At 37.0% G+C, this 487,587-nt stretch overlaps 1 protein-coding gene across 7 annotated transcripts; it reads left to right on the plus strand.

Annotated features, from left to right (window-relative positions):
• The first annotated feature begins 215,752 nt into the window (after positions 1-215,752).
• On the plus strand, positions 215,753-480,573 carry SLIT2 (slit guidance ligand 2). 7 transcript variants are annotated; one of them, XM_062636479.1, is made up of 39 exons: positions 215,753-217,066; positions 218,784-218,855; positions 220,073-220,144; positions 237,089-237,160; positions 366,870-366,941; positions 383,550-383,621; positions 387,408-387,479; positions 390,201-390,364; positions 392,760-392,898; positions 409,587-409,658; positions 410,693-410,764; positions 411,305-411,376; positions 413,285-413,428; positions 413,558-413,721; positions 414,472-414,495; positions 417,956-418,106; positions 421,691-421,765; positions 425,865-426,008; positions 427,905-428,048; positions 429,194-429,360; positions 430,201-430,333; positions 433,337-433,405; positions 436,154-436,225; positions 436,554-436,625; positions 438,367-438,438; positions 440,862-441,025; positions 446,174-446,298; positions 446,432-446,529; positions 447,947-448,086; positions 452,032-452,058; positions 460,047-460,140; positions 461,723-461,860; positions 461,961-462,201; positions 462,801-462,931; positions 468,607-468,761; positions 473,478-473,766; positions 477,448-477,659; positions 478,001-478,089; positions 478,722-478,966. In XM_062636479.1, the coding sequence occupies exons 1-39, from the start codon at positions 216,891-216,893 to the stop codon at positions 478,812-478,814; spliced, it is 4,554 nt and encodes a 1,517-aa protein (XP_062492463.1). In that variant the 5' UTR covers positions 215,753-216,890; the 3' UTR covers positions 478,815-478,966. The 7 variants fall into 7 exon arrangements, with proteins under 7 accessions (XP_062492463.1, XP_062492464.1, XP_062492459.1 ...); XM_062636480.1 differs by having other exon boundaries at positions 477,509-477,659; XM_062636475.1 differs by lacking the exon at positions 478,001-478,089 and having other exon boundaries at positions 478,722-480,573.
• Positions 480,574-487,587: the final 7,014 nt, after the last annotated feature.

The following is a 487,587-nucleotide window of genomic DNA, read 5'->3' on the forward strand; positions in this document are numbered from 1 at the left end:
TATTTGTAGACCACAACATCTTGAAAGCAAATCTGGAACCAATGAAGTTTAATAGTCTCTCTCTAGCTATCATCACCAAGCAACCTGGCCCCTGCATAGCACAACAGCTGGAGCTTCTGAATGGCCTTCAAGTGTAATCCCACATTGAATGAATTACAGTAACAGAATATGGAGGTTACAAAGACAAGGATAACTTTGTAGCAGTGCACTAGGGCACTAATTATAACCATGCAGGAGGGTAACTTTATCCATGAATGCAACTGGGGGACACCAGCATCAAGGAGGGATGGGGGAAGGAGGCCATGCATGGACTGGAATGGTGACAGGTACTGGCAAACTGCTGGTAAATGACACTGATCTTGAAAGAAGCTATAATTTCTCCCACATTTATATGTAACAAAAATTTCAGCATGAACTCAAAAGATAACATGGGTTTTTGAGCCATGCCTCAACCAACATATTGCCAGCATGACCCATTGTCTTTCTACCTGTTTCTTTTTATCCATGTCCCAGTATCACCTAGACCATACAGTTCAGATTCTCACATATCTCAAAAATCCTATTATTTGTATAGAAGTGGCAGAGTTTAGGCCTTAAGAGGAAGTATAGGGATTTATGAGTAATTTATGAGTTCATACCCCAGACAATCTCTTGGCTGCTGAAGCAGAGAGACACAAGTCTGAGAATCAGTGTTTTAAAGATACTGTCAAGCATCTTGTGTCAGAACACCTTTACATGGCAATTCATCCTGAAAATTAGGGAACCACCTGAGCAGTCATTTTCATACTAGACATAATAATTCCTAATTATTTTATTAGATTCTGCATATTTCGCTCTGAACTTCTCTGAATCTTCTTCGTAAAACACTTGCCAGACAGGTAAAAATAAAATATGACCTAATACATTGGAAACAAGTTCAATTACCTGGCTTTATTTTAGAATGGAAAAGACGTTTTCTCACAGAAAAAGTTATTTCAGTTGCTTTCCCCCTTCAAGACAGAATAGAAAAGTTTCAAAACAGAAATAAAAGAAATAAAAAATTAAGCATACAATAGCTATGTCAAAAGGGAATCAATATATTTTGAGGGTTTTAATCAAACAATCAAAATCTATTGTAATTACAATGTTTTAAAAGTATTTTTTTTAAGTTAGAATTTTGATTCTTTGCAAAACAGGTAGTTTCATGTAGCAAAGAATTGGTGGTTTGGTGGTTTTGGATATTTTTCTCCAAATCACTATAGTAGTTTTTTTTGAGCTTTTGAATGTCAGCAATTCCCAGAAAATCTGAAAATTTGTGCAGTGTTTAACTGGCTCTTTCGAGTTAGGAGACTGTGCTTGGCATAATAGGGATTCTTATTTTTAGCCAGACTTCTGATTTCTAAAGATGCCAAGTGCCTTTTGGAGCACCATTGAAAGGTCTAAACAATCAGCCTATAGAAATAACGTCCATGTGATGCCCAAATTCTTAGTTTGCCTGTTCTCTTACAATATCTTCCCCAAAGGGGACAATCCAGCTCTTAACATTTTAGGAAGAAGTATGTTGATTTTCATGTGGTCACTTTCCATCACCACTTACTTTGACTACTCATTTTCAAATCTACATTGGAAAATTTTATTCATTGTAATTATCCATGGAAGAGCAGAGAATTTTTGGAACCAGTCTGAGTTAAGCAATGCAGTCAATAAAGAGTTTCAAAGAAGTTTAATAAAAAAACTCAAGAGTTTTGCGAATAAACTTGACTATTAAACGCTGAAAAATAATCATGATCCTTTCACTGCTATTTGTAGGAAAAGAAGATGAATTCATAGCACAGCGCAGTCTAACTGAATATCTTTTATTAATTTTGCATTTGATCTATTATAGATTGTGGTTTTCTTGCATGGAACAATTTCAGTTATTTAATCATCTCAAAACTTTTAATAAAAGACACTGTACGTATGGTTTGAAATATTCTTATCACTCTTTTTTTATCATCGCAAATGAAGATAAATATGTGAACTTAATACTGAAAATAACTTGTTTGAGAGCAAGCATGATAAGTATCATTTGAGCGTCTCATTGCCCTCTCACACTATACTTTGTGTTGGGACTTTTCAGGTGATAACAAGAATTTATACAAATAAAGACACATTAGCAAGAAACAGTGAGCATTCATCTCCTGAGCTAACTTATTCTTAAAAAGAGGCACCTTTTACAAAATACTAATTCCAAACAAATGCAAAGCAAACAATGGTCAGATCTTCATTAAAAAGTTGGTTCTGCTCTCTGCCTGGTTGTTACCTCTGCATCTGCCAGACACCAAACAGCAAAGAGGGAGGCAAGATTATAAAAGAAAGAATTGAAGAAATTATATCTAGAACTGTTTTGAAGGGGTCTTTTTTGGTTGGATTTTTTTGTTCTTTGTTTGGGGGTTTTTGGTGGGTTTTTTTGTTTGTTTGTTTTGGTCTGGGTTGTTTTGATTTGGCTTTTTCTGTGGTAGTTATTCGTCTACAAAACAAGCTGCAATGGGGGAAGAATAAGAAACAAAATATGTCAATTCATGTTGAAACTAGATAGAAAGGTTATATATTTTGGCCAAAATTCACATTTAACCAGTTCCTTCCCTCTCTCCTGTTTTTTTTAGCTTCCCCGCCCCCGATCTCACTCACTTCTTTTATTTTAAATTATTCCTGTGTTTTGTTACAATGTCTGCTGTATCTGAGATCATCCACATCCTTCATATCTGCCTTTAGGACTGAGTACAATTTAGGACTGAGCACAACACAGTCCTCAGGGTAGGATCAAAATTCTTATCTTGAAAAACAGCAAAGGATATGTATGAGGCAAAGAGAAAAAGAGATGAGTCAGAAAAGAAGCACAGCTCAAACAGGAAGGGGAATTATTGAAAAGGTTGGCCATTTGTTTGTAGGAGGGAGGAGACAGGAAAGGAAAGGGAAAACAATAATTTTTACTGGGTCTTTAGGAAGCCTTTTTCTGATTTTCTTCCTAATGTCTCATTAAAAAAAACAACACAACAGAATCAAACAAAATCAAAACCACACACAAATTAAAAAAAAAACCAAAAAACTAAACAAACAGACAAAAAAAAGACAAAAAACCCAAAACCAAACCAAAACCAACCAACCAACAAAAAACCCCACAACCAACCAAACAAAAAATCAAAACTGAAGGGGGGTTAGAGAGGATTGTAACAGTTTTTGCAGCATCTCTTGGCTTCCATAGATACACTTTTGTAGTAACAAGGCTCAGATAACTGTAAGGTTTGTTAAGACCCTAATTGTTCCTAGAAGTTCAGCTACTAAAGCTCTTTCAGACAGAAGCTTGCTCATTTGTGTTGGGTGAGATGACTGCCCCTCATTCTTTGAGAATCAAACTACCCATGTCTTGGTCATCATGTAACTAGCTTGTTGTAATGTGGTTTACATACAGTTACTTTTTCCTGTATTTTGGAAGCTGCAGGCTGTATTTCCTACCATGTCTATTTAAGAATTTTACCTGCTCTACACTGGATGCCACTCAAGTTTCTAGTTGCAATTTAGAGTGCTGATTTTAAATTTCACAGACAAAGTAATTCTGAAATCTGCTTATGTGTGAGACTGTTTCATTTTGTGTGATTCTACAGTGCTGTTTGAGGATGCCAGAAGAGGAAATTCCATTTGGTGTCCTCAACTATAGTACTTGCTTCTGGTCCAAATCTTTTGATTTGTTGAACCTGGCAAACTGCTCTACAGTTCAGCTTTAATTATTTGTGGGAACATGTATAACAGATGAATCTATAAAATGTAGGAATTTTAGTATAGCAGTATTGACTGTCCTTGAGCACAACACAAATCTTTGCTTAATGAGTCAATAGTAATTTAAAATTTTCTTTTATTTTTAATATTTTGTAACTTTTTAAGCGCTCTATGTAATTTTTTTTTCCTTCTTATAAATTAAACAGAATAATCCTTTCAAATATGTTTATTTCTTCTTTTCATTACAAGCAGAAACTTCTCATTAGTATTTTTGCTCCCTTCCCTGCCTCCTGTGATGAAAGATATTTTGTACTTCATCTCTGAGTTTCTGGCTTTTTACCATTTTTCTAGTAAGGATATCTTCATTAACTCATTAGTTGTTTTTCTACATTAAAACTATTAGACTCCAATGAGAAAAAGCCATGTTGGATTACTACATAAAAATTAGTTTATACCCTGCATTTCTTTCCATTTATGAGCAGACACAGAGCAAGACAAAAGCAAAGAAAGCATGAATTAGCAAGGAGTGTATGCATAGCTCTTGAGTTTTCATTTCCTCTTATTGTGCGCAATGTTTTGGAAGGACAGCCTCCCGTTGCTAGGAAATCTGCCCACCACCCATTGCCATTTCCTCCTGCTCTTGTCCTCTCTCAGCCAGCTCTGACTCCCTCCCTATGTCCTCCCTGTCCTCCTCCCAGAAGTGAGTGCTCAGGTTTCAGCTATGATGTGAAGAGGCTGGCCGTGGAAAAGCTAGATAGACATCTCCAAGCACCTACAAATCTCCAACTGCCCTCATTTGCATTGTCTTATTGAGCTTCTTAAGGCAGCCCTGTGACTTTAGAAGACATTAAAACTTTTGTGTCCCACAGGTGGAAAGCAGAAGTTATTGGCTTGTATCATACAACCCATAAGGATTAACTGCTGGAGGAGATAACAGCAGGTTATCCTAAGCCTACATAAACTTACCTTCCTGCTGCTTTTTCCCCATCTGCCTCTAATATGGCTGGCTGACCCACGAGGCATGTCTTCTCTGTGCGCTCAGAGTGGACATGTGGCTGCTGCAAAATGGGGACACCTATCAAATGCAGGCCAGCACCAAGCCCAGGCTGCAGTGTGGCAGGGTTACCCAGGGCTCACAACACACACTTTTCCCCACGTGCAGGGCTGCTGGGTGCTGGGGGAGCTGGCAGTGGATTCTGTGGTCAGCGGAAAGGTGGCTGAACTGTTACCAAACAGCCAGCTATGAAGATTTTAGCTGTGGTGCAGGAACTCGAACAAACAGGCAAATGTGGAGGAATGAAAATCAATGTTGCCTGGCAATGCAAATGTGCTTGGCAGAAGATGAGCTGTCTGTGTGTTTATTTTCAATAGGTCCATCACTGCAGGACATGGGTTAGGTCTAAAACATTAGTTAAAGGCATAAATAACTCACAAACTGCATAGATCACCCTGTTTTAGTTGTTCTTATTGTTTCTTCAGAGAATTTTCATATTTAAATAAAACAAGTGAAACAGAATGTTTCACAATACTCATCTGTCTCCTTTTCCTTCGTATTCATCTGCCAAATTACTGGGAGTGCCTGAGTTCTGGCTAGGAAGTGCTCTGATCTCCCTGGTATGAAACCATACAGCTACAGAAGATGTATATAAATAGCTTACATCCTCTTTAATCTGCCTTGCATGGACAGCTTGCCGTTACCAATGCTATTGTTAGTTGTGTATCCCCACAAATGGAACCAGCTAGTGACACTTTGACCCTAAATAGATTGATATTACTGTCTCTTGCTAACATGCCATAGTGGTATTTAATGTAGCAGGGAGTCAAATGGTAATGTAGCAGGGAGTCAAATGGATTAGGACTGCATATTTAGGAAAAACTGGGTCAATACTGGAAAGTGCAGGATCAATTTGGGTATTTAAGAATGTATGGGAAATAGGATGATTTTGGGAACAAGATAGGAAACCTCAAGGAGTAACTGACATGTCAGCAACAGCAACATTGCCAGTGCTTCATTCCCGCTTCTCTTGTAAGGTATTTAAAATACACTGAAACTACTCTTTTCTTTAACCCTCAACAAGAATAACCAAGTGAGGGTTTCCTGCAGTCTTCATAATGCTGAAGGGCAAGAACGTCCTCCAGTAAATTCACTGCACCACACCAATGCTATCAGCCTCTAGAAAGAGAAAGGGTTAGGAGTAGTTAATGGATCAGACAGTCCATGATCCCAGCTGACAAGTGCAACTTAAACTTTAAAATATGTTGAAGGAACAATCCCAGATTAAGCACAGTGGTGACTTGCCTGTTCCCATATTTCCCTGCTGTCATGATTTTACATATTACCCATGGCAGCCATGCAAATCAATTACAGCTGGAAATGACAACTCTTCCAGTAATGCATATCACCATTGTTTAAAAGATGCAAAAAGCATTCCACAAGTAACATAAAATCACTTGCTTCATCACTGCAGTCTCCACAAAGTAAAAAAAGCATTTCTACTATGCATACAATTAAACCATGAGAACCAAACATGAGTACTTATAATGCAGCATTTCATAATGTTAACTATACTGTGTGAGTCACATGGTTCTTTATGTGGTACATAGAGAAATAATGTTGAAGAACAAAAGAGTTGGACACAAAACCTTATAATAATATGATATATGAAATATCCATTTTAACACAGAACAGAATATTTTTCAGGTGACTGGGGAGGGAATAACAGCAGTTATGAATATAAGTCTAATACCAATCATAAGTATGCATACAAGCCTCATATGTTCAGCATTTTGAATGAGGGTCTTTGTAAAGAATCAACAGGTGATCACTCGCCTTGTTGGATTTTTGAATGCATAAAACAAACCACCAGGCACAGGCTATTTCTTACAGTGCACCAGACAGGGTCTACTTAATGTCTGGTTTTCAGATCTCTTCTATATAAAGTAATGCGTAAAACTGTACAATATTTCCTTTATGCAATTTGTCTCGCAAAATGTACATGTGATGTTCTATGAGTTGCAAACTTTCTGAGTTTTATTACTATAAGATTAAGTAAATTTGCAAATTTTCATTTGCCAAAATATTTTTGACCCAAAATGGGAATTATTTTCGCTTAAAATTAGATGCATTATTATTTGAAAATGAATGTGTATTCTCAGGAAATTATTTTTGTTTCAAACTGTTACAACACCTAGGGAAAAAACATCCGAATAAAAAATAGTTGCATTTCCAAATCGCACAAAAGGACAAAAATTTGTCAAATTAAACAATTTTGCATTTTATTTCTATATTCCCAATAGTCAGAGTTCATACAAATTTTCCTGAGAGGAAATCTTCCACTGACATTACATAACACGACACACTGTTGTCTTCAAAGAATGCCTTGTCTGCATTGTTTTGCTATTCCAAATCCAGAGAGCTAACAGGAGGTTACAATTTTTCAGAGTACCAGCGTTAGAATCCATAATTTACAATTCACCTTTCCACTCCCACAGAAGAATCTCATGCCTGCAGTGAACCCCTGGCATATATAAATATTTTAAATAAATATACTTCTCTCCTTTTGGCATTTCTTCAAGCTATGGTTTCCAGCCCAGATATCTGATATAAGCCATGACAATCAAATAAATATATTGTGTCTCACCAGTGGTTTTCACCACGTGCTGCTCTCAGAGGCACTTTCTCCTTATGATGACTGTTTATCAAACCCTTAGATCCAGAATCCAAAAGGTCAAATAGTCAAAACTATACTTCTCCATCTGCACAATAAACAGAAGGATTTCATCTACTGACACTTCAGGTGCCCCACAGCTCTATTTCTTTTTTGCATGCTCCAAAATCGCAACTTCTGCTTTTTCTTGTGTGAAGTATCTGTGCCTGAGAATAAACAAAAAGCTTGCTCTGACTCACACAAAAGAGTTGCAAAAAGGTTGAGGGTCCACAAATCTCACTTCTTATTACTGTTACACTTCTCTCACTTACCTCTATTCCAAAACAGACTCTGGTGGGACAAAAGCTATTTTCAGTCCTTGGAAGATGAGCATATTAGTCAGGCAAAACCAGGGTAGACCAATGTGCTATTACTTGCCATTGCTGCTGTAGTGCTAAGAGATTGATTAGGTGAGAGATGCCTGCTAGGATCTGTTTAAGGATAATTTAAGGCTGTAGATGAAGGTAAAAATTCCAGCCTTGGAAAAAGATTTTTGTGAAAGTCAGCTTCTCAGAAACAATCTCAGTCCTCAGTAAAAGGGCAAATGCAGAATGCTCACTGCTTTGCTTCTCATATAGTGTCTGATATAGCTCTAATTTCTCTTTTTTTCTGATTTCCCACATTTCTTTTTATAATACTTCTAATTAATTGTTTTCTGTGATAAATAAGGCTAGATTTGAAAAGTGAATTTTTACTTTTCAATTTTCACAAATCAAAAAAATTTGAAAATGAGTGGTTTAAAAGTATTTTCCAAGCAAATGTCTGTACAGACGCTACTTAGAATTACAGCTTAATTTTTCTCCTAAACACGGGGTTGAAATTCCAAGTTACATTCCTAAATGCATAAGGATAAACTGTAACGGGTATGAAAAAAAAAAAAGCTGAGTCTGCTGCAGCACACATGAGAGATGATATAACTGTGAAGGAAAGTTTAAATTACAAGTTGCCACAAAGACTGAAACAATACCCAGAATTTTCCACATATTGCATCTTCTGTCCCACCACCAACATATTGGTTATTCCATCCTTCCAAGTTCTCCTGAGGAATAAACTCTGGGATCATGCTTCATTTAGCAAAGAGCTCCCCCTTATTTGGACAGATTGATTCGGAAGCAGTGATTCCTATTACGACATTTTCGTATACTTAGAAACTTTAACTCCTTTTCTTCTTGAGGGTTAGAAACCAGAGCTGGGGACAGATACTGACAAAATATATTAATATACATAGAAAATCCTCCCCACGTTAATAAACTCTTTCCCTGCTATTCATTCTTCTTTTTTTTGAGGAAATAGGATTTTCCCACCATCTCAAAATAAGCAGAGTATGTGCCTTGAATATATGAATACATTGTGGTACCTGTGACTTGAAAGATAACTATAGACACAGTCACAAACAAACAAGAAATCAAAACTAGCTTAACTAGGAATCTCCTGTATTTGAAGGTAAAAAGCTACAGAAAGCATCAGAACTATGATATTAGGTCACATCAAATATCCACATAGCCTGGAATCCTTTCTCATATAGTGGCCAGGAGCAAATAATTAGGTAAAACTTATCAGAAAGTGGAAATAACACTATTCGCCATGACTCTTGTTGGACCACCATGAAAACACGTGTTTAAGAACTTCCCGAGATGGAGTCTGCATGTAGACCATGGTATTTAGTATCCCCACTATGCTTTTCTACCATTGTTTTCTCTACTGTCTTTTTGAGTTAATAGCCCTTCACAGCACCTCGTAGCAACAGATTCTTCAATTTAATGACCTTTTTTTTCCATCCTTCATGATCCTCTATATCAGTTGTGCCCAGATTAATTCCTGAAGTGTACCGAATAAGGCACTGTGTTAGCTTAAAAAAAAATCTACCTTAGTTTCCAGAAGCAGTCTCTGTGGCAGCAAAAAGCTGTAAGTTAGCTTTCCAACTCTCCTGTTCTTCCTTTTTCTTTTCCCTCTAACTTTTTCCTGTTACTCATCCTTTAATAAAAAGGTTATTGAAAAAAAGTCCTTGATTTTATAGTAGTATTCCACACAACAAGATTTCAGATTGGAAACATACCCATTCACCCTGATTTTACACAGAGGGAACAAAAAAGCCCTCACATATTTGTTCAAAGTCTGTTTCTTGGATTTAATTAGTAAAAACCCTTTATTCAACCAGTATTTTGCAAACAAACTAAGTCTCAAAGTACTAGTGAATATTTCTTGTAAATCCCTTAATATCTAGTGATCTTTTTTCTTTTTAAAATATCTGTGAAAATTAAGTCATTTCCACACCAAGTTATGTAAACATGCTGTACAAGCTTTCTAGCAAAGCTCAGCCAGCGCAAATCCTGACCTTCCAGCAGTCCTGCTATTTCTGCTCTGGGCTTCTCTTCATAAGGCTCCAACCATATGTTACAATGCCAAGTTTTACAGTACAGATAAATGTCCACTAGAAGCCAAGATAATATCAATGAGCTTATTTACACAAGAGGACTAAACCCAAATCCTAAGACTCCTGTGCAGGAAGAAAAAGCTTCTGGACTAAATTCATCCAAAAGTAGCTAAGCTTGATGTAAGGATTGCTAGCTAAAATCTGCAGTTATGTTATGTAAATGTTAGACTGGGTAGATTATTGGGCCAGGGGAGACCATTAGGATGATGAAATATATTAACTTCTCCAGTTCCTTGCCATTTGCAATTAAGATAAAACCCCCAAACTGTATAAATTTTCACTTCATCTACCAATGAATCATACCTGGAGAGGTTGTACTCCACAGAAGGTTTACACTGTAGTACTTGATATCAAGTTGGCCTTTAAATGCCAAATATGTATCTTAAGAATTGTTATATTGAAAAGACACAATTTTTGCATGCATGGATGCATTTTTGTTCTCCTAAGTGGATACCTAAGGTATTGTAATAGTTCAATGAAAAAAAATAACAACAGTGCAGAAAAAAACTCCACTGCACTGTGATAGCAGGTATTAAGGTATTTGGCATAGAAATGTTAGTCAGATCTACCATTCTGATTAGAAAAATAGGAATTTATGTTAGAATTTATGTTAGATGAAAGGAAGACATCAACTTTATTACAATGCTGAGTTTAAATTTTCTAAAGAGCGATGTGTAAAACAACCTATGGGGACCCTCGAAGTTTAGATTTTATGCTATTGTTTTCTTTCTGTACAGGCCAAAGTGGGAATCATGAAAACTCTCAACAGGGAGTTTTCCATTCTTTGTAAGAGAACTCTCTTCACTTTTTAAGACATTGTGCAGAGAAATGCTTTGGTTATTTACTTATTTGCTGCCTACTTCAATTAATCCTAATAGATGTTAATCTGCTGATTTTCTTTCCATGGTTTACAGGTATTTTAGGAGTGTGATTCTTTTGCAGTGGTGGAAAGTAAGTTCTGTTGTCAATATGTGCAGATTAATGAGAGCAATAGTGTTCACACTCTTCAACATCTTTACTTCACGGGAAACTAGACAAAGAAAACCCTGTACACCTTAAAGATATTTTACTTTAGAATACTATAACATATAAAGTAAAAGACACACTGACAGGATATTTGGACCTCAAGGCAGTAGTAGAATCTAGTGTAAGATTCTCTCCACTTGGAGAGAGCATGTGGAGAGTTAATCAGAAAAAAAAGATCTAAAATAATAAGAAAGCAGGAGAAGCAATAGAGAAGTACTGAGAAGTCGGGTGTGTCTTAAATCCATTTCTCTGTGGGTTTAGATGATGTGCTCATGGCTACAGGGAAATATTTTTGTGCTCTAATCCCACCACACAAGTATGATATCCCCAATGAAGGTGTCCACTGAATGAGCTCAAAGTGATTACAGAACAAAGTAGCTAACAGATTCACTGCTCACTAAAATGCTCCTGATTTAGCCATCCTATCTCTACTAATTGTGTAAATTTCCCCAGCTCCCCCCAACTTCACACAACTTCCATCACACCACAGCTTAAAAAAAAATGTATAAATTCGTTAACATTCTGTTGCTGATGCAATACTGGATGTTGCTGCAAAGAATGAGCCTAAAATGTTACCATCCTTGGGGTGACACAATTGTTTTGCTTATTTTCCAAAGCAGCTTTCTCTGACTAACTGTTGGTGTAATTTATTTCCCTTTCTTCTTGAAGGACTAAAACTAAACTCTGTTATGTCCTTGAAGATATTGCCTTAGTCACATCTCTAGATAAATATGAATGCAAAATACTTTCACACTGGAGCTCTCCCATTCTGATAGACAAATTCATTGCATCAGAAACAACACGAGAACTAGCAGGACTCCTTGCAGGCAACCTAGTAGATGGAGAAAGACCCTGGAACTGAGTGAAGTATATACTTGGTCCTTCAGTAAAATTCCTTACTTCCCTAAGAGCCATATAGCCTAATCTGAAGGTTACATAAAGAGGTATTCTCATCCTTTTGTCTCAACCCACAAGTTTTGAATTCCTTTCTGCACTGAACCCAAACTTAAAACAAAAAACAAATGCCACACATGAAAACTGGGTGCTTAGGATGGATAAGGTACAAGATAACCATAGAACTGCTTGCTTCTTACAAGAGAGGGGTGCTTGGGAACTTTAAAATTATAAAAAGAAAGGCATGTAAAGCTACAGTTTTCAGATGACGATTCTTGACCAAGATACTGAACTTCAGTGCAAGTATCAAGTTAGCCACCTGCCTTCTTTTTAGTCTGTTAAAAGCCCTAGATCTTGTCAGAAAATCTTCCCTGTGTGGTAATGTACTTTGGTCATTATATGCTCCTCAGAAACAAAGCACTTATGTTAATAGGAAGAAAGTTGTTCATTTCATCACACCTTCTTTGCAGCTTTCAGCTGACATGTCACAACAAGCCAAGGACCCATTTCATTACTAAATAAAACCCCCTACAGATAATAATCTCATTCTTCCCTCACCCACTTTCGTGAACTCTCTACAGGAAGAGGCAGTCTTCTGCAGAGCACAGGACAGTCTTGGCAACAGCTATTGCCAACTGAGTCTGTAGCTTTGGATGAATTATCAGCTATGTGTTGTGTTTGTCTGCTTTGTGTCCAAGTGCTTGCAAATGGGAAGCAGGTTACTTTTGCATCACTTTCATAAACAGCAGTTTCATATGAAGTGAATTAGTATTTTTACTTTTCAGTAGATTCTGTTCTAAGAAATGTAATAGCTTGCAGAGGAGAAAACTAAAAAGCAAGTACAAGAAGGATCCATTACTACCATGTAAAATGAATGATTTTAATTGCAACAGGGAAAGGATTGTTTTTTCTGTGTAAGTAAAGGGAAAATACAGATGGTGATTGCTTCTAGAGTTCACTTCCAGATTGTGCTTCCAAAATAATGCATTTAGCAACTAACTGGAAGAGTACTTTTTATGATATGCTCCAGCTATACAGATAAACACCTCCACAGTTCAAAACCACCAAGAATATTCAGAAACCATCATACTTTGTGACTGAGGAGCTGTTCAGTACTTTAATGCTGCTGAAATTTAAAAAGGCAATGTCTTTCCTTAAAATGTCACGCAGCATTTAAGAATGATAACTGTTCTGCCTGGGTTTTCTTTACTTATGTTTGACATTTTGAAACAATTATAATTGACATTATACCTGGCTACCTGTCAAAACCAAATTGCATTTAGCTGCTAAACAACATTATTCCTATCAATAGTATTGTCCATCACTGACTAGCATCACCTTCAGTGTCTGTCCTGCCTTACATACTCTTGTAATTAATAATGGCCAAATTGCCAGATTTGAGATTTGTTCATATTTGGAAAAGGACCAAGATCCTCATCATTTGAGAAACTTTCCTAAGATGGGTACATCTTTCAGTTGTTCAAAAAATGTCAGTTATTGCACATAATACCTAGTGTGCAATCCAGGATATAGGAAGAAGTATGATTACATCTATACTGCTTTGTGACTTGGTTTCTGAGACAATTTGCAGCAGAGGAATAAGCTTGCATCTGGGATTCCATCAGACCATCAGCCACTTTGGCAGCACACAGTGTTCCCACTATTTGGGTACCTGGTCAGACAGAGAACACAAGCTGTGACACAGGAAATGGCCAGTGGACACATTCTCAAAATTAACAGAATGAGTGAGACCAAACTCAGCCTTTTTTGGTCATCAGCTTCTCCCACTACTCCTCAGGTGGCTCTGAAGATAGACAACACGTAGGGTACAATAGGGCAGCTCATTCTTCCAGAAAAGTCCACAGCCACAGTACGCACATGTACACTGTGCTCTCGTTGACCTCTCCTTACCATTCAACCCAGGTCTCAGGTGCCTTTTGCATGTCCCAGAATCACTCAGCAAGGATGGTGGGGAATTATCTGTCTTGCATCTTGAGTATGATGGATAAAATATGTTCCTTCCTCAGAGGATCAAATCAGGAGGCAAACATCAGCTACCTACTGCTTTATTTCTGGCAAAAGCATTCAGAGTCATCAAGAAAGGGTACTCCAGTGGGATCTATGCTTGCTTTCCCTCTAGTGGCAAACCAGTACGTTTGATAGAATGGACAGCATCTCATTTATTGGTCTGGAATATTTTATCAGTGCCCTTCTGAAACGAAATCAGGCTTCTACCATCTTTGTCAATGGTAGATAAGCAATGTCTGCACCAAATTAGGTCTACTGAAGTGCCAAAAGCTTCTGACACTAGCCAACAGAAATCTCAGAAAATATATGAGCTTCCTCAACTTTCCAGATTAACTTTCAAATTACTATTGAGCATGTTTGTCCAGCAGTCCAGCAAACACTTCTCAAGGAATACTGGCCTTGACTTTTGGACCCTTCTATCTTTTTTTCCAGTACCAAGCTCCTGAGTCATCTCAGCCCTCTTCCTATAGTTGCTGACAAAGTAGCTTTGGAAATGTTCTTTACGATCATCTGATCATTGATAAATGTTTCAAAGAATTTCTTTCAGGTTCTTTTCCAGGGGCAAAGAAACCTTGCTCTTCTTTCTGAAAGAGCAGTCCTGTAAGGTGTGACTGAATACCTGTACCTCCCTCTCCACTCTTCTTTTTTCCCAACATGGCAGGTTGATAATAAGGCCCCGGGACAGAGAAACTGGGAAGGGGACAGGAGAGAGATCACTTGCTTGAAAGTGGTCTGATCATGTACCCAAAAATAACAGGAGAATTGACAAAGAGAATAGGTTCTTCGGACAAAGAAATTGCAATGCCAGAATCACTGCCAGCAGAGTAATTGTCACTGTCCTTTGTGTGTTTAGCCCAAGGTTATCAGACTGAAAAATATTAAATTTGAGAATTCTGAGAAAATAAGAACTATGTAGCTGTGATAACCTTTGAGTGAAATATTTGTGTGTGTCCACCCTTCTTTTGGAAGAAATAGATACTTCTCACACTCTACCAGAACTCACTCACTTTCTAAGTGCTAGTTTGCTATTGCTGCTTTCTTTGCAGGTGTCCTTTCACAGGGAACAACACTGGGTCTCTCTGACACAGTAGACGTGGTGCATCTATCAAGCTTTTCGCTGCATTTCTGAAAGAGCTGGAAGCAAGGTTCAGTTGCTCCTCCTGTTGCAAGCACAACTGCTCTGACTAATTTTCTAAACAGTCTGATAATGACAGTAGCATTCATGTGTACAAATCAGCCAGCTGGAGCAATGTGCCTGGCAAGACCATTCCAGGCTCTGCCTGTAGTTTATAGGAGATTTGGATCTGCTTTCATCAGCAGGCTTTGCCAGTAGTGTCAGAGGAAATATTCCAAGTGAAAGTAAGAAGCTATGATAGAAAAGTCGAAAGTTTCTCATGTTGTGAGAGCTGTAGCTGTGTTCTTCATCATTTGGGCAGTTCTCTAGTAATCTAGTAATCCTTGTGAAGATGAGGCACCTGAGATTTGTTTATGGCTCCTCTGTGGTGGATGGACAAACATCCTATTGCTGTAAGGCGGTATACTTAGCTCTACTAAGCCTGGTGCTCTATTGAGCCACCGTGATTTCAAAGGTGGCTTCACTCAAGGTTTTGGAGTCACGCACCATATTCCAGTATATCACGTGATAAAAATATGGATGACAACAGTGTTTACATGACAACAAGATAGAGTGAAATGTAAAATACAATGTCTTGATACATTAAAACCTTTCCTATGAATAGTCTTTAGGCTGGTATTTTTTTCCCCTCTGGTGCATAGAAAAACTAGCCAGCTCATTAAGTTCAGCTTGACTGAAGGTTATAAAATCATAGCAGAGGTGGATTTATTCCCTGAAGATGCAACGTTTAAGTATTGCTAGACCATAGCAAAATTCATCCATTCGTAAAAAAAACACATTTTCTAACAGTCCCAGCATATTTTCAGTGTTTTAGAGAACATGTTGAGGGAAGCAAAGGCAAATGAGAGAAATGCTCAAATTGCCACTTCAGTCATATTCCAAACAGCACTTACTTACACAAGGTGTAAAAACAGTCACAAAATCAAATCTAACTCAGTTTTCAGAAAAATATTTTCTTTGGATATTTTCCTTAGCCAAGTTAAAGAATTTCATTCAACAGAAGCTCTCAAAAGTGGCTAACATAGTAAAATGATTGATAATTTTTTTTAGATCTCTAGCAGAAGGAATGACAATCGCAAAGTTTTTAACTGAAAGTTGTGGGCTGCAATAAATTTAGAAAGAGGGAAAAGTCTTATAGTAAAAAAAAAAACAAACAGTAATGATGCAGAGAGACAGCTGAAGGAACCAAAGAAAAGGTCTAAGATAGAAGAAACTGAATTCTAAATCATCACTTACAATTCTTTTTTGGTGTGCTCCTTCTTTGAAAAGTTTATCTCAAGATTACTTCAGTGACATCTCTGAAGTATAATTTCTCCTTCTGGATTTACAGTTTCAAGCACTTAAATCCCTGAATGGTGCAAATGGTTTGCCCATCTGTAAAGTCACTTAGAAACATAAATAAAGTGGTACATCTAGAGAAGAGAATGTTAAACAAAGATTAAACCTTAAGCTTTTTAGGTCCTAACCTAATTTTCATGACACTTTTGTGTCAGCTTATTCAGAGGAAACCCATTGCCTAAAGAGGTGGTAAACGCTCCATCCCTGGCAACATTCAAGGCCAGGTTGAACAGAGCCTTGGGTAACATGGTCTCGTGTGAGGCACCCTGTCCATGGTGGGGGGGGGGGTTGGAACTAGATGATCTTAAGGTCTTTTCCAATCTTAACCATTCTATGATTCATGTGGGTAAGGCTAAACTATATCCCTAGAACTCTGCAGTTGATGTTTTTAAGCAACTTAGCATATACTAACGGTCTCACGCACATGTGTACCGCCCCATAGCTCTGGTTTGAATTGGACTTTGTGACTTAGAGGGCACAATTTGTTCTTCTCCAGTTGATCTTGGCAAGTATGTTTGGGCAGGAAGCATGAAAGTTTTTTTAAATAATCATCTGACTTGTGACTGTTTAGAATCTTCTCCTGACACTTTTAGGCCACCTAACATCTCATAGGACTATCTGGAAAGAGAAACTTTGTACTCTTTTCTCATGAAGATGATCAACAAGGAGTTAGTGATTTCATTGGAAGTTAATGAAGACTTAGAGGACAAGATAGATGAGTTACTGTATTTTTTATAATATAAATGTATTTAGTTATTTACTCATTCAAAGTTTAAAAAAAAACCAAAACCTCAATATGCCAGCCTTCTAGCTGTTTTCTTGTTTTCTTGATTATTCAAAATGGAACTATTTGCTCCATGTATGATGGAAATCCTTTGGAAAACTTCCTATTTTAATCTCTGCCCAGAACTTGTGCTGATACAGGAAGATTTATTAACAGTTCAGAAACATTTATAAAAGTTCCCAGTGGCCCACGCTGATTACCAGGGCTTCACAAAACACCTGATTTTACTAGTAATATCACTAAACTTCCAGAGCTTGAGAGGCATAATACTTCAGAAACAATGCTCTCTCAGCCTATAGGATGCAACTGAATCATCCAAATTGATGAACTGCTTTTGAGACATTTAAGCCACTTTAAACTGTAAAACCAAAAGTAATCAAAAGCATTTGAAATGCCAAAAGGGCAGCCTTCCAATGAAAAGTTTTGCTGGAAGGAGCCAGATAAAGACTCCAGAAGAAGTTGTCATTACATTATTAGTGTCATCAAGTTACTGCTCTGTGGACCAGAGTGACCAAAACAGCACAAAAACAATGAATGGGAGGAGGAAACTATTGTAACTGGGGAAAAGATGTATGATACTACCCTTCCGCCTTCCTACCTATTTATTTTTCAGACTGCTTCCCCATAAAGCTTGTTTTGCAAAATATTGTTAGTCTTCTTCCACTGTAGAGAGCTTGGTGTGGTTTTATGGTGCCACAGCCCAGCTCTATTTGGACCAAATTCTCCTACATTCAGATTCTTCTTTTCCCAGGAGTATTTTTTCTCCTCAGATATTGGCTTGTAGCTATCAAAAGTCTCCTCACTAGAGTATTTTATTCCTGATTTGTCATCCACAGAAAATACAGTTAAGATTATATTAAAAGCATGAATTAAATGTTACACGGCTCACAGTTAGCATCAATACAGATATTCTCACATGCTATTACTATTTTCATTCCAGCACCTTTGCTATTTTCAGTATCTCTCCATCATGCCACAGTCTGCCAGTGTAGACGTGCCCTAAGATTGATTAGAAATGGGTGCCTCTGCACTTAATTTTCACAGATGCTCCATTCTTCAACTGCCTCTCTCCTTCTGCTGCGGTTGAGATATCTGGTTGTAGCTTCAAGACAAACATTAGTTTTAAACATGCTTGAGTATCAATAGCAATATAGACAGCAACATCAAATAAGTGTCTCATAAAGTGTATTTGATACAAGAAGTCAACAGTTCAGACATGTCTTTATGGGCTACAAACCCTACCCTGACTTGGATGAGCATCAGGGTAGACATGTTCTCAGAGAGACTGACATTCGTTTGATCTGGTTTGGTTTTTAATTCAGGGGATACCACTCTCTCACAGAAACTGGCAGACTTTCAATGTCTTCCCATTCCTCATTGCAATGTCTGGGACAGAATAAGTATCAGATCATTATTCTCCTGCTTTCTTGGATTACCTCCTTTTAGCAAGCAAATATTGTCCAATTAAAGGCTGAAGAAAATACTAGGGTCCTGTTGGCTTTTAATTTGTTGTTTTCTGAGCCTTTGCAGTGATGTAAGAGTGCCAGGAGATATGTCCCAATGGTGCTCAGTAAATCTGTCTGAGAGAGAGGTTTGCATTACAGTGGCAGCATATATTTTTTCTTTTTATCTTAAGATTTTGTATCTGTTACAATTAAAATCCAATTTACTTGAACTGTAGGGTTATAGTAAAATCCATTACATTAAAAATCAAGGCAATTGGCTGCTAAGAATAGGTCTTTAAAAGGAAGATATTTATTTACAAAGGTATGCTTTGTAATAACGTTACACCAGAAAGAAACTAAAAAAATATGTGATGGATAAACTTGCTCAAAATGTATTGCAAATTATTGATATCTTTCAAGTAACAGCAAAGCAAATACGCAGGGAAAGACAGTAATCATATAAACCACAGCAAGTATGTGCTTTCACTGACAGTATAGATTTTATTTTAACATTTTCTATTAAAGGTGAACATTGTAGTGGTGCAGGGAGAGATCCATACTGATTTATGTCCTTAATGAGCTATTTGCTTTTCCTGACAAAGAAAGGAGTAGTTGCAAATATTATGTATTTATTGATCAGCGTTGATTAACAGATTTAGAGCACTTTACTTGATGAAGGTTTTGGGGTTTTTTGTGTTTTTTTATTTTGTTTTGTTTGTTTTTTTTTTCCATGGTAGTTTTCATATGTTAATTAAAACTACTTAAATCAATTCTGTAAACTTATTGGAGCTACATTGCTGGCATTGGTTAATTAAGTCACACAGATAATAATTTAAATTAGGCGGTTGAATCATAGAATTGTAGAATCGACTAGGTGGGAAAAGACCTTTAAGATAATCAAGTCTAACAATTACCCCAGGACTGCCAAGACCACCACTAAGCCATGTCACTAAGGGCCTCATCTACATGCTTTTTGAACAATTCCAGGGATGATGATTTCACTACTTCCCTGGGAAGCCTGTTCCAACATCTGACCACACTCTCTGAATAAAATTTTCCTAATATCCAGTCTAAACCTCCCCTGGCACAGCTTGAGTCCATTACCTCTTCTCTTATTACTTGTTACCTGGGAGAAGAGACAGACCCCCAACTCACTACAACCTCATTCAGGTAGTTGTAGAGAGCAGTAAAGTCCCCCCAGAGTCTTCTCTTCTCCAGACTAAACATCCACAGTTCCTTCAACCATTCCTCATAAGACTTGTGCTCCAGACCCTTCACCACCCTTGCTGCCCTTCTCTGGACCTGCTCCAGCACCTGAATGTCTCACTTGTGGTGAAAGACCCAGAACTGAACACAGTATTTGAGGTGTGGCATCACTAGTGCTGAGACCAGGGCGACTGCCCTGGTCCTGCTGGCTGCGCTGTTGCTGATACAGGCCAGGATGTTGTTGGCCTTCTTGTCCACTGGGCACAAGCTGGCTCATGTTCAGCCCTATCAATCAGCACCACTAAGTCCTTTTCCTCTGGGCGGCTTTCCAGCCACTCTTCCCCAAGCCTGTAGCATTGCATGGGGTTGTTGTGACCCATGTGCAGGACCCTGCACTTTGCATTGTGAAACCTCATACCATTGGGCACAGCCAATTTATCCAGCCTCTCCAGATCACTCTGATGCACAATAACTATCTTTTCAATGTTGTTCTATAACTGAGAAAACACTGAAACGTGTTCTTAAATATATGCATTTATTTGACACATATGTCCACACTAAGATGTAAATATATCATGTAGAAACTTTAACTTTACAAAGAACTTCTGGTTTTAACTGAAAGCAACAACAACAAAAAAAGTGGGTGTTTTTTGGTTTGGCTTTTTTATCTGAAAGCACCCAAAGAATTTTCTTTGTTAAATAACTCTTAATGGCAAGCCTCAGAATTTTATGCTATAACTACTTACCTTATACCAAACTTCAATTATGTGGGTTATGAACACTGGCTAGGAGCTGAGTGAGAACAAACAGATCTAAAGATCATTTATCATTACAGCACCTTGGCTGCTATGTCTGTTGTAACTGTTATCACTGAGTATCCTATGGAAGACGGTTAGAAGAACCAGATTCCTTGTTCCATTAGGCAGTCTTAATATATTTGTTCTGCAAGTGGAGGAAGAACAGACATTTAGACTTTGAGTTCAAAGGAAAATGTCATTGTCTCAAGCTTAGAAATTCCTCCTTATGCATTGATTATATTACCATAAGAGAAACAGGGACAGTTGATATGAGTTTCCTGGGCTTCTAGAGTAATCAGTATAACCAGATTAATGTATCCAAACGTACTTGGTTTGTACAGATGTCTTGTAACTACCATTGCACCTATTCAATTTGGGAAAGCCTTAGCTTCTTAAGGTAATAATTTCATGAGGACTGACTCCTTGAATGCTTTATTTTCCACAAGAATGTATCTAGAAAAGAAAACAATGAGTCTTAGTGTTAGTCTGAAATATTAGGCAGTGAGATAACACTGAAAATCTGGCCAGGAGTCAGGAAAGCAGAGGCAGGTTGTGAGACTGCTTTATCTTCATAATGTAAGCACAGAAAATAATCTCTAAAGTATTATATTTTCCAAGACACAGATTGGTTTTTTCCTTTTTTTTTTATTTTATTACATTAATACTTAAATCAGTAACAATATGAATCAGTTCTTTGTCCCAGAGATGTGAGGTAACCTTTAAAACCACTTAGATAAAACCTCAAGCTGAACATTTGGATACCTTATTTTCTAATCAGTTGGTTATTAATTGTAATCATCCTGCCCAAGACAAATACTATTCTCATTTAGCTACTATCTGATTGGTTTTGTATTCAAACTTGCTCAGTGCTCAAATTGTCATTTGACACAAAATAAGCCTTACCACTTCAGAGAAATTAAACCCAAACCAAATATTCTATATGTAATAGATTAATCAGTTTATTCTTGAGATTTCTTTCTTATTGTGTGTGCATGTTTGTGTGTTTGTTTGTGTGTTTGCATTTTTTGTTTGCCACATATAAATCATCTCTTGGTTAGAAGAGCCATCATTCTGCATAAAAATGTTGCTAAGGTTATTCTGATAATATTAAAAAAAGTTTCAGGTGACCACAAAAATTAATTAAAACATATTGCAACTTCCTACTCTTTCAGGAGTTGTTTCTGTGCTATGGACAGAAAATAGCGCAAAAATTACTTTACAATTTTGAGCAAAAATACAGTTTTGGTTAGTTAGCCTGAGGCCTTTCACACTGCTAAGCAGCTATAATTCCATGCTAATGTAATAAAAGTATTAACAATAATCATATAAACAAAAATAGGAGAGAAAGAGAATGTAACCAAAAAAAAATTAGCAGGGTTTTTGGCTCATATATATACTGTCTCCCCTAGAGCAGCAACCAGAATTTGTGAATAGGCTTCATGTATTTCTTCCTGTCAGATTACTTGTTAACACAAACCTCTAAGCATTGCAGTTCTGATTGAAGATCCTCATGACAGTCTTGAGTCCAGGAAATCACATAAAATTAAATCCAATCATATAAAAAGAACCGAAAAAGGAAGAAGAAATAGTAAACATCAAATACACTTGCATGAGAAATCTAATGCTATTCTGATTACTGTCATATGTTCTTTCTCAGGTGTCATACAGTTATGGAAAAAGAAGATTAATTGTTGATGGGATATATGATAAAATTCTTTTCACATCAACATTAACCAACAATTTAAATACATTACATCAAGAAAAAGTTAAAAGGTATCGATCATATTATGTGTTAACACACCACCCAAGTCTTGGAAGGGAGACACAGGGACTGTGAGAATGATGGCCCTAGGCCAACTGTAGGAGAGGATCTGGTTCGAGACTATCTTAAGAACATGAATGTACACCAGTCCATGGGACCTGATGAAATTCATCTGCAGGTCCTGAAGGAGCTGGCAAATGAAGTTGCTAAGCCACTGACCATCACATTTGAAAAGTCATGGCAGTCAGGTGAAGTTCCCGAAGACTGGAAAAAGGGAAATATAACCCCCATTTTCAAGAAAGGGAAAATGAATGACCCAGGGAATTACAGAGCAGTCAGTCTCACCTCTGTGCCTGGCAAAATCTTGGAGCAGATTCTCCTAGAATGTATGCGAAGGCACATGAAAATCAACAAGGTGCTTGATGACAGCCAGCATGGCTTCACTAAGGGGAAATCCTGCCTGACCAGTTTGGTGGCCTTCTATGATGGGGCTACAGAATTGATGGACAGGGGTAGAGCAGTTGATGTCATCTACCTGGACTTGTGTAAAGCGTTTGATACTGTCCCACACAACATCCTTGTCTCTAAATTAGAGAGACAACAATTTGATGGATGGACCACTCGGTGGATAAAGAACTGGCTGGATGGCCGCACACAAAGAGTTGTGGCCAATGGCTCAATGTCTGGCTGGAGACCAGTAACGAGTGGTGTCCCTCAGGGATCGGTGTTGGGAGCGGTCTTGTTTAACATCTTTGTCGCTGACAGGGACAGTGGGATTGAGTGCGCCCTCACTAAGTTTGCTGATGACACCAAGCTGTGTGGTTCGGTTGATACTCTGGAGGGAAGGAATGTCATCCAGGGGGGCCTTGACACGCTTGTGAGGTGGGCTGATGCCAACCTCATGAAGTTTATCCATGACAAGTGCAAGGTCCTACACCTGGGTGGGAGCAATCCCAGGCACAGCTACAGGTTGGGCAAAGAAGAGATTCAGAGCAGCCCTGTGGAGAAAGACTTGAGGGTGTTGGTTGATGAGAAAATGAGCATGACCTGCCAGTGTGCGCTCGCAGCCCAGAAAGCCAACCGTATCCTGGGCTGCATCAAAAGGAGCGTGACCAGCAGGTCGAAGGAGGTGATCCTGCCCATTTATTCTGCTCTTGTGAGACCTCACTTGGAGTATTGTGTGCAGTTCTGGTCTCCTCAACATAAAAAAGACATGGAACTGTTGGAACAAGTCCAGAGAAGTGCCACGAGGATAAATGGGGGACTGGAGCACCTCCCATATGAAGACAGGCTGAGAAAGTTGGGGCTGTTAAGCCTGGAGAAGAGAAGGCTGCATGGAGACCTCATAGCAGCCTTCCAGTATCTGAAGAGTGCCTATAGGGATGCTGGAGAGGGACTATTCATTAGGCACTGTAGTGACAGGACAAGGGGTAGCGGGTTAAAACTTAAACAGGGATCTTTAGATTGGATATAAGGAAGAAATTCTTTCCTGTAAGGGTGGTGAGGCACTGGAATGGTTTAACCAAGGAAGTTGTGAATGCTCCATCTGTGGCAGTGTTCAAGGCCAGGTTGGACAGAGCCTTGGGTGGTATGGTTTAGTGTGAGCTGTCCCTGCCCATGGCAAGGGGGGGTTTGGAACTAGATGATCTTATGGTCCTTTCCAACCCTAACTATTCTATGATTCTATGAGTCTATTTGGGATACAATGGTGTCATGATATAACTGATCTGGCAACTAAGTACTGCACAGCCACTTGCTCATCCCCCTGCCCCCATTGAGATGGGGGAGAGAATCAGAAGGGTAAAAATGAGAACACTTATGAGTTGAGATAAAGACTGTTTAACAGGTAAAGCAAAAGCCACACACCAAAGCAAACTATATATACTTGCCATTACTCATCAGCAGGTTCAGCCATCAGGGCTCCATCACTCATAACAGTTACTTAGGAAGATGAACATCATCATGCTAAACATCCCACCTTTCCTTCTTCTTCCCCCAGCTGTATAGTTACTGAATGCCTTCTTTGTCTCTGTCTACTCTGCTGCAGGCAGTCCTGAAGAGCCCTGTACCCCTGAGACCTTAGATGAAGTCAGGTCAACAGAGCGATTTGCCTTAGTCGATGAGGAATGGGTTAGAGACCAGTTGAGCAATCTGGACATCCATAAATCCATGGGTCCAGATGGGATGCACCCGCGGGTGCTGAGGGAACTGGCGGAAGTCATTGCTAGACCACTCTCCATCATCTTTACCAAGTCTTGGGAAACGGGAGAGGTGCCTGAGGACTGGAGGAAAGCAAATGTCACTCCAGTCTTCAAAAAGGGCAAGGAGGACCCGGGTAACTATAGACCAGTCAGCTTCACCTCCATCCCCGGGAAAGTGATGGAACACCTTATCCTTGGTGCCATCTTAAGGCATATCAAGGATAAGAGGGTTATGAGGGGCAGTCAACATGGCTTCACCAAGGGGAAATCATGCTTGACCAATCTCTTAGCCTTTTATGAGGAAATAACACGGTGGATGGATGATGGCAGAGCAGTGGATGTGATCTACCTTGACTTCAGCAAAGCATTTGACACAGTCTCCCACAGCATCCTCATGGCTAAATTGAGGAAGTGTGGTCTGGATGATCAGGTAGTGAGGTGGACTGTGAACTGGCTGAAGGAGAGAAGACAGAGAGTTGTAGTCTATGGGGTGGAGTCTAGTTGGAGGCCTGTAACTAGTGGAGTGCCTCAAGGGTCAGTACTGGAACAGGTATTATTTAATATATTCATCAATGATTTAGATGAGGGAATTGAGTGTACTATCAGCAAGTTTGCTGATGACACTAAGCTGGGAGGAGTGGCTGACACGCCAGAAGGCTGTGCTGCCATCCAGCGAGACCTGGACAGGCTGGAGAGTTGGGCAGGGAATAACTTGATGAAATATAACAAGGGAAAGTGTAGAGTCCTGCATGTGGGCAGGAACAACCCCAGGTTCCAGTATAGGTTGGGGAACGACCTGTTAGAGAGCAGTGTAGGGGAGAGGGACCTGGGGGTCCTAGTGGATGACAGGATGACCATGAGCCAACACTGTGCCCTTGTGGCCAAGAAGGCCAATGGTATCCTGGGGTGTATTAGAAGGGGGGTGGTTAGTAGGTCGAGAGAGGTCCTCCTTCTCCTCTACTCTGCCCTGGTGGGACCGCATCTGGAATATTGTGTCCGGTTCTGGGCCCCTCAGATCAAGAAGGACAGGGAGCTGCTGGAGAGAGTCCAGCTCAGGGCAACTAAGATGATTAAGGGAGTGGAGCATCTCCCTTATGAGGAAAGACTGAGGCAACTGGGTCTCTATAGTTTAGAGAAGAGGAGACTGAGGGGTGACCTTATTAGTGTCTATAAATATATAAAGGTGGAGTGTCACAAGGATGGAGCCAGGCTCTACTCAGTGGCAAACAATGATAGGACAAGGGTTAATGGGTACAAAATGTTCCACTTAAACTTGAGAAGAAACTTCTTCTCAGTGAGGGTGACAGAACACTGGAACAGGCTGCCCAGGGAGGTTGTGGAGTCTCCTTCCCTGGAGACATTCAAAACCCGCCTGGACACATTCCTGTGTAACATTATCTAGGTGTTCCTGCTCTGGCAGGGGGATTGGACTAGATGATCTTTTGAGGTCCCTTCCAATCTCTAGCATACTGTGATACTGTGATGTTGTGCCTGACACCATAGAGTCTGGGACATCTTTTTGGTCAGCTGAGGTCAGCTGTCCTAGCTTTGTCCCCTCCCAGCTTCTTGCGCACCTCCAGCCTCCTCGCTGGTGGGGTGGGGTGAGTAGAAGAAAAGGCTTTGTATATTTTATATAATAAGAAGGCAGCTGTACACAGTGAAATAAAGTAACAGATTTATATACATGAACTCATGGAGGCCTATTATAATTGGACCATAATCACGGATCAGGCACTTGAGTGCAAATGAAAAAGGGCTAGCAAGGAAGACTCATGTTGAAGTCCTGTTTCATACATCTAGCTGTCATTCTTCCTTACACGCATTTAACTGGTGCTAAATAAGATTTCATTTTATTTCATACCTTTTATAATTACCTCAAAACCTACTGGTTAACATACACAATCGAGACACATGCAAATACAAAAGAGTTTTGTTAAGTAAATTGCTGCAGGTAGTAGGATGATCATAACTTCCAATGTAACACTATGCTACGAATGTTGAGGCAGAAAGCCAGGGCAGAAACAGAGATCTAAAGAACTGTAATTCATAAGATCTTATCAGCAGACACACAATATGTACTATATGGCAATGTACCTGATTACTTGATGAAAATAATGGGCCTCAACTGAAATGCAATGTTCTTGGTGCTATAAGAAAGCTGTAGCACTCAAAGGATCTCATGCAAGAAATGAATCTGTGGCAGTAGAAAATTATAGCTATCTCAGATCCCATTTCATAGTAGAGAAATGTGTGAAAAATTATGGCATTTAGCACTGAATTATGAGTTCTGAAAACAATTTTACTGGAAAATGGGTATGCATAAAGTTCCTCAGTATTTTTGTAAAATCTTAACATTGACTGATAATTCCAAGTTAACGCCTTTCAAAATAGAATAAATAAAAAGTTGGACCTTCAGTCTAACAAGAAATGAAACTTAAAAGGAGCATATCTGGATCTCCTGAAAAGCAAGGTTTTTTTTCAGTCCAGTTTCCTACGTACACAAAACTCAGCCTCCAAGTTTTCTGAGTTCAGTACCCATTTATTCCATGTACTATCATAGCACTGAAACGTACTAAGATGTGTATTCCGTTAAAACATTTGTACTTGCAAACACACACACGCACACTTTTCCTTGTTAGGAAACCAAGAGTGTAACACCATCACTATACTTACTACAGTCCAAATTTGGCTATGCAAGTATGTAGTCTGTTTTGATATGCACAAAGAACTCCATGGTAATAAGTGGCCAAATGTCAATAACTTCAGTGGATGCTACAAAGTGCAGACAGCATCCTTTGTTGTACCGTCACAACATGCTCAGCAATACTAAAGGCAGAAACTCTTAAGAACTGCTCTGGCTCATCTAAGGCTGTCTCATACAGAGCTGCGGTAAGAAAAAGTTTTTTATTAAGCTGCGTAGGTTAAGCTACTTATGCTTGCCTTTGCTTCATTTCAGTTTTTTCACACTAGATAAATGGGCTACAAGTAGAAAATAATCAAAGCCAACTGACTGTAGACATTTACAAATCAATCACATGTTATTTGTGGCAGGATATATGGTATATGAAATCCTATGATGACTTTTAGAATAGATTTGTATTACCACGTGGACCAAGCAGTACTTGAGAAGATGAGACTCTTCCACTGAGTCTGTATGTGTGCATGTAATAAGGGATTTTAAATTAAAAAGGTTATCCTTTAGAAGCAAGATTATTCATAAGGTAATAATAGATATCTCATGCAGTTTTAACCTCTTCTTTGTGCTCTTTGTCTTTTTACTGTCTTGAGTTACAAATAATCTTCTTGGTAATGCCAATGGTGCTGTTTGCACAGACATCAGCATAATTATGCTTCTGTAAATGAGACTGGAATAAGGTGTGTGGCAGACCAACAGTGCTGCAGAACTGTCCAGATGAACAGTGATATTGTTTCAACTACATAAGCTTTTTCTACAATCATTTAATGTGAAAGACAGTTTCAAACTGAGGCTTTTGCTGACAATGTTATCAGTCACCATTCTTTCCTTCCCAAAATAAGGGATTTGATAGAATTCATTCCTAAAACTTTTGATGCTATGAACTTTTGAGGAAGTGTTTAGGTCAGTTATGTTTTTAAAGAGGGAAATTCAAAGAAGTCAGAATAATTATCTGAATAAATAGCACAGCTAATCACATTTTAACAAAAAAAAAAAAAATGCAATCAAGATTTTATAAAGAAAAAATCTTGACTTTTACCAACATCTAACAAGCACACAACAAAATGTTTCTTATTGAGGATGTTTTGCAATGAGAGTACTTCGGGTCTTAAAATTAAGCAAGTGCTAATAGCTTTACAAGACCATCGTCAAAATGCTCAGAAATCATGCAGTTTTCCTTAAGGCTCATACAGTTTTGAAATATTTCCTATTATGCTCTTGCCCTGATGATTGCTCAGTATAACAAACACCATGGTAGTTAAGAGAGGAGCATGAATTTTCCCATTGTTGACTATTTTCTATGTTGGAAATTAATAATGTAGTCTTAGTCTGTCAACCTCATTCTCCTCTTCATTTTTCAGTTTTATGCCAGAGGAGTAATACTGAATAGGATTTTGCAAAAGGCTACTGAAAAATCAAAATAAATTACTCTGACCTTAGCTTATAGCTAGTGATCACTACTTTTAAATATGGTTTTGCTCCCTATGGCCAGTATATTTTCAGCTATTTACATAGTTGGTAAACAATTAATTATTGATGTAATCTCTGTAATGTTGACAAGTTCTATGAGCAATGAAATGTATCTAAATTCAAGAATTAAAGCTAGAAAAAATCCCACAACAAAACCCCAACTCTTACCTCCCCCAAAGTCTGCAGTTACAGTGGTAGCGGAGTAGGAACAAGATAAAGCAAAATCAACAATTTTGTTCATTAGAACAACATGAATAAGTAGAAGTAACCATGGCATCAAATTAGCAATTTAATGCCAATTTGTCTTATCTTTACAGATAGTTAGCTAGTACTAAAGCAATTATCCAGGCACTGCCAAAAATAAATAAAAAAAAATCTTTTTCTTCCTTAGTAACCTTTAGCTTAGCACTTCAGAATAATACACTCACTCAAACACAATTAGACATAATAAAAAAGAGAACGACTATGCTGGCACTTTTTACAGAAAGAAAGAAAAGGTAGTTTTCAGAAAGAAAATGCAACATGATATGGAATTGTCATTTCTACCTTGCACCTGAAAAGAATTGTGAAAGCTTTGAGATGTGAACTATGGTAGGAATATCACTCAGAATGAAGCCATTCTTAGTGGATCTGCATATTTTAACAAGAAGTATCATGAGAATGGTCTACCTTGCATAGCACTTGTAATACGAAATTTGAGTTGCCTGCAGTTACTGCTCAATAACAAAATTCTACATTTTATTCGTGTGTTTGGAAGCAGAAGATCATCACTGCAAAAAAAAAAAAGAGTCTATGACTGACACTTTGTTATAACCTGTTCTAGATGCAGAACAGCAGCATTAATTGTCTGATGTCTTGGTTGCCTTGTGTTCAGGGAAACAGTGCTAAAAGAGGAATTGGAAGATGTGTGGGAATGTACATAGAAAAACTGCAGGTCTTGACAAAAAGATTTATATTGCCCAAGCTTGGCTGGGTGCAGCTTCGAGATAGTTGCGGACAACTTGCCTGAAGAAGTGGTGGTAATAACGCCCAAATGCATGGAAAATTAATTTATTTTGACTCTTTAAATTAACTTAAAGATATAAAACTTTGGCCAAGCCTGTAACCAAAAAGGAATAATGGAAAAGAATATGGCTAGAGAGCAGAAGCCATATTTTCTCTTCCAGAAAGAGAAAATGACCGGGTGACAGTTTCAGTGCCTCATCTACAGCCCTCTGAAGTCAGAAGGAATGCTTTAATGGATTTAAGGTCTGGGAGAACAAATTAAAAGGATGAGCCTGGAAGGAGACATGCACTGTCCATACAAGGTGAAGGAAATAGGTAGATTGCTTTGTTTAGATAAATTGACAGATAAATGTCATAACCCTGTCATTAAATTTTATATCGTGTACAATAATGGAGGAAAGATTAATTTTATATTAGGTGGGTAATATTAATGATTTTAAAGTTTTAAAGTTACAAAATATAAAAGTACATTCCAACAGGTTCTGGCACACAAAGTTCTCATTCTGGTACCATAAGCAGAAAGTCAGATTTTCTGCCTTTGACTGCTATACAAAGTGATCAAACTTAGTGCGTAATATTAAGAAGGATAAACAAACGTTTCATTAGTATGTTTATCTGAAATAAAATTTAAGAGAAGTATAAGGAACTGTTTCTATGTGTTGTATGCATACATTTCTGGATGACAGCACAGTATTCATACTGAATTAATCAAATATAATTTACACTGAGGATCTTATGTCTTTCCCATGCCATGTAATCTGCTGAGGGAGTGTAAAACCAGTGGGATCACCACTAGGTACCACAGAACTACTGTGGAGAAAGCTAGTGTCTGAACTGTAGTCACTCTTACATTATGTTTGAATTTGGTCAATAAAGATGCAATCAAAGAACCAAAATTAGTAGACTGATACTCAATTCTGATTTGTATATATATAATATGAATCAGTTGTATAGGTAACATGAATCATTAATATACAGTTTGATCGAAAATTAAGACACAATATAATTGCAGAGCCATACATGATGATCTGTAAGGTTTTTGTTTCTCTTATAATAAAGGTTCCTTAATTTGATTTACCTCTTATATACCATAAATTATAATTACCCTGGTCTTATATTATTTGTCCATCCACCCTTTATATCTACAGTGCAATTCATGCTGAGGAAGATAAATGAAGAAGGTAAAAGGTAGTTCGTACCCCATACTTCTGAATCTGAACATTCTTTAGAATTGAATCTGGGGCAATTCTTTTTATGACAGAGTTTAAAATCAGATCTGAATTTGTTCAAAGCAGTTTGACCAAGTAATTTGTTTCAAACTCATCTCTATCTAATGCTAAAATGCATTGGATTTCCCAGGACCTTGTTTTTTTTTTAATTTACAGACCTGCCAGATTCCATGGAATCAAAATAACTATAAACAAATGATCTGAAACTAGAGATTATGAAAATCAGTTACTCTCCAGATCCCACACAAGATGTTTCCAAAAGGCCATGTATGTGAGAGTTATTTCTCAAGAAGTAGAATGTGGGTGTAGGTGAATTTTGGAAAAATCAGTAATATCAAGGTTATGAAAAATTCTAAAATAAACATAAATAGCACTGGAATGACCACTGAAAGCAGCAGACTGAAAGATAGTTCAGCAGAAGAAAATGCTCAGGGAATTTATAAAAGTCATATCAACACATTTCTTAATACTTTTTAGGTCCTCTGTCAAGCTACAAGATCCCTGCTTTTGTCAGAATAGATCTTGTAGTGCATCATGCAAAGAGCAAGATATGGAATGTGCTTCTTATCTCAGCTTCTGATAGAAAACCCAATAAATTTCAGAGAAAAGGCTACAAGTGAACTGTGAGGGTCTTACACTCTTATCTGCACATTGTATTTTTCTTCTTGTAAAAATGATGGTGTTGATTTGAAAGTGTTGAGAGAAAGAGAAATTGAAAATAGGAAAATGGAAGTGACAGGTTTTTTTCTTCTAACAAAAAAAAAAGGTATGCTTACTGTTTTCACTTTCCAGGAAAAATCGCAAAAAGTACAATTTTATCATTTATGGAACTCATGACTGTGGTACAGCAAGCAACGGTTTTAGATTTTTGCAGCGTGTAGCTATGTAAGATATATTATCCTATGCCTACACTGGGAACTTCCGGAGCTCCCTGTCCTTGTCACTGCCATAGACATGCTGTAGCTCAGGCATGAGAATCCTTAAACTCCAGTTGTCCACAAGTGGCTAGATAACAAAACACTTTTTTCATACTTCTTCCCCATCTAGCCAGGCAGTTTAAGTGACCTCCAGTGAGATACTAATCCCCTTGGACAGCAGCTGAACTTGAGGTAAGGCAGTTTTTTAAATAAGCCTAAAGTTTCCTTACTGAATAATGGGTGCCTGCGTTAATGAGACAAATCTTGAGTCTGCCTCTGCCAGTGTAGCTAGAATCTCTGATGTGCAGAGAAAACATGCCTTTCCAGGGAGGCATCTGAGTAACAGTTTTAAACAAGCCATAATAATCACTCTATACTGTGGAGAAAATGCACTAGCCACTCTGGGATTACCTGGCTTTGCTTTCCTAGACCACTGGAATGAAGGCCATGAGAATTTTAACTGCTCCAGGGCAGATGTCTCCTCGGTTCAATGCTTTATTCTGCACTAACTAGAGTCATTAAGCGTATACTTCAGTCTAATGATGCTGAAGACATAGAAACCCCAAGAACAATTTTAGCCAAGACCAATGAAGAAAGATTAAGGAGAAATAGACAGACCTTCCTAAAAAAAACACACTAAAGCTTCAAAGAAACAATATTATTTTATAGGCATATTTTTATGAATTTGCATATAGACTTATTTTACTTAAAAAAAATACCAACATTCTCAAAATTCATTACCAATTTAAACATGGGAAATAGTCACAGCTAATATAGTATGATATAATGCCACTGATAAAACTTGCACTGACTAAAGTGCTGAGCAATATAAGTATCTACTGAATTCCAGACACCTATGCAATATCTGACGTACGTACAGCCTTTCTGCTGTATGGCTGGGTCTCTGCACAGTTATATAATCCCCTCTGTCAAATTTCTTCTTTAACAAGTTACAGTATTAATTTCTTCCTTAATAAGCTACAGAATTAATTTCTCATCACAACTACTGTGCTTGAATGCATTGGTGGACATTAAACGTGTCTCTTTTACAAAAACATTTTATGTTAAATGTGAGACTGTGGCTTCTTTTCGTTTAAGAAAAAGCTTGGAAAATATTTTTCTAAAAGATTCCACTCCCATCAATAATAAAGTACTCTAGAGATGTCCCAGAAAAACTTACTATGTTACTAAAATTGCATACTGTAACATTTCAATTGGTTCTTTTTAGTCTGCGGACTTCAGCTCCAGGATGGGTAAAAGGAATCTGAGATCCTATTTCCATTTTTCTCTGTCCAAGCTCTTGGGAAATATGCTTAGTTTGCAACTTTGAACCAACCTTTCGTAGATGCCAGGAACCACAGCGGGATGTTTTTACGGTGCATGTGAGGAAGGGCTGGTTGAATGTGAGGTCATGATTTGAAATATGTAATCAACTCATTTCCAATGAGAACTTTATCCACTTAAAGCATAGAACCTGTGGTTCTTACTATTGCTGTATTTTTTCTTTTATTTTAAATGCATCCTCTGCAGCAAAGCCAATCTGGTTCTGTCTCCTACTAAAACACTCCCCCCAGAGCAAATGAGTATATTTGCTAAAGCATGGGGATAGTTGAAGAATTATGATTCTGTTGGATAAAATCTTTTTGCTTTAGTTACTATTTTTCCAAGGAGAAATCAGACACTTTGTTGGTGCTTTCTTATGGTAAACATAAGGTCACTGAAAAAAAACAGGCTAGACAGAAGATCAGCATGGTATTAAATTACTACCATCTGCAAGCACTATAAATCATACAGACATAAAAAGAGTAGTGATAAGAACTCTGAAGTGTCATGTATTTGGACTTTAAAATGTTCTTCTGCTTAGGACTTTATTCTACTGCCAAGATTAAGAAACATGAGCATGACTCAGGAGCTGGGCCCTGTCAAAGGCATTCTGCTCTAGAAATCTAGTCCTGAATTTCCTTTTTCATTCTTTATAGAAAAGATGATGTCAGGATATTGACTGATTTCTGATCAATCTGATTGACTGATTCTGATTTCTTATACATCCATTTTCTTAGATCCTGGCTTGACACTAGTTTTGAGACTGAAGGTGGGGAAAGTGTTAGAAAAGTATAAGCTTATTTTATTTTTCTATTTGTTAATTGTCCCTACACAGACATCACATATCCTTATTTTTAGTTCAAATATATCTCAGGCTATGAATCCAAACTGTCTGTTCTCTATATAAAAGTTCTGCAAGTGCCGAGTCCTCATAGGTTTAACTTTGAGCACATAAACTGCTTACCATTTATACACTTACATTAAAAACTTGGCATTTTGGGCACTCATTTCACATGACATTCTCTTGCTTGGTGGTTATATGACTTCTAAAATCTTTCAAAATTTTTCTGTAAGGGCTTTTACTGTATCATTTCATGAAAATATGAAAATATATGTTAATTATGCCTCCATCATATACTTTATGACATACAAACACAAGGTGAAATGGATGCAGTCTAAAATTTTTGTAGTTTCTGTAAGTGTTTCTGGGAGCAATGATATACAGACCAATGCATTTGAACATTCTCAATTCTTTGAACATTGAGAGTATTCCCTATTATAAAGAAAAATGTCTTTTCTCAATCCTTTGTAAAGATTTCTCAATCTTTTGTAAAACTTTTTTGTGCTATTTTTCCCCTTCTTTTCTTCCTTTAAGGAAATTTACTTAAAATTCTTCAAAGGTGCATTTTTATAGAAAAAAAAATTAATGTGGTTTTCGGATTTCTATCAGTTTAGAACAGCACACATGTTGCAGTTCATTTCATGTACTGAGAAAAGTCAACATGTGAATTAAAGTTTTTCTCAAGGAGATCCTGTATAGTTGCCTAACAAAATACATTACAAATATAACAAAAACATATATGCCAGACCACAGATATAAATATTTCAGAAGGGTAACTCCCATTCCTGTCTTCTCCTTGTGTATCAAACAAATTACTGTAATGGAACAAAGGAAAGGCTGTTTCTTAAGTTGCTTTTCAATTGGAGCCTTGTCTTTAACTATGCACAGAGAGAACAAAAATGTTTATTTTTACATGTGGCTTTTCGTAGTTGCTACTCAAAAAGCGCTGCGTACAAACATCCAGGATTTCTCCAGCAGAAGGAGCACAAACACACACACATTGAAGATAATGACTATAGGTGAAAGTTCCATTTGGCGTTTGTCCACACAGCCTGAAGATATTAACAAGGGGACTTTAGAAAGAGATGCCAGATTTCTCTTCATCACTACACAAAGCATCGTAGTGGTTCAATAATTTCTTTCCAGCTAAAAAGAACTCCAGGAGTTTTTTTGATACTGCCTTTAATGGCCCCCCCTGGTAGCCCTCCTAAGAAGATGATGATGAAAGAAATTGATAAAGACGGTTAGAAATTTTGGGGAAAATCACCCTCTCCACAGACCTTCAGGCTTGACTAAACTAAGAAAAGAGGAAGAAAAGATGTGGACCAAAAGATCTTTCAACCTGAAACTGATGCCTCTGTTGGAAGACTTTCAGAATTATGCAGTAGGAACAGAACCATTCCTTCTGTTCAAACTGATTTTCATTCAAAATCTGGCTTATTCCTGGAATGTTTTAGAAATATAGAAAATTTCATTTTTTTAAAATGTTTGCTTCTGGTAAACTTTTCCCTACTTTGGTCTTACCCACAGTTGATAGGTTAATAACAATTGAGAAAAGATTTAAAAGAGAGTATCATTGAATATTAATATTTCCACTTCATTTGAAACACTTACAAACAAAGAAATTGTCCTTCATTCATTTACCTGAAAGGTTCACCTACCTTCTTAGTCAGTACAAGACAGGCTTTTGTCAGCTAAAACCATACAGTGAAAGCTAATGAAAGTTATTTCATTTAGTTGTTAATAGAAAAGTAAGTTGTCTTTTAGTGTTTGTGAGAGACATATAGGAATATTTCCATGCTGAAATAGCAGTTGACATAATAATATAAAATGTTATAACTGCTGTAAGAGGATCATGAAGGAGAAAAGCAAAGTAATTTAGAAGTAGCCTGTCAATGACCTGTTCTTTATTTTTAACCTTTGAAATTTATTCTTACTGTTTAACCAGCTATTACAATATCTCTGTTCTTTCCAAGCTGTTGATTAAAACAGGTGAACTAAAAGGCTTTTCTTAGGATGCAAAGAGTAAATTACTTACAGACAAATCCTGAATTTTAAGCTAAATATCACTATCAAAAATTATGGGAAAAATAACTTGCCACAGAAATAGAATCATAGAATCATAAAATAGTTAGGGTTGGAAAGGACCTTAAGATCATCTAGTTCCAACCCCCCTGCCATGGACAGGGACACCTTATGCTAAATCATATCACCCAAGGCCTCGTCCAACCTGGTCTTGAACACTGCTGGGGATAGAGCATTCACAACCTCCCTGGGCAACCCATTCCAGTGCCTCACCACACTAACAGGAAAAAATTTCTTCCTTATATCCAATCTAAACTTCCCCTGTTTAAGTTTTAATCCATTACCCCTTGTTCTATCACTACAGTCTCTAATGAAGAGTCCCTCCCCAGCATCCCTATAGGCCCCCTTCAGATACTGGAAGGCTGCTACGAGGTCTCCATGCAGCCTTCTCTTCTCCAGGCTGAACAGCCCCAACTTTCTCAGCCTATCTTCATACGGGAGGTGTTCTAGTCCCCTGATCAGACTCATGGCCCTCCTCTGGACTTGTTCTAACAGTTTCATGTCCTTTTTATGTTGAGGAGACCAGAACTGCACACAATACTCCAAGTGAGGTCTCACGAGAGCAGAGTAGAGGGGCAGGATCACCTCCTTCGGCCTGCTGGTCATGCTCCTCTTGATGCAGCCCAGGATACAGTTGGCTTCCTGGGCTGCGACTGCACACTGAAGCCGGCTCATGTCCATTTTCTCATCAGCAAACACCCCCAAGTCCTTCTCCACAGGGCTGCTCAGAATCTCTTCTCTGCCCAACCTGTAGCTGTGCCTGGGATTGCTCCCACCCAGGTGTAGGACCTTGCACTTGGCATGGTTAAACTTCATGAGGTTGGCATCAGCCCACCTCACAAGCGTGTCAAGGTCCCTCTGGATGGCATTCCTTCCCTTCAGAGCATCAACCGAACCACCCAGCTTGATGTCATCGGCAAACTTGACGCGGGCGCACTCAATCCCACTGTCCATGTCAGCGATGAAGATGTTGAACAAGACCGGTCCCAACATCAATCCCTGAGGCACACCACTCGTTACTGGTCTCTAGCTGGACATTGAGCCATTGACCACAACTCTTTGTGTGTGGCCATCCAGCCAGCTCTTTATCTGCTGAGTGGTCCATCTGTCGAATTGTTGTCTGCAATTTAGAGACAAGGATGTCGTGTGGGACAGTTTCGAACGCTTTACAGAAGTCCAGGTAGATGACATCAATGGCCAAATTATATTTTTTTACTTCTTTTAAATCAGTGGCAGACATATTTACCTTACCAAACTGCAGATATCCATAGCATAAGTATTTAATCTGAACTTTGAACCCTTTATAATTATTGAAGAGGTGCAACATCACTTTGACAAAATTAATCTCAGCCTATGATAAATGCCAACAAGTAGTAAGAAGTTATTCAGTCTCAATGGAATAATATTTCTTTTATGTTATTCCTTTCATTATATTCTACTTTGCGTTTATTTTCTATTGAAAAACTGCTGACAAAAATTATGTGCTTGGCCAGTTGTTGGACTTGTAATACTATGTTAATATAAATGTAAACTGAAAGGAACTGGAACATAAGCTACAGTTACAGTGTTATATGTGTTGTATTTTCCTGTGTGTTTGATGGTTTGGTGTAGCAAGTGTTGGTTTTTTGCCTTCCAGTATGTTACAGCTTTACAGGACAGAGACTGACTGTTCTGAACTGTGTATCTACCATAGAACAATACCTAGGTCTAGCTGTGACTTGACAATGTCATAGTAGTACTGCCATATCTGTTGGTGGTAGTGAATTTTTGGACAGTTTGGAACAAGCAGTGGAAAGATATATGGGTTTATATCTATAAATATCTACGTATTTACAAAAAACATTTTAAGGCACCTTAAAACAGAGCACTGGGAATGTGAACAAAATGTGGAGTACATATGAGAATGCATATAGAAAACTTATAAAATTATTTTTGTGACAAGAAAAATATTGTAGACAGACTAAAACTGGTTTGCATTGGAAAAGATTATCAGTAATAGAAGATAGCAAATGAATATGTAAAGATAAGAGGTGGATTTTTGGAAAGACTATGTCAAAGCCAAACAAAAAATGTTGGTTTAAAAATTATTTCATTCTAAGAAGGCAAATAGAGACTGATGTGTTTTTTCTTGTATATATGTATATAGACGTATGAATATTCTCAGATATAGATTGTATTTATATGTATACATATGTGTGTATCTATTACTGGACACATTTTTAAAGACAAAAGAGTCAATTTTCTGGGGATTTTTGTTTTAGAATAAATATAATTGAACCTTATTTCAACAACATTCTTCTAAACCATAGGGCTTCCTCCGACTCAGAATCTTAGGATACAAAATTATAAGATACATATTCTTAATTTCTCCTCTGTGCTTGTTACTCAGACTGTAATGCCCTCTTCTCTGAGTTACTTCGCTGATTCTTGAGTCCCTTAATTCCCTGTAGTTCCTTGTTGTCTGAGTTTCTTCCTTGGTTTCTTTTTCACGTCAACCCCTTCCCCAAATTTGTTTTTTTTACTTTAAAGTCCCTCAAAGCTTAACTACATATTACTTATATAATGCTTATATATAATAGTTATATACTTATCAACTTTACATATGCAATTAACAACTTCTTAGAACAATGATCTGCATCTTTTCTTCGTCTTTGTTTCCCATATTCAAGTAATCCAGCTTTTAACATGACACAACTTCATATTTCCTCTCACACATGGAGAAGATACGGAAAAGTATCCCACTCTCTTACACTCTCCTTCAAATATTTCCTAAAGACTTTTCCTTAAGTCTGATTTAATTACTGGCTGTTACTCAGCAACTGGCAAGTACTTACTATCAATCTGCCTTTGCTGTGTTGTCTGCCTTACTTTTCTCACTCTTAAAATTATTAACTCTCTCGAATCGTTCTCAAATTAAAAGAAGTACATAAACAATAACTAAAATGCATTTTAAAACCACTAAATGTACACAAAACAGTTCTTGGGTTTCCTTATTTACATTTTCCTTATTTATGTTTTCCTGTTTACATTTTCTTTTCCTAGTATTTCTTTCATTGATATTTTCTGAGCTTCCTCCTGTACAAGGCAGAGGATGTTTTGTCATTCAGCTCTTACATTTACCCAGCTTTTTCTGCAGTCCTCACTCACTAACGATATGAGCATTTAGTATTAAAACTTCTTTAATGACTAAACAGTAATTTTAGTCTCTGATCAAAGGGAACTGCTATCCAGAGCTCTCAATACAGTACACTAACTAAAAAGTTAATAATTAAATTAATCTATACATTAAATTAAGTTTAATCAAACTAATAGCAAGTAATCAACACCTTCAATAAACAGCTAAAATAAATATTTTCTTTCTCCCTTACCATCTTAGGCCTGTGAATTCCATCAGGAAGACATATAAAGTCAATAAAAGTTTATTATTAATTTACATAGGTTAAAGGGGATTAGCAAGAAAATGAATCAAAGACATGAGGTGTTTTCATTGTGCCTGCTTCAAACACTGCAGAGTTTCACTTTTTGTCTCATTGATTAAACAAAAGACAAATTACCCTGCTGTCAAGGAAATATAGCAGGGAGAAAATGAAACAAGTGGCTAGTGTACTTAAGTATTTCATGTTGTTTCCACAACTTCTCTGGGCAGCCCATTTCAGGGTCTCATCACTCTCATAGTGAAAAAATTGTTCCTACTATCTAATCTAAATCTACCCTTTTCCAGTTTAAAGCCATTACCCCTTGTCTTATCTCTACATGTCCTTGTAAAATGTCCCTCTCCCCCTTTCTTTAGGTATGGGAAAGCTGCTCTAAACTCTCTCTCAAGACTTCTCCAGGCTGAACAACCTTGACTCTCTAAGCCTGTCTTCTTAGAAGAGGTGCTCCAACCCCCTATCATCTTCATGGCCCTCCTATGGACTTGCTCAAAAAGGTCCACGTCCTTCTTACATTGGGAGGCCCTGAGCTGAACACAGTACTCCAGGTGGGGATCTCAGAAAGCAGAGCATCAGGGGAGAATTGCCTCCTTGATCTGCTTGCTGGTCATGCTCCCTTTGATGCATATGGTTGGATTTTGGGGCTACAAGCACACACTGTTGGTTCATGTCGAGCTCCTCATCAAGCACCACACCAGTCCCTTCTCCTCAGGGCTGCTCTCAATCCATTCTCTGCCCAGCCTGTGTCTGTGCCTGGGACTGCTCTGACCCGGGTGTAGGACCTTGCACTTGGCCTTATTAAACCATGAGGTTCGCAGAGGCCCCCTTCTCAAGTCTGCCAAGGTTGCTCTGAATGTCATCCCTTCCTCCAGTGTGTCGACTACACCACACTGCTTGATGTTATTGGCAAACTAGCTGAGGGTGCACTCAATCCCATTTCATTGATAAACAAAACAGTACAAGTCCCAATACTGATCCCTGAGGAACATCACTCATCACTGGTCTTCACTTTGACCCTGAGTCATTGACCACAACTCTGAATCTGACCATCCTGCCTATACCTTATCCACCAAAGTCGTCCATTCATCAGATCCATGCCTCTCCAGTTTAGAATCAAGGATATTATGCAAGACAGTGTCAAATGCTCTGCACAAGTCCAGGTAGACGATATCTACCTGAACTTGTAGTCACAAACTCATACGGATATCCCTTTCTGGAAAATATTTCCTGAGTGTGCTTATCTGCAGCTATTCCAGGATCCAATAATCCAAAGCATTAATAATTTTACAATAAGTAATACCTGTCCTAAAGAATTCAACCTTTTATGTCCTAAATCTGCTCCATTTTTTTCTATAAAACTTACAGTCCATGCTTTTATTATAATAACCCTGAATCACCCTAACTGGCTTCACTCATTCTGTCTACATAACATTTTTCTCACCAATAACAATTTCCAGTTTGTCTCACTTGTTACCCTGATTTCTAGTATCTGGAGGCTAAAAACCACCCTTTTTTAAATGCTTGCCCTTGTTCATCATGCTCCAAGTCTTAGTTTGCATGTTGCTTGCCTTCCTCATAATTTCATAATGTGTAGTTAGGTCTTTATGGAGATTAAAGGGAGTTTACAGCAATAATGCTGTTTGAATGTCACAGTAACCACATCAAAAGATGTAAGATTAAAGTCCTGAAAATTTTCTTTCTCTATGTTCTGGTACCAATGCCCACCTTTAGAATATGAAAACTACCAGATGGCCTCTGCTAAGCAGGAGAATGAGGCTGTTTTACTTAAGTCAACAATCTTGCAGAACATCTCAAACAAATAAAAACATTTGACAGCTCAAGACGCAAAAAGAAAGAACTAGCTTCAGACACAAAAAGAAAGAACTTTGAAAATTCTCCTGATGTGAAAGGGGAAACTAGTTCTCTTGACAAGCAATCTCAGACATCAGCATTAACTACCATTTTCCACCTCCAGCACTTTAATGAACAACTAATACTGCTGGTGGGGTTCAGCACTGGAGGACCCTACCAGATTGAAGTATGTTCTAGTGTATTTCTATGTAAAACATGACTTGCATTCTGAATTAAAAGATTTCTAACACTACTACACACTTTATTTGCTTTGCCTGTTGCTTACAGGGAGCTAGGGGCATGGGGAGGACAAGAAGGTGGAAGTGAAAGGGGAGACAGGATTTTTGTTCATGAACTGCTTACCGGAGAACTTGTCTTTCAGTAGCCACTGTCAGAACCTGGTAAAAACATGCTTTTGATTTTTCTTTTTTATCATAAAATACGAAATGCTGCCAGCATATATTTTTCTCTGCCAAATATCCAACATATTTTGCCTTTTGTGGAATGACTGAAATTGAAATCATCCCCCTGTATGAGTAGGGTGATTTTCCCTACATTTTCAAATCATATTTCGACTTCCATAAAAATGTTTTCTGATTTATGACAGTACCTACTGTGGTGCATGTTAGGCGCTGACTTCCCACCTGACTGTCACCAACAGCTGCAGAGTAACAAAACTGGCAACCTAATTCCAGTGAGTGGGATGTCAATTCAACATCTGTGCTTCTTATCTTCTGCTTATTTGCACATGACTGCACTTTTCTCCTTTGCTGGTCAAAAAGTAATGCTTGCTTCGCTGCATGTTTTGTTAGGTTGTCAGATTTCTGTAACTCATTTATAACTGCTTGTATTTCAGATCTGTTAAAGTGGATACAGATTTTTTAGCTTATATATTTCTAGTATATCTCCTAGAGTTCAGATTATGATAATTCAATCAGTAGGAAGCAGGTCTGCAATTTATGTGTTTGAAAAAAATATGTAAATGCAGTTGCTGCTTCTACAGAGATACATAGTACAACGCATGCCTAATACAGCAATAGCAACACTAAGAAAGAAAAGAGTATGTAAAGGTTAAGCTACACTGGTACTTGTCTGGTGTATCTTTTTCCCTTAAAGCCTTACAGTCTGTCAGTGCTATGACCTGATAAAGTAGGGTTTGAGAAATAAGAGCAATCTGGGTAAAATTATTCACATCTCACCATCAAATAGAAAGGTAAGCCTAAGTACCCAGTATTAGAGCATGCAAATACCTTCAAAGACAATTTCTGGTTTCTCCATGTTCATTCAAAAAAATTTGAAATTGCTGAAATTTAAATTGTAACAAGTTTAATTGACGTTCGTGTGGGGAAAAAAAAAAAACCAAAACATATGCCATTCTCTGCCTCTATTGACTGTATTGTCTACAAAGCACAGTTGCACCTGTGTCTGTGAAGAATTCAATGTCACTACTCCTAGGCTGCCATTCAGAGCAGGCTGAGATAAGGCTACTTGGATGCACTGCCCATCACATTCACAAGGCAGATCACAAGGCAGCAACATAAGCAGAAGCAAGGGGAGTTTCTGAGCATGCTGAGGACTTCCTTCTTCCAAGGTAGATAGACACTTACACTGCAGTGTAAAAATACAGGGTGAGAATGATCATTGAATGACTTGTTACACTTTGATCTTAAACTCATGCTTGCAGGGGATAGGGAATTGTGAGATAATGTTGTAAGGAAAACATGGAATAATGTGTCATTATTTATTCTTTTATATGTCAACCTCATGATTATTTGATTATATTATTAAATCAGCACCAACTAAAATCAAACTGTATTATATTTTTAGAAAATGGTCATTATATTAAACTCAATTTTACATAACTAAAACTTTTTACGTAATTGACAGACATTACCTAAAGCAAGAGAGAGGGGAAGATACTGTAGGTGAAAATACATGGGGATGGAAAGAAAAAGATCATTGAAAATACTAAGAACAAAATAATAAAATAGTAAAGAATTAATAGAATTTAATAAAAGAGTATTTGAAATTATTGTGAATAAAATGTGAAAAGAAAGAGGGCATTCTAGTGAGGCTGCTTAAAAAAGAAACAAAGCAGCTCTGAATTAAAAGTCAGAATAGATAGGAATTTCTCTACTAAATATTGTCCAGATCTTTCTGCTTCTAATTTTTGAAAACAGGTCAATAATGGCAGTCAAGGGAGTCTACAAGCTGCACAGTACAAGAAATGTTCCTGATGACTGGAAAATGGGAAATATAACCCCCATTTTCAAGAAGGGGAAAATGGATGACCCAGGGAATTACAGAGCAGTCAGTCTCACATCTGTGCCTGGCAAAATCTTGGAGCAGATTCTCCTGGAAGGCATGCTAAGGCACATGAAAATCAACAAGGTGCTTGATGACAGCCAGCATGGCTTCACTAAGGGGAAATACTGCCTGACCAGTTTGGTGGCCTTCTATGATGGGGCTATGGAACTGATGGACAGGGGTAGAGCAGTTGATGTCATCTACCTGGACTTGTGCAAAGAATTCGACACTGTCCCACACGACATCCTTGTCTCTAAATTGGAGAGACATCAATTTGATGGATGGACCACTCGGTGGATAAAGAACTGTCTGAATGGCCACACGCAAAGAGTTATGGTCAATGGCTCAATGTCCAGCTGGAGACCAGTAATGACTGATGTCCCTTAGGGATCGGTGTTGGGACTGGTCTTGTTCAACATCTTTTTCAGTGACATGGACAATGGGATTGAGCACGCCCTCAGCAAGTTTTCCGATGACACCAAGCTGTATGGCTCAGTTGATACTCTGGAGGGAAGGAATGCCATCCAGAGGGACCTCAACGCACTTGTGAGGTGGGCTGATGCCAACCTCATGAAGTTTAACCATGCCAAGTGCAAGGTCCTACACCTGGGTGGGAGCAATCCCAGGCACAGCTACAGGTTGGGCAGAGAAGAGATTCTGAGCAGCCCTGTGGAGAAGGACTTGGGGGTGTTGGTTGATGAGAAAATGAACATGAGCTGGCAGTGTGCTCTCGCAGCCCAGAAAGCCAACCGTATCCTGGACTGCATCAAGAGGAGCGTGACCAGCAGGTCGAAGGAGGTGATCCAGCCCCTCTACTCTGCTCTTGTGAGACCTCACTTGGAGTATTGTGTGCAGTTCTGGTGTCCTCAACATAAAAAGGGCATGGAACTGTTAGAACAAGTCCAGAGGAGGGCCACGAGGATGATCAGGGGACTGGAGCACCTCCTGTATGAAAACAGGCTGAGAAAGTTTGGGCTGTTCAGCCTGGAGAAGAGAAGGCTTTGTGGAGGCCTCATAGCCGCCTTCCAGTATCTGAAGGGGGCCTATAGGGATGCTGGGGAGGGACTCTTCATTAGGGACTGTAGTGATAGGACAAGAGGTAACAGCTTAAAACGTAAACAGAGGAAGTTTAGATTGGGTATAAGAAAGAAATTTTTTACTGTGAGGGTGGTGAGGCACTGGAATGGGTTGCCCAAGGAAGTTGTGAATGCTCCATCTGTGGTGGTGTTCATTGTCAGGTTGGACAGAGCCTTGGGTGACATGGTTTAGTGTGAGGTGTCCCTGCCCATGACGGGGGGCCTGGAACTAGATGATCTTAAGGTCCTTTCCAACCCTAACTATTCTATGATTCTATGAAATATCTTTCTGATAGTAGTGGGTAGTTTCCAGAACCTATTTTTCCAATGAGATAAAAAAAAATATGACAAATCCAGAAATCAGACATTTATTGTTAATGCCTAGAAAATATACAAGTATGAGATTTTTTGTTAGTTGTGAAACATATTCTACCCGATAAGGATTTAAAAATTCAATTGAAAAGAAGAACAAACAAAGAGTTTCTGAGCACGCATAAGAGAATAGAAATAAATAGGGGTAAGGGAGAAAGAAAAGTGCAAAGTAAAAACTTATCTATGGAGCTGTGCAGAAAGTATAAGTCTATGTACCTAATAGATCTCTATAAGAGGTTACAGCCTAACAAAATCAAGCATAAATAAGGTGAAGGGCATAGGATGGAGTAGAACAGGTATACACTTAAAAATTTGAATGAATTTATCTGTAATAGCACAGAAATTGTTAAAACTAACAAAATTATTTTGTGGATGTAATATTTGCTAAAATATGTAACTTAATAAGGCTGCCTGAAGGATAGCAGAATTTTTTTCGGAGTACATGGAATTAAACCAAAATATAGTGCCACTTGAGATCTACATTTGGCTGGCTTGAGCTATTTAGGATTTAAAAACTAGGATTGACACATAGCTGGCTGAAACAGGAGGGTTTTGATTAGTTTTAATGAGGTTTTGGTGCATTTTAATAAGCAGGTAAAATTCATACCACACAAAACCAGAAAAGATGTCCAACACGACATGAGAGAGACAATAAATTCAAAGAAACTTAGGGAGTATAGAAACATAAAAATGCCTCATGTAACTGTCTGCATTAGAGGGGAAATGAAGGGAGAGACAGTTCTTTAGATAATCACCTCAGAAGTAGAAGGCAGGCCAAGCACCCTTTAGTCATGAGGGTTTTTTTTTTTAAGTTTGCAGACTTCCAGATAAGTCTAAAGTAGTGAAAAATGTGAATTTCTCTGTGATCTGCTCCACAGAAACATCTATGTTAAATTTTTTTAAATCACATTCAATAAAGACTTGTGAAAACTAATTGACTGTGAGGAGAAAGCTGTAAGATTTTACCAAGGTGCCAGGATATATTCTTTGATTAATAGGATATTAAATAACACTCAGTAATTTGACTGTTCATGAATTAATCTCTTTTCTTCCTGTTGATAGATCTCATACCTCACTTATCACTATGCCAGACACTTGATATAAGGCATTAAATCATTTTGAACATTTTTTAGATTACTCAATTATAAACTTTGCGACTGTTTTATCTCATATCATTTGTTTGATGACAGCCCATTACATTAAAAATCTAGAGGAATCTAATGGCTTGGTTATGAAAATTTTGCATTTCACAGTAATTAGTATGAGCACCTGGTTGTAAGTAAAAGACAGACAAACAGTTTCTTAGAGAGGTGGCCTCATTTCAGAAGAAATACCCAGTTTTCTTGCGGGTAAAAAGTGCAAATCCAGAGAGGCTACTAAAAAAGGTGGAAAGGCACATTGGATGACAGATCATATTTTATCCATTAGTGCTTTGTTATGACAAACCATGAACATAAATAATGAAATGCAAAAATATGTGTCCATGGAAATGTCTAGGATGTGCCAGAGTTGACACATTCCCACTGAAAGAAAAGTCCAAAATAAAGGTATTTCATGGAGGAGTAAAAAGTGCAGTGGCCATCTGATTTTTCAAATAAAGCATGCGTTCATATTAGACAGGTTATTTGAGTGGATACATTAATTTTTAACATAAGGAATTTGCAGCTATATTAAGGTCCACAGAAGTTTGGTTCAGTTTGGGAATAGTTTTCTTAAGCATGGATTGGAAATGTAGCCTGTAATCTTGCATTTTAATTGACTCAACATGACTAGCTTTACTGATAGATTACCACTGAAATCAATGAGGCCTGCAAATATTTATGTAGGATGAATTGAAGGACCATGGCTTTTCTGGCCCAAGATGAAAAGCAGGAGAACAGAAAGAGAGGAGACTATGGTAGGTCCTCATTACTTATATTGTGTTGCATTGTCTCTGCAAGGGGATCTGCAAGGGGATCCACAATGAATCTAATACTGCTCCCAGAAAGACAAATGAGAGACCAAGAGACCCACACTCTTCTATTTTCCTTGTAGGCCCAGGATCAATATGTCATGGTAATAATTGCCAGTAAAAAGAACAAAACCACGTAAGAACATAATTAAATAAGAAAAGTAAAATAGCTTTACAAAATCTGTAATAATAATGACTTATGCAGTTGACATCTGGCACCACTTTACATTTGTATAGAGTAATTGAGCTGACTAATTGAACTTGTGTTTCTTAATTTTCATGACAAGGCTTAGTATCTAAAATTTAAGCAAAGGAGATTCTCTGAAAATACAAAAATATAGAGAATTTATATTATAATTTCCAGGAAGTGATAGAATGACTCATGAGCTTGTGAACTTAGAGTCCCAAAATGTATGATTTGACTATATAGACATTAAAATTACAGGCCAAAATTTTTCCTGATTTTATCTCATTTCACCCCTCAAACTCAATTTTTTTTCCATTTTTTTTCACATTTTTGCTATCATGAGGCTGATGTTACTGAGACAGGCTCTGATCTTGATTTTTTGCTGTCCAGCTGTTCTCCATTTCCTCCAGAGAAAAGGTAGTTATTCACCTTGGTGCATGTCATTTTGAAATTATTTGAATCACACAACATTATTATGACAGAATCTGGAATTAACTAAGACGTTGGGTTAGAAAAGGGGAAAGTAGTTTAACAGTGTATTACATGCATAATATTAAGCTAAGTTAAAAAGGAAGTCAACTGCAAACACTACTGTCAAATTTCAGTAAATAGTGACTGACACCATTCTGAGAAACCCATAATTACTAAATACACATATATCTTCCTGAAGTATCTTTCATACAGAGAGCTTCATCTCTTTTAAGATAACTAGACCAGCCTTTTTACAGTTACTTTTACAGTAAAACTTTTGTCTCCATATAAATAATGTTGAAAACACACCTGCACAAGACCTGAAGCTCTTTAGCATACAGCCAGTGGTATAAAAACCAGGCAGTAGCACTTAAACAATGATTCAAAGAGAAACTCTTCGCCAGCCACCAGCAAACAGAGTTCACTGCACCCCTCAGATTTAAGGGAAAACTCAGTCTTCTACTTCCAAAATCCCAGGCAACACACAAGGGTCTATATATGTTGAACTTCAGAGAGAGCTGATATTGCTTGGTTGTTTGGGCTCTGTACAGTTATATTAGTAGGGCAATTGGAGAAAAATTACTCCTTTGTCAGGTCATATGCTCATATAGGGATGCTTAACCTAAGCTAAAGACACTGCATTGTGGAATAGCATATTAGCTATATGCTAATAGCTGGGAATGTTTTAAAAATGTGTCTCCATGTTGAGTTTTTCTAATCCTGCAATAAGGAAATCATAGATAATATAGCAAAATTCTGACTATAATTTCCAGTCAGAAGCTCCAAAAGCTGGTTAGGTGTATTGCAATGTACCGTCACTGAATGTAGGAAAGGCAGAGCTATTCCGAGTTTGAATTCTTTAAACTAATGAAGTCACCTTCAGTTAAATGAATAATATTCTGCCTGTCATCCATGTGTTTCCCCAAATCATTCTGACCACATCATTCTTACAAAGGTCAAGCTGAACTCATTTTTTCTCCACCTCTTGAAACAACAGCAGGAGATTATATTGATCTTTGTCCCAGCAACCCTTGATACAAGAAGAAGTCAAGGTAAGCCAGTACAGCTTCATGCAACAGTAAATGAATGCTCCTACTCTCCCATGTCTTTCAGCTTATATGCACTTACAAAGTATATACCGGTGATACATATAGCAGCATTTAACACAGAGAATGTGGCTAGAAATAATAGAAGATAATGGAATGGCAGAACATATCCTAAAGAAATACAAGATTACAGGAAGGAAGATTTTTTTTCATGCAAGATTGTGACATGTACACCTCATATCCATGCATAAATGAATGCAATGTTGCTCTGTAGCAATGCAGTTTAGTAAGGAATACAAGTCTTGTGGCAAATCCTCAATCAAAGTTTATATAGTCACTTTCAAGTTAATTATTCTATGTATTTATATGTAAGTCCAAGCTTAAAAGATGGTTTACATTAAAGTATCACTGCATTAAGAAGAAAGGCAATTAATTTAAAAGTAGTTGTACAGAGTATATAATTACTACTCCAGGTGCTCAGGAATGGGATAGGATTCAACAGAATCAACACTAGCATAGTCCTAAAATTCCATTTAAACCCTCAGAGCTATAGTATCTGATGTGAAGGAACTTACTGGCTGACCCTGGCAGTGTTCAAGGTCAGGTTGGACAGAGCCTTGGGCAACATGGTCTAGTGTGAGGCCCCCCTGCCCATGGCAGGGGGGTTGGAGCTGGATGTTCTTAACATCCTTTCCAACCCTAATTCTTCAATGACTCTAGGACTGTTCCCACCCAGCCACACCTAGGCCCCCTCACCCTGCCCGTAGCCCTGTTTCAGCCCAGCTGGGACCATCAGTCCTTGCCTTGGTGATCTTGGAGGGGTGTTGGTATGTGATTCTTGTCTTCTGTATCTCCTGGCTAGAATCTGGGCCTAGTTTCTCCCCTTGCTGTATCTACTGTGGGACCTTGTCATGGGCACCCTCACTACCCATCATGGGCGGGTGCTTTCTTGGAAAAGGTACCACCTGTGCTGGGTCAACCTTGGTTTCTGACTCACCATCCCTAATGGAGCAGCCTGGTACTCATTGCTCCCTGGTACAGTAGTCCAGGTCCTCTGCAATTACCAGCAGCATAGATGTTCAGACATTTAAATCCAAATAACCTTTGTGGGAAAAATCTGTTGAGTTTGGGGCTGGGTATACACCCATCAAATTTCAGACAGGTCTTCAGTCTCCTGGAGGGTTTTTAATTTCATTTTGATCTTCTGAGGTCATTTTATCTCCCAATTCTTTAGTTAGAAAAAGAAGTAGGGAAATTTGATATTTTAAATACTTTTCTTATGATTCATCAACAAATCTATGCTTTAGGAAACTTATTTACAGAGTGTTTCCTCCTTTGCTCAAGTATCATGTTCTCTGCACAACAATTTGCAATAAAAACATTATAAACTGCAAAACCATTGATCTGACAAGGTAGCTTATTGCCATTGGTATGTGACTGCTGAAGTAACAAGAAATATTTGTTGCAAGTATTTCTGCTTTAGTTGTGAGAAACCTTGGGGGATTCTTTTCTTCAATGGGGCTAAACTACAACATGCACGACTAAGATGAACTGTTACTTCATAAATAGTCTTAGATATAAAAAGTGTTGCTTCATAAAAGGTTCAAATGCATGCCAGAGAAATGACAAGAGAAAAAGGAATGACATTACTTCCAGCAGCTCTTGAACAATGAGAACTCTGAAGCCCTGTTCTTCAGCAGACCCTCACACTGAATATCTTGTAGTGTTAGAAAGAAGAGAGGCTTGGCAAAGAAGATTGAATGAGACTTCCCTTCAGCCAGGAATAATGGAAAATGTACAGCAGCATTATTGGATTCTGGATACTTAAGCATTAAGGGACTTCTTTCCACTGTGCTGAATGAATGGAAGAAGGAACTTCTGCTTACTTTGAAGAGCTAGGATGAGAGCTCATAAAAAAAAAAAAAGTCAAATCTCTTTACCCACCCTTTATAACCATACACTCACTGAGATGAACAGAAAACATTCCTACTTCAAGAACGGAATATTTCTCCACTGTTTGTCACCTTTAGGTCATCATTAGAGCTCATTGACAAAGGTAGAGGCAAGTGTCCAAGCACTGCCAGCTTCAGAGACATCATCTTTCTACAGGGGCCATACTGCTTCTCAATCTTTCTCTCTATACCTTCTCTTCTTAATGGCTGGAATGCAGGACATGCAGTAAAACTTACATATTTTAATAAACCATTTTACTATAGTAGTCTCATTTTTATTTTGTGCTTGTCTAGCCAACTGCTTTTAAACTCTCTCCGTCAATTCTTGAAAAACTTCAGTTTAGCTGCAAATTTGACATCAAATGGTTAAAATAAAGAGCAATAGAATGATATGTTTAGAAGGGTGATAATGGCGGAGCAGAGTTATCTAAACAACCTGATATTTTTCCTTTCCTTTCTGAGTGCTAAGATTCAGGAACCAAAACTGTGAACCTTGGCTTTATTATATAGGAATGAGAACAAGTAAACAAGATAAAAGGAGAAAAGGAAAGTGGAGAACTGTGAAAAAGCTTCTTGGCACTGCAGTGAATGATATTACTGTTTTGTAACCCAATCATGTTTGTTATTAATAAAGTATAGTTTTAAAGAAATATTTTAGATATAAACACATCTGTTGCATTAAAAACGTATACCAACTTTGACTTCCAGTTCACTCCACAAGACACTTTCTTAAACTTAAGGGAAAATATATTATGCCTACTCTTTTCCTATACAAAGGTGAAATTTAGAATGAATAAATCAATACCATCTGTTTAATATGAATTGTACTTTGTTTGCTAGCAGTTGGTTTATACTCACAACAGAATATTAAATACTGATAGAACTGTGGATTTGAGAGCTGTACCTAATAGTGGTTATACTTAATATGTTTGACTTTGCTACAGATTATTAGGAAATGTTCTGTCACCTTAAGGCATAGGACATGAAATGGATACTGTTTGAATATTTGTGAACTATTAATATATTACAGTAGGCTAAATGTGCCTACTGCGAGATTGCCCCCAGCTGTGAAGGAAACAGGATTGGTATTACTATGTTCCCTTCCATTCTTATGTTCTTCAGTTCACTATTTCAGTGCACTGATATAGATGAGAAAGGTTTACTGAAGTGTGATGCCAAGAGGACAAAATAAGTAGTTTGTTGATGTACCTCAGAACGAAAACACTACATTTCCTGTTCAAGCCAGTGTAGATTAAAATTTACTTCCATTCATAAGGTACCTGAGTATTTTGGGGGAGTACAATTGTGCAATTTGGTTGATACTAGTCCTTCCGTTTCTGTAGTGAGAACTGACAGATTTTAAAAGACCCTTTGATGAAAATCAATTACGAATTTCTTGTTAAGACCAAAATCATATTGCATACTTTACCACAGCCAAAATATACATATACAGGAAAGAACTCCTTTCTGCATAACAGCTACAATTACACCCCAAGGTCTTTCCCACTACAAAATTCACTAAGAGAAGCGTTGTTCGTCTTTTCTTAATATGGAGAGGAATTTTAATCATAAGAAAATTATTGTCTTATAGAATCATAGAAGAATCATAAAATAGTTAGGGTTGGAAAGGACCTTAAGATCATCTAGTTCGAACCCCCCCTCCCATGGGCAGGGACACCTCACACTAAACCATGTCACCCAAAGCTTTGTCCAACCTGGCCTTGACCACCACCAGGGATGGAGCATTCATAACTTCCCTGGGCAACCCATTCCAATGTCTCACCACCCTTACAGTAAAGAACTTCCTCCTTATACCCAATCTAAACTTCCTATGTTTAAGTCTGAAACCATTACACCTTGTCCTACCACTACAGTCCCTAATGAAAAGTCCATCCCCAGCATCCCTATAGGCCCCCTTCAGATACTGAAAGGCTGCTATGAGGTCTCCAAGCAGCCTTCTCTTCTCCAGGCTGAACAGCCCCAACTTCTCATCCTGTCTTCACATGGGAGGTGCTCCAGTCCCCTGATCATCCTCGTGGCCCTTCTCTGGACTTGTTCCAACAGTTCCATGTCCTTTTTATGTTGAGGAGACCAGAACTGCACACAATACTCCAAGTGGGGTCTCACAAGAGCAGAATAAATGGGCAGGATCACCTCCTTCGACCTGCTGGTCACACTCCTTTTGATGCAGCCCAGGATACAGTTGGCTTTCTGGGCTGTGAGCACACACTGCTGGCTCATGTTCATTTTCTCATCAACCAACACCCCCAAGTCCTTCTCCACAGGCCTGCTCGGAATCTCTTCTCTGCCCAACCTGTAGCTGTGCCTGGGATTGCTCCCACCCAGGTGTAGGACCTTGCACTTGGCATGGTTAAACTTCATGAGGTTGGCATCAGCCCACCTCACAAGTGCATCGAGGTCCTCTAGATGGCATTCCTTCCCTCCAGCGTATCAACCAAACCACATAGCTTAGTGTCATTGGTAAACTTGGTGAGGGCACACTCAATCCTACTGTCCATGTCACCAGCAAATGTGTTGAGCAAGACTGGTCCCAGCACTGATCCCTGAGGGACACCACTCATTACTGGTCCCTAGCTGGATATTGAGCCATCTTGTCCTGCTCCCACCGAATTCAATGGCTACAAGAAGAGTGGGAGTGGATTTATGTTTGAAAATTATTCTACCAGTTATGGCTTTGACACTACTATCTTTTGAGCTTTACCAGGTCTCATGGTTTTGTCAAACTGCTGTATTAGTTTAGAAATAATATAATTAATATTGATACTCCCCAGTCTGGTAAAGTGGGTTGTTACAAAACCGTACTACTAAAGATACTAAAACTTGACAAACCTTTGGTTATTTGTTGCTCATCTTATGCAGAGACCCACAATTCTTCCTATAGCGTGGAAATCGACTTTGAGGTTCTTGGTCATCTTGATATCATGATTTCATAAGACCTTCTGTTGTGAAAGAGTCTTCTGAGCCTAATGGCTTAAAAAAAAAGCGGCAAGCTCTTTCTAAAGAGCAAAGAAAATGTGCCTACTCAAACAAGCAAACAAAAAAATCATTATTTTTATTTTTTCCTTTACTAACAACCTTGCACATATTTGAAGGGTTATATGTTGAATGAATACATCCCTCTAAACTTCTCCGGAATACATCCATCTTGATAAAATTATTAAGTTAGGTTATGTGGCAATTATTATTTCTCATTAAGATATTTATTACCTTTTGTTAAGTTGCATGGATGTAAAAATGTAAAATATGCAACTATGAATTTATCAGATAATATTTAAATTAACATTAAGTGTATTTTTTAAATGTTATAGCATTTGTCCTTTGGTAAAAATTTCATGTGTTTGTTTTGGAAGTTAATGGTTTAACATATGCTTCTGTCAGTAATATATCAACAAACTGTATTTATACTCTCCTAGCCCACCACAGCTGAGGTCTGGTTGAGACTATAGCCTCAAGTGACTATAAACCAAACAATTATTTTTGAGACTAATGTGTATGCTTCCTAATGATTCACAGCATTAAACTCTCACTTGGCAAGGCAGCCAAAATTCCCTTTTTTTGCTCCAGGCATAAAAATTCTGCAGAACAATTTTTTTTTTTCAAATGGTGGTGAGTAACTAAAATGCATTTTAAAACCTCAATGGTATTTGCTCAGCATTGCTTGCTTACTTGTAATTGTTTCCAGAATGCTTGTTTGGAAATTTGTTAGATTGTGTATCACATGCAATAACTCTATATGCCAAATTCACTGCTGTAATACTTGGCACTGTAATTGGTTCTGCATATTTCAGCACCACTTAAAATAGCTGGTTCTTTATGTCAGCAAGAATAAAGGCGATTCCAGCCTATGGTTCTTTTTTTCTGCATGCAATAACATTAGATTAGTTACAGCAGGAATTCTTTCTTACTATATGTTTTGCAAATTATTATGGTCACTTTTCCTCCTTAATAAAAGAATGTAAACCTTATTTTTTTTTCTTACTTGCTTTCCTTTTTTAAAAATTTGAAATAATTTTATTTTCATGTCTGGAATAGACTTCAGATTATTGTAACAGAGAAATCATTTACACATAGAATATACCTGGAATCTAAAGCAAGTTTCCAAACACTTTAGATTAATATACCTCAGACATAAGAATAACAGCAACATAAACATTAAATTTTAATATTACTTTATGAAAAGTTATGTTCTCTATTGGTGTCCTGAGCAACAATTACAAGTCTATTGGAATTCCTGTTGGTATCTGACATTAGAGAATCAGTGAATCATTCAGATTGTTAGGTGCCTTTTGAGATCATCTAGTCCAATCATCCTACTCAAGCAGGGTCAGCTAAAGCAGGCTGTTCAGGTCTGTGTCCACACAGATTATGAATGTCTCCATGGACAGGATCACCTCCCTCAACCTATTGACAATTTTCTTCCTAATGCAGTCCAGGATACTGTTGGCCTTTTTTGCCATGAGGGTGCACTGATGGATCATGATCAGCTTGTTTATCTACCTGGTCTGTGAAAGGCAGGTATCGATGCATGATCTAGTTTTCCCCAGGAGAGATTTTTCATCTCAACCTGAGACTGACCTAAATCAGCTAAAATATTTCATGCCATATAATGTTATGTTCAGCAATATAAACTAAGAGGAGAGAGTTCTGCAGAAGGTAGCTATTGGTTGGAGAGTGTCTGGGCATCAGTCTGCCTGTGGGAAACGATGAGTGACTGTCTTTACACCACCTTTCCCCCCCCCCTTTTTCTTTCCTTCCCTTGTTAAACTGTCCTTATCTTGACCCATGCCTTTGTTCTTCCTATTCTCTTCCCTGTCCCACTGCGGCTAGGGAGAGTAAGGAAGCAGCTGTGTCGTGCTTCACTGCTGGCTTGAACCAAAACACTACAGATGTCCACACTGTAAGTTCACGTTTGCCATCCCTGCTACCGTTCTGAAAAGGAAACAGAAGGTTGATAAAGTCTGGCTCACTGATTTTCTGATAGTATGTTAGCATACTGCTAAGAGTATAGAGTTTCCAACTGTATAAACATTCTATATGAACAATAACTTTAAATAAAGAAAACCCAGATCTTTTAATTAGAAAGAACCATAAAGTTTTAGTGCTGGTAACCTGCATATCACCTTTGTGTAGTATCAGCAAAGACAGTTTGTCTTTTCTGTCAAAACAGCTAAAATTGCAGTCAATTTACTGATGTGATTTGCATAACTTTTCACACTATGCTAAATAAGTATGTATTATTCATGATAATCTATTGCAGACACATTATTGTCAAATAGACTCGCTGTCAATCTGCCACAGTCATATTCACTTCCAATCTAATTTTTCTAATACAAACCTCAGAATTTTTTGGTTTAGAAAAAACAGTCATAAAAAAAGCCAGAATGAGTACTTGCCTTAAGAAACCTAGAACTTCACAAACCTAGAGACAGAAATTTAATTAAATAGATAATATATTAGGTGTCCACTATTCTTAAAGTTGTCTGATAAAAGTTATGAAGAAAATAAGTAAAATTAATGTGTTTCAATGCAACACAACCCCGCAATACATTTAATCACTTTATTGTGCTAAACACTTGAAGATTAAGTTTTTAGCTGAAGAATAGTAAAGCCTATTAAATCCAAAATTCTGCATCTGTAGCCTACCAGGTTAGGAAATTTCACAAGCAAAGAAGGACAAAGCTTAAAGGGATTTTTTTGCAAGCTGTAGTCAGCACTGCTCACCTGAAAATGTAAATTATTTGTTTTTCAAAAAAATATCTACAAATGAATGAGGCTGCATTTGTTCATACACGGTGTTTATATATGAAATGGTACATTTCTGTGAAAACATTCATAATAGAATGTACATCTTGTATAAAACTGAAAATCTTGTATAAAATTGAAAATGTGAAATATACAAATTGAATATAGGTCATTACTCTCTTTGCCTTGAGAATGCATCAAAAAACTTTAAATGTAATGCATGAATACAACTGCAGTATATTTCTGCCTGAGCAAAGAAAGAACACATTTTAAATATTCTAATAGTTCCAGGTGCTGCTTATCACTTACTGTGTTCTGTTTCCTTGCACTTGCATTTCTCTTTATAATTATTAGGTCCCTTTCTCATTGAATATATGACTAAGAGTGCAATTTTTGCTACTGACTGTAAGCTTTGGATTTAATTCCAATATCTTGAAGTTAAATTACCTAAAAGGCAAAAATCATTTTTCTTAAGAATAACGAACTAATATATTTATATAAACCACCATCAGTCTATAGTTAACTGCAGAATATGCAATTAGCTCAAGCACTCAGTTTCTAAGTTTGTTGACACAAGTCCCACTCTTCTTAGGGTTGTGCTTCTGGAGAATTCCTCTGTGCAACTTGTGTGGCTGGGATGGATTTAACTTTCTTCAAAGCAGCCTGTATGGTGCTATGCTTTCCATTTGTGGCTAAAATAGTGCTGATAACACAGATATTCTATTTGCTGCCCCTATTAAGCTCTCTTTTCTTTACCTCAACCCACAGATCTTCTCCCCTACCTTTTATTTGCTTCCAGTCCATCTGGAGAGGTGCTTGGTGAGGCTGGGTGGGTGCTGACCAAGATCAAGCTACAAGAGTTACATGATTATTAACTAGTCTGTAAATATCCTATGACTGGAGAAGAGTAATATGTCTCCTCATAAATAGGGGGGAGGGGGGAAAAATGTGTCCAAGAAACAATGAGTCTGTTAGCTTGACTCTAATACTATTTTCAGTCACATGATGAATTTTGAAGAAAATAATAATTTAGAATACAGTGGTAAATATAGTACAAAGCATTTTCAACATGATTCTATGAAGGCTGTATTGTATCAAATAGTGGAGTTAATCTATTTAAATTTAGGTACAGAAATTAGTCCTCCATATGATAATCTTAGTTCAAGTGGAAATGCCAGGATTAATATGAGTGCTACAAAACAGAGAAGATAGATATCCAGAGAGGAAAATAGTCAGGAGTTTCCACTAATACAGAAGATGACAAGATCATTGTGTAGGAGGAATTAAATTACAGTGTTAGCTAGAGCAAAATAGAATGAAATTTAATAGTACAAAGTGAAGAGCTGTATTTTCTCTATTTGTGGTGAGAGATTTGCAGGTTTCCATGACTTCACTTTTTAAAGCAAAGACCTTAAGAAGATAGTATGATGGTATTTCAAACACTTTTGAAGAACAAACATCAAGATACAGATGAACTACTGAGGCTACAAAATAACAAAGTTGCTCAAAATGTTACTCATGAATTGTGATAGCAAATTAGAAGACTGTTTCTAACCGTGTGGAGTGTAATATTTCAGAAACATTCCAGTTAGATAAAAGTAACAGAAATTATTTCAAGGTGGAGTTTGATATGATTATGAGAAGCACGAAAAGGGGTTAAGAAATATAGTGTATATTGTAAATCTTCAGATAGCAAATCTAAGTCAATTGGTTTGATTTAGAGACTGGGATACAGGTGTTACAGTCAGAAATTATTGGAGGGTGATAACCTTGTTGGAGTGTAGAGCATGGTCTACTTTCTCAATTAGTATGGGAGATTTCTTAGAAAAGTCTTTACCTTTGTGGGGATTTAGGACATTAATGCTTACTGCCATCTATTCTGTCTTCCTATGATACATTAGAATTGTGGACTTAGTCTTTTACTGGACATTTAAATCTGTTACAGGATATCGGGTGTGCTTCATGGCCACTCTTGTGAGATGCTAAATAAAGTAAATGTTTCTTGGTTCTTTCTAAACCAGACACGTTGCATGGTTGCTGGCCTATGCCTGCTAAGCTCATTTATGTAGAATCTCTTTTTTATTCTTGCGTTATTTATCTCAAAAATTCATCAACTCTACCAAAGTCCTTCAAGTTCATCATCTATTGAAAATAGTGTCATATGATGGAGTGGTTTCCCAGCTACAAGGAAACGGCAAGTGAAAGCAAAAATATCATCTCTTTATCCAAGATGAGATTTTATAAAATACTTATCAATATAATACTTTATTGCCATCATTTATTATTTGTACTGTGGTACTATTATATGTAATACGGTACTATGGAGATAAGAGCAAGGATTAGGCATTGTCTTTAATACTAATGGTCTAAGACCCTAACATAAACCCAGCACATTTTCAAAAGAAATTCTAACAAAAATGCAAAATGTGAGCACAAGCAATTGAAGAAATGGTATCGTGAGATATTGTCCAGTTCACTTTTTGTTTATTTGGTTTATACAGAATAGATGCATTTTTGGATATCCTTAACAAGCGTTACCTGAGGAACAAGTAAATATTAGAGTCTTAAAATAACAGATGATTTTACTCATGGTCTAAGCAACTTTGGAAATGATGTAACTACTCAGAATTGTTATGTATTTAAATACATAAAAGGTTAATCATCTTGAGATATAGAAGCTATTAAGTTTATTGAGCTCTTTTGCCAATGTTTAGATGCAGATAGGGAAATATGTGTCTTACTTGAACTTCACATTGAAGTCAGAATCTCTGCTGAAGAGAGGGAGCAAAAAGAAAATGTATATCCTTATATCTAGCTAGGCACTCACAGAAGTAAATATCTCCTGTAATGTTATGCAGAAAAAAACTTTACTTATCCTTTCTGCATTTCTTTGTTGTTACTTCAGTATTCTATTAGGCACAAGTACAAAGCATAAGGAAAGTATATACTCCTTTAAATTTTACCAGCCTCAAAAAATCCCTCAAACCAATAAAAACCAGCAATAACAACAATCAACCCACACCAAAACCCCACAAAAGAAAAAGTCTGTTATCAATTAAGCACCTTTTTCAAACTTTTCACAAAGTTTTGCTGTTTATAAGCACAAAGATATGATGGAAAATATTTGGGGTTCACAGAAGAGTTGCCTTAGACATCTACTATCCTGCAGAAATACTTAACAGCTACACAGCAATTACTAAATTTGTAAGCATATGCATCACTGTTCTCAGGACTGCTCAAGTGTAAGTCTTAGGCTTGTCAAGAGTCTGAAATTCTATGAGATCAGTGCTATAGATCTGTGCTTTAAGAGACAGCTTATCTGCCTTCTGGTCTAACTTATAAGATGTAATTCCCAACTTGCCTGGTGTCTGGCATGAATAAGAGCCATTTTTGTAGTAAAAGCTAGCAGAGCATGAAGTCAATGTAGAACAGAATTAGTACCCTCTTTAGAGCTGGACAGCAAATTGTCAGCACTACATAATAGCTTATATAATAATTTCACTGGAATATTCTTAGCATAATATGGGCTCATTGGTAACCAGACATGTTGAAGGTCACTGATTTTACAGCTTGTGGGACATTGGACTTGCACCAGATATGTAAGGTGGTGTAACCTACTGAGTCAGCAGCAGCAATCTTTTTAGGTTTCATGTGTTTATCCTGACCCACAAGCTTTTCCATCTTATTTTTTTCATCTGTCCTGTTGAGGTGAGGCAGTGACAGAGTGGCTAGGTGGGCATCAGGGAGCCAGCCAAGGTCAACCCACCAGAAACTTAAACTCGGGTATTAATGATTTGTGAAGCTTCTATGTGCTGTTTTGATTTATTCTTTTTTTTCTGAAAGATTGACAGATCAGAGGCTGTAAATCTGTTAAACTCCGTAGATCCAGCAAACCTTGCACAAGATTCACATGCCAGTATTCAGCAGCATGTTGATTGCAAAGTGAAACAGTAAACATATTGATATTGATTGTTCTAATTATACTTTTCCTAGAATAAAAAACTCACACTGACAGCATAGTCAAAAGAACTTAAAAATGCATATTTGTGCTACAGGAACCCTTGATTTAACATAAAACAAGGTAAATTTGTATTTAAATAGAAATACAGAAATTTTAAGTGTTTCTAAAAAAAAAAAAATAACAGTCATAGCAATTAAAGATAATTTCTAACAGCAAGAAGATCCTTTGCTTATGGAAATAAATGGGAAAACTGTTATTTACTTGGGTGAATCAACACCCAAGTAAGGTGTTGATTCACCTCACTTAGGCTCAAATATGCAACAGTATATGAAAGTAAATTCAATATTTTGTTTAGCACCCAGCACACCCTGAAAACATCATGCTTGTCCATGAGACCTAAAGTTAAAAATATACATATTTAAGTAACATCTAACCATCTTAATTAAAAAAAATGTCTTCACTGACCCAGAGCTTATTACCTAAAAAGGATGATAACCCTCCTTAGCCATAACATCACTCAGGATGTGGCAAGAGCCTAAGTGAAAAAGGTGCAAGGAGGTAAAAACCAAAACTGCTCAGTTAGCAAACCCTTTGTGAATCTAAGAAAAATTTGAGAACTTCAAGTGTTACTGTAATACCTTCATTTCTTTAATTAAATTGATATTTGTTTTCCACAACTTTCAGTATAACAAAATACACTTTTCCAAAATATATAATCTCCTATTTGTGTCATCATAGTAAGTCTAAAGGAAAAATGTATTAGTTTTGAAAACACAGGGGTTTGCATATTCTTTACCTAAACACACATAAAACAGGTTTTCGTTGAATAGAGTTTTCTCTGAAATAACACCCTCAATGACTCCCAAGTTGCCTCTCCATTTCAGGTTTTGTTTCCATGTCTCTATTTTGTTCTTTCCCAGCACAATATTAATAACTTGGAAGGGAGCCAAGAGGTATGTCCTTAGTTTAACAAAGTAAAATAATTAGAATGTTAAAAGTGCAACACTGGAATAACAAGATGTTCTGTGGGATTTTTTCTAGTGCAGTTATGGCTTGGTAGTAAAATTAAGATACTGCAGTACATTGCACCAATCATTTCCTGATCAGAAGAGTGAAAATCTGCAGAAGGCTTCTAATCTTTCCATGTGATAACTTTCTTGTGGGCCTCTGGTCTTAGAAAAATATTACCATGAATCCTGGGAACTCTCCATCATCCCAAGGTCAAGGAGCTCTGCACTCCTGTTTAATTCTTTGCTGTTTTTCTCTTCTTAATCTTTTCAGTCACCAAAAAATATTCCATATCCTGGACTAAATTCAAAACTTCTGGTAAAGTTTACAATTCACTATATTCACCTGTATCTCATTGAAAAGCCTTTGTTCTGTAATGCTCCCTAAAGCTACCCTATAGGGCAGGAGGAAGAATAGGATGGAAAAGAAAACCTTCAACGAAAGAAAGACAGAAAGAAAATGAGGAAATAGTAATTCGAACAACAACAAAAAAAAAAAAACAACTTTTCTATTTCTTTTAACTGTATGTTCTAATTCACAGGGTAATGATCATTCTGAACTCTCAGCACTGGGGAAAACTCAGGTTCAAACTCAGCCTTGAAGTTCAAACCTCAAGCCTATCTCTATTCCAGCTGGAGAGTCCAGTGGCCTTTCCGTGCCAAGTGACACCCTGGATCCTCCCACTATTCCTGCATACACACAGTGTACAAAAGCAAATTTCCATTTTCAGCCTTGAAAACCCTGCCAGAACCAGTAAAATGAATTACAGGGTAAACAGCTGTTGTGCTCCTAACCATGGCAAGAATGACATGCCTTCTGCCTTCCCCAAGGCATGCTGCCATTCTCTGAATGGTAACTAATGGGACTGGGGGGAGGAGGGTTGCTCCAGAATGTCAGCAGGCTTTGCCCAATAAACCCAAACCCAATATAAGCCACACCAGTCGAATGAAACATCAATGGTCTGTAAAATACATCTGTGTCTTTAATTACTAACTTGGAAAAAACAATAGTGACCGTATTAGTATGCTGGCTGCAGAGACATAAGTGCTCATTATGAAATGTTCAAATGTAATAGAAAAAAGAAGGAACGGCCTGTGGTTAAAAGGCTTCCTTCTGGCTATTGAAAGCAAACTATAATAATTTACCTTCATGGATTTAATTACTTTGTTCTCTCCTTTTGACTGATATGTTACTTATTAACTTCTAATTATTAATTTATTAATTTTAGGGTAATAGATGTTTATTGTCTTACAAACAGTGCAAATAGACCTAAACAAGAAGAATTTGGTTTGTATTTGTGCATCTCTTTTTCTCCCCATCATGATCCTGAAACACACTTTTGTAATTTTGTTATCATAATCACTCTTATTATTTGTGTACTGTCTAATGATTCTATCCCTGTCTATTTGAGGGAATTAATGTCTATAGCAAAAATATATTAAATTTGTCTCCAGAATATTTCTTACACTGAAATAGTTGCTCAGTTTAAATTTAAATTAAATTTATGAACCCAAGTGCAAGGCTTCCTTATGAATTTCTGACTGAAAGGGTCATTAAAAGTGAAACTTTTAGAATGAAAGATGTCCCTGCTAGTGCTGGCATTTCTAGGGAAAGAGATAACAGTACTGATATTGAATCCATGCTATTTAATTTTGTTTATAAATCTTCCCTCCCTTCATTATCTTCATTGATCCATATAGTTCTACTGATTTCTTTCATGTCTTAATTTTTCCCTGCTATGCCCTCATTTGTTAATTTGATATATTATTCTAAGCTAGACCCAATAAAGAACACAGCCAACACACGCAGTTTTTACAACCAAATGTCCTTAATAGGACTAGAATACCCTAACTGTCACAGCTATGCAATGCATGATATGGAATATTCCTCTCTCTCCAGCTCCAATATATTCATATCTTAGCTTTGACACTATTCATAATAATATATTTAAAGTATTACTTATGTCACTTAGGAGGCCAACAGAATTAAGGGACTTAATAAGATATCTCTATCAACCACATTATAGATCATAAAAATGCCATATCAATAATATCTTGCTATATTGAAAGATAATTGCTATACTATATAGCTAGCAAGACAATGTGTATATATATGTGTGTGTGAACATGAGCATATACGTAGATATGTACACACAAAAGCACTTTTCACAGCTCCTCAGAATATTTGTGATCATTGTCACTAGTCTCTAAATACCAGTTTTGAATCCTTCACTGTCAAGTGTGAATAATCTTTGCCTAAAGTCATCATTTAACACCAGTAAAACTCACTCAAACGATTTTATTGTACTACATAATTAGATAGCATTATCTGATTCCTGCCGTTTTGGTTATGGATATTGTTAGAACTCCCATGTCTAAGCATGTGAATGTTCTTAGCACACCTAGTACCTTTTCCTTCTGCAAGTGTACCACTGTCTCCTCGCTTTCTTTTCACAAGCACAATGAACTTAGAAAGTATCCCAGGAATGCCTAATTCTAACATTACAAGCAAGCTGTGTTAAAATATCAGCTCAGTAAAATGCTGATTTTTTATCAATATTACCTGAAAGTTTCTTTCAATACAAGGATTTAGAGAAAAAACACAATCCAATTGATTAAAAAAAAAATAATTACTAAGGCACAGATAATTCAGTTTAGCCTTAATCTTGACCTGTAAATATACATAACTGAGAAAAAAATCTTGTTCATTAGGTGATCCAAGAAAGTTATATTGGTTTGGGTTTTAGCTGTGGAATTCACTGCTTGACCCTGGATCTGTGCTTCATGAAGATCAAGTCGTACAACATATGATTTTTTTCCAGTAATGGTGTATCATCTGACAGCAACAAAGGAGACATTGTGCACAAAGCAGAAGGGGAAAAAAAGACCAAATCTAAATCCTTGAGGTACTTTTTTTTTTGTTTTGGTGCAGTTTTAAACTAGGAGTAATCCAGTGTAACAAGCCAATCTGCTGCTTCTTCATGGATACTTTAACAATGAATTACTGATGTTTTTTTCCTCATCATAGGATTTTTAGGCAACCGAAGGGTATGATCTACTTTGTCATATGCCATAGTCAGGTAAAATAGCAATATTGTAGCATATCCCAGTGGGGGTGCTACTAGAGAGAAAAGCATAATTGATATGTGGCTGTAATAAATGCCAAGGTAACATTTGCAACAGTTAATAGACAGAAGATTAAAGTATGGAGAGCTGGAAAGATACCAGCTTTCACAGTTCCCGTTAATATATCTTGCTTCATGTCACAACATTATCGCTCTGCAAGGATTTCAGGAGATGACTGCACTAAGATTCTGTCCTCTCCCTAAAGATATAGATTATATAAAAAGACTTTATCCAGCTCAGCCTGATGGATAAATTTTCACTCTCTCTTTGTCTTTAACTTGCCCTAACTTGTATGAGCCTTATAAACATTGAGGGGACACTGTTAAGACTGGTAAGGCTGAAATTAAATCTACCAACTTCATCTGGTTTGAAGGCATGACACACTGCCCTTTTGTTCTGTCTATTTGTTTTGCTGCTGTGAGAAAAACCCAGTGCGAATTGCAGGCACTAATGTGCCAATGTGATCTGCATATCTGAGGAACTTCAAAGGACTAAAGAGTGAGTAGAGTGTCTTTTAGTCTTAAATCTGTCACATTTTTATCAGTCTACTTTAGCTTCCCATCTTTGTCTGTTCTTTTGTTTTATTCCAGGAAGGATACATCCCACTCTTTCCCCTTTTCCTATTAAAAGTATCATTATGAATATTGCAACATGCGCTGAAAATGTCTCCATTCTTGTACCCAGAACCAAAGCAGCCTCCAGAAAGCAAGAAAAAGCATTACAATGAAAACCCCTACCAAATTCCTCATTTCTGGTACAGACCACACTAAATTTCCCATAAGATAAAAAAAGTTTGCTGTCTTCTTACCATATATGATCAGTCACAATACACAATATGAAGTATGAATACTATGGGGAAAATTTAAAATTTAATCATCACGGTTGAAGAAAACTCCATTTACTAAGTGTGACCTGAGATTCCTCAGGGGCTTTATTGTAGTTTAAACCCTAGCCAGACAGCTCATTCACTCACTCCCAGTGAGTGGTGCCAGGCTGAAAGCAATCGAGGCCCCCCCCCCCCCCCCCCCCCAGGTTCTCCCCTTCCCCGCTCCCTGAGGAACGCGGAGGAGGATCAAGAGAGTGCAACTCCTACGGGTTGAGACAAGAACAGTCCAGCAACCAATGTACAACACAAATCACCACCGCTACTACCAACTACAACAATGATAGAAAATAACAAGGGAAGAGAATACGATACCACCGGCCAAGAAAACGAGTTCCACCCGGAAGCCCGTGTCCTTCCGGGTAACTCCCAGTTACCCCCCACCCCGGGCATGACGTGTTGTGGTATGGAATACCTCTTTGGTTAGCCCGGGTCAGGCGTCCCGTCTCTGCTTCCTCCCAGCTTCCCCTCCTCCCTGGCAGAGCATGAGCCTCACAAAGTCCTTGGTCAGGGTAAACATCACTTAGCAACAACCAAAAACATCGGTATCACCAACACTGTTCCCAGGCTGGAAGTCAAAACACAGCACTGCACCAGCTACCACGAAGCAGAGAAATGACTGCTACTGCTGAACCCAGGACAGGCTTGCATCTCAGCAAAATTTTGTTGCATTCTCTTGAAGATGGTAATAACACCAAAGGTGTTGTCTGGCATCAGAGTAACACCAGTATCAAATCCCTGTGATACAGCACAGGCTGATGCTGAGGTGTCTCCACAGAACTTTTGCAGTAACAAAAACATAATGTAATAAACATTATTACATTTAATAATATATAATATTATTTTATAAATAATACTAACTTAGGAAAAAAAAACACCATAAAACAAAACCCACAAGTCTTTTCAAAAACCCTTACTCCAGAGAAATATTAGAGTATGGAACTCTGTCTGGGGACAGGTGAGCAGCCCACAGAGAGTTTGTGGTTCAGGGTTAAAGGGAATATAGCTATGGGAGACATTACTGTGGAGATCTGTTACAGACTGCCTGATCAAGGAGAACCTGCATATGAAGCACTCTATAGACAGATAGGAAAAGCCTCACGCTCACAGGCCCTTATTCTCATGGGTGACTTCAACCACCCTGACATCTGTTGGAAGGACGGTACAGCCCGGCACAAGCAATCCAGGAGGTTCCTCAATTGTGTGGAAGACAACTTCCTTCTGCAAGTAATAGAGGAGCCGATAAGGAGAGGTGCCATGCTTGATCTCGTGCTCACCAACAGGGAAGGGCTTGTTGGAAATGTGACTCTCCAGGGCAGCCTTGGATGCAGTGATCACGAGATGCTAGAATTTGAGATCCTCGGGAACATGAGAAGAGAGTGTAGCAAGCTCACTGCCCTGGACTTCAACAGAGCAGACTTTGGCCTCTTCAGGAGCCTGCTTAGTAAGGTTCCATGGGATACAGCCCTAGAGGGAGGGGGGACCCAAGACTGTTGGTTGATATTCAAGGATCACCTGCTACAAGCTCAGGAGTGTTGCATCCCAACCAGAAGGAAGTGGAGCAGGAGGGCCAGGAGACCTCCTTGGATGGATAAGGAGTTCCTGAGGAAAATTCAAATGAAAAAAAAGGCTTATAATAAGTGGAAGCAAGGACATGCTGCCTGGGAAGAGTACAGGGATGCTGTCCGGGAAGCTAGGGACCGGGTTAGGAAAGCCAAGGCCCAGTTAGAATTAAACTTGGCTAGAGATATTAAAGATAACAGGAAGGGATTCTACAAGTACATGGTAAATAATAAACAGACTAGGGACAACATAGGCCCCCTCAGGAAGCTCTCGGGAGAACTGGCTACCCTGGATTTGGAGAAGGCTGAGGTTCTGAATGACTTCTTTGCCTTGGTCTTCACTGGCAAAGGGTCTGACCGCACCACCCAAGTCTTGGAAGGCAGACGCAGGGACTGTGAGAATGAAGACCTTGCGCCCACTGTACAAAAGAATCTGGTTCGAGTCCATCTTAAGAACCTGAACCTAACCCAAGGGACCCAATGAAATCCATCCGTGGGTCCTAAAGGAGCTGGTAAATGAAATTGCTAAGCCACTGGCCATCATATTTGAAAAATCATGGCAGTCAGGTGAAGTTCCCGACGACTGGAAAAAGGGAAATATAACCCCCATTTTCAAGAAGGGGAAAATGGATGACCTGGGGAATTACAGAGCAGTCAGTCTCACATCTGTGCCTAGCAAAATCTTGGAGCAGATTCTCCTGGATGTACGCTAAGGCACATGAAAATCAACAAGGTGTTTGGTGACAGCCAGCGTGGCCTCTCTAATGAGAAATCCTGCCTGACCAATTTGGTGGCCTTCTATGATGGGGCTACAGAATTGATGGACAGGGGTAGAGCAGTTGATGTCATCTACCTGGACTAGTGTAAAGCGTTCGACACTGTCCCACACAACATCCTTGTCTCTAAATTGGAGCAACATCAATTTGATGGATGGACCACTCAGTGGATAAAGAACTGGCTGGCTGGCTGCACACAAAGAGTTGTGGTCAATGGCTCAATGTCCAGCTGGAGACCAGTAACGAGTGGCATTCCTCAGGGATCGGTGCTGGGACCGGTCTTGTTCAACATCTTCGTCGCTGACACGGACAGTGGGATTGAGTGCGCCCTCAGCAAGTTTGCCGATGACACCAAGCTGTGTGGTTAGGTTGATGCTCTGGAGGGTAGGAATGCCATCCAGAGGGACCTCGACGCACTTATGAGGTGGGCTGATGCCAACCTCATGAAGTTTAACCATGCCAAGTGCAAGGTCCTCCACCTGGGTGGGAGCAATCCCAGGCACAGCTACAGGTTGGGCAGAGAAGAGATTCCGAGCAGCACTGCAGAGAAGGACTTGGGGGTGTTGGTTGATGACAAAATGAACATGAGCCGGCTTCAGTGTGCGCTCGCAGCGCAGAAAGCCAACCGTATCCTGGACTGCATCAAAAGGAGCGTGACCAGCAGGTAGAAGGAGGTGATCCTGCCCCTCTATTCTGCTCTTGTGAGACCTCACCTTGCGTATTGTGTGCAGTTCTGGTGTCCTCAACATAAAAAGGACATGGAACTGTTGGAACAAGTCCAGAGAAGGGCTACGAGGATAATCGGGGGACTGGAGCACCTCCCGTATGAAAACAGGCTGAGAAAGTTGGGGCTGTTCAGCCTGGAGAAGAGAAGGCTTTGTGGAGGCCTCATAGCAGCCTTCCAGTATCTGAAGGGGGCCCAAAGGGATGCTGGGGAGGGACTCCTCATTAGAGACAGTAGTGATAGGACAAGGGGTAATGGGTTAAAACTTAAACAGAGGAAGTTTAGATTGGATATGAGGAAGAAATTGTTTCCTGTGTTGTGGTTTAAACCCAGTCAGGTAACTTGTTCACTCACTCCCAGTGAGTGGTGCCGAGCTGACAACAATCAAGGACCAACCCCCCCCCGGGTCTCTCCCCTTCCCCGCTCCCGGAGGAACGGGGAGGAGGATCGAAAGAGTGCAACTCCCACGGGTTGAGACAAGAACAGTCCAGCAACCAATGTACAACATAAATCACCACCGCTACCACCAACGACAACAATGATAAGAGAAAATAACAAGGGAAGAGAATATGATACCACCGGCCAAGAAATGAGTCCCACCCGGAATCTCGTGTCCTTCCGGATAACTCCCAGTTACCCCTCACCCCGGCCATGACGTGCTGTGGTATGGAATACCTCCCTGGCTAGCCCGGGTCAGGCGCCCTGTCTCTGCTTCCTCACAGCTTCCCCTCCTCCCTGGCAGAGCATGAGCCTCACAAAGTCCTTGGTCAGGGTAAACATCCCTTAGCAACAACCGAAAACATCGGTTTCGCCAACAGGCTGGAAGTCAAAACAGAGCACTGCACCAGCTACCACAAAGGAGAAACATGCCTGCTACTGATGAACCGAGGACATTATCCACCCCTTATTCCATACCATTCACGTCATGCTCAGATCCCACATTTTCAATACACCATCGCTCTCCCACATATATACATCCCTATACATACAGACCAAGAGGAAAAGATCATTTTCTTAGTGCATGGACCAATCCCTATAATGCTGCTGAGTCCATTCAGTCCAGGATGTCAGGTTCCATCTCTTGTAACAATCTTTCAGGGCAGGAAAGGCTGTGTGCAGTATTGGATCGTTGCCTGCTGATGCTGGTTGCTCCTTTACTGCGGAACTCATCTGGTTCTATCAAAGTTTATTCTCTGTTGGGATGATGGTTGGAAGGAAGTCAGGGCCAGTCGCTGGTGACCTGGAGACATCTAGTTGATGGGCTATAAAAGTATTACACAGCAGGCAACAGCATACAGTTGAGTTCACTGGCTGTTTTCCCCTAAAATCAAATCCCCTTGAGGTATACATCGGGCTTCTCCATCTTCCCACATTACCCACCAAGTACATCCAGGTCCCTGAGCAAAAGCAATCCCATGAGTGGGTTTGCCTTTACCTGAAGCAGGAATAACCCTGACTGTCTTCCCCAGCAAATTCTTCATATGCACCACAGGAACTTTGTCCCCCTCTACAATATGTAAAAGTTCTGACTGGGCTGGGCCGGCCCTGTTGGCAGATCCTCTGGTGTTGACCAACCAGGTGGCCTTTGGTAAGTGTGTATCCCAATGCTTGAAAGTTCCCCCACCCATTGCTCTCAGTGTAGTTTTTAACAGCCCATGGTACCGTTCGATTTTCCCAGAGGCTGGTGCATGGTAGGGGATGTGATATACCCACTCAATGCCATGCTCTTTGGCCCAAGTGTCTATAAGGTTATTCCGGAAATGAGTCCCATTGTCTGACTCAATTCTCTCTGGGGTGCTGTGTTGCCACAAAATCTGTTTCTCAAGGCCCAGGATAGTGTTCCGGGCAGTGGCATGGGGCACAGCGTATGTTTCCAGCCACCCGGTGGTTGCTTCCACCATGGTAAGCACATGGCGCTTGCCTTGGCGGGATGTCGGCGGTGGGATATAGTCAATCTGCCAGGCCTCCCCATATTTATACTTCAACCATCGTCCTCCATACCAAAGAGGCTTTAACCGCTTGGCTTGTTTAATTGCAACACATGTTTCACACTCATGAATAACCTGGGCAACAGTGTCCATTGTTAAGTCCACCCCTCGATCACAGGCCCATCTATATGTTGCATCTCTGCTCTGATGGCCTGAAGTGTCATGGGCCCACCGGGCCAAAAATAATTCACCTTTATGTTGCCAATCTAAGTCCACCTGAGCCACTTCAATCTTAGCCGCTTTATCCACTTGTTGGTTGTTCTGGTGTTCCTCAGTGGCCCGACTCTTGGGTACATGGGCATCTACATGGCGTACCTTCACCACCAGGTTCTGCACGTGGGCAGCAATATCTTTCCACAGTGCAGCAGCCCAGATGGGTTTACCTCTGCGTTGCCAGTTGCTCTGCTTCCATTGCTTCAACCACCCCCACAGGGCATTTGCCACCATCCATGAGTCAGTATAGAGGTAAAGTACTGGCCACTTTTCTCATTCAGCAATGTCCAGGGCCAGCTGGATGGCTTTCACCTCAGTAAACTGACTCGATTCACCCTCTGTCTCCTTCAGCAGTTTCTGCAACTTGTCATCCAGGACTCCATACAGCTGCCTTCTATCTCCGATGCTTTCCCGCAATACTGCAGGACCCATCAGTAAACAAGACGTACTGCTTTTCACTTTCTGACAGTTTATTATATGGTGGGGCCTCTTCAGCACGCACCACCTCCTTCTTTGGTGACATTCCAAAATCTTTGCCCTCTGGCCAGTCCATAATGACTTCTAGAATGCCTGGACGACTGAGATTTCCTATTCGAGTTCGTTGTGTAATTACTGCAGTCCACTTACTCCATGTAGCATCAGTTGCATGATGTGTAGAGGAGACCCTGCCTTTGAACATCCAGCCCAGCACGGGCAACGGGGGTGCCAGGAGGAGCTGTGCTTCAGTGCCAATCACTTCCGAAGCAGCTCGAACCCCTTCATAGGCTGTCAGTATCTCTTTCTCAGTTGGGGTATAGCTGGCCTCAGATCCTTTATATCCCCGACTCCAAAAGCCGAGGGGTCGACCTCGAGTCTCCCCTGGAGCTTTCTGCCAGAGGCTCCAGGTAGGACCGTTCTCCCCAGCTGCAGTGTACAGTACATTTTTTACATCTGGCCCGGTCTGGACTGGTCCAAGGGCTACTGCATGAACTATCTCGCGTTTAATTTGCTCAAAGGCTTGTTGTTGCTCAGGGCCCCATTTAAAATCATTCTTCTTCCGGGTCACATGATAGAGAGGGCTTACAATCGAACTGTAATTTGGGATGTGCATTCTCCAGAACCCCACAGCACCCAAGAAAGCTTGCGTTTCTTTCTTATTAGTTGGTGGAGACATTGCTGTTATCTTGTTGATCACATCTGTGGGGATCTGTCTACATCCATCTTGCCATTTTATTCCCAAAAATTGAATCTCCTGTGAAGGTCCCTTGACCTTATTCCGTTTTATGGCAAAACCAGCTTTCAGCAGGATTTGGATTATTTTCCTCCCTTTCTCAAAGACTTCTTCCACTGTATCGCCCCACACAATAAAGTCATCAATGTATTGCAGGTGTTCTGGAGCTTGCCCCTGTTCCAGTGCAGTCTGGATCAGTCCATGGCAAATGGTAGGGCTGTGTTTCCACCCCTGGGGCAGTCGGTTCCAAGTGAACTGGACACCCCTCCAAGTAAAAGCAAACTGTGGCCTGCACTCTGCTGACAAAGGAATTGAGAAAAATGCATTGGCAATATCAATCGTGGCATACCACTTGGCTGCCTTTGACTCTAGTTCATACTGAAGTTCTAGCATGTCCGGTACGGCAGCACTCAATGGTGGTGTGACTTCATTCAGGCCACGATAGTCTACTGTTAGTCTCCATTCTCCATTAGACTTTCGCACTGGCCATATGGGGCTATTAAAGGGCAAGCGGGTCCTGCTGATCACCCCCTGACTCTCCAGTCTACGGATCAGCTGATGGATGGGAATCAGGGAGTCTCGGTTGGTGCTATATTGCCGCAGGTGCACTGTTGTGGTCACAATTGGCACTTGTTGTTCTTCAACTTTCAGCAACCCCACAGCAGAGGGATCTTCTGAGAGACCAGGCAAGGTGGACAGCTGCTCAATTTCCTCAGTCTCCAAAGCAGCAATACCAAAAGCCCACCGGTACCCTTTTGGGTCTTTGAAGTACCCTCTCTTGAGGCAGTCTATGCCAAGGATGCATGGAGCCTCTGGACCAGTCACAATGGGGTGCTTTTGCCATTCCCTCCCAGTCAGGCTGATTTCAGCCTCCAGCACAGTCAATTCTTGGGATCCTCCTGTCACTCCAGAAATATAGAGGGGTTCTACCCCTTGATAGCTTGATGGCATCAGGGTACACTGTGCACCAGTATCTACTAGAGCCTTATACTTCTGTGGGACTGATGTGCCAGGCCATCTGATCCACACAGTCCAGTAAATCCGATTGTCCCCTACCTCCACCTGGCTGGAGGCAAGGCCCCTCTAATGGTCGTCACAGCATTGGACACTTAAGTCGTGGTGAAAGGGATTATTCTTTGTTATCACAGGAGCTGGAGTAAAATCAGCTCTTCCATTCCATCTGGGAAACTGCTCACCAGAGACTGAAGCCGTAGCTCTCATGGGACGATCAGTCTTGGCCCTTGCTCCCCTCTTCTGTTCACTCACCTGTTCCTCCAAAGCTGAAGTAGGAAAGGATGCCATTCTTTCCCAGTGTCTTACCAAGACATTCATACAATATTGGATCTGATCTGTGTCGTACATTGGTTGCTGGACTGTTCTTGTCTCAATCTGTAGGAGTTGTACCCTTTTGAACCTCCTCCCCGTTCCTCCGGGAGTGGGGAAGAGGAGAGCCCCGGTGGGGGGCAGGGGGGCCCTCAATTGTTGTCAGCCTGGCACCACTCACTGGGAGTGAGTGAACGAGTTGCCTGACTGGGTTTAAACCACGACAGTTCTTTTCCTTTTTAAGGTGTTGGATAGTGTTGAACAAGGCCCTGTAAGCATAGGCCAAGCCCCAGCACATTGCCATGATTTGTCCATCTCTGGTATGGCCAGAATGACCACACACCTCATTTAAGTGTTTTACTAATTCTTCTGGATTTTGCAGTTGTTCGGTTAGCTCAGTCGGTAGAACATAGGACTCTTAATCCCAGGGTCGTGGGTTCGAGCCGCATGTTGGGTGACTGGGAGGGTAAAAGGATGTCTCCTTCACAGGTTGAGCACCTGAGAAGGAGAAAAAAAGATGTGTAATTGCTAAGCACCTCCATCATATACCTCCCAAAGTATAAAGGTGGTGACCACATGGGAACATAAGCCAGATCAGTTTCATGATCAATGATTGTATTGTATTACAAGTCATTGCCATAAAGTACAATGAGACAAAAACCTTAGCCCAAGCCCCACACTTGAAAAACACTAATACAGCAAATACTGGATGGAAGTAAGATATGATATACTGAAACTGTGAGATCAAGAGGAACAACCTTGAGAGCCAATAAATCAGCATTGTGACGAGTGACTATTAATCTGGTCAGATTTGTCGTTATCTCAACCCCTCGTGCCCCACGTTGGGTGCCAAAAGAACTGTCGTGGTTTAAACCCAGTCAGGCAACTTGTTCACTCACTCCCAGTGAGTGGTGCCGAGCTGACAACAATCGAGGGGCCCCCGCCGCCCACCGGGTCTCTCCCCTTCCCCACTCCCAGAGGAACGGGGAGGAGGTTCGAAAGAGTGCAACTCCCACGGGTTGAGACAAGAACAGTCCAGCAACCAATGTACAACACAAATCACCACCGCTACCACCAACGACAACAATGATAAGAGAAAATTACAAGGGAAGAGAATACGATACCACCGGCCAAGAAATGAGTCCCACCCGGTAGCCCATGTCCTTCCGGGTAACTCCCAGTTACCCCCCACCCCGGCCATGAGGTGCTGCGGTATGGAATACCTCCCTGGCTAGCCCGGGTCAGGCGCCCCGTCTCTGCTTCCTCACAGCTTCCCCTTCTCCCTGGCAGAGCATGAGCCTCACAAAGTCCTTGGTCAGGGTAAACATCACTTAGCAACAACCGAAAACATCGGTTTCACCAACATTGTTCCCAGGCTGGAAGTCAAAACACAGCACTGCACCAGCTACCACAAAGGAGAAACATGACTGCTACTGATGAACCCAGGACACCTGTTAGGGTGGTGAGGCATTCGAATAGGTTGCCCAAGGAAGTTGTGAATGTTCCACCCCTGGCGGTGTTCAAGGCCAGATTGGACAGAACCCTGGGTGGCATGGTTTAGTGTGAGGTGTCCCTGCCCATGGCAGGGGGGTTGGAACTAGATGATCTTACGGTCCTTTCCAACCCTAACTATTCTATGATTCTATGATTCTATGATTCTATTCTCAAGTACTGAAGCTGAGAAGCAAAATGTGGTTTTATGAGAAGTTGTAATAAGTTGAAAAGAAACTAATTTAAACTTTTTTTATGGGAATGATCCATTCCAGAATACAAAATGTATTGGAGAATTTGGAACTTCCATGATATTTGATAATCCTCTTTTGTAAAACATGTTGATGTCCAAAGACTCATTTTTTAATGAAATCATGCTCAAATGTCATGCTAAAATAATATGCAAACACTCCAACTCACAAATGTTAGGTTGGGAACAAGCATTAGGAAATAATAACCATTCAGTTTCTGTGAGTTCTCTTCAGTTGCCCCTCTGACATGATTAGCCTCAGCAAACTGCAGATACTCCCTGAGAACTACAGTAACAGCCCAAGACCTGGTTTGAATCCAACGGGGCTTTGTTTTGTGTTTTTTTTCCCCTTTATTTCACACAGCAGTAAACAGCTCACGCTCAGCATTTACACCTTCAGGGTACTTGTTTCTGAGAAGCTTGCGCCTCGCATCTTTTAATGTGTTGTTTATGCATGGAAAATGGATCTTTACTTAGGTTCCCAAGTCAACACTGCACCCTACAAATAATGACATTTATATCATCAGTAATGACACTTTATTCTCAGAATGCATCCATGACTCCTGTTCATGACGCTTTGTAATGCAAATAACAGCAGACACCCATTGTTCACTCTCCACAGTTCACCGGAAAAAATGTTTGTTTTGTTAACTCAGCTGAGGTATTTTATCTGTTATTTTATTTTATTTTGAAGTTTTTTTTTATATGGGGCTACTATTAACCTACTTTGATGTGTGATTGACTTGTCCCGCTTACCTAAATAAACAGTGTGGCTGGGGTTTGTGTGTGTTGGTACTACGAGACCATAACTCAGAAAGAGGCAATTCTGTCTGCACACTACAAATTAATTGAATAGCAAAGTCTTCTGTGATAAAACGAAAACCAAGAAATTTTCCGTTATTCCAGTTGTCTTCATATGGTTTGGAATGTAAAATTCAATAACACGCACAAAAAAAAAAACTGACTGTTTCTGAAGCAAGAAGGTGCAGGCTGTTTTATGGGAATCTTTAACCATAAACTACCTACTGAGCCCTGTAATTTACTTACACTGCTTACTGGGAGGATGGTGTCCCAGGGATTTTAACGTTGCATCCAAAGAGTTTCAAGACCTCCTAATTATTTCCAGAATATTGTCAAAAATATATGGTGAAGCAAATTGAACAGGAAAGACAGAATGCCCAAGATAGTTACTTTACCAGAAGGAGAAAGTCTGACTTTTTTTATCACTAGTTTACAAAATGTAAATACAACTCTTTTTTCATCAGACTTTTTTTGATCTAGAATTTAGATTTGGGTTATAAAGAAGTGGAAAAGGGAAAGAAATATATTGCAATCTTACTGCCATATATGAGATGCATATCTCTCAGTCTGGTGTTTTTCCTCACTACCAGAAGAAAGAAAATAAAAAGACAAGGCCACAGATTTCATTTGCTTGTGCCAGTAAGATCAATTTGTGTTCTATACAACAGATGATTTTTCATTTCTTCCATTTTTCTTAAGCTTTACAGTTAACAAATCCCCTTTATATTACTTCCAGTCTAAAATTTCTTCTATTTTATTTTAATGCTTTCAGTCTCAATAATATTTGTTTAATAATTAAAAAAAAAAGTATAATAGCTTATTTCCCCTGAAAACTCTGAAAAGGCATCAATGCGCATTCTGGTTTTCCCAGATTGAGTTTTCAGACTAATTCACAAGGAGGAGAGCTTGGTATATAACTCTACAGAGAACAATTTGGATAACATATGTAAACAGACATAAATATCATGTAATATTTAAAAACACTAGAATAACAGTGGAACTATTCAGACAGAACCTAAGTTGATCGAATTGCCCTCTGGAGATGCCTATCTCTTTCAAGCAGCCTTGGATAACTGGAAGCAACTCCAGCTGCATCAGCTAAATGCTTAATAGTTAAATGTCGTGTCCCTGTCCGAAATTTCCTACTGTAACATGGAAGTTTTTCAAATAGTCTTTAAATGCAGCTATATAATAAAGCCTTTCTTCCCTTCTCTTTGTTTGAAAAAAATAACATTACCAAGTTGGAAAACAGGGTAGGGCATCTGATTAATAGGGTACAATGAGATCCCAAGACTTCAGTGAACAACTTACATAGCTGAAGACTGGGTCTTTTGCCATTAGATGTTTCCTGGGTCAATATTTCACAAGAATAAATTATATTAGCAACTTTTTCCTGTTGTTTGTTAGATAATAATTTATCCCTTTTTTTCGATATGCAAAAGAAAAAACATTTTTGAAAACAATAAGGTAATCGTCTCTGAAATACTTTACAAATTAAAGCCATATTGTACTATGTCTCTGTTGATGTTCTGAAGAATAACAGAATACTGATTTAAAATCTTCTGTCTCTATCAATTCAATTTTTTTGCAACTGACTGTGGTACTCTACTCAGTAACAATGTAAGAAAATATTTTCTGGAGAGATGGACAGAAACTAAGCTACAGGCTTATTCGGCATTCTAGTCAAGACTATGAATAATGTTTTTTTGCTACTTCCTATCTTCCTCTCTGGCTCTTCAAAAAAGTCTGTTTGTCTTACAGATCCAGAGCCGGGGGATTCACATTCTTTCCAGTAGTTTTGTTTTGTTATGTATTAACTTTCATTACTTCTATTGCCTTTTGTTCTGGGTTCAGCAGTAGCAGTCATTTTTCTCCTTAGTAGCTGGTGCAGTGCTGTGTTTTTGACTTTCAGCTTGGGAACAGCGCTGTTAACACCGATGTTTTTAGTTGTTGTTCAGTCATGTTTACTTCAACCAAGGACTTTCTGAGTCTCATGCTCTGCCAGGGAGGAGGGGAAGCCGGGAAGGAGCAGAGACAGGACACCTGACCCAAACTGACCAAAGAGGTATTCCATACCACAGCACGTTATGCCCACTATATAAACTGAGGGGAGTTACCCAGAAGGGCTAGATCGCTGATTGGGTTGGGCTGGGTATCGGTCGGCAGGTGCTGAGCAGTTCTATTCTCTTCCCTTGTTATTTCCCTTATCATTATTATTATTGGTGGTAGCAGCAGTGGTTTGTGTTATACCTTAGTTACTGGACTTTTCTCATCTCAACCTGTGGGAGTTACATTCTTTCAATTCTCCTTCCCATCCCTTTGGGAGCGGGGGGAGGAAGAAGGAGGAGAGTGAGCAAGCGGCTGGGTGGTTCTGAGTTACCAGCTGGGCTTAAACCACAACACATTTGCATGAAATTTTAGTGTTAAACAATAATTTTAAGAACATTTGCATAACAAGACATTAATGCTAATGCTTGTTTCAGACCATTTGTTTCATTTTCACAAGTATGACCAGAAACTGTGAGTTTACCATAGGCTAATGGAAATGTACATATGGTATGTTTTGATAAGCCCTTTATGAGTTTCAAAGGTGGGAGATATCCCTCAATTGCCCTACTGGTAATTCTGGAGTTAACTTTCAGACACAGATGACAAGACCTTGCAAGACAACTTTAGCTCCCCAGACTTGTGACATGGTGAAAGATAATTCACTGCATCTCAGATAGCTGTATTCCAGGTCAGGATTGGGTTCCCTGGGTGGGGAAGAGACTGTTTTAGTGTCTGGAATTGAGGCAAAGGCAAACTGAAAACTCAAAGCCAAATTTCAAGTGAGACATATGTTTCCTCCATAGTGATCCCATTTAAATAGAGCTACAGAGTGATGATGCTGGACCTAAATGCTGCCTGAAAAACTATGCAAAAAAGGTTTTTTTTTCAAACTATAACTAATCCCAAGCCTGTATTTGAAGATGTTGTTGAACCTTAATTAAAACTGAACAAAACAAACAAACCCAAAAAGAATGTTTAGTTGAGAATTAAGAGCAACAGCTTAGTGAAATGCTAATATCCTCTAAAAGGACTTAATTTACATTAGTGAGGATGTGCAGGGTGCCCACTAGCAGAGTAGCTTCAGTCACACATTTCCCTGTCCCCTCTGCACTCAGTGCTCTATGAGCCTTTGTTTCTATATGGGGGTACTTTTTGTGCCGCTTTGCCTAACTGAGCATGGACTTGCTCAGCACAAGGACTGAGGTCTGCCCAGAAGAAACTCTAGTAAAAATAATCCTAGGAGAAGGTTGTTATCGAACCCTGCATTATTAGAATGCATCTTAAAATGCATCACAATGTCAGTCATATAATGTCATAACATTAGGCTGTATTGTCACTCTAATATCAAAAGAAAATATTACTCCTTGCTGTGTATGAGATCTCAAAATGCTTATTTTATGCTGTTTACAGCTAGGTAAACATTTTTAAAATCTACCAAAGATGCAATAATTGTAAACATCCTATTGGGCAAACAAAGAGTTAAATACTGTGTCGGACTCAAAGTATGAATGATTGCATCAACTGAAGTCTGTGTCAAATATGATGTGGTTTGCAGAGCTTCATGTAAGAATGTCAGCCTTCTTTGACAGTGTAGTTTAGTGACAGTGACTTTATACAATCTAGCAGTAGAGTCATGAATATTCTCAAGAGTAGCTGGGTGGCACATTTGCAGAGAGATGTACAGTGGATTGCATACAAAACCAACAATATTTTTTGAATAATGTTACTAAGGTGGTAATGAATCTGCCACCACTTTACATATTTTAAACTCATTTGTCTCTATTTGAATCTTAGCTGTGTTTATTGCAAGCTATTGTTTTAGCCATGGCAGTCTTATTTTCCTAGTCAGAATTTTTGAATTTGTTCAAAGAAATACATTTGAGGCTAATTTTTAACTTGAAATAACCCCCTTGCTATATAAACAAGTGAAATAGCCACAATAAAACGTGATTGATCATAACATGTATTTTTGTTTAAAGTAAGTGTTCTTTGGGTCAATTATCAACCTTAAATGTAGCATCCACACGAACTCTGTAAAAATCGGGTTCCTTCTAAAGAAGACATGAATTGTCTAGCCAATCTGCCTATCTATATAAAAAACATTTAGCAAAACTGAAATGATCCAGTTCTGGCTTTCTCTGTAATTTAAGACATCATAACCAGAAATCACTACAGTAGTGGTTTGGAAGACAAGCACAAGGAAGAGACTTGTGGTTAAAACATAGACCTAGAACACAGGAAAAGAGTTTTCTATTCTTGGTCTGGGTTCTGACTTCAGTAGCCATGGGTGACTTACAGCTCCTGAAAGGTGAGTGTCCAGAGATTCCAGTGACTTCATCTGGGATGTGGTCACTCACCATTTCTGACAAACAATCCCTTGCACTGTCTATAATTTAGTTTCCTGGTTATGAAATATGTTTAGATATGGTCAGTTTGGGGGTGAGGGGAAGCAATGCCCCTTATTTTATCTCTTTTTAGTAGTTTTCCCAAGGCACAGTAGTAGGATAGGAAAGATGGACATACAGCATCAGTAAATAAATTATTCACAGTTTACTTTCATTATTTATTAATGACACTACTAATACAAAATGTGCTGTTGATTCCCTCCTAAAAACTTTCACGCTTTTTCAATCATTAGGCACAGAACGGGTTTGTGGCCTTTCAGTAACCTGGTACTTCAGGAATAAGGCTCTTCTCCCAGTGCCTCAGAACAGGAATTAAGAACTGGTGGTTTATAGTGCATTAGGGTAAAAATCACACTCTTGTGAACATCTTTTATGTCTTCATTCTCCACAGCAGCACTTTCTTAGGTTAATTCTTCTTATAGTAATTCTGTGATCTTACACTCTTTTTTCAGTGTTCAGTTTGCATGTATGCTTTACAGTTATCATCATACAGTCACACAAACACGCACTCTCTCACGTACACATACAATACAGGTGCATTTCTAGCTATACACACATATAAAAAGAACTAATTTCATCTAGTAATGAGAAGCGTGAGATCTCTGCAGTACCTACTCTGGCTTTCTTACCAATTTTACTATAGATTCCAGTTTATTTAATCAGGTGGATGTCTATTTACTTTGCCCACTTCTTACATGATGACTTATGACAAAAGATGGGTATGTTGTCATTACCTAGAAATATTTCTGTCTGATATTCTTTTTCAAAAATCTCACCTGTACTTTAAGGCGCCAATGGTAAGATTATAAATAGAGATTACAGAATATTTAATGAGGTTTGAGATTTTAAAACTTCCTCATCACCCTCTCAAAAGACTGTTACACCTTTATTAGCAAGGATCTTAAATATGATATTTTAAAAATTGTGAAACATTTATTGCCTAAACGTAGTCTAAATCACTTTGGTGCTTGGTATAAGTTTCCCCAGAGAAAAATATTATTAACAAATGTAATTAATTTGGTGAGGCGATGTATAAAAAGATACGCAACAGTGAACTCATTAGTTTCTGCTGAAAGAATTATTTACAAATATTCATCTAGTTTCCCAAGACTTGTTAATGAGTTGGAAAAAATGTTCACATTGTATAATGGTTGAAAATGGTTACTGCCATTCTAAAATAGTATTGTCTTTTTTTGATTTCAAACAGAAATGCTAACTCAGCTACATCTGAGTTAATGTAATTTTTTCAACAGATAATTTATTTCCTGAAAACTGAACTTTGAGTCAGCTCAAGTTAGTAATAGATTTACCTTAAAATATCAAGCAACTTAGGCTAAAAAAAGAACGTGCTAGAAAAATGCCATTTTTAAATTTAATTTTAAAGTAAGTTGCCGATAGATAATTTTCAAAAGGGTTAAAAACTGAATTAAATTTCAGTTTATTATGCCTGTAATATGTTTGTATTTGCTTCACCAAGGAAATTTTTGTTGACTGGATATATTTTTGTTGACTGGATATATTTTCTTTTTTTTTTCTCTAAGGTACTACGCAAATCTTGTATTGTTTCCATGGTTTTGTGACTTAGGCTGTTTTCTGAGAATCTTTCATCTCTGTTTTCTAGACTTTTCTTTGAGTAAACTGTTCCATCAGTAACATGCAATAGGTTAGAAAAGTTTCTTTTGACTAATGCTTCTTTCAGAAGGTATCAATTTGCTAACTCCATAGAGAATCTCCGCATAGATTGAAAATATCAACACTCTCAAATGGAGACCAACATTTGAAAAGCATATTTTAATTGTACCTTTTCACTATCTTTCTTCAAAAGATTCTTTACACATAGTTCTACCTTTCCATCCATTAACTACTGTGAGTTGACAGTGTGAGAGTTTCTTTTTTGCGTTTTTGGCTTCCTGCTTCATGTTGCCACTTTTCTGGCATTTGCTCAGATAAATTTGTTTTGGGAATGTTGACCCAAGATCAAATCATGTTAATAGACTTCATCAAGAGTCAGATTCAGTTGCCTAAATGCAGCCATCTCATGCCATTTTTACCCTCTAGGGTATCCAGAATATCTGCAAGGAGTTAGCAGATAAGGCATGGGCCCCTCAGGATACCCATGCCTTTCTGGAGTGGCTGATGGAGGTCTGAGAAACATCCTTTGAAGAAAATCCTAAACTAAGGAAAAAACAACATTCCCATGTATTTTCTTGCAACATATATTTTTGACTCTCTTTTGCTGAAAATATACAAAACTTTTTTTTTTTTTACAAGATGTCATTATATTTTTAAGATTCTTTGCTGATTCTTTGGATTTTAGCCTTAATGAAATGCAATCCCTCTGGAAGTACCCAGATCACATTTAATGCTGACGTCAGTGATGACACAGATGCTAGTGTGAGTAATAAAACAGGGAATTGAACTAACATGGGGTTCACCATGTTCATACAATAAAATGCAACCTTCATGGTTTCTTTACAGTCAATCTTCTTAAAATTTTTCAGCATTATGAGGTCATATAATCAGACAGTTCTATAGGACTGTGTTGACTAAAACAGAAAGCCACAGTTACAGAAAGTTTTATGTTAGTAAAAATAAAATAAAACAAAACACAAGAGAACTGTTTGCAGATAAAGTATCATTAAGTCACTTATCCATAAAGGCACTAAGTGACAGCAATAGAAGGTGGAAAACAAGAAGTCAGGGTGTAATAAAAATAAGCCACACTATTTCTGTTGAGTTTCAACATATCCACTGTAAGTTTTACGAATTTTAAGTATGAATGGAATGCTGTGCTTGCCTAACTGGGGCTTCAGCTTGGCTATGGGCCAGTCAGGACTATAGGGATTCAGAAAACTAATAACACTACAAACCCGTCTACGTTCTGCAATGCTTACTATCCAGTTTTCGAAAATGATCAGAAAACTTGGGACAGCTATGGTGTGTTGGAGTTTTATCTTGACATTTGAAGCTACTTGCTATTTGTGCCTCGGTTTTGTGTCAATTAATTATTTCAATTACAAAGTCTTTATTCTTTATGCCAGAAGTTGTAGAGGCCATCAAAGTTACAGAAAGTCTTCTGAAAAAGTCAGGGATTTTATGTGTTAGGTAAACAAAAACAAACCTGCTTTAAAGGTGTCAATAACTCTGAAAGTTAGATAGATTTTGCAGAAAATTTGGGGTTTAGAACTTAATGGATACTATTTATAAATCAAAACAAAGTAGGTTCTTGGAGATACATTTTGTTTATCCAAAGTAATAAGAATTGAAGTGGTGCTAAAGGTATTACATACTAAAAATGTTTTAGCTGTGAGATTTTTATTTTTAATGCAGCTATTTTCTAAACTCCATTTCAGAGCATTGCTTTTGTCTTAGAACTGGTTTTGAGTAAAATCAATGAAATCTGACTTTCAGAAAACTGACAATTCATAGTTAACTGTCAAAAATACAGCTATAAACAGTAAGCAAGTTTGTGAACAATTTATAACAAATGTAAATATTTCTCTGAGCAGCAAAGCCAAGTCTCCTGCAGCTTCACATCTTATGTGTGACTTGCCCTTTGTCTCACAAGGTTTGAATGTTTACAGCAGTTTCTCCCACACAGATTCTCTTGTCACTGATAAACTATTTAAGTTCATGTAACACAGGATACTTCCATGAACATAGTCCTACATATACATACACAAAAAATCTCCCTTGCAAACAGCACAAGTCTTGTAACTGACAATTCTTTAGCAAATTAGTTTTGTTGCATATAATCAGACACAATTCTTCTCCTGATGTCTGAGCCTAATTTTAATTCATTTTGTTATTTTATAATTATATCTACATCTCTTTTGGGTTCTCCAAATCAGCCATACAACTGTATCTTGATTGGTGTTATTTAAACAGCTAAAATAATTCTGACTAATTGCAGTACTTTGTTTATAGTTAAGATCAAAGCAAGGGAACAGGAAGAAAAAAATACACAGGTTTTCTTTTTTTTTTTTTCCCCCAAAAGTTATATCAAATGAAAATTAAAATCTAAAAAATTTAAAATGCTGGAAAGAACACTGCTGAAGGAGCAGCCAAGGCAGCATCCTTCAGCTCTGAAATGTAAAGTATTTGTCCTGAGGCTGGAGGACTGAATCCCAGAGATCAACAAATAGCTCTTCCTTTTCCTTTCTGTGGCATATTCTGTCAAAAATGCTAATTAAGCTGTATATTTGTGGTGACTGTGGCTGTTTAGAACAATGTAACATGCGACATGTGCTGTACATCGCAGTGTAGTTCAAATAGTAAACCTACAAGCAAAGGACACTCCTGAAGGTAGAACAAACAAGGAAACATGAATATTACTTTAGATATTAATGTATATTAATGTAATTACACTGTGGATATTGTCTGTAAACCCATATCGAGGATATGGCTATGTACCAGCAAGCGCAATGGTGATGAGTAAATCGGTGGTACAGCAGACTCACTGCTGAGGCATTCATTTGATACTTAGATACAATAGGGGCAGGCCGTACTATCGTTTGGGAAATGATACCTCAGCCAGCATACAGTGACTTTTTCAACCTTTCTGCCTGCTCCCTCCTGCCCTGAACTTCTCATTACACCTCCCATTTAGCTCATTCAGATTGTATTACTGGTAATGCTAATATCTCCATATTTCCTCCAAAGCACATTTTAAAGCAATTATTAGAAACTAGCTTCCTATTTCACTTTTCATATCAAAGTACAAAGTACATAATTTTAATATAATTAAAAATCCATTGGCAGCCAAGGCATGCCACAGATGGAACGCTAATCAGTTCATATTTTCCTGATGTGAGTTACTTTTCTGCTCAGTTTTGACCTGAGGAAAGTAGGAAAAGGACAAAATGATTAACCCTCCCCTGCTTTCTGTGAGTCTGGAAGTAAATGCGAAGACATAATACAAATCGCCATTAAGATTTGAGAGGTGCAGACACCACAAACTACTCTGTGCATGGCAGTGACCCAGAACAAGATGACAGGATTAATTATAACCTCTCAAAATGAACTCATGAATCTTCTCATTCTGTAAACCCAAAGAATTGTTAATTTGATATCTAAATGTTCAGTGAATTTTGGTGGTTTTCCTGGTTTAGTTTAGAAAGATAAATCACAGTACACAGCATTTCTTTTTTTACTTTTCTTTTTTCTTAAAGTTTCAGTATATCTGTCTTTCAAAATCACTGTTGTTTTCATGTGTGGGAAAATACACAGCCAGGGAGCATGCAGCAAAAACATGGAGTAAACTGATGCCAGTAATAAATCTTGTGTATATAGAATGAATCTTAAGCCTAGGGTAAAATGGTGATACATTACCTGATCAGTTACAGGATGAAACACAGGAAAACAAATACTAGAAAAACTATATGAAAATGTTAAACTGAGCCATTGTATTGAGTTTATTGGAACTCAGGATATCAGTTAGAGATGAAACGGATCAAGCTAAACATCTAGCAAAATTGGCATTATTTCAGTCTTAGTGGGCAGATCAGGAAACTTGAAAGAGGTGGGCCAAGCATCAAGAAAAGGAATTATCTAATCAACACCATTAGCAATCATGACTTTATCACTGGGTGTCAAGTTGTAATCAGAAAGATATAAGAAAATAAGACAACTTGAAAGGAAAAAAAAAGCCATTTATTCTGCTATTCACACAGCTGAAATGTTCCAAATAATTTTCTTAAAACAAGTTCCAAAGGAAGAACAACTCATAAGTTGCTGCCCAAGATATAATTCACAAATACAGTTTCCAGGAGAGGGCTCCAAAGGAACACTTATACTCTAGGGAAACTGCCTAAATGTTACAGCCCCACTTTGAGAAACAGTTAATTAGTGATTAATTAAAAGACTCATGCCCTTCTGAAACCTCTCTACAAATCTGAGTGTGCCATACTTCAATAGAAAAATTAAAGCTATAAGCTAACATGGAGCATTAATGTTTTGACTTAAAATCATATAACTAAAATATATATATATGAAAAACTGAGACAATTATAATAAACCATTATTAGATTTTTTCATAATAGAATATAAATATATAAATAATGTAAATATAGCAACTAAATAAATATATCAATAATATAAAAATTCATTGCCTGCTATATAATAAGAAAACAATTATCTCCCATATATTTTCCTAAGCCAGCATTTCTGTGCAAACAGAAGCTGTCTAGTTCTTATACAGGGACAGCAAATAACTAGACTATTTACATTCTTCAATTGTAAAGAAGGAACAGAGTGGAGTTCAGATACACATATGAGATATTTGTATAGCTTTTAACTAATGACCAAACCAAAATAATGGTTGAAACAAAATTTTAAATGAAATGCGTCCTTAAATGTTTCAAACATTTAAATGAGGTATAGCTTTAATGTAGATGTTCTTTTAAATCTTTTAAAGTATGCCATATTTTCCCACTAATTCTACTGCTATTGACTTTAATATTTGTGAATAGTATCGAATATCCTGGATTTATATTCTCAGCCAAACAAATCAGATTCGGATTAATTTTTCTTAGATGTTGAGTGTTTTAATTCTGTGTTTCATTTAAACTCAGAACAGCATCAAATTCAAGCTGAACAACGATTAAGGTTTGAAACCAGGATCTAGGGTTTGGCCCTGTCTTCTATTTATTGCATAAAGCTGGTTCAGGGAATTTTAAAAGTCTCTGAAGAACATTGTGAAAGATGAATGAGGTGAAATTCCCAGGTACAAAAAATACAGAGGTGTAACATATTACTGTATAATGTACTAAACTCAAAGACACAGCTTATTCCACTCAGACACAGCCAAAAGAGCCACTGATGCCAAAAATCCAGAGGAAATATAAGGTTAGTTTTGAAATTTTTGGTTTACTTCCAAATATTTTCCATCTTCAGGCACAGAGCTAGCCAGAGCTTATAAAAAAAGTGTGGAAACCTAAACATTAAACCTTCCATGCTGACCTCCCGTTTATAGCACCCTTCGTATGATGGGAAAGGTTTCCCTGTGCAGTCCCTCCAGCCTCTGGAGCTGCAGCCTCTGGAGCTGCATGGTCTGTCTGCTGGACCTCACATTGACTTTGTTATGAGATTGTACATAGCAGCTTGTAGAAGCAGGCCACAGGACTTCCTATTAAAGCAAAGTGGGACACAAAATGTGCATGGCTATCATACACTCATCTCTGAGCAACTGCTCAGAGGTGCAAATGTATGCCAGCTGATGCCTGAAGCAAAAGGAAAGTAGAGTCCCTGACCTGAACTTGTATTCTTCAGGAACATTACTTCTCTGCCTCTCTGAGGATGATTCTTGCCACACACGTCTCTAATTTTGAAGAAAAAACTACTTACGTATCTTGAAGACTTCAAAACAGACTCACCTCACTTTCAGGTGGTACATTTCAACTTAGTGTACTTTGGTGTTCTGAAAATCCCTTTCAGTAACAAATATAACAGATGCCTTCCAAGTCCTATTTGTGAAGCATGTGCATTTTATTAATGCTTATCTCAAGATTTACAATGCAATACAAAATGTTGTATTACTGGATGGGCAATCTATTAATCAAAACACTGAATTTCAAAGAAAAGACACAGATGTTACTGCAACAAAGTCTATGTCTTTTGAAACATATTTCCTCTTATGAATCTCAAGGTTCACTAGGACAGTCTAAGAAACCTAAAGTATGTTTCTGGCCTAAGAGCTATTTTTGTTCAGATACTTCCAGACTTCAAACCTGACTCATGAAATGGCTTTGGTTTATTTCAGTTCGTCTGGTGAACCATCTATGAGGGCTGAGTTAATCCATCTGAACCCTTCTGCTCATTCCAACTGCTGTTTAGCATTTTGATCTGACAGTTTAATGCTGTTTCATCACAAAATATATGCTCCCACTGAAAACAAACATTTTTCATATTAGCAAGAGACATAAGGTTATCAGGAGGCAATTACACCCCAGAGGGATTACAGGCACTTATATCATGATAACCTTATCTTCAGTATGCCCTATTAAATAATTACAAGACTGCCACAGCCAAATAATCTTCTCAGCTATGGGCTTATCACTAAACAAAGGTAAATATTTGTGTGAGCATGGCAACCTCTACAGATTTTTCTAAAGCATCTAAACAAACCTCATCTTTCCATTTAAATGATGACAAACACTTAATGTTGAACTGGTTTTCCTCTAACAAACAGGATAATTGCCATTAAAGTGGGTCTTGCACTGAAGCCTGGGCTCTTTCTTAAGGTTTACAGAACCTTTTGGATTGGAAAAGACCCCTTCAGGCTCACTCACTGCATTATGAATCCCTGCCAAAGTCCCCTGAAGTGGACAGGCCTACACTGACATTTTATATTTATACATTTATATTTATTATACATTTATATGTCTTCAGTGTTTTATAATATATCAGTGAATGTTATCACAATTAACAATGTGACCCTAGAAAAAAAACATAGTAAATGGTGGGAATTTGCCCCAATAAACACTGAAAATTTAACCTAATTGAAATTTAAATCAAGGTAAAATGATTTGACCCTTTTTGGTTTCCTGTCAACAAATCACTGCCTTCTGGGCATGTGACATACCTGAAATTTTCAAGTAATTCAACATGTTAATAGATTTCCCAAATCCAGTAGTCATTTGAGATAAACTAGAACCATTTTATCAGCTTCAAGCATAGATCCTACTTGTTTATATATTGTTGTATATATTTATATATTGTGTTCATTTTTCATAAATCCACAGTAGCTAGAACTGATCAAAATACCTCTTTCAATTGTTTAGAGACTGACAGCTACCTGTGTATTAATCACTCAGCTTGCTCAGTGCGACAATGCAATTTACAGGCCTGTGGTCCGGTGTGTCCTCTTGTTCTCCTTTCTTAAAATAACTCAAAGTGTAACAGTAAAAATGTTGTCCAGGTTTGGGTTTGGGGATTTTTTTCAATTTCTTGACTAGATTTTACTGCAATGAAAGAAAAAAAAATCCCTATTTATACCATTCTGGAAAGCTAAATTAGACAGCTTAAGTCCCTTGAGAAAGCAATCAGTAACTTTGTACAACTGAAATAGTAAAAATTCAATTCAAATTGGGGGGGGGGGGGGGGAAGGTGAAACAAAAATAAAAATATTAACAGAGGAAAAGAACATATGTCACAAAATCACAGGTAGAATGAAACATGTCATTGTCTAGCCCTGACCTGTAAATTACTGAAAGGGAGCATTTACTCTGCCCTGTGCTGCAGAGATATCTCTTTTCTTTTCAACAGATGGTTATGTCCATCCAGTCTTTTCTTAACAACTTTGTTTTTGGGAGCACTGCCCATGATAACCACAGACCATGAAATGGATGTCAATAGGCTCACCATCTTGAGCAAGCCCTCCCTCTCTCCCAGTCTGTACCATGATGATTATTCCCTCCCCATTACTATTCCCCCCATGTCTTCTTGCTGGAGCATTTTAATTTGCAGTCAGATGCCTAGGCTGCTTCCCTTCACAGCTATACAGAGAGCAGCACTGGTGCAAGGGAACAGTGGTGCACAGATAAGAATATGCATCCAGGACACAGCCTGGGGAAGAGGGAAGGAAAGAAGAGCAAGTGGTCTTCCTGTAGTGAGTCAAACCACAGCTCACAGAGCCCCAGACAAAACTAGTCTGTGGAAACATAGTCCTGGGAAGGCAAAAGCACAGCACAAGATGCAGTGTTTGAAAGAAGTGATAGCCATCCCATTATGGTCTTTGTGTGAAGTGCAGCTTTTACTATCAATCTGCTTTCCTTCACACCATATAATGTATAATGGAGATAAAGTTTCCTGAGCCACTGCCTTGTCTCTGAAAGAGCATCTATCTATGGACTGGAGTACGCTCATGATAGTTTGTATATATTTTTGGTGGATTGTACTTAAAAAATTAGCATTAAAATAAGACTGAAATTGTGTTTCATAACTGAATTAGAGTTTGAAATAGTTAAGTGGAGTTGGTGGGAGTTAGGTATGCGACCCTCTAGGTGCTACTGGATAATATATTCTGTGTTTTGGTGAGAAAATGCTGAAGGGGAATAATCAGTTCTTCAAGACTCAAGATCTCTTTTAATATAGGCACGTTTTGCCATTTTATTGCACTATGGATTGTGACTGTGTCACAAAAGGATCAGTGATTTAATTTACATTCTGAGGATTTATTGTTCTCTAAACTATATAAACATATCCAGAAAACAGAGAGAGCCTTTTTTTCAGTATCGATGCTACCCTATATCGATCGATACGGTTGTTACACAGGAAATTTAGGTAACAAGTTTTAAAACTGTTCTGTGCAATTTTAATAGTATTTCTTCTCATGACTGCTCCACAGGTCAAACTGAACTTCCTCATTTTCCTCTAGCACCATTACACCTCAGATTTTTTTCTCCTTATCCTCAAGTGCCATACATATTCAGTATAGTCTGTGTGCCCAGCTCACAGAGTAGCTCATTCATTATCTGCATTTTTTTCCCTGAGTGTGCATTCAGTAATAACATCAGTCATTCTACAAATAGCATGGCCAACTACTCGGTAACTTCCCTCTTTCAAAACAGGCCCTTGTCTTATCCTACTTTCCCTGTGGGAGAAAGAAGGGAAACAACACCTCCTTTTTTTATTCTTCAGAATTTTCACAGCTTGCACAAATAGTTGGTGTTCCTGAAGACTTACTTAGAAGACACCATTGGCAAAAGAAGCAATAAAAGCTGATTATTCTTCCTTGGAGTAGTTTTGGCTAAAGAGGAAGAAATGAAGGGACCAAATCCACTTCTTTTACTGACCTCAGCTCATGTATTTTGTATTCCAAGTAATTTTCACCCTGAGAGGGGCTGGCAAAGAACAATGACTGGTAAGGCACTTTCATGTTAAGTAAACAGTCTAAGAAGAAAAAATGTAAGAATGAGAAAGCCAACAAAGTAATATTTCAAAGTATTAATGCTTTTTTTCTGATGAATTCTACATGTAAAATAATAGTAAACTATTAATTTACTCAAACTATTTCCTACGATCTAGGAAATTTGCCCAGTTTTATTTATTAAATATAATTGATAGAAATTACACTAATATCAGAGATTTTTACTGTTGCTCCCAATTATGGCAAGCTAAAAACTTATCTATCTGAATCTTTAATTTTGTGAAGAATTGTACAATACAGTGTGAGAGTCACAGTTAAAGGCCTGAAATGGAACAGTGTGTGGCAAGTGCCCCAAATTACCATGTCTGAAGTAGTTCATAGCAAAATTTTTTCTTTGTTTCATTATCATCACAGCAGTAGTTTCTGTTGTCCAATTGTCACTGATATCAAGAAACTACTGAGGAATATTTGGACTATAACCTTTGTTGGCCCAGCCCTTCTGTATCTGAAGTGGACTTGTGCCAAAGAGCAAAGGTTGCAAGTTTATGTGTCTTGGGTAAACCCTGCAGGATTTCATATGTGCTTGATATGGCATCCATGTGTGTCTAATTTGTTAGTTCACAGCCCAAAGGTGCCCTGCTCTCTATAAAAGTGAACAACCATTTTCTGATCATTTCTGATGGCTTTTATAAGCAAAGAATGATGTTGGCTCAGTTAACTCTGACTAGCAAAGAAAGCCACAGCTACGTATTTGAGGAAAAAGTAGTGCCATTCACTTGCTTGGATGGGATCTATAACTATTACTTGCAAACTCTTCAGGATGGCAATGCAACTCAGATTATATACTTGACCTATATATGCAACCATTTTCATCACAGCAGCCTGAAGTAGTATTAAAAGGGTAATTAACCTGTTTCGGGCTTTCATGTGGTAGCTGTAGTGAGAAAAACTCTCCAATAAATAGCAAAGCACAACTGAACCCACAAAAAATGAGTTAGAAAACTGCATAGCTGCATAGCTGACAATGTCCATTTAATCACTAAAACTCCTAATGTATATTTTAAGAAACCAGCATTAAAATAGGACAATTTATTTTGGAAGATGCATGATAAACACATTAAAGTTTCAGCACAATGCCTTTCACAATTCGATCAAATGTGAATTTTTTTCTGTGTTAGCTGCATATTTAGTTCTTTAAAGAACATCCATTTTCAATGTGTTTCTGTTTTTACATTCACAAGGGACCTGTGTGAGTATCTGGAGTACATACATGAAACTTTCAGGACCAAATGGACCAAAAAGATTACAACACTAAGGAGGACATCTAAATTAAACATTTATTCATCAATGATGTAATCTAGTACTTGTCAAACAAGCACACACAAAAAGTTGATTTTAAAAATGGAAAAGATGACATCCAGTCTTACAAACTCGCTTTGAAAATGAGGGTTGCAGAATAATTTCAGAATAGTTATTAGCTAATAATGTGTGCAGAGGCATCACAAGTTATTTTATACATTTAGACATCTATTTTGATTTCTCATGCAGCTGCTTATATCGGTAACTATTCATCAGTGTGAATAAAATGTTTTCAACCTGTCTCTTCAAAATGTTGCTCATTACAGTCTAAAAGCTAACACATTCACTCAAAGGGAGAATTCTGTATAAAATTTATAACAAATTAGTGATTTTGCAAACATTACCAGATGCTTGCCTCCAGAGCATATATATGCTGGTTACCTGCAAGATAAACAGTTGGTCTCAATTTCAACAGCATGAATTTCAAGAGTTTGCTGTTCAATATCACTGAAGGACAGATTTAAGTGTACAATACACTGCTTGATGTCAGATTTTTAGGAAGACTGACTCCTGAGGTCATTGGCTTCATGACGGTCAGACTGCTTCATTTGAGCTTGAAATGGGTCATGTGAAGTTTGAGCCTTGAAAAGGCTGGTTGAGAAATTTTGAAAATTGGGAGATGAACCCAAAAAGTATGGCTAATTTTGTAGTTCCACAGTAAGGCATTTGGAATGGTGGTTGCCGCAGGGTCCTATGCCTGAGTTTAATCTAGCTTTAATTTTTTAATACATTACGCATGTGACTTTTAATTTCTGTGTTTGACTCATCAGGCTTCTTTAATTTAAACCAGTAAAAGCCAGCTAAGCTGGCAATCTTCTTTAACTGGAACTTACTGTTATGGACTTGGTTTTGTTGCATCATGTACTTATAGGCATCATTCACTTTGATGGAAAACCATGTTTAGTCAAGTGCAGAAGCTTTACTATTCAGTACTATGGGTCCAAATGATCTTAAACTCCTTCACAAAGATACATCAATGTGTTTTTGTCAACTAAAGTATATGGAAGTTGTAAACCTGACTGCCTATTTTGGTATCTACAGGGTGTACTAGTCTGGAGACAATCCCTTTATACAAGCAGGAGAGACTCAGCTCCATTATTTCCAGGAGACTGCCAGTGTCACTACTGGATACAGTATCACAGCTCTTATTGTGTTTTTTTTTTTACTTTGATTTTACCAGAATTTTAGCCACTCTGCCACGTGGTTGAGATATACCTTTACAAAACAAGATGGCATTTCTTAGTCATTCAAAATGTAGTATCTGAGATTAGACTAGAAAGAAGTAACAGAACTTTCATGCATCTCCTAGAGATGTAACAGCTTATCTCCCTGAAGCCAAAAGATCCACAACTTCATTCTGTCCACTTTGGGAAGCATTAATGCGCGTTGCCAACTCTTTTGTTCTTTGTTTTGTACTGAGCCTGGATACTTTAATGTATTCCATTCCCTTTGACCAAAAAAAAAAAATTACATATAATATTTTATCATATAGTTTAAATGGAAAGTGGCTTGATTACTCTTTTCAGAAAAAAAGAAACCTTTTTAATCTCAGTAGATAACCAGATTTAAAAAAAAAAAAAAAAAAGCATGGAAGGACACAAGTCACATGTATTCTTCACAAAAAAAAAAAAAAAAAAAAGGAAAGAAAGAGCATTCTATCTGTCCATGACAGTCAAATCAAACCTTTCAGGTTTTTTGAGTACTTGATCTGTTAGTGCAAGCACCAGATTTGTTCATGCAAACACTAACACAAAAGGCATCCAATTTATTTTTCTGAGTAAGCTAAACTAGTATTCTATTTGTACTCTCAAAAAGTAAACAGATTAAAAACAGCCTTCATATTTTTCATATGGTTTTGGATCTTGAGATGTAAATGTGAAAGCAATACTTTGTAAACTGTGTTATAGCAAGAGGAATATGCCAATTAAATCCCCTTTCTCTCATAAAAAAATGCTGGAACAATTCCTTCATGTTCTACCACTGGGTTAGCAACTTCACACTCAAGCAATGTTGTTCAAACCTTTTCATGCCTCACCTAGCAGTAGTAAATCAATTCAATGACTCTGTTGTACTCCACATTGCAGAATGTCAGAATGCATTTCATGCAATGTCAGTCATGTGCTAATTTGACAAATTATTTCAGATTCAAATAGTGCAAATTCCTTTGAGGATATTTAAACCCAAAGAACAAAATACACATTTACTTCCCAAAACTCATGTTTTTTAAGCACAGAACAAGAAGGAGCAATGCCAATATCACTACAGATGTCAATCAAGTTATGCAGGGATTGGCTGACGTCCCTTCCAGGAGGAAAATATACCCACAGCATATATACTGTATGCAAAAAAGTTTTAGGACACTGACAACTAAGCTTTGAAGAAATGTTCTCCCTTGATACTAAAAATGTATAGTATCTGAAAACACAGTCCTTCCCTCCCTGTAAAGTTATATGACCTTAAGATTTATTATTTTTTACATGATCTAAAACTCACAGAAGTAAAATACAGCATTTCTAGTTCTGAATGGCATATGAATAATTTGATAGCAGGAAAGCAGCTTTTCTCTTTTTTCTGTTACACATTGCTAACTTATTATGCTTGATTATGAAGGAAACAAGAACACTTTTGCACACTGCACTGATCTTTGGTTTATCTTTCATCAGCAAAGACCAACATAAATGTTTAAGTAAACCAAGAAAAAAGTTTCAGACTTCCAAAAAATGTTAAACATCTTAGGTCATAGATGTTTTACCAAGGTAATTAAAAATTCTTATAAGTATTCCTTTTCCTGAATAAAATAGATGTATCTGAAGCAGAGGCAAACTGTATAGGAAATGGCACCTGCTTTCCAATGAATAATGGGGGATTTGTATTATATGGAGGTTAAAAAATCCTTGAGGAAGCAAGGGCAGGGGGGTATTCTTGTAATACAATACCTTTTATAGTTTTATACAAGCCACCTATTCCCCATGGCAGACCCTACATTGATTCTGGAGAGCACATACACCCCTCCCCCTTTTTTTTCTTTTCCATGTTTTCCACGTTTTCCACATTTTCCACATCTTAGGATGAAGGAAAAGAGTCACATTAGATCCACCCTGTCTAATACCATAGTGTTATAAACAGAGAAAAGTCTAGAGAAGAAAGGTTATAACTGTAACTCCTGTTTCAGGAATGTAATCATTTATAGGAAGGCAATTTTCATAATAATAACTACAGTTTAACGTGTTTATACCACCATAAATCACCTTTCAATCTTTGGCATTATGAGCATCAACCATACAGCAAATAGCAATACCTCTCTCAGAGCCATTGATTCCATATGCAGCATTTATATCATCCAATAGCCTGACCCTGAAACGCATGTCGTGGGATTTATATCAGATATTAACATGTAGGAAGTTTCACTGCATAATCAAAAATCAAGACCTGTAAAACTAAACTTAAACACCATTGACAGATCTGTTGTCCCTTCAGTTCACTCTCACCTCATGAAGGCAAGTACAATCACACATATTTAAAAGATTTTGTAAAGATGATAAACACCACATAAGTGTTAGAAAGCCCACTAGGGAGCCATCAATTTGAAGAAAGGAACTTAAGAAAAAACATATATGTATATGTGTATGTATAAAACAGTCTCAGCCAGAGAGAGCATATGATGCATATCTAGTATAATCTCTTCAGATTTGTAAAAAAAAAGCCCTACATATCAGACTGAAGGGAAGCTGGTTTTCTCTAGAAGAAAGTGCATCTGGACATGTATAGTCATAGAAGTTCTTCTTCTTGTGAATGGAATATGCTCCACGATGGGAAATACTGTTTTTCCACTAGTGATGTACATCTGATTAAATGTTAAAAAATACTCTATGGGGGAAATCCTTATCCTCTTTTTAAATTTTATTTTCGAAAAAGTACTCTTTTCAAGATCAGTTTTAAAAATAATACAAAAAATTTTAATTTGAAAGAGGTTTTTGAAATGTCCTTTCCTGCTCATCACTATTCATCATATTTTTTAGGGTCATGTTGTGTCACATCTGACATAATTCGATGTGACATTATAGTTCATAAACCAATACACTCCTGAGTGACACTGTCCAATGAGTTTGTGTTAGACTTGCAGAGAGCAGTGCACCAAATAAATGAATTGGGTAATGAACAAAACCTTCAGAAGTCCTCAGATGGTTGCTGCAAGCTTCCCTGTGAGGGCTTGATGTTCCTTTCTTGCCCGAAGGAACAGGCAAGGAAAGTAGAAACTCAATATATTTAGAATTGCAAAAAGGCCAGATTGCCAGCATTCATTCAGTGAGCAGTGGGGATACAACTTTCCTAGGAAGACTTACAGCTTTTCTTATTTTTCTTTATTGTCTGTTGAAACTATCAGTGTGGTTTGTTCTTTTATGAATTTTTCATAGGTACTGTAAAACCATGAATCACCCAAAGCCTATCCCATGACTGCTGTCTTCTATGTGGTCGATTATCTGTGAAGATCCTAAAAGACCTTTTCCGAGCCCTGCTACCTCCAGGACTTTCTGCAAAAGAGGGAAAGATTTCCATGTGTAGTTAAGCTGCACTCGGACTTGTAATTTATAACTGAGCAAAATGTCATTGAACCTAACCCACAGTCACCTCAGATGGTCCCACTCTCTTACCTGGGATTCCAGATTTATATGTTGCAAACAGGCAGCTGTAGGAAGTCTGTCATACTTTCTATGATTCACCAGCCTCTAAACACAGAAACACTTATCTGTAAAATAAAAGTTAACATTTGGAACATCTCCAAAAGGAACAAAATAGCAAAGTGATGGACTATTCCTGTTTAAACTCAGGGAACAAGGAATGTTCAAGTGAACATTTCAGTAACAGGGCCTTTTTGGTTGTCCAACTTTATTCTTAACAGAAATAATAAGTAAAATGTTCAAGTCATTAAGGACCAGAATTACAACCATACAGTTTTCTAGCTAGGTTAAAATTTTTGAAGTAATGCAGCTTCAGCATCCAACACCTACTACTGCATCACCTAAAGCTAAATTTCCTAAATGTTATTTCAGTATCTGCTGAGGTAGACATTTCTGACCAGGTAACCACTAATCCTGTTGTCAAATAGATAACAAGGTATTTCTTAGTTTGCCTTAAGTCATACTAAAGCTTTCCCAATACAGTAGCTACAGCCATATATCATCTGTTCTGGCAGAACACAGCAGAACATATAAATTTTTTTCTGAGTTACAATTTTCAGTTCTTCAAAGTAATTCATGTATGTTTTAAAGAAAAAAGAAAAAAACAAAAAAAAACAAACCACAAAAAAACCAAACAAGAAAACCCCCAACAAAAAGCAAATCCAAACTACACCAAATCAGCAATTTCATCATGTGGCTATTTCTTTGATTCTACACTCTTCACTGTACAGAGGCATGCCCAGTTCTAAGAAATGCAACTTCAGAGTTTGATAAGGGAGGAAAAAAGAAATTTTGGACTTGAATCCCACTTTGGTTCTGCAGATTCTCCAGAATCAAAAGGTCCCAGTAAGAAAATTTGTCAAGCTTGGGTTTGTTTCCCTCAATAAGGTCCCTATAATAAAAAATGTTTCTAGATGTAAGTTCAGACTGTGATAATGTAAACTAAAACCATTTACATCAACTTCTACCTTTTGAAATAGAAAGAATGTTATGAGCAATTTGACGATGATATGAGAAGACATCAGGTCTTCGTCAAATATAAACAAATGTGTATATCAGTATTTGTAAACAAATATATTCATTAAAATATTTTTAAACACATTGTGAAAAAATATTAATGCTGAGCAGGTAGCAATGTTCATCTTAAGTTTCACATATAAACAATAGATAGGATTTGAAGAATTTTTTTCTCTGAAAGAGTAAATTTTAGGTATGTGCTACAGTGCAAATTAAAATACACTTCTAATAAATGCACTTAGAAAAGCATGAATTCATACATCTTTGGTTTTAGAGAAAAACAAGTATTCATGCAGTCTCCTCAAATACTGGAAGTTATCTGTAAGAAACTTGCCAGAATAATAGTAGAAGGAGTTGCTGATTTTTTAATGCCATTTCATGGTGTGGCTAGTGAATTATTCAGTGAATCAAACTTTCCATGGATAGTTCAAAGTTAACATCTTCTGGATACCAAATTCCTCATCCAAAACACCCTTTCTGTTTTAACCGGCTATATTTTTATTATTTGAAACATAATTAGGATGACTTTCTTTAAAAAACATATTAAATCTATAAGTAGGCTCAAAGAAGGATATCGTAGCACATATCTTATGGATGGATGGGGATTTCTGGGGGCCAGTTGTTTTTTTTTTCCTTTTTTAAAAATAAATTTCTCTTTACTGTTAAGGCAGCCTGAAACTGCAATAACTGAAAAACAGACAGTAATCAAACCAAGAAAGAAACAGACTCATTGTAGTCAAACAAAACTGCATAGACAGATAAAGTAAATATTTGTAAGGTATCATACAGCAAGGCTGTGTCCTAGTCTGCATATAGGCCTGTTTCTAAGCCTGATGATTGCCAGTTTAACAAAGGAATAATTCTTTTACAATGACTTGAGTGAGACTGGTTGCCTAAAAGTAACTCCAAACTCTGGGTCAGACTTAAATTTCAAATGAAGACCCACATGTCCTAAATGATGTTTGTTTGGATCTGATATTATGGCTGTGATCCATTTCTTTCTGCACCCTGGACTAAATTGCTTTATTTTAAGCGAACTGGAAGTGAAGGGCTGAAATGTCTTCCTTCGGAAGTGTTGTGTTGCTATACGGCTGAGCTGTTAAATTTTCCTATGATATACAAACAACATTCTGCTGCAGTCATAGACTGCATGGGAAAAAAGCAAACCCAATAGATTCCTTTGCTAGTATCTGTTTTCTTTTCACAATTGGAATAAAATAAGGAGACTGGTGGGTGTCAGATTTTTCTGCATAAAATTCCCCAGACTGAAAGATTTAACAAAAAATGCAGTGTAAGAAGTTACAATGTAGTAAACCATCATCACAGAACACATTTGCAAAACCGCATTCTATTTTGTATACAAGAGTAACAACTATTTCCACTTTTTTTTCAGCTGAAATATTTTTCAGAAAAAGAATAATGTTTCAAATGAATTAAATTTTACTCTATGGCATGCACAGAAATTAAAATTTATATATATTATAACTGCATTTATATATATTCTAGCATTTAGTAAGTAATTTGTGAGTATGGAGTTGAAATTGTGATAAAAAAAGTGTTTTCTGTTTGAGTTTTCTAGAACAGATCGACAGTGTTGATTTCACTCCCTGTCCTTCCATTGTCTCTAGAATGCCATTTACTCTATCCATGTGGTTTCTTTGCCTCTGAGAAATAACATTGAAATGTTATGTAAGTTTTATTTTGAAAGAGCATCAAAGTTGTACACTGAAGCTAAAAGTTACTCTTCTGCGTTTTGTATGAAAAGCAGTCATTTACAACTATTCAAGCCCACTTCACTGTGGACCTATTGATCAGGTAAATGTATAAGAATATAAAGAGAAGCATAAGCTATTTCCAGTTACAGGTAAATTGATTCATTAAATCTGTCAAAGAATAAAATATTCAAAGTCATTACAAAGTTCTTCAGTCACCATTCAGCCCAGACAAGAATCTTATTTATAGCATATATTGGACCAATTCAATTTTCTAAACTGTTTATTTGACATTAAAATATAATGTAAAGAAGATTACAAAGGACAATTTCCGACATCCTCACTAAAAATGAACAACCATTTTTCTGGAGGTAGTGAGACAACCTACAGCTCAGAATTAATAGGCACAGGAAAGCTTAGCAATATACTGATGCAGAGCATGATAATAAACAATAAATACTTCACATTTGTAATCATTGCAAAGTGAAAGAAATTGTTAACTTTGATAAAATGTATGTGTGTATTATATAATCAAATAGTATATAATTAGAAATAATGACAATAAATCAGAATATATCACAATGAAACTGCTGACAATCATATTAAGTATCTTAGCAGAAATTCCTCAAACTGAGTACTTATTAAATATCAATTTCAATCTAGATTTTATAACAAAAGTGTAAGAGCAATAAACCTAAAATTCTGGTACTGGCAGTGAATTTAAGTCAAAAACTTAATAAGCCAGATACTTTCTATCACCCTCTCATTAATGGACATTTGAGGGCGGGAAAGTCTTAAAAAAAGGATTATAATTTTGAATTATTTTTTCATCATGTCTCTTACTCAATAGTTTATCATCTAAATGTATTTATAAGTAAAAAAAACCAAACCAAACCAACAAACCAAACAAACAAACCAAAAAAGCAAACCCCAAACCTCAGAAACTTGTTTTTCTACTAAAACAGGCTGAATTCTTTAACTATGTCTTTCATGTGATTTTTGTCAGTATGGTGTGGGAAAGACTTACAAATAAGATAGGATGGGAGAATAAAACATAAGAGTGGAAAAAAAACCCAAACTCTTAGTTACTTTTCACTGGTCCGTACAATGGAAAACAATAGAAAACAAATCGAGTTATGAATATGGATCATACTTAGGAGGCATAGGATGCACTGCAATAGAATCCCTTAATCAACCACAGAACTAATGTTATGTGTTGTGAGATCAGACAACCCATATAGGAAAAATCTACTTTAAAATGATGGAGGGACAGACTGGCTTTCTGGCTTTCCAAGCTGAGCTTGAAAATTCAGTGTAGTTGGACTATAAACCAATAATATTTACTGTATAAAAAACTTATTTTCCTAAATTATACGGCCAACAGAGGTGGGCAATACAGAGGATGCAGGGAAATCTGTAGTCAAAATAGTCACTGGATCTTTTGCCCTCAAGCTCCCTCCTGCTGCTAACTGGGTTACTTCAACTTCCCCCCAGTATACTTAGCCTTTTCAAGTACTTCATAAAATGAAGACAAGCTATGGGTGATCATTTTCTTCTGTCTTCTAATACTTTCCTTGCTTTCACAGGAAAATCTAAGAGATATTATGGAAAATACGATAAGAATAAATTCAAATTAATCTAACTCCATCAGCTCTGAGTGTTTTGTGAAAACACAGGGTAAAGCTCCATTGGTTTGGATTCCAAAATACAGGTTTATGGCTCACAAGGACCAAATTGTAGGTATAGCCATGACTGCAGTTAAAAACTACAATCCCAGTGAAACAGTTGAATACCTTCTTAGTGCAAATAGATGCTCAAGATGTGCAAACCAGTGAAGTGAAAACTGATCCTTCTGGGGTTTGGATAGATTTGTATAAAAGTAGACACACATTACATCTGTGCTGCTGACTGTGATGCAGGTATACTGCCAAATCATCTTCAAATTAGCTAGCTGAGATACCAAAAGCAGGCTTGCTGAGGCAACATGGACTGCAAAACCAGATGCCCAACCCACATGAGAAGCAGAATAAATTAGCCCACACTGCGTTCTTTGCTGCTTTAGCTAAACTGTTTCTTGTATCTTCAAGCTATGCTGCTGTCTGCAGAGCAGATATGCCCACAGGCAAAACATAAATGACTCAATATTAAACCTCAAAGGTTAGAGGCAGAAGTGCATCTAAGAACATATAGAGGGTAGTATTATGGGTAAACACACTGATGATGTCTAACAGTCAGTGTGCAGATGGACATCAAGTAATCCTTTTCTCCAGTCCTCCAGTCTTAGCCTGGACAACCTTGGCAAAATATGGTCAGTTTCACGCTTTATTTTTAAAATGGGATGACCATTTACCTATATATCGTATAAATATTTGAGAAAATTATTGCAATATTTGCATGTCACACCAAACCAAAATCAGGTTTGTAGCAGGTGACTGCTAAAGAATGAATAGGGTGCAAAACAACAGAGCAAGTTCTCAGCTTTTTCCGAGTGAATTGCAGACCCAAGGTTAATGCCAAGGAAGTTTTTTCTATAAAATTTTAGGTCACTTTTTGAATCCATACATATTTCCTAATAAATGTCATGTCAGGCAGTAAAGCTAGTGGGAAAAAGTATCTCTTCTTTATTTTTATTTGCATTTATCAGCTCTTCACTGATTCCATTAGATGACTCCCTAGCTCTTGTAGTGAAGGTCACAAGGAGTGGTCCTTCCCTATGCATTTTCTCGATGGCACTCTAGTTTTTCTGGATCTATTAAATTCTCCATTGGTCATTTTTTTTTTCATTCTAAAATAGGATATCCAGGTAACCTAAATAAAGCACAAGTCCACCCAGCTGTTCCTTCTTATTCTTCCTATTTTCCTTGTCCAGATTTTTTCAATTTTCATACCTATATTTTTGAAATGTAAGATGAAAACTGTGTGTAGTTTGGAAGATGTGCATGTACTTAAGCATGTACTCAGTGAAAATACAATGTTTCCTGTTCTGTTTTTTTTTCTGACATTTTTGTTTTTATTAGTGATTTTGCATTACAATCAGTATTTTTCATTGCGTTAATTTTTCTTAAAAGCTTATAGGAGACATAAACCATTCAGCTGTGATTCCAGATCCTTCTTATCACACTGCTGTGTTGAGATGTAAGGACAGACATCTTTATACCTGGAGCTTGTTCAAATATCATTGAATAACACGACAAAAGATGTAAATCTTCAATTTTATTTCCTGTGACTTAGAAAACATGTATTTCTGCTATATGTAACACATTAGAGTGGAAACATGTCTGTATAAATAAACCTGACACAGATTTCTTGTGTATACTTGACCAAAGCTCCTGCAGACTCACTATCAGTCAACACACTCCAATTAAGCTCTTAGAAAGCAGAATTTGTGCATGAATATGCATTTAGCACTTACCCAACAGGCAAAGGCTCTGGCCATAAACTGAGAAAGTTGATTTCACCTTTCTAAACTCTGTTTTAGATTTGGCTGTATCTGAATTCGCTTTGTGATGAGTGAATTTCAGGTAACCAAAAGTGAGAGCAAAAAAGAAGACATCCCTGCCTTGCCTTGCTTTGTCTTGCCTTGCCTTTCTTATTCATACACAGTTTTGAAAAGTCCTGTTTCATTATGAAAATTTGGACAGAAATGAATCCTTTGAAAAGAATGTTAAGAATAAATCTTATATTATCAAGGGCAGCTGTCTCTTGTTTGTCTGTGAAAGTAATCTTCCTTCATATCCTGATATCTCAGACATAAGGAAATGATTCACCTTTGACACAAGAGAAAAATGTGTTTAGTTCTAAGGCTGCATTTTTTGTAACACTGGGATATATGATCGAATTATATGCACTGGTATTCACACAGCCATATGGGTCAAATAATAAAAGTAATTTAGTAGATTAACATAACAAATATTTATATATCTCATTGCTTTGGAAAGTGTAAGTTTCACAAGTACATATTCTGTTTTATTTCAAGTTCAAGCAGTCCTCTTCCCCTGTCTCCCAGGAGCTAAAATAAAACAACAACCAAATATTCTAATAATAAAACTTGTCAGAGAAGTGGACTGATATGTATTTTCTGGAAGATAATACTGTTTAAAGACTAAATCAAAGTAAAGTTCTCTGTCAGTCCAAAGTCAGTGGGCTGTCTTTGACACTATCCACTCCCATGATCATACTTCTAAGACAGTGAACTGAATTTGATCACTAGCAAGTCACTAAGCTTGCATGTTTGAAATAAGAAAACTAAAAATTGATTAAAATATATTGAAAAATTGTTCTGTACCATAGTTCTGTTTTCCAGACTCTTGCTATCAATTTATTTAGACAGAGAACCTTAGATATGAGTTCAATGCCACTTCAGGGAGCATCCAAGATAGATGTGAAAGAATCCAATAAACAATAATTTAAAAAAAAAAATTAAGAAAAGACACTTATATATTTACTTGTAATAAAGACAGAGAAACATATCTTAAGCACCTGGAGTAAAAATGGTCGCAAACTAATTGTGCATTCCAAACCAATCTCAGAATGTTTGATAACATAAAAAGAACACAAATCTAAATGTTAAGTTGATTCAATGAATGCTTTCTTTATTCATTTTGCATTCCATGCAAAGAATGTCTCAGGACTACAATGTCCACTACAGCAAAATACTGTGCTGTCAGCTTACATGAAACTTTTGGCCAGAGACAAATTAATTTAACTGAATGTTAATGATATTTTTGTGGCATTTCATAGCAGTAGTCATAAGTCACCAACTAGAGCAGAGCAAAATGTAAATAACAAGATGGTAAAAAAAAATATTAATGCCCGGCACTCTTTCATGAGGAATGCGTATTCAGTGTTACAAAGCTAGTCATGGTACAAGAAGAAGTTCCTGGCAGCTGAGGATTTACAGCCTCATTCTGACTACCACAAAGATGGTAGATTTTCCTCTCAGAAACAGGAGGAAGAAAGTAAACATCTCTCCAGTTTCTAAATAGAGGATGGTTGTATATTTTCCCAGCTGATGCGCCTGAACAATTCAGCCATAAGAAGGAAATTTCCACTACACCGTTTTTGCTCTCCATTTCCACCCGAACTTATTATTTCTACATTCAGGGTGTGATTTTACTCCTGTTATTTCACATATCTAGGTCTAGATTTTGAAAGTTGTAATACTGCCTTGGGAGGAGATGAGGGAAGAGAATGCATGGCAAGGCAAGGGAAGGCAAGAGGAAGAACCTCATTACAGAATCATTAGAATCAAAAATATGTTGGCTCCCAAAGCAATGTGAAAACTACTCCTTCATAATCACTGTTATTTAATTCAGGTAATGGTCTTTTCACTAATCATGAAGTATTTTGTACAATTTATTATTTTAAAAGCTTCACATAGACATGCCATCATTCCTGATGATAATCTAATCATACATCTAAACACATGAAAATCATTCATTGGCTTTAATCAGAGCACTACCAAATCTTATATTTATTTTCATTGAGTACTTTTGGAATACAATATTCAGCATAGGGACAGGGCAGGACTCCTTTGTTTTCTTTTTCCTAAAATTTTATTTTATTCTGGGAAAGTAATTATTCTGGAGAAATTATTTTAAAAATTGACAAGGAAAATAATTGAATGTAATTGCGATAAACCTTAGAGAATGGGATTGAAAAAGTTCAATTTAGGTTTCCATTGTTGCCATAGTGCAGAGTAGGCTGGAAAAAGAAAATTTTTTTCCATGCCAAGTAAGTCTTTCCATACTAAATTGCTATTTAGTTTTTGGAGACTTTTTTCCTTGCAGTCACACTATTATTTGAATTACTTCACCCATTCCATAGACAGTTAGAGACTGGAAAAAATTTGGATCCAGCTGCATATCATTCCTTGTCAATATTCAGCCTTGCTGGCCATCTTTAAGGCAGAGAGCTCACTCAGCTCAAAATTATTCTATGTTATAAGCATGTGTAAGATACTGCATCTTCCCTAGCATGGTACTAGCTAATGATTGCACTGCTCCTTTTTTATTCCCATGTGGAGGGACTTCTAGAGTCATTCAGAAAGCAAGGCCTCACATAATGCATTCAACTTCAACTGTGCATGCCCTAATCTGTTGCAAAATCAAGGCAATCTATCTCATTTTTTCCACTTTCCTACTAATAGTACAAACTACTTTGTTAATGAACAGTTTCCAACTAAGAACACAAATTTCTTTGTTATTCTTTATGTCTCCATTTCATAAGATCATGACCTATAGGAGCGCAGGGATGTTACAGCTCCTTGCTTCCCTTCAGATCCCTCTGTCTTTCAGGGCAGCCTTCATTTGTCAGCAGCTCACATGCCAATTCATATCAGTATGCCCAACTTCACTGTGTATTCCATGAGCTAGTCAGTCATCAGCCTAGATATGCCTTAACAGTAGCACAGAAAGGGAGAAAAAGAAAGAAATGGCAACACAGGGATACCACGAGACCAGAATTTTTATAATGAAAGGAAGGACTACTTTCACAAAGCATAATTAAAGTGTATCTCATTACAGGTTTTTAGGGATACCAGAAGAAATAAAAAGGATACAAAAGAGATTACAGAAATACGTGGTGAAATTGCCTATTAAGAGTCTACTTAGTAAACACAAAAGTGTTAGCCACACATTGCCAGAACCCATGCTAGAAGAAACACTACATTTCCATTGCAACAAAGCATTTGCATTGTTCTTAACCTGTTTCTCCAAGTACCCCTCACCAATCATTATCTGAGATAGTATTTCACCTAAACAGCTAGGACAAATTTTTAGTGTGGCCACTGAGGCCGCAAGTAATAGAAATAAAGACATATTTGCTAGCTTATCATTGCAGGAATATTGAATGGGGAATAATATATTGTCAGAGAGCAACGCAATGGTCTTAGAAATATATCAAAGTATAAAAGCTCCTTAGAATGCATAATATAGGAGAACATGCTATAGGTGTATCACTATTTGGTCTGAAGACTGAGAAAAACAGTTTTCTTCTCTTTGCTTTAGACACTAAAATAGATTCAGAATTATAGTGCATTTTGACAGGCTTGTATGGAAACGGAAATGTTGAGGAGTGTCTCCATAACCTCCTCCATAACTTAAAGGATCCTAAAATCCTTTCCACCTATTAGAATTATTTTTTGTATATAAGGTAAGGGTTTTTTCAGCTACAGCTTTGGATTCCTTATGCATAACAAAAATGGGGATGGTAGAGAAATATTTTCAGGGTTTAACATTTCATTAACAAGATTTGTTTATTAGAAATTAAAAAAAAAACAAAACAACAAAACAAACACAATATAATACTGATTGCAATGAAATATATGTATTTTTTTCAAAGAAAGAAAAGATTACAATAAAGTGTTGTTGACATATATTTATGATTTGTCATAATTGGAACTACTGAATTAAATATGTGTGATATCAAAGAAGAAATATAAAAGGAATTTTCATTTAATATTATATATTATCATCCAAATATGTGAATTCATGTTTTGATTTTAGCAAACAAAATTACTTTTCGCTGATTCAGCTACTTTCTCTGAAAAAAACACAAACCTGTGGATTTTCAAGAAAACATAAATACTATACAAAGGCAGAAACTTGTCAAAAAGTTTAATATGAAATGTTTTAGGAATATTGTGTCATGAAATATTTGTGTGTATGCTTCAGCAGCTTAATCATAGAAATGTTCTCTCAATATCTTAAAGCTTGTGTTATTCATTATATTCAATGCAGTAGTGGAATATATATAATAAATACACATACATACATATGTTCTTTGTATAAATAGACTTGATGAGATTGCAGAAACCTACTAAATGTTCTGTTGAGGCTAATTTTCTAATTAATTTTACTTGTAGCTGAAATTATTTTAATGGATCTTTCCACTACATGTTTATTGTTAGAAAAAAAATGCATGAGATAGATATTCAAACTAACAATATTATAGTTTTAAATTCTGAATTGACTTTATGTTAACTGAGTTGTGAAGCTGAGGTCAGAAGATGGTCATCCTAAGCCAAAGAATTCTGTATAGTCAGTTGTCCTGGGTTCAGCAGTAGCAATCATGTTTCTCCTTCTTGGTAGCTGGTGCAGTGCAGTGTTTCGACTTTCGGCCTGGGAACAGAGCTGATAACAACGAAGTTTTGGTTTGGCCAAGGACTTTGTGAGCCTCATGCTCTGCCAGAGAGGAGGGGAAGCCGGGAGGAAGCAGAGACAGGACCCCTGACCCAAACTGACCAAAGAGGTATTCCATACCATAGCACGTCATGCCCAGGGTGTAACTGGGAGTTAGCCGGAAGGGCTGGGGGACTGCAGGGTTGGAGGAGGTATCGGTCGGTGCTTGGTCAGGCTGGGGGGGGCGAGTTATCAGTCGGTTTGTGGTGAGGTGATGTATTCTCTTCCCTTGTTATTTCCTTTATCATTATTATCACTGGTGGTAGCAGTAGCGATTTGTGTTATACCTTAGTTACTAAACTGTTCTTATCTCAACCCGTGGGAGTTGCATTCTTTTTGATTCTCTTCTCCATCCCTCCGGGAGTAGGGGGAGGGAAAGAAGGGGGAGAGTGAGTGAACAAGTTACCTGACTGGGTTTAAACCACGACATCAGTAGACCACATTTTGGAGCTTTTATTAGATTTCTCCTTCCATAGTCATTAACTTGCAAGTTTCACAGAAGAGTCATCTATTCAAAGGCTCTGTTGACAGCCTGGCCATGAAAACAAAAGCAAGTACAAGGTGTCCCTGCTCATGGCAGGGGGGTTGGAACTAGATGATTTTTAAGATGTCTTCCAACCCAAATCATTCTGTGATTCTCTGATTCTAAGATATACAACTCTTGCACCTGGAGTCAAGTAGCCCTCTGAAAGAAACAAAAGACCACCATTTCACATTATTTTCTCATGCTACCACTCCAAACCAGGATGAGAGTAGGTCAAAATTAGTGGTCATATCAGGCAAGAGAATTATTTTTTTACAGATTTTTTGCTATATAGCAACAGCTTGTTATGTTTTGTAAAAGAAGGATTGCCAAGCAGCAATAAGAAAAGCTGACTGATTATGTAATCTGGACTGCTGCACTTTGGTTCAGGTCAGCCATTCTAGAAAGAAGGAAGTTATATTGCTTCTGCCTTAGAACCTGGAAGATTCTGAATTTGAGAATGGGCAAGACAAATTTACTAAGCAGGATGAATGAAAGGACATGGTTTAGAGTTCATTGGTAGTAGAGTTGCATGCAATAGAACCACAGCTAAACCTCAGTGCAGGGAGAAAAAAAGGACACATTCTTAAACACCCTGAGTGGACTGTTTAAGATTCATGCCTTCAGAAAGCCACAGGCATTTGCTGGAAAGCTAGACTAGACAAAGTGATTTTCTTCCATAGGTACAATGGACGAGACATAGGACTATTCACAATGATTTTTATTTCATATATTTGAACCAGAAGGTTTGAGTTTCTTCTGCTTAAGAAGTTTTTGTATTCTGCTATAGTATTCTTCAGCATTTTTTATTAATTTAGTTAATAAAATCTAGCTTTATGGGTTGGAAGCCTCTTGTCTGTTCATCCTTCTTTCCTATTAGGAGACACCTACTGTGATGCTACTTTTTTGAAGCTGCATAAAGACAAGTGACAAAACAATGTTAGGACTTAAAGACTGTACTTCCAGGTGTTCTGAGAGAGTCAGAGTTTGATTTTTGGTGTTTCATATCCACATTTCTTTTCAGAACACAGTATTCTCCTTCTAGACCTACCACTACAGACATCTTAGTGGCAGCCCCACAGGCCACCCTGAAGGTAAGGAACGACAGGCTGGCACAAATATTGTCAAGGCCACAAATCAAAGCAGTCGTGTAGTTTTGGGTGATATGTTCCTCTAGGTGCCTGATATTTTTTTTTTCTTTTCTTAAATTACTTCACTCATTTTGTATTTCTTATGCCTCAGTCAGCATGCTTCATTAACATGTAACAGGCCACGCATTTGATGCATAAGGTAAAAAATCCCCAACAATTAGCAGCACCAGAATTAGTTGCCACCTTAAATGGAGTTGAGATTACACTGATAAATAAGAATCTTCTTCTGGAACTGGTACACTAATGCCGGAGGCTGTGTTTCCAGACTGTCTGTAGTGAAGCTATCTCTAGTGGCTGTACTGTCAAAGTGTTTGGAATGAGCTTTGGTACAGAATTAAATCAACAATTTGTAGAAAACATTTTGTTTTATGAGAGAGACAAAGGGATCTTGCTTTTGACACTTTCTGTCAGACTATTTCAGTTCATGTTGCTTGAAAAGAAAATTTTCTATCCATTTTATAGAAGCATCATTCCTGGAGCTCAGAGAAGTTTCCCTGGAGCTCTCTTCTGTCAGTATACACCAATCAACACAAGGTCAGATGGAAGCAGTCTCTGGCCCTTACCAAAAATGTTAATGCTATGATTTACAAGGTTCAGTTAACACTATATATTTCCAGCTTAAAGAACAAAAAACTTTTATTATTTGCAACATAAGTTCTCATGCAACATGTAACTTGTATGACATAATGGAAATTTTTCACTCTGTGTGTTTGATGTAGTCTCTTGGGCTACTTAGAGTAACTAGTCCAACGTTGTTGGGTTTTGTCTCAGTATCCTTTCCTCAAAAGCCTTCAAAATAAGATATTATCAAGTGCAAGAATTTTGCTATTGGTTTTTGCTGTTCATTCTTCCAGTGTATTACCATTTTCTCACTGGTGAAAAATGGCAAGCCAAAGAAATTTGGTTTAGATTAGATAAAAAATGTCAGTCTTACTTATAGGGTGAATAGATCACAGAGACCACAAAGATAAGAAAGTAAAAATAAATCTTTTTGTCTGTGTGCAGTTGTAAGGCTGCTATCTAGATTTCAAGACAGAAACTAGGCTAGTGATTTCTATTCCAGACAAATTCAAATTAAAACAATCTGAAACTATCACAGTGTTCAGAAGAAGGGAATAATTTACAGGCACTTATGAAAAAGGTATAAGCATCTTTTTAATAAGCAGTGTTCTCAACTGAAGATTTTATCATTTTGTAGTACTTAATATTAACAATTTATTTTTAAAATAAAATTAAAAGACTTCAGTTTTTAAATCGCAATTTTGGGGGTCTTGTGATGTCATAAGACTCACAGCGTGTAACTTTAAAAAAAAAATATAGTAAAACTTTATGTTTTGGTTGCAATCAGCTAATTGCATCTAAAGTCTCAAAAAACAAGAGAAAAAGAAAAGTAACCTTTGATATATATGTTAAGTCAATTTTATGATTTTTACACACCTGGTTTGAATTTGAATATCTTGCTTTAGAACTGAGGCAGTCTAATGATCATGTCTACAGAAATAAAAATGGAGATTTTAACCCTCCTAAAACACTTAAAACTTTTCAAAAAATATTAAAATAAATAGTTACTAAAATGAATTATTAATTTTCTTTTTAAAATTATTAAAGAAGCTAGTAAGGGGTGTTTGTCACCTTGTTTGAAGAAAATATATCAAAATAATTAAGCACACTGGCTCCGGATAATAGTCTTGTCTTTTTTCTTCACTTTAAGAATGATACATCAACAACCGTTTCATGGAGAACATATGATTGAAGGCCAGATCATGTTATTCTTCATTCATCAGAGGTATAAAATTCTTACTATAAATTTTGTAATGATACCTTGCCTATTAGTAGGCTGTCTTAACCTTAAAAGAAAAATGGAAATTAATTTCATGGAAGATAAGCACTCATAGGTGTGGGTTTTTAAACAGCAGACTTGTGTAAGAAAAGGGATACCGCATATTTGGTATGTACCAGAAGTGAGGAGTTTTTCATGGAAGAGTACCACAGATAGGGGTGCTGTCATCTTTGTAAGCTGTATTATGTTGTTTTAGGAAAACAATAATTGAATCCAGTCCATAAGACTGATATATTGAACTAAGGGAAGATAGCAAACGGATCAATTTTTTTTAGCATGTAAGTCTTAGTAACACAGATGGTGCTTCTTTGCTGTTGAAAACATGTTAACTAAACTATTTGCGTATGTTGATTTACCTAGTTTTCTTGCTGCAGACTATAACACAGCCCTTGACAAGAGATGAAGAGGAAGAAAGAAAATCATAGCTACTGGTACAAGGAAAAAATAAATAATTTCTTGGATGTCCTGTGAAGACCGTGCAGGTGGTGTTTATAATTTTGTGTTCAAACCATTATAACATACAGTTTATTTCTTGGTATCAACTTATCTTCTAACTTGCTTTGTTACTAATCTTACAAATTCACATGAAGGCTTGAATGACCATCCTTTCAGGCTGTTCTACAGAGCAGGCTTGTGAATCATTACAGACTCAGAAACGTTCATCTAGAGGATGTTTCTAATTAATGCTGTCTTAAGTTTTTTTCAGGTAGAGGGGCAGTAGACAAGGTTCAGAGAAACATTTTTCTGCTACCTGCCCTGCATGCTGGTTTGTGGGGAAGGACTCCTTGGAATTACCAATGGTTATGAGCTATCAAAGCTGCCCTATGGAATATGTAAATTCATGCAAAATCAGAGAAGAGTTTATGGCCTTAAACCTGGAATGCTCAGTAGAGCTAACAAATGGACACAAGACAGAAATAACTTTGAATCCCTGATCAGTTGCATGAGATTTACTATAGAATCAGAACAGTTAGGGTTGGAAAGGCCCTTAAGATCATCTAGTTCCAAACCCCATACCATGAGCAGGGACACCTCAAACTAGACCATGTTACCCAAGGCTCTGTCCAACCTTGCCTTGAACACTACCATTCACAGCTTCCTTGTGCAACCCATTCCAGTGCTTCACCACCCTTATAGTAAAGAACATCTTCCTTATATCAAGCCTAAACTTTCCCTGTTTAAGTTTGAACGCATTGCACCTTGTCCTATCACTACAGTCCCTAATGAAGAGTCCCTCTACAGCATCCTTATAGCCCCCCTTCAGATACTGGAAGGCTGCTATGAGGTCTCCACACAGCCTTCTCTTCTCCAGGCTGAACAGCCCCAACTTGCTCAGCATATCTTCATACTGCAGGTGCTCCAGTCCCTTGAGCATCCTCATGGCCCTGCTCTGGATTTGTTCCAACAGTTCCATGTCCTTTTTATGTTGAGGAGACCAGAACTGCACACAATACTCCAAGTGAGATCTCATGAGAGCAGAGTAAAGGGGCAGGATCACCTCCTTTGACCTGCTGGTCACGCTCCTTTTGATGCAACCCAGGATACAGTTGACTTTCTGGGCTGTGAGTGCACACTGCCGGCTCATGTTAAGTTTCTCACACACCAACACCCCCAAGTCCTTCTCCACAGGGCTGCTCTGAATCTCTTCTCTGCCTAACCTGTAGCTGTGCCTGGGATTGCTCCCACCCAGGTGTAGGACTTTGCACTTGTCATGGTTAAACTTCATGAGGTTGGCATCAGCCCACCTCATAAATGCGTCAAGGTCCCTCTGGATGGTATTCCTTCCCTCCAGCGTATCAACTGAACCCCACAGCTTGGGTTCATCAGCAAACTTGCTGAAGGTGCACTCAATCCCACTGTCCATGTCAGCGACAAAGATGTTGAACAAGACCGGTCGCAACACCGATCCCTGTGGGCCACCACTCGTTACTGGTCTCCAACTGGACACTGAGCCATTGACCACAACTTTTTGTGTGCAGGCATCCAGACAGTTCTTTATCCACCGAGTGGTCCATCCATCAAATTGATGTCTCTCCAAATTAGGGACAAGGATGTCATATGGGACAGTGTCGAACGCTTTGCACAAGTCCAGGTAGATGACATCAACTGCTCTACCCCTGCCCATCAGTTCCGTAGCCCCATCATAGAAGGCCACCAAATTGGTCAGGCAGGATTACCCCTTAGTGAAGCCATGCTGGCTGTCACCAAACACCTTGTTGATTTTCATGTGCCTTAGCATGCCTTCCAGGAGAATTTGCTCCAAGATTTTGCTAGGCACAGAGGTGAGACTGACTGCTCTGTAATTCTCCAGGTCATCCATTTTCCCCTTCTTGAAAATGGGGGTTATATTTTCCTTTTTCCAGTCGTCGGGAACTTCACCCAACTGCCATGATTTTTCAAATATGATGGACAGTGGCTTAGCAACTTCATTTGCCAGCTTCTTCAGGACCCGCGGATGGATTTCATTGGGTCCCGTGGACTTGTGCACATTCAGGTTCTTAAGATAGTCTCTAATCAGATCCTCTCCTACAGTGGGTGCAAGGTCTTCACTCTCACAGTCCCTTCGTCTGCCTCCAGTCATAGGAGCCATTCCACCATGTTTCTGTGATACCAATGATATCATATCCCCGTAGATGTGTGCACATCTCTAATTCCCCTTGTTTATTCCCCATATTATGGGCATCTGAGCCAAGCTGCAAATGAAGCTGTCTCATTGGCTGGAGCAACTGAAATGTCTCTACATCACTCTGAGCATTTATTATAGGTGCTGGCAACTGACTGGGTGTGTTGGGATGGAATGAAGCCCTCCTCCCCCAACACATCTATTTTAAGGCTTTCTTGACCAGCCTGGCAAGCCTCCTAGAAAAACGTTATACTAGCCTTCAGTAGACCTTGCCTCCCAAATTGAGTCCCATGTTCTAAATACCTAAACCCCTGGTTATGGCACCACTGTTCTAACCATTTATTAACCTGGCAAATCCACCTGGCCTTTTTAAGGTCCTCCTCTTTCTCCTGGAGAACTGATTAAAAGAGAATCTGAACTACAGAGCCCCTAACCACCTCTCCCAGGGCTTTGTAGTCTTAATGTTCTCTGGGCCACTAATATCTGTATTACTAGCACCCACATGGATGAATAGAAGTGGGTAATAGTCAGTGCGACTTACTATACTCATTAAACCAGGCTTGCAAAAAGAATCAAGACTTTTTACTTTTTAAATATTTGTTTGCAAAATCATGTTTAGGAAACAAGCTAGACATTTTTACCACCTGTCCCATTTTCTACATTCTACACTGAAATGGTCTATTCTTGTTTTGAAGGGCTAGTGTCTAGTTAACCAGTATTCAATCATTTCTGAAACAGTATTATACAATACAGAATAGGCACACTTATTTCTGGGTCCTTCCAAATGTTCCATTGGCACTATATGCTACTGGATCTCACTGTGAAATGAAGAAACAAATAAATTTCCCAACAGATTTTATTTGTTTAAACTGTAGAAATAAAGACCGTATGTAAATCATTCGCATTTGTCACCTGCTTATGATCTCAATATAAATCAGCAGTGAAAGACTTCCATGACTTACAGTAGCAGGCATATGTCTAAGTTTACTCCAGCTACAGTGAATCTGAGTATAGGTTTTTATCCTGATGAAGAAAAAGAATTAAAAACAATACATTCTCACCTATACATTTATATAGTGTCTTTCATTAACAATATATTCTGAAAAGCCTTAAAAGTGTATTTTAAAGTAGAATTCATTTGCAATTTCTTAATAGAATTAAACTATATATTATGGAAGAAGTTCAAACTTAAAAAGGCAATGAAGTGTACAGTTCTGTTACCAAACAAAACTGTATGGCAATTCCACCTCAGTCTCAATTACACATATCATTTCATTATGTTATTAATTAGGGATATGATTGATCGCTGAGGGAATTTTCTAGAGACAGACCCATTAAACATATAAATCAGAGTGGCTGATGTGTCTGAGAGTATTCAAAATTTTGCTAAAAACAATATACATGCTCAGCCAATCAGATGTGCAATTCCAGTAGATTGTCTATTATTCTCTTAGCACACAAAGCTTGTGGCGATTTGATCTCATGAGTAATTGGAATAGTAACATTTTCCTTGGAGCTAAGCAGAATCTTTCTGATTTAAATACGTTTGCCATATAGAGATCAATCAAGTAACGAAACGAAGAAGAATAATTTTCCTCAAAACTTTAATCATAAAAGCTTGTGGGGTCCACCATGGAGTCTCTTCAAAGGTAGGTGCAACCTAGTGATTGGTTGCTCACAGTTTTCATGTGGAATATGGGTATCCTCTACAGCCATCACCTCCTTCGTCTAACCATTCTGTTCATGGCAAATCGAACAGATGCAAAAGGCAATACTGAAAAAATATTTCAGAATAGCTAAAACCAGAGTACTCAGAATACATTTCTCTTCTCTTTCCCTTACCATACCCTCCATTTGTCCTCCAGTATAAAGCCCTATTGTAGATTTTGTAACGACAAGAATTCAGTCTGGCACAAGTCCAACAAACAAATCTGTTCAAAACTCTCAGACACAGACACAAGTGTCGTTAATGATAACACATTCAAGGTGCTCAAAGATACTTTCTGTGTTAAATCTTCCCTTGTGTTCTTCTTTTCTTCATGTCTTAGCCAGATCTACAGTCCTACCATATAAGACTTCAAAGCACACACTCAGATTCGTATGCACTCAGTCTGGATCTTCTAAGAGCTCAGGCTGTGAGGTTACAGTTTCTCTACCATTGCACATATGTATGTATGTGCGATGTCTCAAGTTTCAGTACAATCTACCAATGGAGAGTTTAAAGAGAAAATGCAGGTTATAACACTTAGCTCTCTTGCTTTGATTTTTCTCAGTGGGGAAGTAACAAAGGTTTTCTCTGCCCAGAATAAATCCTCTAGTAATTCAGTCTCTGGGATAGACAGGAGTTCCATATCATTTCTGCTGAAGTTTCTGTGGGCTGAGGAAAGTCTGTCCAATCTAAGCCACTGGAAAAAAGGGGAAGAGGATATTACCAAGAAACATATGCTCAGAAAGTCTATAATAAATGATGAAAAAAAAACCCATAAGGAATGGAACATTTTATGGCTATCCTACTAAAAACCACTCACAGTACAGTCCAATACATTTAAATTCCTTGGTTTAATTTTAAATAAGGACATAAAGGTACAATAGTATTGTGAATTTTATTTTTCTTTCTTTTTACAGGACTTCTTGTATAACAGTATTGTAATTTTTTTTTTTTTTTTTTTTTACAGGACTTCTCAATTCTAGTGCAAGCTGGTAAGTTCACAGGAGGATGATGTCACTTTCGTATATAAATTTGCTTTTATGCATTTGCTGGAGACAGGATTGTCCCTGATTCATCTATACATTTATTTCATTTAATAAACCACTTTTATTTCATGATGGCCAAGAGATAGATAAGTGAAAGCGTTCTGACAAGGAATATAATATCATATGTTGAATACACCAAGCATCAGATTGCTGTTTGAGTTTGCTTGGTTTTGTTTGTGTAATTCCCTACAAAACTAAGGATCAATGGAAGTAGCTGACTGGAAAAACACAGTACCAACAGCGAGAATAAGATCTGGGAAAAGGAGAGAAAAATATATTTACAAGGACTATATGTACTACTAGGCAAGAATAAAAGAGGGGCTCACATCACAAGATGCAGCTAGCCTGGAGCCAGTGACAGACGTATATGACATAAGGACCACAATGAAACATAATGAGCTAATTTAAATATGACAATTTGTTTAAGGCGATGATCAATACTCCTTCTCCAGAAGGACCACAACATTAGATATAATTAAAGTACACATTCAACAATACAAGGTCATTGGCAAAGTCAGCAGCTTGAGTCACATCAGTGAGTTATGTGGAAGTCACATCAGTGAATATATGGAAGGCTAGGCAATATACAGATTGATGAGGAGCAGGTTAACACACTATAAGCAGGTGAGAACTTGGAAAGATATATCAGAAAGCTACTAAAAGAGACTACTCATATGAAGTACAAAACTCCTGGTGAAAGGGAAATGAGATTACAGAAGCTAGGTTTTTGTGCCTCATGCCTGGGCCAGTTATCAGCAGGACAAGAGAGAGGAAATATGAGGGGAATATAGAAACCTTCATTTTCTACTGTTTCTTCTGTCTCTTAAACCACCCATGGCCACAGCTCGACAGCTAAAGTCTGCCATGAGCAGGCAGGCAAAGCAAAAGGAAATGGAGCCTGAGGATTTAGGTATAATAGCGATCTGGTTTGCTAAGAAAACTGGAATAGTAATACAAAAAGGAGGAACTTGTCCTGCTAAGATGAAGAGGGAAAAAGGAAAGGGTAAGGACATGGCAATATGCATTATGTCTTGCCGTGTTGTGTCATAAGTGCAGAAAAAATCATGGGTGATGGCAAAGGTAGAAGTACTGTATTACTATAATGGAACCCATCCACTATAAATATCCAGAGACAAAAGTGAGTGGTTTTGTGAGCAACAGCAAAAGTAATCCAAAACACTGGACTTAAATAAATGTGAATTTTAATAGCCCCAAAGCCTGTGAAAAAAAAAATAACAAAGGTAGTGACTTTCAGTTAACTCATATATATCAGTAACAACTTTTAAATATAAGAATTAGAAATATCTATGAAGAGAAAGTGCCTCAAAATGCTGGAAATAGTTAAGAATATGTAAATAAAAATATCTAGGATGAGAGTGAAATTATGGAGTTAATGATTCTTAGGAAAGGAATGAGGAACTATAACAAAACAAAACCAAGGCACTTTTAGAAAGTAGGATTCAGTAAATTCATAGAACTGGTAAAAAGGGAGTCCTAGGAGACAAAAAAAAAAAAAATAAATCAAGTGAACTGTCAGTTTCATAAAGAAAAAATATTAAGGTCATGAGTACAAAATATACTATTATAGAAGAAAGATTAAAGTTGCAGTTAGAGATGAGCTTGATGAAATCATGGGCTTTTTGTGAATTACAAAGATAAAAAGAGAATGGAAACTAGGTCTGGTTCCTAAGGTCAAATATAAAAAGTAGAATGAGCTCACAGGAGGAGAGTAAGAAGATACAACACAAAACCAAAAGTCTTTAACTAGGAAGCTAAATTATAACAAGAAACCCTTCCATAACAAGAAAGAGTTGGTTGACTTCTTATTGTGGTGGGGGCGTGTCCTGGGTTCAGCAGTAGCAGTCATTTTTCTCCTTCTTGGTAGCTGGTGCGGTGCAGTGTTTTGAGTTTCGGCTAGGGAACAGAGCTGATAACAAGCGATGTTTTGGTTTGGCCAAGGACTTTGTGAGCCTCATGCTCTGCCAGGGAGGAGGGGAAGCCAGGAGGAAGCAGAGACAGGACACCTGACCCAAACTGACCAAAGAGGTATTCCATAGCACAGCACGTCATGCCCAGGGTGTAACTGGGAGTGAGCCGGAAGGGCTGGGAGACTGCGGGTTGGAGGAGGTATGGGTCAGAGCTTGGTCAGGCTGGGGGGGGGGGGGCGAGTTATCGGTTGGCTGGTGGTGAGGTGATGTATACTCTTCCCTTGTTATTTCCTTTATCATTGTTATTATTGGTGGTAGCAATAGTGATTTGTGTTATACCTTAGTTACTAAACTGTTCTTATCTCAACCAGTGGGAGTTGCATTCTTTTCGATTCTCCTCTCTGTCCCTCTGGGAGTAGGGGGAGTGAAAAGAAGGGGGGGAGTGAGTGAACGAGTTACCTGACTGGGTTTAAACCACAACAGGGGGGCTGTTACAGGCTAACCCAAGAAAAGTGAGGAGTTCAATACTTTCTTGCAAGTTATTACTGAAAATGTCTTAGGGCTGTTGTAATTAAAGAAGTCACAGAGGGTAAGACCTCCTTCTCTAATAACGAAGGAACAGGTCAAACAGTATCTAAATGTTATATGTTCAGTTGAAACAGCTGGTTTTCACTGCAGTGTAATTAAAAAGCTGGCTGATGAAATCACAGGATCATTAGTTGTTATCTCTGAGAAACTAGAAAGAATGGGGAGACAAGCAAAAGTCCAGTTTGAGGAAATGGGAAGAAGAAAAGGAGAAGCCCAAAAAATAACAGGCTAACCAGCTTAACATCAGCTTCTAGAAAAATTGTGGAAGAGCTACTCAAATTGGTTTTAAAAGTTAGAAAGAAATAAAAAAAAAAAAAATAGCAACAGCTGACATGTTATCAACAAGAAATAATGCCAAATTAGTTTCATTTCTTTCCCCCACAGGATTGCAAACTGCATGGGTAGAGGAGAAACAGCTCATATATAGCTTAACTGCAGCAAGTTTTTAGAAATACTGGTATAATATTCAAAAGCAAGGCATGGACTCAATGAAAATATAAGAAGAAAGATACAAAGTTAGTTCTATTGAGTTCTGAAAATAGCTATAATGAGTCCTGTGTCAAAACAAAGGCATGTAATTAGTGAAATTCTGCTGGGGTCTGTCCCGTGTCAATGTTCTCATTATTTATGTGTTACAGACTTCTGAAATGCATAGATAGTACATGGATTGGAAGACTGCCAATATAGCTGAGGATACCTAGAGGATACCTAGAACTCAAAACAATTAAAATAAAATTGGAGGTAACATATGAAAGAAAAACAAGATGATAAGTGCAACATATTAATGCAAGTAGGAAGTATCAGTTAGACATTAACAGTAGATAAATATTTGCAATAGTTTTCAAGTATATGGAGGCTTGCTGTAGGAAATAGCAGAATTGACTCTGTTCTGTGTTTGTTGTAAGTAGAAAAGGATTTAATGTAAAGACAGGTACAAACAATAAAGTGTTGAAATTGAATTTTTCTGAGAAGTAATGTATCTTCACAGTTTCATTGACAGTGCCTTCAGTCTTGATAAATGTCTGTCATAACTGACTTATATAGTTCCACCTTGGACAAACCAATGGGCTGAATGATGTCTTGGGATTACTTCCCTCTAATTTTATGATGCTGTCTACCCAGAAGCTACTGCAGCCACCTTCAGCAGCTAAGAGGCAAATGCATGCTGCTTTCCTATGTGACAATCCAGCCGAGATGCAGGAATGCATGACAGGATCACCATATGCTTCACTTTCTCACAGTAGTATTGACAACAGTTCCTTCCTGCCAGCTCTAAAGTATGCTTCATTCGTTCTGTATAAACCATATGCACAGGGAGTGTGCTGATCAGAAGACAGCCTACACCTAGTGCCAATAGGTTTCAGCAGATGATGCCTGCACTACTTTATTGCAATTTGGCTTCACATTTGGGATTCTATAACCTACATAAAAGCACCAGATACAATAACCTGGCTAAGTAAGTTCACATGGTTACAAAGGTTCATAAAAAAATTGAAGACAGAAGAATATAGTAATGAAAGAGAGAGGAAAACTAGAGCAAATACAGAGCTTTCTCAATCAGTCCAGGTAGAAGGTTCCCGTTGGCACAGCATTCATTTTCCTTGGTATCTCCATAATCTTCAAAACACCTTTTAAAGATATTGGAACAGCAGTAGCTTTCAAAATCTGCAATAACATGGGAAGACAAAAATAATAGGAACAGGTTTGCATTTTTTTTTAAAGAACAGATTTGTATGCCAAGAATAAGAGAAAAGTCCTACTAATCTATCAAAACTGGGAGAAATATATGACTCAAGAATCATTGAAATAATTAAAAATGCATTTTAAAGCCTTTTTTGATAGGTTACAGGCTAGCATTTAGTGTGGGTATACTTATAACATCTAATAATTAACAAGTCCCAGTATGTCTTTCACTTGCATCCCTTGACTAGCTGAAAATTAATAACAGGCAGTCTTAATTTCCTGTGTGAAGAAAATAAACCTGTCTTTCCAAAGGTACTCTGATTTTGAGTTCTTTAATCTATTGAAGAACATCTGAGCTCTTTTAAATGAAGAAAGTTGAACAGCACCATTCAGTCTAGATAGAAACTGTATACACATGTGTAGGGATAATGGTAACATAACCAGTGGGAATATAAATTCACTGCCTGTGACTTTGTCACAGATATAAAGATCTTCTGGAGAAAGCATGTACATCAAGCATAAGAATATATGACATTTCTCCACCTCTGCAGGAATCAGTTCAGATAATCTGTTTAAGGAAATTCCAGCACTGTAATTTGTCTTTTTGCTTTTAAGCAGCGATGTGATAATGCAGAAGCCACGTTCAATGACTCAGAATGATTTAGTTTGGAGGAAGCCCATTAATTTAACCATATTTTCCCATGCTTTTCAGCACCATGTGCTGTCATCTGGAAATGATAGAAACCATAGTAGTAAATTCTGAAAGCTAAGAAAAAACATGCAAGTACAGTTCACGTGGTATTTACTGGTATGCTAATGTTAGCCCAGCCTAACCAAAATTAGAGTTTCTTGGTAAACCTGAATTAGCCTTTTAGGGAAAAGGATACTTAACAGACAAGAAAAAGCAAATACGCCATAGATCTATACTCATTATGGATCTTGCATCAAAAATATATGGTAAGTTAGCATTTTCCTGTGTCTGCAGAGATGTATCATATTGACTCTTAGAGTGCAAAATGGAAATAAAAAAGAGAAAAGGTTCATCATATTTCAAGTGTGACGAAGTTTTCTTTGCCTCTCTTAAAATTATCTTTTCTGTTTGCTGAAAGGAAAAATATCCTTCAAGTTTTTGAATCTGTCAGTTCACTGTCAGTAAAATTAGTCTCCTCATAACATTCTTTAGTTGGAATATCATCCTAAAATGAAAGACTTTCTAGTGAGACCCGTAACAAAGCTCACACATGGGATTCTGTAGCTCAGTTATAAGAGGTAAATATATTTTTAGATTTTGACCATGGGAATGTGTTTCAACTAGATTAATGATTTCTAGAGGCAGTTCTCTTTCCTCAGATTTGTCCTGGGTTTAGCAGTAGCAGTCAATTTTTCTCCTTCTTGGTAGCTGATGCAGTGCTGTGTTTTGACTTTCAGCCTGGGAACAGTGTTGATGACACCAATGTTTTCAGTTGTTGCTAAGTGATGTTTACCCTGACCAAGGACTTTGTGAGGCTCATGCTCTGCCAGGGAGGAGGGGAAGCTGTGGGGAAGCAGAGACAGGACACCTGACCCAAGCTAGCCAAAGAGGAATTCCATACCACAGCAGGTCATGCCCAGGGTGGGGGGTAACTGGGAGTTACCCGGAAGGACACGGGGTCTTCTGGGTCGGACTCATTTTTCAGCAGGTGCTATTGTATTCTCTTCCCTTGTTATTTTCTCTTATCATTGCTGTCGTTGGTGGTAGCGGTGGTGATTCATGCTGTACATTGGTTGCTGGACTGTTTTTGTCTCAACCAATGGGAGTTGCACTCTTTTGATTCTCCTCCCCATCTCTCTGGGAGCGGTGAAGGGGAGAACCCTGGGCGGGGGGGGGGGGGAACGGGATGTGGGCCTCCTCAATTGCTTCCAGCCTGACGCCACTCAGTGAGCTGTCTGGCTAGGTTTAAACCATGACAAGATTAGAATATAGTTAAATAAAGTGATAAAGAAATAAATACATCTCTTGACAAAAGAGGGAGGGAAGAAAAGAAGAGGAAAAAGCTTTGCAAACTTAATGTACTTCCACTGTGCTTTCTAGGCGACCATGTGAATTACAAAGTCTCTAAACACCAGGCCAGTTATGATGCTCTTAATTGAAAGTTAAGTGGCTCTTCGCATCCCCATTGTATAAGCCTCTACAAAAAAGCATACATTCACACAGAAATATGTGTAGATTTCTGTTTCTTTGAATAAAAAGATAGCTGTATATTAATTATATCAGTCACAAAGTGGTTGCATGAAAAACTTAGAATTATAGAATCATAGAATAGTTACAGTTAGAAAGGACCTTAAGATCATCTAGTTCCAGCCCCCCCTGCCATGGGCAGGGACACCTCACACTAAACCATGTCACTCAAGGCTCTGTCCAACCTCACCTTGAACACTGCCAGGAATGGAGCATTAGCATTCACAACTTCCCCGGGCAACCCATTCCAGTGCCTCACCACCCTCACAGTAAAGAATTTCCTCCTTATATCCAATCTAAACTTCCCCTGTTTAAGTTTGAACCCGTTACCCCTTGTCCTATCACTGCAGTCCCTAAGGAAGAATCCCTCCCCAGCATCCCTATAGGCCCCCTTCAGATACTGGAAGGCTGCTATGAGGTCTCCATGCAGCCTTCTCTTCTCCAGGCTGAACAGCCCCAACTTGCTCAGCCTATCTTCATACGGGAGGTTTTCCAGTCCCCTGATCATCCCTGTAGCCCTCCTCTGGACTTGTTCCAACAGTTCCATGCTCTTTTTATGTTGAGGACACCAGAACAGCACACAGTACTCCAAGTGAGGTCTCACGAGAGCAGAGTAGAGGGGCAGGATCACCTCCTTCAACCTGCTGGTCATGCTCCTTCTGATGCAGCCCAGGATACGGTTGGCTTTCTGGGCTGTGAGAGCACACTGAAGCTGGCTCATGTAAAGTTTCTCATCGACCAGCACCCCCAAGTCCTTCTCCACAGGGCTGCTCTGAATCTCTTCTCTGCCCAAACTGTAGCTGTGCCTGGGATTGCTTGTACCAAAACTTGTTTTTTGCTTTGAAGTAAAAGACCTCTGGTTTCCTTATGAAATTTCTTAGCAAATCACAGCAAGATCTGTAGCAAATAATGATAAATTAAAAGCCTAACAGAAAGAAATTCCTAGGATTACTTGGTTTTATAAGGTGTCCTTAGTTCTTTTAAACCTTACTTTACTGTTTTCCTAATTGTTACATGCACCTGAGAAGGTGATGTTGGTAGCATGTAAATATTCAGTGAACTGATGCTAGCGTTCCTGGTCTCATAGAGGCGTGTGCAACTATGCTTCACTCTCCACTCACCAAACCCCAATTCCTCTTGAAGGGAATTTGAAAGTAAGCTCTCACACTATTTGCATAGCTGATATCCTTAGATTGTTACATTTGAAGCCTGAAACCTTTTATACTGCTGAACTTTTGGTATATGAATAATCTATTTGAGAAGAGACTACTCATAATTTTGAAGTTATTTCCTACATTAAGGTACTACCCAAAACAACATAGAAAAATTGATAAAGCTGTGAGAGTGAAAAGAGTGATTTTCCCTCAGGTTTGTGAGTACAGTGCCTTAATCAACAAACATTCAAAAGCTGAAAAGTGAATAAAAATGAGGAATAAAAAAATGTATTTTCTTCTGTATTACTGCTTGAATAATATACTCCACCAAAGAGGTTTATGGCTCATAAATACAGTTATGCTGATCAGAACACTAAGCATGAAGGACAAGTTGACATGATTTTTATATAATCCCAGAAACTGAACTTAAATGAACTGAGATAGGAAAACTGGAACAGACTGGAAGTTTTTCCAAGGATATTTTATACATATATCACAAAACTGGATATTAAAAACATGTAGTGGGTTTTCTTTTTCTTTAAGTTATCTTTTGCCCATATAACCTGTGAAAATGAGGCATATGAAAGCATTATGGGAATGTCTGTTGCAAATTAGTTGGGGTTTTAGAAAAATTTTCTTAAATATTTTTATCACACTTTTCTAGTAGGAAAACTTATTATAATTCTTAGCAATCACTGCAACTATCTACATTTTACTCTTTTGCTCTCTTCATGAATAGTGATAAAATGCACAAAATTCAAATTTTCAATTCAAAGAGGTAGGATGACAAAATAAATGCAGAACTGCAAACTCTTTATGGTTCCTCTGACACTGTGTTTAGGGACATACTTTGGTTTTAAAAGGATAGTCTAAAAAGAAGTCTAAGGATAAAAAGGATAGTCTAAAAAGATGCCTACTTAAACCAGCATCACCACCTGATAAAATGTATCTAAAGTATATTCATTTATTATCCATTACTTTTAAGAATTTTGATACAAAATGAGACTTTGACTGCAGATAGTTCTCAAAAAATAAAAAGGGAAAATACATTTGCCAAACAAATAAAAACTTAAACCATATAAAGAATTTCATATGTTAGTTTGAATAAAATCTGGTTTGAAAAAGAAAGAAAATATGAATGTCCTTGTTTGCACGTGCAAGACATATTTAGGCTATATTTAGTTTCCTGTTCAGCAACAGGAACTTAGTTAAAGAATTGATTTCAATTCTGACAGTGTGTGTAAACAGAAAGAACCAGTGTCTGAGATTCTAGGGTCATGCTCCATCCCTGGCAGTGTTCAAGACCAGGTTGGACGAGGCCTTGGGTGATATGGTTTAGTGTGAGGTGTCCCTGCCCATGGCAGGGGGGTTGGAACTTGATGATCTTAAGGTCCTTTCCAACCCTAACTATTCTATGATTCTGTGATTCTATGATTATGTTCAGCTTCAGAATTAATTATCAGGACTTTGAACTGGAGGTACAGAAACAGGCATTACATTGTGCTTGCTGGTCCATGTGCTGACAAGATCAGCAGTTGTATTCCTGGGCAGCTATCAGCATACAATTACCTGTTTTGTTTGGGTATTTTTTTTTGTGGGGGTTTTCTTTTTTGTTTTTTTGTTTGTTTGTTTTTGGTTTTTGCTGGTTTGGTTTTGTTTGGTTTTTTGTTTGGTTGGGTTTTGTGGGGTTTTGATTTTGGTTGTGGTTGTTGTTTTTTTTGTTTTCTGTGGGAAAGACCTAGCAACACAAAACATCTAAAAAATCTGAAAAGACAGTTCTGTATGCAGAATGCAAAAACCTAGGAAAGTTCAGTAACTTACAGTAAAAATGGAAAACAAATAGTTCCAACAGACTCTGAAGTCAGAATGCCATATGCAAGCCCTTCGTCATATACAGACTAAAACTAAATTTCATCCAGATTTTTTCCTTATATGTGCATTAGCATGCCTGGAAAATATCTCATTCCTCATGCGCAAGATTATAGTGTCAGACAACCTACTGATCAACTTCTGAGCAAATCTGAAGAAACAGCAAAGATTCTGGCAAAGAGTAAGTACTAATTTGATGAATAAAGAAATAGCAAACTCATTTCATTCATTCTGAAGAGTGTCCATCTGCTAGCACATGCAATAATCTTATTGAAGACAATAGATAAAACAATGACAGCCTTGTGTGTATGACTTCTGTTCACAGTCCTGAAGAAATCCTCCCTCAATACAGTGAGTGTCCTACAGTGAGCACTGTTGTCACTCTTCATTGAAAGCAAAAGCTTAGATGGCTGAGGATAAACAGATTGCAGGAAACAAGATATTCCTGGATTTTACTGGTACCATGTTCTCAATGAGCACATGAATATCTATGTTCCAGATAACATAGCAATTCCCTGCTGTACATACTGTAATTTTGAATCCCTCATCAAACCTTGGTTCAGAATACTTGTCTCAGTGTTAAGTCTTCCCACAGTCCTCCTACGAGCCCTTTTTCTGGATTATCCATCGTGAGATCAAACTGCACGTGGTAAGGCAAGCTGCTTTCCTTCAGCACTGTTTTATTTCTATAGACAAGCAAGTAAGAGAAGTCATTCACACCTGCACCTTTGTATTTGAGAGATTTCACAAATTAAAAGGTTGAGCTAAAAGTTACAGCTAGATGCGAAGTAGAATACTCACTGCTTTTAGTGATGGAGTGAAATTTGTCTGTATGTCACACCTGTGTCTGTACCAACATTCTGGGACTTAAGCCAAATGTCCATAGCCGCTTAAGCTGCTTACTAACCAGCTTAATCTTTGCCTGTAGAATGGATCAAGTCATCTGTTTCTCAACACAAAGAAACCCAAAACAGAGGTAGGAGCTCACTCTCTAGATTTGCAGATAAAGGCAAGATGTTTGGGTATGCCATGAGTACAGCCACCCAAAAGCAATAGAGATAGCTAAACTGCTCCTTCCAATCAAGTAGTGAATAAGTACTTTGAAATAATTATCTGGTTTAGAGTCAATAAAAGCTTATGAGGAAATGCAAGACCAAATACTGAGAGTTGGTTGCTCTTCTCAGCTTAAGCATTCCAGTATCTGATGGGGGCCTATAAGGATGCTGGGGAGGGACTTTTCATGAGGGACTATAGTGATAGGACAAGGGGTAACGGGTTAAAACTTAAACAGGGGAAGTTTAGGTTAGATATAAGGAAGAAGTTCTTTACTGTGAGGGTGGTAAGGCACTGGAATGGGTTGCCCAGGGAAGTTGTGAATGCTCCATCCCTGGCAGTGTTCAAGGCTGGGTTTGAAAGAGCCTTGGGTGACATGGCTTAGTGGGAGGTGTCCCTGCTCATGGCGTGGGGGCTTGAACTAGACAATCTTAAGGTCCTTTCCAACCCTAACTATTCTATTATTCTATGATTTTGGAAAAGAGATGGTTTCTGTTTAAAAAAAAAAAAAAAAAAATGCGCTGAGTGGTGGTGGGATATGTTTACGTGTCCAGGAGTTAAAAAAAAAATGTTTAGAAACATTAGCAATGGATTCAGGAATACCTGATATCACCGGGTGGTGATTTTCAATGATCTTTGATCTCTGAATCCAAAAATATTTCCTAAGGAAGTTGGAGGCAATTATTAGAAAGATAAGATTTATGACATGCAATTATGGGAAATATTCTCTGCAATTAGGATTGCTTATGGCTTTTAGTAGATGGAGTGTAGGAATTTGATCTATCACCAGTCATACATATTCCCAGTGAATGAAAAGTGGTGCATAAAACATCCTTGTAAAAATGTATATTTGCTTCACATACATTAGTAAGTGTGAGAAAACCAAGCTGAAATAACTGGATTTCAAATACTGTTTTATTAACAAGATGGAGATATATAAGGTCTAACTCTTGATTTAGCTAACAGCCCCACCAGTGTTTAGATGACTGTAGTATTCTCTGGGGGCCCTACATTGTTATTTGTAAACTGATGAACCTACAAATCTTCAGTATTGTTCTCAAGGGGAAGTAGTTTCATTTTGCAGACAGTTGTATATTTTATCTATCCCCTATGTTTTTACAATTTTGTTCTTGAACTGTTGTATACATTATGAAAACATGGCTAGCATTCAGCTATACAGTCAGTGTTTTCTGCCTTAAGATTTCTGGTAAAATCATAATGTTTCTCAGAGGTTTGTGTCCTTGCTGCAGCTCTGATATATTTAGTCAAAAGTCATAGTTTCATACTTGTTTTAGGGTCACATCAGTCTCAATCACCAACACCTATTTTTTAATTGATACATTTAAACCAGATTTTAATATTTTTGCCTGCACAATGCTCTAAACTCTCATGGACTTGACTTCATTACTCTGCAATCAAATACTATAAGGTAATAGCTTCATTTTTCTCCATGCTATACACAAAAAAGAGAAAGTTCTGCAGGCATTAGCAGCTTGAACAGGTTGTGTCTCAGAATTTTTACAATCTCCCAAGTATTCTGTTTTCTTGGTTAACTGAGTCATTAAGAAGCGCAGCTGATTACAGGTTTTAGTCCCTAACAGAATCTGCCTGCTTTTTCTATCAGCAATTTCATTAGCTACTATTGTTCAAACCTCTCATTAAAAATGGCCAAGTCTTTTATTCAGCTGCCAATAATCCAGTGTTCCCCCAGCAAAGACATTTAAAGCTTTTCACTGAGTATTCAAGTGTTACACGCCATAGTTTTACAAATTCTAGGCCCACAATTTTACGGAGTTGTTTTTTTTCTGTCTTCATAGAATAGATTCTCACCTTCCCTATCTGTGATGTGTACAACACCTATAATGTAAGGAAACCACATGAACACATTTCAATTTCAAATTACCACATTTATTAGTGATTAATGAAGATATAGATATCTATGCCATAAGTGATAGCTACTCTGAATTATTTAAGATTATAGATATAGTCATTTGGAGTAGAAAATTTAGAGGGAACAAAGACAAAATCCATCCACACGGCCTAGGAATTCAGGAAAAATATTTTCAACAATATATACAGAGTAATGTTTGGAAAAAAAAAAGCTTCGTTTTATATTCCTGTACTTGCTCAGCTAATGTCATTTTCATAGCTGGATAAAAGTCTTCATACTGTGCCTCATTTGTTTATTTACCTACTACTTTCTCCAAACAGCAGAAATGTTGACTTAGGCTTACAAATAATATAGATTCACAGGGAAAAGTACAGAGCACTGGATTTATATATGTTTTCCAGAAACAATGTTAAGAACAGCTTCTGTATTTGTACTACCAGAATGAAAATAACAGAATCAGCTATGGGCTTACTTATCAGCTAAGAATTTTATATTGCTTATTAGGGAATGACAGCTTTCTGAGGTATTGAATCCAGGCCTCTCCTGTTGTCACTGAATACAGCCAATATCCTATTTTAAAAACCTATCAACTTCCTTTTCAATATTCAATAAATTATTTTTTTTTAAAATTGGTGCTATAAACACTTTAATCTGACATATACCTTTTTGTGGGTTTTCTTCTTACCTTCCTTAAATAAGGGTGTAAAAAAAAATTTTTTTTTCCAGTTATAGGAAACCATAATGACCATGATTTTTCATGAATGAATTCTATATATATATATACATAAACATAATCTTGGCCAGCCTAATTTTTTAAAAATCAAGACAAATATACTATATCCCAAAGGATTCAGTTAAATAGTAAATTATTTTACACTTTTTTTTCAATATTTTTCTCCAATGTCCTGGGTTCAGCAGTAGCAGTCATTTTTTCTCCTTCTTAGTAGCTGGTGCAGCGCTGTATTTCTGACTTTTAGCCTGGGGACAGCGCTGATAACGCCAGTGTTTTTAGTTGCTGCTCAGTAATGTTTACTTCAACCAAGAACTTTCTGAGTTTCATGCTCTGCCAGGGAGGAAGGGAATCTGGGAGGAAGCAGAGACAGGACACCTGACCCAAACAAACCAAAGAGGTATTCCATACCACAGCACGTCATGTCCACTATATAAACTGGGGGCAGTTACCCGGAAGGGTTAGACCACTGCTCAGGTCAGGCTGGGTATTGGTCGGTGAGTGGTGAGTGGTTGTATTCTCTTCCCTTGTTATTTCCCTTATCATTATTCTTATTGGCGGTAGCGGTAGTGATTTGTGTTATACCTTAGTTACTGGACTGTTCTTATCTCAACCCATGGGAGTTATATTCTTTCAATTCTCCTCCCCACCCCTCCGGGAGTTGGGGGGGGAGGTACAGAGAGGAGTCAGAAAAGCAGCTATGTGGTTCTGACTTACTGACTGGACTTAAACCACCTTTTCTGATACTTAAAAAAATGTGATCTCTTTACCTTCATTTTCTACCCAGGGAACATAACTGACTGTCTCCTATTATTCTGGTCAAATCAGTAGTGCAAACTTACAAATGCTAATGTATTGATTGCACTATAAGAATTTAATTATTTTTTTCCATGACAACTGTGATCGATTGAGTTACTTTTGCTTACTTCTATTTCCAAATATTTTGCAAAAAGTTGATTTTGAAAAAAAAATCCAAATTTCTAAAGGCACTAGATGTATGTAAAAGCACCAGCAATGGTCTTTCATTTGTATTTTTGATAATGCTACAGTCTTCCTTCAGACCAAATCTTATTTCTGATGTGTTTTTTTATTGTTTTTTAAACTCTTAATAGAGAAGCTATATTACTAGATATGACAAAAACTTACTTTTCTTTTCCTACTTTACCTTTTCCCAAAACATTCTTGAATGAAAAGAACCATTTCCCCTCCCTAGCTTTACATGCAGTTTTCCTTTCTGAAGTGTTCTGTTGAAGGAGAGGTATGTAACTGTATAATAGCAAGAGGACTGATACCCCGAAAAACTAGAATATTCCCTTATAGGTGCACAGTACAAAAAAAAAAGGACAGATCTTACAGCTTTCTGGCAAAAGAATTTCTTTGAGTGCTTGGTAATATTTAGCAAACCAACTGGCCATCTTAAAACTCCAACCAAATAAGATACTTCTACATGGGCCCAGATCACTGGTTGATATAAAATAAATGAAGCTTCTTTCACATACAGGCATCAATTAATTAATCTACATGAAGGTTCAGGATACTAAAAAAAAATCTTTGTAAGTGAAAAGAATACCCCTTGTCTGTCTCGTGTATTTAAATTTTCAGCTCTTTAAATCAGTGTACAAACCAGAAAGAAGTTCATCTTTTTGCAGGGACCTCTGCCTGAGGTGCATGCAACCAATTGTAATTGGTATTTATCACTGCTGCAATTGATAATTATTATAGGTTATCATTGAAATAACATCAACTTATTTCATAGCAGAACTGTCTCTAAAGAGATACATGTATATATTTATAGTTTCTGTAAAAAACAAGTTTCTTTTTCATTCTTCTTGTGATCACAACAAAATGGCTTTTAAAGGGGATACTAACCAGAATATTGTATATTATATTTTAAACTAATCAGCTTGGCTAATATGATAATATTGTCACTATGTGTCATATTGTCAAGGCCAGGATTGTTTTCTGCTTAAAATCAATCTAGCTTTCCCAGAGTCAAGAATGGTCACAATTCATGTGCAGGCAACTCAGCTCATCACTCACCCGTCCTTTCTGAACTGTGATCAAGTTTTTTATCTGGCAGCAACAAAGAAAAATCATTACAGAGATAATCACAAGAAAAAATGCACAGTCAGTCTTGTGAGAATACTGGCAAGTACACATGAATCTAAAACATACGTAATACTTCCCTGCCATATTTTTAGTCAAGATGTACAGAAATATAAAATATATGGGAAGACTGAAGATCTAACAAGGTTAGCTTTAAGGGAATAGCATTGACAGAATATAAGGTAAGAACTGATGATAAAATTAGTATTTGATGCAGAAAATTGGATGAACACACTACAAAGGCTTCATAAGTGCCATGGTCTTGCAAATATAATTCCATTATTTTTTATGTATAGCAATAAAGATTTTGACAGCTATACAGAGCCATTGCAAAATATACTTTTGACCCTGAGGTAATTTATATTTTTAAAACATTGCTTCTGATGGACATTTAAGAGGTACAGAAGTCACACTTCGCATGTTAATACCATGATTGCTAGTATGTAATTGTAGAAAAACAAAGATGAAAAGCTTCAAATAAAGAAGCTTTAAAGTGATTACACGTGTGTTATTAGCATGTTCAAAAAATGTCATAATTGCTCTTCACTGTTGACCTATGTCCCATTTCCCTATTTGTGTACCAAAAACTGTTGATGTGTCTAGTAAAACACTTAAAACCCTATTATCACAGACAGCTGTTCATCTATTTTGTGCTTTCAATTTAATTTAATTTAACTTCAAATTTAGGGGAAAAAATGCACAGATTGTAGATTTCCTAGGAAAAGATGTGCTGCCATTTTAATTAATGGAAGCAGCATAAATACATAAAATAGTGTACTTAATTCACCAATGATACCAGTGTAGTCTTTAAGAAGAGCTTGGATCTATATTTTTCTTTTTTTTTTTTTTTTACTTATCCTGGAACTTAACAGAGAGGGGTCATATAATTGGGGATCATTTAGTCAAAGGAACATGAAAGGCTCATTGAAGTTCAATGAAATCAGAAAACTCAAGATTCAGTGAAAAAGAGGAGAGGCACATAGTGGAGCAGGGCCTCATGGGAGTAGAGGGTCAGAGCAGAAGTCTGCAGTCCTAATGAACGGCTGCTCTTCTGCTTCCAGCCTGGAACAGATTGTATCTGGACTCCCTAGTGTTTTGCCTGCACCAGGTAAAGCTGGCATAAAAGAGTCCTGATACTGTGACGAGGGGATGAAGAGAAACCACAGCAGATAGGACATTTACCTACTATTTTTTTTATTTGGGAAGAGGAAAGTTTGTTTTGGCTAGCAATTTACAATAATCTAGTGAGGGTAATTATCCAAACCCCATAGCAAGACTCTGGACCACTGCAGAAACCCAGGTATCATCTTATTTTCATCTTTTACTCTGTGCTCAGCAACAATAGGTTCTGCAATATGTACCACAAAATAGCTGTCGAATTCAGTCTTCTCCCAGTCAGAGAAGCAAATCCTTGTCAAAGCCACTGTTTACACAGCTATGCTTGGGGATAGGCAGTCTATCATGGCGCAGCATATGCCCACAGGAGAAACCTAGAGAGGTACCAACTTCCTTAACAAATTCAGCTGCTGAGAGGTACAGATATTTAATGTTGACTGGCAGATTATAACTTTAATATCCTTTTCTAACAGGGAGATGTCTTGCCACTGCAACAAGCTGAACATACTAAAAAATACAGGCATTACCACAAGGAGATATTCCCCTCATACCCACCCACCAGTAACATCATAAACAGTTAAGATAGTAAATACAACATAATTACCCTTTTTCTTCAGGAAACGTACTCACAAGCATCGTATGGGAAGAGAGTCTGGCATGCATTTTAGAAAAATTTTGTTCAATTTCAGAAACAAGACTTAACATGAAAGTTTACCGTATTCCAAATCAAAGAGATCAGATTATACAAACCATCAAAGACTGGTTTATTAATAATATTTAATAAATATATTTAATTAATCCTCAGATCGTTAACGGGGATCATTCAAATTTATCATCCCAGGTTTTCATATGACAGTACTTGAATTTATTTCTTTTGAGGTAGTATGCCAAAGTATCCTGATTTGAATGTTTGAGTGTTTTTTTTTTATTAAGCAATGACATAGCCTCTCTGAAAAATAATCCTGAAAATCATGGATTGATATTTGGAACTAACACTTCATGCATCAATCTTTGATCCTGAGTGGAGAAAAAGTTAATTCTAGGTTTTGTCTCCAAACTGGCTATGTTTAGAAAAACCATCAACTGTTATACAAATAGAGGATTGTTTCCATTGGGAACAATTCTTATTGACTTGTGTAGATATCTTTAACTATTTCAAGACTACAGTGCCTTACTGGGCCTTAAGAGCTCAAACTATGTATAAAAGTTGTGAAAATTAGATCTGAAGAGTGATATTTAGTACCCTTAAAAATACATTGCTTAGTAGAATGAAAGGTACATGCTCCTGACAAAGTCCTCTTGATGGGATGATGGAATAGTCATCAACATGACTATCAACAACATGAGATAACAATTAAAAAGATACCTCTAGTTTCTAATTTAACTTTTAGCACTTACTTACTAAAAGAAAATGAGTGTAAAACTCTAGTCATCATATCATAATAGCATAACTCTTCAAAGTGATATGGAAGAGGCTGTCCATCAGGTTTCCTTTAAAAAATAAAACACTTCTAACAATTAGGATGAAGAAAACCAGAAGTTTATCACACTACCAGTAAACACAGACGCAGTACTAAACTGAACAATACACTTTGGAGTAACAGCTTTTGGTCATTAAATATTTCTTTATTTATTTATCTATTTTAATTTCTATGTGAATTTCTGACTCTTAAGAATTATGATAGAATTGTCAGTATTTGAAATACCTAGGAACTAGGCATTGGTCTTTCAGAGCAATTTCTACAGTCATTCTTACTATTGTATCTGTGGTGTTATAAAAGTGTCGCCTGTTGCAGAAGATTGACTGTGTAGCAGAGATTAAAAATCACTATGCTGGTACAGTAAGGATTATAAACAGCACCTATCAGTCATTTCTATATTGTGTCCAATCGAAAAGTATTCATATCAAATACCAGACTCCTATCAAAATTATACTACAAATATGGACTCTATCTAGCTTTAAGGTCTAATGAATAATATCTACTAATCATAAGCTGTTTGCCCATCATAGGCTGCTAGAAATGCTCTTACCTCTTTGGAAGGCACAAAAATGCATGCATAATTGGCCAAAAATTATATAACACCTCTTTCTGAGTTTCTTCAGTAAAACGAGTGCAATTCTGGTTTGGTTCAATTCACAGTTAATCCTTCTATGTACCTGTGGAAGTTGTTTATGAGTTAAAATTACACATGAAAGGATGCAAGAGACTAATTTAATGGCCTGCCTTTGAAAATTTCCATTTGCTGCTTGATATACCTTATTAATATTCTTTGAATCCAGTTACAGGTGAACCCTGATTTTTTAAAAACATCACTAACTATAAAAAGCTGTAAGAATAATTTTGTGACTTAAATTATAATTTTCTTATCAAAATAAATGATCTCATACAGGTAAATAGATTAATCTGCTTCAGTCTTACAAAACTGTCATGGAGTATATATGGTACAAGAGATTTTTGATAATCACAAGGGAAAAAAATATGATTTTTACTCAGAATATGGGGCTGAATTTAATTGCAAATAACAAAAATACCTCCTAGAAGCTGCTTGACCTATAGCAGATGAACACTTTTACCCTCTGTAAAAACCCAGCATGACTGGACTTTGCAACTTGCTTCGCCTTCTTAACAAAAATATGTGTTCAGTGTTCCCAAATCTATGCTCCTTCTCCACCCAACAGCAGATATTTCTTTCCAGTGTATAATAGACTTAGCATTGTCCCTGACCCTTCCGGTGTTCCAGCTGGGTGCACTTGACAAGCTCCAGGAGTAGAATCTATTTGCATGACCTTAGAACTTGATATGTCGAGTGTCTTAAATTCCCCATGATGCTGACAATCATGTTTTGATGGATAAGGATAATGAAACATAATTCTGTAGTTATGGAGCCCCCCCTGTGCTAATAGTTGGTTTAAATCTCTTTGAAGTTGGTAGGCATGATAGCTGTTTCATAAAGTAAATGTAAAGTGATATTGAATTCTTCAATGGAAACAAATAGCTGAAAAAATATGAGCCATGACCAAAATATGGCTACAAGGGAAGACCGCTGTGGAAGCTAAAGCATCTGTCAAATGGCCAATATATGGGAGAGATGGCTGGGTGAAAAGAAACATAAATTTGCCCAAGGACACTATCACAGAACCACCCTTGCAGTTATTGTGACTTTTGGGAAAAAAAAACTGTGGTTGATTTGTAAGTTAATCCCTAACTTTAAAGAAAAACTCACATGCTATGCTGAAGACCATGGAATGGTGACCACATAAAATTTTCCTGATTTTCTGTTCTGAAAGAAAAATAAAAAATGCAAACATGGTAATCAATTTCATCTAATTCTAACTAATAGTTTAGCTCGTATAGAAGAAATGACTAAACAAGGGTAAAAATCAAAAAATGAAGATGTTAATGTAGTGTAAAAGATAAATTACATTATAGTATTTTATATTTTTCACCTAGAAAATTTCTCTACTGATAGCTAAAAATAAGCCCCAAATCATTTCTGCAATACTGTCAGAATGAAATGAAAAATAACATTACAGATTTTCAGATATAAATAACACCATATTAACTGATCTACTATGATGCCAGCTATGCCTAAAAGCTTGCTTCCAGGGGAAAAAAAAAAAAGAAAAAAGAGATCAGAACAGCTGGTAAAGGCAGCTATTTCACTATTTTACTTTAAATTCTTCCCTTAGTTATTCTTCAGTAACTTTACAAGGTTTTTTTTTCTTTTAAACAAGCATTACATATAAAAAGGTACATTTTAGAATAGGGCTACTTCACCAAAAATTTGTTAAGGCTTTTTTATACTAATTTACCTGAATTGTTAAACTTTAATTTTTGAGTTATATTCTAAATAAAAATTATAGAGGCTGTTTCCTCTGCATTTGTTTTAAAAACTCTTAAAAGATGAGACTACTAAAGTCCACATTTCTTTCACAAAAATAGCTTAGCCAGAATAAGGCACCACCTACCTCAAGGTTAGATTATGATTTGGGATTCTTTCTACAGGGGTGTGGAGGTAGATTGCTGCCATGAATAAATGAGGAAAGAGAAATATTTTTTAAGATTTCTCAGTATTTCAGTTGCAGGGAATGTTACTGAGTGGCAACAGTTCTGCATTTTCAGTTTCTTCTCTCATTGCTGGTAGACTATCAACCTGCAAAATATTCACCCTTTAATATTGCTGTTTTAATGTTCAGATGTCTGATTTTTAAACGCAAAAAAATGCAGGATTTTATTATTTTATTTTTTATTGTTATTAAAGTGCTGAATAAAATGGAAGCATAAGATGAAGACTAGGCAATCAGCTCTGCTGAGTAAATTCAGACATACATGTTTCACTGAAAGCACACTTGAATATGTTCCTGCCTTTGCCTGTAGTGATAAAACAAAAATGCCACAACTCATTTTCTTCAGTTTTGCACTGAATTTGTCCACAATACTTTGTCATTGTTTGTCTTTTCCTTGAGAGCCTTGATTGAAATGTAGAAGCTCCGTTTCACAATGAATCACCATAATTTTTTCAGTCTTGATTTTTCCAATGGAGCAGACATGTCCAAACACAGAAATGAAGTTAACATTCTGACCCAACATTGATTCAAATACATGCATCAATTCACTAGGCTGTGAAACATACCCCAGATAATGAGACCCTATGAAATATAGACGTATATAGAAATATAGACTTAGATTTTAAAAAAAGTTTAATCTAAATTAAAAATGAAAAAAATAAGTATATTGGAATATTGCTGATCTTGTTGAACTGAAAGATCATTTAAGACAGGGGTGTATTGTAGACATAGATGTGCTGCCTGGTGCACTAAACCATGATTTAGCCTAGCCAGAATGGCCAAGAGGTGGGTGCATGTCATCATCCTGACTAATAGAAAGCTGGTATGTATCTAGTTGTCACAAGATGAGAAGAGCTTCTATGTCCTGCATTTTAGTTGCAAACTGAGATCAATGATAGACAAGTTGATATAAAATGAAAGGATCCACTACAGTTTAAAAATACATGTATTTTATTTTGTGATGACATTAACAATTCTTAAGTTCATTTACCATAATCACGTAAAAGTCGAAGAGGTCTGACCAGACAGTGTGTAAAAGAAACAAATACAGCGCATTTTTTCTTTTGCAAGAGAAGCTGAGGTATTGTGTTGAAATGGGAACAAATTTGAACCACCCAATTGTACAACACTTCTTAGCTGCAGCCTGTGAAACCTACAGTAATTTAACACATGTCATGGAGCACTTAGAAATGTAATAAAATTTCTGTTTATTACCAGTGCAGCTCTGGGCTAAAGCATTCATGTGAGACTCATCTGATCCTTATAGTTGATGACCTTAGAATTTATCTCCATCAGAAAGAACAATATTTATTGTTCTAGGGATTTTTATACCTGCACCACTTTCACAGGGAGTTTTTATATAAATATGATTGTTTACTAAAGGTTAGATTCCTATATGTGTCTCAAAGTAGTCCTCTGCAGTCCTCTTTTAGAAAAATAAGATTCCACTACAAGCACAATTTCCCCATCCTTTTTCCAGATGATTACCCTCCTCCTGAGAAGCCAAGAGAAAGAATGGATAGGGGTGGGTGCTTTCACTCATAGATTTCAGCGCAGAAAATTCGGCTGTCAAGTAGCACAGTTCTCCCCCTTTGTTCCAAATCTCCTCTTAATTTGTCTTTGCAAGAGGTACATGTCTAGCCAGTTTTAACATGACTGAACAAGAGCGAAAAATCAGATGAAAAGAAGGACTGGGACCTTAGTGTGAAGGAGTAGTAGTTTAACCTACACCGCAGGATTTGCCATCTCTCCAAACTCCTTTCACTCTAAGAGCTCCTACACGGAGATGAGGAATTTAACCTTCTCTTTTTCAGTATTCCAGCTTTCCTTGAACTTTTCCATAGAGTATACAGAACAATTACCTCAGCAAAAGCTGTTACAAGAGGAATTTAGGGTTAATTTTTTCACAAACTCTTTTACAGATTTTACAAAGTGTTCTCTCAGCAAATTTTTGTTTGTTAGAACTTGCCCTTTAGGTAGGGATGTAGAACATTGGACTCAGGATAATGGCAGCTGATCCTTCTAATACACCTGACACCACGCAGTCCTTAAAACACCTTTTCCATCTGGATCAGATGACTTAGCTGATTGATGCAGCTTAAGGCTGAAGCTAAGGTGAGGTGCTACGCATGTTCTCTGAACCTTTACCTCTCACTCTTTATGGATATTAATATCTATGAATAACAAGTTATTGATTCAGAAGGCAAAAATTATCCTTGGAACACATCTTTGAGCTTCCTATCGATTTCAGCACTACAATCATGTGAGCTGTTCCTCTAATAATTCAACGTCGCACTTCTGTCACTGTAGGGTTCTAGATCCTCATGCTTGTTTCCCGTGCTGTACATACACTTGCAGTATTTCTTACAGCTGCATCTTCCTCTTGAATTTGAAATCAAATATAGCCCAGCACTAAAGGCTGCTTCTCAGGATCTCTAGGATAGCATCTTTCCTTAAAAATGCTGCTTTGTTTCTTCTTTGATATTTTTTACCTTATTAATACCAGTTCTGTTCAGAGTGGTGTACTAGAAACACTACTGTCCTTGAGAGCAGTACCTGATTATTTTTCTTACTTTAGCTGGACAAAGTCTATTGAAATAAATCAGGTTTGTGGATATTCAGATTAAAAAGCAACCTAGACAAACCAACCTATAACTAAATGTTTTACTGACCCTGAAATGTTCCCTAGTAGTGGGATTGATAATTTTTAAAATCAGAAAACTTATTTACTACCTGCCTCCCTTCCACCTAACTTTAATGTAGGACAAGAACCTGAAAGCTTCACCTCATGGCATTTCACAGAAGTTACAGTAAGATCAAACTTAGGACATATCACTTCTGAATCCTACCATACTGCAGTCAGGAGAAGTTTCTGCAGCCTCTCAGCCACATTTTGCAGTCCCTTGTGTCTCTATTTGCTTGCCAGCACAGTTTCGCAATGTGGGGGGCTGGAAGCGGGAAAGATGAATCCCCAGAGATTGCACTCTTCATAATGACTTCCCAGCTCCCTGAGCATGCCCTGAGCTGTCCTTGGATTTCTTTGTTAGGTGGTATTAGGGGGGCTCTTCATCAGGTGGATGCTGCTGAGACAGACATAATCAGAAACCTGGTCTACCATGTTAGCTGATACAACAGAGGCTGAACATGATGTGCTTTTGCACAAGCCTGCTAGATAATAATGTTCCTATGTCTTCCAGGCAAGAGTGGGCCTTGTGCAGCACAAAAGTGGGTTTTGACTGGACAAACTGAAGAGGATACAGTTAAACCCGAGACATACTCCAGAAAGTGTTGTGATCTATTTGGGATCAAAGAATGAAGAGAGAACTGGGACAGGAGGGAAGAATATTTCAATCTTTATGATCAAAATAGATATAGAATAAGCAGTCTTCAAAGTCACAAAAATATGGACCATTATTTCTCTAATGAGTGGAGTTAGTACCATCAGCTTTTATTTACAAATCAAAGACAGTTTTCTATCAGCAGCGTACTACAGTCTCAAATGAGAGAAATCCATCTTTAAAACCATAACAGAATTAGCAGAAAGGTTATTATAATAGTCTACATTTTCTACATTAAACACTGGCAAAAGTGAGATGAGCCTGGCATTCCACAAAGGTCCAGATAACACAATACACAAAGTTTCATTGCTCTAATAAAAATTTACAACTACAAATACTAAAAGTTTCAAAAAGCAACAATAAGACTAAGCAGTTTTATATCACTTTTAATAAATCATTTTAATTTTGTACTCACGCAATCTTAGGTTTATAAACATATATAAACAAAAGGTCAAAACAACAGCTAGAAGATAAATTTCTTGAACAGAAAAAGGAAATGCAGGCATTTGTATACTGATGAATATATTACTTGCAGTGCTGAGGAGATGGAAAGATGCTTTTATGATTACAAAAAGAAAAATGTGATTATCCGAGGCACCGTATTTGAGGTGTTTGTACCTGTACAATTTGACTTGTACCTCTCAGTCTCTCCCTGTGCTTGCTAGGTGCAGCCTTTTTTAAAATATGGCTTACTGGCAGAAAAAAGCTGTTGAAGTCTTTCGAGTAAGGCAGAGGCAGCTGTTTTTCTGTGAGTTCCTGTATTTTTACATGTATTTCTACACTGGTGATGCAAAGTTAAAGAAAAACTTTTTTGAAACATCCAAAGAGCTGCACACTTCCTTAAAACAGACTATTTTAGGAAAAAACAACAACTTTCTTAAGAGATACCTACACATTCCTTCAACCTTTACTTGTTTGTTAGCCTACATTTTTATGTTTTTTTCCAAGAAAAAAACAAGACTTGGCTCTCTGTCAGACTTCTAGTTACATTCTATATCTAGAGAGAAAAAAGTACCCCTTCCTACACCTTTGCCATTAACAGTGACGTGTTTTCTTCAAACTCTATGTTTAACATTTCTATATGAGGTCACTCTTCATCCTAAACCTGTATTTTTCAAACCTTAAGTATAGTACTTCTGCAAATGTCTATTTAACCCTTCAAGTGAATTGGTTTCTGTTAGTCTTTCCCTATTGTTTTCAGGGAATCAGCTTAGTTTGGAATTTTGGAGTGCTTTTCTAAAACCAACATTCAGTTCCTAATCTCTCTTGATTGTTAAATATTAATTTATAGACAGACCACACTCAGTGTGTCATAATATATCTGATATTTCCTGTGCCCAGAGGACCAACAAAACCTCAGATCTAGGCACCAATGCACATTGACCCCTGCAGCAATTCTCTCTTTTTATATATATGTTTATATAACTGTTGTGCCTAACCAGGTCAGGACTCAATTATATTAAGTGCTGTACAAATATTAGCATCCACTTCATCCTTCACAAGATTCCTGACCATAATGAAAGGTGTGAAAGATTATAAAAAGGGGAAGGTTAATTGAGCCCCTTGGAGTGATATCATCATGGTGGTATGTGTAGTTTACTGAATAAAGGCAGCACAATATAGATGGTCTGAGAACTATTCTAAGGGTTAGTCAATTCTTTTTTTACTTCCTTTTTTTTTTCCCCTCATATTAAGACATCTACATCAAGTGCTATAGCATCTTTCCAGATCACTTATTTCCTCTTTATGCTGTAAATATTTTAGTAGCTTCTACCATGAATTTGGTTCACTTACTGCAATAAACTGTTTTTTCCACCATCCAATTAAAACCAGCTCTAGTCTGAAAATAACTGTGTTCTTGCCAGGCAAGCATATCTAAGCTTTTGCTAAGTCTTCCAAATTTACATGAATCCATAAAGCTTAATTAAATTTGAGACACAAACATCAGTGGAGGAAAACTGGAGAGCTACAATTGTTTTTTGGTTTGAAAATTAAGGTAAATGCAAAGGATGCTTCATATTTGAATAAAATACTGGAGTGTTCTGGTTATTCTTAGTATCACATTCCGACTACCCTCTTATATATTAATTGAAAGGTCATGCAGTTTCACTATACCTTTGAAGGTATGCCTGTACTTGGCTGAAACTTCTTATAACAATACTGTTCAGTGAATGACAGTATCTTTCTCAGATGCAGTAACCAGGGATACTACTTGCTTTTCTTCAGAAAATGGAACAACATTTTCACAAACAGCTGACTGAAGAGCAAAGCTACATCTCACTGGCAATTGTCATAATTAGTTATTCTTTGAACAGTGCTTTGAAAACCTCAGACTGTGCAAAGCTATCCAGACAGGAGGGTCACTTTAGTGAAATTTAACAGCAGAAGAATCATTCTTAATATAAGAACTTTTTTTTTTTTTTAGCTTAGTGGTGATCTTACAGTTTTTTATACACACACACATATATATAAAGAATATATATATAAAATCAAAATTTAATTGCAAAAAATAAATATATATATTTAATTTCAGAATTAAATAAGGTTCTACTTTGTTTCTTACACTGAAAATAACAGATTATGTCAGTGTATCTAAAATACAATATTTGAAGAAAATAAAATTCATTTTATTCAGTGTGCATTCAAAGCTTAGAAAATATGGATGTACAAATCCACTCTTGTAAACTGTTGAAACCCTTAATTTTGATTTTGATGAACTATTAATGCTCCCTCAATGAAGTGTTGCCAAAAGTTCCCAGTATAAAGGCATCAATTTATTTGACCAGCGGAATTTTGCAGAACTTTTGTTAAGTTGATGCATTCACTTGATGTCCATCAGATATAATAATGGGTTCTCAGGTGAGGATGATTTTATTGTATGCTTTAAAAATGAGCTGTCTCTTACTCAAATCAGGTGGTATTTGAAATTTTAATGACGGATTTTCTTGAAAACTTCTTTTAAAACAAATATGATTTTTGTTATTTCCCTATTCTTCAAATGCAAGTTAGATAATAAAGCCTACAAGCCTTTCCCTGAAAGAGTGACGTTCATTTACATCCAGTTGACATTGTAAATTAACTACATAACTATTCTTACAAACTTTAAATCAAAGTTTGGACAAAAATACAAAACAGCAGTACTTGTTCTGATGATGTAGTTAATCAATTTCATTCAAATCCTAGAAATGTCTACCGGTCTTAAGTTTCATTAATCATTTTAGCAATAACAAAAAGAAGTGATGATATCTAGTAAAAAATAATCAGAATTATATTTTACCTTCTATAGTCATATGTAAATCATGACTCTTGTTTTACTTGACTTTTGATGTTGAATTTGTAATGCTCTTTACTATTCTTGCACTTTTTAAAGACTTGTGCTCTTAAAACTCTTGCTTAGGAAGTGGTACACTAGAAGAATAGTAAGAAAGCAGGGAAGATTTATCTTTTATCTCCTTGCCTTCCAAAAACTTTCTTAAGAATTTTCTATTATTTTGAGGTATCAACATGACCTTACAAGGTAGGTATATTTGAAACTCACTGGTACTTCTTAGCTTGCCTCTGCTGGAAAGTATGAAACTAAAGCAATGTGTTCTCCAGGTAGGACAGGTAAGCTTCAACAGACTGTAGAAAAAGGCTGTTATAATACCAAGTTTCCAAAGAAGAGGGGTCCTGCTAGGCTACTCTTTTCCAGCCATACGGCCTTTTGAAAAGCTCTTTGTTGCTACAAGCTGTCCTCTTCCTAGCACAAATATAATTACTCTTATGGCATTAGGATCCAAACTACATGGAATACCACTGAAAAAATTTTTCAACTGCATCTGCCTGTAGACACCAGAGAAGTGTTGGTGGGGTTATTGATATCACTGTCCTTTTGATGATACTCTTCATTCATGATAAATAATATTTATAAGCCTAGTAATGGAGGATGGGAATTGCTGCTATGAAGCACTCTTCATTTGATCATGTATGAAGCAGAGCTGGTGTTGCTTTCTGAGGGAGCTACTTATTCTGCTTGCTTGACTGGTTGCTATGGTTCAGAGAAAACAACAGCTGCTCAAGGAGAAGGAGGGAAAACCTCTAACAAAAGGACATGAAAATCATTAGTCTAAAAAATTGATTAACTGTTCAGGTAGTGATATCCTGGGTATATTCTTCTGGCAAAGATGAGAGAGAAAACAGAAGAGATGGGGAAAAATAATGGACAGAAGCATTATTTCATTCCATTCTGACACTAAAATTTACATTACTGATAGTATATCTCTCTCAAGCTTAAACGAGTAATAAAAATGTGTCAGTGGAGCAGTTTCTCTTTCTATATCCATAATCCTGATAGTTAGCAAACAAGAGACAAAATTATCATTTCCTGTTTGAGAACTGAGAAAAATGTGTGGTATTTTAGATGTTGTTTTATGGTGACTGTGGGGAAATGACATTTGTTTCACAGGAAAAAAGGTCTCATAATAATGAGTACCTTTAATATTTTCTCTACTTACAGTAATATGCTTCCAAAATAAAAATAAAATTTAAAAAAAAATGCTGTGAAAAACTACAGCACAACATTTTAGTTTGCATTTCCCTGCATCAACAAGTTGAAAAGCAAATTCACAGTGTATAATTTTACCAAGTTCTAATCAGTCAGTTCTACTGCAAACCAAACATGAGGATGAATAAGGAAAAAATCCAAAATACTTGAAGCTGTGAGAAGCAGATCTTTTCTCCTTGAAGAAAGTGGAAAAGCAGAACAAAGAGGAGGTGTGTGAAAGAAAAGCTGCTGAGGGCAGATCATGATCTGTCCTACATTCTTACAGAGTGAATATATTGCATTATTATTTTTACATTAAAATTGCAATGAAAGCTTTTCAATAGTGTCTCAGGGATTTTAGGAAATGTTCACAGTATCACAGTATGCTAGAGATTGGAAGGGACCTCAAAAGATCATCTAGTCCAATTCCCCTGATGGAGCAGGAACACCTAGACAAGGTTACACAGGAAATGTTTTTCAAAGAAAAGCAATTATACCCTAATTTTAGTCATTCAGACAGTTAAAGGCCAGTTATATAGTATTTGATCTTGTAGTCTGGGATGGTACTACAGATGGAATTTCTACCACTTCTCTTGGAAAGATATTCCAAACAAAAAAAAAGATGGTGAGCTATCTGCAGTTCTATACCATTTAAATTCAAACTGAAAAGTAGGTAGTCTACCTATCTATCTATAGAGACTATCTTTGGAATAAATATTTATTTTATCCCTAGAGCTTTTAAATGCTTAAAGTTTATTTTTACTTGATAGTTCTTTAGCAACATTAAGGTGACAACAATTTTTTCATATATTTTGCAACCAGTTTTAAAAAGCAGTTCTGATGTCACTGTAACCAGTGTCTACTTGTGTAATTTTAGAGAATACTTCTTTCCCTTATCCCTGTTTTTGACTGTTATTGTCTGCTAACTTGTTCATATAGAGTCTGTGCATTCCTGTGTCTGATAAAGTATCCTAGGACTTAGATTTACCCTTTCGTCACCTGTCCTGCAGGTTTTCAGGGACTGACTTATGGGATTGCCAAATCATTCAGTGGCTTTTAATGTCTGGAAATTTTCCCTTCCCTCTCCTCCCTTCCCCCTCCCGTTCCTCCCCTCCCGTTCCTCCCCTCCCCTCCCCTCCCCTCCCCCTCCCGTTCCTCCCCTCCCCTCCCCTCCCGTTCCTCCCCTCCCCTCTCCTCTCCTCTCCTCTCCCCTCCCCTCCCCTCCCCTCCCCTCCTCTCCTCTCCTCTCCTCTCTCCTCTCCTCTCCCCTCCCCTCTCCCTCTCCCCCTCCCTCTCCCTTCCTATCTTCTCTCCTCCCCTCCCCTCTCCCCCTCTCCTCCTCTCCTCTCCTCTCCTCTCCTCTCCTCTCCTCTCCTCTCCTCTCCTCTCCTCTCCTCTCCTCTCCTCTCCTCTCCTCTCCTCTCCTCTCCTCTCCTCTCCTCTCCTCTCCTCTCCTCTCCTCTCCTCTCCTCTCCTCTCCTCTCCTCTCCTCTCCTCTCCTCTCCTCTCCTCTCCTCTCCTCTCCTCCCTTCCGCTCCCCTGCCCTCCCCTCTTCTCCCCTCCTCTTTCCCTCTTTCCCTCTCTCCCTCCCTCTCCCCCCTGCTCTCCTCTAGCCTCCTGTCCTTTCCAACTGTATTGAAGGCATAAGGACATGAAGTTTCTTTATAGAGCATTCATACTTTTATCAGAAAATGTTGATTTTTTTTCCCAAATAACACATCTAATTTATCTGAATTTTATTTGTGAACTAAATTTTTTTTATTCAAACTATTGCTGTTATTGGAAAGAAAAACAACTGTGAGTTTCAATGTTTGTAAATATTATATTTTTCAGTATATACTAGTTTTGCTTCTTTGCTTTCCAAATAATTAATAATCTTTGATGATTAAGGTCTTGATTTTCAGATTTTTAATTATTTTTTTTTTAATATTCATATCCTACTTGCCTTAAAAGTAGCTTACCTTAAAAGTATATTAAAAGTCAGATATCTAAATGTCTTCATCTTGGAATGAAAAAGCAGAAAATCTAAACATTACAGTTCTGAAATTTTAGTTGGCATTTTTTCTTTATAATTTAGCTTTTAAACTGCTTTAAAATATTATCTAGTTTTGAAAGTGAAGCACCCAATCATCACTGCCCAGCATAATGCTCCATACTTTACAAGTCTTTTTTGCAAACAAGTCGGTAATTCTATCATCCTGTGTATCATAGTAATTCCACCAAATGACATTATAACAGAAGACTAAGATGATTTGAAAGCTAACATACTTGCAACAAAATTAATCAGTAGTTAAAATAACAGCATTGACTTCTGCAGAGAAGAAAAACAACACAGAAAATTAAAATCTGTAGTTGTGTTTCTTTCCTTTTGTTTACTCAGTCCTTTGATTTTTTATGTTTTCTCTCCTTTATGCTTACTCTTCCTTCATTTTCTCATCAGCAGTTTTGTATTCTTGTGCACATACACAAACTTGTATAAAAAAGTCTAAGCACCTTTGAGGAAGATATTTTTCCCAAAGTGTCTGTCAGAAAAGGAGTTGGGGGTGGGTGAGGCTTGTCCCTTTCTGCATATAGATCTGAACAAATGGGTCCAGCTGCAGCTCTAACATTTGCAAAGTATCATGAAAATTAGCAAATCTTTTGTCATTTTTCCAAAGACTCTCTCTGTGCTGTTCTTGTTTCAGTGAAGATCAGATTTCAGTAATAATTTTTTAGCATATAACACTGTATTAGCCAATTAAACTATTTAATTATATTACCATGGTCTCATCCATTCAGGTAAAACCTATGACCATTTAAAATTTCTTTTTTAAATGTTTAACTTTAGTTTCAGATCTCCATATTATGTAAGAAAAACAGGATTCACATAACATAATAGAGGGAAAAAAAGTATAATTCACCTCTCCTTGCCTAAAAATTTCCAATAAACTTTAGGATTGTCCTGGATATTTTTGGTTTATGCTGATCAGGTAAGCTAAATTCTCTTTCCTGTTTTTCAGTTGTCCATGGGGATCTTGTTCCCCTGAGGGTTGACAAAGAAGATACCATTGATTTTAATGATAATAAAATTAGTTATTAAAAATTCTTGTGTCCCGGAAATGACAGATAAGATTTTAAGGAGTCTGACCAAACTGAGATGCAATCCTAGTTTTCATTGCTACTGATCAGTTATGTCTTTTCGTTCTTGTGAGGACAGTTGTCTAAAATGTCAAATCAATTGTAGAGAAGCTTTTGGCAATGGAAATTAGCATGCAGAAGGTGACATAGCTGAATGGGAGCTATGCAAAAAAGAAACCTTTGTTTTACATTCTAAATGAAATAATTTCTTCAGAAATAATACTTTTCTGAGCCACATAATGCTTTGAATGGTTTTCATATTAACACAAATCATCTACTTTGAGGAAAAAACAACATTCATTAAAATATATAAGGATACTAGAAATGTTATAGCAAGATAAATATATTTAATCCTCCTTTCTTTCTGTAACAGTGCATACTGCACTGTTACTGAGATCTGTAAAATACTGTGTTACTGTGCAACTATGAAAAAAGGTTTTGGAGAAACAGACCCTGTGAGGTAAAAAACACAATGGATAAGCTAAAACTTAGGTGGTTTAACAAAAGTTGATAATTCATGGGTTTCTAAATGCTAAAGTTACTCCTCGGCTACAACAGAGTAAAAACTATGGATGGAAGAGTAGTATGGTCAGAAATATTGATGACAGCAGAACAGCAAGGTTGAGCTTCTTAGAGAGAGATATATTCAAATAACTCTCAAAACCAGATGCTTAAATCTAACCTTGAAGAGTGCCTTATTTTAATTCAAAGAAAAGTTATTGAATACTTCTATTTTTCCTTCTATTTGTTTGTACCAGATGTAGTGAAAGGATGCTACAGTATGACCATTTACAATTATCACTGGTTAAGAGACGAGAGCCTATATTTTAACACCAGTAAAGACTGCCAAAATGACCTAGGAAATATAAGAGGAATTAAAGATTTCTAAAGTGAAGCCTCTGACCTCAGTGCACTTGTGATTAGGCCCTGGTTTTGAAGTCTGCAGAAACTCTGTGTTTACAGAATTGAAGTGTTACAGAATGCTTGTGTTTGTTTTGGGGTTCTGCATCCTTCAGCTATGCAAGCAGTTTCTGCAAATCTTGCTGGGAGTTTACATGGAACAAGGAAAGGACTAATAATTTCTGTAACTACACAATGATCATATTACTAACAGGTAGCATTAAACACAGTTTTGTGTTTTATTTGTTTGGTTTTTTTTCATAAAAAGATGTTTGATTCAGATAACCATACTTACAGAAAGTGATGGAATGTTGGTGAAATGTAAAAAACAACCATTTAATGGTTAAGGAAGACCACCCCTATTTTCTCTCATGCGTTAACATTAGGAAATTACCACTGCCAAAGGGAACTTTGAGAGGCAACAAAGTTGGTTATTGACTACTTTTATTCAAGCCCTACTGCAGCTACAGAAATTCCTTAATCTCTTTAGAAGTGCTCCTGTACAATTTTTCAATCTTCAGCAAAATTACTCCAGAAAGACAAATTCGTCATCATAGTCATTTGTCTTTACACTTAACTCAAAAAACCCCGCTATATCATACACAGTAAAAATAGAGATTTTGAACCACTATTAAATGAATACACATTTCAAAATAAATTGTACAAACGCCAAATCAGTCTCTAATCATCTATGTATCTCTTTACCACATTTAACATTTTATTTGCCAAAAGATGTGCCAAAAGACATATAAAGCCTTAGAGAGGTTGGCATGCTTGAGAGCCACATAAATTTAAATAATCTTATTATATCCCAAAATAATTGGAAGTGGTATTCAGACCAGCCAAGTGCAACTTCACTGAGCAAAGAAATCCGAGTTAACCGTGAGGGAGTTCCAGGGCAGGAAGGATTATTTTGATTAATTTGGTCCAGAAAATTTTAAAATTCCACTGTGATATTTTATTAAATTCTTAATAAACTGGGAAAGGGAGAGGAAGGAAGTTTCTTTCCAGTCCAGGTTTAGGCCATTTTTGAGTCTTCTAGCAAATTAAAATAGGCAAGTTTAAACCTTGTGGCCTGAACCTAGTCTGCATTCATTAAAATGGAACAAATAGTTTTTAAGTGTTAGAAAGCCTAGACAACTATGGGTTTAATTTTTCTCTCCTGTCAAAGGAAGCTATATAGATTTCCTGTACTAAACAAACAGTCCCTGGCTAAGGTGTTTAACAATGAAAACCAAAAATAATAACAATAATAAAAACTTCTGCCAAGTTAATTGCAAACATCTGTAGTCTGATTTGTATTTCAATTCTTTAATAAACTGTGACAAGAAAAAAATACCCAAAAAGGTAACACTTTGGGGCATCCATTCATTGCTTAAATTTACATCTCTGAAACAGTCACAATTTCAAACATGACTTTCACATTTTTTAACAAAGCAAAATATGGAGGAAAATTGCAGGAATGTCAAAGTAGGTCTTTTCAGAATGTTAAAGTTTTTGAAGAGGCAAGACGATTCAGTCATTGGAGATTTCATATTCTGTAAATAAAAATTAGAATAAAAGCAAAGCAATGGGTAGCAGACACCACTCACTGAAGTAGGCTGGAATCCAGCTGTCTTTCTATCCAGTTGAGTACTCTGATTACTCCATGCAATATCATTTTTATTCTTTTTCTGAATTAATATTTAGTTACATGAAGTAGAGCCTCTTCAAAAGGAGATTGATATTTACTCATTCTAGAGTATCCTGTAAGCCAAGAGTTATCATACTCTCTTGACATGTGGAAGAGCCAAGTTCAAGTCTTTGCTCTCAATCAAGTGTAAAGAGAGTTTAGGTCTCAGTGCTTCAGCACAGCAGAGTAGTGCTCTGGCAACTTTATAGGGCATGTGTGTGGAAGCATCCAATGTTTTTTTGTGCATGACTTTGAAAGTTGTTGGTGAATCCAGGTATGTATTTCCATATTTCTTGATAGAAAATTGCTTACAATACGCTATATTTTATTTCATTCTGCAAAGATCTTTATTCACTGGTAAAAAAATTGAGATCATCATAAAACAATTTTTAAACATATTGCCACTGCTTATTGCAGAATAAAATAATTGCACAGAACAGTGAATAAGTACCAACAGTTTTAAGGTATTACGTGGATTGATAGATGAGTGGTGTGCGTGTGAGTGGCTATTCATGAATAAGACTGTAGCTCAAGATCACCATCACAAGGTTAGTAAGTATAATACAGTATTAAATAAGGTGTCTTTCTAATCAAGCCAAGGTTTAGAGAAACTCAGTTTTTTATTTTTAATTAATTAATTGGGCTAAGTCCGCACACTGGTGTCTGTGGACAAAACTATGCTTTAGGTGATGGATACCATAACGAAGCTTACTTTCCTACATGAGCAGCATGAGTTATAAAACACCTCTTAAAAAGACTAGACAGAGCTTAACCTGGGCAGGCACAGGAATTAGAAGAGCCTTAGACACAAAATTGAAGGAAAAAAAAAAAAGAATTTTGACAGATTGGACAATGTCTCAAAAGCGTTAGCACAACTGGTTGGCCCTATGGAAGGAACTTGCAGCAGACAAGCTGAAGCCTAAACAGAGAACTGTAAACTATCACTTTTAGAGGCCAGTTAGGTGCTCCGATAGGCTAGTGTCAGAAAGCTTTGTCACTGTCTCTCTTCTGCATGCTATTATTGCTGTTGGTCCAACGTCTTTCAGGGGGGACAGGCATAAAGGAAATTTTTCATTAATCAAGTTCTTCTTTCTCTTCTATCTTCTCTATGGGTGCTATCTAATAGGTGCAGAAGTGTACCTGCCAGATATATATCTACATTTTCTTGTAAACATGGTAAACACTTCACAAATTAGTTTCTCCTATTATTCTCTGAGATAAAAAACAAGCCATCCTAGCAATGAAACATGCTTTTGCTCTCTTTTGACTGCTGTTTAGAATTGAGAGCATGAGAAATGTTCAGTCTTCCACTTATTGAAATTATGTTTCTTTTTACTGCTAAGAGATCATAAATAACTATATGGAAAAAAAATTCCCACTGAACAAGGAAGGTCAGTTGAGGCTTTAAAAAAAACACCAAAAAACAACAAACATTTAACAACATTAACAGATTATATAGCTTGAGATGTTGACTTTCTTGGTAACGGTTGCTATGTAGAATAATCTGAGTTGATGCCATCAACTATAATGAGTGACTATTTCAGGCTTATTGCACTACATTAACAAAAGAATAATGCAGAGACTCTAAACAAATAAGTACAATGAATTTCAGCAGTCAAATGAGAAGAAATACAATGGCAAGTTAAAATTACAAAAAGATAAGAAAAGAAAGATGGGTGAGAAAGCAACGATGTTAGGCACCAATTGGACTTTGGAATTTACTTCAGTAAATTTGACATTGAAACCATTATCAAGTGATAGATACCAGACATAAGAAACAAACTACAATTCTGGTTTTGAGCATTTTTCCGTTAAGAAATAAAAAATGATTTTTAGAAATTCACTTATGCTTTACTTACAGATTTTTCTAAAATATTTCATTGTTTATTAGCCTGTGAATATTAGATTAACATTATCTGCATGCAAGTTTGTTAATAATCTTTCAGTTCTCCAGTAGCTTTTTATGAATTTTCAGCAGATACTGCCTTCATTTTTACAGCTTGTATTCATTCACACTTATTGGTCTATCATATATATACAGAACTGAGATTTAGCTACGTTTGATAAGCAGGCCATGATTCAACTCTGATTTTTGTAAACACCTTTCATCAATGTAAATTTCAAAAAATCTGTATACAAATTTTGTAAATGACCTAAAAGATTTTCAGAATTGGTTTTGAACCTTATTCAAATGCAGTATTTCAGAATTACAGATGAGAAATTTCTCATGAGTAAGCTTCCTTATAAAATGTGTGTGATCTTACTTTGGTTGTAATACAGCAGATATTAAGACTTTAATCTGATGCTACAGCTGGTGGTCCAGTATTCTGCTCATTCAAAGATGTAAAACTAAAATACTGAATAAAATATGAAAAAAAAAAAAAAAGCTCTCAAATTTTGTTTAGGCTTGGTTTAAAGTGTTGCTGATACTTCTTGACAGCTTTCTTCTTCTAACCACATCATTCACTTCTGTGCATTTTCAAATTCTAATCCTTTAAGCATTTTACAAATATTTCAAATATTTAGTTTTCTGCAACAACCTTTTAGGGTATCTTAAGTATAATTTTTCATCACTATTGACCATTCACATGCCAATAACTTATCTACATAGCTCTTTTCTTTGAAGTAAACAAATAAGGCTGTGAGTCTCTCTGGCTGTTCAAGCAGTACTGACTCAAATTAGCTCCTTACATGGACAATTCACTGTTTTCTTATTTTGGAATGTCAGAGTAATGGAGATCCTTTATTATGGGCATTGTCATGCTTAAACTGCCTGGTTTAGATTGTCATTCAGACCTACAAATGCTTCAAAAGTTTTTTGTAATTATTTTCTTGGCATTTTTATCTTTCACTTCATTCTGAATGGTTTATGTTGGTAGAAAATTTGCAAATGTCATTCCTTTCTTCTAATATTCTTCTTTTATATATATTATACCATATCCTCCAGTCCTCCTGAATCATTCTTTTTAATGGGCTTCATATATTTATATTTCAGGTCTCTCTTCAAACTAAGCCAAAAGTAATTTCTATCTAATTCATCATGTTTTGCTTGAAAAAAAAAAGAGAAGAAAAAAAAAGAGAAGAAAAAATGTTCACTTTATACCTGAAGTTCAGCTGCTGTGTTCTCATTATCCCTTCTTGAATCTTAAAAGGAACAATATCTCAAAATGCTTTGGCTCCTTTTCTTTAGGAAATCACCATGTTTTTCTTTCTGCTGGTTACTTTTTCCCTTATTAAACAGTCCTGATTTAACAACACTTACCTGCTATCAGTTTCCTTCTGTCTCTTACTTTCTCATTCAGATGCAACTCCTGTTGAATAGCTCTCAGCTTCTACCTATGACTGGCAGGAAAGCTTAAAGTACAGCTCTGAACCTTCTTCTTCACAGTCTCAAGAGGAGATGTCTGAACCACGTTTTCAAAAGCTCAAATCTCCAATCTTTGTCATTTATACCCACATATACATTAGCTGCCTTCCCTTGCCATCTAAATTATCTTATCACTGAGCTGTCTAGGACTCTCTTTAGTGTAACAATTTCATTTCATAGCAAGTACTGCACTTTCCCTGTCAGTTCTTTAATTACAACGTCAGGAAAATTGGTGGAGGTTGAGGAGGAAGGAACTATTTTTCTTCTGCTTTTAGGATGGAGATATTGTGTGTGTTGGGAGGGGGGAGAGGAAGATAGAGGCAATGAATCAAAAAAACTTACCTGCCTAAAAAAGATAAGATAACATTTCTCTTTCCTAACAGGACAATCTCAAAAGAATTATTTGTGCTCTTTCCTGGACTTTGAGACTCTCAGACCCAGGAAAGAGTCTGCATATCTCTAAAACCATCTATAGTATCACTGATTACCCAGGTACTGCCTATAATTTTATTGGCACATTTTATCTTATCCTTGGAAATAGATTGTGTAAACTTTCACCCAAATAAAAACATCTATTATTCATCTAAGTAAACACATGACAGATTCCATATTTCTCTTCTGTGTAAGGCTTTAGTATTCTGTTTCCAACTGTACAGTCTCTGTTTCTTGAAGTGATTCTAAAATTGGTTAACTGCATGAGATGCTGCTATTGTCCAGATCCACAATGACTTAAGTATTGTAGCTCCCATCTTCCATGTAAGTGATGGAGAGATGCCAATTTGCATTGTTGAGGACTAAAGCAAAAGAGCTGCAAACCTGCAAAGACCTGGTGGTTTAGTTTTCTATGTCGCTAAGTACTGAGTAAGATAATTTGACCTTCCCTGTTACTTTTTCTGATAATCATTCACAGAACATTGTGCTGCACAAGACCTTAATTGCAGACAAGAGATTTTGTCATTTGGATTTGAAATGGTGGGTTGCACATTTGAACACTGTGAAAGTTATTGGATAAGTGATGATGGAGATATCTGTGATTAGAAATTGACGCTTCTGCTATTACTGCTCCCTTGACAAATAAACAAGCGAACAAGAATATGCATGCTTTGCTTTGTCCTTTTTAAAACATTGCTTCCATTACTTTACCCATGAGCATCAGAAATCTTCTTTATTTCCTGTATGTTGATAGTGTTCACCTCTCTTCTCCTTCTGGTGATGATACAGTGAATCATACATATTCTGAAGCAGAACAATATTTTACTGATCTATGTCTCAAGAATTAGAAGTTTATGTGTGTGGTGTGTATGTGAGCACATAGATTTTAAATTATAAACTGTTTATTTACCCTCAGACCAGCAACAGTGCCATACACACTTCAGTGGGCTGACCTTGACTGGACACCAGGTGCCCACCAAAGTCTTTTTATTACTCTCTTCCTCGGTTGGAAAGAAGGAGAAAAAATATGACAAAGGTTTCCTTCTACTAAGGCAAACATAGAATGGATAGTTTATAATTTATGATATGTAAAGCATATCAATACATCAGTGCATGTCAGACATCACAGATCACTGGAAAATAGAAGCTTAATACTTAAAAGACTGGATGTGAAGTCCATGTTAGAATTTCAAGAGGCACTTAGATTTCAAAAATATGTTATCACAAATATTTTAAAATTATAATCTTCCAATCTAAGCACCTCTTCAAGTTACAGCGATATGGATATAGATCATCCAAAAATAAGAAATTCAAAAACCCACTTTCAGCCCAGAATTTAATAGCTTTTTTTTAAACCTTACAGACCTGTGTGACACATGAAATTTGAACATTTATTACTGAAATGAAACAGTTGCACATTTTTGTATATTCAAAGTTATAGAGAGCAGGTTTTGAAAAACAAATTCTTTTAACATCCTTTATAAATTATTTTAAATCTTTTCTGGATATTCTCTTCCTTGATTCTGTTATCTTGCTATTCTATAAGCTATAATTCTATATTTACTCTAGATACATTTTTAAGTTGCATTTTTAAAGTAATATGTACATTTTTTAAAAAGTGAGACATCTTTAAAGTCACAACAGTACCACAACAACTTCTGACGCCAATAATAAATGTAATATATTTTGAGAATAAATTGTATAGGCTAAAATGATGATTGAATGAAAAAACTTTAAAAGTAAATAATACATGACGTTTTAAAAGGATGTTTAACAAATTATATGTAGAATCCAAATCAAAGCTGGTATGGTTTATTCACATAATGTACATTCTGACAAACTTAAAAGCGTATGCAAATTCATGTGTATGGAAGCTTCAGTGTATGTTAATCCACATGTTCTTGGTCATCGAAGGAAGCTGGATTAAGTATTAGGACAGCATGAAAGATTTTGGAACTCCAAATTCCCTTCTCTGCCCAAATAAAGTTTGACTTGAGCCAACTATTTAATAACAGTCCTCACAGGTGAACATATATTAACCCTTAGTAGATTAGAAGTTGTATTTTCTCTCTAGAAGTCCAGAAATTATCTTTTGCTCTTTGGCTTCTTGCTTATTTGCTTATTGCCTTTTGTTTATTGTTCTTGCTTCTCTTACTTTGAGCCACATAGTTGCCTACAGTTCCACCTTTGAACTGGGAAAATTTAAGTCAGAAACTGAGTATTAAAAAAAATAGGTATTCCTTAGAGGTGGATCCAACACAGCAATATGCATGTACTTGGCTATAGATTACTTTGGGGAACTTCATGCTATGTGTTAAAATTGTGACATGCCATAAAAATGAGAAGCTGAGGATTCAGGGTCAGAGGAAGCATTAGTCTAGCCTGGTGGTGTGGGTACTTTGAATAGTGCAAGAAGAGGAACGAACAGTTTTTGCTCTGATTCATACAGTAAAAATTGCTTCTACAATTTTTCCAGGACTACTCTACATGAAATTCATACACAGACCTTGAACAGGATCTGGATCCCACTGCTTTCCCTTTTTATAGACTAGAAACTGCTAGTCCCTCCATTATCCATCAAATCTTTCACTATATTTTCTATGTTTTTTTTTTTTCTAGCACAAAACAAAATAGCTGAATCTTCATCTACAGGCAACGTAAACCCTAACCTGGTGATAAGACATTTTCTGAAATTGTAGGAGATATTGTTTCAAAACCCGTAAGAGTTGAAACAGGATTGCCAGATGTCAAAACCTGTGCCTATCATGAAAAGAATTAAGCATGTTCTTTTCCATGTGCTTTCAAAACTACAAGGCACTTTTCCAGATGCCTAGTGTCTTTGGATGGTTAGTTTCCAGAAAATACTCATATAGATAAATTTTCCACATAAAAATTGACCATGTCACAAGTACACTGGCACTAAACTGTGCTACTGTTTAGCTGACCAGAAATACAAACTTTAAAGCCAGCAAACTTTAATTAAATTGTATTAACCGATTAAAAATATGTACTTTCATGATGTCTTGAAAAAGAGACTGGATCATGTAAGAGAGGTTTTAAGAGAGTATCTGGAGACTGACCAGACTTTCAGGCACAAATAGACAAGAAAACCTTCACTCCAGTCTAAAGACTTAAAATATATTTCAAGTGTTTACAGTTTGTTAGGTCTAGACCTAAGAAGGCTGTATTCGTCTGTGACCCATTCTCTTTCAATGAGATGACCATTTTAGGTACCTTTTGAAGCCTGCATCTCTTCTTAGAAAGTTTCTGAAAAGCTTCAGACCCATTATAATTTATTTCCCTTTCCTATTACTCTACTGTGCAGTCTACAGCAAATTCTATGCCTTCTGCCTTCCTGCACAAGTAGTGTTTCAAGAGAGAAGGGAAATCTTTCTTTTGGGGTGCTTTATATTTGTATCCTACTCAAGGACAGATCTCACAATCAAAGTCTATATGAATTTCTTGTACTCCATGACTATGGCCCTGTGATGATATAGTGATTAATGACTGCCTTCCCAGAAATATGTGATGATTCCCCACTGACCTGAATGAGTCAGCCTCCTTGGAGTGTATAGCTCTGATTCTTCCATGCATAAGTCAAACTGTGCTATCAACAAATTAATGCATCTATTTCTATTTATTTCTATGCAGGCTTTTACTGCAATGTGCCAACATTTTCAGCAGGGTTAAACTGAGACTAAACACAACTTCAAATTCTGTTTAACATTAAATAATCTGATAGATCTTTATTAATGGCAGCTTTGCCTTACTCTGTCATTGTCAGGCTGGTAGGTAGGTTAATTAAACTAAAAAAAATTCTTCATTCTGGAACTTCTTGATAACCTGTGAGAGGCTTTAAAATGTGGCAACTTGGTGAGTCATTCTGATTCTTGTCCCATTTCATTGCTGTTAAACATGGCATTAAGGTCAGTTGCACTTTTAAAAAGTAAGCCTACAGGACAGAGTATTACATCAGAGATATAAATGAGTGGAAATTGGTCTTCTGTTTTGTTTATGTGTCTGAGAGTGACTTTGCTGTTTACCATTCATGAAAACAAGATGGAAATATTTTAGAACTGTGTAATTATGGAGCTGTATAATTATTGATTTGGGCTGCTATCAGTGAAATTTTAATCCAATTATGTAAATGTGGCATCTTACCGTAGAATTTTAAAAGCTCCTTGGAATTTTCCTAATTTGATATTATCTAAAAAAAAAAAAAAACACTGTAAAAGAGAGAAAACAAAGCAAAGCAACTTTTAGCTAATGTTAATAGTTTTTGAAGATCATTTTACATATGAAAAACATTAAAAAATCATTCCTTCTATCATACCTTTGCTAAAACATTTCAAGTTATCAGTACTTCATTAAAGCTTATGCCTAGAGATACTTTTAATCTTTCATCTGTTTTGCTTTCTTAAGACTATAAAAGGGACATCGTATTTTGAAAGCCTAAGGGAAGTAGAAAAGCATTTGATAACTCTTCTGGGTTTTTTTAAGAAAATCAAGCATTCATTTTTTTTTATCCATGTTTCTTCCAAAGCTTTGTATAAACAAAGAATAACAGTTTGATTTAGTAACAGCCTAATATGAGATTGTGCCTGGGGATCTGTGGTAAATGCCTATTAAATCTGTAGATCTTGATCCCAAGCCAATGGAAAGACTCCTGCAGACCTGAAAGCAATTAAGACTGGTTCTGTTTTCCTTAAAATTAGGGAGAAGTTAAATCTTTATTTTGGGGTGCCTTAAATCCATACCCTACTCAAAGGCACAAAGTAGGGATACAGCACAAGCCCAAATAGCTCTGTACATTAAGAGCAGGTGGTGGGAAATCAGATGGGCCTTTCAGATACTACACATACTTATGGAGCAAAAGTATTGTGTTACACCACTCAGTTATTGACAAAGTATATACACATTGCCTAAGAATATTGAGTATAGAGTATACTGCTATATGTTAACATGGTATCCTGAGGTTTAACCAGTTGAAATCATTTTCCCTTCACAATGAAAACATCCAGCAGCATACTGGACTGTATTGGCAAGACTGCAGCCAGCATGCAGAGGTGAATGATCCTTCCTCTCCATATGGCACTTGTGAGAGAGCACCTGGAATCCAGTGTCCAATTCTGGGCTCCCAGTACTAGCTAGACCATGCCATATTGCAATCAGTGCAAACAAGTGCCCCCAGAGGGCTGAAGGCACTGCCACACCACGTGAAAGGAGAGGCTGGGAGAACTTCAGCTTCCTGATAGAGGAATAGAGATGCAATAAGGATGCAATAAGACATTAGACAGCAGTCAGAAGTTGCAAGATGGCAATTCTTGTTAAATATAAGGACACACTTTTTCATTGTGAGGGTAATCAAACTTTGGGAAAGGTTGTCCATAGAGGTTGTGGAAACTGAAGGTATGCAAAGCTTGACTGGGCTTGGCCTTGTTCAGGCCGTAAACGATCTAATCTAAGTAGATCCTGCTCTGGGTTGGAGGTTGGACTGCATGCCCTCTAGAGGATAACTTTAGTTATTCTAGGACTATGATGAAACCAGTGGAGTAAGGCCTGAATCTGAGTGAAGGAAGAAGTATTTCCTGACCTTACTGAGCTCCTCACTTCGAGAAAGAGGAAAATGGACATTAATCTTGTTAGAATATTTATCTATTATCTCAATAGCATGCTAGGAAGAGATTCCAGCAGCTGTGTCTCTTTGTCTGTAAAAGGTTTAAAATTTCCTTATTCTTGCAGACCAGCGTCCCATTCTACCGGGGATAGATCCTCTAGATATACCAGCCACATACTAATGCTAGTAAGTATGTAAGGAAACTTTATTCTTGACAGTATTAGATATTTTTTTTTGAGCTCTACATCAGTTAGTCAAACCTCTTCAAGCATTGTCTTAAATATTTATTGACACTTTTAAATGTGCATTAGTGTTCTGGTTTAGATTGTGCCCAACTCTGAAATCCACAGCAAATGGAAGATAAATTGTGAACATTTTCAGTGGGAAAATTTAACATCATGATCCTTGGGACTTGCTGCAATATTGTATCTAAACTACTAAAAAATGCCTAAATTGGAGTGGCACTGGACAGTGTTTCAACTCTCTTCTTCCCCAGAAGTCCTTTATCATTTTCTATGAAATAAAATATTATGACACCTCTGGTTTGATGCCTCAAGAATTTTCTGCTAGAGAGCTGGAGTCTTATCCATTCTAGTTGTAGGAATTTCCTGCATTTATCTATGGTTTAAATACCATAGGGAGTTGTGGGCTTCATACTGTTTTCTACAGTGTAGCATAGATAAGGAAACAGTGGTACTCTCTGATTCTGTGAATAGTGGTACTAAGTTTCATTTTATAAAGAAATTCTGTCCAATATACATACTATTTAAAACCCTGAAAACTATCCTGTTGGTGATAGATAAAGAATGGATTGCACAGAAACAGATTTCTCTAGTCAACCTCAGTACAATGCTTGGAGGAAAGGGAAAGAAATATTAAAAGGCCAGTTACCTTTTTCATTACAATTCACATTACTGATTCCAGTAACTTTTTTTAGTAACAAGCAGTACAATATAAATGAAGAAAATCTTTGAAAACAAAAGGCATAGCTAATGCATATGTAAGTAAATATTCACCACAACTTTTTTTCTTCCTATCTATGCTCGTTACGTTCACAGCATATCTAGGATCATATAATGATTTACGTTGGAAAGGACCCTAAAGATCACCCAGTTCCAACCGAACTGCCATGGGCAGGTACACCTTCCATTCAGCCTGGCCTTCATTTACATATGGCATATTACATAGGAACAACCTATTTATGTTCCATATACTCCAACTATATTCTAGAAAGATGACATTCTAGAATGTTTTAAAAGGTTTTTAAAATGCTAAAAGAAAAATGAGAATAATAGTCCTTCATGTAAATCCTAGTATCATAATTGTTAAAATGAATCCTAATCATACAGGGCATAAAGGGCACATAAATCTTCTTTAAATGATTTTAAATAGCTGCTTTCTTTCTCAGTTTAAATTCAAAATTTTAAAACCTGATCAGACTGGAAGCTGGTTTCCGGAGTCTCCTCTATCTGGCTGAATTAAGTTTCATTTTCAAACCCAGCATGGGCAACTGGTATGGGACTTAAAAATGACACAAAAAACCTCCCACTGTCCCACATCTGTATCTAATGGGGCACCAAGGAGATGTGAGGCTCTGTGGCAGGCTGATTATATTTTTAAAAGAAAACTGCTTGAAGCTATTGGGAATTTAGATGGTTAGAAAACATGTTCCAAGGAATAAGGAAATTTATATTCACAGAGCAGATGAAGCAGAGAAAGTCCATAGAGGTAAATAGTACAGTAATGCAGCAGTTAAGCTGTATAGACACTATTCACATGTGAATTATAGCACACTGACTAACTTAATAGACGAGAAATATTTGCAGGCAGCATGATCATGACAAGCCTATTAATACTTAAATGTTGTGGAGCATGAGTAAATGCTTATAATTCTCCCTCTTTGACTCAATAAAAAGTATGGTTTCATTTGGCTCCTTTATCAGTAAAATCAACCACGGTGGCCATTCATTGGACAGGGTTGGAAACTGCAGTAGTTAAGTGATTTACCTTGGAGTCTGCTTTCCAGAACTACATTATTGCTGTCAAATTTATACCTTTGTTTTTTCATTGGAGTTTTCGTTGACTTATTTTTTCTGTGCTTCTAAAGTATGTCTATGAATATGGTATAAGAAGGTTTTCCAGCAGCACAAATTAAAACATTATCTGTCAAATGCCATTCTTTCTTTTCCTTCTGTCTCTACAGAGAAGAAATGAGATGTGAAAATATATTGTCCCAAGATATGGGGGTTTGGAGAGATGGAAGTCCAGAGCAGTACTCCCTTTCGGGTGTCAATGAATGAAATGTAATAGTTTGGGATCTTACAGAAATTACTTTCATAGCCTTTTCTGGGCTCCTCAACAAATTATCCTTGGTTATGTGATGAGCAATCTCACTATGACAAGGGACTTGAGTTGGTATCCACCATTTCTATATTGCTTTGCTTTAGCTTTTCCTGTGTTATTTTACACAGTCTTAGAATCTCCAGAGCCAGACTATAAAGTAAGCCTCAAGATTATGAACATGATAATATAACAGCCAGTACAACAAGCAGAGAATAAAGCAGTTTTTTTCATGATAATCAATATTAATGGCAATCATAACATTTACCATGGCTTTAAATTGTTATCAAGTGAATGGCAATGACACAGAATGGATAATTCTCATAAGGTTATATGGTCAAGCTGAGAACTGTGAAATTCAGCCATCTTTGTAAAAAATAAATATGTAACACACTGGCCTCAAGTTCTTGTAAAATTAGCAGTTTGTGTGCAACCTGTTCTCTTTTCTTAAATAAGAAGTTTAAAAAACTTAGCAAAATAAATTTACAATATTTTCCATCTATATTACACCCAGAAAGAACTATTTGGATTACAGTCCAAATTCCTGTTTATTATAAGTATCTGATTCTTGCTCAGAAAAATATAACAGGGCTCACCTTTTATTTTGATTATAATATGTTTACAAAACAAGTTTCTGTCATGGAAAGGAGACTTGAGGTAATGCAGAATCCAGTGCTTCTCATCCAAATTTAGTTCACAGGGTAATATCCTTAATTTTTAATAAATAAGAATTAAAAATATACCATATAAAGAAAGACAATGAAAGACAAAAAAAAAAAGAAAAGAAAAGAAAAAACCAAAACCAAGCAAACACCTGAAGAACTTACCTGGAATTTACCTTTTTTCAATTTCTGTCTCAAGCTACCTGGAAATTTTCCAGTGTTATATTTTAATTTTTAATTTTCAATTTTTAATTTTTAATTGGAAATGGCAGTTTGTCAAAGCCAGAACATTTTTTAATGGCCTATTGTTTTCCTTATGAAGCATTTTCAGATACAGGGAGACCTTAAAGTAACTAAACCTCTGATGATTTAGAAATTTGCACTGAGTAATGGGGACATGAGTTTAAGCTCTTCATGATTTGCAAGAGGGATATACATATTCCACACAGATGCACGAGATATACTGATATGTACTCATACCTCTTTCTGAATGACATGATTCTAAGATTCTGTCTTGTTTTTAAATAAATATACAAATTAAAAGAAAACATAAACCCAATAAATTTTTCTAAAATTATCCTTGCACCACTTCTGACCATTTCTTTTTTACACACCTTCCCACCAAAGTTTGCCATCAAATCTTTTCTCCCTAATGTGTCTGTAGATAGACAACTCTTTAGCTGAACAGGAAACTGTGCAATGAATGTCAAGCAACTCAGGTCATTTCATGGGTATTCAGTCTCAACTGAAGATGAGGAAACTACTACTTTAGAATCAACTTTCTTCCTTCCATCATTCATTCTGTCCCAAAACCAGAATTTCATGCATCAAGAAAATGTACACTATACAGGCAGAGGATGTGACAGAGGCTGACAATGGAAACTGTGATTGCCTTAAGGCTCCACCTGTCCCAACCCCCAGAGTGAATGACTGGGGTTTAGACAGCTGTGCTAACAAATAGCCAGCTTCCACTTGCAGTAGTTATTCAATATCACCCTGAAGAATGCTCTACATTACTTGCAATACGTTACATCTGTGAGTAAACTTGCTTTGGGAATTACTGCTACCTTTGAGATGGCTGAGCTGTGAGCTGCGAAGAGAGTTGCTGTACTCTGCAGGGCCATCCAGATAAAAAATACACTCTCTGTGAATATGTCATTTTCTCCACTTAATGTTGAATTCATTTTGTCTCTTGTGGACTGAAATGAGAAGATGGCACAACATGCTTCTCTGACATATGTATGCATCACTAACTTCCTGAAATAAAAAGTACACTGCATGTCTGCACAGGGGCAATGGATGGTTCTTTAAACGCACATACATATTTTATAGCCTCATTATAGCAAACTGCCTTTATATTTCTCTTTTAAAATCTTGTATTTTTAGTAAGGTATTTTCCCATTGTGACAGTCAATCTAACAAAATTATGATAATTGCATTTATTAACATATTATTTGTTGCCCTCTGGGTAAAATTCATATGGTCTCTAATGAACTGATGAGAATTGAATGAATCATATATTTCTTACATGTGAAAGAATCAGATATATTCCAGTGGCATAAGTATATACAGTTATAATTATTAAACTTGATTTTATCTGAACTGTGGGAAGAGTTTAGGTAGATAAAGAAAATATAAATAAAACATAAATATATAATTTCTGGCATAAAAAAAATCACATTTACTGAGGTCTAGCAATCTGAAGAGTGGAGCTTATGACTCTAAACACATGGTCAAGAAGGTTTTCCTGGAAAATTTCCATATTTGTATGTGAATGTCCTGTTATAAGATTGGCACTGCCTTAGGTGCCTTTATGTATTGAAGGCAGAGCTCACAAGAATTAACTTGTCGTTGGGAAATTTACTTTCTAAATCACATTTTTCCATTTGCAGCATAGCAGCAATGCCTCTCCTTGGAGGAGGACCCAATTCATCAGACACAGAGAGTCACCATGTTTGCAGATTTGTTGTCAGTTTTATCTCAAAGTCGAGATCCTAGAACAAGAAAGAAGTAGTAACACTGCACCGCACCTGCCTGTGATGATAGAATTAAAACAGGTAAGCCAAAAGTGCCATCCACTATAAGAGCTAGCAATTTAGCTAAAAAAAAGTGAAAAAAAGCTAGTTTATTGTGAAAACCTATCATAATGTTGCTTTACTAAACAATGTAGTAAATATTTGAGTATTGACAGCACAAAATTGAAAACTGCAAGCCAGGCTTCAAAAATCTTTGTGTCCACAGATTACCAGAAAGAAAATAAAATCAAGATTATTATGAATTGGTGTGTTTTCTAATTTCTTAGGGGACTTCCTTTTTATATTTTGTAATACAATACATATATGTGAATCATGCCAGTTCATACCTATGTATATCTTGTACAATGTATTTCTCTGCTTCAGGGTTTCTTTCTTTGATGATCAAATTAAAATAACTGACTCACTAGGTTTTTCTGTTAATAAATTTACACAAACACATTACATCAGCACTTTTAAGATTAATAAGAAATTATAAAGCACCAGTGTTTCAGTTTGAATTTGTTGCCTTAATACCAGCATAAAAACTATATATGTTTATTTGTATATTTGTTGTATCCTCAATAGCAGGACTAGTGAGGCCTGATTTCCAATGTATCTGTCCTTTTCCCCCTAAAATACATATCTTTGCCTATGCAATTTTCACAGAGCAAGTAACAGCACTCTTGGTCTGGAAAAATGTGGACATTAACTGGCTAGTCATTATAAAGATGCAGGCTAATTTGGGCATCTTTCCTTTACACAGCTGAGGATAAATATCCCATAGAATTGTTGAGTAACCACATCAACTGGTAGCTTCCTAAGTAAAACATGTTGCATGTGGCAAAGCAATGAAAATATTGTTCTGCTATATTAGTGGGCTGAATTCTCTGTTTTAAGTCAGATAACTTTATCCAAGATGTATATGTCATAACTGATGAACAATGAGAGAAGAGGGATAAAAACTGACTGTTGGTGATTTACAGCACCTTTTCTAATTCATGACTCAGTGAAAATTCTACAGACCTCTAATAGGCTTTGTAAGTATAGACTTTCCAACTTATCACAAGGCAAGCCAGAAGAAGATATCAGGGATACAGAAACAAAAGAAATGTTGATATGAAAAAGGGCATAGAAGTGGTAAACCCTGTGCCCATATTAGATCTTCCTTAATCACAAGGAACTAACTGACACGAACTGCACCCAGTTTTAACCATGAAGCAATCAACCGGTACAATTCCCAATATATTTGTAGTGGTGTAGTTTCATTTTAATGACAAAAATAGAACAATGTTTCTATTCTGAAACTGTTTTGCTGGCACAGATAGCCTTTGCTTGAAGATGCTCCCATCTGCAGATATCATTAGATGCCTCATTTGTTGGGACTCTGAAGCTTGTCTTCTCTTAATAGGCTGACCATCTGAATTTTATGGAACACTAGGACTTATTTTGGATTTTAAGGTGTGTATCCCCATGTTAAGTTCATAATTATTTTACTGCATATATTCTTTAAGTATTATTTGTATTTTATTACTCCTTTTTCAAGATTTTAGCAATTTCTTTTAAGCTGACTAATTTTGAATAAATTGGTTTCTTCAGGCAGGTTCTTCCCTTGTCCACCCCAGGGACAAAAGAATTAGATTTCCTTCTCACAATTCTCCAGAATTCTCTCAGGGCTCTATTGCTCTATTTCGGTACTTCAGGCATCTGACCGTAATGGTCAGAAATGCCCTCCACTAAAAAATTGATAGCAGGGATGATTATTAGAGGCAAGATAGCTGTGTAGCTGAATGTAGTCACATAGGGTCTTTGGGACGTCTGAAATGATAAATCACAGCTATTGCCCCAGACTTTCCATTCCAACTGCATTAGAGGACCAGACAAGCATCTACTGCCTGCTTAAGCTGAGCTGACATAAGGCAGGTCTTGCAACATGCCCCCTGTAAATGACCTGATATTCCCTCACATTTGCTTTTAAAAAGAAAAACACACAGACCTTCTTGAAAAGCTGCTTCCTATTCCTGTTCTAACAATGCAAAGCCCAAAAAGGGGCCCTCAGCATAGCGGTCTGTGATAAATTCTGCCCCTGGATATGTGTATCTGATTCAGACTGAAGTCAACATTTTTTAGCTTTTTTTTTTGAGTCTTGAAAGTAGATGGTGAAGGAATGTCTTATTTACCCTGAACTGAATCATCTAACAAAAAATAAATTAACAAAGCAATCATCCAGAACATTAAAATCTCTTGTGGGGTAGTGGGACAAGTAGAAGTCCAGCTCACCAGCAGGAAATCAGGAAAGTTTTGTTGTTGCTTTTTGGGGATTTGGGGGTTTGGGGATTACTTTTTGTTTTGTTTTGTTGGTTTTGGGTATTTTTTATTTGGTTTCAGCATGTAGCTATCAGATGGATATTTTCCAAATGAAAGTGTCAATTCATGGTGCTAAAAAACATTGCATAAAATATATTCTTTTGTATTTTAATAAATAAGTGGGACACAGAATGCAGTGCTGCTCAGTCTTAAATAGCGTAAGAATTAAAAATTAATCTAAAATCTGAAAACTTCACTCCTTGGGGAGAAGAATGGAGTTTTTCTCCTAACAAATCCATAAAGGGCAGACAGAACTTTGGCTTCAAAACCATAATTGCTGTGATAAAAAAAGATTTTTCTTAAAAGCAAATGGGCAACACAAGCCATTAGGCACTTTTCTTACGTCTTAAGTCTCACACACAAATAAAGCTGTATCCGCCTGGGTTAATAAATTCTAACATTATGAAATTTTAACTTAGTGTCCTCTATAAGTAAAGAGATGTATATGGGAGGGAGCTAATCTTATCTCTCCGGTTCTTCACATACTGCATGGTGTTTCTCATATATCCAAATGAAAGTCTTTTAATAAATTAAGTATTCCTTTTTTTTTTCTTTATGAATATAGCAAGTGTTTTCATATCTAGGTAAGTTTATTTGTTTAAGTAGCTCCCATATACAGATGAATGATTTGAAAGGAAATAGTAATGCTTGCATGACAGGATATGGCTGCTGAGTGATGCCTGTGGGGACTGCTTGGTGCTGATAAATAACTAAAGAATTTGTCTATCAACATTTTGCATAAATGTCAGTCATAGAATTTGTGGTTGAGCTGAGGCAGCCCTGAATGACAATGTATGTCACATTTACGCACAAGCTTTAAAGGGCAAGAATAGGGAAACAGAGAACTTATCTCAGAGCAGCATACATTTTCTGAATGTGAGTGTCCTCCAGCAGAGTCTTCTCCAATTGCTTCCTATGAGACTTTGCAGATTTCAAACAAAACCCAGACAAACTCATGCCTTTGGCAGGTTAGCAAAGTAATGAATGTGTTCCATTCCTAAAATGCTACATTTCAGAGTCCTTTACATTAAGTCTTATAAAGTTTATAGGTTCTTAAAAACAAGGCTGCCATTTCAGATGTGAGAGGAAGCTAGACAGAAAATGCAGTAGCAGACTTCTTCAAGTTTTAGAGTTAGAGAATTAACAAATTATATGTAAGAATGTGAAAGTCCCAGATACCTCTACAGAGCTGGAACAGTAACAAGAAATAAATACCATAGGGACAGAATAGATATTTTGATGGACTATGTTTCTTCTTGTATTTATATAAAAATAGACCTTTTCATATTAGAGGAATCTGAATCAGCTCACCCAAAAAAGCACATAGTGTAGCTCTGTTATCCTCCCAGCATACTGAGACCATTCAGGCTTAGCTCTGCCTCCAAAGTAGTTAGGAGCATGCATATAATGTTCACAAACAGGCCCCAGTGAGTTGATAAAGCACAGCCTGATATTATTGCAGATTAGGAGGGCCTAGAGAATTTCTTTAGTATTCAACTTTAATTAGTCAACTTAAAATAGCTTGAGATTGGTATGCATAATAGCTATCACAACATCTTCACAGCACCAAACAATCTCTTTGCTTTAAAGATCCCTGGTAAGTGATATATACAGCTTATCTCTTCTCTCTTTGAAAATGCTGTAAAGCCAGGACAACTTGAAATCATTCTTGGTTTACACAAATACAAATGAGAACAGAACCAGGACCAAGGGTCTTAAAAGTAGTCTACCAGAATGCAAGCCTACAAAATGCAGTATCACAGAAAGTGGCCACTGCTGGGCCTGAGAAATTTCAGGAAGCTGGGCTAGAATTCCTTTTTTCATAATTTCTCATTATGCAAAGGGTTTAAAATGCCCTAAGACTCATCTTTTCTAGGTTAGCCTCATCATATTCAAACCAACAGAAAAGCAGCTGTCTGTGGCAGTTTGGATGTAATACTCTTGTTACTGCATAGAACTTCACAAACTGCAAAAAATAATTAACCTTTTTTTAGCTTAGATGTTGCTTTGGTTACATTTATATATTTTAAAATCCCAATACAAATAGAATAAGTTAAAGCTATCTCTATGTGTTAAACAGGGATGGAAGGTAATAGCAGAGAAGGTGACTACAGGAAAACTAAATAGAGGAAGAAATGGCAGTGATCTTCTATCGGAAGTCATCTTCCCTGTTGAGACAACTACTACATGGTGCCCTGCTCAATGTGGAGTAGGGTGAGCTTTGCTTTACTGACTTCAGTAGAACTTCAGAGAACCCTGACACTAACACAGTCAGGATATTTAGGGGGAAGGTTTCCTGAAAAAATCACAATTTAAGAATTTAATATATTCATTTATTGTAGGCATCTGAAAAAAATACTCTTTTTTATGCAAAACTTGAAACTGGAATGAAGTCTTCAGAAACATGTTTTTAATTAAATGTAGAGCTACAGTGGGACTGATGGAAGCAATAGTACTGACAATACAGACTCAGATACACTAACTCAATATAAAGAGCAAAATCATGCTTTGTTGCTTTTCCCTGAACTTTCATGAGTTTTCTACTTTTTTTTTTATCCCAGCTTCAGTAATTCTCAGCATCTCTAAACCACTGTTGTTTTATTGATTATGATGGAACTATTGAATTTAACAGAAGAGTGATATCTACTGAAAGCTTTCACTTTAATATGCATTAACTGAAGAAAGACCTTGAATAGGACAGTGTTCAGTAATAATGACTCCTTGTGCTCTCACCAATCCTTACCCCAAAGTTAAATACCAAAAAGAGGTCAGCAAGTGCACAAGCATGTACACTTTGGTGTGCACATGTTAGTCTGGGGAAGAAGCAGAATAAATAAAAATACAGAATTAGTCAATTACAATGGTAAGGAGAATAGTTCCATTTCATCTGACTTCAATACCATGGAAAATAAGACAATAACTTTCAGAAGTGTGCACAGGACTAATCATTTATTAAGACTGAAGGCTTTACCAATGTGCCTTTTAAGAATAAGTGACAATGCTCTTCTTACTGTATATCTTAATGTCTTTAGTAATCTTAGTGATTCAGATAAGCCCTGAGTCTGAACATACTGAAAACATTTACTCTGTTCTCTATGTAACACTGTTAACACACTCAGTCTATATTCCTGTCTCTCCTGAAACTCAAACAGACATCAAAAGATGAAACAGGAAACCTGTGGAAAAGAGATTTACATCTCTTTGAAATTAAGTTTATTTTCAGGTTTATTACTTTCTAAAATAGTGGGTCCTTAAGCTGCAGCCAGTTCAGCTTAAAAGCAACTCCTTGATATCTGTGGCACACTAATTACATGTATATATTATATTACTTTGTGTCATGTGCACTTTCTCTCTTTCCCATTCTCTATGTATATATCACTGTAAGTTTGATTCTAGATGCATTCTCCACTTTTATCTAAGAATTCACATCACCTCAGTGGAAAATTGGAGAGGGAAGGAATTATAATGTTCTTAAAACATTCCACCAGTGATTAAGCATGCCAGCTAATATAATTAATTATAAATAGACTACTATTATAATTTTATTTTCTTACCTTCAGTTATTGAAAGTTAAAAATCATTTATTTTTTCTTTTTTTCAATACTCCTCCCTAGACACTGTGCACTGTATAAATCTCTATTGCCTCTACTTTGTATCCATTTTAGGTTTTTGGAAAAAAAGCCATTCTCAACGAAAAAAAAAGTCTGTTCTGATCTGAAACTACAAAACGTTGTTATTCCAGTTGGCATATTCAATATGAAGAATCAAAAAGCCAAAGGAATGTAACCGGTAACAGCTAGTTAACAAATATAACTCTGATGAATTAGTACACTTAGAGAGCTCTTATTGTATTACTTAAACTTGCAGTGAACTAGAAAATTAATGTGGTCATTCTAAACTGGTTAAACCAGAAAATGTTTTATACAGATGTGTCTAATGTAGGTTTTCAACTGAGGAACTGGGTAAAAATTTTAACAATTATACAAATGTAGTTTTAAATTGGAGTACTACTTTTAAATCTGTCCTTTTTTTTCTGCCTTTTGTTTTTTATTTTTAGGTTATACTTATTATCATTTATTCATAATTTTAAAAGCTTTTATTTAAATGTTTCCTTTTTTCTCTCCAAAGTCTTATCTTATTGTATTATCAAAAAAAAGAATTTTATTCATAATTGGAGAATTTTTCTTTTAATCTTCTCTGTACTGATTCATTGTGAACACTTTTTTTTTTTTTTAATAAAGTCTTTAGTATTAACTAAGGATTTTCTCCTTTCCCATTGAAATCAGCCAGAAAATGCTTTTGATTTCACGTGGCTAATACCCAGCACTTGAGCTGTGTCTACCTGCTCCCTCAGAAGTTGTCCCTGTGAAGTGTCCCAAGCTGAACTACCTCAGCTGCATCACCACTTCAAAACCTCAGAGCACCATTGGAGCCCTTCGGTTGCGTTTGTTGTTCAGCAGAAACGAGGTTTCTTTGTGAAGAGAGCTAGCCCATGAATTTCACATTAATTTTCACCTGATGCAGTCCTTAACCACTGGCACTGTGTGAGGCTTGTCTGCATCACACTCTACTCATGACCCTGCATAAGGGCCTCCTCCAGTGAGGAAAGGGTGTTTTGTAAGGTACAGCTGTGCTCCCCTGCAGGGAGTGGTAATTATTAATATTACTATACTGACTAAAAATATTATATATTATTTAAAATTCTCAATTAAGATAAATTATCATTCTCAAACATTCCTTTACCTAATCATTTACCTCTGTCAATCCAGTGGTGCATTCCTGATCTACAAGTACACTCTTCCCTGGTGTCCTCCACAGCAGTCTGAAGGGGGTGGTTCTGTGATGAGGTGCCAGCAGTGAGAGGGTTGCAGGGGTGGACTCTGTGAGGAGAGACCAGGCGCTTCCCCAGACTGACCACAGCCAGCTCCTGCAGTGTACCCACTACATGCAAAATATTTAAGAAAGGGCAAAAAAAACCCAACCAAAACAAACCAGACGGAGAGTGGAGGAGGGAATCAAGAGTGAGAAACAACAGCACAAACCCCCAAGATGAGAGGAGGGAAGGAAGCATTCCCAGCACTGGAGCAGATGTTTTCCTGCAGCTCATGGAGGGGACCACTCCAGAATAGATATATACAAATTGTGGCGCATAGAGGACCCCACACCTGAGCAGCTGGATGTTTCCTGAAAGAGCTGCAGCCCATGGAGAACACACAGTAAGCAAGTTAAAAGTGTGAGGAAGAAAGAACCATGGAGAGGAACTGATATATGGTGACTACAGGTTCTCATTCTCCCTGCACCACTCACAGACACATAGAGAAACCTGGAGTGAAGCTGAGTCTGAAAGAGAGAGGAGAAAAGTTTCTGGTTCAATGTTTGTCTTCATTTCTCATTACCTGCATCTATTTTAAGGGGCATATTCACTTATTTTTCCCAAAGCTGAGTCTCTTTTGCCCACAGTAGTAGCTGGTAAGCAATCTCCTTGTCTTTATCCCAACCCATGATCTTTCTCACTGTATTTTCTGCCCCCCCCAGCTTAAGAGTGAGTGGCTGTTTGTCAAAGCTAACCCACCACACAGCGAGTGTGAAGCCACGGTGGGCCCGGGGGGAGCGGGGCTGACGGGAGTGGGCCTGGGGCTGAGGGGAGCAGGACTGAGGAGCATGGGACTCTTAATCCCAGGTTTGTGGGTTCGAGCCTCACATTGGCCGTCAAAAAGAACTGTCGTGGTTTAAGCCCAGCCTGTCACTCAGACCATGCAGCTGTTTGCTCACTTCCCCTGCCTTCCTCCCCTGGCTCCCAGAAGGATGGGGAGGAGAACTGAAAGAATGTAACTCCCACAGGCTGAGATAAGAACAGTCCAGTAACTAAGGTGTAACACAAACTACTACTGCTACCGCCAATAATAATAATGATAAGGGAAATAACAAGGGAAGAGAATACAACCGCTCACCATCCGCTGACCAATACCTTGCCCGACCAAGCAGTGATCTAGCCCTTCCGGGTAACTGCCCCCAGTTTACATAGTGGGCATGACGTGCTGTGGTATGGAATACCTCTTTGGTTAGTTTGGGTCAGGTGTCCTGTTCTCTGCTTCCTCCCAGCTTCCACTCCTCCCTGGCAGAGCATGAGACTCCGAAAGTCTTTGGACAGAGTAAACATTACCGAGCAGCAACTAAAAACATCAGTGTTATCAGCGCTGTTCCCAGGCTGAAAGTCAAAAACACAGCACTGCACCAGCTACTAAGGAGAAAAATGACTGCTACTGCTGAACCCAGGACAGTATCCACCCCTTATTTCATACCATTCACACCATGCTCATATCCCACATTTTCAATATACCGTCACTCTTATATATATACATATATATGCATACACACACACAGAGATCATTCTCTAGTGCATGGACCAATCCTATAAAGCTGCTGAGTCCATTCGGTCCAGGATGTCAGGCTCTATCTCTTGCAACAGTCTTTTAGAGCAGGAGAGGCTGTGTGCAGTGTTGTATTGTTGCCTATTGATGCTGGTCGTTCCTTTACCACAGAACTCTTTGGGTTTCATCAAAGTTCATTCTTTGTCAGGATGATGGTCGGAGGGAAGTCAGGGCCAATTGCTGGTGACCTGAAGACATCTATTTGGGGGCCTATAAAAGTGCTACATAGCAGGCAACAGCATATAATTGAGTTCATTGGCTGTTTTCCCCTAAAATCAAATCCCCTTGAGGTATACATCGGACTTCCCCATCTTCCGGCATTACCCACCAAGTATATCCAGGTCCCTGAGCAAAAGCAATTCCATGAGTGTGTTTGCCTTTACTTGAAGCAGGAATAACTCAGACTGCGTTCCCCAGCAAATTCTTTATGTGCACCACAGGAACTTTGTCCCTTTCTACAGTATGTAAAAGCTCTGAGTGGGCTGGGCCAGCCCTGTTGGCAGATCCTCTGGTGTTGACCAACCAGGTGGCCTGTGGTAAATGTGTATCCCAATGTTTGAAAGTCCCACCACCCATTGCTCTCAATGTAGTTTTTAACAGCCCATTGTACCGTTCGATTTTCCTATGCTCTTTGGCCCAAATATCTATAAGGTTATTCTGGAAACGAGTCCCATTGTCTGACTCGGTTCTCTCTGGGGTGCCGTGTCACCACAAGATTTGTTTCTCAGGGCCCAGGATAGTGTTCCGGGCGGTGGCATGGGGCACAGCATGTGTTTCCAGCCACCCGGTGGTTGCTTCCACCATGGTAAGCACATGGTGCTTGTCTTGGCGGGTTGGTGGGAGTGTGATATAATCAGTCTGCCAGGCCTCCCCATATTTCTACTTCAGCCATCGTCCTCCATACCAAAGAGGCTTTAACTGTTTAGCTTGCTTAATTGCAGCACATGTTTCACACACACATGAATAACCTGGGCAATAGTGTCCATTGCTAAGTCCACCCATCTGTATGTTGCATCTCTGCCCTGATGGCGTGAAGTGTCCATGCAAAAACCTTTTCACATATTCTGTAGCTCGGTTGAGATCCGGGGTCAAGACGTCACCTCTTCTTCCTCTTATTTCTCCGATTCACATACTAACAACTCCTGGTCATATGCTGTCCCGGGTGGTGAGTACATTGTTTCTTCATCTTGCTTCATCTTTCTTGCCTCTTTTTTGCTTTTCCCCTTGTGTACAGGGGCAACTGACATTGGCATGAATTGGTCCTCTGGTGTAGCTGGTGTACTTGGAGCTGGATTAGCTACCCTGTCTGTTGCGGTTGGAGTTTGAGTAGCTAATGTACTTGTCACTGGGGTGGGTGTAGCCCGTGTTTAATTTAAACAGAAGCTTAAATTAACTAGCAAGACTCCTTAGGACTCTGCAATTCTGGAATTGGGGAAATCCACATTCAAGGTTCCTGTTGTTTGGTTGGTTGTTTTTTTTGGTTGGTTGTTTCTGGTTTATTTTTTTCTTAATTTTGGTTTGGTTTGTTTTTTTAATTAGACTTTTGGTGACTTTCTGAAAAGGATCTTAATAGTGGCAGCAGAAAATGCTGGCTGACAATCTTCATTTAACCCAGACCCAGGATGTCTATGAGGACAATGCTAGTGACTACAGGTGAGTATAGGAGTTTGCTCAAAATTTCAGATGCTTTTAGGTGTAATCTGTAAGCATGAGCACAGACAGACTGCCAGAGTTGGCCTTGGAGATAGCTCAAAGCAGACACCAAGACTTTCTGGATCTTACCTTCTTTAAGGTCCAGCTTGATTTCAGTCACTCAGTCAGAACACTGTTGAGACAGAATGATATTAAGGTACTAGGCAACCTGCTCTAGGGGACCCTCCTTGTGCAAGGTCATTGTGAGCAAGATGACCTACAGTGGTGCTTTCCAACCTCAATCAGCCTGTGATTCAGTGATTCTGTGAGACAGCAAGTGTTTTATCTAACCTAGAAAAATTACCTTACCAATTTAGCATGACTGAGATTGCTTTGAACTATGTTTCTAATATACGTCTTAGGCCAGGCCACCTGCTAACTGAGAAACTCTCTAAATTGCATGGGAATATTAACACCATCTTTCTTTTTTCCAGGCCACCCTGTTTCAAATTGGATGAAAAAGGGGTTTTTTCATCATCTGACAACTTTGCTGGAACTTTCTGTAGTTTCGGAGCAAGGATCGCTACAGCTAAGCATGTTATTAGATAAGGAATAAGAGGATGGCAGATGTTGTGGCTATGCTTACCCTTCTAGGAGATTCTCCACTTGACATTGGAGTGGTAAATTGGGAACTGGCTATTGTGAGGGATATAACCCCTTGACTGTGTAGCACAGGGCATTCCACTGAGGTGTGGTGATAGTGTCTCCATGTAGGGGACTGCAAGGCAAGAATTAGTATATTGTATAGTATATAGTATAGTACAGTATAGTATAGTATTAGTATATAGTATATGACAGTTTCTTAATAGGCTGCCAGTGTATGAAGCTTGTAGCAGGGTATAGAGGTGCAGGAAGTAGTGAGATAAGTGGGTTTCTTCCCTTCCCAGCTAAAGTCAGCCTGGGTCTCTTTCCTGATGGCCTGGAAGAATGATACTATTGCACATCACCCTATTTATTATGTGGATGGGGCAACAGTGGAAAAGAGGTGCCAAGAGTGGTCTTACAGCACCTTCCCTGCAGTCCAAGACAGATTCTTCTGAAATCAGATGAAGCACTTCAGGTGTTTCAGATATAAAGCACCAAGCACTAATTAATCCTTTGTTACTCAAGACAGCTAGGAAGTATTAATTCAGAACAGCTCAAATATATATTATGCTGTCCTGACAGTTTAGATGTTGCTGACAGAGGAATAACTAAACACAGGGATCTGAGCATACTGTTTCTTGAAAAGTACCAAGTAATAGCTCCAATAGTTGCATATAAATGACTTTGAGAGTGGGGAGTGTTTGTTAGCTCAGCTATAGAGCTTATATTTGTCTACCTACAGGCTACTGTGAAATTACACACTTTATGAACGTAAAGTGGAAAAAAGGACTTTATGACTTCCTTTTTCTGTTTACTCTCCTGGCATATTGCAATCTCATTTACCCCAGTCCTGCCCTGCAGACAATGTTCCTAATGCATTTATTATATTAATTTCTTTAAATATTTTAAATACATTAATATTTCCTGTTCAAAAAGCAGATTGAAATTTCTTATGTATTTCTGTTGATGTTACCTAGAATATTCAGCCCTTGAATACATACTGAACTCATATCAACCACGAAGACTCTCAGAATGATAGTAAATACATTTCTACCTTTTTTCCCCCAGTATTTTTTTAGCTATGTCAGTTACCTTTTGGTGAATTTTCATTAGTTTTCAGGGGCTATAGCAAAACTTCACCTATTTACATATGAAGAATATTCTATACTGGCTGATAACAGTGGGTTCTTAGGACATATTCTGGTATCAAACTCAATACCAGAGGCATGCTTACTTGCTTTTCGTGAGCACTGTTTTTAAACATACAGACATTATTTAATTTAATTACACTAATAAATGAGAGTGTCTTATGATCGATACATGAATGATTTGATCTTAATCGTTGATCCATTTTTCATATATATGCAGATTTTTCAGCTATCAGCAATGATAATGGGAAAGTGCAGGTTTTGTTTTTTACTTTTTCTATGGAAAAAGTGGAATAAAACAATTTCACATGCCTTAAAAGCATGATAAAACTGACAAAGGGTGTATAGTTACATCACAAAAATTTATTAATGCTTTCTTGAAAAAATAATAAAATATAAGGTTAGAGCTACTATTTGTTATGAAGATGTCTTGTAATACCCCAAATCAAACAGCAATAAATTAATTAAGAATTAATTTGTTGCCATAACTAAGAAGCCACGTCAAATGCTCAGATGACACTGTAAAGGAAATGAACTCCATTATAGGTTATACAGTTACAGTGATATATTTAGGCTCAACAGAATATTTTAAGTTGGAATAATCAGCTCTTGCTATAAAACAAGGAACTGAAGTTAATTAGAAAACAAATTTGTATAAAGTCTAATGTTGGAGATGACTGGAAGAGATGTTTACTAGCAAATGTATGTAGGTGGATAGAATTGCTGGAGAAGAGCCTTAGTGATAAAAAGCCAGAGGAAATAAGAAATAACAGGCCTTGGATTTTACAGGCAGACATTGTGTTCAGCCCCACTATGAAATTAACAGAAAGGCTTACTCGAACGCTGATTAATACTTAAACTGAAATATTCTCATATGGTTTTAAAGTAGAATGTGTAAGAGGCAACCAGGTAGAAGAAAATTTTGCTGAAAGAAAACTGAAGCAGTATTAAATTTTCAAAATGAACCAAAGGTGATACTGCAAAAGTGCGATTGTGAAACTTTTAGGCATGGAAACTATAAGCTCTTGCTTAATAACTGTGGCCAGTAACTCGATGTCCTACCTCCACACAGAGAAAAGCAAGAAGCACCTGTAATCTCTTAATCTCATTGGTAGAATCCATCTTTTGGATTTTTTCCCAGCCACCTGAACATTTTTCCTAATCTCTGTTTCCACTGGTGACTAGCACTCTGATAGCATCAGAAGCTGCCTTCTCCCTCTTATTTTCTCAGTTTCTTATGCCTTTCCCAACCCTCCCCTTGTTCTTTTAATCCTTTCCTGTCTCACTTCAGTTCTGATTATTTCTTTAATGTTCATCCTCTTTTCACTTCCTGAAAGCATAATCAAAACATTCAATTTGTAGTTTCATATTATCAGTCTTATTGGCTTGCCATAATCCTAGACATTGTGTTCATTTTATCCATTTGTATTATTGTTTTTATCCCTTGCTCTTGTCTCATTCTTTGTAAATATTTTCTTTGTTTTTTTTCAATATAATACTTTTTTTTTGATTTTTTTCAGTTGTTTTCTGAGGTTTTTTGGTGGTTGGTTTAATTGGTTTGGTTTTTTTTATTTTTATTTTTTAATTAGGAATTTCTATAGGGTCTCACCTGAAAACAACACTTGGGCATTAGTGAAAATAATTTCCAAACTATTTAGACAAAAAAAAAAAAGTTAATCTAAATATCTCTAAATTTTGTCATTTGGAAAGACAGGAGTAGAGGAGGATTTGTACAAAGGTAAATCAGGGCTCAAATTTTGCCACAGATTCCAAGACTTGAAAAAAAGACTTTGCTAGCATTCAGTCTGACATCATTTTTGATTGCTTGACAAGAGCTGTAAGACTTTTTTATTTGATTAATTTATGTTTTAACTGTATGCTTTTGAAAAGAAAAAGCTTCAATCTGTTCTTGAAAATGTGTGGCAGAGATGCACATACGTAAGATGTTCCAATTCCTAATTACTCTCAGTGCTATAAAAAATACAGTGTATTTTTCTAGTCTAAAGTTTTCTAATTTAAACTATTAGGCATGGGAATTTTTATGCATTTTCTGATAAAGGACACCCTAACCAAAACAATGTTCATTAAATATTTGTATATTGCTATTAACCCACCTTACAAACTTCTCTTAGATAAACTTCAGCTCCTTTACTTTTTTCCTTTCTTATAGAAAAGGTTCTCCAGTCTCTTTTCCTCCTAAGTTTTTCCTTGCAAACCCCCTCTATTGATAAAGGCAATTTAGCCACACATGTTAATATTTAAGCTCTTAAACAAATCACTTGACTTTTCAATATCTTTCAGAGGACAGTAGGAGGTATGGAGACCTGGCTCCTTTCTAGATCAGGCCAGGCATTGTCATCAAGTTAGGTATTACAAATTTAACCTGATTCACTCAGAGAGAGAAGTTCTAGCTATGTATCACACCTGTAGAGAGCCATGTTCTCTTGTGATTTTACCTGATTTGCATGGGGGTAATTAAGTGTGGTTTTATTAAAAAGCAGACTCTTGCCATTGATCTAATGTAATTATAACGTTAATATTTAATTCACACGGACATTTACCTCCTGTTTCACTGGTTTTTCTGCATTATTTTCAGTATTTCTAATTAAGAATTAACAGATCAAAAATTACTTCTATAAGGAAGGAAGAAAATGGATATTAAATACTTTTTTTCCCCCAAGGTTGCTAATTCACATCTAACTCATACAAAATGAAACACTCCAATTCTAACCTGGTTCTAACACTGTCTTCTGGGTCTGTTTTGTTAATTTGTTGACCAAAAATAAATACATAACTCTCAAGCACCAAATGCACAGGATTGGGCCAAGTTTGTTTTCCTTTGCTATTATTTTGTGTTTAGAAGTTAATCCTTCTGTCATCTTGAAAACCAAAATAACAAGTGAACAAATTCATAGCTCTTCTCAGTTAGCCTGGACAGCTCCTGAATTTTCGGTGAATATAATAAATTTTCAGTTCTTCTATTCAGATCTATAATGGTAGATATTATCTGAACTATGTATAATCTATGTGATAATCTGATCTATTATCTATATATTATTTATGAATGAAGACCCTAAGCCCACTGTAGGAGAGGATCTGGTTTGAGACCACGTTAAGAACCTGAACGTGCACAGGTCAAAGGGATCTGATGAAATACATCTGTGGGGACTGAAGGAGCTGGCAAATGAAGTTGCTAAGCCACTGGCCATCATATCTGAAAAATCAAGGCAGTCAGGTGAAGTTCCCGACGACTGGAAAAAGGGAAATATAACCCCCATTTTCAAGAAGGGGAAAATGGATGACCTGGGGAATTACAGAGCAGTCAGTCTCACCTCTGTGCCTGGCAAAATCATGGAGCAGATTCTCCTGGAAGGCATGCTAAGGCACATGAAAATCAACAAGGTGCTTGGTGACAGCCAGCATGGCTTCACTAAGGGGAAATCCTGCCTGACCAATTTGGTGGCTTTCTATGATAGGGCTGTGGAACTGATGGACAGGGTAGAGTGGTTGATGTCATCTACCTTGAGTTGTGCAAAGCGTTCAACACTGTCCCACACGACATCCTTGTCTCTAAATTAGACAGATATCAATTTGATAGGTGGACCACTCAGTGGATAAAGAACTGGCTGGATGTCTGCATGAGAAAAGTTGTGGTCAATGGCTCAGTATCCAGTTGGAGACCAGTAACGAGTGGTGGCCCACAGGGAACGGTGTTGGGACCGGTGTTGTTCAACGTCTTTGTCAGTGGCATGGACAGTGGGATTGAGTGCGCCCTCAGCAAGTTTGCCTTTGACACCAAGCTGTGTGGGTCGGTTGATACGCTGGAGGGAAGGAATGCCATCCAGAGGGACCTTAACACGCTTGTGATGTGGGCTGACGCCAACCTTATGAAGTTTAACCGTGACAAGTGCAAGGTCCTACACCTGGGTCAGAGCAATCCCAGGCACAGCTACAGGTTGAGTGGAGAACAGATTCAGAGCAGCCCTGCAGAGAAGGGCTTGGAAGTGGCAGTGTGAGCTTTCAGCCCAGAAAGCCAACCGTATCCTGGGCTGCATCAAGAGGAGCATGACCAGCAGGTCGAAGGAGGTGATCCTGCCTCTCTACTCTGCTCTCGTGAGACCTCACTTGGAGTATTGTGTGCAGTTCTGGTGTCCTCAACATAAAAAGGACATGGAACTGTTAGAACAAGTCCAGAGAAGGGCCACGAGGATGATCAGGGGACTGAAGCACCTCCTGTATGGAGATAGGCTGAGAAAGTTGGGGCTGTTCAGCCTGGAGAAGAGAAGGCTGCTTGGAGACCTCATAACAGCCTTCCAATATCTGAAGGGGGCCTTATAAGGATGCTGGGGAGGGACTCTTCATTAGGGACTGTAGTGATAGGACAAGGGGTAACGGGTTAAAACTTAAACAGGAGAATTTTAGATTGGATATAAGGAAGAAATTCTTTACTGTAAGGGTGCTGAAGCACTGGAATAGGTTGCCCAAAGAAGTTGTGAATGCTCCATCTGTGGCAGTGTTCAATTCCAGGTTGGACAGAGCCTTGGGTGACATGGTTTAGTGAGGTGTCCCTGCCCACAGCAGGGGGGGTTGGAACTAGATGATCTTAGGGTCCTTTCCAACCCTAAGTATTCTATGATTCTATGTGGTTCTTAAAATATTGCACAAAACATCAGCAATATTGTTGGTATAAGCAAAGAAAGAAAGAGAAAAAATGAGACAGACATAGCAACAAAATCAAGAACTAATCAGAGCACAATTGCAACAGTGCACTAATAGATTATGGAAGAATGAATGTTAATGATCTCTTATACATCATTACAATTGTTTTTATGGCGTACTTCTCATTGAGTAGGTTATTAATGTATTCAGGACAAACGGCCCAAATATAATTTTTCTCTAAATATAGATATATCCAAAGGAGGAATGGTTAGATATAGAATTTTGTGGCTGGACTGCTTTGTTATCTTGAGCCAAAATGACAAAATAGTCCTTGAGGGACTGTAGTTTCTTGTCTGCTCTGGTTTAGAATAGGGAAATGTTTCCTCTGGACCTCTGGAATCACGAAGGCAAAAGTAATTTTCAGTCATTTCTACTCCTAATCCTCAAGTTCTGCATCCAGGTGTCCTGGGTTCAGCAGTAGCAGTCATGTTTCTGCTTCGTGGTAGCTGGTGCAGTGCTGTGTTTTGACTTCCAGCCTGAGAACAGTGTTGGTGAAGCCGATGTTTTCGGTTGTTGCTAAGGGATGTTTACCCTGACCAAGGACTTTGTGAGGCTCATGCTCTGCCAGGGAGGAGGGGAAGCTGTGAGGAAACAGAGATGGGGCGCCTGACCCGGGCTAGCCAGGGAGGTATTCCATACCACAGCACATCATGCCCGGGGTGGGGGGTAACTGGGAGTTACCCGGAAGGACATGGGCTTCCGGGTGGGACTCATTTCTTGGCCGGTGGTATCGTATTCTCTTCCCTTGTTATTTTCCCTTATCATTGTTGTAGTTGATAGTAGCGGTGGTGATTTGTGTTGTACATTGGTTGCTGGACTGTTCTTGTCTCAACCAATGGGAGTTGCACTTTTTCGATCCTCCTCCCCGTTCCTCCGGGAGTGGGGGAGAACCCCGGTGGGTGGGGGGACACAGACCTCGATTGTTGTCAGCTCGGAACCACTCACTGGGAGTGAGTGAACAAGTTACCTGACTGGGTTTAAACCACGACACATAGACTTCACTGTGGAGGAACGGGGAGGAGGATTGAAAGAGTGCAACTCCTACAGGTCGAGACAAGAACAGTCCAGCAACCAATGTACAACACAAATCACCACCGCTACTATCAACTACAACAATGATAAGGGAAAATTACAAGGGAAGAGAATACGATACCACCGGCCAAGAAACTCCCACCCGGAAGCCCGTGTCCTTCCGGGTAACTCCCAGTTACCCCTCACCCCGGCCATGACGTGCTGTGGTATGGAATACCTCCCTGGCTAGCCCGGGTCAGGCGCCCCGTCTCTGCTTCCTCACAGCTTCCCCTCCTCCCTGGCAGAGCATGAGCCTCACGAAGTCCTTGGTCAGGGTAAACATCACTTAGCAACAACCGAAAACATCGGCTTCACCAACACTGTTCTCAGGCTGGAAGTCAAAACACAGCACTGCACCAGCTACCACGAAGCAGAAACATGACTGCTACTGCTGAACCCAGGACACCAGGATAGACTGATATGACTCAGAGATTGTAAAATTACCCTTAAGCCTCCAAGCTCATGGGATGGCCATTCAAGTCTGCATAAAGCTGGAGCTCTCACACACAGAATGCCGCATAGGAAAAACCCCAATTCAGAAATACCTTAGTACTTTTATTCTTTGTGTGACCTCTCCTCTCACACTGCTATTCATAGGTATCTTCCCTTCTTATAATGATCTCAGTTATAAATTTATTTTTCCTTTTTTTTTAATGCCTTCAACATAGCAGGAGAAAGAAAAATGGTCTGGAATGCAAGTCATCTTCACTCATTCACACCTTCTGTAGCTTTTGTTGTTGTTTGTTTTTAAAGCCACTAGCTCAGTTCTTCTGTTAATGCTCTTTCACCAAATATTTAGAGGAATAATTTGTAAATAGATATAAAGTTTCTCTGACACATTACTGTCAACCTAAGGTCACTTTAGTAATGAATAACAATCAGTTAATCAGTCCCTGATTATCATTGAGGTTGAAGTACTGCAAACATTTCTTTGTTTTGCATGCTGTATGTAATTACTGACATTTCTTTATTTGTGTGTATTTTTGTGATAGCTTCTAGAAATGAGAGAAATGATGAGAAAGGTACACTCTTATTTCATGGTCTTCCCGAAATTGTTTAGCCCACTTGAATCACAGGAAAGAATCCTTGTTGTTTTTTAACTGACTCTTTAAAGCTTAAGCAAATTATGTAGTTATTAAACAGCATTTCTATAAGATTTTTCAGAGTATGATTTCACAACAGCTGGTAAAAAAAAAAACAAAACCCTAAAACCCAAAAACCAAAACAAAACAGAAAATTAGAATGAGTACAGGGGTAAAAATTTGCCTACCCATTTCTATCTATCCCAAAGCAATTTTTTTAAATACCAACCCTCTGTTCCTAAACCAAGTTAGGCTGCAAGAAATCACACATCATTTTACAAAATTAAGTGCAACATACCATAATTTTGAAAACTATAATAAAGCTCTTTTGCCTACTCTCGCTAGAAACTTTTTTCCCCTCTGTCACTTTCCATCTATCATGTTCTGCATCACATCCCTGTTCCATCAGAGCATCATACATATACTTATGCCATCATGCTTCACTTATCCACATGTATTTTAGACATATTCACGTCTTATAGTTACCCATATCTGGATTCCCTAGATTCCTGCCCTTTTACGTGGATTTCTATTCCTTGCTTTGACAGCTTCCTCTCACTGTTTTTGCCTAGAAATAAATAATTCAAGGACTGAAGATCTGTAACATGTTTAGGATAAGGAATTGCAATAGCAGGTATAATCCTGTTAAACAACTGGACATTTACAATTAACAATTGATTAGCTGACAATTATGCAGGTAATCGAAACAGATGCCTGTGGAAATCATGTGCAAGAGCTGCATATGTTTCTCTTCTTTTCCATTTCTGTATACACCAAAATTGACTAGGTTCCTGCCCCCTCCCCCCTCCCCCCCCCAAAGTCTAGAACATCCCCTGCAGCTTTAAAATTGATTAGATAGTTTACAAGATGCACCACGCTACTTCAAGACAAAAAAGAGAAATAATACCAATCCTCACCTCACTTGGCTTTATCACACTGTACAGGTAATAAAACTGAGTGTGAAAAGCTGTATGTAGATATTTTGATAATATTCTGCCCTACAGCTTGAGAAGACTTAGGTAGCTGCTTCATCTCAGATCAATGAGAATTGCATGTGTCCTTATGAAAGATTAAATTATATATGTAGGTACTCTAGTATTTGTCCCTGCTTCTGCTAAAGTCAGTGAAGAAACTCCTACCAACTACTGGGGAAGCAGTCTCAAGCCCTTAATATTCTCCATCATCATAATTGTTATTCATGGTTATGTATTGATTAACCTGCCTCTTATGAAAGAAAGAAAAAAAAAAGGAGGAGAGAACAAAGCACAGAAATAATTGTTTTAAATGGAAAGTTGCTGATTCTAGATTCTGAGATGTGCATGTAGTGTTGCCAATAGCTTAGGCTAAATGCTTGGAACAAAGTAAAAATTACAGCCTGTATATTTTAATTTTTTTTATGAACACATGGTCAGTTTAATTGCATCTGAACCTTACAGACATAACACTTGAAAAAATGGGTATCTGACCACTGTTGCCACTACATTAGCATTATTCAAATAGTTGTTATTCTATGACACTGTTTTAATGTCTGCCTTTGTAACAATGTTGTTGTGCTGGGTGACTGAGTCTTTCAAAGAAACTTTTTCCCACTGAGACGAGCCAGTAATTTTATTATGCTGTATTATAGGTCAGATTGGCTTCGTTAGTTCTTTTCTATTGTGCAACTAGCAAGAGAGGCAGGTGATGAAAAAATCCCTTTGAAGAATAATGGAAGAAGGAAATAACTATGTTAGATTACTACTACAGGTCTTCCTTTTTTCAAATTATTTCTTGTAATAAAGGGTCCTGGTCCTGACTGTGAAACAGCAGCATGCAACATCTACTTTTCTTTTTAAATCAGCTTTATTAAAAAAAGTAAAAGAAAAATAAAAAAAAATAAAGCTTAAGTTCCTTATATCTGTTTAATGACCTATAGCTCAAAAACCTGTTGAAACTATTATGCTGAAGACTTCTTTCCAGTAAGATTTCCTTCCATACTTGCAAAACTACATTTTAGATTTGAATTTCATCAGCATCTTGAAAATCTCAGTTTTGAATGGAAGTGATTACGTAACTATTTTTCAAGTAATGTAATAGCAAATGTCTCTATGGAATGGAAACAACAACAGAACAACAGCACAGAAACTACTTCAATAGCACCTAATATTTAAATGTCACAATATATAAGAATCCCTCCATTCAGATATTCGCCAAAAGTTGACTTTTTTTTTCCAATAAATACTAGTTTTTCATGTGCTGCTTAAAATTTCTTTACTAATAATGTTTATATCTGTGATTTCCATGCTTTAAAGGAGAAAAATCTTAACTAGGAAGCCTGTATTCTAATATTTTCTTGCTCAGGCTATATCCTCAGGTAAGTGACCTGCACCTCTACACGTCCTCTTCAAATAAATATAAACTTTCTTCTTAAATTCCATTTGCTGACAGATCAGATATTGGAAAGCCAGTTGAAATTCATCGACCTGTGCAAATTTATGCCATCTGAGCAACTAACCCTAATTCCCTGCTCCTCAGTTTATCTGAAAATAAAAGGCTTCTTTTCACACACCAGTGAAGTCTGCTAAGTGACAACAGTGTATTTATCTAGCACGTCATTTACAAAACCCAAGTGCTTATAATTGAGGAAATGAAATGTTAAGGATATCATAAATCCTTGTGTTCACAAGGAGTCTGAACCAACTCTTACTGAAATCCACATGCGTCTTTCCACTTATTTCAGTCACAGCTGGACTGGTTCCATAATAAACAAGTATTTGTCATATGTATTGCTAGATATGCCACTAAAGGATTCTGATCTACGCATATGAATGGCCTAACAGGGTAGAAGCAGTAGCAAGAGAGTGTTTTGTTCCAGACATTTGATGCATATACAAACTCTATGGAGAGCTCAGGCAAAACTGATGTAGTCAAAAAGCACTATTTCCCAGGTGTGGGTATCAGCTACCTTTTTCTTCTCTGATTTATAGTCTTGCACCACTTACTCAGATCAAAGAATCAGAAACAGAAGGGGAAAAGGTTGGCACTTGTTTCTTCTCACTTACCTAGAGTCCTTATTATCGAAGGTAAGTATGGTCTATCACTTTTCACTACCTGTGCAATCTGTATACTTCAGTACTTTCCAATGAAATAAAGCTCTTTTTAAAACATCTGAATAAGTACACAACTACATAGTAAAGAATTGTAGCATAGTATGTACAAAAGTAGTTCATCTTTCTCATTTAAGTACTCAATTCATGTATTAAACCCACAGAACCATAGCATTCTTGTAACAGCTTTATGTACAGCATCCTTATTCAAAATTAGCAATAATGAAGCATATGTGCTCACTACACAGCCTGCTAGTACACACTAACTTTGAATATCTTACAGTAACTAACCCCAAACATTTTAAATGTTAGCAGAAACCTTTCATCCTTATTCATTCTATTGCATGGCAAGCTCTCATTAACAGCACAAGATAAAAGGTTTCAAAGGATTCTGAGCTTATCTATTCTAAGGGTGAATTATTACTTCACATTTATTTTTTCTTAAGGGTTGTTTTTTTAAGATGTTATTAACCTTTCTAAATTCAAATAATAAAGATGTGATTAAAACAGAGCACAAATAAGCAAGCAGGACTCCATTTCATAGTTAAAAGTTTGTTCTGTACACATAGACTGAATTGCCAGTGGTACAAAGCTCTGGAAAGAAAAGAAGTAATGAGAGAAGCACCTATAGAAACATCATTAAAATGCAGCTAGTCCAAACCTGTGGACCTGTCAAAAAGTATATCAAAGAAATTTTTATCAGACATTGACAAAATTAGTCCACCATAACTCAAATTACACAAACCTAAAGGCTCTATTTTTCTACTGTCATCTTGCAAAATATTCTGATCTGTATCAAAGTCATAATCGTAAACTATATTTTCTCCTGCTTCTTGGTAAGCTGCTAAGCAGTTTGGTAGACTTTCAGTTTTTATTATTTCTCTTGAAGGAAAAGCTAATACTTAGGAAGGAAAATTACAGAATAAGATATTCTCCAGAAGTTTTTGCATAATAGTACCATCAAATGATAATAAGACTGATATTTTATAGTAGCACTCCCACTGGTTATATTTATCCAGATGACAGAGGTGGCTTAAGGCTGTGATCTCCAGCACTGAAACAGATATATCCAAGAGAATAACAGATACTATCACAATATGCTGAAGAATTCTTATTTTTCTCATGCAAAAGATAAAGATGTTAGATACAGCTTATAACACAGGAAATCTAGTCATTTCCTTAACAAAATAAGTTCAGTCACTGGAACTACTTATAATCTGATTATAGCTTTGATATGAGTGAGAGAAGGAAAGGTGATGCAACATGCATGTTCATTACATTCCAAATTTATTTACCTCCTACCCAGTTACTCATTTTATGTAGTCAATATATTATCTCTGAATCAGTACTAGATCCATCAAAGTATAGCTGGCTCCTTAAATCCATACACAATATATAATATATTGTACATTAAGACTGATTCAGAACATATTATATTTTAACCTATTTGGACCCAAGCAATAATCTTGGATCACTCACTGGACTTAAAGCCAGACCTTGGTGCATTGAGTTGGCTTGCTTTTACCATGAATTTTAATAGTGAGAAAATGGCATCTGCTCCTAGCTGCCCTTCAGCTGTTAGTGTCTGCTGCATAGCTCATATCAGAGACAGATGGGGAAGAGTTTCCTTTTTTATTATCAGGTATTGAACTCAGCTGGGACAGCAATTTGAGGAATTAATGGCAACACTTCAGTATGTTTGACCTCAATCCCAAACTCAGCATCCAGTGAAGAGTATCTGAGATGGCTCTGACTGTTTGCACAGTGGTGTACTTGAGGTAATAAACCTCAGCAAAGATGGCACAGTTTTGCACAGAGTTAATCCTTTTGTAGCAATTTCTGTATACATGAAGCAATTAATCTGTAATCCAGATAAACTATCCATACTGACTTGTGCATGTATATACCTGTAAAGGTCTAGATATGATCATTTGTATGAGTACCTCTGTATAATAAGCAAGAGCCTTTGCATCATTTGTATTTAGCATCTTTTGTATTTTTACCAGATCTTCTTCAGATATTGTGATGGATGATACTCCTTCTGCTTGTAAAGTCTGTTATGTTTGAAGAGTGAACCTGGGAAACAGAGAGAAAAGTTGTCTGTTGAGTTTTTTGAATACTGTACTCTGTAACACTCTGGAGTATTGAATGACCTGAAAGGAAGAGGGGTACTAGTACTCTGCTGAGAGCAAATAAGCATAGAAAATTACTTTGGGTAAGGAAATTTCCAAAGCTTGGTGTCATGAATATAAAAACTTTTTCTAGGAGCCTGGAGAGGATTCTGAATTTTTTCATAACTTAAAAACCAATGAAAGTGCTTCTGGAATGATAGTATATCTTCTGTAAAGGTCACAGTAAGTAAAAGGGAGACTTAGGTGTGAATACTTTTTATTTCCATTATGTCTTACTCAAAAGTAAGAAGACTCTCTCTATTCTAAGTTTATTGTGCAAGCTATTCTCACTCTAAGCCTATCTTTACAGTTTGTTTTTTTTTTTTATATTTTGCATATTTTTTAAAATAAAGGTTTAGGTACCCTCTTTTGAAAGCATTGCTTGCTTTGAATCCTTGCACAGCTGTGTCAGACAAGGGGGGATGTATACTTGTGAGCAACCCTAAGCAGGAGGTCAGAATGTAGTTTTACTAAAGGCAAGTAAATTTCCACTACTCTGAAAAATAGGGCTGTGACAAAAATAAATAAAAAAAAAATCTCATCAGAAAATAACTTAAAACTTCATAAATAAAATAGATCTAAGTCTTCCAGTTAAGTAGCTACAGCATAGGAAGCACTATGTAGTCAGTTTCGAAGTAACCTTTGAAATACGTGTCTAGGAGAAAGCTTTTGCCATAAGGGTTAAATATATTTAAGAGATATCACAAAACATTAAATTATAGCTTGAAGGAAAGATTAGTTTCAAGTATTTCTTTGAAAACCCTTTCCAGGTTTCATCAAGAATTGCTACCCTCAACAGAAAATATTTTCTTAATATCTGGTCTTAATTTCTAAGGTTTAGCAATTGATTTTGACCTATTATTATGTTTAAACTTTGTTACATGTTAATATAAAAAGCTTGACTTCCTCCAATTAGTAAGAGTCCTTTAATTGGCAGCCATTGAGTTATACTTATTCTTCTTGTAAGCAAACCCATCTTCCACAGTTTCTCCTTTTAGCCATGTGGTCTGAAAACCTAACCACCTTTATAGGCATCTGTTGAACCCTCTCCAGTTTCCAAAGCAGGAGCCTGAATGGAAACAGCATATTTTTCTAGACGGAGTTTCACCACTGCCAAATTAATGTGACCATAAATTTGCTCAATTTGCTGGTCATGTACCTCGTAACATACCCCAGTATGTGATTTGCTTCACTTGCAATAAGAGAATATCCTTGCCTTACGATACTCAACCTAGAAGCTCCTCCAGGCCCTTTTCAGTGACCTCCTTTTCAGCCAGCCACTTCGCAAACATACACAGGTGTGTGGATTGTTCTGGGCTAGACACAGGACCTTAAAACTATGTTTAAACGTCAGGAGGTTTCCACAGGTGCAGACCTCAGAATTTTCATGGTAACTCTGGACTGAGGCTCTGATGATTGTTATAGTTACTATATAAAGTAAATAAGTTATATAAATAACTTAAATTAAAATAATTCATAGGATGCATTCTGGCTGATCATCAAGGTAATTGATGTAAATGTTGGAAAATAATGGGTCCCAGTATCAATACTAAAGTACCCTGCTGATAGTCCATCTTTGTTCATATTATTTTACTTGACAAAGGTATTACATTTATATCATGTTTTAACTCCAGCCAGTAACTAGATGCCAAGTAATTTGATAACATTATTAGTGGTTTGCCTTTGAAGATTTCAATTATATTTGTTGTAGGCTTGTGATTATTAGTCTGTGGATTTGGGAAGGGAGGGAGGGAGAGGGGGTTGTTAGTTGGTTGGTTTTGATTTTGGTTTTGTTATTTTCATTAATTTATTTCTCACCTAGTCAAAGACACTTTATTACCAAAGATACTATATTGTTTTCTCTTGCAGCTGGAAAGTAATTTCCTCTACCATCACAACCTCTTCTTTGTACAAGCTTTCCTCACTCCTTGACTTAAGCAATGTATTTAATTGTGTCTGCTATCTTTAGGCCTCAGACAGCCTTGGGAAGAACAGCTTCTCTGTTACTCACTGTTACCCTGTTCTGTCTAAACTTTATGTACTTGAAAAGAATGTTTGGCCATTTGGTCTGAGGGTCCTTTCCATGGGAAAACTTACAGGTATATCATAAACTTAAAAATGGTAATATATGATTTAGCATTTATTTGAACTTGCTGCTTCCTTGTAACATAAATTTTCATGAAAGACAAGAAATTCTCCTAATTGATACCTCGAGAAAAAACAAAGCAGGCTGGAAAAGCCAGACTGGATTAATTGCTTTTCATGCATCACTATTACCTGTGAAGACACTTAGATAAGACCTCCTTCACTGTGGATGCTCATATGTAACTTGATGGGCTTAACAATTACCCTATTAAGCTGTTTATCCATTTTCTAGTATACTGGCTCTATTGCCCTAAAAAGCTCTTAAACGAAAGTTTTAAAAATATATGCACATATTGGGAATTATAAAATTATTTCTTAAAATCTCTTTTCAAAGTAAAATAACATTTCAATGTATGTCTGAATTTGTCTTGTGGTCTATTCCTAAAAATAAAATTCTGGATTAACATTAAACTTCTTCAAGTAGTGTGCTGTATCAGCCTTTGTTCGAGGAGTTTGAATTTGAGTAGTATGTTATGTAAGTGACTATAAAGTGCTTTGGGAATTTTTAGATGGAATCAATGTTTACTAGCTCTGCTTCTGCATAATTGGTCATGTTATCCATTACTGGCCTTTGCTGCAAGTTCACAATATAATATGTTTCAGTACCTTTGCCTGATTGTTTTAGACAAACTTTTTTAAGACTTAACTTAGACCAACAGTTTACATAGATGTAGAATAGATTTTGGTGGCTTCATCTGTATCATATTTATAAATACATTATTTATATATACCACAGACACAGCACAATCCCCTCAGATTGCCAATTTTTATACTGGTTCGTTCAACACAACATGGTTCACATTTGGTTTAGGTAAACTACTGTTACCTAGACCACAAGCAATTTTCCACATTTTGTGCAGTGATTTATCCATAATTTTTTTACAAGATTAAGGAAAGGAGTACTTAACCTACTATATGACAGTATGGCTCTTAGATGTAGTGAAATACAAAATATTTTTCAGTGTGATTAGTGAGTTAGCCCGTTGATGTCAGGAAAACATTAAAAAATATTTTTAATTTGATTCCATACTACTTTATATTTTCAATTATGAGCTTTTTTTTTTTTTATTTCAAGTCTTCAGAGGTTTGCAGGAGCAAACACTCTTTTACTATCTTGGGAAATTTTCCCTTTGTGACAGAAGTATTATGTTCTGTGGATGGTACATCATCAGCTTGCCTAACCAGAATTCCCTCTTTTGCCTGGCACCTGTTTACTGTATGGCAATTTTTTTTTTTTTTTTTTTGGTAATAAGTTGAAATTCACGATGAAGACTCCAAGAACCAAAACTGTTTAAAAGCAGATGAAACTGTACAGTCAAAACTATACTTTTTTAAGACTGTTATGGGTATAAAATTGTACAAAAACAGTGAAATGTTCTAATTTTGTGTTTGTCTGGTGATCACAATAAGAAAGTCTCCTGTTGTTTCTCAAAGATCTTTCACTTCTGCCTGTTGTAGTAGTAATACTCATCTCCAAGGAAAAAGTTCAACCATAAAGAATGACAATGAATTAATACTGATTCTTGTTCTATGTGTCCGTGTAGTAGAAACCTTTGTTTTCATATGCAGTGTGAAGTGAGATTAGCAGACAGATTTGATGTTCCCCTACTTGAGTTAAGCTTTGAAAATAAGAATTCCTGAAAAATTAATGTGTCTTTTATTTGCACTACAGAAAAAACCAATGTAGTGTCAATAAATCTGATAGAATATGGCATCTACTTTTGAAGGAATGTTTACATCTGGGGGACATGACTTCTTTCTTGAGTGTACAACAGCATTATAATGTAGGTATGTGATTTTATGTTTAATTGAAAAGTAGCTCTTGTGAAGATACTTCCAGCTTTTTTAGTTCTTCTAATGTTTATGCCTGTGAGAAACTAAAAGAAGAAAAAAACAAACCAAAACCCTTATTTGTTATACCTGAGATTATGTGCTTTTAGAATACAAAAGAAAATTAGGACTGTGGATCAAACAACAGCTAGCTACCAATGCATCTCAAGGCGCTGTAATTTCAAGGTCCTCTAGGGAACACTAATCTGCCTTTAGGAGGATGTCAAAAGAGAATGGTAAATAGTGTCAAAATAAAACTGTACTCAATACAATGTTTATGCATTGTGCTTGGATATAAATGGCTTCTGATTACATACCTTTAAATGGGATTTTAAATAATTTTGAAATTATCTGGGTTTTTCCCTTACTATTCACAATCTTATGGCTTGCAAGAGGCAAAAGATATGTAATGGTGATAGAATTGCAGATCTGTTTAAAATTATAACGTGTTATGGGAAGAGATGCTACTTGTTACTGAGAACCAAATTTTCATTCATGGTCCCACATATGCAATCTCCCACTTATTGCTTCAGTCTTCAAATAATTAAATTAATATAGTCTTATAGCAGTGGTATTAGAGCATAACACCACTCTGACAGAGCTGAGATAACAGCAGTTGTGCTTATTTCTTCTGGTGTGAGTTCTAGCCTATAAGTTTATGTGGGAGGATGCTGGTGGCTGGTTATTTTTAATTAGTCTGGCTGTTTGATTGACTGGATTTCTCTGGGACTCCTGTTCCACCTGTAAATATGTAGCTACAGAAAGCTCAGTGTCCTGATAGCAAAGCAGGGGCTGGGAGTTGTGTCCCACAAAGTCTCCAAGCTAGCTGTGCCTGAGCCACACAGCAGTGCCAGGAGGAACTAGGGGGGGAGGATTGCACTGGGAGACTCAGTGCTGGAGGGAAAGCAGGGAGTGGAGATGACCCATTGTCTTAGGAGGTTTGCTGCTTGTTCATATCTAGATGTGGTAGACAGCCTGTCAAAGCTGGTCTAGTCCCCTGCTACTCTCTGCAGTTCTTCCACTTGGCCACCATCATATTGCTAGGAAAGACCTGCAGCATATCAAGTGTGACTGCATGATTGTGGTAGTGATGGTCAAGGATAAGACAGCCCAGGTGGTCTTCCCCTCATTCCTGTCAGTGAAAGGGAACAGCTTGAGTACAAGTGGACCAATCCAGTGGGTCAGTAACTGTTGTATTGCAATTCACATCAATGTGACAGGGATTTAGTTTTCACACCTCTGGGGATCAAGGACTGCTAGCAAATGAAGGGATCTCTCCAAGTGAGATGAAAGCATCTTTGCCAATAGACCGGCCTACATGGTGAGGAGAGCTTTAAATTAGGAATAGAAGGAGATAGAGATGATGATGCCCAGTTGAGTAAGGGAATGGTGGACAAGATTGGCATGCAATGGGTGCAAGGGTGGACAAGAGAGACCTGGTAAAATACAAAACAGCACTGGAAAGTGGGCCATCCCAAGTGCTGCACACAAATAAGGAAATGCAGACAAGACAGCCTGATGGGTAATATTCTTTCCCTTTCCCCAGGAAATTAGAATGAGTGATGCCATCTGTAGTGCCTGTACCCTAATGGACATGGCATTGACAATGAACAGGAGGAATCAGAGGTTAGTGTGCAATTGCAGGGGTATGATCTTATTTGGATCAGAGAGAAATGGCAGGATAGCTCACATTTGCTGCCATAGCCAGATATCAGCTCTTTAGGAAGGGCAGGCCAGGAAAGCATGAATGAGGATTCATCCTTCATGTAGGCGATCAGCAGGGATGCATGGAACTCTGCCTGGGGAAGGGTGATCAGGATTAGCTAGCACAACAGTGTGAGTGGAGGGTGTCTGCTACCAATTGCTTGACCAGGAAGAAATAGGTGAATTTTTATTCAGACAACTGGAAGAAGCTTCATGTTCACAGGCCTTGGTGCTCATGGGAGCCTTTAACCAGCCTGAGATCTGCTGGAGCAGTAACACAACAGAGCACAAAGCAATCCAGCAGTTCTGCACCACTACATGCTAGGGACCAACTGGTCAAAAGCAGTTTTGCAGAAAAGGATGTGAGGGGTTCTGGAGAATAAGATATTGATCATGAGCCAGCAATGTGTCCTTGTGCCAAAGAAGGCTAACAGCATCCTGGGCTCCACAAGAAAGACAGTTGAAAATGAAAGGAATTAAATACAATATGTAATCTTTATTGAAAAAGTTGTGAAACAGTAAACTAAAACACGATGTCAGTTGAATCTACACAGTAAATATTAGCAGGCTTTAGTGTATTTTCACCAAAGCATTATGTAGGTTGTCATGAATGACTTAATTCTCTGTCTCAAGACATAAATAAAACAAGGATCTACCTTTGTTTCACAACCAAAACATTTTTCATTCCTAGGAGCCTGTGTGCAGAAATTAAGCACCTACATAATTTAAAGGAAGAGAAATAGTTCCATTGGCTCATATTGGCCTACTTTACTAAAGTCACATGTAGGCATGTCTGTAAACTGAAACTTGTTCAAAATCACAAATATGTCATCCTCAACTTCATGTCTTGCTATATACAATTGTTATTGCTTTTCCTCCTCTCAAAACAATACCTTGTTGCTAATAATTTAAAAAATGAATCTAGATTTTTAAATAAACCATTCCAAACGGCTTTTCTTCAAATATACATGCCAATTTTAAATACGATAAATCTGATTTCTAAAAGGTAGGCTTTTAATAAAAATCCTTTCTCAATTATGTAAGATTTTGTTGTTGCACCTGATTATGTCCCTTGACATTTTGTTCTTTATGTGTAATGTGCTCTAAAATAGTGTGTGGAGCTTCCAGCTCTATAGAATAGTAGAGCTCAAAATTACAGTAAGGAGTGTCATTATGTGTAAAAGCAAATCACAGACTCTTGGTGCAAACTTACACGATTTTAATATGCTCCATTGACAACAAACTTTTTTTCCCTTATAAATCCCTTATAAGCTAATTTAAATTTCTACAAGCACCATACACAATTTTAGATCCCTTTTCTGAGTAAAGTAGTAGACTGTAATAACACCTGAAATAGTATAACTAAACCAGATAAAATATAGAAAAGAATAAATTATAAATTATCTAAACCATATTAGGCTGGATAAATAAAACCTAAAGAGGCAATAAAATGAATGGAAAATATTATGGGTGACAAATATCTGTACTGATTTTTGTCACTAAACCAGTTGAGTGTGACCTACCTAAATATATGTTTATATGTATATGTTTATAAGTGTATGCATTTGATTTATATCAGTCAGAACAACTTTATCTGAAGAAAGGGGAACTTTTGCCCCATCATATGTTTCTCTTGCACTGAAGTCACATTTATGCAGAATCTCTCTCCTGAAAATTACTGAAGACCGGCTTTGAAATTAAATCTCTGACCTGAACTAAATAACACTACATTTCTTTTCAAGTAAACTGGCCACCTGCTAGGGGCATTCAAGGTAAGATTTAGCCATTCTGAATACATATAATTAGATAATAAGTGGAAATAGATCTCATATCACTCCATGTATGAACTTTGTCATATCAGTGTCTTGATGTTCTTCAGTTCAGTTCTTAAAAAAAAGGTATATTAAATGACTAAAGTTTGTTTTGTTCCCTGTTGGCTTTCTTTGGAGCCAGCAGTTGTGAAATGCTACTCTGCTTTTTACGGTGAACCTTGCCAAAACTGTTAGTCTGTGATAGTGCCAGCAGAGTGGGCTTTCAGAGCAGATGAACTGAAAATCTGTTTTTCTATTTAAACAGAAATAATCATAAATGCTGAATTCTGAGATTTTAAAACTGGGATCATTACAAGGGTCAAAAGTTTTGTAAACATGATCAATTTGCATTTCAAAGGAAATATTTATAAATAAAATAATTTTCAAGAAAAAAAATATGGGCGGAACACCTCTTTTCTTCCAACTCCTTGTGCAGGAGACCTCTGGGATAAAAAAAAGGGGCTCCCAATCATTTAAGCTCACTGCCCAACAAGATTCTTTGGAGACAACAGGTTGCCCAACAAGAAAGATATAAGGATAGTTTGCTTTGCGCCAGCCAAGTGTTGAACCAACAAACATTGAACCCCATGTGCTTCTAGCATCCTTACTGAGTTAGATGAAATTCCTAGAAACATTATGTCTAGCAGTAGGTATTACCATATGGCTCAGAGTGAGGTGCAAGAATTCTGTAATGCAGTGATGGAATAATCTACTCCTATGAGTTGCTTCCTCTGAGCATTTACAAGAGGATGATCTTGGTACCAGTTCCTATGAATTCTTTTAAATAATTTATTTTAATGACATCATCTGGAAAGGGCTTCATAATTAAATGAAGTGTAAAAAAAAAAAAAAAAAAAAAAAAGAACAAAAATCCTTTAGGGAAAGGTATTACCTTAGTAAATGACTGCACCTGGAAACAAATGAGGCTTCCTGAAAGTACAAGTGATGCTTTTATATGTAACAGAGGAAATGAAGAGAGAGGTGTTGTGTAAAAACAATAGAGTGAGGAAAGAATCTTTTGTCTGTTGTACGTCTGAAAGAGGAACAATTCTTAGACAAATATAGCATAGTGACCATGGCATTATTCTACATGTGACTATTAAAACATATACACAACCTATAATTAGATATGAGCATATTTTTAAAGAAAGAAATGCATTTTGACTTTGAGCATCTGAATAAAGCTGAAGAGTTAGTTTGTTCTAATAAATATTCATGTAGGACAATTGCAAAAGACCTTAAGAAGAAAATTAGTTAATAGTTTAGCTCATTGCTGTCTTAAATGCCTCTTACTTGGCTTTGTTCTGATACAGTTCTCTGAATTTTATCAGACCTGTTACCTTTAAAATTCTGGAACCTGAAGATGAAAGCATTTTTGAGTAATTAAATTTTCTGCACAGAGTTTTAGAATAACCTTTCACAAGAAACCTTTTTAATTCAACTGTGCTCCAGCTCTTCAATTAGAAAATTACTTTAACAACAAGGACAATAGAAAACCAAAATAATCTGATTTTCTGGATCAATGGGAAAATTTGGAAATGTCTTCCTTCCCTATTGCACCCTGAGATATTTTTACATTGTTTGGGATTTTTAGCTACCAGCCCAAATTCAAATGGAAAGTAGCAGGGTTAATTTGTTACAGTTACAAGCTACCTCAGAAAATTTACACCAGTGTGGAAAATAAACCAGGCGAAATTAATTCTGTCATACACTCTTATTCTCTTTCAGATAAAAAAACAAACAACAAAACCTCAGAAAGGATTGCAGTGTGGAAGATATTGTATGTAACCTGGAGGAGAAAGAAGTACTCCAACAAAGTACTCAGGTTGCTGTCAAATGTCACATAAACCTTAACTAATCTTACATAACCTAAGCATATAAATGAAACACCTGAGATAAGACATGACTCCAGCGTAGGAGTACTCCTACACTTCCTCTGTAGTCAATGAAGAGAGAAAGGCACCACTGAAGCATGACTCAGGTTTCAGATAGGATGACTCACTCTGAAGAGATGTCTTTCACTTTTTGTTAACCATTTAGAAACACCAGGCTTGTAAATTGGCTGTCTAAATTTAGATGAGAGAAATCCTCTATCAAGTCAGTCAGTGAAAAGGGCTCAGCATCTCCAGAGGTGATTCCTTCTGCCCTAAGAGAATCTCTAAGGCATGTTCTAGGGATGCTTATTTCTGCTGTAGTGCAATGAAAGCCTAGATGACTCTAAGCTCAAGCTCTAGTAGTACTATAAATTTAAGTGAGACTAATCTTGTCTTTAGACTAGTTTCTTACCTAAGTATTTCATTGAGAAAGCTAAAGCTAAGAAAAGACAACCTTGAATACAGTGCAGGTGCTTGAGTGCAATTATCTTGTTGGAATAGGTTTCCCTTAGTCTAAGACAGTTGTCCACAATGACTCCTGAGTTTCTGAGCATTGTGCATATTCTTGTATTTTTCCGAATATTCAAATATGGCCATAATACCAGAAAACTTGAAAGGTTAAAAGCTTGACTATTTAAAGTGTTTAGGCCTCTAAAAATGTAGATACTTTAAAGAGATATCCTTAGTCACCTCTCTGCTGCTTTAAAAACTTTATTACCTTTGAAAATCTGGTTTCATGTGGCCAGTTAATGCCCTTAACTTTTTCCTCTACTGATTTCTTTAACTTTATGAACTTTGAATCAAAACTGAGCTCCAGCTGGGTTACACTGACATGAATAAATCCAACAGTTAAGAATGAAAATCTCCCCTGCACAAAATGAAAAAATATCTTTTAATTGTTTTGTCACTGAAGGCAGTCTTCTCAGCAAAACAGTGTACATACCCTTCTAACACAGCACTGTGACAGGTGTAGGGCTTCAGTGTTGTCAGTTATAATCCTTTACATGTCACACCTTCAATCATGTAATGGGCCATGCATTTTAAACAGAAGTCTGTTTTCTATCTGTGACAGCAGAGTGCCAGGACATACAGTGTACAACCATATGGGTGTCTCTTTGCAGGACATATGTTGTACATCCTTAGGCACTAAAGCAATTAACAAGCAACTGTAAAGTAAATGTAATCTCCTCTGAAAAGCTTCAGAGAAGCTTTCGGTTCTTAAAATTATATTGCTAATTTATGCCATGAAGAGATTCAGCATGTCAGAGGCAGGTACAGTGATCATAAATAAAAGCAACATTAAAAGGTAAATACAAATTTCTTTTCAGAAGCAATTTTAGTATTTTTCATGCTAGTAAAGCATTATGAAACCGAAGATGTTATAAAAGGTAATAACATCCAAATGATAATTCAGCATAAGAATATGAAGGTACAGTAGCCAGAAATGATAGTAAAAGCACAATGCAATCATTATGATCACCAACATGGTTTTTTGTTGGGCAGTGTTTGTACAGAACACCATGGGAGAAAACTATTTCTCTTTTGGATTTTCTACTGCCTTTGTGACATCTCCTGCTGAACCTGCTAGTGCTCACCAAATCCCACAGCTCAGCAGAGGCAAGGCTGCCACAACAGCCCGTGCCCAGCTCCCTTTTCCCACCTTTGATCTCTCCCCTAAACATCCCATTGCAGATTGTTTGCTATTATATAGGGGAGATTGAGGTTAGATATAAGGAAGACATATAAAGCTGGACAGGGCCTTGAGCAATCTGGTCTAGTGTGAGGTGTCCCTGCGTTTGGCAGGGGGTTGGAACTGGATGATCTTAAGGTCCTTTCCTACCCAAACCATTCTATGATTCTATGAATCCTCAAATGCCGCTTTCTGCACCCTATAATAAGTCCCATAGGCAGTAACCTCTCTGCAGTCCAAAAGTGCTCTGGAGACCCTTTCCACTGACTCATCCCAGTGGCTGTCACCCCCTTCTGGGACAGCCCTGGTGGGGCTAGGGATTGCTTCTCTGATTAGGTTATTAGGGTTCCCCCAACCCTTCCATGGTGCCTCTGTGCTCCTTCAGCTTTCTGTCACATAACTTACCATTCTGACACCTCATCTATTGACAACAGTAGGCATAAAAAGGAAAAGCTGTGCTAGATTAGGCCGGGAGAATTTAGACCACTATTTCGTCTTCATCACTCCTCTGTTTTGTTTACTGACAAAAACATTCAGCAAAATTCAGCTGAAGGTAAACGTGAGCCTGTATGAAATAAGTGTGATCTACAATTGGAGATGTTAGGCCAGTAATTTGAAATATCTTCCAAAATGATGATAAGTTTTATTCCGGACAATTTTGAAATACTTATGTAAATATGTGAGGAGTTTTCAATTTTGCACGTTCTTCGAACTTTCTGTGACTAATAGTGCTGGTGAATAACTGTACAAAAATACTTCTCATTGATTTTTAATCTGTCAACTTTAACTTCAGTTGAATATGCTATTTTCTTATACTAGAAAAGAAGTTCCCAGTATACCTTTCTTCACAGTACTTATTATTTTTTCTACTTTATTATAGCCTTTTTATGTACTATTTTCTATGTAGGCAATCTTTTCAACCATTCTTCGTGTACATTTTTTCGTATTCTTAATCACTATTGTTAACTTTCTCTGAGCCTTTTCTGGCATATAGCTGGGAAACTTGTGACCAAACTTTCTTATCATATAAACCAACATAGCACCCCACACGTGCAGAGAAAACATATAAAATAAGAAATGCATCATTTTGCCCCTAGGAAAGTCATGGTATAGAAATCAGATCATCTGAAAGATGAAAAATAAGATTTAGCAACTGATATTGATGCTTGGGGATAAAATTTATAGTATTAATTGATTTACTTTACTTGTTGCATGGATAGAAAATGCCAGTTTTCAGGGCTGTGAAAAGACAGAAAGATGCCTCTTCATACCCATGATATACAGAGTACAGAAGACTAATGACAGGAAGGAAGTGTGAAATAGGTGCTGTTCTTTTACGTTTTTGAAGCTAAAAACATGAGAAGAGACTATTACCAACATTTCTTGTTCTGATGCTAAATTTTATTTCTGGAAACTAAGTTTTGTCTTTAAGACTTCTAATTTGTCCTCCTCACACAGAATATGCACAAAGTGCTGAATGCTCATACCAATGTTTGCTGCAGCTGCAGCAGGAGGGCATCGATTAGGAATAGCTTATAACTTTCAGTTAAAATAACTGTTTTCTTAAAGATAAATTTGCAGTTTGAGGGAGATCTCCTTTGTCATGCTCTGAGGCTTTACTCTCAGTGACACGCCTGGTGACACAGAACACTGGTAAGTCTCCACATTTTGTTGCCTTGAGTTTGTAATCCTGGAATGTGAAGATCCACGGTCAGTTCACACCTCCAGGTGTCCAGACATACAATGATCAGACAAATGGTAGTTAGAAAACTGAAGTATCCAAATTAAAAGTTTTCCAAGGCTTCACTTTCAAGGCTTCACTTTCTGAAAGTGAAGCTTTCTATGCTATACTTTTCAGATGTATGATTTTAGCTATGTAAAATTCATTTTTAATTGCACAACAAAAACTTCCTCCCTATTTTGGGAAAAGACTTCTGTTTATGATGAAAAAATATTTACTCCAAAATTAAAAACATGTTTCCACATGGGTGTTCCAGGGTTCTTGTGGGCTGCTAGTTCTAGAAATATCTTGTCTGAAAATTATGCTGTGGCCTTCATAAGGTTTTGAAATTATTAAAATGTTTTAGCAATTTTCCATGTTTTAGTATTTCTTTCTATGCACAATTTTTCATTTAGTTTCATTTTATGGCCTAATGCAGTTTCTTATAGAGTTTCCATTTAAAAGAGTGTGAAAATTTACTGCTGCTGAATCATTTTATAGGAGAGTTCTATACTTGTGAAATGTCTCAAATACACATGAATATGAACAAAAGCCAGAAATTAAGCTAAGTACTTTGATGAAATCCTGCTCCTATGAAATACAAGGGTTTCAGTGCTGGCTTCAGTGAGGCTAAGAATTGAGTCTACCATGAGTTTACGTCTTTCTCTGTTAAAACCCTGAAACACACTCCTGTTAAGCCAAGCAGATAAGCGGCATTTAAGTAAGAGAAATAGAAGTATGTTGCATAATATTTATTCGATGTTGTGTAATCTTTAATAGATGAAGAAAGGAAACGAATTTAAGGACTTGCTTAGATTGTTTGCTGACTTGGGTTGTTTGAAACAGGCAGTATGAAGTGTAACTGGAACAGACCAAAACACAGCTAATGGAGGAGAGCAGCCTGTTCAGTGAGCCTCCTACAGCCACCTAATACTTGTCTCAGCTATTTTCCTCCACCATGCTAGTCAGGTCCTCAGCTGAGCAATCAGTTCCTATGCTTTTTTTTTTTTTTTCTGCTGGAAAGCCTGATTCCAAAAACAATTGCCTATGTCCTCTTCCAGCCACCTCTTTGGTTTCTCTTCCTTATCTTCTTCCAACATTTTGTTCTTATTTTTGTTGTTTTGCCCTTCTAACATCACTCCTTGCTTATCGGTCATGACAGCTGAGGATTTAATGTCATTGTTTTTGAAGCTACAGGGAGAACCGATAATTTACATTTATAAGCAAAAGCGATGATCTATTTTACACTACATATCCTTTTCCACCTGAAGTCTAATTACTTACTTCTGTTCAGCAATTTGATGCCCTTTTGTCCTCTCAGCAATATCCACAGTCCTCTGTCAGGAGCATCTGTAAAGACAATGAGGTAGGTCACTTCTCCATAGGAGTGAGATTTAGATGGGTACCATAATTAGTTGAGGAATAGCATGTTGGAAGTTGCTGCCTTTATAAGGGGAAGTGAAAACTGACTATATTTTTTTATATTACAGGCAGTGCTAGCGGTAACATCCATCATCACAAGGTCTGCTTTCCACTGCCTATAGATTTCAGCAGACTCCAGCCACCAAACAGAAACTCTATGGGCCTATTTCATACTTCACTTTTAGGAGGACTTGCAAAGTGGTTCAGAATTTTGGGTTGTAGCTTTTTCCTTTCCTTCCTTTCTTCCCCCCCCCAATTGTTTTGGGCTTTTTTTGTTTTGTTTTTTTTGGGGGGTAGCAAGGCTTGATCTCTTTTGAAAAACTTTGTCATCCATGATTTGAAGAGTCATTTTGAATTTTAGCCTTGGTGGGAGTTGTCCTTGTCAGAGGCATGCCAAGAATATATATCTTCTTTGGTCTAAATCTGGATGGGAATCACATATGATAAATCATCGAAAAACTGATTTTTATCCCTCAGACAACACTGGATTGCTGCAAAATTTGTCCACTGACATTCTGAATCTCTAAATGGAAAGAGGGGCTGATGTCTTCTGTGGGACTACAACCAAGTACAGAGTTGGAGCAGAAGTTGTGTAATACTAACAACTGAAGCTTCAAATCATAGCCATCTCAAGTTAGGCACTTGAGTTTTAGTGAAAACTTCAGACCATAATATCTTTGTGCATATAGAATGGTGATTAAATAACAGCTTTTCATAAAGTTGTTGTAAATATTTATAAAATACATCAGATGCTAAAGGAACAAGAAATTTGCAAAAACTCAGGATGAAATTCACCATTTTGTTTTCAGCATAGGATATGATTTGTATACATACACAAACAACAGGGAGGCTGAGACTGCACAATGAACAATATGGAAAAGTGAAATACTGTTTATCAACTAAATACCACTTATTTTGTGTGCTGAAAGTGAAACCCTGTCTTTGCTTTTATTATCACAAGAAGTAATAAAGGCACTAGAGGTTTTGCCTATGCTTTGAACAAAAAAAAAAATCCACAACATGATAATTCCAATACTACTGATTGTAAGCATGTTTTATTTTTTTTCCCAGCTGTTAACCTCTGTACTGATCATCTATAATTCATGGGTCCCACTGAGGTTTTTTTGGACTAGATAGAATGTCAGAGTATTGCATTCAAAATGACTACAAAGTGTCAAAATATTTTGTTCTGCCTTCTGCTGGCTACTGACAGTAAATTTGTGTGGTCAGAAAGGCTTCTCTTTAAATCAACACTCCTGTACAATAATATTGCCCCAATGAGAGACTTTAATAATACATGAAACCAGCACGTTTAAATACATAAACCCCACAGTAGGATAGAGAAACCACAACAACACAGCAGGGCCCTGCAAGAAGAGCAGTTATCGTACTGAGAGGAGGATCAAGGTGAAGACTGCCATATAAATTCAGCATTTATAAGCTTGAGGAAATTATTTAGCATGGCTGAGGTTGCAAAATGACATTGAGAGAAGTTGTAAAATGGTGTTTTGAGGGTGAAATAATCCATGACTCTTAGCAATTTGAAAATCATTTCTCAAGTCTGTCTCACTCTTGTTCTAACGAGGTGAGTCCTGATCAAAGGAGTTATTTATTTTGTAGATACTTAAATACTGATTCTGGGGAAGTCAGCATTCACAGAAATGGTACAAAATGGTATTAGGGGAGCAAATACTTTGCAGTGTTTAATTTGCTGTTTATACACAGCAAAAAAGTCTTTTATTTCATACAATATTACTCTTGTTTCAGATGTAGGTGTGAAGTTTTTTTCATTCCTCAACACTGTGTTAATAGAGAGCTAGACATTTCTGTGATGTGGCAAAGAAGTATGCTGTACTGATGCCCTGGACAACGTGAATTTCTTTGCAAACAGGCTGTATTGTTAAGCTGTACTTGCTTTCGATTGTATAATCTTTCTACACTTACCAAGAGAAACCTGAAGCATTTCTTGCCAAGTTGTTAAACCCCTCTTTTTTACTCTACATGAAGTTATGTTCATATTTGTTGAAAAGACAATTGCAGAATATTTATGATTCTGTGCATGTTAGCAGGAGAGCCAGAAGAGGAGCCTCTTACTCAGAATTGAATTAATATTCTGCCTCAGTATGTGGCCCACTGGGCTGGTGGAAGCAATATGTTTCAGATGAGACACATTGTTTTGCATAACTGAATTTTGGTGAATAGTACCCATGTTATCAGGACACTGGAGTATTTCAGATGATGAGTGAAATTATTCCATGATCTCTAATCTAACATGAGAGGAATCAGATTTGTCTATATTTCTAGCCAAAAAAGACAGAATCTTTGAAAATTTCAATTAAAGCATTCCTATGTTTAGAGCTATAGAAGTATCTCAGTCTTTAAAAAACTCACTTTGAAGAAAGTCTGTTTAAAGCCTCCATTCTCACCTAAAAATTGTAAATAGTAGCAATTTCAAGTGGGTTAAATAATCTTCATTTTCTTATCCCAAATTGCGTCTAGAATATACTCACAGTTTCACCTCACTCTCAGTGGAACCCCAGTGTTTTCTCTGTTCTTTACTTTTATTGAATAAATATTTTGCTCTTAGTTGAGAATGATAAAACATATTAAACTCAAGCATCCTTGTTTTTATGTCATATTTTTTCAGGTGCTTATTCATAAATTTGGATCTGAAACCACTGTCCTTGTCCATTCTTACATCCCTGGAATAGAGATAAAAATAAAGCTGTTCACTTAAAGCAATTTCAATCTTCTCTTTAAGGAATCAGAGGTCTCAGACAAACTGGGTTTGTGATCAAGTTTCCTGAAGATATCAAATGATCTTATGCAGTTGGTTTTATTTCTTTTGATTTATGTTTAAAAGTATCAATCATTCAAACTGCTGTTATATTCTATGACAATTTTTTTAGAAATATTTCATAAAGTAGCAAACCGATCTAAACCAAAGGAATCATAGCTTGGTGGTTCAGGAATAGTTTAACAATTAAATCTTCTGCTTATAATATTCAGGAATATCTGGTTCTTTCCAATACTAGTGGAAAACTATACTATAATCACACAATTCCCAGTCACAATCTTTCTTGTAATGCTTAAGATGTTTATCAATTTTTTACTTCCACCCTAGGGGCCTGTAACAAGCTCACATGATTAATACAGTAAAAACTTTCTTCTTTACTTACTTATTCAAGGTATAATCCAAACGTTCTGCTTACAGATGCCTCAGAGACCGTAAGTATATGACTAATAATTTTAAGTTCAGCGACTATACCAAAACTGGAGAAGATATTTCAAATGAAAACTTGGATTAGTGTGAGGATTTCTTTTTCTGATCCTCTTTTGTAAAAAAAAAAAAAAAAAATCCAAAGAAAAAGAAACCCACCAAAAAAAAACACAAAACCCAACCCCCCACCCCAAAACAAAACAAGCCAAAACCAGGAAATAAATAAATAAATAAATTAAGCAAACAAAAACAAATAAACAAAATCAAAACAAAACAAGCAGCCAATCAACATTTTGAACGAAAAATCAAAATATTTAGGTCTGAGTTTGTTAGAATAAAATTTGCAACTAAAGTACCACTTGTTATTTCAGTCAACACAGTTTATAAAATTATCTTGAATTCCTGAATGCCATTTGGTGATCCGAAACTGCATTTCTCAGTGAGAGAACTGTTTGTCTGAATAAATCTTCTTGCCTTTTTTCATCTTCACACTACTCTCCTTTCTTAGAATTAGCCTAATGATTCTTGCTACAGCTGTAGGAAAATGTTGATATGGAATATAGACAGACTAAAGCTTTCATTATCTATTTTTCTAAAGGTCTGCAGTGATACTTGCAGTCCATACCCTTAACATATGCTGCTAGCAATGGAGACTTCCGTAGTTAAAAATTCTATCATTCAGAAATACAAATCACAATTTCTACCCTTTCTATTGGAAATGAAAGCATACATTTCTTCTCCCCTGTAGTCTTTGTTTTCTAGTGTTTTCACTTCTATTGAGCGAGTATAATGGAGGGGAAACCATAGATAAAAAAAAAAAGACCTTGATTCTTTACATTATACTCACACAATTTTCACAGGGACTGGCAGTTCCCCTTCTTGAGCATCTTGCTGTCCTTTGCAGGAAATTTGAGTCTGCTTCATTCCTCTTGAATACAAACTATTCTGTAATCCAAGATGGAAAGTTAAAGAGCATGCATCCTTAATGTTACTTGGTTTGAAACAAATATTTGCAGGTCATCTTCTTGCTCTGTTTACTGAATCTTCGTCTTTCCAAAACCCTTTCCTAGTGCAACCGCTTCTACAATAAAGTCTTCCCTATTACTTGGGTGTTGTGTTTTCAGACAACAGAGCAAAGTGCCAGGTACACAAAAACGGGGGGACGTGAGAGGCAAAAATATTTTGGTGAAAACACTGAGTCACCAGCATGACTAGGAGGAATATATTTCATGTTCTGATTAAACCACCATTCTTCAAAGGCTGTGGCTAATGAGTCAAAATTTGTTTATGAATAGAATATACCCATCTGAAAATACCTACCAGCTTTTAGAGCTAAATATTATTTCTCTAGAAAATGTCTTTTAAGTTATCTACAGGCAGAAACCACTTCCTTTTGGGAAAAAAATATGCTCTCACATGCTCATTTTTAAGGAATAACTGAGAAACAAAGATTCAGCAATGTTCTCTCTAGGACTGATATAGTTTAAATCCTAATCAGATACAATTGAGATACATTATCCCATTCTATGTGGTGATAAACAAACAAAAGTAAAGAACACACGCATAATAAAAATAATATGTGCTAGAATATTTTTGTATGCTTAGACAAAAGCAGACTATAACAATTTTTCTTCCAGGAAATTTGCCAGATAATTTTGAGATCTCAGCACTCAAAGTATCCTTATCAACTCAGACATTTTGCAAGCAGTCTCTCCTCCCCTTCTCCAAAAAAAACTCTCCCCAAACCCAAGTTTCTTCTCTTTTCTCAAAAAATATATACTCTACAAACCCCAAACAAATACAGATATGCCCAGTGATGTTAGGTTATGGCAAGACTAGTGTGTAGATTTATGTCAACTGAAATAAGCACTGGAAGGTTTCAAAATGGATTTTTTACCTTTTTGGGAGGTTGAATAGTGTCTTCAGGGAAAGGACATAAAGCATTGCAGCTCTGCTTTTATGGATATGTCCAACAGTGAACTGGCTCTATTTTCCCTCACAGAGAGGCAAAGGGAAATGACAAGAAGACTGCCCATGCTTGTGCATAACTTTTTCCTTTAAGAGTACCAGGTGTTAAGTCATATTAACAACCACAAGGCGAACCTGGAGAAATCCTTTACAATTACACTGGGACAAATATGTTTCTACAAACATCTGAGAGACACTTGGAAAGATCATTACGAAAAGATTTAAAAACAAAGCAAACCATGGTTGTAGTTGATTCCCTTGTGCTAAGACTAAGTGTTCTACCTCTGCTGCTAGATGACAGTGAAAGCAAGTTGTGAGTTGCATTGATGAAATAGGTAACAGTTAACCTCAAGAAGTAATGCCATTTTATCCCCAGATTCAGTTACAACAGAGGGAGCCTGAGACAGTGAAAGCTGAGAGAAAGGGTATGTTCTCTGTTTATATCAGGGTGCAATCCCCAGGGTGCAAAATAACAATTTAAGGCTAGACATTAACACTGAAACAAATGAGTATAAAGTAGCATGACTAAGTTTGCTGTGAAAATTAGGTTTCTGTTTGCAAATAGCCAGACTGAAGGCAAAACTGAATTGTTTAAATATTAAGTTTTCCTGGTTGCTTTTGATGGTAAGAGACTAGATCCTCCACCCTGCAAGGGTATGATTAGCTTAGCAAAAGTAATCAGACTTCATGCAGAAATACTAGCTTCAGTGTTCTGTCCTGTGCAAAATGTCAATAATCTGAATAATCCCTTTTACACTAAATTGCCATGAATTCCTAAGAATTTGCACACACAGAATTATTACAGAACTGCTTTCTTTTTTTTTTTTTTTTTTTAAATTACAAGGTTATTAAACTGCATGAGGTGGATGAGGTCCCTTGTGCCATCCCATGCAAGATAAGTAATATAGTGTGTTCATTAATCTGTGTCATAGGAGTATTGAATGTACAACAGCTATCGGATTTTCTACATTTGATAGCAAGTGAGAGGTCACTTGGAAGGGTTAAAGACTTTGCTAGGACAAATTATGAGACTTTTACTGGTATGTGAAGATATACCATAACAAATACTGACTATAAAACATTTAAATCTGGGTTTCAGTAAATAATCAAATGATTTATCTTTTGTGTAAGAACTTGTGGAAAAGACTAGCAATGTTAGACTGGTTTATCTTCTGTTGGTTTTCTCTGCTGAAGCACTTTTCGCATTCTCCCTTTAACTGCCAGGATCCCATTTGTTTATTCTTTGGAAATTCATCTTAGTACATATTAGGTAGATTTATCAATGTATGTAGTGTCACATGACTATTGCTGGTTGGAAAGCCTTTCATATAGCTCCTTATTTACTAGGAAGCATAAACAATATTTATTCTAGCTATCTTGAAATAAACTCATGTTGCCATATGAAATTGAAGCATAAGTGAAGCAAATAGAACTGGAATAAAGTAGTGTGCACAATCAGGGTCGTGTGATATGATTCTGTTTACACAGCTCTGACACCTCCATTTCCTCCCTCCTCAGTTTCTTCTAGACTTGAGGTATAGTAAATATTTTTCATAAAAAGCTAAATTTTGATGTGAATCTTTCTATACAACAGATTTGCAGAGAGTATTTGAAGTTCTACTTATTTGAGAAACTGGATTAAATCCACTCTATCCCACTAGAAATAAAAAGGAGTAATTGAACGTTTTCATTTTTGGCTCCTAAACCCCAGAATATTTTTCAAATGAATTTCCAGTCAAACTTCATGGTAAAGCATTGTGAGACTCTAGATGGCTCTGCGGGAGCCTAGGGGTTTTATATGTGTGAAACTCATGACCCTAAAAATTTGATAGTGTCCCTTTGATATTGGGTAAACCTCAGGTCACTCAGCTTTAGATTAAGGATACATTTCTGAAATATTTACTACCAGTTGTAATGTTTATTGTGGGTGTTGTTTCAAAGAAGTCAAGAAGTTTGATCCCTAGCTCCCTTGGAGAAGTTGTAAAAACACAGGACCTGTACCCACTCCTGCCAGCTAGTTTGCTTTAATCTTTTACTTAATTTGGAGGCATTTCAGACCTGTTCTAAACTTGGCTAGCTAACAACTAGAGAAGATAGCTATTAACTAATAAAATGTTCTTTGAGCTAAAATACTGTGTGGGCATACAATTCCAAGTTGCTCTTTAGGCTGTAGTCCACTGTGCAATACCGCAACAGTTAAAGCTCAGAAAATACAGGCTCAGATTCATCCAGTGAGACTGTCACAAGCAGTAAATGTTCAGAAGGATTAAAAGCAGAATACTATTCAAATAATATTTAAAAACAGTTTCAGTGGGTTTCACTTATCCCTTTGAGTCTATGTTTTGATAGATTCTTAGAGAAAAGTCTTTTTTTCTTTTCGCTTTGTACACTTACTCAGCAATTCAATATATGGTTTCCACATTCTTATGTTCATGCGTTTTGTTCTCACTCTCTACTTTTCTTCAGCATCCTTTTTCTTTCCTTCATTATTGGCTTTTATTTCCCCATCACTCTTTTATCATACATGTGATGTCAGCTTGTTGCCCATGTTGTCCTTATGATTTCTTTGCAGTGATCATGGCACAAAACTCAGTTCCCTCAGCCATTCCTCATCAACCTTGTGCTCCAGACCCTTCACCAGCTTTGTTGCCCTTCTCTGGACATGCTCTGATACCTCAATGTCTGTCTTGTAGTAAGGGGCCCAGGACTGAACACAGGATTCAAGGTGCAGCCTTACCAGCGCTGAGTACAGAGTATGAGCACTGCCCTGGCCCTGCTGGCTACACTATTTCTAATAGAGCCCAGGATGGTGGTGGTCTTCTTGGCTGCCTGGGCACAAGCTGCCTCATGTTCACTTCTGTCAATTGGCACACCCAGGTCCTTTCCCTCCAAGCAGCTTCCCAGCCACTGTGCCCCAAGCCTGTAGCACTGCGTGGGGTTTTTGTTACTCAAATGCAGGACCCAGCCTTGTTGAACCTCATACCATTGGGCACAGCCCATTGATAATGGTAGTTACGATAATAAATCATAAGCAACTAATAAACAGCCAGATGTCCTCTTTGACAATGAGTATTACTGCTACATACCTATTTCATGCTCATGGAAGATCATAGTTAAAAAGAACCTGAAAGGCCAGTTAGCTAATAACTAACCATACTCAGACACTGTATGTAGTACATTTTGATAGATCCTATCTAGTATACAATCTGTTTTAAAATTTCCAGTAAAAAATCGGCTTGGGGGTGCAGGAGAAGAGATGAAACAAAGACCAACATTGTTTTTTGTGTTTCACACCCTTTATTACTACCAGCTTTTCTGATTCATAAACCTTCCTTCCCCAAAACGAAGCCCTTTACTGGTTGTGAATATTAACTGACTACTGTGCTGCTTGCAAAAACGTTTTAATTTGGGGAAGTATTATAACGTCTTTCCTTTCTCTAATTCCATGTGTTTTCTCTGGTTTATCAAAATAATTTTCAGTTGTTGTTCTGCCTTGCAAACTCCATACATCCCTTTCCATTCTGGTATCATCTGTTAACAGTTATACTTAATTTTCAATCACTAATGGAATCATTCAGTGGCATAATAGTCTTAACAGCTTTTTAAAAGAGTCTAGTCACTCCCTGACTGACTATACATCATATTCTGAATATAGGGTTTGAGGGTTTTTAATTAATAAAGTATCCACATTCCAGAAATTAGATTCTGACTACATTCAAGTAGATTGCTTATCAGAGTTTAAATGTGCATGGTAGCAAATAATCTGCTAATATCAGCATCTACCATACTTTCCCCTTATACAGAAACTAGTTACCTTGTCAAAGAAACAAACTAGATTAGTTTATACTGTTTTTTCTTGATATACCTCTATTGGACATTTTTGTATCACCTTATTGACCTTCAGTTGTTTACAAATTGATGAGTCATTTCATTCAGCATCTTTCAAGCATATGTCCTTATAAATCTATAGTGATGCTGATACATTGACATAGCTTTGAGCTTTGTAGTCAGCCATAGTCATTGTTACCAACCTCAGCTGTAAGTAGTAGGTTTTTCTGTTTTGATGTTCTGGATTATTATTGACTTTGATCTCCTTATAACAGTTCTGATCGTAGCTTTTTGAGCATCCTTTTAGATTTCCCTCCAAAGGGTGGAATGTTGTGCAATGAAATCTGGAGAACAGTAAACTTCTACCTCTTGTCAGTATTTTCTGAAACAGCTGGAACAAAACTTTTGTTTTCCACTGATGAATGTTTCTAATTCCTTTTTTCAACATCTTCTTGCTATAGTTTCCCCCAGCTTCTTCCTCTATGGGAATATTTTCCCTCATAACTTCGGAAGTGGCTTAGAATCACTTCTGCAGGCAACTGAGGCAGCCACGGGGCACTCTGCAGGGCAAGGTTCACACTCCAGCAATGATACTACACCGTATCTGACAGAAGGCCTCGTTCAGACAATTTCAGGCACTGGGAGCTCTCCCATTGAAAAGTTTAAATCACAAAAAGAGAGTTTCAATGTGCTGGCAGGCAAGAAACTCAGGAAAATCAATTCGAATGAATGAAAGGTATGATTCAAAGGTGGGCATGTTAAAAATCAATGAACCCCCCAAACAGAAATAAAAATTGATCTTGCTTGTACTTACTATACTTCCCTTTGAAAACAAAGTACACAAAATTAATGCCGGGTTAGATTTTGAATCAGATCTGCACAGAGCAGTTTAGCAACATTTAACACTTTCAGAACTGATTCAGATTTCCTGAGAATTACTATATTAAGAAAATTCATTATTTCTTCTCTTTGTCTTCTGCAGCACTAGGCATATTGCTGCTACTTCAAACAAATATCAAAATATACTGAATGGTTAACATTTGTATTTTCTAGGTTTGTCTGCCTGAAGCTATAAGATAAAGAATGTCAGTAGAGGCATGAAAGCAGTATGTTAGATTACGTTCTTTTTTTTCCCTTTTTCTATCATGTTGCTTGCTAGAAACTTGCAAAATCCTTTTGAAATGCTTTGTAAAGACCTAAACCAGTAACACAGGAGAAAAGAGTGAAAGGCATTTATACAAGGAAGCTCATGCATTCCCCTTACAGTCAGTGAATTCTTTCTGCAATCAGTCTAAAAAACTGGAATATATCTGCGTCTTTGCAAGACCAAAGATGCCATTACCAGCATCTGAAAACAGTGCAACAATCATGTTTACTGGATGTTGTCCAACACATGCATCGAAAAATAAGTTTTCTGTAGATATGTACATTTTTAGCAATTTTCAGTTTGGCTCACATTCTAGGGTAAGAGAAGTCAGGTGTAACTTTGCTGGCTTCCACTTCAGCAGATTAGCTTGGATCTAGAATAGCATTTCTGAAAACAGTATTTGTCCTCTTGGTAACAAGCAAAAAGAGTCAGTAAGCCTCTTGTGGGGATTGTGCAGCAGAGACCCCAGGGATGAAGAGACTCAGTTGGACCTAGCTATATGGAAGAAACTATGGACTCCCATGAGCATTTCCAAACTACACCTTGCTGAAGGCTTAGTCATCCCTGCTAGGGGTTGCCATATATGAAAGACGAATCACTTTCACCTATCACTGGGGTCTCAAGATTATAAATTGCACGGAACCAAATGCATAAGGAAGGAAAATGAAACCCAGATAAAATTTAGTTAAGAGGCTCACACACTCAGTATTTTCCAAAAAATGTTAAAGACGCACTGACAGTAAACAACAGTTTGGGAAATTTTATCAGGAACGTTGTATTTAGAATACAATTTTTTTTGGTAAATGGAAGGTGTTTTCTAAACGAGCACAGCAGTGTTGCTACTTTACATACCGTAACGTACGGAATAACACTTGTACGTCTTATTTTCGAAAATAATTTGTTAAAAGATGCTGGTGCGTTTCACACTAAGACTGCAGCCGAAAAAAAAAAACCGCCAAGAAAACCGTCTTTCTCCCTCTGTAGCGGCTGCGGCACAAACCAGACCAGACCCTCGGTGAGACGCCAGAGGTATTTACAAGTGCAGCAGGCGACGTTTCAGCGTCCCCTTTCAAACCCCCCGGCAAAACCCACACAACCACCGCTGCGGCCCGGCCCCTCCTCTCCGTTCTCCTTCCCGGGCGCTTGACACCCGCAGGCCAGGGCTGCGTGGGAAAGTCCGCGCAACAACTCCCGGGGTGGGGGCACACACACGGACCTGCCTCCCCGCCGCTCCCCCAACTTTCATTCATTGTTGGCGCCGCGGATCAGCCCCCCGCCCCCCGCGGTGGCCGGGCCGGGCCGGCCGGGGCGGGCGGCGGCGCAGCCAGTGAGAGCGGCGCGGGGCGCTGCGGGCGGGGCCGGGGAGGCGCGGCCCCGCCGGCCCTATATAGGGCGGCGCGTGGGGCGCTCCTGGCTCCGTGGGAGCGGGACCGGGGGAGCAGCGCTGGGTCGGGCAGCAGGGAGCGCTCGGCTGGGTGCCGGGGGCGGTTCCGCGGGAGACCGCGCTCGGGGAGTACTTCCCGCGGGCGGCAGCAGGCACCTTGCAGCGGGGAGGAGAGCCGGTCTGCGTACGGCGGTGCCATTCTATTGTTCATTCGGAGAGACTTGGGGTGCGAGGGAAGGAGCTGGTGTGTCGCCTCCGTTCTCCCGCATCCCCGCGCCCTCTCTGCCGTTTCCCTCTGCGCCTGAAGAGCACCGCCGCCAGGGAGCCGAGCACCAGCACCGGCAGCTCAGGTGCACCGGTGGGATCAGGGGAAGGGGCGCAAACCCTTCCCGAGGCGCTGTGCCCCAGCGGGCTCCGGGTGAAGAAGAAAGTTGCTCCCATTCCTGCAGCAAGCTTAGGAGCTGCTGAACTGGCCTCACCTGGAAGGACTGAGCAGTTCTTACCTTTCCGATCAGGTGCCTTTGCTGCAGCAAAGCCACGGTATCCGGGAGACCACGGGGAGCAGAATAACGCCCCCTTCACTCCCCGCACTCTCGCCGCACATCGTCTGTTCTTCGGCCTGTTTCGCCGTGCTCCCGGGATCACAGGAGGATCTATAACTGTGATCTGTCAGTGAGGAGAAAGGGGTCGTGGATGAACTCCCTTCCAGCAGGGCAACGAATCACTTCTCGACTGCTCATTATCATCGTGCTCTAGGACCAGCCCTTTCCTGCTAAACTTGGCTTGGGAGCTTACAGCAGGAGGGGGCGCGGGGGGTGGAAAGCCAAGCCCAACATCATCTCGTGTGTTTGACTTTTTTTTTTCCCCTCCCTCCTTCTTCGTGAGACAGTTTGATGAATGCCTGTGAGAGGGGTATGATTTGCTGAGGCGCCTCTGACAGGACGGTGTGTGCGCGGTGTCAGTCCCGCCGCCGCCCCCCGTGGGGCTGTGAGCGGCCCGCGACGGGGGACGCGCGTGGGAGAGACTGCTGCGCTGCGCGGGCAGCGCAGGAACCACGCCACTCGGGCGAACGGCGCTCCGCGGCCTTTAGCCGGGAGCTCAGAGGAGAGTCACGGCTTTGAAAGGCGCGAGGACGAAAATAAGGAGCTAGCCCAACTCCGCCGCTTCGCCTCCGCTGGGAGCGTGCGAAGTCGAGACCCAAGTGCCGCCTCTCCCCGCCACCCGACGGGCTAGAGAGGGAGGGCCCGGGCCCGGTCCCCCTCCCGGTGAAGTTGTTTTCAGCCGCTGATCCGTGCCACCCACCTCACTTTGCCGGGGTTGTTTTACTTGGCTTGGCTTTGGATAGAAGGGACTTCGCTTTCTCTGCACCCTGAAAGTTGCCCGAGTCCTCCCCGCGGCGAGGAGGAGGGCGGCGCGCCCTGCGCCTCCCCGGGGCCGAGGCCGGCGGGCCCGGCCGGGCGGCTGTGGGCGGTGATGATGTGCGGCTGGGGAAAGCTCACCCTGTCCCTGGGGCTGCTGCTGGCGATGGCGGGCGAGGTGGTGCCGCAGCCGTGCCCGGCGCAGTGCTCCTGCTCGGGGAGCACCGTGGACTGTCACGGGCTGGCGCTGCGCGGGGTCCCGAGGAACATCCCCCGCAACACCGAGAGGCTGTAAGTAACCCTGCTGGGGTGGCGGCGAGAGTCCCTCGTTTCCTGGCTCCCGTCAGGGCTCCCGCTGGCTGGTGGGGCATATGTGGCCCCTTGGAGCCGGCCTGGTTTGGGGTCCCGACGCCCTTTTGGGGGAGGGGGTGTGTGGCGTGTCCGTTTCCTTCCCCTGCTGTTAGCGCTCCCCATTTCACGGCGATGCGTGGAGTCGTGGGAGAGGTGGACTCTGCTCCCAGCTGCTGCCTTTCATTCCGAGAAGCCACGGTGAGGAGCGCGGTTCCCGCCGCCGCGAGGAGCAGGAGCGGCGGGGCGGGCACAGCGGCCGCTCGCGGGGCGCCCCGGGGTGGCAGCGGCGGAGCGGCGTCTCCGCCCGCCGGCGCCCATTTCCCGGCAAACTTCGCTATTGCGGATTTCTTCCCCTGAGGCAGTGGGGAAGAGCCGGGCCGCGGCGCTCCGCGGACGTAGGCGGGCCCCTGAGTGAGCTGAGGCGCTTCGCCGGCGCGCAGCGCTCACTCCAGCTCCGGGGCCGCGGGGTTACCGCGTGGGAAGGCTGGTGGGGCGCGCTGACGCCCGCTGCACCGGAGTGAAGCTGGAGCCCGGCGAGGCTTTGCCCGCATCTGTCTTACGGCGAGGGTACGCTGGCGTGGCTTAGCCTCTTCCCACTTAGATAGCACCAAGTTTTTCCTTAGCTGTGAGACCTTCCCCCATTCTCTTTCTGAGACGGTTCGTGTACCCTTCGGCTAGGGGGTTTTCTACTCTTGCGAGTAAGCAAGCGTCTGGTCGGTTACTTTTATCATATCGGGTTGCCTTTTAAAAGTGTCTGAGGAGTTGAAAGAGTTATCTTTAAGTCATTTGAATGTTGATGCATGAAAAAGGATATTTATTTATACCCCCCCCCACTTCGGGAATGAGCTATAATTGTTAGAGCAGTTTCCATGTATAGAACCACTTCCTAATGGCTTGCCTCTGGAATTGCGAAGTCTGGTTTTATTTGTAGTGATTGCTACTGAGCGAGGTACACAGCTTGACCCCAAAATTTTGAGAAAAAGGGGCATATACTCCAGAAGGTAAAGTATTACTTAAGTATGAACAGAAATGCTAGGGCCTAAATAGTTTTCTGTCGATTCTCAATGCGCTTTGCATTCTGCAGTCAGTGTAGCTTTCCATGCAGCAAGTGAAGAGTTTACTTTTCATAAAATCATGTCTGCCATCACTTATTCTCCAGTCTCATGCTTGCTTGGAAGCTGTGTTTGCTTATAGGAAGTTAAGATCTGTTGTGCTTTTGTAGCTATGCTATGAAAGCTAAAAGTTGCTTAAGAATGCTGAAGATTTTCTTGATTTCAGTCTCTTAGATTTTGTAACAGGCAAACAAATACTGTAGCACATATATATATATAGTAGCTTTAGTGGTTTTCTAGGCGCAGTTATAACCATGTTCAGAGAGGTTTTGACTCTTCTATATTGTTAAAGATATATATGAGATTTATAATGACAGGCAGAACTGACTTTGTAAAGGCCTCATTAGAGAGTTTAAAACTACTACCTTCAAGATAAACCTTTGTTCAGTCACTTGGAAATGAGGATCTCACACTGTTAGTTGTAGGAATGGTTTGGTTCATTTACATCTAATTGCTCAAAAGGCTGTGCCCATGAAAACAAACAAAACAATTAAAAAGTAACTTTTGAATGTTTAATTTTGTTGCTTGTAAATTATTTTTCTTAGGGATCTTAATGGAAATAACATCACAAGAATCACCAAGACCGACTTTGCTGGTCTAAGGCACCTTCGAGTTCTGTAAGTTTTCTCTTCCTATTACTGAAAACTTCTAGGGCTGATGCTACAGTTTGATATACAGCCATTGAGCTTGTTATCTTTCAGTTTGTCAGCTGGATAGGTTAACACTTTTTAGCTATTGCACCTGAATTTAACACCCTCCCTCTCTGAATACAGCCCCCCCCCCCTGTTCCCTGGGTTATACACTGATATGTTTAAGTTAGCAATTGCCTGAAATATCATTTGTTAAAATTTTTATAATCTCTGATTAAGCTCATAAGAGAACTCAAGGACTTAATTTGGCATGTAGCTTTGCTAAAATTGGTTGAATAACTGTTGGAGTGACTTTAAGGTTAGAAAACATAGTTCACACTGAAAATGGGTCCTCTCAACCTAAAGTATAAGGAAATTCATTAAGAAAAAAAGTTCTTCCTCTACTGAATTTAAAAGCAAATTGCAGATGATGATTATTGCTTTTCTACAGTTTCTGGTCCAAAAGGAGCTGCTTTAACAGTGAATTCTTGGAAGGAATTGTTTCTTTTGGTGCTTTTGTTGACACTTTTGTTTCAAATGTTACAAATCTTTTAAGATTCTGTGGGGTTTTGGTTTTTGGGGCAGTTTTTCTGGGCGGGGGAGAAAAACTTTAAAATACTACATAATTTATGTAGCTAATTTGTTAATGCTATTTTATTTGAGCAAGTAGTAGTATAAAATCCTTTTCCGTTTCTGTCTGGAGCAGAAAATGTTTTAGCAATTTTTAATGTATTTACAAAACAAAAGTACTGTTGCAGTTATAATCTCTGTGCAGTCTTTCACTGGTGTCTTCTCCCCACACCCCACAGTTCAGTATTTTTGTTTTGTCATTCTCATGTGAGGCTAGTATTGCCTTCAAGCTGTTCACCTAGTGTCTTGTAACTTGCCCAGGAGCAGTGATGTGTGTCTGTGTGCACACCCAGCATGTACGTATATGTGCGACTTTTTAACTTTGGATTATTAAGTAAATGAGCGAATGTAGTATCTATTCCTGTTTCTTTTACTGAGGATTATTTTTCCCCTTTTGGATATATGAGCCCATGCAAAATGCTGATGATGGGTCTGGAAGGTTAAAGCATGTGTCACTCTAATTAAACTGTTGTGATGTTTTAATGAATATGCAGTTGTCTTTAAATGACTACTGTTAATGCAACAAGTTGTCTTGGAGCTATTAGAACTTATGTATAAAAAATTCTGTATTTCAGTCAGCTTATGGAGAACAAGATTAGTACTATTGAGAGAGGAGCATTCCAGGATTTAAAAGAACTGGAGAGGCTGTAAGTATTTTGAATTCTAAACATAAGAGATTTTTTTGTTTTTAATCAAATCATTTGTGTATACTCAGGCCTCTTTTTTTTTTTTTTTTCTAAAAAAACAACCCAACTTGGAATATCTATCCTAATTGAGACATAAGAAAAGAAATTCTCAAGCACTATATATGGGACTTGGCCAGGGGGGAGCTTTCATGAGCAGTCCAGATTTCAAATGTAAACTGCAATTACCTTGTAGGAAATAGCTTGGGTACTATGAAATCTCTTCCCTTGAATAAACAAGGACTTTTTCAAACATGAATACAACTAAAAAAATGCCTGTTATCTGAAGTACACCGTTAATTGTTAGTCTTGGAGATATTTGATGTTTTATACGTCTTATTGGAAGTAACTGCTAGTTATCAAGTGTTGTCTTGTTACATAGTGTGAAAGCAGTATTTTAATTCTGCTTCAGTTTTTATATGATTGCAATATTTACAAAGGCTTAGAAATATGAAAAGTGCTAGTTCCCAAAAATTAATTGGGTTTGGACTTAAAAGGAAAAAAAAAATGATTGAGTTCTATGGGGAGAGAGAATGGAGTGGCAATGAAAGGATCCTGTCTGGTGAAGTTGAAGGCGAACACCTGCATGTTTGGATGGAGAAAATGAGTAACTCCCAAAAGGTTTTAGCTTTTTATAATAGCTGCTTAATTTTCAGTATGTGTCTTAGTTTGTTGCATTTCCTAAAATGAAAATGCTTTTAAAAATGTATTGTATGACTTGGGACATCTGACTTATTAAAGGCAAAATGCTGTTTGTTGGATATAGTTTCATTCTGGATCTAGTAAAGTCAAAGAATGCCCTGTATTCATGTATGTTTGTGTAGAACTTTAAAGTAATGTCATCATTAGACACCTTAGTAGCTTCCATTTCATTATATCACCTTTTCTTTAAGCATGCATCTGAGATCTTGTTTAGCTTTTCATTAGCTGTTGCTTTAACTTCATAAAAGTATTTCTACTTTATTTAAAAGCAGCATTGGCTTAGACATTCTGTTTGTCTTTATAGCTGTGCTCTGTATCCACAGCTGCTGTGTGTTTAAAACAAACCCCCACAAACCATTATGGTTTGCTCATATAGACAAAGCTATTCAAGAGACTTAATAACCACCAGTGTAATTATGGTATTTCTAAAGTAGCTGATATATCATGTACTTGAGTTAATTACCTCGTATTTTCAAAGAAACCACAGTAACTTTTTGACCTAAAAATTGAAGGTGTTGTTATATAGTGCAATCTTTTTTGAATAAATTTTAATGAAATCGATGGCTCTTAGAAATGCGTAGTCAGATTTTTTTCAAAGTTGTATTAAAGTACTTAATGCAATGCTTTTTTACAATGTGTTTTAGATTTTGTACAAAGAATAGAGTTTTAGTATATCTTCTCCCGCTGAGAGATGTATTGGAATAATATACACACATCCCTAAATTAGGTTTATAGCTAAAAAATTAACCAGTAGTGTAGATCATATTGCAGAAGTACACATATATGAAACATTAATAAATTTTAAAAGATCCTTGCCTTCATTGTGAATGTGGCTTGACACCGAGATACCCAATACTTGCCAAGTTTTAAACCAGTATGTAGTCAACTTTATTTCTTGGTTATCTAGAAGCAAGATCCTGCTATGTGATTTAAAATAATTTTTTTAAATATCGTTAATAAGTTGTGTCATAATTTCAAGGCATTTAATACAAGATTTCTGAAGTACGGAATTGCAATACTACAGAACAAAAGAGCGCTGGTAGTTGAAACTTGTCTATGTTCACATTTTCCATTGTTTTCTTTTTAATTATTTTTCTCTTGATAAATTCATAAAGTCTTTGGAAAACAACAGATATTTTCCAGTTACATAGACACTAGTTCTGAAGAGAAATTCTGATAATTGTGTCTACTTTTGTGAGTTATTTTTGTTCACTCTTCAGCAGGCAAGCTATGACATTTCAAAGTTTTTAGTCGTTTAGATTGACAAAGTTAGATTGTTTTGTCTTTGGAATTATTTTGCATCTGTTCCAGTTATTGTTAGAGTTTCTTTAAGTTGCTGAAATTCAGTCATTGTTAGGTGTGTGGGTGACTTGTAATTTGAATATATATGCAGGGTGTCTTTAAACTGCCCCAGCTGTTGGCAGAGAACAAATATTTCATATTTGTGAGGAAAAGCTGAGAAAATTCCTCCTGTTTACAACTGCCAAGTCCATCTGATGAGGGCACATTGTTATCTGACAGCCAATTCATCTCCTTGGGATTCCGAATTAGAAATGATTTCTTGGGAAACTTGTGGATACTTCCCTCAAGTGTTTTCTTTTATACATTAAACAGTGAGCACTTTAAAGCTTTTCAGGTTTTTAAAATGTTTAAGTGTAGATGTCACATTTCTGCTGTAAATGCAATGTGCAAAACAACTGTGAAATACCTGATGCAGTCCTCTTAACATGCCAGGTGTAAGTGCACCTTACTGCAGTTTAAATGAACTTGATTTAGTTTATAAGGTTGTTTACATGTAATATTTCTTATGATGGATTATCTTATGCTAGTGTGTACAGGCTCAGTTTTAAAACATGCTTTCTGTAGTTCAGTACTCTTTAATATGAAGAACAGACTTTCACAGTAGTTTCCCTTTGGGGGAAAAATAATTCATCTCTTTAGGTAAGTGGTGCTTTAAATTTTTTTTTTGTTTGTTTCTGAACTGGAATTCCCATTACAAAATAATTTCTTTTTAGATCATTTACTCTAATTTCCAAGGAACTGTTTGGTTGGATCAGTTATCATGAATACTCATTTGTAGATCTGATAATTCAAAACTGTGTGTATCCTCAACCCATTTTAAGGCAAGTGAAGACCTGTGGCATTTTGCAAAATTAATCTCAAGAAACTCTCAACCTTCTCTTCAACAGGCAACTTAAAGACATTATTTGGTGAAATCTCTGTATATCTCAAGTAGACAGTAATGCTTTTCCTATAGCTTAGTAAAGGAACAACAAATCTCTACTATACTCGATATATGTAATAGGACATAAAGCTATTTAGATGTAATATGCCGCATAACTGGTATTTATGTCACACCAGTGTAATTGTAGAAGTGCAGTGGAAACCAAAACCACAATAAATACTGCTGTAACAAGTGGCTGTTGCTACAGCAGCCTTGCTGCAATTTTAAAGTAAAAATATTCAGTTAGCAATAAATGATTGTGTAGTAGTGCTTGCTACATAAGAACTGGGAGCATAAACACGATTAAAAGTAGCAACTTAAGCAGATAAGTTTTGGGTTTGTGGAAAGTTCAGTTGCTGGACAGACACTGGTGAAGCTGAAGGTGATTTTGCTATAGGACTTTAAGTTGGATACTTCTCTGGAAAGTCTTATGTACTTATATACTTCAGTATATATTTCAGTGTTCACTTGGGTATAATCTTGTGTGAAGGCTCAGATTTTAAAGGGTACTAGCTCCAGTCCAAACCAATTTGGTGCAACACTGCCTGAGCTAGGAAGCCTGCCATGAATATAGCTTTCTTCACAGCCTGTATCTGGAATAGCCGAGTCACGTGGTCTGTGTTGTATAAATGCTCTGTATGCTGAAACAACGTTCTCGGAATTTCAGTACATACAGCCTATTTTTTCAATCAGCCTTTGTGTACATCCTGAAACAGTGTCAAAAATTCTTGGATTAATTATGATCTTGTCTGTCCTGCATTTAGCATCTGCAGTGCTTTCTATATTGACTAGTAACCTGCATGATGACCCCATGGTTCTATGGATAGGCCTTTAAAGAGTATATGGCCCTTCAGTGCATGGCAGGTCCCATAAAGAAAGGATTAGGATTTGGCCTGTTACATTTTCTGAACCTCTCTTATGTAGACAACGTTCATGTATCACTGGAGGGTTTCTGTATGTTTCATAACAAATGCCGTAAAAAGTCAAGGTATGGAGAATTTGCTCCACATTTTAGAATTCTGGAAACCACTGCTTATTATGGGAGACAAAACCTTTTGAAATGATTCCTTATGTGAATGTGAAATTGAAAGCTTGTTTCTTTTTTCTTTATAAAGCTGTCACCTTGAGTGTGATGTTTATAATGGTTTGAAATAGCCTCTTAAGAAAACAAGAGGAAAATAAAGTGAAAATCTCAACTTTCTGAAAACTAACAGTTATTAGACACAACTTTAAAATTTATGTTCCAGAGTTGTTATACCTGAGACCAGCACCTTCTGTGGTATTGCTGCAAGTGTTCCCAGTGAAGTATCTCGGTGTTTTTACAGGCTATTGTCATCTGAAGGGACGTATAATATTTGAAGACAGCTGCTGTAGACTGTTGAACCAGTTCCATTATAAGCTACTTAAGTCTAAAATTTCCTTACAATCCTTTGTACTCCAGGAATACAATGTAGTTCAGGTTTTGAGATAAGTATACTACTCACTTGTTTACACAGCAGTGCAGTTACCTTTTAATTTAAGAATTTTTTTTCCTGATAGGTATGTTTTTTATTATAATTTTTCCTAGTAATTTTTCTAGTCTAGTTGACATGTCAGCTGTTATGCTAAGACTATGCTTAAACGTCCTAAAGCTATCAAAATAGGAAGAGTTTATAGCAGTCATTTGAAAACTACCCGCATTTTTCTTCCTGTATTTGTGAATAATCCATTGAGGTAGCAGTATGCCCCTAAAATGCTAATTTGGAGTCTGATTCTGTAGATATTTACCATGTGAATAACTTGGTTTGCATGAGTAGTCCCACTGATTACTCTTGTGAGAAAGGTTACTTGTGTGGCCTAATAAGTTTCCAGGCTAAGCCCATCACTTCCAATATTTGCATTAAAAGTTTATTTCTGAAATGTCTATTTATTATCATATGTCTATTGATTATCATAATAGTTCTAAAGAGTTATCTGTACAGACCTAAAAAAATCCCCAAACCCCATAAACAAAAAAACCCAAACCAAAACCCAAATACCATGAAAACCATTTCTGTTGAAAATTAGTGTGGAAGTAAAATGTTACTCTCTCATGCTCTAGAACAACCTCTGAGTTAGTGTTTGACCTAAATATTTATGCACACACACGCACCCCCCACTTCCCTAAAAGCCAGCCCCCTTCTTGAGGTACATGGTGTGTAAGCTGAAATCCTGTGTTCAAGAGAAGAAGGCTGTAAGGGCTGAACATCAAGTTGGTACTTAAAATAGGTTTTAAATTGAAAGCTATCTTTGTTGTATTTTCATGTTTCTTACAATGTATCACTGAATGATGGATCAAGAAGTATTTCAAGAATTAAATGTTACAGTTCATTTTTTTTTAACTTCTACAACACAGCTCTAAAAATGGAGGGATTGTCTGTACTTGCTGTTTATTGGGGCTCCATCTCCACAAATACATTATAATGAGTTATCAGAGCTTAAGATGAAGAGTATGTTTACTTAGAGTGTACTTACAAGTGTTTGAGTACAGAAAATTACTTAAGTTTTTGCTTGTGCTGCTGATGAACAGTTTGAAACTTACAGATGTGCCTGCACAGATGGAAATGTATATTTCAATTACATAGTTTCAAGGGAAGGTTTTGTTTTGTTGCTGTTTTTATTTTTGGTGTTTTTTGGTAAACAAATGGAGGTACTACTTAGATTACTTTTCTGGTTATAAACCTGCATGCAAAACTGCTATGCTTGCAGCTTCTGTAGCAAGAACTTAATTATAATTTCAATACATAGGAGTCAATCTTGTCAAAGATATTAAATGGGGTTCAGTATAATAAAGTGGGTTTTAGCTGCATTTCACATACTGCATGGTCAGAGTCATCTGTTTGGTTATAACCTAGTCTGATAAATATGTTAAACCATTAAGCTTGCTTTGAAATTGTAAAACCGAAACCACGATCTCTGAACGTACAGTGTTTTACAGGGAATCTCACCTTACAAAGACATGCTTAGCAGGATGGACTAAGAAATAAAATGTTCCATCTAGGATAAAACATGCTTTCCAGAGATTAAAATAAATCTGTTTGTTAACTTTTTGTTGCGTATAGATGTGTGGCATGAGATTGCAGTTTTATTCCAATTATTTAACTACCTCTATCCATAACGTAACTTCCAAATAGGAAAATAGTACCTTTAAAAAGAGGAACAGCAGGATTTTCCATGAGTCTTTAAATGTGAGCTGAATCAATAAATTTATCCCAGAATAATTTTGTTCTGAAATTTTCTTTCTGATTTTGAATTTCGGATATTTCAGTTGCAGAAAAGAAATATTGAAACCCCCAGATTTCAATTCTACAGAGTTACATGATCAAGGTTCAGGAGCAGGGACTTCTGAAAAAAATGCCAAATGTTGTCTACTTTTATGATGCAGTTTTAGCTGAAACAAAACTTGGGGTTTTGGTGTAGTTTTTTTTTTCCCTTCAATTTACATATGCTTGAGTGTGAAGTTTAAAGGTTATTGTTTAATTTTAGGACCCTGGTAAAAAAATGCTATATTAGCAGTGGAGTCACTACTACTGTTCCAGGAACCATTTGTATCACAATCATATCCGAAAGAACAGCCAATAAATGGACAGAGTTTCATCTAGTTGTGCTTGACTGTATGAACTCTCAATGAAAACAGCTCTTTTAGCAGTAAGACCTTATATTATATAGTATGAAGGTTGTACTGAACTCTTAAAATGAAATTGTACCTCTTTAGCTAGAAGTTAGTTTCCAGTTTCTTTTCTCACTGAGTCCTGGTCTTTGTTTTGGTGTGCAAGTTCGTTACTGAAGCCTGAGAGTTATTATTTTTCAGTTGAGGTATGTTCTGAACAGTTTCTGACTACTGCAATCAGAAAGGATAGTTTGGACTGCCAACCAAACACCTGAGGTGCTAATACATGTGCTTGTTTTTTAAGGCTGCTTGATGTTTTGATTTTTCTCCTCCAAAAAGCATTAATACCTAATCACCTGACTTCTGTCTAAATGTATGAGCATTTGAAGGGTTAATACCTTCATGTGTGTGTGATAGGTAGCAGAATAATAATGAGGTAGAGAATATGGTTTTGAACAGCCCTGAAGGGGAGAACAGTTATTCCTTGTTAATCATGGATGTGAAAAATCCTTCTCTTCACTAATCCTACATAGTTTAAGGGCAATGCATAGCACATTCCTCTCCTTGGAGTAAGGAGACCACAAAGCCTGCAGTGCTAATCACTTACTGGAGGAATGTGAGACCATCTTACATGAATTGTACAGGAATACCTGTATTTATAGTTTAAATAAAAAAAAAAAAACAAACAACAAACCCAAAACAAACTACAGTATTTATTCTGTATTAGCAGACTTCTGTCAAAGCAACTTCAAATATCTTCTCTGAAAATGTCTGTTAAATCAGAAATAGGAAAAGGCTGTCTTTGAAGACACTGTTTAAAAAGATGCAGTGTTCTACAGAATTTTTAAAATCAGATTGTAGCTACACTTTCAAGAATACTATGAAATATTTGATAAAACAATGAACAATGTTCTTTTAAAAGCCTTGTACATGTCTGGTATTATTTTTAGTATGTTTCATTCATCTGAGTGTCTTTTCTCATGGGACTCCCTTTGTAGGTCTAGAAGTCAAACTGCAGTGAGAAGTCCTGTTTGCTCTTTGCAGACCTTTTTACAAATTCCAGGGCAGGAAGGCTGTTTATTTTTCCCACATCTGTTTTATGCTCATCCTTTGTGACACTGTTTGCTGGATGCTCCTCTTTCTTGCTCCCTCTGAAATGGGTAATTTGCACTGTTGCAAAACACTGAAACCAAGTCTGATTCTACACAACTGTTGTAATGTTTTTATTTCAAATAGCGTTTGTGTTCAGAAACTATTTTAAACTGATGCTGTAGAGCACTGATGTTAAAGCTTACAACTACAGCCGCATGTTAGTTTTACTCTGTAAAAGTCATATTTATCTCTTGCAGAGCCAGTGCAATATTAAGAAAAAAAAAAAAACAAACAAAAACCAAAACCTATAAAAAAAACCCCAACAAAACAGGTTTAATGTTAGATGGCCACAGGTGAAGACTGAGCTGTCATTGCATTTTAATATAACATATTTGAAAGAATTTTTAAGGCACTCCTTATTTTGACTGCAGAAGCCACAGTTCTATCTGGAATTTTGCAGTTAAACTCCAAAATGTATGAGGGATCTGGCTGCATGGCTGCCACTTCAGTGACTCATACTCTTATATTACCTCACTTATTATGAAGATTGTTTGAAACTTCATCAGAAGAAATGCTTTCCTTCATAGTAGGTAGTGCATTGTGCTGGCTTGTCTTTAATAATAGTCTGGACTGATAGTCAAATACAATGTGGCAAAGTTTTCCTTAAGTTTTCTGCAAGACATACCAGCTTTTCTGTTTTCCGTTTGGCAGGATGCCTATACAGGTGCTACAGAAAAATGCTGAAATGAAGACTTACTGTGGTAATTCAGTGCCAGAAAGACAGTTATAAGCCTATCTGGACTATCTGCAGGCTCTTCTTGCCTTTTTAAAAGAAATCTGTCCAAAATCTAGATAAATTCCATTTAATGGTTCAACTTCCCCTCCCCTCTTTTTTTGCCTGTTTAGTTTGTTGTTTTTTTTTTCCTTCGGAAGTAATTCTAGGTATTGTCAGACATCAGCTTTGCTTTGTCTGGTATGTGATCCTCTTTCTTTATGGAGGTTTTGTAACTTGTGTTTCCTTCTTTGTGGTACACTTTATAGAATAAAATCCAATGGATTAGCCTCACAGGATTGTGGAGGTTTGAAGTAGCCTCTATAGATAGTCCCATGCATAGTCGACGAGAGCAGATGGCTAAGGGCTATTTCCAGATGGGTTTTGAATGTCTCTAGTGATGAAGAATCAAAAGCCTTTCTGGGCAACCTATTCCAGTGTTTGACAACCCTCACGGTCAAACACTTTCATGTTTAAATGTAATTTCCTGTATTTTGATTTGTGCCTGTTGCCTCTTGTCCTTTCACTGCTCACCTCTGAGAATGCGTGGCTTGGTCTTCCTTACTTGTGAACTAGATGCATCACTTATACACATGATATATTTATACACACTGAGATTCCTCTGAGCCTTTGCCTCCTCAGGCTGAACAGTCCCAGCTCTCTCAAACTCTCCCTCTGTGGCAGGTGTTTCTATCTGCTTAATCATCTTCATGGCCCTTCTCTGGACTTGTCCAGTATGTCCATGTCTGTCTTGTAGTGGGAAGCCCAGCACTGGGCACAGCTCTTTACATGTCTCACCAGTGCTGAGTAGAGGCGAAGGATCACCTACCTTGACCTGCTGGCAGTGCTCTTCCTAATACAGCCCAGGATGCTGTTGGCCTTTGCGTCAAGGGCATATTGCTGGCGCCAGTTTAATCTTGTTCACCAGAACCCCAGACCTTTCTCTGATTTTCAGCTTGTTCTTCAGTATATGCTGGTGTAATGGGTTGTTCCTCCTTAGGTGCAGCACTTTGCATTTTCCTTTTGACCTTCATGAGTTTCTTTTTTTGACCAGGTTCCTCTGAATGGCAGCATGCATACCTGTTGCATCACTCATAGGTTTGTATCTTTTGCATATGTGGTGAGGGTGTACTCTGTCCCATCTTCCAGGCTGTGGATGAAGATGTTGAATAGTACTGGCTCTGGTACTAACCCCTGGGTTATATCACTAGTGACTGTTCTCCACCTGGACTTTGTGCCACTGATCACAGCCCTTTGAACTTGGCACTTCAGACAATTTTTCAGTCCACCTCACCATCTGCTTTTGTAGCCTTTACTTACTCAATTTACCTATGAGGACAACTGTTATGAGAGACGGTGTCAGAAGCTTTACTGAAATCAAGATAGATAACATCCACTGCCTTCCTTTCATCTGCCAAGTTACTTATGTAGCAGGCTAGCAGGCTGGTCAGGCATTATCTTCCCAGTTGTAAATCCATGCTGACTACTCCCGGTCATCATCTCGTCCTTTCTGTGCCTAGAAATAGCTTCTGTTTTCCTCTATCACGTTCCCAGGCATTGAGGCGAGGTTACCCAGCCTCTAGTTTCCTGGGTTTTTCCTTTCTTTTCACACTTTTTTTTAGTGCCATAGGCAAAATTAATAAGTAATAACCAGCTATTTATAGATATATTTTTTCTCTTGAAACAACAAGGAAGACAGGAACTTCCAGAAAATAACCATAGGTTTTTCTCTTTTTTTGTAGTAAAAACAAAAAAAGCCAAACCCCAACTACACAAAGAGCTTTGTTCTAGTTGGAAAAAGAAGTGAAGTGAGTATAGACTCACGATTTTTCTGTGCAAAGTAGTGTTCTGCATAATGTATGGAGAATTGATTGGAGTAGGGGAGGAATGTGATAATTCTGGACTTGACATCAGTGCCATATGAAAAGAAAATGAAGGACAAAATATGTTAGGGTTTAAGTTGTGTACATTAGTACAGTGTAGTACTACAGTTTGCAAAGTAACTTTTGTCACTTCCTACACAAGTAAGAATTTGAATTTGTAGTATTGTAGTAGTATCTATGTTCTTCCTCCTTGCAGAACTTTTTTTTGCTTTTATTAAACATCTAATTTGGTATTTCATGTTATATTGAAACTTAGATATCTTTGTTAGTCACTGTTTAGCCTGGAAAACAGAGCCTCAATTAAGTGGTTCTTGACCTCGAGAAAATTTTGACTTAGGTGTCCAAATGCTGCAAGATCAGCCCTGACTTCTCAGATTCCACTTCTTATTCATGTGGTCAGTTAACTTGATATTGCTAGATTTAGTGAGATTATGAGTAGTTTGACTAGGGACAAGAAGGTCTTTGCAGAGAATTCTTAATGGAAAACCTGTCATGATCTTTTGCTTAGCTCTTGATTCTTAGGCCTTCTCACTTGATGATGTGTTCATGCAAATAACATTCACAGACAGCATTTGCCAAATGTGTTGAGGTTCAGTAGATTGTGGCTTTGGACATGGATGGGCAGGTGTTCTTTGCCTCTGGCAGAAACAGCAGCACATTTTTGTATAGAAGAGCGATAAGGCTTGCCTTCCTTGCAAACATAAGTGTACGTCAAGCTCTGCGTAAAGCTCTCTGAGGAAATCGGCATCTCTTATTCTGATATCTATTATTCTGACCCTATATATCTAGGGTCAGGTTTTTATGTCTTCATGGTTAAACCAGTTCATAGAATGATTCAGGTGCTGTGTGCTAGCTTTCTTTGTTAAGACACTTGGGTAATTTTATAGGTTGATTCTGTATATCCTGAGCTCATAAAGCCTGAACTGGTATTAGACCTTCCCAGCTAATGCATATCCTTGTAACCTGTTGGAACTACTTCAGGAGTCTGGTAGGCTCTGTCCTTGTGAGTAGATGTACTGTTGCATGAGCACTGTTATGATTTTCTTTTTCTGTTGCATGAACACACGATTTTCTTTTTCCTCTTTTCGCCCCCCATGAGTGAGTGATGCTGGGTCACAGTGATTGTGGTATGACAACTTGGGAGAGATGTCAGAATGGATTGATGGCATGGCCAGGTTGTTTAATGGCATGTCCTTTAATTTAAAATTGAAATATAATTAAAATGTGTGCTTTTAACATTTATGCATAGTTTGCAAATGAGCTTCAGTGAAAAGGTGTTATATGGTATTTTTAAATGGGTGTGATAGTAATGTCCTCTGCTGACAAACAGTGGGTGTGGATGTGCTCCTTTTGGAGAGTAAGATTCTAAGCTATGCAGTGCTGCGTTTGTATGTGCAGATAGGGTATTTACACTACTTTCAGCTAACTTCAAAGGAGGAATGAAAAATAATGACTTAAGCTAACATTAACTTTGTGTGAGTTTGGAAGCCTTCTATCCTCCTTCCTGAAGCAATGGTGGTAGAATGAAATGCATCTCTGCCTTGTATTTAGAGTTTTGGAAGGCTCTGAGTCGTTATGACCCAATGGGATAGGCTCTTTCTAATTAAAGATTTATAATTTCCTTGGAACGTCTCTTAACTTGAGAAGTAATTTCACCTGTCATCTGTTAAGATTTTCCTTCCTCGTTCTTAAATGATCATTCTGTATACTGCTTGTATCACTTCACTTTGAAGGTGCTTTTCTAGTCTTCACTGTGTTTAGAAGACTGAGCTCTGGGAGCTTTAAGCTGAAGTAGTTTAAATGCTTTGTGTACTTTAGGTAGTATGTGGAATTTGCTTAAATTCATCATGAAGAGCTCAAAAATTTACCTGTGCCAGTATGTCAATTTGCCCAATGTTTTTCCTAAGGATTCATTTGGGAACAGAAGAAAGCTATGTGTACTTGCAACTGTGCCTCAGCTTTCTTAAACTGAAAGAGTGATATGATGTTTCTGGCTGTAACCAAGGGACTTTGCAGTTCAAGGTATGGCAGTGTTAAGAGATTGTCCAATACACTTTTTTGTTGCTTACACCACTAACACTTCATCTCTTCTGAGCAATCTGCCATTGCTTGAGGAATACAGATTTTTCTAGCTCAGTCTGGAAACTGAATGGTAGCAGTATGGAATTGCTCATCACTGTTCCTCAGTGCTTCACCTTGAGCTTCATGTCAGGTCTGGAGAGCAGTTCAGTTGATGAAACCAAAATTTCTCTTCTTAGGGTGTTCTGGGGGAAATGCTGCCTGCTAGGTAGCTGTGATGAGGTCTCTGCCAGCACACATTGAAAGAAAATGTGGAGTGTTTCTGGTTGTTTTTACACTGCAGTAACTGTGGTTCTTTGCAGTATGTAGTTATGAATCCATCTGTGCTTACCTCTGGTTTCAGCTCTGGGGAGAAAGGGGATCATGCTTTTCTCACACTTGTTCCATTATGTCTGTGTGTTCTGGATAGGTATTGCTATTTCAGACAGAATTAAGCATGAGGTCACCTGAAAAAGTGGAATTATTGGAGAACCATGCATGCTGGTGAATTGTTTTAAAATAGGAATGTGTTTTCTGAACTCCTAGTGTGATTCTGTCTCAAAGATTGAGAACTCTTAATGACTGTTGAACTGGAAGTTGTTGTGTGCTTGGATACTAGTCTGTGTATTCCAGATAAGCCCTGAGTCCTTTTTAATTCCTTCACTTGTGTGTGAATTCATAGCACTTTTTTAAACAGAACTATCTATTATAATCTCAAAGTTCATTTCAGTGAAGTTCAGTTCATAAAATCTTGTAGAAAACTTAAGGACAGCAAGTTGACCCCTTTGAAAACATCTGTTCTAACCTGATAGATGTAAAGAATAGCTGAAGCCTCTTTCTGAAGTATGATAAAGGATGTATTTCCCATAATTTCCTTCTTGAAAACTGGCAATGTTTGATATTCTTGGGCACAGGCAATAAGTAATGGTCAGATTTTTTCATAGAAAAGCTTAGTTCTAAAAAAAACAACTTGAAGTGGGATGGAATCATTTGAAGTAGAAGCTATGAATACAACATTCCTTAAAGATCAGTAATTTATTTAACTTGTATATTTCCTCAATTCACTCAAATAGCAAATGCTTTCGTTTTGTGAAAGGCAAAGTAAAAACGTACATCGAAACAGTATTTCTAAGTTCCAGGCACACTTGGTAGAAACTGTTGAGTCAAGAGGGTAGTGCTGTTTGTTGTTACTTTAATCCATGAATTTGATTTATTGTCTGTAACTTAGATTTTTAAAGTCTGTACAGCAGCACATGCATCAGTATGTTAACAGTATGCTCAGTTGTGTGGGCCATGAGAACTGCAGGTAATAACAGCAACTCCTGATCTGAGGTATTAACTGCTTGTGTAGGAAGTTATGTACTAACACAAGTATTCCGCTTGTGAATTATCCTAAAGTGATGTTAATTATGTCCTTGTAAGACTGTTGTTACATTTTGAAAATATGTTGCATTGAAAGGAGTGTGGCCAGCAAGTTCAAGTATATCGTTCCCTGCTTCTGCTCTCAGGAGGCCCCACCTGGACTACTGCGTTCAGCTCTGCAGTCAGTACAGAAAAGACATTGATCCGTTGGAGTGGGTCCATATGAGGCCATGAAGATGGTCAGAGGACTGGAGCAACTCTCTTAAGACAGGCTGAGAGAGTTGGGCTTATTCAGCCTGGAAAAGACTCAGAGGAGACCTTAATACAGTGTTCAGTACATAAAGGGTCCTACAAGAAATCTGGAGAAAGACATTCTACAAGGGCACATAGGGGTAGGAAAAGGGGGAATGGTTTTAAAGTGGAAGAGGTTAGATTTAAGTATTAGGAAGAAGTTACTTACCATGAGTGTGGTAAGGCACTGGAAGAGGTTATCCTGAGAAGCTGTGACTGCCTCTTCCTTGGCAGTGTTCAAGGCCAGGTTGAAAGGGGCTTAGAGCAACCTGGAGTAGTGGAAGGAGTTCCCTGCCCACAGCTGTGAGGTTTGAACTAGATAATCTTTTAAGGTCCCTTCCAACCCAAACCATTTTATGATTTAGTGAAAGGCAGCCTTCCTGAAGAGCCAGTTAACACTCTGTACTACAGTGCTTTTTTTATTTTTATTTTTTTTTAATTATATGGGACTTCTGCAGAAATACACATACTTTCTTTGCCCCTTCAGTTACAGCTTGCCATTTTTTTCTAGCATCAGAACTTGATACAGTCCTTAAATATCAACAGAAATTTTTGGCCTGAATAGCTTCTGATTAGAGACTAACTTCCCAAAGTCTTTACCCCGAATGTTTTCCCATGTGTTTTTTGATCATAATTGTGAACTTTCAGGTTTAAGTCTTAAGTATTTAGCAAAGAGAAGCGATGAATAAGCTTTATATCTTTTTTTATTTAACCATTTGCCCAGGTTTGGTGTCTAAGAACTCTATTTTCACATTATTCTTTTCTGATCACAAATATAACTTTGAAGCAGTTTTCTTCCTACTACATTTTTTGTGGTCCTAGTATATACTTTTATACATAAATTTACTAGAAGTTAGAAAAATGCCTGTTTTAAATGATCTGGTTTGAAAATGCAGTCAACCCACAAACACTAAAATGCATCACTTATTTATGTCAGTAAGGTTTTCTTTTAAGCTATGTTAAATCAAGTCTTTCAGTAGTCATTAATTTCTTCATAGCTCTTTCTTTTATATTGAAAACTTCACTTCCACTGATTTGGAAATCTGACTTCCAAGATCACAGTACAGGTTTATTTTTATTTTTATTGTTTGGGGTTTTTTTTCTTCTTTTGCTTTGATTAAGCCTATTTTTCTGTGCCTTAACTTGCATCTTCAGCCATCTTATCCCAGTACTGTAGTGCTTCCTTTTCAGGATTTCTTTCACTCTAAATTGTCTTTATCTTGTAAAGCGTGATTTAAATTTCTTCCACATGAAATTAGGATTTCCGGTGCTTGACTAACAAAAAGGAACCTAAAAATGAGAATTACAGATATCTAGATCTCAAAAAGCTATATTGCTTATTTTTTTAAATGTGGGAGCAAACTTTGGTTATATAAAGAATATTTTTCAGTTTATATCTCCCTCATCAGTAGTTGTATTAAACTTTAAGGGAGCAATAATTAAGTGGACTATACCATGCAGCTACTTATAACTGGGTTTTGAGTGTGTGTGTGGGAATTTATGGGAAAACTTATATTGGAAAGACGTTTAGATGGAGCAGGGCTTATGAAATGAGCCCTGTGAGGCTAAAGGGGCTTTAGTAGTTTAAATTCAGCCTGAAGACGAGCAAAAAAATTTTGAGTCTTTATGAAATTCTAAAAGTTAGTTTTGCAAAACTTTAATTATCTCTTTATTTCACCTTGTGGAACGTTTTGGCAACAGTTTGTTGACATATGTAATGTACCCACTGTAAGGATAAAATAAGTATCAGATAATACCATGCAGTCTGGTGTCCAGGAATGCCATGAATTATTGTATTGATAAGCACTGTGTATTACAAACTGGTATTTGTGATCAGGTTGATGGGACAAAACTTTTTCAGTATGTAGGATTACTTAAATGGAAGATGGCATATCTGGTGCAGTGCTTGAAACTCACCAAAAACCTGTTTTGAATTTGAATTCTTGACAGGTATGACTGTATGTTCCAGGCCTGTCACTTATACACATTAGAGGGAATAATGTGCATTGTATATTTAAAGAATCATGAACATGGGATAGATATATTTGTCTTGGCTAGTGATAGTTGTGTTGCTTCTGGCTCTAACGCAGTAGGCTTTGAACTCTGAACACCTCAGACTAGGCAGTTTTGACCTTGGTCAGCATGCTCAGTGAGAAAATTCGCAGACAAATGGAGTACCTTCCAGATCCTAGTTGTAGGTTTTATTTTGTGCTGTCTTGTGCACAACTGATTGTTTGGGTTTTGTAATTTAACTTCCCTTTCATGTATCTTTATGGCTATAGAAAAAAACATCGTGGAAACAAAAAACAACCCTGTAATGCCAAATACAAGCTGGGATGTCTTGTTTTTTTCTGACTTTTATTTGATCAGGTTTTCTGTAACAGCCTCCTTCACTACGTTTAAATAATGTGAAAAGCAAACACATTTAAATAATGTGTTATATGGATCTTTAGATGCATGACCTCATTACTTAACTTAGTGTGTACATCTGATACATGTTCCCTTAAACCTTTTCATGGTCACAAAATATCTATCTGCTATATTATACTAAGAGGAATTCAGAGTTGGTGGAGAATTGAAGTTACACTGCTGATCTCTATTTTTAGTTTTCTGGTTGTTGCATGATAGATTCCTGACTTAGTGATTAAGTCACACTACAGAGATTCAAAAATCTTTCATAAAATAGGTAATATGGTCTGTTGGGGAAAGCAGAAAATGTAATTAGTCCATGGTAAATTTATTGCTGGACCATGTCTCCGCTAATGGACCAGCATTGCATAGCCTTTCTGGTCTTTAAAATCAGCTTGTTACAGCACGGGATGCCTGCTCAAAGTGGTTGTATTGCATTGCTGTGGCTCTTTTAATGTAACACAACTTTTTCTTTTTCTTTCTAAAGGCGCCTAAACAGAAATAACCTCCAGTTGCTTTCTGAACTGCTCTTTCTGGGGACACCGAAGTTATACAGGCTGTAAGTAGGCTTGATGCAATAACAAGTATTCTGGAAAATTTGGAATTGATCTGTCTTGCATTAACTCTTTTGACTTTTGCCTCAGACAGGGCTAAAATGCATCTAGGAACATTGTTGCGGTGTTTAAGCTGAGTGTTATCTTTGAGTGCTTTGCAAGATTTCAAGATTATTATTATTTTATTATTTTATTTAATCTAGGTTAGATACCAGTAGTTGCTTGAAACAAAATATTGTTTCATCCATTCCCACTTCTGTAATGAAGTTTTGCTGAAAGAACACTTTGGCTTTTCTTCTGGTTTGTATTTTTTTTGTTGTTCTTTCTGTTTTGAAAGATAAAAAAAAGCCTCTAGAGACTCTGTCGCAGAGATACCGTGCTTTATAAGTACTTTGGTTTTCTGAAGTTTTGTTTTCGTGGCCGTATGCACTTGACCAGAAAAATCACTGTGTTAGCAAATGGTAGGTCTGTGGAGAAGTCTCTCCTGTGTTCCCTCACAAAGACAACAAAGGTAGTAACTTCAGCTCTGGGAATCAAAAAAAACAAGTATTTTAACTTAAATAAAAACTATATCAAATATAGTAATGAGCATTTGCTTTGGTTGTGTTCTTTGGCTTGATAATATTGCACTCTTGGCAGTATTTTGAAATTAATGTTTTGACCCATTGGCCTTTCTAAGAATCCACTTATATCTGTTGCAGTAAAAGGGATTGATTTCTGTTCTACACGATTAGTTATTGTAACAAAATAAATTTTAAGGTACCTTTAAGTTACCCTAAGGTGGTATGGAAGTGATATAACACGATATGCTTAAGTAGGCTTTGAAAAGCTTGTACAGATGCAGCCCTATTTTGAGTAGATATAAATTTGATACATTTCTTTAGACTTCAGGTGAGACTTTTGCTGTTGAAATTGCTGACTATGTTGAGTTGTGTGCTTGGGGAAAAAAATAAGTGAAGGTGGGGTTCCTCTGACTTGTTTCCACTCAAGTATATGGAAATACTCTTGACAACAAATGATATAATGAAGCTTGTATATTTTAGGAGATTATTTCTGTTTTAATATTGTGAAATAATAATTCTTTTTTCCCCTCTCATAGTAATATTAAGTTGTAAACTGAAAATGACTCTATTAGTGTAAACATTTAGTTGTATGTATTTTTGTTTCTTTTGTTTTCTTTGGATGTATGCTTTGTTTCCAGAGCTTCCCTGTAGATGTAGCGAGTTGTTAAATTACTAGGCCAGAAAACTCCTGAAGCCTTTTGTTCTGACAAAAATGTTTTACTGTGGTACAATATTATATGTGGGTTTATATATTGACAATTGAGTGTGTTTTATTTCCACCAGGCATGATAAAGATATTACTTCTATCAGGAAGGAAAATTAAAGGGATTTATGTTCATTTTATTATTCCATCTATAGTGTAATGCTTGTTATCTAGATTCATATAAAATAGAAATGAGATGTAATTTGCAGGCAAAAAATGGATGCACACTTCAGGCAAAATCATACTTGAATATATTTAATTCAGAATTGTATATTTGATAGATGCTAGTCTGAAATGCCTAATGTCCTTTGACATAAAGCACACAACTGCTCACAGTGTGTTTGGTGGAAAGCAAGAGATCACTGGCTTCACAGTATTAAATTTCCTCTGCCTAAGGGTTATTGTTGATCAGACCATGAAAGTGAATGTCTGGTTATAATGTATTCATGTTTAAAAGAAAATGAGTGGTACTGAAAATCTACAGTTGCTTAATGCTGAATTTGTAATTAAAAAAATGTCAGGCCAACAAAGGGATTGATGCTGGTTAACTGTTCTCAGTCAGCTTTCAAATGTGGAGCTTGATGACTATGAAGTATATAAAATTATTTGGTTTTTTACATGTATCATTGCATGTTCTTCCATGTATTTACATACAAATAAATATATTTCTGGGGAGAATTAAACTTCTCTAAACATGATCAATAAAATGTATAGTATGCTTTGGTTTTAGTATTTATTTTTGGCATTTAACAGCTAATCAAACAATGTGTACTGCCAGTTTTCAACATACTATATTGAGCTTCTGTGAATAATAATTACCATTTGACCCTTGACTATAAATGAGATGCCAGGTGAAGAAGCACATATGCTTGTTGTGTAGCCTAAATGTAATATAAAAGAAAGAGGGTACACTGTATATGAATTATGATTAGACACAGTTGGTTGCCGCCAGCGGCCGGCTACGCTTTCCCTTTGCTGTCTGCTCCAATTTCTCTTTGGACGGGTTGAGAGAGCACTGCGTGTTCAGGTCAAGATGTTTGCCTAGAAATAGTAGTACAGTTGCAGCTGTGTTTGCTGGAGCAGGAGACTAGTTTAAATAGCATTACCATTTATCCAGTCCATTAACAGAACTCTGTAAAATAATACCAACTCTGCATAAACTACAGGACAGTGTAATAAAATTTCAAGCACTTGTTGACAGATGGGAAATGTAAGTAAAGGAAAGCGATAGGTTGTTTAAAAGAGACAGTGCATTATTTTCTGTGCCTAAAGACACTTGAGTTTCAAAGGTAATTAAATAAATTATTTTTCACATTACTTTCCCACTTAGCAGGCTTCCAAGAAATCTCTTAGAACTAGTTAAAATGGATAATTTTAACTGATTTTCCCATTAAGAGTTACCTGCAAAGGTATCTTGACATAAATATTTCAGTAGGAAGTAGTTAATGCTAAAAACAATGTTAATAGCACTATAGGCTACTTTAAAGCAAGGTATCTTTCAAAGCACAGTGTACATAAACATTTATTTTTATACAATACTATTAAAATAAAGGTGCTGTTGTAAATGCCCAGGGGTAATAAAAGTCGTTGTTCAACAAGCCCTTCTCCTCTGAGAAGGGGATATGTTGTTTTCAGTGATCTGTATGCCCATGCACACTAACTTGTCTAAGTGCATCAGCAATGGCACCTTAGTATAGAAGCTCCTGAAGCCTAGTGAGTGCTTGTCTGAGGCAAATAGATTTTGGCTGCTTACATTTGCTCGTTAGATCACAGTTCATTGATTGCTATTTGTTGTAGGATATCAAGTGCTGGACCCCAAACTGTTTGAAAATTCAATTTTAAAAGATACCTTTATTAACCAGTAGAATGCAGAGATTGAATTCCATGCACAAAGCCCGTCCTTTTTGATTTACATTTCTTGTGCTTACTACAAGTCTAAGTTTCTGTAGGGAACATTATTTGCCATATAAGTTAGGCAATGCTGGCTTTGAAAAGACAATCTTTCTAGTGGATTTGATCCTATATTATGTTTTCCTTCTAATGCATGTGCTTGAGAAGATACGTACTGTAAGTAAGATTTTTCTCCCCTAAAGGAAAAAAAGATCTTAATATTGTCAGATTAATAAACACTCAGTTTTGAGATGTCTATTAGTCACTTCAATAAAGTTCCTAACAGCTAATAACTAAAAGGAAAAATACTGAAGGTCAAAAAACCTTAAAAACCTACTATCTTAGGCCAGAACAGCAGCAATAGCAACAACAAAAAAACATGCTGCATGGGGGGCCCTTGCAAAAATTCCTCCTGAATTAATTTCTGCCAGCTATGATTAAAGTGTGTGGTACTAGATGTGTCAGACACCATAGTTCTCTGCTTCATTTTACTCTTGGCCTCTTTGGCCCCTGCCACAATAAATCCCACAATGGTTAGGCAGGAATTGCAGGTTGCAGTTGCCAGGGTTACCGTTGTCTGGTCAGACCGACACCATCACTCATCCTGGCCGCCAGCCCCAGTGTGGGGAAGGCTGTGGGCAGCTGACACGAAGAGGAAGAAAGTTCTCCAGGCGGCTCTTGGGTCTGTTTTTTGAGCTGCTGCAGGAACCTGTGGTTTGCATCAATTGCTGAGTGTTGTTTTGTTTTTTACCTTTGCCTAGAGGAAAAAAAGAAAAAAATTGGATAGGAATGTAACTGGGGGAAAAAAAAAAGGTAAAAAGGTGGTGTAAGTAACATGCTAAACCAGCCAGTTTTAAACTGTTGGTTTCCTTACTGTTAAGCCTTAAATGCAGCTACTTTAATTTATGGTTTGTCATATCCCTTTTAACAGTAATCATGGCAGGTGAGGCTATAGTCATAGTTATGTAGAAAAGATATTTATCTTCTGTCTGAATCTGTTTTAACAACTGAATAGTAAAGTAGCTCATTAGAAAAATGCTCATTGTCCTGAAGCCTCTGAAATCTTACTCCAACTGCAGACAGGTGGCTCTTGACATTAAAACCAATGAGCATTTCAAAAGGCAATATTGATGAATCTCTTACCTTTTGCAAGTATATTGTTAAAGGAACTGTCACTTGATAAGTGTAATGGGCATTTTTCCACTGCTGGATGTGCTGCAGTAACACTATGGTGCGCTCTACCTTACTGCAGAAGTATACTGGATGTACAGCAATTAAAGATTTATTAAAACATGAATTATGAAGCCACCTTATTGCTATATCCTTCCCAGGAAACTGTGTTGAGTTTTTTTTTAGTCATTTGTTTCAGATTTTTTATTTGTTCTGGGGCATTCTGGCAGCCTGCATATAAGGCAAAATTATTATTTCTTTTTAATATATGTTTTGAATCTTATTCTTCTAGAAATAATTAGAAACAACATAAAGTGTGTCCATCCTGCTAGTGGTTTAACTTCTGGTGTGTTTTTTACCACAGTGGTTTAGTTCAAATACAAGGAAGTTTAAATTGTTTTATCTAAACAATAAAGTTGGTAAGAACATGCCAATTCTAATGCTAGCTAGTCTTTCATTACTAGTATTATTTTGTATAATAACAAAACAGTGACTATAGTTCTTAGAAGATAACTGTCTTTCAAAATTACTATTTAATGAGGAAATATTGCATATAGTATATGTATAAAATAAGTATAGAGTTTTGGCTTTGTTGTAAGCCAGCATTTAAAAAGAAAACTCCAATTTAATATACACGTAATTGCTACTCTTCCTTGCAGCATGGAAGTACCATTATCATAGCTTTGCTACTTCAGTGCTTTGGTGCTAACACAAGCTCTTATTGCCCCAGTCTGGAATATTTCCAGAGTGAATTTAGTACCACATACTGCAAGCCCACTGGCAGTTATAGTTGTGAATTTATTTTTTTTCTATAATTACAATCCATGGATAGACAGGACTACCTAAAAATAAAATAATTAATAGGTATTAAAAGTAGGCTTGTTAAGGCACATTAATGTTAGGAAGAAACTGAAGTAACTCAAAATGCGTTGCCTCTGTTAGGTCTGTAATACCTCTTCTCTGGAAATAATTTCTAGTATGGAAGATCTAAAAGAGAAACTTTCGTAAGACACTAAACACTGATAGTTTGTTCTGTCACCTGCTCATTTTTAATCTACAGAAATGTGAATTATATGCAGTTTGGCTTGCATATGCTTTTTTTCCTCTTGTCCTAGTGCCACTTGCTTCTACCTTCAGTTCTAATTCTCTGCTATAATGTTTCTAAATTAAAAATTCATTCTTCCTTTACAATGTAGTGAGCAAAACAAATACCACTGTGGCTTTGCTTCAGAGATAAGCCCTATTTATGTAGGGTTAGAGATGACAAGATGACTTTTTAAAGCTTTTCAAAGTGTTTTAAAAATTAGTACAATTCAGCAGGTGATTTATTTTTTGAGCACAGGAACAAGTATTACATATATGTATTTGGTGTAAAACTTGCAGTAGTCATGTCCTAGCAACCACAAACATTTGTCCTTGGATTTAGTTGACTGGAAGCATTGGTGGAACCAGAATGAACTTTTAAAATGTTGTAAGAAAAAACCCTATGGTCACTCTGTGCAATTATACAACTTCAAATGTCACTACACTAGTCTTCTTTCCCTTTGTTTTAGAATCTTTTAATCTGTAGGCTTTTCCTGAACTATCATTTCTTGTGTATTTTCACAGCACCTCCCGTCATGCTGTGCAGGAAAAAAAATGATGTAACAAATATGCAGAAATCAGGTTAAATGTAATAGCATGGGATTTTTAACTTTGGAAACAAAACTTCTTTCCTGTGAGAAGGCTCTCATGATGGATGCTTGTATTTTTAATTTTAAGATCATCGGTAATTGTCTTTAAATATCAGTTAAATTTGCTTTTATATCTTCAATAATATTTTTTTTCTTTAAGCAATGTTTCCTTTGCTATTGGATAAAATGGCAAATTGAGTGGATTTATAGGGGTGTAAGCTAATTCTGCTACTAGGAAAATCACTAGATCTTTATGTAATCTACATTACCAAGTGATATAGTAAACTAATTTCGGAGAAAGGCATCTGTAGGGATAATTACGACTGTTGATTTTTCATTGGAACAAACACCCAAAAGTGCTTCTAGTCACTGTTAACATTCATTTAAATCATATAAAACACCAAGCAGACAGACAAATGGCTGAAGGCAATTCTTCTGGACCTACATAAATATCTGTGATATTTTTTATGTTATTAGCTGTTGATATTGAAATTCCATTTCAGTATTCATAAAACATTCATTACATTAATTACTCAAGCTTTAAAATAAACTGGTGGCATTCAGAGTAACAGAGATATTGGCTTTAGCTATTATGGCATTATTACCTTGATCTATTTGGCCTCAAGCATTAATAATTGCCTTCCATGTTTTCGGTGATAGGTGGTCAAAGCAGAGAACTAAGCTAATTCCTTTTAATACAAAAATTTAATCAGCTGGTTTTGAGTCACCTGTAACTATATTCATGTCCACTCTGTATCAGTCCCTGGATTGTTCCTGGAGGGTTAATCTTAAAAGCTTTGGTGAATTGTGACATAGGAAACCTTTTAGGCAAGAGTTAAGTAGGAAACTGAATCTCAGTGAAGGAAGTAATGAAAAGTAAAAAGGCATGTCGGAGGAAATGCCATTATTATGTGGTGCAGCAGCATGGTGTGAAACATTATAAAGAGGACATCTGTAAGTCTCAGCTTGCACAGAGTGGACATTTAAGTGCAGCCATGTCATATAGATTAAAAAAGAAAAAAAAAAAGGAACAGAAAAGAGGAATAAATCAGGCCAAGAGAAAATGTGAAAGTATAGACGCTTGTCCCTATGATGGTAGGTTTCTTCTGCGAGTGCAAGATTAAAGCCTAAAGTAACTGAATAGCTGAGAAAAGTCCAAAGAAAGTTTGATTGCTTCCCCTCCAACAGTTCCAATTGATTGAAAAAAGCCTAATTTAAAGTTCTGTTTGTTCTGTGTCTTAAACCATCAGAATTTTCTTTTAGAACTGGGGGAATGCCCTGGAAGAGAAAGAATCTGAGGATAAAAAGTCATTGCAGGCCAACAATTGTTCTTAATCCTCACAAAATGCTGGAAAAATTAAATTTATTCTTTATTGCTCAAAGTGTTACCTAGGTCACTGGGCGATGGGAAAATTGAACTGGAAGTTGAGTAGGCACAATCTTTGTTTTGTGTCTAGATGCTTAACCTTAGACACGACAAGGCATCTTAGTGTGTTGTGGGAACTTGGTTTAGAGTATTAACACCAGGACGTTTATTACCCTGGATTTATTATAGGCTATGCTGTCAGTAGATGAAAATGTTGTGTTTACATTTTGGTGTTAAATGATCATTTAATTAACACCTAAGGAAAAAAAAAACCCTTGTGAAATTCTTAGCAGCATTTATTGTTGGTTTCCTTGGAGGTTTTAATATCCAAGTTACACTGCAGTTGTTTCTATAAGTACAGCTAGAAAAGACATTTATGAATGTAGTCAAGAAGGACAGACAGTTTAACCTCTGACCCTTCATCCTGAATGTTGATTTATATAGCATTTTAAATGCATTGAATTTCTTTTAAAGCTTCTCTAAAGTTACACAGCATTCGAACAACACATATGTTTTTAAAAATATTTCCCAAAGTGTACATTCTTACAAAGAGCATACTTTTTCCTAGAAAGTTACTAATACATATATATAGAACATATCAACAAAAATTTTACCATAGTAAAAAAAAAAAAAGTCATGCTGCCAGATTTGTCTACATATTCTTGATAAGAATAAAAGCTTTTATAACAAAAGGGGCTTGAAACAGTCAACATCGTGCACTGGTTGTAGGAGCTACTGTCTGAATTCTTCAAAAGGAATAGGAAATTGGCAAGGGAAACAACATTACTACAAAAAATGCATATCCACTTTAGCCTGTACAGATCTACTTTCATATGTTCCATTATATCAAAGAAAGTCAAGGCTATATAAAAGCTTTAATTTGCTCTTGGTCTTTCATAATGGTTTTTGTTGTAATGTTGATCTACAAATGCTTTTTGCCATAATGTTGCTTTGCAAAGCATGTTTGAATAGGTTTTTTTTTGCATCCTAGAGCTAAAGCAAGATGAAATGCTCTTTGTTAAAGAGCAGCTGCTTTTCAGCTGATGTGTTTTTCTAAACATACTGTAGTAAAACCTGAAATTACAGCTAGGTTTAGAGATTGTTTTGTTTTTTTTTTTTTTTTTGCACTTTTGTAGGGGTATGTTTTTAATGTCTCTACTTAGGGATAAAACCCCCAACTTTAAAGCATTTTAGTAGATTAATAATAAAAAACCCAGTGCAGCTTAACACAATTATTGATAACCCACACATTTTTTGTATACTTTTTTGGCTGAGAAAGCTGGGGCTGTTCAGCCTGAAGAAGAGAAGGCTGCATGGAGACCTCATAGCAGCCTTCCACTATCTGAAGGAGGGCTATAGGGTTGCTGGGGATGGATTGTTCATTAGGGACTGTAGTGATAGGACAAGAGGTAAGAGGCTAAAACTTAAACAGGGGAAGTTTAGATTGGCTATAAGGAGGAAGTTCTTTACTGTAAGGGTGGCGAGGCACTGGAATGGGCTGCCCAGGGAAGTTGTGAATGCTCCATCCCTGGCAGTGTTCAAGGCCAGGTTGGACAGAGCCTTGGGTGAGATGGTTTAGTGTGAGGTGTCCAGGCAGGGTAGTTGGAACTAGATGATCTTCAGGTCCTTTCCAACCTTAACTATTCTATGGTTCTATGATCATATCATTTACACATGTCAATAACAGAGCTGGAAAACTTAGGAATCTGCTGATACAGTAAGTGTTCCTTTCGTCCACACAAATGACATAAACCATCTAACACTTGATGAAATATTACAGCTGCAGTGAGAGTTCTGTCTGCCAGTTGGGATCTCAGTGGTTTTCGAATTTCTCTGAATATATTAAGTTGAAATTTAATATTCAGATAGAGACTTGTCAGAGGTACTTGTGTTTGCTTTTGTCTGAAATATTTGACCATTTACAGTCAAAGCAGTGTATCACCATTTGAGTATGTTTTTCAGTTAAAAACACCGGAAAATATTTCTTTGTCCAGTTCCTGAATTGACATGTCATATAAAGGAGTACTTAGAATATGTTTAGGATAGATAAGAAAGGCTTTCCCTGTACTAGGCTTGGATTACTCTCTTCGCTTTGCAGTGCTGGTGGGGACTTGAGGTTTGCTGAACTGGTGAGTGAGTGAGTAGTGCATGCAGGAAGCGGCAGGCTGAGCTTTCCTTGTGTGGACTGATAGACTTGAGTTGAAACTGTGTTGAACTGTGTGCGACTCGGCCTCCTGGTGAGCAGGTCACATCAATTATCTAAGTACCAATTAAAGGGACTCATTATCATAGGAAAAGTGCCAATATAGTGCAATATTTGATCTCAGAGGGGAGCTGAAGCAAGGACTGCAGCAATGAACAACCCAGACTGTTGTCCTGATCCTTATAGCTGTTGTAAAGATACCAGAGTTGGGGCTGGCGGTTTTATCTGGAAAAGGCTGCTTATGAATACCAAGCGGAGTTTATTCTCTCCCTCAGACACTTGAAGGGCCTGCTTTGCTAATGGCTCTTCAGACCCATCTCATGGGGAATAAAGCTGGGACTTGCTGCACTCTTTTCATCTTTACAGCCAAGCCCAGGTGCAGGCCCTCCCTGGCTCAAGGGTGTCTAAAGGAGCTCTGAAGGCTTCTTTCCATGGCACTAAATCTTCAGGGGAAAGAAACAAGGAGTTGAAATGCAGGGGTAAATCTTCTGGTTAAGTACTCCTTGAGGATTTGCAGGGTAATATGTACAACAGAAAAAAATCCTTGCCTCTTTATTTTCATTTCCCCTTCTGTCCAGGCAGTTCAATGACAATTTTACTTTTGCTGTGAATGTGTAATCCATACAATTGTAAGGAAGGGCTGCTTATACTTTATAAAGTAGCATGTATGAGGAGAGATTTGATGGTGGCTGTTCAATGCTTTTAGTACTTTAATACAGGGGAGATAGAAGAAACATCGACTTTTTTTTTTCCTCTTCTGTAGATTCTTGTAGGAGTGGTGGGTAGCTGGGGAGGTATTGAGATAGTTGACCTTGAAACTAAAAAGTTTGCATCTCAAGTTTGATAAGGCCCACAGGGAAAGGTTGCAAATATAGGATAACAGCTAATGTAATGAAGAGGCATTTGTGGTAGCTGCTTCTCAGAGTGTAAAGATATGGAAAGCTAAATAGAGAGAAGAAAGTATAAACATACATATTAAAGTGGGGAAAAAAGAAGTTATTTATGTAAACTGAAGACACTCAAACGTATGCTGCAGGAAAGCAGTTATGATTTCTGAGACTGGAGATAATTCCTGCCTGGTCTTTACTACTTCTGTATTAGTGCTAAATCTACACCATGATTAATTGATTCTGTCATATTCTGGGATTTTTCTTATAAATTTTACAATTTTTGTAAAAGGCGAGAGACTGACTTGCAGCCTTGATTTTAGTAATGTACCTGTAAATTCAATAGAGCAAATACTTTTGTGTAACTCTCCTATACTATATCTTGTTATAGCAATGTTACTCCTCTCATGGTTTATGCCCTTACAACACAAGAACAAAAGAAAACATTCAAATCTTATTTTTTAGGTCAGTGATTTTTTTTAAATGAAGGAAATCAAACAAACAAAACCCAACCAACCAAACAACCCAAACAAACAGGGATTGGAACTAGATGATCTTAAGGTCCTTTCCAACCCTAACTATTCTATGATTCTGTGAAAACAAAAAAAACTCAAAACCTCTTACAAAGTGGAGAGCCTACCAAATCCATAGAGGAGGGCTTTGCTACTTGATCTTCAGTACGGCATTCATGTCAGATGCATAAGCCAAAAATTCTCATTTGACGCAGTACAGAGATGTTGTCTTACAGCTAAATTTTAGTTCTGTCTGTATGTTTGGTAGATGTCAAATTTTAATCTAGGAAAGGAATAATAACCATGGTGTTCCTCTTCCTTTGGCTCACCAGTAAGGGTACTCGTACATTTTCAGATTTGGGGGTCTAACTGCCAAAGCAGGTCATACTCATCATTGATCATGTTAGAAGACTGCTTAGATTAGGAAATAGAGAATTTTACAGCTATTTTAAGAAAAATTGCTGTTAGTTAAACTTGTTCAGCTAGCATGCCAATTAAGCTGAACAAATTTTGTGATATGCAGTGTACTGTCACCTTTACTTTGAAATCTTGCATACAAAAGTACATATAAAGTTTCTGGGGTGTGGCCAGTTGTGTCAAAGTTTTAGATAAGGCACTGAGGTGAAGTATTTATTGTTGAGTCCCCTGTTTTGTGGCCTGTTAATTACATTGTTTTGTAGCCTGTTAATCACTGATGTAAGCTGTGTGAACAGCACACCAGTAAATTATGTTAGAGGAACTAATTATAATTGATTTAAATAAAATACAAAGTATGCCAGAATTTTGTCCTGTGGGTATGGATTGGAGAATGTGGCAAATGAAAAATACTTATGGCAAATTCGAGGTTGTGATCAATGCGGAGAAAACAATTGTAAGACACTTAATGATAATAGCTGTAAATGTACAGTGCAGCATGGAATAAGATGCAGGTTTGTTCATATGAATCAAAGACGCTGCAGGAGATGGAAACAAAAATATTTTTAACTACACAGAAGTTTTGCAAAAGTAATGTCAAGGTGGTTTCCTTTTATAGCTAATGTGGGATGTTCACTTCAGGTGCGTTTCTTCCATTTTGTTGCAACATAAAAGAAACATTTCACTAGAATTTTGGCTAAACTGAGTTATTGTCTGTTCTTGTAATCAGGTTGCAAAATCTATTGTGTTTTTTTCCTCAGTCAAATGAACAAAAACTAAACTGAACTGGATTTAAGTTATAGGGAAGTCTTTAAAATGAGTGTGCAGTTAGCTTAGTTATGTAAGAGTTATGTAGTTATCAGAAGAATGGCAGTATTGTATGCACACATATATGGAGGGAACGAAGACCAAAACTAGGAGAAATGTAATTGAATTAGGGGGTTGATTGTTTGAGAAAAGATTTCTTCATCTTTCAGATGGGTGACCTAAGAATGATGTTTTAGCATATATTCAGTAGTCTAGTCAACATACTTGTAGTGCTTCCAGGATATGAATTCTTATTAAAGAAATGGAACTTGACAGTCTGGAGTTGTAAATTCACAAAATCTAACATTTAAGAGTAACAGTGGATGTTGGATTTTTCACTGTGGTAGCAGAAAATCAAAGCTTTTTTTTTTCTCCATTAATTTTATTCACTGCTGGTTTCCTAACCATTCTGTAACAAGGTGACTTCATAATGACTTTATCCATAGAGGTGCCAAATGGGAAGAATAGCTTAATTCTGTTTTGCAGTATGACACCTTGCAGTCTTGTATTTCATCTACTGTATTTGATCGGGATGGTGAAATGAAGTCAGATGCAGCAGTCATTGCTGACAAGCAGTAGTTCTCATACCTAGACAAACCCTAGCCATTGAGTTGGCAAAAGGGAGAAAATTCTGAAATATGAAAAAGCTAACACACACCTGAAAATGGCAAATGCTGTATTAGGTGTCTGCTGATTTGTCTTTTAGTCCAGGAAGTATCATTTGTCCTAAAAGGAGCTGAAGATCACCATGATAGTAAGGTAGGGTTCAGCCTAAAGAGCTTTTCAGTGCTGGCAAAAAAGTGTTGAACTGTTATCAGTGTATTATTTCATATGCTTACTCTAAAAGAGCTTAGATTAAGTTAAAAAGAATTTTGCATATTTTAGTGAAAGTAGAAAGCATTTTTTATTGGGGAAAAAACCTCCAACACGTGGAGAGATGTCAGTTTGATGGAGAGGCATTAATTTGATGGACCACTTGGTGGATAAAGAACTGGCTGGATGGCCGCACACAAAGAGTTGTGGTCAATGGCTCAGTCTCCAGCTGGAGACCAGTAATGAGTGGTGTCCCTCAGGCATCAGTGTTGGGACTGGTCTTGTTCAACTTTTTTGTCAGTGACATTGACAGTGGGATTGAGTGCACCCTCAGCAAGTTTGCCTTTGACACCAAGCTGTGTGGTGTGGTTGATATGCTGGAGGGAAAGAACGCCATCCAGAGGGACCTTAACATGCTTGTGAGGTGGGCCGATGCCAACCTCATGAAGTTTAACCATGCCAAGTGCAAGGTCCTACACCTGGGGAGGAGCAATCCCAGGCACAGCTACAGGTTGGGCAGAGAAGAGATTCAGAGCAGCCCTGCTGAGAAGGACTTGGGGTTGTTGGTCAATGACAAGCTTAACATGAGCCATCTTCAGTGTGCTGTCACAGCCCAGAAAGCCAACCGTATCCTGGGCTGCATCAAAAGAAGTGTGACCAGCAGGTCAAAGGAGGTGATCCTGCCCCTCTACTCTGCTCTTGTGAGACCTCATCTGGAGTACTGTGTGCAGTTCTGGTGTCCTCAACATAAAAAGGACATGGAACTGTTGGAACAAGTCCAGAGAAGGGCCACGAGGATGATCAGGGGACTGGAGCACCTCCCGTATGAAAACAGGCTGAGAAAGTTGGGGCTGTTCAGCCTGGAGAAGAGAAGGCTGCGTGGAGACCTCATAGCAGCCTCCCAGTACCTGAAGGGGGCTTATAAGGATGCTGGGGAGAGACTCTTCAGATTTTTTCCTGTTAGGGTGGTGAGGCACTGGAATAGGTTACCAAAGGAATTTGTGAATGCTCCATCCCTGGCAGTGTTCAATGCCAGGTTGGACAGAGCCTTGGGTGGCATGGTTTCGTGTGAGGTGTCCCTGCCCATCGCAGACGGATTGTAACTAGCTGATCTTAAGGCCCTTTCCAGCCCTGACTATTCTATGATTCTGTATGGTTATGCTGCTGTTGTGTAAAAGAATTCAATTTTTTTCCTATTTTCACTATTACAAGAACCACTGTTTTATGCATTCCCTGCCATAGAATTAGTGTTCATAACTCTGCCTTTCATGCCTGCAGCAGGGCCTTAGTCTGTCATGTGTGGGTATGCAAATGTATTAGCATTGGTAAATCTTTTGGCCTTTATTTATTGATCTTTTAGATTTTAACATATAAAACAAAAGAACACCCTTCCGCCCCAACCCCGAACCCAAAAGAAACCCCAGTCTTTGAGAAGTAGTCAAAGAGCAAATGCAATAAAGCTGCCTGTCTTGAAGATTTCTCCAAGTTTGTTAAGTAGCTAAGAAAAATATTGTCTGTATCCATTGAATGCTGAATTGTTTGATGAACTAGAGGTATGCATTTGGAGCTTAATGTCTTCATAAGGAGAATAAGAATGTGATGCTATAAGTTCTGGTTTATGGTTTCTTAGAAACGCAAAGGTATTTGACTTCGTACTTTGTTGAAAATGGCACTTAAGCTAGATTCCTGCAACTATAGTTAGTGCCTCTTTTTTCAATGATCTAACTGTGGGTGGGATTGTTTCGTAAGAAACTCTGCTGTTATTAATCTGTCTTTGTTCATTTTGCTTGCAATTCTTAATTATGGCTGTATGACTGCATTTGTCTATTGTATTTTATTTTGGCTTCTGAACTCGAGATGACTTTCGAATTCGGTTGCTTAATGTGAATGTAGCAGAAAACTCTTTATAGTGGTGAACATCTGATCCTATGCAATAGTAGTGTAGGTTCTAAGTGAATTTGGCAAATATTCATACAAAAATGGAGAGTACTTTTGGTATGCCCAAAAGAAGATACAGAAGATAATTAATGTATCCCTACTGCTCAAGTATTGCTGCTCATCATTTTGGTATGCCATGGTTAATGAATTTGCCCAGATCACCTAGGAGTCTCTGTCCTTCTAAATCAGGGTAATGAAAACCCTGGGTCTATTTTCTGTGAATGCAGATAGAAGAAACAGCATACACATAAAGCTATGACCAGTAATTAAAAAAAAAAAAACAACAGCAAAACAACCCAACACAAACTTAGAAAATATTTCAATTTAATTTGGGTGGTCCAAAAGAACGTTAAAAGGATGTTCTGAATGTGGTTTCAGTTCCTACCAGAGGAAAATATTGTATAACCAGAAATCACATTTTAATTGATGCTTTGTTTTGCTTTATCCTTAATTATAATATCCTGCTGGGTGTAGTTTTATCAGCAGTGCTTTTGAGATTGTGTAATGTTTAGAGAGGATCATACTACGTAAAACTTTCCAAATATGAGACTTTTTTTAAAAAAGGAAATGTGGTGTGAATTAAGTGTAGTTTTGAAAAGGAACATGGTAAACTCTTTTGGGGCGTTTAAAGCCTGTATAATAAATAAGATATTGTCTGATTTATGCTTTTTGTTTTGTTCTTGAATGCTTGGAGATGTGGATCTAAGGAAACTGCTCCAGAAGGTATGAACTGTAAAGGGGAAAGTAAGGAAATAGCTCTTTGTGCTGAAGTTTAATATAGGATTGGTACTATGAAATAAGCCTAGGTAGTGTTTGAACACATGGGAATTTCTTAAAATAAACACAGACATGAAGGGAAAATGTGATAATGACTTGATGATGATGAGTGTCTGCTGTTACGGGTCCAGTGAGATGCAAGTGCCAACACCCCAGCCTCTACACCATGGTCCAAATTATAACGAAGGAATTTGGCAGCACTGGTGCCTTTATGTGAATGTATTACCATGGCTATGAAGATAAATAGTTCCGAAGTGGAAATACTAACAAATATTTAGTCATTTCCAGGCAGATTAGAAGTGAAAATAGTATGACTATAGGAACCAAGATAAATAGGAAACATATCTTCTGAGTATGTGTATTCCATCCCTGTTTCCCTGGGCTGGTTCTTCTTTAATAAAAAAAAAATTCAATGTATTTAGATAGATTTACATGTATTCCCTTTGTAAAGGTCATATCCCAATTTCTTAATTTCATTCAACTTTCTTCCTGCTCTTTTTGTCTCCTGAAGCTCTCCTTTTTTTTGCAGACGATAGCCCTGATTAAAGCCTAAAGCTTGCTGAAAATTTTCTGTACTGAATTGCAGAGTGGTGGGCTGTCCGATAACCGGAGACTGTTTAATGAAGTGCAGCAGTTCAGATTTATTCTCAGGTGCAGACTCCCCCTTGTGGGTGCTGATCTGGTTCCTTTCTAGTCTTCCATGAGCTTCCTAGCACTGCAGTAACTTAACCTATTTCTCTTTCAGTGAATATATAATTCCAAAATAATTTCTCATATCCGCAAGTAGTGTTCAAGCCAGACTGGCCTGAAAGCTCGACTCAGAAAGCAGATTTGTAGAGTGGGAAAAATACTACCAGTATACAAAGGTCTGTACTTCTCTGCTGTTCCTGTTTTTGATGCAACCCTGTCTGCTGCTTTTGGATATAAACAATTCCCGTGTAAGCTTGATATATTAGCTTTTTCTGAGTGTACTGCTTAGCTTCTCTACTAAATAGGTTCATATCCTGCAGTAGATGTCTGCCATACGGTACTGATACCTGTGGTGAGTGTCAACACTGATGGCTGGCAGATTATTTTCCATCAGGTTCTTCAGGTTTCCCTGCCAAAGACTAGGGAGAGCTGTACTGCTTGGGTGGAATGAGATATCTTTAGTTTTTTTGAATGATGGTGCAGTGAAAGATGTTGCAGTGGAATCTGATCAGTGGTAGATTTTAGAATTTCAGCGTTTGAAATTCTAACATTGAAATTCTGAACTTTAAACTGTGGCAGAGACAATGTTTCTATTTTCTTCACCTGTCTGACTGCTTCTTGCATGGTGTTTAATGAAGCTCGCTGAGTTGACTTATTTACACAGGCTTAAGAGGCTTTTCTCCTTGCTTGCTAGACGAAGCTGTATGACTCATCTGAGATCAAGCTGTTGACAGAGGAGATGCTCTTGGAGCTGCAAGTGGCACTGCCAGCATCTTAATGAAATCTGGTGCCAACAGAAGCATGAAAAATGTAGGAAACAGTACTGTAAATTGCACGTGAATCTTGAAAAATTGTGATGTGTCTGTAGATGAAAGATGTGCATTTTTCGTAATGACGAGGAAATCAATCTTCCCCACTTTTCTACTTCCATCAATTCCAGCTCTAGCCCTGAAGATTTTTTTCTGGCCTACAGTTATTTGGATTGATGAGTTGATCAATGGAATGTCCTAGTATTTGGACATTGTCTCTGATGTGAATGACAGTCTGGTGGTAATAAGCTTACTTTTTGAAATTCAGAATCCTCCTGGTCCTTACAGATTTTTTCCTATCACAGAACTGTCCTAATGTACATATATGGGTTCCTGGTTGAGGGTGCTTGTTGTTCTTTGTCTTCAGATTGCTCTCATTACATAAGTTGTTGTTTGCTGTTTCCATACATTTTTCAGTGTTAAATGGGAAGATGACTGTAAGAAGGAAGTGTCAGACTATACCACCAGACAGGAGCCTGCAGTGTGAGCCAAGAAATTTGGCAAACTATGTGACTCACTTTGTTGTATTTGGTGACTTGAAAACGCAGTTTATAAGTACCAGGGGTATTGTTTAGATATAAAATATTTGTAAAACATTCCAGAGATGAAGAATTCACTGTGCCTGTCTGAATTATGATGGGTCTTACAAAGTCAGCATCAGGTTTCTATTTGTAGAAATATGCTGTAACTTCTCCTGGTTTGTGGACAGGTATTTCATTTTGCTAGCTGTTGGAGGGGGTTTTGTTTCTGCAGGAAATGCAAACTTACCAAACCTGAGCCACAGGATAGAGAATATTTCAGTACATAAATTTCTATTTCTTCACCAACATAAACTCTGACTGTGAACTGCTATAAAAACTGTATTTTGACAGTGTTCCAGGTTAAGTTTCCTGGGCAGTTAGGAGAAGCATAATGGTAGTCAAATCCACTTTTTAAATGTCATGGATCAATGAAAGAGGAAATTGTGTGCGAAGAAAGGGAGGATCATTTAATAGCTGTGATACCAGCAATTATTTCTTATGGCACTCATTCTTCCTGTATAACTTGCCATAGCTCAGGGGATATCATGCTTAGTCATGCTTCTTCCACTCTTCAGTTATCAACTTCATGAAATTCTTGGGTGCATCAAAAGCTTTTTGTCTTCATTTCTTCAGCATAGTATTTCTCATCACTGTCCTGAACCTTGTTGTGACCTTACTTGGTGATGTTCAGTGTAAGCTCAGCTGGCAGACAGTGTCATGTCTAGGTTTCTGTCTTTTCTGGAGAAGACTTGCTTCCCTGAACAGTTCTCTTCTGCATTCTTAATGGAAAATCTAGTTAGTCTAGCTTTCTGTAACATAAATGATTCCAAGATGCTTTGTGTAAAAGAAAATATTTTCTTAATGCGGGAAGCATGCTGTGGAAGAGAAAAACAAAAATCACCTGCTGACTTTGAAGTCAAGCACACACACTTATGCTTATTAATGCATTTTTTTAAACAAATGGTAATAATACCTGGAAAATAAGCATGTATTTTAAATAACTATAGGAGATTTTGACCTGTAAACTTTCCTAATTGCAGAAGGGTAACCATGACATTACTTTTTGTTCCTTGCACATGTTAGTGGCTTTAATTTCGTAGATTTGCTGAATGTGTCTGTCATTGTGTTTAAAAAAAATTTAATTACTGAGGTCTGTGAAACTGCTCCAAATACAAGGGATATTTGTAGAAAGCTGGATAGATTGACACGTGATTGACAGGGTAAACACTTGCACTGTGTTCTGATATCCCATGCTGTGGTGCAATGCTACAGCTACTGCATAAGGCTCAGGAAGGAGCTGAAATCCAATTTTCATTAAACTTACTGCCAGTGTATCCTGACATTATTGTTAATCAGGAAATTAAATGTAATGCTGCTGTCTTCTTCCTTTCCTTAGAAAGCTTCACTGTTATGTTGCACTCCTATAAAGCCTTAGTATGATATAATTTAATAGTGATATATACTTGGATTAATAAAAGCAGTGTTGGGCAAGAGGAAGTTCAGACATTGCAGTTTCCCATATTTGTTTCTAATAACTTCATTTTCTTATTCTTGTAATGTGAAAAATTGTTAAATGACAAAAACCTTGTTTACTGTAATAACTGTAGTTAATTTGCCTTAAAAAAAAGACTCACCTAGAAAACAGCTACCAAGTCTTATGTAGCTCTTAAGGTTCCCTAACAAAGCCAGGCACAGTGTAACCTTCCTCTCACCTTCTCTTCCTCCCTTCTCTGCGAAACACAAGAGAAAGTTAGAAAACCTCTCTGGAAATACCAATAGCTTCATTGGTTCACCCTTGAGGATCTTTACTTTGTAACATGAAGAAAACATCAGTGAATTCCAGGATCCAAGGATCATTGCAACAAATAATGTGTTTTTTTTCTGCTAAAGATGATTATTGACACTTGAGCAAAGAAAGATAAATATCATATTTTGAAGGCTTTGCAGCTTTAATATCTGTCTGTATTTCTTTTAGGGAGCCAGAACTTGGGTGGTGTAAATTTTGGAGCAACATTGCAACTTAATCTTGAGGTGTCACATGTAGATCCAATAGACACACATCTATTTCATCATTCATGTCTTAGGTTAGGGGGCTGGTAATGTTATTATGCTAACAGGATCTTTTGTTGTGAACCAGGCTCCTTATCTGTTCTTAGACTTCACTCTCATTTCAAATATGAATTTGAAATTCTTTTCCATGTTGCTTGGAACATCCAGTTTGCCAACTTTTCTACTGAATCTGAACTGAATGAGCACTGGCCAAATGGGTTAAACCATGTTAAGACTATTGTAAGAGGTATTGTAGTTGTGATGCTATTGTTTGATGTATTTCTTGGTTTTTTTTTTTGTGTTTTGGTTTTGTTTGGTGGTGTGTTTTTTTTTGGTATTTTTTTTTTCCTAAAGCAATATAGTTAGGTTTTTACCCTTAAACATCTCTCTGTTAAATACAGTGAATATTTTCACTTCATAAAATGTGGATGTCCTGCTGTATCTTTAACATATAACTTAAGAGTTTTCCACCAGGATAGTAGACTTTTCCCTAAAAACATAGCTTTTGTGATTATGTGAAATGAGCCAGCATAGACTGGGGAAATCCAATTATCATGCATAATTTATAGGTGCCAAATATGACTGAGTTAGAGGGAAAATGGTTTTTGGAATGAAAGAAAATGTTTATTTACACAGTATATACTGCTACCTTCCATTGGACCTTATACCTTTCCTGAGTTCTTTGCCAAGTAGTAGCAACACCTATAGAATTGGGTCAGGATCATTTTGCTGCCTCTTATGCAACTGCTGAGCAATACCAGAAATGTCTGGAACTTTCAGGATGAGGAACCCAAATAGAGGTTGATGGAGAAGCACACTAGCATTCAGGACTTTTCCACTCCTGAAGAAGCAAGGATGATTCTGTCAGCTAGGCAGAGAACAGCAAACTCTCCTATATTCAGATACTTCTCTGCCACAATATTTTTTTACTAACTCTTTTGTTTTTGGAGATAACCTTTCTAGAGAGAGGTGAACAGAAATACTAGCTCTCTTCCTGAAGGTTCCTGTTGGAGAAAACTAGCTTTTTCATTTATATTGCCTTTTATACATGTTGAGGCCTTGTTTTTGACTGTTTTTGAACCCCTGTTGCTACTTCATTGAAAACAAGATTGTATTAGTTGTGAACAACAAGAAAGAAAAGTATATGAATAAATGAGTTAATAATAGGGTAAGGAACTTTTTAAAAGAGATATAAATAGAAGAGACAAATAATACTGCATCTAGAAATTACTAAATTGAGAATCGACTAACTTGCATGTGGCACTTCAGTTCTGGGTGTATTTTTTACTGCTTTGGCAAGATTCTCAGTATCTTAAGTATTTTCTACTTTGGGAGAGGATAGTAGGAGATTTTTTTTTATTCAAGCACTGTTTATTTGAATATTTTATAGCTTAACCCAAGTACTTTAATGGTGAAATTACTATGCTTCCTCTAATAATGTGGCTTACAAAAGTTAATGTTTCTTTTCCAAAATCTAAAGATTCTTCACTAAGAAAATTCCAAAATAAAAGATCTCCAGAAGCATTTTTGTCTGACTTTTTCCAGCTTTACGGGTGTTAACGCATCTACCATAAAATGTATACTATAGGAATGAATTTTCAAAAAGTTTTACGCCAAACACCCAGTTACCTGTAACCTGCAATAAAGAAACTTAGGAACTAGCAACATTAAAAAAAAAAAAGGATGTGAATACAGAATTAGTATGGGTAATTTCTTGCACTTCAGAACAATGCTGAAAATCCTACTAACTCTTGATGCTATTTGATTCTGATTGCATTGGTTCAGTTGGGCATTTAATTGGTACATGAATTCAGAATTCATAAACCAGGTGAAACTTACATAGTTTCGGAAACTATTTTATTTAAGGTAGTAGAATCAGGTTGCCTGATACCTTGACACTACACTCAGTTTTCTGAGTGAAATAATTTGCTTGATTTGTTTTACTTTATGGAATATTATTGTTCTACAGTTTGTAACCTGAAAAGTATTCTTCGGAACTGTGTTCCTCATTCAATGCTGGTTTTGTAGTCTGTATTTTTGCCTTTTTGAAAGTTCTAATAGGTAGTAACTGATGTTCTGTTCTAAAATAATAAAATTGTCCCACTGTATCACCAGTCCTGTTAATTTCATGCATGAATGTAAAATAATGCTGTCTCCTAATGTTCAGGTAAGGGTGGGGGTAAAAAAAGTCATTGCATTTCCTTCTGACTTCAGGGTTCCCCATTTCCTTGTGCCTGTTCCAGAGGTTAGTATACCTGCCACTTTTCTAGAAGTCTAGGGGTTTCCTGGCAACAAAAAAATCTCTGCAGACCTTTTAGATTTCATCACCCCTATTCCCTGACTTGCTCCTGGTATCTTCTGCCAGCCTGTGCTTTGAATTAGCTAACTTAAACTATTTTCTGTATGCATTTATGAAATCTGCCGCTGAGAGCGATCTATTGCCAGAGATCCAGGTGAAAAGGGCAAGGCTGGAAGGGGTCATGTCATAAAAGCTTTTTTCTGACTCCTTAAATGGATTTAAGGAGATGCACGTGGAGACAAATGGGCTATACCCTACAATGCATCACTTTGATCAAGCTGTCTTTGCACCCATCCATCTAAATGATGGTGACATTTTTTAAATAAATTGTAGAACTCATACTTTAAGTGAGCTTTGTAGCTCTAGTCTGTTAATGTTTGTATGTACATGAGCATTTCTGCTTGAAGCCCAGCAGTGCATTTGGGATGATGGGTAAGGATGCTGACGTCGTATGTTTCTGCTGAGTTTTTCTCTCCAGTGAAATGCAGTGGAATGTTTTTCACATGTTTGTCTTAACAGTGTAAAGCCACATTGCAGTCCAGTGAAAAGATGTGTTTTTATTTACATCGGTACTCCAGTGAAAAGATGTACAGTCATTGGCATCAGTAGTTTATGCCTAACTTTTAAGGTGCTTTGAGTGGGAATGGGACAGGAAAACTGGCTTTCTGGATAAATGTAGAGCAATGGACATGGCCTATGCACCATTTGTTATTTGTTCTGTTTCCCATGGCATTCGCATAAATGATACAAGGAAATAAGATTAGATAAATCGTTATGAGCTATCCTCCTAGTTGAAACTTCTCTCTTGGGAACACTTGTCAATCATTTGTTGTTAGGCTGAGAAGTAGTCTCAAGTGCAGTCTAGATCCACTTATGCTTTAATTAGCTGGACAATGAAGTTACTCTACCTCTGTAACATACAAAGATGAGGCCGTGTGGGCAGTGGGTGGATGATGCAAACGCCCTGGTTGAAACTGGAGTTCATGATGTCTGTGGTGTATCAGGTAGATGATCTGAAATCAACTCATAATATACAGTGAAGACTAGTGCTGAGAAGGAGAACTGAAATGCAGAAAGCACAGACAGCATGGCAAAATACAACTTGTGAATGGTTTGGTTGGTCACAGGATAAATTGTGAGTCATAGCTCCATTGCGAAAAAGGCATATGCTATCTATGACCTACAAAAGGTCTTTCTGTACATGACACTGGATGTGGTTTATTGTCTATTGTTTGATGTTTGTCTGTGTCTACTCTGGGGAACTGTTTTTAAGATGGTAGAAAAATTAGCCCCCCAAAAAGACAAAAAATAGGTACTGTTAAGTTTAGCTTGTGAGGAAGATCTTGCAATAGTTGGGTTTGCTTATCCTAGAGGGGAGAAAACTGGCTATTAAGAGAAGGATGTTACAAAGCTACTAGCAACTAATTGTTTGGCGGCTTATTTAATTTCTCTCCAACTTCTATTCTGAGTGATGAATTTAGGTTGAAAACTAGGAAATGCTTTCTAGTGTCTGAGTTAGTCAAAAGTTCCCAGGAATCTTGGAAAATAGATTTAATTGTATATTTTAAAGAATGGGTCGATGAGTACATAGTAGTGCGTGTTTTAGCTATACGATGATTATGAGGCTGAGTGATGCTTTCGCTAGATAAGCGTTAGGGGAGCTCTTTTCAACATATTCTTCTGTAATTGTAAGAAAATTGTAGTAAATTATTATTGATAATGCCATATTTAATATGAAATGATATTTAATCATATTTAATACAGAATTCTTTCTTATAAAATCTGGCTGAATTCACAGATGAAATCTTTCAGGTAATAAACCATTTTTTCTTCTTTCTTTATAGTTTCATCTTGCTAAGCCACAAACTAGGTTATAGGAAAATAAAATAAATTATTTATCCTACTATGACTTCATTCCTATTACTCTTGTTAATAATGTAACAGGAGAATACAAATTTATTTCTTTAGCTGTTAAGGGGTCTTGACCAACCTTTTTTTCCCTCAGTGTGCTATTTTTTGATCTGTATGTAAGTTACAGCATCATTATATTAAGTCCTCTGATCTGTCATATTTTAATTCTGTTGTTGAGTGCATGAACTTTCCTGAGGTGGTAATTGGTTTAGTAGGTGGAACATTTCTTTCACTGAATGTAACTATGAAAAGCTATAGAATGGCTATTGACAAAGCTAAATGTAGTGTTCCAGCAGCAGTGGTGAAGTTAGGTAGCCTTTCAACCCATTCATCAAGCTCCTGCTTTTGATAGAGAAAAGATGGTTAACAAAAAAGATGGCATTTTATTCAGAATAGTGCAGAAATGCATCTTTCTGAAATACTTTAATAGCAAAAAAAGAGGGTAAAAGTACAAAAAAAAGCTTTGTTATTAGAAAAAAAACTTAGAATTTTTCTGCTAGAGTTTAGTTTATATTTTTCTGCTGTGCATTTTACGTTTTATTGTGGCTGCAGAAAACAGATCATTTAAATTGGCATTAGAACCATAAAAAAAAAAGTGTTCAGTTGTTTTCATATCTACTGGCCTATTATTTTTAAAATCTCACTCCCAAATAATGTAGTTTGTGCCACTTGAAATTTTTGGATAGTTTTCAGACTCTTTTTAGTTGATTCAAGGATCTGTCAGTTTCTGTAATGGGGGGGATGACATGGACAGGGGACAATACACAATACCCCCCCCCTTTTCATTTATGTCTAGAGCATTCTATTTCCATCCTTTGGTGTATTTACTTATGAGATGCAAATGTGTTATATTCTTCCCCAAGTGGTTTTGAACTGTGATATATTTCATATCACCGGTTATCTGTTTCAGATTATTTATGGATTAACATGTAGGACTGTTATCCCATTAATTTCTTGTTTTCTTGCAAGTTTATATGTTTAATTTTCTTTCTGTAGCACTTTTACAATTTATTTCTGTTTTCTGATTGGTTTCCTTGTCTGAAGTGTATCGTACCTGTCTCATTACTTGAAGCCCACATGTTTTTTACAGCAGCCACAGCATTATGTCAAGTTTTACTTGTGGTGTTTTTATTCCATTGTGATTATGGTATCTTCTGTACTAGTATGAGATTATCTTGTTTGCAATTCCTATTAATTATTTTGGGTTATGATCTCATCTTTGTGTTTAGTCTGCAGAATACCTGCAAAGATGAAGTAACCTTCATGGCACCTTGTTTGTGTGCATGTTACTGTGATGGGAGGGATTGTTTGTGTTTTAGTCAAGTAGTTGGCTACTGCTAGAACATACTTACAGTATACTGTAAGTATATTGTGGGATTATAATTCTACTTTTCTGAAATGCAGGGGCGAGGGAATATTTGTGGTTACCTGTGATATGGAGTGAATAGAGGTGGTGTAGCAGAACTGAAATAGAATACAATGATCTAGGATCATGTGTTTATAGTCGAAAATGGCAAAAGAAAAGGTCACTGATTATATAATACAGTGCAGCATTTTTGTAGAAGTAGAATATATTCAGGTCTTTATTAAATCAAGGAGACTAAATATTACTTAATTTCTTGGAGGCTCTCCGTCTCAGTCAAGATGTGGGTTTTTTGAAGTGTTTCACTACTTAGAGAGTCAAAACCAAATGGAGTCAAAGAATGTAACACGATGTTTCAGTGTTCAGTCTACCAGGCTGAGTCCATGCTCCTCAGCTTTTTTTTAAGACTAGGATGAATTTGGGTATGAACAAAAGCAGGAGTGTCTTTGCATGATGTACTGCAGATAGTGTGGTGCCTACAGAGTTTAAGTACCAACTGAGAATGATTTAGGTTTTCAGTTTGTACCTACATGCCTGAATTTTTCTTGTAATCCCGTATATTTATGGATTTAATTTCTTATAAATCTTCAGCTGATGCCCAGGTCTTTATGCTTCTTGGGAGTTTGCAGGGTGATAGGGAGTGAGTTAGGAAAATCAATAATGAGGGATCAATGGAAATGGTGAGGGCAGCAGCATGGCTGAAGCCTTCTCCCTCAAAACCAGTTTGGTGACTCTCCTTTATTTTCTTACTGGTGTACGTTCTCTTGATGTTGGGATAGCCAGGCCTTTCTCACAAGAAACAAGAGAAAGCTACACAATGCTTGTCTTAACATAAGAAATGACTTCTTATATTTACTTACTAGACAAATCGGACATTCCCACTAAAGGTCTGTTTTCAGATGCCCTCGAATCTTGGATACAACGCTGTTTATGCCAGGACATGGTTCTAGTCACATACCTGACAGTTTGAAATTAAGTTACCTTAATGCTTGCTTTTGAAAATGTTCTACTTTAGACCAAAAATGGAGCTGTGGCTACAGCATGATCTTAATCCTGCTTTCTGACATTGCCATACTATTGGTAACTCCCCTCTCCTTTTCTCCGTTACTTCTACTGAGCATTTGGTTGCTCTTGCAGAGTCAAGTAGTTTGTACAAGAGGGCTTAAATTTAGCTCAGAAGCAGTGTGGTTGTTAGGGCAATGTCCTGGGATGAGCAACATCTAATATGCGAACAACTGCATGGTCTCTTCAAACAGTGTGGATACTGATTTCTGCCTTGAAACAGAACAATCTTACGCCTTTTCACAAAATTGGTTGTCTGGGGTGGAGTTCCTTCATGTTACCATGTATCGGTAGGGGTGCAAGTGTCTGAATGTTAGCACTTAAGTGGTCTTGTACTTAAATGTCCCTGTCATAGAGGTCTTAGTTGTATAAAGGGTTAGGTTGCAGTTGAGCAGGAGATTTGAGGATATCAATGACATCTGAATATTGGTACCTGGAACTAATTTTGTGGATTTAGCTTTTGGTGTTTCTTATTAATTAACATATTCTTTAAAGCCCAGCAGTAGGGAGTTCTTTTATACCTAGGAATCTTCATTATTTTAATTACTAACATTAAAAGAGCTTTTGCAGTTTGTCATGTTAGAAGCTTTAAATGACTAACCTGAAAGATGATGCCATCTTAGTATATTATAGCTTAAAATACCCACATTCCCATTATACTAATGTTCTTTTATTGAGATGGAATGGCATTGTTATCTATCGAGTTCTTGACTTATTAAAATGTTATCATACATTCATCAGCTCTTGGAAGAATATATGTAAAAAGAAAAATCTCATTATCTAATAATTTAGAGCTAGACTTGTACAGGAATAAGTTTTTTTTCCCCATGTTTAATAAGAACATTTCTCACAGAAAACATATAGAACTTATTTATAATAACAGTTCACTCTGGTTTTACGCTACTAATAAAATCCTGGTATTTGACAGAAAGCTTTCAGGTGCTAGATTTATTAAGAGCTTTTTTTTTTTTTCAGGCTAGTTTTGGAAGAAGGCCATCTTGACTTTTATGAGGAGAAATTTGTTACAATTGAGCCAAGATGTAATATCTGTAATGCAGTGTTAGAAGTAGAACCACCAGCAAAATCGTCTTGGAGTATTTTTTAGGGATTGAAAAGTTGTTGAGTTCGGGGTTTTGCTGGCTTTGTTTTTGTTGTTTTTTTTTTCTTTGTTTTTTTTTTTAAGTATTAGAAATAACTTCAAGTATCCACGATTTTGTATGAAATTGTATGATTTTTTCTTTTTTTTCTGAGTACTTACAGAAAGAACATAGAGTTTACGTCCCTCCTTCCCCCTCACAACATTTTATTGCTTTTAAGGTAACATCACTGAAAATAGACATCAGAAAAACAGGGACCAATCTGGACACTTGTGCATTTCACAGGTAGGCTAATCTGGAGTGATTTAAAAAGTAGACAGCAGCTCCCATCCTAACTCAGCACCACCTGGTCTCTTGGTGTAGCTCTCCATTAAGTTTTGTGTTTAAATTGCAGTTCCTTCAGCTTATGTGAGTTGGTCCATGCATGTCCACCTCCATATATAATAATTCTGTTAATGCAAGTAGTCCTGTTCAATGTTGTATCAATGTAATTTTTCCTCCCAAAATTGGAAATACCGTTCTCTTTACAAAGGATACTGTTTCTGAAAATAAGTACTGTATCATGTCTGGAATTTTTATGGTGGTATGGGATAACTGTGCAGAGCCAGATAATCCAGGAATGGGTTGATATTCACACGTTTCAAAGGAAAAGATAGTTTTTCAAAGCTCAAGATACCTTTTACACTCAACAGTTAATTATGCTACTACTGCTTTGGATTTATGCAGTGCCTTTCATCCTGGGATTTTCAGGCATAGAAGCAACATTAGCCTTACAGCATCCATGTCATTGATGTAGGTAACAGTAATAAATTACTTTGAGGTTCATTTTACTTTTATTGTAAAGTAGGTAAAAAGGGCTTGTCCAAAGTGTAAAGACTTAAGCTTCTGATCAAGAACTGCATACGCTCCTGATTCTCAGCTTCCATCTGTGTAACATCATGAAATACATGTTCTCAGTGAAAGATTTTTGTAACTTTCAAAGGCTGTCTGAGTTGATCTCTTTCTGCGTTCTCAAACAAGCTTTGGAGTGTCTCTGATTACAGGTATTGAAAGTGCAGGTTGTGGCACTTCAGGTTCCAGCAGTGGGAAAACTGTTTTAGACTGTATGCAGATGCATGGATTTTAGTTTGTCTGTTTTTTTTGTTAGTGGAAGTGTTTGTTAATAAACAGCGTCCAGTTTAAGTGATCAAGCCAGTTGACATGTTGCCTGCTTAGACCACCAGAGTTGCCATGGTTAACAAGCACTCACAGTAGGTTCATGCCTGGAAAATGAATACATCTCTTAGCAGGACTTGACAAATGGCAGCTTGTCATAATTCTGATTCTCTGGGATGGTACCACTGAAAGCAAGGTTTCCTAATAATAGATGGTGGTTAGTGCCACACCTGAAAATTCAGAATTAATTTAGTGGTCCAGCTTTCTGGGTTAAACTATTATGCTTTGCAATACACATTTATGGATATTAGATGTTACATAAATAATGTAAGCATACATTCTGGTACTATTTGGATATCCTTATGCCAGCAGAGATGTGATGTATATGTCAGTTAAGTTTTCTTGTGAAGTTGTGGTAATTTGGCTTAAATAGTATGCTTGTCTACATTTGAAATGCTCTGCAAAGTAACCGTTTGAAAATAGCCCACCTTTTTTTTTCTTTTTTCTTCTCAGCATGAACAAACTGAAATATGTTGATTGAATGCTGTTATTTTGGGTGATAATGTTTAATTCTCTGTAACATAAGATTAAAAGAAGAAATTTGTCCTCTGCAAGAGATCCCCTGAAAAAAAAACCCAGTGCAACCCCCTGAGTGTTCTGGAGTAAAATCAGTGGTTTAAGCATAGAAATACAGGAGGTGGAAAAGATGAGCTTAAAATCCAGTATCATGTGAGACAACCATATGAAAAAACATCTGTGGCTCTAGTCAAAGACAAGTGTGTTTGGTCTGATTACTCATTTTGTTTTCTCAGCCTAAATTAACTCAGAATTTGAATTCTTCAATTAGTAGGAAGTTGTGCGAGTACATGAATATTTGTAGATCTCAGTAAACATTGGCTACTTCTTTGCCAGGTGAATCTTTAATCTGGATCTATTTCAGGGTGGGCGAGATGAATAATACCAGCCTAGAAGTTTTCTGAGAGCAGGTTACATGTCTGGTCTGGCTACCAGCCTTCTGTTCTATTACATGCTAGAGTTTCAATACCTCTCTCTGCAGAAACTTGCATACTTTTTGCTTTTTTAGTTCAAATTCTTTTTAAAGTTCTGCCTTCAAATTATTTTGATTGAAAATCCTCACTTTTGTGGTGTTGTCAAGAGCACAGTACAAATAAGGACAGACATGAAGAGTAATATGAATTTTTAAAAGGTTTAAGGGAATGGAAAAAGAAATTGTCTGTCTGTCATTCTAATTCTGAAATTTTACTTTTTTCTATGGTTTTATATGGAAATGTATTATTCCTGTGTGTCTGAACACACATGTGGATGTGTTACCATTTTAGCATTGAAACTTGCAAATGGAGATGTATCTGTGTGCCGTGTAGTGTTTTGTGTCAAATCGATAAGACTGTTGAAGCTCCTTAAAAAATGGGGAGGGGGTGTAAATACTATCTAGATAAATATTATGTCATTCATTTTTCTCTCCTTTTCCTTTTTTTTTTTTCCAACAGACTATTCCTGTGATTAATGTTACTTATAGTGGTTCAGTTGTGCAGTCCTAAATATTGAAGATCTGTCTGGACATTAGAAGTGGAAGGATGCCTTTCTGTTTAATTGACAAATTCAGCTTATCAGGTGTAATTCTTGTGGAGTTATAATGCCAAAATTTCCTTTTGACTATTTGTAGGGTCATGAGCAGAGACATCTTGAACTAAACCAGGTTGCTCAAAGCCCTGTCCAACCCGGCCTTGCATGCTCCCAGGAATGGCACATCTATGACCTCTTGGGCAGACTGATTTTCATGCGTGAGGTTCTCCATCCCTCTGATCATCTTTGTAGCCCTCCTCTTAGTCTGCTCCAACAGGTCCATATCATTTTTGTACTGACGACACCAGAGCTGAGCACAGTACTCCAAGTGGAGGCTCTCAAGAGTGGTGTAAAGGGGGAGAATCCCCTCCCTTGATCTGCTGGTCCCGCTGCTTTTGAAGAAGCCTAGGATACAGTTGGCTTTCTGGACTGCAAGTGTACATTGCCGGCTTATGTCCAGTTTTTCATCCACCAGTACCCACAAGTTGTTCTGCACAGGGCTGCTTTCAGTCTCTTAATCCCCCAGCCTGTATGGATACTGGGGGTTGCCCTAATTGAGGTGCAGGACCTTGCACTGTTTGCAAACCTGTGCACTCTGTGCATATGAAGAGGAATTGGAAGATCAACAGATATATAGTGATTGTAATTTTGGGATAAGAATCTTTCTCTCGGCCTGTGTGGCCAGCAGCCAGGTAATGTATTGACTCAGCTGTAGTGCATAGTTAACTGGAAGAGTCAGATAGTTTTTCTTACTAGGTTGAGAACTTAAAAGATAATTGTAGTGTTCATTGCATGACTAAAATCACTACTGTAGTCAAAATAATGCTTCACAGTTGTATGCATATGTATGTGTGTATTCACACAGTGTTCACTGTGTTACAGGAAGCACAGCAACATCAGTCAGTTAACATGTGACCAAAATTTTTGGGAGTACTAGTGACCTAGATATATTTCCATAAGTCAGTTTATGTTCAGTCAATAGAGCATAAAACTGAAGATAAAACACAAATGTTAAGTGGGAAGGTTATGACGATGTACTTCAAGCTCAGAGGTGAAGCAGCTCAAAAACAATAAAAGGAAAAAATAAAGGATGAGAGAAAAGAAAAAAGTAGTTAATTCTACTGTATTCCTATGAAAAAAAAATCACATTTTCAGTCTGACACATAAGCATTTTGATTAAAAACATCTAAGGAGTGCTCTAAAACCACTAATAATTGAAAGTGGTTTGGTCTTCTAAACACTATCAGATTTTTTTTTTTTGCAGATTCCTCCATTTGAAGGTCAGATTCTTTAATATTAAATACTAGGTACCTAATTAGAAAAGTTTAGAATTGGAGGAGTTTCAGTGTAAGCAAAGAGGAAACCTTAAAGTGTTAAGCTATTCATTTTATGTAATGTTTTAAAGCAATAAATGTTGAGGATGGAACAATTTCAATTTTTTATTGAATTGGTCATGTTGCATGAACATTAAAATAAAAATCACTTAGAAAAAAACATGTGTGAATTTATGCACATTCATTTATAGAGCAATGATTTACTAATTTTTTTACAGTAAGCAGTCTTGTTTTGTGATTAACTCCTCATCTATTTTATTTAAATGCTTACATTTTTATGAAGCTAAACCACATTTCATTTGTGGCTTACACAATGCCACTATAAAGTATTTTTAGAATGAAGACTTGTTTTATGAAGGCAGAGTAGTGAGTAACTATTTCTTCATCATCACTGTGAAGTTCTCTGAATACCATCAGCTATTCAGACAAGAACCATATTTCAGGACTAATACTTTTTTTTTTTTTTTTTTTTTTACTTTTGTGGGAGATGTTTATTATAGAATGAAAGGAAATATAACTTTTGGTTTGATACTATGACTATTTAGGAAGGAAGTGAGCAGTGTAATTAGAATAAAGATGGCATTATAGTGAAGTAAGTTGAAATTCATTCTGGTGTAATCATATAATTTTTTGGTTTTAACCTGCTTGTGCATAATCTGTATTATACATTTTGCTGCTCTTCAGAAAAAGTTCCAAGTAATATATGAGGCTCATGGCTGAATATAAAATCAAACCAAAACAAGCAAGTTCAGGTTTATTAACTGTTGTCATTTAAGCCCAGACAGCAACTGAATACCATGCCACCACTTGCTCACACCCAGAGGGATGGGGAAGAGAATTGAAAAAAATTTAAAAACTGGTGGGTTGAGGTAAGAACAATTTAACGGAAATAAAAGTAAAATATAAAATAATTGGAAATGGAGTAAACCCTGTCCCCTTAAAAAAAAACAGTGATGAACAATACAGTTGCTTACCACTCTGACCAGTGCCCATCCCATCCCCAAGCAGCAATCAGTCCCTTGTGGGTAACTCCCTCCAGTTTATATACTGGGCATGGTGTGCTGTGGCATGGAGTATCCCTTTGGCCAGTTTGGGGCAGGTGCCCTGTCTTTGCTCCCTCATAGCTTCTTTTGCACTTCCTCACATGAGAGACCGAAAAGTTCTTGATCAGGGTGCTACTTAGCAACAGCAAAAATGTCAGTGTGTTATCAACATTGTTCTCACTCTAAATCCAAAACACAGCACTGAGCTAGCTACTAGGAAGAAAATTATCCCAGATGAAACCAGGACATTAACTGTTGTGTGAATCCTGCCCACAAGTGGTAAAGCAATCACAGAATTTACGGGATAAATTGCATGGGCCTTTAATCTGAAGCAGAACAAACACTGAATTTCGAGCGGGTTGCTCAGGGCTTTGTCCAGACAGGTGCTGAGGGCCTTCACAGCTGGCCATCCGCAGGTTCCTTGGGCAGTATGAGCTTCACCAGCTTCATCCCCAGATACTTTGCTTCCATGGATTTTAAAGAAACTGCTTATGTACTGGAAGTCACAGTGCATGACTGACATACACTGTTTAAGATTTGCCCTAATTTCATCTGCTTAGCTATTAAGATTTGTTTTGTAATAATTCAATAAAGCTAATAGCTACACCATGATCGGGGAACTTGCTTTCTCCCCTGCAGCAACACTATATCTCTATTCATGAATTTTGTGAATTTTGTATTTATTGATTGATGTATTACTCAGTTTGAAATACTGTAGCCTTTCATAAATCTAAACTGAGGATGATGAAATCCATTCAGAAATTTTTCTCCTATTTTTCAATTTCTTGGTATGGATCTGCATGACTCAGTTATTACTATTTACTTATTACTATTTACTTTTTACTAATTATTTCCTACTACTAATATAATATGATATATTATTACTGCATGACAATTTTTTTGTTCATTTAACACTTTGGACTGCTACTTGAGCTCTGGTACAAAGTTAAAAGTTTTGTAAAAACTGATAAAACTTTGTACCTTTACCATCAGACTTTCCTATGCTTTAAACTGCATATTGAAATAAATAATTCAAATTTACCACAGACCTTGTTGAGTTCCTTATTAGTGATTAAATGTGCTAGCATTGATTCTGTTTTCTTAATTACTTGCTTATTGCATCATTTGCTATGGTGCATACAAATCATTATTTTGGCACACGAGATCGCTAATAACCAAAATCCCAATCTCGTGTGTAGGCTGAGTTTGAGGTGAGACAGTAAGGAAAGCTTGTATTTTATGAATGTTTTCTTTAGATTTTTGGTCAGGACATGCGACCCAGGGTGGGACTAGAGTCTTCATTTAACAAAATTTGGAGTTTAGAGTAGAAGAGATGTGCTTGGGTGACTTGGTGATGGCTTCCTGATTCCCCTTCGTCCAAGAGGGCAGTATATGTTCCAGCTTATGTTCATGGTCAGGTGCCAGTTGGCATAAAAAGGGTCCGACTTACTAGGCTTCTAATAATGTGGTTATTTCCATCCTATTCTTTCTACTACCAACTTGTCACTGTGCTCATGGGTACCTGGAAGAGTCATGCAGTAGATGTTTCCATTCAGTATCTTTATGGAACTAGTTTGCTGGCTTATGCCAAGGCATATATCAGTACTGTGAGGATTTGTCTTGATTGATTTATGCCTGTATTGTTCTCGTCACAATTCAGTTTTCATTTCAAATACAGTTTTGTCATGTAGAGCTTCTTATATTTCCCTGTGACAATGAGTATGGAGGAGCTTGTTGCTCTTTCTCCTCTTGTCAGGAATAAGTGCTGAGCATTTAACAAAGCCCAGTAGGTTCCTTTTCACACTATTGTCAGTTCAGTGGATAGAACTTTCTCTAGTTCAAAGAATTATTATCAGGTACTTGATAGATATCTAAAATAACAGTTATGTATATTTCAAATAGAGGCATTTTTACTGTGTTCCTTTCTAGTATGCAAGTTCAGTGTACTCTCCCTCACCTCTTTCAGAGATCAGCATACTAAAATAAGGTCATGCTGCCCTGAATGCTAGCACACAAATAAAAGCTTAATTTTGCTTCCTCTTGCTGTTGTTGAAAATGTTTAGTTTTAGCTGTTCTTCTTTCCCTTAATGATTAATTAATGATTCTGCTGAGGTGCAAAGAGGGGTCTGTACTACCACTGCATCCCAGTTTAGTTATTCATGCAAGTATTGTAGAAATATTTTAAAAGGATGATAGGAACATTTGAAGGGAAAAAAATGCATCTTATAATTGTGTTTTAAAGTTAGATGAGTGAAAATTGCTCTAATGCAGAATTCCCTTTTTAGATAACTTGATTTTTTTTCCATGTTAACAAGTAAGTAAGATTAGTGAATACAATAGGATTGAGGCAAGGATGTGAAGAGTTAGTAAAAAGATAACTACAGAAATTTGCTAGAAAGACTTTTATAGGTTCATGTATTTTAGCCCTTTTCCTTGTTACTTTGGGAAAGTTAATACGCTGCTTACATACAAAAGAGCAGGACTCTTCAAGTATCTTGAAAGGTGAAAATGAATCATAAAATCATAGAATGGTTAGGGCTGGAAAAGACTTTCAGATCATCTAGTTCCAACCTCCCTACCATGGGCAGGGACGCCTCACACTAGACCATGTCACCCAAGGCTTTGTCCAGCCTGGCCTTGAACACTGCTAAGGATGGAGCATTTACCATGTCCTTGGGCAGCCTGTTCCAGTGCCTCACCACCCTCACAGTAAAGAGCAACTTTATATCTAAGCTGAGCTTCCCTGTTTAAACCTATTCCTCCTTGTCCTATTGCTGCAGTCCTTGATGAAGAGTCTCTCTCTGGCATCCTTGTAGGCCCCCTTCAGATACTGGAAGGCTGCTATGAGGTCTCCATGCAACCTTTTCTTCTCCAGGCTGAACAACCCCAGCTTTTTCAGCCTGTCTTCATATGGGAGGTGCTTCAGCCCCCTTACTACCCTCATGAACCTCCTGTGGGCTTACTGCAACAGTTCCATGCCCTTTTTATGTTGAGGACACCAGAACTGTCCAGTGCATTTAGTTCTTTCTGACCATCAGTCCTAGTTCGTTCTGTTCATAGGGATACTGCAGTCAAAGCCCAGTGATGGCTGTAGATCTCTGGGTGTCAGTTTGTAAGCCTCATGAGTTACCTGTGAAAAATTGTTTTTGTTGTGGTAACTGTTATTTATCAATATATTAACTCTGAAAAAATAGAGAAGAATTGCATCATTTCTTTAATGTTTGATTATGTCTAGAAATTGTAGTTGAAAATGAAGTTTAGGTGGTATTTAGAACAATACTGCATTTCTGCTTCTCTGCTCCTACTTACTGAAATATCGACACCTTATAATTTATTTCCTTGTTACTCTTCTGAGCTGCTTGCCTGCAAAACCTGGTATGTAGCTCCACAACAGAGAGCAGGTCTGTAATAAAAAAAAATGAGGGTTGTTAGGTCAGTGCCAGTAACGTATCCTGGCTCAGTTATGTGTGTAGTGCACATAAGATGTCAAAGTGGTCCACAGGGCAAAGAACTGATTACATGTCAGAAAAAATGCTTTTGGCTACTACAGCAAGTTTGCTCTATTCTGATCAGCTTCTTAGAAAACCTAGCAAGAATAAAGGGAAAAGAATACAGTGTGGACAGCTTTTCATATTTTTCATAAAAAAATGGCTTCTAAGAAATGGTGTTTTTTTCTCTTTTTAAAAAAAAAATGTTTTTTTTTAAAATGTCTTCCGTTTGGATTAAGTTGTACTTGAAGTGCTATCAAAAAGACTGTGTTCTGAGCCATGAAATTTTAGGCAATGAGATGAAGCTAAATCAAAGAGGTAATATTCTAACTTTTCAATTTTAAGTAGATTATTCTTACAGTCAATGTTTATTTCATCAGTAGGCAATAGGGTAGCCAAACATAATTTATTTATCACACAACGCAATTTTAAGGAGATTTTATTGTATGTGGAGCATCAGATCTTTCTGTGGAACTGTTTTGCTGGCTGTCCTGATAAATGTGTTTTAAAAATTAGAGAAGAGTTAACATATTGTAAGAAAATACTGGAACATCCTTAATGAGGCAAAGGTAGGCTTAGAAATGAGTTGTATCCCTTCTCCTCCTATAACAAATTAAAAAAAAAATTCAGGCAGAAAAAGGGGAAACCTTGTCCTATATTGTGGAAATACCAAGTCAAAGACCAGCTTGTGGACTGAGAAAATGAGGCCATACCACCTTATCAGAGATGGGTGGAGGAAAAACCTTTAGAAACATACATCTGTTTTGATTTGCTAGAATATATGAGTTAGGGGGACTGTGTTGAAGGAGGTAACCTGTTCTGCTTTCTCCTATCCATTCTTCAGAGGTTTCAAAGTCTGAGATGCAGAATATTGAAGGAGATACTAAGGTCATTCTAATCTAAAAAAAATGGGAGTCAGAGTTCTTATAAAGATCTTCTACCCCTGTTTAATTACCTAACTTGCAAAACTGCTTTTTGTTCTCAGTACTCAGGCTGATCTTCCAAAACCAACCTCTAAAAACTAAATGCCCCGGTTTAACCTCAGCCACACACAGCTGCTCGCTCACTCCCCCTGTGGTGAGATGGGGGAGAGAATCAGAAGAGTAAAAGTGAGAAAACTCGTGGGTTGAGATAAGCAGCAGTAAAGCAAAAGTCATGCATGCAAGCAAAGCAGCACAAGAAATTCATTCACCACTTCCCATAGCTAGGTCATCTCCAGGAAAACAGGGCTGCATCATGTGTTATGGTTATTTAGGAAGACAAACACCATCACTCTCAACATCCCCCTTTGTCCTTCTTCCCGCAGCTTTCTATGCTGAGAATGACTCCATATGCTCTGAGATATCCCTTAGGTAAGTTGGGGTCAGATGTCTTGACTCTCTCCCCTCCCAACTTCTTGTCCACCCCCAGCCTACTTGCTGGTGGGGTGGGGTGAGGAGCAGAAATGCCGTTGACTCTGTGTAAGCACTGCTGAGCAGTAACTAAAACATTCCTGGATGATCAACATGATTTCTACCACAAATCCAAAGCATAGCTCCATACCAGCTACTATGAATAAATTAACTCTTTCCCAGCCAAACCCAGCACACTAACAAAATTCACTGAAATAAGTTTTCTTGTTCTAAGGAAATTACTGTTCCATGTGTGAACTTCATTACTTGTGCAGTCATAAAAAAAGATCGTTTAAATAATGATGCTCTTTTTAAAGTAAACAGAAAAGACAAATGTCTGAAAGCCTGTTGCTGTTAACAGCTTAAAAACACTTCAGAAAAACAGAACCTGTCTGTGGTAGTCTGCTTCAGCTATGATTAATGTTAACTGTTAGACTTGCACGACTTTTCAGTAGCTGATCCAATTTCAATTCATCAAGACTGAATTAAAACAAAAGCAAGTTTCATTTGGAAGCCTGAATTGTAGAAATGTTGAATGATGTTTCCCCGTCTAGTTGCATCTTGTAGGAGCTTAGCATAGTGCTTAAAATAAACTGGTTTCTGCTATTAATATAAAATAATCTTCACTGCTGAAGAAAAGGATTTCTGAAGAATGTCAGGATTTTTTCTGTAATTTAGCTAGAATGTGCAATAAGTTGGTACTGAATTGAATACATTATATTAATTTACTTTTACCACATCAGAATTTTCCACTGTGCCAAGTATTTTGTCAGAAAACTTGAACTCTTATAACTCTTGCAACTCGAAATAGAAATAAGCATCTTCATCCATAGGGGAGTGTTTGGGAAGAGGTAGCATTCCAAATCACAAAGCATGTTCAGCCTGGGAGTTGTTCTTTTTTTTTTATTTGTTGTTTTTTAATTTTGTGCAAAACATTTTAGTGATGGAGTCAGGGAGCATAGAGGAAGTATTGAAGCAGGCCCAAAGAATTCTGTTAATATTTCAAACTTGAATTGATAAGGTTTGAGTTCTAACTGGCCAGATAAATGGATGTATGTTGAGAAACTTCACATTCCACTGACTTTAAAAATTTGCAGTGTTTGGTGCCTTTGAACATCAAGCACTTCACTGAGGATGTAAAACCCCAGCTTTTTACAAGCATGTTTGATTCTTCCAGTTTTTGTTCCTAAAATCAAGCTAATTATATTGGTTATGTCTAGAATAAAAGAGAAGACAAGACTTCCTTTATACCATTTGATCACTTACAGTTATCTGTTTTGTCCTTTTCTCCAAGCTTCTTGATCTTGTCAGAAGTTCATGATGAGCTTTTTGGGGAGGCTAATTGTCCATTTTCATCTATTCTATGTGGCTCTGAAAATGTGAGTCTCTATGAAAAGCATGTAGTGTTTGCCTTGTTCTTACATCAGAAGAATTTTTTCTTTTGTCTATTTTATGCTTGTTTCCAAAGGCTTAAAATGCAAGCTTTGTTTCTGCAATAATGGCTTAGTGTAGGCTTACATTGTTGATCCCCTCAGTAGATGCAATGTAATCCACTTTAGTACTGTGAATTTTTAAACAATCATCAGCCTTTGCTATTAACCCTTCTATACTAATGGTAATACCCTAGAAGAACTACAAAGGAATTTGGTGCTCAAGCTTAGCATAAGACTTGAAGGACACTTAGCAGCATTTACATTCCTTAGTCTAGTCACAATGAATTGCGGAACTCATGTTGAACTTGATTGGTACTGTATTCAATATAAAACAGTTAATTGCGAAGTTGATCCTAAAATACAACTTTGCTGGGATTTCTTTGGAAAAATATGAAAAATTCTTTGAAAGGTCCTTTGCAATTAAATGCTACTTGAAGACTCTTCTGTCTTGCTTTTGTTTGCTATTTAATGAGGTCAGTAGTGCATTTTTCTCAATACTTTTTTTTTTTCTTTAAACTCGATAGAAATACCTGCTGCTTACTTTATAAAAATAGAAAAAATACTTAAGCCATTCTTTTGTCTTTCAGTTGGTCCTGATACATCTTAATAGCAGATAAAAAAAAATTCTTGATGCCGAACACTGTGATTTTTTTTTTAAATGCCGTTTCTCTCCATTTTTAATTTTTTTTTAATTCTTAGTTTTTGACTGTTCTCCCTCCCCACCTCTGTTCTTGTTTATTTGTCAGATCAGCATTCTCAAATACTGACTTGACCACAGTGCATATGACCTTTATTATGAAAAGAATGTGGATGACTGGATTTTGTCTCAGCAATTAGAATTACTATTCTGGGTGCCAGTAGTGCTACTGCAAAGATCTGTCAAAGTTTATCTGTGCTTATTGTCTCCCCTTGGAGTATTTTGGGTATCTCTTGTGATGCAGTCTTACAGTACCTGAAAACGGTGACATAATTGAGACGATACATATTATATGCTAGAAATAAAGCTGCTCCTTTTTTTCTTTTAACTCTCCCTCCAGACTGTACCGAAAAAGACAGTTATTATGGGGTAATCAAATGGTCAAGGAGTCTGAAACAGAATTAACTAGTAGGCTTTATTTTACAGCCTATGTGAATGGAACAGCTGAAGACAGAAAGAAGGAGGTCTCTTAAACTGTTCCTTCATACAGGAGCGTTCCCCAGTTGGAGATTACTGCTTAGGTGACCAAGAAATTTTTTGTCCTCCCATAGCTATATTTATATGAAGTGAGTTGATTTACTCCTTTCAGTTATAGAAAACAGAAATTAATTTAAGGATCAACATAATGGAAGCCAATTAGGATTTAATGAAGGATTCTGCCCCCCACTCCAAAGTCAGTTCTAAGACTGTGTGTATTTCCACACTTGGGTGAAACTGAAGCATTCTGATTGTGGAAATGAAAGAATCCTTACAGTGTTAAGCTCCATTAAATAATTTATTTCTACTTATTCTTTAACAGCTGTTAGTTCTAATAAGAATAAAACAGTCAAAGTGCACATCATCTGATTAGTATGAATTTTATGATGTTATTCATGTAATTAATGTTGATGGTCAGCTCTGAGTTGTTTGAATCTTACAATTTGACTCATTTTTGATGCTTTTTCATAAAAAGCTTGTTTCTGAAAGAAGGTGTAATTTGAATGCCAGTTCAGATAAAGGTGCCAAGCCTGCTTTGCAGTGCAACCTGAAAAGGACATAGGTTATGGAATCCTTGTCGGTAGTTGAAGTACTGCAGAACTTCAGATCTGGGTGACACTGGTCCAGAACAGCTTCAATATGCGAAAGATTGAAACTTGGAATTTGTGGATCTGTGTGAATATGATAATATTTCTGATGTTACTGTGCCCCTAAATGTGGGTGGTGTGCATGTTTTGTCTCTTGATGATCCATCCTGTGTCTGAAGTCTGTATGAATTCTGGGTAAAGATTTTTGTGAGTCTAAAGTCTTGCAAGCTGTTACTACCTTTGGTGAAGGATGGAGATGATAGGAAAATTATAGCCAAGGGATGATAAGCTACGAATTGTTTCTCATTTTGTATGTAATTGCAAACTCTGTGTAAGGGAGACTCCAAATGAGTATGGTACCTTTCTGCTTTTTCTTTAATATCCATTCTATATTGTAATTCTTAAAAGCAGTTATCCAGAGCTAATAATAGAAATACTTTAAACTTTATGAGCTACATGGATTCAGGCTTCTATGATTTGCTAGTTACTGCCTAGACAGATTACTCTGCTTACTTGTCATCCACACAAAGGATTACCTTTTGACAAAATCTGATTATCTGAAAGTTATGATCTGGGGTTGTATAATGTCAAAAATTATTGGATGTTTTAAGAGAAATGGGTAATCCTGGCTGCTTTAGAACATGCTGAAGCTGGCATCTGGATTCAGGATATCCTAAGTCTTTAGTTGAATCCAAGTACAGGATCAGTAAAACAAGAAAGAAAATACTTGTCTTTGTGAAATTAGTCTCCAAGCATTAAGAGTGGGATTTAATGGGAGTCAGAGAACCATAAAATTGCTGCGCTGCTTGATAGAGACTTCATTTTTTCCTGCTGCCTAAAATTCTTCAGGAGACAACAATTACATGCAAAATGATCTCATTAAACTGAAACTATCAATAATGTTTACAAATGGGGGAAAATACTATTAAGAAATGCATTCAGTGAAAATACTGTTTTTAAGAGGGAAGTATCAAATACACTTAAACTAAGAAATAACAGTCTATGCTGCAACAGGATCTAGTTTATTAGTGCATTCCTGGATATTTGTTTAGTATTCAACCAGGATGTTATTCAGAGTGCAATGTTTTTTCTATTAATTGCATTTTAAGACTATAATGTACAGTATGTGCATTTCAGACATAGAATAGACACAGCAGGCTATACTGGTCAAGCTGATATTGGGGGTATCAGTGCTGTAGCCAGTTTCAGTCTACCTTTTGTAGAAAGATCAGACAAATTAGGAGAGTGGTCTGGTGGAAATGAGTTGGAGGTTTAGTAAAAGCAGTCAATGAAACAAATTGGAAATAATTAGTTTAGAAAAGAGAAGATTCTGTGGTAACATAGTAGCTTTCAAACATGAAAGCTTGAGGAAAGGCTGGTACTTTGATCAGAAGAGCAAGTAGGAAACAGATATTTGAGTTAAATAAAAGAGCAAATGCAGTTGATAGGTGAGATAAACTGTTTATGAGTAGTGCCCACTCAAGACTACTGAAGGTGGATGTATGTCAGTAGAGCTGAGCTTAGAACAGAAGTTAGGAAAAAAGGGATTTTCTAGAATGTGTAAGATACACTGGGATGTTCCTGAGTTCCTTCCAAATTCTTTATTTCTGTACCTTTTTTTGCATTGTATTATAACTTTTGTCATACAGCAGGATGCTACTAGAGTAATGATTTCAGATTATCAATTTTAATTATGTGAATACGTATTTTCTGTATAGGAAATAATAAATTTTAAAGGTGTTAGAATATGAAAGTTTTTAGAGAAAACTGGGAAGAGACCCTTTTAGCTACCACTTAAGAAGAATTACGTTATTAGAAACATTAGCAAAGCTCTTTGCTACAGAACATATGGTTTCAACATGCCTAGTATTTGTCCAGCTGGGAACTTCACATGCTTATTGTGAACTGTTCCTACCTGCATCATCCAGAGGTCCACAGACTGGTTGGAAGTGACTGCTGATCTACAGTGCTCTTTCTTCTTTGCTGAACAAAGCACTAGGAACAAGCAGCAGAAGAATAGGATTGTATAATCATTTAGGCTGGAAAGGACCTTTAAGATCATTTAGTCCAAACATTAACCCAGCACTGACAAGTCCACCCCTAAACCATGTCCCTAAGAGCCACATCTACATGTCTCAAATACTTCCAGGGCTGGCAACTCCACCACTTCCCTGGTGGGGTGCTTCCCTGTTCCAGTGCTTGACAACTCTTTTGATGAAGAAATTTTTCCTAATATCCCTTCTAAATCTCTCCTGGTGCAGCATGACACTATTTCCTCTTGTCCTATTGCTTGTTACTCAGCAGAAGAGACTGACACCCATTTTGCTACAGCCTCCTTTCAGGTAGCTGTAGGGAGCAGTGAGGTCTCTCCTCCAGACTAAGCAACCTCAGTTCCCTCAGCCATGCTTCACAAGACTTGTGCTCAAGACCCTTCATCAGCTCCGTTGCCCCTCCCTTGACCTGCTCCAGCACCGCAATGTCTGTCTTGTAGTGGGGGACCCAAAACTCAGCAGTGTTCAAGATGCGGCCTTTCCAGTGCTGAGGATGGGGAATGATCACTTCCCTCATACAGTCCAGGGTGCTGTTGGCCTTGGCTGCCTGGGCACACACTGGATCATGTTCAGCCAGCTCTCAGCCAACACCATCAGCCACTCTTTCGCAGCCCAGCAGCTCTCCACCTCTTCCCCAAGCCTGTGCTGTTGCATGGGATTCCTGGGACCAAGTTGCAGGATCTGGCACTGAGCCTTGTTGAACTTAATACAGCTGGCCTTGGCCCATTAATCCAGCCTGTCAAGACTCCTCTGTAGAACCTTCCTACTTCTCAAGCAGATCAACATTCCTGCCCAGCTTGGTGTCATCTGCAGACTTACTGAGGGTGCACTTGTTCCCCTCATCCAGACCATTAATAAAGGTATTAAACAGAAGCGGCCCCAGTACTGAGCCCTGGGGAACACCACTTGTGACTGGCTGCCAACTGGATTTAATTCCTTTCACCACCAACTTTTTGGGCTTGGCTGTCCAGCCAGTTTTTTTACCCAGCGAACACTACATCTGTCCAAGCTATGAGCAGCCAGTCTCTCCAGGAAAATGCTGTGGGAAACCGTGTGAAAACTTTTACTACTTTTACTGAAGTCTTGGTAGGCAACATTCACAGCATTTCCTTCATCCACTAGAGGGAACACCTGGAAATAGAAAAAGATCAGGTTAGTCAGGCAGATTAAGTTCTGCTTGGGCTTTGGCCCTCCTAATTTTCTTCCTGCAAAACCACACATCATCCTTGTAGTCCTGAGTTGCCTGTAACTTTTTCTAAAGGTCATGAACCTTCTTTTTTTCCCCAAGTTCCAGCCAAAGCTCTCTGGAAGCCAAGCTGCTGGCTCAACTTTTGGCACGAGGATGGTCTGCTCATTTAAGATTTCCTTCTTGAAGCATGCAGGATACTGTCACCTTGAAGAATAGATTGAGTTTAAAAGATTGTGAACCTATGTGAAGATGTTGAACCTATTTGAGGGAATGGGAATCATTAAGATAAGTAAAAGGCTGATGTTTCAGCCTTAGATTTTAGAACTTTCTCATTTATTTTCGTCGCAAACTACTTTTGTTCTCTTCAGTTTTTTAATCTTTCTCCTCTTCCTGTTGTTGCTTCAGTCTGCTTAGCTACCATAAGATCCTATCTGCTATCACTCTGCTTCTTTTTACATTTCACTTTAGAGTAAAGATGCTGTAAATTCAAATTCTATGTATTCTGTGGTGCTACTCTGTTCACTGAGTACAGATTAATTTTTTTCTTCACATGCCATAGAGATAAATATTCCAGTGGAAAGGACAGAGAACTGCAGCAGTTTAAAATAGGTGTCCATCATAGCATGCCATTTACTGATAAGAATATAGCTTGGTTGGGAGTGTTGATGTGCTGCTGGTATTGCATAGTATGTCCACCATCTTCATGCAAAGTTAAATAACAAATGGACCTGTTAAGATTTCATTAGTTTAAAAAAATAAATAACCTACATAGCTTATTCAGTACTATAGGGTTTTTGTCAAAAGCTGGCAAGTTGCTGTGTTTTTTTTCACTTGCCATTCTTTATCTTGGGGTAGGTGAGTGGCATGGAAGACATGGGGGAGGTTGTTGGTTTTTGGTAAAGCATAGGGTCATCCTTAGCTTAATTGGTGAAAGTGCCAATATACTGAAAAGTCTTGGAGTTTTTTGTGCACTTGTTTTTATTTTTTTTTCTTTCTTTTTATGTATATACTGTACAACTTAAAAATATTCTTTTCTATGTATTTCCTGGGCTAAAATACTGTGTGTAAGCAATATTAATACATCGAAAACATGATGATTATAATTAAACTGATACAATGAACTTCCCATACCTGTAAAACAGAAGCCCATTTGGAAGAATGATCATCAGTTGATATTTTCTGAATTACAATTATCACAGCAAACTTCTAGTAAAGTTAAAAGTATCTTTTTTTAAGATAGTGTGATACAGCTACTCCTTCACATGGTGTAAACTCCACAGAAGAATATGGCATGTCGCTGATTTATACTTTAAAACATTATATTAGTTACTACCCTTTTTTTTCTGGATCAGTGTGATTGTTTCCAATAATGCCATGTGCCTACTCAAAGTTTCTTGTTTATTGGAAATTGAACAATTTTGGACTAGTTCCAAATTACTTGGTATTCATTTTTCATCCAACAGGAACAGTTTTTGTTCACTTCTCTAATCTCTGTCCAAACCAAACCAGCTAATTTTAGACAAAGAATCAGTGCAGCTGATGAAGCAGTGATCTGATATAACAGCAACATACAGTGCGATAAATGACCGTATCAACACTTATTATTCCGTGGATGAACACAAAGAAGAGAATTAAGTATTCACGAAGAAATAAAATACTATGGTAAATTCAATGTCATGTGTGTTATTATTTTTCTTAGAGAGAAAATAAATACTAGTAAACTACAGAATAGCAATGTTGCTAGAGTTTCTCTTAGCATTTCCCTATTAATTATTTTCATGTCAGAACTGTCAAACAGATTTTCTGGGCACATAAATGATGAAAAGCCTTATCAGATGGGTGGCATATGTACCTGATACACAACGAAGAGGGAGGCATAAGCATCAAAGGCTTGCCAAAGCTGACTTCCATATTAATATTTTTAAACAGAAATTTAACTCTGTCTACCAAATATGTTTCATTGAAATAGAAGAGAAGAGCAAATCTCTTAAATGTGCATGAATTCCTGTATTTGCCATGGGTGAGAGTGCATTTACAGGGGTAATTATATATGTGGGCCTGAAAAGAGCCTTTATTTATCCAGAACACTTTGATTGTTTACAAATCTTAAAAAACACTGAAGCTACATTGTGACTGTTCATTAGAAAGTATAGACATAAGACAATAACCTATTTAGTGTGCTTTATTCCTCTGATCCAATTCTCTGGTCAGTAAACATAAAGATGATGCAAAAAAAAGTGCTAAATACAAAGCCTTGATAATTAATTTTATGAACAATGTGATGTACTTTTGATAATATAAGTCAGGTTGCTAGGAAGTTATTTTGTATTTCTGTGAAATGCAGGAAAGTTTCATCTATGAATTGCTAGACTGCGTATAATCTTCATTTTTAGACTCCACTGTCTCAAAAAGTAGAAGTGAAACTGTAAAACTAGTGACTTCCGGTGCTTGACAGCAGATTTCCCAAAGAAAGAAATTCAGCTGTGACACCACCATAACTGTAATAGCTGAATGATTTGGACACCACCCAAAAATGTTTGTGTCTTAATGGCATACCAGAAGAGATGTGTGTTGGTGACTTATATTTGCATGACTACTGCTTTGTCAAATGTAATTTATCGGGAGATATTGGGAATAACTCTCCCTCGCATTGCAAGAATGCGACCCAGTTTTTTCTTCCTCTTTTAAGCACAAGTCATTACTATATTATTTGTATTATGCTAGAGTTGCCAGTGTTGGTTTGGGTTTTTTTTCAGAGAAACCCACTTTTCTGAGCACTTGGCAACCATACAGCGAGGCAGTTCATGATCTCAAGAGTATGCATATATAATATGGGAAGTAAGAGCCCAGAGAGACGTGTTGATTTGTTCAGTGTCATGCTGCGTATTCTTGCTGGTCAGAAGTACTCATGTTCTTCACAGTTTACTACCCTGATAGTCAACTGTGTTGTTGGATTTTCAGGCTGAAAACAATTTATTTGAACTTAAATAATGTAGCTCTGCTGACTCAATGAAACTTAAGGGTGTGGGGAGGGTGAAGTGCAAATGGAAAAAAATAAAGCACAAAACAATAAAACACACATTTTCAAAAGTAGGACTGTCTTTTCTTCAAGGAGAAAGTTCTTTGGAGGTGGGAATTTAGTTTTTTAAGACACCTGGATGGTATTAATCCACTAGTTTAAAAGGTGTTTCTTCTCAGTTCGTTTTTCTAACTCTCCAGAAGATAAGATGCTTTCTAAGGTTCATTTGTTTTGCTATAGCTGTCATTTTAGTCTTTCTTTGGACATACAGCTTGGAACATGGCTGTGTTCTGAGATCTTGATCTCTGTCCTTCTGAATGCTTCATCTTTTGACGTGTTTTGTGAACCAGTGGTGACAGAAGCATCTGTTGGAGGTGGTCTTTATTGCAGTTTGAAGAAAAGTCATTGACTTGAAGCAGATTGGTCAAGTTAGTCTGATGTTTGTCAAAATAAAGCACATTTAAGACCATTTCTTGAGCTAAGAGTAATAAGAATCTTGATGTAATGAGTATTTAGGTTAAGAAAAAATAAATAAGCAGAAGCGTCCAACCAGCTCAATGTGATTCTCTAGATGTTTGGCTTGTTAGAGATCATTGCATTTTAATTGCATAATTTTACAGAGGCCTGATTTTAGGCTCCCACAACTGATATAATCTCAGTGGCTGAGTCTGTGGAATGCGGATATTGTTAACACAAAGTACCCTTAATTAATTTCCTGTACTTCCCTTATTTTTACTTTATGATCACAGTTTTTAGGTGGCTGGTATTTTTGGTTTTGCACTTTTTTTTTTTTTTTCTTTCCCAGCTGTACAGATTAGGGACATGGCCCTGAATCCTCAACTCCACAATTATTTTATTTTTTTTTATTCTGATTCACTGATTTATTTTTATTTTTTAATCATCTTTTGTTCTGTGATACCTATTGGCCAACTAATCTTTCTTCTTTCTCTGTTTTAGTGCTTCTTTTCTTGTACGGAGGAAGCATTTCCTATTCCAATATTCTGTGTTCCTGGTTATCTTTCTGGATCTAGCTTTAAGTAAATTTATTCAGGAAATAATTTTACCTAACCTAACCTCCCACTGTGTTTATGTTGAGGGCAAAAAAGCTTGCATGATCTTTGGGGGAACTCAGGAGTAGACCTGGTTTGTACCAGTGGTCTCATCTGTGCAAGATGGAAAAAGTTAATATATAAAACATTGCTTATTATTAGAATTACTATTTGAAACAGTCCCTGAAAAAGTTGCATTTTCCTGTCTGTCACTTAAAGCATGTTAGGCTTTATTAACCAATTAAGGCTAATGTTCACATTGGCTATTACAACAATCCAAGAAACTTTAGATTTGCTTAGGTAAAATATGCTTCCAGTGCTACAGGTGGACTATATTATTGCCTTAGATTTGTTTTTACAAGTCTTGGCTGTGACAGGTATGTCAAAATGCCCTCAGTTTAAAATCAGTGATGCAACCAGGGAATGGGGCTTTCATACTGTTTGACTGCTGGTGTCTACTCTCATGGTCCACATCATCACATGCTATTGGTTGGAAAAGATGGGGTGGAAAATTGGCAAAATTATTAGCTTGTTCAGCTAAGCAAACAGCCTCTTTTCTTATATTGATCACACATTTGTGCTTTCCAACATTCATCAGCTTCTGGCATGGCTGCCTAATAGCCCAAGGCAGAGGATAGCAGAGCTATTTCTACAAGATAAGCTCCTTGGCAATTGCGTGGGGTAATTATTTTTGGGGTTCTTGATTACAATACATTCCAATTTACAAAGCATATCTGTGCCTTTAAGAGGCATGAAGTCATAAATGTATAAAACTAATAAATAAACAATAAATCTTGAACAATTGCATGTACTGATTTGGTGGTGTACCTGGGATGAGGATAGCTGATTTTAGCATCTGTGCCTACCCTACTAATTCTGAATGTTCTTGACTGATTGCTTTCAGAAGTTTCCATTTTCCAAATACTGATTTAAACGTCTTATGGATACCTTCCAAAAGGCTACCATCCAACTTATTCTCTCTGCTTCCCATGGAAACTGTTGACTTTTATAACTTAATACTGCTGTATTTTGATTTCTTTTACATTGGCAGATTTCAAAGCTGTATTTCATAGATCTTTTAAAAAAATGCATTCAGTGAAAATTTTCTCTGTCAGCCCTTTGTACTCACATGGCAGGTTCTAGCATTACTGGTCTCAGAACTGTCATACTTTGATACTAACTCCTGTAGAAAAGTAGGACATAAAGTAAGTGCACACTATCAGTATGGTTTGCAAGGTACAAATGAGGGCTGGGGCACTTCTGTAAAGACAGGCTGAGATAGTTGGGCTTGCTCAACATGGAGAAGAGAAGGCTCTGGGGAGACCTTAAAACAGCTTTCATCTAGCTAAAGAGGGTCTACAAAAAAGCTGGAGAGGGACTTTCCACAAGGGCATGTAGTGACAGGACAAGGGGAAACGGCTTTCAGGTGAAAGAGGAGTAGATTTAGATTAGGTATTAGGAAAAAATTCTTCACTGTGAGAGTGGTGAGACACTGGAACAGCTTGCCTGGAGAAGTTGTGGTTGCCCCATCCCTGGAAGTCTTCAAGGCCAGGTTGGGCTGGGCCTTGAGCAGCCTGGTCTAGTGAAAGGTTTCCCTGCCCTGGCAGGGGAGTTGGAACTAGATGATCTTTAAGGTCCCTTCCAACCCAAACCATTCTATAATCTGTCATCCTATCATTTAAATATAAATTTATATAGATATATATTTATAGAGATATAAATTAAGGGCTAAGGTCAGATCCATCTTCACTCTTACAATCTTTCTACAAATAACATTATTTTTTAAATTAATCTTACTACCATATTTATAGTTTTTACTCGTAAAGCAACATATTCAAAATTTGCTAATAAATGTCTCTGGTTCATGATTTTGCATCTCTTTTCCTATTTCTAAGTCTTTAACTTACCCCTGCCCGCATCAATACACTAACAGTTAAAATTTGTTACTCACCTTCAGAGTTAACATTGTGCACTTTTGTCCAGTTGGTTATTACCTTCTCTTGTTTGGATTTCTTTGTATTTTAATGTACTTCTTTGCATGAGTCTGGAACATAAGAATTGGTCTCAGTATTTGTCATTCTTTATTTAGACAGGAATTAACTTCAGTAGACTATTAAGTGGATCAAACAAAATGTTTTCATCCTGGCAAAAGTTTAATCTACCCTAACATTACTGATTGTATTAACTTGACAGGGTTAGTAATTATATTTAGGGAAGGCATATAGTTTCGTTCTGCCATGATGCCGTAAAATAAATGTTTGTTGATGTTGCAGAAATTTGGCCCTCTTTGTATCGTAATGTTCTAAAAATAAAGCTGAAGCTCCTAGTGGAATCTGATACTCTGGTTCATAGCAACTGATGTCACATAGATTTCTGAAATTATGCCTCTGTGTCGAACACCCAAATTTTTTGGGCTTTTCTCCATTTTAATCAAAACCAACTGTGTCAGTATTCTGTTCTGTCTCCCTTTTCCAACTAATATTTGGTTTCTGTTGCATGATTTATGAGTACCTGTTGTATTCTTTTGTGTTGATAGTGTTTACCCATCTGGGCTGTCTTAATTTTAGCCTAGCGTAATGTGTCTTTTGGCTGGTTTGCACTATGCTGTCGGTCTCTGTTTCCTGAAATCAAAATGCACAAGGAATTTAGCACCTGTGAAGTGATTCCAAAAGGAGGTAACATCAGTGAATCCATTACTTACTCTTGTTGTTACAATAAAGTAATGCTTAAGATCAAGAAAAAGCCCATACCCACCAATTTAAGTCAGTAGGAGTAATTTAAAAGAATCAGGATTCACTTCTTGTTTAACATACCTAAAGAAACAAAGTTCCTTTCTTCTCATGTGGTTAAAACTATTTTCTTTGCTCATTTTTGTATTTTCCTTTCTGTAGTCTATGAGAAAGGATATTTAAGTTGAAGAGTGTTTTTCAGTTCTGTGAAAGTTCTGACTATTTTATTAGAAAATAGAATAAATTTATACAAAGATGAAATGCACTCTAGATTACAAAAGAAGATTTGCACACATAGATGTGAATTCAGTAAGTCAAATTGCATTTAGAAGAAAAGAGTTTTATATATATCCCTCAATTCATAAACTTACCACAGGCTCAAATATCATAAGATAAAACACCTCTTCTTGTGTTTGAGTGCCATTGTGTGTCAGAATTGCTGATGATCTCGTCAAATGGTGATAGATAAGTATCTGGAATTATTTGTCAGATGGCAATTTTATCTGTCAGTATTTGGTTTGCATGGCAAGGTTTTGGTAGTGGGGGAGCTACAGAGGCAGCTTCTGTGAGAAGCTGCTAGAACCTTTCCATATGTCTGATGGAGCCAATGGCATCCAGCTCCAAGGCAGACCCACCACTGGCCACGGATGAGCCAATCAGTGATGGTTGTAGAGCGGCTGGGATAACATAGTTAAGCAGGTGAACAGTAACCAAGGAGAGAAGTGGGAGTATGTGAGAGGAGCGACTGCAGACAAGGTCAGCGAAGAAAGAAGAGGAGGAGGTGCCCATGGAGAAAACCATGGTGAGGCAGATTGCCCCCCTGCAGCATATGGAGGTCCAAGGTGGAGCAGATATCCACCTGCAGCACGGGGAGGACACCACACCAGAGCAGAGGGATATCCAAAGGAGGCTACGACCCCATGGGAAATCCGTGCTGGAGCAGGCTCCTGGCAGGACTCATGACTGTAGGGGACCCATGCTGAAGCAGTTCTTGAAGAAATGCAGCCCATGGGAAGGACCCATGTTAGGGAGGTTTGTGGGGGATGCATGGCAGGAAGTGTGCTGAAGAAGGGGGAGAATGTGAGGACTCCGACCCCAGATGAGAAAGGAGTGGCAGACAAAACATGTGATGAACTGACCACAATCCCTGTTCCCCATCCCCCTGCACTGCTGCAGTGGGGGAGGTAGAGACATTGGGAGTAAAGGTGAACCTGGGAAGAAGGGAGGGGGAAGGTTAAATTTTGGTTTTATTTCTCATTATTCTACTCTGATTTGATTGGTAATAAATTAAACTAATTTCCCTAAGTTGAGTCTGTTGTGCCTCAGACGATAATTTCTGAATGAACTCTCTCTGGCCTTACATTGACCTATGAGCTTTTCATTATATTTTCTCTCCCCTGTACAGTTGAGGAGGGGAGTGATAGAACAGCTTTGGTGGGCATCTGGAGTCCAGCCAGGGTGAACCCACCACACTGTCTCTCCTAGACCATAAGATTTTTCTTCCTTATATTTGAAAGCTTTGATAAATGAAAAACATGAAAGTAAATAGATTACACTAAAAAGTTGTATGAATAAGGAGAACTTACAGAGCTGACTGATAATACAGGCTAACAGTTGGTGGCAAGCAGATGACTTGTTCTGGGGGAAACTCAGGAAAGAATGTGTCTTTTCTCCAGAGAGCCCCTAAGTGACATCTTCAGTGGCCGAGGAAGGAGCCTTGAATCTCTTTGCTTGGTGTCCAGGTTATTTTTAAATAAACCAGTCTCTTTTTGTAAGCATTTTAATGCTTTGACATCTTTAGAAATATCTTCACCTTGGTATATTTTTTTAGTTTTGTGGGATTTTTTTTGTTTGTTTTTTAAATGCCTTCTATTTATATAAGGTTAGACAGCTGGAAGGAGCACTGAATACTACTGGGGTTAAGATGATTGAGTGTTTAACTGTACACATGAAGAAGCAAATTGACTGCAGGATGAACCTGGTTACTAAATAAACTTAAAAATATTAATGCTGTAATGGTGTGAACCTGATTGATGATCTACATCTTTTAAAGTGATTTATAAAAAGTTCTAATTATATGGTTCATATGAAAATATTGCATTTAAGACTCATGTTCATTTTTATCAGATGTGCATTATCAAAAGATAAACATCTGGGATTACTTCTTTTTCAAAGCCAACAGGATGCATTGGCAAAATGCTTTCACATTTCTGACCGGAAGTATTTTTTTTTTTTTTAATACAGTTCATTATGCATTAATTATCTTAAATATTAAGATGAGTATGCACTGTTCTGTGCTTTTATCATCTGCTTTCAGTGCGTGAAGCAGTAATAGCTTAATCATATATTTATGGTTTATTCTCAAGAAATTAAGTGAGTAAGTAATTCAAAAACAACTGTTGAAATTGAAAAATTAAGGAATTTCATAGTAGAAAAATGTTGGTTTACCCAGGATATGCAGGTAAATGCAGCCCCTGGAATTTATTTCAAAAGTTAAATTACATTAGCATAAAGTACAATAGCAACAGCGCATGCCTCCCAGTTGACTATTAAAGGAAATACTATAAAGCTTCCTAAATTGTATTGAGTAATTCAGACTGAGTCCCCTCTTTTTGCACCCAGCAAGTGTTTCTTTAGGATTCAGTACATGTTTTTTTCCCTAAATTTGACTGCTTTGTCTTTCAGCTCATGAAGGTTGTGAGCAGTGATCCTCTCTACTGCTGTTGGTACATTTCTGGGGAATGCACATTCTTTATGAGTGTAGTATATAGCAAGAACCTTTATTAGTGTAGACCCTAAATATGAAATGTGACACTTCATCCTCTAAAGCATCCCTTCATTAAGTCACTGGTAATTCTCATATGGAGAAAATTTTCATATTTTCATATGAAAAGCATACTCTTTTAATCTCACTGCGTTGTATTAGTAGTGGTCCAGCAGTGATGCTTTCTGACTTTTACAGACAAGGTCAGTCTGTGTTTCATCTGCCCCATCTCTACCTTGAAATTTTAAATTTACTGTAAGGCAGAATATAGTAGTCATCTGTCCTGTGAAAAATAACTGTAATATTTGTTGATTGTAGTTTGCTTTTTAATGAGTGCTAAAAATATCCTTATCCTTCAACTTGACCCTTCTGCCAAGCATCTGAGTTGGTACTGAAGCATCAGTACTTAATAGTACTGATGTAACATAGTGTAATCTGTGATTTTTTTTTTCCTAATAACCTATCTGTGAGTTCAGTGTATGACTGAATGGCTAAAGGCCTGGGAGATGAGGCTTCACAGTCACCTGCACTCTGCCATGCAGAGGTAGTCCAAAGCCTTACCTTGTTCTGGTAGAGCATCACGAAGCAGATACCAACTTTGCTTAAACTGAGATCCTTGCAATCAATATTTGTATTATATAAGGAAAGTGCCCTACAGCCAAAATCTCTTTTGATGTTGTTTCTGTCTATGCTGTTTGGTTTATAGCACATCTTAATAGTGATACGGATGTCAATGTGCTTTGGAGAAAAGATGATGAACTTTGTGTTGACATATCTACTCAAGGAGTTTATGAATCTTATTCATTACTGCCTTTTTGAGAACATGACACTAATACCTGTCATTGTGTTGGGCTATTGCTTGTATCTTTTAATTTTTGTAGAAATTGAAAGTACATAACATCTGCTTTTATTTGTTGCATGGTTTCCCAGTTGTTGGTAGCACAGCACAGGCATATAGAAATGATATCTGTATGAGATTTTTGTTTGCTTGTTCTCTACCAATTTCTTTCCAACTTTTGGTGCTTGATAGACGCAGTGTGTCATAGTTATTGGTACTTAGTGTCAGTTCACAGATCTGAAAAATACATTGGTGTAGCTCATTTCACTCTTGCTGTGCTGAACCTGTCCATTTCCTGCGTAGAATGTAGCGGAGTTTTTTGATATTGCTTTAACTTTTTCAGTGGGTTAAGGGTTATTTAATGCATAGTTCTTCTTTGATGAGATTTTTTACCTTTTCTATAAAGAGTCACCAACTTTGCGAGGTGAAAGTTTAAAGAGGGTGTGTGATTTTATCAGTACATAGAATGAGTTTTAACTATTGTTCCTCAAGATCTTAACTTCACAAATGTGCAAAATTGGAAAAAGAAAATTTATTATTCTTAAAATAAATTATTCCCAAGAACAATAAGCTGAGACCATTTCTGTGTTTTAAGACTGTTTAAAAGCTTGCTGATAACCTAATATCTTTATTGAATCCTGAGAGCATTGGCATCAATTACTCAGTTTTGGAAAACAATACCATGGCGGGTAAATCAGGAAACATGAAATTAAGCTTAAAGAAATTTTATGGTCAAAGATGCTGTTGACATGCACTTCGTAAGCAATAAAGCAATTCTGAATTTTTTGTTTGTGCATTTGTTTAAGGTTTTAAGTAGCTTATCAGTCAAAATTCGGGCAGTGACTTGTTAACTGGAAAAAAGTTCTAGTTCTGATAATGGTCATGGGAAGCTCCCCACTTCTGTTACAAGTTTTCACACTCCCTTAACTTTTGAACCATGAAATACTGTGCAGAGAAAAAGCAGGAAGTAATGACAGGAATGCCAGACATTTTTGACAAATGGAGCAGAAGTGCCTACAATACCTATTGCTTTCTTTATTTTTCTTAATTTTTAAAATGGAACAGGTAGGCACTTCTAAGTGATGCGTAGAAAGTAAGTCCAGCTGCAGATGCAGTTATTTAAAGAATGGGATGCAGCTGGCTTCCCAGTCTGTCCATGCCAGTTAAGGAAGTGGTTTTCCTTAACTTGCATGGAAGAGGATTAGGAATATATCTTCTAAAAGAAAACTAGATCCAGATTTCTTTTTTATAGACAACAAGAGCTTGTACTGGGTGTACAAACATGCACACACACCCACTGCTCTGAAGTAAAAGCTATGAGTAAAGCTGTAATGCCATATATTGTTATTCTTTGCCAATTTTCTACTTTGTAATAAAAGCTCTGGTAAAGCTGCCATTACATTATTGTAATATGATTAAGACAATATGAGATCCCTGCTACTTAATATATATTTATGTCATTTTAATTTTGTCACAGTGATTTTTTTTAGTATCTCTGAGTTAAAAAGAAATAAAAAGTCTGGAGGAGAGAGTCTATAATTTTTTCCAAACATGGAATGTAACATTGGAGTGTTTGACAAAGAACACAATATAATGGGTCTTCAGCCCAAACAAGATGTTTACATATTGTGAAAATAATTACAAACATGTAGGATGACTTTTCATTGAAGTATTCTCATTATATTGCTTTATCTTTTGGCCTGTGATAAAAATGGCCTAATGCATATAAAATAACTTTTAGTAGTCAGAATGAAGCTATGAAGTTTTTCCTGATTTTGTTCATAGTGTCAAAGGTAGTTCTGTGGGAGTGTTTGAGGGGGAGGGGAGAAAATATTTAGCATTTTGCTTTCTTTTTTTTTTTTGTTTTTTTTTTTTTACAACAAATTATTTGCAAGGAGAGTGCAACCCAGCAAGGAGTCTCCTCTTCCTGCAGATGGTTGTGACATTTGAGTAAATTTTGGAGGATTAAAGGCCCTCTAGTGAGCACTCACTCTAAACTCCTGATGCAACATGACAGTCCTAATCTGGGTTCTAGGCTGATTAGATGGCAAGAGCTCAAAGGGAGACCCTCCCCCCAGCAAAATCCAACTGTGCAATAACTATTTGCACTGATGAAAGACACTAAAAAAAGTCCTATACCCTAAGTTTAGATTAAAGATTCAGTATATGTACAAACTTATGCAAGTTAAGTTTTCAAATATAACAGTTTAAAGACTGGTTGTACAATAAAATCAGTTTGTGTAAAGCTTTTCTGTGTGTGCTTGAATGAGCACAGCTTGATACAAATGTCTTTTCTATATATTAAAGAGAGTTTGCAAACAATCTAAATGGTTAAATGATGGTAGAAAATACAGAAACTGATCTGAATGAGACTCTTAAATCTGACTATGCATCATCACCATCTGCTGTAATAGGAAAATAGAAAAGTAGAGAAAGATATATTCTAACTTTATTTGGAATAATGCAAAAAAATCACTATCTTACATGTTATGCAAGAAGAACTTATTTCCATAATGGGAAACTCATTGGAAATTATGCTTTTTGTTGCTCTATATGGTTCTAAACAGCTAAGATAAATATTAGATAAATTATTAAACTCAGGAAATGGGGGTTAATTTCCTCCCCCTCCCCCCCCCCCCCAAAAGAACAAAACAAAACAAAAAAGCAACAGTATTTTCAGCTTTCAAAAAGTTGTATGGCAACAGGTGTAATTATTCAGCATTGCACATGTCTTAATTTATTTGTTTTGGCTGAGTGAATATTAAATTGTACTGCTCAACACCTCTCCTGGAACAAGAACAATACTTCAACCTCTCCTGGAACAAGAACAATACTTCAGCCACGGCTTGTAAATTGGCCTTACTGATCTATAGATTATTTTTACTGCACAGCAACTGAGTAATTTGTTCCTTTTGTTCCCTTATGCTTTTTCTAAGTCTATCAGAGCATGACAGAGAATCCAGTATTTTATTTTCAAAGGAGAATCAGTGATAGTTTTACTATCTCCACCTTTTCTAACTCCTTTTTTTTTTTTCCTTTCCTCTTCCTTTTTCTTTTTCCAAGGCATTTTAGTGCTATTATTTAGATACTTAAAGGTATTTTATCATGAAAATATCTGCTGGTAACAGGAAATATACTTTGTTGAAATATACATTCTTGCAAATATGATTCCATTGTCACAGTAGGAAATAAACTGTGTAATGCCAAATATGAAGCTAATGTTAGTACTGAACATATTGTGAATTTTCAATTACTTGTTTGGTATTACAAGATTCTGTGTTTCTGCAAAGCTCAAAGAATCTTTAATTATGGCTGCATGTTTTCTGGAAAGAAACAGTTACATAGAAGCTATGAGAGTTCAAAGGAAGTTTAGTCAGATTATTTAATGAAATCTTCCAAATTATTTTCCTATATCCTGAATACCCTTTACAAACATTTTGAATTAAAACATCAATCTTCTTTTTAAAAAAGAAAAAGACAGGTTTTAAGGCTTATGCAAACTGATCATAAATGCTGATGGTAGAAAATGGTAGGATTTCAGATCAGGTTGCCCCACTTAACACAAAGATTTTAAATGCAGTGTTTAAAAGGAAATGCTTTTTAGCAGTTTCATTTAAAACATGGCTGTAAGAAATAATAAAAAAATCCCAATATTCTTAATTCTTTGACCAAGCATAGCTGTTTGGCGTCCAAGTTGCATCTCTTCAGAATTACTACCTATTTACTCAGATGTGTGGGTTGGATTTCTTAGATTTTGAGAAATCCTCTCTAAGTATGAAGTAAGAATGGGAAAAAGACCAAGCCTACCTTAAAACGCTCCAGGATCAAAATTTACAGCTTTAAGGGGTTGAACTGATAATGCATTGTCAGACTGACTGGTAATTTCTCAACACCTTGTTATCTTTGCTGTATGTCAGGCTGCGCTTTGACCAAAATGGAAATGTATTAGAAATTCTGCGGTACAAAGTTTTGTGGTTTAAGCAATGCTTTTTAATCCTGTTACTATATTCTGCCACAGCTGGAGTTCAAACAATCCCAAAAATTAGTCAGTCTGTACAGCCCTTTCTTCACCCCATTCCCGGGTTTGTTTTTCTTGTATTTCTGATCCTATTTAGCATAGCCTGTATTTATAGCCGCTGGTGGTGGGAATACAATGGTGTTGCCGCAGGCTTCGCTTTACTGGATCCTTGCCAAAGATAGTCATTGTTCCCATTGCTTGAGGCTGCTCAACTGTGCAAGGTTGCTTGGAAACCCTCTGCTAAGTAAAACCTTCCAGTCACTTTCCTTCACCTCCCAAGTCATACCAGTCAAGTGCTGAGGGATTCAGAGGAGGATCACAGTCAATGTGGTTGCTTTTTGTGACCTTTTTGATGCTAAACCAGTGACCTCTTAAATGCAGCAGTGTAGCTGCATACTGTAGTGTGCACGACTACCTAGCTAAAAAACAAACACCACACCAGCCAGGAGGTAACGTCATCGGATGTCCACAAAGGCAGTTAGCTGGTGATTTGAAAAATCCTGGAGTAAGGAAAAAGCATAGCTAGTAGGTTCCACTTTACGTTATACCATTGAGGAAAATAGTTTTGTCAGTGGGATAGGTTTAAGTATACTAATGGTGTATCTCAGTGTATATCTCAATGGTACTTTAAGTTGTACTGTGGTGGTTTGTTTTATATGGAATGAAATTAACACTAAACAAATACAGTCTGGCCCTGATGCTCAGTATACCTAGGCTTTCCCTAACATGCACTTCCTTTTACCATGCTGATTCCTTTTCTCACATAGCAGAAATCAATCGTATTTGATACAACACTTCAGAGCGAATCAGTCATTATTATCTTGAGCAAGCTGTTCAACAGGGCAAATCAAATGCCATACTTATTTATAATATTTAATTTAACACACCTTTTAAAATAAGTGGTCCAAATAATCGCACTTGCTCTGTTTGTTATGTTAAACCAATGACTGTTTTCAGCAACTAGTACACTAAATCTTTTCAATTGCTTTATAAGCATGTTATTTATATATGTGATAAATGCTGAAGGACACCATCTGAGCCTAGCCGGCTTCTTAGTAGTAGATAACCTTGGTAGTAGATAACCCCTTAAAATAAAGAATACAAACAGTCTGTTGTAATATTATTAGGTGAAACTTTGGATGGTATTCTATTTTCTCACTGAGGTATTCAATGTTGCTGCTCTCCAAATAACATGACATAAAGATCTGTGGAAAAAAAAAAGATTGCTACTCCTACATGTTAATTTAATCTGGTTTCTATTCCGATGGGTTTTAGTACTCTGAAACTGCTTTAAGTTAATGATTTAAGTATTACATTATAAAAATATGTTGTCCTGGGTATCAGGTTGTCACTGCTGACTTGGCTCCATGAGGTTTCAGGAATAATTCTGTACTGGCACAGACCCCAGGCCATTTCAGTTTCTTTGGGATGTATTTGTCCTTTGCCTTTCTTTTCTTCCTGAGATCCAGCCTTCTCCTTCCCCTTAAGGCTAAACCTTTACTGATCTAACTGGCAAATATGTATTTGTTATGCATCACTAATCTTAATATTTTAAGAACACTGTATGGTGCTGTGCATCAAGTTCTGAAATTATAAAAAGACAAGTGCATAACAACTGGAGGATTGAAATGAAAGGATAAATTACATGTATTGTGCTCTTCACCTGCACCCGAACTTTTTAATTATTTCATAGGAGCACAGGAATTGTATCTTTTCCCCAAAATAAAGCCCAGTTGTAAACATAAGATAGCAAGTTGGACTGAGACAGTAAGACTTCTCTACAATGTTAAAGAAGAGAGAGCAGAGTGACATTGAGACTTCCCAGCTTGGTTATGAGTACTGAGTGAAATAAAAATGATAACTAGACTTAGTGCTTTTTTTCTTTCTATCATCCCTAATAAAATAATGGTTGTGACTTGGGGTTACTTGCTTATGTAAGCTACTGAGTTTATGTAGTCACATGTGAAGTCTGTTCATATGCAAGTCAGTATCTATAAAATAGAAAAAAAAATTAAAAAAAAGAAACAGCACAGCTACCTGTTCCACTGCTACCAAGTTGGAAATTTATTCTGGAATAATTCCTCATTCATGGAATTTATAAGAAATGGGGGTCTGTAAGCCGATTCAGTCTTGCTACATAATGAGATTCACAGCTGTTTTATAAAATACTTCTAACTTCTCAAATCAAAAGACTGTCTTTATAAGAACGTCTTTTTTGTCAGTAAGAATCCCAAAGTGATTTTGTTATCTACTGTATGGGAGATTGCCTGGAGCATAGCTCCAGGTTAACTGGGATAAGCATCAATTTCTGTTAACACATATGAATGAAATGCCATTCTTGGGTTTTTCTTCCCCTCCACCCCTCCTTTTTTTTTTTTTTTTTTTTATTCTGCTAACTTTGAGAATAGATTTTAGTGTCATTAGCCTATAACTGTAGTAGCAGTTTAGGATTTAGCTAAATACTTTGCTATAAATAAAGCCATACTTATAAAATCTTTACTCAAGTCCTTTAACTGTCCTTTTAGGCACTGTGAAAATAATAACTTATCAATATAGTAAAGCGGACAACTTTGTGAATAGAGTAGATTGTGCTCAGCTAGAAAGAGCAGCTACGACATCATAAAACTTGAGGCCTCTTTCTTCTCAAGTGGTACCTGTTTGAGTCCTAAAAGGTACCTATTTCTTTGTGTTTGTTTTGTGTATTTATAGAATGCAACCATATTTACTCCAGTATCTAAGTTTGCTTCTATTTTTTTTTTTCCTGAATTAGTTGGATAATGCTTTGAATACAAGAAAATAGTAACAGCATGAGCAGACTCGGAAGGAATCACTCACTTCAGCTGCATGAACCCACAGGTGCTAAATGCAGTTTAATACAGAAAATGTAAAACAGTAGTTCTAGGACCCATAAACCATTGTGCAAAAGTTGGTCTAAATGGGGGAAAATCCACTCCTTTACTGGGAATCAGGGGCTTACTTTAGAATGGGGAAATGGATACTACATGAGAAATTCAGACACAGCAGGGCTTACTGGGAGTGGGAAGTATGAGCTGCAGGCAGTTCATGGAAGTTCCATTTGCTGTACTTCTATTGCTGCTTTGGAGGCTGTGCAGACAAGTGTAGTGACTGTAGTATAGTACAAAGACTGTAATATAATCCTGTCAGTCCATTAGGATTAGTTGTTCAACGAAGTTACAGAGGTTGGACCATTAGTTGCCTTGAAAATAGAAAATTTGGTGGAGAATGGGCAAAGAATTTTGAAAGATCATGAAGGAGCAGTGTGGATAATGTATATGTACTGCTCACACTAGTCAAGGGAGATAATGCTGTAACAGAAGACATGAAACTAGGGAAATACTTGATGCAGAAGATTGTGATTCAACAAGGAAACAAGAATTCATGATCTCAAAACACAGGTAAATATACCTCTAAATTTGAGGGGGTTGAGAGATACTTATGGAAAATCAGAAATAGAAATTAAATGTCTTGCAGCAGATACTTCAGGTGATACAGATTGTTTGCAAAATTTTGTCTTTTTTTTTTTCTCAAAAAAACATTCCTGTTAAATCCACTTCTGTTAAAATGAAATTTGTTTTTTGCAAGTATTTGTTGTTGTAATACTGTTTTATTTCAAAGTCTTTGGAAAACTATATATAAGAATATAGTTTAATTTTTTTGCACTTACAATGTCTTAATGCTTGTTTTGCTTTTTAGTTTGCTTTTTTCTTCCCTGAAAAGTAGTCTGTGAGAAGACATGAGTTGTACACTCATGTACATAGTTTGCCCAACAAACTACCTTTCAGAACAACTACAGTACAGGAAACTAGTTATATTTGGAGGTTTTTATGGGCCCAGCAATTGTAATATTTCCCATAAAAAGTATCTTCACTTAAAACATTGTAGCTTAGATGCATACATACAGTTTCTTTGCTCGAGAGAATTCACTCTTAGAGACAAGCAGGGGAAGAGGGTACAATAAATCCAAGAAAGGGGGAAGAAGATGCCAGACCTTTAATCAACCCAAACCATTGTATATGTTTTCATTCTTGAACTAATTGTCAGGGTTCAGAATCTATCTTTATTATTATTAATTACTAAAAGACTATGAGGAAGAAATTGGTCATATAAGCAGCTCAGACTAATCTATTCAGTGTCAAGGACTTCACCCCAGAGTTTAGTGATGTCCCAGGTGAGAAGAACATTCCTTGGGCATCTACACGAGTGGCAGAATGGTGGACTGATACCAAAGTACATCTGAGAATGGAATCACACAGGAGGAAAGCTGAGAAGGACATTTATGAGTATAGGAGAGCACAATGAAAGAAGTCTGAGACTCAGAAAGAATGACAGTATATATAAGAAGAAGGAATATTGCTTGACCTCATGACTGCTGGGAGGAGAAGCACCGTTTTGTGTTGGGACTTGAGTCACTTGTGGTGACTTCCCCGAAAGGAAACTATCATTTCCAATGCTCAAACTCATACTTTGAACATACTTTGGATGCATATGTGTAAACACATAAGAATAAAAGCAGCACATCTGTGTAAAAATGCAAATGTAAAAAGAATATCTCTTTTTGCCCCCCTGTGTGGCGTAGGAATGAAGTCTTGTTTGCAAGAGAAAGCAGTATTTTAAGGTGATCTTTTTCAGTTGTATCTTAGTCATTACCCTGAAAATATTTTGGCGTTGGCTGATTATTTTCAGCTATGATCTCATACACCTTAGGTCTTTTATTTTAAAAAATTGCTTCTGTAATTCTCATGGTAATGTGTAATATAGGATTATATATATGTGTGTTCCTGAGTTTCCAGAAGAATTTCCTGTCATAAAGGTTCTTCAATTCTCTGGCATCAGGTTTTAAATGACATATAGTCCCTAGATGAATTTACTTTTATTGTCAAATGCAAACTGTGAGCAGTACTGTATGTATTTATACAAGCCAATTTTGTTTCTCATCATCTATCAAGACTCCATAGGAAAGATTTAACAATGTGCAAGGAGGCTTCAATCGCACTTTATTAACACTTGTGCAATTTTCACATGGTATATGCTTCATGGCGTCCACAGGCAAGCTCAGAGTCCAGCAGGGATAGGTATATAATGCTGCTCAGTTGAAGAAGTACAAGTAGACACAAGCAGATTCCAGTCCTTAACTTCAGCAAAGACTGGAACAAGCATCAGAATCATTACCCTGAGCACAGAGAGGTCCATCAGTAAGAGTCTAACATTTCACCAAATGTCCTGTTGCACTGATGTTGCACAAGGTCTTATTCCATTAATTCCAGTAAGATTACCTGAGCATGCCAAGGTATCACACAGAACAAAATCAACAAAAACACATTCTAAAATCTGGCAAGAATAAATACAGCAATAATTGCGAACAAAAAAAATAAGAACAAAAACTTTTTGGGTTTTTTTTGTGTGTTTTTTTTTTAATGTAGGGGAAAAGTATCTGCTCAAAACTGTAAATGGAATTGAAATCACTATCACTGAAATTTAAAATAGAAATCCTTTTTGTTAAGAAGGAAAAGCTGAAATATTAAAACACTGAAAATAGGCAACTGCAGTTAGTGCAATTTTTATTTTCTTCCCAGACACACATATCCTTGGGAATACTTAATACTGGCAAGGGAAGGAGAGCCTACCTCTGGTTTTATTGGCATTTGAATTTACTAGTGAGCTTGACCTGCATTACTAGTTTGAATTCGAAATGGATACATCTCACATCACAGACTCATAGAATCATAGAATAGTTTGGGTTGGAAAGGACCTTAAGATCATCTAGTTCCAACCCTCCTGCCAGGGGGGACCCCTCACACTAGACCACATTGCGGAAGGCTCTGTACAACCTGGCCTCGATCGCTGCCATGGATGGAGTATTTACCACTTCTTTGGGCAAGCTGTTCCAGGGCCTCACCACCCTCACAGTAGAGAACTTCTTGCTTATCTCTAACCTGATGAACTTCCCCTTGTCGTATAGCTACCTTGCAAGATAGGTTAAGATTAGTATGAATAGTGTGTGGGGAAAACGGCATATGAAAATATTAAGCTATAGTCAAAAAAGCAAATAGAATAATGTATGGATTTCATTTCAGAAATTAAATCTTTTAAAGTATAGGTTATTCATTATGAATTTGAAGTCTTTGTGCAAGAAAATTTCATCACTCTGCACCCAAACCCAGAGTTTAAATGAAGGCAGTAATAAAACTGTATAGTTATGAAGTTATGTTAAAGCTCTGTTTTTAAAATACAATTGTAGTTACAGATTCATTGTGTACCAAATTAAAAGGTTCATTTTTAATTGGAGTAATAGATTTTGAAGGCCAGATCAAAGAATTGTTATAACAGTATTCAGAGACCAGGGCTTTATGAGGTGATTCCTGCGTTAAATTATATTTTGTACTTAACCGAAATGAAGCAATTGAAATGGGCCAAGATAAGAGTTTTCAGTTAGCCTCCTTGTCCTTTTGTCCCAATGAAGAGAAAAACCAGTGTGTGCTTTTAGGGCTGGGAAGTAATAGTTAAATGTGCACCACTCCTTGAAACTGTTTCTGCTCTCTAAAGCCTCGATTGTCTGAAACAGTGGGAAGCAAGATTCTCAGCAATTGAAAGATGTAAGGGGTGGTGGGGGGGGATCTATGTTAAGACAGATTCCAAATAGCAGTGAATAAAAATCAAGCCATGGATTTTGCTCTTTGATTTAGACTCTATCTACTGGAGCCTATTTGAATTTTTTAATCTCATACTCCTGTTTTTATTGTCTGCTTTGGTATGGTAAGGAAGCTTTCTGAAAAGGATTAATGCAAGCAGTGCAGACTTGTTGGAAAAAAATTCTTTAACTGCATATGAATGAAAAAAATGAGAAAATGGATATTATGAACAGTGAAGTGAAGTGAAACGTTGTGGATAGCTGTTGGTGAGATGTCTTATATGAGTATGAAAAATTTTGCTTAAAAATAAAAGGAAATCTTTAGGATTAAGTTTTTTTATGGAGTGAGAGAGAAATATTAGAGAACTATTAGCTGTACAGACTAAACAACCATGATACCATAAAACAGAATCCAATATGTGTGGTAATTTTTTTATAATGTAAACCACTTGCATAATGTATAGCATACTCTGTAGGTTAAAAAAAAAATGGAAAAAATATGTACTCTGCCAGTATGCACAAAGAAAATAAGGAAAGAATTGGGGTCAATTAGATTTGAGAATTTATGCTAGCAAAGAAAATGAACTTGGAAGAATTTGTATCTGCTTTTCTTAATTTTGTTTTGTATTTCTCTTGAGCTTTAATTGTGTCCCAGAGTGATGAGTAAAATTGGAGCCACCTGTTTTCCACTGGGCCCTGTTTAGTTTCTGTAAGTTTGTAATGCAGCATGCAAGTATTCCTATCAAAGTTATTTGGGAAAGCTGTTGCGAGTTAATAAAAATTAAATAAATGCAATAGCAAATTGTAATTCCAACTAGGTGGCAAAGAAAACCCTACAAAAATGGCTGGTTTATGGTGGAAACCAGTGATGTTTCAGGAGGAAACTTGTTAAGTGGTATACAAAACGTTCAGGGTGGTTTAAAAATTACATCAAAGCATGTTGTTTTACTGACCTGCGTTCTTCTGCTCTTATGTTGCCAAGGGTGTACTGTGAAGTTCTCAGCCTCTGTAACTTGACAAAATGGCAAGATCTGGAAGCAGAGTGTTGCTTGGGGAGGTGGTTTGGAATCCCCCATCCACAATCTGACATTGGGATTTGAGTTGCTGAAGATAGGGGGGTATATTTTGGGAAGAAATAGCTGGATGTTTGCAAATGCTGTTGGGCTGTGCAGAAAACACTTCGAGAATTCCTGCTATGTCATGGGCATTTTGTGTTTCCTGGACATTAGAGCTGAAAGTGGGTGCAGGAGAAGGCTTTCCTTGGAATTCTGTGGCATGTGTTGCCAGGTTTTCCTTCCCAACCCAGTGAAGAAACAACAACTTTCTCTTCTCCCCAGGCCTCCATAAAAAAGTCAGTCTACTATAAACTTATGAAAAGGAAGAACTTGATTTGCTTCCAGGAAGTTTAAATGACTTATATAAGAATCTATATAGGATTCTATATTATTATTGAAAACTTAAGGGTGTGTAAATAATAATTGATGAAAAAAGTTTTAGTAGTCAGAAAACTTTCGCTTGAAGAAATAAAAAGCAGGAGGAATCATTTTCAAGTCATCATTTCAGGGCATCATATTCAAATGAGGGAAAGAAGCTCAAGGAGTCAGGTAGTACTATTCTGTCATGAACATGAAGCAGTAAGGGGAGAAAGAGTTAAAGACAGGAAAAAGAGAAATAATGGTGAGTTGAAAGAGAGTATTTTTATATTTTCCTAAAGTTAGGAATTACATAATTTTGAAGCATTGTTATTACTGTGCTTAAAAAGAGAAGATTGTTTATCACATTGGAGACAGAACTTTTAAGTGCATCAAGGGTATGGTAGCTTTCCTGAAATTGGCATTGGCTTAACTGATGGGTAACTCAATGAAAATCTGAGTTACCCGTCAAAATCTCTCAAATATTATTTTAAATAAAGCTGGGTTTAGTTTAAAATAATACTTTCAAAAAGTATTTTTAAATTCAAACCTTATGGGTTTTGAATTAAAAAAAAAAAAAAACACCAAAAACTTACTTTTTTTTTTTTTTGCAATTTTTTTTCCTCTTCTGTCCTACAGTTGTCATTCCTTGGAGGATCACAGAATTTGTAATACTGTAGATTCACCGAATGTTTTGGTTTGGAAGGGACCTTTAAAGATTATGCAGCCCAATCACCCTGCCATGGGCAGGGATGTCTTTCAGTACACCAGGTTGCTCAAAGCCCCATCCAACTTGGCCTTGAACACTTCTAGGGATGGGGTATCTACAACTTCACTGGGCACCCTGTGCCAGTGCCTCACCACCCTCATAAAAAAAAAAAGTCTTCCTAATATCTAATCTAAATCTACCCCTTTTCATTTTAAAACTCTTACCCCTTGTCCTGTCACTACAGGCCTTGGTAAAACGCATGTCTTCATCTTACTTATATGTCCCATTTTGATTTGTCTTTGCATTAGATAGATGTGGGACATTATGGCTGCTGCAGCTTAGCTAATAAAAATTGTTAAGGTACCAGCTTCAGCCACTCGGTGTATTTTACTCATTTCTGTTGATGACACCATTTTCTGCCCATGACTAATGATGAGTAGACTGTTGAAGGAAAGGTTCTTGCCCTCAGCATCACTGGATGTTGTGATTAGCCATTTGTGAAAAAAAACCAAACCACAAATTGGGAAGAAATCACTTTTGGTATGTTGAAATGTTTGGTATGTCTGATGATTGGACCACTAGGTGAATAAGGAATTGGTTGAATGGTTGCTCTCAGAGAGTTTTGGTCGATGGCTCCACTGGTGACGAGTGGTTGTCCTCAGAGTTTGGTATTGGGACCGGTGCTGTTTAACATCTTTGTCAGTAACATGGACAGTGGGATTGATTGCACCCTCAGCCCGTTTGCCAGTGACACCAGGCTGTGTGGTGTGGTCAAGTTGGAGGGAAGGGATGCTTTTAAGACAAGCTTAAGAGGTGGGCCTGTGCAAACCTCATGAAGTTCAACAAGGCCAAGTGCAAGGTCGTACACCTGGACTGGGGTAATCCCAAGCACAAGTACAGGTTGACCAGAAAATGGATTGAGAGGAACCCTGAAGAGAAGGACTTTGGGGGTGCTGGTTGATAAAAACAGATCTGGGAGCTCATAGTCTTGGGAGTATGGGTGCATCTATGTAAGACCCATAGATGTCAAAGTCATATTGAAAGAAAAGTTCCACAACCAAGTCTCTTCATACTATTCAACTGAATTTAGTTGCTGGATTGGAAAGGGAAGCTCCCATGAAGCCTAAGAAGCAGAGTTGTTACCTGCAGTGAAGACATCTGAATTAGAGCTATTCATCTAAGCTCCCTTAAAGTCTACTGGGAGAAAAATGAATCAAAGGTATACATGAATAATGGGTATAACTCGCTTGATACTGAGAAAATCTGAAATTGTTTTGACCATTTGCATCCTAGGATTTTCTGTTGCTCTCCAACTATAAAAGAAGCATAAGTCAGTTACCCTATAGAAGTCCATGTTACATACACTGAAAGCTCAGTGAAACAGCTTTGCTGCTTCCTTGTTTGCATAACTAAATATCCTATTGAACTTAAATGTTTTTCTAATTTGACTTGAAATGCTTCAGTTTTTTTCAGTTTCTGTAAAAGCTTGATTTCTTTTCGTTTTAAAATTTTCTCTTTGCAATATGTAAAACTTACACACTCTTAATATTTCCTTATTTTGCTTCCTGAAGAGAAGGAAAACCGTTGTATAAAAGGGAGCTTTACAGATTAACGTGTATTGAGTGCAGAAAATCAGAGTCCACCTAGGATGAGAGAAAGAGTGATGATATATAGTTGTTGATGTCATGATGAAAATACCATCTAGTATAGCACACACAAAGGGCTCACTGGAGCATTCAGGTATAAACAGCTAGTCTGAATGCCTGTTAAAGAACTAAGTACTGCTGCCCCTGGGATATTTAGTACATGCCTTGCAGTTTCTCATTTCAGCAGTTCATATGAGCTGTATCTAACCCTTAGGGTTTAAAGAGGGAAGGTTCATTCTAACTATCAATTTTGAAGATTAACAGTCTTTTGAATTAGTGGATGTCCTGAATGCCTTTGCCTTTATATGAGGTGTTTTTATTGCTCCATAGTAAAAGTTCCACTTGGTTGCATAAGTGATTAATTTACTTAATCACCTCTTAGTTCTGTGCTGTATATATTGTGCCAACAAAATCCACTTTTCTTTAACCCTGATGCTGTTTCTGTTCTATTCCATGGCTATTGTATGTTATTTTTTCTTATTGATACTTTAAAAAACATTTTTGTTAAGGGATTCATACCTGTTAACTGTTAACCTGTCTCCTCAGTTCTAGGGAGAGAGGAAGGTTTGGGAGTGATGACTGACTTTTTGTTACATCTTCACCTACTTGTAATCAACCTCCCCAAGAGTGAGTAGGTTGATCCTGTTGATAAAGAGTTTACATAGGCTAGACACATTCATTTCAGCCTTTTGCACTTCTTAACACTGTAATGGGGCTGTGAGCTTTTCCTGTGAGAGACTTAGCTGCTTCTGCTTTTTAAGACTGGTAGGGGAGAAACAGAGATGACTGCTTTCCTCATGTCCTAGCTCCTTTGTCCTGGCAAAACTTAATGCTCATAATTCTCAGAGACGCAGAAAAGAGTCAGCAAAAGAGACAGCAAGTGGCCTTCTAAATGTAGCATAATATTGCACATTTACAAGTCACAGTTCAGAAGCAAATAACCTTAAAAGTGTAAGAATCTGTGTTTTAAATAGTTGTAGGTCATATTAGATAGTGGTCAGTGGTGTTACTGGTTACCCAGTCCCAACTGAGAATGCCTTACCTTGATCATTAAACACCAAAAAATCAGCGATGACCACAACATTTAATTGATAACTGAGGATGGTGGTTAGCTACAACTGCTAAGACAGCCATTTTTAATCTGCAAGTACAGATTGCTTACATCTAAGTTTTTTAGAGCTTTGCTGAGGAACTCTGTTGCTTTGAATGTGTCATGAAACACTAGGAAGTTACTGCAAGCAAGCTAATTTTTGAAAGGGTAAATGCATTTGCTCTTAAAATCAGGTTTGTAAGTGGCATTTCTCCTTAGGATTGCACAGTTTGCAAGTAAATCCTTAGGCTAGTGATGGGAAACAGTGAGAGGTGAGAACAGTGTTCCTATTGGCTTTATAATCTGAAGCTGTGTTTCAGGATCATGGAACATGGAAGACTTTTTTTTTTTTTTTTGTAAAGTCACTTAAACTAATAACTTCTTTCATTCTGATGAAGAGTGAACAGGAGTATTAAAAAGAGTCTGATACTTGAAACTATCCTGCTAATAGTTTGCAGATCTTTGTCATATAGTTATCTCAAAGGCAATTTAAGTTAATTTAATGGTATTTCAAAGAATGCTTAATTGTTTGAGGGTTGTCTGATCTTTCTCTCTGTGTGATCTGGCAACCTTACAAAACATTATAACAATGTGATGAAAAGTTTGGCAGAAGAGATAAGCACTACCCAAAAAATATAATTTGGGGTTAAAAGTAATTTTGCATCTGACAACTCTTTCACTACAGGTTTTTCCAAATACCAGATCACCAGGTTGTATGAATTGACATAGATCCAGCAAAGCTTATGAGATGAAGATAAGTCTTCCTATAGGACTTAAACTTCTTGCCTGACCTGAGGAAAAAAAAAGCCAACACATTTTCATCAGTGACAAATTAATTATTTGCAATACTCCTAATAGTAGCATCAGGTAAATTGTTTAAAATGTAATGCAGGTCCTTTCACCAAGCATCTGCTGCCTTTATGTTATCAGTAAACTGTATTGGCAAAACATCCTCAAATTTAATAATGTGCAGAATGCCTTGGATAGCCAAGAGGCCTCTTCAGCATCACAGTAACATGAGATACGATTAGTTTTTTTTCTTTTCCTGCTTCATGCTTTTGTTTTAGCTCTTCTCTGCTCATCTACTCAGATCTTAAATACATTGTTTATGTATATATAAATGCTGTGGAGCACTGTGAGCTCCCTTATAAATGTGAAAAGGGGATCTTACAGAGAAATAAGAAAAAGCTTTCGTAATTTTTTCTTTACAGTATTGCTACACTTTGACCTAATCCACTCTGACTTCGATGACAATTTTCAAACCCATGACATCATAATTTCAGGAAAGAAGACAGAAAGAAAATAGAAATACTTACTCAAAAGACCTTGCACATACATAATTTGAGATGGGTTTCTTATCTGTTCTCCTGGAGGCATTCACATGTACTGTATAAACGGATACACTTATCCTTTCCAAAGGTTCTTAAAACCTGTACTAACACCTCTGCTCTATGATAATGATAAATTTTTTTCTTCAAGAAAGCAATCTCCTTTTGGTCTCTAAAGGAGGGTTCCTTTAGGTACAGTCATTCATGAGTCAGCCAGTAGGAGTCCTAGGTACATAATAGGAAGCTCAGGTTTTACTCATGGTCGATCTATATCCTTTACTAGGAGAAGATTGCAGACGGTAAGCATTTCAGATAATGAATCTTACTCAAATGCATGCTTCTAAAGAGAATAATGCAACTTTCCAATATGAAATTGATTTCCAACCCCAAATTTAGGTATCTTGTAGTAATTTTTCTTTTAGGCACTGAATTCTTGCTGCTTTCAGAGGAATTTGTTAGTACTATGGGAAAAAACCCTCAAGCTGCTTATATTTAGGCACCTATAAATATGCTGATGTACATGTATAAAAAAATATTTCACCACTATAAGTTAATCTTCTGTATCAATGAAGGCAAAAGGTTAAGGTACTAAACCAGGTTTTTGTGTAGCTTTTGGATTTGCATTAGAGATGGTCAATATAATCATGGCTAAGACAGAATGAAACATTTCTAATTTACAGAAATTTTGATAATTTCTAATCATTACGAAAAGATTGTAATTATTGGATGCTTTTGAATATTTATAGGAAGATAAATTTTTTTCTTGGTAATTTTATGCCAAGTAAGTTATTTCACTGCTTGTCTCTTATATCTCATGTCACATCTTTGCCTGCATTCATGGCACACATATGCAGCACAACTCAGAGTCAAGTAGTATAGATGCAGCATTTTATGTTTACTGATATGCTCATTCTGTCTATCTGTAAGTGTACTGCAAACACATTTATATGGTTAATTAATACATCCCCCCTGGACCTTTCATATTAAAAAGTCTCAGACTGCCAGCTTTATATGTTCCCTCTGGGGATCTTGGATTTTCAGGGTATCGGCTTGTGGAGAAAACACTGCGGAAATCAGAAATCAACTGACTGCTTCTTCCATTTCACTTTTTGCTTAAAAAAGCAGTCATCCAAGGCTTCTGCACATGCTGATGTGTGTTCAGGTCTCTAAAAGCATGTAGAAGGAAGAATCCTATGCTTCTGCTGCAAGCTGCTAGTCTCCAACATAAAAATTTTGAAGTACAAATTGTGTCTAAGTTGCTGTTGACAGTGACACAACCTGTTGTGTGTTAGTACAGCAGTGATCTCTTAATTTGGATGAAGATCCTAGATTTTTTGATTCACATTTCAAAAAAATCAGAAAATGCAAATGTGAGTAAAGCCATTGGCCATATGTACCTTTTTTATTTTCTGCTTCAGCTTTTAAGTGGAGGCTTGAAAAGACCATTTCCACTTGGATTCAATAAATAAATAAAAATTATTTGTAGAGTATGCTATATTCTTATTCCCTGTAGACTGAGCATTTGATCTTAGCTACCATTGTTATGATAGCTGTGTCCCTCATCTGATTTCTAAAGGTTAGTTTGTGTTATCTTTATCTCTGCAGAGATTTCCTAGGAAGGATCATGACATGGTTCAATGATCACAGTAGGGTTTTTCCTTCTACAATTTGTAATATTAAAAAATACCAGAAGATTACTGTATAGACTTTATCTATGTCCTTTAGTATGTACAAAGAATAGCACAATTGTGGTTGTGCATTGATGTGCAGTGATATGAAACATGATCAGGATTTGAAAAGGTAACACTGCCACAATAAATCTATTAAAAAAACCTATGCATATGGATCAGGTATAGTATTCTGGTAATGTCCTGTGGCACTAGTTTCATCTCTGAATACAATGATTAATTAACGAATAACTGTGAAAAACTCCGTTAATAATTTCATTTTGTTTGTTCATTGTACTGGGACCTCAAATCATTGAAACACAGTTTGTTAAATCCTTACTTGAGTGACTATTACATTTGAGTACTGGCTATTGCCAGGAGTTTAGGTCTTTAAAAGACAAAAATTGGTAATAGTTATCTAAACATCTGGCCAAAATCAGAGAAGGAAGTGAAGTAAGTATTGTGGTTTGTTTTTTTTTTTCTTTTCTAAGTCATCCATCTTGTGTAGGTGTTGCGTGCACTGAAAGCTTAACTCTGGAAACATTATTTTAAAGTTTACATGGTCTGCCATGTCTTGTTATTGTGTTTATTTTTGAAATTGGGTTCTCCTTGAGTAATTTATGATGTATTTTTAAATCCTGCAGGATATTTTCAATAGGTAAAAAATGCATAGGAAGATTATCATTGTATGTATACAGAAAGTTTCTTGATCTTTTAAAAGACTTCTGAAGGAGAACAGCTTGAACAGGAGATATATTTACTTAGAAAATGTCCCTGAAAAGTCATTACTGTGTGGAAGAGGGCTTGTGGGATTAGTGGACACCAGCTTTTCATTTCCAGCAAAGCAGCTGAGCTCTGATTTGGGTCAGTGGTGGCAGAAACTTCTACTGGGATCCCACCCTGAGCAAATTAAAATTGCTGTCGCTGTGTCACGGTTTTATTGGAGTGAGGACAAGGCCTCTGATGCAGCACTCCCGTGCCTGTGTTCTGACAGCTCATCATGGCTTTCCCTTTTTGAAGTCTGCAAGTGCAAAACAGACTAAGCTTGCTATGGTATGTGTTATCAAGTCTAACATTTTTGAAGTTATTTCACTGCAGTATGATCCTCTCTGTATTTAGAAGTCTTTCATGACTATTGCCATCCTTGCATATCTTTGTAATCAGAATAATTTGATAAGCTCTTGTGTCATTTCACAGATTTATTTTGTGTGTACATTACCTGAGCAGCTTCATGACATTTCTATTTTTGAGAGGTAAGGTGTTAGTGGTGATGGAATTGTGTTCTTGTGTGCACTTTTTTAGTGCCTTGGGCATGGGCATACATAACAGAGCTGGGAGCAGCTCTGTTAAGGGTAAGATGATGTGCAAGAGGGAAAGCTTAAGAATTCCTGTGCAATTTAAGAGGGGAAAAAAATCATTCTGCTCTTAGGGGCCAACCTGTCTAGCTTGGGAATAGGACATGCTGGTTATTCCTTCATCAGAACAGGCTAGTAGCTGATTGTATTGCAGCTCACTGGATACTTGGTTGCTATTTGCTTGGTCTATTTTAGATTATTTTGAACAGCTATGTTTGTTCTGTAGCTAGCTGATGGGGAGCTCTGAACGCTTAGAGCTTGTTACTGCATCTCAGCTGGATACTGAAAATTAAACTTTGTGGATTTGTCTTCTACTCTGCTGGGAGCATTGTTGAAAGGATGTGTTTTCGGTTTCTTTTTTCACTTTAGTTTTTCCTTTCTTGTTATTGGCATGGTTTCTGATTTGCTGTGTGCCCTCTGTTTTCTCCTCTGGAAGAGATGCTGGGCTGTCTTTTACTCCTTTATTGATTATTCCATAAAGCCTTTCCCATGAGTATACTGACTTAAATCCAGACACAGGGGTCGAAGATAATGTGGTATTTTGCTCTAGTTTACTGATGCTAACAGTTTACAACATAGATTGTAGGTACTAATGCAAAGAAATTAAGGCTTGTTAGAGGTTCTGACAGTAAGGCATAAGCTGGGTAAAAGCTGATCCTAATCTTGGATAAGTTTATGAACTCACAGGAGAATTAGGTCTGCTAGTATTACCTGAATAATGTGGTTTACAGTTGATTTCAGAAAGGAAAGGTTGTAAGTCTGTGTGGTCCTGAACCACAGTGAATGACATTGTTCAAATGCATGTTTTTATGAGTAGCATTTCAGTGGATAACATTATTAGCACAATGTGCATTAACGCATCATTGTAGTTGGTCCTGTGTTCATCTGATTTGCTACCACATACTCCTGTGGCCAGATTTGGTCTGCTGTTCAGTTCAGTTTTGCCAGGGATATAATTTCCCATGGTGATGGATCCAAAATAAAGGCATTTTGGTTCAAAAAAGGTGCTGTTTCTCTCAGTTTTTTAGCCTGTGGCTGTGCTGCTGGTGGAGCACACACTGAAGGTGACACGCACAGAACTGGGTCTGCAGACAATCCAAAAGAAAACATGATGAGTGTTTCTCTGGATCAGCAGTGTGATGTGACTGACCTCATATTTGCTAGACCTGATGCAGGGGAGATGGCTGTGTGTACATGGGAGGGCACTGCAGAGGAGCAGTCCACAGTGAGACTGGATTAAGCACAGCATGAAACTTTGTTCTCTGTTTGCTATTAAACAAAAGCTGCAAATAATTATGTCCCACTGTAACAATTACTGTCTTTATTAGCATTCTGTAAACATGCAGATAAACAATTTTTGTGCATCCATGTGTCTGTTTCTGCAGTTTTGTGTTACTGATGTACTAATACCTGAACTGACACTGATAGTGGATATCCATATGCGCAGCTGTATATATAGATGGCATACATCTACATGTATTTCCAGTGACTCAGATAAGAATAGGGTTTCAAGACTGATACTTAAAAAAAAATTGCATATCTGTGAAATTTATCCAGTGCAGTGAGCTCAGATAAATATTACTTTTTTTTTTCCTAATTATATTCTGATCAATAAATAAGACCGAAATGGATCTTACAGCCTTTTGAACTCCATGAACAGAAGCTAATGTAGTTCTGTCAGTGTTATTTTTCATGCTCCTATTGTTATTGTAGATATATGTGTATTTCTACAGTCATTTGTTGTGTAGTAATGAGCCATGAATATTGAAAGATTGTTTTTCAACAACCTGCTTTTTATACTAAGATTTTTTTAAGTTTGCCTAAAGAGCAAGATAAAGAATAGTAGACATTTGAAAGACGATCCTGAGCTACTTCTAGATGGCTCTGAATTATATGTTAATGTTGCATAGTTATAGGTCTTCAGTTGATACATTAGCACAAAAGGGAAAGTGGGATACATAATTTTCCACCTCTAGCTTTACAGCATGTGTCCAAAGTATGTACATGTGTTCTGTCTTTTGTGTTATTTTTTAAAATCTTTGTGGGTTGGTTTCAGAGTGTATATTGCACAGTGTGTGGTAATATCTGAACTGAACGATTCCTTGAGGAAGTGCTTATCAGGATTGGTGTTAAACTAGGGGAACTGTAAGCCTGATGTACTTTTATACATTAAGATGCTTAAGTGTCTGAACAGTCTTGAACACAACTTCAGTTTTTTATATTTTCCTGTACTTCCCTATAAGCCTGCACAGTACTTTCTATTAACCATAAGAGAAGTTTCTTAAGAATTCTGTTAGTCATGATTTACATTAGGTTTTTCTGTTTTCCTGTTCCATGCTGCTTTGTAAGCCACAAAGATTGCACTCAGATAAGAGCACTCAGAGGAGGCTTAATGGTACCTTTTTTTTTTTGATCTAGTTACTCAGCCTGGCTCCCGAGCACACCCTCATGGACCTGAAATTATTATCTATCAAAAATTACTCTTACAATAAGTATGGCATCCAAACTGCCTTCTGGCTTTGCAGCTCTTTAGACCTGACTGCAGGCAAAAAAAAAGTTGTTAGTTGAAAGTGGATTTTGTTCTGAGCTAGAAGTGAAGATTCCCTGATGTCAGACATGTATACCTGCATGAGCCTTCAGCCAGTTTTCATGAAGTCTTTGTAATTAATTGGAGGCAGTTAGTGAATTTTGGCAAGATGCAGAACTCATGGACAGTTCCTTGGAGCTGCTTCACAGCAATAGTTCCATTGTGTTGATATGAAATCTAGTGTTAAATTTAATCTTTGCAGTTTTACACATTTTGCAAAAAATGATGCATTACCTCTGCACACATTAAGTAATAAATACACCTGGATGCAATATATTTGATAACATTTTGTTTGTATTAAAAGGCAGAAAGCTACCCTGTAAAAACTGCAATTTTTAGCAGAAAATTTAGCTCAACAAACAAAAGTAATTTTTTTTTTTTAAAAAAAGGTTTTATCATAGCCATTTGGATACAAGATACTCTGTCCTGTCAACTGTTAGAGCCAGTAAGTGCTGTCCTCTATCATCTCAAATTTATGCAACTTTGGATGTGAAGAAGCATCATCTAGTTGTCCAGCTTTAGCTGAGCTGGTGTTTGAACTAAGCAACTTGAATAAATTAAAATGAAGGATTTTTATATCAACTGATGAAACTGCAAAGACACAGTTGACATATAGCAACATATGGGTGCTGCAGTAAATTTTGATCCCAGATGCTTAACTGTAGTTTTCAGCAGCTAAAATTTCACATGCAAACACAGGTATTATCGTATAGCTTCAGTGAGAGCTATTTTCTAAGAAATTCAAGAAGTTGAGTTTACTTTTGGTGGAGAAAGACTTTCCAGAAAACTGCCTGGTCTAGTTGCTGCTCTAGTCTGTACCACAGGTTTCAGTATTATAGAATTTGCCCAGTTTTTCAGTTTCTTGCATTTGTGGTGAGTGACCAGCAAGAAGCCTTAGAAACTTCTCTGCCCTTGATGTGGCATTGTGGAACTCTCCCATATGCCCATTCTTGTTCAGATTGAGGTTTCAGAAGTTAGATATTTGTTGTATGAGATTTGCTTGTTGACTGTAACTAGATACCACAACCTACTACAAGTATGTGGTAATAATTACTTTCTTGATCCAGTGATATAGAGCCCAATGTTTCCTTTAATGTTTTAATGTCTGCAAATACTTTTATTGGAAGCTCAAATAACTACATGAAGTCAAAAATAAAATATGGGACTACTTGATGTTTTTCTTTTAGTGATTTAAATAAGGATACACTTAAGCCTTAGTTAACAGCAACATGTTCTTTCTTAATGTGTGTTGTAACATGTTTTAGAGTAAATATAAAAATTGCTGATAAGTACATACTGTTTTGAGTTTGGTTAAAATATCTATTTGGGGATTCCCAGTAAGGACAGGTTAGCCCCTTTTTTCCTTACTTCTCAGCGCATCATCTCGCAAGGGGCTCTGCTTTGGTTCTCCTGCTGCCATTCTGTGGTTGTAATGACCACCTGATTAAAATGAGCAATGGCATTTCTTCTTTTAAAGGTGGGGCACTGAGTTGCCGTTTGCTACAAAGACTGCTTCAGGTACAGAGAAATAAAGGATCGATTCTTTTCTTTCTGTTAAGAACAGACTACCTAAAACTAGAGAACAGAAATAATCTTCCAGCCACTTCCCATGCTGGAGGAAAAGCTGTTTAGGATTTTTTCTCTCTCCTTTTTACATTTCTTGTTGGAAAGAAAGTCCAGACAGAGCTGGAGAATCTCCTGGAATTTCTGTACACAATTACTCATGCCTGCTGGCACTTTTCTCAATATATCACACACCTGAAGTAAATAAATATTAACTTAGTCAAAGCTCCCATGGTGTGGAAGTAGAAACCCAAGGCAATTATTCTGTTTGACTGCATAAACTAATTGGTTTAGAGTTAAACCAAAGTTTACATCTCTTTTGGAAAAAGCATAATTATTAGAGCAGGAGAAACTGAAAAGCCTGCTTTTCAATTCTGTTGAATTCAGTTAATGTTTTTCCTCAAAAAGCTTCTTCTGGTGAGTTACTGCTATGTACATAAGTGTAGCAAAATGCTACACCATTTCATTTGCAGTGTTACAAGACTTGGACCACGAATATGGAAATACACAAACATATGCACACAAATATAGAAACAGGCTGATTGCACAGTAAGAATATTAGGATGCATGCCATGAGTTCTTTGATAACTGCTGGCACACAGCTTCAGCAAATGAATTTGAGTTCCTAAAACCACCTGGTAGGTTGAGTTGAAAACCTTTTGAAAAATACATCAAAAAGTTGCTATGGCGCTGCAGGGGATACTTATGCATAGAATAAAAGAACTAGCATAGTGTTCTGTTCAGCAATTCTTCACCCACAAACTTTTCTGAATTCTAAAAGTATTTTGACACTATTGCATTAAAACACTACTTAGTATTAGTGCTTAGCATTTTGCTCTGTTAAGGTAAAATCAATGTTAAAAACTTAGTATTAGATTTCTTTCCTTTTTCTTTTGCATCTTTAAAAATAACTTGTAAAAAGTTTTGGATAAATGCATTGGTTTCTTTCCTGAAAAGCACTGTGGGTGCCTCTGAAAGGCAGTAATCTTTTGTATTCTTTTAATAGTATTCTGATTGTATTATAGGGAAAAGGAAAATAGAAGTGCTTATATGAAAACCAAGGAGAACCAGTTCTATATGGTAAAGCAAACTGAAGACTACAAGGGACCAAATTACATGGCTATATGTTTCTATCACTGACTACACATAGACTGCAAATTCCGGTTTGATATGGGCATGAGGAAGACCTGTGAAATTTGCCTGTGGCATATCCAGTGGCCCAGATTATCTGTATTGAAATCATAAAAAGGACATCAATAGTTATTCTGGTTTATTTATAGCTGCAGGAAGTGTAGATGATATTGAGGTTTTACTTTTTTCATGCTTTTCTGCTTCTACTCTGACACAGCTAATTTTGTGGAGGTATTTTTGGCTCCAGATTAAAAATACCAATATAAATACAGGATTAATAATAATAAATTCTAATTCTGGATCCTTTTTTGAATATTGTTTTGCAAACATAACTAGCATGATAATAATGCAACAAAGGCAGATATTTTCTATATTACATTATGAAATTATATCTATATTCCAAGCTGTCATTTATGTCAATGTTTCAGTCCTTTTTTAAAGTAAATTGGTATAACATACTGACTCATCCAAAAAGCATCAGAATATCTTTGATGCATGACATGACTTGAGTGAACAATAGGAAAACTGTGTGATATGGACATGTAGCAGACAGGAAAAGAGAGAAGAGCTGAGACCACCAAGTGAAGTCACACTAGCCTCATTGCTCCAAACATTAATAAACATGATGAATAATATGTTTTGGCATAATGCTTATGTGTCTTTGAAGAAATCGGTTGCATTTTTTTGTTATGTCCACTCCTGGTTATTTATACAAGGCAATTTTACTGGACATTTTAGGCAAGGAGCACAAAATCTCAGAATGAGCTAGAAGGGTGTTCTTAAGTACCTAAAGCATGTTTTCAAAAGGGATGTTAGAAAATTTTATTAAAAGAAGAGCTTTGTTCATGTAAAGGCTTCTTCAAAAGCTGTTTTTAACTTAGTTTCCAATTTCTATTTATTGTTTGCTGTTAAAAACATACCTTTCTTTCTATGGATTATCCGTTTTCAGATTTTAAGTATAGGATTTTCTTTTTAATTTTTCATAATGTTAATGTTCAATTAACCTTTAAAACGTTTGCTGGGTATGCAGTTTGGACATGAGAAATATTGTCATAGAGCCTGCTTTTTAGATCTCATTTAAATTACTTTTTTATGTTTTTTTCAACACAGTATTTAAAAAAATGTTGAAATCAGAAATAGTATATTTTCAGAAGAGTTTCTTTTATGTCCAGGTCAAAGTAATATCACTGCCTGCATTACACAGAGTTTACAGAAGTCTCTTGTATTAATGTTGTTTTCTTTGTCAACTGATCTGATGAGTCCATCAGACAGGATGTTTGGACAAGAACATTCTTCCAGAGAAGTCTATTGATAGGGGCATCCATCATGTTTGGATTCTCTTATATACAGTTTATCTGTATGTTAGACTGAATTTAAAGTCCACAATCAGGTGAAGTTGTGGTCATTGTTAAACAGCAGAGAATCTAGAATTTAAAGTATTTTCTAATTAAGTAGCCAACATCCCATGATTATCTCGTTATTTAGAGCAACTATCCACTTGCATGGTTTAACTGTCATTTAAAATGATGCCAAATACAATTGAATGATGGTCTGAAATGCATGAGAGATGTTTTCAAACCATTGTTTGAGTGGTTCTCAGACCAAGCTTTTGAGTGTGGAATCTATTGTAAATAGTAAAAAGCATTTGTCTGAAGTCCGGTGAGCTAATAACTGTTAATAGGCATACAAATGTGAAGACTATAGGGCAATAATTAGTGCCCTGGTAGCTGTCATATGTAAGTATCATCAGTTGTAAAGGACACTTCCATATTCTTACAATAAGGACAGCAGCCATTTTATAGTTTCTGGAATCTCTGCTTCTCTGTCTTGTAAGAAAATTCAAGAGAATAAGAAGTACTGAAGAGAACTGGTTTCATGTACTGAGGGCTTTTAGTTGGAGCACCTCCTCTATGAAGATAGGCTGAGAGCGTTGGGGTTGTTCAGCCTGGAGCAAAGGCTCTGTGGAGATGTTAAGAGCAGCTTCCAGTACCTAAAGGGAGCCTACATGAAATCTGAAGGGGGACTGCTTACAAAAACATGTAGGGATAGGACAAAGGGTATTGGCTTTAAGCTGAAAGAGGGTAGATTTAGATGAGATAGTAGAAAGAAGCTCTTCACTGTGAGTTTGGTGAGATATTGGAACAAGTTACTCAGAGAAGTTGTGGATGCCCCATCCCTGGAAGTCTGCAAGGCCAAGTTGGATGGGGCTTTGAGCAACATGGTCTCGTGGAAGGTATTCCTGCTTATGACAGGGGTTTGAAAGCAGATAAGTGGTAAGGTCTGTTCCAACCCTAAAAGTTCTAAGATTCTATGATATGAAGATAACTGTTTCTATCAGAATGATTATAATTGACCTGAGGTTACTACTCCACTTTCCATCTGATCAGATATTGATATTTACTTGTGTAAACTAAGCCATCACCTGTTATGAGTTATCAGCACAACCTGCTGTTAGCAAAATATTTCACATGAGTTTCTGTGTATTATTTCTGCTTCCTTGCTGGCATCTGGAAGGCACATTAGAGCCATGATTATGATGTTTGTATAATATTTACATACTCTCTGTTGATCTACATGAAGCACTCCAGTCTTGCATTCTCAGTCCCACCTGACACAGTCTCTTACAGTTGACAGCAGATCATAGCACCTAGGAACATAAAAGAAATTGTACAGCATTTGAGTTTAGGAGCTAACCTTGTCATCTAGCTCAGGTTTACCTGCCACTCATCATCTTGTGTGCTCTGTCACACCAGTCCTCCTGCCAGAGCATCCTACAAAGGGATTGAAGTCAGCATTGTTTCCCCTTTGAAAGGTAAGCAAGACAAATGTCTTCACAGAGACCAGATTTTCATGGAATATGATCATTAGTGGTTGCTCCCATTTGGTTATCTTCTTTTCTAGATACAGTTTTGTATCTGAACAGCGGTATAATTGAGCAATTCTGCAGATTTCTGGAGTAAAATGAGACAATCATGTCCAAAGGTGCTGCTTTGGTATCTTCTATGTGGTGATCTTACCGGCGACAGCATTACCATTAATACTGTAACCGCTAGTGATACGTTTAAGATGCGTCATCTTCTGTAACTTTGTTTAAACAGTCACATACATTTGCTGTTTAGAAATGCTCAAATTACTTCAAGGTGCTGCAAGTAAATAATGGCTTTTTAAATTATAATAAGCTAATTAAGTAAAATGTATTCTAAAACCTCCACAGGACTGATAAAGTGTTATTTCTAGACAGGCAACAAAAAGATTCTTCACTTAAACATTTCAGTGCATGCTTTCAAATTAAAATTAAATTAAACCTATTTTTAAGGCCCTAAAATTAAATATAATAATCTAAGGATTGTTTTCTGTGAATAGAACTCAAAGCTTTAATCATTCTTTCGAAGGAAACAAGAATGCATCATTCTCTCATAAATAGACTGTATTATTCTTCTGTCTTATTTCAGCCTGCATGGCCAGAGAGAGTGTGCATGATCAGAGTTTCATAAAAAAAGAAAAGGTTAAATTTTCTTCACTCTCTCTCTTTATTGCTCTTTGGGATTGAATCCATTAAGAGCCAAACAAAGCACATCTGTGTTGTTGTCCCTACTGACTGTCAGCATACAGTACATTCAAATATTGCAGCCAGAAGGCGTTTTACAAAAAACAACTTTCAAGATGTGCTCTTGAAATGTGTTTGTGTACTCATTATGCAGCGCTATCTTTTGTCAGTGGGGAGTTCTGTAAATAAAGCATCAAGGTCTAATATTGCAGTAGCTGATAGCAATAAAGCAAACTAGAACTGAATAATCTACTTTACTCAACTTCCTTATTTACAACTGCGACCGGTGTATAGGAAAAAAGTGTAAAGACATTTTTTTTGTTATTTTTGCAAAACTTTGGAATATCTAAGGTGGCTTTGCAGGAGGAAATGCAGTAGGTATTTATAAACATAACAGGATTGACAACAATCTGCTACTTTAACTACCTCACCGGTTTGTGTAAAACATCTCTTGCATCGATATACATAGATGGAAAGAGTACAGCTGCCTGGAATTTATAGTTCTTTCTGTTCCCAAACTCAAAAGAATTGTTAGTCCCAGAGTCTCATTGTGAGATTGGTAAAAAGGAGCTCTGTAATTCACATTCTATAGGTCAGCAAAACAAAATGGATGCTTGAATATTTTGGGGCATACACAGAACTATGGGTGAACTCTTGGAGTTTAAACAGTGTATTAGACCATCTTTTTTAAAAAAAAATCTATTCTTCTTGTATCAAAGCTGGTACTTGCAATTTATGAGATTAGCTTTGAAGTATCAAATTCTACTCAAAAAATAAAGGAAAAAAACTTAGCACGTTTTCTTCAAGTGCTGCTTTAAAAATGAAAGTTAAATGCTCTCTATTACATCACAGTATTATTGGGTGGTATTTTAAGAAAAAAGTCCTGTTAATTATTTTTGCTACATATTTGTAAAATAATGCTATGCAATAAGCACAGAACATGAAATAATACTAAGGTTTCAGAATATCAAAACGCTGCAAAAGAGAAAAACAACAGGTGCAGTGCTGCACTTTCGCTTCTCAGAGAAACGCTTGCTTAAAGGTACTTACCTCTTCAGTAACTAGTTTAAGAAGGAAACATTTTGATGAGATGAACTTCTTTTGTACAAGGAGCGTTCATTAGAGATCTTACAAAGGTGGACTGCTTCTGCTGCATTCACATGAATGAATCTAGCAGTACGGGAATATCCCCCTGACTTTTCAGTACCGCTGCCCTATTTTTATACTCAGTAAATGTGCTTTTGCTGAACCTAACAATAATATCTAATGGAGACTGCCTTGCAACTGGGCATTGAACTTCACTTTTTCAAACCTTTGTTGGTGGGACACTGGTTTCTGGATTGCTATTCTGTTAGCATGATGAACTAATTGACCTAGCAGGACTCCCTGTGGAATTGCAGCTTCTGCTTAGATCATCAGGAGTACAATTTGTTGTTTCATTTCCTTTTTGAGTCCCATCAGGGAAATTGGATTGTGGAAAGACTACCTACTGGGACCATTCAGCCCTCATGACTGAGTAAGTAACTTTATTTTTTTGGTACTGTCTTAATTAACAACAAAAAGGAGACTTTGTTATGAGGGAGTCTGCTGTGATTCTGATACAGATGACTAACCCCAGCTACAGGAGCACTTGATCCACATGGCCTCCTGGAGGCTGGGGGCCCTGCGCAGGTGCAAAGTTAACACAAAGCTTCAACAAGCTCTAAGTGCTGTATTCAGGATGACTTGTCAAGTGTTACTAGACCATCACCAAGGCTGAAGTCCTGCAGGTATTAACTGTTTGGGAAAAACACGCCTGGGTGAGAGGTCTGGCTTGTCTAGACTTTTAATTAGTAACATTACTTAACATTAATTGCTTAAAGCATTTTGTGCTTATCTGAGAAAATATATGCTCCTTAGAGTTTTCTGTGCTCTGACATCACAAAGCAGGGATGTGATTATGTTAAAAAGGTTGCCTGTTTTTGATTAACAAAACACACACATTTGCACATCTCATAATTTTCCTGGCCCTGAGCTGTATTCTGTTAATATATGCTGAAAATAAATCTGTTTAAATTTGCATCTTTGCACTATTAGGCTTACTTTTCCCCAGTCTTTTCAAGTTCACTTTTGTGTACAGGTGAAAATGAGTGATTTTGTAGCTGTTCACTAAAAAGAAAAAATCCTAGGTTTTTCTAAGGAAACAGGTGCATAAATTCTCCTTTTTGAAAGTTTCATGATGACAAAACTTTTCAGGGTACCAACTTCCAAAGAAAAAAAGAATAGGAAAAATAATCCTACAGAAGGCTAACCTGGTGTGAAGGCAGTTTCTGTTCTCTATATTCTCATTTGTGAAATTTAACATTTTGAAGTAATAACCTTGGAATAGTAATAGCTGTAGATTTACTGTAGGAAGCTGAAGGCCAAGGACAGATGGCATTAGAGAGACTGTGTCCATGATATACATAGTATATACATATATATTCATCATAAAATGAAATTCACAGGGAGGAATCATATTTTATGTTCTGTTTGACAGAAGTTCTTACTACTAAGCTTATGAAGTAAAAATAATCTATGATGTGGTACGATTTTGACTTCTGTGTTGATTTTTTAGGGGTTATGGGACTGAGACTACTATGGATAGCAAGCTATTCCCTGCAGCCCATTCAGGGAAGTCTTTGCTGTCATGGAAGACAGCAGATTCTACCTCCATCAGTAGAAAGACATTAGCAGCCATCTTAATTTTGTTTGCTCCTGTGCCTGAATTTGTTCTGTGCTAATGTGATTCTGAGTTCTGAAGTGAAATAATGCTTTTTTTCTCAGAAAATTATGAAACATGGGCAGCATCTCCAAATTCTCCTTTCCTTTCCCACTTGTTCTCACTATGCTTTTTTATAATCCCTCTTCATTATTTCTGAGTGTCAGATGTGAACTTGCACAGAAAATACTGAAGTGTCTCCAGAAGGCACTTAACTGCCTTGTCCATTGCCATAAAGCAGATGTGCAGCATGCCAGCTGCTGTGCTGAGGGAAGGAGCAGGATGGTGGGGCTGGGAGGTGGGAAACGGGGCAGTGCAGCGGCATGGCTTCAGGAGAGCAAAAGGGAAGGAAGGGGTAGGATGGTGAGCAAGGCCAGCCTAATCTTTGTGTCTGAAAGGATTTAATTTTTTGAATAATCCTGGAGAAGACAGGATACAACTTTCTTCAAAATTGAACACTAAAGATATAGGTTAGGCTCTGGAACACAGTATTATTTTGACATGCATATTGATCATGGCTCAAAATTAAATGTGCTTATTTGGATGTTATACATTAAGGAATGCCATTTCCAGGTATTTGGTATATAGCCACTCTGTGGCTTTCATGTTCATTGTCTTTCCCTTGGATTCCTCAGTTTCATCCATAAAATATACAGATACTTCAAAGTAGGAGTATATCAGAAAAATTTCTGTTTGAAAAGACTGGAAAAAGGCACTACTGCCTGTAGTGCTGAAGTCGGGACTGGAATTTTGTTCTGTGCCATTTAGTGATGGATGTAGTGTATGGTGTTTGGTTTTCTTTATTATTCCAAATGGATGGTGTGTCTGTATTGCTGCAATGCCTGCCAAAAGACTCTCTAACAATGTAGTGGGCAGTTTTTTGTTAGTGTTATACGTGGTTTTCTGTATTTGGACCTTTTGGCTAAATAGATTTTAATTCTGATTTCTGTTATATACAAAGATCCACAAATACAACACAGATGAGACAAACATCTGTGAAGGTGATCTTTGGACACAGTGAAACATCTTCCATGCCTGAATTACACAGAATTATATATGCACTGCCAATCAACTTCTTACAAAAAATCTGATATCATTTTCATTAGATTTAAACGGAAATTACATAAAAGATAGCATTTCTTTGGCTTCCATTTGAGGAACAGGCATTGTAGAAATCATGCATGTCGAAAAATTTGCTGATAGGTGCAGTCTTACTAATCTTACTAAGACCAGTGGATCTCTTGTAGGAGGAATTTCACTTTAGTTTTGTAAATATTAGCAGGGGGTTTCACTCTTACAAGTTGGTACCTAGTTATCATCCCCTTCTCATACAGCTTCAAAACTGAGCAGCTCTCCTGTTTGGTGAGCTCACTGAATGCCTGCTAAGATTTTTATTCAGAAAAGTTGAGCAAACGCATCTAAAAACTTATTGAACAGATCTGTCCTAGGCTGAGAATGCATTTATATCAGAGAATTTCCTTTTTTCATTTTAGGAAGGTTGGTAATCTAGACTTTTTTGCAGAGAAGGAGAATGTACGTGTGTGTCTGTGTGTGTATAGACATATATCTAAATATATATATATAAACACATATATATTAACACCATTTTTAGCATATGGATCAAGACTTTTTGCCTGGTTGAAGCTATTTATCAGTTTCATCAAAAACCTCGTTATCTCTAGGCTATGTGCTGCCAAAGAAAACAATAATCACAGTTTCCAGACAAATAGATGAGCAGTCCAAAATACCCCTTTGAGATCTGCAGATCCTTAGGCTCAGTCTGTGGGTGAGTGACAAATGATGTCTTTAAAACATATTTACTTATCCGTGATGGTGTATACTAAGAAGTGTGGCTGGTCTTGGTGAAAGTTAGGGAAGCCATTGTGAGTGCTAGCATTATGTTGGCTGTGTTTCTGTCCCAGGTAGTTGTATTCCTAATACATCTCTTTGTGTGTGCTGGAAAATCTTAAATGAGACTGAGAATCTGGCAAGCAGTACTGAACTGTTTCTAATTAAAATCTTGTACGTCACTTCCACAATATCGATTGAGCCACAGAGACATTTTCCTTTTTGATAATTAGTTCTGTCTACATGCTACATTCTGCATGGCTGGTTTATAAAGGTGCAAAATAAACATATACTAAGATACAAGAAACCCTCTACATACGGAGTTTTGAGAAGTATTAGTGTTGTTTGCATATGTGATGGAATTTTCCAAACTCTCTATTTTGCTGCTGATGGTGTTGCTTTTTGTTTTCCCTGTCTCTGAAGAAATCTACAATTGAAATTCTGATGTAATTGTGTTTTAATTTATGCCAGTAATTTTCAGGCGCCAGGACAAGAGGTACTTAAATTTTGCAAAGGAAAAGTGAAGGCAAATACTTGCTATTGTATGAGAGCAGACATTAGTGTAAATAATGCTATTAAGAAATCCGGTATGTATATGCACACAGGAGATTTTGTTGCCAAATAATTTCATATTCAATTTTCATTTTCTTTTTGTCTTTAATCAGATACTTTGATCAAAGCAGGCGGCTTGCCAAATAGCATTTTATCTTATGACAGAAAAACTAATGTAAAATATGAAGTAATTAAATTTGAAGCACTTCATAATGAGGTGAAGAACTGTATTCAAGAGGTGCTGTGCAATGCAGTAATTGTTCATGTTCATGGGATATTGTATTGCCTTCTGTAGCAGGTATTTTTTTTTCCTATAAGGTCAATATCAGTAATTGTAAAAGTTGCTGAGTCTTTTTTGTTTCAGATGTTCAATGTTCTATTTTTCTGTTTCTGTAACAGTATTGCTGAGGGTTGGTACATTGCTGGTTTAAAAAAAGAGAAGTCAAATTTGAGAGGATCCTTTATAGGGTGTATAAAATGCATTAAAATTGCAACTTCCTTTCTTATAGTCTTTTTAATGTAATTCTACTTTCCTCACGAACTCATTTGCAATGCAGGATTTCATTCCTGCTAAAAGAAATCTATGATGTAATTTTTTAGAAGAATTAAAAAACACTACATTGTGTGAGTAGTAGTGTGCCTGAGAGGACTTTTAAGACGCTACGTAGCTACGTGTACAATGTAGCTTGTCATTACTGAGATCTGTCCTTTACAGCTTTCTGTCTCAAGAAATCTTAAAATATTTGTATAGAGAGCATTAATAGTAACTTGTATCCTAATGCTGTAGTTTTGTGATTCTGAAGCAAGTCATCTGTATGCAGAGATAGCAGAGTTCCTATAATTATTTCTTCCTGTATTTGATACAAGAGAGAAAAAAAATCTTTCAAGCCAGGGGAATTCCAAAATAATTGTCTTTCTCATATTAATTACAGGTTACTTTTCAGTTCAGAGTTTCCTCCCCTCTTCCACCTCAGTCTTGTTTGGTTTTGTTTCCTTGAGCCTTCCCGTCTGCCTCACTGGACAAAGAAGGTTAGAAACGTTGTGATTAGTTTACATATAATAAAACAACTGTGTTGTGAACTTGCACTACTCATGAGGGTTGTGAAGTCTTTTGAGACTGGTCAGATAACTCCAGTCACTCCTGTTGTCTCCATTTAGATGGAGTCCTTCTATAGTGTGACAACTTTTTGTTTTCTTGAGGTGTTATCACTGGAGCTTAGCTGACTTTGAACCCACAGAAGCAGCCCTACACCAGAGCAGGCAATCTTTGTAATCTATGTTTTGTATAGGTGCTTCTTTAATGTGATTTAATTGTTAAATTGAGTGGACATCTTTGACCCATTTGGGTGAAATAATCTGCTAATTTTTATTCACTTCTATGAACATTGTGAGTGTTTAGTCAAACTTGATATACCAAATTCCAAAGATTGTTTTATATTAGCACTTAGATGCTTAGTGTATAGACATTCTGGTTAACCTTTCATAAACAAATAAAACCAAAGAATTTAAATGGCATAATTGATGTAAAGATGATGAGAAAACAGTTTCTTAGAGTACTTATTCTTACATATTTATTTATGTATTTATATTAAGTTGATTTCTATTGATTTTTGGCAGGGTTGACAAAGAATCGGTTTAGATGTGGAGGAGAAAAATATGAAGGCAAAAGGAGCTTAAATCTGTGTTTTACTGAATTAGCAGCAGCTGTTAGTTTAAATTGTGTTGTAAGTACAAATTGATACTAACGCCGTCATTACTTAGTGTTTGTGGTAAGAAGGCATACTGCTTAAGCAAGAAATATTCCTGAGTTCACACAAAGTAGCATGGACAGGCAAAACTGCTCAAATATTTTTAAGTTGTAGGGAAGAAATTTGTGACTTGACATGTGCGTTCTTTTGAGACCGTTTTTGTTGTGATTTTCTGACAAGTTTTGGCTTGAACTGAACACGTTTCTTTGCTGTCTCTTCAGCATCCCTTAAACAACAATCATTTTCCTTCTGTCTGTTTTGTAGCTATTCGGTACTGAGAAGACACTCCTTAGTTGATCTGCAGGAATATATCATGTCGTGCAGTATCCCCTGTAGTAAGATCAAGTTCCCACAGATGCATACATCTTTTACACTGAAATAGGCAGTTCCCACAGATTGTTCTGTCTTGTACTTTCAGAGGTTGTTTTGTACTTACAGAGCAGTGCTATCGCTGCTTCATTGATTAACTGATGTTTCAAGCTGATTGGGTAAATCACTTAGATAAGAATTTTAACGAGATTTAATTTAAAGTCCAAATTGCATTTTCATACACATTAAGTGCCAGTTGCCATGTGAAATGATTCTATGGTGGAAATTAATTTGTTTTAAGAATACGTTTGAGGGAAGTATTACAAGCATAACGCAGTGAAGTGTATTTAATCTTAGACATAGTAATCCATGCTACCTGTTTCTGTACTGATTTTTTGTTGGCTCCTTTGCATCTTTACCTGGATTTTCAATTTTTCAGTTGTTGATAAAGTCCTTCCTGGTGCCTAATTTTTGTTGTATGTATTAAACTATACATACACTTTGGGCCAGCACTAGAGAGTTGACCAGACACAGCTTTGACAAAGATAACTGAATTTTGAAATTTTGCATGTTACCCTACAGAGTTATCCTAGGCTGAAAGGACAATTTGGTACCTGGGCTTTCTGAGGAGAAGCATGTGTGCCAGTAGAGAGGCAAAGATGTCTATTAAGCAGTGGAAGAAGCAATAAAAAGTAGGGTTTAATTCCGAACATTTTTGAGAATTCTGGCATGAAAAGCTTCAATTTTCTTTCTTCTTGCTTCATCTTTACACTTTTTCTCTCATCTACCTGAATCCCTTTCTGGCTATGCATTTGTTAAGTGCTGCCAGGCAGTTCTGCCTTCTTTACAGTTGTGGCCTCCAGATACTACTGGATCCAGGTGAAAAAAATAACAACATTATTTATACATAGGAATATTGGTATATATTAAGCAGAAGTGAGCTACCTTAGGGCTACATTTGAAATATATGATATATGTATAGCTACATTAGGAATCAAGACCACCCAATGCAGCAATTTTCAAATGCCAGTGATTGTCACTGGACCTCATTCAAGGAAGGGGGCAGGGGCTTTAAGGCAAGGCAAAAGATTAGCAGAATACTAATTTGGCCTAAAATGCATAATTGTAAAGCTGCAATTCAGTAGCCAAACTAGTATTTCTATCCATTTACCAGCTCACCTAACAGCAAAGGACTATAAAATATTAACTCACATTTGTACTAATCCAATTCCAGGTGCACATGGCATATTTTTGTAGTAATAAATATTGAATGGTATATATTTTAAACAGCGGTGTGTGTCTTAGCATTCTTGGTAGGAAAAATGAACTCATAAATTATAGACCTGGCACGGATGTTGATTCACAGCATTGCTATGGGCAAGTTACTTACCTTCTGTCTGTGTTTCTTTAGCCGTAAAATAGGAATAACAGTACTTATTTTCTTGCTTCCCACAGGAATTAAAAGAAATTTTAACATTTGTATAACTTCAGAGACTACTAGTTAAGTGTCCATTTAATCTTTTAGTTGTATCCAAAGTAAACCTATCCAATGTTATTTTTAGAGAAATTATTTACAACACTTCTGCAAATCTATTCTGTTTGATAATTTACCCAAGTAACATTCTTTTCATGGTAATAGAACATGGTGTTTCCTTGTAAATAAGAAAGCTAATTAACCCAATGAAAAAAAGCGAACTTACTCATATTCTATTATAAATTTGATATTTCAATATTTATATGCCTCTACTTCCGTAACTGATAGTACTGTGATTTCAGAAGACCATCATCATAAAGACCATTGCATATGCAGGAAAGAAGAACATAACCAATAAGGTTTAGAAATTTCTTCAGTTGTTCAGCCAAATACAGAATCGTAGAATCATAGAATCACGGAATAGCTAGGGTTGGAAAGGACCTTAAGATCATCCATTTCCAAACCCCCTGCCATGGGCAGGGACACCGCACACTAAACCATGCCACCCAAGGCTTTGTCCAACCTGGCCTTGAACGCTGCCAGGGATGGAGCATTCACAACCTCCCTGGGCAACCTATTCCAGTGCCTCACCACCCTTACAGTAAAGAACTTCCTCCTTATATCCAATCTAAACTTCCCCTGTTTAAGTTTTAACCCGTTACCCATTGTCCTATCACTACAGTCCCTACTGAACAGTCCATCCCCAGCATCCCTATATCCCCCATTCAGATACTGGAAGGCTGCTATGAGGTCTCCACACAGCCTTCTCTTCTCCAGGCTGAACAGCCCCAACTTTCTCAACCTGTCTTCATACGGGAGGTGCTCCAGTCCCCTGATCATCCTCGTGGCCCTTCTCTGGACTTGTTCCAACAGTTCCATGTCCTTTTTATGCTGAGGACAACAGAACTGCACACAATACTCCAAGTGAGGTCTCACAAGAGCAGAGTAGAGGGGCAGGATCACCTCCTTTGACCTGCTGGTCACACTCCTTTTGATGCAGCCCAGGATACGGTTGGCTTTCTGGGCTGCGAGCGCACACTGAAGCCGGCTCATGTTCATTTTCTCATTGACCAACACCCCAAGTCCTTCTTCGCAGGGCTGCTCTGAATCTCTTCTCTGCCCAACCAGTAGCTGTGCCTGGGATTGCTCCGACCCAGGTGTAGGACCTTGCACTTGTCGTGGTTAAACTTCATGAGGTTGGCATCAGCCCACCTCACAAGCGTGTTAAGGTCCTTCCCTCCAGCGTATCAACCGAACCACACAGCTTGGTGTCATCAGCAATCTTGCTGAGGGTGCACTAAATTCCACTGTCCATGTCACCAACAAAGATGTTGGACAAGACCAGTCCCAACACCGATCCCTGAGTGACTCGTTACTCATTACTGGTCTCCAGACAGACATTGAGCCATTGGCCACAACTCTTTGCATGCAGGCATCCAGCCAGTTCTTTATCCACCGAGTAGTCCACCTATCAAATTGATGTCTCTCTAATTTAGAGACAAGGATGTCGTGTGGGACAGTATTGAACGCTTCGCACAAGTCCAGGTAGATGACATCAACTGCTCTAACCCTGTCCATCAGTTCCATAGCCCCATCATAGAAGGCCACCAAATTGGTCAGGCAGGATTTCCTGTTGGTGAAGCCATGCTGGCTGTCACCAAGCACCTTTCTGTTTTTCATGTGCCTTAGCATGCCTTCCAGGAGAATCTGCTCCAAGTTTTTGCCAGGCACGGAGGTGGGATTGACTGGTCTGTAATTCCCTGGGTCATCCATTTTTCCCCTTCTTGAAAATGGGGGTTATATTTCCCTTTTTGCAATCTTTGGGAACTTCACCTGACTGCCATGATTTTTCAAATATGATGGACAAAAATGAAAATACCATTCCTGTTATTCATGTAGATTTTCAAAGGATTGCTTGCTGCTTACTTCTTTCCTGAAACATATATTAGTAGTGAAGAGACTAATTTAACCTGCAACTGGAGTTGGAGAACTGATTGGGAGGAATATGCAGAGCTGACCCTCATCATAGGGATGTGTGTAGTCTGCCTGGAGCCCGAATCAGGGATATCACTATGGCGCTCCCCAACCTGGTGCACCCGACAGACTACTACCCGCTGCTGATCTTCCAGACAGGTGAGGGGGAAGCTGCTTCCTGCAGTCTGAGGGGGATGAAGAAAGACTACAGGGCCTTGGGGCGGATGGTGAAAGAGTCTGGGGCTCAAGTGATCTTCTCCTCACTCCTTCCGTCTTCCACTGATGATGTGGGAAGGAATGGGAAGATTCAGTTCATAAACGATTGGCTTCGAGACTGGTGCTACAGGCAGGGCTTTGGATTCTTTGATAACGGCTGGTTTTATAGGGCACCAGTCTGGACAATGACAAGTGGGAAAGGTTTATCTCACAGAGGCAAAAGGATGCTGGGGCACGAATTAGCAGGGCTCATTTGGAGAGCTTTAAACTAGATTCGAAGGGGGATGGGGTTGTAGCTGGGCTTGCCCCAGTGGGGCAGCACTCCAGAATTGACGAAGACTGGGAGCCCTCCTATAATCCTAGGGTGAAATCGGTGTGCTCAGCTCGCTCCCTGGAATGTCTGTACACCAATGCGCGCAGCATGGGAAATAAGCAGGAGGAGTTGGAAACCTGTGTTAAGTCAGGAGACTATGATCTGGTGGCAATTACAGAGACGTGGTGGAACAGTTCACATGACTGGAATATAGTCATGGAGGGCTATGTCCTTTTCAGGAAAGACAGGCCAGCCAGGAGGGGTAGTGGGGTTGCTCTTTATGTACGGGAGCAACTACAATGCACCGAGTTCTGTCCAGGGACAGATGACGAGCGAGTTGAGAGTCTGTGGGTGAGAATTAAGGGGCAGGCTGGCAGGGGCGATACTGTTGTGGGTGTCTGTTACAGACCACCAGATCAGGGTGAGGAAGTTGACGAGGCTTTCTACAGGCAGCTGAGAGCGGCCTCACAGTCACAGGCCGTGGTCGTCGTGGGGGATTTTAACTTCCCTGATGTTTGCTGGAAGGACTGCTCAGCAGCCGAGCCACACTCCAGGAGGTTCCTCCAGTGTATGGATGATAACTTCCTCCTGCAAATGGTGGATGAGCCAACCAGGAGAGGAGCGCTGCTGGATCTCATCCTCACTAACAAGGAGGATCTGGTCGAAGCAGTAAGGGTTGAGGGCTGCCTTGGTAGAAGTAGAATTGCAACCCTGGACTTTAGCAGGGCAAACTTTGGCCTTTTCAAGCAATTGCTAGGGGAAATCCCATGGGCAAGGCTGTTTGAAGGTAAAGGGGCCCAAGATAGTTGGTTGGCATTCAAGGATTGCTTTTTCCAAGCTCAAGATCGGAGCATCCCGACACGTAGGAAGTCAAGGAAGAGGGCCAGGAGACCTGCGTGGCTAAATAGGGAATTGCTGGGTATGCTCAAGTGGAAGAAGAGAGTTTACAGGTCATGGAAGGAGGGGCTGGCCACTTCGGAGGAATATAAGGCTGCTGCTAGAGGATGTAGGAAGGCAGCTAGGAGGACTAAGGACTCCTTAGAATTAAACCTGGCGAGAAGGGTCAAGGACAGCAAAAATACATGGCAGACAAAACTAACACCAGAGGCAATGTAGGCCCACTGATGAACGGGATGGGTGCCCTGGTGACAGAAGATAGAGATGGCAGAGTTACTGAATGCTTTCTTTGTCTCTGTCTACTCTGCTGCAGGCAGTCCTGAAGAGCCCTGTACCCCTGAGACCTTAGATGAAGTCAGGTCAACGGAGCGGTTTGCCTTAGTCGATGAGGAATGGGTTAGAGACCAGTTGAGCAATCTGGACATCCATAAATCCATGGGTCCAGATGGGATGCACCCGCAGGTGCTGAGGGAACTGGCGGAAGTCATTGCTAGACCGCTCTCCATCATCTTTACCAAGTCCTGGGAAACGGGAGAGGTGCCTGAGGACTGGAGGAAAGCAAATGTCACCCCAGTCTTCAAAAAGGGCAAGAAGGAGTACCCGGGTAACCGGTCAGCCCCACCTCCATCCCTGGGAAAGTGATGGAACACCTTATCCTTGGTGCCATCTTAAGGCATATCAAGGATAAGAGGGTTATGAGGGGCAGTCAACATGGCTTCACCAAGGGGAAATCATGCTTGACCAATCTCTTAGCCTTTTATGAGGAAATAACACAGTGGATGGATGATGGCAGAGTGGTGGATGTGGTCTACCTTGACTTCAGCAAAGCATTTGACACAGTCTCCCACAGCATCCTCACGGCTAAATTGAGGAAGTGTGGTCTGGATGATCAGGTAGTGAGGTGGACTGTGAACTGGCTGAAGGAGAGAAGCCAGAGAGTTGTAGTCTATGGGGCTGAGTCTAGTTGGAGGCCTGTAACTAGTGGAGTGCCTCAGGGGTCAGTACTGGGACCGGTATTATTTAATATATTCATCAATGATTTAGATGACGGAATTGAGTGTACTATCAGCAAGTTTGCTGATGACACTAAGCTGGGAGGAGTGGCTGACACGCCAGAAGGCTGTGCTGCCATCCAGCGAGACCTGGACAGGCTGGAGAGTTGGGCAGGGAATAACTTGATGAAATATAACAAGGGAAAGTGTAGAGTCCTGCATCTGGGCAGGAACAACCCCAGGTTCCAGTATAGGTTGGGGAACGACCTGTTAGAGAGCAGCGTAGGGGAGAGGGACCTGGGGGTCCTAGTGGACGACAGGATGACCATGAGCCAACACTGTGCCCTTGTGGCCAAGAAGGGCAATGGCATCCTGGGGTGTATTAGAAGGGCGGTGGTTAGTAGGTCGAGAGAGGTCCTCCTTCCCCTCTACTCTGCCCTGGTGAGACCGCATCTGGAATACTGTGTCCAGTTCTGGGCCCCTCAGTTCAAGAAGGACAGGGAGCTGCTGGAGAGAGTCCAGCGCAGGGCAACTAAGATGATTAAGGGAGTGGAGCATCTCCCTTATGAGGAAAGACTGAGGGAGCTGGGTCTCTATAGTTTAGAGAAGAGGAGACTGAGGGGTGACCTTATTAGTGTCTATAAATATATAAAGGGGGAGTGTCACGAGGATGGAGCCAGGCTCTACTCAGTGGCAAACAATGATAGGACAAGGGGTAATGGGTGCAAACTGGAACACAAGAGGTTCCACTTAAACTTGAGAAGAAGCTTCTTCTCAGTGAGGGTGACAGAACACTGGAACAGGCTGCCCAGGGAGGTTGTGGAGTCTCCTTCCCTGGAGACATTCAAAACCCGCCTGGACACATTCCTGTGTAACATTATCTAGGTGTTCCTGCTCCGGCAGGGGGATTGGACTAGATGATCTTTTGAGGTCCCTTCCAATCTCTAGCATACTGTGATACTGTGATACTGTGAAACTGTGAAAATTCAATTTGTGCACAGTTGCGGAGGCTTTGCTAATTCCCCTCTATGCAACTGTGTTTATAGGTAAGCAGTTTTATTGATTACATATATTGCTTATTATGTAATACCTGAAGCCAAGAGCAAGGTTTGGAGTAAATTGGAACAAATGTACTTAGGGCTGAATACTGAATCAGCAAGGAAATATTAATTTGATTTAATAATTTTTAATCACAATTTGGGCAGACTTGAAATAGAAAGCAAAAAAGTAGCAATCGTGAATTTTCAAGTGTGTTCTCATGAGGAGCAAGATATCTTAAAACTATTGCAAGTGTATACATTTGCTATGGCATGCTGAATATAAACCTACTAATGCATCTGCATTATTATTAAGTAACGTATTTGATTAAGTGATGTAGTTGATCATGGGTCTACTTCTGTGGTCAACAAGTGACCACTTGGTCAATTTATGACAAGTGTTGCCTCCTCTTGAGCTTACATCAGTGCTGTTCCCTACATTAGCTCCCACTTATTATGTATTCAGTGCCTCAGCAAGGAAGGGTCTTTGGAATCTTGTGGAATGATGATGGTTTGAGAAGTGAAATGCCTTTGTGTCTTAGAAATTGAGGAAGCTTATAGTGAAAAGAACATAATCTGGTTAAAATCTGTCAAAATATGTACTAGTGAAATTGATGCAGTGAGGTTTAAAATCAAAAGTGCAGGTTTCTTTCACTCATTGCAGTAATTGATATGGAAGCAGAAAGACAATAGATAACCCAGGCATTAGAAAGTATTAAGAATTTTCTCTTTAGAATTTGTTTATATAATTGTTAACTAATGAGATAGTTATTCCTTATTTCTAATAAATGCTCATGTGCCCATTTGCAAAACTGAATAACATCATGAGCACTACTCCAGTTAATTCACATATGTGCATAAGCCATGTAAGTTTCCTGAACCAGAGAAACAATTCCACTGTAGCTTCTAGGGATTGGCAATGAAATGCTCACTTTGAATACTTGGCATAATACTATTTCCTGTCCTTTGAAGGCACTATTGCTTTGAAGCAGTACTCAACGGTAACTGTGGTAGTGCAAACCTATTATAATTCAAAGATTCTTAGCCTTCTAGTTTTGGGCATCTGGATTCAGATGATGAATATTCTGACTTCGGAAGTGAAGGATGAAGGCTTAGGTTACAAAGCCTTACCAGAGCTGCTGCTCTACGAAAGCCTTTCAAGCACTGCTTGAAATCATTTATGTCCAGTTTCCAAGAAGTGCAGTGAAAGCCAGATGTAAGATAACCTCCTAGAGACTGACATTTTTGGACAGCTGTTTGTCTTCTTCGGCATATGCATTGGTAGAGATAAATACGTAAACATATTCTACAAAATAGCATCAAATACAAAATAAAATGAGATCCCATGTGACTTTTCTTCTCAGGTAGCTGAAGGCCTGAGATCTTTACAACTACTTGGAAATCTGTTTTTGTAAGTAATCCATGAAATATTTCACAGGTTCTCTAGTGAGATGGGAATTCTGCCTTAACATGTAGAAAAGATCCACAAATAGCACCTCAAAAGTGGATTTTTATTTATTTAGATCTCAAAGCACATAAGTTACTGATGGTAAAGAAGAAACAGAGTTCTCCAGTATACACATCCAAAATCATCTTCAGTCTAAGAAAAGCATGAATCCTGCTTCATCTGGTATTTTAACTTCTAGGGTTAAACAATACTTCTAGAAGTATTATCTTCTGTTCATCAATTTAAACTTTTCCAGTGTCTTCTACCTATATAGATATCCTCTGAGGAATAATGTAATTTTTAAATGTAATAATAATTTATAAAAAAAAGCCTTATTTATATGTAGGGAAACTCTCATGCTTTTAATATTTAAAACCCTTCTCCAGTCTATATAATGCTCATAAATAGGCTTTATATACTTAAACAATTTATGGAATCCCAAAGCATGTAGTTTTTTGTCAAAAAGAATAGTCTGTATTGCGCTCTTCATGGTCCCCTTTGTTAGTCAGCCATTCGGGACAAGTGAAGTGGCTTTCACACATAACTGATCTTTGTAAGAGGGGCAGAAGAGAACTTGCCAGTGACTTAACAGCTTTAATTATAAATACCGCTTGTCTGCAGCTTCATAATCACATTATATTTTGTCTTCCTTCTCTTGCCAACTCTTTGCTTTAAATTCACCAGTAAATTCTCTGAAATAGTGGCCATATTCTTTTATACAGCAGGTTTTGTGTGTTGTGTAACATGGCAGAAGCAACTTTGGTTTAGGGTTATAAATGGTTAGAAATAGATACAAAAAGGAATATGGTATGGTTTTATAATTACTGTGGCATATAAATAATTTCTGGGTGCATACCCAGTGCACAATTGCAGTGTTCCAGGGTAGCATATTAATTATTGTGAATTTCCCAGTGATGGTTTGTTTCTCTGTGGTATTGATATGCACTGTCCAGACAGATACAACACAGCAATGTGTTCCCAGAGAGTTCACATGAGGGAAATAAAATCAACAGGAAAACACTTCCAACATAGTAGAACTTCTGTGAGGATGCAATCATTAATATTTTAAACACATTTGAAGATTATCAGATAAGGGGCACAATGTGTGAAGTAATAACATTTGTATGTGTATTAATAATGTAAAATACATTAGTGCGGTTCTGTTTCCATTAACTATTTTATGTATGTTAAGTATTTTCCATGGGGAAATTAACCCACATTTCCATTCTGCACTGGCATGAAAGTTTTAGTTTTATTTAAGTTCAAGTAGGATCTGATGAGTATTCTCTTCCTGAATTAAACACTTCACTTTTACATGGTAAAATAAATCCATGTGGGTTATTATTTTTGGAGAATAACTGTGAAGACTGTTAATAATGGCCAGGAAAGGACTTTAAAAGTCTTAAAGTTATTTTTAGGGATAGGGACAATTCTTTGTAATAGGGAAAATAATACTAAAAATGTTGTGTCATTTAGTATGGAAATTTATAGTTTGACTCAGTAGGAATTTGTTACAGATTTCCTTGCTACCTCCTTTCATTCCCACTTTGATATATGAGGAGGCATTCTGACAGCTCGGAGAGCCATTCTGACAGCTACACTGAAATGATTTCCATGGAAAGTTTTGCAAGGGGACTTGTATGCTTTTCCCCATTTTCCTTTCCTCCTCATTCACTCTTGGGAAAGGGAGGAGGGAAACCTCAACAGCATGGTGAAATCTGAAATTGTGGCTTGTTTTAGGAAACAACATGAATTTGGGAGGCTTTCTTCACTTGTAAGATCTTCAAGCTTTTGAAGAGAGTGCTGAGGGCTTGTAAGCAACCTCCAAAGAGCTGTTATTTCTGAGGACCTGGTATCCATATTCCTGGCATTTTCTGTCTCTTGACAGAGAAGTTCCCTGGGAGCTTAAAAACCACAGCCCTACTGAAAGACTCCTTCCTCTCTGTGTTTTGTGGTCCACAGCAGACTCTCAGCAGCCCTTCCAGGATAAGTCTATGCCTTTCTCCCTCAGACGTATTTTGTTTGTGAGGTTTTTTTTTCCCCAGTGCTTCCCTTTTAGGTTCCTTTAAATGAATACAGGAAATTTGAATTTACTTTCAGTCAGGCTCTTCCAGGAGATGTAATCTAGGCTTCAATAGAAAAATATTGAAATGAGGTGTACTTGGTAATGTACTACTAATTACTATACTAGTAATGTTTGGGCTCCTGGAGAAAATGTCAACAGAGCCCTAAAGCCCTGCTGAAATGGCATTTTGATGAATTACTTTGATTAAATCCTCATAAAAATACTGGAGTTGGATTGTTTCCCAAAGGTTCATTGGGACAATGGCAGTCATCTCATGTCTTGGTGCTTTGAGTAACTTCTGTAGGTTACTAGTAATATCTCAGCATCTTGTAAGAGCTCAGGTTTGGACAGGTCTCTGTTTTATAGCTGATACAAATAAGATGTGTAAGGTCCCTGCCGATTGCTTGTGTAGGTAGTTTAACTATGGTTGCGTGTTGACACGTAATTATGCTTTGTTCAATGTTTTTCTCAGACTCTCCAAGCTGGTCAATAATTGTCTAATCTCTTTGCCATTTAAGGATGCCAGATTCAGGCATGGCTTGGTTGCAGTTCAACACTGAGAACCTGTATGATTCTGATTTAGATACACAGTGCTTTCAGGAGTTTTGTGGTGGCTGGCAGTGCAGATGTTTTCCATTCAAGATCATTTCCCAGGTAGAAGTCACTTTAACCAGTAGAACTACTAAATCTGAAGGTTGGGGGACAGATCTGCTGCTAAATTTTGCATTGTAGACACAGGATTTCATTAACAATACATGCCAAAAAGAGAGAGTTCGCTTGAGTCGTCTGATTTTACTTCCAGGTTTTTTTCGCCAGCCCTTTTTATAGCTGGTGTTTGAGAGGGAGGGGATCTCCTATATTTGAGACTTTACGCAAGTTACCAAAACGCTGAAAACTTTGGAAAAAAATGTTCACTTCTGATTTCTTCTGTGTTGTCTTAATTGTTAGAGCTGGTGGACTATCTCATGTTGGTTTGAAATAAGTATATGCAGTCTAGATTTGTATTTTCTCTCTGTGAGCCAGTTTTTATGAAATTGAGGAAAAGAGTTCAGTCAATGTTAAGCATATCTATATACTGCCACAAGACATGATACTAATTCAACCAAATATGTGTCCTGTGCAAGTAACAAGGACAATTACCAGTGGCTTTACATGCAGTAGAGGTTTGGGTTGTTTGTTTGGGTTTTAGGTTATTGTTCAGTAAACAGTACCTCATGTCTAGAAATCAAGGAGAAAATTGTATGATGAAAAATTCTCTTGAGACTCTTACCATGTTATATTTCAGAGGCTCAAGAATTAAATTCTTGAATGGAGTTTCTTCTACCCTGAACTACAGCTTCAAAACCTCCAATGTTTCTTGGTGTTACAGTGATCTTTAAAATAGATTAGAGTTACAGAGTGTATTTTAATATTTCCTAAATCTGTGATGTAGAGAAGCATATCACAATTATCTAGAACATATTTCCATGGAGTTTTTTTAATCGTACATCATTGCAATATTAATGAAACTAACTTTAAATAAATAAGGATTCAGCTGAGAGATCAGTTGCTGAAGCATTCTATAAATTGCTAGATTGCAAATATTTAAAGAGTTTGATATTAAAGTTTGGAAACTAATTTAAAATTTCAAAAATTTTTCTTCTCTATAAATGCTTACATGCTGTTGCTGGAATCTATCAAACCTCAAAGCTAACTTTGAAGGTGTTTTTTTTCCCCTAATGTCTAGCATTTTAAACTGTACTTAACTTCCTACAAATTGAATTCTTTAGGTCAGTCTTGCTAGGCTGGCTGCTACTGCTCTGGTCCGGACTAAATTTTAAGTTGAAAAGGTTTTAGCAAAAATACTTGTCAGTTGACATATGTGGGAAACTTACAGGATTATAAGGGAGGAGACAGATAAAGGTGTATCTGAAACTTCGGTACTGATTGTAGTTTGTTTCTAAGTCCCTGCATATGAAAACATTGCAGTTAAGTTAATCTAAAGGAATGTTTGTGACTTTTTATTGTCTTTGTTAGAAAGAGACATGCTAAATACAGAAATAAGAAATACTAATTTTCAGTTTATAATTTAGCTTTCCATTTGTTTCAAGTTGTGTAATTTTTTCCAAAGATTTCAAAAGTCAAGTTTATAAATAGATTAAACCTTTTTTCTGTTGTGGAAAGAAAAACACATGATTTAAGTGAGAAGCATCTTGTGATTCAGTAAGGCAATATATCAAATCTGCCACAGGCAAAAATTGTTAGGAAGTGGTCTGAAATTCTCCTTGGTGTATTTTCCTATCTTGTTTTGCTGTATTTGTAGAAGTTACACATGCCCTCATGGCGTGTATGACACAACTCTGCTCTCATTTCAAAGCTCATGATTGCTTTGCTTTTCAGATGCACGACAGAATTTATTTTCAGTGTTTGGCTGTTGGTATCCCATCAAAACTTATGCCTGTCAAAGGAACACGTTAAAGGATAGTCAGAATTTGGAATTTCATTTTTTTTCTTTGAGCATGTTTGTCATTTGTATTTCTGTGATGACTTTGGAATGATGAATTGTCTAAAAATTCTGTTATTTTTCTCTAGAAATAACTCTAATGTAAAAATTAGACTTCTTTTATTATGAAGCAGAATATCCCTGACAGTTGTTGAAGGTGTTAGCATGACTGGTTGTTGCTTGCTTTTTCCTTCTCTCTCATAAATAGTCAGCATGCTTCAGTATGGAGCTATGAAAGCAAGTCTCAAGGAATAACATGTATGCACACTGTTACCAACCTCTTGGGATAGCACTCTGGTCACAGGGCAGAGCTCAGTTTTAGCCATCACATGGCTTCTGATAGCAGATTTGAAATGTGAGGGCAATTAGTTTAACATTGTGCAGATACGAGACATAATTATGCCTTGCATTACTGCTGAAATCTCCAAAGAGCTTTCATGCCAGGATCCCTGAAAAGTTGATTGCTAATATGTAATAAGCAACAAAAGAATTATGCATAGGAAAACAATAATTATTGGAAAAAAAACCTTTGTAAATTTTCTTGATGATCTTTACTCATCACCTCTCTGTGAAATAACTTTCTATTGCTTGTTGAAACGGGAAATTAGGCTGCATTTACGCTAAAAAGCTGCTGGTTACCTATAAAGTGTATTTGCAAGATTGTTATAATATCTGTGACATGTAACATAATACTTGTGCAAGTGACAGTGAAGACATGATTGTTGAATAGCAGATTTTCAGTCTTTGCTTAGTTGTGTGGCTCTGTCCAGTGCTATTGACATTTGGGTAAATAGGCTAAGCCTGCATGGTGGTTAGCTGCATGAGATGGAATTAGGATCCTGCAGTGATGGAGGTATGCTGCTGTGGGATTTGACCTGATTTAAAGCTACACCTGGGAAACAACGGAGAATAATCCGTTAAAGAATGACGGCTCTTTAAAGAACTGAATTTTCTCATATTTTCAAGAACTGTTTATGGTGGCAAATTTATACTGATGTTAAATCATGCATGTATTAAAGAATTAAACTATTTTTCATATGTTCCTTAGAAATGGTACTAGCACTTCAAAGCATGAATGGAAATCTAGAAATTTAAACAAATTGTTATATGTTGACAGTACTTTCGGTCTGAGAAGATTTTGTTCATTAACTCTTTATTTGTCAAGTCTCTGATGCTTTCCAGGAATTGGTGAATTGGGCCCCTGAAACAGATTGAGAGTAATACAGCCAAAATAACTTCATAAATAGAGCATGTTTGCTTTTTTAAATAATACCATATTTTTAAGTAATGGAATGGAGTCATTAAATTTATTAAATTTATAGTAGTTGAATTTCAACTTATTGTGGCTTTAACTGATGAAAACAGAGCTCTATCTAGCCCATGGTGTCTTTATTAACTTCAGATAAAACAAGTGTTTCTCCTGAATCACAAGTTTTTCCTATATATTAAGCTCTATTACTAATCAGATATACGTTTTATCATGATATATATGAAATGTGTCATATTTCACATTACAATGAAAAGGTCTGTTCTTCCAAAGAAGCCAACTATTTGCCTATTATATCTTATATTTGATATATAGTGAAATTATTAAATGCTGTTTCGTGTCTGCAAGTATGTTTAAGTCCTAGAATTCTTTTGTCATTGAAACTTCCATTATAGAGTTAAAGCCTATGTTTAGTTGAAATATAATAATATGAAAATAGTCAAGATGTTGTTTTGCCCTTCTGTGGCTCTCCCACTCTCATTACCAGTGACAAAATGATTTGTATTTTAAGTAAAGAGTTGTGGCCTACTTTTACCAAGCTTAATTAAAAGCCTTAGATTACTTATAATGAAGAAATTGCAAAGGACTTACTGTAATAATGACAACTTTTTACACTGGAGTAATTGTGAGTCACTCAATAGTGTCCTGTAGAGAATCATACTCAGACAGTATAAAAAGAATTTTTTTATTTTATTTTTTACTTTTGTTAAAACAAAGGTCCCTATTCCAAAAGAAGTAAACTTCCAGTGTCAAGGAATTGTTTTAAGAAAAGTAAAGAGATATAACTTACACTATTGGCTAAATCCACATAGTATATGGGGAGAAATGGCAATCAGAATATCTATCCTGGTTTTACTGATAATGTAGCCTGCATTTGTCAGTATAAGAGGGTAGACGAATCAATTGATTGCTGTAGTTGATTGTTACTGCTTTTGGAAAATGACATGAGATTTATTGAAATGTTTGTAAAGTACCTCTGTATTTAATGTTAATAGCCTACACATTTGAGATACTTTTAATATTTTAATTAAAAATATTTTTTTCTTTCTTGATTATATGTTTTTAATTTTTAAATCTCCTGATGATACCTAGAACCAAAATAAGAGGAAGAGGTTGTTAGAGAGTATTATGTAGTGGATATTGTGAAAGTACCAGCAAGTGAAAGTTCACTTTCCTACATTTACCCTCATGAATCTTCTTGTATCTTGTACTTTTGAAAGAATTTGGTTTTTTTTCTCAAAGATAAAACTTAAGGTAAAGGTTTTTAAATTACTCTTGAAATGTCCATGCTGAACATTTTTCTAAACTAAAACGTTTGAGCTGTTGTGTTTGACCCTTTGCAGGATAGCAGAGGTTCTTGCAGCTGCTGCACTCCTCATATCTTTCCTGTGCTATGCCAGAGTGGCTGGGGTAGCTACAGGCAGAGAGGACTCCAGCGAGGCATCCCAGAGCCCCCTTGACTGAGGCTGTAAGGGAATGTTGGGTTCATAGGAATGGAACACTTCCATGAACCCCCTGCATTGTCTTTGAGCGGTTAGTGAAAAATGGGGATCCTTCCCTTCAGGGGTGTCTGTGTGGTAAAAGCCTCACAACTAAACGAGCATACGAAAGTAACCAAATACACCGCTTCATCTTCATGTTTTAGTGCAATTTTTCATCAAAAGGAAATGTTTCCATGATTTGACAAATGCTGCAACATAACAGGTTCTCTTTATCAAGAAGTCCTTTTGGCCAGCTTCAGGTAAATGTTGATGTGGACACTCAATAGCATTGTATTTTCTAAGTCTTTCTTATATTATTGTATGGGTAGAATTCACTTTTAGAAAAAGAATGTTCATGAGCCCAAAGTGATAAGCAGATTTGGAAGTTCAAGCAGTAACCATTGATCCAGCTATTAATTTAAATGAAAAATTTGGATGTATTGGTGACTAAAGAGCAGGTCTGAGTGGTAAAATGGTATCAGATGCTACAGAGTGATAATCCCATCTGCCTTTTGGGAAATGGGTATGTCATGTTTGTGTTTAACATAAAGATATATCGAGTTGGTTGTAATTTAAAATTTCTCAATTAAATGTCTTAGAGGAAGTGGGAGTAAGACTGTGTAGTAGTTGACAAGGCATCTAGCTTTGAGGGGTCAGGGGGTTTCTAATACAGGCTGTCCTGTCATATTTTAGAGCAGTTTGTAGAGTTCAGGAGACATCTGTAGTTTGGTTAGAGGAGTGCAGATTGCTGGTTTGTTTCTACTAAGAAAAATCCTGGATAAACCAGCATCGTTAGAGTGTGCCATATCTTAATGTCCAAATACTTAGGGAACTATCCTGGCATTTGGGAGACATCAGTTCACCACATGACCAACAAGGACCTTTTTCTTGACCTTGGCTAGGCTGTGTGCCAGAGTGAGTCTGTGTGGATTTCTGCCTTGACCTTCTTGAAATTAAAGTGCTGTGTCCAATATCACTTTCAAAACTTCTTGTATTTTCAAATACGGAGATAGAAGCAAAGCTACCTTTCTACTAAAAGGGCCTTCACTTTTCTGTAGACTAGCTTTCTGATTTTCAGCTTGGTAAAGACACATGGTGTGACTCCCACTACTAGTCCCTTGGCATTGATCCCTTTTTTCACCATCTTAAAATAAAATTATTATATTGTATTCATGTACTTTGCAGGATAGATGTTTATAGTTATTTTTTCATAAAATTCTTAAATATATATAGTCCTCAGGCAACTTAATAATGGGATTCTCTAAGTACACAAAAGAAACTTGAGTGGCCTTTAGTGGCTGCATTTCTTCTAGATCTGCAGTTTGCTTGGGTTGGACAAACATGCTGTATTTGTGCTCATTTTTCTGTATATAACTCTTGGTAACTCAAATAGTATTCTAATTCTAACAGGATTCCTAATGCGAATCACGTTATCTGAAAAGTAACATATCTGACATGTGGATTATCCCTGGATTTTGGGAAAAGTGGCCTGGATTTAAATACAGAAAGGGTAAAGCTCATTATGAGTAGAGAAATTGTCTCCTGGGCATTTCTTGTCATCCTCTAGAATAGTAGCTTGGATTTGTTAACATATTTCTGGTTTATTGTTGATTACAGCTTTGAATATTTGGCTACAAAGTGAATGGGGAAACTGTCTTGCATAAAGTGATAGATTACATGGCAACATTTTTTTCATCTACCAGTCCAGATAGGCATTTTAACCCACCGATAACTTCAACTTAAAAACCAAAATTCTGTTGATATTCAGTGATATTCCTCCAGTACTGAAGGAAATCTGTAAGGTAGCTGTAGAATCTGAAATCTGTGAACTCAGCTCTGAGGTATGCTGAACTGAAGCTTGCTGAGCTCTTCACTGTACACTGTTATTTTTAGAGAGTGGCATGGGAATCTATAGAAAAGAGAAATAAGAGTTCAGTAAACAACTGTGGGGTTTAGTTGGAGTTTGTTGGCTTGTTTGGTTGGTTTTTGTAGTTTTTTATTTTTTTTTTGTTTGGCTGGTTGGTGTTGTTTTGATTTTGTTTGGGGTTTTTTTTGGTGGCTTTTTTTTTCCTCACTTCAAAAAGTGGCATGCATAGTACAAGAACTGGTACAAGTACTTGTTGAGTGAGTAAGGTTCTCTGGAAAGTACTACTTGCATAGTAAGGCTGTACTTATGCAGAGAGAGAATACCTGTAAGTAAACCAGCTGATCTATCTGGAAAAAAGGCTCAGGAAGAGGCATACAGGCCTTCCTTCAGGTCTGAACTAGATCACATAATTGAAAACTAACGTAATTTATATGCACGTAAGGCCAAAGGAAAGGTGTAATAAGCAGTGCTAGCTTTAGCTTTCATTAAGGAGAGAATGCTTTTCTGTGCAACACAAACATTTGCATGGTACAAGATTTTTATTGTAATTTAATGCTGGTTTTAAGAGTGTGGTGTTTTTTAATTTGTGTCCAGTAATAAAGCCTGTTGAGATATTTATACCTATGTTGTTCCTTTCATTGAAATCAGCTCCTGCCTTTGGAACACTACAGCACCACTGTAAAAATGAAATACATGTTTCATATCTGTAAGGCAGTCTAAGATAGAAAGAAGTGTTGGTTTATGTGTAAATTGATTTGTAGTTTTAAAAAAGTGAAAGGGGGTTTCCCTTTTTTTTTTTTTTAGCCTCTACATTGTAGGTAAAAAAATCTGAAAGCATATGGTAGCAATTTTTTAACCTCTCTACATGAGGTGCTTGTCAACGGAGGTCCATACGTCCAAAGCTAGTTAATAACAGCTGCAGGCCAAAGTTCCTTTAAGAGCTATTGCTGTACTCCAAGATTCTCAAAGACTTTGAACAAGTGAAGTTGGCCACAAGGGAAAGCAGCAGGTCTGAATTCTGCTTGTTAAGTGAACCCTGTTTGAACAGAAAAAATGTGGCAGAAAGTCAGAATTTTCATGCTATAAAACTTCACCATAAAATATCAGATAGGATTGGCCAGTAGGCTGCTGCAGTTTAGCCTAAATGAACCCATTTGCTTTAATCTAAAACTTGATTTTGCTGTTTTTGTCAATGAACATATTTAAAGTTTTTTTTGAGGAAAATTTGGAAGGCTAATTATAACAAGTAATTTTTAAAAAAAGAATTCAGAGAATCCCAAAATTTTGGAATAAAGATCTGTTTGTGTTTATATTTTGTGCATATAAAACATGAAGTAGAAAGGGAAAAATGTACGTGAAGAAATAAAAATGGCAATTCTCTTGACCTTGTGCTGCTTTCTCAGTTTTATATTCATTTCCATTTTTTGCTGTGTTCTTTTCAAAGCTGTAGTGAATTATAATTAATTGAATTCCCTCCAGATAGGTTTCCATGCAGTTTATAGTTGCTTTGCAGTTTGGAAGAAGTCCAGAATTAAATGTGAAATCACTTTCTCAAAAGATATGTTCTGTATATTTTTGCCTATTGGTTGAAAACCTTTGTGGTATATTAACGCCTTTATCAGAAAAAAGGTCTTTAGAAGCATTGAGAAGGACCAATGCTGGCCGGTTGGTTATCTGCCAGTAATAAAGTATCAATAAACGATACTCACCACTGTAGTTCAAGTAGAATATAAGGCAGGGTGCTTGACAGAGAATATGTTTTGTGCTTTACACCAGAATTTGGTGCTGGATCAAAATCTGAGATTTCTGATACATTTCTAAGACGCTGAGTGCCCCTAGGTGGTCACAACTAAAAGTACAGCAGGAACAGTTTTCCCCTGCTCATCTTGTTCCTGCTGATGGACAGCTAACCTCTGCTGGGCACTGGGTGCTTATCCCTGCCTCTGTGGCACATTTTTGGGAGGCATTACTATTAAAGAATCACTTCTCTTCCTCTGATAAGTCTCTGCTTTACAGAAAAGCATTTGTGAGGTATTAATTTTAATCTGGAAGTTGCTGACGTACTGAAGTGGCAGTCTGTCATTACTCCCGCTTAGGGCTCCAATTTAACCCTTGTCATTGCAGTTGTCAGTATCAATTGGGGATTAGATGGGGTTACGGCATGCAGAGCGGATGGGCAGTGGATCAGGACCACTTTTCATTCCTTTTTAACACAATCTTATTATTATCAAGCCCATTCATACAATTTTGTTACTGCTTTTCAGTTTTTGATACACAAGTATTTTGGGGATAAATTGCTTCCGGAGTTGTTTTTGGGTGCTTTGGATTCCATTTCTCTACTGTATTTGAAATATGTAAATAATGAAATGACATGGAAGTGGTACCACTTCTAAACCACATATTTCTAAAGTCACACAGTCGTTTTGAAAATGCTTATTTATAATGCATTGACTCTTAAAAAAAGATACACATTGTAAGAGTTATCCTTCCAGGTTCTACAGAAATGTGTCATTGATTTACCATTCTAAGGTAAGCAAGCTTTGTACAAATAATGGAAACAAGATTTCCAAAGAGTGTAGAGCCAATCCCAAATGTTAATATTTTTTTTAAATTAATTATTGAGTACACGTAATAATACAGTTTATTTTAATCTTCATCAGGTAAATGGTGTCTCAAACCGGTAAGTACAGTATGTGAGAAAATAAACTTTGTATTTTAGCCTAAGAGTTAGGTTTTCACTGAAAAAGACATTTCTGCAGGGAAGGAGGGGGGAAAAAAGGTAAACCTTTCTCTTACTCTCTGAGAATTCTGGTGAATTTGCTTCTATGGTAACCAATTAGCCAGAGCTTATTACTCATGTAAAACAGGAACTGTTTGCATTTTTTAAAACCTTCATTTGCAAAACAGCATGTCTAAATGATAAAGTTAAATTTCTTTCCCAAGACCACAAGTCTTCTTTGTGGGTGGAAACAACTAAGTTTACATTTTAAAAAGCAAGGGAAAAGGCGCTCCTAGGCAGCAGCATCCATCCACACTGAAAGCAAATATTTGTTTTTGGAGGAGAGAATGGCTGTCCCCGGAGCAGCCAGCTTAGCAAAAGCAGGAATGGAAGGGCAGAGCTCATCTTTTATGGAAGTCAGATAAATTTCATGCTCTTTAACATCGACTGTGACTGCAGGCTTTTCACTGAAGCCTGGCTCCTTCCCCAGTGTGAACAAAATAGGAAAAGTGATTAAAGTTCACTCGGTAGTGGACAGCAGGAGGCAACTGCTCCAGTATCTTCAGCTGAGGGAGAGGGCGAGAGGGCTCCTTAATAACACTTGTGAAGCTTCTTTGAAGGAAAGAAATAGGACTCGTAGGGCCTATAGATGCCTACACTAACATTCATTCATTTCCTGTACTTCATATGGCTTCTTTGACACATTGTAATATTGTCATCCCCTTCATTAAAATGTCCATTATGAAAGGGGAAAGAGGGAAAATGTAACTGTTAACTGGAGTCAAGGGTCAGCAAGTTCTGCTGTGAGCAAAGGGCTCAAAGCTGCCTTTGATAATAGTGGCAGCTCTAGGGCAGATGAGGCAGACAAAAAAATGGAAATAGGGATCTTACAAATTGTCATGTTTAGTGTCCCATCTCGTGATAGATGGGAGTCTTGAGTGTGCTGACAAGTCTCAAAAGGCTGAAGTGGCTAGCAGATCCAGCTGAAGTGGCTAGCAGATCCATCTAGGTCCTGCCTTTTGGCTTTTTCCCTCTGTCTCTGCCTGTTTTTTCTGTTTCTCCCTTTTTAAAGTTGTGCAATCAGTATTCACACATTCTTATAACTAATAGGATTAGAGGTGTTGCAAAGGGATTTGAACAAGATACTGCTTAGCCCACAATGTTAACAGGCAAAACTACTCTGAGATAGGGCAGACAAAATGGGTCAGAAAATGTGTGGGGAATGAGGTAAGGCATCTCAAACAGGACCTCAATCAGTGTACCATTATGAAAGGGTCCTGGAGTATTCATTCATTACTGCAGACTGTTGACTTTTCTGGCTTGACCACCAAAGGTGTCAAGAAATGAGACTGAGCCAAACAGTGGGAAGTGCTGGACACCAAGGGGTCCATTTCAAGTGCTTAAATGCAGTTTCACATTCTTTGCCACCATTCCACATAGAGCAGTGCTGGAAAATTGAAGCACGGAGCCTCTAGCACCTAACAAAGCTGAGGCTGCAAAGCTTCTTGTAAAGCTTGGGCTGGATCGCATGGTCAGAAAGAGATGGGCAACTGAAGTATTGAATCAGGAAGCACAGAAATCATAGAATAGTTAAGGTTGGAAAGGATCTTAAGATCATCTACTTTATATTTAATATTATGTTTTAACCTCTATGTAGCAGTTATTTAAAACATAAACTTTCTAGCAGTAGGTTGAAACATTCCATTTAAATATATCTTTCCCGTTTTAAAATGTGCCACACAGAAAAAGCCCCTAAACCCAAATCCCACTGTCCCCCTTCAGTGATACCATATGGTGCTTGAATTACTAAGTGATGGTACTTGGTTTCCAAAGCAGCAGCAGGAAATACTTCAAAGTTACTGCTCCCCCCTCCCCCCCTTTCTTTTATTTTTTTTGGCCTGTGAAACTTGCATGAACCACCAACCTGATCAAAGCTGCCAGAATTTGTTAGGAGACATGTCGACCTGGGCTTGCCTGTGTATGGTAACTTAGAGTTGCCTCCTCTTTGCAGAAGAAGCAGCAGGAGCTGCTCTAATGAACTGTCCGGCAGCTCCATCTTGCAGTGTATATACAACCAGAGGTGAGAAGAGGTTAATCCATATGGGAACTAGTTAGGAAAGCAAAGTGAAAATACCAAGGACTTGTATGACCAAAATTCAACTTGAAATCAAAGATGGTTGCTGACATTTTCTGTTTCTTTTCATGAAACTCTTCTTGCAATCTGTTGCTTTATGTGCCAGCTTGTAAGTTTTAAATACTTGAGCTGCAGTGCAGGGGTATGTATTATGTACAATACAGAACATCATGTTGCCTGTAGCAAATTGACCTCCCATCCATTTTAAATACCTGTACCTTATTTCTGATGGAGATTAGATTCCTAATCTTAAGATTAGGCTCACTTTTATTTCAGCATAGGGGTTTATGATGATAATCTTTATCTGCTCATAAATGTAAAGAAGAAAAAGACGTTCACTATTAGACATGTATATACCTGAAATCCTCATACTGTAATTGCAGCTGTTGTGATTTTCATCATTAAGCACATTTACCCCAGAGTTTTATCCTGGTTTTATTTTTTTTAAAAATCTGTCAGTTTCCCTTTCTTATTGAAATGTTTTTTCTCCCTGTTCAGCTGCAAGCTAGGATGTCTTCTCTGCCTCAGCTGGGAATCTCTATTCTGTGTTGCTTATTATTGTATGTATGGGAAAGGGAATCATAAATATTGAAAGTACTGTGGAAAACAGACACTACAAGATATTTGCTGGTTCTTCAGGTCAGGCATTGCTCCATGCATATGTTTAAATATGTGGAAGATAATTTCCCACTGGAAGTGAAGTGAGGCCCTAATTAAACAACAAAACAAGAAAACCCCCACAGGCACACAGAAGTCTGTAAGACTCTTCCTGTTCCATGTGAAAAGAGGTGTTAATCAGTATTATAAATAATATGTATCTATAATGACATTTCAGCTAGGTTAAACAAAAACAAAAAATTAAAACAGCAATTCAGGAGACTAAAATACATACCTTAAAGTTCATCAGAGTATTTACTTTTAAGCATAGACTGAACACCTGAATAAAATCAATATGACTGACGCACAAAATTAGGGTTTATTTTGTATGGCAATGCTGTTTTGAATGCTGGCTTTGAATCTAGTAAGTCCTTTTCCGTGGGGTACAAGTATTTTAGGTTCTATTTTGAATAGGGCTATCTGATATCTCTATTCAAATCTATATTTTTATATGCTTGCTTATGTTTGGTTAAGCTGCTTAATTAATAGCATTCATCAGAACATTCGTGGACATATTTTGCCATCAGATACTTGTATAGTATGTGATATCAGTGAGTAAAATTTGGCTTACTTGTACTATTTATACATGTGGATGGGAAGATGGTTAGCAGGGGGCAAAAGAGATGTGGAAGAAGAAACGGAAAAAAAAAAAGAAAAAATTATTCTGCAGATCTGGGGCTTAATTAGATTTTCTGTATCCCTCCTGAATGCTGAATTTGATCTTTTCATTTTCACAGATTGCAGACCTTTCATTCTCACCCAAGGTCTATTTAAAATTGACACTAAGGGAAAATATTTGATTTTTTTTTATCCCTGTTTGAAGCAAACATTTGTAGGAGTCATATCCTCATGACTCCTTGGTTCCTTTAGTGTATTTAGTGTATTTTTAGTTTGCATATCTGAAGCATTTAGTACCACTGCAGTCCAACTTCTGACTTGCTCAGTTGAAAGTCAGAGATGAATCCTTATCTACATTTACTGTAGCTCTTCCAGAGTATATTTTAACTATTTCTGATTCTTCCCAGAAGACCTACAACCTACCATGCTGTCCTTGGTAACATAGTACCTATGTTATTCTACAGGAATGCAGACCTGACACAAAATCACAGAATCATAGAACAATAAAATGGTTTGGGTTGGAGGGAACCTTAAAAAATAACCTATTTCCAACCCCCTGCCATGGGCAGGGATACCTTCCACTAAACCAAGTTGCTCAAACCCCCATCCTACTTGGCCTTAAACATTTTCAGGGATGGGGCATCCACAGCTTCTCTGGACAACCTGTGCCAGTGTCTCACAACCCTCATAGTGAAGAGCTTCTTCCTTACCTATGTCTGATGTAAATCTGCCTTCTTTCAAAGGAAAGCCATTCCCCCTTGTCCTATCACTACATACGCTTGTAAGAAGTCCCTTTCCAGATTTCCTGTAGGCCTCATTTAGGTACTGGAAGCTGCTCTAAAATTTCCCTGGAGCCTTCTCCAGACTGAATAAGCCCAGCTCTCAATATCCCCAAGTCCTTCTCCTCAAGTCTGCTCTCAATCCATTTTTTACCCAGCCTGTATTTGTGCTTGGGATTGCCAAAGATGCAGGACCATGAATTTGGCCTTGTTGAACTTAATGAGGTTCACACTTGCATACCTCTGAAGCCTGTCAAGGCCTCTCTGGATGGCATTCCTTCCCTCCAGCATGTCAACCATACCACACAGCTTGGTGTCACCAGCAAACTTGCTGAGGGCGCACTCAATCCCACTGTCCATGTTGCCAAGAAAGATGTTGAACAGGGCTGGTCCCACCACCAACCCCTGAGGGACACCACTCATACCTTAAATTGCACATGCTTCAGTACCGTCCTGAATTGCGATGAGGTTATTTGTATGTTTGTGGTTTAATAAGAGCTATGTTGAGCTGAGTTAGTGTAATTTCCCTTCCTACATCTCTGAAGGTTCTGTATCATCACTTTTACACACTTCATATTGTCACAATCCATTTTACAAGAGCATAATAGATTTTCAGTTAGCTGATACTTAAGAGCTTTGATGAGTACTGCTTTTGTTTTCAAAATTGGTGGGGAGGAGGAGCATTCCCTTAAATATATTTCATTCCCAAGCTATCAAAATTAGGATTATTGATTAGCTGAAAAAAAAAAACAACAAAATAATGTTAAAACTTAACCAAAAAAATCCTAGAAATTATCATTAAGAAGTTTTGGATTTCTGTCTTGAAAAAGTTTCTTCAAAAGAGGCCTAAATACTAGTAAATAGTAGGTGTTTAGAGAAACTACTTAGCCATGTCCATCTCTCCTCCAAGTCACCCTGCACACATAGAATAGATAATTAAAAATTGTGACTGACCTGAATTTACTATAGACATCTTGGTTTTAAATTAACAGAATCAAGTTGTTTATTTCTCATGCCCTGGTTAAAATTAAAGCAGGAAATCATGCTGATACATGAAGTGAATGGGAATGGGATACAGAGTTATTCTGTGATTTAATACATTGCCCTAAATATGTTAGACGTATAACTCTATAGAAATTTCAGTTTTTTACTGCCATAAAACAGTGACTTTCTTAACTGATGTATCTTCAATACTTCTACAATATTTTGATTCATAAAAGTTGAGTAGATTGGGCTTAAAAATGCATTTTAATAGACTTTTTGACAGATGTGATTTAAAAGCTTAGAGAAAGCAATGCACCTGTCACTTTTAATTGCAGAAAGCTTTCCCTCTATTAACTTTATTTTGCCAAAGCGTTCTAATGAAAAAGTTCCAGTATCTAATTGAATTTCATTTTCTTTGAGTTTGCCAGAAGAACAATTACGTTTTAAAACTTCCAACTATGAAGTTGTGCTTCAGAAAGTAGTCTCTTCATCTTATATACCATTAAGTTTCATCATATGCTTGTCATACCTTAGGAGCATCTTTATATCCTTGAAGAAACATGGCAGTGAAATGCAGTCTTTGCCTGTATTGTCTGTAGCACTAGGTAGGGTTTACAAATACAAATGTTTGTGCAATTGGGTTATTCTTATCCATTATTAGATTGCATCTCTCTGGAGCTATAAGTACGTCTGTGTCTGGCAAGCTTGTGTTATCACCAATGCATATGGGTACCTTGTGTCAGTCTTCCAACAAAGATATATAGCCTTGTGTAGAAGCAGGCTTGGATATGCTTGTATTTCAGCCTCTAAATCAATTTCTGGGACCATTGCTACAGATGTTGGAAGGTGAAGGTCTGTAAAACAGTATACTGTGATATGAACTGCAACAGAATAATAAGCATGAGAAAGAATTAGCCATATGGCAATAGATAGCAAGTGCAATAGAGCCTGTGGAGAAGCAAATCCTCACACCTTCTCAGCTCTCTGTGTAAATATTGTTTAAATTCAGTCACCTCAGAACTCTGAGCTGGTCCTGTTCTCAGAGGTGATCTGTTCTTACTCAGCTAAAAGAGTGAGTACAGATTCATGAGCTTGCCCTTCCAAGATACATTGTCCTAGGATTTTTGTGCTGGTGAAACTCTTACTGAAATCCTTACAAGTATGAATGGACTTACACAGACTGCTTTAGCAGAAAGCCTGGCTCTGTAATGCTGAGATGTTGTTGTTCCCTTTAATGACTATTTTTCATGTGAGTGCAATGTCATGTGATGTTATATTTAGGCTTATTTCTTAAATACCAATGTTTTGTTTGTTGGATTTTGCATTTACCCTTTAACCAAAATGTAATCATCATTAAATGTTTGTGGTACATTTCAGAATTAGTCCTCAAGCAATAGGGAAGCTTGTTGTTTGTTTGTTGGTTTTAATAAATCTAATAGCTCTTTCTTCTTATTACCATAACTGTCCTCAGTCTCAGTAAATCAAGAGGTTACCTTGACCTCTTTGTCCTCTGTTTACTCACCACAAGTGAATAATAGCTTGTGAATGGAGACATCAGTGTCACCCTTATTCACCCTAGGTATGCTGCTCTCATTTGATTGAAATTACTTAACTGATATCCATCCCATCCAACTGGTTTTGTGTCCCCAGATTGCAAAACAAAGCACACACCTGCCCTCCAAATTAAAAAAATGCCTCCTACAATAAAAGGACCCCCACCCCCTGCTCCCCCCTCTACCACACATAATCACTTTTTTCCTAATTACTAGGGCTTCTCAGTAGGATTTTCTGGATATTTACTTGTACAAAAGCTCCATCAGCTATTTAGAAGAGTCTGGAAAATGGTTGAAGGGAAAGAATTTTTCATGGAAGCAATTTGTAGAAAAGACTTGAAAACCTACAGATAGAGGAAAAAGTCTGAAGGAAGGAGTGGAGATAAGTTTTTAAAGTGCAAATAAGAGCAGCCGCTTTTTGATGGTGTCAGTGGAAGAATACAGTCCTGGAACAGAACATCTGAGCTTTGTGGACTTGGGCCTCAAAAACGTGCTTGAATGAAAATTATCACTAGTGCAAGCAGCTGAACTTTTTTGTAACTTTGAGAGGAAAAAAGGGTTAGATGTGTAAAAGTAGAAATACAATATAAGCTTTTCTTTAAATAATACTAAATTCAGCTCTGCATGGATTATTTTATAGGTGGATTTTCCTAGAACATTTAAATGTAATATATATACTGCTATTGTGGCAATAGCATCCAGCCAAAGTTGTAATGTGCAATGGAGTTTTGCACAGTCTTACACTTGCAGCACTTTGATCCAGTTCTTTATCCTAGGTTGTTCTTTTTATTTTGCTGTTGGTGAAGAAATTAGTTGTGATCAGCTTATTTTGGAATTTTCCTTTAGTTGCTTCTGTGCATTTTTACAATTTTTGCAACGGTTTCCACTTCTAAATGGCCCCTGTGTTCAGCTAGGGTACACTGTTCTTCTTGTACAGACCAATTGTATTGCCTCTTCTGTATTCTCAGCTCCTTTAGAATAGGAAACTCTTGACATTCTGATTGTTTTCATGGCACTGAGAAGAGAAAGGTTGTGGTGAAAGGAATTTGGGGGAAGTAGCTGGAACAGCCACATAAAGGGAAGGCAGGCTCAAGAAGAAAAGGAAGCTTGGAGCCCTTAAATAGAATCTTGAGACCCGGGATTTCTGTGATGCTCAGCTAGACTATTAAAGTCATTTAATATTGTCAGTGGGAAGTTTTACTTCTAGAATACTCGAATATTCATATCAGTATTTGCCCTGAAGTTTCCCAACAATTTCTTTTCCTTCTTCTCCTAAGAGCTTTAAATTGACTTTCATTAACCAGCACATAAACAGCACCCAATAAATAGAATAAACAAAAAATCTGGTCTGAAAAACTATCCAGTTGTTTAAATAATTCAGCTCGTTCTTACTGTTTTGTACCTTATTATCAGTGGAGTACAATATGAATACACATTTTTATCATCCTTTCCATGATTAGTTTACTCATACAACAGCTTAAAGTCCTAGTTTTTGGGACAGAAAGACAATGGTATGAGGCACTCTGCAAACAGAGTAAAAAACAGCCAACCAATCAGCACCACATAAAACAAAACAAAGTGATTCCGTGAAAAATATTGCTTCACAAGAAATGACAGATGGGTATAAGCAGATGGGTGAAGCCCAGGAAAACAATGATATAATATTGGTCATATTGATAAGCAGTAATTATGACAGTACCTTAGCTGTTGTCAATTTTTTTAATAATCCATGGTAATTCTTTTATAATCTGCTTTGGTTTCTTTTGCCATTCTTAGCGTACTTTTTGGCACTGAGAGGCAAGAACCTCAAAGCCTGAAGCATCAGTGCTTCACATACATTATGTGACTGCACACATATTGTATAAAGCTAAGACTGTACAATAAATCTGCCTTGTTAAGCAATCAGCTTGTCTCAAGAGATGGTACCCAAATTGCATCATTGACTCAAGTGAAGGAAGACTGAGCACAGTGCCATTCAGCTTTAATGATCTGCAAGATCATTTCTAGTTTACTCTCCAAATTTTGCCTGTCCCTTGACAAACTGTTCAAGATTAGTTTTAGTGTTAAGAAACACTTGGAGTACTTGTCTTATTATTGGACTAACAGTTTGGAGCTATACTTGATGAGAAATGTCTGCTACCAGGGGTGTAATTATTACTTGCCTGTATTGGAACAGCAGGTATGCATAATGGGGCTGGATCAGGAACTCGCTCTACTTTGTTTCGAACAAAGAGAGAAATTGCCATGGTTTGCTGAGTGATATTTCAGAAGAGAATATACAGGGTTATAGACTGTGCAGTAAAACTAGACAACATACCAGACAGCCTTTCAGTCAGTTCCTAAAAGTACTTATGGTTTCAATGCCAAAACAGGTGAAACAATATTAAATATTAAAGTTATGTTGATAGCTGCAAACTCCTGCTAGAAATGAAGTTTTGTTAGAGAGAAAAGTAGCGATAGATTTTTCAGATGGTGTTGAAGAGGTCTTTTGGAAAATTAAGTAAGTATGCCATCTCATCTATTCTTAATGTGAGCGGATCCCCCAACCAAGCCAAATGGATGTTTCAGCCGTGCATATGTTGAGTATGTAACGTACCAGAAGAAGTGAAAGTTACCTGGCAGCATCTTGCTTTATCCTTTCTAAGTTCTTAACTTGTAGTGCATTTTCAAGTCTATCAAGTGTAATAATTGATTAAAAATTAATGACCACATAGCCTATCCAGAAACTGATGGAATTAAAATAGCAGAATTTTCACTCTTACAAAAAAAGTGTTCTTTTGTGACCTTGTATGAAATAACAACACATAAAGATTAAAGCTACTTTCTATTTTGCCTTCAAGACCAACATGGTTAAATAAAAAGGAAGAGAAAATGCATGAACACAACCCATACATGCTTTACAAGTTATTGTCTGGACTACATTGTGATTTTTTAAACTTTAAATGCAAGATATACATATGGTCAAAAGTCATCTCCCACTCTGCAAACTCCAAGCTGGGTTGTAGGTCAATGATACCCATGCACTTCACAGCTGTGCTGATATCTTCAGGCATTGTTAGGGGAACGGTACTGCTATTAGAAATGAATAAGCAGTCAGTAAATGTCATTCAATACCTTCTTCATCTTGACCAGTTTGAGACACATTACGGATAAAGACTTAGTTTTTCTTTGTGGGGGGAGTGGGGTGATCTTAAGAGCTTCAAGTTTTTCTTTCAAGGATCTTCTTCTAACAAGAGGATTACACTGAAGCCAAATTTGAAGTAGTACTGCAATTCTCTCTTTTGAAATTGTGGGTGGTCCTTTCCTCTTTAGGAGCTACAACGTATAATTATTTCCTTTTTTTTTTTTTTGGTAGTCCTAAGCAAAAGAGAATTACATATTAATTTAATGGAACAGACTAACAAAGGCTGCTTTCCTTTCAAAAATGATTTCTGAGACTCCACTAAAATACATATGTGGTCCTAATACTCCTATTTTATTTCAGAATTAGCATTTGCTACACTATGATACTCTAGCACAATAAAAAATAAATGGTGAGTCATCTTAAGCAATTATTTTCAAATGGTACCAGAGTATACAAATTGATTTAAGTGCACTTTTGGAGACGTTGTAGAGTAGAATTGATTTTGCAGCCCATAGATTAACTTTTATGCCAAGACTGAGACTGGAGAGTTTGACTTATTCCAAACCCAAAATGTAATAATTTTAAAAAGTAAGAAGGCCCAGTGCTTGCACTGTATGCTATTGTCATTCTGCAGAAATTACCAACTAATGATACCTGAAATTATAAACAAGTCAACATCATATTATAACAGATGTGAGGAGTCAGGCTGTTTCTCTAGCAAAAAGAGATTAACATTAATTGTCACCATTTAAATTTTTGATGTCACATATAAAATGTTAAAGTTGAAGACACTCTGAAGATTGCCGGGCTACCAGTACTTCTGTTATGTAGTGTGGGAGTTTTTCCTCTTTCGCTGTTTATGTTCTATACTGTATGTAGGAATGATCTCCACCTCTGCTTTAATAAATGAATCGATAAAATGGATAAAAATATGTGTTGCTGAAATAATACAAATAATAATATACCAAAAGGTATAATAAGCAAATATTGTTTCAATTACAGATTTGTAAATGAATAGCATTTTAAAAACATGAAGCGTTAAGAATGAAAAAATCTTCAGTGGTTTCATTAAAAGTGGTATAATTTAAAAACTGAGGGATGAAAGTGAGCAGGGAAATTCAGTCTGAATATTCTTAGACAAGAGGAAGATTCATTCCTTACCATAGGAATTGCTGTGACTCACACAGTTCTGTACATATTGTAGTGATTGCCCTATGTTGTGAATGACTAAATATTCACTTGGGCCACGTAGCACACCGTGGCATAGGGAGTGATCTTGCTTTAGCATGAGAATAGATTATGTGTCTACTGTGTGCAGCACTTGAATCTCTTGGGAGTCAACAGAGCAAGTGAAAATTAGTGATGCAGGGAGAACCTGCAGTTCTGTGATCTAAATTTCTGTCATCTGCTTGTGTTCCTCAGCATGGTACTGATGCATACTACTTTGGTTTCTCCATCTGTAAAAGTAGGTTAATAGTTCCTTTCTCAGACATGAAATTTTATTGCTTTTATGGGTAGCTGGTAGAATCAGGCTGTAACCGGCAATATTGATTTACAGAACTAATGCTAGAATTTATAACTCATATTTTTGGTCTTCAGAAGAAGATAAATATATGCTTAGAGACATTGGCTACTGCTGGTAGTATTTGACTCCTTTTGTATCTGTATTATCAAGAGGAATAGCTGCATTGGATGTTTTACGGAAGAACAGAAAAAAAATATAATACCCACCACAACAAAAACTAATCCTGAAATTAATAAAAAGCTAAATTGTTTATTTAATAGTCAGAGAATAATGGTACAGCAGAGGTCTTCAGCTTGGGTTGTCATGGTTGGTTTTGTTTGAATTTTTTTTTGGGGGGGGGGTGTGTTTTTGTTTTTCAGAACTGAAACTTTTCAGAGTTTAAATTGAATTGTTAATGTTATTTTTTTTTAAACATTTTCTTATTCTGTCATAGTTGATTCACAGACCTGCCAAAATGCTGTGCTGTGCTAAAAGCACCTGAGAAACCATTTGGGTATAAAATTATCTTCATAAATAAGTAATGCAGTACTGTACCTTGTTATATGGTAATCCTGTAAACCCAAACGTATGTCAGTATTGTAACAATTAGCCGGATAAGCCTCATTTGACTGATGGTAAAAGTACTTACTCATTTGTATATATTAATATATTTGCTGAACTTGGAATAAAAGCCTGTTGTGTTACATAGATTAAAACACTTATGTTTGTTTAGTAAGCTCATGCTGTAACATATTTCTACCATGATGGAATTCCACATGCTTCAATAGTTTCCATTCACTTGAGCTATTAATTTTAGACGAACTGTCTCTCCAGCATACTCTCCCTGGATTTACACCATAATGTAATAGTTCAGTAGTATCTGTATTCTTGAAGGCTTTGTACTTTGTTTTGATTCTTGGTACGTACTTCTGAAAACAGTTTTCATGCTTACATACCTTGCCCTAATACAATAAAAATAGTGGTTGCCAAAGTCTGCCACTGTAACATTCAGAAAAGGTCTTAGATTAAATTCCTTATCATACTGGAATTTACCAATTTGAAAGAATGGTTGGGTGATGATAAATGTTCAGGAGCAGTAAAAAAAATCAGATCAAAAGTTTTCCGTGGTAACGCAAACCACCTAATGCAAAGTAGAAATACATATTTATTATTCAAACTTAGAAAGTGGAAAAACATCATTTTAGGATTAAAATCCAAATCAGAGATCCAGCAAAACAGGAAAAAGCCCAAACCTTTTTTGCCATTTCAGTCTGTCTTCTTTGTATTGGAAAGCCCATTGCTACTACAGCTTTTGCAAAAAGAGGCAGCTGCCAGCATTAATGGTAGCATGAAATAATCTCTTTCCATCCTTCTCTTGAGACATATCAAGGCACAGTTGAAACCTGGGGCTTTGGCTCACTTCTCTTACACTGTCATGTTGTAGCATGTTTTCACCTTCCAGGAGCTCAGGTTTTAAGGCTGGTGTTTTCAGCGCCTCCCAGTGTGGCGGAGTACTTAATTTTCTGTAACATCATCCTGTTATTCCATACTGTTCTGTAACATCAAAGCCAGGGGAATGAATAATAGCTTTTGCAAACCTGGGTCTTGTTCTGGAATAAGCTTGAAGTTTTAGGTGGCATGCCTCGTTAAGGTGACTGTGGCTGGATAGGTGTCTCAGGCCATGCAAGACCTCATAGACATCATAATGAAGTCTAGAATCTAGTGAGTAGTCTGTGCTGGAGCACATTTCACAGACTCTCACAGCTCCATTGTGAACAAGTAGTGTCTGTCTTCTATGATTTCTATGAATCATTCTGTGCTTCTGTGATTCTCACTGCCATCTAAATTTCTGTACTTTTTAAGGTGTGCAGATATGTTGTAGGAGCCCTGAATAGTAGTGATAAAAAGCAGATCATAGTGAAAACATCTAAAAAGGAGAGGACCGTTTAATATTCATAAATGAATTGTTTATTTAATTGCATCATTTAGGGATAAATATCTAATTGATATGTATGTTCATAAAAATAAGCTGTTACTTGTTCCACCAAAATCACCTGATTTGATTAGATAATCATTGTAGGTTCTTTCCAACTGAACTATCCTATCCTATTCTAAAATATATATAGGGATTTTTCAGCACCTTTTCATTCCAAGTGAAAATCCTCATGTCCAAATGAATGTATTTGTTTTTTCAGTCAAATAATTTGAAAAAAATCTGTTTTTTTCTTTGAATGCCCTGTAGTCTCATTATCTATGGTACCTTGACACCTTGTATGGGCATCAGGGATTTCATGCAGAATGTAGTTAGCTAGTGTTGAAACTATTGTTTTGCAGTAAGAGAGACATACTAAGAAAGGCTTACTTTGTTTATGTCAGATATATTTAAATGGTTATTAAGGATGCTGATCGCAGAATAGGTACCTTCTGAGCTATTTTTATGAACTGGTGTAAATAAACTGATAAGTACTCAATACTTAGTTTGACTCAATATTTCTGCCTTTTCCTTTAAAAATCAGGACACATTACTCATTCCCAATACTCAGTGTTTTTCAAAGTAGAGAATGGCATTTATGATACCACTGGTCAGACACAGGGGGAGGTTAAACCATAGAGGAAAATAAAATTACAAGTGATTAAATTTACAAGCAGGTTTGCCATCTTCAAAAGATTTATTGTTTCAGAATGAACAATGGGTTTAGCCACACAAAACTGTGATACAGCCCTTAACAGCTTATGATATAGATATTATATGTGGTGTTTCAATTTATATAATTAAAAATTTAGCACTCCTTTCAGGGTAAATGGGATATTCAACTGGGAACTATATATGGTGAGTAATAAAATAGCTGCAATGCAGTACTGTCTGCATTTTTTAAGAGCTGAAACATTCTATCAGGCTTATTAATATCAGGTTATCTGAGGGCTTTATCCTCAGATAAAAAAGCAACAGCATAGGGTTTTGAGGCTTTCTGGGGGAATAGGTTATTCTATTCTATTGGTATGAATTTCAGATATTGGCAGGATTCTAGGTTAGAGTTTTTTTCCTGATATACTTCTATCTACTAACCAGTAAATATGATAAATAGAAATGTACCGTTTCCATCCTGTTCTTAGGAAGGATTCAAGCAAGGCTTTGGCAAGGTCTTTCTCCTATTTCCATAAAGCATAATGCATTATAATTACTAATGTAATTCAGAATAAAAAAAAAATAACTGAATATACATAAAATGAAGCTGATTTAGGGTGGGGGAGGGTGGAGAGTGGTGTGCAAGGTTAGATTTATTTGGGGGGTGTTGTTTTGGTTGGTTTTTTTCGCTCTTTCATTGGTTTATGAAACACAGAAATTACATTATTTCAGGCATAATTTCAAATTAGACAAGTTCTACTGTCTACTGTCATTGGAATTAAGCCATTAAACTTTGGAAATTGTTTTAAGCATATGTGATTATCAAGATACGTTGCATGTAAATTGCTTTGACACAGTTTGTTTAAAAAGAAATTCTATGTTATGTTAGCACAATGATTTCAGGATTTACTTGATCACAGATCTTAGAGAGGTTATAGTATTTCTCTGGTTTTATTGCTGAGTTTGAATACTTGATGGACTGTGTTAATTAAAAAAAAGTTATTTAGGTATAACATAGTCTCTGAGTTAGAAATACACACCTCATCTTCTGTGGAGGGAAAAGCTAGCATGAAGGCTTTTAAAAGAATCACTATAGTTGGGCAAAAAATAAGAAGTCTTTGCGCATTTTCCTTAGTGTATCTTCATTTAAAGTGGGATTCAGCTTTGACATATGGATTTGGTTTTCTTCTTTTGCTTTTGAGAAAATGGGGTTGCAGCCAGAATATTACAACTCAGAAGATTGCTTGACATACATATGGCTTAAATAAATCTGAAACAAACCACAGTAAACCGGATGGTACAGTCACATCTGCCGCAGCACAGGTGCTCTTCCTTTCCTTCTCTGAAAAGAGCCTTTTTCAGCTGCTGCTAGCCTAACTTGCCCAGATGGCTTTTTGTGTGCAAATCCACTACTTAACCCAAATATTACTATGCCGCCTTTTGCCTTGATTAAATGAGCCCTAGAGCTCTGTTTGAGGACATTTCACACTAAAAGACGGTGAAGTTACATGTGGTAGTTCAGGTCCAGAGCACTGATTTGGTAATGTATGAATGGGGAGATGCATTGGAGACCGTGTGGTTGAAGGTGCTCTGCTGTCCAGTGAACAAAATGAAGCCCACAGAGTTGTACAAAGGAAATTTTTTGAAGAGTCAATGTCTAAGGTATTCCAGAATGAAGAATTTGGAATGTACCTTTCTAGGACTGATATAATAGAGTCAAGAACAATTTAGGTGAAAGAGGGCTATAGGACAACTAGAATCTTCATAAAGGTTAACTCATCAAAACTTTTTACTAAACCGTTGTGCTTTATTAATACAAACAAATAAAACAAAAAAACCACCAAAACCCAAAAACCAACCAAAAAAAACAGCCAACCAACTAAAAAATCTGTAGGATAGCCTTGGCTTTTTCACTCTAATTGCATATAAAACATTTTTTTAATCAATTCTGCTGTACCAGAGGTGTGCTGGATTTTGATGCAGCATATTGGGATGTAATAGTAATAGAAAATAATTTTTTCCAATGAAAGTGTCTTGGTCAGATTGCTGGCTTCATATGTGAAGCAGGTTCAGGACTTTTTTTCAAAAATATATATTTGTTCATGTAAACGTAGGATGTTCTGGGGTTTAGGGCTTAAATTTTATTGAAATACTTAAAATGCCTCTTTCATTTTAGTTGTACCAAGTGCCATCATAAAGTATTCAAATGCTATCTCTTTTTGAAATGGAAGATGAAGTTCACATAGTTATCAATGCAGGAAAACAGCTACCATCAGGCTGAAAAGGAGGTTTCTTCACTGCAGAATATAAGCTCCAAAGTCAAATCAATGTAACATAATGGCCTGTAAAATTGCCTGGGTTTGTCTAAGAAACAGATTTTTGCCCCATTTCCTCAGAAGGTCACAGTGCACCCGGCACTGCTTGTGACTTTCTTTTTTCGTGAACAATCTAGGAATTGCAGTAGAATGAGTTAAAACCGTTAAAAAAGACCACACAGCAATCCTCACTGAATCCTAGATCTGAAGTGTGAAATGTAGGTGTAATTTGTGCAAGAAAAATGTGAATGTTTATTTAAGCCCCACAGGTTTTTATAAGGAAACCTTTTTTTTACTGAGCAGATGAAAACTTGAAGCAATCAATAAATAATTACTGAAACCTTTTTCCTGATATTATAAGTAGGCATAAATTGTGTGTTGAAAGTCATATTTTTGAGAGAGGTAGAATTTTGCAGTGAAGAAATGAGTTAACTTACACTTTTGTTACATAAACAGATCCGAGTAAGTTTTACAAACCAGCAAATGCAAAAATTTCTCTTGGGAAATGACATTTGCTAACCTAGCTTAGGCTCTACCTTTAGAGGGTCAACGTTTAGAGGGATGTATTAAACAGTGCCTTGCACAGCAAGTTTGGGAACTTTTGCAGTCAAGTAGTTTACATTTCAAATGTGCTAAAATTAGCAGTGAACACTACTTCAGCGTACATGAGCTTGTGCTGCATGGAAGTGGTACTGACTGTATAGATACAGCGGTAAAAGTAGCATGCAATTAGTCAGTCTACTGTCTTTTGCATACACACAGACATACATCTGCACACATACAACCTCAGTGTATTTTTTATTGAAGACCCTTGCTCAATAGCTGTTATTTGTAAGTCCTTGCATTTGTGCTAAGATTTGCATTTAGTCAAGGAAAGAGATTTTGACCACTGATATTTTTAATTAGATTTATAAAAACAATTTACAGTGTCTCACTCTTGTTCATCTTCCACTTTTTTAATTATAAAAAATGGTGAATGATGATACTCTAGTAACTGTCATAAAAAATGTAATGCACCATTACCCATTACCTCTTGCAGTATATATTTATTAGTATGGCAGTGGTTTACATTGTTATATACATATATCTGTATTATAAACTATTCATTGATCATGATACAAATCACTACTGCTAACCTAACTGCTTTATGCACAATTTTTTAATAGTTAAAATATATTAATGAATTAAACAGAAGTATAAATATAGGTATTTGCTGTTTATACTTACAATGGAATTTCTTTTAAAGGAAGTAGGCTGTTAAATCATGATACAGTAACAAATGCTGAAGGCTGCTTTTTCATTCTTTGCCATTCAGTTTATTGTCAGAGCTGTGCAGTCATATCCCATTTCAGGATTACTTAGGTGACTTGAAAATTAAATAATAGTTCACAGATTCTCTTTTTTCGCACACGGTCAATAATGGTAAAATTGGGTCTACTTTTAAATATATTCTGCAAGATAGTGCAGTGCAGTTATATGCAAGAACTATGAAAGATTTAGTAAATAGAATGTGATTTTCCATAAATTAACAACTAATTGGATAAAATAAATTTGCTGTCAATGTATGTAGAATTATTTTCAAAAGAGTTATATTGATATAAATTCTGTTAAAGTTGGGCAGCCTGGGGTTTTAGAAAATCCTCACTTTTTTTAAGTTCATGAATCTGAAAGATTTTCAGGAGTGATTACTAATAACTGGAAATATGAGCTTATTCTCTTTAGGGAAAGAATATGTCAAAAGCATGACTGTTCATGTCTAATCAACTAAATGATTCTTGCTTATTCACTTCATCTGAGCTACGTCTCTTATTTCTATGCACTATTTTGCAATGTTTCTCCTAAAAGCTGTCTCCAAAAAGGCTTTTTAAAGATGTCTCTGAAAAGAAGGCTTTGCAAAACTTTACTTCTCCTGTTAGGATGTTAGATTGTATTTGATGTGCTTTCAGAGTGAAGCTCCTGATTTGGTTTTAGAAAAATGAAATCCAGATACCCATGACAAAACTGCTTAACAAACAGGCTGAAAATCCTAGTATAGAGACAGCCTGTAGGCATCTGATTTTTTTTCTAAATTTTATTCAGATGCTCAAGTGAGCCTTTTCATATAACGTCTTGTGTTCCCCTTATTGTCCATACATAGATGCATCTCTAGAGGACTCCAAAAGAAGGTCTGATTCCATAACTTTAAGACACCAAGGTAGATGGGCCCCTTTGAAGGCCTTCAGGCATATGGGAACCGTTTGTGTGGTAGATATGTTTGTCCAGGGCAGGAAATTGTCAGAAGTGAAACCTCGAAACCACATCTCCTGTTTTCTTACACTGATACCAAAAAAAATTACTGAATAAGAAGTTTAATAACATTTCTCTTTTGGAAAAGATGTTAGTTTCAGGTACTGTGGTACAGCTGTTCATGCAGGGATTTTGGGGAGGAGCATTAGATATTTGCTGCAGGATGGTTTTTAATACCTTCTTTTAAAATATATGGTGCGTCCCACTCTGAAAAAAGATTCAGAAATATATTGGTCTTAGACATTCCACAGCTTGATAGCTTTTTCTCAACAGCTTCCTACTTGTTTTTTTTGCTGGGTTTCAGTCTTCCTTGCGTGAAACTGAACGTACAATCAAACTTTTGATGTCACGGGTTTCAAATGGGTTGAAAAATGAAATCAGTCAGAAATTAAATCAGTTTGACCTTCATTGTTAAATTATGTAATGCTTCTGCTTTTAGTTTGCCATATATATTTGTTGTTTTGTAAAATAATTGGACTATTATTGCTGCTGCTTTTTCATCAATTGCAAATCAGTTGAGGTAATAAAATAAGCTTCATTGGAAGCATTGACTAAACTGTAATTGCAGATATTATTTTCTTATATGTTCTTTTTGTGTTACACAGAAAGTAATATATATGGCAGATTTTTAGTTTATTTTAATACTTTTTTTTCCTTAGTGATCTCAGTGAAAATCAGATTCAAGCAATACCAAGGAAAGCATTCCGAGGAGCCGTAGACATAAAAAATCTGTAAGTATTTTCCTCCTTCTTGTGTATAGTCTGATGATAATGCTTTGTCAATACAGTGTCCTTTTATACTATCAGATACCTTTTTCTGTAGCACTTTCACAGCTGCTTAAGGAATCCCTGCATAAAACCAATGCTTACAATTTCTTTTGGCAAAATAATGTATCTTAAGCATTCTAAAATTTCCCTACATGAAATCTAAAACACTGAATTGGAGTTGAATACAGCCAGGCATTATAACTGTTTATGGTAACCTGAGTTTAATATTTGAAAGTCAGGCTATTTTAAATATTTAATTGTTTCATGTGGAAAAAATAATTTTGCCTTGGTTCTAAGAGTTTCCCTTTTGTTTGCTTGTATAAAAGAAAAGAAGAAAAATTATGTTATTACCTACTTTTGCTAGCATTTATTTTTGTACTTGTTGGCTACTTTTCTTACACAGTTTTCTTCTGTGGTATAATAAGCCTTTCCTAAAAGACAGATACTCACTTTCCTAGAGATAGTGACCCTTAAGTTCATGGGCAGTTTTGAATTCACCACAGATCAATTAGGAGAAAAGTTTTCAAAGATGAATGCCCAAGATTTTGGCTTACTTGATATGATATTTAGAAATCTGGGGGTTTTGTTCAACAGTGTCTGTGATTGGGTTCTTCCTCAAAGTGAAATCCTACCACAGCTCAGTGGAAAAATTAAGTTCAAAAACATGCAAGTGCTTCTCAAAGTAGCTTTGTTGCTTTGTTTAACTGATGTCTTACGATGGTCTAGTGGGGGCTGGTGGATCTGGTCTGATGATAAAGAAGGGAAAGAGCAGTTTTGGTAGGAGGCTTGCCAGACTGGTCAAGGAGGCTTTAAACTAGATGTGTTGGGGGAGGGGGGCATCATTCCATCCCAACACACCCAGTCAGCTGCCAGCACCTATAATAAATGCTCGGAGCAATGCAGATATATCCCAGCTGCTCCAGCCAATGAGCCGGCTTCATTTGGAGCTCAGCTCAGATGTCTCTATACAAATGCCGGAAGCATGGGGAACAAACAAGAGGAATTAGAGATGTGTGCATGTCTATGGGGGTATGATATAACAGGCATCCCAGAAACATGGTGGGATGGCTCCTATGACTGGAGTGTTGGAATGGAAGGTTACAGGCTCTTTAGAAAAGACAGGTCTGGCAGGTGGGGAGGGGGGGTTGCCCTTTATGTTAGTGATAGGCTGGAGAGTATGGAACTCTGTGTGGGGACAGGTGAGCAGTCCACAGAGAGTTTGTGGGTCAGGGTTATAGGGAATATAGCTATGGGAGACATTACTGTGGGGATCTGTTACAGACTGCCTGATCAAGGACAACCTGCAGATGAAGCACTCTATAGACAGATAGGAAAAGCCTCACGCTCACAGGCCCTTGTTCTCATGGGTGACTTCAACCACCGTGGCATCTGTTGGAAGGACGGTACTGCCTGGCACAAGCAATCCAGGAGGTTCCTCGATCGTGTGAAAGACAACTTCCTTCTGCAAGTAATAGAGGAGCCGATAAGGAGAGGTGCCATGCTTGACCTCGTGCTCACCAACAGGGAAGGGCTCGTTGGAAATGTGACGCTCGAGGGCAGCCTTGGATGCAGCGATCATGAGATGCTCGAATCTGAGGTCCTCAGGACAGTGAGAAAAGCGTGCAGCAAGCTCACTGCCCTGGACTTCAAACGAGCAGACTTTGGCCTCTTCAGGAACCTGCTTAGTAAGGTTCCATGGGATATAGCCCTAGAGGGCAGAGGGGCCCAAAACTGTTGGTTGATATTCAAGGATCACCTGCTACAAGCTCAGAAGTGTTGCATCCCAACCAGAAGGAAGCGCAGCAGGAGAACCAGGAGACCTCCTTGGATGGATAAGGAGCTCCTGAGGAAAATTCAAATGAAAAAAGAGGCTTATAATAAGTGGAAGCAAGGACAGGTAGCATGGGAAGAGTACAGGGATGTTGTCCAGGAAGCTAGGGACCAGGTTAGGAAAGCTAAGGCCCAGTTCGAATTAAACTTAGCTAGAGGTATTAAAGATAACAGGAAGGGATTCTACAGGTACCTAGCAAATAAAAAATAGACTAGGGAGAATGTAGGCCCCCTCAGGAAGCTCTCGGGAGAACTGGCTACACAGGATTTGGAGAAGGCTGAGGTTCTGAATGACTTCTTTGCCTCGGTCTTCACTGGCAAAAGCTCTGACCACATCACCCAAATCTTGGAAGGCAGATGCAGGGACTGTGAGAATGAAGACCTTGGGCCCACTGTAGGAGAGGATCTGGTTCGAGACCATCTTAAAAATCTGAACGTGCACAAGTCCATGGGACCTGATGAAATCCATCCGCGGGTCCTGAAGGAGCTGGTGAATGAAGTTGCGAAGCCGCTGTCCATCATATTTGAGAAATCATGGCAGTCAGGTGAAGTTCCCGAATACTGGAAAAAAGGGAAATATAACCCCCAATTTCAAGAACGGGAAAATGGATGACCCAGGGATTACAGAGCAGTCAGTCTCACCTCTGTGCCTGGCAAAATCTTGGAGCAGATTCTCCTGGAAGGCATGCTAAGGCACATGAAAATCAACAAGGTGCTTGGTGACAGCCAGCATGGCTTCACTAAGGGGAAATCCTGCCTGACCAATTTGGTGGCCTTCTATGATGGGGCTACAGAACTGATGTACAGGGGTAGAGCAGTTGATGTCATCCACCTGGACTTGTGCAAAGCGTTCAACACTGTCCCACATGACATCCTTGTCTCTAAATTGGAGAGACATCAATTTGGTGGATGGACCACTCGGTGGATAAAGAACTGGCTGGATGGCCGCACACAAAGAGTTGTCGTCAATGGCTCAATGTCCGGCTGGAGACCAGTAATGAGTGGTGTCCCTCAGGGATCGGTGTTGGGACCGGTCTTGTTCAACATCTTTGTCGGTGACATGGACAGTGGAATTTAGTGCGCCCTCAGCAAGTTTGCCGATGACACCAAGCTGTGTGGGTCGGTTGATACGCTGGAGGGAAGGAATGTCATCCAGAGGGACCTCGACATGCTTCTGAGGTGAGCTGATGCCAACCTCATGAAGTTTAACCATGCCAAGTGCAAGGTCCTACACCTGGATCGGAGCAATCCCAGGCACAGCTACAGGTTGGGCAGAGAAGAGATTCAGAGCAGCCCTGCGGAGAAGGACTTGGAGGTGTTGGTTGATGAACAAAATGAACATGAGCCGGCTTCATTGTGTGCTCACAGCCCAGAAAGCCAACCGTATCCTGGGCTGCATCAAAAGGAGCGTGACCAGCAGGTCAAAGGAGGTGATCCTGCCCCTCTACTCTGCTCTTGTGAGACCTCACCTGGAGTATTGTGTGCAGTTCTGGTGTCCTCAACATAAAAAGGACATGGAACTGTTGGAACAAGTCCAGAGAAGGGCCACGAGGATGATCAGGGGACTGGAGCACCTCCTGTATGAAGACAGGCTGAGAAAGTTGGGGCTGTTGAGCCTGGAGAAGAGAAGGCTGCGTGGAGACCTCATAGCAGCCTTCCAGTATCTGAAGGGGGCCTATAGGAATGCTGGGGAGGGACTCTTACTTAGGGACTGTAGTGATAGGACAAGGGGTAACAAATTCAAACTTAAACAGGGGAAGTTTAGATTGGATATAAGGAAGAAGTTCTTTACTGTAAGGGTGGTGAGGCACTGGAATAGGTTGCCCAGGGAGGTTGTGAATGCTCCATCCCTAGCAGTGTTCAAGACCAGGTTGGACGAGGCCTTGGGTGATACGATTTAGCATAAGGTGTCCCTGCCCACGGCAGGGGGGTTGGGACTAGATGATCTTAAGGTCCTTTCCAACCCTAACTATTCTATGATTTTGTTCTATTCAGAACTGGTTCCATCACTATTCATGGCCTAAAAGAGGCTTGGCTGCAAGGAGAAGTCTGCAATTTTTTTCCATGATCTTCCGCATTTAAAAATTGATGCAGCTACAGAAAGGAACTTTGTACTAAAAATAGCAGCGTCATTGAAGATAGTCTACTGACAGGGCAGTGGTTTAGAATGTAATAAAGGTACTAATATATTTTCAGATAGCTCCATTCAAAAACTGAATTAGGATGCTACTCTTTAGCTAAGATAATATTTATCTCTTGGTGTGTTTTTTCAAGGTAAGGATCCTGAATTATGTCTGAAACTTGCATTAAACAGTAGATCCACCCCTTAAAGACTTTGCGGATATAATTAAAAAAAAAATCATAAAGGCAATAGCATTGCTACAAGTCCAAATCATATATGTAGCATATAGTTTATTGTGATAGAAGTACTACATGTATCTCCTTCTTGGTTGTCCCAGAGATAAAACCAGCGAAAAAACCCTGGAAAACCCCTGATCTCAAATCGTTACAGTCCCACTACAATTGTGAGTCTAAGAAATATATTTCTCTGTCCTATAAATCCTACCTATGTTCTAATAAGGAAGAGCATCTTATATTATTGTGAGATATAGATGTAAGTATCATACTGATTTGCGGGGTGAGTTGAGTGGATTCTAGTACAGCATTTATGTAACTAGATCAGGCTGTTGTGACTTTCCAGAAGTTTAGGCAAGAAGGTGATCTGAACCCTAGCCTTCCATCTAGCCTTGGACATTACTTAGAGAAGAATGATGGCAAGAATTGTTGGAGAAAATTAAGGAGGCAGTTGATAAGTGATAGGTATAGAAAACATCGCTTTGCAAAGGAAAATATGAAGTGAACCACCTGAAAGAAGTTCGTAGCCAGTATCATTCTCTTTTCCAAGTAACAAATAATAGGATGAGAGGAAACAGCTCCAAGTTGTATCACAGTATCACAGTATGCTGGAGATTGGAAGGGACCTCAAAAGATCATCTAGTCCAATCCCCCTGCCAGAGCAGGAACACCTAGATAACGTTACACAGGAATGTGTCCAGGCGGGCTTTGAATGTCTCCAGGGAAGGAGACTCCACAACCTCCCTGGGCAGCCTGTTCCAGTGTTCTGTCACCCTCACTGAGAAGAAGTTCCTTCTCAAGTTTAAGTGGAACCTCTTGTGTTCCAGTTTGCACCCATTACCCCTTGTCCTATCATTGTTTGCCACTGAGTAGAGCCTGGCTCCATCCTCGTGACACTCCCCCTTTATATATTTATAGACACTAATAAGGTCACCCCTCAGTCTCCTCTTCTCTAAACTATAGAGACCCAGCTCCCTCAGTCTTTCCTCATAAGGGAGATGCTCCACTCCCTTAATCATCTTGGTTGCCCTGCACTGGACTCTCTCCAGCAGCTCCCTGTCCTTCTTGAACTCAGGGGCCCAGAACTGGACACAATATTCCAGATGCGGTCTCACCAGGGCAGAGTAGAGGGGAAGGAGGACCTCTCTCGACCTACTAACCACCGCCCTTCTAATACACCCCAGGATACCATTGGCCTTCTTAGCCACAAGGGCACAGTGTTGGCTCATGGTCATCCTGTCGTCCACTAGGACCCCCAGGTCCCTCTCCCCTACACTGCTCTCTAGCAGGTCGTTCCCCAACCTATACTGGAACCTGGGGTTGTTCCTGCCCAGATGCAGGACTCTACACTTTCCCTTGTTATATTTCATCCCGTTATTCCCTGCCCCACTCTCCAGCCTGTCCAGGTCTCGCTGGATGGCAGCACAGCCTTCTGGCGTGTCAGCCACTCCTCCCAGCTTAGTGTCATCAGCAAACTTGCTGATAGTACACTCAATTCCCTCATCTAAATCGTTGATGGATATATTAAATAATACCGGTCCCAGTACTGACCCTTGAGGCACTCCACTAGTTACAGGCCTCCAACTAGACTCAGCCCCATAGACTACAACTCTCTGGCTTCTCTCCTTCAGCCAGTTCGCAGTCCACCTCACTACCTGGTCATCCAGTCCACACTTCCTCAATTTAGCCGTGAGAATGCTATGGGAGACTGTGTCAAATGCTTTGCTGAAGTCAAGGTAGACCACATCCACCGCTCTGCCATCATCCATCCACCGTGTTATTTCCTCATAAAAGGCTAAGAGATTGGTCAAACATGATTTCCCCCTGGTGAAGCCATGTTGACTGCCCCTCATAACCCTCTTATCCTTGATATGCTTTAAGATGGCACCAAGGATAAGGTGTTCCATCACTTTCCCAGGGATGGAGGTGAGGCTGACCGGTCTATAGTTACCCGGGTCCTCCTTCTTGCCCTTTTTGAAGACCGGAGTGACATTTGCTTTCCTCCAGTCCTCAGGCACCTCTCCCGTTTCCCAGGACTTGGTAAAGATGATGGCGAGTGGTCTAGCAATGACTTCCGCCAGTTCCCTCAGCACCCGTGGGTGCATCCCATCTGGACCCATGGATTTATGGATGTCCAGATTGCTCAACTGATCTCTAACCCATTCCTCATCGACTAAGACAAGTCGCTCCGTCGACCTGACTTCATCTAAGGTCTCAGGGGTATAGGGCTCTTCAGGACTGCCTGCAGCAGAGTAGACAGAGACAAAGAAGGCATTCAGTAACTCTGCCATCTCTGTATCTTCTGTCACCAGGGCACCCATCCCGTTCATCAGTGGGCCTACATTGCCTCTGGTGTTAGTTTTGTCTGCCATGTACTTGAAAAAGCTCTTTTTGCTGTCCTTGATCCTTCTTGCCAGGTTTAATTCTAAGGAAGCCTTAGTCCTCCTAGCTGCCTTCCTACATCCCCTAGCAGCAGCCTTATATTCCTCCCAAGTGGCCAGCCCCTCCTTCCATGACCTGTAAACTCTCCTCTTCCACTTGAGCATACCCAGCAATTCCCTATTTAGCCACGCAGGTCTCCTGGCCCTCTTCCTTGACTTCCTACGTGTCGGGATGCTCCGATCTTGAGCACGGAAAAAGCAGTCCTTGAATGTCAACCAACTATCTTGGGCCCCTTTTCCTTCAAGCAGCCTTGCCCATGGGATTTCCCCTAGCAATTGCTTGAAAAGGCCAAAGTTTGCCCTGCTAAAGTCCAGGGTTGCAATTCTACTTGGTATTCTACTAGTCCTACCACACAAGATCCTGAACTTCACCATCTCGTGGTCGCTGCAACCAAGGCAGCCCTCTACCCTTACTGCTTCGACCAGACCCTCCTTGTTAGTGAGGATGAGATCCAGCAGCGCTCCTCTCCTGGTCGGCTCATCCACCATTTGCAGGAGGAAGTTATCATCCATACACTGGAGGAACCTCCTGGACTGTGGCTCGGTTGCCGAGTGGTCCTTCCAGCAAACATCAGGGAAGTTAAAATCCCCCATGACGACCACGGCCTGTGACTGTGAGGCCTCTCTCAGCTGCCTGTAGAAGGCCTCGTCAACTTCCTCACCCTGATCTGGTGGTCTGTAACAGACACCTACAACAGTATTGCCCCTGCCAGCCTGCCCCTTAATTCTCACCCACAGATTCTCAACTCGCTCATCATCTGTCCCCAGACAGAACTCGGTGCATTGTAGTTCCTCCCGCACATAAAGAGCAACCCCACTACCCCTCCTGGCTGGCCTGTCTTTCTTGAAAAGGACATAGCCCTCCATGACTATATTCCAGTCATGTGAACTGTCCCACCACGTCTCTGTAATTGCCACCAGATCATAGTCTCCTGACTTAACACAGGTTTCCAACTCCTCCTGTTATTTCCCATGCTGCGCGCATTGGTGTACAGACATTTCAGGGAGCGAGCTGAGCACACCGATTTCACCCTAGGATTATAGGAGGCCTCCCAGTCTTCATTAATTATGGAGCGCTGCCCCACTGGGGCAAGCCCAGCTACAACCCCATCCCCCTTCGAATCTAGTTTAAAGCTCTCCAAATGAGCCCTGCTAATTCGTGCCCCAGCATCCTTTTGCCTCTGTGAGACAAACCTTTCTCACTTGACATTGTCCAGACTGGTGCCCTATAAAACCAGCCATTATCAAAGAATCCAAAGCCCTGCCTGTAGCACCAGTCTCGTAGCCAATTGTTCATGAACTGAATCTTCCCATTCCTTCCCACATCATCAGTGGAAGATGGAAGGAGTGCGGAGAAGATCACTTGAGCCCCAGACTCTTTCACCATCTGCCCCAAGGCCCTGTAGTCTTTCTTGTGCCAGAAGAGATTTAGACTGGATTTCAGGAAAAAATTCTTTACTAAATAGGTTTGTCAAGTGCTGGAACAGGCTGCACAGGGAAGTGGTTGAGTCACTATCCCTGGAAGTATTTAAAAGTTGTGTAGATGTGGCAGGCACTTCAGAACATGGTTTAATGATGGACCTGCCAGTGCTAGGTTTATGGATGTACTTAATGGTTTTAAAGACCTTTTTCCACCTTAATGATTTGATGAAGGAATTTAGCGTCTATTGGGTAATAAAGCTAAGGTCCAGGAACCACGTATTTGTATACACTGTCAGAGATCTGCCATAGACAGAGCTTTAAGCTGAAAAAAGTGAGATTTAGATTAGATCTCAGGAAAAAATTCTTCACTATTAGTGAGTGGTGAGGCACTGGTCCAGGTTCTGCAGAGAAGCTGTGGATGCCCCAACCCTGGCAGCGTTCAAGGCCAGGTTGGATGGGGCTTTGAGCAAGCTGATCTAGTGGAGGGTGTCTCTGCACATATCAGGGGGGCTGGGACTAGATAATCATCAAGGTTCCTTCCAACCCAAACCATTATAGAATCATAGGATCATAGAATAGTTAGGGTTGGAAAGGACCTTAAGGTCATCTAGTTCCAACACCCCTGCCGTGGGCAGGGACACCTCACACTAAACCATATCACTCAAGGCTTCATCCAACCTGGCCTTGAACACTGCCACAGATGGAGTGCTCCACACAGCTTGGTGTCATCGGCAAACTATTCTATGATTCTATGATCTAATTTTGGCATTTTTTCTATAACTGTCCAGTATTGATAATGTTAAAGATGTTAAACAAACTTATGGAAGAGATGGGTGAATGTACAAAGTGTAAAGAAGCCTATATTAGAACATGTTGTAAATGCAAGATTTGCTTTGTGTAAAAACATTAATTACATCAATTTCAATGTAAATTGCAGACACTCTTTTTTTAAATGCAATGGCTGATAACCATCCCATAGAGTAGCTCTAGTAAGGTATTTCAAATGTAGTTAAATCTCACAGACCTTCACCTGCTTACATATTTTATGTTACCGAATGGAGATTCACCATTCTCTCACTCCCCCTAAATACTTCTCCATTTGAATCAGGAGTTGGAATATTTTAGAAAATATCTTATTGTATGTTCTTCTAGTCTTTGCAGAGCAATGGGAATTAGATGGTAACTTACATTATGTGAAGAAAATCATTTCCTTTAAGGTTAATGATACCACTATGAACTTTTGATTTCCTGCTGATATGTTAGTCCTAGTGTCCTCTTGACATTTCTCAGAAGAATCTGTCTAGTTTTCAGAAAATGTGGCCATGATATTTTCTTTCTGGACATCTTCCTAATAACATCCACAGTACAGATTCTGTAGAAGTTAAAAGCAAAATGGACAAGGCATTATGAAAATTGACCCCCTGGGCAAGCTGCCACACACTTATAGTAAAAAGAATTTAAAAAAAAAACCAAACAAACAAAAAGCCCTAAGAAAACATCCAGCTTCACAAACCTACTTCATATATAATTGGAATTTCCTGTTTTCCAGTTAATTTCTTGCTTTTCATCTTTTAGCTGAGAAGAGTCTGGCTTAGTAGATGCACTCCCTTTTATCAGTTGTACGCAGAAAAAGTGACAAAAACAAGGGAAGCTTATTTTTTTACAGGCTCCCCAAACTGGATGCCCAGTATCTGATATTTTGGCAGTTCAAATGTAAGAAAAAAAGCCTAGTGGCTCTGTCTCAGGGTCTTGATTTTCCTCTTCAAGGACAGTGACTTGAAGAATAATCCACTTTTAGCGTAGCAGCTGATATGGGAATTGACAGAAATTAGGGTACAAGTTCTGGAAAAAAGAATGCTGAAAGTTGCTCTTAATTTGCTACTTTTTCAGGGATAAAAATATGCACCAAGAAGTTAGGTTCTTCAGAGAACAGAGTGACACCGTTTTTGAAAAATAAATAGGAATTATCATGTAAATTGGAAATTAAACACAGGGTTTTTAATATACATGTTAATGATGATTTTGTAACCCTCCCTTGGTGATGCAAGTACTCACTGGATGTGAAAGATGTTTTAAATCTTCCCAACCTAAGGAATTTTCTTTGTATTTAAGATGGTAAGAATATGCTTTAGGTGCCCAGATTATAAATTTGGACCTGTTGTTTTTTGAATCCGGTTACTAGGAGGAAAAATAACTGGGTTTAAATAGCAAACAAATATGAAGCACCACTGAAAGTATAAGAGTGCTGTGCTCAGGTTTTGATAAGTAGATTTTGTCCCTGGTCTGATGATTTTGATAAAATTATATTATGACATTTCCGCTTGAAGTACACAAAGTTTTCTAAGGTTACAACTTTCTCTTCCACTGTGTAATCAATATTTGGCAGAGGATGGAAAGGAATACACCAACATCATGGCAGAATTGTGATGCTAAATGTATACAACTGTCAAATGATACCAAAAATACCAAAGAACATTTTAATTGTATCTCCCACAAGCATCTTTTTTCCCTGTTTCTCTTGTCATAGTCTAGCCTTAGTTTCGCTTACTCTCTTCTTTGATGCCTTTGTGTTCATTTCAGGACACTGTAGCTGTCACCCCAAGGATAAAGGCTACAGAGCAATGTAGTAGCTTCATGGATTAAATTGTGTGGGAAATGGAGAATTAGCAAAGAGAGACAGACACCAGCACACAGTCAGAGTTTCCATTACACTAACCGTTGTTCAACACCTCGGTTAATATTACTTGTTGTTGCCCTGATGCTTCTTTTAGGTTGATTGCAAAAGATTTATAACTAGTGATGTCACTAAAGGTATAACTGAATGTTGTATTAATCGTTGTTAGCAATGATTGGACTTTTTTTTTTTGTAAGTTCAATTTTATTAGCAGTCAAAAAAGAGATCTGCTGAAGATGTTCTGGTTGCTGATTTCTTCTCAGATCATGCACAAAATTCCACTGCAACTGTGAATAAGTTGTAGGCAGCTGAATTTGATGTGGTTTCATCTGCTAAGTCAAGTGCCAACTCTCATGGAAAATTTTACATGGGACGTGATTTTAACCTCGTGACAAATATGTCCTATGCTTTTACTAAGAAGAGTAGCAAATATCACTGTGGTTTGTGCACTTCCCTGTAGATTCTTCCTGTATTATTACAAAGCAAATTGAGATAGAATATTGGTTTGAACTAAGATGATAAATTGTGGTAGGACGACTTGTATTCAACTTTAAATTTTATTTGGCTATGTCAAGTACTGAGAATAATGCAAATAACTTTTGAGGATTTGAATTTTAAAGAAAAAATGAAATTTTTTTATCTTTCTGTTCAGTGTTGAAGCTTCATGGAAAAGTTAGTTGGACGCTTGGGAGCCTTCAGGACCTTTTGTATCTACATTATTTTGGAAAGCGAGACTGCCTTTGCTTCACTAAACAGGGAGATATAATGATGTCATAGTGATTTGCAGAGAGGTTGGTTGGTATGTAGAGTAAGTAGGTAGAAATGGTTCTACAGAAAAAGATTTTCTAATAAATATTTGAATAAACCACTCTAACAGAACATATGAAGACAGGCTGAGAAAGTTGGGGCTGTTCAGCCTGGAGAAAAAAAAGCTGCATGGAGATCCCGTAGCAGCCTTCCAGTATCTGAAGGAGGCCTATAGGGATGCTGGGGAGGGACTCTTACTTAGGGACTGTAGTGATAGGACAAGGGGTAACAAATTCAAACTTAAACAGGGGAAGTTTAGATTGGATATAAGGAGGAAGTTCATTACTGTAAAGGTGGTGAGGCACTGGAATAGGTTGCCCAGGGAAGTTGTGAATGTTCCATCCCTGGCAGTGTTCAAGGTTGGACAGAGGCTTGGGTGGTATGGTTTAGTGTGAGGCGTCCCTGTCCATGGCAGGGGGGCTGGAACTGGATGATCTTAAGGTCCTTTCCAGCCCTAACTATTCTATGATTCTATATGTATATGTGTATGCATGTGTGTGTGTATATATATATATGAAAATGAAAAAAAAAGAATCTAAATTATTATTTGGATTTTGGGGCTTAATATGGCTTCCATACTAGAATAGAAATGTATTTGCTTCTCTCATTATATTGGACTTGATACTGTTTGTCATCTCATTGCTAAATTGCATTATTTCTGGGAAGTCATACTGATGTGATTGTATTTTTGCATTATATAACTTACAGATTGTTCTTTCTGTGTTCATCCTCTTTTTCATGGCATTCTTCTGCTTTATTTTGACTTTTTTTATTCTGCCACTGGAAGACCCTTGTGGGTTTAGCCAAGTAGTGTCCTAGACGATTTTGAGACTGTGAAGCAATTGCACCGTAGATATGTTCTCCTTTTTCTTCTAGTTTAATAAGCAAGTGCGCCTCACTTAGAAGTTTTGCAAGTCCTGTTTTTTTAATTTTGGGATAAAAGCAGGTTAACAATTTGATGTATTATATATATTAGAAAATTATTATTCAAAATCTTTTACAAGGAAAATTTAGTGAAGACCAGAATGAGCAACACTGGCAAAATAAACAGCAAGTAGAGAAAAAGCACTTGAGTTCCAAATGAAAGACTAATTGAACTAAATAGTAATAGTCATGGAAACCAAGCAATTCTCTGAAGTTCGATAAAAACTTAGAGTGATTTTGATACATCTTTCTCATCTAATGCCTCTGAAATCACTGATTCCTCTTGAAACTGAGAAATAGGAAGCAGAACTCAGTTCTGTTGTGAAAAATACAAGATAACAGCATTTCCAAAAATTGTAATGTAGTGGTAAATATTGTGCACTCTGTTCTTTTCCCATGGAAAAATTGTAATGATATGAAATCCAGTGTACAGTGTAAAACTAGAAACAGTGTACAGTGTAAAACTAGAAACAATTTCTAAATGTTTTACTGGGGAGGAAGTTACCATAGGGATCTAGAAAGGCTTCTGACTTTTTCTGATGTCTTCTTAAACAATGTTTAGCATTAAGTTGCTACACAAGAAGAATCTCTGAACAATGGAAAGGTGTAAAGCTGCATGGTAACTCTCTTGCATGGGACCACAAAGTGTCCTCAAGCCATGAAGAGCAGGAGAGTGAAACGGACAGATTGACTGAAATTGTCCCAGCTTTTAACACAGCCTCTAGGAATGAGTAAAGAAGGTTTTCTCTGTCAGAGTCAGATAGCAGGGTTTTTTCTGTATGAGTAGTTTTCAAATGTACGCAACACCTTTTTTTAGCCATTAAAGACCCTTCTTGTGAGATAACAAGGTTTATTATTAGGTATTTATTTGTCATTATCTGGTAGACAACATATGCTAAAAGGGAGGAAAACATAAGTTAGCAACATGTTTCTACAGTATATCACCAATAAATACATAAACATTTTAAACATTTTAAAGCAGACTTTTTTATTAGTTTAATGCTTTTTATTTAGTTCTTACTAGTTCTTATGGCTGAACTCACAGAAACATTAATATTTGAAATAGCTGTAGATTAGTCAGTATATGAAATACCCACGTAATGTTGCAGATAGGGGTGCAAAACCTAATTAATTCTCTGAGGCAATGGAAGGATTCTCAATGTTGCAGCTGTTGCTTGGTATTTTATGAGGCTCATGGGAACTGCTGAAGGTAATCAGCCACTTTGTGAAAGGGAGGGCCAGGAAAGAACAGTGATTTTTCCAAAGGATGGAGAGACCCCACACAGAAAAGACCCAAGACAGAGATGGGGCAGGAGGGAAACTGATGAAGAGAGACCTGGGGAGAGGGGAATGATAAGCATGAGCCAGAGTTGCTAGTCCATTCCTGGTCAGTTTCTGTTCTCAGGGTGTTTTAGTAATTTGAAAGGAAGAAAAGAACTCTTAGGGGGAAAAAAAGCTTTCTAAAACTGAGTTAGGATTTTTGATATGCTCAATGGTTTAGTGGTGGGAAAAGTTTCATTATATTATTGTAGATTTTTATGTGTGGTTTTGAAAGTTATGAAATTATGCAAAAAACAAATTATAAAAAATAACTTAGTATATGCTTTTTTTTGTCTAGTATTCTTGCTTATGTCTTAAGTCATAGCACTCACACAACTTGCTATCAGGAACTTGCTATCTGCTCCAAAAAAATTCAGTCTGCTTCAGCATTAGTGGGTCATCATAAGCTAATGATATGCTCTTTTCGAAATATTGTCTAACTTTTTATATATGCAGTGGATATCTTTACATAAATACCATAAATTGCTATTCAGCCATGCGCATGGTCTTCAAAGCTGTGTACCTTTCATATCTTTGAAATAAAGAACATGCCGATTGTTCTTAATGGCGTGTGTGTAACGGTTTTATATTATGGTCATAATTGATGGAAGATCATCTAAAACATAAAGACAGTGGTATCTTTCAAAGATAGCAATTTATAAAACTAGGAAAAATTTATCTTGTTCCACCTGCAAATTTTCCTTCTCCCAAAATGAAACGAACTCATTAGTTCAGTGCAAATAAAGTAATCTCTCTGGTAAGAAGATTTAAATGAAAACAACTCACCTTTCACTAAGGTAGTGGTCATGGAAGGTCACTGAAGGAAGAAGTCCAAAAGTTTTTAAGTGCACCACAACTGCTGCCAGTCTAGTGGAAGAGATCTGCCTTTCAGTTTGTGTAGGACAAAATTTGCTCAAGTGCTTTCTCTACTGTTAAAAGATTTTCCTTTGTGTATATAATATGGATGATTTAGAGGAAGCTGTGTCAGCACTGATTTATACATTGACAGCTAAGGATAATAAGATATGGGCAAACATACAGCTCACCCTTTTACAGATTAACCTGCAGACTGCATTAGGCAAATTTGATGGCATTAGAAGATTTCTCCAATTTGTCTGGAAACAATTTCTCTTTGTATTGTGTCAAGGCTAGCATTTCATGCCATTGTACTAATTTAAATAGGTTTGATAAATTGTTCAAGAGGTTGGAGAATTGTACTATCTATATATTTTACCTTTTTAAAATAAAAAGGCTATTAACTTAATCGTTAAATGAAATTCATTAGTAAAAATTGAAGGAGCCTGAGACTGTAGGCTTATATTATTATATTATATTCCAACACTGAAACACTTGTGCTGTAACATTGCACCAAAATGATTAAAGATCATATCCAGGAAATGATAGTTTGCATTTAGCTTTCTGTACACAGAAACACAGACACTGTTACAATTAGGACAATATTTTATTCCTCTGTAGTAGTAATTCAGATGAAAAATATGGGTGAAACTAGAACTTTATAGAAGTTGGTATACTGCATTTGACAGTGGGTGTGATGATTTATTAATAAAGTAAAATGTTATCATAGATTCAGAAGAATCACATAAACTGCTTTAGTAAAAGCCTCATTAGCACTGCTAGCTAATATATAATTGAAGACAGATGGGCAGAGTTCATTTGTATTTTGTTCATTTTCTTAATACTGTTCATATACATTTACTCATATATTTTTCTGACACTGACAAGTTACAGACTTGGAGATCTTCTGCTTGTTTAAAGTGAGGTTGTATCATCTTTGCTTTGCAAGTCATGCCCTGAAATGTGTAAGATGTGTGACAGTAAAAGCAAAAAGCTTTTATCAGCAGAGAAACTTGGATTTTATATTTGCATAGTAGTTAATTACAGAAGACTTTTTAAATTGGATAATATGTACTGTATTAATGTTTTGAATTGAAAAGGTAATAATATTCTTCAGAGAAATTAATGTAAATTTTTCATAACTTGATACTTAAAGATTAATAATGTATGGAATGGATTGCTGAGTTTTATATCCAGAATTCAAGTGCTCCATTACAACGTCCTATCTGCGTATAATGACAGAGAGCAAAAAGTATGTAGAAAAACACATACAGAAGTTTACAGCAGAAACACTAGTTTCATTTGGAGCGTAATTATAGGATATAAGTAACCAATTATGATGATACCTTGGACGCTGTTATTTCTCAATATAGAAAATATTCTAGAAAGTAATTCTCCTAAATTCCCATCCAACCCCCCCTGCACCTCCCACCTGGTCCTGGCACGCACACACACACACAGACCCCTAAAACTGGTGTCTCTCGCAGGTCCCTGCCGCGGCAGGCGGAATTAACATGCAGCTGGGCTGCTCTGATAAATGGATTCTGTTAGGTCACTGAGGGTATGTGTGTGACATTAAGTGATTTACCATCCTTTACCTTAATGAAATTGTTTCAGCAAGATGATGCTGAGAGCTTTTAATGGATAGCTTTTCTTGATGTAATGAAATTGCATTCCTTTGGCATTTAATATAAGGTGCAATTATTATTTACTGGAGCTTTCCCAGCACGACTGTTTTGCGCAGACAGTTCAGAACAAAAAGGGATTTCTGTGGCAGCATCCAGGCCAGCATGCTGTGTGACAGTCTCAAGCGTACAATCGTATTTGCAAGTGCATTTCAGCGAGTATGGCCCTAGCTCTGCTGGCACTTCAGGAGGCTTTCTGTGCACTGAATACTGCCAACGCTCATCTTCCTTACAAATACCTTCCTAATCTATTTAACAGGCAACTGGATTACAACCAGATAAACTGTATTGAAGATGGGGCATTCAGGGCTCTGCGTGACCTGGAAGTGCTGTGAGTATTCCTTGTATATCTTACTTGTAGCAAGAGCTCAATATCTGGGGATTACTAATGTAAAATCTTATCTACGAGCTTCAGCCTGGTGTCAGGATGGTCTAGTGAAAAGATGTCTTAAAATAATCCACTGCAATGTGCTATAAAATAGTAAGAAAATGTGAAGAGGTAGAGATGCTTTTTTAGTCTGTAAGACGGCCATTAAGCACAGTTAAAACCAAACAAAATTAAAAAACAGATGGCAAATACTGTAAGAAAATAATATATTTCCTTTTAAAATGGGGGGCAGTATTAATGAATCCAATTAATTTTGTAAATTATCCATCACTGTTGAATTGATGAGCATTTTCACAATTGCCTTTGTTGTATACTATGACACTGATTTGATCTTTCAGACTCTGTTGCAGGAACAATATGCTTTATATTTGACAATCTGGATGTTTTCAAAGAGACAGTTATCTGTCAAACACTGTTGTCATGATATTTTGCGTGTTCACATTAACTGCTTTTTTAATGTTTTAAATGTATATGTTTAGATGTATAGAAAAATACTATTTTTATGTCACTGAAGGTTAGTACTGCAATACTCTTTTGCATACTTTTCCTCACCATCTCAAAGTGGCCATCAGTGAGGTTAAAGGTAGCAAAATTATCATCACTGACCCCAGACCTGAAAATAGCTATTGTAATGAGCAGATTCTTTGAGAACTGAGGCACTGGCCACATTCCTGAAATATTTGCCGTGTCAGTCACTTTTTTTCTGGGCTTTCTACATTAAGTGAAAGACTTTGTGTATCACTGTGTTACTTCGTGTTAGTTTGAATCACAGTTGGTAAATCACAACTTGAAGGGGGGGATGGTTCTTGTATATGTTTTGTGGTTTGGTTTGTTTTTTTTAAGATTCAGAGTTAAAGGAGGTTCTCTGGCAGTAGATAGTGTCTGCATGTCCATGAAATTATTGAATATGTGAGCTGCTGGTGGTAAAACTTTATTATTAAGCAATAGTTGGTCTTACTTATGAGTGAGCTAAATTTGATTTCTTTTCTTTTTTTTTTTTTTTTTAATCATAGAATAACAAGCCTGTTGTTAGCTTTCTGGTATGAAGCCATGTAAAATTTAGTGTTGATTTAATGTTACATCAAATAGTGAAGTTGGTGAAGTGTTGGTTTTCTGTCAGTAAACCTGATGTTCTGTGAGATTTTATCTTTGGAACTCATGTATGTGACAGAGTAACTAATCTGGTTATTATGATTTTTAATACAAGTCTTTACAAATGAAAGTGTTAAATATATCTTTTTTTTTTTAAAAATGTGCATCTTTTGGTGTTTTTTAGTGTTCTAAAATGGTCATCCTAGCCAGTTGAAGTCAGTGGTAGAATTTTCACATCTGTTTCAATGGATGCAAAAAAGGGAAAAAAATGTTAAAACAATAGGGTACTGGAAAAGTAGGTAGTTAGAATTGTATGAATAAATATGCATAGAACATTAGCATTGTTCAGATATACAACTAAATGTACACTATATTGAATTATGCGATAAACAATGATTATTAAAAAAAATCATAGATATTTTGAACAGTATTGAAGATTTTTTGTCTAATTCAGTTTTGTTTCCCATTTGGTTTAGAGAATAAAAGGTATGTAGATCAGACCATACTGTATATGCACTGAGTAGGAAATGAGATCACATCTTTTGCTTTCATTTAGAGTTCATTATTCTATCTAAGCACAGAATATGTATATTATTTCAAACTACAAGCATAGGAGAAAGCTTTTATGTAGGTTGTAAACCTGTGTAGTGACAGTTTGAATTGTTTACCAAAGTAAACAGGTCTTATGTATTGGTTAAATAATTGCAGAATTTTAGTTCTGTTAGTGTTAAAGATACAAAATCAACCTGAAATCTGGACAGTTCTGAAAGAAGAAAGCAATTACAGGTATAACCCTTCCCGTGAGTTTCTGCAAAAAATTTCATTTTTCCTTTTCCTCTTTCTTTTAGTTGTTAAGAGAAAATCAGCTTTAGTGGGGAAACAGACTATGGGAAAATGTACAGTGCTGTCAATATTAAAAAGCAATCATGTATCTAAGAAATAAAATTTCTTTCATGCACCCCACTCTATTACCTACATGTGTAATGTGTAGGTAGAAGTATTGAGCCAACTTTTTAAAATTGCATCTCTGTAATGAAATCAAGTGTTCTCATCATTAGATATGGTTATGAAAATTATTTAATTCCTTTTGTATTCCTTTTGTCTACTTCTAATACTTTTCTGTACACTTGCAAAAATAAATTCATAGCTTGTGTATACAACATAGCAAGGCAAACAACAAACATCTGAAATTGAAAATTAAAACATTTGTAGATACACCTGTGAACAGCTAACTGCTTTGGAAATACATACTGATTTCCATTCCCTTCATTGAAAGGATATGATTTTAAAACATTTGCAGAAGTTATGCAGGAAGAACTATGGGAGCTCTCACTTACCATTTGGACATTGTAAGAAAATTATTAAGAAACTGTAAGAAAATTGTGCCATGATTTCCTGATTGTTGTTTATTCATTAAGACACATTTTGTGGATATACCCACTTGGCTGTTTTTTGTTTCATTTTTGTTTTGAAAAAGGGCATGATTCACCATTTTTTTCTTTTTTAGATTCTTCTTCTGTTTATAAAGCCCTAAGAGCACATAAGGGAGAATGAGTAGGACACAAAGGTAAAACACAGCACATTGCACCAGTAATTAATTGCTTGATTAATGTGGAGGTGTATAGCCTGATCCTGTTCGGGATGCTGTGAATTTACCTTTCTGTGTACTTAAAAATTTACTCAAACAGAAATTACACTTTGTGGGTTTTGGGGTATTTTTTAAAGAAAGAAATAAAAAAAGAAAAAAATAAAACACTTCTTGTTTCAAAAGGGAAAAAAAGGTATGGTCAGTGGGAATTATTAGTGCCGTAGTTATGTGTTTGAATTCCCAGAGCACATTCTCCATTCTGTTCAAATGAGTAATCTCTAAGTCAAAACAGTAAATCGTTTGCTTCCTTGTTCTGGAGTCAAGCTTGTGTGCATTTTATTTGCAGCCTAAATACAGTATTAAACTACAGTATCATTCCTAAGGTTTCACTATCTTTACATATTATACTTACCAAGTGTGATGGGTGTGTGCTAGCTAACAATTGGCTTAAGATTTGTTCCTAGTTCTTGTCTCCAGTTCAGGCATCTTGCCTAGAATTCAAATTATTAGTTTGCTAAAGTATTGAAATCCCCAATTCCTTTCACTGTATAGCAGAAACCCCTCTATGATCCAACTCTGGATCAACTATAGCAACTCTGTTCCATATGAAACCTAATTTCAGCCCAGAGTTAATCTTTTTCCTAAAATTCTTGAAAATACCGGCTTTTACTTTGTCTTCTGTCAAAAAAAATACAGGTTTTGAAAAAAACAGAAAGAGAAGCAAGAGTCCTAGAATAAAGGCATTTTCTTCAAGAACTCAATTTTTTACATCACATTGACAAGCTTTGTTTGAATGCCATAAATGTTCTCATCATTGGTGGAATCATAGGTTACTAGGACCTCAAATTACTTAAGATTATTAATGGAATGATCAAACCATAGTGTTTTACTAGAGATTGAACAGGGAGGAAAAGTATATCTGAAAACATGATTTTTTTTCCTGATATTCATCCCTAAAAACAGCTCACCATGATCTTCATTCGCTATGTCTTTTTTAAAAGTGTAGTAAATGTGACATACCTGTAACATGCTTCTTCTTGACTTTGCAGCACTCTCAACAATAACAACATTACTCGACTGTCCGTGGCAAGTTTCAACCATATGCCCAAACTCAGAACATTGTAAGTAGCCCCACTGAAACTGGCTGACATTTCTATCACTCTGTTATATTGTTTTTACCTCTATCAAGTTTTGTCAGTGGTCTATAAATACATATACAGACATAGAAAGCATAATCTCAATTAAAAAAATATCAGAGTATCATGAGGATGGCGAGCATGAAGTCTGTGTGTGCATATATGGCAGCTAATTCTGAAAGGTAAAGCTAACAACTGACCGCAAGGCTGATACTCAGGGCTCAGGAGATAAAGAAGTAGTTGCATCCTTTTCCATCTCCTTTTTTTAGGTTGCAGGGTGAGTAAGTCTATGAGAATGGTTTCATGGCCTTTTCCTAGCTGGGTTTTCCTTAGTGCTATATTCAGTCACAGAAAAGTTCACCTTCTAGCAACAAACATGAGGGCAGGGGGGATTTGCTTTTATATGTTACAGCTGTATAGAGAACGAAATTGATGTTTTTTGAAAGTCAAAGATTTGTTTTACTTTGAGCTATTGAAGGGGTCACATTTCATTTAGGAACATGGAAGAATCTTTGATTGGCTGTCAGATGTGATAAATGTGAAATCTTTATGCTTTTATTACTGTACTGCTAGCAGACCTAATTAAACTAAACTGGCTCTCCAACATTCTTTGTAACATAAAATTATAGCATCATCCGGTAGTGCTATTATAATTAAAGTTGTGTCAGCATTTGCAATAAGGTCCCCATTTTTAGAGGTTTTGACTTTCACAGAAGACTTCAGGCCTCTAAAACAAATCACAGTGAAGAGTGAATGTGCAAGTGACACAGTTTGCAGTTATTTCTTTTGTATGTTTATACTGAACTAAAAATGATGTATATTATATTGAGTAGCAAAACCAGAATATATCAAGGTTTATTCCTGAGACTCTTTCAAACAGATTTTCCACTGAAGCTGGAATCAAAAATGAATGGGATGTTTCTATCAGAATTCAAGAGTAGCTCTTGCTATTAAAAAACTTCTTTTACAAAGAGCCTGTCCATTTCCATTCACACATGTTGGGCTGCAGAGCTGTTTTGAAATCAGTAGGGCTATTCACTCAAGTTAACATACCTTTTATAACTGAAGAACCTTCATGCAGGTGAATATTTCTGTTGATTTTGTAACAGAATTGTAACTATTCTTGCTTGGATAAATACAAGAGTACTTAAAAACTGCTGACCGTGGGCTTTTGCTGGCCTCAGTTATAGTTTGATAATAGAATTTAATTCCATTCTTTCAGGTCTGGGAGTTGAAAACATGAATGTCTGTACCTCTTTCAAACCTTCAAATAGTTTCTATTCTGAACTACAAAGCACAGTGAATCAAATTAGCAACATTTACACTTTTTTGGTGGGATAGTTCATATTTTGAAAATTTATTTTGGAAACAAAAGAAAATGGACATACAGAGTCCTAGATTATAGCTGCAACATCCTATTTGCAGTCAGAATATACTTGTATAACGGGATTGATTTCAGCAGCATTAGTTCTAATTTGCAATGGTGTTCTTGCCTACAGCTGGCCACAGATTGTACTGAATGAGTGTGCTGTATTGTGAGCTATATTTACAAATCACCCACCCAAGAATTAATACAGGAAAATACATAGCCTTCAATTTCTTTAATTTTCTAATTTGGGGGGGGGGGGGAAATGAGTTATTAAAATCATCTTTTTATGTTGGTTGCACATTTCATGTTGCTTTAGAGGTTTAATTTTTTTTAATGGATTAATTACACCCCCTTGTCTAAATTCTGGTTTTCTTGCACTTTCTTTCCAGTTATATAGTTAGGATTAAGTACATCAGCTAAAGAGGACCAAAACGTCATTTCTCAGTTACAGATGATTCTGAGTAAGGATTTGATTTATAGCCATGCACATCCTTTTCTGTAGTTTGAGAAAATGTAAGAGCCAGAGGAAAGTAATTTTGCCTAATACAGTGAATACATTTGTCTGATATTTTATCAATGGCAAAGTGCTTTTTGCCACTTGGCAAGGAGCCATGGTCTTGCATTGGACCCTGCCAACAGAGAGGCGACTTACTTAATTTCATTGCTTGCTGCCATTTGGTCTTTTAATTTCAGGCATTGCTTAGAACATAGGTCGCTAGGAGCCAAAAGCAGCTAATCCCACTTTTCTGTAATTAAACAAAAAGAGAGGAAATCCGAAAGGGATGTGAAAGAAGGTAGTTTATATTGAGTTATTACTCTATCTTGTTCGGCAGAAAATGAATCTGACCTGTTAAAGGGATTTTGTAGGCTGTTTCTATAGAGAATTATAATGGCTAGACTTACAGATATATCTAATTGGAAACCAAATCTTTTATTAACTATTTTTTTTCTGGCAGTATATTATCAACATAGGGCAATTTAGTTGAGAGATTTTTGTGTTATTCATTATTTGGACTACAGTCCCACGGCATTTTTCAAGCTCCTGTGTATTTACTTCTTTCTTTTAGACAAACTACAGATAAGTGTCTTTATTAGGTAGCCTTCTTTTTTTTTTTGCAATTAATTAGACCACAAATAAAAAGTAATTTTGCTGCTTGTATAGTTTTATTTATTAACATTTAATGCCCAGTGAGTGACATGAAAAATTGCTTCATCATTAACAACTTTTATCAATATGTTGGCATAGTTGCTCACTGAAGGGTGGGGCTGGGCAAGTTGGTTGTTTTTCTGTTTGTTCTCCCTAATTTAAAAGTATTTCCATGTTTTCTTCCATGCAGTCGTCTTCATTCCAACAACCTCTACTGTGATTGCCACCTGGCCTGGCTGTCCGACTGGCTGCGGCAGCGGCCACGGGTTGGCCTCTACACCCAGTGCATGGGGCCGTCCCACCTCCGGGGGCACAATGTAGCCGAGGTCCAAAAACGAGAGTTTGTCTGCAGTGGTAAGGGAAACAGATACACTCACCAAGCCCTGTTTTAAAACACAGCTATCACCAACTCAGCAGTGATTGCTACTGCTGCATGTTGACTTTTGCTAGCTTTTGCATAATCCAAGCATTAACGTTTATTGAAAATTAAGCTAATCAGTTTTATCACCATTTGTATTTTGTGTAGGTGTGCTTCTGGCCTTACAAATTCAGAGTGAATGCTGTATTCACACAGATTATATAGCTTCCTGAAAGTATAATCATGGGGGAGAGATGATGAATATGAAATAAAAGATTCACTGGCTGAGAACATAATGCCTTTAGTAATAAGGAATTATTCTTTTTCAACTTTACATGTTGTTGCATTTTCTTCTTGCTATTTTCTGCAGTTTGAATGATATTCTGAATCCCTGTTACTTTCTGAATGTTATTGGTATGCTTTAGTGCATCAGGTTATTTTCTGATATGAGATAATGAAATGACTAACAGTTCATTACTAATCATATTTTCTCTATTCAATTTTTCTCCTTTGTTCATATCTTCTAGATGAGGAAGAAGGCAAGTTTTTCTTTCTTATACAAATATTTTTAGACTCAGATTTAAAAATTTTCTGTAAACTTTGTCTACTGTTTCAAAATAGCTGGAATATGGCTTGTCAGTGATTCAACAGGTTGTTTCTACTATTTGATTTTCTGCAGACTCCCAGAAGCCTATTGCCAAATATTCAAAAATTTGCCCAGATCTATGCTTTTAAAATAGTTTTACAGAAAGCACAATGTTTTTTCTTTAAACAACCCCTGACATTGTAAGGCACTGTCATCATCACATGGTAAATGCTAACAGTGTTCTTACTGTTAATTCTGCCTTTATGTACGTTTAAAAGGGCTCCTAACAGGATCACTTCATGTCTTTTATTTGTAAATGCAGACCCCAAGTGTCAAGAACAGTTTTATAACTCGTTCACTATAATGCTGATTTTTAGGAAGGGGATAACCATGTTTTCTCTGTGGATTTTTGTTTAATAAAGGCAGGTGAAATGTTTCCTGCCTGTTAATATAAAAAAAGTAGTATGTGTCATTAATTATGGCAGCTGTTTGTACTTTTGTAACACATACCTAAATGTGGAATCAAATTATTATACTGTAAACCACTATCTCATAGAATCAGTTTGAGTTGGAAGGGACCTTAAGGATCATCGAGTTTCAACCCCCCTGCCATAGGCAGGGACACTTTCCACTAGATCAGGTTGCTCAAAGCCCCATCTAGCCTGGCCTTAAAAGACTAAACTTTTCAGTAATTTAAAACTTGAGAAATTGCTATTTGAAGTTGCAAGTAGGAACAGCAGTGGCTGCAACTTACATTATCAACGTACCCTTGCTATATTTATATATGACATTTAATACAATGAGAGAGAGCTTAGATTCAGTTGTGGTTACATAGTCACAAAGGGTTTTTTTCCCCTCAGAATTTCAAAACAGTTTCTAGCTTTTTTACCTTAATAAAAAAAGAAAAAGAGGGTTTCATGCCTTTTTCGTCCCTTTGTGCCTTTCTGTATCATTTCAAAATAACGACTCTGTATCATTAAATCAATACAAGAATGAGTGCATTAATATATTATAAAATGTGTAATCTATTTACTTTCAAGAAGAGATAGTAAGTTGTTTACTTTCTACAACCTTCGTAAGTATGAAATTGTTATGTTTGAGTGCTATTATAAATGCTGAGTTTGACATATAGCACAAGAACTTGGGGGGCAGGGGGGGGGAAGATGTGTGAATTAGCCACCTGAGTTAGTAAGAATGGTAAATTGTGGGAGGAAGAAGTCTGCTGAGCCAACACAGAGTATGAACTGGGAAGTCAAAGCTTTTGTTTAATTTTGTGTCAGTGAACGAAAATGTCTTAACTCCAAAATTGTAGGTGATGTGTAACTCAAGAACTATACTCAAATAAGTATTTGCTGAATAAAACATAACTAGCAAGACTTCATTTTTTCTGTAGCAAAGTTCATTCATTTCTGTTGGCATGCATTTTTAATACTACATGAAATTTTGAAAACTAAATAAATTATTAATTAGTTTTAAAAACACAGAATAAATAAAATATATGTGACAAATGGGTCATAGTTAGCCTTTAACAAGATGATTTTGAATGCAAGTTGCAAAAGAAGTAATGATGTAATGAAAGCCCGGTAGTTGAGCCTTTGTGTTTTATCTCTCAGTATTGTATCAGCATGTTGCTATCAACTGGGTATTTAAATTAATGCAATTCAAAAATCTTGATAGGCTACAATGTTTATTCTAGAAGTTCTGACTTAAATTTTTCAAAGAAGTATAAAATGTGATGTTTTACTGCTGAAGTAAACTGAAATACAGTATTATGCAATTTTAAGAGAAAAACTTTTCCTTTGCAGGTCACCAGTCCTTCATGGCTCCGTCCTGCAGTGTCTTGCATTGCCCTACTGCATGCACCTGCAGTAACAACATTGTGGACTGTCGTGGGAAAGGCCTTACTGAGATTCCCACAAACCTTCCAGAAACCATTACTGAAATGTGCGTAATCTGACTTTTTTTTGGATGAACTTGCAGAAATCAGGTTTTTCTATGTATCCCTTTTTGTTATTTGTATAAATTAATGCATCCTGTAGGGTAAAAATTTTGCAATACACATTCAAATTCAGATATCAAAGGAATATCAAGGTGTATGAAAATATTTAAGACCTTTATGTTCTCTTAGGAGTTAGTTTTGTATGTACTACTCACAGTCCATAGTTAAAACTGCATTCTGATTTGGTTTAAAAAGGGTTAGGAAATACTTGCTTTTCTGCAAGTGAGTGTATTTTTCACTGCAAGCTATAAATCTCTTTGCCTTCAGGGTTGCTTACTGTGCTGGTTTTGGCTGGGTTAGAGTTAAGTTTTTTCGTAGTAGCTGGTATGGGCCTATGCTTGGGATTTGTGCTGAAAACAGTGTTGGTAATACAGGGATGTTATACTTACTGCTCAGCAGTGCTTACACCGAGTCAAGGCCTTTTCTGCTCCTCACACCACTCCACCAGCAAGTAGGCTTGGAGTGCACAAGGAATTGTGAGGTGACACGGCTAGGACAGCTGACCCCAACTAACATCCTGTACCATGTGATGTCATGCTCAGCATTTAAAGCTGGGGGAAGAAGAATGAAGGAGGGGATGTTGGGAGTGATGCCATTTTTGTTCCCAAGTAACCATTGTGTGTGACAGAGCCCTGCTTTCCTGGAGATAGCTGAAAACCTGCCTGCCTATGAGAATCATAGAATCATAGAATCGTTAGGGTTGGAAAGGACCTTAAGATCATCAAGTTCCAACCCCCCTGCCGTGGGCAGGGACACCTTACGCTAAATCATATCACCCAAGGCCTCGTCCAACCTGGCCTTGAACACTGCCAGGGATGGAGCATTCACAACCTCCCTGGGCAACCTATTCCAGTGCCTCACCACCCTTTCAGTAAAGAACTTCCTCCTTATATCCAACCTAAACTTCCCCTGTTTAAGTTTTAACCCGTTACCCCTTGTCCTATCACTACAGTCCCTAATGAAGAGTCCCTCTCCAGCATCCCTATAGGCCCCCTTCAGATACTGGAAGGCTGCTATGAGGTCTCCACACAGCCTTCTCTTCTCCAGGCTGAACAGCCCCAACTTCCTCAGGCTGTCTTCATACAGGAGGTGCTCCAGTCCCCTGATCATCCTCGTGGCCCTCCTCTGGACTTGTTCCAACAGTTCCATGTCCTTTTTATGAGAAGTGGTGAACAAATTCCTTGTGTTGCTTTGCTTGTGTGCACAGCTTTTGCTTTACCTGTTAAATTGTCTTCATCTCAACCCATAAGTTTTCTCACTTTACCTTTCTGATTACATCTTCCATCCCATTGTTGGGGTTGTGTGTGAGCAGCTGTGTGGAGTTGAGTTGCTGGCGGGGGTTAAACAATGACACTTTGACACTTTCTTTCAGTCACTTTATTTGTCAGACTCGCTATTAGAGAAGTATATTTTTGCATGAAAGATGAACAACCTATATTGCCCATAATTAGTATTCTGCTAAAACAGTATCTGTAGTAATAGATAATTCTGCTGCTACTGATTAGTAGCAGTAGCAGTAGCAGTAATCTGCTAAAACAGAGGGTAATCTGGGAAGGCAAAACTAAGGTGGTTGAATGGGATCTGTGGTATAGTCATCATGTTGATACCATATACTTGTGTATAGAAGAGCATGCATGCAAATAAGGTTGTGTGACTTGTCATATAAAGCAAAAAAGTTTACAAAAAGTACAGCGATGTCCTTAGCATAGGTTATAGCAAAGGTGCTATAGGGCCTGCAGGCTTCAAGAGCAATGTGGCTGAGAGTTTCTGAGGTCACAGAAGGAAAGTTACTTTTGCATTGTCTTCTTTGAAGGGGAGAAATGCAAGCAGAAGGTGAGCTTGCTGAAGTGATGGGCAGGGGCTCATCAGCATGAGCATTTTTCTACACTGGGGATGGTGGAAGCTGTGTTTTGGAAGGGAAACAGGAGTACCCTTTAGGGAAATAGTGGGAAAGTAGCTATGCAAACAGCCTGGTAAGGAAGGTCTGTCTAGAAGTAAATGAGTTGGAGAGAGTATTCAGAATAAAAAGCTTGTGAGCCCCTTGATGATATAAGATGACACTAAGAATTTCAGATAGGGGAAGTGAGGGAAACAGATACTTGAAAGTGAAAGCGAAGAGATTTCCAGAACATACATTCTTTTGTATGTAAGATCTTCTTGAAGGTTCGAGTGTCCACAATGAGATTTTAAGAAATAAAGTGCAGTTTAAGAATTTGTAGACAATCATATGGTTTGTTGATTTTTGACCTGTGTTTTGAACTTCACAGAATTGGAACTACTATGGTTTCTTCTTACGATCTGAATAATAATCGCATCTCTCATCTTCATTATTACCGCTGTTAAGACTGAGCTGGCTGACCTTCTCTGACCCAATTCAGTCATTCTGCTATATAATACAAACACTTCTACCTTTCACCTCTCTCAGAAAAAAATCCTCTGCTAGCAAATAAAATGACTACTTCAGAAAATCCCTGCACAGTGCCTTGGAAGGCTGCACAGACCATTTTCATTGAACTGTATACTGGCTTTTTTACTTGCATGTACATGTGTGTGCATGAAAAGGAAGGAAAAATATTGCAGGAAATAAGTGGAGAGTATATTTCCAACATTTCCCACTATATTTCTGCTGCTAACCACTGAATGAATAGTGATTACAGACACTAGAAGACTGGCTTCTGCATGACTTTTAGACGTACATAATTTGCAGTGGGTATGTGAAGTTAGCATCTGTACTTCCTTAAGAAATTTGGTAGTAGGGATTGCAAGGGTGGTCCTGAGTCTGTATTTTAAGGGTCATCACTCCCAAAGAAACAACACAATGTGGAAGTATCAAGTTGACTGTAAATCCACTGTCAAAAGAAATGTGCTTAAAGTAAAAAGCAAATGGGAATTTACAGAATAGGAATGTGCTTTCTACTAATTTGTTTATTATACTTTCTGTATAACAAATGCTGCTAAGCATGGACTGGTATGACCTTCAGCATTTTAGTGGCCTGGAGAAGAAAAGATAGTAAAAACATAGCAAGGCCTCCAGCATTTGGCTAAGAAATTTAACAGATTGCAAAGTGAGGCTCAATACTTCCTGCTAGCCTTCAAATCACAGAGTGAGGCCATTTTGCATTATGAGATGCATAATCATTAATATAGATAAATATGTATGTATTTGCTGATATAAATATGTAGAGTATATACACTGTGCTTTAATGTATATAGTTTATAATTGTATAGTGTAAACTCTCTGTTATCTCTTGTGTATTGTATCTAGTTTGTAAGTTCAGGCTAAATAGTATTTTGCAGTTAAATAGCACCATTGATGCTGTAAGACATATATATGAACTTACATTTATTCAAAAGCTGGCATAATAGTGGATAGAGCAATAGAAAGCTAAACTTTTTTTGTTTTATATTGAACAGATACATACAAGTGAATGTAAGTGTAATGAGAAAACTGAATATTATCATTATACTTCATTGACAGGAACATTTGATAAATCCATAATACTTTCAAATCCCCTTTCTCTGGACTAGTTTCTCTGCCCTATGATATTGTCACCTGTTTATAACCTGTATTTGTAGAATCCAGTGATGAGTACTACCAGCATGTCATGTTAAGCTTGAAAAAATTTCATGATCCACCAACACCTCTGGTGCCTTTTCTGCCTTTTGTCTTTTCTCTGTTGTACCTCATGTGAATAACCTCTTCCCATGCGGCTGACATGAAACTTTATTGTCAGCCCTCCATTATGGAGTTACTTAAAATTTGACAACTTATTTTTGTTACATTTCATTCTTTCATCCATTTCAGCCTCTTATTTCACAGGTTAATCTTGACAAGAGCAGGTTACTCCTAATAAGAATATAATCCATATTTAGTTTTTGATGGTGCATAATACTTTTTTCTTTTTTTTCTTGAGGTTCTTCTGAAATTTACCTTCAATGCATACTCATGGTTTTGTGATGTTTTGCCATGTTCTCCATCCATTTCTTCCATCCTTCTCTCAATGGAAAGCCTAACCTCCTTGGTGAACTCCTTGGTACCCTATGAAGCACTGATTTATTTTTGCTCAACACAAACTTCCTTTAAATAAAATGTTGTTTGATCTGTTTCTACATGAAAATACTTTGTATTCATTACATTCTCAGTCCATCTGGGACAATGCTGCCTAAAACCTAAATGGTATTAATCATGTTATTCCCTGTCCTTCTGGTGTATATAAGTAGGTTTAAAGTGTACATTGACAATTTTATGCTTTTCTTTACTCCCGGGGGGTTGATAAATTAACTTGCATCTAAATAATGTGGTAAAAAACCCTTTAAATATAATGTTGAATTTCTGAAGTATTAAACACTGACAGTTTCAATTGAGTAAAATTTTCCATGTTAAAGCTCTGAGTTAGATCTTTGGAGAACAGAAAAAGCTTTCTGTTTAGAGTCTAATACTGATGTTGTGACTTTGCCTTGCTGTGATAGTTCTGCTGCACAGCTGTTTTGGGATGACATTTTAAGACAGTAGAAGCTGTCTTCTCTGCTGATGGCTACTGCTTCTGTAGCAAAGCTGGCAAGGAAACCATGTGCTTGCACTGCACTGCAGCCCCCCATTTCTGAATTTGGTGTGGTAGCCCCTAAACCATTAAGAAACACGATTTTGCACTGGAAGTTGAAGTGGTTGAGGAATGAGCAGGCATTCCTTGTTGGTGAGAGCTGGAGGAGGCAGAACAAGTTGCCAAAATGTTGTTTTGTTCCATTGCATTGGATGTACAGGTGACTGTCAGACTGTTGCTGGGACAGTTTTGTCATACTGCTGTCTGACATCTCAATTGGTACGAAAGTCAGTTGGCTAAAACTTCCAGTTCCCGTTATATGAAGTCAATTATCAGGCAATGCATTGTCTGCCAAGTGCCTCTTGGGAAGACGCCTTCAGTAACAGGACTGCTTATCTCCAAGTAGCTGCCAGTGAAAATGGAAGGAGAACAAATCCTGTGGTGTCCTCTTTTTTTCCTTCTGGTGCGATAAAGCTCAGAGCAAAATTAAGTATTCAGCATCTCAGTAAATGCAATTCTTAATCTTTATTGACTTAATACAATTCTATCTGTACCAGTTACACCCTTTCAGCAAAATTAATTCTTCTCTTTATTATGTAAATAAACTTACACACAGCTCAGTAAGAATACCTAAGCTTTTCTTTCCAGGGTCTGCTCAATCAATGTAATATTATTTGAGAAAGAAATATTTAATATTCCGTATATATTTGAAAAAACAAAATAATTGGTGGAGCACTAAGACTACCCAGTTTTAGTGCACCTACTCATGCTGCAGAAAGCACAGAATTAAAAACGTGCACAGGTGCACCTTTGCCACTGAGTTAAATGGGAACATTTCATGCCATAAATGACAGGCAGGAAACATTTGTGTAACTTTAAACTTAAAAAAAATTCCCTAATATTAACCCTATTATTTTAATGTCTGTATTGCAAATATTGTGAGGCAAAATACATTGCACATAAATATTGTATATTGATAGTCTTCATAGTTTTATTACTTACTGTGCCTTACTTTTGCATTTTTGTCTTGACTTAAGCCAAGCATGATTCATTATTCATTCATTAGAAACATCAACATTTAAATTGATTTATATTTGTTGTTTAACCTGTCCCAATCTTTATGGGATGCTCTTTCATTGGCATGTTCGGCCTATTGAGCTTAACCAACTCCAGTGGTCTAACGCACCTAGGCCTTTCCACCTTTGTCATACAGCTCATATATTAAAGGCATTAAAGGTAATTCTTAAGGTTCAAAACTATTAGTTTAGTTGATTTTAGAAAGTATAGCCTTTCCAGTGGCAATAGCATTTATCAGCCTCTATGCTGTCATTCCTTCCACATTTTAGATTTGCAGCACCGTTAATCTCTTTTCACTTGGTTGCATTTGAAAATTGACCCTCTGCGTGAAAATTCTTTGAATGATCAGCAGAAATAACTCTGGTTCCCTTCAAATAGGACCTTTTTGGCACATGTTCTATCAGAGAATCAGAAACCATGAAAGAGTGATCCAGCAACAGTTCTATTAATTGTACTGGTACCTTCTCAGAATGGTGTGAGTAAGTGACAGGTTCTTCTTTTGAAAGAAGAGGCTAAAAAGCCATTAATGAGCAAGACTACCTCACGAAAATGCTGCTCCTATATTCTTCTGATTTTCTCTTTTGTGGCTTGGACTACAAGTCTAAGTGGTTCTAAACCTTCTTTCCTTACTGTAGTATTATGAATAAAAGAAGATAAATACAATTGCGATGACTGTTTCTAGTAAAGGGAGGAATTACCTGCTCTGATAGCCACAGCTTTATATAAATGATTTTTTTAAGCAGAAAAGTGTGGACTTAAATTGATCTTTTTCCTTAATTTTGTTTATATTAAAAACATTTAATTAATCAAAGGAAGCACTTAATTAAATTTGTTTCTTTTTTAGAAAGATAGCAGTCACTACAATGGTATTTTGGGAAAGAGGAAGGTTTGCTGGAGGGCAGGGTGACCGGAAGGTAGCCATTGTTAACTAAGCAACTGACTTTCTAATTAGTCTTGCCTTGAAGATAACGTTGTTCTTTCTTGTGAATGGAGCTTTCTAATGTTTGAATGCTAAAACTGAAGCTGTACAGTTGTTACATGGTAACTATATATACATTTCCCATGAATTTCTTAAGTTGTCCCATCAGTCTTGTCTCATCTTACCTTCCTGATTTTTACTGGTTTTCTTCATGTTTTCATATTCCTCCCTGTTTCCTTATTCTCCCTTATACTTTGTTTTCCTAAGTCTTTTGATTAATGATTCCATATTATGTCAAGAACTGAACTACATCTTTGTGAGCCATGTGATATTAAGCAGGATTAAACACTCCTGAGATTGCTTCACACAGTAACACTCAAATTATATTAAAGGAGAAGGGGTGGGGAGAAGGTGGGGGAGAAAGGATAAGGAGAGGAAGGGGAAAAAGAAGAAGCAAAAGAGGGGAAAGGAAATGAGATTTGACAGGACTGAACTTGACAGATGGACTTCACCAAGACAGAGTGACAAGTGACCTGATCACACTGCAGACACTGTGGAAGTGCTTTACATAATTGAGGATTCTTATTTGAGAACTGGAAGCTCCATGTATTTATCTTTCCCAAGCTAAGTTTGGCATGTGTACAGTTTCACCATTTCTGTTTTTTTAAAATTCACCCTTAGCTAAAAGTGTGAAGTATAGCCTTATAGCCTTAAATAATTAGCTATTTGACAGTGACACTCTTACATTGAGATGCAAAGATGACCCTAAGGATGACCCTTTACAGAGAAAAGTCACTTGGGAAGGGTTTAAGCGCATTTATATGTTTAGGCTTTAGCCTGAGAACAATGCTGGTAACACACCAACATTTTAGTTGTTGCTAAGTAGCGCTTACTTTGATCAAGAATTTTACAGTCTCTCATGCCCTGACAGTGAAGAGGGACACAAGAATCTAGGAGGAAGCAGAGACAGAACACCTGACCCAAACCAGCCAAAGGGGTATTCCATACCACAACACATAATGCCCAGTATATAAACTGGGGGGAGTCACCCTAAAGGTCATCACATCAGTTGGGTAGTGAGCAATTGTATTGTGCATCACTTGTGTTTATTGTTTTCTTTTCCTTTTCCCCTTTCAGTTTTATGTTCTCTCACCTTGTTATTTCCTTTATCATTATTATTATTAGTTGTTTTATATTATATTTTAGTTATTGGACTGTTCTTAACTCATAGGGAATTCTTTCAGTTCTTCCCATCCCGCCTGGAGAGAGCGGGGAAAGAAGGGGAATGAGTGAGTGGCTGTGTGTTTCTGAGTTACTGGCTGGGCTTAAACCACAATAATTTATTGAAGGCAGTTCAAAGACTCACATAGAATGAAAACTGAAACATCAGAGATAAGGCAGCTTTCTCTATATTTAGCAGTTCAAAGTGTGATTTGGCTATCTACAGTAGCCTGACAGAAATGAGAGCAAACCCTGCATCTTCACAGCTTGAAAGGAATGGGTCTGAATGCTGAGGGGAGGATGCAGCAAGTTACAAGACATTAAACTGATGATTGTTTTCCAGTGTCTGCATTTGTTTCTGCTCTCTAGTTTAAACTAAAACATTGGTCTTTTCATGACTTGCACATAATGTCAGTACTTAAATATAATTTACTTCTTAAATAGTTAAGCTGTCAGATTGAAGTCTTGCATATCCAGTGAAGTAATGAAGTTCTGGAAAGGTTTTGCCAAGCTAGTTTATATATATATATATATATATATATATGTATATATACACACATACATGCATATACACATAGCCATTAGCTTTGTATCACTCTGTATTGTTCTCAGTAGTTTAAAAGAATCCTCTCTAATTATATCTTTTTCCAGAAAACGTGTTAACCTTCTGATGCTACCTTAAAGAGAGAGCTTGTTTGGTTTCACAATAAAATTTTTCACAGCCATTTAATTATAATTACGGCTCGTTTTGAAACTTTTCTGATTTATCAAAACTTTTTCTTAATTCCTGACATAACAAATGCATACAATACTGCCATTATATGCAGGTGTCAAGTGAAAATACTTCTGGATAAGAAAAATAATGTCATATTTGGTTGTTCATGAATGCATACTTTGGTCAGTAGGAAGCCAGAAAAATGTGCCAAATTTTTGAATTTTCAGAAATTACTGGATTAAAATAGATTACATTAAAGGTAAGAACTTCGTGGAGATGTTGCTATTTGCTAAATGCCCCATGGACAAATTCACATGTTCTACCTAATGTTTTCTCAGTTTTTAATCTAACTTTCAAAACTTCTGAGTAACTTCATTAGCTGCCATGTTTTTTAAATTAACTTTTCTTATATATGCTTCAACTGTACTTCATGTGTGCTTTTCTTCAAATCTTCTTTTATCCTCTTTTCTTCCCAGAGGTTTTAAAGACCAATCCTGCCTTATGCATTGGACTTGATATTCAAATTTCTTACTAGTGGACTAGAGAGGCAGTCCATTTTTCAGTGAAATATAGAGCTTTTGCTTCTGTTTTGCTCAAAAGTTGCTGCATCTTTATGTCCAGAAGTTTGTATTAAATAAGAGTACATGATTTTTAGATGCATTGTTATTATTTATAATGTATTAGTTTATACACTTATCTTTTTCCTAGAAGTTTACTCAGAAGGATTATAGCTTCACATATGGAGGAGGACCAAAAAGTGTTCTTAATGCAGTGGAAATATCTGGTACAAAATAGCTGACATGAAACTAAAATTTTACTATCAATGTACTCTGTGACTGAACTTTTCCACATTGTACAGCACCTAATTTTAAAGGCCATCCTGGCCATGTTTAGTCTGTTAATGCAAACAGGGACATTAACTTTGAAAATCTTTGCATGAAAATAAACCTAGTATTACTTCATCGTTTTGCGAGAAAGGTATTTATGCCATTCCCTGTCACAAGTCACACTCAGTTTATATACTTTGATTGGTGGAAGGTCATTATATCCTAATAAAACCAGTATTTGTGTCCATTGCAATATAAAACAAAATAGCTTGTTTGCTTTATAAAAAATGTAGAAATTTGCTAAAATCTTAACATTTTCATGTGATATATGCATAGAATTTCATAAAATAATTACATGTGAATAATGAAAAATTCATTATCCATGAGGCAATGTATAAATATGAAATAAAGGAATCTATTGGGGTATTGCCTTTTTACCTTAATATATTTAATTTTACTAATGCAGATTTCACTGAATTACATTTAAATTATCTTTCGGATTCCTACTTTAATATTTCTCAGGCAAAACTTAAAATATATTGCACATGACTGCCTCAGAAGTACATGGTTTTGCTAATTTGATAGCTAATCCTTTCTGCTTAACACACAGGAGAGAAATGATGTGTCATGCTCTTACTCAAATATCTTCCTAATTTGAAAATTGCAGGTAGATCATGTGGCTTTATGCTTGCTTGTTTGTTTTTTGTTGGTTGGTTGGTTGTTTTCTTTTCCTTACAGATTTTAGTTGTCAGACATTTTTTGTAAATAGAAAATTTAACCTGTTCTTACTAGCATGTGCTCTACATTGCCATTGTTCACACACATCTTTAGCTGTCTTCCTACCCCTGTGTCCTATCTTAAAAAATTAATAAAATTCAGAGGAAAGAGAATCATTTCAGCAATCAAGAGTATAGAGAGACACGGAGCACAAGAACTGGACAAAGAACTTGTGAAACCTGGGCTGGTTTCCAGAGACACTAGTAGTTACTAGCCAGAATGAACACCATTCCACCTCAAGGTGGGGTTGTGGATATTGAAGAGGAGGCACTTTGAAGGATCTCTCAGACTCTGCCAAGGGAGAGAAAATAACACAAGCATGAAGCAAATGAATGTTTTATACAGCGTGAAATGAAGCTTGAGAATGCCCATCTAGTTATTCCAGAAAAACCTTTATAGATCTCTGGCAGCTGTGCCACACTCCAAAGGTGGTGTTACTCTCAGATTTTATTTTCACAAATGGGTGTTCACTACTGATAACTTTTCCTCAGCAATAACAGTGAAGTTACTGTGAAAGAAATTAGAGGTATTGACTTTTCGGTATTTTGTGTTTCATCCTCAGAATGATTTCTTCATTGTTTACATCTTGTTAAATACATGATCCAGTAAGCAGCCACCATTTGTGAAAAGTATTCTCAGTTAAAAAGCTTCGTTTAGATTTTTGTGGCAAATTTATGGTGTAAGTCCATGTCCTGTTTAAGAGGTAGTAAGGTCTCCTGCCACAGTGTTGGTCTTGTGCAACGGTGGGATTCTCAGGCTCATGTTTCTCCTCAATGAGAACAGGTTGACAAGTCACTGCTTGTGGTGAGCCAAGAGTGTAGCAGGATTACATCTCTCTTATGTGAACTTTATATAGTTACTTTGAACAGCTCAAGTAGTTTTTATAGTATAGCAACTCTCATCAAAAGTAGGCTAATTAGAGAGGTTTTAACTTGACTTTAGATGACTCAGGCTAATTGCACTGGAGTTGCGCTCTGACAGATGCCAAAGTACTGAGCAAATAATTCTTTAAGATGTGGTGCATTTTGCCTACAATCTGTAATAATTAAGGAATGTAAAGCCTATCATTATTAATGGTGCTGTAGGGTTCAGAGTATGAGATGACCCTTTCTCTTTTCATCTGAGATGAAAAATGAAATAAATGCAGGTTTGGGACTTGCTTTTGAATAAATGCAATGAATTGCTTAATAGCTTTAGAATGACAATTCTTGTTACTTTTTTGATGTAATGCAGACTAAGGAGTCATCTGTCATTTATAATCAGTCCCCTGAGGAAAAATTTGATAGAACAGTTAGAATGGGTGTTAACAGTTTGGCAAGCTTTAAGGCAACATTGTCAGTGATTCTTCATATGCAAATATTTAGATAATTGTCGACCAGATTTATTAATACACAGAATCAGAGACTGAAATTCTAAAGTGCAAGCAATATAGTCATTCAAGATGTATCTTTTGTTTTGTTAGACATGGATGATAGCACAGATTTCAACAAAATGCTTTTGCTGCTAAAGTTAGAAACAACATTTAGTGGATATAAGCACTCTGGAGATGAAGTTGTTGGGAAAGATAAAACCGAGGTACTTTGTTTAATAGCCTCAAGGATTCCTGTAGCAAAGGGAGATCATTACTTTTTCCTTATTTTAAAAACCCTTAAACCTGGCAGATGTTGCGAATGATGAGAGATGGGTTGGCTGTGTATTGCAGTTCTTCAGATTCAGGAGCTGCACTGAGTCCCATCACTGAAATCTATTTTCTGTTTTCTGACAGCTGTTTTTGCCATTTACTTTAAAAGCAGATGGGGAAAATGCAAAGAAGAGCTGTCAATTTTATTACCATGTATAATCAGCATCTGTGCAATACATCAGACTCATTGCATAGCTTACACTTTCTTCTCTGTAGTAAAAATTCTTGTGGGATTTCTTGACAAGCTTCTTGCAGACTTTTTGTAAGTGAGTAGGTGCTGGAATTAAATAAATTAATTAAGTTCTAAAGCCACTATCGTAGTGACCAAATTTACGTAAGATGTTATGTTCTGATTCTTCCATTATAAAGTATACGGCTGATTTCAAATTAGTGTTTTCTTAAGGATGGGGTTTTAATTTATTGTTACTAAACGCTTTTTTTTCTTTAGCTATATAACTAACCCCTTAACACACATCTATGTACAGCACCTCTCTGTGCAGTACTTTTTACCTTTCTCTACTGAGCAGGCTTAGTATATTGTACCCCATCTGCATGATTTAAAATAAAAGGATTCTATAGAGAACAGGGTGTTCTTCCTTCCCAATCTGCCTCTTTCCTGGTGCAGAAGTCTTTCACAGAAATGACTTTTTACAGTAGAAAAATAAGCTAGTTTCAAAGTGTCAGTATAAATAAACATGTTGTCTGTCTCTGTAAGTGCGGAAGTAGTAATCAGTAATGGCGTGCTCCAGGCATATAGTAGAGAACAGCATCCTGGAAAGTGTCAAGTGATTTACATGTCACAGGCCTCTCAGGGGACCGGGTGGGAAGAATCTGTCTACTGGCTGGGGAGCTACTTTGATTTATTTTGACTAGGTTGGAAGTCACAACTGCAGAAACACCTTTGTTTCTCAGAATAGTAAGTGGTTGTACATTATGGTGTCTGCAGTGATAAGCAGGGGGAGAAGAGCTAGAAAAAGAAATGTTCACAGTACATTTCCTAGATAAGAGAGATTAGGTAATAGTCCTCAAAAAAGGTTTTAAACAGTTTGGCACTGTTAAAAGATGTGAAACACTTATGTATTGATGCAGGACTTCTTTGAAGTGAAGCACTAAAAGGAGCAGACTTTAATACTAAGAGCATTAATTAGTGTTTGTGTGGTGATGGGCACAGTACTTCTTATACATGAGGCAGTGCAAGCTTTGATGAAATGTGCACTGAACTATCTTCCTCCATTATCTTATCTTATTTAATATGCTACTGAAATTGACTGTGGCTTTTAAAAAAGAAACCACTAAGGCACTGTTTATGATACATAGATGATCATTTATAAGAAAGAGTGACTTCTGGGATAACTTTGAAAAGAGATGTTGTGCATAAAATTTAATACAAGTTCCATGGAAAAATACTGATACTAGCTTTTTGTTCTTCTGTGATATAGTGGTACTTCTGGCCATGTCATTTTTGAGAACCTAATAGCTGATGTTTTCAATACCAGATACAACCCATCCTATTCCAGAATTAAAATTGCTTCATTTAATATGAGGATTAATAGAAAGGATTTTTAATTGCTATGGGGTTTATCATGACAATGCAAATTTCCTTTAGATATTAGTCTATCTGTGCTTTGTTACCCGGGAATATATCTAATTATATTTTCTCTGGAATGGTGGATGCAAATTTGTACTCTGAAATTCAGCTGATTTTAGAAAGATAAAGCCAAAGATTAGAGGATAACAATGCTTGAAAATGTGAATTTGTTTTACTTTCTTTACAGACAAAGTGGGGTATAAAAGATTATTCTTCTGCATTTATATAATCTTATTTTTCCTTTCTTATGCTAATCTCATTTTGTAAAATGTGATGTGTTTTAGTGCGAACATCATGGCGTGACTTAAGAAAAGACATACTTAGATGATCCTACTATAACAAATCCTTTATCCAAAAGAGCCTGTAAATTTATCACAGCACTGCACAGTCTGTCTATTAGACTATAAATTTCTCACTAAAAGGAAATGTTAGGTAAAGTTGACAAGGAGTTCATTTTACATATCCACCAGTGAATTTTAGCTTGCTCCATTAGAACTACTAGAAAACTAGCTTTCAGAAATATAGTGTAGTAGGACTTCTTCAGGTTTTTGACCCATATAATTTGTAGACAAATTGGACAGCAGTAAATGAAATCAGCTGTTCCATCTTTTAATAAAAAATAGCATACATGTATCCTGTAAGGTACTTCAGTTTATAGAACTAATACATCTTATATTAAAAGAATAAACTGGAAAATACTTTTGTGTCTTTATTTAACTCTAGACCTTGTCTTTCTCAAGTTACATGTCTAGTTAAGAACATTATGTGTTTAAACATAGGTGAACCTCTAGCACTAGGTTACAAATCTCTACATCATAGGCTAATAAGCAGCATTTATAAATGAGGCTTGTGTCAGCTTCACAAGGGAGTGTTGCCACTGCAACATCTGTCTGTAATATCTGTCTTTTCCATAATACCCAGAGGCATGTTACCCCAGTGTCTCTCTCTCTCCAGCAATTCATGTCCTTCAATATGGCCTAATCCTTCCCTGTTCTTTTTAACCCTCCTCCCCTTTCCAGTCTCTGCATATGTCCTATGTGTTTCCCTGTGCAAGATATTCTTTGGCTGGTTTTCAAAGCTACACATCTGATAAATGTCTGGTGAGGCTGTCCCTGGTGGTTAGGCAGTTGGTACCTGCCAAATAGAGTGTGTAATAGGAATGGATGGATTCCCTTCATGGCTGGGTTAATTTGGTTTCTCAACTCCTTTCCATTGCTAAAATAAGGGAATTTTTAGAAACTTTTTATTTGAAGGTTTTACCTCTCTTTGACCTACCCAGCCAAGCAGAAAACTACCTAGATGATAAGCATGCATAATCTTTATTTTGTGGGGAAACTAAGCTAAGAATGTAGTGTAAGAACAGAATACTTTGGTTTGGTCTAACTTGGTGTTGACATTTAACTTAAGTAAGATTTTACTTATTCAGATGTTCACCTTCTGCACCTACTCAAGTGTACTGGAGAAGATTTACCTTGTTCCTTTGTAGCCTAGCCAGTACTTCCGGTCTGATGAAAAATGTGTTTCATGGGTCCAAAAGGCTCAGCCAAGGTGAAGAAAGCATATGAAAGAATATTGGGTTTATGGAAAAAGTTAACAGTCTTGCGCCATGGGATTTCCTGCAGTGTTTAAAATGTACCTGAAAACTGTAGCAAGGTGGCAACATTTTCCTGGTTAAGGACATTTTTAAGACATGAACCTTGTCTAAAACAGCTCTGATGAAGTGTGATTTTCTGTGTGTCAGGAAGATATTTTGAGGCTTTTGGATTTTTTCTTGGCTTTTTTATACACCATCCAAAAATAAATTCTGCTAAGGTGAAGCATGTCTAGACTTAAGAGATTTTGAGTATTAAATGTGTAAATATCTCCATCTGAACAAAACTTCACAAAGGCAGCAAAAATTCTTTCTTCAGATCAGCTGTACCGTGATAGCTGGAGAAGCTTTATAAACAGAAACAATTGTCTTAAGAACACTTTCTTGGAAAGGCTTACTCAAAGTGAGTATAGGAGCTTATTAGTTACACTGCATACCCAGAGACTTATATGTCTCTTTATCAGAGCAGAAGTGAAACAGAAGAGAGTTAATAAGACAAAGCTGAAAGGAAAGATACAGGCTAATATTCCCACATCTAAATGTAAAAAGGCTTATTAACTTTTAATTTGGGGTCAATGTTGATGTAATTTGAAACACTGCAATAAAGTCTACAGAATGTGGATTCCTTATATGAAATAGATTTTTGGCGTTGTCTTTATGTATGTAGATCATAGGGTTGGTGCCTGTCCATGAAAGATGGAAAGAGAAAGCTTTTTAGATGCATGTTAAGTAGTTTGAATAATGCTGCCTTTTCCTGTTGTACTTTTCAGTACAGTTTCATTGCTTATGTCTACATAATAGAATTTTTACACTGCCATAACCATGAAATACTATGGTGTGTGAAGAAGTAGCTTCTATTTTAAATGTGCTCATTGCTGAATCTGTCTTGACTTGTTGGCAAGTGGGCCATAGGTCTGTGTCAGCATAGATCTCCCATATGCAAAGCTGTGGAAGGTCAAAAAATTCTTAGAAAACTGTTTTCATCAGGAAGTTCACACTTTGATATATGGCAAGTTTCAGTCACAGTTCCTATACATGCAAAGCAAATATGGCCAGTAACATAAACTACAATTTTAAATTAAAATACTTGTTTAAATAAGTTAGAAGTGTGCCTGTTCAATCTTAGTATTATGTCTTAAAGAAAATGTGTTACATACTGTATCTAAAGAAATCATGTGTGCATGTTGAAAAACATGGCTTTTGCCTGACTGCAGGTAGCAACATACGTTATTTGTTCTTTTGGAATGCTCCTCTCCCCTTTCCTATGGTTTTCATATTTCAATGATTAACTCACACAAGTCTTTAGACATTTCTAAATAAAACTTGCTGTATGTGAATAATACATTGGGAGTCAATTAACACCAACTCAAGTTTGAATTTTTAAATGACAGATCTAGCTTAAATTTTACAAAAACCTTGCATGCTTTCAAAGTAAGTTTTCTTTAGATGCAAAGATTGGGTTTTAATTTATAGCATTACACTCTAAAGAGTAAAGAATTTGGTTTCAGAGACAAAATATTATTCTTTTCTTATGAAAACGAAAAGGAAATTACCTTGTTTCTCAAGGTAAAATTATACTGAAAAAGAAAGCAAAAGCAACCTTCTTTGTTAAAGTCTGTCCCTTTCAGTTTGTTATGTCTTTACATTGCTGTTTGGCTTGAGTTTTGTATTTTTATGTTGTTGCTATTCTTTTCAGACGATTAGAACAAAATTCAATCAAGGTCATACCTCCTGGAGCTTTCTCACCATATAAAAAGCTTCGAAGAATGTACGTACCAAATAATTTAGATTTTTTTCATCTTCATATATATATACATACCCACACACATACACATATATATATAGAATCATAGAATAGTTAGGGTTGGAAAGGACCTTAAGATCATCCAGTTCCAACCCCCCTGCCATGGGCAGGGACACTTAACATTAAACCATGTCACCCAAGGCTCTGTCCAGCCTGGTCTTGAACACTGCCACAGATGGAGCATTCACAACTTCCCTGGGCAACCCATTCCAGTGCCTCACCACCCTTACAGTAATGAACTTCTTCCTAATATCCAATCTAAACTTCCCCTAAGTTTTAACCCGTTACCTGTTGTCCTGTCACTACAGTCCCTAATGAAGAATCCCTCCCCAGCATCCCTATAGGCCCCCTTCAGATACTGGAAGGCTGCTATGAGGTCTCCACGCAGCCTTCTCTTCTCCAGGCTGAACAGCCCCAACTTTCTGAGCCTATCTTCATACAGGATATATATATCTGCATATAAAAGACAAATCGAGGTCATACAGAGGAACTGCAGTCAATGTGTGAGCATTTAAGAAAGTTTGACCATGACAGTAAGACTGTATAGCATATTTGTCAAGTTAATATTTTTTTTACCAAGTATTGAATTTATTTGATGTATGGTTCTGCGTAGAAGTAATATGTTACTGTGGCAAGCATTCTGTAAACAAATAAATTAATGGGGATAAGCCACTATTATTTCAGAATATCTTTGAGTTTGTGTAGCTCTGTTGTGATAACAAACAATTCTTTCTAAAGTGTACTTAAGCAGTTAGGAAAAGTAAATCTTTTTGTCCTTTTTTTTTTTCCCAAACATTTGAAAGGTCTATTATTTACCATGCATTTTTTTTCAGTGTACTGGCTTTTAGTGGTTTTGTATTAAAATTCTTTGTTAGTGTCTCATGTAAATATTTTAATATCTCTCTCCCTTCCGTGTCCAATTCTAATTACATGTTATTTGAACATTTGCTATGTTGAGAATAGCTTGAATTAATTGAATCAAACTTCCTTTATTTCAGTGACCTGAGCAATAACCAGATCTCTGAAGCAGCTCCAGATGCTTTCCAGGGCTTACGTTCACTCAATTCACTGTAGGTATATGTTTGACCTACAAAAACAAAAGCAAATTTCTCATATTCTTATAGTGCAATTGTCTTGAATTTTCATCTCCCTGCAGAATTTTGATATAAATTTGATTAATTCTGAAAATGGTAAAAATGATTTCAGAATGTTGGAGTGATAATTGAATGCAGCATCGCAGCTAGACATTAAAAATGTGTGGGTTTTTTTTTTATAAATATGATTGTGGTAAAGAATTGAACAAAATCAAACACTTCTTTTATTCCCCAGTTAGCCATTCTTGCTAACACCAAATCCACTTACCAAGGTCCTTTGTTAAGGCTGTAAACAGTGAGGTGCTGATTCTGCTAAGAGCTATTTGGGCAACGCACCTTTTGGGAAAATGTGTGATCCTGCTGCCTCACAGGACCACAAGGATCTTACAAGTATCAAATTGTTGATACTAAATTCCCTTCAGTAACAGAGAACTTCCTTTATTTTAAAAGTCAATATCACACAGTATATACCTTTCATAATAGTGGCTTTGTATGCGTGATTATTTCCTGTTACAGTGTCCTCTATGGGAATAAAATTACAGAACTTCCAAAGGGCCTCTTTGAAGGACTCTTTTCTCTGCAACTGCTGTGAGTATTTTTTTAATATTTATTCTGGTTTTGGATAATTCAGAAGGGTAAACATGATGAGAGAGTTATGCCTGGAGAAGAACTGGCAGGAAATCCCATCTGTAAGATCAGAGTATAATAAAAACAAATTATGTTAAAGCCAAAGGAGTCAAGACTGTTGTAGGCCAGCTTGCCATTCATCTACAAATTTGATCACACAATTCATGTCTCTGCGTAAAATGACAAAATGAAACTATTATTGTGTAGAATTTATGAGGATAAAATGCATAAGATATGATATTGTCTTGCCTTGTTTACAAAAATTAGTATTTATTAAGTGTTGTGAGAACCACAGAAGGAATATTTGTGTGTTATATACAGAGAAAGGATGTAGTAGAAATGCTGTGTAATTGTATTTCTGGTTGTACCCGTGGAAGTACAGAGTTGCAGCATAGTTTCATTGATGACTTTTAATGTTTTCTGGCACTCATCTCTATACAATTCAAACTCCAGCTGCTGTGTAATTTAACACTTTGAAAATTTCCATGTGTAATCTCACAAACAATTTCTATTTAGATTTAATACTGGTAATAAAGAAAAATGACATTGTGATATGTTTATCAAATATTGTCAGTGTTCATTAGAAGAGGCTGTACTCTAGATGTGCTGCATAAAAGAAATTTGTGAAATAGGCCATAAAACAACAATGGTGTTTTTGGATTAAATTGTTCCAGAATAATTGACTTGTTGGTTTAAAGCTTCTTAAAGAATTTAAAACTTCTTCTCACTTGATTAAAAGTATTTAATGTCCAGACTTTATTGTGTAATGATCACCAAAATGTCCATTACTAACAACTCAATGAGGATGATGGATCAGTAATACAGAGAAAATGCAAGTTCTAGCACCACCTAGAGGTTTATATTTATTTATTTTTGTCAAAAACTAGTATAGTGGTGGGGGGTACGCATACCTGTTTTCCTTTTAGATTTTAGCTATAAAACCATACTTCAGACGTTGTAAAAAAAAAGGAAGAGCCATCTCTGAATTTCTGTATTTAAAGAATGTCCATAGCTTGATATACTTTGCATAGATAATAGATTTCAGTTTAAGTAAATTTCTGTTTGTGTGCTGAAACTTTTTATCAAAGCATTGGTTTTCAAATCTACCATTCTATTCCATTTCTGGATGGAAATTGGATTTAAAAATGGTTATAAAAATGCATCTCGTTGGATGACATTTTAATTTTTTTTTCCTCTTCAGAAACATGAAGGAGTTGGTTTAAATTGCCTTGTTTGTTTTAGCTTTAGAAGTCTGGGAGGTACAGGGAAGAAAAGGTTCCCTTTGAAGATGGAGAAGAAAAAGGATCCAAGACAGATTTGGATATATTCCATGCCACCAGTTTTTACTACAACTCTGTTAATGTGTCAGCATGCTGATTAGAAACATATAATTAAAAATGCCATTGCACACCTCTTCCAGCTAATGAACACAGTGTTCAGTTCCTTTTTTGTTTTTGTTTGTTTGTTTGTTTATTTATTTATTTGGCAAAAGGAAGTAGTTTTCCTTGCAGATACTTGATTTTTTAAGCTAGTTTCTTTTTTTTTTCCTTTTTTTCTTTTTCTCTTCCTTTTTTTTTTTCCACAGGCAAATTCCACCCACACATTCTACCAGCACTCACAAGTGATTTTATTTTAGCTGACTAACCCCATGCTTTTCAATTCCAAGGTGGAAATATTTAGGAATCATTTCAGATCACCTAAATAAGATATTTAATTTAATTGAAATGCCTTATGTCACTGTCAATTAATATTTGATATTACACCTCTTGTTCTGGTTACAAGTGAGCACAAAATATACCTGCCAGATGCTGAAGCTGCAGCGACACTGAGTGAATTCTTTCAATTTTAAAATTTTCTTCCATTAAACAGATTACTGAATGCCAACAAGATCAACTGCCTTCGAGTTGATGCTTTTCAAGATCTTCACAACCTGAATCTTCTTTCCCTGTATGATAACAAGCTTCAGACAATTGCAAAAGGCACCTTCTCACCCCTACGTGCAATTCAGACCTTGTATGTATGCTCTTGTTTATATTTGTCTTTAGTATGACTTCATATTCTACAACGTACTAAAACTATTGAGAACTGCTGAGGCCAAAGGGAAATAATGTGTGAAATTATAATTCTTTTTCTTCATGAAAGGCATTTGGCTCAGAACCCATTTATCTGTGACTGCCATCTGAAGTGGCTGGCGGATTATCTTCACACAAACCCCATTGAGACCAGTGGTGCCCGTTGCACCAGCCCCCGTCGTCTGGCAAACAAAAGGATCGGCCAGATCAAAAGCAAGAAATTCCGCTGCTCAGGTAATTTTCTTAGTTCAGCTGCTATTTTTCTTTTATTGGCAAAACCAGTGGTTATAGAAGTTCTAATGAAGGCAGCTGGCTCTCTGCGGAATTATTAAACATTGCAGAATCTTTTTTAGTTCTTTGACTGAAGGAGGGAAATCATGGAAGTCATAGACTATTGGATCATGGAACATTACTATAGTTAATACATTTGGCATTATTTCTGAGTAACATTAAATCTAACAAAAGAAACGCAATATATACTTCAGAATGAAATGCTAAAGTTATTCACTACAAATATCACTGACATAAATCATTTTGGAAGAATTTCCACGAGGCTCTGGAGTATGTGAAAGATCTAAAAATTTCTAGCTAAATATGGAAACATGACATATTCATTTTATGCAGGGAGCTTACCTCATACTGAAATTTACTGTTTTCTTTTTCTAATCTTATTCCATTTCCTACTTACATTTCTTTAAATCCTAACTTTTGTCATATGGTATCCAGCTGTTCCAGGTGCATTTCACATTCTGCAATTTATTCAGTCTCGAGTGCAAACACCAGCTGAGAACTGTTTGTTACCCATGTTCCGGATATATTTATGACTATTCACACGTTGTTATCAGCTCTCATTGTGAATACGCATTTTTTCGCTTATCTGTAGTTAACTGTAGTCCATACTTAATCTAATAAAAATCATTCTTTGCTTGCTGACATTCAGGTGCATCTTCTATTTTTTTTTTTTTTTTTTTTCTCTTTATTTAGCTAAAGAACAGTATTTCATTCCAGGTAGGTTTGACTCTGCAGTAAGATTGACTAACTGCAGATATTCTCTCCCTTCCCTCAAAAAAGCAAAGTTTGTTATAGCTTTTAAGAAACTGATGCATGTGTATTAACTTTAGTCAATACCTGTAGCTAGACTTAGTTTTTCCTTTGTAGATTACTAATAGTTCTGTTTTCTGAATATGAGCCTAGCATGCAGTTCCACTTACTTTTTTTGTCTCACAAATTTCACACAACTTACCAAAATTATGCCTCTACTTAAACTATTTAAAAGGTTGCACCTGCTAGTTCATATTTCAGTTGACACCTTTACTTACCTTGTACCTTGCCTCTCTGCCACTCCTGTTTTTAAAATGTAGCTCCTGAGCTGCTTTTAAAAGCAGGAAAAAATACTACCGTCAAAGAGCTAGTACAACTTAAAAAAAATCAATGTTTTACATATTAACATTTTCTTGCCTTACTTCCATGCTCTACGCTGGCTGCAACTACTGCTTCCTCACCCTCTTTACGTTTACAAAATCACAGCGGAATGCTTGGAAAAGAAAGCTGATATTCTTCATTACAGGCATTCTGTGGTCACACGCACACAATGAATCAAAAATGTTTGTCATTAAAGACAATATGACTTTAGAGTTCGGGTGAAACAGCAGTTTACACACCGGTTTAAGCTGCAATGAGTCTATGATACTTTCAAAAAAGATTTACAGATGTTGGCCCTAGCTCTTTGAAATATGTTTGTTTCTTTGCTTTATCTTGCTTGTCAGGTGTGTGCACTGATTTCTTAACAGAAAAAACAAAAAACAATGATGGACTTGCATTATGTTCCTAACATAATGATTATAATGATTGTTTGGCAAAATAAAAAAGTGAATAAAGAATCTATTGATGAATTGCACTATGTAATTTGCAGGCAGGGTTTTCTACCATTGTTTAATATCTAGAAAGATACCTGTAATAACTGATTATGACACCAGTGCACTTGTTCTTTCAAGTACTACAGGTATACTGTCATTCTGCAATCTTACTTATTCTTTGTCTTTTAAGCCAGTTTTTAACAGCTCTTCTCCTAATGCTGTGTGATTTATCACTTAAATTTGAAGCAATGCTGGAATTCTTTTGTGCCCTTTTACTAATAAAGCTGGTTTGAATATGAAGAAAAGACGAAATACAAAATAAGGCAGCAATTTGTCAGCATTGGCAGCCGCGAAAATGTGTTTTAAAGCAGCATAAACCTGAGGGGGATTCAATTTCTCAAACCTGTAGTACCACTCAATCCCTTAATGAGTAAAACAGCTGTATTCCTGCCACAGAGTGACTACTACTCAACCTTGCCAGCACAACTTTTGTCTCTGAGTTAGAAGCATTTTCTTGCCAGCAAATGTCTTCACAGCCTGTTTATAATGTGACCACACATGCAGTTTAGGTTTGTTTACGTACCCTTTCAAAAATGCTATTCCTGGGTGAGAAAAAAAAAGTGCTACAGACTTGCTTCTTGAAATACAATTGCTGTGCTTTCTCTCTCTATTGGGTTTGAGGAAGATGCTGCATAAAATTATTCTAGTTGTTGAAGACCTTGTCCCCTAATATTTTAGTTGTTTAGCTTCTAAAAGTGATTTTCTCTGGACACAGGAAGAAAAAAAATATATTCATAGGCTTGCTTTTGGGGTATTTAAAAGTGCTAAAAATTACTTCTTTACACTTCAGTAAATGCTGTTAAAATGTTATAATTTCTCTGACAATTCAATTCTTTTACTATTTGTTTTAAATATGTCATTGGGAGATCTTGCTCTGCAGACACTAGGAAGTCTTGGTAGAATTTTATTATAGTCATTTAGAAGATTATACAAGCCTTAAATCGTTAATTTGAAATAATATTCTGTCTGCTAGCTCTTAGAAATTTTCCACATTGTTATATGTGCTTAAGACATTTAAATGCTAGATAGCATAACATGTGATGACTGTTTTGGGGTTTTTTTTATTCCCCTGAGAAATCTGTTTCTCCTACTTTTCTTCAGTTTATTCAGGTTTTAAGTGGCATAGCATGTGTATGTGTTCAAGGGAGCAGCTTTCAAAGAATTCATTTAAAATAGTGAAGAATAATGCATGGGAGGCATTGTCATCCTATATGAAACCTTTAATTAACCCCAATCTTTTCTTCATTTTTTGATGCCACTTAAAATGAATTATTCTTCCTCTCTGCTGAAGATGGTACTCCCTAGCAACATCTTCTAATCAAAGTAAAGTTGAGTAGAGAACATGAGAGCTTAGTTCATGGTTTTGTCTTAATTGGGATTACTCTGTCTTTCTTTCCTTCTTGGCTATCTTTACTTTTTCAGGAGTTCACCATTTTGGCTGTAAGTAAAATTCAGTGTCTGAGATAAATCACAGTGTACCTCCCAGCCCTGATGCACCTTCTACTAGTCTCAGTCTTTTCATCTTTGTCCAAGAAGAACCCACAGGTCCTTTCAGCTTCTCTTTGTTTTCTTTGTCACCCACCCTCAGTTCCTTACTGGATGTTTTCTCCCAAATCTTCCAATATGTTTAGGACGTTTTCTTTGACTGACTCTGGGAAATGGTGGAGGAAACTTTAAATGTGGTTCTTTTTTTAATATTTTTTTTTTGTACTTTTGATTTAATCTGTGACATTAATACTGTTACCGTGGCACTGGATATTCAGTAATCAGAATTCCATGTCATGTAAGCAAGTATTAAACTTCAAATGCTTCTGTAACTTATACCTACCTACTCCTTACTCTTTTCCCTTGCTCTTACCCTTGGCCTAATGGATGCAGTTTTGATAATGTAGCGAGATTTTCTGTTGTGCTTGATCTAACCATGTGGTTGTGAGGTATGAGTAAAACATGGTTCTGTCAAGCACCATGGAACGTCACGCAGCTTTCTACAGCATGGCAAGCTGCTGAGGCTTAAGTCAGGATCACACATATTTTAAATTAAAGCTGAAAACAGGGTTTTCAGTCTTACGTGTTTGAGATGATGTGGAGTATCGAGACTATAAAAAAAAAAAAAAAGAAAAAAGAAGCCCAGTCAACAATACAAATTTGTAACAAGAGAAAGAGAAAAGGTGGCATTCAGGATCTATTTATTCTTCATACAGAGAACAAAAATAAATTCTAAAAGAATCAGTGGCATTTGTGTGATTAGTTATAAACAAGGCTAGATTGGCTGACAACATAATCAGCAGAAAGTACAGCTGTGAAAAGCTCAAGTTAATGTTATCCTGTTATGTGAAGTTGGTCACAGTTTCTTTTTCCAGCATATCTTGAGCCCCTATATTTAACCCTCTCTTGAAGCCCTTTTGTCTGTTCAGTATCACAAAGTTTATCATACATTTCCCAAGTTGCCCACCCGTTATCTGCACTGCAGGCATCTTTTCAGCCTTCTCACAAGAAGCAAATCTTCTATTTTATTGACTCAGTATCTTTATTTTGACTTGACTCTTCCACAGGCACTGAAGATTACAGATCCAAATTAAGCGGAGACTGCTTTGCAGATTTGGCTTGCCCTGAGAAATGTCGCTGTGAAGGGACCACAGTGGACTGCTCCAATCAGAAACTGAACAAAATTCCTGATCATATCCCCCAGTACACTGCAGAGTTGTAAGTTGAACCCTTATTAAAGCACTATTTGTTTATGGAAAAACTAACTAAAATATTCAAAACAAAATCACAGCTTTACTTTTTTGAGCAAAAAAGATATATGTGTATATGCCCCTCTGTAAGGCACTTCAAAGGACTAGATATTAATAAAAATTATTTATACATCATTTGAATACCACATAGTCTTAAAAATGTGTGATAAAAAAATAAGGCAACTGTTCTATATTTCTAGTTCTTCAGTACATGAGCTACCCACTTGGATTTTTTTTCAAAGGTAATGGGGCTTATTTTGCTTTTTATTTTAACTACAAGAGCAAGTAGGACAGCCAGCAACCAGAGGTCTGTCTTAAAAAGTACTACCTAGGTGTTTAATAAAACAAAAATGGTTCTTCTTATGCAGAGGACACATTATGTATGTCAGGCAGGAGACCAGAGGAAGGTAAAGCAGACAAACAAGACTGAGTTGGGTTAAGAAGTTGAGATAGTAATGTAATGAGCAGATACGAGCAGAAGAGAAGTCACAGATTATTACTTGCTTAATAAGTGCCATATGGGAATGATTTGTAGGCATTACAACTGAAGTGGTCTTCAAGGAGGGTTTGAAAGGTAAAATTAAGACAGCTTTACAAGGTTTTCCCACATGCAAAGCATAGTATGAAAGGGAATACAGAGACACTTGAAGGATCATCAGAAAGGCAGATGAAAGTGTCCATCACTGACAGAGCAAAAGCAGGAGGAAATAGCTGTTTTTCCTAGAATGCTCATTTTAAAGAACAAGGCAGAGTGTTTAGGGGCAAAATAGAAGGACTTTGATTTGACGTAGTAAAGCAGGGACAGAGATGTGGAGACAGGAGTACTGTGATCAAGTTGTGACACAGAGGGTGAAATGAGCAACAGTATAGCATATCTCTTGAAAGATAGTCTGCAGCTGGCATCAAAGCAACAGGACAGCATTGCAGGTATGAAATAATGAGACTATAGCTAAGGATTTTGAATATCTGGACAGGAAAAGGAATTTGAAACTGAAATATGGGTAAAGAGAGATGGAGATTTTTGTCTGTCTCTGAGCTGGGAGAATGAGTTGAATTTAGTGATGTTCTAATTACAAATCTGAGTGGTTAATTCTAATTGTGTCTAGAAGCACCTTTACAAGCCTGGCGATTTCAATTGAAAATGTGGCATATGTGGGAAAAGCAAAACTCAGCTTTTGGCCATGCTGTTCATGCTGTTGATTTATTGTTCACAAAGTAGTGCCAGAGAAGAAAAAAATGCTACACAGTTTTGTGTAAAAGGAGATAGATTTCAGTGGATAAATACATTTTACTTTATGCTATAATATTTTGAGATAAAATTACTTAAATTGAAGACTTAAAACCAATGGAACAAGTTACAGGTTAAAGTGTAGGAGATCATAAAGTAATGATTATAAAAATATAGTTACTGCACCAAGAGATGAGAAATGGAGTTGTTGAAGTGACAAGTGTGCATTGTCTTGATTCTTAACATAATTCATATTTAATTCTCTCTGCATTGAAGAAGTAATAATCTTAATGTAATATTTTGTTTTCATATTTACATGTGGAAGATAAACTGTCAAGTGTTTTCTTTCTATAATTATGAATCATACATATTAAATTCAGAAAAAACAAATGATCAAAACTCATCTGCTGTGTATCTAAAATGTCAAATTTCAGTCAACAAAGAAATTGTGTTTGACTAAAACAAAATTCATATTTGGTTACAGCACTTCATTCACAAAACATGCAGTCTTGTTTGAAGGTGTCAATGGATTAAAACCCCATTTCCCTAAATGCGTTACAGAGTTTAATCATCTCCTTTCACTTCCATTAAAATCTTTTAAAGTGGGAACTTCTACTTCCGTATGGAATCTGCCTCTCTTCAGTTTCCGTCATTGCTTCTTTTATATTTTTTTGCCATCAAAGAGCTCTTTTCTGTCCAGCACTTTATCAAGTAAGATGGTCTTATACTGTAGTATAGTCACTATTAAACCAACTTCTTGATAAGCTGTACAGATTGTTCTTCGAGTCTTTTAATGTAATAAAAACTTCAACAGCCTCACAAGTATTCTAGAGGGGATAAAGGAATTATTTCTGCCTTTTTTTTTTACTTCCTGTAAAAATCCGATTGTTCTAGCTAAATACACTCTTCTAGTATTTGCCTCAATGATGCAAGTCTTTCTCTTCTTTCTTTCTGTTATTTCTGGTCTTTGATGCTCTTCTTGGGACTTCCCATTCTAGTTGTAGGGCCGCTCTGTGATTCCAGTTCATAACATCTACATGCATATAGGAGAAGAGCAGCTAGGTAGCCTTTCTTTTCTTAAAAATCACATTAAGTCATTCAGTGGATTTTAGAGTTGGTAGCATCATTTGAAATTCATGTCCCTTGTACTTAAGTGTGGTATACAAATGTTCCACGTAGAGCCAAAAAACCTCTTCCTGTCTTCTCTGTTTGGTTCTGTGCTTAAATTATTATACAGCCATACTTTCAGATTTACAACCTTAATTTCCCTTCTGGCTATCATTTGAGAATGAGCAGGAAGGAAGGATGAATGATTAGCTTTCTTTAATTTTCTATGGTTTTTTTTTTAATATTGTCTTGCAATAAGGCAATTCTGAAAAGTATTCTGGGTTTAGAATTATGCTGAATTTTGTGGTAATGTTCTCAGGCATGTCTTTTCCGTCCTATTTAAGATTTTGAAGTAAAAGCTGGACAGACTCTCTTCCTTAATAAGATGGGTCTATTAAAACATATAAAGAATCTAAGACTCAATTTCCGTTTTCCATTCAAGAGAGGAAGCAGGGAATACTGGGTCAGTGCAGATATTTTGTGAAATATAGATGGTCCCCTAATGTAGCAGCTGCTAAAAGTATACTACGCTGGAACAGCTTTGATACCTGGGCAGGAAAGATCAGTATCCAGCTAGTATTTGTTGCTCATTGCATACCTTCTTGTACTGCTACAAATCAGCATTTAATGGTTCCTTACACAATGTATGTGGGTTAGGTGTAGTTGTTTGAAGATAAACCATGGTCAGAAACGTGTTTTAAAATGTTTGGTGTTTCAAACCCTATTCAAAAGAACTATTGAGCATAAGGTAATTATTTCATTCTTGTAAACAATGTTCTGTGAGCACCTCCAGATGTCTGGCAGACCCCACCTGATATCCTATAAAGAACAGTAAACTAATCTTCAGTGGTTTATATGTGCTTCTTAAAGATTTTTATTTGTAAGTTGCCATGGAATTGAAACCTTCCTTAGTTTTTCTTCCCTGAAAAGAAAAATTAAAAACATCTCCTTATCTTTCTCTGCAGTTTTAGTTGTGTGTTATTTTGTGATCTGGTTTTGATTCTTTATGTCTTATGTATGGCTAAGTTTAACTCATGAGAATCTTCATTTACAAGAATTATCAGAATTAGAAATGACATTAGATACAGAATTGTTCTTCAGCTACCAGTTAAACACCAGCTATACAGTTAAACCAGTCTGAAAAGTTCACTTAGAGTCTAAAATTCTGTACCAATGCCTAAATATTTTTTTTCTGAAATTGATGTCATTTCTTATAGGAGACTAAATAACAATGAATTTTCAGTCCTGGAAGCTACTGGAATCTTTAAGAAACTTCCTCAGCTGCGTAAAATGTAAGTGTAATTGCAGTGACTTTGTCTATTCACAAAACATGTTAGCTCCTTGCTGTGTTTCTCCACCTTCCCTAGTTCTTATCTAGAAAATATTCAGTGTATTCTAATAAAAAAAAAATCAAGAATGGGTTTAAATTAATCACTGAGATAGCTCAGAGCTGGCAGCTCTTCTCTATGGCACTAGGCATTGCCAGCAAAAACTTCTTATGGTGTATAGCTCTGGCACTTTCACGCCGGTGTCTGGACAGCCGGTCTGTTATGCAGCCACAGCAGGGAGCCCACAGTATAAGCTGCTCAAAGAAAGGTCCAGTAATCTTTTGTAGCTTCTTGTACAACTCCCTTACCAGACAATTTTGCCTGTTTCAGCATATTCAAGACATGCCTTTGATTCTGTGCTTCATTAAACTGTCATTAGATGAGGGGAATATCAAAATTAAATGACTGAGAAAAAAATGGTTGATAGCTCATCCATGTAAGTCCATGTTCACAGTTCATGTTCTAAGAGGAGTTTATAATCTTACCACTTGTAGTTGTTATTAAAAATAAATCTATGAAAAGCTTTTCTTTTGCTTATGTAAAAGACATATTTGAAGGTAGATTATTTAGATTTAGTGACTCTGTGCCCAATCTTTGCAGGATTAAATCCAAGCATAAATAGTAAGTGAAGATAAATGCAAGTAAAAATAGTTCAGATTAATGAAATGAGGCAGTGTTTTGTAGACACCAAGTTGCTACTATTTGTAAAAGATCCGTCTATGTCATTAGTGACCAAAATCTCAAGAGGAGCAATAGTATTACTTAAAATATTGTTAGCCTTGCTCACATCCTTGCTGGCAGCTGTCATGATCACAGTTATCTCTTACTGATTTTTTTAGTTAGAAGACAAATATAAAAAAAAAAATAAAAACTAAACAAAACCAACAAATAATAAAAAATTCAACTTTGTTTTTGTCCTGTCTACTTGAGTTCATCTTGGCATTTACGATTGGGCTTAAGTACTTAAGAAAGGAGGAATGTCTGGCACAGCAGTGTTCTGGTGTTTAACAGTAGATACCTAGTTTTCTTTATTCGTCAATGATCTCATATTCGCACTTTTTACAACTGCAGAATACCTTTGAAATAAATACATGATGTGCCATCTTACACATGCACACAGATATAGCAGATCTTCGTTTATAAGAAAAATGAGGAAAAGAGAGTATACTATTAGTAATTACATATTTTCAGGCTGTAAAGGTAGCTTAGTAAACATTTAATGTCATCTAAAGCTAGTTGCTTTTTGGCCGAGGAGGTGTTCAAGTCAAGAGAAAGAAAAGGAAGAAAATTTTAAAGTCTCAGTGTAGCTGTCTGCCAGAACTCCAAGAGCTTTGAAATCTGCATAATTGAGAAGGAAAAATTTGAGAAAATATTAACAAAAAATTAACATTTTGAATAATACTGCTTTGTAACTTCATATACTTATCAGTCATTACAACATTATTCATTTCAGAGAATAATACAGTGACTGGTTAAGTGTGACTGGAAATCAGTGAGGTACTGATGTTACAGAGAAACCAATATGAGTAAATTCTGTATTTCTGTGGAGCTCATATTTCTTCTGGAGGTTCAAATAGGTGCAAAGGTCTTTCTGCACAGATGTCACTGAAAAATTGGGGCCTAAATTTTTAATTGATTTGATGGTTCATCAGTAATAAAGCACATGTATGGACTGCATCATTGATTAGTTATGCAACATTAATTCTTAAAATATCCCTGTGAAGTGGGTGAAGTAGTATTCATGTTACACCAGGAACAAGTAAGATTTTAGGAGACTAAGGGCTTGACACAGATAAACCAGATGACATGAGAAATAATTGAGTTTCTTGCTTACAGTCTTGTGCAGCACCTTAGAGGAGACTGAAGAGCTTCACAGTGAAACTAAATGACACTGTTTCCCACAGCATTCTCCTGGAGAAACTGGCTGCTTATGGCTTGGACAGGCGTACTCTTTGCTGGGTAAAAATCTGGCCAGATGGCCGGGCCCAAAAAGCGGTAGTGAATGGAGTTAAATCCAGTTGTCAGCTAGTCACAAGTGGTGTTCCCCAGGGCTAGGTATTGGAGATGCTTCTGTTTAAATTTTTATCAGTGATCTGGATGAGACGATCAAGTGCACAGTCAGTAAGTTTGCTGATGACACCAAGTTGGGCAGGAATGTTGATCTGCTTGAGGGTAGGAGGGTTCTACAGAGGGATCTGGCCAGGTGGATCAATGGGCCAAGGACCATTGTATGAGGTTCCACAAGGCAAAGTGCTGGGCCACAACAACCCCATGCAAGGCTCCAGGCTTGGGGAAGAGTGTCTGGAAAGCTGCTCATGGGAAAGGGGCTGGGGTTGCTGATTGACGGAGGTGAATGAACATGAGCCAGCTTGTGCCCAGGCAGCCAAGAAGACCAATGACATTGTGGCCTGTATCAGCAATAGTGTAGCCAGCAGGACCACAGTGGTGATCATCCCCCTGTACTCAGCACTGGTGAGGCTGCATCTCAAATCCTGCGTTCAGTTCTGGGCCCCTCACTACAAGACAGACACTGAGGTACCAGAGCATGTCCAGAGAAGGACAAGAAGATGGTGAAGGGCCTAGAGCACAAGCCTTATGAGGAGTGACTGAGGGAATTGGGGTTGTTTAGCCCCGTAGAGGAAACCATATCCCTCTCTACAATTACCTGAAAGGAGGTTGTAATGAGGTGGGGATCAGTCTCATCTCCCAAAGTACCAAGTGATAGGACAAGAAGAAATGGCGTCAAGTCACTTCAGGGAAGTTTAAATTGGATATTAGGAAGATTTTCTTCACCAAAAGGGTTGTCAAGCACTGGAACAGGCTGCCCAAAAAAGTGGTGGAGTCACCACCCCTATAGGTGTTTAAAAGACATGAACATGTAGCACCTAGGGACATGGTTTACTGGTAGACTTGGCAGTGCTAGGATATGTTGAACCTGATGATCTCAAAGGTGGTTTCCAACCTAAATAATGCTATGATTCTCTGCGATTGTGTCCATCATCACAGGCAAGGTGTACGTTAAATCAGAGCTAGGCTAGAGATGAGCAGTCAGCACACAAGATGAAGCCACATGTTATTTTCTATGTCTTAGATAATGTCACCAGCTGATTCTGGCAAGTATATAAATTTTTTGTTCTAAGAGATAGTATCTTTCTTGATTTGAACAGTTAAGATGCTGTTCTAGAAGTTGCATCAAATATTTGTTCTTCCCAATGCCATTAGCCCCATCAAATAAAAGGTTTTTAGCTTCATTTTACATTGGCTCAGAAAATTTTTAAGAGCTTCTAAAAATGACTGTTTAGTTTGTAGATTTGTACTTCTATAATATGTATAGTTATATGAAACAACTAAACCAAAAGGAGGCAAGAATAAGATAAGTAAAGGCGAGTTGTTGACTATGCCTGCTTTTGTATGTATACCACCCATTTGGGATGTAATTTCCATAGTTCAACTAAAAACTGTAAGCACTAAATATTTTGGCAGTATTTTAGGTCATTTTCCCACATTTTGATCCGCTTTGCATGTGGATTGCAGATAAATGGCCGAAGTTGCTTATAAACCCTCATTTTTAACTAATGTCAAAAATTATTAACATTTCATGTACTGTTTACATTCACACATTTCATTTACATATGTTGCTGTTTATACTGTTTTCTTATATTTGTGTCTACCGAAACATAGTTGTGCTGGTGCTCATATAGTTGTTAATTTTGTTGTTAATTTGTCAAATAATGCTACAAGGACTGGAGACACAAAAATAATATACAGTCACTGACAAGATTCAAATCTATGCAAAGATGTTCTTGTGTGGTGGCAGCATGGACTGGGTAATTGCCATTATTTAAAAACATCTTCCAAAGATTGCTTTAAAAATCTTTACTACTTTAGTAGAAGGGCATTGAATTTTGCATTTGTTGTCAATTTGAATTTGAACAATGCATTTGTTGCTTTTACATAATAACTTGGTATCTTAAAATCTATGCAGTCTGCAGCATTTAACAGTTAATTTAGAATACTCAAAAAAGAAAACATTTTTTTCTCTGTTTCTGTTAATGTGTAATAGAAACCTGAGCAATAACAAGATTACAGATATCGAAGAAGGAGCATTTGATGGAGCCTCTGGTGTGAATGAACTATTGCTCACCAGTAACCGCTTGGAAAATGTTCGACACAAAATGTTCAAAGGACTAGAGGGTCTCAAAACACTGTGAGTGTAACAATTTGGGTGGTTTAATTCTTCCTTTCTGCCAGGTATTTTTTAAAAGTAATACTTTATCTGTCCTAAAAAAATAATTTTGAGGAATAGTTATAGATTATTCAATCATATCTTAGTTTTTTGTTGCTATTTAACAAAATGTTATCTTACATTATATGAATTCATTAGTTATTAATTATGGATATAACATAGCTGAAATTTTTTGTTGTGCTTGCTTGACTACAGCAGTGAAGTCCTTTAAAATGATGAAGTGGTTGAGAATGGGTAAACATCCAAATGCAGAAATTGAAAATAATCATCTGCTTCAAAGTAACAGAAATTTGCACAGGAATTGCACATTTTATGTAATAGAGTCTGATTCAATTCAGCCTAACCATTCCTGGGGATTTTACTAGAGGAAAAAATTATTCTGGTGGATATTGAAATAGAGGAAATGATTCTTTCCTGAGTAATTTTAATGTCATTTCAACAGTGGAGAGAGGAGTAAAAGCACTATAGCTTGAGCTCATTTTATTCTTTTGATGAAGGCAGTTTAGCTCTTTCCACTCAAAAAGATATGTTTATACAATCTATGACTTCTTGGCCTTCCTCAGTGAGCTTACCCTGATCAGCAGACCCAAGATGATATTAAATGGTCTTTTAGGCTTCAGCTGCATTTTTAATAAATCAGGCCTATCATTTCTAACTTTGCATTTAAAGCTGTTAAATTGTTAGAAGCACTTATTCTTAGACAAAAACATGGGGGAAAATATTCATTTATTGATAGTCAGATAGGAGAACACCAAACTTCCAAGCTTATAAGTTTTACAGAAATATGAAAGATTTTAGGATAGTTGTTTCTTATTTAGTATTCTTAATTTTTTACTAGATCCTAGAGTCATGATGTCGTGGTTTAAACCCAGTCAGGTAATTCGTTCGCTCAGCCCTCCCCCTGCTATCGAAAAGAATGCAACTCCCACGGGTTTACAGAGTAATAAGGTATAACACAAATCACTCCTGCTACCACCAATGATAATAATGTTAAAGGAAATAACAAGGGAAGAGAATACAACACCTCGCCACCAGCCAACCGATAACTCGCCCACCAAGCCCGACCAAGCACCGACCCTCTTCCAACCCTGCAGTCTCCCAGCCCTTCCGGCTTCCCAGTTACATCCTGGGCATGACGTGCTGTGGTATGGAATACCTCTTTGGTCAGTTTGGGTCAGGTGTCCTGTCTCTGCTTCCTCCCAGCTTCCCCTCCTCCCTGGCAGAGCATGAGGCTCACAAAGCCCTTGGCCAAACCAAAACATCGCTTGTTATCAGCTCCGTTCCCGAGCTGAAAGTCAAAACATTGCACTGCACCAGCTACCAAGAAGGGGAAAAATGACTGCTACTGCTGAACCCAGGACACATGAGGAAGAGGAGTCAGGGTACCCTTATTTCATTTAATTGAAACACTTGAGAATGTAGTAGAAGTGGCTTCTAGAATTCATCCTAAGAAAAATCAGGTTGAAAGGGTCTTAGGAGGAGTCCAGCTGGTTCCAATAGGCTTGGAAGCATAAAGAGGGGAATGCTGTGTAACTCCAATTTGGGGAATTTTAATTTGTTTTCAATTAATAAACTTTATTACTGATTGAAAGAAAAAGCCACAGATGCTTAGGGGAAACACCCCTTGTCTCTGTGAAGCCTACCCACGTATCTTTCTGTTTTCCTGGCTCCTTCAAGCACACTGCATTCAGTCACCTCAAGTGAGGTGACAGACAGCACAGGGGTCGCTGCACTTGTGGCTTCTCCACCAGTAGCAATCCCTTTGGAGTCATTCCTCTTGGCCCTTGCTTGGGTCACCACTTCAGCTGCAACTCCTGCTCAGGGTACGATGAGAAATGTTGATCTTTCCTTTATCAGGATGCTGAGGAGTAACCGTGTGAGTTGTGTGGGAAATGACAGCTTCACGGGCCTGAGCTCAGTCCGCCTGCTCTCACTTTATGACAACCAGATCACCACCGTGGCACCTGGCTCCTTCGATACACTACATTCGCTCTCTACATTGTGAGTCACACGTTTGAGTTTTACCTTACCCAAACTTAAACCTCTGACTCTCTGAGGACATTTATGTTAATGTTTGCTATATACTTTCACAGCATGAGGTAAAGTTAAGGGAAGAAAGAGTTCAAAGAAGTATTTTGGAGAAAGTTTATTTCCTGAACTATCTTGGACACTTAAGAGTATGTTTTCATGGTACCCCTGAATGCAGCACTAGACTGATTTTCAGAAGTGCCTGAGAAGGCAGGAAAAGTGTACTGCTCAACTCCTCCTTCAACAGAAGCCCACTGATCTGAACCAGGAGAGAAAGCCACCTTTTGTTTAAGCATTGCACAGTCAGAGCTGGTTGAACCACCATGTGTCTGTCTTTCTGCCGTGTGACATCAAATTACTATCTTAAGCTTCCTTGGCCTACAGAAGATTTGAATTCATACATGTTTTACAATGAAGCTTCAGTCTAATTTTTTATAAAAAGAAGCATCCTTTTTTTTATTTAAACATGATGTAATTTATGGGAAGGGAAAATGGTGAGCAAAGCTGCCACTCAGTTTACTGAAGAAATGCTTTTCGTAGGTAGCAACATTCAGGAAAGTACTTAATCCTTTTTTTACATAAAAAGTGACACTTGGCACCAAGTAACTACTTTGTGCGTAGTAAGGATGGCATGTTTATAAATAACAGAATTGTCAATAGGTTTGTGCTGAAGTAGGGAGATGCCAAAAGTACTCAGAATTCCAGAATTAAATTCATTTTTATAACTGGCATGTAATCAACTTAGCTGTCACTTCAGATAGGAAACTTATTCTCTAGAGCAAATAAAAGATGGAAATCCTGAGTTGACAAATTAATGGAATAGCTGTTGTCAGGCTGAAACTAATAATATAAAGTAATCAGCCTTCATCTCTATATAAAATTATTGCATTATCAGTACAGAGGAGCTTTACAAGAAGTCAGGTCTTTTGACAGTTTTAAATTATTTCTAAATGAGTTATATCAAGATTCACAGAGCCTAAATTACAGCTTTCACCTATGGTTTATACACAGTATTGTTTGAAGAACAGTATTTAAGCTTAGCTTTTTGAAAATAGAAATGAAATACTGAGGATGAAAAAAATGGTGTCATCTGAAGTAAACTTTCCTGTGGTTCTTAGAAACCTCTTGGCCAATCCCTTCAACTGCAACTGCCATCTTGCATGGCTTGGAGACTGGCTAAGGAAGAAACGCATTGTGACAGGGAACCCTCGCTGCCAAAAACCCTACTTCCTCAAAGAGATTCCCATTCAGGATGTAGCAATTCAGGATTTTACATGTGATGACGGTAAGAAAATTAATATTTGAGCTTTTTGTAATTTCAGCTTTCATATATATATAGCTGTACGATTCCCACAGATCCATAGTTATTTCAAGCATTAATTATGCTTTAAATTACTTCATCTGCACTTCATTCTACATCAGTTTAAAAATCCTCCACCTGTTTTTTTAGATAATCAGCAGAAACACGGCTATTGTATATATGCTTTCAGAAGTTTTTCTTGCCTATCTTCAGTACTGTAAATCATAACTTAGAGATAATATAAAGATTATATACATGGATCACATACGTAGTTCAGATGAGAATATTTGTAAATACTGATGCTTCAGTCAGATGCTCTTTCAGGTTATTTGATCAAATAACATGCCATTTTGCTTAGTTTGTGACATCCTCAACGCTTAATAAAAAATAAAAATAATAAAAATAAAAAAAGGCTGCTACCTTTCTCAGGCATGCTTCCATTTAATTCTTTATTAGATTGTCAATTTTCAAGGCTCTAACTTTTCTTTAAAGATAGTGCCTATTTTTAATAATCTTTTCATTTTGAAAATCAACAAATGCTTTGCTTTATCTGTCTTTTTTTGTTTTGTTCTTCATTTAATGATCTTTTTTTTTCCATATAATAGGATTTTACCTAGTAAAACAGCATTGTACTAAATAAGCATCACTTGAAATGTAAATTCTTGGAGGAATGGATTACAGAGATAACAATGTTTTCCCTACCTAGAAATATCACAATGTAGAAATATCATGTCTGCTTATAGGAATTCCAGGGGGGATATTATTGCTAATACTGAAGCACCATTTTTATAGCAAGCTTAATATCTGTTTGTTTTTATTAACCAGGAAATGATGACAATAGCTGCTCCCCACTGTCCCGCTGTCCTGCAGAATGTACTTGTCTAGACACAGTGGTTCGCTGCAGCAACAAAGGCTTAAAAGCTTTGCCTAAAGGCATCCCCAAAGATGTAACTGAACTGTAGGTGCATGCTTTTTTCCCTTTTATGAAAATCAATATCAGACTTTTATTATCAGGCTCAAGATGACGGGAGAAAAAAGTGGAGAACTTGATTCAGTAGATCAGTTGATATTTATTTTTATACCACTTTATATACATAAAGATTTGCACAGTATTTTGAGAAATTTGAGGTTAAGTTTGAATTAGCAATGCTCTGTAAGTCCTAAAACACTCTAGTAAATATCTGTTACTGAAAAGCTTTAAAAATATATGTATGTAAAACTGTAATCGCTCTCAGAAGTTATATCCCCAACACTGAACTGTCATATCTGAACATGGATATCATGTTGTCATGGGTTCAGTTATGGGCAGCAGTGCATCTGAGGGATCTATGGTCATTATTTAGGAAGGAACAAAAAAGTTCAATTACATGAAAAAGAAAGAAGAAAACAATGTATTCATGTGTTTGCATGTTTTAATAATCACACTTTTGTGGTATTTCAAAAAGACTGGTTTTAATAGAAAGTCTTTTCATATAGGCAGTCTTATGCAATCTGGGATATTTTATTAATCTCTTTATACATTTTTATATGAGAAAAATGGTTAAGATTAAATTTTATTAAGAGATATTATATGAATATGCAGATGGACAGCAACATTGATACAAAAAAGAGCTTGCTACCTCATGTATTGTTTGAGGACAATAACTGAATAAGATTAGATGAGTTGATTTTTATGCATTATGAAGGGGAAAATAAACCTAAAAATTGGGTTATTAATCTGTTTTTAATCTTGATCAGATAGGTCATGAGATTGAAAAAAAATAGAAATTATTGACAAAAAAATGTTGAGTTTGTTTTACATATGGCAAATATTCAATATTAAATTCCTGCTGCTTTGTAAGGACTGATTAATATTGTGCTTTTCCAGAAGACATCTTAACTGTTTATCTTAAGTCACTAAAACTGTTTTATTCTTTTACTATTTGGGATTGTATAGAAGATTCTGAAACTTCCACCACTAATTTGGTGTTTAATAATATCCAAAAAGCTTTAGTCATTAATGAAGAGAAATTATTAAGAACTCAAATTAGCACACAGCTATATATAAACCTATAACTTCATTAAGTTTTGGTGGTGTTTTTTTGTTTGTTTTTTTTTTAATAGAAGATGACTTAATTAAATACAGTCTGGTCTAAGAAATTTAAGGGCATCAGTGAAATATAAAATTAAATAGCTAAGGAGAAATACTTTTGGAATTGCAAGTGGAACCCTGACTGTGACTGAAAACTCACTTGTGTACAGTTTTGTGTGCTTTAATTAGTGTCTAAGCATGGAATTTAGCATATTTTTCAAAAGAATAATGGAGGTGGTTCCAGTTAGCAGTTGCATACTGATTGATTATTCTTGTTCATTAGCATGCATAACCCTTCCAAGACGTACTCTTCATGTGTTTTATAAAATATCTTAATAGTTGCTTCATTTGAACAAGGAGGAATTTTTATCAGAAAAGTGGATGCTTGTAGTACTTTAGTTCTAATGACACTAAAGCAATATATCCTAATTTATCTGTCAATGGAAGAATTTTTTCAGAATACTAACTCATTTTCAAAAAGTTAAAATGTTGTTTGTTTCTTTTTTAACAATGAAGTATACGAGCCCATGCACTCTTCACCACCAGTTATGTAATGCCATTAACATAGTGTAAGCATAAAACTTGTTGAGACACGTTTGGTTTTAGCAAACAGTCCTACGGAAGGCAAGATCCAAGGAAGAAAAACAATTAAAGAAAAAGCTTTTTTATTAGATGTAGATATAAGGATAAAAGTTTAACTGGTTTAACTCTGTTTCAGCTCATCCATTTAGTGAAGAAAAAAGTTTCTAAAGATGCTGCAGCATACTTAGAGACATTAAAATCATAACTAATGTAAGAATGTCTCTGACAAAGGCTGTTCTTAACTCAAGTGTGCTCCAAGTATTTGGATGGCTAAAATATCTTCTTTGTATAGGAATAATAAGGATGTAGTTTTTATGTGGTTTCCAGGAGACACAAGTAATGCCACCACAATACTGCCATCAAATCATTTGCCCCAGTTTAGAAACCAGGGACTTTTAATCCTCCTGCCACTTTCTGCTTCATATGCAGTCTGTTTCAGAGAATCACACATCAGTGAATTCACTACTTATTATCTCTAATCTACTTGCCCTGGTTACAGGAAGAGCCCCTCTACTTGCACTTTGCAATAACTAGCTGCACACTGAAAGCTTTTTAGGCAAGGCTTGATGACTTCCTTTCCCTGTAACTCAGGTGTCAATACAGTTTGGTGACTGTACCTGTTAACTCTAAGGGTGAACAAGCCTGTTACTGAAAATTATGATCATGGAAAAACAGCAAGCAATGTAATACAGGAGCTGTAAACCTAAGAGGAAAAAAAAAAAAAGCATCTAACATTTCTAATGAAGGGTAATTGATTACTGTCTTTAGTCCCTAACAGACTCCATAGGACCAGGCTTATAGTATGTTATGCCTGATATATCATGAAACAGACAGGGAGAAATTAAGGAAGGTGACCTGAACTGCAGGCATGACAAATTAATTTGGTGTTAGAGCTGGGACCAGCTCTTGCTGTTTTTACTCTAAAGGACTACCTGTACAATGTCAGGGTCTGTTCCCATTTACAGTATGCTCAAAATCCACACTTAAAGTTACTTGCAGAAGTAAGATTTGTGAAACAGCCTCATTTTGCAGTATTTATGAAATAATAGAAAGTACTGTGTAAGAGTTGGCTGGTATTACTGCTACTTCATAATATTAATAATATCTGATGCAATAGCATTTGGATCTAAGACTGCAGGTCCTCACTTGTGTCTAAAACCCAACATTTTCAAGATAGGTTTATTATAAAACAGAAATAGTATGCATTTATTTGTTATTAATTTTGCTGTTGGATTATAAGATTAGTGCATGAAGATGCTGCTGCTTTAATGAAAAACTTATGTTTTATGTTTTATTTTTCTATTTTAGTTATTTGGATGGAAATCAGTTTACCCTTGTTCCAAAAGAGCTTTCCTACTACAAGCACTTAACACTCATGTAAGTAGTTTTAGAGTAACGGTCCCTATTGGAAAGAAAAACAAAATAAAATATCTACTTCATTATACCTGGTTTTAGTTATAATGAAAAAAAGAAAAAAAAGTATTCCAGCAAATATTGTACCTAACCACAATTTATAACAGAGAATATTTTATTCTACTTACCACAACTTATTTACAATGCACTTGGTCGTAGAACCATAGAATAGTTAGGGTTGGAAAGGACCTTGAGATCATCTAGTTCCAGCCCCTCTGACATGGGCACCTCAACCTAGACAGTGTTGCCCAAGGCTCTGTCCAGTATGGCCTTGAGCACTGCCAGCGATGGAGCATTCACCACTTCTTTAGGCAAGCTGTTCCAATGCCTCACCACCCTCAGAGTAAAGAACTTCCTTCTATCTAACCTGAACTTCCCCCGTTTAAGTTTGAACCCATCACCCCTTGTCCTGTCACTGCAGTCCCTGATGAAAAGTCCCTCTCCAGCTTTATAAATAGGAGTATTTCATTACAGTGATACATCATAAAGTAAATAACCAGAAATTATAGTTAACCTGAAAAGATAGGTAAGATCTTTTACCTAACTTAGTGAGTTAGGGTAATTAGGGTAAGGTGTAAGGGTAATACAACATTTTGTACCCAGCTCCATAAATGCACTAGAATATTTATTTTGCAAAAGAAATATTCTGCAATATGCTTTGCTCAGTGGTGTGCTTCACATAGGAATAGCACAGACAGCTCTTCTAATACTTAAACGTAACCCCTTCTGTTTCTCCCACACTACATGGTTTAATGACTGAAGAAGAAAGCTTGTCTAGAATTCCCTATTCCCAACTCTGTTGCTGACTCACTCTGTGATTTGAGTGTGATTATTTATTTATGTACCTTGTAAGAGTACAGCAAGAGAAACAGGAAGAATGTAGATGTAAGTGGCGTTAATTCCATGGGTTTTGTTAGGACTATAAAAAATTATACCAGCTGAGGCTGAGCTGTGTAACATTCTGAAAGCAGTTTGTGGTTTCATTATAATCAGAATAAAAAGTGGACGGGAGTAACAAAATCCCTTACATTTTTTGACTGGGTTTAGAGCTTTGCTGTAAAAATTGAAAATGGTTTGGCATTCAAAACCATCCTTTATTTACCTCATGCTAGACAAAAGTTGTCACGGTCACAAATTTAGAAAAAACAAGTTTCCAAAACTTTTGTATTTTGCAAATAACATTGGGGAAAAAACTTTGCAATATTCTCAAATGTATACAGTGTAGAATCTATAGGAAATCTTAATGGATTGTTTTGGGAAGTTATAACTTGCAGCACATAGAAAGTACGAACTTTGGAACCTCAGTAAAAGAAGCAAATGCGTTGAGTGGATTGTGTGCAGTAACAGTATCAGTGAAAACTAGATACATGTCTAAAGATGAAGCATAGTGACAAGGCTTCCATCGCAGAAATTAGGTACTCATGGTGTATTTGTGACATCCAGAAATCAGCTGACTTTATCTCCTAATGAGAAAATATACAAAAACTAATTAGCAGACAAATAATGTAATACGTTATAGGTAAATAGTAAATTAAAAAAAAAAACCACTAAAAAACCCCAAATAAGACCCAGTATTAATAGCCTCAATTTATCAGACCTGTGGGGCACATTATTGTAGTCTCTTCTGAATGTATCCTCCAACTGCTGTTAACAAAGTTGAGAATGTTCCTCAGCTGGTTTTCCAACCACAGTACTATGCATATGCATAGTTCTTCTGTGGCCAAACAAGAAATTACATTAAAATCTCCAGAGTTTCAGATTAACAAAGGAATTTGTTTATTTCTAACTTTTTTTTTCTCATTTGAATAGATCGCTCTGTTATACTCGCTCAATATGTTTATTATTATGTCAGTTGTCTTACACACTTTCATGAAATTTTAAGAGAGGTATCTTGCATAGCTATTTAACAGTACTCTGAAGTTAAAATATCAAGGTCTCCTCACAAACCAATGCTGTATTGCACCATACAGTAAACAATAGTGAAATGGTAGACATAAAAAGAAAATTAAAGCGCAATGTGAGAATGAAGAACAAGCAGTATCCACATTTAATACAGCTTCTTCAAAGCTTCTTTTAAGCTACCAACATACCACTCCAGCTTCCATCATACTTATGCTTAAGATTTTATTTATTAGAATATTGAAAAACAAGAAAGATCACACAGTATCACAGTATCACAGTATGCTAGAGATTGGAAGGGACCTCAAAAGATCATCTAGTCCAATCCCCCAGCCGGAGCAGGAACACCTAGATAATGTTAAGGCTTTCTCTATAAATCTTAGATAGTAGTCTTTATAATAATAGCTCTGGGCTTTGATGCCTTAAGCATATCAGTGTTGAGTACAGCATTACATGATATTTACTTAGGTGTCATTAGGGACACAACTAGAATGATTTCTACTTTAAGACATCACTTTCATTTCTATACTTGGGTCAACGGAGGATTGCATTATCAACTAAGTAGCATGATGGACATTGCTATTGTACAGGAATGCATTGTGCTGCTTTTTCATCTGTGTTGAATTGAAAAAGCTTTTCATTGAACAAGCTAAACACTCACTGGGCATGTAAAATAAAAATGTCTGCTGCTTTAAATATTGATAGCAATGATACTGCTTCTACTAATCAAAGTAATGTGTCAGTTTAACAATACAGTTTTTCAGGACTGAGGTAGTCATTTTAAGGTCTGAATTTCTGCATTTATTTTTATAGAGATTTAAGTAACAACAGAATCAGCACTCTTTCTAATCAGAGCTTCAGCAACATGACTCAGCTGCTCACCCTGTAAGTTTAAACATGTAACAGTGACTCTTTGGAAGCATTACAGTGTATTGGTTTTTGTTGTTTTTTTTGGGTTGTTGTTGTTGTTTTGATGGTTTGGTTTTTGGTTGGTTTTTTTGTTTGTTTTTCTGCTTTTGGGTTGTTTTGTTGGGGGATTTTTTTGTCTTGGAAAGAAAGGACATTTAGTTGGCATTAAAGCTTGCTTGTTTTGCAGGCTGTAAAATAACTTGTTTCCTAACTAGCTATGTGTGCAAAAGCTGTTTTTCATCACGCTCTGCATTGTGTAATGAATGTCTGATATACTTGCTGACAGTATTTTATATATTTCTAGAATTCTTAGTTACAACCGCCTGAGGTGTATCCCTGCACGGACTTTCGATGGATTGAAATCACTTAGATTGCTGTAAGTATTATTTTTTAACCACTGCTATTTTTCCAGACTTACACTTTGTACTTTTCTGCTTTTTAATCTTGGCTGTATTTCTTTTTTGTGTTCTATTCTCCATTGTTATAAGCATTAAATTCTAACAGAAATGCCATATGCATAAATTCACTATATATGAGGGGGTTTTGCAGTTGAATTTTGATTCTTTTTATTCCAACATCAAATTTCTTTTTTTCTTGTTCCATTTAATATGGGAGTATTTCCAAAATCATTGCATCATGATGAATTATCAAAAATCAATAGTATTAAGTTTTGGTTCCAAGAAAACTTTCTATTTTACCTCTAAGAAAAACAGGGTTGTAAGGGCACAGAAAGGGACAAAAGAAAGTACAGAACAATCACTCTAGTTTACAGCTTCAGTTTGTCATTAAGAAAAAAAACTGCAAAAATTCTTTCTCAAAAGCCCCCAGCAGAACATGTAATTTTTGCCTCTATTTGAGTAGTTTATAACCATTTAATAGCCTAGGTGGATTAAATGTCTCAAGCATGACATTATTTAAGTGTGCTCACATAACTTCAATTATTTTATATAAATATGAATATTTTCAAGAACCATAATTCTACATGTGTTAGATATACATAGACTCATAGAATCATAGAATTATAGAATAGTTAGGGTTGGAAAGGACCTTAAGGTCATCTAGTTCCACGCCCCCTGCCGTGGGCAGGGACACCTCACACTAAACCATGGCATCCAAGGCTCCATCCAACCTGGCCTTGAACACTGCCAGGGATGGAGTTCACAACTTCCCTGGGCAACCCATTCCAGTGCCTCACCACCCTCACAGTAAAGAATTTCTTCCTTATATCCAATCTAAACTTCCCCTGTTTAAGCTTTAACCTGTTACCCATTGTCCTATCACTACAGTCCCTAATGAGGAGTCCCTCCCCAGCATCCCTATAGGCCCCCTTCAGATACTGGAAGGCTGCTATGAGGTCTCCACGCAGCCTTCTCCTCTCCAGGTTGAACAGCCCCAACTTTCTCAGCCTGTCTTCATACAGAAAGTGCTCCAGCCCCTGATCACCCTCGTGGCCCTCCTCTGGACTTGTTCCAACAGTTCCATGTCCTTTTTATGTTGAGGACACCAGAACTGCACACAATACTCCCAAGTCAGGTTTCATGAGTGAATGAATTTATAGAAATATTCTTCCTGTTTGCTACAGGAAGAATACTATTCCCAGTATTGATGCTTAATAAGGTCTTTAGTTCTTTAATTTTACCATCAAATTAGGGCAATAACCTTAATATTTTCATTAATGAACAGTCAATGCCTGTATTTTCCGTGAATCCATGAAAGATTTTAAAAAAGTATGAGCATAATTAACGGGATTTCAGGAATTGCTGAAATTGTCAGAAATTGCTGAAAAATTCAGAAATATAACTTGTCTGCTATCCCTAAATCCAATCTGTAGTTGGCAGAAGTGTACCTACTTTTACTAACCTTTTTTCTTTCCATTTTAAAATAATCATATTATTAACATTTCTTATTAAAATACAGGATGAACAAATTAAATGATGTGTAGGCTGTCAGAGCTTAAAAAAAAAAAACAAAAAACAGCCATGCAAAAACAGGTGGAAACACTAAGGAATTGTAAGAAAAAAAAGTAAAAATTTGAAAACTGTTCATAGATGAAAATTTCAAATTTGACTGGCTGTTTTTTTATGCATATATATTATTTTGTTTATTTTCTTTTTAAGGTCTTTACATGGGAATGATATTTCTGTTGTTCCTGAAGGAGCTTTTAATGATCTTTCAGCATTATCACACCTGTGAGTATTCATATTTTTTGTTATGTTTAGCAAATTTCATGTACTTGAACAAAGACAAAATGCAAAGGACTGCCCTGGAGCAAGCTAATGCATTAGTACAGCCTTGGGACTTGCCAGAGAGGTAGCAGCTCAGCAGGAAAATCCTGGGCCTCCTGGTGGCAGCAAACTGCACATGTCTGCTATGTGCCCTTATGGCAGTGAAAGCTAAAAGACTCTCCAGGCTGAATTAGAAAGAAAGCCAGGTGGTTGAACACAGTGGTCACTCCCTTCTGCTTGGCTGTCCTACGGCCACGTCTGTAATATGTGTTCAGTTTTTCAAGTACAAAGCCAATGTGTATGAATAGGCAAATCCAGGTCAGGGGCAAGTAAGGCTGGAAGGTGGCAGGATGAGATGAGCTGTGGCAAGCTGCCAAGGAGGGACCTAAAATAGTCTTTAAGATACTAGGTGGATTACAGCAATGATGGAGACAGATTTTCTCAGACGTACACAGTGAAGAATAGGAGTCAACAGTCACAAGCAGCAACAAGGGAAATTTGACTGAATGTAAAAATTCTTCACTGTGAGGGTGGTTCAGCTTTGGAACATGTTGCCCAAAGGAGAGGAAGAATCTCTGTCCCTGGAGATTTTCAGAGCTCAGCTAGGCAGAGCCCTGAGCAACTTTGAAGTGAGCTCTGATTTGCACAGAGGGTGAGATTAGATGACCTCCAGAGTGCCCTAAATTATTCTATGGTTCTGTGTTGGTGTCTGTTAAATTGAAATTAAATACATGGACATCTGCTTTCAGAACACAATTTTAGGCAATGCTTGTCCTGATTTTAATTTTCAATGGGAAACTTAGATTAGTAAAAGTTACCTATCTGTAAACCTCGTTGTGTTTATGAATAGTTATTAAATCCTTGCTTGCAACTGAGTAGTTGACTAGTGCCTTTATATATAGCTGGGGTTTATGTTTCTGAACAGCTGCAGTTGTTAAAAACTTAATTATCTGTTTCTAGTTCAGTATTGGACATTTACATTTAATTTACCATTTCTCAGAAACTTAATGATACTGATTAAACTTTAAGGCATTGACAATTTATTCAAATGTCACTGTTAAACTAGCTTATTTGCATGAAATATCGGTAAAAATTGGATAGATTTTATTATTGTTGCTGGTTTTTTTTTTCCCCAAAAGTCTACCAGCTATCCTTGCTAACATTTTGATCTTAGCAGAGCAATTGTGTTATCTGTTCAGGCTGACATTCACACTTGCATATATGGAGTTAACAAATTCCTGGTGTTTCTCCTCACATGGGAAGTTTCCTATCACTAGCTCTGATTCTTGTTACTGCTCTGACTGAAGTCTGACTGAACAAGTGTATATGGTCTTTTGTGTTCAGGTGGAAGTAGGTAGCGCTAATTGAGAGAGGTGGCAAAAGAGAGTGTTTCAGCAGTGGTAGTTTCTACTGCCTTTGTCTGCCAAGGATTTTCTTCTATCACTGGAAGACCGATTGATCCAAAGTCATGGAAAAATCTAAATAAAAGTACTGAAACATCTGGAGAAGGAGAATGTTCCAATACTGCCATTTGACAGTTTGTGCACATGTCAAGGTTATCTGTTGAATGTTACATTATTACTGTATTTCTTAAAAGCAATATGAATACAACTTTATAGAACAGCACAGTGCTTCTATCCTCCAAATGTACATGTCATAGTCAGTTTTAAGAGTATAGTTTCTAGCAAATAAACATTTAAAAAGCCTTTACACAATTCTTAATATCTCTAGCTAAATTATTTTTAATTTTAAAGAATATATTTATTTAAATAAATTGATTTGCATTCATAATGAGGCAATTCTTATGTAACTACCACAAAGCTAGGATAATGTAGTTTTATTTACTTACACATCAGAGACCTCTTATAGAATTCTGCACATAGCTGTGATTTCAGTGGGAGAGCTCCAAAGAGGAAATAATTAAATCAAATTTGGAAGCCTAGAAACAGATGGTTTGCACCAGCCTGGGAGCCATAAACTGAAAAGGAAAAATATCAGAGTGGAACTCTGTGGGGTTGCCTTGGCTGCTTTGGAAGAAATACTTTATTCTTGCTAACTTAATTTCCCAGTATCAGTTTCATTCTGCTTATGCAGATCTTGGATATTAAATACCAACAGTGAAACAGAGCTAGTTAGTATTAGACATCCAAAGTTCACACATTCACACAACTAAGAATAGCTAGGTTTGTGGACCAAGTTTACTGCTAAATCTATCACTTCTTGATTTAGAACCCAAATCCAGACACTTCATGCTCTTATGGTCCATTTCATGGATGGAGGGCAGATCTGTGGTTTGAGAGGATTTTTTGCAACCAGTTTTCTGCCTTCTCTTTTTAAAAGCAACCATTTAAAACTTTATTACCTTTTTATTTGTCTGTTTTCTACAGGGCTATCGGAGCAAATCCTCTTTATTGTGACTGTAACATGCAGTGGCTATCTGACTGGGTAAAATCGGAATACAAAGAGCCTGGTATTGCACGTTGTGCTGGTCCCGGAGATATGGCAGATAAACTTCTTCTCACAACTCCTTCTAAAAAATTCACTTGCCAAGGTACTGTTGTACTGTTTCTCTTTGAAATGTATATTTTTAATTTTTACAAATAGTTGAGCTGTGAAATAAAGATTCTTGTGTGCTGTAAATGCACTTACTATAGCATTTTCACTCACCGTTGTCATAATTCTTCCTCATATTTAGGGATGTAGCCATTGGTTCCATTCAGGAACTCTACTTATTTTAAAGACTTCAATACCTATTTCTTTTTAAATAAGTGGAGTAAAAGAGTCTTTAGACTAGCAGTACAGTACTTCTCAGTACACTGATGTGCACAGGTACTTGGTACTGTCTCGGTCATGAACTACAGTTTAAACATCTGTACTTCCCTTAGCCAAAGAATGTCCTTTTCCTTCAGTCTGTTCACAGTAAAAACTGTAAATACATCCATAATCCTTTCAGGCTGCAATTAATTGTACCAATATGTCCATAGTGCTTCCTCTGGTATTTCAGAAAAAAGCGTAAAAGACACCCCAAAAAAACCTGTAGGTAAAAGGATGTGATACCACTATAGAGGTCTCAGTCTAAAATGTTTTGAGAGGTTTCTCGGGGTTTGGACAAAGAGTATTTATCTCCATGTCTGTACCAATGATGCTGGCATTTATATCACAACTTATAGTATTGTCTGTGAATTCCTAGGTTCTCTTTCTGAACCTTAAGTAGAAAAGTACCTTTTTACTGACATGGAGAGAGAACTTGTTTTATTGTTTAATCTTCTATTCCATCCATTTATCCCTTCTTAAATATTTTGAAAACACAGAAGATTTCTGCTGTAGCTTTATTTTTCATGGTCCTGATTTTGAAACATTGAAATTCCCAATTGAAAAAAAAAAAGAACCAAACACTAAACGAGCAAATACTAATTAAACAGAATTTATGTGTGCTAATAGTAGTAAGTCAGTACTAAGCTCATAGTGATTTCTGAGGCATCAGATGAATATAATCTTAAATCTTGTAGAAGTAATTTATTCTCAGTCTAGGTACTCTTCAAGTTATTTTAACTTACACATCTGTTAATGTATCTTCAAAGGTGAGCTTAATCCCTTAGTAATTTCTACCTTTAAAAAGCCATTGGGACTTTGTTGGAGTTTGTCTCATCTGAAGTTGTTCTTTACTGCATGTTCTTCCTATTTCTCTCCTTTGGCTTTCTGTCAAAAAGCATTTTTCTAAACAAAAACCAATGGAACCCATTTTGTTGCTTGTGATGCCAGTGAATTGTTTCTCCCTCCAAGTCCTTCTTGCAGTTTTTCAAAAGTACATCTCTGAGGTCACGCCAGCGTTCATTGCACATGACACTCATCTGTTGCAAAGTCTCAGTCTGATTTTAGATAGGACATTTGCTGGACAATCTGTTCTTTTTTGCTACAAGCATCCACTGAAGGTTACTGCAGATACACTCTAATTGCACACTGTTGTAGGGATGTAAGTGAAAGAATATTTGCATGAACATGTGGTACCTGCTTGGTTATTTTCCAGCACTGTTAGTTTTAAACACTGTATCACCCCTGTCTACGGTCATTGTTATGTTTCTGCCAAACAATACAGAAAGTATATCTTGCTCCCTCTTGCCCATCAGAAAATATCATTTATATTATTTTGCAGGGTAAGAACTGCATTTGTTTCACTTCCAGGCATGGATATCTGGTATAATGGATACCTTTGAGAGAAAATCATTTTCCTGCCACTGTCCTGTGAAGATGCTCATAATTACAGATTACAAATCAGTAGCTTTTCAATGACATGATGGTCCTGTAAGACATTATGTGTCTATTTCTCAAAGAGAAGTAATTTTATCTTTTGCTTAAAAATGAACTGTTGAATAGAAATTAGGAAGATGCTATATTCCTATCAGGACCAAAATTTTAGGCTACGTGGGAGAATATCTGTTGATGGTCAACTATTGTGTACATATTTATAGGAAGAGAGTAGTGAGTCATTCCCTCTTATCAGTATCTCTTGGTTCAGTTGAAACTGAAATGGGTGCTTGAATTTTATTTACATAATTAATAGTTCCCAGTGAAAATAAGCATTTTAAAATTAAGTCTCTTCTCAGTCGTACAGCTCCATAAAATCATTGTACCTTACTAATTTTATGAGTTCTTTTACTTCAGGAATCATCCATTAGTATTTTCTTCTTTCAGGTTTTTTTCTACATTTATGGGTGGGTTTTTTTTCCTCTTTTATGTGGCCTCTAACAGATTCTCAATCTTTTACCTCTTTATCATCCATGCCCTGCCTCTAGAGATTCCAGGGCCTTGTGGTTTTCTCATACCAGGTAAGGTTATAAATAGACCTGGAATGGGTGATCTGATTAAGAGCAGACCTTCTGACCTTCCTTTTGTATACCTCAAGCAATCCTCCTTCCTAAGACATGCATGTTTATTGTGTGTTTTCCCCTTTGATGAATTTACAGCTGAGTCTTCATGATATATCATTTAACATATTATGTGAACAGTTTTCTTATTTTAACAGCCTGGGTTTGAGTTTTGAAAATTGACTGAAATGACTGTTTCCACTGTATTGTAATAAAATTTGTGATTTCATTAGCAGCTTTAGTGTAAGTGAATCAGTGTAGATACTGATTTTGAGGCCAAATGCAAGAGAGAATAGGAGTAATAAAATGTCAGAGCTGAAAGTTTTTCTTGCAAGTTTTCTGTAGAAAAAGAAAAATTGTGTCATGTTTTTCTTCGAAAATGGTAGCTACATGTGTGTGTCAATGTCAATAAAATACAGTTAGCTTTTCACTGTTTACTAAAGAATGCTGCTTTTTTTTTTTTTTTAAGGATTTTTTTCCAGCCAGGGCTTATTCAACAATGTCTACAATATGAAAAATTAAATAATAGGTTATGAACCCAATCCTTTTTTATATACAAGACTTTTAACACTTTGAAAGAGAAAAGGAACAGTATAGTGCAAATGAAAATATGTACCACAACTGGCTTTCCATTAGCCTTCAGTAAAAATACCTGAAGCATTTCAATTTTTTGATCTTGCAACAGAAGAATAATAAATCAAAATAAATATTTTATTGGATAATATATAAATAATAGTTTGAAATAAACGCAGCATAAATTCAGATACAATGGTATATATAGACTTAGGTAGCCATTTTCTGGCTCTGTTTTGGAAGTGAAATTAAGATTGCTAATCTGTTTCAGCAAATAACTTTAGTTGCTGAATGTTTTTTAATTCATGCCAAATATTTAGCTTTTTATTGCATCAGAAGTAGAAAAGAGGATATGATGCTCAGAATAGTTGAGGCAAGGAAGCATAGACTTCATGCTACAGCATAGTGCTTCCATTTTTTTGTGTTTTAAATATGTGCCTCTTGCACTTTATTTTTTTTATAGAACCTCTTAATGTATTCTAGAAATAATCAGCAGTACTCTAGAGTACACAGGCAGGACTTTCTAGATTTTAATTCTATGGTGCATGTTTCAACTCTTTTACCTCTGCTGTTTGCTGGTCTAACCGAAGTTTTAATCAGGTATAGATTTCTCTTACAAAATAAAGTAATGGAGACAAGACAGTCAATGATCCCTACAGATTGTGGCTTTGGCAGTAAGCATCTTATCACAGATTACCATGTTCATCCCTCTGGATTTGCTGCAAGCTGTGACACAGAAGGGTACCAGCAACTGCAGATTCAAAAATAAATAAACAAACAGATAAATAAAATGTCAACCTCTCCTTGTTTAACAGCCCTTGCTGAATTCATATAATCATGTCTTCCTTCCATGCCCGTTCCTTTACAATGATTCATCAGAGATTATTTTTGCAAAGAAAAATAAGAAAAGAAAGTAAATATATCCAGGTTTTAAACCTCCCAAAGCCCTATATCTCAGTAAAAGTGCCTGTTAGCTCAAAAACCTTTGCAGTCTGTCTCATTTTGAGTAAAGCCTGTTATGGAGCAATCGTGCAATTCTACCAGTAGGTCTCAGGAGTTTTGACTCTGTGTCTGGTTAGAAGAAATCACTCATTATTCCTTGAAATGTACAAATCACTTGTGGATAGCTGAAGTTTTTTTCATAGGTGAGATCTGAAATCAAGCTGGAGGCAGTAATGTCATCAGGCAATAGAGCTGGAGATAACAGAGAATGTTTGATTATTCTCTGAATAGGCTTTTGGCCAAGTCATCTACTTTCTCTTAGAGTTATCACTTTTTTCTATCACAAAGTGTATGAAAAAGGAACATTATTTATACTCAGGTGATTTCTAATTTTTAACAAATAAGCAGTGATTTCTTTGGTTGTTTGACAAAAAAAAATATAAAATTTGATGGTGCCTAACTTGAAAATTCACCATGAAAAGGCTGTATTTAAATTGCAAAACGACAGAAAGATAATTAAGTATCTAAAAAATATTTATATATGAGGATAAGATTTATGTAGGCCAAAGCTCTAAGCCTGGCTTCCTAAGATTTTTTCAATGTTAATTTCTGAACTCTGTCATTACAATCACTAGTATGCAAACTAGACTGCAAGCATGGATTACAGCCATAGGTTCATGGTATAGTCTGCATTTTTTGTGGGCTCAGCTAATGCACTAATGGACAGGACTGTGGCTGACTCCATAAGGGGGCAAGGCAGAATACAGAGCTATTTACAGTGACATAGCTTGAACAATGTAATTTACAGTTCATAGATCTTCAAACAATTTACAAGTAATTTTACCAGTTCATTTAGAGATCTCTGACCCTGCAAATAAAATGTAAAATAAAAGTACATTTAAAATAGTCTTTTCAGTAACACCATTAGGGAAGGACTGCAAACTGTGATAGTTCTTTTTCTCACGGGCAATTTTTAATTTTTACCCTCTAAAGAGGTTAAAGCTGCAATTCTATTCATCATTTTGTTAATATAAAGGAAAGGTAATCATCATGAAAAAGAACTGTACAGATTTCAGAGGATGGGATAAGCTTTGTTTTTTTCTTGAAGTGATAATTAAAGTGATAATTAAACTAAGAATCCCATTCAGATTTAGTTGGTCATCTCAAAAGTATTAAGGACAGTCCAGCATTTTATTCATATGGAAACACCACAAAGTCTAAAACATAAATTTCATTTTAAATTTAAAGCAAAATGGCAAGTATATCCTATCAAATATAAATCGTTGTTTGTTTCTGACTATTTAATTTGTATTTTTAAGGGCCTGTGGATGTTAATATTCTTGCTAAGTGTAACCCCTGTTTATCAAATCCATGCAAAAATGATGGAACCTGCAACAATGATCCAGTTGACTTCTATAGATGTACTTGCCCATATGGTTTCAAGGTAGGTACTGAATGAAGAGGAAAAAGCTCACTGAAATGTAAGCTTCTTCTTAACAACCCTTAAGGTTTATTTGGCTCCCTTCCAGTAGTGTCTGTATGTTCTTCTTAAATTATAACCATTGTTCCCTTCATAGGGTCAAGACTGTGATACTCCCATTCATGCTTGCATTAGTAACCCATGCCGCCACGGTGGAACCTGTCATTTGAAAGAAGGAGAAAAAGATGGTTTCTGGTAGGTTGCTTTTCATTGTAAGAAAGGGATGTAAAACTATAGAGTTTTATGTGCTGAAATAATTTTGGTATTAATATTCAGGTTCTCTGTGTTTGCGAGTGAGTGCACCACAAAGGCAGATTTTTTAGTGCTTCTGTAGTTTTCAGTACATGTTGCTGTCCTTGGAAAGCTTCTAAAGCTCTGAAACTGTTAAAAACAGTAACAAATGATTGTGATTAGTGGAGGCATATCAGGTCAAGACAACACAGTATTGACTCCATTATGCTAACTAATAGCTAGCTAGATCCCTGCTGAAAAAAAACTCACAATTCATCTGTTGTTGTGTGTATTACTTCAACAGACAGCATGTAAATGATAAAATGTAAATCCCAGTGAAACAGAAAATTAATGATTCATCTGAAACTCACTGTGCCAGCAGATAAACATGCTGTGAGCATTTTTAATCTTGAGTTATTTAATCACACAGTACAATTACTCCAGATGTACTTCATGAATTATGAAAGTTCTTTTGCATTCTTATGTGAAAGTATTAGTCATTTAATAATCTACACCTCAAGCTTGTTAGAAATGACACTTCAAAAAGATGCAATTCATTATCCTGCAATTCATTATGTCATTAATCTTATTTTTTAATCCAAATTCTGCCCAAAGATTAAATAGTTTTCTATTAAAACTTAAGTGTATACATCTTAATACTATGCTTATAGAATTTAAATTGACATAGTCATGTCTCAGAATTTGACCTTTTTCATTTGTTTGTTTAAACACTATTTATTTTGAATATCAAAGCAATCTTATAATGAAAGCTGCAGAAATTATAGATAGCGCATTTTATGTGAAAATATACATGTAGTCATGTTTCAGAGCTCTTTTGCATTTGCTGTCTATTTTGATGTATTTTTTTGTATAGATATACTTAAAAACAAAAAATAATTACTACTTTGAAGTTTCAGGCATAGTTTTTGTATATTCCTTCACATATTGTGCATAGGACATTAAACCAAGTTTTAGATTGGTGCATTTAACTGAATGATGTTGGAATACTACTATTACATACTAATCCCTGATTCCATAATCTTTTCTATGCGCTTAAAAAAAGCAAAAGGATCACTTTCCGTAAGAAATAAAATCTAACCTTATAATATAAAGTTAGCATGCTTTTCAAAAGGACTTTTCAGTGGTTTAAGAAGCTCCTTAAGCTAAAGATCAAGGCATAAATTTAGAAGCTTATTTTCTGTAATTTAAAATATGAAATTTATTTTGGTAGTGTTTACTATGTTTGGTTTTTTATATTATATCAGCTGTGTTCCTTTATGGCATAATGATTATGAATTATTGAACCTATTAATTACAAAACTTCTTGCCTGGTCTTCCCAGCTAAAATGTCAATGTGGTTAGTTTTGTTTTTGTATTACAGGTGCACTTGTGCAGATGGATTCGAAGGTGAAAACTGTGAAGTAAATGTTGATGACTGTGAAGACAATGACTGTGAAAATAATTCTACTTGTGTGGATGGAATCAATAACTATACTTGCCTTTGTCCGCCGGAATATACAGGTAGGAGTATAAGAGAAAGTATAAGTGATTCAAGAATTCCTAGCAGAACAATAGTATTTTTTCAGTTTGTAGGTGAATTAGTAGTTACTCTATACTTGACTAAAAGCCAGGTTTACATCCATATTTTTCTCCTATATGGCTTATAGTCAAAAGAAGACTGAATGGCCACTCACTAATTCCTTTGTTACTTTTGAAATTATAGAATTTTGATTCTGTATTTGTCCCTCCCTACTGTATACCTAACCCAGACATCCCAGTGAAGAACCTCTGTAGGTGTAGAAATGTGAAAAATATTCTGCTTTTACCTTGTATACAGAAAAGGATGTGTCTGTACCAGTAGGGAACTGAATTTGACAACCCTGGGTGTTGTCCTGTTCTCCGTTAGAAACATTAATGTAGAGTGTGATTCTTTCTCTTCTACCACAGAGAGAAACGTAACAAAAAAACCAACTCATTACTGAGTGTCTAATTTGTTTCTATCAGTTGACAGACAAGCCAAAGCATTTTCCTATTTTTGACACAGAGAATCTCTTGCTTGCCATCATCATCTCTGTGGGAATGGAGGATAGTTAGAGCATCAACACTGGAGAAAAAGTAGGATCTATTGTTTACATTGATCTGTTTTAATAGTTTTTCTAACTAGACGGATCTATTTTCTGACAGCTAGTTGACCACTAGGAGAACACAGAGCTTAAATTCATAAAACCATGACTTGAAATGCATGAAAAAGGAAATGTAAAATACATCAGCACTTGGAAATTAATTCTACTCAGCCATCCTATATCTTTATTTTAATCAATCAATCAGATTTGAGCTGTCAAAAACTATGAGGAGAGGTAAACTTCTTAATTAATTTCATTTATTGAAAACACAGCTAACTCCTGTTTAATCCAAGGTTTTTCCATCATTAGTTCTACAACCTACTGGATTGCTCAAATATTTTAGGGCATTCAGACGTAAAGTCAATATTTAAATCTTGGAAACCCATAGAGAGTGAAAATGATAGAACAGAAATATAAGAAATGCAACTTCATAATCTAACATTTGTGTTCATCCAGTACATATGATAGGTAAACATTTGGTAGAAATTTCTCCATGCAGAATGACCTATAATATGTATAACAACAGAGATTAAAAGTATAAGTAACCAAAATAAGGTATGTAATAATAACTGGATGATCCACATCTGGAAGAACAGGCATAATCTGCTTACACAAAATACTGGTTTGCTTGATACCTTAATACCTAAGTGCAATGGACAATTCAAGCTTTAGAAAATGACAGGTAACAGCATCAATGAGATGGGTGTTTGCTATTTCTCTGACAACAGCTGTTTCAGGTACATGTGAGTCAAGCTTCACCTCCCCTGGGATCAATCACCATCTCCTTTAAAAATGGGATGAGTTATTCACTAGGTAGGCTGGCAGAATGCAAATCAGTCACATCAGTCTGGTATTCCTGTTCAGTGGCTTCATGCTAAAAGCTTTCATATATCTGTTAGGTAGCAAACAATTGATTTTCAGGTGCCTTCCTCCTCTGCAGCTTTGCAGGTATTTTTACCTGTGTTCATTTCTTCATTTTTGACATAGTGAGTGCATGTCAATGCAGTAAAGTCAATGGCTTGCTATATTCACAGTACGCCGTGGGAAAGACTGGTTTGTATTAAATATCCATGGAGTGGGTATAAAGGCTTTTTTACATGTACTAGCCTAAACTTTGATTAAGTGTGCCTGTTGCATTTCTGTAATATTGTAACCAAAATGTAAGTTTTATAATCAATTGGAACAGCAATTGTAGCATTCCCCCAATTGTAGCGAAAAGGAGAATAAGCACTGGTAACATTTTTGACATTTGTATTGCAGTTGTACTTCTTTAGTCAAAACACAAGGATATGTATTTTTTAATACATATCCTTATGTATCCTTAATAATTGTGCATAATTCTAAAAGGAAAATACTGTGAGTTTACATGGCAAGTGGGTTAACTGTAGTTCTTTTGGAAAGAAAGATTTGCTTTTACAGAGGCAATGCCTGCTCATAGTTGCTACAGAAGTCAGTAGGTCATGTGAGTAGGTAAGAATCTTCTCACCAGCTATAAAATAAATCAATCTACTTGTAATCAGTAAGTTTAGCTGTGCTGCTTTTTAAAAAATGTTGAGAATTTACATCATCTCATCAATTTTTTTTCAGCACCTTGCCAAAACAACGACAGGTGTTTTTTTAAACGTACAACACCAAGAGCCCCAATTCATTTTGCAGACAAGTTGGGCAAAAATTGTAGCAAAAGTTCGTTTTTTACATTCCGCAGGATACAATGCAGAGTTCTACAGTATACTGTCTGACAAAGCATATGAGGATAGGACACAATATGTGATATCCTAAGTAATTTTTGAGATTTATTATAAGCAGAAAATATAAATCATTGAGCTAGTCAAGGGGTCTTCATGTCCATCATCCTTGATCTTGCATAATAATTAAAAAACTTTCAGTGTTAAGAATTTGACTGACAGTAGTCTGGACACATCAGTACCTAGAAATGGTAGTGTTCAGAAAATAAATTAACCTTAGAGTTGCCTCAAGTGTGCATGAGGTACCAAATTTTTTATAGGATTTTTTTTAATTTTTCTCCTCTGCCTTATAGCCTGATTTGAAAGATAAACAGCAGAATCCCTGTTCAGTATGGATACAGGGAATTTCATGAGGAACATTGTAAATGTCTGGATTTTGGTGTTTGTTCTAACAGGTAGATATCTAACAGATATGCATATTGCTAATGAGTTTTTTTTATGAAAGGTATTTTTCACTAAATGAATTCATGTACCAGCTGGGTAAAAGTTGGTTAACAATCAGGAAAACAAGCTATATATTCAGCAGGTAAAAAGATTTTTTAAATTCAGAGATACTTATCTCTAGCTCAAAAAAGTCAATGAGCTGTAAGATGCTGCAGACTGGGACAGTGTACCTACCATGAAAATACCACCGTAGGCTCATCCTATTCTCTTTTAATTCTGTTGGAAATACTTTGAAGTGTCTATGTTCGAGATGTCACAGCATATATGTACTGAACGTGGAAGTGCACTAGCCCAGAATATTTTTCTGGGTGAATGGTTATCTGCAAATATGTTTTACATTTCATAGCACAGTATAAGGAAGAAGTCAGCTGAAACCTGCTGGTATCATTCTCCTTTAAAACTTTTTTTTTCAGGTGGAGAGCTTGTTAGAATCTCAAATTAGCTCTGAAAATGCATACAAAAATTATGAAAAATGCTGCAGTGTAACAATCGCTTTTTTACTTCTCTAACAATCCCTTGAAAATTGACACTTCTCAATTATGCAGTGTTGGTTTAAAAGCAAGCAGTCTAAAAAGCTTATTATGATGGTGCTTGAGAATTAATCCATGTTTCTCTGCCTCATTTAAATTTTAGAATTATCTCCACAATTACAGGTGGAAAGACAAAGAAATTATATTTGCACTATGTACTGTGAGCTTTCTTAAGATCGCAGACTGCAACTGTGGACCAACAGTAAGCAAATGGAATCAGCAGACTGATGAAACCTTGAGAAATAGAAATACCTCGCTATGTCCTGCACTCTTTAACTTTGCTATTCTCTTAACGTTGTCATCTCCTTTATTTTAATCTCAGTCTAGTAAACTTAAGGTCATTTTATGTACATTCTGTAGATTCAGATGATCATTTCTCTTGCCCATTTCCATCAGTCATTAGATCATATATCTAACTGATCCAGAAGTAAAACCTCTCTTAGCCACCAGTGGCATGTACTTTTTACCTTTTCTGTTTGTTTTGCTCTGCTGTAGGTGAGACTCTGAAGTTTGCTTCATTTTGCTATATCAACCTCTCTGCTGCTATAGTTGTGCATTAGCTTAATGTGCTGTTGTATTACAATGTAAAAAGTCTCTTGTCTCTTCTGTCTTTGTCACTGCAAGCTGCTAATCTGAATGAAGTGGAAAAAGGTCAGTTGTCTTTTAAGCCTATTTTCACTTGCTTTAGTTTCTCACTTTCCTTTCCTTAAAGGTGCATGGATTTCAATTCTTACAAATGATCAAATAAATAGTATATAGACGTAATTTAGAAAGCTCACTGCAAATCCGCAAATTAGGCACTTGCCTCTTACTGTGAATACATGTCAAAAGAAGGTCATTGAAGGTGCAGATTGCTGTGCAGGAGAACTGTAATACTACTTTTGTTGTCTTTTTTTTCAGATGTACTAAAAGTGTGTGCAGTCACTGATAGGACTATCAAAAAAGTTCCCCTGGTGATCTTTTGAAATCTTTATTCTCATCACCTTAAAGAGATACATTGGTTCCATTTGAATGTATTTTCTGTTTTATAGCTCTGTTTTGCTTTAATGTTTTAGTTTATGGTACTAGAAAATATGTTGGAGTATAAAATGGCAATCTTCTTGCTCATCATTTCTGTGGCCTTTTTTGCTGTATAAAGCTGAAGAAACTGAAATGACCACATTAAGCTGAGGCTATCATACAAGAAAAGTAGTAGTGAAGAGATTTATGACACTAATTTTGGGTGTTGCTGATCTAGGTTTCTGCCTAACACCTATCTCACTAAAAGAGATAAACCATCTTCCCTGCAATCTGATCATCTATACAGTCTGAGAGCTAACACAGTCAGCAATGATATATTTATGGAATTACATATGTAGTTTTAAAAGCAAATGAATCATCTTGTAGTGTATTTGCCTTTAATTTAAATTCATAAATATATTGTACAGTCTATAAAGCAATATTTCACTAGTAATAAAAATATATTCATTATCCATGAAATAACAGGTTGTGCAAGGCAGCAATTATACCATCTATGTTGATTAATTTAGACATCTAATGAATAATTCTTCCAACTTAAACTGGGAGCCGACATTATTTCTGTAAATGATGGATAAAACAAGACATTTCCAGAAAATTATTCCAACCACAGGTGTTCCATACTTAAGCCGTATTCCATTTAGGCATGCTAGCATATTTGCATTTTATTATTACTTATAGAAAGCCTCTTGTTTTCTTTTGCCGTGTCACTTCCTAAGTTATTTTTTCCACATTGTTCTGTTACTATCCTAGTATGAAACTGGTTGATTTTAGAAAAGAGTACTTTTCCTAGAAAAACTAGGAAAAGTGCAAGCTCAGTACAAATAAATAGAAACATCGAGTTCTTGGTTATTCTAGGTTTTAATTAAAAAAAAATCAAAACGAAAAAAAAACCAGATTAAAATAACTAGTTTAACATCTGTAATTCATGGATAATTTTTTTTGTCACTGATCTGCAAATTACAGGACCTTAAGAAATCAAAAGAAAAACTTAATTTCTGTGTTCATAAAAACCAGCTTTTCAAATGGAATGTAAAGGGAAGATGCTACTATGAAGAGACTCAAGTCTCCATTTCAAGTTGAAGCAACTGTTACCTGTGTATGATTAGTCTTGCTGATGTTTAAATGTCTTTAAATGTGATTAAAGGTAGAAAGGTAATGATTCTAAACAGAATTATAGTCACTGTAAATGTATTACATGTGTGAATTATAACATATTAAAATTACTGATTATATCAGGAACAAAATCCTCACAAAGAAAAATATCAAACATCCAGGGAATGTGAAATAAGTTCAGCAACAAAATTAAGCAGATGTGTATGTGACACATACTTGTAATATCTTGTCAGCTGAACATAAAAGCTATTGATGATCTGTAAGTTGCTTTGAGGATCAGTCAGTTTTATCGTGCGAGACATCTTTTGAATTGTGATGGTAGTAGGAAAATAAAGGGTGAGGAGATAATTTTAAGTAATTACTCAGTTTAGGCAAGCCCTAGACATTGATAGGTAGGTAGGTTGGTAGGTAGGTAAGTAGATAGATAGATAGATAGATAGATAGATAGATAGATAGATAGATAGATAGATAGATAGATAGATAGATAGATGAGAGAGAGAGAGTGAGGTATTTTTCCATGTTCAAAACTTAATTATATGGTCTTCTTGCTTCTAAAGTAAAGGAGTGAGTTACTACTTTCAATTCACTTGGTAATGAAATAACTACCTGCCTAAAATTTAAGCATGCAAGTAATCAAATGTAAATCATGTCATATCAAACTTGATAAAAGGTTTAATTATTTTATTAAATCAGGATCATAATCCTCATTCTTACAAGAACTGCACTGAAGTGTGACAGCTTCTTAGATTACAGAGATACCTTTGCTACTCTTGCTTTTCATCATTCATTGTAAAACACGTAGCTTAATATATTTCAAATGACTATTTTATATTAAAAGCTTGAGTATTAAGGTAATTTCACTGCATTTTCATAAAGGGAGAGTTACACATTATGTCCTTGAAACCTGCGACTTATTGATCATTGCCATTTCTGATTCTGGTCTACGATCCATCCTTTGTTTTCCATAATTGTCTAAAAGCTTACTTGCCTTAAAGTTGCTATTTCTTTGTTGCTGCCAAACAATGTATGTAAAACAACTAGAAATATTAAACCAAATAAACTTGGTCTTACACTAAGATCCACAAGCATGGGGGATAGATGAACAGACATAAACAATAGTGAAAGGAACAGTCCAGCAATGGATCAAATCTAGAATTTTACTTTAAAATGCCAACAAAATGTTCATATTTTGGTTATAAACTGCATTCTGGATTTTTTTGTCTTTTCTGAATGAGCTTAAGACTTTAAATCGTTAATGTTGTCTAATGTTTATCAAACTCAAGACTTCATAAAAATGTAGCACTTTTCTGTATATAGTGTGTTAAACTGACATTTTCCAACCACTCCTACAGTCTTATTGGCTATTTGAGTCAAAAGTAATTAAGCAGAGACTTCCAGTCAAAGATGCAGATAATAATACTTAATTGATGGAACATAAATACTGCAGAAGCTGACTCACAGTATTTTGCAATCAAGATCAGAAGCTGGAATGAATGAATGTATGTATGTATGTGTACATACATACATCTAAAATCCTGTTATTGTAGCAATTACCAGTAAGTCTGTAATATATATTTGTTATTTTAGTTCTGGAACGGCTAGTAGATCTTCTAGCTAAAACATGATTTTGATAATTAAAACTGACCATCCTTTCTTTCACATTCTGTCTCTATTTTTTATTCTTATATAACACCCAGCTTTGTGAATACACTACTGATTTTAAGCTTGTTTCTTCAGTAAGCGTCCCTGTAATTAGCAGTGTGTTTTTATATTCAGATGCCCGCAACCATTTGTGTTCGAGGTCTCCTCTTCATTCAGAAATACAGTGGCTGGCATTGCTTTATTTGACTGTATTTTTAATTTATTGCCCAATTATTCAAAATAATAATAATGTCAATCCTTTTTTTTTACCTCATTGCATTGTGCCTCATTATTTGTTGTACTCCATGTCTTTATATATTGTAAAATCCAGAGTTAAAGATCTGTTCAGCCTTGAGAAAAGAAGGGGACATATTATCACCATGTTCCAGTATTTATAGCATTAGAATTACATTTATATTATGTTAATTCTCTCTATAAATAATATAATAAGAGGAAATGCAAACTGACCTGTGAATCTAGCAAACTTAAGACTTCGGTTACTCAGCCAAGGAATATGCACAACTCATCATCAGTGTTTAATAGTGTTGTCTGGCTGTTTTGAGTCTGCATCATCCTCTGTATATGGCTGCAAAATCTCAGAAAATATTCCAGTCTTGACCTTGGACTGTGCCCACCATGCAGAGTTCCACTGGTTGCAGTGCTACTCTTTACCAGAATCCAGAATCCAGGCTTCTTAGATTAATTGAGCAAGATACTTTATGAAAAAAGTTATTCCTGTTTCTAGTTAAACTTTGGAAGCTTTTCATAGGTTTTTTGACACTTTATCCACTGCTTATTTTTAAACAAACTAATCTGTTGCTTATTTGCCTAACTACAGAAATGTTTCCATCTTTCAAAACCATGGTTGCTTAGCCCAACTCTTATAGAAGCCTCAGTTACAGTATTATTAGATGAATAAAAGAATGTACTCACACATTGGTGTCAAGCTTCCTTGAGTTAAGACATTTGTTTCACAATCTGTTTTCATTATTTTGAAGTATGTTTTTAAAACATTATATTATGCTTCCCAACGCAGGAGACTTTCTAAGATTTCCTTCCAGTAAAACCAACGAGCCTAACTCATAATTTTGATATTTCTTTCAATGAGTGTTTCACTTTGATCACTGTCTTTTCATTTCAACAAAATTGCTTTCTCTCCTTCACCTTGTCTCAGTTAAATTCTGAATAACACATTGGTTATTCAGTATGCTAAGAGATGTTGCTTTACCAAGAAGCTATTCTTCAGTTGTTCAGACTCCATTGTCACAAATTTTTACTTAGGTCTTCTATTACTTTTTTCACAAGCAGTTATATTTTGGTTATGGGAACACTTTGTTCAGAATATAAATCTTTTAACAGTGTAAATGGAGACCTTGTATTTGAGTTATTTTGGTTTGTTCTAGTATGTATATTTTCATTCAGAAATTCAGTATCTTATATACATATTTTAAATTCCATCTTGAATTTTCCTTGGCATTTTTTTACCAATCTTGTGTTCAAGTCTGTCATGAATACTACTTTTTATAATGAAAGTCTGTACTTAACCTAAACCTAACTTTCTTGTTCATAGGGGAATTCACAGAATTATTTCATTGCATGGACTGCCATGTTTACCATATTCTTTCCTTGATTCACTAGGCTAGTTACTAACACACTGTTGAATTAAAAGCTCACTCCAGTGATATGATTCTCTATGATTCATACAATTTGCAAATGCAAGGGGAAGCTTTTCTTCCTTTTTCAAAAGTGTAAACCTGTTTGCAACAAATTTCCAATTTAGCTCTCAGTCTCTGTGCAGGATTCACAGGTATGATTTGGGAATTCAGACTTTCAAGCACCCCATAGCTTTCCATTAGGTGATTCAGCTTTCAGTTTATTAGGGCCATCTACCTATGACTTTAAGAAATCATGTATTTCAGAAGTACCTGGATGGCAGGAGGAGAATAAAAACAAAAAAAAAAAAAAAAAGAAAAAAGGACAGGCTTAGACACTACTCGGTAAAACTGTTTGCCACACAAGAGATTTCAGAGGTCTGAGCCAATAATAATGTAAGTCACGGCATGATTACTATCCAGAAGCAAAATCAATGCTAGTTCAGTAAAATTGGCAGCAGCAGTAAGATTACTTGCTCCTGTTATGCCAGTCCTAATTTGCCTTTTTCTACATATTTTGGGGGATTCCACTGAACTGCTACTGTGAATCTATCTAGATACAGCAAACCTCCAGCACAGCTTGTAAGACAGATTCAGTAGGTCACTTTCAGAAAGTCTCTGATACACTGTTTGAATCAGCAATTTGGGGAAAATTTAGAGGTGTTTTTGTCCAAGTCTCAGAAGTACTGAACAAAAATTTTTATTATTTGTAATTGGAGTGTCATAAATTTTGTAGTTCTGCATGTAATTTAATACAGAATATATGCCGTAAGATATTTGTATGGAGGTGTGTATATGTATGCATATATACACATACGTGCAGACATACGCATATATTTCTAAGCCATAGGAATGTGCACAAACTAGGCTTTAAAGTGATGTTTTTATTATTCCACTCCATGTTCCTGAAAATCTGAATTTTCTGTTCTCATATTTATGTCTCACTCTTGAACACTGCTGGCCTTTAAATGGATTTCAGCTATTACAAGTTCTGCAAATTGACTAAATGCTATGTGAAGAATTACTACCTCTTATATTTGTATTTGTTTGAACAAAACCCTTGAAAAGTGAAGGCGATATTGTTCTTATTTGATACGTAGTGGGATGCAAAGAATCCCTGGTATTTCAGGATTCTTTATGCAGTGAACTAGTCATAACAATTGCACATTTCCAGACTAATAAGTCCATTGAGATTTTGAAGAGGCTTTGAGGATAGAATTAAGATCCTTTGTATTAGTCATCGTCAGTGGCCTGCATTTGATCTAGATTCAGTTTCCTACATGTATTGACTAAATCACGTTGTTATTGACAGCTTTCCCAAAGGCTGTTAAGTAACCTGTGCTTGAAGGCCATTTTCTTGTGTTAAAGCTTTATTTGTTTTTGTAGGGAAAATGCACTACTTGCAAATTAGTAATGCACTATCTCATGTAGAGGTCCCCTGTCTTACCACCTTTAGCATGCATGTTTCAGATGCAGTTTATCCAACATAACCATCTTTGCTCTGGTTCAGTTTTGCTTTTTCTCTGTCTTTGCTTTAATGTTCTTCAATTTTTTTTAAGTTTTTGCTTAGTTGTCCATCATTTGAAATAAAGTCTACATACCCTAAGAAATAAGTCCTGGAAATAATGTCTTAAGACTTGGGTAGTCAGTATTCATAGTCATGATATGCAGTTTTAAACACTACAGTGCAGGCACACATGACGTGGAAAGGACAAATGTCTCTGGAGGATCTGTTAAATCTGTTGCTCTCAGTTTGTTATGATGTGTGTTTCTATAATTCCAGAGAAGCCTGTGTAAGCAAGAAGCAGCTTCTATGTGGCGCTAGGTACTTGGCAAGGAGCAGTGTAAAATGTTAGAAACCTTACTGCTTAATGACAGTAGTAACTGATGAACTGATATACATACACTCACATGTGTATGTATTCTGGAAGGTATATACTCTCTCCAAAATCTCCATTCCAATACTATTATCCTATAACTTTGTCCCTTTTCCCATTCTGCCTGTTCCTGATTCTACCCAAATTGTGTCCCTAAATGGGCTGTCCTTTCCTCATACCATATTCATGGTGGTGCTGTCCTCACCCTCAGTACTGTGTTAAGAAAAGTGGTAAAGCCGTCATATGCTATTTTAATCTCAGGCTGCCCTCCAGCAGATACTGATTCTTGAACTAACTATACTGCAGGACACTACCATGCTCAGATAAGTAAAACTGAAGGATGCCAAATATTATCCTGCTTTAAAGGGAAGTTCAACCTGAGCCGTGAAGGTGTCTGCTCATATGCTGCTATCTTCTGCTTTTTTCTTCCTCATTTTGGTTTACAGTTCTACTTCTCTTTGCTGACTAGCTCATGTTTTATTACTTGACAAACGACAAGGGGCAATCCTTCTCCTTCTGTAGTTTTAGAGTCTGATAGACCTGTGAGTCCCTGAATTCAGCAGGCATAGGTTTTATACCTGTTGATTATACATACATTCTTCATATGCATGTTGGAATAAGTATCTTATAAAACAGTGATACACTTTGTGATACAACCAGTGATTCATGGAATCTTCTGATTAGTTAGGGAACAAGACATTGTTGATCTGTTTATACACCTGTATTTCCTTGTCACAAAGTTGCCAATAAAATCATATTTTAACCATATTAAAATATTTCCTACATTATATACCAATATTGGAAATCATAGCCACCGCTTCTAGCTGCAGGGAAGGGTAGACATTTGACATAGATTCTTTTTTTTTCCTTTTGACACAACAGATTTTAATTGTAGCACATTAACAAATGCAAAAAAAAGAGAATCATATTTAAGAAAAAGTAGAAATCAAGTTTTCATTTGGAGATAATTGGAATTGTATTGATGTGCAGTGATATTAACAGGGGTTTGGGGGTAATAAATTACTTATAGTTTAAACCTGGATATTTCTCTGTGTAATGTGCATAGCAATAAGTAAGAGAAAATCACACTGATGGCTTGGCATATTGCTGATTGATACTGAACTATTTTATTTTTATAAAGGAGTTATAAGAAAGAGTAGTATTTATTGTTATTATGTATTAATATTTTATAATATTTATTATAAAGGTATTGTTTATTATTATATCATGAAGTATGAGTATTTCAGTGTTAACAAAAAAAAGTTTTAGCAGTTACTTTTAAAATATCAGGTCAAGTGATATTTTCACTGAATTGAAAGCATACATTATATTACAGGTGAGCTCTGTGAGGAGAAATTAGATTTCTGTGCTCAAAACCTGAATCCTTGCCAGCATGACTCAAAGTGTATTTTGACACCCAAAGGATACAAGTAAGTCTAAAATACTGTCACAGTCCAGCTGAATCTAAATTGCTGCTTTTTTATCCTGCTTAACTTCTCATTTTCTTTTAGTGGAAGTAAGTTCTAGTCTCAAAATACTGATTTCAGTTATTACTAAGCATTACAGCAGAATAGGCCATTATTTTCATGCAGGACTACATTATTATCTTAAATCTGTTTCACAGAATTTTGTTATCCTTAACAGTCCCAATTCCACTAATTCCAGTCAGATTTTAAATAAGAATGCAGAGTAGAGCTGTTAGTCTATGAAATAGTCTGTACAAAACCCTTTTAGGGCTTGGACAGTAGGAAAATAATTGCATTTAATTGAAGTGGAATAATTATACTGCTTTCTGAGAAGTAATTGTGAAAAAACATTAGGAAGGCAAGCTGGAAGGTAAAAATTATAGAAGCTCATCCCCAGGAAAACTTATCTTTAATTAGACCATATCCTTATCATAATTAATTAACATGCACAATTTAAAGTGTTTTTAATAGGCTTTAGGTTAATAAATACAGGAAACCTGCAGCTTTCAATTGTCAAGAGTACCTGGTTTATGCACCGTATGCTTTTGTGCTAAAATCAGATTATTTAGTATCATTCTTGCTATTTATGAAATGACATTTTATTTAAAATACAGCAAAAAAAAAACATTAAATATGCAAATAAATATGAAATAAAGTTGATCATTTTCAATTAGAAAATAGAAAACTTATGGGATTTCAATTGTTGTGTGCTATGTTTATTTTCTGCATGCCACTTCTGTAAACCTGGTCTGGCATCTTATACTTTACTGTCTAGCTCATTAATCCTCCATGTTACTTTCTGAGATTTTAAATCAGGAACAGTACATGCAGTAACTTAAAGAATGTATCTTGGCTTTTTAATAGCATGCTTTATATTCTTTTTTCACTCTTCTTAGTTGTATATATTGTTGAATAAAAATTAAAACATATTTGATTGAACTATTTTAAATAAAGTTACACAGCTATTAAAAATTACTCTTTCCACTTTTAGAAAATTTTAGATACCAAAAGAAACACCACCAAGGAGGGAATCACAGGATCTAATTAAATCAATTATATACATCTTAATTTTTTAAAAAATGGAACTTCCAGGGGAAACAAATTATGCATAAACTCTAGACTGTATAATGGAGCATTGGGCAATGTGTAGCTGTTCATTTGACAAAGAAAATATCAGTATAATAAAAGTTTAGGATTATTTGTCTCTGCTTCAACAACTAAGCATATTGATTATTTTTAGTGTTCAAAGCCACTTACAACGTCCTGTAACATTCTGCATTACTCGTAAATTCAAGAACAACTGTCAAAATTAGTAATGAGGACTCTCTAGATTTAAAACACATATATCTTCACTATAATTTCAGATGAGTAAGCATGTGTAATTAGCAAACACGAGTGGATTCCTGATATAGTAATGATTAAGCTACATAGTCTTTACACACAAAGTCACAGTAATGTTTTTTTTTTCTTGAGTTTTAAACAGTTCAGTAATTCTTTAACTTTGCCATAAGCACTGTGCTATCCCACTTGCTTTCCTGTTTCACAGATGTGATTGCACACCTGGATATGTAGGTGAGCATTGCGATATTGACTTCGATGACTGCCAGGACAACAAATGTAAAAATGGAGCACAGTGCACTGATGCAGTTAATGGATATACATGTATTTGCCCAGAAGGATACAGGTGAGAAAATCTGAAGACAGTACGAACATGCATGCCTTCTGTCAAAGTTACCTTTTTTTTTTTTTTTTTTGGCAATACTAATTTTTTTGTTTCCATTTAGTGGCTTGTTTTGTGAGTTTTCACCACCAATGGTTCTACCTCGCACCAGCCCTTGTGATAATTATGAATGTCAAAATGGAGCCCAGTGTATCATAAAAGAGAGTGAACCAATCTGTCAGTGTTTATCAGGCTACCAGGGAGAGAAATGTGAAAAGCTGATCAGTATAAACTTCATCAACAAAGAATCCTATCTACAAATCCCGGCAGCAAAGATACGCCCCCAAACCAATATCACTCTACAGGTAAGATTGCTTGTGATGTAGATTGTGATCTGGAATCAAAGAATCACAGAATGGTTAGGGTTAGAAAGGATCTTAAAATCATCTAGTTCCAATCCCCCTGCCACGGTCAGGGACTCCTCACACTGGACCACTTCACCCAGGGCTCTGTCCAACCTGGCCTGGAACACTGACAGAGATGGAGCATTTGCCACTTCTTTGGGCAAGCTGTTCCAGTGCTCACCACCCTCACAGTAGAGAACTTCTTCCTTATGTCTAACCTAAACTTCCCCTGTTTAAGTCTAAACCCATTACCCCTTGTCCTATTACTGCCTGGAAAAGAGTGTAAATTACTTTATATGGGGTGGAAGATTAGCCAGAATTGTTATTCATTCATTTGAAGAGCTTTTCACAGTTTGAGATAAAAATCACTGGAATAACTATTCATATTGAAGTAGATATGCTTCATGATAGAAGAAAACAAATTTTGTCAGGTTATCTTTCCAGGAAGAATTTTATTGTGAAGTAATAGACTATGGCAGTAAATTCTGATTCACTTAATACAGCATTTTTATTTGCTGTTTATTTTTACTTCTTTCTCAGTGATTCTTTCTTTTTACTAGATCGCCACAGATGAAGACAGTGGGATCCTGCTCTACAAAGGCGATAAGGATCATATAGCAGTAGAGCTGTACCGGGGTAGAGTGAGGGTCAGTTATGACACAGGATCTTACCCAGCCTCTGCTATTTACAGGTAAACCTAGATGAAAAAAATTTCTAACTGAAACCAAACATGCATTAATTCCTTATATCAAAGTCATATTTTTGAATATATGGTTAAAAGAAATATACGCAAATGAATGTATTGTCAGACATTTAAAACCTGTTGCCAAAATACATGATTTGGCTTGGAAAATAAGGCAGATATGTCAGAAATAATATATTATTTGATTCATCAATACAGAGTAAAAGTTAGCTTTCAGCAGAATATTTGTACATTTGCGTAGAGCTCACGTGTGAAAGTGAAGTTTTTTTGAGGATGTTAGGGCCAAATAATTTCCTAATGCAGGGTAAAGTTCAGAACTTTACTGCACAAGTAGAAATTAACTGAAAGTTTCTCTTTTTCTCTGTGTTAGACAGTCATGTAATGTTGGACTTTTCCTTGGCAAGTGAAGAGAAAGCTAAAAACTCAATTCTGAAAAAAAGCACTATCCTTGAAAAGAAATGGTTTTTGCTTCCTAAATCATTATGAGACAGAATCTGCATCTGCTTGTGGAGCTAATTTTCCAAGTTTTTTTCAGTCAAATTTCTCTAGTTCTCTGAAAAATTACCACCTGAATTTCTGGGGAGGTTTTATGTAATTTCTCAAGAATTTGCAGACAGACATTGCAAGAGTGAGCAAAAAGGCAACAGGCATCACTTCTTGGCCTTGTTTGCCCATGGTTGTTGCAAATACACTCAGAAGTAAATGGGAAGTGTTAAATGAGTTTTTCTGGAATCTTTTTGCTGTATTTGTACCATTTGTGTCGTAAAATTATGTCTAGTGTATATTTACTTGCAGGAGGTTGTAGCAGTTGACATTGTTCTGCATTCTATTAGGGATATCTGACTGAAAATATTTGATTTTTAGAAATGAATGTACTCAAATAGCAGTATAAAATCAAAAGCTTAAACAGGGAAATAATGATAAACTTTGCTAGGTAATAGCACCAAGGGAACTGTGGTTTTAGTAGATTACTAAAAGCATTCCACAGAAGAAAAATCATTCCTATAAAATATAGTATAAAGATGTTTAGTAAAATCATAGATTTTTACAATAAGCATCTTAAGGTTGCTTTTATTTTCTGATGCAACATGTATTTCATAATGTTTTTTACAGTTCTGTGGAATGGTTTAACATGTGGAAATGTTTTGTAAGGAGTTTAATTATTTTTGTTGATTTTTATTTTGATAGATATAGGTGTCTGAGAATAAGAAGCAATAGGAATCAGGATCATATGTAATTTCAAGTTGTTTTCACTCCCATTTTTTTAATCTATCAAGAATACTTCTTCCCATTCAAAACATATTTCCTTCTCATCAGTTTAATGCTTTCTCCAGTATTACAGGAATATAATAAAAGCTGGTAACTCATACTTGTCCATTGTAGTTTTCTAGAAGAAGATTGGAAAACAATGCTTACACAGGTAAAATTAAAAAACATAAATGTAGAAGGGATTAATAACCACATAATCAATTAGCAAGCAGTCTCGATTAGGTTACTGTTACGGAACACCTAAAACCATCTGCTCTACATAGCTGATCAGCTCCTTTCAATTATATAACAAGTAGAGAATGCATCGTCATTCTGTGAAGAAATGTGAAGTGTAGTGAAGTGTTACAGGGTGACACAGTTGTTTAGTGAAGCAGATACATGCTTGTAATATTACTAGTCTTAGTATTATTAACTTCCCTTTTGTTTCAAGTAAGCATTTATCGAGTTTTGAGGAGATATTTGATAATTGGCACGTAATGGTACTGAGATCAACTGTAATGAAGTCTTTTTCGCCTTGAGAGACGTACATCTGTTGGAAACCACATATATATTTCCACATTTGTATGTATGTTTGTGAATCTAATGATCACTCTACAAATTAGATTTTATTTTATTTCTATTTCAGGTTCTAGAAAGGAGTATGTTATAACACAGGATCTTTTACACATACTCTAATCCCTTCACCCTCTCCAACCTATTTATATTTTTCTAACTTGCTTCAGCCATACCCTGTTTGCAGTTCTTAGTGTTTTACCTTCCTAGAATCTTTGTGTCATTTCCTGCCCTTTTCAAGATCTTTACTTTCTTTTCATCCAGTCGTTACATGCTGTCTCTCTGTACCTTTGTTACCTATTACAGCTCTCTCCTGTTATGTTTCCTGTTCTTCTTTCAGTCTAACACCATGTTTTCTTTCCTCCCTTCCCTCCCTTCATTTTTGTTTTTTTTTTAAGGCAGGTAGATCTGATCATCTTTGCTCAAAATCTGCTGACAGGCATAATCTATATGTACCTACCAGTTCACTTTTATCTATTTCATCCTTCTCAGTCTCCTCCTTGACTCAGTTTACAGTCCCATTTTCCTTACAATCTGCTCCTGTTACCCTGATTCTTGCTTTTTTCTAACAATTTCTTGCCCTGTCCTACATCTTTCTCTTTTTTCTCTGTAGGCCTAATTTTTACTTCTTCTGAACATTCGGGTCATCTGCCTGGTTGTGTCCGTTCTAACCTCATGTGCACCCCTAATCTATTCACTGGGGGAGGGGGTGCAGAGTGAAAAACAGAGGCGGCCTTGACACTGTGCAATTATTATTCAACAACAGCTAAAACATTAGTGCATTATCAGAGATGTTTTGGTCACAAATCTAAAACATAGCACCATACCAGCTATTATGAAGATCCCAGCCAGATCCAGTACAAATAAATGATGAATTATAAAAGCAAGTTAATGTATTTTTTATCAGAGAGACATGAAGAAGACAAAAGAGCATTTTAACTCATCACCTTGAAGAACAGTGAGGTTTAAGATTGATCTGATAACAGGGTAGATAGTTTGAAAACTAAGATGGGAAGTTGCTTACAGTGAGAAGGACAGAAAGGAAATTAAACAACTGGTAAGTTTAACAAGGGATTTACAGGTTTCATTAAGGTTGTGAAGATTCATGGATAATATAGAAAAAGAATAAGACAAGTTGTACTCTACTGAACAATGATAAGATGCCTGGAACATAGGCCAAAACAAAATAAAAGAGCCAATACAGAGTTTCAAATAAAAGTTTTAGAATATAAATGACTGTCAACAAACGGTATGTTGAAAAGGAGTCAAATGGGAGCTGTAAAGCCTAGGGAGGTGCTAGCAGTAGCAAAAAACAAAGCTGCAAACAGTTGATTTAATCATGGTAAATATGGACAATCAACAATAATAGTAGTCTAGCTGTGTAAAGAATGAGAACTTCTTTACCAATGGGAATTGACTGTAGAAAGAGCCATCACCCTAGAAGCATTCATCAGTCAATCTGAGTAATAAGATGAGATGGTGGCATTGCCAAGACCAGTAAAGAAAATTAATTCATTGGAAATGGTTATTTGGGAAAAGTTGATCCACTTGGGTTTTGTTCTGCCTGGACATGCATTTTGAAATGTTAAATGTTTCTTACACACACACAGAGACCAAAAAAAGAAAAAACAAACAAACGAAAAAAAAACCTCACCTTTTCATTCTGTAAACCAGTTTTCATCATGTATTTATTGGAAATATGGGAATATTTATTCCCAAATCATTATTCTTCTAAAGAGTTCCAGAAGCTTTAAATCAGTTTTTCTTACAGCTTTTCATTAGGATCTATGCATTCAGCTGTCATTTCTCCAATGGGAAATGGGCTAGAAGTAATATAAGTGCATTGGCAGGAAATATTACACAGATATGCCTTGTGCTTATTTCCCCTTACAAATACAAACCACCCTTACTTAGGAGGGCTCCTCTTTCTGCAGTAAAGTTTTACCAGTAAAGGGTTTAAGCTAGAAGCTTTTAATAATCACTCTTAAAGCCACATTACCTTCACACGTTATGTTTTATACATCCCAGAAATGATCTCTTGCTATGAAAATGCATGTTCTGTATTGCTCTCATCCTTTTAAATATTATTGTGTGAAAGGCTGGTAAGTTGTTAAATAACATAAATTTCCTTGGAGCAAGAGCATTATGTTAGGGTTTCTTGCTTGCTTCAGTCAAGAAGTCATACGCCTTTTGGCTTCTTAGCACAGCTTTTTTCCTGGTTTCATTCAAACGTGTAAAAGAAATTAATCCTGTCACTTTTCTTGTTGCTTTATCACAGAAAGAAAAACTCTTTAATACCTTGAATAGACCTCAATGTTTAGGAAGGATGAACCCTGACCTTTTCTTTCTCCCCATGGAACCTGGCAGTCCTCCTCCTGCCCACCCCCAGAAAGTGTTTATTCTGCCAGTGTCTGCTCTGTTGTGTGTTTGCACTTTCACAGAAAGCCAAGTTTACGTAAAGCATGCATACTACCATCCAAGTCTTTTATCCATATTGAGCTGAGCCTGTCCACATAGTTAAAGTTGTTAATAAATAGCTAAGAAGCTATTTAATGTGTCACTGTTGTAAACAACCTTGTGAGTGCTTCTGATCTGTTCCAGGACAAAAGCAGTTAGGTTAATTAAAACGTTGCTAAGGATGTTATAAGGTAATTTGCTTGATTTTTGCCTTGAGATTTATGAAGCTAATCCCTTTGAGCTATACTGCTTTCCTAATGAGAAGAGCTAACTGACTGTATGATTGACTGTTCAGTCCATCTCAGGCTATCATACAATTGGTTCATTTAAATAACTTTTTTCAAAGGCTTAAGCTCACTTACTTGGTGGTGCCCTGAAGCAAATAAAGGCTCTCATGGGAATGGTTATAATGTCTGGTCTCTGGACTACAGCTTATTGTCATGAATTCCATGCAGCCATACATTCAGGTCTTAATTCTCCAGTGTTTGGGGAGAGAGTATCGGCTAGAAGCAATGTTAGAGCAAAGATATATTCAGTTGCAAACTTGAATAATAATATTCTTCCTTCTCTGATGTACTTAAACTGTATTCAAATGCAAAGTAGTTACCCTACACTTAAACATTTGCTATGTTGATATTTAAACTGGTAAATGTCAGCAGCGATTTCTTGTACTTAGTAATGTGTGTAGCCTTGTCCTTACACATAAGCACCAGGCTTGAAACAAGCCTTTTCTGTGTGACACCCTTTGGACATTCTCTAACTAGTGGGTTCATATCTTGTTAGTAAGCAGAAGGAAATAGCATATGCTGTTCACTGTACTAGCCAGAAGCTGAACATACAGAAATAATCACACCTAATAAAGATAACAAATTACTTTGTTGCTAGCATCAGTGGAGCTGTCTGGACCAATTATGTGATTTTGTTTGTAACTAAGGTTAGATGCGGTTTCATATTCCATAAAATAGTTGATTTATATAACACTGGTGTGAACTCAGGCCTTCCTAACTGCAAAATATGCAAACCCAGTACTATGCAACATGTAGGATACATACACGCATACGTATGCATGCAAATAAGATCTTGAAATAGTATTCGAATCATAGAATGGTTTGGGTTGGAAGGTTCATTATTTGATGAGATCAGGAATAACTTTGAATGAAAAAGAGCTATTAATTTACAATACATATTATTAATAGAGTGTTATTGAAGGGCTACTTGTATTAGCTCTTAAGCATACATGCACGTCCTTGCTTAAAATCCAGTTTTCAGAAGACGGCACTCCTGGAGAAGTTCTGTTCTGAAGCTGTATTAACTCAAAGGGGAAGAAGATCAAAAGCTGTTCTAACCAGACCATCAACTGTTAAAAATTAATGTTTATTTTGCAGTGTGGAAACAATTAATGATGGCAATTTCCACATTGTGGAGCTGCTAGCTATGGATCAGATTCTGTCTTTATCTATTGATGGAGGAAGCCCCAAGATAATTACCAATTTGTCCAAGCAATCCACTCTGAATTTTGATTCTCCGCTGTATGTAGGAGGTAAGAGAATTTTACTGCTTCTTACTAGTGGTACCATAGCTAATTTACTCTGGTAATATGCATTAATAAACACACGGTAAGAGACTCATTCATTCAGATAACACCTTAAGATGAAATTTCAGCAGTTAATCTCAATAGTTTTAACAATTAGTATGTCCTCAAACTGCTACTGTTATGTAGCTTTTTTTATTATACTGAAGAAGTATGTGTAATGTTGTTTAGTTACCTGAAGATTCAGTAATGCCTATTCAGAAAGTGCAGAACGGTAGTTTTGGTTATATTTTACATTTCTATTTCACTGTACAGGTATCTGCAGGAAATGATAGCAAGGTATAAAGCCATGAATTATAATTTATGTCAGGAGATCTTATTGCTTAGGACTGATAGGAATTATGACATTATGACATAAGGTAAGAAGGGAACCACCTGGACAGCTGCCTTACAGTATGTGGCAGCATATGTTGTTGGGTTTTTTTGGTTTGTTTTGAGAAGAAAGAATTGTCTGTTTCAGTAAAACTGGTAGTAAGTGATTGTGGAGATATAACCTAGGTAAAAGAATCCAGGCACCACTTTGTGCCTTCTTACTGACCTTGACAGCAAGACAAAGTTCTTTGTGATGAGAGATTCAGCATGGTTTCTAAATACTGCTGATCTGCCAGTTTTCATTCTTCTATTTAGTTTAACTTTACATTCTTAAAGAGGCATGTAAGGAATCTCCTTTTGAACTGTTCTTTCTGCAAAAAGAATATCTGCTTTCCTTTCTTTTTCCTCTTGTTTAATTTCTAAGAACTGTTTTGTGTCTGAGAACATGTTTTTAGACTTGCATCATGCCTCCTTGCAAAAAAATACGCTACCAGTAGTACATATATGAGATGCCTATTTTCTTTAGAAAAAGTGCTATTTATCCTGTCTGGGTAGTTGCTAAGATTTATCTCTAATGGAAAAGAAAAACAGGAAGTTGCTTTGATACCAATCAAGAATAGTCTGTTTCTCCTATAAAAGTAGTATAATAAATGCATTGGTTACAGTGATGAGCAGTAAGTTGACTTTTGTCACTGAACATCCCCATTCTTCTGTTGAAACACCAGCTTTTTTATAAAATCTTTTAAGATTTTGTCATTGCTTCCTTCCATCTAACATGGGAACAAGAGAGAGATTATTCATCACTCCTTATACCAGCAGAGAAAAGAATTAAAACTATCAAATGTATGAGCTGCCTTTAAAATTGCTTCGTATCATGAATCTTTAAAGGAGGATTGCCTTGTGGAAGCATATCTGCATGTTTTCATGTGTATCCTTCTGTTCTATACATATGCCACATCTTTGGAAGGAGAGATTGTCCTAGTTTCTAATAAGACAGTGTATGCTTGCTTATTTGTATTGTCAACATCAGTTTGTTATTTGATGACAGCTAAGGCAAATTTTGCTACTTCTTGAAAATTGAGCTTAGTGCAGAATGATCTGTCTGTTATGAGCACCTTTTGATGAAATGAGGCTAAGACTCCCAACTATAAACATTTATTCTGTACAGTCCTAAAAGTTACTTGATCTGCTGCTTCACCTTGCATATCTTTTGTCTCCATTAGGAGAATCATACTAATCTGCATTAGTTTAATGAAGTATCAGAATAAATAACTTTTGGAAATAATGTTTTCCTTCAGTGATTTGATTCCTAAGAGCAGGAATCTTCTTCAACCTAGTACATACTCATTAGAGAGGTCCTGTGTTCCTATTTCTGTTGTTCACATTCAGGATGCAAGCAGTCAATTGTTTCTCCTGTCAGAAAATGTTGGTGCAAAACAGAATGAAAACCGTTATTAGGAGCAAATTAATATAATATAAATTAATATAAAATAAAGCAAGAAACACAGTAGGTTGGTACTGAGCTCTGAAACTTTCATGTTCTTTACCTATGTTTATCTATTTATCTTTAAAATTCTTGAGACAGTTAACTTACACTCTTGTATATTTTCTTACCTATCTTTTTGAGATTCATTCAATTTTTAACCACGTGTATCTAGAATTTTTAGAGAATTTGATCACACATTTTCATCAGTGAAGAACTCGAATTCTCTCTAGGATTTCATGCAGTAATTTTATCTTTGTCAAAATCTTAGTTTGACACCTCTATCATCATGTAGCTTCCACTTACTCTTATCACCGTCCTGCTAAACTGCGTTTCTGGTGAGCATCACCTCAGCTGGCAGGATGAAATTCAGACTTGACAGCAAGCCCTTGATTGGTGTACTCTCTCTCATACTCTCTCATTCTCATTCTTTCACTTTCTCTCATTTTCTCTGTCCCCATGCACGCCCTCTTTTTTTTTTTCTTTTTTTTTCTTTAAAAAAAATTGTGCTTGGTTCACAGTATTTGAGTTGGTTTGGAATTTATATTTACAGAAAATGAGCTAATCAATTTTTTGACCTTTTTTAATCTTTCTCCTTTTTTTTTTTTTTGACCTTTTTCCAACTTCATGGCTGTCCTGTGTGGTCAGAATGCATGTGCTAGATATTTTTCAGTCTTTCTATAACAGATTTCAGTAAATCATATTGAAAGCCCGGGGGTTTTTGTAAAAAGTCTGTTTCTTCTCAAAAACTCTTCAAAGAGGTTAGACTTCACTGATAATTCACATTCTTACATAAGAAATTAGAGCATATTTTACTCATTGAGAGTGACACCTTGTTTCATGGAAGTCCCTATTTCTGAGAAAGGTAGAGCATCGGCTGCTTTTCATTTGTGCCTGCTCTGTTAGAGGAACTTCTAGAATAAGATACTCATTTTGACAGTTTTATTGTATTACTGTTCTTTAACAAAGGTCTTACCATTTGCCTCCTTGTGCAGTGATCTGGTAATTTACTTGTAGTCAGATTCAGTGACCAAAAGCTTAAATGGGGGCACAAACTACTTTCTTACGTTTCCAAAAATACAGCTGAAATATTTATCTGCATTATTTCTATGGCTATTCTTTCATAACTAATATTGCTAAAGAATATGAACAGCTTTTGCACACACTTTGGCCTTCTAACACTTGGTAACTTGCTAGAAGAAGCAAAAAAGTGTATATGCTTGCATTGTGTTTGTAGATATTTTCCATATTGGAGACTGTCAAAAAAACTTAGTCACATGTTATATGCCTCATATTATCTGGTGTCATATGTGTTTATATGATTCCCAGAAATCATATGCAAGTTTCCTGACACAAGAATAACATCTAGTTTAACACTGCATTACTTTGTTTTACATGGCTTTCATTTTTAGTGTCTTGTCGCTGGATGATGAGAATATGGTTAATAGTTGTGAGGAAATGGAAACTAGTGGGTTGTTTGCAGTCTGAGTCCTTTAATACAGCAGTCCCAAGCCTGTTTTATGTAACTGATAAGATCAAAGAAGATTAGGCTCTTCAGCAGCATGGATGCAACATTGTTCATTTCTATAATCACTGAAGCTTAGCACAAATGAAATTGCAATAACCTCTGAATGAAAGACAGGTCTACTTCATTAGGTTACATAGCACTTCTGCATGACTCTTAACTGTTCAAAGTAACTGCATAAAACCATTAGAAGTATCAGTTTACACAGTTAAGGAGCAACTAGCAGAACATTGCCTCTTTCTGTGGTTACCTATGTACCAGAACGAAGATTGTTAATTTTGCATAGGAATAAACCAGTGCAGCTAATAGGCATATATATTTTCAGGTAAACAGATTGTTTTCTAATTCTCAGTACACTTTTATTTTATTCACTTACTAATCTCAGAAGGCATTTAGGCATTTGTGTATTCATTTGAATGTAATATCTTAAGGACTAACTAATACAGGCCAATATGTTGGCAAAAAGTTTAAAAAAAAAGGGGTAGAAGAAACTTAATTTTTACAAGGAAACAATGTTTAATGTTACTTCTGAATTAGTCTTAAATGATTAACCGATCATAATAGGATAACTGTATCACATATACCTACTGCTCTAATTACACCTCTAACAATTAGGGACTAAACCAGAGGAATTATTCTGAAAATGCTCAACATCAGGGGCATTTGCACTATCTAGAAATATCTGCACATAAGTCTTTTGATGTCAAATTATTGCTATTATTGATTACCTTTCTTTTAAACTTTAATGGCAAACTATGAGTGGCTTTTTTTATTAATCTGTTTTTTGAGACAAACTAAATGCAAATATTTTTAAACTAATAGAACCTCATCCCGTTGAGCTTTCCTTTGCAAGAATTTTCACTAGCAAAATTTCACATTTGAATGTGTATGCCAGCTCCAAATTGATGAGCTGGTCCAACTAAATTCTTCTGGATTTGAGTATCTTAGCAGCTTACAAAAAATCGTGTTATCAGGTGTTAAATTTCAAGAACTTTTGTTTTTCCAAGATTCAGAAACTATGTACTATCTTGGACTTAATTGCACTAGGTCAAAAATGACATCTATCTGAACCTTCACACATTTGTGAGCTTCCTGTATGAAGTCCTATATCCATCTCTTCAGTTGGACCTAGAGACTTAACGTATTTGGAGTTGGTTTACATTCATGCTTGACAATCAGGAAAATTTCCAAATACTAGAACATTGCTCATGATTGTAGGCTGAACATCCAAGAAAAATTAATTAGGAAAAGCTGCTTCTTTTAAAAATGTTTTTAAAATAGTTAAAATGGTTCAGAAAATTGCATCAAAGATTATACTGATTATTCATGATTATTAATTTCCTAGGCATGCCTGTGAAAAATAACATAGCAGCTTTACGCCAGTCTCCAGGACAAAATGGCACCAGCTTCCATGGTTGCATCCGTAATCTATATATCAACAGTGAACTCCAGGACTTCAGAAATGTGCCACTGCAACTGGGAATTCTGCCAGGTTGCGAGCCTTGTCACAAGAAAGTTTGTGTGCACGGAACATGCCATGCTACCAGCCAGTCAGGCTTTTCCTGTGAGTGCGAAGGAGGATGGACTGGACCCCTCTGTGATCAACAAACTAATGACCCATGTCTTGGAAATAAGTATGTCCTTCCTCAAGACAGAATAATAGTATAATATGCATATGTGTCTCCTGTTGTATGTATTTTTTTCACAAATGTTCACACTTTCTTCGGCAAGAAAAAATATTGTGGGCATGTAAAATTGAAAACAGAGTCCAGGTTATAGTCTATTTTTTTCATAAACTTAATAAGAAGTCCCCCATTTAGGAGAGCAGATACATACATCTCATGAAGTTCTGCCTAAAGCCTGGGGAGTGCTGTTACATACTTCTGTATGTGCTTCCTCTGTAATGAGTTACACTGATGCAAGTGTTGGTACACTTGGTACAAAAATAATTTAGAAGTTGCAAATGGAAAAAAATATATATTTGCTTATTTGTAATTGTATATAGTGAGGAAAAATTATTATTATTATTATTATTATCTAATCTGCTTAAAAAACTTGATGCAACATATAGCTAATATATTTTCACAGTACCCCAGGTTTTAGCAGGAAAACAGATTTTCATCTTTATGGTTAATTTCTGTTTAAGTCTGTGTGTGCTAATTCTTTTTGCTGATTTGACTAAAACATTTTAGGTTGGACATTTTATGTATGTTTATAGAGAGGGTCATGTATATATATGTGTGGAGAGAGAGAGCTGTATGTATTTATGTGTGTATGAGTGTACTGATATCTATGCATATTCATCTTTTAAATTTACTATATAGAGACAGATTCAATTTTCTGGCTCATGGTCTCCCAGCACAAGATGATCAGAAACTACAGAAGTTCAAAGTTCTCCAAGATTTATTGGCCATGGGCCACAAGATATCATTCTGCTTGCAGTTCCCACTGCCCTGACTGCAGTTTGGCAACCAAATTTTTTGTTTTGGGGTTGGGTATTTTTTTGTTTCTTTGTAGAGTAAAGTAAGCCCACTTGGATTTTTTGGCTACTGCTTTTTCAGTGTTCTGGCCTATATCACTTCTGGCCTGTATAACTTTTCAGTACCAGTGTCCCAAGCTTGGTAAGAAATTCCTATGAGATTATTTTCAATTTCTATATGAAATTATATTTAAGTGATCTTTTCAAACAGGGTGTGTGGAGATTCTGACTCTTTAAAGCTTTATACACCAGTTAGCATGCTTTACAATGCAGTTGGCAACATTTATATTGGTTGGGGACTCTCATCACTATTAAATTTTGAACCTTTGCAAAGCTACAGCAGTGAATTTTTGAGGTATATCATTGATAGCATTTCATTGTTTATGGGTCTTTTTCTTACCCTGTCTTCTTTCACAGTAACTTACAAGATAAAAAAAGGAAATCACAGCAGGTTAAAAAACACAAAGGGGGATTTTGATTCTGTATTTCTTGATTCATCTCTAAATCCTGTCTATTGAATAGATGAATTTTATCTGTCTAATACAGTATAACATTTATACTTTATTCAAGAAACAGAATTGTCACTGATCTCTGTTTTGAAAATTTAGGGGATCTTTTAGAGATCCCTGCAAACCATGAAAAGGGTTAAGGCTTAGATTTATTTTACCTAAATCTAGGTGTTTGACTTAGGAACATACTGACCACAGTTTGCTCTATATTCAGTAAAAGAATAAAAACATTTCCAAAGAGTAAATTAGACCTCAAGTGGTCTAATCATGCTCTGGATAAGCTCATTTCTCTCCATGACTGTGTGGGGAGCTCATGGCAATTATACATCTCACTTGAGTGCCTGACATAGGTACCTAAAATTAGGTAAGATGAAACTGTGCCTATGACTTTGCACTTAGCTTGACATTCCTTTCAGTTCAGTCTGAAGATGAAGTTTAGGGCTTCAACAGGTGGAAGCAAAAGTATGAGAGTTGGCATTAGCTAAGATTTAATCATCTTCTAAGTCAAGCAAAACTGTACCAAAGATCCTGACACAGATTGCTTTGATATGTAAACCAGTCTCTATAGAATATGGCATGATATCAATGTCACTGAGTAACTTCATAGATCAGTTGTCCTCAGAGTGGTTGTTTTTTAAATGGTAAACAGATCAAATGCTGAACATAATGAAAGCTAAACAAAAGCTATCTGCCCCGTGATACTGTCTAAGCCTCCAATTTTGAGTTGCTTAATCTAACAGTTTTGGAATATCAGACTTCAACCACAAGAACAATTTGGAATTTTTTAGGGAACATAGTTGCTTCGAAAGTAGAGGTTTTTGCATAAGAGAGAAGTTGGAGGTGCTTAAGGTATTAGTTAGATTCCATATTTGCAGTTTTCAATGCAAAACTGGATATGTGAATGGAGGCTATGTGTTGTGCCTTTCAAATTTCCTGTGATCAGACTGACTTCCTATGCTCTTTTTCCTCCAAGTCACACTATTTCTAAAGTACTTGCACAGAATTATGCATGCAGGTGGAGAACTGTAATGTAGAATTAATTGATGAGTGGAACTTGTAGCTGTTTGTTAAATGAAACCATTTTAAACAGTTGATTCAATTTTGTGAGTTAAAAACTGTTGCTAATTTTTTCAATTTTAACAAATTTCCTACTCTACTGAAGTAGAGTATAAAGCAAAATGTTTCTAGAAGTACATTATCTAAAAAATGTCAAAATGAGATATTGTTCATAACAGAAGTGTTATTACAAAATGCATTATTTTATGATTTTTTTCCATCTTCAAGTTCAAATGATTTTATTTTAGATGGAATGGGATTTTTTTTTTTTATCTAAAGCTTTTCATTTTATTTAAATATTTATTTAGGTGGTTGTCAAAACCTATTAAGGAGGTTGTGGGCTCAGAAATCTTACAATACAGAGAGGGAAAACGTTAGAGATGAGAAATATTAGAGAGGAGAAACATTAGAGAGGGTGACTGTAACATTGAATGTTAAGATTGCATTCCTTCCTACACAGGAATCTTCCTTGTGGTGTCCCTAGGAAACAGTATGTAGATAGAAAACTTGTGTATCTAGACAACAGTTAAAGAAAATACTAATTTAGGAAGAAAGCTATTGACCCTGTGCCACCAAATGAACAAAGTAATTGGTGGTGATTTCGGAACGTGAATTCCCCGTCTTCATCTTACACCTAGGAACAGGTAATTAAACATTCTCCTTTTGGAAAACACCACCTCTCTCTCAAAAGAAGCAAGAACATACATTATATGACCACCCTAACGGCAGGTGTCAGAGCAGGCTGATATTTGAAAGGGGAGCACATCTTCAGGTTTGAAAATGCCATTGCTTGGGTCAGAAGAGTTTCAGGTAGGAAGTCCCTGATCTGAATTTGTGCTGGGAGCCCAATTCTTCATGAGTGACAATATAGTTGGGTTTTTTTTAAATTATACAGGAACCAGAATTTCAGGTGAGTATCCTGTTTCTCTACTTAATTCTGGATTATATTTGGGCTTGATTTTGCTCTGTTCTACTCAAAAGCATGCTAAAAATTTACATAGAGAGGATGTACTGGGTTTAATAACTGGCCTGTAAAAGCCTTCCATAACACATCTACAGTGGCTGTTTTCTGGTGAGATTGTTCTGCAGCTTCTTTTATGTAAACCTGCATGCAAATTATAAACCACTTCACTGCATCTCACTGAAAAAGTCCATTAGAAACAAAAGCAATTTCTTCTGAGTACAGTCCAAAGTATTTGTAGTTAATGTTGCTTAGCCTGAACTTTGATGAATAATTTATTTTTATCCTCTTGGGCTTGTTTCCCCTGTAGATGTGTGCATGGTACCTGCTTGCCGATCAATGCATTTTCATACAGTTGTAAATGCCTGCAGGGACATGGGGGAGTCCTCTGTGATGAAGAAGAAATGCTGTTTAACCCCTGCCAATCCATCAGGTGTAAACATGGCAAATGCAGGCTTTCAGGACTTGGGAAACCATATTGCGAATGCGGCAGCGGATACACGGGGGATAGCTGTGATAAAGGTAAAAAAAAACAAACATATAATAACATTGTTGTTTTGACCTTAGACATTTTTTTATTCAAACATGAGCAGCCAAAAACATTACCAACTTTTTTTTCCCACAATACACACATTTATTGCTTTTTTTTTAACCATAAGAATTTATCTCAGTCAGAGAAAAATTAAACTTTTCCCATAAATTTGTTTACATTTTCAGGATTTTTTTCATCAAATATTTTGCTGTGAAAACATTTCTCTTTTTTGCCTTTATTCAGAAACACATTTTTACTATATTTAAATATTACCTTTTACCTGCTGTATCTTTCTGTATTTATTGTTTCTCTGCCTTCTGCAACTGAGAAGCCAAATCCAATGATTCTGCTCCTAGTTTTATCACAAACTCTACTTTTGACCTCTCAGCTTCAACTGATTTATCACAGCGAATTATGCAGGTGAGATGGATGAAAACAGGATGACTTTTTCCCCTACCTTTTTCTTTTTCCCTTGTCTATCAATGGTCTCCCTTTCTTTCCCTTACCCCAGATGGCATTTATTTTGTAGTGTACATAGATGTGAGTAGAACAGAAGAATATGGTTGTAGAACTTTTAACAGATGTCTCATTTTTAGCTGGTTTTATACCTCAGTAATTTATGAAGTTAGAGGAATGTAACTTGTATTAAATAAGAGTTTGAATAATATTAAACTCCAGGTCTAATAAATTAAATTGCATGCTCTCTGAAATATTTCTCTATGGTAAACAGAACCAGCTGCAAGCAGTGTAGGAACAGAAGATGTGTATTTCTATAAGAAAGGAAAATATTTAAGCTTCTAATTTTCTTGCCATTATAATAGCTTTGTATTTACGGTTTACATACACATAAGCTTTACTGAAAATAGGAGGTATAGGGAATACAACTCAGCATTAATAAAATTAAGTTTCCAGTTTCCAATATACATGCTGAGTCAAACTTTAAAATATCAATCCCAACTGCAGTTAGAAATAGCATCTTCCTTAGCAGTATCAACCATTCTTTGATCTGTGTCTCAAAAGTATATCTCTTATTTTAAATGTTGTTTCTACAGAAATCTCTTGTCGAGGGGAACGAATCCGAGATTACTACCAAAAGCAGCAAGGGTATGCTGCGTGCCAGACAACCAAGAAGGTATCGAGACTAGAATGTAAAGGAGGATGTTCAACCGGGCAGTGCTGTGGACCACTAAGGAGCAAGAGACGGAAATACTCTTTTGAATGCACTGACGGGTCATCATTTGTGGACGAGGTTGAAAAAGTGGTGAAGTGTGGCTGTACAAATTGTCCCTCCTAAGTGTCCCTGTCACACTTGTCTTTTGAAAATGTTGTATACTTATTGACCGTGTCGGACTAATTAATGATTCATAGTGGAAATATTTGAAATATATTGTAAAATACAGAACAGACTTATTTTTATTATCAGAATAAAGACTTTTTCTTCATTCGAAAAGATTCAAGTGCTTGAACTGAGACTTCTCATAACCAAGAGGAGCTTTGAAGAAAAAAAAAAAAGACCTGTTAACATTGCAGCAGAGATGGGAAACTTTAACTGCTTTTAACATGGATTCTTCTTTATAACATGCTGAAGATACACTGACACTATACACACGTGACTTTCAGTTTAACAGCTCAGAGATGAAATAGAGATGAAATACTGACCAGAACGTGAGGATTGTCTTTTCACTTTCATATCAGTATATTTTATTGTCTTGACAGACCATAATCACTTATCAATGGATCAGGAAGCATTATGAGTGAAAAGAATCAGATTATACAGAAATAACAATTGTATGAAATACATTTTATCTTTTGAAATTCTTAAGCATCTTGAGAAGGTGGGGTCCCATTTAATGAATGGGAAACAGGAGATGTGAGAATATACTATAATCCTGAAATCTCCTGATGATGTATACTTTTATGTCAGCATGTTAGCAAAAGAAACGAAGAAAGTGTTTATCTGCCCTTTTCCAGTATTAATTTTTTGTAATATAAGTGTTTGGAGGATGATAAAAATAGATTATTGATGGATAAATTAGTAATAATATGGATTTCTGTTTCTATGAATTCTAAACAACTCTATACAGTATTCGGTTTCATTGAGAAATATTTATTGTATCAAAGTACATTGTACTTAACTGTTTTAGGCCATCCCTTTTACTGTTTTTCAATGCTTTAATATATATTAATTTATATTTGTCCCAGTATTTTTGTATTTTTTTTTTTAAGGACTTAAAAATCAGGATATTTTTGCAATAGAACTAACGTAGCATGTCGTCTTGGGGTAAATGTTTTCAGTCTGTTTTTTTCCTCTCCTTTGCTTTTCTTTCCCTTAGAATCTGACCATTTGGTGTCACTGAAACTGAAAGTGATGACAATCCGCAGTTTTCACATACATCAGATATTCAGTACACCTTCCAAGAACCTGTAATGTATGAGAGAAAATACCTTTACACTAGGTGGCAATTGTAGAGAAGTTAACTTTCCCGATATACAGTACTTACAGAAAATAAGATGGTGTGTAGAAAATTACATAAGAGGGTAGATCTTTTTAAATTAATATTCCCATGGAGCTCTTTACCTTTTTTATAAAAAAGAAAAAAAGGCTGTGCTATCAAGAACTGTGACTTTCCCCAAATAATAAAACTACTTTACTGCCCTAATGATCCCCATGTTAACATGTTGCTGCTAAATTACAATGTAGAGTTGCTAATCAGTAGTGGGTTGTGTTCTTCTTTCAGTAAAACCCAGGGTACCCTGTAAAAATGCAGATGTTTTTCCAATTTTATTTTATTATTTTTTTTACAAAAAGTTAGATGTACATGTGTAATGCAGTGTGCTTTGTCTTATTTGGACTGATATCAGTAATGCTACTGATGTTTGTAAATTAAACAGATATTTACTTCACTAACAGCTTTTATTTGTATTCTTCTGAGAAGTTTAAATTGTCTAACAGCCTTTAAGTAAACATCTGTAGTTGCAAAGAAAAATTGGTGAAAAACAGAATAAAACACAACCATAGATCCAGTGTATTCTTTGCTTAAAATCTGAAAAGGAATTAACTTGGGATTATCATACCTACAGGCAGTGACATCTGAAAATGTCGGTTCATTATGAACACAGCTGAACTCATAAAAAAATTAACGAAAGACGTAAATAAAGTGCACTGCATGAAAAGGCAAATTGAGTCTATCCTAATACTTTAATGGTTATACAAATGGCAGCACGACAGTTGTTTTAGCAAGTAATTTTATTCTTCAGAGGGATTCATTTTCACTAATCTTGGACTAAGTATTTGAAATTTAAGCAATTGGATGGGATGATACTTAACCAGTTTTCTCTTTTGTAATATAATTTTTATATATAAGTCTCTATTTATTTTACTTAGTCCACATTAGAATTTGTCTAAATACACAATGAAACAGCCTTCAGTTTGAGGCCTTCTTTGCAGTTTCTATGATTTCTAAATAATATTCTGTAAATAGGAGTAGCAGTGAGGAAAAATGCCATTTTTGTGTAACAGTACTTACATAACATTCTTGGAGAAACAGTATTATTTTTCTGTATATGATCAAAATCCCTGTACCAAGTGTCTGGAGTTGAACTGCTTTCTATCCTTATACTGACAGAGAAAGAGGAACTTTGCACCAGTGTTCAAGCAATGCTGGCAGCTACTGGTGATCCTGAGGCTATCAAGCCAGGGGCTTTTTGTGGTCTCTAAGCAGAACCAAAGAAAAAAATTAGGAATTTAACAGAATAAAAACAAAATTTTAAAAAGGGGGGGGGGGAACGACACAAAACATAACAAAAAAAAAAACCCAACCAACCAAAAATTTTGGCAGGACTGCTGTGGAGGGGCACCTCTGGATAAGGCACCCACATCAAATAGTGATTCAGCTCACCTTAGAAACCTGAACAGCCCTGTATTCTCATCACTGAAAGTCCTTAAGCGTCAACAAGATATGCCTCTCTGCATGACTAGAGATAACCTTCACAGTCTGATGGGTCATCCTGACACCTTCTTTATGCCTAAATCAAGTTTCTTGTAATACTGCTATAATCAGTGGCCTTGTACCTGTATTCCCCAAAAGGGAAATGGGGAACTGCATCTTTAGGCATAGCTAACACAGTGGAGAATATAGTTCAGTGCAAAACACTCCAGACTCATGGGTTTTCATTCAAAAACATAAATTACGCAGCTTTTAACACAGTCCTCAGGGATTAGGTTTCTCTCCTAGGGTCTGCTGTCTGCTATAGGAATCTGTCGTGCAGCCCCCTTTTAGTGTATTGAATAAAATGCATAAACAGCATTGAGTCTGAACTGAAATTCCCATTACTGGAAGTGTTCAAGGCCAGGCTGGATGGGGATTTCATCAGTCTGGTCTAGTGGAAGATGTCCCTGCTCATGGCAGGGGGATTGGAACCAGATGATCTTTAAGGTCCCTTCCAACCCAAACCATCCTATGATTCTATGACATGATTCAATACAGTGACCAAGTTCCTCTCTTCAAGTTAATACTGCAGACAATTAAAATTCTTTTTTCAATAGAAACCAAGAAAACCAAAACTTGCAGATTTCATCATTTTCTGCCAGTATTCTTAAAAGCTATAAAAGGGAAAGCACATGAATATTGCTTAATTTGTACTGGCTTATGAACAGCTGCTACTGTCATCTCATAGATGATAAAAATGTGACAGACCATGGAAAAAAGACCATTCTTGAATGGAAACAGTAACAAAAGTCATTGCTGCTTTGTTAACATTGAAAGTTAATTAAGAACAGGAACTATCAGACATGAAACCAGATTCTGCAGCCTTTATTAAAGTTTCTGGAGGAAATGGATATGTGAGTAATAGAAACAGTGTTTTAAGCAAAACAATGGTGGGCTTGACTTTGAGTAAGCTTTGAGAAAGATGTTTTTTTTTTCCTAAGCTCTACTGTAATAACAGTTTTGTCTTGTGTTCCAAATATTTTTTATTGCCATATGGGGATACCATGAGAGTCTTAGTATTACAAGAATCATTGCAATATGATGATGCTCTGTGTAGGTGCCACAGTCAATATGATACTCAGATGATGTTATGAAGGCATTTGCCCGGAAAAAAAACAGAATGTAGAGGTTTTGTAGATGACAACAAATCTGGCAAACCTAATAAGCCATAGTGTACTTGGAGGGACAGTAGCATGGCAATAGAGAAAGTGGATGTCACTATGTTAGTTTTGATGAGATGAGTGATGATTAAGAGATGAGGGGGAGAATGTTACATTTTGGAAAGGAGCTTGCTGTTAAGAAGAAAATGCCCAGAAGTTTTGGAAAAGCATCAAGAGTGTTGGAGGCTGTTTGCATTGAAACTCTGTTTCAGAAGCCTTATCTGTTATTGCTTGAAACTTATGTATTTATAAAAAAAATTTAAAAGGTACAAAAATTGTACAATTGATCTCTCTATCTTGAGTCAACTGTACTGTCTGAAGAAAAGTTTATCTTTTCAACGCAATTCAAAATCATATCTTTTAATTCCTCTTCTCTTTTAGAAGTGAGCTTTATTCTTGTGGTAGCTTGTTAGGTATGCAAGTGTCTGAGATTCATCTCTCCCACCTTGCACCGAAGCGCCTGGCACATAATTTCAGTTCCCATAAAGCACAGTTCCCCAGCTGAGCCATTCAGGATTCTTGGCTTTTAGAAGAAGTATCTATACACTGAGCTGGTATCTCCATTCTAGTTAAGATTCCTGGAGTGGAAATCAGAAAATTGTTAGTAGTTGTGATTACGCAGGGGCTGTCAAGATTAAAGTAAAACTAATGTGTTTGCCTGTGTGTCTGCAGAGCCTGGCTCCACCTGGAGAGCCTACTGTTTTACCGTGTTCTTTACATACTGTGTTCCTGGGAGAACAGGGAGTTGTTGTGCTCATCCTTTCAGATGAGAAAGTAGAGTAGAGGGAGAGTAGAGGGGTTTTGTGTTCTTTTGCAAATAAATTGTCTAGGCTGGAAATTGTAGGCCTCTCTGGTCCTCAGCCAGGATAAAATGTGTATGTATACCTTAACATCAACCATCATCTTGGACACCAACAGCTCCTGATGTTAAAAACGTGAGTAAATCTTGTTCTCAGTTTAATAAAACACAGATGGAAAAAGCAAACGGAACAGAGAGTTAACAGCTCTATTCACTAGTCTCCTGGGCTCCATGTGATTAAATCAGGGTTGGAGGCTATGTTCCTGCTGCTGCTGTTCTGGCCAGTGTCCGTAGGGGTGATGGCCAGCAAAGGAGAAGTATTCTGTCAGTGCTGCATGTCATTTGTCAAGCTGAGAAAAAACAGTAATCTCACTGAACAGCAAAACTTCTGGCTATCCAAAGTCCCAGCAAATTTGGTCCAGCTCTACAGCATGACACCCATGCTGTAGGAATTTTACTTAGCCATGGGAACAGACTTTAAAACTGCCTCCCAGATCCATGGCTTCATTTCAAAATGTTGATCTTAGTAATGCTTTCTGGTCTTTACAACTCTATCTTTTTATTTCATTCCAGTTTTAGTTCTAAACATTGAGCCTTAGTAATCTTAATCCATGCCCTATACTACATACAGGAAACTAAGACTTGTCATTTGTTCCTTTTTTAGATATTTGTTAACGTTTGTAGAGGGAGCAGAAGACCTGCCTTAAAGAAGAAGAAACGGGTTACGCATCCAGCTACACAGATCAGACATTTCCATGTCCCTTGTAATTTGGAAAATGTTACTTTACCTCCTGTGGAACAGTCTGACATCCACAGATAGATATAAACCTAGACTGATATAAACTTGCATATTTTATGGATTTATAGACTCAAACAAGGGGAATTTATCTGGTTTTGTCTGCTAGATTTTTTTTTTAATTCCTGTTAGGATATTTTCCATATCACAAGAGACAAGTAAAGGTAGAATTAATGTGCCTGGGTTGCTTACTCTGTCATTAAAGTTCCTTAAAAAGATCCAGTAGCCTTTTTCCAGAATATTTTTCTTCTTTCTGATAGCTTTTAACATTCTGGGCTTCAATCTGTTGTTTCTGTTAGAAACTTTGTCCACTTTGTTTTATTCCTAGGACAGACTTAACCTTCTGAAGAGAGGGAAAGGATACTTCTTTTTTTCTGCAGCTGTGCCTAAAATTCTCTCACAACACATCTTTAGAAGTATGTTTTCTTTCAAAGTCCTCTGAGAATAGGTTAACTTGAGCTGTTTTTACTGCAAATTTGTTTTTTTGCTTCTGATTAGCTTTATTTATTTAATCACATTTCTGTGTTTCTGCTATGGTAACAGCAATAAGAGGGAACCAGCTGACCTGTGCTTTAGAAGTTGCTTGCTGTTTTGAAATGGCAAGTTTAAAGAGCTTGGAGTTTGCCTGTTCTCTCTCCTTTGTTTTTACTTATTTTTCTTTTCGTTTTTTTTTTTCTTATTGGATGTCATTCCTTATCAGTTCACTCATTTTTGCGCAGTTTTATGATGATTGCATAAAGGAAAGGTAAGGACATGAGTCAATGTCAATAGAAAATTAAACTGACTACAGAAGACACACATCTATGCCATGGTTTAAAAAAGTTACTTCTAAATTCTCAGAAAAATCAAAAATTATTATTCATTAGTTTTTACCTTCCTTTTTGCTGAACAAACTGTTACATGATTATTGAACAAAGCTATTAAGAATCCTCCAAGTACACCCTTAAAAGTAATTAATTCAGAGTGTCCAGGACTAGAGAAGGAAGAAAAAGGGGCCTAACCGTTACCTAATTCTAGTCCAACTTTTGTGGAGAGGGAGGTTTGGGCATGTTTCTTTGTCTAAATATCCATAGTGAGACCATGTGGCACTACATAGACTCTGTGGCACTGCAGAAAAAGGTTCACTATTACCTTAAATTATAAAAATAAAATCTAAGAGAAACTTTGCAAAGCAGCTTAAAAATTAGAAGCAAAAGGTTTGTTAAGTCCCACTTGATCAGAACAGTGTTCATCATTCATTATCACAAACCACAGACCAGCCTTTGGCATCCAGCCCTTCCTTCCAGCTCCAGGCACTCCAGACACCACTCGTTTCCGCCACGTCCCACCCACCCAGCTCTGGACTGGACTGTGCCTGTCATTCTCACTGCCCTACCAGATGAGACACTTCTTCCTTCCCTTTGCAGCAAGTCACAGCAATCACCTTCCTGTATGTGCAGTCACTAAGATAACCAGAGGCAGCTAGTGGGAGCAAAACACCATCCTGGTGATGGAAAGAATGCTCTCCAGATAATTCATATTTGAGCATTTAGAAATCTGCTATTATTTATTAAACTGTTACAGCAAAGTGCTTATACCAATCACCAGAAATTGTAGCAGACAAAATGCTGAAGTAATAAAACTCCCATTCTGACATGGAGAATGGGGCCTCTTCATTTTCTTTCTGAAAAGCATGCATAACTTCACGTTAATTGAAAGAAAGGATAAAGAGTCGTAGTGCTAACTGAAAATCTGCTCAGCAGTCACACTCAAAAGCTACAAATACTATGTCCCAGTTTGGTCTTGTTGTTTTTTGGTGTTGTTTTAGTTTTTTGGTTGTGTTTTTTTTTTTTACTAAGTGAACAAAGAATAAGCAATCAATCAAATACTTGATTGTATTTGTACAAAATGCACGAGTAATGTACGAGTAAATGTACAGGTAATGTATGAGTGCCTGGGAAATTAGAATGCAAGACAGGAACCAACTCTGGCTATATCAAAATGCTGGGCAGTGAACACACAAGGGAATTAACTGCTGCAATTGCTTGTGGGTAACAAATACAGCCATATATTTTCAAAATTTTGTAGAAAGGACACTTACAGCCCAGAAAGTAGCTACCATCCACACAAGCCATCCTACTGTTACTTCATGCTGATATGAAAGAAGCATTTGGGAGTAACATCTTTTAGCAAAAGTGACCACAATCCATTTGAATTTCAAATGGTAATGAAAAGGCTTGTAAAATACAGGAAAACAACTATATTGGACCAGAGGAAGAAAATATTAGATTTAAGACATCTAGGACCAGATTCAGTGTAGGCTTAAGCTGCTTCATGCTGTTTCAGTGGGGGAAAGCACCTGCAAACCCAGCTTAGCTGGCCTGGAGCCACTACAACATCTATCTGCTACAAAAAGGGGTTAGTGGTTCCAGTACACCAAACTTGGGTTTTGAACTGTGGTCCATCCTCCAGTGTGTTGGCTAAAGTAGCCGTCACTTGTATTACTTCAGAAAACCCTTTGTGCCCCTTTCACTTGGCTCTGCCTCTCTTCCCCATGGAAGAGGTGCTGAGGACTTGTGGGAAAGTAGCTCGCTTTTCAGTGCTGCTCTCCAAACTCCAGAGCAGCAAAGAGAATTGGCAATTCCTCTTCAGCAACAGCAATCAAAAATGAAAGACAGGAGGTCTTTAACCAAAAAATAAAATGAAGTGAGTTCTGTTGTAGTAAAACTGCTTCCAGTGAAGTAATTGCTTTAATACTCACTTTTAAAGACTCACTTAATTGTGGCTCCATAAGAAATCATTATGGAAAACAGATTCTTCTTGTAAAATCTTTTCTTTAGTGTGTGTGTATATACATGCATATATAGGGGTAGAAAGTACATACTTTTTTCTGTTTGTTTTTCAGGATGTAATCTTATTTATGCTTCTTGGTTTCCCTGAGCAGCTCCGAACAACAGCAGGTATGATTAAGAATTCAAGGCAGTGAAGGAGTTTGATCTAATCTACCTTGACTTTGCACTCTATGCATTTAAATGCAGCATGTCTGTGTGGAACACACTGTAGTTCGTTGGGGTACAGCATATCTATTTTAGTCACATGCACGCACTAAAATAGCTGTGTGCACATGGAGGTCACTTCTTTTTTCTTTTTTTTTTTTCTTAGCTGAATTAGGGGATCAAAGCCATGTAAAACCTT

This window comes from Pezoporus occidentalis, unplaced genomic scaffold (assembly GCF_034315485.1).
Source record: "Pezoporus occidentalis ecotype Australia unplaced genomic scaffold, CSIRO_AGI_Poc_V1 ctg48, whole genome shotgun sequence".
Classification (NCBI taxonomy): Eukaryota; Metazoa; Chordata; class Aves; order Psittaciformes; family Psittacidae; genus Pezoporus; species Pezoporus occidentalis.

What these genes read in the sequence shown, in the direction of transcription:
- SLIT2 (XM_062636475.1), top strand. Translation starts at nt 216,891, where the DNA reads ATGATGTGCGGCTGGGGAAAGCTCACCCTGTCCCTGGGGCTGCTGCTG. An exon ending in GGATTTTACATGTGATGACG is followed by an intron (nt 429,361 to 430,200) that starts GTAAGAAAATTA and finishes TTTATTAACCAG; the next exon opens with GAAATGATGACAATAGCTGC. An exon ending in TAAAAAATTCACTTGCCAAG is followed by an intron (nt 441,026 to 446,173) that starts GTACTGTTGTAC and finishes TGTATTTTTAAG; the next exon opens with GGCCTGTGGATGTTAATATT.